Raw genomic sequence first — 576,716 nt, forward strand, 5'->3', positions numbered from 1 at the left:
GGCTGTGTTCTGGATTCTCTGGAGTTTGTATTTGAGTTTGAGTGTGGTGCCGGCGTAGAGGGCGTTACCGTAGTCTAGTCTGCTGCTGATGAGTGCATAGGTGACTGTCTTCCTGGTCTCTGGGGGAATCCAGTTGAAGGATTTTTTTAGAGTGCGGAGTGTGTGAAAGCAGGAGGTGGTTAGAGCATTGATTTACTGTGTCATGGAGAAGGAGGGGTCCAGGATGATGCCGAAGTTGCGTGTGTGGTTTGCAGGGGTGGGTGTGGGGCCTAGGGCGGTGGGCCACCAGGAGTCGTCCCCTATGGTTTAGTTGGGGCCAAAGATGATGATCTCCGTTTTGTTGGAGTCAATCTTGAGGTGGTTATTTGACATCCAGTTGGCGGTGTCGAGGAGAGCAGCGTGTAGGTTGGTTTTGGGGGTGGTGGGGTTGCGGGTGAGGGAGAGGATGAGTTGGGTGTCATCTGCGTAGGAGAGGATAGTGATTCTGTGTGATCGGAGGATGTTGGCTAGGGGGATCATGTAAATGTTGAAGAGTGTGGGGCTGAGGGAGGACCCTTGGGGGACTCCACAGATGATCTTGGTAGCGGTGGAGTGGAAAGGAGGAAGGCAGACTCTCTGGGTCCGGTCGGTGAGGAAGGAGGCGAGCCAGTCTAAGGCTTTGTGGCGAATTCCTATGTTAATATTGTATATAGGCAAACAGAGTGACTAGGGAACTAGGATGACAGAGCATGGCTGCAGTAAACCGAGAAGGGGAGAGAGTCAAGGGCGTATGACAATAGTCCCTCTTCTGATGCCCACAGATCTATGGTCATTTCCAGTAACCACCACTCCACTAGAAGAGTTCCTAAACCCCACAAATTCTGTACATTCAATAGGGATTTATCATTTTATTAACAGCCAATGTATCATAACTCTATAAACCAACAATATGATAGGTAATCCAACTTCTACTCACCTTAGGAGTCGAATTGAGTGAGACCGATATAGATTAAATCATACAACACCAGGGATTGTATATATATATGAATGCTGTTCCCAAATTAGCATGTTGGTCGAGAGAAAGAGAAGACTCACTGATTAATAAGACGATCCACCGGGTAAGGGACACTCGTAAGTGCTAGGTTGTTTACCACAGGGTCCGTGAGAGGAATTGTCCCCTCGCGTATGTGGACTGACTAAAAATTGGGAACTTGCCACCTCCCTCCAAAGACACTCTACCTAATTTAGATGTCCCATATCATGGACCTCTTAGTGGAGGTAGTGCAAAAAATATACCACGTTCCTCACAGTTTCCAAATACATACACACCGAAGCAGGGGATCCAGAAACCTACTAATCTCTCTCTAGAGAAATTGAATGTCATATCCTGGAAATAAATGATCTTAATTGGTGTAATTGTTTAGATGCTGCAGACATTTTTATGTTCAAAGATAATAGGAAACTTGGCCCCTAATATAGAATAGGTTGTGTCTAGACCTGGGAGACCTTCAGGTGGCCTAATAGTGTGCAACACTCCATTAATCCAACAGATATTCCAGTCTTTAAATTTAGCTCAAGTAGGGGCAAAAAATCTAGTAACTGTGGGGCACTATGGAGCACTATGGTACAAGGGTGTGTACGTTGGTGTACGGCAACCTAATGTGCACCTCACACAAGGCAGCACAATAACTTTTCTTGCTGTACTGTGCTGCATGAATTCTTTGTAAATTGGCCCCAGAGGAGGAGGTCTGATTAACCTAGGACTGAGGATGAGATGTTCGGGCCCAAAACGGAATTTCGGCTTAGCAGCTGTTAAACTTTAAAGTGCTTTGCCTCTAACAGACTGTCCAGTACTCTTCATATAGACATGATCTGGGATGTCAGTGCTAGGCAAGTAAGTATGGAAGGTACTTTGGTAAGAATGTACGTTCTGAGCAAAACTACAGTAATATCCAAGAAAAAAAAGGAAAGAAAGAAAAGGAAGAAGCGATGGAAGGAAAAAACAAAACAAAAAAGGGACGATATATGAATACTCATGTGTCTTCATAGGTTTTACCTCACCTAGTGCCACATGTTTCATAGTGAGGGGATTTCATTTTTCTGGCTACTCCCTTGCTTACCCTATGTTCTTACTCTGGTTGTGACTACAACAGCGCAAGCTTCTGAAATGCTCACATACACAGACCACAGGCAGCAGCATTTAGGGGGGAATGTCCCTCTGTTATTTACACCGACTACCCATAATTGCTGACAAGTGTCTGTTGTCCATGAATAGTCATATTACAGACAAAAGTTATCCATTATTTTACAGCTACGAACTGAAGTGAGGGCACCTTACTACTAGCCATTCAATACAGGAAATGATTACAATCTAGTTGACCATAGTGAAATATTCTGAATGCAGTCAGGGCTTACACACTTTCATCTTTCTGTTCCAAACAGCAGCCTAAAGGAGTCAGGAGATTTCTTATTTTAAATTCGAGTTGAACCCTGTAAGATTATCAGCTGTATCTGACTGTATGAGTAATAACACTTATAATGATTTTAATAGGACCTGCTTTTCAGAACCTGTTTCAAAGGGCCATGGGGCACGCAGGTTCTACTGGGCCAAACCGAAGGGGTTGAGCCCTTTCAATCGTGATGTCAAGAGGTCCAACCTACTATGGATTCTGAGCAACTGGGCCAAGTACCCCTCTGAACTTGAGAATCAGTAGAAACATGATTGAGAAGGCCAAGGGAAAGAAGAACACAGGGGAAGTCTAGCTCTCCCATCTCCAGTGTGTGTCCCCCCAGCTTACAGGAATGTAGCATTGGACAAATCTGTCTGAGGGTGATTTAACTATCTCTCCTCCATGTTTCACCATGCAGGCATGAGCCTTCCAAAATGGATCCCAGGGCCCTCCATGCGTTCTACAATCCACAGCAGACATACACCCAGTGCATGTATACAACCTACACACACTGCACAGCAGTGTATCCTTTATCCTGTATCCTCATAGGCAACTTACATCCAGCAAATACATTTAACAAGCATGCACTGCAAAGCATTGTATCCTTCATCTACTGTATCACTCATAGGCACACATAAATCCAGCTTTAGCATTCACCATGCATGCACTGGTTAGTACTACATTATCCCATTATTGTACCCTTTCCAGGCACACATACACCCAATTCAGATACACCACTTCTGCACTGCACAGAACTTCACAACAAACTGATGTAGGCCAAGGGTGAGTTAAGCTCACAGCAGTGGAATTTTAAAAAAGGTGAGTGAGATGATAGGCCTCACTCCAGTGGCACAGGTTAAAAGGGATCTGTTCACTCCTACTGATCACGATATGGTATGTTGTCCTCCAAGGTACTCGCCCACAACCGTCGGTTCAATTAAAAACAAAAACACTTGTGGCATTTTGTTAGGTATGCATGTGTGGTTCTTGTGCCTACAAAATGGCATGATCCCTTTGTCATAGCACCTTTTAAGTTTATTGCCTTTAGAGATGCAGTGCAGCATGACTAATTATCATTGGAAAAGTCAATAGGTCCCAAAGGTGACACCTATGGGCTTTGCCGGTGCCTGCCCTCTCATAAATATTAGTTAGCACTGAAACTGGATGTGCCATTTTCTTCATGGTGCCTTGAAAATGTGTCATGCCAGTAGCTCTTGTGCATTTTGTATACAAATGCATATCTTGAACAGGCTTTTCCTCACCAGTGTTTAGTCACTCACAGAGAAGATTGTGTAAGATATGTACTCGACTAGGGTAATCAAATTACACCTGCATTGAAAAGCATCACAAAAAGCCATGACTTTCATGGAAACTGATGTAGTACTTCATTAACTTGTGACATTTGCATATTTTTCACAGTTTTTTCAAGAAAAACTCAAAGTTGTAAATGCTGAATGTAAAAACTGTGTAACGGTGCACACTACAGCACAGTATGGACAGCAGTAATGCAAGCTTCTATCAGATACACAGTACACAGACACATAGATATAGGATTCAGCATGGAGAGCAGCAGTGCAACATTGCTTTTTTTCCTAGACCACCTTAGATTTCTCATACAGGGTGATCTCAAAGTGGCAAGAATAGGCAAACAGGAGGAGGGATTTTTGAGGCTGTAGATGAAGCAGGCTGACCAGGCATCCCAGATTTTCTGGGACTGGCCTGGTTTTTATCATCTGCCCAGTAAATGTTTCTAAATTAAGCATGTGCCAGCTTTTAGAGTGGTTTGACTCAACATGGAGAAAGTCAAGCTTTTATGTGTTCAAGTGCAGGATTCATTACCAACCTTTTCAGAACTCAATTTAATGTACAGACAATAGTGTATGTAGAAGATACATTTTATTTATTAAACTTGGTGCCTCATTGTCTTTGTTTTCTATGTTGGTTTCCATGTTGGTTTCTGTGTTGGTGAGGGCTGTCTTTTAAGTCATCTTATGCTTCTCTGGCCATATGAATTTGTAGTCATACGTTTACGTTTGTGAAATGTCCTGGTCTTGAAAAACTAGCCACCCTAACATGAAAAGATATAGCAGTCAAAATGGGGAGCACCCTGTCTTCCATTCCAGCATTTGTGACCCCAAGGCATCATGGTAAATGCAGTCATTAGCACAAATTTGAACAGAGTTCTGAAAGTTTTTCACCATAAGTTGGTGCAGCGAGTGCCGTATCTTCGGACACGTGTTTCTGGCTATTTGGCCGTCATCAGTGAAGAGCAACGTGTAGCTGGCGGGGTTGCTTGAAATGCCGCCTTGAAAGTATTCACAGGTTTAAGTACCACTCAAGAAGGCGCACAGGTGCTTCACCCGAGCTCGTCAGCTCAGAGGCTCACGGGAGCCTTAATTACAACAGTCAAAATGGGGAGCACCCTGTCTTCCATTCCAGCATTTGTGACCCCAAGGCATCATGGTAAATGCAGTCATTAGCACAAATTTGAACAGAGTTTTGAAAGTTTTTCACCATAAGTTGGTGCAGCGAGTGCCGTATCTTCGGACACGTGTTTCTGGCTATTTGGCCGTCATCAGCGAAGAGCAACGTGTAGCTGGCGGGGTTGCTTGAAATGCCGCCTTGAAAGTATTCACAGGTTTAAGTACCACTCAAGAAGGCGCACTGGTGCTTCACCCGAGCTCGTCAGCTCACAGGCTCACGGGAGCCTTAATTACAACAGTCAAAATGGGGAGCACCCTGTCTTCCATTCCAGCATTTGTGACCCCAAGGCATCATGGTAAATGCAGTCATTAGCACAAATTTGAACAGAGTTTTGAAAGTTTTTCACCATAAGTTGGTGCGGCGAGTGCCGTATCTTCGGACACGTGTTTCTGGCTATTTGGCCGTCATCAGCGAAGAGCAACGTGTAGCTGGCGGGGTTGCTTGAAATGCCGCCTTGAAAGTATTCACAGGTTTAAATACCACTCAAGAAGGCGCACAGGTGCTTCACCCAAGCTCGTCAGCTCAGAGGCTCACGGGAGCCTTAATTACAACAGTCAAAATGGGGAGCACCCTGTCTTCCATTCCAGCATTTGTGACCCCAAGGCATCATGGTAAATGCAGTCATTAGCACAAATTTGAACAGAGTTTTGAAAGTTTTTCACCATAAGTTGGTGCGGCGAGTGCCGTATCTTCGGACACGTGTTTCTGGCTATTTGGCCGTCATCAGCGAAGAGCAACGTGTAGCTGGCGGGGTTGCTTGAAATGCCGCCTTGAAAGTATTCACAGGTTTAAGTACCACTCAAGAAGGCGCACAGGTGCTTCACCCGAGCTCGTCAGCTCAGAGGCTCACGGGAGCCTTAATTACAACAGTCAAAATGGGGAGCACCCTGTCTTCCATTCCAGCATTTGTGACCCCAAGGCATCATGGTAAATGCAGTCATTAGCACAAATTTGAACAGAGTTTTGAAAGTTTTTCACCATAAGTTGGTGCGGCGAGTGCCGTATCTTCGGACATGTGTTTCTGGCTATTTGGCCGTCATCAGCGAAGAGCAACGTGTAGCTGGCGGGGTTGCTTGAAATGCCGCCTTGAAAGTATTCACAGGTTTAAGTACCACTCAAGAAGGCGCACAGGTGCTTCACCCGAGCTCGTCAGCTCAGAGGCTCACGGGAGCCTTAATTACAACAGTCAAAATGGGGAGCACCCTGTCTTCCATTCCAGCATTTGTGACCCCAAGGCATCATGGTAAATGCAGTCATTAGCACAAATTTGAACAGAGTTTTGAAAGTTTTTCACCATAAGTTGGTGCGGCGAGTGCCGTATCTTTGGACACGTGTTTCTGGCTATTTGGCCGTCATCAGCGAAGAGCAACGTGTAGCTGGCGGGGTTGCTTGAAATGCCGCCTTGAAAGTATTCACAGGTTTAAATACCACTCAAGAAGGCGCACAGGTGCTTCACCCGAGCTCGTCAGCTCAGAGTCTCACGGGAGCCTTAATTACAACAGTCAAAATGGGGAGCACCCTGTCTTCCATTCCAGCATTTGTGACCCCAAGGCATCATGGTAAATGCAGTCATTAGCACAAATTTGAACAGAGTTTTGAAAGTTTTTCACCATAAGTTGGTGCGGCGAGTGCCGTATCTTCGGACACGTGTTTCTGGCTATTTGGCCGTCATCAGCGAAGAGCAACGTGTAGCTGGCGGGGTTGCTTGAAATGCCGCCTTGAAAGTATTCACAGGTTTAAGTACCACTCAAGAAGGCGCACAGGTGCTTCACCCGAGCTCGTCAGCTCAGAGGCTCATGGGAGCCTTAATTACAACAGTCAAAATGGGGAGCACCCTGTCTTCCATTCCAGCATTTGTGACCCCAAGGCATCATGGTAAATGCAGTCATTAGCACAAATTTGAACAGAGTTTTGAAAGTTTTTCACCGTAAGTTGGTGCGGCGAGTGCCGTATCTTCGGACACGTGTTTCTGGCTATTTGGCCGTCATCAGCGAAGAGCAACGTGTAGCTGGCGGGGTTGCTTGAAATGCCGCCTTGAAAGTATTCACAGGTTTAAGTACCACTCAAGAAGGCGCACAGGTGCTTCACCCGAGCTCGTCAGCTCAGAGGCTCACGGGAGCCTTAATTACAACAGTCAAAATGGGGAGCACCCTGTCTTCCATTCCAGCATTTGTGACCCCAAGGCATCATGGTAAATGCAGTCATTAGCACAAATTTGAACAGAGTTTTGAAAGTTTTTCACCATAAGTTGGTGCGGCGAGTGCCGTATCTTCGGACACGTGTTTCTGGCTATTTGGCCGTCATCAGCGAAGAGCAACGTGTAGCTGGCGGGGTTGCTTGAAATGCTGCCTTGAAAGTATTCACAGGTTTAAGTACCACTCAAGAAGGCGCACAGGTGCTTCACCCGAGCTCGTCAGCTCAGAGGCTCACAGGAGCCTTAATTACAACAGTCAAAATGGGGAGCACCTTGTCTTCCATTCCAGCATTTGTGACCCCCAGGCATCATGGTAAATGCAGTCATTAGCACAAATTTGAACAGAGTTTTGAAAGTTTTTCACCATAAGTTGGTGCGGCGAGTGCCGTATCTTCGGACACGTGTTTCTGGCTATTTGGCCGTCATCAGCGAAGAGCAACGTGTAGCTGGCGGGGTTGCTTGAAATGCCGCCTTGAAAGTATTCACAGGTTTAAGTACCACTCAAGAAGGCGCACAGGTGCTTCACCCGAGCTCGTCAGCTCAGAGGCTCACGGGAGCCTTAATTACAACAGTCAAAATGGGGAGCACCCTGTCTTCCATTCCAGCATTTGTGACCCCAAGGCATCATGGTAAATGCAGTCATTAGCACAAATTTGAACAGAGTTTTGAAAGTTTTTCACCATAAGTTGGTGCGGCGAGTGCCGTATCTTCGGACACATGTTTCTGGCTATTTGGCCGTCATCAGCGAAGAGCAATGTGTAGCTGGCGGGGTTGCTTGAAATGCCGCCTTGAAAGTATTCACAGGTTTAAGTACCACTCAAGAAGGCGCACAGGTGCTTCACCCGAGCTCAGAGGCTCAGAGGCTCACGGGAGCCTTAATTACAACAGTCAAAATGGGGAGCACCCTGTCTTCCATTCCAGCATTTGTGACCCCAAGGCATCATGGTAAATGCAGTCATTAGCACAAATTTGAACAGAGTTTTGAAAGTTTTTCACCATAAGTTGGTGCGGCGAGTGCCGTATCTTCGGACACGTGTTTCTGGCTATTTGGCCGTCATCAGCGAAGAGCAACGTGTAGCTGGCGGGGTTGCTTGAAATGCCGCCTTGAAAGTATTCACAGGTTTAAGTACCACTCAAGAAGGCGCACAGGTGCGTCACCCGAGCTCGTCAGCTCAGAGGCTCACGGGAGCCTTAATTACAACAGTCAAAATGGGGAGCACCCTGTCTTCCATTCCAGCATTTGTGACCCCAAGGCATCATGGTAAATGCAGTCATTAGCACAAATTTGAACAGAGTTTTGAAAGTTTTTCACCATAAGTTGGTGCGGCGAGTGCCGTATCTTCGGACACGTGTTTCTGGCTATTTGGCCGTCATCCGCGAAGAGCAACGTGTAGCTGGCGGGGTTGCTTGAAATGCCGCCTTGAAAGTATTCACAGGTTTAAGTACCACTCAAGAAGGCGCACAGGTGCTTCACCCGAGCTCGTCAGCTCAGAGGCTCACGGGAGCCTTAATTACAACAGTCAAAATGGGGAGTACCCTGTCTTCCATTCCAGCATTTGTGACCCCAAGGCATCATGGTAAATGCAGTCATTAGCACAAATTTGAACAGAGTTTTGAAAGTTTTTCACCATAAGTTGGTGCGGCGAGTGCCGTATCTTCGGACACGTGTTTCTGGCTATTTGGCCGTCATCAGCGAAGAGCAACGTGTAGCTGGCGGGGTTGCTTGAAATGCCGCCTTGAAAGTATTCACAGGTTTAAGTACCACTCAAGAAGGCGCACAGGTGCTTCACCCGAGCTCGTCAGCTCAGAGGCTCACGGGAGCCTTAATTACAACAGTCAAAATGGGGAGCACCCTGTCTTCCATTCCAGCATTTGTGACCCCAAGGCATCATGGTAAATGCAGTCATTAGCACAAATTTTAACAGAGTTTTGAAAGTTTTTCACCATAAGTTGGTGCGGCGAGTGCCGTATCTTCGGACACGTGTTTCTGGCTATTTGGCCGTCATCAGCGAAGAGCAACGTGTAGCTGGCGGGGTTGCTTGAAATGCCGCCTTGAAAGTATTCACAGGTTTAAGTACCACTCAAGAAGGCGCACAGGTGCTTCACCCGAGCTCGTCAGCTCAGAGGCTCACGGGAGCCTTAATTATAACAGTCAAAATGGGGAGCACCCTGTCTTCCATTCCAGCATTTGTGACCCCAAGGCATCATGGTAAATGCAGTCATTAGCACAAATTTGAACAGAGTTTTGAAAGTTTTTCACCATAAGTTGGTGCGGCGAGTGCCGTATCTTCGGACACGTGTTTCTGGCTATTTGGCCGTCATCAGCGAAGAGCAACGTGTAGCTGGCGGGGTTGCTTGAAATGCTGCCTTGAAAGTATTCACAGGTTTAAGTACCACTCAAGAAGGCGCACAGGTGCTTCACCCGAGCTCGTCAGCTCAGAGGCTCACGGGAGCCTTAATTACAACAGTCAAAATGGGGAGCACCCTGTCTTCCATTCCAGCATTTGTGACCCCAAGGCATCATGGTAAATGCAGTCATTAGCACAAATTTGAACAGAGTTTTGAAAGTTTTTCACCATAAGTTGGTGCGGCGAGTGCCGTATCTTCGGACACGTGTTTCTGGCTATTTGGCCGTCATCAGCGAAGAGCAACGTGTAGCTGGCTGGGGTTGCTTGAAATGCCGCCTTGAAAGTATTCACAGGTTTAAGTACCACTCAAGAAGGCGCACAGGTGCTTCACCCGAGCTCGTCAGCTCAGAGGCTCATGGGAGCCTTAATTACAACAGTCAAAATGGGGAGCACCCTGTCTTCCATTCCAGCATTTGTGACCCCAAGACATCATGGTAAATGCAGTCATTAGCACAAATTTGAACAGAGTTTTGAAAGTTTTTCACCATAAGTTGGTGCGGCGAGTGCCGTATCTTTGGACACGTGTTTCTGGCTATTTGGCCGTCATCAGCGAAGAGCAACGTGTAGCTGGCGGGGTTGCTTGAAATGCCGCCTTGAAAGTATTCACAGGTTTAAGTACCACTCAAGAAGGCGCACAGGTGCTTCACCCGAGCTCGTCAGCTCAGAGGCTCACGGGAGCCTTAATTACAACAGTCAAAATGGGGAGCACCCTGTCTTCCATTCCAGCATTTGTGACCCCAAGGCATCATGGTAAATGCAGTCATTAGCACAAATTTGAACAGAGTTTTGAAAGTTTTTCACCATAAGTTGGTGCGGCGAGTGCCGTATCTTCGGACACGTGTTTCTGGCTATTTGGCCGTCATCAGCGAAGAGCAACGTGTAGCTGGCGGGGTTGCTTGAAATGCCGCCTTGAAAGTATTCACAGGTTTAAGTACCACTCAAGAAGGCGCACAGGTGCTTCACCCGAGCTCGTCAGCTCAGAGGCTCACGGGAGCCTTAATTACAACAGTCAAAATGGGGAGCACCCTGTCTTCCATTCCAGCATTTGTGACCCCAAGGCATCATGGTAAATGCAGTCATTAGCACAAATTTGAACAGAGTTTTGAAAGTTTTTCACCATAAGTTGGTGCGGCGAGTGCCGTATCTTCGGACACGTGTTTCTGGCTATTTGGCCGTCATCAGCGAAGAGCAACGTGTAGCTGGCGGGGTTGCTTGAAATGCCGCCTTGAAAGTATTCACAGATTTAAGTACCACTCAAGAAGGCGCACAGGTGCTTCACCCGAGCTCGTCAGCTCAGAGGCTCACGGGAGCCTTAATTACAACAGTCAAAATGGGGAGCACCCTGTCTTCCATTCCAGCATTTGTGACCCCAAGGCATCATGGTAAATGCAGTCATTAGCACAAATTTGAACAGAGTTTTGAAAGTTTTTCACCATAAGTTGGTGCGGCGAGTGCCGTATCTTCGGACACGTGTTTCTCGCTATTTGGCCGTCATCAGTGAAGAGCAACGTGTAGCTGGCGGGGTTGCTTGAAATTCCGCCTTGAAAGTATTCACAGGTTTAAGTACCACTCAAGAAGGCGCACAGGTGCTTCACCCGAGCTCGTCAGCTCACAGGCTCACGGGAGCCTTAATTACAACAGTCAAAATGGGGAGCACCCTGTCTTCCATTCCAGCATTTGTGACCCCAAGGCATCATGGAAAATGCAGTCATTAGCACAAATTTGAACAGAGTTTTGAAAGTTTTTCACCATAAGTTGGTGCGGCGAGTGCCGTATCTTCGGACACGTGTTTCTGGCTATTTGGCCGTCATCAGCGAAGAGCAACGTGTAGCTGGCGGGGTTGCTTGAAATGCCGCCTTGAAAGTATTCACAGGTTTAAGTACCACTCAAGAAGGCGCACAGGGTGCTTCACCCGAGCTCGTCAGCTCAGAGGCTCACTGGAGCCTTAATTACAACAGTCAAAATGGGGAGCACCCTGTCTTCCATTCCAGCATTTGTGACCCCAAGGCATCATGGTAAATGCAGTCATTAGCACAAATTTGAACAGAGTTTTGAAAGTTTTTCACCATAAGTTGGTGCGGCGAGTGCCGTATCTTCGGACACGTGTTTCTGGCTATTTGGCCGTCATCAGCGAAGAGCAACGTGTAGCTGGCGGGGTTGCTTGAAATGCCGCCTTGAAAGTATTCACAGGTTTAAATACCACTCAAGAAGGCGCACAGGTGCTTCACCCAAGCTCGTCAGCTCAGAGGCTCACGGGAGCCTTAATTACAACAGTCAAAATGGGGAGCACCCTGTCTTCCATTCCAGCATTTGTGACCCCAAGGCATCATGGTAAATGCAGTCATTAGCACAAATTTGAACAGAGTTTTGAAAGTTTTTCACCATAAGTTGGTGCGGCGAGTGCCGTATCTTCGGACACGTGTTTCTGGCTATTTGGCCGTCATCAGCGAAGAGCAACGTGTAGCTGGCTGGGTTGCTTGAAATGCCGCCTTGAAAGTATTCACAGGTTTAAGTACCACTCAAGAAGGCGCACAGGTGCTTCACCCGAGCTCGTCAGCTCAGAGGCTCACGGGAGCCTTAATTACAACAGTCAAAATGGGGAGCACCCTGTCTTCCATTCCAGCATTTGTGACCCCAAGGCATCATGGTAAATGCAGTCATTAGCACAAATTTGAACAGAGTTTTGAAAGTTTTTCACCATAAGTTGGTGCGGCGAGTGCCGTATCTTCGGACACGTGTTTCTGGATATTTGGCCGTCATCAGCGAAGAGCAACGTGTAGCTGGCGGGGTTGCTTGAAATGCCGCCTTGAAAGTATTCACAGGTTTAAGTACCACTCAAGAAGGCGCACAGGTGCTTCACCCGAGCTCGTCAGCTCAGAGGCTCACGGGAGCCTTAATTACAACAGTCAAAATGGGGAGCACCCTGTCTTCCATTCCAGCATTTGTGACCCCAAGGCATCATGGTAAATGCAGTCATTAGCACAAATTTGAACAGAGTTTTGAAAGTTTTTCACCATAAGTTGGTGCGGCGAGTGCCGTATCTTTGGACACGTGTTTCTGGCTATTTGGCCGTCATCAGCGAAGAGCAACGTGTAGCTGGCGGGGTTGCTTGAAATGCCGCCTTGAAAGTATTCACAGGTTTAAATACCACTCAAGAAGGCGCACAGGTGCTTCACCCGAGCTCGTCAGCTCAGAGTCTCACGGGAGCCTTAATTACAACAGTCAAAATGGGGAGCACCCTGTCTTCCATTCCAGCATTTGTGACCCCAAGGCATCATGGTAAATGCAGTCATTAGCACAAATTTGAACAGAGTTTTGAAAGTTTTTCACCATAAGTTGGTGCGGCGAGTGCCGTATCTTCGGACACGTGTTTCTGGCTATTTGGCCGTCATCAGCGAAGAGCAACGTGTAGCTGGCGGGGTTGCTTGAAATGCCGCCTTGAAAGTATTCACAGGTTTAAGTACCACTCAAGAAGGCGCACAGGTGCTTCACCCGAGCTCGTCAGCTCAGAGGCTCATGGGAGCCTTAATTACAACAGTCAAAATGGGGAGCACCCTGTCTTCCATTCCAGCATTTGTGACCCCAAGGCATCATGGTAAATGCAGTCATTAGCACAAATTTGAACAGAGTTTTGAAAGTTTTTCACCGTAAGTTGGTGCGGCGAGTGCCGTATCTTCGGACACGTGTTTCTGGCTATTTGGCCGTCATCAGCGAAGAGCAACGTGTAGCTGGCGGGGTTGCATGAAATGCCGCCTTGAAAGTATTCACAGGTTTAAGTACCACTCAAGAAGGCGCACAGGTGCTTCACCCGAGCTCGTCAGCTCAGAGGCTCACGGGAGCCTTAATTACAACAGTCAAAATGGGGAGCACCCTGTCTTCCATTCCAGCATTTGTGACCCCAAGGCATCATGGTAAATGCAGTCATTAGCACAAATTTGAACAGAGTTTTAAAAGTTTTTCACCATAAGTTGGTGCGGCGAGTGCCGTATCTTCGGACACGTGTTTCTGGCTATTTGGCCGTCATCAGCGAAGAGCAACGTGTAGCTGGCGGGGTTGCTTGAAATGCTGCCTTGAAAGTATTCACAGGTTTAAGTACCACTCAAGAAGGCGCACAGGTGCTTCACCCGAGCTCGTCAGCTCAGAGGCTCACGGGAGCCTTAATTACAACAGTCAAAATGGGGAGCACCCTGTCTTCCATTCCAGCATTTGTGACCCCCAGGCATCATGGTAAATGCAGTCATTAGCACAAATTTGAACAGAGTTTTGAAAGTTTTTCACCATAAGTTGGTGCGGCGAGTGCCGTATCTTCGGACACGTGTTTCTGGCTATTTGGCCGTCATCAGCGAAGAGCAACGTGTAGCTGGCGGGGTTGCTTGAAATGCCGCCTTGAAAGTATTCACAGGTTTAAGTACCACTCAAGAAGGCGCACAGGTGCTTCACCCGAGCTCGTCAGCTCAGAGGCTCACGGGAGCCTTAATTACAACAGTCAAAATGGGGAGCACCCTGTCTTCCATTCCTGCATTTGTGACCCCAAGGCATCATGGTAAATGCAGTCATTAGCACAAATTTGAACAGAGTTTTGAAAGTTTTTCACCATAAGTTGGTGCGGCGAGTGCCGTATCTTCGGACACGTGTTTCTGGCTATTTGGCCGTCATCAGCGAAGAGCAACGTGTAGCTGGCGGGGTTGCTTGAAATGCCGCCTTGAAAGTATTCACAGGTTTAAGTACCACTCAAGAAGGCGCACAGGTGCTTCACCCGAGCTCGTCAGCTCAGAGGCTCATGGGAGCCTTAATTACAACAGTCAAAATGGGGAGCACCCTGTCTTCCATTCCAGCATTTGTGACCCCAAGACATCATGGTAAATGCAGTCATTAGCACAAATTTGAACAGAGTTTTGAAAGTTTTTCACCATAAGTTGGTGCGGCGAGTGCCGTATCTTTGGACACGTGTTTCTGGCTATTTGGCCGTCATCAGCGAAGAGCAACGTGTAGCTGGCGGGGTTGCTTGAAATGCCGCCTTGAAAGTATTCACAGGTTTAAGTACCACTCAAGAAGGCGCACAGGTGCTTCACCCGAGCTCGTCAGCTCAGAGGCTCACGGGAGCCTTAATTACAACAGTCAAAATGGGGAGCACCCTGTCTTCCATTCCAGCATTTGTGACCCCAAGGCATCATGGTAAATGCAGTCATTAGCACAAATTTGAACAGAGTTTTGAAAGTTTTTCACCATAAGTTGGTGCGGCGAGTGCCGTATCTTCGGACACGTGTTTCTGGCTATTTGGCCGTCATCAGCGAAGAGCAACGTGTAGCTGGCGGGGTTGCTTGAAATGCCGCCTTGAAAGTATTCACAGGTTTAAGTACCACTCAAGAAGGCGCACAGGTGCTTCACCCGAGCTCGTCAGCTCAGAGGCTCACGGGAGCCTTAATTACAACAGTCAAAATGGGGAGCACCCTGTCTTCCATTCCAGCATTTGGGACCCCAAGGCATCATGGTAAATGCAGTCATTAGCACAAATTTGAACAGAGTTTTGAAAGTTTTTCACCATAAGTTGGTGCGGCGAGTGCCGTATCTTCGGACACGTGTTTCTGGCTATTTGGCCGTCATCAGCGAAGAGCAACGTGTAGCTGGCGGGGTTGCTTGAAATGCCGCCTTGAAAGTATTCACAGATTTAAGTACCACTCAAGAAGGCGCACAGGTGCTTCACCCGAGCTCGTCAGCTCAGAGGCTCACGGGAGCCTTAATTACAACAGTCAAAATGGGGAGCACCCTGTCTTCCATTCCAGCATTTGTGACCCCAAGGCATCATGGTAAATGCAGTCATTAGCACAAATTTGAACAGAGTTTTGAAAGTTTTTCACCATAAGTTGGTGCGGCGAGTGCCGTATCTTCGGACACGTGTTTCTGGCTATTTGGCCGTCATCAGCGAAGAGCAACGTGTAGCTGGCGGGGTTGCTTGAAATGCCGCCTTGAAAGTATTCACAGGTTTAAGTACCACTCAAGAAGGCGCACAGGTGCTTCACCCGAGCTCGTCAGCTCAGAGGCTCACGGGAGCCTTAATTACAACAGTCAAAATGGGGAGCACCCTGTCTTCCATTCCAGCATTTGTGACCCCAAGGCATCATGGTAAATGCAGTCATTAGCACAAATTTGAACAGAGTTTTGAAAGTTTTTCACCATAAGTTGGTGCGGCGAGTGCCGTATCTTCGGACACGTGTTTCTGGCTATTTGGCCGTCATCAGCGAAGAGCAATGTGTAGCTGGCGGGGTTGCTTGAAATGCCGCCTTGAAAGTATTCACAGGTTTAAGTACCACTCAAGAAGGCGCACAGCTGCTTCACCCGAGCTCGTCAGCTCAGAGGCTCACGGGAGCCTTAATTACAACAGTCAAAATGGGGAGCACCCTGTCTTCCATTCCAGCATTTGTGACCCCAAGGCATCATGGTAAATGCAGTCATTAGCACAAATTTGAACAGAGTTTTGAAAGTTTTTCACCATAAGTTGGTGCGGCGAGTGCTGTATCTTCAGACACGTGTTTCTGGCTATTTGGCCGTCATCAGCGAAGAGCAACGTGTAGCTGGCGGGGTTGCTTGAAATGCCGCCTTGAAAGTATTCACAGGTTTAAGTACCACTCAAGAAGGCGCACAGGTGCTTCACCCGAGCTCGTCAGCTCAGAGGCTCACGGGAGCCTTAATTACAACAGTCAAAATGGGGAGCACCCTGTCTTCCATTCCAGCTTTTGTGACCCCAAGGCATCGTGGTAAATGCAGTCATTAGCACAAATTTGAACAGAGTTTTGAAAGTTTTTCACCATAAGTTGGTGCGGCGAGTGCCGTATCTTCGGACACGTGTTTCTGGCTATTTGGCCGTCATGAGCGAAGAGCAACGTGTAGCTGGCGGGGTTGCTTGAAATGCCGCCTTGAAAGTATTCACAGGTTTAAGTACCACTCAAGAAGGCGCACAGGTGCTTCACCCGAGCTCGTCAGCTCAGAGGCTCACGGGAGCCTTAATTACAACAGTCGAAATGGGGAGCACCCTGTCTTCCATTCCAGCTTTTGTGACCCCAAGGCATCGTGGTAAATGCAGTCATTAGCACAAATTTGAACAGAGTTTTGAAAGTTTTTCACCATAAGTTGGTGCGGCGAGTGCCGTATCTTCGGACACGTGTTTCTGGCTATTTGTCCGTCATCAGCGAAGAGCAACGTGTAGCTGGCGGGGTTGCTTGAAATGCCGCCTTGAAAGTATTCACAGGTTTAAGTACCACTCAAGAAGGCTCACAGGTGCTTCACCCGAGCTCGTCAGCTCAGAGGCTCACGGGAGCCTTAATTACAACAGTCAAAATGGGGAGCACCCTGTCTTCCATTCCAGCATTTGTGACCCCAAGGCATCATGGTAAATGCAGTCATTAGCACAAATTTGAACAGAGTTTTGAAAGTTTTTCACCATAAGTTGGTGCGGCGAGTGCCGTATCTTCGGACACGTGTTTCTGGCTATTTGGCCGTCATCAGCGAAGAGCAACGTGTAGCTGGCGGGGTTGCTTGAAATGCCGCCTTGAAAGTATTCACAGGTTTAAGTACCACTCAAGAAGGCGCACAGGTGCTTCACCCGAGCTCGTCAGCTCAGAGGCTCACGGGAGCCTTAATTACAACAGTCAAAATGGGGAGCACCCTGTCTTCCATTCCAGCATTTGTGACCCCAAGGCATCATGGTAAATGCAGTCATTAGCACAAATTTGAACAGAGTTTTGAAAGTTTTTCACCATAAGTTGGTGCGGCGAGTGCCGTATCTTCGGACACGTGTTTCTGGCTATTTGGCCGTCATCAGCGAAGAGCAACGTGTAGCTGGCGGGGTTGCTTGAAATGCCGCCTTGAAAGTATTCACAGGTTTAAGTACCACTCAAGAAGGCGCACAGGTGCTTCACCCGAGCTCGTCAGCTCAGAGGCTCACGGGAGCCTTAATTACAACAGTCAAAATGGGGAGCACCCTGTCTTCCATTCCAGCATTTGTGACCCCAAGGCATCATGGTAAATGCAGTCATTAGCACAAATTTGAACAGAGTTTTGAAAGTTTTTCACCATAAGTTGGTGCGCGAGTGCCGTATCTTCAGACACGTGTTTCTGGCTATTTGGCCGTCATCAGCGAAGAGCAACGTGTAGCTGGCGGGGATGCTTGAAATGCCGCCTTGAAAGTATTCACAGGTTTAAGTACCACTCAAGAAGGCGCGCAGGTGCTTCACCCGAGCTCGTCAGCTCAGAGGCTCACGGGAGCCTTAATTACAACAGTCAAAATGGGGAGCACCCTGTCTTCCATTCCAGCATTTGTGACCCCAAGGCATCATGGTAAATGCAGTCATTAGCACAAATTTGAAGAGAGTTTTGAACGTTTTTCACCATAAGTTGGTGCGGCGAGTGCCGTATCTTCGGACACGTGTTTCTGGCTATTTGGCCGTCATCAGCGAAGAGCAACGTGTAGCTGGCGGGGTTGCTTGAAATGCCGCCTTGAAAGTATTCACAGGTTTAAGTACCACTCAAGAAGGCGCACAGGTGCTTCACCCGAGCTCGTCAGCTCAGAGGCTCACGGGAGCCTTAATTACAACAGTCAAAATGGGGAGCACCCTGTCTTCCATTCCAGCATTTGTGACCCCAAGGCATCATGGTAAATGCAGTCATTAGCACAAATTTGAACAGAGTTTTGAAAGTTTTTCACCATAAGTTGGTGCGGCGAGTGCCGTATCTTCGGACACGTGTTTCTGGCTATTTGGCCGTCATCAGCGAAGAGCAACGTGTAGCTGGCGCGGTTGCTTGAAATGCCGCCTTGAAAGTATTCACAGGTTTAAGTACCACTCAAGAAGGCGCACAGGTGCTTCACCCGAGCTCGTCAGCTCAGAGGCTCACGGGAGCCTTAATTACAACAGTCAAAATGGGGAGCACCCTGTCTTCCATTCCAGCATTTGTGACCCCAAGGCATCATGGTAAATGCAGTCATTAGCACAAATTTGAAGAGAGTTTTGAACGTTTTTCACCATAAGTTGGTGCGGCGAGTGCCGTATCTTCGGACACGTGTTTCTGGCTATTTGGCCGTCATCAGCGAAGAGCAACGTGTAGCTGGCGGGGTTGCTTGAAATGCCGCCTTGAAAGTATTCACAGGTTTAAGTACCACTCAAGAAGGCGCACAGGTGCTTCACCCGAGCTCGTCAGCTCAGAGGCTCACGGGAGCCTTAATTACAACAGTCAAAATGGGGAGCACCCTGTCTTCCATTCCAGCATTTGTGACCCCAAGGCATCATGGTAAATGCAGTCATTAGCACAAATTTGAACAGAGTTTTGAAAGTTTTTCACCATAAGTTGGTGCGGCGAGTGCCGTATCTTCGGACACGTGTTTCTGGCTATTTGGCCGTCATCAGCGAAGAGCAACGTGTAGCTGGCGGGGTTGCTTGAAATGCCGCCTTGAAAGTATTCACAGGTTTAAGTACCACTCAAGAAGGCGCACAGGTGCTTCACCCGAGCTCGTCAGCTCAGAGGCTCACGGGAGCCTTAATTACAACAGTCAAAATGGGGAGCACCCTGTCTTCCATTCCAGCATTTGTGACCCCAAGGCATCATGGTAAATGCAGTCATTAGCACAAATTTGAACAGAGTTTTGAAAGTTTTTCACCATAAGTTGGTGCGGCGAGTGCCGTATCTTCGGACACGTGTTTCTGGCTCTTTGGCCGTCATCAGCGAAGAGCAACGTGTAGCTGCCGGGGTTGCTTGAAATGCCGCCTTGAAAGTATTCACAGGTTTAAGTACCACTCAAGAAGGCGCACAGGTGCTTCACCCGAGCTCGTCAGCTCAGAGGCTCACGGGAGCCTTAATTACAACAGTCAAAATGGGGAGCACCCTGTCTTCCATTCCAGCATTTGTGACCCCAAGGCATCATGGCAAATGCAGTCATTAGCACAAATTTGAACAGAGTTTTGAAAGTTTTTCACCATAAGTTGGTGCGGCAAGTGCCGTATCTTCGGACACGTGTTTCTGGCTATTTGGCCGTCATCAGCGAAGAGCAACGTGTAGCTGGCGGGGTTGCTTGAAATGCCGCCTTGAAAGTATTCACAGGTTTAAGTACCACTCAAGAAGGCGCACAGGTGCTTCACCCGAGCTCGTCAGCTCAGAGGCTCACGGGAGCCTTAATTACAACAGTCAAAATGGGGAGCACCCTGTCTTCCATTCCAGCATTTGTGACCCCAAGGCATCATGGTAAATGCAGTCATTAGCACAAATTTGAACAGAGTTTTGAAAGTTTTTCACCATAAGTTGGTGCGGCGAGTGCCGTATCTTCGGACACGTGTTTCTGGCTATTTGGCCGTCATCAGCGAAGAGCAACGTGTAGCTGGTGGGGTTGCTTGAAATGCCGCCTTGAAAGTATTCACAGGTTTAAGTACCACTCAAGAAGGCGCACAGGTGCTTCACCCGAGCTCGTCAGCTCAGAGGCTCACGGGAGCCTTAATTACAACAGTCAAAATGGGGAGCACCCTGTCTTCCATTCCAGCATTTGTGACCCCAAGGCATCATGGTAAATGCAGTCATTAGCACAAATTTGAAGAGAGTTTTGAACGTTTTTCACCATAAGTTGGTGCGGCGAGTGCCGTATCTTCGGACACGTGTTTCTGGCTATTTGGCCGTCATCAGCGAAGAGCAACGTGTAGCTGGCGGGGTTGCTTGAAATGCCGCCTTGAAAGTATTCACAGGTTTAAGTACCACTCAAGAAGGCGCACAGGTGCTTCACCCGAGCTCGTCAGCTCAGAGGCTCACGGGAGCCTTAATTACAACAGTCAAAATGGGGAGCACCCTGTCTTCCATTCCAGCATTTGTGACCCCAAGGCATCATGGTAAATGCAGTCATTAGCACAAATTTGAACAGAGTTTTGAAAGTTTTTCACCATAAGTTGGTGCGGCGAGTGCCGTATCTTCGGACACGTGTTTCTGGCTATTTGGCCGTCATCAGCGAAGAGCAACGTGTAGCTGGCGGGGTTGCTTGAAATGCCGCCTTGAAAGTATTCACAGGTTTAAGTACCACTCAAGAAGGCGCACAGGTGCTTCACCCGAGCTCGTCAGCTCAGAGGCTCACGGGAGCCTTAATTACAACAGTCAAAATGGGGAGCACCCTGTCTTCCATTCCAGCATTTGTGACCCCAAGGCATCATGGTAAATGCAGTCATTAGCACAAATTTGAACAGAGTTTTGAAAGTTTTTCACCATAAGTTGGTGCGGCGAGTGCCGTATCTTCGGACACGTGTTTCTGGCTATTTGGCCGTCATCAGCGAAGAGCACCCTTTTTTTGTGTGTCTAATTGACGGCTCCCGTGAGCCTACGAGCTGACGAGCTCTGGTGATGCACCTGTTCGCCTACTGAGTGGTACAAAAACCTGTGAAGACATTCGGCGGCACTTCAAGCAACCCCTTCAGATATATTTTCTCTCTGCTGATGACGGCCGAAAGCCAGAAACACGTGTCCAGAGATACAGCACTTGCTGCACCTACTTAAGGTGAAAGACTTTTTGAAAAATTTCTCTATCTTTAAATCAAATGACTGCATTTACCATGATGCATAGGGGCTATTTTATGCTGGAGTGTGAGGCAGTGTGCTCCCTTTTTTTGTGTGTCTAATTGACGGCTCCCGTGAGCCTACGAGCTGACGAGCTCTGGTGATGCACCTGTTCGCCTACTGAGTGGTACAAAAACCTGTGAAGACATTCGGCGGCACTTCAAGCAACCCCTTCAGATATATTTTCTCTCTGCTGATGACGGCCGAAAGCCAAAAACACGTGTCCAGAGATACAGCACTTGCTGCACCTACTTAAGGTGAAAGACTTTTTGAAAAATTTCTCTATCTTTAAATCAAATGACTGCATTTACCATGATGCATAGGGGCTATTTTATGCTGGAGTGTGAGGCAGTGTGCTCCCTTTATTTGTGTGTCTAATTGACGGCTCCCGTGAGCCTACGAGCTGACGAGCTCTGGTGATGCACCTGTTCGCCTACTGAGTGGTACAAAAACCTGTGAAGACATTCGGCGGCACTTCAAGCAACCCCTTCAGATATATTTTCTCTCTGCTGATGACGGCCGAAAGCCAGAAACACGTGTCCAGAGATACAGCACTTGCTGCACCTACTTAAGGTGAAAGACTTTTTGAAAAATTTCTCTATCTTTAAATCAAATGACTGCATTTACCATGATGCATAGGGGCTATTTTATGCTGGAGTGTGAGGCAGTGTGCTCCCTTTTTTTGTGTGTCTAATTGACGGCTCCCGTGAGCCTACGAGCTGACGAGCTCTGGTGATGCACCTGTTCGCCTACTGAGTGGTACAAAAACCTGTGAAGACATTCGGCGGCACTTCAAGCAACCCCTTCAGATATATTTTCTCTCTGCTGATGACGGCCGAAAGCCAGAAACACGTGTCCAGAGATACAGCACTTGCTGCACCTACTTAAGGTGAAAGACTTTTTGAAAAATTTCTCTATCTTTAAATCAAATGACTGCATTTACCATGATGCATAGGGGCTATTTTATGCTGGAGTGTGAGGCAGTGTGCTCCCTTTTTTTGTGTGTCTAATTGACGGCTCCCGTGAGCCTACGAGCTGACGAGCTCTGGTGATGCACCTGTTCGCCTACTGAGTGGTACAAAAACCTGTGAAGACATTCGGCGGCACTTCAAGCAACCCCTTCAGATATATTTTCTCTCTGCTGATGACGGCCGAAAGCCAGAAACACGTGTCCAGAGATACAGCACTTGCTGCACCTACTTAAGGTGAAAGACTTTTTGAAAAATTTCTCTATCTTTAAATCAAATGACTGCATTTACCATGATGCATAGGGGCTATTTTATGCTGGAGTGTGAGGCAGTGTGCTCCCTTTTTTTGTGTGTCTAATTGACGGCTCCCGTGAGCCTACGAGCTGACGAGCTCTGGTGATGCACCTGTTCGCCTACTGAGTGGTACAAAAACCTGTGAAGACATTCGGCGGCACTTCAAGCAACCCCTTCAGATATATTTTCTCTCTGCTGATGACGGCCGAAAGCCAGAAACACGTGTCCAGAGATACAGCACTTGCTGCACCTACTTAAGGTGAAAGACTTTTTGAAAAATGTCTCTATCTTTAAATCAAATGACTGCATTTACCATGATGCATAGGGGCTATTTTATGCTGGAGTGTGAGGCAGTGTGCTCCCTTTTTTTTGTGTGTCTAATTGACGGCTCCCGTGAGCCTACGAGCTGACGAGCTCTGGTGATGCACCTGTTCGCCTACTGAGCGGTACAAAAACCTGTGAAGACATTCGGCGGCACTTCAAGCAACCCCTTCAGATATATTTTCTCTCTGCTGATGACGGCCGAAAGCCAGAAACACGTGTCCAGAGATACAGCACTTGCTGCACCTACTTAAGGTGAAAGACTTTTTGAAAAATTTCTCTATCTTTAAATCAAATGACTGCATTTACCATGATGCATAGGGGCTATTTTATGCTGGAGTGTGAGGCAGTGTGCTCCCTTTTTTTGTGTGTCTAATGAAAAGATATAGGGCCATGCTCCCATTTCTGACCTTTTAGTCACTTCTCCACAGTCCCACGTATTGCCATGTCAGTTTTGATGTAATTCTTGTGACTTCACTTACCATGATGTCACATGCAGTTTAAGATTAAGACCTCTCCTTCTCATCCTTGTCTGCACATTTCCACAGTTTTCTCATCAATAATTTCACTGCAATGTTGTGGTGATATTATCAATGATGTCATAGAAGATGTCATGTCTGATGTAATATTTAGGGTAATTAGCAGTGCATGGCAAGGGAGTGAGTCATAGTTACCTTAGGGCATGAGTTATAGTTACTTGAGATAACTATAACTGCTGAATTTCTATGGGTTTGTGAGAGTAAAATCAGAACCTAACTATAACTTCCCTGTAACCTTTGTTTTTTCAGTGAATTTCTAAGCTTTTTTTAGTTCTATTTCCTAATTATAACATCCCTCTAACCTTTTTTATTCCAGTGAAGTTCTATGTTTTTAAAGTTATTTCCTGACTATAATGTCCCTGTAATCTGGTTGTGTGCGTGTGTAAGTGAGTGTGTGGGTGCTTGTGTGACTGGCTGCTTGGGGTTGTGAGTGGGAGTGGTTGTTTTTGTGTGTGAGTGATTTTGTGGGTATGTGAGTAGGTGGGTGAGTGTCTGTATAGGTTCATGAGTGGGTGTGTGATTAGTTGTGTGGATGTGTGAGTGGGTGTGTGAGTGGCTGTGTGGTTCTATGAGTGGATGTGTTAGTAGTTTTGTAAATCTGTGAGTGGGGAACCCCTACATCAGTCCCATGGGGTCAGGGTACTTCTATCCTGCCCCTTCTATCACGTTTTTAAATGTTATATTCGCCGCTGGGTACCGAGTACTGATAAACAAAATGGTGGCTGCAACTTTCCTCTCAGATTGCGGCCGGCCAATCACGGAATTGCAGTGGGCACATGGATCCACAAATCCACCAGATCCATGGAGGATTCATGGTGGATCCGTGTCTCTAGATAGACATAAATCTTTTTACATAGATAATTCCAAAACTACTGAACAGATTTACACCAAATTACAAAAAGCACTTTTTCTGGACCAGGTTCTAGCCTTCTGCCAAAGTTGGTGCAATTCCGTTCAGCGGTTAGGGCTGAAGTTGTATCTAAAATCCTTATGGGAAATTGCGTATGGAAAATGTGTTTGTGGACCCCCCTTTTTCTCAGCCCCCACTCGATGGATCACCCTGAAACTTTCCAGACAGCATCGGAAGTGACTGGTAAACTAGTTTTGAAAATGTTGTGAAGATTTGTCAATATGGGACAAAATGAAGACTAGTGATATTACTCATGACTTAATTAGACACCCACCTTACCTGGGAATATTTCAGAGGAGCAAAGGTGCAAAAATGAGGGCGAGGAAGGCCCAAATGCCCCTCTACTTGAGTCATCAGCTCAAGAAATACCCTGATTTTTCAAAACTTTTAGTGTACAGAGAAAGCCAGTAAAAGACCATCCAGCATTGTAATGAGATAAGTCCTACACTCACTTCCCATGAATTACGTGATTCTGCAGCCACAGCATTTTTCAAGTAATGATGGACATGCTACATTTGCCACATAATTCATCATCTTCTCCATAATTATCATACTTTACCAAAAAAATAATGTCTATTTCAAACAGATCAAACGTAACTAAAAACGCTACCACGTGTGTTGTCCTGCATAGCTCTGGCCCCTTGATATACTGCTGTAAAAAAATTGTTGTCCAGAGATTTTTATTTTTGTATCATTAGAGAAGTAATTTAGCTGGGGTAAACACTGCTAATCTGGGCCGATTTTTTCTGGACAACATTTAAAAAAATGGTGGATGTGTTTCCATGATGATGTAATCTTTAAGGAACCATGAGACCGATATACCTCATTTTGGTGTCAAAGCATAGGTTTTGGGAGTCAATTAGTCTTATATAAACAGAAAATAACTCCTCAGGGCAACCCTTCTGCCATTTTCCAGAATGGAAGCTCTATAATGATGTGTTTTAGCTATCATATTGGTAATTTATGTTAATATTGTTTTTGTTTCAGGTTTTGCTTTCATTCAAATTTGTAAACATGAGCGAAGCAGGTGGTAGCAGAGGACCTTTACCTCCTGACAGGGTGTTGCTAACTACAACATTTGAGGCTCGTTCAACAAAGAAAATGTGTCATATGCCAAACTAATCCAAAAGAAAAGCTAACATCAACTTCAGCTGGACAGAAAAGAGTTTGAGGTGCTGTAGAAATAGAGCAAGACAAAGTTCACAAAAGATTGAAACTGATCGGCGAAGAGGATCATAATTTTTACCATTGTAACAAGTGCTGCAAGTCGTATGCAATGGAAAAAAAAGCCTGGGAAAACAATGTGTCAAAAAATAGCAGAAACCAGTGAATCACAACAAGAATCTCAGGCTTCTGAGAAAGTGACAGCAACCAAACCCAATGCCCATCCACCTAGAAGATAGATAGCTACCCCTTGTCCAACTCTAACAACTGCTCAGAAAGCAAAGAATCTTCAATGTGTTATTTGTGGTTTAGCCAGAACAAGGTCAAAGGGATTGATGAGAGAACAAAGTACAGAGTATGTGAATCTGAAAGAGCAAACATTTTTTTACCTGCCGCTATTTTCTTTCAAGATGACGTTTTCAGCTGAGTAGCTAAACTAAACAGTGAGGTGAATGCATTTGCAGCACATTTGTATACCCACCCAAACTGAATGCATGCATACATTTGAAAATATGAATGTACAATGAGCTCCCAGCAACAAGGTGACCACCAGCCTTCAGTTACGATTGCACTATTTGAAAAAGCAAATGAAGTTTAAAAGCCACTTTTGAGCGCTCGCTAAGGGTTCACACTCAGTGAGATCAGAGAAATAATGGTCAACATTTATTAAACTGTATTGATCCATAATAATGAAATTAAGATTTTTCTGGTTAGCATGTACAATGACAGAATTTGTTTTTGTCTGTCTAACAAAAAGAATGAGCCACTTATGGTGTCCCCAGCTGATTTGACTCCTAAAGTTCTTGCTGCCAAAATAAAATCACAGGATGCAGTAAAATCAGGAGTCACCATTTAAAGAAATGTCCTGAAAGATTTAGATTTTGGACTTAATGAACACTTTAGTGATTCCCCAGAGCTCCACACATCATGGGAGTCAACAAGAATGCCTGGTGTCATCTTACATTTTTTACATCATTGTTTAATATCAGCAAAGCAAAACTTTTAGAAACTAAAGCTCCTGAGTTCGAAACAGAAGCCGACAACATTGATGATGGCTTTGAAGGTATAAGCAAAGAAGTGTAAGAAAATCCTATGAATTGACAGGCTTATGTTGTGAAAATGTACATTTTTTTCCTAATCATGTTTTATGAATCACACCATGGCAAAAATAAAATTACATATGATGACTGCAAACACAATCTATGACAAGTGCAAAAGTATAGAGCTAATCACTTCAATGAATAGGGCTGGTGTATCAACAAGTTATAATGACATAGTACCAAGCAGGAACTTGTCAGCAGCTCGTGCTATAAAATCTTGTGATCCGACAGCACACCAATTCCAAGTCTTTGCCAGGAATGGATTTACAATTGATGTGCTTCATAATTTTGAAGACAGCTCTTCTTTGTCTGGAACATCCAGCACACATGATACTGCCACAGGGCTTTTTCAAGACTGTACCAATGAAGTAGCTGCTGGAAAAAAGCTGCGTCAGCTGTAGGCATAAACAAAAGTGGCTTCAAACTTATAACCCAGCTGCCTTGCCAACGTGTATAAAATCACTACAACCCATCAACACGTCCCAGTCTACAAGAAAGTTTTAAAGTGACTGAAGACAAGGATCTTCTTCTACCTGATGGTGTGGTCCATAAATCTGATTTAACTTAATTTCTCATATAGCTTATTCGGTGCGGATGCAGGATAAAGAAAAGCCAGTTCCTCCATGAGCTGGAATACATCTCTTAGAGTACCGACCACTGAAGAAGGTTGGGTTTTTACCAGTAGTACCAACTCTATTCACAGAGTATGCAACAGTATACGCAGCCCTAAAAAATGTCCAAAATGTGTGTGCTCCGCTTGAAGACCAGCCTATCCTGCCAATTTTCTGTGATGAAGGTGTTTCCATATTGTAGCTGACATTTGTATAAGCAGTCCAGTAGAATTCAATGATCATTTCCCAATTATGGGTGTTTCCCACATGACAAAAGTTGTGTTGCAGTGTGCAGAAGCAAAACTGTCCAGTCAGTATTGAGCGGAACTCATTATTTTAATTTGTTACATAGCATGCTCATCTTATCTGAGGCTATAGAAATGTTGTGTTGGAATGTTTACTGGAACAAGAATGACAAATTAGATTTTGCAAATCTTATCTCAGAAGTGAAGAAGGCACAGGGTGCACGTCATTCAAAAGTCATAATACAAACCCAGGCAATGTTCAATACACTTAGTTCAAAATCAGAAAACCTGGAAACCAAGTTCGTAGAGTTTGTTAACAAATATGAAGAAAAATCATAACTTTGCAAGTACTGGGGAAATGTTTTACACATAATAGCTCTAGTGAAAAACTTGGTACATGCTGATTGGGAAGGTAATTGGGAGCTGCATGAGAAGACTGTGGAGTCACTGATTACTGTGTTTTGAGAACTTGATTGCACAAACTATCTGAGATATGGGTCCTGGTATTTGGAAAGAGTGAAGATGCTAGAAGTGGAAAAACCATACATTTACAGAAAATTCATCCAAAGGCATTTTGTGGTGAACGAAAGTGAGGGAAGTTTCAATGCTGTGGCCCCAGATATGAAACTGGAACAGACGACCCAGAGATCCCATAAAAGCTCTGCCACGTAAAAATGAATATGATCAATCAATCATGAATTTGTAAAGCACAGCTAATCCCCCATAGGGTCTCAATGCCCTGTTTGTGGGTGTGCTGCTCAGTCGAAGAGCCATGTCTTGAGGTCCTTTCTGAACTGCATCAGTGATGCGGTCTGCCTGAGCTTGAGAGGAGGCATGTTCCATTTCTGGGCTGCTAGGTAGGAGAAGGATCTTCCTCCTGATTTGCTTTTCTGGATCTTGGGGGTGGCTTCCAGGGTGAGCTGGAGAGAACAGAGACGTCTGTTGGGTACGTACGTAGAAGGCGAGGCAGTGGTTGAGGTATGCAGGTCCTATGTTGTGCAGTGCCTTGGAGGTGTGGATCAGGAGTTTGTATGTGATGCACTTGTTGACTGGGAGCCAGTGTAGGTCTCTGAGGTGGGAGGAGATGTGGCTGTGTAGGGGGGATGTCCAGAATTAGTCTGGCTGCTACATTCTGGACTCCTTGAAGTCTTGATTGAATTTTCTTGGTGATGCCGGCACAGAGGGCATTGCCGTGGTCCAGTTTGCTAGTGATGAGTACGTGAGTGACTGTCTTTCTCGTGTCTTAGGGAATCCACTTGAAAATCTTCTGCAGGAGTCGGAGGGCATGAAAGCATGATGAAGAGATGGCATTGACTTGGCGGGTCATGGATAGAGAGGAGTCCAGGATAATACCAAGGTTGCGCTTGTGGTCTGTGGGGCGGGGGTATTTCTCAGAGCGATGGGCCCCTGGAAGTCATTCCAGGCAGAAGAAGTAGAGCCGATTACGAGGATTTCTGTCTTGTCCAAGCTGAGCTTGAGGCTGCTGGCCTCCATACAGGCAGCGACTGCTCTTATCCTGTTGTGGAGATTGCTCTTGGCTTGAGCACGGTCCTCATACAGGGAGAGGATCAGCTGGGTGTCATTGGCATAGGAGACTATGTTTAGCATGCGCTGTTTGGTGATCTTGGCAAGCGGGCAATGTAGATATTGAATAGCATTGGACTGAGTGAAGATCCTTGGGGCACTCCGCAGCATGTGTATTTGGGTTCTGAAGTGAACTGCGATAGTCTGACACTCTGTGTTCTTCTGGTGAGGAAGTACCTGATTCAATACAGGGCTCTATCTCAGATGCCAGCGTTGTGTGGTCTGTCACAGAGGGTGGAGTGGGAGACGGTGTCAAATGCAGTAGAGAGGTTGCGAAGGATGAGTGCGGCCATGCCTCTGTGGTCCAGTATGATGCGTATGTCATCGGTGGCTGCTAAGAGTGCAGTTTCAGTGGTGGGGTTGCTTCTGAATCTGGATTGAGATGGGTCTAGGATGCGGTGTGTCTCGAGAAAATCAGTGAGTTGCTGGTTCACTGACTTCTCAGTTACCTTGGCTGAAAAGGGGAAGAGACCTGGTGTAGGAGGCTGGCCTGGCTTGTAGTGGGTACCAGAGGTACTTACACCTTGTGCCAGGTCCAGTTATCCCTTATTAGTGTAGAAGAGGTGTTTCTAGCAGCTAAGGCCGATAGAAGGTAGCTATGGCAAAGCAGCTTAGGCTGAACTAGGAGACATGTAAAGCTCCTACTATACCACTGGTGTCATATGCACAATATCATAAGAAAACTCAATACACAGATATACTAAAAATAAAGGTACTTTATTTTTATGACAATATGCCAAAAGTATCTCAGTGAGTACCCTCAGGATGAGGATGAGAAATATACACAAGATATATGTACACAATACCAAAATTATGCAGTAATAGCAAAAGGAAGTAATGCAAGCAGTGTCAAGTTACAATAGATTGCAATAGGAGCACATAGGTATAGGGGCAACACAAACCATATACTCCAAAAGTGGAATGCGAACCACAAATGGACCCCAAACCTATGTGAGCTTGTAGAGGGTCGCTGGGACTGTAAGAAAACAGTGAGGGTTAGAAAAATAGCCCACCCCAAGACCCTGTAAGGTAGGTGTAAAATGCACCTACAACCCCCAAAGAGCACAGAAGTCGTGATAGGGGGATTCTGCAAGGAAAACCAACACCAGCAATGCAACAACAGTGGATTTTCGGACCTGGGTACCTGTAAGACAAGGGGACCAAGTCCAAGAGTCGCAAAAGTGTCGAGAGTGGGCAGGAGCCCAGGAAATGCCAGCTGAGGGTGCAAGGAAGCTGCCACTGGATGGAAGAAGCTTGGTGTTTTGCAAGAACAAAGAGGACTAGGAACTTTCTCTTTGGAGGACGGATGTCGCACGTCGTGAAGAAGCTTGCAGAGGTGTTTGCACGCAGAAAGACTGCAAACAAGCCTTGCTAGCTGCAAGGGTCACGGTTAGGATTTTTGGATGCTGCTGTGGCCCAAGAGGGACCAGGATGTCGCCACTTGGATGAGGAGACAGAGGGGGCACCCAGCAAGTCAGGGAGCCCTCACAGAAGCAGGAAGCACCCGCAGAAGTACTGGAACAGGCACTTAGAAGGGGAGTGAACCGGAGTCCACGCGAAGTCACAAAAGGGAGTCCCACGACACCGGAGGACAACTCAGAAGGTTGTGCACTGCAGGTTAGAGTGTCGGGGACCCAGGCTTGGCTGTGCATGAAGGAAATCCTGGAAGAGTGCACAGGAGCCGGAGCAGCTGCAAATCACACGGTACCCAGCAATGCAGTCTAGCGTGGGGAGGCAAGGACTTACCTCCACCAAACTTGGACTAAAGAGTCACTGGACTGTGGGAGTCACTTGGACAGAGTTGCTGAGTTCCAGGGGCCACGCTCATCGTGCTGAGAGGGGACCCAGAGGACCGGTGATGCAGTCTTTTGTTGCCTGCGGTTGCAGGGGGAAGATTCCGTCGAACCACGGGAGATTTCTTCAGAGCTCCTGGTGCAGAAAGGAGGCAGGCTAACCCCAGAGCATGCACCACCAGGAAACAGTCGAGAAAGCCGGCAGGATGAGCGATACAAGGTTGCTAGTAGTCGTCTTTGCTACTTTGTTGCGGTTTTGCAGGCGTCCTGAGCAGTCAGCGGTCAATCCTTTGGCAGAAGGTGAAGAGGGAGATGCAGAGGAACTCTGGTGAGCTCTTGCATTCGTTATCTCAAGAATTCCCCAAAGCAGAGACCCTAAATAGCCAGAAAAGGAGGTTTGGCTACCTAGGAAGGAGGATTGGCTACTAGGAGAGGTAAGAGCCTATCAGAAGGAGTCTCTGACGTCACCTGCTGGCACTGGCCACTCAGAGCAGTCCAGTGTGCCAGCAACACCTCTGTTTCCAAGATGGCAGAGGTCTGGGGCACACTGGAGGAGCTCTGGGCACCTCCCCTGGGAGGTGCAGGTCAGGGGAGTGGTCACTCCCCTTTCCTTTGTCCAGTTTCGCACCAGAGCAGGGCTGGGGGATCCCTAAACCGGTGTAGACTGGCTTATGCAGAGATGGGCAGCATCTGTGCCCATCAAAGCATTTCCAGAGGCTGGGGGAGGCTACTCCTCCCCAGCCTTCACACCTATTTCCAAAGGGAGAGGGTGTTGCACCCTCTCTCAGAGGAAATCCTTTGTTCTGCCTTCCTGGGACAGGGCTGCCTGGACCCCAGGAGGGCAGAAACCTGTCTGAGGGGTTTGCAGCAGCAGCAGCTGCAGTGGAGACCCCGGAAAGGCAGTTTGGCAGTACCCAGGTTCAGCGCTAGAGACCCGGGGGATCATGGAATTGTCTCCCCAATGCCAGAATGGCATTGGGGTGACAATTCCATGATCTAAGACATGTTACATGGCCATGTTTGGAGTTACCATTGTGACGCTATACATAGGTAGTGACCTATGTATAGTGCACGCGTGAAATGGTGTCCCCGCACTCACAAAGTCCGGGGAATTTGCCCTGAACAATGTGGGGGCACCTTGGCTAGTGCCAGGGTGCCCACACACTAAGTAACTTTGCACCCAACCTTCACCAGGTGAAGGTTAGACATATAGGTGACGTATAAGTTACTTAAGTGCAGTGGTAAGTGGCTGTGAAATAACATGGACGTTATTTCACTCAGGCTGCACTGGCAGGCCTGTGTAATAATTGTCAGATCTCCCTATAGGGGGCAAAAGAAATGCTGCAGCCCATAGAGATCTCCTGGAACCCCAATACCCTGGGTACCTCCGTAGCATATACTAGGGAATTATATGGGTGTACCAGTATGCCAATGTGAATTGGTGAAATTGGTCACTAGCCTGTTAGTGACAATTTGGAAAGCAGAGAGAGCATAACCACTGAGGTTCTGGTTAGCAGAGCCTCAGTGAGACAGTTAGGCATCACACAGGGAACACATACATATAGGCCACAAACTTATGAGCACTGGGGTCCTGGCCAGCAGGGTCCCATTGACACATAACAACCATACTGACAACATAGGGTTTTCACTTTGAGCAGTGGGCCCTGGCTAGCAGGATCCCAGTGAGACAGTGAAAATACCCTGACATATACTCACAAACAGGCCAAATGTCGGGGTAACAAGGCTAGGAAGAGGCTACTTTCTCACACCTGGGTCTATAGTTCTTCAGCTCCAATGGGTCAGTGGTGGGTTTCTTGAGTTGTGGGTTGATTTCAGCAGGCTTCCAGTATGAGGGGAATGTGGCGGTCTCGAAGGATCAGTTGATGGTTCAGCAGAGTTCCGGTGCTATGGTGGCACTGGCCAAGTTGAGGATACGATGAGGGCATGGATCTGAGGGTGTTCCTAAGTAGATGGAGTTCATCAGTTTTAGGGTGTCCTCTTTACTGATGGGGGTCCAGAAGATCAGTATCTGGTGAGGTGCTAGGTCTGTGTTGGTGAGCAGTGCTGGCGGGGTTTTGGTTCCTGAAACCTTCATAGATATCCTGGATTTTACAGTGAAAGTAGGTAGCGAGGTCATCGCAGAGGTCTTAGGAGGGAGGGATGGATGAGGTGTCTGTCCCCGGGGTCGTGAACTCTTTGACGATGACGAAGAGTTCTTTGCTGTTGTGAGTGCTGGTGTTGAGGCGCCCTTGACAGGCACCTTTTTTGGTGGCTCTTATGTTCTGGTGGTGACTGCATTTTTGTAGGCTGTGCGGTCTTCGGTTGATTTGCTGATCCTCCATTTCCATTCCAGTCATCTGCAGTAGCACTTGGATTCCTGTAGGTCTGCTGCAAACCATTTAGGTGTTTTTCTCTGTCGATTGCCTGCTGTTTTCCTTCGGGGGCTACATTGTCAGTGCAGTTTGATAACCAGGTGTGTAGGTTGTGTGCAGCTTCATTTGTGTCCGCTGTGTCCAGTGAGAGGGAGTGGTTGAGAGCATGGTGAGTTGTGCTTCCATGACTTTGCCCCAGCATCTGCTGGGGGGACTGTGGCGTAGTGGCGTGCGGTGTTCTTTGTGTAAGTAAAGTGGATGAGCTTGTGGTCGGTCCCTTGGTGTTTGGAGGTGTGGAAGATGGTGATGTTGTCTCCTGCTGAGAAAACAGGGTTGAGATTGTGGCCAGCTCTCTGGGTGGGGACGTTGATGAGTTGTTTGAGGCCGAGAGCTGTGAGGTTGTCCAGGAGGTTTGTGGTGTTGGGGTCATCGTGGTTATCAAGGTGGAAGTTGAGGTCACCCAGTAGGATGTATTCATAGGAGCTGAGTGCTTGGGGGGCGACGAGGTTGGTAATGTCTTCGCAGAACTGGGGTTGGGGTCCAGGCGGCCTGTAGATGAGGGTGCCATGGATGTAGGTGTTGGGGTTGGTCTGGATCTGGAAATGTAGGTGCTTGTGAGTTGACTGAAACTGTGACTTGTTGGTGGTTGTCAGGCAGAGGTTGTTCTTGTAGATTATGGCAATGCCTCCTCCAGGACAATTGGCTCTGTCCTTGTGGATGATTTTGTAGCTGCCCAGGATGGCTGTGGCGATGTCTGGGGTAACAGTAGGGGTAAGCCATGTCTCCATGAAGAAGGCGACACCCGGGGCTGTTGAGTCGAGAAGGTCCCAGACTTCTACAGAGTGCTTGACGAGGGAACGAGATATGCACTTGGGGTTGCTGTCGATGCTTAGTGTGGGATCACAAGGTGGTCCTTGGAGAGTGCAGGAGCAGGGGCAGCAAGAAAAAGGTCCATGGGTGTTCCTGGGGTCAGTTCGGCGGCAGTCCGAGGATCTTCCCGGGTTGAGGGTGGGTAGAGTGCTGCTGTCAAACTGGCAGATGGTGCGAGAACCAGGGTCAGTGGTGCTGGGTGCGGTCCATGCACGGACGGGCACAGACGGGCTTGCTTTTGGCGTGCCTTCGGCATGCCAGTGGCCCGAACGATGCGCACATCCTCTGCACGCCTGCACTGCGGCTTCCATTAAGAAGGGGAAGGAGGCAGGGGGTCTGGTCAGCTAAAAGGTGGGAGGGCAGGAAAAGCACTTTGCGGGGAAGGGGCAGGGCCGCAGGGGCATCAGCAGCACAGATAACAAATTCAAAATTAATGGACTATTGTGAAACTGTTCCTCACCACATACTTATGGGAAAGAGAGGGGAACATTTTAAAAAACATGACAGCCTTCTTCATTTCATGCAGCAGCAAGAAAAATCCTTTGAAATTACTGAGCCTGTGTGACCACACAAATTTGTGACCAAACCAAATGCGGAGAATGATATAAAGACACAGGGATCGAAATTATATGCAGAACTGAAGCACGAGAGATTTGTATTGAAAGAGAGAAAGCTGTTTGACATAATCACTAAAGCTAAAATTCCATGCTTTCATTGCCATAGTAAGAGTTTTATCCAACCGGCCACTACAAAACAGGTTACAAAAACAACTTTTGTAAGCACATAGAGAGATGGCTATAGCAGAAGAAAGGGATGAATTTATCAAGGACATTCTGTCACATGATCTTCTTCCAACAAATGCATTATTTGATGGAATATGCTGCAACCAAACCGGTGAAGCACAAACGCGTACAGAAGCTAGAAAACAACACAAAATCTTCACCTGAAGAATTTCAATTGGAAAAGGTGTTCTCATTGAAAACTGCTGTTGTTGTGGACTATATGTCACAATTGTGAATAGTCAAGATTTCATCCATGAAAAACTTAGGAGAGGTCTTTCAGACTGTGCTACAGATATTAAAGTCAGTGTGCACTTTGCAAGAACTGCACATTGTCTTTGACAATTATCTTGAACTATCTGTCAAAGAATGTGAGAGAATGCAAATGTCTACAAGTGGAACAATTGATCATGTCTGTACCAAACATTTGACACCTATTCTTGTGCAATTTGATAAATCCAGGTCATCAACATCGAACAATATGAACTTCGAGCTATTAACCAGCCAAAACATTGCTGATGCTTCAGTAAACAATGTAATTCCACTTATTGCAAGCGGAATGATTGTCTCTGAGGAGTAGGTGCCTGCAGAGACATATTCAAAAGGTGCAGGCCATATTATTCAAGAATTGAAAAGGAAATTGGAGGAGCTGACCTTCGAGTTGTGCAAATGTTGAGTGGGCTGTTCAAAATGGTCCTATTGAGTCGTTGTACTGTCAAATTACACAGATGTTATTATTGTGCTACTTAGATTTGTTGCAATGTTTATAAGTCGAGGACTGTCAGAGTTAAGGATACATTATGGAACAGGCAAGAAAAGACACTTAATCCAGCTTCATATTCTATGCAAGAAGCTTGACCCAGAGATGCCCAGTGTTCTCATCAAGGCACATACTTTTACGGGTGATGACACTGTGAGCAAAATTGGACAAAGCTTGGAGCTTTAACTGCTGTACCTGTGAAGTTTCCAAAAAGATTTGCTGGGACAGAAGAAGAATGTGACTTTAAAGATGTTGAAAATACCTTGTGAGTGTGGGGAAAACTAGTTCTTACTGTCATATACTTGACAGTCTTTGGTACAGTGAGTTTAAGAGATCGGTCCCGCTAAGTGACCTTCGACCAATGTCCTATTCTGTGTGTGGACACATTAAGAGAGCATTCTAATTGATCAGAAGATGTGTAAATGTTTTGGATGATGCATATGTAGAGAAAGATCTATGTTTGATTAGGAAGATATCGATAGGGTGCTAAAACCGACAAAATTTCTGAAGCCTCTACCCACAGAACTCACACATACATGCACTTGCAAAACCTGTGCTACAAAAAGATGTCCTTGTTGATATGCTGTTCTCAAATGTCCACCATTCTGCAAATATACCACAAGTGATTGCTGAAAAAAATTAATAAAGTGAACTAGGAAACCGTATATAAAACAGGAGTGATAAACATCATTTTTTTCCATATTCAGATCCTAAACATTGGTGTTTACACAAAGGGATTAAAAAAATTATTGTTTGTTTCATTTCTATATATGGCTCTTCTTCCTCTATTATAGTCACCATTTTGGAAAATGGCAGAAGAGTTGCTCTGAGGAGTTATTTTCTGTCTCTATAAGACTAATTGACCCCCAAAACTTATGTTTTAACACCGAAATGAAGTATATGAGTCTCACGGATCCTGAAATATTACATCATCACTGCAACACATCCTGTATTTTTAAAAATGTCGTCCAGTAAAATTTGGCCCGGGTCAGCATTGTCTACCCAAGCTAAATTACTTCTCTATTGATCCAAAAACACAAATCAAAAATGAAAATTTCTGGACAATTTTTTACAGAGGTATATCAGGGGGCCAGGATTATGCAGCAGCAGGCATTTGGTTGCATAACAGCATGTCTCTTTTCAGTTTATGATTGTTATATCTTGGCGCTAAACTAATATTAATGAGGGGAAGCCTTAACCCATGCAGTGTTTCTAATATGTGAAAACCTGGCAAAGTAAAGAAGTAATACTGTTCGAAATTTGACACATTACCCCCATAATTTGCTTTTTCCTGCTCCATAATTTAGTCAACCCTGCAGCGTCATTTGGCCCTGCCCTTCCGGATAACTAGAGTGACCATGCCTGTTCAGCATTGTGTATGTGTGTGGGTGACGGATGGATTGGACAGAAGCAGCAAATCAGGCAGGAGTGAGGACTTTCAAAGTGTTCCAAACACGAATTTGCTAGTAACTGGGTTAGCTTGTTTTTAACAAGAGTTTCCTGTTTTTGCCAGCGCACAAAAAATATGCTGACTGAATTATCTTGGTTAACCACAAAGTAATACCAAGCACAAAAGGTATTCCACCTTTCGTTGTCTATTCTGAATTTTCGTGGCGTTACCCATATGTTCCCTTTATAACCAGCTGTCGGTGTGAATAAATCGTTAGTTGTTAGTCTATCCACTGTGCTAATTTAGTTTTCAGCACGAAGCCTTAAGACCCATGCATTCGTCCTGCAGAGACAGCCTGGTGGCCTGGTGGGTTGCCAGTGCAGTGTGCATATACGCCATTTAGATAGTGAGAATGGACTGCTATAACCCCGGAAGGGCTCCAGTCCGGAGGCCATTTTATGTCAAGAACGGAGGCTCATATTATGCTTCTCTAACTTGCTTTAATTTTAATAGCAGCAGTCAAGAAAAACTACAACTCCCAAAAGGCTTTGAACAGAGAAGCCAATGAGAGAGAAAAACTTAATGAAAACTGCACCAATCAGAACAATGGAAGCTATGTATCCACTAAGCTTGACTGCGACCAGCCCTCTTTCTTGCTGCTCGCAGTCAAGATAAGTCACGCACATTTCTTTCCTACGTTTTATTCTTATAATGCATTTCTTTATTTTGGGTTTCGAATGTTGTTCTATGATTTCGCGCTGTTTTTAAAAAGCTACCGATATTTATGGTTGTTCTACTTAAACTGCTCGGGTTTCACGACCCGTGTTGTTTTCACTGCGCTCGCGGGCGTCTGCGGCAGCTTTCCTGCCTCGAGCGTTCTAACGGTCGCGCTCGACTGGAAACGCGTCCGCTTTGTTGTTGGTTTTCCCCGCGGCTCTGTCTTGGCTTCAGCCTGCCTCAGACTGTCTCCTTGAACTCACCGAGTGTGCCGGTTCATCGCGTTTCTGCCTAGACCTCGTTTACGAGGTGAACAGCTCTCCGGTTTTCTTTCCCCTGTGTTTCAGAGCTCGGCCACGCCTCCTAGGGCGTGTTTATAGACTTCCTCAGCCTGCCTATAGTTTTAACACTTTCCTCTCAGGTTTTTTCCTCTCCTGGCCTATTTTATTCTAACTTTTTCGCCCCTTGGTTATTTTTTGCTATTATGGAAGGTCAAGACCCTTTTTCTGAATTTTCAAGTAATAAAGAATTTGGAGCCTTTATTAATGAGGCTGTGACAAAGGCTGTGTCAGCCACTATGAATAAGATGTCAAAGAACATTGAGAGTTCTGTACAGAATATGGTTTTCAAATCCTTTATGGCCCATTCTGCGGGGGATAGCAGAAAGGGAAAAAACAAGGATTTGTCTCTACAAAAAGATGGCGCTTTGCTGACTGGTGAAGTCTCTTCACCCATGACTGAGGATGAAATGCCTCCCGGGCTTCCTTCTAAGGAGGGGAATTCTAATAAGGTTTCTGGCAAACGTAAGTCCAAAACAAAAAATATTCTTTCAGCGCCAAAACAGGTTATAGTAACACATATTTCTGATACCGACAATGACGTCGGTGATATGGATGATTTGGACGATGATTCTGATGTATGGGGCTCGCTCTCACAGGCTTCCCCTCCTAAAAAGCCTAAATTGGAAGTTTCTAACCACTTTTCAGCAAAAATTGTTTTAGATTCAGAAGGTAACCCCATGTTTGATCCTTCCTACCTCCACCATCCTAACTCCACGGAGTGGACTCCTGCGTGCCATGTGGGTCAATATATAGCTTCCAGGTTAAGGCTTCCCCTGGATAAGCAAACGAGAGCTAAACTAAGGTCAGAATGCCCCAGACCTTCCCTCTCTTCCAGCATTACTACAACCCCTGTGATTGATGAATCACTTTTGACTTTTTTCTCTAAATTTGGCAAAGACCCCCGCAAAGGGGTAGACAAGGCCTGGTCAAATTGCCAGGATAAGCTCCTTGATTTAGTGGGTCCTCTGGCTCGTATTTTGGATCTGGCAGAAGCAGCCAAAACGGACAATACAGACATCGATCCTTCCGAACTTTCCCTCTGGACTCAAAGGGCATTTTGCTTGTTAGGTAACGCCAACGCTGCCATCACTCATGAGAGAAGGAAGGGGTTGTTACTCAAACTGGATCCTAAATTATCTAATCTGTAATGTAGATTTTCCTAGTAGATTATGACGGAAAGTCTTAATTTTATTAAAGACACGGAGGCGAGTTTAATCCCGCCTCAACAAGGAGATATTTCTGATTTTTTCTCTTGTTTTTCCCTTCTCTGCAGCAACCTCCACTCCAACTCAAACTTCTACCTGATCAGAAGGTGGTTTTGTCGGACATGAACATATCAACTGGACAGCCGGATCCTTTCCGAGGCAGTACCTCTCCTCACTACCGGATATCTTCTTCACTTCGTTTGTGTTTGGATCTGATCTAAGACTTTTGTTCTTTGACTCTAGCAATTGCTATAATCTTGGCCATCTTCCTGTTGTTTTCTCGTAATTACTAGCCTTCTCGCATCAAGAAAGAGGGCTGGTCGCAGTCAAGCTTAGTGGATACATATCTTCCATTGTTCTGATTGGTGCAGTTTTCATTACGTTTTTCTCTCCCATTGGCTTCTCTGTTCAAAGCCTTTTGGGAGTTGTAGATTTTCTTGACTGCTGCTATTAAAATTATAGCAAGTTAGAGAAGCATAATACTCGCCTCCGGTGTCTTTAATAAAATTAAGACTTTCCGTCATAATCTACTAGGAAAATCTACATTCTCCTCCAAGTACAGACCAGCCGTCAGTTTCCTATTTTGGTGGGCGATAACCCAAATTGCAACAAAACTTTGTGTTTTTTTAGAGATTTAACTATATTCGTAGTTCTCGTTTAAAAATTCCGCTGAGCATCATTAAGTGGCGTAATAGTAACATGGTTTGTATTGCACTCAGAAAAGGTGGAAGTGTGGTATTAAGTACTAACTAGAAAAACAATGTATTATTGTAGTTGTCGTCATCGTTGTGTTACAAAAATATCAAAACAGCGTTAGCAGTCTGCTTAGTCTGGCCATCTTAGTTTTCATTTTTGGAGCTTTCCACTGATGTCCTGCACGTGTGCGTGGTGAGGAAGGTGAAAAGTAAGAGGGAAGATGTGTTTGTCACAAGGGAAATCGCCACGTGGTAATAAAAATGCAGGAGACTGCAGTTGAGGAACGCCATCCATCACAGGTTGCGGACACTTGAGTAAGAATGAAAGCGTTTTTAAGAAGTGTGTGAACCTGGTGCCGCTAACCTCAGACGCGCCGGCGGCCATTATGTCAGCAGGTTTTGGCTGAGAGCCAACCTCACGCAGCAGTTTACGTCGACTCGTCATTACTTCTCTTAGCGAATGGCCTCATGAGCGAAAGGTAACAATATCATCACCGCATGCATAGGGACCATTGCTCGAAATAAAAAAATAGAAGTGCCGGTACTCCCCAATTAAAAGAATTACGTTTTTCTTGAGAAGTGCACGTACCCACCTTCTCAATTTCAAAAAGTGCCGGTATTCCGTATCGGACAGTACGGCCCATTAAAGCAATGCATAGGGCATTTTATTGTCCCTTAGAACTAAAATAATAAGTGTTGCCATTGTCAGATTCAATGGTAAAAATGCTATAGTCCCTACAAGAAAAAATAGCAAGAATTTTAATACGTGACGTTCAGCCTACATTAAGATTACTGCAGCAGACGCACAACCCAATGAGTGATTTTTACAGATCCCTTTCTGCTGCTGCCTGCACAAAAATCTATCTATGCGTGTGACCTGCAGCGCGTCCTCTCCCTTTCTATTAGTCACAAGCTCAACATCTCCGATCGTTCCCTGGTGGCAGTCTCTGAAGAGAGGTCAGCGGGTGAATGGGCACTCAATTTGAAGTTTCCTCTCACGTAATAGCATCTAAAGTGCAATGGACGGTAATTCAAGAAACTGACAGTGTGGAGGTGGCACTGTTGAACAGAGCGAAAAGCTAAAACTGGTGGGCATTGTGGGAAACCGCAGCAGACAGCAGAGTCAGGAGGGGCGCTAGTGAGCCAGTGTGTGAAGCTGATGGTCTGTGTGTCTGAGAAGCAAACCCTGGTGCAGAATGCTAGACGCAGTGTAATCAACTAACACTGGTGGCAGTTTGAGGACCTGGCACTGGTAGAAATGTGAGATGCGCAAGGACAGACAGTGTCCGAACCTGGTACTAGTGTGCAGTGCAAGGCAGTAAATGTTGGGTCGTGTGTTAGGCCTTTTCCAGGTCCCCTGGCTGCAAGGTAATGGTATACCTACGAGTTTCAGTTCATATATTTCAAGGACTTTGAAAATGTATTACGCAAGTAGGACAAAGAAAGGTAATGTAGGGGGATGGAAGTATGCAATTCATTTAGTGACGAAGAGAAAGTTGTCAGCAGTTATCCTTCTCGGAATATGTAGGAGTGTTATTAAAAATAAGATAATAATGCTTAATTCAGATCTGCTTATTTTAGCCTATCTAGGCCTCAAAAAGCTTGCCTTGACACCCATCAAGAAAGAAATGTACACTTGTATCTTATATGAATGAGCCTTTCCACGTGCATGTCTCTGCGTGCTTTTCTATTTCAGTAAAAATAGTGAATCAGAGGTTCTCTCCATGGTGTCAGTAAGTTGATAAAATACAAATGTATTAATCTGCATTTCTTATGATGAAGTGGCAACCGAGGATGTTCATCTCTCTGTAACAATTAAAGTTTTTTTTGATCAAGGCTCTTGCATGGGTCATGGATTGCTGGAACCTGTTTTTGCATTCGTTTGTTATGAAATGCACACTCATCTCATTTTGTTTATATTCATATTCTGTTTGTAAATATGCAGCAAACTAGGTTTTTACTAGATGTAACTTATTTGATGCATCTTGTGTATTTGAACAGACAGTGGTTAAATCACATGTATTATTGTTAATATAGCCCTACTATGTTATGTCACCATGTTGAGTATTTGGGTTTTCTACCTAAAACTCTATAAAAGATGATGTTTTTGGGAAATGTGTCGGTATTTTTGGAGGCAGGCTCTATGTCACTTCTCTTGCTTGACTAGATTTTGGTAACCAACTGTTTTGCCTTCTCTAATAACCATAATTTTGAATAAATGTTTCTGGGTTTCACCTGAATTCGTAGTCTCCTGAAGGTATTCTTAATTGGTACTTGGGCTTATTCTTACAAATTCTGACTATATCTTACGAAGCCTCAGAGATCCGAGATCCTGTGCGTCAACCCTCTAATTATTTAATTAGAGCAGCGACAAGTGTATTGTCATATTTGTGTAGTGCTATTTTCCTCTACAAGGGGCGCTGAAGCGCTTACCCACACCGATAGCAAAAGTCGCCCCTGTGGGGTGTGGCAAGAAGGGTCTTGTCTTTGCTCTGCACCTAGTTGGGGAATTTTTCCAATCAGGATGAGCACTGAGGTGTAGTTATACTGTTATGGGATGAAATGCTTCATGATGTGTGGAAATGGGGAACTTTGAAAGAAACAGAGGGCTAGATGTATGAATGTTTGGATTAGTTATTTGCAAATTGTGAATTTAAAGTATTGAAATTTAAAAATCACTAACCCTAATGTATCACAGAGACCATACTTCATTTTGTGATTCAGTCTGATTCGCATTCACAATTTAGCGATTTTGCTCATTGTGATTTCCTGAATAGCGAATCAGTATTTGTAAATCGGTAAATTGCGAAATTTGCTTTCTGGAACGTCTTCATTACCTCCCAATGAGGAAGTGTTTTCATGTTCACTTGAGTTTTCTGAAAGAGAGTGAAAGGCTCTTGTTTTTGACTTCTGAGCCACCGTTAGGACTCTTCCGGAACTACTTTTTCCAAAAAAGGAAGCCATTGCTTGCAATTGAAAATTAAAATTCAGTGAGAATGAGCCCGCTCCTCTTACAAGAAAACAATAATAAACATTGTTTCTTATCGTTTTCTTGTAAAAGTTTTGCAGCTGCTGCTGCTGGCGGGGGCAACACTCGTCCGCCATTGCGGAAGAGCCGCCCCTGGTCAATACATGTAATTATAGTAATATAGTTAACATGAGAGATGGCTTGAAAAGCTTGAAAACACTGCTGAGAAGCAGCAGCAGCTCCTCCGCTACGGCAGAGGAACTTCGCCACCCTGTCAGAAGCAGCTGCTGCAAATCTTTTACCATAAAATAAAACACACACACTCGCAGACAAAATACTGGAAGTGATGTATCAGGGGCACATCATGTTGAAAGCACAGAAGGACCAAGCTTTGTGAGAGAAAAAAATATGAAAACATGGCTGCACTACTACTTAATATATTTGTTTCGATGTTAAAGATTTTCACTAAGTAAAGTTTTTCTAATTTCTGTAAAAAAACTTTTGAATAATGTTTGAGAATCAAAAACATCAAGAAAAAAGATAAAACTGTAATACAACATAATAAAAATATGTTAAAAGTAACATTCTTGGATGATTTACTTTTTACATATCAATGTCTAATTTACTTTAAAAGTAATTGCAAGTGATTTCTGCATAGCACACTCTACCTTCTCCAGCCCTTGCACCATACTGAGGGGGATGCAGTGGTATTGGAGCATCATCTTCATCTGATTCTGGCTCGAGCAAAATCACAGGTACTCCTCTACGCGTATCTATGCTGTGCAATATAGTACATGTTCATAGTATCTTGCAACTTGTACTTAGTCTGTACTGTAGTGCACCATCACATTTATGAAGGTAGTGGAAACGAGATTTCAACAAGTCAATAGTCTGTTCAATAACCATCATGCTTGGGACGAGTATCCCATCCGCCAAGATCGTAATCAGGCCATAAGTGTTGTTTTATGGGCAGCATTTTAGTGGTGCTCACTTGGTGTTGCAAGGTTCAGATGAGGGGTTAAAATGCAGGAGCGCAAATGATAAGTACTGTCTCCTAGCATGTTAAATAGGAGTGGGTGGAAATATGAATTTTGTTGACGTAACTGGAGTAATTGACTAATTCTGCGTTACCCTTGCTAGCGAGAATTACTGATTAATTCCTCCATTCTGCTGGCAGAATACAATCATGACGGCAATGGTTTAAAACAGGGCTAGAAGCGGGAGCAGCAGTCGATCTATGTTTACAAACCACTGCAGATTACATTTTATTCTGCAGTGATTTTCAAACATAGAGTGACTGCTCTTTCTTCCAGCCGGCCCTTCTTAAACCACTGCAATGCATTGCATACCCCCCGGTGCCCTTACATGTGTATGTAAATGCACCAATGGGTATGAACAGGAACGAATAGCTCTCTGTGCCCTTCCGTACCTATGTAAGGGCACATGGGGAGATGCACTACACAATGCGGTGCCATCCTGCCCCTTTGCGGAATTCAACAGAATTTTTATGTAATTCTATGGAATGAAGCTCAGACAATTCTGCCCACCCTTAAAATTTGAGTTAAAAAAGTCTTGTACAATGTTAAAGTTAAACAAATATTACAAACTTAATTTATGAACATACCTGTCATGTCTAGGTAAATATGTGTTAAATTATCAAGTAAATATCCATCTTCAAGGCGTGCATAACCCCCCACTTTTACTAAATAAAAAGGAGTAATGGCTCTACCAAGAAACTTTGCAGCTTCACCTATACTGAAGTTAGATGCATTGCAAATATCTTGGATGTTAGGTAAATGTGTATTCTTCCTATTTCTAAATATATATTCATTGAGTGATAGTGAGCATATTGGAACATGAGTTCCGTCAGTACAGCCAATTACAAGCAGGAATTGTGCAACACAATAAATATGTAACTTATTTAACTGAAATTCCTGTGTGGGTGAAGGAAATTTTCTGTATGTCTTAATTCTCAAGAGGATTGCATACAGAAAAGCTTTAAAAACATGAGAGGACACTTTGGGTTACCCCAGCTGCAGCGGGAATTACACCTTAGTCCCACACCGGGGCAAAGAGGGGCAGTGAAAATAATACCTGCATATGAGTGGGAACTGAATTGCTCCCTAAAAGTGTGTCACTGTAGATAGGCTTAATTTCAGCAAGGATACCAAATGGGGAAAGATCCGGAACAACGCGTTCGGAACCACGCCTGCGTTGTGCATGCAAGCGGAACGATGCTTGCCTGAACAACGCAGGCCTTTTGTTTGCCTTAACCACGCATGTGCAGAACAATGCACATGCGTGGTTAAGGCAGTGAAAAAGGAAGATCCATCGGGAGAGGACGCGGTCAGGTAAGTGGGGCTCGGGCAGGGTTGGGGGTAGTTTTAGAGGTGGGGGCGGGGATGAAGGGGTTGGGGTGGTTAGGCTATTTTTTTTTAAGGGGTGGGGTGTCAGGGTTATTTTGTTTTTCGGGGTGGGGATTGGGGTAATTTTCTATTTAGGTGGGGTGGGGGGTCGGATTTTTAGGGGCGGGGTTTGGGGTAATTTTCTATTCAGGGTGGGGGTTCGGGTTTTCAGGGGTGTGGGTATTTTGTATTCAGGGTGCGTGGGTTGGTTGGGTTTTAGGGGCAGGGTGAGGGGTTGGGGTTATTTTGTATTTAGGGCGGGTTTGGGGTGCGTTTTTAGGGGTGGGGTGGGGTAATTTTGTGCTCAGGGCTGGTAGGGGGTCGTGTTTTTAGGGGTGGGGTGCAGTGTTGGGGTAATTTTGTATTTAGGGTGGGTGGGGGGCGGGTTATTAAGGGGTGGGGGCTAGGGTAATTATATTTTGGGCAGGTTTTGGGCAGGTTTTCAGGGGTGGGGGTCAGGGTAATTTTGTATTTAGGGTGGGTGGGTGGGTCGTGTTTTTAAGGGCGGAAGTGGGGGTAGGGGTAATTTTGTTTTTAGCGGTTGGGTAGTTTTATTTTTAGGGGTGGGGTCAGTTTTAGGGCTCAGGGTGGGGTTATCAGGGTAGTTTTTAAGGGTGGGGGTAGGGGTACTTCTGTTTTTAGGGTGGGGAGGGGTTGGGGTAATTTTGTTTTTAGGAGTTGGGTTGGTTTATTTTTGGGGTGGGGGTTGGTTTTAGGACTCAGGGTGGGTGGTTGGCAGGTATTGGGGTAGCTTTTAAGGGTTTTTAAGGGAGGTCGGGTACTTCTGTTTTTAGGGTGAGGGGGTGGCGTGCGACAACCATGCATGCCGTTTCCACACATGCCTTTACTAGGCATGCCTTTACAATGAAAAATCATTGTAAAGGCATGCGTGGTAAAGGCATGCATGGAAACAACGCGGTCGGAGTTTCGACCACGTTGTACAGGCATGCGTGGTTGCCGCATGCGTGGTTCCATCATATTGGGTAATATGAGTGCATTACTCAGCAGATATGTGTGAACGATTTCCTCTTCAGTCTGTTGAAAAACAGTAGCACTGACTCTTACTTTGCTCTCCTGTCTCATCCACTTTTTCTACATACTGGCCACTTTCCTCATCCTCCTCACCACAACGTACAGAGCAGACAATGCAGATGCATTCTGGGGCTGTTTTTATAGGTTGCACCTAGTTACCACCTGTTTTGGTTTGTGGTTATTTGCAGGTGCAAAATGAGCATTTGGGGCCACATGTACGAATCATTTTTCTAGTCGCAAAGGGGCCGATTCGCAGAATCGCCCCGTTTGCGACTAGAAAATTGCTTTTTGGGATGTACAAAGCTCAAACTGCGATTCAGTAACTTGTTGCCAAATAACAGTTTGTTTTTTGTGATTCGGAAGGGGTGTGTCAAGGGCGTCCCTTCCTAATACCGAATCTAAATAGTATGTATGATTGTTTTGTGACCTCGAATGCGGTCACAAAACAATCGCAGTCAGCACCATTTTCAGATTGGTGTTAATTCATTCGCAAAAGGGAAGGGGTCCCCATGGGATCCCTTCCCCTTTGTGAATGCATGCGACGGACCACCGCCTGCTCTGAAAAAATTAAAAGAAAACTTTTCCTTTTTTTTTTTTTTAAATGCATTCCGTTTTCGTTTAAGGAAAACGGGTTGCATTTAAAAAAGAAAATACTGCTTTATTTAAAAGTAGTCACAGACATGGTGTTCTGCTGACACCAGCAGGCCACCATCCCTGTGAGTGCCGCCATTCCCAATGGTGTCGCAAATTGCGACCTACCTCATGAATATCCATGAGGTAGGTCATTTGAGACCCCATTGCGAATCGCAGACAATGTCATTGACACTGTTGTACATCTGGTTTTGTGACTCGCAATTTGCGAGTCGCAAAACCGGATCTTTGTACATGTGACCCTTGATGACTAGGCGCAATTTGCGAAAGTTTCATACATTTAAATTTCGACCATCAAGAAATTGGAAAAGACAAATCACAGTTTAATGTCACTAAAATGCTAATTCAGTACATATTCACTTCACAAAAAGAGCAGAGCGAATGTCTTTAGTACATAAGAAAATGTTGTATGAGAATTGGACCGTTTACAAATGCAATAATGTTTTGACTATCTGTGCCATAGTTGTATGTGTGAGATAGGAAAATGGTGCTTAAGTCTACATTCAAAGAGTGAAGTGGGAGAAAGGAACAGCTGGCAGTGAGACATACAGAATTATGTATAGCTATACCTATGCACATTCAATAAAGAAAATATACATGTTTATATTTATACATATTTATATTTACTAGTACACCTAGGTGTAATTCTCTACGTTTTTGCTAGTCACCGTTTGCAAGTGTAAGTTTATACCTAGGTGTATGCACCCACTCAAATCAAGAAGTGGAGCCTCTTACAGAAGGGGTTACGAACATAAAGTTACCTCTAGTGAATTTTACCACATAGTAGCCACAGTGGAACAGATCTCCCTATGGGAAAGTAAAAGGATATTAATAAAAGTTTATCATTCTTTAAAAATATGTATACAAATATGTACATATATTAAATACATGTAAATAATAAAAACATATTAAGGTAGAACTAATAAAATACAACATAACAACACATTGACTCATCAACGTGCAGAACACGGGTGGGGGGCCAGAGAACTGGATTCAACTGCTGACCCCGCGGCAGGAGGGCCACTCCTTGTACTTGCACATGCTTGGAGCCGCATAAAGTTTACCTTGACTCCCGTGCATGGGACGCGAAGATCACCGGTCAGGGGACAGAGAACTGCATTCACCAGCAGTCCGTGCAGCAGGAGGGCCACTTCTTGGACATTCACGCACCTGGAGGCCCATAAAGGTCACCATGACTCCCGTTTGTCTGGACATGCGTGGGCTCAGGGATCGGCAAAGACCGGGCCCGTCATCACCTGGACGAGGCTGGAACCCTCCTCTGACTTGGTGAGTGTTCGTACCATTACTTTGGAATGGGTAAGAGCAAAGTGGTAGGTTGTTCAGCTGTTTCCTGCAAACCTACCAGCATCAACACCGTGTTGGATTGGGTCATTGGTGCTGTGGTAAACAAAATTGACCTAACTGAAAGAAGGTTGTCTGTGGGTTGGGTAGTCACCCCCGATGAAGAGGAGGGATGTGAAGGTTCTGCCTCTGCAGCTGTTGTGGGGTTGAGGAGGGGAGAGGAGGGGAGAGGAGGAGGCCCTGTTTCCGGGTTGTGTCAGGGTACTGCCAAGTGAAGTAGCACCCCCAATGAGAGACAAGAGTTTGGCCCCGGAAATGATTTCCTTATCAACGGGGGAGCTGGATGGCAAAAGGAACAAGCATTTGCAATGCACTAGGGTATCGCATTTGTCCGAGTTACAGCTATTACCAGTTGTAAACTCCCAACCGGATTTTTCGTGCCTGATTGAAAGAAAAAATCAGCACGATGCGCTGCTACAGTTCACTTGTAATGAAACCTATTGGCAAAAGTGCAATTAACTATGTACCAGGGTCGATATTATGCAAAGCGCTCGACTTCTGCCAAGCAAGATCGCGCTGCGAAAATAGAGAAAAAGTAGTCCACAAATCCAGCGAGCCTCTCATGTTTTCAGTACTTGGTTGCTGCACTCGAGGAGGGCTAACCATCGGTAAAGGCATGATGTATGCGTGCCTTCCACTAATGAATGCAAGAAGATATTAACAGGCAAGCCCACGAACCAATGAAAGACACTGACGTGACGGGGACGGGGCTTCGAGCCCTCTTCTAACTCCTAAAGCGTCTCACAAGTAATACGCAAGCGCAAGCGCATACGACGCAGGCTCGACCCTGAAAAGCAAGGGCCTCACTGTGCAGGATTAATGTCGCAGCGAGCAGTGGCAGGAGGTAAATGTGTGCCTGCTGCTGCTTCCCAGGTAATGGACTGGGATTCTGTAGCTAAGCGGCTATAGTCAATTATGGAAGCTCATCTAGCTCCCTACAGAGAGCTCCTGTCAAAATTGACTCCCTTTTAGATTCTTTGTACCATTTATATGGGGAGGCACTAAGAGCAAGGCATTGACATACGTCGTTACCATCCCACCCGGCCACCAAATGGGGCTTCCCACAGAGCACAGAGGTTACAGGGCACAGAGGTTAATGATTTCCCCTGAGGATATTTTTACCACCCGAATGTTGTTTTTTCCCGTTAAAACAACATAGTTGTATTTGTCTCAACTCTGGAAGTGAAGTGCCTCTTTGCAATAGGTGGTCCCCACCCCCTTTAGAACTTAGGGATAGGTTTCAGCCTTTGAGGGAGCTAGCAGGACTGACAACATTTGGATCCTGATGGCATCTCTGCACAAGAGGTTACCCCCCAGGCCATACCTTTGAGCAAGCATTTTCCATTGGTAAAAGTTTGTAGTTGGAATATAGCCTTGATGTACAAAAATAAGCAGGCACAGTGTGGTTAAGGGATATCAAGGAGCATGATATTGTGGGTTTGGGATCTGAAATACAGAGGCTAACGTTTTCTAGATGGTTATGCGACCTTTTCGTCCTAGGGGTGGCCTGCTTTTCCTGGTTGCCCTTGACATGAAGTGTTCCCTTTTGTATGTAGTGTTTGAACCTTTGCATCTGATAGTGGTGAGGCTAGATTTTGAGGGCTTTCCAAGCATTTTTCTGTTTAATTTTTTTAATTCTTTTGAGCGGGAGACCGCTAGTGAACACCTAGTCACTTTACGTAGACCCCTTCAGTCTGTAGAAGCAAAAATATAAAGGTCCATATTTTTTAATTCTCATGGGAGAACTTAACTTGCATCTTTGTCCCCTGAATTGCCAATCAACTAAATATGTAGTAGATGGAGATATTGAGCAGGGAAGCCATTGTGAACATTCCTGTGAAGGTAGCTACCTGGAAGAGGTTTTGTCTAATTTTAACTTGAAACAAGCAGTGGAGGGTATTGAAGACCCTCCGTCCCTACCTTCAAAGGTCATGGGTCCAATACGACTATTGGTTATATTTTTATTTCTGCCTTCTTGGGTAGGTTTATTCATAGTTTTAGTGTTTGCTGGTCCGCTTTTAGTGACCATAACCTCTTAGTTTTCCATATTGATTGGGGACTTCAGCAGGATAGGCCAGTAGAGCTAGGTCCTTCTAATCTGTATATTTCCCCATATGATAAGGGGAGGAGGCTAAACTGGAATGGTGTATCTCATGACACCTTTCTAGAAGTCCTATTTAGCCTAACAAAGTCAGGTACTGGAGTTTGCCTGTGTGACTCCGAGGATGACAGAGTGCTCCTGTAGGCCTTTGGAAGGATCTGTAAGCAGATCGATTGCCAGCTTAGGGTAACCAAAAGGCAGTCCCAGGTGCCAGGGGAAAGGTGTTGTAACCCTGAGTGCTCTAGGGCCCTTCAGAATTTGAATGCAGTGCTCAAAAATGACCCAAGAAATAGGGCCGAAATAGGTCGGAGGTGGAAGGCCTACAAACTAGCTACCCAAGCTCGGAAAAAGGAAATCAGGGAGCAAGGTTGGGAGGATATGTCAAACCCTCAGATCTTGAATAAAAGTGCCTCTTTTTGGCAAATTATTAATCGCTCCTTCTTTTCTGGTGTGTCGAACCGGGTAACTGATTATCTTATTCCGGCTGCTGACTGGGCTAATCATTCCGCAGCAATTTATGGTACTTCTGTGGAGGGTACAACCCAAATGGGGATGAGTTGGGGTGGGGAAACATCCCTACATGGTTTACAGAGGAGGAGGTTTAGACAACTGCTGTCGCTATGTCAAAAAAAGGCCTCTGGCCGGTACTAGCAGATTTATTTTGTCATCACACGGGTCTGTGGGTTAAAGTTCTTACTCACATTTTTAATACAGCTTGGCGAGTGGGTCCTCCCATGTCTTGGCAATGTTCCATTAGTATCCCGGTGTTCAAAAAAGGAGATAGGTCAGTTCCCAAGTGTGATAGACCCATCTTGCTTATTGATTCCTCTGTAAAAATCCTGGGAAGGGTTATCTTGGCCAGAATGATCCTTTGGTTAGAACAAAGGAATATTATTACATGTTTTCTGTTATATCGAATTGTGCATGAGCAGGTTCCGGGAGCTCGAGCGCTTGGCTGGAGCCCGAACGCGCCTGTGCGATAAAAAGGAATGCAGGATTCGAAAGCGGCGAGCGGTTGAGATTGGTGGTGTGACACCGCTCGTGTAGGTCGAATAAATTGGAAGCTGGTGAAACAAACGAGACTCTTGTGAGGTCTTTTACTACATTGTTTAGCAACGAGGTGAAAAGCAGACACATCGACCTACAGAGCGACGTGCGTGATATGCTGTTTCAGCATGCTGTTGTCGAGCAGGACGCTGTGACGCAGGAAACCTGTCTTCACTTACAGGAACGACGCGGGGAGCAGACGCCTCGTTTCAGGAGATTGAAGCGTGGCGTGTTCTGTAAGATACCACACGGAGGTGGTGCTTAACCCGTTTTCAAGAATTTAAAGGGGAAGTCACTCCTGAAGCTGCCGGTTTCCAAGAATTTAAAGGGGAAGTCACCCATGAAGCTACTGAGTTTCTGCAATTAAAGGAGAGTGCCCTTAAAGGGTAAGTCACTCCTGAAGCTGCCGGTTCCAGGAATTTAAAGGGGAAGTCACCCCTGAAGCTGCTGGGTTTCTAGAATTAAAAGAGAGTGCCCTCAAAGGGGAAGTTATCTTTGAAGCTGTCGGTGTTCCTGGATGTTCTCAAAGTGACTTAAAGTGACAGCGTCTCTTTCGTTTCTGGATGTGCCTGGATAAAAGCTGTGCATCATTGTTTTATCATAGAATTTTCAACAATCCCAGTGGTGGGTGCACGATCGCTGTGTACAGTGATACACACTTCTTCCTGTGATAGTGTCAACAACGTGGGTATTTGTGGAATCCTTCTCACGGTATTGTGTACATCTTAGTCGCCTGGGATCAGCAGTGAGTACTATTACTCCCACGGTGATGTGCACACCTTAGCGTTTGTTGCACGCCTGGGATTTGTGCACTGCTGCTGAACCTTTATTTTGTGATGCGTGGGCTCGAATATCAGTGAGAGTCATGGAGCACGTTCCAATTATTGCACCACCTTGTTTCCTTCCACATCCAGGTACGCCAGCGATCCAGTGGAAAGACTGGATAGACATGTTTGACAATTATTTGTTGGCGTTGGACAGCGAAGAGTTTACTGCTGCGCGTAAAAAAGCTATTTTATTAAACTGTCTGGGTTCGGAGGCTCAGAGATTGTTTAAGTTTATGCCAGTGGCTACAGACAATGGGGCACGCATGACAGATGAATATAGAGAAGCTAGGTTAAGACTGGGTAATAGGTTTGCCAAAGAAACCAATGTGGTCTTAGCAAGGTACAAGTTTTATACCCAACCACAGAGGGTGGGGGAGTCAATTGAAGAATTTGTGTCCAGGTTGATGGAGTTGTCAGTTAAATGCCATTTTGGGGAGATGTGTGAGGAGATGATTAGGGATCAATTAATGGTTCAGTGCAAGAGCAGGAAGATTCAGGAAAGGCTGTGGGCTGCAAAAAATCCCAGTTTGAGAGATGCTGTTTTCATGGTGAAATTTGTAGAAGAGTCTGAATTGTGTATGAAAGAAATGAGAAGGTATGGCAATGGGAGTAGGGAGCAACACGCTTTGCAGGAAGTTGTAGGAGATGTGGAAACCAAAAGCAATAGTGTGGCTGCAGTGGAAAAGAAAACACAAGATGTTCAGAGAATGAATGTGAACAAGAAGAGGTGTAACAGTTGTGGTAGTAGTTTACACAACAGTGAATTTAAGGGGTGTTTTGTGGTGGGTAAGAAGTGCAGAAAGTGTGGGCGTAAAGGCCATTATGCACGGATGTGTGCTGAGTTGTCTAGGCCCAAAGGGGTGGCGGCGTGTGAAGATAGAGGTGAGATGGTGGATCGTATAATTAGCTTGGGCGAGGACGATAATGTCAACCATGGCAAGAGGGAAAGTAGGCCCAAAGCGTGGTTCACTGTTGAAAAAGTGAGTGTTGAGTTGATGGTGGATACTGGATCTAAGTACACAATCATTTCCAAGGATATTTTTATGAAGAATTGGCGACAGCTTGAGTTGAAGACTAAAGATATCTGCCCCGGGGATTACCAAGGGGAAGAGATTGAGATCTTGGGTTTCTTTTCAACAGTTTAAGCTTCAAGTCAAGAGAAACCTTTGGTAAAGTGTATGTGGCCAAGTCTGGGCCACCAATATTGGGTTGGATGCACCAGTATGACTTGAATATAATTGTAAATCCCAGAGGTAATTAACAAATATTGATTGTGGATGACGGAGATGTCAGTGCAATTCTTGAGGAAGTGAGGGACGTGTGTCGAGAGGAGTTGGGAGAGTTAAAGGGTTATGTCCATAAAATTCATATGAAGCGGGGAGCTGTTGCGGTGAAACATAAGGTGAGGAAAGTACCTATTGTTGTTAGGGAAGAGGTGAGCAAGCTGTTGAACGATATGTTGAAAGAGGGGGTGATTGAACCTGTTGAAGCTCCTGAATGGATTTCTCCAGTGGTCATCACGAGAAAATCAAATGGCCAATTAAGATTTTGTGTGGATCTCCGCAGCGTCAGTCAGAACATTGCGGCGGAAAACTTCCCTCTACCAAACATCAATGAACTCATTATGTTACTTAATGGAGGACATTTTTTTTCCAAATTGGATCTCAAAAGCGCCTATCATCAGATACGCCTACATCACAATTTGCGTGATGCTACCGCATTCATCACCATGGGTGGTACTTTCCGTTTTGTCAGAATGCCCTTGGGTTATCATCTGCTGCAAGTGTTTTTCAGCGTATGATGACACATGTTTTTGAGGGTTTCAGCAATGTTTTATTTTTTTCAGGATGATATTTAAATTTTTGCATCAACTATTGTGGAACATAATCAAGTTTTGAGGAAGGTATTAAGGAAACTTTTGGAGGTGGGACTTACACTACGAAAGGAGAAGTGTGTTTTCTTAACTAAAGAGATTGAATATTTGGGACACACCATTTCGGGTGAAGGAGTTAAACCAAACAAAGATTTATTGGAGGCCATCAAACTCTCTCCGTGCCCAAAGAACAAAGATGAGTTGAGGTCCTTTATGGGTCTCATAGAATACTACTCTAAATTTGTTGAGAACTTTGCTGACAAAACAGAGGGGTTGAGAATGTTATTGGGCAAACGTTGCAATTTTGTGTGGTCAGATGTACAACAGGATTGTTTTGATAATATAAAGCGAGAGGTGTGTGCTGCGAAGATCTGGTAAGCTTTGAAACGTCTTCTCCAACTATACTCACGGTGGATGCTAGTGTGTCTGGTGTGGGTGCTGTTTTGTCTCAAATTCACCAGGGTGCGGGAGGACGGTGGCTTTTGCTTCGCGCTCTCTCACTGAGAGTGAGAGGAACTACTCAGTGATTGAGCGAGAGGCTTTAGCGGCTGCGTGGGCAGTAGAATATTTCAGAACATTTTTGTGGGGCATTACTTTCAAGTTGAGAACTGACCACAAGCCTTTAGTTAAAGTGTTATCAGCAGTTGGTGCTGATAAGGGTTCTGCGAGATTGGCCAGATTGGCAGCTTGTTTGCAGGAGTATGTATACAGTGTTGAATACATTGAGGGATGGAGGAACGTACAGGCTGATGCTCTCTCACGGATGGCTATGGATTGAAAATTGGTTGATGGTGAGGCACTACCGAAGACGGAGCGGTAGCATTGGTGGAGGATTTGGTGGAACATGGTGTGACTGCCTTCTCTAAAGAAGAGTGGTTGCAAGGGATGATGGATGATTCTGTACTGCAGTACATGAGTAAAATGATTGTTGAGGGAGGAAGGAGAGAAAGCGCTGTGGCAGTGTCGGTAAGACCCTACATCAAGGTTTTGGATGAGCTGTTGTTGGGGGATGGAGGTGTAATAATGAGGGGCGACAGATTTGTACCTACGGAAAAGTTACAAAGGAAAATTATACATTTGGCACATGAAGGACATTTAGGCCAAACATTGATCCAAAGAAGAGTTAAGGAAAACTTTTGGTGGCCGGGGGTTGATTTGCAAACTGCCCAGTGGGTGGAAGAGTGTGTTCAGTGTAAGGAGAGTGAAAAAAGGCTAAAGCTAGGAAAAAAATCTTGGATAGGTCATATTGAAGATTCAGGTGAAGCATGGCATACTGTTTGTATGGACATTATTGGACCACTGCCTGGGATGGGTCATGATAAAAAATGTGCTTTAGTCCTGGTGGATGTGTCTTCTAAGTGGGTGGAGGTTGAATTTATGAGGGAAGTGTCAACAAAAAGTACTATTTCTGTTTTATAGGTACTGTTTCGGAGGGAAGGTTGTCCACATACTCTCATTACTGACAACGGGGCACAGTTGACGTCCCTGGAGATGAAGGAGTTTTTGCTAACCTATGGTATCACTCATAGACGTACTGCACTTCATAATCCTCAAGCCAATGGTATTGTTGAGCGTATGAATCGTGTGGTCAAGGGTACAATTCAGTTGGCTGTGCAGGGAAACCAAAACGTTGGCTCAGTTGTACAAGAGGCGATCTGGGCTCATCATACCACGCAGTTGAGAGACAAGGGAAAAACGCCATTTGAGTTCATGAGGGGGCGAAAGGCCAGATCGAAGTTGGTGCCTGGTTGGTTGGAGGGTGGTTGGACCAAACTGGAGAATCACAGGGAGATTCCATGGACAGGCGGATGTTCTGATATACAAGTCGGTGATTGGGTGAAAGTCAAGGATGGACGTGGGGGTGCAGGTTGGACAAAGTTTTGCGGCCCTTTTGAAGTCAAACATGTAGACAATTTTTATGTGGTTTTGGCCAACGGCACAAAATGGAATAAAGGGAAGGTGGCTTTATATCAGAAAGGTGGTGGAGGTGGAGGAAACTTAAACGTTACTGATGAGGATGAAGAATGCAGTGGGTTTATGCTATCTGAGGAAGGAGCTGAAAGACTGAGTGGTGACGCTTCACTAAGGATCTCGCTTAATGAGAATGAGACGGGGGATCTGGAGGAACAAACTTGTGTGGAGAAAGAAGGAAATAAGACAGAGTTCAGGAGTAGAGGAGTAGAGGAGTGAGAAGACCACCTGCATATTTAAATGATTATGTGAGGGACTTAAAAAACAAATGAAATCTTCCTTGAAGTGTATTATCCTTAGTCTTGAATTGCTGTATTGGTTCATTTTTATTTTCTTTTTAGATGAACTGTTTATTATCCTTTTTTGTAAAATTTGTTAACTGTTGTATTCTTGTTGTAAAAAATGGTGACGGAGGGGGATGTGCTATATCGAATTGTGCACAAGCGGGTTCCCGGGAGCTCGAGCGCTTGGCTGGAGCCTGAACGCGCTCGTGCGATAAAAAGGAATGCTGGGTTTGAAATCAGCGATCGGTTGAGATTGGTGGTGCGACACCGCTCGTGTAGGTTGAATAAATTGGAAGCTGGTGAAACAAACAAGACTCTTGTGAGGTCTTTTATTACATTTTCCATATGGGTTTAGGAAAGGCAGGGGTACTGTGGACCAATGTTTCAATCTGCGTCTTTTAATTGGCAAATACAGTTGCCAAAAATGAGAGGTTACATTTGGCCTTCATGGACCTGTCCACTGCATTGCACTGGGAATTTCACTGGGTAAGTTTATGGTCTATGCTCATTGACATGGGTATGGATTTTAATCTTCTTAACTTTTGCACGATCTTCATCAGAATCTTACAGCGAAGGTCAGATATAATTTCAAGGGGTTCTTATGGGCTCCGGTGAACATTGGTAATGGGGTAAGGCAGGGCTATATTTTGGCCCTGTTATTGTTTACTTTATATATTAGTAATATGTGACCAGTTTTAAGTTCTGCCTCTAATGATGTGCCCGGGTCGGATCGAGAATGATACCAGCGTTAGTGTATGCTGATGACACTGTCCTCTTGGCCAGAACTGCAGTGGACCTTCAATGTCTCTTTAATTCTTTTTTCAGGTTTATGGCATCTCTTAACATGCAGGTAAACTATTCCAAGTCCCTCGTTATGGCCATTGGGAACCTGATAAAGCAACGCAAAAGAATATTTGGTGAGGGGCAGGAAATGTCGAGAGTCATGACCTTCCCTTATTTAGGGAACATTTTTGATGAAAGAGGACCTTGGGACCCAAAGATGAAGGCGTAGAGACAAGCGAAGGCTAGGGGTGTGGCTTTGCTCTTCGACTTTGCCCCTAGGTTAGGGGCCAGACCTGTCCCTACAATTTCAAAAGTTTACTTTGCTAAATACCTAGCAATATCATTGTATGGTAGTGGCCTTTGGGGGTTTAGGGTTTGTGGGGAGATACAAGGGGTAGAGAATGCCTTTGTAAGAAGGTTGTTCGGTCTCCCACAGTCAGTGTCCACCTTCGCTGCCCATGAGGAGCTTGGTCTGGATTACATCTTTGATAAATTGGCCCTGACCCCAGTAGTGGGTTAGCTTAAACTTTGGTCTAATCCGGATTTAGAATTAAATCAGGCCACACTTAGGGATTGCCTTGCCCTTGCCCTTGATAATGCTCTCATGATTCAATGGCTATCGTACATTAAGAGCTCTTGGAAAGGTAAGGATGGCCTAATCTTTTTGCAGCTCCTGACCAGATAAAAAAATAAAGATCTATCCTGGGTAAATCAACATTTCATTGCTCATGTAAAAAGTGAGAGGGACACTAAGAAGCTGCAATAAAACACTGTTAGGGCTTATATTATTAAGAACTCTGAACCTGGTTTGGAGCCTTATCTTTGTACCATGAACTTAGCGCACCACCATTTATTATTAACACTACTCAGACTTAGGCCCTCATTACAACCCTGGCGGTCGGTGATAAAGCGGCGGTAATACCGCCAACAGGCCGGCCGTAAAAAAAATGAAATTATGACCACTGTGGAAACCGCTCAGACGAACAGCCACTTTGACACACCGACTGCCATGGCGGAATCAACAAGCATCACAGAGGTAATTGCCAACAGCCAGGCGGAAGGCAGTGTACCGCCCACCCTATTATGACCGGCCTATCCGCCACCTTTTCCAGGGTGGTACCAACAACATCAAAAGCCTGGTGGAAACAGATCTCATAAGTCAAACGACTCACCTGTGGAGACTCAGGGAACAACCACGATGTCATGGAGCCCGAGCTGCAAGTTTTCCCCATGCTCGTCTACCTTCTGCTTCATTGTGAACACCAACGCTGGCGAAGACGACCACTGTGAGTACTGCCGCCTAGCACACAAGGGAGGGGGGAGGAAAAAGAGAGTGACACATGCAACACACACACCCCCAAAACCATACACACAACCAGAAGCAGCAACATAACGTATAAATCCCGTACCCCTCAGGAATAATGCAAGGACAAAATGATTTGAAGAAAGTGAGCGTAATATGATAAAATACTGTGAATAAGTGCACCAAAATCCAAACGTATATACATATTTACAAATGTAGGGACACTGCCCAGTCCTCAATGTCCATGGGCCACAGGGCCACAACACAATAGGCCAAGGCCCCACCTCACTCCTGCAACAACACGGAGAGAACACTGCAGGGGCATCAGGTCGAAAATAGACAGGCACCTCAGGGGGACGGGGAATGGGGGGGCACCTCAGCCAGAAGATGGTACAACACCACTGGTTCTGGAGGGGCAACATGCCCTGTGCACTGCCCTGGGGAGTGCAAGTCCACAGTCTCCCAAATTAGTGGTTGGCCACTGCTTGGTCCTGGGGAGTGCAAGGCCACAGTCTCTCAAATGGGTGATTTGCCCACTGCTTGGTCCTGGGGAGTGCAAGGCCACAGACTCTCTAGTGGATGGCTTCTTCCACTGGTTCTGGAGGGGGCATTGTGCCCAGTGAGCTTCATCCTGGGGAGGATGGGGTGAGTGGATGGCTTCTTCCACTGGGTCTGGAGAGGGCATTGTGCCCAGTGAGCTTCATCCTGGGGACGATGGGGTAAGTGAATGGCTTCGCTTCTTCAAATGGTTCTGGAGGGGGCATTGTGCCCAGTGAGCTTCTTCCTGGGGACGATGGCGTGAGTGGATGGCTTCTTCCACTGCATCTGGAGGGGGCATTGTGCCCAGTGAGCTTCATCCTGGGGAGGTTGGGGTGAGTGGATTGCTTCTTCCACTGGTTCTGGAAGGGGCATAGTGCCCTGTGATGCAGATCTTGGGGAGTACCAGGTCACAGTCTCTCACCTGGGTGTTAGACCCACAGGATTTGCAGGGGCTTGGCCGCACAAAAGCCCATGGATGCAGGACTACACACTGTCCGTCGGCGGTGACGGCTGCTCAGTGGTGGCAGTGGTGCTGGTGCTGGCAGTGGTGGGTGAGGTTCCGGCCCTTCCCCTGCAGCCTCAGACAACTGCCCACTGGGGCTGCTGCTGGCGGTGCTGGTGGCAGTGCTGGCAGTGGTGGGTGAGGCTCTAGCCCTTCTCCTTCAGCCTCGGACAGCTGCCCACTGGGGCTGCAGCTACTGGCAGTGGTGCTAGTGGCGGTGCTGGCAGTGGTGGGGGAGGCTCCAGCCCTTCCTCTGCAGCCTCGGATGGCTGAACCACCATGGTCGGTGGCGGGGGCTCCGAATGAGTCCCAGCACCAGGCCTCCTGTCTTTCCTGCCTGCTGGTGCAGGCCCCTTGCCCTTTCTGTCAGCAGCCGGGGATTGCTCCTTGCCCTTCCCCGTAGCCGCTGGGGGTGCCTCCTTAACCTTTCTTGTAGCAGCTGGGGGTGCCTCCTTGCCCTACCTTGACACAGCTGGTGATGCCTCCTTGCCTTTCCTTGACGAGGCTGGTGGTGCCTCCTTAGCCTTCCTTGCAGCACCTGGTGCAGGCACCCTTTCAGTGTGGCTGCCTGGTTCCCAGGATCCTCTCCCACCTGGAGTAGCTGTCTACACTATTGTGGCCGTGGACTGGGTAGCTGAGGTGCTCGCCTGGGTTCTGACCACCCTGGCCCGGCGTGAAGGACGGGGGAGGGAGGAGTAGTAGGGAAGAGGTCGACAGTGGAGAGTAAAAGCTTCTTAGGGACATTGAGACAGGAAGAGGGTGAAGGTTTGGGAGTGGAGGAAGAGGAAGTGGTTGTAGGAGGTGTCTGTCTGCTGATTGTGGGTGCAGGTGCATGGGCTGGATGCTGTTGTGAGGTGGTTGGCTGTTGGGTGTCTGAGTGCATGTGTTTGTGTACTTTGGGAAGAGGGGGCACAGACACAGTGGGAGAGGACACAGGGGAAGTATGCATGGATGTGGGTGTGGTGACTGCCAGTGAGGGGCGTGTAGTGATAGGCGTGTTGGTGATTGTGGGAGTGGATGAGGATATAGTGCATGCAGGTGTGAGTGTAGACACAACTGGGAGGGAAGTGGACGAGGAGGAGGAGGGGGACACAGTGGAGACAGCGGATGTTGGGATGTCTGCATCTGGATGGTGTTTGTGTGAGTGCCTGTGGGATGATGTGTGGCGCTTGTGTTTGCCTGAACCACTCCTGTGTGTTGTCTTGTGTGCATGCTTGTCTGCCTGTGTGCTTGGGATAGGTTAGGGTTGAGGGGAATGGGATTGGGTAGAGGAAGATGGAGGGGGGGAGGCTAGAAACAGGGACAATGGCTGCCATCAGAGAGGAGGCCAGAGCCTGGATTGATCTCTGTTGGGCCGACATACCAGTGTGAATGCCCTCCAGGAATCCATTGGTCTGTTGCCTTTCGGCTGCCAGCCCCTGGATGGCATTCACAATGGTTGACTGCCCAACAGAGATGGATCGTAGGAGGTCCGTGCCCAGCGTCTCGGGTCCTCCCACCGTTTACAACAGTGGGTGCTCCTCCTGCCATAGACCCCTAGGGTCCACCTGTCCTTGGCGATGGCACGCCATGTACCCTTTTTCTGATGGGTGCTGACCTGCAGGAAAATGAACACAGGAAAAGATATTAGTCCGACCGTCCTGCCTGTTACACTCATGGCCCACCATAGCCCTTCACATCCCCTTATGCACAGACATGGCCAAACATACATGCAGCACGCTGCCCAGGGCCCTTCCACCAACCCCCCCCCTCACGAGGCCTTCACACACAGCACTCCATGCATTCATGCCCCGAGCATCGTGCTCACAGTGTACTCACCTGTTGGTCTGGAGGCCCATACAGCATCCGGTACTGGGGTAGGACCCCATCCACCAGTCTCCCCAACTCCGCCGCGGTGAATGCAGGGGCCCTTTTCACAGTGACACGAGCCATGGTTGATTCCAGGCACAGGTCACAGCAGCACATGCAGTGTAGGTCCTCTCCTGTTGAAGGTCAGGTAGCAAATGAGTGAACAAATAGAAAATGGCGGCGGTGCTACCGTCATTGCCGGCGTACATCACCATTGGCCACTGTAACCCATAGGAGGTATACTAAAAGGGGGATCCCTTTAACCCCACTGCATCAGGGACAAAAACCAAACAAAAATAGAAATATCCAGTAGGGATAAATGCACAACCAAATATCAAAGTGAAAACCTAAATTCTTCACTGAAAGGATATTTCTTTATTCAAATTAAATCAATAGGATTAATTAGTGCTTAGTGTCTACAGGACACGCTCTTACATCTATATAACACTAACAAACAATATAATCATCAAAAAGTGTTGAGAAAACAAAAGACAAAAACAAAAGCTCATAAAAAGGTACTATACATAACATCACAATATAAAAAATGAGCCAATAGTTCCTCTAAGCACCGTTATATATTAACCATCAGCCAAATGTATATCACTGGTGTAAATATCCGATACGGTCCAAAGTTATTATATCCAATTTTTCAGAAATTCCAACAGACATTCCTCCACAATGGTAGTCAACGCATTTCGGCCTTTATAAATCTAGCCTCCTCAGGACAACAGGAACAGTGCCTATATATACAACATACCAGATTAAAACTGCAGAAATGGTGCTCGCTTTACCAACATAAACCACCAGGTGCGAACAAACACCACCTGTTCACCGTAAGAAGGCACCATTGTGCAGATAGCAAAATTAGAAGGGTAGTTTGGCTAAACTGTAACCCATAGGGCCCAATTCTAACCAATGAGGAGTTCACGGTGGTCCTCGACCACCTCCCGCAACGGCACACAACGTCAGCGTAATCACCTAATTTCCACATGTTCCTCCATTCAGGACAGGTGGCGCCATTTCAGGGGGGGGCGGGCCATGGCACCTAACTACGTCACAAGACACATAAGCACCATTTGGACCTATCCAACAATATACTGTTACAATCATAACATGCAATGAAGTGTAGTGCTTGGAAATATGAGATACTGACCAGCTGCTCACCGTTTTGCCCCATAGATTGAAATACTGCGGATGAATAGGAGATGAAGACAACCCCCGTGTACAGACACCTGGTGGACTTGGCAACAATGGAGGACAGGCAAATTATCCTCACCTATAGACTGGACAGGGCGCAATCACAGAGCTGTGTGCCCAATTGGAGCCTGACCTGAAATCTGCTATCTGTCACCCCACCGGGATCCCCCCTCTTGTGCAATTCCTATCTGTGCTCCATTTCCTGGCAACTCCCTCGATATTTGCAGGTGACTCTGGTTACCCCAACCTCTCATGGCTACTGACCCCTGTGAGAAATCCCAGGATAAGGGCAGAGCAATATTACAATTAGGCACATGGGCCAACAAAAAGATTTACAGAGAGAAAATTCAGCCTCCTGAGGGCTAGGTTTCGTTGCCTCTATCTCACAGGTGGTTCCCTGAGCTACTCACCCAAAAAGGTCTGCCAGATCATCGTGGCATTCTGTAGGTTGCACAACATTCCCTTACTTCGCCAGGTGCCTTTTCTGCAGGAGGATGAGACTGGAGATGGGCGTGTGGTAGCAGTGAACCCTGTGGACAGTGAAGATGAGGAGGCAGAGGATGAGAATGAGGACAACAGAAGTGCAATAATTCGTCAATACTTCCAATGACACACAGGTAAGACAGTGTAACTTCACTTTTAATTGACAGTTTTGTGTTTGACATTGTCACTGGCAGGCTGATTTTCCCACTTGTATGGCCACTCACTGTACCCCTCGGCATCTCTATTTGCAGATATTTGTTCCCTGCTATCGCTCCTGGTGTGTTGAATGCAGCCAACTACAGGTCATTCCTATGTATACATTACTGTACAGTTGTATTGCAGTGTTTATACCTTGTTAAACGAATACATAATTAAATCATTTGACATTCTCCATACTTGTATTTTTTTTAAAGGGTGTTTATTTAAGTGCTAATAAGTAGAGGGGGATGTGCAATTGGCTGAGTTGACAGTGGAGTCCAGTCTATGTGGATCACAGGTGCATTTTCCAAGGGGGCATAGGAAGGGGAGCAATGGCAGTTCAAGGTGGACAGGGTGACAGGGTGGGACACAAGGGTGACATGCAGGAGAGTCTTATTTCCTGGCGGGGGTCTTGGCAATAGTCTCTGGCTTCTGCCTGGATCGCAGGGAACGTTTGCAGGGTGGTTCTCCTTCTGCAGGGGGAGGGGTGCTGGTGGCCTGTTGGTCCTCTGGCGGAGCCTCCTGTGCACTAGCGGCAGTGGGGGTGGAGGGCTGTTCATCGGTTTGGCTAGTGGTAGGGGCCCAGTGGTGTGCCACTGCCTCCCTCATAGTGTTGGCCAGGTCTGCCAGCACCCCTGCCATGATGACCAGGTTGATGTTTATGTCCTTCAAGTCCTCCCTGATCCCCAGGTACTGTCCCTCCTGTGGCAACTGGTTCTCCTGCATTTTGTCCAGTATCTGGCCCATCGTCTCCTGGGAATGGTGGTATTCTCCCAGGATCCTGGTGAGTGCCTCCTGGAGAGTCAGTTCCCTGGATCTGTCCTCCCCCTGTTGCACAGCAGTCCTCCCAGCTTCCCTGTTGTCCTGTGCCTCTGTCTCCTGAATCGTGTGCCCACTGCCACTGACCCCAGGTCCCTGATGGTCCTGTGTTTGTGGGGTGGCCTGGGGTTCCTGTAGTGGTGGACACACTGCTGATTGACGTGTCCTGGCGACAGAGGTATGGGCCCGCTGGGTGGGTATTGTGCTAGTGTTTCCTGATGGGGGAGGCTCCATGGTGGTATGGGACTGTGCCTGGGCAACCGACTGTCCCGAGATCCTTGATGGGCCAGGTTGGTCATCCAGATCCAGGCGTCCAGAGCTGCTGTCATCACTGTGAGCTTTTTCTGGGGGGACTGTATGTTGCTGGCACCTCCTCTCCAGTGATGTTGGGTGGGGGACCTGTGGGGATGTAAATGCAGTGCTATTGTTTCGGTGTGTGACATCTTGTGCATGGGTGTGTTGCCCTCTAAGTTTGTTATTGCCCTGGCAGCTTTGCCTTGTGTGAGTTGTTATTTGGTGGACTAGCTGTTTCCCTCTAGTGTGCATGCTTTAGTGATAGGTGTCCATGCAGGTCTGTGATAGGAGTCCATGCATTGGAGCTGCATGCAGGGCTTGCTATTGGGATGGGTGGTTTGTGATGGTTGGGGTGGTGGAGTGATGGGAGTGAGGGTAAGGGTAGGGGTATGTGATGGCATGCAGGTAGGGTGGGTGATAGTAATAGAGATTTGACTTACCAGAGTCCAGTCCTCCTCCTACTCCTGCCAGGCCTTCAGGATGCATGATTGCCAAGACTTGCTACTCCCATGTTGTTAGTTGGGGGGAGGAGGGGGAGGTCCACGCCAGTCCTCTGTACAGCTAGTTGGTGTCTTGTTGCCACGGAATGCACCTTCCCCGTAGGTCGTTCCACCTCTTCCTGATGTCATCCCTTGTTCTTGGGTGCTGTCCCACAGCGTTGACTCTGTCCACGATTGTCCGCCATAGCCATCTTCCTAGCAATGGATGTCTGCTGCACCTGTGATCCGAATAGCTGTGGCTCTACCAGGATGATTTCTTCCAACATGACCCTTAGCTCCTCCTCTGAAAACCTGGGGTGTCGTTGTGGTGCCATGAGTGTAGTGTGAGTTGTGTTAGTGAGGGTGTGTAGTGTAATGTGTTGGGGTGTATGTTGTTAGGTGCGTGGATGGTGCATAGTTGATGGTGGTTTGTGGCTGTGGTCTTGTCTGTGGTCTTGCTTTCTCTCTTGTGGCACTTGTTTGTATTCGGAAAGGATTGTTGGTAATGTGTGTGTGTGTGTGTTTTATAGTGGTGTGTGTGGGTGTGGTGTCTGTATGTGTGTCAGGTGAGTGTAGTTGTTTTGTATGTCTGTGTGTATTTTGAGCGCAGCGGTATGTACCGCCAATGGTTTACCGCCATTTAATGTCCACCGTGGTGATTTGTGGGTCATAATGCTGCTGGCGTAGTTCTGTTGGCGTAACGGTGTGGGTTTGGATACCGCCAGTTTATCACCGACCTTTGGGCTGGCAGACTTGTGTGTGTGGCTGTATAGTGACGGATTGCTATATGTGTGTCATAATATGGGTAGCGGTGATCCGCCACGGCGGCGGTATGTTGGCAGAAGTCAGCATGGCGGTAAGCGGTACTTACCACCATTGTCATAATGGGGGCCTTAATCTTTTAGATTGACTTTTATCTGATCCCCATAAAATGAGGATGATCAAATCCCTTGTTCCTGTGACCAGTTTTCTACCAAGGAAATTATGCACTTTATTTTTTTTGTGGTCAGTTTTGCACTTTACAGTGGAGATATATACTGCCCCTTTTGAGAGGGAAAGGTTAGTATCAGACAAACCCAGCTTTGACGTATTTACAAATCCTGCTGTCCCCCATTATCTGTATTCATGTGGCCAAGTTTCTGGCTGGGGTGATCAGGTTTAAAAACAGGCATTGTGGGAAGGACGTTGTGTAGAGTTATGTTTTTATCTAATTTTAACATAAAACTGTGATCTTGATTTTAAAACTGTGATTCTCTGAATTTATTTAGTGATTTTATAGTGTATTCTTTTAATTGTGCATTTCTTAAAGGTATTGTTTTCTGTATATTTTAGGGTAAAGTTATTCAATATTTGTGATTTTATTTATTGTATTCTGTGCTTTCTTTTATGGATGTGTGATTTAATCTGAAATAAAGAAAGAAAGACTCATCACATTTATTGTTTATTAAATAACTAACGAACTAATTTAGAACATTAATTTAATATATAAGTAATGATGTTTAAAGAATAATTTAAAATCCAGACTCAGTAACATTTTATTTGTATTTAATATGGAATAAAGTTGTTAAATATTATGCATTTAAATTATTTTTATTTTTTAACTGGAAATGTGTTTCAATTATCTTTTAAGTTGTATTTATTATTAACTTTTGAAATAATAAAATAATTATTGAATTATTATGTGTATTTTTTAACATGTGTAGTTGTACATGAATCAGAATACCCATATGAAGAGCGTTTTTTGTTTTTCTAATAATATTGGCACTGTTTAACGAATCATCACAAGACATTCCCAGTGGCCACATAGGACACAGAGTTGCAATTGGCTGGCCACAACATGAAAGAAAACGTTGTGGCCACAATTACAGAACACGTTTAGACCTCATGTCATGAAACTTAAAAAGAAAGGGGGCCATGGGTGGCAGGGTAAGGGGATCCCGACCCCATGGCCCTTTTGGAGGATAAAAATAAAGTAAAGAATTCGGCCTATTGGTCCTGCCCAAATCTCGCTGGAGATTTCGACAGGTTGCCTGAGCGCTGTCTGGGTATAGTGTGTCAGGCTTGAGTCTGGGAGGGGGCCCGGCCTTATATTTATGAAGCATGGATAACACTTCTGCATCCCCTGCTCTGCAAAGGTGGGTGATAGGACAGGATCTGTGTGACTGGTCATGCGTGATTTACCAGCTGCAGCTATTTCTTATTTTCTCTATTTTTCTATTACTGGCCATCCGAAGAGCAGGAAAAAAGATTTAGAGTTGCACTGCATTTATTTCCCCTTTCTGTTTTTTAAGTTAATGGTGGTGTAGCAGGCATGGCCATCAGCAAAATAAGTTTGGCTTTTTTCAGACAGGAGGGAAATGGGTCTGAAATCTCCATGTCACGGTGCTCACCAACAGAAACTTGGGTATTTTCTATTAATCTTTGTTTTATTATGTTACCTCTTCTTCACCTTCTCCCTGTAGAGCTGTGTAATGTAGCTTATCTGAAATATGCCGTGAAGACCCGTGGCTGCCAGTCACAAACAGTGCAGCACTGTGGCTGGTATTCTCAGCTTGCTGGTTTCCGTGTTTGTGAAATCACCTGGCACAGACGTCTCTGTTGACTGTTAGGTTGGCTTTCTGTTGTCCCAGCGAGTACAGCTGCCAAGTATTCAGTTTGCTTGTGTGCTACAGTCCCATATGCCATTTCAATATCATAATTGTGTCACCGCAAGTGACTCTTGATTACTGATAGCATATATGTCAATAGGCCTGTTTCAGGCAGGACATTCTCAATTTTTTTAAGCCAAAAATTGCTTTAATTTGGTTGTCTACCACCTGAAACTACATCTTTATCAATAGAAGCCAATTGGGGAAAATATATTTTGCTGATTATTTTAAAAAAATCTATACTTTCCTCTTCTAAAATGTTGGCATGTATGGAAGAGAACATTACATTTAGCTTAGTGAAATGAGGAAAATACATTTTTTTATTATTATTTGTGCATCATTATGCTCTACAAACCCCTTTTGAGTGTAATGGTGCATAAGCTGCCTCAAACAATTCATTGTCAACTGCACATGGGTAAAAAGCTGGTATGAGCTGGAAATGGCTTAAAGACAACAATTGGTGAAGGCTCCCCCAAATCGGATTAGTCACACATATGGTGGGCCTCACCAGGCCGCAGCTGAGGGTCGGCAGCGCAATGTGTCATTGAACATTAGTGTCACTGGTAGAGACTGGGCACAGCTTAGTCACAGTCCGGAAGCATTTCAAGTACCTTCGGTGCTTGTGGAAGCCCCACCCATAGAAGGGGCTGCGGGGTGGTGGGTGGGTCTTTCTCTCCCGCTCGCTGCCTTGCATGGATGTCGCCCACTTCCTGGAGGATTCTGCGGGGGAATTTGTTTTCTTCTTTGTTTGGAGGACGTTAGACCCCTTCTCTTTTCTCTCCTCCTTGCAGGTCCAGCAAGCTCATCACTCTGCATTTTCTACACTTCGGCAGTCAACAGTGCAGCCCTCTCCTGCGTGAGGGCCACCCGCGTTCGAGCTTGGTTTACCTGACCCAAGTATTTTATTACTCGGTGGCAGCTCTGACAGGGGGCCGTCGTGGCTGCAGGTGAGGGAGGCAGGTTTATTTTGTGGTGATTGATATGGGTTGGTTAGGAGGCAATTAGGGTCTTCATTGTTAATGTTTCGCAGGTGTAGGGCTGTTTTTTTGCAGGGGACAATTTTGTGTGTACCTTTGGGGGCAATTCTGGGCTATTGTGCGGTGGCTTTTGGAAGGTTAGGGGTCAGTTAAGGGGTGATTTGTGTAAGCATTGTAGGCAATAAGCTGACAGTTGTTTTAGTCCTGTTGGCAGGGGCGGCTTCTCAATTTGGGCAGAGGAGCATCACCCCCACCCCCCAGCACCAGCACCAGCAACTGCAAACCTTTTCCCAAAAAGTGATAACAAACTGTGTTTATTACTGTTTTTTGGGAAAGGGTCCGGGCCTCGCGGGTGACGAGCAGTGAGGGGGAATGCACAGCTGTCCTCCTGAAAGCACTAGTGTGTTTGGCCGGCCGTCTCGGGTCGGACAAACACACATGCGCAGTGGGCTCTCTCAAGCCCAGCAACACAGTTCCTGGGCTTGAGAGAGCCTGCACAGGCTCCCAGTCTGCCTGGGAGTGCCCTGTCTGGGCGCTTCCAGCCAATCCTGTCAGGATTGGCACAGGGTAGGCTGGGAATCTGTGTCTGCAGAGGAGCAGGAGGAGCGGATGGAGTGGGCCGCCCCGCCCCTTTTGCATGCCGCAAGCTGCCACTGCCTGTTGGCTGCTCTAGGGTAATTTTGTCCCTTTGGTGGGGTGTGGCTAGTGTTCGTAGGACAGAGCAAGGTCCTGTTACAAAGAGCTGATTGTCATCTTTACCTATAGTGGTATCTTGTTTGTTTCCTGGCTGCTCGGAGTAGTGATGCCGGGGAGTGGGTTTTAGTGCTATGGCGGGATTGGTTGTGTGTATCTCATTGCTTGCTGTTGTCTCCGGGCTTGCGTTGCAATAATGTCTGGTGGTGCACATAAAGGTGCTAAGTGCTCTCGGACCAAGGTGCTGTTAGAGGCATTAATGCGTAGAATGCATGCTGTGGACAAAGCATTGGTGTTGATGAAGTTGCAGCCATCAGGTGTGCCTGCAGTGTCAGAAGGGACACCTAGGAGGCCAGGAGTGGCTCCTAAAGTGGCATTCCCTGGCCCTGAAGGGGGCCCAGGCATGCTGAAGGAGATTCGCAGAGCAGGCAGCAGCTAAACCCAGTACATTGCGGTGCAGTGCTCTACCCCCGTAGAAGTTGCACCAGTGGGTCAGACCATAGGAGTGGGTGAATGTGGCCAAAGAATGTCACAGCAGTCATGGGCCTGTGGCAGGTGGTGGTATCATATAGAATGGCAACAGATGTATGGCTATCGGGGTTATGCCGGCAGTGGACACAGCTGAGCTAGATCTGGTGACTAATTTGGCAAGTGTGTTGCGTTGGTGGGGATGTTGTCTACCCCCCTGGTGGGGGGAGGCCTTGCCGGTGCTGGTCGTGGTGATGATTTGGAGAAGACCAGGTGCTTGGTAGTGCACCTAGATGGTACAGTTGTGGTCATAGGTCACGGGGAGTGCAGCTTTAGTGGGGGTCACCACATGGGCCAGTGAGGTGTGTCTGTTTAATTCAACAGCCCCCTCAGGGAGTCAGGCGGGATCGTGGTGGTTGCCACTGTGGCAGTGGTTGGTGGTGCTCCCTCTCAGCAAACGGTCTAGGTACCCCCAGCACCAGGTAACACATTGGGGTGTTCTGCAGTGACAGTGACGGCTCCCCCTACGCAGGACTCTGCAAACTCAGTTATGGGATTGCCTTTGCTGGCCCCTAGTTTGGATGATGTGCGGTCTGAGCATGAACAGTTAGGTAGGCACGTCTCAATGGTGATGAAGGAAAAAATATGGGAAGAGGCATACATGGATATTTTGGATTTGCTGGTGAAAAAGCCTGAAAGGGAGGAAGGCACGCTTTAAAGGGAGTGTTCTCACTCTACGGTCTGTGGCAATTGGTCATAGGAAAAGAAGGTACAGGAAACACTGGCAAATTGGGTTAGAGGCTTAGGTTGGTCAACTTGCCAAGCCTTTTTGGCTGAGCTTTTTAGTGATTTGGGCTCCCAACTCACCTGCTATCAAAATAGAATTGTGTGTGCTCATAATGAATAGGGTGGGTTGGCCTGGAAGAAATACAATAAGGTGTTCAGGAGGATTATTGCCACCAGGCCCACACTAGCATGGGATCAGATAGATGTTATAACTTGGCTCAGCTATATGAAACCTCACCATGCTGATGCTACCACTAGCCGCCCTTTCATGCAGGAGTGGGGCCCACTGGCAGCCCGGCGGGTGGGGGCGAAGAAAGGTGCCTGTTGGAATTTCAACAAGCAAGCATCTACCAGGCCTGCCAGGACCTGCAAGTTCAAACACTGTTGCACATTCTGTGGCTTGGCATCCATCCAGAGTACAAAGAGAAGGGTACCAAGATACAGGAATGGTCACCTCTGTTTTGACAAAGCACACTCACTGGTTAATTTGATGGTAATGGCCCTGTGAGAATGTGAATTTTCTAATATGTTTATTAATTATTTTTATACTAAAATGTGTAATGAATTAACGTGCAAAACAAGTGACTTTTGAAAACGTTCGCTTTTCGGTGTTTAGCTGAGCGAAGTTCTCACTGAAGCTGTGGTTATTTTCCATGATTCAAAAGATTATATAAAAGTGTCTTCAAAGTTTGTGTAGATGTGCTCACAGTTACCCCTAGTGGGTTGTTGCGTTAAGTTTTACAAGGTCATGTTTTAACCAAGCATTGCATAAGTCGAAATGTCCTATTGTTTGAGAATGTTACTAATATCTGGTCTTTTCTTGAGGATGGAAGTGAGTTGAAACAGTAAGAGTTTCTTCCTGAAACAAGATATTCAAGAGGCGGTGAAGCAATGGAGCTACAGATGAGACAGAAGAGGAAAAGTTATTCTTTAAGAAAATGTTATAGTTACCGTAGATTTGTTGTGTTTTAGGTCAGCAATTTAGTTGTTGATTGGCTGAAATGAAACCACCCCATAGACTGACTAATCATAAGCTTATTAGGATTTAGTATAGCAACTTGGGTAGAATTCTTTAGGAGTTAGTATGATTATTACAGTTTGAGAGTTTGGAGAGCAGACTGGAGCAGATGAACTTCATATTGGTTGAGTGGGTTAGCTGCCGTTAGGCCATAACTGATGGTGTCCCCTGGCTGAAGCAAACGACTTTCTGGTTCTACTTTTACCATTGGTAATGTATGTCATTGTAATGTAATATGTGTCTCTTTTGCTTTCTGGGTACAAGCTGCAACTTATAACTTAATTGTGCATATTAATAATATATTTTTAATCATTAACTGAGATAATGATGTTTTTCTAAATTTGTGTTACTAAATTCTTTTCACATGAAGCCCAACATGTTGATGCTAATTTGCGGTTAGTGAGGGAACTAATTTTGAAATGCTCATGACTTATGTCAAAATCACTTGATGCTGAACTAATGTATACTTTGCCATTATTACCGGTCTTTATATTTTAATAAGTGTGATACTTTTGGAGATAATTTGTTTAACTGTCTTGATCAAATTGAGATATATAAGATGCTTTAACCAACCGCTATTGATCTTAAATGCTTATCATTTGTGTTTGAGAGTTATTTTCTTGACACTAGCATTGTTAATACAGGGAAATAAATCTATGAAATCTCCTTAATAAACTGGTGTGGTTATTGATTGAAGTTTGATAAATTGATTGTTGTTGACCTTTGTTGATACTCACTCAGAGGCACCCTTATCTACAGACCCCCAGGACCCCGCACACAATTCAGCGAAGACATCGCAGACTTCATCAGCCCACACGCCCTCCCCTCCGCTGACTACATCCTCCTAGGGGACCTCAACTTCCACCTGGAGAACAACAACGACAACAACACCACCACCCTGCTGGACAACCTCGCCAACCTCGGACTCAAGCAACTGGTGAACACCCCCACCCACTACGCCGGACACACGCTTGACCCAGTCTTCTCCTCCAGCAAGTACATCTCCTTCAGCCACTCCACCGGACTCCACTGGACAGACCACAGTTGCGTCCACTTCAGCTTCAGAAGAACCACGACTCACCACCACCCACAACTGGCTCCCCGCAGGAGCTGGAACAAGATCACCACCGACCAGCTCTCCACATCACTGAGCCAGAACCCTCCCGCCAGCTCAGCGGACCCCAACCAAGCAGCCAACAACCTCACACAGTGGATCACCAACTGCGCTGACAACCTCGCACCTCTGAAATCCAATCCCACCAGGCCCAACAGCAAGAAAGCCTCCTGGTTCAACAACGACCTCAAGAACTCCAAGAAGAACTGCCGCACCCTCGAGAAAGCCTGGCGAAAAAACCCGACAACATGACCGCCCTCAAGCACGCCTCCCGCAAACACCACCAGCTGATCCACACCACCAAGAAGACAGCATTCAAAGAACGACTAGACAACAACGCACACAACAGCAAGGAACTCTTCAGCATCGTCAAAGAGCTCTCCAACCCCAGCGCCGGAAACAATGACATCACTCCCTCACAAAACCTCTGCGACTCACTCGCCTCGTTCTTTCACCGCAAGATCGCCGACATACACAACAGCTTCGGCGCACAGACCACGCACCCAACCACCAAACCGACGCCCCCCAACACCACCCTCCGTGCCTGGACCCCGGTCAGCACCGAAGACACCATCCAGATGATGAACACCATCCATTCCGGTTCTCCAACCGACCCATGCCCCCACCACGTCTTCAACAAAGCCGACTCAGTCATCGCACCCCATCTCCGGGACATCATCAACTGCTCCTTCAACACCGCCACCTTCCCGGAGAGCTGGAAACATGCCGAACTCAGCGCCCTCCTGAAGAAACCATCAGCAGACCCCACCGACCTCAAGAACTACCGCCCCATCTCGCTCCTCCCGTTTCCTGCCAAAGTCATCGAGAAGACCGTCAACAGACAGCTGGCCGCCTTCCTTGAGACTAATGGATCCCTCGACCACTCGCAGTCCGGCTTCCGAGCCAACCACAGCACCGAGACCGCCCTCATCGCAGCCACCGACGACATCCGAGCCCTGCTCGACAACGGGGAGACAGCGGCCCTCATCCTCCTGGACCTCTCCGCAGCGTTCGACACTGTCTGCCACCGCACCCTAGTGCAGCGCCTCAGCAACATCGGAATCCAAGAGAAGGCACTAGAGTGGATCATCTCGTTCCTCGCCGGAAGAACCCAGAGAGTCCGCCTCCCCCCGTTCAGATCCGAGGCCACCGAAGTCAGCTGCGGCGTACCACAAGGATCATCACTCAGTCCCACCCTCTTCAACGTCTACATGAGCCCCCTCGCAGCCATCGCACGCCAACACAACCTCAACATCATCTCCTACGCCAACGACACCCAGCTGATCCTCTCTCTCACCAACGACCCAGCTACCGCCAGAACCAACCTGCACGAAGGGATGAAAGACGTAGCCGAGTGGATGATGAACAGCCGCCTGAAACTGAACTCAGACAAGACGGAAGTCCTCATCCTTGGATCATCACCCTCTGCTTGGGACGACCCCTGGTGGCCCCCTGCCCTGGGCAGCGCACCCAAACCAACGGACCACGCACGCAACCTGGGCTTCATCCTGGACTCCTCCCTCTCGATGACCAGACAAGTCAACGCTGTCTCATCATCATGCTTCAACATCCTGCGCATGCTCCCAAAGATCTTCCGATGGATCCCCACCGAAACCAGGAAGACGGTCACCCAGGCACTCGTCACCGGCCGACTGGACTACAGTAACACCCTCTACACCGGAACCACGGCCAAACTACAGAAAAGACTCCAACGCATCCAGAACGCCTCCGCATGCCTCATCCTTGACATCCCCCGTCACAGCCACATCTCCGGACACCTGAGAGACTTGCACTGGCTCCCCGTCAGCAAGAGAATCACGTTCCGTCTCCTCGCCCATGCACACAAGGCCCTCCACGACCTGGGCCCCAGGTACCTCAACAACCGCCTGACCTTCTACACTCCCACCCGCCAGCTACGATCGACCAGCCACGCCCTCGCCACCGTGCCACGCATTAGAAAAGCCACCATGGGAGGAAGATCCTTTTCCTACCTGGCAGCCAAGACTTGGAACTCCCTCCCCATCCACCTCCGCCTGACCCAAGACCACCTCTCCTTCAGGAAGCAACTCAAGACCTGGCTGTTCGAGCAGTAGCGGCCCCCCCTCCCCCAGCGCCTTGAGACCCTCCGGGTGAGTAGCGCGCTATACAAATTTCTTGATTGATTGATTGACGATGTTCATTGATGACATCCCCTCAAACCTATGTTGCTTCAATCTATCGTCCTCTAGCGCAAAATCCACTATTCACTGTAGATAATAGCTAGGATTCTGAGGTGCGTTAGCAGTTTTTGGTAGCAGATTACGGTTACGTCATTGTTTTTATGATGTCATAATGCGGTTGTGAGGTTAGGGTATGCTAAAGTTGTTGGTTTGTTCTTTCCTTTTCTTTTTCAAATTGTTACACAAATTTGACATGATGAGTTGCTAGTCGCCTTAAGTGACTTTCCCGGTTCTTGGAGACCCTCTAGGTTGAAGGGTATGTTCCTAGTGGTGTTTGATCGCATTCAAATGAAGTGTTTTTGTGCTTGCACAGATTTAGCTACTTTGCAGATGATTGTGTTGGATATGAGTCTTGAGGAGTAGAAATACTCAAATTAGTTGAGTAGATGGAGTGGGCGTACTCCTATAGGTATGATAGTAGGGAAGCAGTGTTCTTCAATTGAGTGTGGTGCTTGATGCAGGAAAAATTATCCACATGGTTGTTGATGACAGACCCAAGGAGAGAGGTCTGGGACTCCGGAGTATATTGATAAGTGTAGAGCGACACTTGGTATATGTTGTAATTCGTTCATTTAGTAGACCGCCCCATCGTGATTGGCAAGTTGAGTTTGTGAGAAATTGGTGTGAATGAAATTATGCTGAAGACTTGGTGAGTACTAAGGGCACTAGACAATAATCCAAGGAACAGTGGAGAAGTGAAGTTCACAGGTCTAATTTTGCTCATGGTTGTGGGAACTGTGAAAAAGGAGTCGGCGAAAGCTGAAGGTTTCCTCTGAAGGTTCTGAAGCGTTTGTGTTACCCTACCTGCAGTAAATGAGCAAATTTGTTTTCTTTATTTTTAAGAGAGCTCGCAAATTAATATTGTGTTGATTTTGTGTGTGGGTTGTGAAAGATTGGTATGACAGACTTTGTCAGCGTCTCGGTGAAAGGGGGTGAATATGTGGATGTGACAAAATTGGAGCCGCATTGGGATTGGTTGATTAGTAAAAAGGAATCTCGGACTGATTTGTCAATCAGTCCGACAATTTAGTAACGCGGTTGGAAGGCGAGGGGGTCGAAGAGAATTGTGGGATCGTAGGCACTTTACATGATTGGTTATTCTTTCTTTATTCTTTGTTTATTGTTTGTATTTGCTTTGTTTAATTGAGTTTGAGAATCATTTTTGTTGTAGATATCAGGGTTTGAATAAATTGAGTTGAAAATTAAGTTTTTCAAAGCTTTGAGAAGTGCGTTGAGGGGTGATGAATACATTCCGCCACTCGAAGGAGAGGTTTGTCCACCAGAGAATACTCCAGCATATATTGTGTTTAAGGAGAGAGGTGCAGCGGCATGTCTTTGGTTGAAACATTGGGTTAAGATTACAAAGAAATAAGGTTTTCTAGCTTTTCCAGAACATGGTACATTTAATTTAAGAATCCTGGATAATTTGGGGTAAAAATGTACAGCTTAAAACCTTCACCGAGGCCAGCACAGTACGAAGCATTAGCAATATGGGAGCTGGTAGCAAAGCAACAACAGGCTTTACAATTTGAAAAGAAAATGAGAAGAGTGGAAAAGACGTTATCTGAAGCTGTATGGGATGAGGAGCAGAAAAAGTGGAGAGCAGAAACATTACATGGGGTCAGATTATTTCCTGCGAGAACAAACGAAGATGAGATTGAGACAAAAGATGGAAAGAATAAGAAGAAGGGTTCTCAAAACATGAAGGAGCCGAAGCAAGTTATGTTTAATGATGATGAAACGGAGGACGATGAGATAGTTACTCATCTTTTGAAACATATCCTCCACCAAATGTGAGACAGCAGAATGATAACAAATCAGGGAGTGTAATTAGTAATACAACTCCTACTGCACCATTGATTTCAGAATCAGCAGAGTATCTTGGACAATGAGAGAGTTCAGATGTAGAGTAGTTTTAATGATTCATTGAGCAACAGACATCAGTTTGAAATTAACATTTTCGTGACATTAGAATTGTTAATATAGGGAAATAAATCTAAGAATTCTTCTTAATACTGGTGTGGTTATTGATTGAAGTCTGATATATTGATTGTTATTAACCCTTGTTGATACTCACGATGTTCATTGATGACATCCCCTCAAACCTATGTCTCTTCGATCCATAGTCCTCTAGCGCAGAATCCACTATTCACTGTAGATAATAGCTAGGATTCGCGGTGCGTTAGGAGCCCCATGGCTCAATTTATACAATAATCATTTGGCAGCACATAAATTGTATGAAGGTTTTAAGAAGGGTTTCCGGATCCCGGCAGAGGGTTATGTGGGCTCCTCTAATTGTACAAACCCGCAGTTGCTCAGGTCCCATCCTCGGGTGGGTAGGCTGAAGATCCTGAAGGAGTTGGCGCTTGGTAGAGTGGCAAGCTCATTCGATGTGACTCCCCTTGAGGGTTTGGTTTGATCTCTCTTGGGGTTGGTCCCTAAAAAAGAGCCTGGTGAGTTTAGATTGATCATAACCTATCAGTTCCCAGGGGTTAGTCCGTGAGTGAGGCCATTGATAGTGCATTATGCTCTGTGAAGTATTTTTCCTTTGATCAAGCGATTCAGGTGCTGCAGGAGCTGGTGCCTGGGACCTTATTGGCAAAAGCTAACACTGAGTCTGCCTTTCACTTACTTCTTGTACACCCGCTTGATTTCCATCTGCTCTGTTTCCAATTTGAGGCAGCATTTTATTTTGATAATTGTCTGCCTATGGGCTGCTCTGTTTCATGCTCCTATTTTGAGAAGTTCAGTACATTCCTTGAATGGGTCTTCAGGTGGAGATTGGGGCATCAATGGGTGTTGCACTACTTCAACGACCTTCTATTTCTGGGGCCACCTGGTACAAGGCAGTGTTCTGAGGCCTTGCGATCTTTCTGTCACTTGTTGGGAGAAATTACGGTTCCACTGGCTGAAGGCAAGACACTGAGTCCTGCAACACAACTGAATTCCTTAAAATAGAGCTGGATTCTGTGGTAGGAGTCTTTGGGCTACAGTTGGAGAAGGGGATTGTCTCTTCCCAAATCTTGCAGGCATGTTTGGAGTCTAGGAAGGTCACATTACATCAATTACAGGCCTTTGTCGGGCAACTGAATTTCACCTTAATTATCATTCCCATGGGACTCCTCCTTCTCCCGATCTATTGCCCAAGCCATGTCTGGCTTAAAATTGAATCACTAACATACCAGGCTGTCCAGTGAGGTCAGACAGGATATGAGGATTTGAGAAACATTTCTGTGGGATTTTAATGGGACAGTGGTGTGGCGTGGTCAGCCCAGAACCAATGAGGAGCTGGGGGTTCTCACCGATGCAGTAGGGGGCAAGGGTTTTGGGGCTGTTCTGGACTCAGCATGTTGTGTGTAGCGGTGGCCCATCAAGTGGGTGCAGTCTGGGTTGGTTGGTAACATTAGTTTCCTTGAGCAGGTTATAATCCTATTGGCACTGACCATTTAGCCAGAGCAGTTCCACAACCAGTCCGTCGTGTTTTGATCTGATAATATTACAGGAGTGGAATGCATCATTAAGCAGGCAGCAAAATGCAGGAGGATTTTGAGGCTATTGAAAGAAATTGTACTGCTGTGTTTGAAGTTAAATGCGCTGATCAGAGCCAAGTATGTCCCTGGCATGTGAAACAAAACTGATAATGCACTATCTTGTTTCAAGGTGCAGGCTTTCAGGTGCCATCACCCAGGAGCAGCTGAGGCTTTTATGACTTTCCCAGACCATCAGTGGCAGCCTGGTGCCCAAGCATACCGGACCTCGTGGCAGCCAGTTTAGCGCTCAGGACCAGGCATGCCTACAAAGGGGCATTTAATGCTTACTGCAAGTTTTTAGGGCAAGCGGGGGCAGTGGATTGGTTTGCTTCCACTTCAGTCATGGCAGTCTTTGGGTCACTGAGGGGTAAGAGTTGGTTGGTGGCATGTGCCAAGTCCCACACCGCGACAATATTCTTTTTTGCAAAAATGCTAGGGCACACAGATGGGACCAAGTCTTTCTTGGTGCAAAGGGCCTTGAGGGGTTGGCAGTGCTTAGAGGGAACCAGGCCTTACGGTAGGTGCCCCATTGATGCACATAAGCTAGCTGCAATTCTGGGATCCCTGGGGAGCATCTGCAGGTCTCTGGTTGAAGTCTACCTCTTCAAGGTGGCATTTACCCATGCCTTTCATGGGGCCTTCAGGGTGAGCGAGTTGGTGGCCCAAAACAAGAAGGATTTTGGAGGGTGGTTGCAGCTGGTGAATATTTAGTGGCTGGCAGTAGCACTGGTGATTAATATCCCCTGATCCAAGACGGACCAGGTTGGTATAGGTGACCAAATCATATTGCACAGGGCCCCAGGTAATGTGTGTTGCCCCTAAGGTAACCTGGAGTCATTCCTAGTGCAAAAGGCCCAGGGTGTGGGGGGCCCCTTCCTAGTCCATGTTGATGGAACTCCTTTGACTAAACACCAGCTCTGTAGAATACTTAACGGGGTCTTGAGGATGGTGGGGTATGACCCTGCAGCGTTTAGGTCTCACTTCTTTACAATATGCACAGCCACTGTGCAAAAGCAATGGGGCTCCCGGTCTCCGCTGCACAAAAAAACCAGCCAGTGGTCTTCGAATTGCTACAAGCGCTTTGTTAGATTGCACATGTTGTATTGGCTACACTTAATCACGGTCTGCTCTCCCTTCTTTTTTTCTTATGTGCATTCTTGTGGTGGTCTCAGAGGGCTGGGTAAGTGGCTGAATTTCTTGAAGGCCCCTGTGAACATGGAGATGATGGAAATTACAGACATGTTGGTGCTGGTCCTTTCTTATGTGTGGTGCGCAAAGAAGGACTATTTTGCAGGTGGTTTTACTGCCAGGGCACTGCGGGCAGGTTACCGCCTGTCCTTTTACGGTCGTGGAGGGCTGTGGCTGGTCCACTTGAGGACTTCGCTAGACTCATTGTTACCCACGGGGTACACACTCCCTGGGATTATCATAGTGCATCTTGGTGACAACGATTTGGGCACATTGGCAGGAAGCCCAGGCTGTCGTCCATATCCCATGGTTTCATAACAGGGGGAAAAAAATTCCTACAGGATAGGGTACACTTGTCAAAGATTGGTAGCAATAAGTTTGTTGAGAACCTGCTGGCATAGTTAATCCACCGTTCTCTGTAGTATGGTTGATTAGGGGGTGGCCAGATAGTAGGGGAACGAAGCTGGCCTGTGGCGGGCAAGGTAATGATTAGTGGGACTTATCGGGTCCATATAAGGCATACCTTTTCCTTAAAAAAACAGGACAGTGATGTCACTGAGCCCTCCTAGGGGTGCTGACATGAACTCGGATGGAGGATTCAGGGGTGCAGGGGGTTGTGAGTGAACGTTGGCATATTGTCCTTCTGGCTATACACCCTGTTAGAAATGGGGTCTTTGGTTGACAGTCAGGTTACCCCCTGTTCATGCAAGGACCCTCACTCTAGTTAGGATAAAAGAGAATCACCCTCAGCTAACCCCTGCTTACCCCCTTGGTAGCTTGGCAGAGCAGTAGGCTTAACCTCAGAGTGCTAGGTGTAAAGTATTTGTACCAACACACACAGTAACTTAATGAAAACACTACAAAATGACACAACACCAGTTTAGAAAAATAGGAAATATTTATCTAGACAAAACAAGACCAAAACGACAAAAATCCAACATACACAAGTCAAGTTATGATTTTTTTAAAGGTTTAAAATAAAAAGAGTCTTTAGGTAGTTGTAACACCACACTAGCGCTGCTAGCGTGAAAATGTACCTGGTTTGCGGCAAAAATAACCCCGCACGGGCGGTGTGCGTCGAAAGTAACCCTGCACGGCTGTGTGCGTCGAAAACAACTCGGCACGGCGGTGCGCGTTGAAAAAGTCAGCCACACGACGATCCGAAAGTCCCGCGGCGCAGGGTGCAATCTCTCAGCCTCCGTCAGCGATGCTGCGCGTCGTTTCTCCTGCTCCGGGCGTCGGTTTTTCGGTCGCGTTTCCTGTGGCGTCGTTTCTCAGCTGCGGAACCGGCGTCGCGTCGTTTTCTCAGCCGCGATCGGATTCGCGTCGATCTTTTCTCCGCACGGTGCGCGGTGCGTGTATTTTTGTCCTTAGGCTGCCAGCCTCTCCTTTCAGGGTCCCAGGAACTGGAAGGGCACCACAGAGCAGAGTAGGGGTCTCTCCAGAGACTCCAGGTGCTGGCAGGAAGAAGTCTTTGCTAACCCTGAGACTTCAACAACAGGAGGCAAGCTCTACATCAAGCCCTTGGAGATTTCTTCTTCAAGATGGAAGGCACACAAAGTCCAGTCTTTGCCCTCTTACTCAGGCAGAAGCAGCACTGCAGGAAAGCTCCACAAAGCACAGTCACAGGCAGGGCAGCACGTTTTCCTCAGCTATCAGCTCTTCTCCAGGCAGAGGTTCCTCTTGGTTCCAGAAGTGTTTCTAAAGTTTGTAAGTTTGGGTGCCCTTCTTATACCCATTTTAGTCTTTGAAGTCACCTTTCTTCAAAGGGGACTCACACCTTCTTGTGAAATCCTGCCTTGCCCAGGCAAGGCCTCAGACACACACCAGGGGGCTGGAGACAGCATTGTCAGAGGCAGGCACAGTCCTTTCAGATGAGAGTGACCACTCCACCCCTCCCTCCTAGCAGAGACGGCTAATCAGGAAATGCAGATCACACCCCAGCTCCCTTTGTGTCACTGTCTGGTGTGAGGTGAAAAACAACCCAACTGTCAAACTGACCCAGACAGGGAATCCACAAACCAGGCAGAGTCACAGAATGGTTTAAGCAAGAAAATGCTCACTTTCTAAAAGTGGCATTTCCAAACGCACAATCTCAAAATCAACTTTACTAAAAGATGTATTTTTAAATTGTGAGTTCAGGGGTCCCAAACTCCACATGTCCATCTACTCTCTAGGGGAATCTACACTTTAATCATATTTAAAGGTAGCCCCCATATTATCCTATGAGAGAGAGACAGACCTTGCAACAGTGAAAACGAAATTGGCAGTATTTCACTGTCAGGACATATAAACCACATTACTATATGTCCTACCTTATCCATACACTGCACCCTGCCCTTGGGGCTACCTAGGGCCTACCTTAGGGGTGCCTTACATGTAAGAAAAGGGAAGGTTTAGGCCTGGCAAGTGGGTACACTTGCCAAGTCGAATTTACAGCGTAAGAATACACACACAGACACTGCAGTGGCAGGTCTGAGACATGATTACAGAGCTACTTATGTGGGTGGCACAACCAGTGCTGCAGGCCCACTAGTAGCATTTGATTTACAGGCCCTGGCACCTCTAGTGCACATTACTAGGGACTTACTAGTAATTCAAATATGCCAATCATGGATAAACCACTTACATACAATTTAAACAGGAGAGCATATGCACTTTAGCACTGGTTAGCAGTGGTAAAGTGCTCAGAGTTGAAAAGCCAACAGCAACATGTCAGAAAAAAATAGGAGGCAGGAGGCGAAAAAGACTGGGGATGACCCTGCATAAGCAAAAGTCCAACACGACCCCCTACCAGCCTAAAGCCAGGGGAGAACAATCAATACCTTGATGTACTTCCCTGATTGGGGCGATAGAACAGGGACCCAGGCCCACAACAGCAGGGGCATGTTCCAGTTCTACGCCTTCCTGACTCCAGTTGGATCCCTCTGTCCATACTCTCAGGGCCCACTAAGCTAACCCATGGGGAACCCTTCTCCACATCTACAGACACCATCTGTGCAACACCTAACTTTACTTTGCTCACAGATGTATTGCAATGGGCAGATAGTACCACCAGGGCCAACACAGTGGTGTTGCCCACTCCACCCCCGGGGTGTGACTCTCGTCCTCCCCCCCCCAGGAGCAACTCTGTCCACCAGGACAGCAAGCCACAGTGACCCCAGACAACTGTCAGGGATGAGAGCCCGACCTCAGGCCTCTCTAACCACTGTGACTGTGGAGAGTGGGGGGTGGTAGCCCCAGGTGCCTGGCACCCTTTGACCACTCTCTCTTCCACCAGGTCAGGGATGACAACCTGACCCTGGTCCTCCCCTCTGGGGCTCTGTAACCTCCCTGCAGAAGCGGCACCCCCAGAGTCAAAAACTGTCAGGGTGCTTGTAGAAGCAGTCCTGCACAATTCTTCCACCAGTGCAGGGATGTTAACCTGCAACTGATCCTCCAACCTGGGGTCTGTACCTTCAGGTTGGACTAGGGCCAGGGGTGAGGCTTCCCTCCCCCTGCCCTCTCTTCTGGGGTCCTGAACCACCCAACTAGGAGTGGCCCCCCCAGAAGACAACATGGTAGGGGCACTGTTAGCAGTAGCCCCTTCCTTCAGGTCAGGGGGGACACCCTTAACCTGGCCTCCCAATCCAGGGTCTGTACCCACAGACTGGATCACTGCCTGGCAAACCAGGACTTCCTGGGGGGCATACCTACCCCCTACCAGGTCAGAGTTTACCCTCTGAACCTGGTCATTCAACCCAGAGTCACCACCCTGCGGTTGAACCATTGCCTGGCACACCAGGACTTCCAGGGGGGCACACTTACCCCCCTCAAGGGACACACTGTCCCGAAGGGCCACACAAGAGTCTGGCTGGCGCAGGTCTCCTGACCTCTGCCCATCTGACAGAGTCTGGATTCCCCCCAACCCAGAAATGGTCTCACCAAGGTCATTCATGGGGGGCTCTGCTCTCAGAGCTGACCCCTGACCCTCCAGGTTCTCCACTGGGGTCCGCAACCCCCTCTCAACCCTCTGTCTGGACTTCTGCACCCCCTCACTAGGAGTGGTACTGCCAGACACCAGAACTGGTGAGACGCTGGCTACAGCGGCCCCCCCAAGTTCTCCTGACACTGTGGGGTCTCCCTCAACAGATGGCCCTATGGTACAGGCTAGGCTCCCCTCCTGGTGTTCCCGCAGGGAACCCTCCAGGACCTGGGACCGGATCTCGGGCACCTTGGGCCTCAACCCATCCCCATTCCCTCTCCTCTGAGACTGGACATGGGGTCCCTCACCCATCCCACTACACTGGGACCTACCTGGGACACTACAATCCTTCCCTACCTCACCTGGTTGGGAACTACCTAGACCACTCCTCTCAGGAGCACCCCCAAATGCCTCTTCAGACTCTCTGGTACTCACCCAGAAGTCTGCCTCCATTGTAAGCTCCCTGGGGTCAGAGAACTCACACTCCACCTGGTGTTGGCATAGCTCTGGAAAATAAGGACTAGACATATGCTCTCCAGCAATTACATCACTCAGCCCCTCACATGAATTAACCAAAGTACCCTTCACCCAACCATCCAGTGACTCTGCTTTGGCAAAGCATCCCACATCACCCTCCTGAGGCTGGTGAGACAGTACCTGACTGTCCCTGACACTCAACCCACACTCTTCTGGGATGTTTTCACACTCCATAACCAGGACTTCTACCTGGGGGGAACCCCTCTCCCTGTCACTCTCACCTAGAGTCAGTAGAGTGTCCCTCCCATCAGTAGGAATATGACTCCCCATGCCAGTTCCCCAATCCACCTCAGGGACCCTGTGCCTCACTGGAGCTACCTCATACCCCTGAACCTCCTGGCGTGTGTTAACTCCCTCCTTCAAGTAGGGCACCACCTCTCTGGGCATGTGCACTTCTGCAGCATCACTGGATATCCAATTGTTGCTGCCACCATTCCAGCTGGACTCAGCCCTCATGACTTCCAGCTCTTTCAATTTAAGCTCGTAAGCATAAATCATTTTTTTAATCTCTAAGTTCCTCCTCCTTTCTTCCAACTCTTCCAACCCCCAATCGAGCTTTTTCAGCTCCCATTGGTACTTCCTCTCTGCCTGTCTGTCCTGTAACTTTTCAGGAGTCAGACCCTTGGGTGACACCCTGCCACCCCTCCTGGGGACCCTCCCCCCAGGCGTAACAGGTTCCTCCACTACACCACTGTGTATCCTCTGCACTTCCCCACCCATATTCTCCTCCTCTGTGTGCCCTCCAGCCTTCTTGATTGTCACCCAAGCCCTCTGTGCCTGTTGCAGCTCCCCCTCCCTGGTGGAGCTCTCAGTGGGACAGTCAAGATCTTTAAGGAACTGTTTCAATTGAGCAACTGAGTACTCCTTCAGTTTCTCCATTTCAAACACAGCTCCAGCTGTTGCATCTCCAGATTGAGACATGATGGTCACAAGTGCAAAGTTCCAAAAGGCAGAAAAAATAATTTCCCAATGAAGTAAAAAGAATCAGTCAAGGGATCAGCAAAATCATGGAAGTAGAATAAAAAGAGTCCTTAAGAGAAAAATCAAAAGATCACCAAACAAGTAGTATGTGGTCACGTAGTGGTCTGAGATCAAAACAGTAGTGTACACTCAATTACTGTATGTCAAGTACAAACACAAGTCCAATCCCGACCGCTGGTCACCAATGTTAGAAATGGGGTCTTTGGTTGACAGTCAGGTTACCCCCTGTTCAAGCAAGGACCCTCACTCTAGTTAGGATAAAAGAGAATCACCCTCAGCTAACCCCTGCTTACCCCCTTGGTAGCTTGGCAGAGCAGTAGGCTTAACCTCAGAGTGCTAGGTGTAAAGTATTTGTACCAACACACACAGTAACTTAATGAAAACACTACAAAATGACACAACACCAGTTTAGAAAAATAGGAAATATTTATCTAGACAAAACAAGACCAAAACGACAAAAATCCAACATACACAAGTCAAGTTATGATTTTTTTAAAGGTTTAAAATAAAAAGAGTCTTTAGGTAGTTGTAACACCACACTAGCGCTGCTAGCGTGAAAATGTACCTGGTTTGCGGCAAAAATAACCCCGCACGGGCGGTGTGCGTCGAAAGTAACCCTGCACGGCTGTGTGCGTCGAAAACAACTCGGCACGGCGGTGCGCGTTGAAAAAGTCAGCCACACGACGATCCGAAAGTCCCGCGGCGCAGGGTGCGATCTCTCAGCCTCCGTCAGCGATGCTGCGCGTCGTTTCTCCTGCTCCGGGCGTCGGTTTTTCGGTCGCGTTTCCTGCGGCGTCGTTTCTCAGCTGCGGAACCGGCGTCGTGTCGTTTTCTCAGCCGCGATCGGATTCGCGTCGATCTTTTCTCCGCACGGTGCGCGGTGCGTGTATTTTTGTCCTTAGGCTGCCAGCCTCTCCTTTCAGGGTCCCAGGAACTGGAAGGGCACCACAGAGCAGAGTAGGGGTCTCTCCAGAGACTCCAGGTGCTGGCAGGAAGAAGTCTTTGCTATCCCTGAGACTTCAACAACAGGAGGCAAGCTCTACATCAAGCCCTTGGAGATTTCTTCTTCAAGATGGAAGGCACACAAAGTCCAGTCTTTGCCCTCTTACTCAGGCAGAAGCAGCACTGCAGGAAAGCTCCACAAAGCACAGTCACAGGCAGGGCAGCACGTTTTCCTCAGCTATCAGCTCTTCTCCAGGCAGAGGTTCCTCTTGGTTCCAGAAGTGTTTCTAAAGTTTGTAAGTTTGGGTGCCCTTCTTATACCCATTTTAGTCTTTGAAGTCACCTTTCTTCAAAGGGGACTCACACCTTCTTGTGAAATCCTGCCTTGCCCAGGCAAGGCCTCAGACACACACCAGGGGGCTGGAGACAGCATTGTCAGAGGCAGGCACAGTCCTTTCAGATGAGAGTGACCACTCCACCCCTCCCTCCTAGCAGAGACGGCTAATCAGGAAATGCAGATCACACCCCAGCTCCCTTTGTGTCACTGTCTGGTGTGAGGTGAAAAACAACCCAACTGTCAAACTGACCCAGACAGGGAATCCACAAACCAGGCAGAGTCACAGAATGGTTTAAGCAAGAAAATGCTCACTTTCTAAAAGTGGCATTTCCAAACGCACAATCTCAAAATCAACTTTACTAAAAGATGTATTTTTAAATTGTGAGTTCAGGGGTCCCAAACTCCACATGTCCATCTACTCTCTAGGGGAATCTACACTTTAATCATATTTAAAGGTAGCCCCCATATTATCCTATGAGAGAGGGACAGACCTTGCAACAGTGAAAACGAAATTGGCAGTATTTCACTGTCAGGACATATAAACCACATTACTATATGTCCTACCTTATCCATACACTGCACCCTGCCCTTGGGGCTACCTAGGGCCTACCTTAGGGGTGCCTTACATGTAAGAAAAGGGAAGGTTTAGGCCTGGCAAGTGGGTACACTTGCCAAGTCGAATTTACAGCGTAAGAATACACACACAGACACTGCAGTGGCAGGTCTGAGACATGATTACAGAGCTACTTATGTGGGTGGCACAACCAGTGCTGCAGGCCCACTAGTAGCATTTGATTTACAGGCCCTGGCACCTCTAGTGCACATTACTAGGGACTTACTAGTAATTCAAATATGCCAATCATGGATAAACCACTTACATACAATTTAAACAGGAGAGCATATGCACTTTAGCACTGGTTAGCAGTGGTAAAGTGCTCAGAGTTGAAAAGCCAACAGCAACATGTCAGAAAAAAATAGGAGGCAGGAGGCGAAAAAGACTGGGGATGACCCTGCATAAGCAAAAGTCCAACACACCCACACATGTGCAATTGGCATGAAGCTAGCACTGGCTGTTGGGAAGAGTAATTTTGGGTGTAAGTGGTGCCCGAGGTAGGTAACCTGGCAGGCCCCCTTCCACAGGCAAATCCTGGGACAGGAGGCGGGTGGGTGGCGGCATCACCCAGGAGGGACCCACCACAGATTCAATGGCTGGGAAAAGGAAGGTTCTGGAGCAGGAAACACCACTTATCACTGGACCAGTCATGATATCACTGAAAGGGCTAAATTGTGATACACTGGAACAATTTTGAGATAGTGCTAGGAATTCTGATGTATAGTGACTCTGTTAATGCTATTCAACTGAAGTCTGTAAATAAAGCTGTAAATATAAAAGGTTGCGGTGCATAAACATTGGAATGATGTGTTCTTTGAAATGCAATAAGTTTTGTTATGTTTTTATGTTTAAAAAAATACAGCTGGGGGTTCACGACCCCTAACCCAACAGCTGTGTGAAATTTTTTGCCTAACCTGGTTACTATGGTTGGTTGGAGTTGGTGAGGCTGGTATATTGACAGTGGAGGGGGCTTAGAAATACCAGGCCATACAAGGTTGCTTCACAGCTACGCCGAGGACTTGTACCTTCATCCTTCTGTCCTTCCAGCACACACCTCTCTCTCATAGACGTAACTAAAATATAGTTATACTTCTCATTGTATTCACCTACTAGGGATCAAAGGCACATAATCCCATGTGGGGCTTCAAATCTCTGATCTCCAATATAAGGTAATTCTCTACAGCAAGGGTTCAAAAAAATTGAACTACCTTATCTAAAATAGATATTATAACCCACACACCTTCAGCCACCATGCTGTCACCCAAATCTGATCAAACACAATACAATATAAAGATCCATAATTATTTTGCCCTTCTTGATCCAACTGATGAATAAGGCTCCCCGAAAACACTGTTGATGTTGATATCACAGCCACACTTAGTTTTTCTGAAAAACTGTTAATATAGTCCAAAGGAAAGACCAGCCAACAGAAATGTAACTTGTGCATCATGAAATGGTGCAGTGGTTGGGAACAAGCTTACAATTAGCATCTGAATGCCATTTATCTCCAGGTTTAAGGTAGTTTGTTTGCAAGAAACTTGGGCATGTAACAAATTCCTTTCTAGGAGCGACACACACAGTGACCCCTCCTAGGTCAGGCAGAGCAGAAGGCGGTCTAGCAATTTTGGTCTCCATTTTATTATTGATGAATGTGTTGTTTGCCAAACTGGCCTTCTCCTACTATCAGTTTTTGGGTTTGGGTTTGAATGCTGGGCTAGTGTTGTTTATAATATTCCTTTTTACAGCAACTACAACAGGTTTGATAATCATTGTATGATGTTGAAGTGCTTGAAGCCCTTGAGTGGGATCAGAAGAAATGCTTATCGTCCAGTAGAAAAGACATGTATGTTGTTTGGCCTGGGGATTTTAATGCCCAAGTATGCTCTTCCCTCATATGTTGTCTGTGGAATAGAGGATAATAGGGAGGGGGCAATCTCATTTTAAACAAAACGTACATGGCAAAACATTGATGACCCATGTAGGTTTCAGCTCATAACCCAGTTGTGTGAGCCCCATATCTAGTCCTCCTCTAGACTAATGTCCCTGACTTATAGGAAAATGTTGAGATTTTAGATCTTATGGAACCTGGACTGAATGGTCTGGGGTCAATCCTACAAAGGTCTACATTGGTTCCTCTCAAAATAAATGATGGTTTGGCATGTCTAGAGGATGCAGTGAGGGCTCGAAAGGTCAGTGCTTCTTTTGTATCTATCTTTGCTGCTATTAAAGACCTGTTGACAAATTGGAAAGGTGCTGATTACAGTGAGTGACAAAGCTGGTTTGATCAAACATGTATTCAAGCGCATAAAAATGTAAAGGATGCCTTGAATTTAATTCTGATGGATAAAGCCACGTTTTCAAATTGCAGGTCAAGTTATAAACAGATATTACAATCAATGAAAACTAAAATCAGAGAAGAAGCATGACAGAACTTAGGGCAAGAGATTCAAAAGATTACATTATTTTCGAAAACCATTTTGAAGCGAGCAGAACGGAGTCATTTGATGAAGTAAGTGGACTTTAATACAAAAATGAACATGTAGATAAATCACCCCAGTCCATTCCGAGCTCCCGCACAACTGTAGCCTTCATCCGCCCCTCTATTACATTCTAAAGAATCCCCAGGTTGATGCATTCCAATACAGACCTTCTACACAAGATGACATAAAAAGTATGTAAAGAGTAGAAAGACTACTGGCGTAAACACACCAGAGCCAGTATTTAATTTTTTCCAACGTTGAAATGCTACACATTTATTCATGGTATCTTAGCCAGTCAACAACACCTTCAGTTGATGCACTCATATCGACAGCAGGCTGGGTTAAACAGTATAGTCATATCTTTAACTGGACAATGATGTGATTTACAACAGCACGCCACAGCATAACTTTAGGAGTGGAGACTAGGTGTATACCATTTACACTATCAGATGTACATTCATCCATGAACAGGAGCAGTCTTGGAAGACGGCAGGTTCTGATGGTTTACTGCATCTGCCTCCCAGCTGCACACAGGCCCAAGTAGCATTTTGATGCATTTGCTTTTTCTTGACAACAGAACAGTTGAATATCAGGTGGGAAGAAGTGAAGGAAAGTCATAATGGCTCTCTTTAGTTTCTGTAGTGAGCAGAGTCATAGCCTGACTTGTGCCACTGTAGGTGTGATATGAATACATGACAACCACCTCTTTGGATCCCAACTATCTAGCCTGGCAGCAACAGCAATTCGCTGTGTCAGCCAGCTGTAAATGATGTTATACATCTAAGGCATTATTATAGATAAATATACTCAGAAAAAAAGTTTCCGGTCACTATTTACTTTTAAAAATGGGAAACTACTGAAAATTGTGCTTCTTATAAGTGACTCTTCAAGCTGTCTTTTGTGAATTCCAGGACAACAGCTGAGAAGATAGACAGCCTGGGGAGTTAAAAAGAGGTTGAGATTTCCCTAAATACAGGCATATGTTAATATATATTTGTAGTATAGTGCAGATATTTACCTGTGGGTGTAGTATTTTGCTATATTTGGCTTCTTAATTTGGTCAAACGCGACAGGCACCAGTTAAATAAATGTGGAAATATACAATTTTATGACTCCTATCAATTCTCAAAACACAAAATAAATATAGATAAATACTAATAAGATGTCCAAAAAATAAATATGGATACATTCAGATGGAAATGGTAAAAAAACAAATACCATGAAACTGTGAGCCCTGTACACATCCTGCACACCTTGGCTTCCCTAGAAAAATCTCTGACTTGGTGACAAAGTTTTTAAGTGTGGGGAATGCCTTCCCCGTTAATGACTTGCATTGGTCTAACCAGTGCTTTAAATGGACAGGTACCATCCAGTACTGAGTACCTGCACTTCTTCGAATTTGAAAGCAAGAGTACCTGCACTTCTCAGCGTTGCAGCAGTACATTTAATGGGAGAGGACCGGCACTTCTCTAGATCAAGCGGGTACTCTAAATAGTGAGTGCCTGCACTTCTATATTTCCGTTTAAAGCTGTGGGTCTAACCTCTTATGAGTGACACTCAGCAGAGCTGATGGAGAAGAAGGGTTTCATGTCTTTACATCGGTAACAGTTATACTCAAAGCCAACGGAATTATGGGAGTATTCAGCTGCGGTGTTTCCAGTATATTTACAAACTTGCAGCATTTCCGCATGATCCACCATTTGCTGTATAATCTGCAGATGTTAACAAATCTTTGTTTCTAGCTCAGACAGATCATACGTTACTAATCACTCAGAAATATGTCTTTCTGCACAGTGGAAGGCCCTTTGCAAAGGTTGACTGGTCGTTTTCCTGTTGCTTATTGCTGTGTTTATGTGTTAAACTAACCCTAACAAGGTGAAACCATTGCCCTGACATTTTCCACATGTGCAAAAATGGCTAATGAAAGAAATTATACTATCAGAAAACTTGCATTACGCCACACAATTTAGCTTTTCTTCCCACATAATTTAGTCAACTTGCCATATAATTTGGTCATCTCCTGCCTCATAAGGTGGCCCTGATTAAACTCTCATTTAGCAGATGATCATCTCCTGTGGTGGGGGGTAGGTTGTAGTTAAGAGACAGACGGGCTTATTTACAAGCCCCGTACACAACTGGAGTGTCACTTTTTTGATGCTCCTGTGGCTCACACTGCAGAGCCATATCTGTAACGCCACATAAAGCCACCCTGTGTGGCTTTTCATGGCCTTGAAGATATGGAGTGAGGCAATGCAGTGCAAGTCACTCCATTGCCTCACACTGTGATAGGGAGGTGTGTCATGTTCCCATGTAACACCCATGGCATGTGGCCGAGCAGTGAGGGGAGTGCACTGTGCACTCCCCTCAGTGCACATGTATGTTTGGCCGGCCGTCTCGGGTCTGCCAAACACACATGCGCAGTAGGCTCTCTCCAGCCCAGCAACACAGTTGCCAGGCTGGAAAGAGCCTGCACATGCTCTCAGTCTGCCTGGGAACGCCACGGCTGGGCGCATCCAGCCAATTCTGATGCTGCTCAGAGAAGTATCAGGATTGGCCACAGGGAAGGCTGTGAGCCTGTGCCTGCCTGCAGCGACCGGATCAAGAGGAGCGACTCGGGAGCGAAGCAGGTAAGTTTTTATATTTAAAAAATATATATTTTCAAATAAATTGTACCTCTTTTCCCCTCCCCTCCCCGCACCTGCCCCGCCCCTCGTGACTGAAACGAGCTGCTACTGGCCAGTGCTGTGGAAGAGGGCAGGAATGTGCTGTATCTTATAGATGTGGTGCATTCATGCCCTTTTCTTTTGACGCAAAGCAGCACAGCAAGAAGGCTTGTGGCACTCCCCTGCACCAAAAAATTGTTAATATGCCCCAGAGATTGAGCAGAGTTTCTTGAGCAAGACAGGAATTAACATTCCCTTTAAATTTGCAGAACATAAACACATCCCGGAAGGGCAGTGTTTGAGGCTTTACAAGTATGTCGCTCTGTTGGTATCAAAATGCAACACCTACCTTAACATGCAATTATATTGAGCAGTGGTCAGGGTACATCTTTGTTTAGCTCAGCTAATCAGCAAGATTTATGGGCCAATTCACAAACTGCATTTTATAGTAAATTTTGTATTACTACAAATAGTAATACAAAATGCTATTCACAAACCTAAATGCGTAATTTACACCTTCTTTCTCGTCTATCTTTTTCTGTGCGGAGATATCCACCCGGTCGAGAGTCTTCACGCACATAGGTATACATTTGAGTAGTAAATGTGGGAACGACAAGGGGGGTCTAGGAGATGGGGAATACTTACTTCTAAAGAGGGGGATAGGAAGGAGTCAAAAGGGGTTGGGTTATAGTCGATGAAGGGTTTAGGGAGAGGCGTCTACCCATCCACAAAAGAATGAAGATCATTCCTAGTCATAAACTGCACCAAAAAAGGACCTGAAATGATAGCAAAGTCCTCCAGCTCAGAGCTAAAGTGAGTCGAGCACCAAACTTGACCAACCACTGGTACTGCAATACCCTCCTATACAAAACAATGGAGTTATGGACTTAAAATAATAAAATAAAATTGGAACAAATGTTAAAATAAATTATTTGAGGCTGTTACAAATGTAAATAAATATAAGTTAGTGTTAAATCTAAATAAATACAAAGAGTACATATTTTTAATTTAATTATAGGATACTTTAATTACTTTTTACATTTAACAATTATTGTAACAATTAATTTTATTAAATATATTTAAAATAGTTCTGTACATCACGTTTAATCATTTTAATCCATAATACGAAATGTAATTTTTGTACTTTAGGTGGGGAATTTTCTAATGTAACCCTGAGAAAAATAATTGTAATATAATGTAATTTATTTGAACAAAATGATGTTTAAGGGCACCATTACAAGTTTGGTAGTCCGTGGTGTGTGTTGGCAGTGGCAGTCCAACCGCTGCAACTCTGACGGTCCGACCACCATATTACAAATATGGCTTTGGGACCACCAAAAGACCGCCAGTGGCCAGCTAGCCCGGCCATACTGACTGTGTCCCGTGCATGGCATGGTGCATGGGAAACAGCTGCCCATCATGCTAACAGGTAGGAGAGCATTGCCGGCAGTAGCTCCATTGTACTGCCTCAAGCCTCTGTGCACCAGAACCTCCAGCCCCATGCAGAACTCGTAATACAGCAGTGGTAGGACCGTTGGCCAGGTGCCGCTCAAAGGACCGCCACCATGGCGGTCCGGCAGTTGGACCATCAAACTCGTAATGTAGCTCTAATTCAGAATGTGGTTAATAGAGTAGAATTTTTTCTTTAGTCCTTTAATTAAAATAAATGCATTAATATAATTTACATTTATATTTTACATAAAAATATTTTAGAAAACTTTGTCAAAGTAAACATTTTTACTTTCCTTTATGCCTTTCCAGAGGGAGACTCCACAGTTGGCACATAGATCCCCATATTATAAAATATAGGGAAGTATTCAGCGCAGAGGTCTGCGCGTAGTAAAGTATAGGGAAGTGGAAAATGTTTTCAACTTTGAAGAAGGTGAAAACATATTTGTGTTAAATTTTTATACTAATTATTTTTATAAATGTTTTATATTTAAGGGTAAAGGAGAAAATGCTAGGGGACTATGAACTACATTTTGTCTTAAAATCTGAATTATTTCAAATGTATTAAGCTATATGCAAATTATTTTTCTCAGTGTTAAATTCAACAATAAATTCCCACCTAAAGTACAAAAATATTTTTACTATACATTAATAATTATGAAAAGTTCTGTATAGAATAAATTGAAAGCAATTTAATTATATTTCATAAAATGTATTTATACATTAATATTTAAATGCAAAAGAGGTTATTAAAGTATTTTATAATTAAATGAAGATTTAAAAATATGTATTTTTTATATTATTTATTATTCAATTATAATGATTTATCTTTTTTAAATATTCAAATTATTTCATTTACAATTATTTCCTATTGGGTTTACATGTAGTTCACTCCCTCAATTATTTTCTTTGGTAGGATGTTGCACTATGAGAGAATGGCTATGTGTGGTGCTAGACTTTCTCAATTTTTTGTTGTATCTTAGACTTGTAAGTTGGGCTCCACCCCCTTTTTCAGGGGGAGTGGAGACATACGTATAAGTCTACACTTTTGAGTAACTTTATGCTTAGATTACGAGAGTAGCCATTAGTAGTAAAGTTGCTCAAAAGTGGAAGTGTAAATGTACACATGTACATTACATACAAGTGTTACTTACCTTTGTGAATAGCCGTGTATGTCGTTTTTTTGACTAAAGCGAATCAGTGTGTTTTCTGAGTCCATTATTTCCACTTTGGCTTTAAGTGTGGGGAGCAAGTATTGTAGTGTTTGAAAACCTTCCTTCAACTACAACAAAATTTATGTATCAGTAAATCATTTTTGTTGAACACACCTATGAGTTCTTGATAACTCTTTATTCAAAATGAGTAACTGCCTCTGAGACTGAAAGGTGGGGCAACTTCAAATCATGCCTTAGCCAGGTCCAAAGAGTACATTCAGTCTGGCCTCCCGCCAAGATTTGGGTCAGAGTAGGTATGTAGGACCTCGGGAAAGTGAGTAATAGGTTTGACTTTAGAAATCCAGAATTTAGAGAACCCCAATTCCTTCCTTTTCTACAAGTGGTAACACATTTCCTTTCACATCATGTCTGGGAATATTCTCACCACAAAGAGAAGAAGCCTTACCGCTTACTTAAAAAGATCCTGTATGACCCCATGATGCAAAGGCAGCCTCAGATGTGACAACCTGAGATGTGACAGAGCACAAATATTGTAAACCACAGAAAAGACCCTTGAGTCATTGGTGATTTAGGTCCAATGATGGTAGAGAGAGAGAAACCTTACTTCCACTGGTATGGTGATTCCCACAGAATCGAGTGGCAAGGGCAGTATTACCATTACGTGGTAAAGGGGTGGCATGACTCATCTGAGGAGAGTCTGGAGATTAATGTTTTTAACAACGGGATACCAGTATCTTAGGAATGAATCACACCAAACCAAGCTCATTCTTCCTCTAACTACCCAAATAAACTGAAAGCCATTTCAATGTGCTTAGAAGTAAATGCTAATGTATGGTTTTTGAGCTCCAATGTATGGCACACAGCACTACCCGTCACTGGCAGCGTAACAAGTGACTTGTTGCACCATTTTAGAAAAGGCAGCATGGATAAGGTAAAATGTGCAGTTTCAACAAGGTATGACAAGTGTATTCTTAGTTTTGGGACATTTTGAACATATATAGTGCGGTTTTATCAGGTTCTATCAGGTCTATCAGGCACAGACTTTTGCATTTGATTGTTTATGTTTGGGAAGAGCCAGACTGCCGGTCTGATTATATATCAAGATAGCTTGATATATAATCAGCTGTATGCAAGCAATCAGATAATTTCTGTTAATAACTTTTCACACATAGGTGTAGATTTCTGCAGTTGGCTAAAAGGTGTTGAGACAGAAAAGATGGGGGGTGGCATGTAGATTAGTGAATAGCATTTTGTAATATATGAGTCGTACTACTGTTGTACTACAAATTGTAATCTATATTTACTACTTATGCTATATATTTATCTCCATAACTACCACTTACTTAGAGTCTCATTTATGAGGCTGTAGTGGCACACTGTGCCACCGGAGTGTCATTTATTTCACACTCCGATGGCGCTGTGTACTAGCCTATATTTACAAGGCCATGCATACCTATCTTGTGTGGCTTTTCATTGCCTTGTAAATATGAACCCCTCTCACACATAACATTGCATGAAAGGGGTGTTCCATGGGTGTTGTTTGGGTGTTCTCATGCAACAAACATTGAACTGGAAGCAATCTGATGTATTCCTAGATTTACAAGTCTGGGAATGTGTCATATCCATCAATCAATCAGGGATTTGTAAAGGGCACTACTCACCGTGAGGGTCTCAAGGCACTGAGGAGGGGACGGTGAGAAGGAGGGGGAGGTGCTGCTACTGCTCGAACAGCCAGGTCTTGTGAAGTTTCCTGAAGTTAAGGAGGTCTTTGGTCTGGTGCAGGTGGGTGGGAAGAGTGTTCCATGTTTTGGTGGCGAGGTGCGAGAATGATCTACCACTGGTTGTAGTTCTGTGGATGCGTGGGCCGGTTGCAAGGGTGAGGTCGGCGGAGCGGATACGCCGGGGCGGGGTGTAGAAGGAGAGTCGTCTTTTGAGGTATTCTGGTCCAGTATTGTACAGTGCTTTGTGAGCGTGGGTGAGGAGTGTGAAGGTGATTCTCTTGTTCACTGGGAGCAAGTGCAGGTTTTTCAGGTGGTCTGTGATGTGGCAGTGGCGGGGATGTCCAGGATGAGGCATGCGGAGACGTTCTGGATGCGTTGCAACCTCTTCTGGAGTTTGGTCGTGGTTCCTGCGTAGAAGGCATTGCCGTAGTCCAGTTTGCTGCTTACAAGGGACTGGGTGACTGTTCTTCTGGTTTCGGTGGGTATCCATTTGTAGTTCTTTCAGAGCATGTGGAGGGTGTTAAAGCAGGAGGAAGAGATGCCGTTGACTTGCTGGGTCATGGATAGTGAGGGGTCCAAAATGAATCGTAGGTTGCGTGTGTGGTCGGTGGGAGTCGGAGCGGTTCCGAGAGTGGCAGGCCACCAGGAGTCATCCCATGCGGAGGGGGTGGAGCCGAAGATGAGGACTTCCGTCTTCTCCGAATTGAGTTTGAGGCAGCTGCTCTTCATCCATTCGGCGATGGCCTTCATTCCTTCGTGGAGGTAGGTCTTGGCGGAGTCCTTGGTGAGGGAGAGGATGAGCTGGGTGTCGGCATTTAAGATGATGTTGAGGTTGTGGGATTGGGCATGTTAGCGAGTGGGGCCATGTAGACATTGAAGATGGTCGGGCTGAGGGACGAACCCTGGGGTACACCTCAGATGATTTCGGTTGGCCTCCGAGTGGAATGGGGGGAGGGGACTCTCTGGGTTCTGCCGGTGAGAAACGAGGTGACCCAGTTCAGTGCTCTGTCGCAGATTCCAGCATCCTGAGTCGTAAGCATAGTGTGTGGTGGCAGATGGTGTCGAACGCGGAGGATGAGGGCCGTGGTTTTGCCACTGTCCAGTATGGTTCTGACATCATCGGTGGTGCGATGTGGTTGCTGCGGAATCTGTATTGGAAAGGGTCCAGGGTGCGGTTCTGCTCTAGGAAGTGGATTAGTTTTCTGTTGACGGTCTTCTTGATTAATTTTGCCAGTAAGGGGAGCAGGGAGGTAGGCCGGAAGTTCTTGAGGTCCTTTGGGTCCCCCTTGGTGTTTATGATGAGGGTGTTGATCTCGGCATGTTTACAGCTCTCCGGAAAGGTGGTGGACTCGAAGGAGCTGTTGATGATCTTCCGTAGTTGGGGTGCGATGACGAAGCTTGCTTTGTTGAGGTTGTGGTGAGGGCAGGGGTCAGATGGAGAGCTGGAGAGGATGGTGTTCATGATTTCGATGGTGTCGTTGACGGGGTTCAGGAAGCAGGAGGTTGGTCGGAGGTGAATCTGTGGTGTTGGTGGTTGCCGGGGGATCTGGGTGCTGAACCTGTTGTGGATGTCTGCAATCTTGCTGTGGAAGTAGGAGGCTAGGGAGTCGCAGAGGTCTTGGGCTGGCAGGATGTTGTTGACGTTAGAGCTTGGGTTGGAGAGTTCCTTCACGACGTTGAAGAGCTTCTTGCGGCTGTGTGCGTTGTTGTTGACTCTGTCTTTGAACTTGCTTTTTTTTGCGGCTCGGATGAGTTGGTGGTGTCTGCGGATGGCATTTTTGAAGGCTGTGTGGTTGTCCAGAGTCTGATCTTGGTGCCACTTTTTTAGGGCCTCATTTACAAGGCCGTTTTGCCACTGTTGCATATTTTTTTTTTTAACTCAGCAGTGACCCTAACCAGTGCTTTACACTGCTACAGATTTAGAAACTGTAGCATTGGGCCCAATGAGTCAGTTTGTAAACCTTTGTGTCACATTACACCTGCACTAGGTATAAAGTATGCAAGGTAGGCGTTCCAATGCAAAAAGCCATGCAGAAGTGACGCAGTGAACTTCACATTTCACTGCGTCACTCTGCTGTTGCGTAGGCTCTCATTATTCTAAACAGACTACTGGATTTTGAGCAGCAAGATCGTCCACAGTGTGGGGGACTGAGTCTGACCCACGGTGGATGACACTTGTCGCTCCAAATCCAGGCTTTGCTCCGGCTAACTAGCAGTGCCTCATCTCTCCCAAGAGGTAGAGACGATTGGGCAGCCGAGTGCATGACATATTGGTACTTCTTAGGGAAGTCGTGGTCACTCAGGTCACAACCGGTTCTCTCGTACACAGTTCGGTCTCATATATAAATGACAATAAAAGCAGTATACGTTTTAAAGATTGGTTTATAAAACAACTGCATTTTGGATAGCAAAGCGTGAGCTGCAAAAACCAGAACTACACAACACAACAATCTAAAAATAGTGATGATGAGAGTGAAGCATAAGAATAATGCTATCATAGTGCCACTAGAATCGATGGACTATTCCCTATCCAAACCATATTTCGAGCATAGCATGTTAAGCTCTAATCCTGCCTTTCAGGTTCCCCCGGGAAGACATCAACCCTCATACCTAAGTAAAGGCCTGTAATCTGCGTCAGCATCTGCAGTGGAGCATTCAGCATACAGTTGTGGTTCCCTGGCTGGAATCTCCCTCTTGACGTGTAATAGGACTAGAAAGTGTTTTTATAATTAACACAGCAGATGTTCCGAGAAAATACCCCTACGTAAGGATGTGTATTTTTTACGAATGTTCGAGACTAAACTTCCACCTCGTTTACCGGCAATGTACCAGACTGTAGCCTTGACTGAAGCCCAGGGTGATCAAGAATGCGTTGTTTGAGAACACAGTGCTGAACTAAGCAAAACAGTTTGATAGAATAAATTAAAACAAGACCGTAAAACTGGTTATTGTAAAAATAACAATGCGAAGCTGAATAAAATATATCTAGGTCAAAGTGCACAGCGACCTAGTGTATTAAACTAACGTGCCTGGAGCTATAATTAAAATGGCTACACAATACCCTCCCCTTGTTGGTAGAAAGTGGTTCAAGCCAAAACTAAAATATCTCAACCTAAGAAATACCTAAAACCCTACTCAAGTTTGTCAAGTTAAGAGGATACACAAGCATACTACTTGACAATTTAAAAAATCAGCATGCGGCTTAGAACTGAATACAATTAAAAATGTCAATTTAGAAGAGTTCAGAATCAAACATGAGTCATGGAAAGCAAGAGATCTTCCACTTCGGCAGATGACAAAACCGGAAAATCCACGCAAAAAACGACCGAGGAGCAGGTGAGTTCCATAGCCCCAGTATCAACTAAGGTGGCATCCCGTGCAGTGCCCATTGACAAGGTGATGGCAACTTCCTCCAGGAAGGGTAACTCGTAATCAGCTTCACGTAGCAAATGCAACCTCAGTGCGCATGTCTGGTAATGAACCCTCAACGAGAACATCAACAGATCAGCATCAATTGCTGGGAGGTGTTGCTTTGAAAGACAAACTTCCAGTGCATGTTCAAAAGAGCACCCAAGGCACCGAAACACGGGCTGCACTCAAACCAAATCCGGTCTGAATGACAAAGACCAGTCACACCCCAAATGTTCCAGGAGTGTTGCTCCAAAATGCTGCATCATATGTTCACGACACAGCTGCGCTGATGGGAGCGCCTTCATTTGTCCTTGTTGCGGCGGGATAGCCATTGCAGTAAAGCAACAGGAACAGCAAAATGCTGGCTAATAAAGTCAAAGTTATCGGTAATCCCCCAAAAATACTACCGAAAATTGAGTGAATAGATGAAGGTATCAAACCGAATGTGGAGGAGAAGGTGTGAACAAAACCAAAACCAACAGCTTTGAAGAAATGTGCTAATCCAGCTGTGCTGGACGCATTAAATATACGTCCCACAAGTTCACCAAAGTGTCTCAGAAAATTTGTATTTAACAGGGACTGTGTTTCTGCCGACGACCTTGCCACTTGAAGTGCGTAGGTCTTGCATGCAGATGCAAGGGCCACATGCTGCTGAAACAATAAAGCCTTGAGTCTACTCAACTTGTCAAAATTCACCTTTGAAGTAGCAATATGAGGCCAGATATCAGCTACCTCCTTTAATTTAGTGGGGGGAAGCAGCACGTAACGACCTTAGAGACCGAAACAACGTAAACTAATCCGGCCCGCATGCCACAACAGTCCTCACTATTGAGAAGGACGTAGCTGTCATTTGAAAGCACCTGGAACGTCGGTCTAATCAAGGGGACTGGAACTCCCTTCAGATAACAAGCCAAGTTTGCAGCCGAGGCGTTACACGCCCCATGCAAGGACAGCTGTTTACAAATCATCGAATGGCTGACTGAAGTCTTGCATTCACTACCGCTAAGAAAGACCTCTTTCATGCCATTGAAGCATTTGTACGAGAAGGGAAGCTCCCACACCTCATGGATGTAACTATGTGTTTCAAACAGGAGGTGAATTGTAGTGCTGAAAGAGGCAGATTAATAATCCTGTGTATTAACCACTTTGCTGATGGTATTTCTGCCACGGTGAAAGGCAACCTTTCTATTTTCTCTATATTAAGCATGACATAAGTTGCTTCTTTCTTAGCCATTAGTTGTTGTTGCCGTGGTAGATTAAAGGAGAAAAATATTTCCCTGGCACTGACGTGCTGCCATGGAACGTGACCGGCCTTCAATGTTTGAAGCGTCCAACCCATCTGCATAATGGACCTGGTCTGACTCTGTCCATGGTATAAAGAAGACATATCAGATTGTATAATGTCTATAGCAGAAGAAACAATGTTGTTAATTGTATATATCCAGTCGGACAAGGTGTTAATCCCATTATCCAACAACAGCTAATGCCTTTTTCAAATTTTCCTGATCTATATGCCTTAACCGGGCTGTAGCATCTTGTTGGGAAAGTTTCCATATTTCATTGTATACTGCATACAAGAAACGCTTCCTACATGGTGTTTTGGGGTCTGACAAGAAATCTTGTAAGTCAGTGGTGTTAGACAAGAGATTGAGGTGTGCTTTAACCGCATTTAGTGAGGATGATTTAAGCCACTGTTGGCACAATTTTCCTACACTATATGTTGTCATTATATCAGCATTTTTAGCTGTTATTTTCTTAGGAAAACCTTGTAGGATCTACACAAATGACCCCTTGCTGAATTCAGAATTTTGTCTACATTTCAGGAATATTTAGCTTTACGGATCCAACATTGGTTTCATACCCATTCCTGTCTCTAACTGGAAGGAGGCTGAAAGCACAAAAAATAGTGAAAAAGGGGTATGTCCCAGTAAAATGCCAAAATTGTGTTGAAAATGTGGCTTTCTGATTCAAATCTCCCTGTTCCTGAAAACTGGGAAGATGGTGATTTTAGCAGCACAAACCCTTAGTTGATGCCACTTTCAGGGGAAAAAACACAAGCCTTCTTCAGCAGCCATTTTTCCCATTTTTTTTAAGAAAAAAAACAAACTTTTTGCTGTATTTTTTGCTAATTTCTTGGTCTCCTCCTGGGGGAACCACATACTCTGGGAACCTTTAGAATCCCAGGGATGTTGTAAAAAAAGAACGCAAATTTGGCATGGATAGCTTATGTGGACAAAACATTATGAAGACCTAAGTGTGAACTACCCCAAATAGCCAAAAAAGGGCTTAGCACTGGTGGGGTGGGGGGAAGACCCAGCAGCTAAGGGGTTAATTGACCCCAATGACTACATGTAGCTTAAAATAACAAAACAAAGGAACACTTGCTAAGGGGCAGTTGTACCTTTAAAACAATCGCACACAGTCGAAGCCTGCACAAGTTGATGGTTAACCCAGTTCTTTCCATGGCAAAGGAGGGTGAGAAGCATTCCGGCTGACACACTTCTGGAAGGTCAGTGTTGTTTTGAAATAATAAAGGATTAGCGCCCTTCCTATGCCCCCTGAGAGTGTCCGCTGTAAATTGGCACAGTGCTCACACTTTTATCAGTCGTCTCGCTCGCTGGTGGTGTAGCCCATTGACAACATATGAGTCAGTAACACACAAACATAGCGCTCTCTGCTACCACAGACTTTCCTGGAGTTCGGGACGAACGAAGATGAGGATTTAAAAGAGGCGACCTTCAATTTAAACCGAAATAAGTAAAGTTTTTGTTTGGCGGAAATCGCATCTCCTTTATTACGTGTACAGCACGATACACCAACGGACATCTGGGCGCTAGGATTCATAAAATAAATAAAAAAAAAACAATGCATCATCCCGCAGATTACTGCCAAAATTCATGTAAAGTGGTCACTTTTTAAAATGCGCGCTATACTGGAGGAAAACCTCGTCTCCTTTGCCAACACCTTTTGAAACGAGTGCCGTTTAAAAGAACTTGTAAAAAGAAGCGACCTTTGGGATGGCACCTACATAATGGAAGAGCGGCGCCTGGCTGAATCCGACCCACGACCCGAGAGCCGCGTAGCACGCAAGCAAGTCGAAAGACGAGTTCCTTCCTTGTAGGAGGGAGGGGCTGCGTCCAGCCTCCCGGCTGCAAGTGTATAGCGAGCTCCCGAGCCAGCCACTACCACGTAAGACCTCTCAGAAGGCTGACCGGACGGCGTGCCCCCTTGCCCCAAAGCCTTCCTCCACCCTCGGGATGGACTGGACTGGGGGTCGAGACACTGAGAGGTCGTGCTGAGACATGCAAATACCCACAGGCAAGGACTGCGCCGTCCTTTGTATATTCATTGAATCATGTATCATACATGCTTGTTTTCATTTCTGCTGCTGTTTTCAAATTTAGGAAATACCTATCTTATGTTTACTTTATGTATGTGCTGGCGCGTGCGTGAATGTCGTCGGACTGCCTTCCATCCTTGCCATGTCGATACATTAAGAACCCATCGTTTACAGTATGTAGAAACAGCAGCCGTGCAGTATAAAGCGCTATTTAAAAACAAATTAGTTTGCTAGCATTGCAAAAAGTGAAACATGACATTGTTAAAGAGCAATAAGGTTGGAACTGGAGACGCTCGTTAATGTTTTGTAATCTCATTCTGTGATTGAGCTCAATTTCTCTCATATGGCTGATACCGGGGAGAGTAGGGTCAAACTAAGGCCCATATTTATACTTTTTTAGCGCCGCATTTGCGTCATTTTTTGACGCAAAAGCAGCGCAAATTTACAAAATACAATTGTATTTTGTAACTTTGCGCCGATTTTGCGTCAAAAAACGACGCAAATGCGGCGCTAAAAAAGTATAAATAGGGCCTAAATATTTTATTGGTACAATGTCTTACAGTGGAGTTATGTCCATACATACGTCCACCAATGGCAAGTATAGCAACTTAGGTCCTCCTCACGTTTTCTTTTCATGGGTCTGTAATCTCCAAGACTAACAATCTCTTGGAATAATCACATGCCCTTGTTCAATCAGAAGTATAACTGGTAAAAGGAAACAAGTCACAAACATTCCGCGCAATCAGCTGTCCATTGTTAGTTGAGTTTTACAAGGCGAAGCTGCCAAAACAAGGGCTGTGCCAATTTGTAATTCAGTGTGTGTTGCTGCAGAAGTGGCGAATTTTGCACCTCCACAAACTTGCGAAGTTCACCACCTTTGAAAAAACTTCGTTCACGTCCAAAATTTTCATTAAAAAATAGTTTTTATTAGTTAAAGTTTATTAGTTATACTTAAAACAAGCGTAGGCATTAGCACTAGTACATCCTTATGAATTAAAGTGCTTTTAGTGTCATTGACGGGATTAGCTACTCAAGTTATCATACATGCACTGTCTATCGGTTGTATGATGGAACCACAAATGCAATTACCATGCATGCCTTTACCAGATGTCCATTACCACGCAATGGTTTACCATACATTGCCTTTACCACGCGTGCATTTACCATGCATATGCCTATACCAAGAATGGCTTTACCACGCATGCCTTTACAACAAAATTACAAGTATATATCTGGGAAGTGAAATCTCTTTTTTATATATATGTGTATGTATTCACTAAAAAACCCAAAGAAACTATAGCTTGTGCCGCAAAGTAACTTTAGGCTAGGAGTTAAAGGGCCAGATGTATGACAATTTCATTTTGAGAGACTCTAATTGTGATTAATTGTGAATCACAATTAGACTAGCAAAATAAAATGTACAAATGTGTCTCAGACACATTTAGCGATTCCCAGTGGGGTCTCAAACGACCTACCTTGTTAATATTCATGAGGTAGGTCGCAATTTGCAACCCCATTGGGAATGGCCAAACTCATATGGATGGTGGCTTGCTGGGGATGGCAGACCACCATGTCTGTGACTGCTTTTTAAATAAAACAGTTTTTCTACTTCTTTGAAATGCAGCCCGTATTTCTGAAAGAAAAACTGGATGCACTGCAAACAAAAAATAAAAAGTTTTCTTTTCATTTTTTCTGAGTAGGCAGTGGTCTGTGTGACCACTACTTGCTCTGAAAAAGTAATTATACTTCCATTCACAAAGAGGAAAGGGTCCCTGGGGACCCCTTCCCCTTTGTAAATGGATTCCCACAAACCTGAAATTGATGGTACATAGAAAAAAGCATTTTTCTGCTTGCAAATGGCCCAATGGGCTGTTTGCGAATGGAAAAATGCTTCATACATCTGGCCCATAGTTTCTTAACAGAGGTATATCTATTGCTATAACTGCTGAATTTCTATGGTTTTATATATCAAAACAAAACTCTTTTTAGGGTTAGAGTGATGCATAAATTATGCAAAACAGAGGAGAGAACTCTCTGTGGTTCACAAGTTTAGGTGGAGAGCTGTTCCAGCATGGAGCACCCTGCAACACCTGCAACACTTTAGATTTCCTCACCTCAAATGTCTGCTTTTTCTAGCATCCTATGCATCCTATGCTTAAAGATTTGCTTTCTAGGTCAGCATGGATGGCCCTGTGCCAATCTGATGCTTAAAAACTTTGCTAGAAAAACAGACATTTGAGGTGAGCAAATCTAGAGTGTCACTGGTGTTGCATGGTGCTCTTTAGTGGAGCTGCTCTCCTCCTAAGCTTGGGAACTACTGAGTGTACTCTCCTCTGTTTATTCAGCTTCATCTTATTATTGTTACAATAACCATTTTACGGTCTTGTTTTATTTCCATCTATCTAACTGTTTTTGCCTAGGCCAGCACTCTGTTCTCAAACAAGACATTCTTGATCACTTTGTGCTTTTTCCAAAGCTACAGCACGGTACATTGCCGGTGAACGTGGTAGGAGTTTAGTCTCCAACATTCGTAGAAAATACACATCTTTATGTAGGGACACTTTCTCAGAATATCAGCTGTGTTATTATAAAAACACTTCCTTGTCCCTTACACGTTAGAGGGAGATTCCAGCCAGGGAACCACAACTGTATGATGACTTGCCGAATGCTTCGCTACAGATGCTAATGCAGACCGCAGGCCTTTGCTCAGGTTTGGGGGTTGATGTCTTCCCAGGGGAACCTGAAGGGCAGACTTAGAGCTTAACATGCTGTGCTCTATCCTAGCCTAGGTAGGGATTAGTTCATTGACAATAGTGACAACATGATAGCGTTGCTCTTAAGCTTCACTCTACTTGTTACAATTTTAATACTGTCATGTTGTGTTGTCCTGGTTACTGCAGTCCATGCCTTGATATCTAAGATGCAGTAGTTTTTATTAAAATTCAGTATAGGAACATATACTGCTTCTGTTTGTCATTTATATATGAGACTGAATTGTAAGTGAGAGAACCGGATGGGACCTGAGTGACCACGACTTCCTTGAGAAGCCAAATCTGTCATGGGCTCGGCTGCCCAGTCATTCCTATCCTTTGGTAGAGATGAGGCGTTGCTAGTTAGCCAGAGCAAAACCCGAATTGGAGCGACAGGTGTCACCAGTAGTGGGTTAGACTAAGTCTCCCACGCCGCAGCCGATTCTGCCGCTCAAAATCCAGTAGTTACATTAGAATAATGAGAGCCTACATGACATGGCGCGGCCAACGTTTGGTCAGGTTCTAATTTTCAGATCCTCCGTGGTATCTCTGTCTCAATATATATAATAAAACCTCAATACCGTGTACGGCGACGTCCATAGTACTGAGGATTTCTACCCCCAGCTACGTAGGTTATCCTATCTGAAGCTGGAGGTTGTTCAAGCTTGAACTCTAAAAGGGAAACCCTATTTGGTGTGCCTTCTCTGAACTTATAATTGATTTATAACGGCGAATCCACAGCAGGTACAGATGGCAGTTAACATGAGACAACCTCTAACTACACATTTATTAGCAAACGGCTTAACGTCCCCGGGGGGTCCAGTCACATATGTCGTGGATGCCCATGCCAATTATAGAACAGAACTTTTCTATTTTTGGGTCACTTTTCCAGCAGTTGATGGGAACACAAATACATTTCATTATTATACACTTGCAAATGTGCCTGGACAATACAGAGCATATTCATACTTAGAAATACCCTTTATCTTATAAAGAACACAACAATTGTCTTGATGGTGCCCTACCCAAACAATTTTACCGGTAAGGTTAGGTCCTCTAAATAACGATGGTCCTACCTGGCCTTTATTGGCCACCTATACACCACATCCTGCAATTGCAAACTTAGCGGTAGCTGAGGTTCGTCGCTTATATATAGAATTAACAGCGATATATAGACAATTAGTACAGTTTGTAATGCAAACATTAAATACAAACCCAGCACGTGCTGCTCCAGCACATCCACATGCAGTAACACCAGGTATAAACCTTGCGACTTGTACATTAGATTATGGGTAAGGTACCCACCAAACAGGAGGAAACTCTATTGTGGTTAGCACAAAAGATTAATGCACTGGAGGCAATATTTCCCCACACGGGACCTCAGGATAAACATAGAATATTAACAATGTGCTTGCCTTTTGAGATGATCCCTACAGTGGATAACTGTAATACTTGGGGCACAATATTTGCTGCGCTCTATACAACTGCTCATGGTACACCAACACTTGCCAATTTACCGGAGGTGTTGAAACAAATTCAAGATGAGTATGGGGCTGCCCCGGGCCCTGGATTTGGGGATGCAATTGATGGGCAATTTTTCCACAGTTTCCTCAATCATGTTAAAAAGGGAAAGCAGTCGCACTTGCAGTGCGCATGTGGCTCTGTGATGTTCCGCAACAGGATCAGGAACTCGAGCTGCCTAAAATAATCGCAGAGACTTATTCTAGCATAGGTCGAGACAGTTTAGGGGCCAGACCATCTAAACCACAATTTGAGGGCAAATCAACTAAAGATTTTCCCAAGCAGGCTCCTGAGGGTAATAAGAAACGCTGGGATAAAAAACAACAAACTCCTAAAAAAGAGAGGGGAGAATCTCTGCGTATGGAGATCCCACAGAACAGATATAATCTCAGAAATAGAGATAATATAAAAACACCTGATAGATATCATTATACTGATACATGCCAACCTTGTTCCTTTCAGGACTCATTGGAAAAACGAAATGAGAGAGGTGGGCGATAAGAGAAAAGGACAGAGTACGTGAAACCAAGACAGGAATCATAATGCTCATCTGAGGTTTCTGTTAAAAAGGAAGAGAAACCCACCCTACAAAACCACAATTCAAAAAGAAAAAAAGTGGCAGCAGTCACAATTCGACATGCCACTCAGGAAGAGGGTCCTCTTGAAGAACAAGAAGTGGGTTCTAGCACTGCTAGACAGCGCAGCAGAGGTCACAATAGTTTGCAACTGATGACTTTATTCAAGTAGAAACTGCGGACATGTGTGTCTCCACGCCTGATAGGGTGTATAAAGTAACGCTACAGTTAGAAGGAGACATTGAGCGCATAATAGACGCAATCATTTGGGATCACGTTGTAAACATATACGATGTTTTGTTGGCCGAACAAGATTGGCCACCTGATTTTGTCTTAGCTGCCCATATGGGGAAGATGTGATTAAGCCTTTCTTCTTGCCCCATGTTCCAGAGGAACTCGCTGAATCCTATGCCATTGATTGGGCTTTGGCACAGGCTCCGGCATTATACAAAAATCATGTAGAATGGGATAGAGCATCCCCCTACCATGTAATTCCAATCAAAAATGAACCTCAACCCTAACCGCAGTATCCAATAAAACATGAAGCAAAAGCACCTGTGAGAGAAATACTCACACAATTAGAGTACCAGGGTGTAATTGAACCCTCTGTCTCCCCAATGAATAATTAATTATTCCCAGTAGCCAAACCGGACCATTCAGATAGAATAGTCTTAGACTACAGACACTTGAACAGTCATACACACACTTATGGTATACAGAACTCACATAGCACCGCACTAATGGACAATATAGTGCGTAAAAAATACAAAACAACACTGGACATTTCCAATGTTTTTTTCTGCCAGAATATAGCATCTGAGAGGAGAGACTTAACAAGTTTTAGCACACTAGGCTTCCAGAAAAAATTCTGTTGTGTACCTCAAGGGTATAAGAACAGTCCAGGACTGTTCGCAGCCTGTGTGACTGCAATTTTGCATGAGATTGGCCCTTAAGTATTGTCCTATGTAGATGATATCTATTTTACAGATGATGAATTACTACAACATCCAAAACGGGTAGCCCGCATTGTTGCAGGATTTGCTGAATTTGGCTACAAATTCAATTTAAAAAAAACTAAAATTACCGTCCTTAGCATCCTGTTTTTGGGATATGTGCCATCAAGTGAAGGAAAGAGTCTAGCGCTACAATTCTTTAAAAAATGCGCACAGCTACAACCACTGAACACGATTAAAAGACTCCAATCTCTATTGGGTTTCCTAAATTTTGGCAGAACTTACATTCCAGATTATGCTAAATGCATAAAACCTCTATATGATCTGATACGTCCTGATTTTTCAAGTAAATTTTGGACAATTGAACGCACACAAATTCTTCGAGATTTGCAAACAGACATGCTTGCAGCACAACACTTACATACGCGGGACAACAAAACACATTTGGTCATCAGAATAATAGCTGGTGCTATCGGTTTCACCTATGTGACATTTAATGAAGGTGAGACAGTCCTGATTGCATTCAAATCACACTTATATTCAGCGGCAGAACAACGCTTTGCTCCCACTGAGAAAATTCTCACTGCTGCACAGATGACGGTCATTAAAGAAAGAATCTTGTCCAAGGAAAACGCATTATTGTCATTTCTCCGATCCCAGCTCTACAGGCTGTTACAAAAGCCAGCGTTCCGAACGCAAAAGTATTACATCCATGTTGGATACAATGGGCTACGTCTTTGACAGCCACTGATGTAGACTACATTTTTGACCCAAAATTACAAACTCAAGAATTTTTACAGTATGAGAGTACCCAGTTCCAGCAAATACATTTCCTATCGAACAATATCATAGAGTCATGTACACAGATGGCTCCTCTCAACCTGCAATAGACACAAAACACCAATATTCTGCTGCTTGCACCGTCGTAAGTGGCTATATGGAGGGCGATACATTTTGTCCCCTACATACCTTTACGCAAACCCTAGGGGATTGCACAGCACAGTTGGCAGAGCTAAAGGCTCTGCTGATGGCACTAGAACACACGGATCCTGCACAGCCCACGCTCATTGTTTGTGATTCATATTATTGTGTCCAGTCCTTTAATGAATACCTGCATTATTGGCACCAGAATGGGCTCAGAGATTCCAAAGGCAACACCATCAAACACAGACTTCTGTGGGGGACAGTAGTAGATCTGAAGGAGACGCTACCAAATGTCCATGTTGTACATACACTTGGACACCAGTGCGTTGGGATACACGTTGCTGGAAATACATTGGCTGATGAAGCAGCAAAGTCAGCTGTGGCTGTTGTAACTGCAGTGACTCGCTTGAGTTCAAAACCGGACATAGACATATGGGCTGCCATGACAGCTACGGCTGATGGTATGCTCTATCCTAAAGGATTTCCTAACAAGTATCACTACCGAATGGGAGGTATGCTGAACGCCGAGGTTAAGATACCAGGCGTAGGGGTACGAGACATTCCCAATAGAGATATAAGATCACAATTGATTAAAGCAGCGCATGAGGGGGTGGCTTCTGCCCATGCTGGTGTGGCGGCTACAATTTCGATTTTGCAGGCCCGTTATTGGTGGCCCGGTCTCTATAAAGAAACCAAACAGTATGTCCTTTGTTGTGACATCTGTCAACAAATTAAAGCTTCCACTGCAATACGTCTGGCACAGACACCCCTCCTGATTTCAAACAAACCATTACAATGTGTGTACTTGGACCACTGTGGTCCCCTAACACCGGACAGTGCATACAAATATATTTTAGTTGCTGTTGATTCATGCTCCAGATTTTTATGGGTATGGCCACAACGCTCGGCTGATGCTCGGACTGTTATTAAAGATTTACGAGTCTTTATCAGTACATATGCGGTTACGGCTTTCCATTCGGACCAGGGCCCTGCTTTCGCCTCAAGGGCATTCAGGGACGCCATGTCTTCATTGGGGGTTCAACTCCAGTACTCATCTCCATTTCACCCCGAGGGAAGTAGTGTCGTGGAGCGCTTAAACCGTGATTTAAAGCAATCCTTAGCAGCCAGAGTCTTAAACACGGGTCGTAGCTGGCTTAACCACCTATATGGAGTCCAGAGAGCACTTAATAATCTCCCTAGAAGGTCCCTGGGGAGTCGTGCTTCATATGAGTACCTGTTCGGAACTCAAATGTATGTTCCAGATCTTGATGGTCCTGGCGTGGAGGCAGCAGAAACACCATTTGACATAAATTAACGTGTCACTGTCTTACCGAAATTGCAACAGTTCCGTGATGATAATTCTTCCATCAGTGCTGCCTCCACAGGATTAAAGGATGTGCCAGTAACATCTACCGGCTGGCTTCCCAAAGTTGGGGATATTGTACGTGAAAAAGTCGCTGTAAAAAAGGAATTTGGCCCTTCATATCGAGCACCAGTCCCAGTACTAGGGATACACGGTATCAGAACAGTTATTCTACCACCGTCGGCAGATGCCAAAGAAAATCTTTTTGTCTCTATTGACAATGTCAAATTACACCATGTGGCCAATCCTGCACAGCAGACCAAGAGGAACATCCATTAGCTCCAGACTCCCTCTCACTACTGGCAAAGAAGTTCCTCTACAAGTCGTTTATACCAACACCGATACCTCTCCGAGCTTGGGGAGGTGGAAGATGATCTAGCATTGGTTCCACTAACATCAAACAATTTAGAAACATTTTACTGAGTTGACTCAACTCCAACGCAGCCGGATGGTGCAATTTACATTGTACCACCAAGGGAAACACAAACTCCACCACTGACCACGGCCCCACCATTTGCACGAACTGCTTCTGGATATTTTGACGACTTCAATGACGACTTCTCAGATTCATTTGCCTCTTCAACACCTGACTTGTCAAGAGTACGTAAGCTAAAAAACTGGCTTAAAGAAACATATTTTGTTTTTTCATGGAACTATCTATGGCTCTCCTTGACTGTACTAACTTTCCTACTATGGATTGGTTTTGTCATTACTATTTTCCTATTAATACATGGTCATTTTTTTACCTGAAAAATCAACAGTTGAATTGATGGAGGAGGTCTTAAAACCACATTTTTCATCACATAAGGTCCGAAGAGACTTATCATTTGTGAACATTTCCGCAGTACCTATTCCTGATGGGATTGTTAGGGAAAAAGTAATATTTGATATATAAGGTCCCACAGAAGTAATTCAAGTACCATATGCCTTCAAATTATCAATGAATGATAAAATAATACCAAGTATTGTTTCTGATGATTGGGATGTGAAAACAGTTGATTCTATGATGACTGAATTACAGTATTAAACTGTCTTTGAAAACGAAGATGTTTATCAATCTAAAGAGAATTGTGGTGATATGTTTTGCTATGATTATTATGGGCACCATTTCACACACAGAGCGAGCAGCCCCAAAACTGTTTTTAATTATACACAATGGGAACATTGTCCGACTCCACCACAGGGGAGTTCTAAAACATATTCTGAAACGTTTACATATTTTTCTGGGCACAATGTAAAAAATGCTGAGTCATATTATTTTAAGGTACCACCCACTAAGGTTATACATATATTAATGACGAATACAAAATGTATATATTCAGAATCCTTTGTTTCCCAATTGTCTATAGAAGGCTATGAATATTGGCTGAAGTCGATCGATTTGAAAAGAGTGTGGGGAATTAAAAATTGGCAAATTAGCTGAAGGGAAGCTTTGTTTAGAGCATGCCATATTCAGGTACAAATGATCTTTTTAAATGAAACGGTACAACAAACCAGTTGTTTAGGCTTAGCTAAAATTAAGGAATTAAACACTCCCAGTATACCTGCCCCTGAAACATTTTATAAATGGCAAAAATATACAAATGCAACTGAAGATCAGCAAGATGAATGGGTCCTGAATGGTACAGTTAATGTTTCATTGACACGTACTGGTGTGTGGTTATTGTGGCCAGTAGACACCAATGGGTGTCACCAGCATTTTATCAAATCCTCAAGGGGTTTTAGAACTAGTAGGCCGGACCCTCGCTATATATCATCCCAACATGCGGGTATAGTCACGACATATAGTGTAGGGAAACTATGTCAGCAATGGTTAAAAACTTGCTCACTAGATGCGGTTAGAGAACACCTCAGTCTCCTGTCCAATAACAGTGACTTGCAGGACTTCCTGTTAGGCCCCAGAAAACACCGTAGGAAGCATTTCTTGAAGTATACAATGAAATTTGGAATCTTTAACAACAAGAAGCAGCTGCCCGGTTAAGGCAAATAGACAGGGAAAATTTAAAAAAGGCATTAGCTGTTGTGGTTAATGGGATTAATACCTTGTCTGACCGGATATATATTTTAAATAATATTGTCTCTTCTGCTATAGACATTATACAAACAGATATGTCTTCTTTACACCATGGACCGAGTCAGCTAAGGTCCATTATGCAGTTGGGTTGGATACTTCAAACATTGAAGGCGGGTCACGTTCCCTGGCAGCATGTCAGTGCGAGGGAGATATTTTTTTCCTTTAATTTGACGTGACAACAACAACTGATGGCTAAAGGAAGCGACTTATGTCATGCTTAACATCAAGAAATTAGAAAAGTTGCCTTTTACTGTGGCTGAAATACCATCTGCTGAGTGCCTAATACACGGGGTCATTAATCTGCCTATTTCTACACTACAATTCACCTCCTGTTTAAAACACATTCCGGTACGCAGATAAAAAAGGCTGGGAGAAAGTTACATTCATGAGGTGTGGGAGCTTCCCTTCTCGTACAAATGTTTCAGTGGCATGAAAGAAGTCTTTCTTAGTGGTAGTGAATGCGAGACTTCAGTCACCCATTTGGTGGTTTATAAATTGCTGTTCTTGCATGGGGCGTGTAACACATCTACTGCAAACTTGGCTTGCTATCTGAAGGGAGTTCCAGTCCCCTTGATTAGACCTACGTTCCAGGTGCTTTAAAACGGCAGCTATGTCCTCCTTAATGGTGAAGACTGTTGTGGCATGCGAGCCGGAATAGTTTACATTGTTTCGGTCTCTAAGGTCGTTACATGCTGCGGCAACGTACTTTTTCCCCCAATTGAAATAAAAGAAGTAGCTGACATTTGGCCTCACATCGCTACTTCAAATGTGAATTTTGACAAGTTGAGCAGACTCAAGGCTTTACTGTTTCAAAAGCATGTGCCCCTTACATCTGCACGCGAGACCTACACACTTCAGGTGGCAAGGTCGTCGGCACAGATACAGTCTCTATTAAATACAAACTTTCCGAGATACTTTGGTGAGCTCGTGGGACAAATAATTAATGCGTCCAGTACAACTGGAATCGCACATTTTTTCAAAGCTGTTGGTTCTGCTTTCATTCACACCTTCTCCTCCGTATTCGGTTTGATACCATCAGCAATCCACTCAATTTTCCCTAGTATTTTCGCAGGATTTCCGATAACTTTAGCTTTATTAGCTGGAATCTTGCTGTTGCTATTTTTTATGCGCAATGGCTCCTCCCGCCACAACGAGGAGGAATGACGGCGCTCCCATCAGCGCAGCTGTGTCGTGAACGCATGATGCAGTATTTTGGAGCAACCCTCCTGGGGCAATTGGAGTGTGGCTGGTCTTTGTCATTCAGACCGGTCTTGCATTGTGTGCAGCCCATGTTTCGGTGCCTCTGGTGCTCTTTTGAACATGCACTGGAAGTTTGTCTTTCGACGCAGCGCTTGCCTACATTGGACGCTGATCTGTTGATGTTCTCGCTGAGGGTTCATTACCGGACATGGGCATTGAAGTTGCGTTTGCTACGAGAAGCTACTTATGAGTCACCCTTCTTGGAGAATGTAGCTCACGATTCATCACTGGGCACACCACGGAATGGTGCCTTGGCTGAGGCTATGGAACACATCTGCTCCTTGACCCTTCTTGGCGATGACTTTGCGACCTTAACATCTGCCGAAGTGGAAGATCTCCTATTATCCATGACTCAGGATTCAATTGGAACTGCCCTTTTGAATTAGGTCTTATGCCACATGCTCAGGTTTTAAATTGTCACATTGGATACTCATGTGTCCCTTCAACTTGTCTTCATTGACATTGCTTTTTTATATATATCTTAGGTTGGGCTTTTTAGCAATAAATTGATATATCTTTGGCTTTGAACCAGTTTCAACCGAGGGTGTTGTGTAGCTATTTCAGTTATAGCTCTATGCACGTTATTTTAACACACTAGGCCGCTGTGCACTTTAACCTAGATTTATTTTATTCAGCTTCATCTTATTGTTACAATAACCATTTTTACGGTCTTGTTTTATTTCCGTCTATCTAACTGTTTTTGCCTAGGCCAGCACTCTGTTCTCAAACAAGACACTCTTGATCACTCTGTGCTTTTTCCAAGGCTACAGCAAGGTACATTGCCGGGGAACGTGGTAGGAGTTTAGTCTCCAACATTCGTAGAAAGTACACATCTTTATGTAGGGACACTTTCTCAGAATATCAGCTGTGTTATTATAAAAACACTTCCTTGTCCCTTACACGTTAGAGGGAGATTCCAGCCAGGGAACCACAACTGTATGCTGATTGCCGAATGATTCGCTACAGATGCTAACGCAGAGCGCAGGCCTTTGCTCAGGTATGGGGGTTGATGTCTTCCCAGGGGTACCTGAAGGGCAGACTTAGAGCTTAACATGCTGTGCTCTATCCTAGCCTAGGTAGGGATTAGTCCATTGACAATAGTGACAACATGATAGCGTTGTTCTTATGCTTCACTCTACTCGTTACAATTTTAATACTGTCATGTTGTGTCGTTCTGGTTATTGCAGCTCATGCCTTGATATCTAAGATGCAGTAATTTTATTAAAACTCATTATTGGAACATATACTGCTTCTGTTTGTCATTTATATATGAGACTGAATTGTAAGTGAGAGAACTGGATGGGACCTGAGTGACCACGACTTCCTTGAGAAGCCAAATATGTCATGGGCTTGGCTGCCCAGTCATACCTATCCTTGGGTAGAGATGAGGTGCTGCTAGTTAGCCGGAGCAAAACCCAGATTGGAGCGACAGGTGTCACCAGCAGTGGGTTAGACTAAGTCTCCCACGCAGCGGGCAATTCTGCCGCCCAAAATCTAGTAGTCTCATTAGAATAATGAGAGCCTAGGCGACACCACCATGCACAGTTTTTACAGCAAATACTATACTGATATTATCAATGTTGTTATTAAAGATCTCATGAGTGCCGTAATTTGTGGGGTAATTAATGGTGCATAGCTTGGGCACAAGTTATATTCACCTTAGGGCCCAAGCTATAGTTACCTGAGATAACTCTACCTATAACAGGTGAATTTCTATGGTTTTGTATGGTTAAAATGTGATCCCAACTATAACGTCCCTGTAACTATTGTTTTTTTTAAGTGCATTTTTTATGTTTTATAAAAATTGTATTTCCCAAATATAATGTCGCTGTAACCTTTGCATGACCTCTGGCCATGCCTGGTGCTGTTGGTCACAGGGTCTGGCCTGCAGCCAGTCCCTGTGGTCAACTCCCCTAACCTGCCCAACCCTGAGAGAGAGAGGGAGAGAGAAAGGGATAGAGAGAGAAAGTTAGACACTGAGAGAGAGAGAGCAATGTAGGCTTTGATGAATTAGATAGTTCTGAACAAATTGAAAAGAAAAATGTGTTTGTCAGTTAAAATGAGTGAGATCACATTTCAGTATGTAACTTAAATATTTATAGTTGAAAAGAAACTAAAGCAGAAAATGACCACAGCCTCACCTAGACTACAACCCTTAACCTTTAGTGTGCATGTTTGAGACCTTAACCACTAGGCCAGAGGTCATTCCTTACAGTGCACTCTCCAGACTTTGCTATGACATTAAACCCACAGATTTTGAGGGTAAAAAGCCTTCAATGACCCATCACTAGGAATGCTTAGCAATGAAAACACTAGAATTTCACTAGAAAATAAACAGACACACTGCCAAATGATACCAGGATTCGAACCTTCAGCGCCTACTGAGTGACAGCACAAGACATTGACCACTAGGCCAGAAGTGACTCTGGTCTGCCCTCCATCCAAATGTAACTATACCATTGGTACCAAACATATTGATAGGCTGACTCTTTGAAGTCATTATATGAAGAGACCAATGCAATAATGATGTCTCGCTTTCTTTCCCATCCCATTATGGGATGGAAGAGAGAGAGAGAGTAAGTGACAGGGCCGCGGTGGGAGCCTCAAGCTTCTGCGAGCAACGTTTTCATCTTTATCCCTGCACGCATATTTGGGTGCAGGGAAACAGATGAAAACTTAACTTTCTGCAAGTGAGAGCTGTTTGACAAAGTGAAGTGTTTACTCTGACTTGCTGGAGCTGTCAAAGCTCCCGCTAAGTCAGAGCAAACATCTATGTCACGGGGGTGGGCACTCTAAGGCATAGCAGGAACCAGCCCTGGGGGGGTGGTGGTCCCCAGGTCCATCATTGGCTTCATGAGGGGTGCCCTGCAAACCCTCTCCAACTTAAACAGCCCCTGGGAGCTGGTGGTCCCCTGGGCTGGGGGTCCGTTGGTTTGCTTCACTAATGACAGAGCTGAAACACTCATGCACTGACAAAAATCTCTGGAATGCGCTTCTTAGTCCAAAGCAGACATGTATGATTTCATTACGCAAGGTTCCTAAAAGGAGATTAGCTTGCTGAAAGCACACGTTAAAAAATGGTCACAGCAATGAGATGAAATAATGTACAAATGATTCTCCACTGCAATATAAAGAGCAAATATATGTATCTATATTATAATGCAAAGCAAATAAATTAAAAAATATGCATCACCATGAGAAAAGGGCATCACTGGTTCATCTCCCTACTATTCAGCATCAGATCGCCAGATTCCAGAATCGATCGAGGAGAGAGAGATCAATTATCCTCACGGGAAGGATGGCACACTCCAGCGTCCTGGATTTACGTGAGATCTGCAAACACTCTCTGTCCCCGGTCCATCTGGTCTCGGCCTCTTATACTTTGAACAAACAAGAAATAAAAAGTCTAGAACTTTCCCTCTCTCTGCAGAAGTTTATTTAATAACAAAATGCTGATTGCTTTAGGCCTGCTTTGAAAATAACACGTCGGGACGTGGCCACAATCCCAAGGTGATAATCCAAAACAAGTCAGTTCCCTGCCGTCTGAGTTCATCCCTATCAGCCTATGCCCTTTGTGGGGAAAAACACGAAGAATAAAAACATGTGCACATTGTACAATATGGAAAACTACTTGCAGCTTTTAACGTAGCAGTGTCTTATGCTAAGATAAAGTCAATAGGCAGAATGAAGATGGTGGTCACTAAAGCAACAGTGTAGTGCTAGGCGAAGTGCAACGTGGAGTCAGTGGTCAAAACTCACATATAATTACATCTGTAAAGGACCCCTTCAATATTTGAATTGTGTCCTGGGGAGGTGGCAGTCCCTGGGTTGCTTGGGAGCCAAGTTCCCCCCGCATTTACTGACAATTTGTGCCCCTGGGACTGCGGAGGGGGGGCTAGGTGACCCTCCCTGCATTTTTTGACAATTTGTGCCCTGGGGAGGTGGTGGTCCCTGGGGCTGCAGTGGGGGGGGGTCAGGCTCCTTCCCGCATTTGTTTAAAAACTGTACCCATGGCGGTGCCGATCCCAGCACAGCATTCCTTGATTTAAAAAAAAAAAATCCTGTGTATTTGCAACATCATCGCAAACTTGCAGCAATTTTTTTTTAAAAGAATTGTTTGTTATCCCTGGTGGATTCCCCCTGGCACCCCAGAACCGGAGCTATGGTGTCAGGGTGTACCTACCTTGGCCCCTTTTAGTTTTTTTTCTCACTTTTTTGGCTGCTAACAATTCCTGGTTTGAAGTGTTGGCTGCGAGTCAGAGCTCTGCAGCTCTGTGCATGAGCTCTTATTATTCGCAAAGTCATTGAGGAGGATCCTCTGCAATACATATACAAATGTATTTTCCCCTTAATATCTCAAAAACTACTGAACAGATTTACACCAAATAACTGAAAGCGGAATCTGGAAACCAAAGGCTACCTTTCTGCCAGATTTGGTGTAATTCCGTCCATTGGTTTGGGCTGTAGACATTTTCAAAACTCCTTTGGGAATTAATATTGGAAACGCACGTTTTTAGACTGTCCTATTTCTCAGTCCCCGCTTGCTAGATCACCCCAAAACTTTCCACGTGGACAAGAATCACTATCACACTTTTTGGGGAAAATTTTGGGAAGATTCGTCAAACGATGTCAAAGATGTAGGCAAGCCAAAAAATGCTTTTTCAATGGAAACATTGTCCTCACTATATGTATCTACTGGCAACCGCCAGTAGGTAATATATATTCAAATATATAAACAAAAAGTTGTGTTTCATATGTTAAATCCCATAGATGTTTTGAACACAACTACAGCCCAAACCGCTGGACGGAATTACACTAAATTTGGTACGCAGTTTTATGCTTTCGCTTATTTGGTGTAAATCCATCCAGTAGTTTTGGAGATATTAAATGGAAAATAAATTTGTATATCTCTGTCCGCAAATAAATCCCGAATGTTCTTAAACGTGTGCGCAAATAAAAGCGCTGTAATTGGCTGGTCACAACCTGACTAGAAAGTTGCGGCCACCATTTGATCCCCTGGGTTGAAACTAGAAATCATAAGTGGTATAGGGGGTCAGAGTGGAGGTACCCTGACCCCAGGGAGTATAATATATGGGTGATTTAGGGTCAAATTATGGGTTTAAAATGATTTTTCTTCATCATTCAGAAAATCCTCAAATATCATTGAATATTTGAGTGTTTTTAAGGACATTCGAGGATATGCAAAAAAAACATTCAGAGACTCATTCTTACACTAATTCATTCACTCATACATGCACTCAGAGACTAATGTACCCACTCATACACCAATTCAGACACTCATGCACCCACTCAAACCCACTCATAGACTCACACACCCACTTTCAGACCCACTCAGACACTCACGCACCCACTCACAGAGACAGTTCCTAAGGCCATCCCCTGCTCCGCACGGCCAAAGGCTGTGCACAACACAGCCTTTGTGGTTATAAGGGCTTGGCTGCAGGGTCTTGCCAACCACCATGGCCATGCGCGGTGGTGGTTCAATTAACGTATAGTAATTAAAATTATTTTACGTTAAAAACCAAAGGAAGTTATAGTTAGGTTCTGAATTTACTCGTACAAAACCATAGAAATTCAGCAGTTAGGGTTAGAGTTATTTCAAGTAACTATAACTCTCGCCCTAAGGTAACTATAACTTGCGCCTTCACCATGCACAACTAATTACTCCACTTATTATATCACTGATGACATCTTATATGGCATCTTTTATATTATCACTGCAACATTTGCAATGAAGTTATTGATAAGAAGACTGTGCATGGCAAGGGTGCGATTTATACTTACTTGAAAGGAGGTAACGATCAGAGATGCATGCAGTCAGATATGAGGTGGATACGTAAAGTAGTTTAAAGGTATTAAACTCTGGTCACCTGCTCCTTGACAATTGTAGAGAAATGAAGGATATTGGCTTAATTTTTGCTGTTGTAACTACAATGAGGGGGGTCTTCATCCTATAGTTTTTCATCTGTTCAGGGGGCCTCCTTAACAAACACTTCTCTTATTTATGCAGGGGCAGTGAACACACCACAAATTGAAGAGTTAAACATGCACACGACCCTCAAACACACACCCATAAGTCTAGATGTCACCCCACACTGCCTTGTATGTCAGTGCCCTGATTCCCTGCCTCCGTATAGTCGCCCTGTTCTCTTATTGTCATCTGAGACAGAGACTTTCAATAATTTCTCAGAACCTGACCCACAATTGCGGTCAAATCTAGATTTAATTAAAACCCGAAAGAATACCTCAGCAGCTGCTGTCCAGGCACAGCCACGACAATCTGACAAGAGACGTTATTTAATCTCTTGTATTTTTTATTTAATTATTTATTTTTTATTTTATTTTAAACTCATATTTTTGTTATTCAATATTAGTTAGCTTCTTGCATTGAGCTCCTTTGTGTTGGGAGGTGATATAGAAAATATAAGAGAATATTATTATGGAGCTCCATATACATCAAGTCAGATTAGAAAAGTATGTTTCAGAGCGAGCTACCAGTACAGAGCTCTACACAGAGAGGAGCAGTATAATGCTTGATTTGTTAATCGTTCACTACATTCTGTGTATCCTTTCACTTTGCCAATGGGCTGTTTCATTCTGTCTAATTCAAAAAGCTGTGGCAAAGCAAAAAACTCTTGCCTTTAAAATGGCGAGCGCTGATCTACTGACTTTACCAATGCTGTTTTCATTTCGAGCTCTTTCCGTATCTATTTGTTTTCAATTTGCCATTCTAACATGGCCAACAGCCCTTTGGAACAGTAAATTTAAAATGGCACAATGGCCACCGCTGCCTCACAATATATGAGTATGCAAATGTGGCAGCCAAATAAATTCAACATTTCATCATGGCTGTTTTGCAATTTTTAATTTACTGTTCCATCATGACCAACAGCCATTTTAGAATGGTGACTTTAAATATACAGGGAGTGCAGAATTATTAGGCAAATGAGTATTTTGACCACATCATCCTCTTTATGCATTTTGTCTTACTCCAAGCTGTATAGGCTCGAAAGCCTACTACCAATTAAGCATATTAGGTGATGTACATCTCTGTAATGAGAAGGGGTGTGGTCTAATGACATCAACACCCTATATCAGGTGTGCATAATTATTAGGCAACTTCCTTTCCTTTGGCAAAATGGGTCAAAAGAAGGACTTGACAGGCTCCGAAAAGTCAAAAATAGTGAGATATCTTGCAGAGGGATGCAGCACTCTTAAAATTGCAAAGCTTCTGAAGCGTGATCATCGAACAATCAAGCGTTTCATTCAAAATAGTCAACAGGGTGGCAAGAAGCGTGTTGAAAAACCAAGGCGCAAAATAACTGCCCATGAACTGAGAAAAGTCAAGCGTGCAGCTGCCACAATGCCACTTGCCAACAGTTTGGCCATATTTCAGAGCTGCAACATCACTGGAGTGCCCAAAAGCACAAGGTGTGCAATACTCAGAGACATGGCCAAGGTAAGAAAGGCTGAAAGACGACCACCACTGAACAAGACACACAAGCTGAAACGTCAAGACTGGGCCAATAAATATCTCAAGACTGATTTTTCTAAGGTTTTATGGACTGATGAAATGAGAGTGAGTCTTGATGGGCCAGATGGATGGGCCCGTGGCTGGATTGGTAAAGGGCAGAGAGCTCCAGTCCGACTCAGACGCCAGCAAGGTGGAGGTGGAGTACTGGTTTGGGCTGGTATCATCAAAGATGAGCTTGTGGGGCCTTTTCGGGTTGAGGATGGAGTCAAGCTCAACTCCCAGTCCTACTGCCAGTTCCTGGAAGACACCTTCTTCAAGCAGTGGTACAGGAAGAAGTCTGCATCCTTCAAGAAAACATGATTTTCATGCAGGACAATGCTCCATCACACGCGTCCAAGTACTCCACAGCGTGGCTGGCAAGAAAGGGTATAAAAGAAGGAAATCTAATGACATGGCCTCCTTGTTCACCTGATCTGAACCCCATTGAGAACCTGTGGTCCATCATCAAATGTGAGATTTACAAGGAGGGAAAACAGTACACCTCTCTGAACAGTGTCTGGGAGGCTGTGGTTGCTGCTGCACGCAATGTTGATGGTGAACAGATCAAAACACTGACAGAATCCATGGATGGCAGGCTTTTGAGTGTCCTTGCAAAGAAAGGTGGCTATATTGGTCACTGATTTGTTTTTGTTTTGTTTTTGAATGTCAGAAATGTATATTTGTGAATGTTGAGATGTTATATTGGTTTCACTGGTAATAATAAATAATTGAAATGGGTATATATATTTTTTTTGTTAAGTTGCCTAATAATTATGCACAGTAATAGTCACCTGCACACACAGATATCCCCCTAACATAGCTAAAACTAAAAACAAACTAAAAACTACTTCCAAAAATATTCAGCTTTGATATTAATGAGTTTTTTGGGTTCATTGAGAACATGGTTGTTGTTCAATAATAAAATTAATCCTCAAAAATACAACTTGCCTAATAATTCTGCACTCCCTGTATATGCCATGCAAAAAATCCAAAAGAAACAAGTGCCCTTGTATCAATGTGCAGCTGTCAATCCCTCAGAGCCAAAAATAGAAACAAAAGAGTGATACAAATCGGGTTGTTGGTTGACTGGGGTGTAAACCTTTGTCAAACAGTAACCAAAGTCCTAGTCAGGGTAAGTGTTAGGCAAACCCTAAACTAATCCCTCTGGGAGCTTGGCACCAAGTAGGCAGGCTTCATTTAGAGGTAGTGTGTAAATGACAAAAATCTAATTATTAGAACCGGAAGTATGAATTTTTACAGAATAAACTGTTGAATGTCACCTAGAAACAGAAAGCACCAAACATGGCTATCTGCTCATGTTAGACATAGTTAAAGTCAAAAGTTAAAGCCGACCGCATTGGAGCATGGTCGGATACAGTCCCAGATTTGTTCCACTGAAGTTTTACCTTCTCAAAAATTGTGCCTAGAGTCCCATTCACCTGGAAGAAGTTCACCAATGATAAGGAGAGTGTCACTGGCAGTGGTCAGTGGAGCATAAAGAGCTGCTTATGCTGGATTCTGAGTGGGCAATGAGGTTCTGGTGCGAACGAGCCTGTTCGTGTTCACAAAGATCCCTACAGCTTGACGTAAATAGCAAAAAGACCCCTTTCAAGGTCCAGGACCTGAGAGACACCTCTTGGGAGTTAGGAGGTCATTGAAGATAGGTCCAGAAGCTGCTTAGAGCCTCTTATGCCCCTGAGGCTCAGATCAGGAGGGCAACAAACTAGCTCTTTGAGTCACTCTGGGATCCTGGGTTCAAGATGGGTTCCAGGTCCAGTTCTTCCTCTCCAGACAATAGGGCAGCAGGTCAGCAAAGCAACGCAGCAGCTCTTTCTCAGTGGCAGTCCAGTAGAGTGACTGTCCTTTCTGCAGCTCCACGCTCACTACAGGGGTTTATTCAGTTACTTGTGTTGGGACATGACACAGGTACTCAGGTATAAGTGAGGCTGTGCTCAGCTCCCCCTCTGCCCATCCTCCCAGGGTGGTCCATCAAGCAACCCCTAAGCTCCTATTGTGTCTGGGGGCATGCACATAGCCCAGCCATCACCCACAGTAGACAAGTGATCAGAGACAGGCAATAGGCACCAAAAGGCTAAAGTAAGAAATGCCAGCTTTCTAAAAGTAGCATGTGCAGAATTGCCATTTAAAATCTGACTTCACCATACTCTGTCATTTTAAATTGTGATTCCAGAGAAACCAAACTTGAAAGGTTTATCTTTTCCAGATTGTGAATTGCACCTTTAAGATGTGATAAGGTAATCTTAATGTTATCCTTTGGGAGACATAGGCCTTGTAGTAGTGAAAAATTACTTAGGGAGTTTTTCATTATCAGGACATGTAAAACTTAACAGTACATGTCCTGCCTTTTAAATACATTGCACCCTGCTCACTGTGTTGCCCAGGGCCTACCTTAGGGGTGACATATGCATAAGAAGGAACGGTTTGGGCCTGGCAAAGGAGTTATATTGCCAGGTCGACATGGCAGTGTAAAACTGCCCACACAGGCTCTAAAATAGCGGGCCTGAAACATGGTTATAGGGTTAAAGTGTGTGGCACTATCAGAGCTATCAGAGCTGAAGGCCCACAGGTTGCATTTAAATTACAAACCCTGGGCACATTTACTGTACTTTATTAGGGACTTAGGGCCAGATGTAGCAAAGGATTTGTGCGTCGCAAACGGCGAAAATCGCCGTTTGCGAGGCGCAAATGCCTCTTTGCTATGCAGAAATGCATATTGCGAGTCGGGACCGACTCGCAATATGCATTTCAGAATCGCAAATAGGAAGGGGTGTTCCCCACTCCCATCTACCCCACTCCAATCCAAAACCATCTGCCCTACTCCAGTCAGACCCAATCCAAAACAATCTGCACCTCTGCAATCTACAGCACTCCAATCCAAAACGATCTGCCTCATTCCAATCTGCCCCACTGCAATCCAAAGCAATCTGTCCCACTCAAATCGAAAACAATCTGCCCCACTCCAGTCAACTCCACCCCAATCTACCTTACTTTACTCCAGACCAATCCAACCCAGTCACCCCAATCCAGTCCAACTCAATCCAATCCAATCCTCCCAACCCACTCCTAATTAATATGCCCCACTCCAATTCACCCCTACTCTAATCCAAAACAATCTGTACCATTCCAAAACAATCTACCCCATTCCAATCCAAAACCATCTGCCCTACTCCAGTCAGACCCAATCCAAAACAATCTGCACCTCTGCAATCTACAGCACTCCAATCCAAAACGATCTGCCTCGTTCCAATCTGCCCCACTGCAATCCAAAGCAATCTGTCCCACTCAAATACAAAACAATCTGCCCCATTCCAGTCAACTCCACTCCAATCTACCTTACTTTAATCCAAAACAATCTGCCCACTGCTTTCTGCCCCACTCCTATCTGCTCCATTCCATTCCAATCCAAAACAATCTGCCCCACTCCAATCCAAACAATCTGCCCCACTCCAATCCGCCCCACTCTCATTCTGCCTCACTCCACTCCAAAACAGTCTGTCCCACTCCAATCCACCCCACTTCAGTCTGCCCTACTCCAAATCCAAAACAGTATGCCCAAATCCAATCCAATCCACCTCATCCCAATCTACCTTACTTTACTCCAGACCAATCCAACCCAGTCACCCCAATCCAGTCCAACTCAATCCAATCCAATCCTCCCAACCCACTCCTAATTAATATGCCCCACTCCAATTCACCCCTACTCTAATCCAAAACAATCTGTACCATTCCAAAACAATCCAAAACCATCTGCCCTACTCCAGTCAGACCCAATCCAAAACAATCTGCACATCTGCAATCTACAGCACTCCAATCCAAAACGATCTGCCTCATTCCAATCTGCCCCACTGCAATCCAAAGCAATCTGTCCCACTCAAATACAAAACCATCTGCCCTACTCCAGTCAGACCCAATCCAAAACAATCTGCACCTCTGCAATCTACAGCACTCCAATCCAAAACGATCTGCTTCATTCCAAACTGCCCCACTGCAATCCAAAGCAATCTGTCCCACTCAAATACAAAACAATCTGCCCCACTCCAGTCTACTCCACTCCAATCTACCTTACTTTAATCCAAAACAATCTGCCCACTGCTTTCTGCCCCACTCTTATCTGCTCCATTCCATTCCAATCCAAAACAATCTGCCCCACTCAAATTTGCCCCACTCCAATCCAAACAATCTGCCCCACTCCAATCCGCCCCACTCTCATTCTGCCTCACTCCACTCCAAAACAGTCTGTCCCACTCCAATCCACCCCACTTCAGTCTGCCCTACTCCAAATCCAAAACAGTATGCCCAAATCCAATCCACCTCATCCCAATTCAATAGACCCAAGTCTATCCCAATTCACCCCTCTCCAATCCACTCCACTGCAATCCAATCTACTCCACTCCCATCCAGTCCACACCACACCAACCCCATCCACCCCACTCTCATCCACACTAATACAACCTACACCACTCCAATCCACCCCACTCCAGTCTGACCCATTCCAATCCAAAACAATCTGCCCCTCTTCAAATCAAAACAGCCTGCCCCACTCCTAACCGTTTCAAACTTCCCCACTCCACTCTACCCCACTTTAATTCAAAATAACCTGCCCCACTCCAACCTGCACCACTCCACCCTGCCCCACTCCATCCTGCACCACTCCACCCTGCCCCACTCCAATCCCAAACAACCCACTCCAACCAAACACAATCTTCCCCACTCCACTCCAATCTACCTCACCTCATCCCACTCCAATCCACCACAATCAACCCCACTGCAATTAAACCCACCCCACACCAATCCAGTCAACCTAACTCGAGTTCAATCCACTTCAATCCAGCCCAATCTACCCCACTTCAATCCAATACACATCACCCCAATTCAGTCCAAACTTGCCCACTCCATTCCAATCCACACTACTCCAGTCTCATCAACCCCACTCCAGTCCATCCCCCCAACTCCAGTCCATCCCAACCCACTGCAATCCATCCCATCCCATCCTACCTATCCAACCTGCCCTATTCCAATCCAACCCACCCCAACCCACCCTACTCCAATCCAACCTACCCTACTCCAGTCCATCCCACACCTCTCCATCCAAACCCACTCTACTCCCCTCAAATCCACCTCACTCCAATTCAATCCACCCACACCACCCCAGTCCATCCCACTCCTGTACAATCTACATTAATGCACCCTACATCCGTCCACTTTACCCCACTCCAATTCAATCTAACTCATTCCAATCCAATCTAATCCATCCAGTCTAATCCAACCCAATCCACTCTACTCCAATCCACTCCACCCTACCCCACCCCAGTCCAATCCACCCCACCACAATTCAATCCACCCCACCCCTAACCAGTCCACCCCAATCCACCACACTTAATCCAATCCACTTCAATCCGCCCTAATCCACCCCATTTAATCGAATCTGCCTCACTCCAATCCACTCCACTTCTCACCACCCCAATCATATACACTCCAATTCAGTTCACCCCACTGAAGCCCACCCCACTCAAGTCCACCCATGCCAATCCAATCCATCTCACCTCAGTGCAACCCAACCAAGTCCAGTCCATCCTACCCCAATCAAACACACGTCAATCCAATCCACATCCCACCCCACCCCAATCCAGTCCATACCCTCTTGTCTACCTCACCCCTTTTCAATACAATCTACCCACTCCAATCCACCCACTCCACTCAAGTCCACCTGCTTCACTCCAATCCAACCCACTCTACCCTGATCTAGCCCACCCATCCCAGTTCAGTCCAACACACTCCAATCCAATCTAGCCAGCCTACCCCCCTCTAATCCACCCAATCCAATCCAGTCCACTCCAATCCACTGCACTCCAATCTACCCCACCCCAATCCAGTCCACCTCACCCCATCCCAGTAGTCCATCCCACTCCAATTCCATCCCATCCAACCCACTGCACTACAATCCACCCCACCTCAATGCAATCCACCCCACTCTAATCCAATCCAACACACCCCACCCCACCCCATTTCAATCCACCAGACTCCAAACCACCCCTCTCCAATCCACTCCACTCCACCCCACCCCATTCCTATCTACCCCACTCACTCTATCCATCCAGTCTATCCCAATCCAAGCCACCCCACTCCAATCCATTCAGTCCACCCCACTCCAGTCCACCCCACTCCAATAAATCCAATCCACCCACTCCAATCCAATCCAATCCACCCCAGTCTATCCACCCCACTCCAAACCTATCCACCCCACTCCAAACCAATCCACCCCAGTCAACACACTCAACCCCAATCCAATCCATCCCACTCTACTCCAATCCAATCGACCCCACTGCCTCAATCCAGTCCAACCCACTCCACCCTATTCCACCCCACTCCACTCCACGACCCTCTCTGCCACTACACCACTGATCTCTACTCCCCTCTACTCAACTCTCCAACATTCTACACCTCTCTACTCCCCTTTACAACATTCCAACAAATCCACTGTACTACACTGTACTCTGACACTCTATACCACTAACTTTTAGCCATGCTGAACATCAGCCTCACATTGCTAAAGGCAATAGCTCTTGTACAGGAGAGACCTATTGGCTTTGCCAATAATTGTTTTAGAGAGCTAAGCATGTACTGCATCATGTTACAGCTGAAGTTGCAGAAAATAAACAGTGCAGTTCTAGCAGTTTTTACCTTCAGTTCATGCCATTGTTTTGCCGCCCCTGACTCTAGGGGTTGCAAAGGCAGTGCCAGGAGTCCCAAGGAGCAAGACAGCGGTCACAGCAGCCACCCCTAAATGATGTCCATGCTTCTAGGCTTATGGGACTGGATGCAGGATGTATATACAAAGCCCACTACAGGTGTCAGCTTTTGCAAGGGCTGCCTCTGGGCCTGATGAACTGGTGAACTAAGCCCAACTATAACAATATTTAGCTATTTATGGGCTATTTGGGAAAACCATGGATGTTGGACGTAATATGTTACGCACAGACAAAAGCCATACACATTACAATCAGGGGTACTGAGACTTGACAAATCGGGGGTTAGAGTAGGGGTGTGCAGGGTGCTCCACTCCCCTGGTGGAGCTAACGGAGTTTTTGGAACTCTGCCCTCCGTTTGAACTGCAAAGTTGCCCAAAAAACTCTGCTAGCCCCGCCAGTGGAGCGAAGCTCACTAGGTGTGCGCTGCATCCCAGTATGGGCTGCATAGTGCAAGCTCAGACAGTCTGCGCTTGCAATGTGTAGCCCATAACTGGGCTGCAGTGCGCACCGGAGCAGAGGAGGGAGGCAGCCAAGCTGAGGAGGACCCCACCCCAGGAAGTGCTAGGTAAGTCCTCCTCCCTTTTTTTTCATTGTTTGTTCACACTTGTGCACAAACAAGGACTTAAACTGCAGCTTTCGCTGCCTACTGCCCTGGGCTGTATTCAGGCCAGGGCTGTAGGCAGGTAAAGCTGTTGTTTCAGGCCTCTTGTGCACCGGCCTGCCCCATGTGTAGTGCACATGAGGCAGGCAGGTGCTGAAGAGGCCTGGCGGCTTTCACTGCCTATGGCCCTGGCCTGAATGTGCTCGATCTCGGAAGTGCTAAGCAGGGTCGGGCTTGGCTGACCAGGCCCCACCTGATTTAGCTCTTCTGAGATCTGGCGCATTCAGAACTCCATGGGTCACAGAACCCGGCCTCTGCAGAATTCCACTGAGTTTTTTTTTTACTCCAAGGGATTCCACAGAGTCGGACTCCGTGAACTTCAGCCAGGCCTAGGTCAGAGGGTGGATGCTAATGGAAATCACTTCAATGAAAATTCATACAGGTGTGTTGACTGGACATATTTTGCCCCGAACATTGAATGCCTGAATTCTACAAATAACCATCCTGGCTAGTTCTTGGACCTTTTTTGTTAGACACCACATTTATTTTTGATCAGCTAATTTCCAGCACAATAGTGGATGACATGAAGGATGGCATTGAGCAACTTAAGATTTTACGCTATGAGGTCACAATTTGCAAGGACTTTGCACCACAGTTTTGCATTGGGCCCAATGCATCAGTTTGTAAAGCCTTGGGTCACATTATACCTCTACCAGGTTTAATGTTTGCAAGGTAGGTGTCCCCGTGGGAAAAGCCACGCAGAACTGAGGCAGTGAAATGCACAACATTTCAAAGCATTATTGTGTGACTTCACAGAGTCAGAATTTTATCATGAAAGTAGCGTCAGGATTGGTTGGAGCGGCTTGGTGAGCTGCTCAGACAGTGAATGGGAGTCTGTGGAGTTTCTCTAACCCAAATGTGCAACACAGCCAGGTTGGAGAAAACTATGTGCACATGTCAGTTTGACCGGCCTAAGAGGGCGAGCCAAACTAACTTGCGGACTTAGGTGCACTCCACTCCCTCTCCCCCATGTCCCAGCCACCCCGGCTCCCTGCACTTGCTGGCTGAGCCAGCAGCTGAAAAATAAACAATAGTAAAATATTGTTTTATTTTTCAGCTGCTGGCTTAGTCAGTGGGGCGATGATGAAGGAGCCGCTCCTGTTTGGTAGTCATGAAACCAGATTTGAAATTATGAATAAATTTGCACATGTATTTTTTCTTCTCGATGGTGTTATACGATGGTGTAATATTACTTGCGCATACCCCACTCTTAGGATAGGAAGTGTGCGTTTCAGTGCAGGGTGCTCTGGAAAGTTTGTAACACGCCCAAACCTGGGAGTATGTTGGTATTCGCAACGTTTTCATATCCATTCTAATCCTCCAATGTGCAGAGACTTCCGCCAGTCATGGACAGCAGGGAATTATTTTGAAGTGTGTGAACTGGAAGAGCACACCCTTACAAAATGGTAAAGTGTAAGAGAAAGAGTTTCTCTATGTGAAATTATCCTCGTGGCGGAAAAAAAGAAAACATGCAACTGCACAAACGCAAAGGGTTGTAAGTGCAAATTCTCACTGCGTAGAAGGTTTGTAGGAGCACTCTTGAAAACAAAGGTCAGATGCAATGTCCCAATAGTACTCTTGGGAACACTTGCGAATTCCGGAAATTCGTAAATCTACCTCTACGTGATATAGTAAACGTACAGATATGGCGTTCCTTCCAATTCTTTTGATGTGAATCGGGCCTAGTACATAAAGCGCGGAGTTCATTTTTCAGGGTTGAAAGATGCCAAATTTAACAACCTCACGAAACCTGCATTTGAAAAGCGATCTGATCACATATAAGTCTTCAAACACGACGAACAAATTCTCAGTTATTTGTGCCTTTCTAAGCATTGCTGTCTTTAGAAGTGGCCATACTGCCTACGCTTGTAAAGAAAATTACATTCCTCAGTGCTTAATTTGTAAATACAAAGGTGCCGGTGCCCATAGCCCTCCTCTTGAACTCGCGGCTGCTGTAATTAAATGTGTGAACATGGAATACTGAGGCGGCGTAATCCTGGAGCCATCTCGGGCCTCTTTAATCCATTTAAAGCCACTCGCTGCCACTTCCGCTCACTCTTGCAACTTTGTACTTTCTCCCTTTGTGACGCTTTTTCGTTTTTCCCTTCATCCGTCTTTCCTATATGTGTCTTTTGCTCCAGCAAATGCTTGAGGCATAACAGTAAGCCCCGGCCCTCAAAAATAAGGGCCGGTGCTCAGCACCGGAAACAACAAGCACAAATTAAGCACTGTCATACCTGTACTGAGAGCGCGCTAACCATTTAGGAGAGATATCCTCAGGCCACTTTGAATGTAAGCAGGAGTTGTTGCATTCAAAGCATCTTTTCAGCCCAGCTGAGTGTCGGTCGGATCCCCCAGTCGGTCACAAAAAACAGAAATAGATTTGACATTTTAAAGTCGTGCCTCCAGAGTAGGAGCTCTCCCTGTAGAGAAGACTGTCAGCTGCACGAACTACGGGTGCCCTCTTGGCTCACATGCCCTCCTGAGCTCTCATGTTTCCTGTTGGACAAGTATATACAAATAGGCACATGCTGTAGACTGCAGTCAGAGGCAATGCGGTGGATTTGAGTTAATCCTAGAGTCATACAACCCGTGTTTCAGGCCACACACATGTAGGGTCCGACGGAGGACTACGGCAGACCGATGCCACTGTTACCGGCTGCCATGTGTGCCTGGTACAAGCCAGGAGGAAGCTCCTTCCGCTCCCCACTGAGGATTTTACGTCATACCTCTCTTCTTCCTTCAAGAAGATGGTCGACTGAGGAGCCCCTGATCCCAAGAAGACATTCCCTTAGGAGGAAAGGTATTTACAATATAAGAATGTGGTACCACATGCTTGCCAGGGGACTTGGCTGGTGGAGGTCATATGAGTTATGGGTAGCTTTGTCAAATTTTTCTCAGCAAAAGCACGGACATTAATTTTGAAGTAGTTACTAAGCCTGCAGCGAGCTAACCAGTAGAGAAAAAAATCCTCAGTATGTGTAGCTGGCGATCACTAAAATTATGAGCATGCTTATTTACAAGGGGATTGTGTCGCAGGTGCGTCACATTTTTTGAAGCACCAACACCGCAGGCTGCAGGTCTATATCTACAAGGCCACGCAAAGCGACGTTGTGTGACTTTTCATGGCCTTGTAGATATGGTGTACAGCAATGCAGAGCAAGAGGCTGCATTGCTTTACTCTGCATCAAAGAGGCGTTCGACGGGTGTTCCCACACAACACCCATGGATTTTGACGCATTCCCAGATTTACAAGGGTTTTGTGACCCTGGGAATGCATCAAAAGCCTACTCATCCCCAGAGGAGGCGTAAGGGGGGCTCAACAGGAGAAATACCTTTATTTCTCCTAATTTTTCCTTTTTCTTTGTGTGCTCTATTCTACGGCACACATAGAAAGGGGAAATGCCTCTTGTGATTGTTTTTGTGCAGGAAGGCTTACCTTCCTGCACAAAAACAATCATCCCCGCAACGCAGCAACCCTTGCAACATGGTGCAAGGGTGCCTGCCTTGGCGCATGGCAGCCCTTAGTGCGCCAAGGCAGGGAAAAGGACAGAAATGTGCCATATCTTGTAGACAGCGTGTATTCCTGCCCTTTTCTTTTGACGCAGTGCAGCACTGAATGAAGACTTGCAGCCCTGCTCTGCGTTAAAAGATTGTAAATATGCCCGAGTATAACATTGGGAGTGAGCGGACCAAGCAAACCGAAATACTGCAAGTAGTTCAAATAATTCATATGCATGTATCCATTTTTGGAGTAAGGTAGACAGACAGCTGAAGAAGGTGGGGTACTTCGGAATGGATCTGTAGTGACTCTATCCTCTCTCCTCACTGTCTTTAGTTGACTAATCCTGGGTCCGGACTGGTTCCTTTATCCAAAACAAGTGAACAATCAGGAAATTAGAATAACTGTTGTACTTTTATATATATGATTCAGGCGTTTTTCTTATTTTTTTTTTAGCTTCGTAAAGTTTTAATTGGATTTATAAGAGGAGGGCACATGGGCAAAGGAAAAGTCACAAAACATTATAATATGGTACATACAGTCAACGTTTTGTACAAAAGTATACAAAAGGTTTTATTACTCAGTTGTTGGGCATAGTTTTGTACACAGAGCAATATAGGGCAAGGAGAAAGAAAGGAGAAAAACGAAAGAGAAAGAAAAAAGTAGACAGTAAAGAGAGTAGATGATGCTGGGAAAAGCACAGTGGGTTGGAGGGGGCAATAGAAAAGTGAGGGGGGAGTGGACAGAAGTCATTTTATTTTATAGAGCTATGCAGAGTGTTGCAGGTGAAGAAAAGTATTGGAGAAAGTGAAAAATAGGTGATATATGAGAGGAATTGTGGAGTCTTGATTTTTTTCCAGGTATGGATCCAATTTGTCCCAAAAGGCTCTGGAGGATTTGGAATTTAGGTTATGATTGAGGATAGTCATGTGCTTCTGATAAGGTAGACCCAGGTCCACCATGTGTAGTGGGATATGTTACAGAAATTGTTTCCAATCAGCAAACATGGTTTTGATGCTGATGGATAAAAGAAGCCCAAGGAGTCTAAGAGCTCATATTTCAAGTTCTGGAGTCGAGGTAATAGTATGTGGTCCTAGGGTTACTATAACATGATTGAGGAGAATATAATTGTGAAAAACCTAATTTAGTATTTGTTCGTTGTTATTCCAATGTGATTTAAAATGTTCAAGGGTATTTAGTAAGTAGTCCAGATTACCTAAAGGTTCTAGACAGTGCTAACACTGATCAGAATCCGTTAGACCTAATTTGTGAAGTTTTGCTGGGGTCTAAAAGCACTTATATAGGACCCAGAATTTACTTTGGAAAAGTAGTGGGGATAGTTTGAAGAGAATAGTAAAATTCCAGATTTTATCCCACATATCATGGGAAGGCAGGGGAACATGTTTGGACTTACGTGATTCCTCCCATTTCTCCTGGATGTGAGTGTTATTTGGGGGATGTTGCTTGTTTAAGGGACTATACATTTTTTACAGTTATATATCTCTTATATGTCACTTTTAGAAAGTTTAGACAACCTGCAGGATGTTTTTTTCAACTTTCCTGAGAGCAATTTTAAGTTTAGGCTGAGGTTATAAAATTAGATCGGACGTAAGTGGAATTTCTCCCACAATGTGGTGAAGGAAAAAGGGTCATTAGGTATTTCAAAATCCTGTACTTGCAGGATCCCTGTAGATTCCCAGTTTTTCACGAGAACTACGCACTGCTGATCAAGATTTTTGTGTTGAACCATAGGGATGAGAACACAAATCTGTCTGATTTATTAAGGAATACTGGGGCATATTTAGGAGCCCTTAGTGCCATTCTAACCGCACATTAGAGTAATTTTTAGACACTAATGTGGCGTTATAAGGCCAAAAACGCTGTGCCATATTTACAAAGTGGCGCAATGCATTCATTTTGCCACATTGTAACACTTTGCACTACATTATGCCTGCACCAGGCATAATGTATGCAAAGGAGGCGTTCCTCCGTTACGGGGGCGAAAAAATGCGCAAGGAAATCTAAGAGATTTCTTTGCATCAATTGTTTCTGCACTTTTAATGCCTTCTCAGAGCAGGCGTTCGAAGGGGCATGTCATTGAATACAGTGGGACCCTATGTACTCTGCAGGAGTAGGGCAAAAACATTTGGTGCTATTCCTGCAGAGTACAACAATAGCGTAAAAAAATGACGCTATTACCCCCTACCCTGTGCCATAGTGCAAGGTATTATAAATATGGCGCACACATGGTGGCAGTGGGGTGGGGGGCCCTTAAGGGTGCAAGAAAAGTGGTGCTGCACTATCTGCAGCACCACCTTTCTTAAATATGCCCCAATTTGTCAAACATTTCGACAGCATTAACTGTGTCTATATTAATAGAAAGAGTGTGGAGCTTTCAAGGTTTTTAGACTGAATATGCTTATAAGTGAGACAGACTTGACCAGATCTAATTCAGTGTCAACCCAAGGCGGGAAGGCTGTTGGTTCTGCCACCAAGTGGTTTGTATGGTAAGAAAGACTTTCTTAGTAATTGTTGAAGTTTGGTTATCCCAAGCGACCTCTGATTTTATTCATCTTTAGTTTGTAAAATGAAATCCTGGCCTTTTTGGTATTTCCAGATAAAGTATGAGACAAACCTGTTTACAGATTTGTAAAGTCGGATGAAAGCTGTAGCATGAACATATCCACAATAAAGGTGAGCTAAGGTGGAATCATTGTTTTGATGGTTTTTATTCATCCATTGCAACACAAAAAGAAGATGGGCGGTAAGCTGAACACTGTCAAACATTCTGCCCCAGTCACAGGTCGGGGTTTAATCCATTGTTTTTTTGGTTTACCACACCACCCTGGTTTGGACCCAGCCATATCCAAATTAGTCTTGATCCTGCTCCCTTTGGGAACAGTCCATCCCAAACCACTAGGCCAGGTGCTCCCTGGTCCACAAACAGGGGATCACCCCTCATAAGCCAGTCTAACTTAAAACCAGTGGCACAGTGAGCAGGGGACCCATGTCTGGGCAAACTCTTCCCACTTAGGGCAACTGTAGCAACACAAAAAGATGATGGATGAAATGCTGAACATTGTCAAACATTCACCCCAGTCACAGATCTGGGTTTAATCCATCATTTGTTTTGCTCATCACGCCACCCCATGTTGAACCCAACCATATGCAAATCAGTCTTGTCCCTGATCCCCATGGGAACAGACCAACCTAAACTGCTAGGCCAGGTCCTCTCTGGACCGGAAACAAGCATCCTGGGACTGGTTTCAGGGTATCACCCCTAATTTGCAAGGCTAACTTGAATCCAGTGGCACGGTGAGCACAGGACCCACTTCTGGGGATACCCTGACCACTTTGTGCAACTAAAAGAACATAACAAATGGTGGCCGGAATGCTTAACATTGTCAAACATTCACCCGCTGCTACAGATCTGGGTTGAATCCATTGGTTTTTTGCCCACCAAACCAACCCAGTATGTGCCTAGCCATATGCAAATCAGTCCTGACCCGGATTCCCATGATTACATACCAGCCCAAACAGCCATGCCAGGTCCTCCTTGTACCAGACACAATCATCCTGGGACCAGTTTCGGGGTAGCACCCCTCATCATCCAGTCTAGCTTGAATTGAGTGGCACAGTGAGCATGTGACCCACATTTGGGCATACCTTTCCCACTCAGGGCAACTATTGCAACTCAAAAACATGATGGACAGAATGCTGAACATTGTCAAACATTTACCCTCAGTCTCAGATCTGGGTTTAATCCATTCTTTGGTTGCTCACCACACACCTCAGTTTGGACCCAGCCAAATGCAAATCCGTTTTGATATTGCTCCCTATAGGAGCGATCCAACCTAAACTGCCAGGCCAGGTCCTCCCTGGAATGTATACAAGCATTCTGGGACTGGCTTCACAGTATCACCCCTCCTCAAGCAAGCTTGAATCCAGTGGCACAGTGATCATGTGAACCACATTTGGGCTTACTCTTCCCACTTAAGGCAAATATAGCAACACTGAAATGAGATTGACGGAATGCTAAACATTATCAAACATTTAACCCCATTCACAGACTTGGGTTTAATCCTTCGTTTTTTGTTCACCATGCACCCCAGTTTGGACCCAGCCATATGCAAATCAGTCTTGACTCTGCTCCCCGTGGGAACCGTCCAGCCCGCACTGCCAGGCCAGGTCCTCTCTGAAATGGAAATAAGCATTCTGGGACTGGTTTTGGGGTATCACCCCTCATCAGCCAGGCTAGTTTGAATCCCATGGCACAGTGAGCACGAAACATTCTTCAGTCACTTCTACTATTTCTGTCTTTAAATCCTGTAATTTCTCTTTCCACTGTTTCCATTGGACATGGGGCAGTTTTTTCATTAAGATATTCAGCTTTTGTTCTGTTTTTCCAATATGTGTTTCGACATCCTCAATTCTATTTCCTATTGTTTTTAGATTGTTTCTTAGTTCTCTTATTTCTGGTTGCAGAAGCTCACCGTTTCCTTATGTGTTCTGCGTTAGATCATGTAAGGAGTTAATATGCTGAAGTATTTAAATCCATGTGATGGTCATTCCTAGACTTTCCTTTGATATGGGAGTTCTGTATAGGTGGTTCCTTTTCTCTTCTTTACTGGCCCACTTTTTGGTCTTTGTTTTTCTATGAAATTTAGCCTTGGACTCAGGCATCTCAGGCTAAAAAGTGGGTGTAGGAAACTGGCCGTTGTTGAAGTTATCCCCCCACTTTTTGCTTGATATTGATGCCGACTTGACAGAGAGTGTGCTGGGATCCTGCTAACCAAACCCCAGTGTTCTTTCCCTAAAAATGTACAATTGTTTCCACAATTGGCACACCTCTGGCACACAGATAAGTCTCTTGTAAAGGGTACCAGTAGTACCTAGGGCCCTGTGGCCAAGGAGGGTCCCTAAGGGCTTCAGCATGTGTGTGCCACACTAAGGGACCCCTCACTAAAAACCTGCACACTGTCATAGCAGATTGTGTGTGTTGATGGGAAGAAATCAGGGTGCCATGCCCACAAAACACTGCCTGTGGCATATGTAAGTCACACCTCTAGCAGGCCTCACAGCCCTAGGGCAGGGTGCACTGTACCATAGGTGAGGGCATAGCTGCATAAGCAATATGCCCCTACAGTGTCTAAGCCAATTCTTAGACATTGTAAGTGCATTGTGGCCATATTAAGTATATGGTCTGGGAATCTGTTATTACGAACTCCACAGCTCCATAATGGCTTCACTGAATACTGGGAAGTTTGATATCAAACTTCCCAGCACAATAAGCCCACTCTGATGTCAGTGTTGGATTTATTCTAAAAAGCACACAGAGGGCTTCTTAAAGATGCCCTCTGAATTTTACCCAATCCTGTAGTGTAGGGACTGTGCCAGCCTGCCACTAGCAGACAAGTTTCTTACCCCATGGAGTGAGGGCCTTTGTGCTGTCTGAGGCCAGAAACTAAGCCTGCTCTGGGTGGAGGTGCTTAACTCCTCTCCCTGGCAGCAACTGTAACTCCTGGCGGTGAACCTCAAAGGCTCAGGCCTCATGTTACAGTGTCCCAGGGCACTCCACCTAGTGGAGATGCCTGCCCCCTGGACAAAGCCCCAATTTTATCAGCAAGTTTGGCTGGAAACTTAGTAAAAACAAGGAGGAGTGACCACTTCGGCTGGGACCACCCCTAAGGTGTCCAGAGCTGAAGTGACCCCTCCCCGCAGAATACTCCATCTTGGTTTGCAGGACAGGGACCAATAGGGTTAGGAATGTGCCCCCCTCCCCAAAGGGAGTGGACACAAGAAGGGTGTAGCCATGTAGTCTGCCTCAGGGATAGTAGCCATTGGCTACTGCCCTCTGACCCATGTAATTCCCCTAAATCTTGTACTTAAGGGCTTCCCTGAACCAAGCTCACCAGATTCCTGGCAACCTCACAAGAAGAAAAAGGACTGCATAGCTAAAACCCCAGCAAAGAAGGACAACACAAACTGACTTGGCCCCAGCTCTACCGGCCTGTCTTCAGAGCACCTGCACAAAGAAAGCGAGGCATCCAGCGGGACCAGCGACCTTTGCCAAGCTACAGAGGACTGCCTTGCATCACTGAGGACCAAGAACTCCTGAGGACAGCGGCACAGTCCACAAAGAACTTTCCAACAGGGGACTCCAACTTCACTCCGAATGCATGAGTCCTTACCACTCTGCACCAGACGCCCATGGCCCGTGTCCAGGTGGCCCAAACTGCTAGAGAGGATCCCCACACAATTCCGAGCAAGTGTCCACCCTGGGATGACCTCTCCACCCCTCCACGACAGCGCCTGCAGAGGGAATCCCCGACCACGAAAGCTCCGGATGAAAATATCCAACACTTAAAGACCCACTGCCCCCGCAGCCCCCAGACCATAGAAAACCCGACCTACGGTGCAACAACCTTCAACACATGGCCCTCCTCCATGTCCAGCCTGTTGTTTGCCCTAGACGACCCCCTGTACCTCGCCTGCAGCGACTGAGTAACCCCCAGGGTCCCCTCATAGACCAGCATTGGGAGCCCGATGTCCTGTTTGCACCCTGCACCTGGCTGCCCCTGTGCCGCTCAGGGTGCGTTTTTGGTGCCTACTTGTCCCCCCCCCACCCCAGTGCTACTCTAATTCCCCCTGGTCTCCCCCCCCGAGCCGGGGGTACTTACCTGCAAGCAGGTCTGTTTCCGAGTACCCCCTGTCTCCATAGGAGAACCACATTAAGTTTGCTCGTTTTTTACTTGTGCACCCGACTGGCCCCGTGTGGCTGGTGGAGAGTGTTTGGGATTAATTGGAACCCGACCCGTGGACTTCCTGTAACCTGGAGACTGGAACTGTAAGTTGAATACTTATCTGCACACCAGTCTAACTTTTCTTCCCCCCAAGAACTGTTTCTGAAACTTGAACTGTCAAGTTTTAAAACTGATAATTGCCGATATTTGAAAAAACAAATAACTTATCGATTTCAAACAACGTACTGTTGATACATGTGTGAATTACGAATCTATCGAAGTACTTACCTGCAACTTGAATCTTGTGGTTCTAAAAATAAATTAAGAAAATATATTTTTGCTATTTAAAAAATCATTGGTCTGGGGTAAAGTCACTGAGTGTGTGCTTCTTCTATTGTCTGTGTGTGTACAACAAATGCTTTGCACTACCCTCTGATAAGCCTAAATGCTCGACCACACTACCACAAAAGAGAGCATTAGTATTATCTACATTAGCCTCTGTTAAGCCTCTGGGGAAACCCTGAACTCTGTGCACACCATATCTCATTTTGATATAGTATATACAGAGCCAGCTTCCTACAGTGGGTATTCCACAATACATCAAGTACCTCACATGACCCTGTTCTGGAATTACCACAAACCTGCTATGCCATTATGAAACTATCCTCACAACCATGATAGTTTGATGACTTTTAAGCCTTGAAAAAGTACCAAGCCACTGAGCACAAAAGAGAAATACATGTCTGCTGTTATGTAAATAGTACTTCATACCTGCCAAGTAATCAATATGGATTAAAAGATACTACTACTACTAAAAATACTACTATGCTACTTCCCACTATGCTGGCTAGCATTTAGAACAGCAATGAAGGACGCCCACTTCCGTTTATCTTGAGTACGTTTCTGTATGGTGCCCAAGCAGCATCTTAATTTCTGTTCCCACAGTTCACTTCCAGATGTTCTTTGGCTCGCCTTTCTTTTGTATATGGGGTCCAAATGAGAGCAGTGCTTATTAAGGTGCCGGTTCTCTCTGGATGCTGTGTCCCATCCATCTCCATCTTCTCATAATGATGGTGTCCATGCTCTCTTGCCTGCATCTGGTGGGCAGTTCCTGGTTAGAGGTGGTTTGCGGCCAAAGAATGCACAAGATTCTTCTCAGATTACTGGTGTGGAAGGCTGACATTTTGGTGACATCACTTTCGTATTCTACCAGCATTCAGATCCATACATGAGTGTGGACAGAACCCAGCCCTTATAAAGCCTCAGCTTGCTGTTCGTGCTTTACTGAGATGACCTACACACATTGTTCAGCATCCTGAAGACATTCCTGGCCTTGTTCAGTCTTCTGTTGTTATCACTGCCTGCCCCTCCTTCATGTCTGATAGCACTGTCTAGGTAGGTGAACTGTTCAATAATGGCTGTGATCTCTCCATCCACCTTGATTGGTGAAGAGTTTGGGATCTTAAGTGACATTACTTCCTATTTCATCATGATGATCTTCAGGCCTACTAGCTATGCAGAGATGTTGAGGAGAGACCCCTTGCCCTGCATATACTGGTGAGTGTGAGAAAGCCAAGCTGGATCATCTGCATATTCAAGTTACTCCAGTGTAAAATAGAAGGTCCATGTCATGCCCTAGGTTAGGACTCTGTTGTGCATCACTTCACTCAGTCAGGGACTCGGATCTGCACAGAAAACTAATGGAATACCTGTCTTTGACAATATGGTTCACACCTTTAGGCTTTTGAATACTAATAATTCATAAAAACCTATTAGGGAAATGCCCTGGATCTTACAGCTAAAAGTATAATTTTCAAGCTAAAGAGGCTGGAGAAGACAAGACATAGAGAAATTACAATTGCTTTCCACATCATGCATGCTGCTTCTTCTCCACATTAACTCAGGATATGAGGGATTCAAATCAGCACATAAAGTGGCTGTAAGAAATTGTGTTACTTGTTGGGGCGGGTGAAACCCTAATCATGCAGGAATCAGGATCCTTGTCAGAGTGAGACACAAGTAAACCCCATATTAACCTGTGCTGAACCCGCTGTTAGCTTAACACTGATCAGTCAGGGTTCACTTAGAGCCAATGCGTAGAGTATTTACACTGCACTTCATGAAATAATGTAAGTGAAAACACAACACAGCAAAAATTCAACACCAATTTAGACCAATGGAATAATACATAATCATTAAAGCAAGACCAAAACAACAAGGGACTCAGTTAAACCTGCTGAACAAGAGTACCTTAAATCTTGGTTGCAGAGCATTGTGAGGTCCTGCGTTCAGGATGCATTGCACATCTGAGAGATGTGTCAGTTCCGAGGGGCTGCGAAGCTGCATTGAGAGGTCCTGCATCATCATTGAGGCTCCCGTTAATAAGGGCTTGTGATGAGAAGTTTGGTATCGAAGATATGCTGCTCAGTCTAAGCAATACATCAGTTCTGAAGAGCTAGGAGTCTATGATGCGAGAACCTGCATTGTCGTCAAGGCTGCCATAGATGAGAGATTTGTGATGTGAGGGCCTGCATCCATGAAGCTTCACACAGCGGCGGTTCCAATGCAGGCTGCGAGGCTGATGCGGAGTCCTTGTACGGGGACAACCCTCGCAGCAGAGGCAAGGCATTGGCTGTTCTCTGGATTGCACGTGTTACAGAGGTGATGCGTTGGTTCAGCTGGGTCTACAGTCGGGCTGGCAGAGCATCTTCGGGCCCACTTCCAAGAGTCCAAGACTAGGGTGACACTTCTTTGCAGGGAAGGACTCACAAATGGTAGAGTCAAGGTGCTGGGTTCAAGGTTGTTGGAGCCTTCTGTCCCTATCACAGCAGGGCAGCAGTCCTTCAGAGCAACAGTCCAGCAGAGTGGCAGTCCTTTCAATAGCGCAGCAGTCTTTCTTCCTGGAAGAGTATCCACAGGTCCAAAAGTGTGCTGAAGACTTGGTGTCCTGGGTCAAATATTTATACCTGGGCCTTCCATTGCAGTGGGATATGCTTCTGGAGGTTTCCCTTTGAAGTCCTCGGGCATCCTGCCTTCCCCATTATGGTTTCAGACTAACTACAAGGAATTAAGCCTTTGTGTGGAGGCCAAACACAGACTATTCAAGTGTAAGTAGGGATGTGCCCAACTTTACCCGCCCATCCTGCCACACCTAATCTATTGAGTGTGTGTGGCTGTCTCTGAGGAATACACAGAGCCCAGCTGTCAGCTATACCCTGTCATGTGATCCAGAGACAGGCTGAAGGCACCATATGGCCAAGGCAGGGAAATACCAACTTTCTCAAAGTATAATTTTCTAAATTGTAATTTAAAATCCCACTTCACCATGAGAGAGAAATTTTCATTACAATTCCAAGGACACCAAACATGATTTTTTTCTCTCTCTCATTTTGAAATAACCACTTATTAAATGTAATACAGTAACTCAAATGTTATCCTATGAGAGAAGCAGATCTTTCAGTTGTGAAAAAACGAGTTTGAGAGTTTTGCAATATCAGGACATGTAAATCTTAAAAGTATATTGTAGGAAAGTGCCCTTGTTGGCATGGTTACCCCCCACACACGTTTTGCCTGATATTGATGCTGACTTGATTGAGAGTTTGCTGGGATCCTGCTAACCAGGCCCCAGCACCAGTGTTGTTTCCCAAAAACTGTACCATTTTTCCCACAGTTGGCACACCCCTGGCACACAGTTAAGTTCCTTGTAAAAGATACCCATGGTACCAAGGGCCCTGTGTCCAGAAAAGGTCCCCAAGGGCTGCAGCATGTATCATGCCACCCGGGAGGGCCCCTCAGCATGCCCGTGCACACTGCCATTGAAGCTTGTGTGTGTTGGTGGGGAGAAAAAGACAAAGTCGGCATGACACCCCTCTCAGGGTGGTATGCCCACAAACCACTGCCTGTGGCATAGGTAAGTCACCCCTCTAGCAGGCCTTACAGCCCTAAGGCACCACAGGTGAGGGCATAGTTGCATGAGCAATATGCCCCTACAGTGTCTAAGTCCATTCTTAGTCATTGTAAGTGCAGTGTGGCCATACTGAGTATATGGGCTGGGAGTTTGTCATTACGAACTCCACAGCTCCATAATGGCTTCACTGAAGTTGGGGAAATTTGGTATCAAACTTCTCAGCATAATAAACCCACACTGATTCCAGTGTTTGATTTATTGAAAAATGCACCCAGAGGACATCTCAGAGATGCCCCTTGCATTTTAGCCAAACATCTTGTGCAGGACTGACCAGTCTGTGCCAGCCTGCCACTTTCAGACAAGTTTCTGACCACATGGGGAGAATGCTTTTGTGCTGTCTGTCGCAAGAAATAAAGCCTGAACTTGGTGGAGGTGCTTCACACCTCCCCCCTGCATGAACTGTAACACCTGGTGGTGAGTTTCAAGGCCTCAGGCCTCTTGCTATAGTGCCCCAGGGCACCGCAGCTAGTGGAGATGCCTGCCCCCTTGGACAAAACCCCAATTTTGGTGGCAAGTCTGGTGGGAAAATTAGGGAAAACAAGGAGGAGGGACCACTTCACCTAGGACCCCCCTAAGGTGTCTAGAGCTGAAGTGACCCCCTACTTGCAAAATCCTCCATCTTGGTTTGGAGAACGTGGACCAATACAATTAGGTCTGTGTCCCTTCCCCAAAAGGGATTGGACATCGGAAGGGTGTAGTCATCCTCAGGGACAGTAGCCATTTGCTACTGCCCTCTGACCCCTGTAACGAGCCTAAATCCAGGATTTAAGGGTTCTGCTGATCCTAGCTTGTCAGACTCCTGGTGACCTCAAGAAGACAAGAAAAAAGAAGAAGGACTGCTAAGCTGACCCGCAGCACAGAAGACTGACGACACCAGCTGACTTGGCCGCAGCCCTACGGGCCTGTCTCCAGCTTCTGAATCCCTGCTACCAAAAGGTGACGCATCCTGCAGGCCCAGAGACCTCTTAAAAGCCTCAAGAGGATTACCTGCACCCCAGAGGACCATGATCTCCCTGGACAACAGCCCTGACCAGAAAGAAACTCCAGCAAAGGACTTCTGACCCACCCCACATCCGCGAGACCTGCCCACTCTGCACCCGACGGCCAAGGCTAATGTCCAGGTGGCAGAACGGACTAGAGCTGGTCCCTAAGCGAGTCAGAACTAGTGTCCTCCCTGGATTGACCCCCCCTGTCCAACACAATGAGGCTTGCAACCTAAATCTAGAGGACCCACATGACCGCAAGAAAATAGGATGACGCTCAAAGGTACCACTGCACCCGTAAACCCCTGGGCCTAGGGAATCCGAACAACTGACCAGCAACATCCAGCAGGCGGCCCTCCTCCTTGTCCAGCCTGTGGTTTTCAGGAACTTACCCCCTCAACCTAACCTGCAACATCTTTGTGACCTCTGGAGCCCCCATATTGGAAAGTATTAGGAGCCTGATGCTGTGCTTGCACCCTGCACCCAGCTGCCCCTGCACAGCTGAGGGTGTGTGTGTTTGGTGCTGACCTGTGGCCCCCCCAGTGATCACTTAAACACCCCATGTCTGCCCTTCGAAGACGCAGGTAGTTACCTGCAAACAGGCCTGATCCCGAATGCCCCTAGTCTCCAGATGACCACATTTTAAATTCTACATCATCTTTGACCTCTGCACCTGGCCAGCCCTGTGTTGCTGGTGGTGGTATTTGGGGTTAACTTGAACCCCATCCTGTGGACATCCTAACACCTGGAGACTGGAACTTTAAGTCTGGGACTTACCTCAAAAACGGTACTAACTTTTCTTCCCCCCAGAACTGTCTTTAAAATAGATATTAGCTATTTTCTTGAAAATCATGTAACTTGCCAAATTGAAACAAAGTGGTATTGATACATGTATTGTATACCTACGTGGAAATGTACTTACCTGCAAACTTAATCTTGTGGTTCTAGAAATAAAGTAACAAAATATATTTTTGCTATATAAAACAATTGGCCTGGAATTAGTCATTGAGTGTGTGCTTCATTTATTGCCTGTGTGTGTGTACAACAAATGCTATGCACTACCCTCTCATAAGCCTAACTGCTCAATCACACTACCATAAAAGAGAACATTAGTACTATCTACTTTAGACTCTGTTAAGCCTCTGGGGAACCCTTGGACTCTATGCACACTATATCACATTTTGAAATAGTATATACAGATCCAGCTTCCTACTTACATGTCCTACTTTTTAAGTACACTGCACCCTGCCCTCTGGGGTGCCCAAGACCTACCCTAAGGGGAACATACATGTTAAATAGAAGGTTTGGGCCTACCAAAAGGTTATTTACCAGATCTACATGGCATTTTAAGAACTGTACACACAGGGTGCAATGACTGACCTGAGAAGTATTTAAAGTGCTACTTAAGTGAATGGCACAATCAGTGTTGCGTTGTAAAGTACACAGAGTCCTAAATCCAGAAAGAATAAAGCCAGCAAACAGAAGGATTGAAGGCAAAAAGTGGATAGCCATGTGAAGGAAGCCAGGTCTAACACTGGTCTTCTATTGTGTCCGTCATTTGGGAACTAGAAAAATAATCCTAAAGTCCTCTACCTGAAAATGGAATCCCATACATATTTTTTACTTTCAGACAGAGACAGTACATTTTTAGAAGAAACTGAAACAATCCATGCTAAAACAGGGCCGATTACATGAAACGTGATTCTGATTAGTGGTAAAACTCTTAAACTAAGAGGGATAGAATAGCCGGTTCTAGAGAATCACAATGCATTAACTGTCCACAACCCAGGCTCCTCTGTTATTATTTGTTGATGTTATGCATGTTTGTGACCATGTACAGTGCTTCTCTGCCTTTTTAACTTGGCTTATTCAATAGAAAAACAAATGCATACGTCGTAAAAGATTATTATTTATGGAGCAAACTTCAACAAGGATTAGAAAGCCCAGTTTTTTCTCAGGCTACCATAAAATGGGATTTTTCATGGTGGAACCTATGGGATTTCACATACCCCTGAACACTGAAAGAAGGACACCCCCTTTCAAATATGAGTGTAAGATTTCATGAAGGTAAGGACCTGTGATTGTCATTGTGCTCGCCACACCTGTGAGATCTCCTGGGTAGAGTCCCAGGAAAAGATGGTCACTATGAACTTCATATACTCATTGCCAGCCAACATACCATTGTTTGCAGCACTCATTCTGCTTCTAATATCCTCAAAAAGCTGGACTGACTGGAAAATTGACCATCTACTCCAACGAAACAGGTCCTCCATTTTTCTCTACCCTCATGAAATATGTGGCTAAAGTAATACCTAATGTATAAACTGAATGTCATCCTGCAAAGGCGACTGCTCCTAAATGAATCATGAAGTTCTCACTTTCTCACAAAGCCTTTGGGCTTTTCATTATGAAAAACAGGGCCAGCTGAAAAAAAAATCTCAGTGGCAGACTCTGCTGTTCACGTGAGCTTCCTTTGTGTTCACATGTGTCCACTGTTTATCACTTTGCCAGCAAAGGCCCTTTTTACGTCAGAATATTTACAACAAAAATATTGTCACCAAAATGCTGTTTCTGAAAAAAAAATGCTCCATTGCATGTTGATAGTCAGCAATTTATTCTTAACTGGGCGATATTTAGAACTTGTTTGTGGAATACATTAGAACACTGTATTCTGGAACCAGACAGCCCTTTCCATCTTCAAGCACCAAAGAATAAAGCATTGACAGTAGAACACCCCTGCCATATTCTTACGCCTGAACCCGTCCATAGGGAAGTGGCGGTATATTTAGAAAGGATGCCTTCAAACAACTGTCAGCATGGGGGATAACTCCGTCACATGCCATCCCGTAGCATGACTGGCTGAGCTCCGTCTAATGCCTACCAGATTTTCAAAGGCATTAGGCAATTCAGAAACCTTCCTTTATGAAGCACTCATCCATCATAATGACGTCCCTGTGAGACTCATGTGACACGACCGGACTGACCTCTAGGGCAAGGTGGCAGAGCCAGATTGGCCAGTCTGACAGGTCACCATGCGGCCGTTTTTTGTGTTTTTTTGGTTGGGTGTGCGGTGGTTTTGTAGCTTGGTGTGGCTTTGAGTTGTAAACATCTTTAAAGACTAGGCGGACGTAGAAAACAGCACTGTGCGGGCAATGGATTATGTTACCTCAAGACATGCAGCGTGGAGGCCTGGTCGCCCTTTGTGAGTAGAAGAGCAAAAATGTGTCAATGTTTTATCTTTTTGATAGGGAAGGAACATTTAAATGTCATGGCCACATTTCTCTAATATTACCGCTCACACCCCCTACAAACACAACAAGCCTACGGTTCTCCACCCGGCAGAGGCCACCCAGACAGGATGTCTTGAAAAGCCCAGAGAGCTACTAAATTGTGCATTTTTTTGGCTTGCGGGCCCTTTCTTTTGCCCAGTACGACACTGCTCTGCGGTTATCCACGCCCCTTAAGCAATGCTGCTGAATTTGCATTCTGGTACTTGCAGTCCTTCATGTACAGTGGAAACGTAAAGCTTCGAGCAGCGGAACGCTAATAAAAGAACAGACTGTTTAAACGGGTCTGTGTGACACCAGGCAGCATGAAAGATCTGTGTAAACTGCATTGTTCTGCTGACTGGTTTCTTTGTGGTGAAAACAAAGCGACCCATGCACACTGTTTACACTCAAACAGTCCGCGCCTGGACTTGCTTTCCTTGCTGGGGGTTTGTCCCAGGATACCAGCAACAAATCTTGTGACACCTGCCCGCACCGAGGCCAGGCAATGTCATGTCTTCTACTAGCTGCCCGCCCCCGACTGTCCTTCCCTGTTTACACCACGTAGCCTGTAATATCGCCGTTGTAGCGCTCCTTATCTGGACATCGGCAGGGGGTATTTAATTGAGAAACTTAGTGGCACCCCTTTTATCGGCTGCTTATAAAAGGTAGAGTCCACTCCGGCGGATTTAAAACGTGTGAACAACCTCTGCAGCCAATACATTAACCAGCAGAGCTATCCGGGGAGTGCAGGCAGCTTTAGTTCTGCTGAGGCAGTCAGTCCGTCCGGGCCGTGGGTTATGTGGTAGGTGAGGAATGAGTCTGCTTGGGCGTGCTTAGCAACAAGTCGATGTGGGCTCAGACTGCCCCCACGGCGTAGAATGCCAGGAATGCCCGTCGAGGTGCGAGTTGGCGACGCCCGGTGCCTTGCCTCAGAGCTGTCAGTGCCGTCCGCCAGTCACTCAAGGCTCCCTCCTTCGCTGCCATGCGAGCCCACTGCCCACGGTCAATAGTGGCATTGTGCACAGCAAGGCCGCGCCAGCGGGCACCGGGCGCGCTCCCGGGCTCGCGCCTGAGCCTCCTGCAAGTTCTCCGCAGAGCTGAGAAGAGTTACCCCCGGCCCGTGGAGTGTGGGCAGCTCAGGTCGACACATGGGATGCTGTGCGGGGCTCCCTCTGGTGAGGAGACTTCTTCGATGCCCAGGTGAGTCTTAATGAGGGTATCATGCCCCACAATCCACGGGAATGTAAAATCCATTGTTATAGTTCTTAATCCTGGAGGTCTCCTTGTGTATTTGAGTGATAAGGAATATGAGATGCAAGAGTTCAAGTGGAGTGGTCAGGATCACACAAGAGAGCATGGAAGCCGGGATGATGACATGTCCTGCTTTCGGAGTCAACGCCTGAATCTGTAGAATTCACCAAGGAATCCAAACCTAAGGAAATAATCGCCAGTCTCCGTGTTTCAGACAGTTTTAGCAGCCTCATGGAGCGGCAATGACACGCGCAGTTGGCAACACATCCTAAGAGGGGGTCCCATGCTCCCTTCCATGCAGAGAAGCATGGCAGAACTCAGCACAGTGGGGGGTGGTCACGATGCATTAATACAGTGAAGGTTCTAGCGCCCAGCATGGCTTGGTACATTCATGTATGTAATTGTAGATCAACATCGAGAAGGTTGGTGGAGTTGGCATGACGCGGGTTAGTGGTGGTTGGGGTGTATGGCTGTGTCTAGTATGTTTGTGTCTTGAGAGTTCAACAATTAGGGGAACAAATATCCACGTCTTTTAATATAATCAACACATTTTATTATTTTTGTTAATTAGCACTCTTATAGCACACACACTGTCATAGCATGGCATCTCAGCGCTTTGCGGTAGTTATGAACACAGTTACAAGTTATCTTGGGTGTAGCAGGATCTGTTTATTACAGGCAAGTAAGTCGAAAGGTTATTTCTGAGTTTGCTAGGCCCCGCATTTCGCTTTGTGCTGACGCCTTTTTTAAACGCCTGTTGCTATGAAAGACCTCTTGCAAAATTTGGTATTTCCCCTTCGACCGGCAGAGCTACATTCCAAGACCAGGAATGCGGTTTCTCACCACCCCTTCACTTCTAAATGCCATCAGTAATCAAAGTGCACAAGGAAATCCTGCCCACCTGAAAGGTTAAGGGTCAAATTCCGACTTGTAGTGATCGGAAACATTTGCATTGCACTTATCAGGATGGTGCATACATACTACCAGCATTTATTTCCCAACCCAGCTATATATTCAATTCAATGACTTGAATAATCAACCTTCCTAGGCTTCCAGCCTGTTTCCAGCACTTGACACATAGACCTCTGCAGTTGTGCATTGACCCACTGAGGTATTGTAGGAGTGCAATGAACATTGTCGAATTAAGAATTCAAATTAAAGTCGATGATTGTCATCCAATAGCAGACAGACGGAGCACTGAAATTATGTGAATCCGCTGCAGTGTCGTTTTCCGCCTAATTACACATTTGATGCATTAGCCACATAATCCCTCATGTGCTGCGTAATTTACAAATTGTAACAGAACACTTTTTTCCTAGATCAAACTGACCAAAAGTTACAAAAAATGTACTGACATGTTGCTACATGGAATGCCCTTCATAAAGTATGAATAGACAATTTTCAGTTGCTCATTGATAAATGTGGGTATTAAACTGGAACTAATAAGGTGAAATATTTGCCCAGATAGTGTTAACGTGAAAAAACAATGATCATTTAGTCACTTCTGCATAAATTGGTCCTACACTGTCGCAAAATTTCAGTTGTCCTGCCTGTAGGCGTTAATCATGCATCCATTCTGCCACAGAGAGTTCTTAACTGCAAAACGGTACTGGAGAAGTCCTATATAAGTGCAGATCAAAATCTATCACCGACCATGTACCAATGTATAACACAGTTTCCTGGGTGACCCATTTTTAAAGGAATCAGCATAGAAATTTAAATTAATTATTATTTTTTGTTTATTTTTGTAGCGAGATTATACAAATTGTTCTAAGTGATGAGCAGGGTGACTGGAATTATGGGACATAGGCATCCTAAATTATGTGGCAGGGTGGACTAAATTATGCTGCAAAAAATAAACAAATTATGCAGCATAATGCAGCATATTTTGTAATAGTTTTACCCCCTTACTTTATCATTTTTACACAGGTTAACACCGACTGGGCCAAGCGTTCACACCACTGTAATTGCACTCGGGTACCCCACCCAATACTACGGGTACTGCTTAGGTCCTTCAGTGTGAAGTGTGAGTTCACCTCCCGGTTAAATATGAAACTCTAATGTATATTTTATTACTGCAAAGCAATACTCACACTTTTGAAACAATAATATTCTTTAAATGCGGTCTTGAAAAAACCTAACACGAATTCATCCCACTTGATAAAGGATGCATGTTTGCTCATAAACAAGACTAAGCTGGGCCTATGGGCAACAGGGCCCACAATTGGAGCTGCACAGTCTATTGTCAAACATATATTGCAACATTGAACGCTGAGAGGTCTTGGAAGACCAGGAATGGCCCAGGGCCAATGAGGACTGGTACAGGTCTTCTACTCCAATATTCCAGTGTTTGTCTTTCTGTGCTTCCCTTTCTATAACATTCTACTCTCAGTAGATGTAGTGATCTTAAAGCATTATAGGCCTTATGCCTTGGGTAATGCAGGCTGTTAAATGCCCCCTCCTTTATTATAAACCCAATTCTGCAGCTCTGGCCTACAAATCAAGGCCTTTAACAATACACTTATTGAGATTTCTGCATCAGGTTATAATGCTATATTAAATAAATGAGAACATTTACTTAATTGCCACAAACGGAAGACCTATGAACCCAGCAGTGGTACCAGTAAGGTTGAAGTGCAGGTGGTGACTTGGAGAGAGAGTTTTAAGCTCTCATCAGTGACATAAAACACTCAGAAGCAACCAAAAGATGGCACGCTATTGCTATTTGTAAAAGCTCAAACACATTTAGAGTATCCAGTTAGTGATAAGCTGGGGCGGACCACTCCGGCAAGAGTTCCTATCACTGCAAACGATTGAAAATCGCCTTTCAAGAGCGTGCAGCTTGCAATTAACACCTGAAAACAACCAACAGACTATTGGCAGATTGTTCCAAACTGAGCCAAGTTTTATTCTCATAAGGATTGAGTCATTATGAATATGGTTACAACCAGTGGCGTAGCGTGGGTTGTCAGCACCCGGGGCAAGACAAGTAATTTGCGCCCCCTAACCCGGGGCAAGGCAAGTAATTTGCGCCCCCTAACCCGTGGATTTAGTCTCTTCCAAGATGTTGCGCACGGTGCGGCCAGCCCCCCCTGAGCCCCCCACGCTACGCCACTGGTTACAACTAATCCTAACATTCTCCTGATGAAGATTGTAACGAGACCATAGGGGCCAAAACACATTGATATGTTGAAGCAGCTGCACACTTGAGATTTTGGTACTGTAGATTTATGTGACGTAAGCACCATTTCTAAGAAAAGCCCTGTAATTTTAAATGAACCCATCCGTTTCTCCAGGAGGTAAAAAAGGTAAAAGAGCTAAAGCAAACAGGGCATACACGACGTATACACTGTAATGGATTATTTAGGACTTTGATATGATGACTCTAGAGCTTTATTTTTGTTCATATTTTTTCTAAATGTAGAAAATCTGAAAATAGGCACGCACCAAGACCTTTTACAGTGTGCTTGTTTACTTTATAGTATGGTTAATGGGCGTTTCAACTATGAGTGTTTGTTGTCTGTCAATAGACGGTAAATTGTGTCTGATGTTTATGTCTTTCATTGCCGATTTCGATCACACTATGTACAGCCATTGAATAGAAATTATAAAACCCGACTAAAAGCATGACTGTGTCATTGGTAATGTACTTCAAGCGGACTGCAAATTCTAAGTTTGCAAAAAAAGGTGGTTTTTGTAATTTACTTTCACCATTTCTTTTTGTAGGTTAGTTGTTTCCTGGATTCTTAATATTACAATTTTAAGACCGTCCCATTTCTGATTTTTGTCATTGTCAAAATATTTTGTGCTTATATCCGATTTGCAACGCTCCTGTAATAAATACTCCTCTAGCACATTTCACATTTTTGGATAATCATCTGCTATTTGTGATCAATTTACCTACAGGAGGTTTGACAATTGAGATAAATAACAATTTCCTAATCCCAGTAAGAAAATATACTCATTGCCGAGTTCAGGCGGTGGTTAATGGGTTGTTTATTTGCCCCACAAAAATGATTTTTAGAAAAAATCAGGTAATGTGAATGTTATTTGATTAGGAGGGAATCATAATATAATAAAAAAATGGAGTCAAATGCTTCTTTGACTTCCTTTGCGCTTTGTAAATTGTTTATTAATCACTGTATAGCACTGTCACTAGTATGTACTCTTACGCATGTGTATATATTTGATTGTAATTGGGGTTGTTGGTCTTTTTCGGACCTAGAATTAAACGGTTAATATATTTGACTTTTTTTGCAATTAAACAAGGTTGCAACACTCCCATAAAACTTGAAGAAGCTTAGTTGTAGAAGGAACATTAAAGAGAACCCGTCTTCTGCCAGCATGTGTGTGTTTTAAAGAAACGCTGTCAAATAACCCCTGTGCGTTTCATGGGTTATTTTTTAGCATTCCCACTTTAAAAATCGTTACAGCGTCACTGTTTACATTTCATCAAGTTCCATTTGATTTCCTGGTGATGCAGCTTCTAGAAGTGGCCAAAATGACATGTTGGTGCTAACAAAACACCTTAAATATATAAGACTGAAGGCCCAATGTTATAGCTTTGGGAATGAAACACCCCTAAGGTGGCTTTGTTAAGGTATGCCAAGCGGGCTCCTGGCCTATCAGTAAGCCTAGTCTTTCACAAACGTTGTTCAGTCTTTCTGGTTCCTCTTGTTCAGTGTATGGATGACTTCCGGCATTTTAGAGTAAGTCTTGGATTGAACTGGACTGGATGTCTGCTTACATTCTTAAAAAGGCGCTGGGGAAGTAACTCACTTGCGTAGCATTTCAGAGGTGGAACTCTGTCATAATGCCAGCACATGCTATGTAATGCACAAGCAGACACCATCAGTGATATTCTTTCCTCTTATCTGCTCCCCCCCACAGATAAAGCGGCACAGGCTTCCACAGAAGTACACCCCGGGCACCAGCCCCACCGGCCCAGTCCACAGAGCTTCAGCCCCAGGGCCAAGGTGACATGTCTCCAGGAGCAGGCCCTGCCACCAGGTGAGGGAACAGCTGGAACTAAGAGGTCCCAGCGCACTGGTCTTAAACTGCATTTTGTTGTTTAAACTGTAGAGGGTGCTTTGTATGTACATCTCACATACTTGGTAGATGGATTTAAAACCGAGTCCATCGAATTGTGGTTCTTGCAAAAGCATGAAAGTTGAAAGATAGAGAGTCATTGACAAGGGCCATATCTCTGGCTTTGTTTTTTCTGTGCACGGTACCAGATGTGTAGTGTAGGCAAGAACACAGGTGGTAAACACTGCACTATTAGCATTGTGTGGGTGGCAGTGGGGTAATACAAAATTATGGGCCCCTCAGTGGTGTAACATTAGCCCATGCAGACCCCGCGGTTAGGAGGACGAGCTCCAGGGTGGCCCCTCAGTAAAGTACACTGACTGGGTCTGTGACCACTTAGTTAGATACGCTTGTGCAAGCAGTCACACACAGCGCACTGGCTGGCACTGTGCACAGGCGGCACCTCTGGCCTGAGAGCTCCTGAATGGGCCCGGGGGGGTCCTCCATATACTTTGCAGGGAAGCCCCCTCAAGTTCTTTACGCAACTGGGCTCCCAGTGCAGAATGTGTTGAGGGGCTTTGAGTCTATCATATCTCACTGATATTCATTGGCTTTGGGTTGAATGGAGGGCCCCTGAAGGGTGGGGCCCCCCTTCATGGCAGGTGCTTCAAGAACCTGTTTTATGCCCCTGGTGGGTGGTGTAAGTATATAAAGGCAAACGAGGGTGGCACATCCTACCGAATGTCACGTGTCAGGACACACTTTCTTTGAGTTGGATTTCTTATAGTTTACAATTGAACTGCATGGTACGAAGTACTGTAATCTATAGTAATTGTATTTATATAGCTCTTACTACCACTGACGAGCCAGTGTTGCTGGCATTTGAAACTAGTTTAGTGTGCTCATGCCAAAACACTCCATGTTTTTATTCCACTTTTTTTATGGTAATATTAAGCACTTCCATTGGCGAGACGAAAACAGACTATTGCTATGATGTTGCCAAGCCTGCTTTGCTTTTTATTCCTGTTCCCTGATACAATGACAGCAATCTCAGTGTCAAAGTGCGTGGAAGGTCCAGCAGGGATCTGTTTTGGAGGTGTGGGAAGAGAGTGCTAATTGCACAGGGACCCTCCATTCAGCCCAATCTCCTCTCCAGGCAGGTAGCCCAGAGTGGATATGTTGTAAGATAGAGGAGTTGATACCGTGGATGGAAGATGGAAAACCCACCAGTCAACAAAGAAGATCTACCCCTGGGTCCCAAGTCAATGCAAACACTGGGCTTGTTCAGAACGTACAATCCTTGTTTCTGTTTGAGGCTTAGTGGTCCGCTTGCCTGTAGAATGCGCCAAAGGATCTAGGTGTTAGGGTCAACAACACCTGATGGGAAGACATTTAAATGTAAGCCCAGGATTGGCTTACTCATGATAGGTTCTATGTTGCCACACAAGATGAACATACATAAGCTGAATTTATTTTCAAAAGCAGGAGTTACTGTGAAAATAATGCATGAAGCTAACTGTCCTAGACCCATGTTGGACACCATTGCCAAACCCATTACTCTGCTAAACGCAGGCCTGTGCATAACATTTATAATGCAAGAGTAATCTTGCATGATACCCCATTATTGCGCTATCATTATTTCATGTATTATTTCATGTAATTTCAGTTTCCCTTGCTGTTGTGCAGTCTGGGTTACTTTTCTGCCACAAGCAGTTGCAGTTGGATGGGGCAGAAATGCTTTGTGGGACGAGGGAAAGCAGTTGTATGTTGTGTGAGCTGCATTGTGAGACTGATTGAATACAGATACCTTTGTAATTGTAAATTGTATTTATGTAGCGCTTACTACCCCTGAGAAGTTGTTGAAGCGAGTTACTGTAGGTAGCACGCTACTCTGGAACCCAAGATTAGAGGTTAATAATTAGTAGCTTAGTAATATTTTTCTTTTCTTTGTGAATTAATTGTGTTAGGTTTGTGATCTTGATTTCTTATGTGTTTAGAAGAGTTCAGAGTAGGGATTAGAATGATGGGAATGGATTTGTAAGGGGAAGTAATAATTTATGCTGTGTTGTTCTGTTGTATTGTGAGTAGAGTCGTCATGTGGGAAAAATCCAGCTCTTGACTAATTTTTTGAAGCTAAGATGATTACCAGTGTATCTTATGTGTGTGGGTAGCAAATTCCATAGCTTGTCTCTTTGAACAGAGAAATAGATTCCACTCATAGTTGTTTTCTAGTACATAGGAACATTAAAGTAGGGAGTCATTCTCAAGCTTAGGTTCCTTTGTTGTATGTATTGTTTATTTTCTTCCTGACGAAGAGTGGTCCTTTCCCATCTATTGCTTTGTGTATAATACAAAGCAGCAGGAATTTGGATCTTCTGTCTGCTGGCTTCCAGTGTTGGACCTTTTAGGCAGGGTGAGATGTGTGTTTTTAGCTTTATATGTAGGTGTAGTGTAGCTGCAGTGTTCTCTGTAATCTTTTCATTGTTGACTGAGGTGAGCTATGATACAGACCGTTAGCGTAATCCAGTTTTGAAAGTACAAGAGAGATGATAGCTTGAACCTTGTGAGGAAATCCTAGGTCAGTGAAGATGCATTGCTGTGTTTTCATAGTGAGAAAGCTTGATTTGGTTAAGTTGTCCACTTGTGCATTCATTGACAGTTTCGCTACCATGGCAATTCCAAGGTTTCTAACCTCTTGTGATATTTATAGTGGTGAGCCTAGCTCATCATGCCAAGTGCAGGAAGGGTCATAGATTTTCCAGTCACCACAGGTGAATATTTCGATTTGGGATGCATTCAATTTGAGGTGGCTCCATGTTATCCATTTGTCAACAGTTGGGAGGTGATTGAAGATTTTTGATGTTCCAATATCCTTTGCTTTTTCCGATTTCAGAAGCATCTGCATGTCAGTTGCTTAGTTCTAACAGGGGAAATTGAGACCATTGAACAGATCTGGTAACGATTACATATAGATACTGAAAAGCATGGGTGACACGTTTGAGCCTCAAGGCACTCCTGCATTAATGATGTATGGTGTAGAAGAGAAAGGAGTGGTATGTATAATATTTGTTATATTGTGGAGGTAGGATGTGATCCAGGTGAGAGCTGTGCCCTCTATTCTAGTTTCCTCAAGTCTTTGGATGAGTGTGCCATGATCTATTGTGCCAAAGGCTGCTGAAAGGTCCAAGAGAAGTCGGGCAGCCACCCCATTCTGGTCTACTATGCTTTTAAAGGATTATATGACGGAACACCGAATTAAAAACAACTACTAACCTTAACAACGAGGTCGGAACACCGACCTCGTCCTTACTACTAATGATTTTACCACGAATGCCTTAACAACGATATTTCGTTGTAAAGGCATTCCTGATAAAATCATTAGCAATAGGCACCATTCACCCTACATCCCTCACACCACCCCCCTAACCCCACCCCAAAACCTAAAACCACCTGACCCCCCACCCACTCCCCAAAACCAAAAACGCCCCACCCCCCCAACCCCACCCCAAAACCCAAAACCCCCTGACCCCCCACCCCCTCCCCAAAACCAAAAACGCCCCACCCCACCCCAAAACCTAAAACCCCCTAACCCTCCACCCACTCCCCAAAACCAAAAACGCCCCACCCCCCCAACCCCACCCCAAAACCTAAAACCCCCTGACCCCCCACCCCCTCCCCAAAACCAAAAACGCCCCACCCCCCCAACCCCACCCCAAAACCTATAACCCCCTAACCCCCCACCCCCTCCCCAAAACCAAAAACGCCCCACCCCCCAACCCCACCCCAAAACCTAAAACCCCCTGACCCCCCACCCCAAAACCTAAACCCACCACTTACCTTTGCCAACTCCCTTCTTTGTACCTTAACCACGCATGTTCGTTGTTCAGAACATACGTAGTTAAGGCACAAAAATACGAAGTCGTGGTTAAAAAAAGCGTTGTTACGCTTTCGTTAACCACGACTTTCGTAATAAAAAAGTCGTAAAAAAGGATGTTTACCCTTTTAAAGTCATCCCAGATAGAGATAAGGGCAGATTCAGTGCCTGTGCCTGGATAGAATCCTGTTGTGTAGGAAATGGGATGGGATTTTTTTGTTGTTTAAATAAGAATCTGGCATGTTTGCTTTAGTTGTGTAAAGATTTACCAACTTTTTGCAAAATTCTTGAGAAATCGGGTGGGTAGCTTATGTGCATTTTGGCTTACGAAATTCGATGAGTATTTTATAAATGTTTTTCATTACCACACTTTGCATTGTAGATTTGGTGGTAATAATATCGTTTTTTACCTTTTTGATTGTAGACTTGTGTTTTCTGTTGTGTCTGTGTAGGCATATTCTATCTTTAGGTTTGTTTGTCTTAAGCCAGTTACATTGGAATTTAGACATTTGTTTTCTGATATTTTTTTAATTCTGCAGTCATTCAAGAGGTGTGTTTTCTTTTGTTACGTGTAGGTGTTTTCAGCAGAATTATGAGATCAAAATCTTTCTGGAGCCATCCATAGAGTGTTTGTAGAGAATTGATTGTGACTATTTCTGTATTTGTGGTAAACAGGTTTTTCAGTTCCTCCAAATTTAGCTTGTCCCACGTCGATATGTTGTTGGGAGCAAGAAGATTTTAGTTGGGGTGTTCATTGGTGTCTTGTGTTGGAAGGCAAGATATAGTAGTCTGATCAAGTGATTGGAGTAATTATTTGGAACGTGGTTAGGCCTGGGTTGACGAAGATGGTGTCTAATGTATGTCCAGCAATGTGTGTGGGATTGGGAATGTCCCTTTCGTAAGTTGTGTGTGCAGAGGCCAGTGAGAATGGTTCTGGTGTGTGGCGTATTCGATTTGTCAAACAATATGTTGAGGTCACCAAGGATGCATATGTTTGAGTATATTGTAAAAAGGTTAGACATTGAGTATAGCAATGGGTCTGGGAATGTTGAATTACTAGGTGATGGTCTATAAAGAAAGAAAAAGTAACATGAAATTGTTGGGGTAGGGTTGGATCTGACAAGAAGGGTCTCCCAACCTCGTAAAAAAAGATCCTCAGCTTTTTGTGAGATTTGTTGTTTCTTTATGAGGTTGTGAGACCCTCCATGTCAGCCGCCTACCTTTTTGCCAAAGCGATTCTGTATTACAGTTTGATAGCTTGGTGCAACAGCTTCATGTAATACTGATGTCCTATCCTCTCCCAGCCATGATTCAGTTATGGAAAGTGAGGCAGGTTCTGTGTTTGCCAAACATGTACCAATAGGCAGTCTAAAGAACTGTTTGGGAGGTGCTGTGAGTTTGTTCTCGAGGAGGGTGAGTGTTGTCCTCTGAAGTTCTGAATGGTGTGCTCTGGTTGGTGGTGTTTACTGTTGGAGGAAAGAGAAAGACATGAGTTTGTTACTCAATATAGTCCTCTGAAAGACTTAGAAACATGTTTTAGGTTCTGTTTGTGTGGGTGGTGGTGAGTGTGCTTGAAATTGAGGGTGTGGGGTGTGAAGTTGAGTTTAAAGGTTAGGATTATTTTGTGATAGTCAAGGGAAAGCGAGGTTATGAAGAGTGTTGTGGGTTCCTTTCTTTTGCATATGTTGAAGGTGGAAGGTGTATGGGTGAGGTGTTGTGGTGGGGCATGACATAAGACTTATTAGGAGCTGAACTCTCTTGCTCAATCAATGAATCCAGATGTACGTTGCGTGAGCTTCGTTGTGTGATTTACTGAATACCGGTAAGTGTGGACGCAAGACGTTGTGGGAAAGGAAATGCCTTCAAACCTGACAAATTAAAAAAATATATTTCATCATGTGAGCAGGGAGCAGGGCCTTGTGCCAATAACTACCTAATAGGCAATCTGACCCCCCACCCCCTAGCACCTCCCAAAAAAACACAGAAAAGGGCCACTGAGGATGTTGCCAATGTCCTGGGTGTTTTCACACCCCTTAATGGACATAAGCCTTCAAAGACAAACTGGGAAGCCACCCTGTGCAGTGCTTTCTAGCTTGCCTTTCCTTCCACCATGTGATACTGGCTCCCGAGTGGGTGGCTGTGAAATGAGCTGATACTATGTGGCACGTGATGGCACTGAGTGAGTTGACAAGTCTGTGTCTTGCTCGAACAATGAAACCAGATATAAGTTGTGCGATCTCCATTGCACTAACAACCATCTCTGCACAGCTTATAGAATGGATTTGGACACATCCTTTTCACACAGTGCAAAGTCAGTCATGCATGTAATTTCATGCGTCGGAATTATACACTTAACAAAAGTCTCATACTTGGAAGGTTAATTTTGGGTTCTACATTTACTATCTGTTGTTTTACTTGTAATTATTCATAAAACCAGTTAAATGTAGCATAATGAGGATCGGAAAGAAACTTTAGGCACTTTATAAAACTAAGCAAAAGTAATAACAGAAACTAACAAACCCCAAACAAGACACTTGTTTTGACGTTTGGATCTGCAAATATTTTTATGTGCTGGTTGTGTTGCGACAACATTGTTTTATGTGGAATGCAAGACCTACCCAACCGGTTTTTCCCATTTCAGAAAATACTTCCTAGAGATAGAGACAGAGCGAGAGAGAGAGCATGTTCGAGCTTATGGAGCAAGTAGTCCCTTCAGATTTCGAAATTTTCCATATTCCAAAAATTGTAAAGTCAGCACTTTTAAAGAAATCCAGTACCTCTCCAAAATTTCGCTAAATATTTAAAAGTGAAAAATGGGAACTCTGGCCCACTTTTTCTGCAGCCTCTTGCACCAGTGGTCCACCTCCTTTTGCTGTGTCTCCTTTGGCCTCCTTTCCTCTGCTGTCTCTTGTGAAGTTTGACCCCACCACCGCTGGCCTGTGTCAACTCTGCCCCCTTCCTCTACTGCCCTGTGTCGCTCCTGTCCCATCATGCAACATAGCCGTGTGCCCCCTGTACCCCTCCCCCTGCACCCAACGCTCCCTCCCCATCCCACCCTGTTTTTCTTCTGGCTTTTCTCTAACTCCTCTGTAGTTCTGTATCTCTAGCGCCCACTTCCCATATCTCCAGTGCCCCCCATTCATGCGTCTTCGGCGCCCCATTTCTCTAGTGTTCTCCTCCCCCCACTGCCTCCTCCAGCTTGGCCCCGTGAAGTCTAGTGTCACTGCTGGAAAGCAAGATGTCTGATGCCAGAGAGAGCCTAACCTTTATATTGAATTCTGCACCCTCCCTGTCGCAAGCTGCCCTCTTATTGCGAGGGATCGTGGTTCTAGAGACTCTGCCACGTCATACAAAAACCAAGCTGTATTTTTATGAGAGATGCGTTGCTTGCCTGTTGCAAAAATACGGTATATTTTGAGGTTTAGGACCGCTTTTTGCTGCAAAATTTGCCAACCCAGGCTTCCGCATCCTGTGATGTCTATGTGGTGCACATCAGGGAATGGAGACCAGGCTCACATATTAACGACTGTACCTATTCTGCAGCAGACCGATTGAGCTAGAAATGTCATACAAGTGCACACGTAAAATGTGTTTAACAGCCAACAGATTATATCCACCAAAAAGTTGCAGATAGTACTCCAGGAAATTGCGCACTAGAGAAGAGTTACCTTTGGAGGAACACATTAGGCACAGATTATAAGCGAGTACACACCAGAAAGAAGTGCACAGAGTGCAGGATCGACGGGCTCATAGGACAATCAGGCAGTTCCTGAAGGGCTGGTCTGATAGGCCAGTGGGTGGGCCAGTTTTTTGTAAGTTTCTGGGCCTGTTTTATAGTATGGTGGCCAGTTTTTATGTTGTTTTCCCAGATAATAGCAAAAACATTGACTGCAGCAAGCTCAATTGCATGCAGCCTCCCATACCATGTAAAATACGTATACATTTACAAGGTGAAAGCTGCCATCATTTTCAAATTTGGGCCACATTTTTAGCATTGAGTCGCTAAGGAGGGCCATTTTTATTTTGGTGCCGGGGTCTATTTTATGTTCCGGTCCAATCCTGACAGAATATGCATATCTGAGAATGCAGTCCATGCTGAAACACACCCTGCGATGCTGCAAAAATGTGTTTTTAGTCTAATACTGGAGTTTGTTAATGGAATGTATAAAATCATTGTCCCTAACATAATGGCAGTTTTATACCAGTGTATGGGAGACATCCTTAATTTTTTTTCTGGTCAGGAAAAAATACAGTGACTGTCACCGCTGAATCCAGCCCTCAATAGCGTATCTTCTGATACCATGTTTGCTGCTGGATGCAGGCATGTACCCTGCTAGGGTTCTCCAGAGGGCTCAGCCAGCAGTGGCCATCTGAACAGTTATTCCCCTGATTAGTTAACGGGGTATCCAGCTGTTTTTTAGGTCGAGCTCTCAAGTGCTTTGACCTGTTGTAACTATTGTGGGCTTTAAACCACGCCCATCTCATGCCCATAACTTTAATTCGTTCCTGGCCTTGCCCTTCAAAAACCACTTGATGTCATTGGTAAGTGCTTTATGTTTGTCCCACCTTGAGGCTTTTTTCGTCACGCCTTGCAAACTGCCCCTGTTAAGTGAAATATTCTCCAAGAAAAACAGAGGCAGGCTACAAATCAACGCTCCTAACCAAAAGTCCCTAAGGTATAAAAGAAAGTTATATTTGTCTGTCCTTCGTGTGTGCACTCAGAACAACACCTGCTGCCAAGGTGTACTCCTTTAAAACTAAAGGGAAAATACAATTTAGAACAATGGTAGTGCACCGCCACCAATAGTATAGAATGTTCAATTCTTTGATTTGAAATTGTGCAAATCTTCTTTTTATTCTTTTTTTTCTCTCTCTCTTATCCAATAGTACATGAATTCGCAACAGCCAACGTGTTTTGTCCTTTCACATAGAACTTCTTCAGGGCTGTAATGCAACATATATGACACACATTCAATAAAACACATGACAATACAAAATGTACACAAATGCCCCTGTTAAATGGATTATTGCACGCTGCTGATATATTTCAGCATGGGCAAACTATTTTTTATCTGTTGCCTCTCCCCTTTGTGCTGCATGGCCACCATGGCGCTCACAGTATGAACAGGCACAACAGTGTGAACTAGATTGGTGGTATTGGAGGGCTGGTCACATTGTTCACAGTTACTTAATGAGAATCATTTCTTGTGGCTCGCCCCTTAAAACACTTGAACTTGGTAAATTCTTTACCTAAAACTGAAATCCTCAAAGAGAAAGCGGCTTTCATGGCACAGTGGGAGAGCCGATACTGCAATATTTACTGAACTCAGGAAACTCACCCCATAATGCTTTGCATAGCATTAATTTTATAAACATTTTTGTTTATACCTCAACCTGTGGTGGTCCTAGGGCAATGGGACCACCACCAAAAAGTTCAGCACAACACATCCTTTCTGTCTACGTCCTCCCTGGGTCCCCACACTGGGTTAGTGGGGACCCCAAAATAAAAACCTCTCCCATCATTCAATGTCATTTTAAGTGGTCTCATGGCTGAAACTTTTGTTTTACAGTTGGAAAAAGCCTGTTTTTTTACCTGCCTTGTTAGCAATATCAAGAGACTAAGTGTACTGTTATGCTTCATTATTTATTGCAATTTTATTTTTATGTTGTTATTCCCTCTAGCGGCTAATGATATAGTTACAAAACGATGTTTCTTCCAAGTGCTATTTTCATTGGGGTGTCCTTTAAGAGCTATTCTAAGCATTACAGTCATATCAATGTACTATAATATTTGTGGCACAGAACCTTTCCCGATAATGCTTTGCAGGGCATAACTTTTACAAAACATTTGTGCTCATAACTCAGCCTGTGGTGGTCCTAGAACAATGGGACCACCCTCAAAACATTAACCACTATGTGCTCCTTCTGTCCACATAATCTCTGGGTCCCCACATTATGTTAGTGGGGACTCCAAAATAATAACCCCTTCTGCCATGTATTAGCTTTTTAAGTGCTTTCATGGCCTGAACTTTTGTTTTATAACTGGAAGAAGTTGTGTTTTATGGGCCTTGTTTGTAATATCATTGCAATAGGCCTGCTACCCTTGAAAGTATGTAATGTACTATGTTTTCTAGGGGTTACATATATGGTTATACCGTATTACTTTCTCCCATTCTTATTTTTCATATGATTATACTCTCTAAGGTCTGACTGTATGGTAACATGACCATGTTTCGTCCAAATGCTATTTTTACTGTTGTGTTCTCTAGTGGCTGTTCAGAGCATTGTAAACACAACTTTGGTTTGCAGGTGTGCCAATACTTTCTGAGAACTCAGCCTATTGAATACTTGCAACACACTGAGATGCTGCTATCTCTGCTATGGTTTTGTTTAACCCACAATGTATTTTTATTCAACAACAAATTTTACCTCCAGAAACAAGGAACTTCTATGGGGGTTTCCTTTGCACCTACGTATGCCAACTTATATATGGGGTGGTGGGAAAAAGAGGTAGCATGGGCTGACAGGCATAGGGAATATATGGAAAAAAGTGGTGCTATGCCTGCGCTTTAGAGATGATTTGTTTATATTATGTGATGGAGAGGAGAATGAACTACAAGAATGTGTTCAGCTGCTACAGGATAATGACTTAAACATACAGTTGACAGCAGCTTGGAGCAAAATGCACATTGACTTTCTCGATGTTTACCTAGCAGTGAACCAAGATAAACTTGACACCTGTATCTTTCGCAAACCAAAAACTTGCAACTCCATCCTATATGGTAATAGTGGACACCCTAAGTCTCTCAAATGGAGTATACCCTGAAACCAATTGTTGAGATCCTGCAGGATATGCTCTAGCAAAAAGCTGTTTATGAAGGAAGCCACCTTGATGATCAATAGATTCCAGGAACAAGGTTACCCCTTCAATTTCTTAGTTATGCATACACAACGGCTAGCAATAGGGGAAGGGATAGCCTCCTATATAGTGCCAAAAAATAATTAAAGAGAACAATCTACTGAGCTGTCTCCAATTAGATTTTTTCTAGATTACAATTAGGAACACCACTAGATTAGAACTATCCTCACCCGTAACTGGCACATCTTACAACACGATGAACACATGAAGGGCAAAATTGGTCCGCACCCTCAGATTACTTTTCGTAAGGCCAAATCACTAGGTGATAGTTAAACTAAGGGCATGTTTGTGGAGGATGACAAGTCCATGTGGCTGGCCAAAAAGAGTTTGGGTTTCTGGGACTAACACTCAAACATACGAAACTCAGGAGGGGAGAACGTGGGAAATTCGTGAGAGAATCACTTGGAAACTGATTTCATGATGTATGTGCTTCAGTGCAGGTGAAAAAGGAGATATGTTGGGAGTACTAGCCACAAGCTCAAGGGCTGCTTTTTACAACATTTGCAGGACATTAAAAATCATGATAGAGCTTATCCGATTGGCAAACTTTATTGGGAAGTTCATGGTGTGGGAACCTAGCAGCGTAACCTTTTTTGGCATCAAATACATGAAACTAGACTCTTGACGGAGAATCGTTAACTGGAGTTACTGAGAGCTGAATCTAATATGATTTTGTTGTTGGGGACAGAAAGACCATGGGAAAACAATTTAGATGTGAAACTGCATGTCTGGATTTAGACAATCCAATGATGACGAGATCTCATGTGTCCAAAGGACTGTGATCATCTTGGTTTTGAATATGTGTTGTTCCTTGTGTGGGTTTTTGGATTTGATTAAGGTTTCTCTCATTGGGTGCTCTGCTGCTGTATATATATACTTTTGCGCATTAGCATTTGATGAAATTTGAAATCTAGGCTTGTTTACACAATTGGGTTAGTTTTCAATGTGTTTCTTATTACTTCTTTCACAGTTGGGTGTATTTTGGAGTCCCATTAGATAGCTCGCCATCCCCTTCATATTATATGGTACTAGTGTGTACATAAGTAGGAACTCAAGTTTACAGTAAATGATTTGTTTACTAAACCACTGAGCACTTTCTTTCAATATTGACACCATGCTTGAAATTATGACATGATTTTGTACCAGCAAGTCAGTGAATTGATATAAATCTCTGGGTTGACTTATCCGGGGCTATTGACTCCATTGATTGATAAATGTATTAGCATTGTTTAATTAAGCATGGTGCGCCTTTCATTTTACTGTATCAAGAGGAACTTGAAGCTCATAAACTACAACAATATGTGAGTGCAACAATACTGTGATTACTATGTGCAGTAATATTGTGAATATTCACAAAAGGCTCTTTAGCATAACAAATGATGAACATTTTGATATTGCCATATTGAACAATGTGCACCTTTTGGAGATGGTGCTTATTTACGAATCTCCCATGCTACGAACCCCAGCATTGATCCATTGAGTAGCATTGTTTATTTAAGCATGGTGCACTTTTCATTTCACGGTATTATGAGGAACCTGAAATTCAAAGACTACGATAATATGTGAGTGTAACAATACTATGATTACTATGTGCAATAATATTGTGAATATTTATAAAAGGTTTTTAGCATAACAATTGATGAATATTTCAATATCATTGCCAAATTGAACAATGTGCACCTTTCCAAGATGGCGCTTACTTGGGACCCTATTGTTGTTATGAACCAGATGAGTATTCAGCATTGGGATTGGTGACACTAAGGAGGAACTGTGTGTGTATTTTAATGTCATGAAAAAGGTAGAAGGGTTTGTCCAGGCATTCTTGTGTGGATTGGTGTGAGCTATTTTGTAATAAAACGACTTTCATCACTGTCAATAATTTGCTGCTTCCTTCAATTGGTGTTCGGGTCGTGGAATGATCACTTTAGAATCAATGGTGCGGTGATTTGCATTTTAGCAATACTTTTTGCCTACAACTTTTACCAATGTTATGTTGAATTTGGTGAGGTCATCTGATGGGTTCCAGCAAAGTTTTCTTAATCTTGATAAACAGTAGAGACGATAATCAGACAGTCTGCCTGGGACTTTTTAAAAAGGAATCTGGGATTTCTCGAGGTCAGTGTCTGTGAAACACATAGTACCACATACAGCATCCCTAGAATTTCTGAGGCCAGCCCAACCTGCTGAATGGAGACTTGAGAAATCTGAGATTTTACGAGAAGGCCCCTTTGGCTGCCATTATGGGCTTCCAGTTTTGCCATTTTCCAAAGTTTTGGGGGATGAAAGGAGCGGAGTCGGCCTGAGGACCGGAGAGTCTGTGCCCACCGTCTTATTTCGGAATTGATTGGGAACCTGATTACCGCCATCACTTTTGGGTATCATGCATCTCAAGTTCAACTTACTTAGGAATAATCAACAACCACCCAGAAAAGCAGAGTCCCACCAGAAAGCATTTCAGCCCCTTAATAATGCAGTCAGTGATTACTTCAATGGTAATTCTGCACATTAGTAAATCCACAACGTGCCTACTACAAGTGGAAGGGTCTTAGACAACATTTTTTAAAAAGCTGTGATCTTCCCACAGGTGACAAATAAAAACACGGTAGTGCGGTGGCGCAAACAATGCTTCACACTTCTTTGCGAAGTTTATTGCAGACGAATTCCACACTGAAACCTTTGGACGCTTATCTTCGAACAGCAATAACCCTGAGTAGAGCAGGCGGTCTCGAAGAACTCGCCGAAGCAGCTCTGCTATGTCGCAAGGAATGTGCATTGGCTGGGATCCAAGAATACTTTTAGAATTCGACACACCCACTTCCTTCCAATCAGATGGCGAGGTTGCTGAGCAGCCCTCGGCCTTGCTGCAGATGGAAACATTAGCTTGAGCCTTGACTGAAGTCCAGAGAGCGGTGCACTGTGGGAATGTTGTAGAAGAGCTGCTTGCACAGGGACAGAGGACATTTATTGGAGCCATTGATAGTATTTTCATAGGCCCATTTGGTGGTCTGTTCAGTGATATGTTTGACTGGGTCGAGTGGCTTCAGCAAAGAAAGGCGTGCAACCTGCCGACATGAAGTTGCCTTGCTCACAGGGGCCATCAAGGCATTCATTTACCCAAGCCTATTTATTTGAGGAACAATGACACAGGGCAGATTTTTGGAAAGGGCGCGGCACCGAGTGCAGTGCCACTTTCCCTGCACTCCTTAGCCCCCTCCTACCGCCACCATGTGTGCACCGTATTTAAAATATGGCGCACGATGTCACAGGGTAGGGGGCAATATCATCATTTCTCATGATGCTATTGATGTACTCTGCAGGAGTAGAGTCAAAATATTGGTGCTACTCCTGCAGAGTACATAGAGCCCCATTCTAAAGAATGGAAGCCCCCTTTTAACGCCAAAGTGCCATAACAAATGGCACAAGGAAATCTCATAGATTTCCTTATGTCATTTTTCTGGCTCTCCTAACGGGGCGTTGCCTGGTGTAAGTTAAACAGGCACTGGTGAAGCCAATATGTCTTGCCTATACGAGGTATAAGCCTTGTAAATATTTTAGCCATGAAGTACTGTATGGCATGGCTGAAAGTAAAAAAAAAGAAGTGCTATGACACACCCAGCGCTGGCCTTGACATAGCATTTTAGGTCTTGCCTGAGGCAGCGTGCATGCGCTGTCTCTTGTGAGATATTTTGTTTACTGGTAGGGGTTTAGAACCCACCCATTTCTTACCATTTGTTGACTTAATCTTCTTTCGTTTGGAGCATGAACTGAGTACGTGTTGTTTCACTTTGATTAGTGTTCTTCTGGTGCACGCGCCGTAATTGAGGTACGGTTTGTTTCTTTTCTCTTCCCCTTGTCATCATTGTTAGGGTTGCTTCTTTCCTCCCACCCACCGGTCTTTGCGTTGTTTCCTTTCTCCCAAAACATCTGTATTGCTTCTTCCTTCCCACCTCCCAATGTCATAGTACTTCTTCCCACCCTCCTCCGTGTTTCCCCTTGTCTGTGTTGCTTCTTCCTTTCCACCCTTCATTGTCTTGTTGCTTCTTCCATCCCACCTCTGTTGTTTTTGTAACCATTTCTCTCCCATCCCCCCAATGATTGTGTTGCTTCTTCCCTATCACCTCCCACTGTCCATGTTTTTTCCCCCTTGCACCTCCAACTATCCCATTGTCCTTGTTGTTTGTTACCTCCCACTCTACCTCCTGTTGCATGAGTTGCCCCCTCAACCCGCCATAAGAAAAAAAATGCTTATTTTCTAGCTTTTAGTCATGCTCTACGGCCAAGCTGCTGTACAACATGGCTAAAAGATATTGTCAAAGCCAATAGCTCTTGCAAAGACAAGAGCTATTTGTTTTGCCAATGCTTTTTTTTATTACTGGAAGGAGAAAGGGCAGGGAAGAAGTCAAGGGAAGGGGGAGGCAACACCGAGGGTTATGTCACAGCCAGTAGTAGCCATGTCATATTGCTTTTTTTGTTGTGGCATGTAGGAGGCAACACGAACAAGAGAACCAAAGTTTTTGGCGCATTCCCAGATTGACTAAGACAAGTAAACCTGAGAACATGTCAGAATGGTACACCATCCCATCAGAGGCGTAATGAGGAGAAATTACTTTATTTCTCCTTGCTACTTCCTCTTACCATGTGTGTTGTATTCTGCAGCACACATAAAAGGAGGAATATTACTTTAAGAATTGTTTTTGTCAGGAAGGTACTGTCTGTAATGCAGGGAGAGTGCAAGGGTGCATGCATTGGCGCTAGGCAGCACACAGTGCACCAGTAGAGGGAGAGAGCAGAAGTGCGCCATATCCTTGTAAATATGAAGCATTTCTGCCTTCTCCCTTGCCGCTCTGTGAAAGGACCGGACTGGGAACCCAAAGCAGCCATGGCAAAATTTGTCAGACCAACCATCCCCCATAGGGCGAGAGAGTCTGACCTCTACAATGAGTAGTGGGGGGTTTCCCCTCTCAAGAAATCTGGTAAAAAATGGCAAAAGCAGTGCATTCTACAACACATTTTTATTCATCATTCAACTGTTTTAGGTTTTAAAGGCTAGTAAACGATGACCTTATAGAGCACCAGGATTCGACAATCTTTATTGGGGTTCTTCAATGATTCCCTCACCATCAACCTCTAACAGAGCCTCTCATCGCTCCATAACCCCTCCTTCACATGTATTTAATTTGTTTTATAGTGCCTCTCCTATCAGTTTAGGGTGTTGGAGCACTTTACTTCACACACACATACAGAGACAATGAATCATATGTTTGTAAATCAGTATATAGGAAATGTTATATAAGACAAAGGGGACTACAAGGTGAAGGTTTCACATGTCATCCATACTGGGGGGGCATTTTTTAAGAGTGCTCGGTCTGGGGAAGCATAAACTCAGGACTCAGAATGTAACACTGTGGTTAGGGTTGACTTTGCTCATAACAATTTATTTCTACCCGAACAAATACTTTTTAGCAAAATTAGGATGACCAAAGGCTGGGAAAAACATAACTTTCTAATCTCTACCATGCAGTTTGCATGGAGCTCTTTGATAGCAGTTCATAGTCCACTGTGCTAGATTATGATTGTAACTTATGAACAGCACAGTATCAAAAGGATCTCTGCGACAAAAGCAGTATCCCACTGAGCACTGCACATGAAACACTGTTCTGTGATCTGCATAGTACACATTCTTTGCGGCAGGCATCTTAACCCTTTGTGCTATCTTAGATGAGTCAAAAACTGCCACTAGATAAAACTCTGACCTCTCTCCAGCAGGGTACATTAATCACCAGAGTTTTCTTAGCACTTATATTGTAGCCTTAAACTGTTGGATATACAAGGAACTCTGCAGTGCTTTTTAGGTCGCAGCCTACCAGACAGATGCGGCTAAATACATCTTGGATACATTCAGAAAGTTGACCCTGGAATGGATTCTGCCTGTTGCTTGCCACTGGCTTTGTGGTTTGTAACTCAGATTTTCTTGCTTTCCATTTGCTGGTTTTAATTGTTTTAGGCAGTCCAGTTTGAGTTTGTACCTTTCCCTGCAAAATCCTTAATTTCTGAGTCTTTCCTTTCTGTATACAGCCTGTACATCTTGTTTGTATCGTGACACATTTGCTGTGCATTCAATGACCGAGGTCAAGTGTCAGACACTGTTTTCGAGGGTGCCTGTTTACTTTTCTTTCTGACTTTAAAGTGAGAGAATTTATATGACAATCTTGCTGGAAGGCGATAGGAAAGTTTTTTTTTTCTTCTAGCACACAGCAACATTTAAATGAACTGTGTAAGTATTTCAGAATATATCAGATTTAGAAACGGAAGTGAAGCACATTTGTTGTTATTTCTGAAGTGTGTTGGAACAAATACTTTAATATGATTAAACAAATCATTACACTAGGTGATGCAATTTTCACACATTACCTTGTGTGCTCTGTATAGGTTTATTAGTAAAACTCTATTTCTGTGCAACTGTAATGGTCATTTCAAATGAAAATGTGTTATCTGTAATGGCAGTGTGCTACCACAATGTGAATACTCCACTCTACACCACTTCACTTTACTCTGCACCACTCCATAACACTGCACTCTAAATGGACCACTTCACTTTACACCACTCCAAGCCACTGCATCCTGTACTACTCCACTCTATGCCACTTCACGCTTTGCCTCTCAACTCTATGCCGTCACACTCTGCTCAATGCCAGTGCACTCTTCGCCACTCTACTCTTCACCACTGCACTCTTCACCACTGCACTCTACTCCACTCCAGTTTAGGGAACACCAATCTACTCTGCACAACTACACTCTACGCCACTTTGCTCTATGCCACTCTGCAACACTGCACTCTACGCCACTGCACTCTATGCCTATACACTCTATACCAATGCACTTTACACTGTTAACACTCAACTCTATACCCCTGCACTCTATGCCAATCCACTGTTTGCCACTCTAATCTACTCCACGCCACTGCACTCTAAGCCACTGCACTCTACACTTGTTTACCCTGTCATTTCACTGTATGCCACTCTATGCAACTGCACTCTACCCTGCACAACAGCACTGTACACCACTTCTGTCTACTCTGTAACAATCTGTTTTATGTCACTCTTATCCACTCTGCACCACTCCAATCTATGCCACTGCACTCTATGCCACTCGACTCCTAACAACTGCACCCCATGCCAATACACTTTACACTACTGCACTCTATGCCAATGCACTCTACTCTGCATCACTGTTCTCTATGCCACTGCTTTCTATGCCTTTCTACTCCACTCTACACCACTGCTGTCTGACCCTCTACCGTACAACAATACACTCTCCACCACTCTACTCTGCATTATTCCACTCCAAGCTACTCCAATCTACTGGGCACCGTTCTGTGCTGTTCAACTCTGCATCATTCTACACCACTGCACTCCATGCCACTCGACTCTACCATGCACATTATTCCACTGCACTCTGTGCCACTCGACTGCGCTATGCACCACTGTACGCATCACTTTACTCTGCACCACTATACTCTGCAACCTGCACACTGCACCACTCCACTCTACTATGCCCTACTCTAATCTACCCCACTGCATTCTACAATGCTGCATTGTACGCCACTGAATTCAGTGCCACTGCACTCAATGCCACTACACACTACACCACTATACTCTGAAACATTCTTTGCCAATGCGCTCTACACCAGTCCATTCTACTCTGTCACTCCTGTGAATACCCCTTTAAGCAACTCCACACTATGCCTTTTCAATACACAACACTCTCTGCCACTCCACTACACAACACTCTACTCCAGTGTTCACCATTTCACTTTCTGACACTCCACCCACTCTCCTGTATGCCACTTTAAGCCATGCTGAACAGCAGCCATGCAGGTGTACAACAGGGCTAAAACACATGGGAAAGGCCAATAGCTCTTGCAAAGGTGAGGCTTATTGGCTTTGCTAGTGATTGTTAAAAGTGCTTTAAAACCAGCCCCTGGCAACAAAAGCCCCCCTCCCACCCTTCCTGCCTCCTGGGGAAAAGACCGATGCCCGGTACGGTGAGTCTGACCATGCTTTATGGACCAAATGTTATTCCTGTAGTAGAAGAACCCTTCCGTTATATACATCTCTGCTGAATATTGGAATGTTGTTATGCAATCCCAAATCTGTAATCATAATTACTTCTAACTCTGAGGCGATTACATTTTGAACAATTCCAGCGTAGGAAACAACCTTTGTGAATTTGTTGATACCAACACATTTTGTGAGTTCATTTTACTTAGCAGTTTGTATTATCTAGAAACTCCTAGAACAGGGGTCTGCAACCTTTTGTGTAATAGAAGCTATTTATGTTGAACAAAAATCATCACAAGCTCCTAATATTATTATTGGTGTTGTAACAGTGACCACATCAGACAAGATTACAATAGTGACCACTTTGTCCAAGTTTAGCAGCAGTGATCAACTCAGTGTGTCAGGCTTGCAAGTAGTAATATAAATAATAAAAAAAGCTTTGTCAATTTGGAATGCCTATATGTAGGTAATACATGCCAGCCACAGTGCCCCTGACACTAAAGTCAATATATTAGTAAAAAAGTCTCTCCAAATGATTTATTGCTCAAAATGGCATTTTAATATGTTTTGGAAATTCCACCATTTTTCTCTAAACATCAGTGGATGAGTTCTGAGAATACACACATTTTCATTTTAGAATACACTGTTAACATATCAACATATGTTAATTTAACTAAGCAAAAAGTTCCAGCTTAGAAGGCTGGGATGCATGCATGACAGCTACTGACCAATAACTGGAGAGCTACCAGTAGCTCACGAGCTACTCGTTGGATTCTCCTGTCCTCGAAAAACACCTTTAACCCTACATTTTCAATTGCAGAAATTGCACCAATCTGGTGAACATTTAATGTCCACAAATCCAGCCTGTTAGCCTAAAAAATAGTGGCAGAATATTAGGTGGAGATTAGGATAATGTGATTACTCATTTATTGAGCATAAGATGTTCGTGAAATGCTTCCTATAGAGTTCCTTCTTTTTCTTTTGTACGGTTATCATGGATGATATTGTAAGGCGCTCTGAGATTCACACTCAGCTAGGTGATGTAGTTATCCCCTTTTGTACAGTAACACCAATTCTTTCTAACTGTGCTATGTGAAATATAAATAAATATTCAAAAGAAATCAACACTCTCACCAACGACACCCATACCTGATTTATGTTAATCCCTCTCCCCACAAAGCACCTTGATGTCATGAATACATGTAAAACCACAAAAACACCTAAACTGCCTCACTACAACCTCCTCTCTATTAAAACTAACCCTCGCTATGAGGGGCCCCTGGAACATTTTTAACACTTTAATAAAAATCTATAATATATATCATAAAATCACGCGGATAGAGAGGGTAAGACTCCTCCTCCATGTTGCTGTTTCTCTGAACATTAGTTTGATTGTGCAGAAGGTGTGTGTATCCACTGGAGTGGAGTGATTGTATTGTACCTTCTGCCTTCTCCTGAAGCATATGCTCAATAAAGTATGCCTGAGTTTGTTAAGGTGAAAAGCCAACAATCAATGCTCATCAGCTTATGAAATGTCACAGCAAGGTCAGAGGGCCTGGCATTTATTGTGAAAAGCATATGCTGAAGGCAATAGGCCTTTAAGTATGGATTTCTGTTACACTGTGCAAAAGCCTATAGATAAGTATTCCCTTCTATGAAATCTTACTGATTACCTTATTAGGCAAGGGTTTTGGTGTCAGTTAGACCCTCCGACAAACCCTGGAGGAAGACTCCTCTCTGATAATCCTTGTTAATATTGTGTATTTGTTTGTCAACTACAATTGTGTACATATTTGTAATTTTATGACTGTAAGCCTGATGGTAACCTTTCAGGAAAGCTCATGCTCAATAGACCTGAGTTGTTTATGGTGACAAGCCAATGATAAGGGCTGTAAGCCTGATGCGTTTTTTGGGAAAAATTCTGTCAGATTCCATAGGTCTTATCTATTGATTATAAGAAGGAACAATAAAGAAAGTAGTCCTGACTTATCTTTTGCGAAAATCATGTGCTAAAGCGAAGAGGACTTTAAGGGAGGATTATTATTACACTGTTTTGAAGCCTGTAGACAGGTGCTATGTTAGATGGGACCTCACCTATTACTGTAATAGGCTAGGATTGTGGTGTTTGTTACACTCACTGATAAATCCTAGGGTTAGAAGGCTTACAAGGTGCTAATCGTTTTAGGCCTTCTTAGGAAAGGTTGTATATGTTTTTCTCAACTGTAATTGCGTACATATTTGTAATTATTGAACGTTGTGCCTGATGATTGTGTTGTGTTGGTGCTATTGCACTGTGAATACCCTATGCCATGTGCAATTCCAAGATGGCCACCTGTTGCTGGACTTACTTTTTAATTGCAAGCATAGGCCGGCCATGTTTGGGGGTGGCATTTTTTCCTACTTTAGCTCGTTAAATTTATATTGCATGTGCCTTTTGATTGTGTATGCATTTTGAGTATTAGTGTGCGAATGGAAGATTGAAAAGTGGGTGGATGTATGGATGCATGATTCCAGGCATACATAACAGGATGCATGTGTGATGAATTATTGAGTGCCTAAACTCATCAGTAATTTAGGAGGCCCTTTTAATTATGAAGACCTATTAGCTTTGCCGTTACTTATTAAATTAGATTTACAGATAATGGTCGAGGATCAAGTCCTTTTCCCAACACTAACGAATGCAGAGGTTTGCCTATGCACACATCTGTAGTGTGGTAGCAGTGTGCACCTGCTGTATTTGAATCAATGCTTCCTTTCCTTATCTCCACAAGGAAGCTCATTACTCGAGTAATTGTGTACACACTCTAAATGCTCGATTATGACCTTCCCGGAATCTTTGGCTCATGCTCCTCGAGGGCCCTCTTGTATCTCATTTTTTCAGCAATCTAACAAACATAATTGTTTGTTGCCAGGCTACTTGTGAAAACTGCTTCTTCGGTCCAGTGACGCCCAGAATCGCTTTGATGATATTTTTGTATTATTAAGAGGGGTAGCGAAAGTGCTTCCTAAACTGGGAGATGGCAGCCGCGTTATGGTGGGCACAATTTCTGCAGAACGGCCAGAATCTATTCTTTTCAACATTACACAGTGGCTTTCGCAGCCAGAATATGAGCATACAAGTAATTACCCTGATCTTGCCTGGGTGAGAGGTCCTCAAATACACCGAGATATCCTCCTGCCTATATTCGAACTTAATTTTGCAGTGAGAGTAAATGCAATAGGTTTTATGTGAGAAAGTAGTTCAGATTCAATAGCATTAGAGATAAAGATTTGGCCAGTAGCAGGTTACCAGCCAAACCAGGAATACACACATTTTGTTGAAGCTGTGGAGATTCCACCAATTCTCCGTTTCCTCATATCTGAGGGGAACCTTATGGTCGCACTTCTAATCCCCATTAGTGCCACTGTTTCCTTCTGGACTTAGGGATGCCTATGTCCCTGTTATCCGGGGACAGAATTAACAAAGGATTATTAGGAATCTTAAGTGCAAATTGGAGATAAACATTTTTCTAGGAGAAACACCTAGGGTTTGAGCATCCCAGTGTTCTTTATCATATGCCAGAGCCCTTGAACTTTTCTCTGTAAGGGTCTGCATTGCAGTGTCGTTATGTGTATTTGTAAAGTGCGCTATCACCCTCATGGGTATCCTGACACTGAGCAGGTGTGTGTACCGATCATTGTAAAGGGATTTTGTTTAATGAGGTGAGACAGTTGAGTTTGACAAGTCACTCATAGTTAGAGGTGAGCCAGGAGCTGGCTGAAGTGAAAGCATGAATCAGGCCAATGTAAAATTTGGGATGTAAATCACATAACCAATGTAACATAAAAGTATGATGAGAATCATGAAAAATTAAAACATATTCCCCCCAAAAATGAATTGTTTCTTTAAAAAGAAAAGAACAAATCACATCCATGCATTGGGAACACATGGTAGTCGTTTGTATTGTACCCCTTCTGACAGTCTTTTTTTTGATGGTCTAAACACGAAAACATGTATGTTTGAAGGAAACCCCTAAATAGGGCCGGCCTTTGAATGTACGTTGGATGGGTTTATAAGTTAAATTTCTATCAGAAGCCATAGATCTTATCTGTTGACTAACAACCCTATGGTAGAGGGGCCTTATGTCAAACGTTTCCAAGAACTTAGACTTAGAAGAAATGATCTAGTATTCAAAACTAGACTAGAAACCTATTCTGCCAAATTCTACTTAAACTTATTTTAAAACAGATATAACTCATTGTATTTCAAGCCAGGGCTTGGCTCAGATGCTGTGCTGTAGTTTACACATGTCTTGAAACTTTTTTTTGTGTTGTATTTCTTTAATAAAGGTTGTAGGATCAACAATCAAGAACAAGAGTATCAACATAGTACTTAAATCTCGTTCAACATGCAATAGACAGGTGTCCCTTACAAAGACCCAGCAGTTACATAGATGGAGGAGTCTATAGACCTGCAAAGATAATATATGGCCTGGGGTGAACAAATGTCAAACATGGCTTCAGTACTAATGTCATACCTCCAAAGTGCAATGCAACTGATAGCTCAACACAAGCAGTCTAATAAGTGTATAAGGATACGTTCATGGCTCCAATCGAAACGTTTTTTATTGTATATCCTCTCAGACACCTTACCTATGCCATTGTTATAATGAGGATTTTACTGGCTAACAATGACAAGCCAGCCAGACCAATTTCTTAATAAAATTGCTATTCGGCAAATATCTAGTGCTGAGCAATCCAGAAGAAGACTTAGCATTTTTTTCAGTTTTCCATTCATAGCTACACAACAGAAATATAAAATTCACATTTGTCAGACTGCCCTCCAAATTAGTTTGATTTTGAGCCCTATAATACTAGGTCTGGTAGCACATACAGTATTGAATATATCCTGGAAAAATGTCCTGATAAATGATAGTGATGTCCAAGTAGTTGACCTGATTACTCTGGCCAGTCTCCCCTCCTATTATTTTGGTTTTATGGATGTTTATTGTTAATCTATTGTCTAGACTGAAATAGTTCAACTTATCCAATAAACTTTAGATCCCCACATGGAAACATTAATTAATATTATTTAGTCTATAATACATTAGACAGTTTACAACCACCTTCCGCTTTGTTAAAAAAGCAGCAGTCTACAGTTTGTGTTTATGGAAGATCAGTTTTATGTAGGCCAAATATAAGGAGGCTAAACAATACAACCTTGTTGTAGGCATTGTGTGACATTGACCTTTCATAACTATTGATTGGATTCATCTATGCTTATCCAGTCTGCTGTGCTTGGATGAAGATTTATTATCAGATACAATATTGATTAAGGCCTAATGTTTCACATTGCAGAATTACGGCCTGATTTTAGAGTTTGGCCCACTAAAGTATGGTTTACTTGAAAATGATGGTTAAGAAAATGAACATATTTTATTGCATGTTCCATCATCGTAATTAATTATTTTCCAAAGCCTTTGTCATATTATGTCAGGGACCATTGTGTACAAGGTTAACCACAGTTGTTTCTCAAAGAGTAACACTACTAGCCAGATCTTTTTCATATTTCTTTTTTAAAGCTTTGCACACTATTTGAGATTGAAATCATTAGGATTCCTTTACATCAGTCTAAACCATTTTAATAGAAATGTCTCATCACAAATGGCATTTTTTCTTACCTTTGTTCCCCAAAAGAGCACCTAGTTATAATATGTTTTTCTTTGACTTCTTTGTACCAGGAGGTTAAAAATATATAAACGATCCCCTTCCCAAACTTTTCTTTAACATCTTCCTTGTATTATTTTTTTTTTTAATGTGAAGATTGATCTCACTTTTTGAACCTTATGTTATAAGTTAGCTCCATTTAACAACATCCAGGCAAGTTTGCACTGTCCCCCACTGAGAATAAATGTTGTCAGATATTGGCTTATAATTTAAAAATATGCAAGTTAGATTTTCAATAATAAAACAACAAGGTAAATGGAATATTGAGATGTCCACTGAAGGGGGCATTGATGAATTTCTTCTCCCAAGCAAGTATTTTAGCGGTGGAGTTTGTTTCTATAAACAGATTCTCTGAGGTTTGCAATAATCTTTGGATCCAGAGTCCTCATACTAAACACACATGGTAAATTTAAAAAGGAGTATCCTTTTCTTTGACCATATTTCTCTCTAAAGATCTATGATCCCAAGTATCAGGAGTTTTTAGGCAGTGCAGAAGAGAGAGAGCAGACCGACTGAACAGCTCTACTCTTGAGGTAAACTCAAGTTGACGACAAAGGCTATTAAGAAATGCAACATGTGGTTTAGCCTTTGATTGCAGTTCCTACTCCCTCTTTAACCCACATAGCTCTGTAGAACAATATCATTTCAGTTATTCCTATACTATACAGTTGTAAGAAGTGAAACTGTGTGACTGTGTAATACCACTAAGACACCTTATATCCCTCTGCCCCATGACTTTGGGAAGAAATAATGTTTTATCGTGAGAATTGATGATTGCCAAGTGATTCCTCCAATCTTTTGCTATACAGAAAGAATGTTTGATTATATAATATCATAGTGCTTGACAACGTGCTTCACTTTTACCTATGCAGAAACAATACTTGATTATGTGCTATCATGTGGCACAAATAGTTGTTCCACTCCTTCACTGTGCAAAGAGAGTGTTTGAATGTGTGACATTATAACACAATTTGCTTTGCTGTGCAGAAGGTATTTTTTGTATCTTATTATAGTGCACACAAAATTCTTCCACTAAAATGTTTGATGGTGTGTCTTTGTGATGCACAAATGTTATTCCACCATTTCTTTAAGCAGATAGAATATTTGATTGTGTGCCATTATAATGCACAAAGGATTATTTCACCCTGTCACTGTGGAAAGATATTATTAGGTTGTGTGACACTTTAATGCACAAGATGTTCTTCCCCCTTTAATGTGCGGGCAGAATATTGATCATGTGATGCTATAATGCACACAAAGTGTAGGTAGCATGTTTAATTGTGTTTTACAATGAACAAAAGGTTATTTACCTCTTCACCGGGTAAATACCTTTGATTGTGTGTTATTGTAATGCAGAAGACATTATTCCAGTTTTTCACTGTGCAAACATTATTAGATTCTGTGACTTTTAAATGCACAATACGTTCGTACTCACTTCAATTGTGCACAGAATGTTTGATAATGTGATTCCATAACCTGCACCTGGGGTCCAGGTAGAATGTTTGCTTGTGTGATATATTGAACAAGAGTTTCTTCAACCTCTTCACTTCGTCGATACAGTGTTTTATTTTGGGCTATTATAATGCATAAGAAATTATAACACCCTTTCACTGTGCAGCTAGAATGTATATGTGTTGTTATAATTCACAAGAGGTTCTTCCATCTTTTTTGTGCAGATATAATGTTCGATTTGTGTTATTATAACGCGCAAGAGGTTATTACACCCTTTCACTGTGCAGATAGATTATTAGAATATCTGGTAGCTTAATACACAAGATGTGATTTCACCTGTTTAATGTACACATAGAATATTTGTTTATGTGATGCAATAATACATGCGAAGTGCAGACAGAGTGTTTAATTGTGTGTTGTAATGAAGCAGAGGGTATTCCGGTTCTTAACTGCGTGCAAATACATTTTTGATTAAGAACAGTCCTATTGAATACGAACAGAAGCAGACCCAAAGCACGAGGGGGTGGGGAATGGAGGCAAAGGGATGAGGTCTGAGACATGACCTGGCCATTAACAAGAGGCGCTGCTAGTTATGCATGAGGTACATTGGCAGACCTGTGTGTGCTTTCTAGCACTGGGACAGCAGTGGTTCACACAGCTCAGCTTTGAGGTTCACGAGCACAGCTGTAAAGTCCCACGTGCTGAAATAAAAGGGTTAATATTGGTGTCAGTGTAAATACATTGGCACACATGGTTGTTGATCCCAGAATTGGCACAGCTGTTTCTGGGTCTCAGCTCATTATTGGTGCGCAGCACTGTGGACCCATTCTCTCTGTCTGTGCCACCAGATGTATTGTTGTGTAAATCCAGACACTACCTTTCTCCAGTATGGTGTAGTGCAGGCTTCTCCATCCAGTAGCTCATGAGGTACTGGTGCTCTGCAGCTACCTATAACTGGCTCTCCTGTGTGTACACCATTCTATTAAATTATTAGCGTTTGCTTGGCTGAATTAATATATGTGTACCAAAATTGAAAAAAGTGCATTGGAGATGAAGAGCTGTGTATTTTCAGAACTCAAGTTGACATTTTGGAGCGAATTGATAGAATTTACAAAACATATCTAAGGCTGATATGTCATTGAAAAATCATGTGATGGGAGATCTACTGCTAATATATTTACCTTGTTGCCACAGGCATTGCAACCACGGCTAATATGTATTACCTGCGTCAAGGCACTCCACATTAACAAGGCCTTTTCTGCATTACTACTGTCAACTATGCCTGATGAACTGAGGTGACCACTGATGGTAATCTTCTATATTGTGACCACTTAGTGTAGTCGTGTTTCATGTAGTCATTGTTCTGACACTACTATTAGATCAGCATGACTTTTATTGAACTTAAAGCTCTTATTACAGAAAAGGTTGGAGACCCATGCTGTAGAGAAAGCAATACCTGTAGATGCAGACCTAGTGTCCTGCGAAGTGCTTGACGAAAGTTGTATGACAACACTGTGTTCAGCCTGCACTCAGTACTGGGTGGTATGTGCCAACCCACCTCTTCACTCAAGCCTCCTTTTGGATTGGCGGTATCAATGTACAGGGAGCATGCAACTCTTTTTGCTGGGCAACCTGTAGCAAACCTGTGGCTCCCTCATCCGGGCCTGGAGAGAAAGAGAGAGAGAGAAGAAAGAAAGTCCGCAATGGAGAATGGGCTGGTCTGAGCATTTTCCCTCGAATCGTTTTGGTTCCCATTCCAGACCTCATTTTACCAACATGTCTTAATGATCAGCATGCAATGGTCAGTCAAACGTGAATAGAAGTGGCTGCCATGCACTTCTTTCAGCTACTCTTCAGAGGTAGCCTTCTTGGGCCATGCCCTCTTTAGAGACCAACGCTTCTGACAGTGCACCTATAGCTTTGTAAATGAATACCAAAGCCACCAGAATTATATGGAATTTTGTGTGTTGTGCAATATATTCTGGAAACAGAGCGGGAGCTATTTTCATATATGTTGGCCATTTATTCGAGCACTTACTGCTTATTTTACAGATTTCAACATAAGATATTTGGTTTGGTGCTCAAAGGGATCACAGATTAGTAAAAAAAAGAAAGCCCTGCATAAAGTAAAGCGCATTGGTATACCCTTTGAAAAGGTTAACTGGTAATATTTAGGTTGCTTACGTTTTTTCAGACGTCTTACTGGTGCTAATGGGGTGAAAGATTTTTCCTATACATGTTTGCTAAAATAACAGAATGGCGAAATAGTACTGCCACAGAATGTGCCACATTAAGCCACATGATTTGCATTTTCTTGCATCATAATTTAGTCAAAGCTGTCGTGTATGTTGAATCTTTGTTGCTGCATAATCAATTCATATATAATTAGACACTGCAAATAGATCCTGCAAATAAATAACTATATGTAGTATATCTTGCTGCAATGTTGGAAGCACCTTTCCTTTCCATGGAAATTCATTAACAGCAATGACATTTTATAGATGTGCCTTACAAAGCATTTTCTTACTTATTCATGAGTCTTCTGCCCTTGTAGAGATAGAAGTTTGTGCATTCTTTTATTCATTTTTAGGCCTCGCCTAGGCAGTGTATGTGCTGCCTCTTCGAGACATGCTGTTTTCTACTCCTCGGATTAAGTGTACGCCCATTGCTCCCTGTTGCTTTTAAAAGGTTCTTTGTAATACTCTCTCGTAAATTTGTGTTATTTGGTTTCCTCCCATGGAGACTGCCCCTGTTACATGTAGGCTTACTCTATTCTTTAATGTATGTGTCTATAGAGCCACTATTTTTTCCTTTGGTTTGGTTTGTTGGTTCAGCATGGCGACGGAGACGCTCCTGTCAAAATGGAACGCAAGTTCGGCCTCCAGCACTTACCACTTAGCGCTGCACCAATTCACTCCTGCCGCGCTTTAGTGTAATTGAGCTGTTCCCTTGTGGCACACGCTTCAATACGTGATTTTTTAAAATTTATGCACACGCTTCGTGCAATGTTATTTTGAGTTATTTATGCTTTTTGGGAATGCTCAGCGAGGTGCCCCTTCATGGCTGTCCCTCTTCCTGCACTTGCTTCGCGCTATATTCTTTTTATTTATTTATACAGTGTGGGGATGCTCAGAGCGGCACCTTCTTTATGAACGCTGCACTTCCTTTGCTCTTTTGCCCCCTTGCTCAGCACTGCATGCCTCCAGGACGCCACGATTTGCACCCGGACTCAGGAGCGCCTGGGTGGGGCACCCGTGGGGTCAGCTGCCAGAGCTCATCACTCAGGTGGCCGTCTTCCTTGGCAGCTAGGTCACGCCCCCATTGTTTTGCTTTAGGAATGAGATTTATTTTTATTTTATTTTGCCTCTTACAGCTTCTGACCTTTTCTTTTTACTCATCTTGCTTGTTTCCCCTCCCACCCACACTTATCCTAATTGTTCCCCCGACTCCCACCATTCCCTGCTGTCCTTGCTTGCACATCCCAGTTACTCCTACCCCTCCCTCCCACCTGCCCTTCCATCACTGTTCATCCTACTCTGCCCTAATGTCACCCGCCCCTGTTTCTTCTATTGCTCCCGTCACCCCCCCTGTTTCGTTCACTCTTCCCTCCCACTCTCCATACCCTCCCTGTTTCTTCTCCCACATGCCAACAGAAGTTAAAAAAGCAATATTAAGCGCCCAGTGCTAGGCACTTCATAGTGTTTTTTAAACATCCTGTTATCCACCACTGCCCCCCCCATACCCACCTCCAACCAATTGCAAAAGTCAATAGCTCCCCAATTGGTGACACTTATTTGCTTTGCCAACGCTTGTTGAAAATGTTAATACTTGGGATGAGACGATGGTGTTAAGTTTGTATTCATCTTTGCTACCCAGATACTCATATCCTTGCAGTTCACAGCAGGGCTGTGTTTTGGTACATGGAGCCGATGTTAACTGCCTTCTTTTTACCTGCCTATAGTTGGTGACTTTCGAAAATGCTAGAACTCTGGTGCGACCCTGACTGTGGATGTAATGCAGTTTCCTGGTTCCCACTCAGGGTTCTTTCTTCTAGGACAAAGCAGATTTGCTTTCCATGGAACAATGCCTGGTTGTTCTCTTTACAGTATCCGAGTAAAATGGCACTTGCTAGAAACAAATGCATGTTTCAAGCCTCAAAATAAATCTCCTCATTTCCCTTCGTCCTTGAGAGTATTCACTTTTAAGGTTGCTGTTTCCTAGACGTTTATTTAGTTGAATCCCTTTGTCCTCTAGATAATCAGACAGAGAAATGAGAGGCCAGTACTGTGAATGGAGCCTCTCATGTAGAGAAATACAACTTTGATTGCTCCTTGACCCCCAAAGACACTGGAGGAATGAGGGGCAGGGTCCAGACACCCCTTAACTTTTTTGATACACCCTAAATCTACCACTTCAAATGAGGCTTTGTATGGCCGCGTAGATATGAGTTTGAGATTTGTGCTGCCTTTACATTACAAAAAGTGATAAAAAGGTGACGCAAAGGGCTCATAAAAATGCCCCTAAGTGTGACTATCCGCCTTTTACATCTGCTTTGATCGAGAGAAGAGCAGGAGTGAGATGGCACAGCGTTTGTTCTGCATAACCTTATTACCTCCTTGCGCTGCTGCTTTTCATGTAGCCTAATTCTTTTTCTTTTAGGATTGCATTATTTCTATTTGCATAATTCCTTTATCTGTTAGGCACTTTGCACTACATTAGGAACTATGCATTGGAATTAATTTTACTATGATTTTGTATTGTTAGTTGGACGATCTGATACTATTGCTACATACCTAAAATTGTGCCATCTTTTAAATTTGTTCTGTATTTTGACTAAGTACTGAAACATTAATAAAAATGTAATGTCTAATACCCAGATTTACAAGGCCCTAGCACCACCAGAGTGTCACTTTTTGTGATGCTCCGGTGGCATTGTGCAGTGCGCCACATTTACAAGGCGAGGCTAAGCCATTTTTTGTGGCTTAATGCCACCTTGTGAACATCGGCCTCTCTGACACAGTTTTCTGTGTCAGAGGGTCATGCAATGGGTGTTGTGGCGTTCCACCGTAACCCCCATTTCTTTTGACGGTGTTCCAGATTTACAAGAAGTCGCAAGTCTGTGGCAGTTAGCATTGCACAACAAGAAGGAATACTTTTACTCCTGCTCGTTTTTGCTTCTTCCACTTGTGCTGCGTTCTGCAGCACTCACAGAAAGAGCAAAAGGCCATAAATTATTGTTTATGTGCCGGAAGGTGACCCTTTCTGCATATAAACAATCATTCAAATATGATGATTTGCTACTTCTATGTGTGCTGCATTCTGCAACACACATATAAGTGCCAAAAAGCCATGGTAGATTGTTTATGTGCAGGAAGGGACACATTCCTGCACATACACAATCATTCCCTTCAATGCAGACACCCTTGCACTATGGTGCAAGGATGCCTGCATTACCGCTGTCAGCTATATTTAGCACTGGCCCAGGGGGAAACACAGCTCATCCCTGCATGTCAAAAGTGACGCAGCGTAGCGATGCAAATTTTGGCGCAGCACCGCACTGCGTAACTTTGTATTAAATCTGCCCTAAATCTATAAACCAAATCTAAACAAGCTTCAGCAGCCAAATCTTCGTGAGATATCAGGAACGTTGCAGTGCAGAAGCCATCTCTTTCCCCACTGCTGCTGCATGCTTGATAATCACCCACATATTTTTGGGAGAACATTTTGGATGTGACACTGCATAAAAAATTCTTGCACACAGGTTTGGAGGGCAGATCCTGGCCACTGGCCCTCTCTGTCGAGGATAGTATTGGGGCCTCATCTTTGCAGCCATCAGAGGAGGATTAATAGTGAATATAATCTAGTTTAGGGAAAAAAACAGAAACATTTCATTTGCATCAAAACAAAACAATTTTAAAGCAGCCCTCTGTCTATTTTACTTCGTTCTAATGTTCTCAACATTCACAGTAAGGTTGTGTAATTTACTCATGTGTACATAGATGCGATCTGATAAAGAGCAATATTTATTAAAATTAGTACATCCATTACTTAATGTTAGAGTACATAAAATGTCAACAACATTAGAAACAACTTGCTAAAATTACATGATTGCAGAGTTTACCAGCAATGAGGAACACGACCGCTGGAGTGCCTTGCAGGGGTTTATTGATGTGCAGTGCAAAGTTCGCCCTGCTCATGCTTGTGAACCCACATTCACACATCTTGTAGTCAGTATTCGAGAGGCATGACAACAGTGAGCTTTGTAGAGGTCAGGGCATTTGGGCTTATTTTGGAAAGCTGAGACTGTGACTCAGGTATTTGTGGATCAACAAGAGCAGGACATCAGTTATGGTTCAGAAGGCGGGATGAGGCAGGTCACTAGTGGCATGTGGATGGATACTGGTTATTGCATCACGTAAGTTTATGGTGAAAAGATATATTTTCAATAAGACAGTGATATAGAATAAATGTATATATTTTTTATTATAAAAAGGATATTATGGTGTAAAACGTGGGAGCCTTTAATCCTTGTCCATTGCCTCCAATTTTCTTACTACAGTTGAGTTGTGACGTCTCTAGTCACCTTTAATAACGAAAAGATGTAGCTACTCAGCTGTAATCAGTTATTACAGTTGAGTTGTGACAACGAAGTACTTAATGTATAGCCAGCAGCCAAGGTAAAAGGCAGACCAAAGAGCATATTTATATCTACAGTGTAAACGAATGAAAAGGAAGTGAGGGTGAATGTGTGCATTGTTGAGTATTCCGTCCATGATCTGTTCTTTTTGCTTTAGTTGGAACACAGGGCTGGCCACCAGATTTTGGGTAGGGGGAAATATATGTAGGGCAGAAGGCTTCATATGTCTTGGATAAGGGGTTGAGGCAGCAGGGAGGATGCCAAGAGTATTTTGGATAAGAGTGCTGGGGTGTCATAGGACACAAGGTTCCTTTGGATGAAGATGAGGGAGTTATGGGGTTATAATCAGATATCCTTCAATCATAGAGAATAGGAGGTGCAGTAGGATACCAGGCGTGGTTTTGATAATGTAGACGGGGAGCTGTCATGGGACATCAGCTATGTTTTTGGTAAAAGAAGAGGGGGCATGAGGTTTAATTTGGTGAGAGGAATAGGAGACATGAAGTATGGCACAGTATATGGTTTCTGTAAGGCGGTATGGAGGGACAGTAGGGCATAATGCAATGTTTTGATGAGAGAGAGTGGGCACGTAGTATGGGACACTATTAATGCTTTGGAAGGGGGTATTAAAATGGTTATGTTTTGAATGAGTGTAAGGGAGACATGGAGTAGGACGTCGGGTACCTCTTGGCTGCTGATGGTATCAAATAGTATGTTTTGGGTGGAGCGGTCAGAGACAGGGTAGATGATTCACATGGTATGTTTGGATGGTCCTAGATAGATCTGCAAGCATCTTTCTTTTTTTTATTTGAATTTGGATAGCTGTTACATCCAACATGCTCACATGGTGTGAAGCAGTTAAAAATAAATAGACAAACATACAAATTAATCTGTTACTAAACTAGTAGTGTCTCGACAAGCCTGGTATGTTTTACCTAGACACTGGGATGATGGAGAGTGTGACATTAATAGGTCATGCGAAGGCACACGGTGTGTTTTGGAATGGGGAACTTCTCACTAGGTGTGTTTTATGTTGCAGAGTGTGCAGGGCAGCAGGTACAGTTTGAAGGGCATAGAACACAAAGTATGACTTAGTGGGGGGGAGGATTGGTGCATTCAGTGCTTAATTTGTAACAAACTAAATAAAAATAAGTGTCTGGTCCCTTGTCATGAGGCCACTCCAAGGTGCACTACCCATTGCCCCTACCAGCTCTGCCAATGACAGTTCCAAAAAGACTACCAACTATCACGTTCCTATAAGTTTGAAAATCCTGGCTATTTCAGGCCCTCAAAGCTATAAGAATGGCTTGGGCAGCAGGTATTAGTTATTTTTAATGTACATAAATGTACATTGAATTAATAAACAACTGTTGTTGTGCTCATCTCTAAATCAGACAAACAGTGCAATTGATGTGGCAGAGTGTCATAGGTGCCGGTGTTGACAATTAGGTGCTGTGACTGAGCACCAGAAACCACTGGCTCGGAGTAAGCACTGGGCGCATCATACCAGGTATGTTTTGGAAGGATACTCAATGGCGTTGCTGGGAGAGCATCATGCCTCATTTGTGGGAGGCTTCGGACATCACGAATGTGCTGAATACAGTAGAAGTGATGGGCATAATATCAGATATATTTTCAAAAGGGGCAAGAGGGTCATGATGCCAGATGTGGCTTCAAAGGAGGATAGTTTACCGTTGGGTTTGGTGTGTGGTGGCAGAGCGCTTGATGTGTATTGTTTGATGGGGTAGTTCTCATGATGCATTTCCGATTAGAAAGTAGGACACCCTTGTGTTTATACATGCAAAAATTGAAAACTACGTGGTGTAATGGTACTTACAGTCTCTTTGTCTATCAGCTCATAACTATACAACATTTCTTAGTTTTCTTTACCCAGTTCTTTTTTTATCAGTTACAAATTGGATGCTTTTATGCACTAATGTGAAAACACGTTTAGTAGGGCATGTAACATGGAATGAAGTCTGTTATCCAAATTGCATCTTGAAGTAGACGTTCTTGAGATGTCCCTCTGTGTTTCCGTAGGTCATCTCGAGTCCATGGCCCCAGAATCTTCTTCAGTGGAAAGTCCTGTGAGCACGGACTCTGTGTCATTGGCTGTGGGAGAGGGATTTCCAACTGGTGAGTTACTGTTACAAATATCTGAATTATAACTGCCTGCTCCTTTGTTGTGCATATTCCTCTTAAATATGATGAACATTTATTCAGGTACTGGTAAATTTCCTTTGGAACTTATGCCTTTTAGTGCATAGAAACAGGTGATGCTCTGTACACTTTCATGGCCTGCACACATCACCGACTTCAGCTTTCTACATAAATTGTAAGTTAATACAGATTTTCTAAACCCTGGATTTTGGCACTTTTGGAAACTTGGAAATATTTCTGAGTTAATGATTCCAGTTGGGCACACCATTGTCGAAGTAATAGCACCGTGTGATAATCGTGTGATAATTCATTTTGGCTTCAAGCTACTTATACCATCCAGCACCATGTCTTAGGATGGTGCTTGGCTACTTGATCTATGCTGCGGTAGAATGATGTCTGAAGGGATACCATGGTGTGGTAATGCACTCGTCACATCTCACACTGAAAGACACATAGGATTCTATTACTGAAGCATTAAATTGACCAATCAAACACACTGATGCATATATGATGTCAATCTGCTGGCTTGGTGAAGTGGGAAGCATCATATCAACCAATCATGTTGCTTGACTAAGTTAAAAAACAAGTATTGATTTAGACATTATAGAATCTGCATATGCAGCAGGATATCAACAACTCAGCGTATTTGAATGTTTTTTCTGTGGAGATGCACTTTTATTAATATCTGGTTAAAAGGGTTGAAGAGAGCTATAATGTTTTCTAAGAGCTTTATTTATAAGATTTATACATTTACGCACTTCATCCCACTCTGAGATACACCTTACTGCCATCAGTTGCTGCTGAAAGCAAAGGGAAAATACATGATTTTGAAAGTGTGCACTGTGTTTTTGCCCATTATTTGTACTTTATTTTTCTCCTATTATTTTAGGATCTGCTATTGTTAAATGATTGTTTGTTCCAAGAGTAGTTGCCTTATGAGTTCTATGCTGACCAGGTGTGGGGTCATGGACTTTGTTATCAGAATGCGTGAACACCTATTTATACGTTTTACCATGGTTTGGGACAGATTCTTGGAGCATTACTTTGCCCTTCTCATTTGCTCATTTGGAATGAATGGAGCATGACATGGATGCCGAGTCCCCTAAATGCCAGGAGTACTAGAGTTAACACCACATCCTCAACATTTCTCCCCACCTGGTCGGCTCCCAGGTTTGACTCCCTTGTCCCATTTGCACTTAAGCACCCTTCTGTTTTGTTTCTGCCAGTGACCCCCTGACAGCTAAGACCAGATTTAGCAATAGCAGCACCTGGGCTACTGAGAAGATCTGGCTACTAATTGTGGTCTTTTGGACATAGTCACGCTCCCACTTCCCTCTCCTTGATGACTCATTGTCCATCAAAGCTGCCTTTTATAATTCCATAGTATTTGTTAGCTCCAGTCTATGGAAGAAAGGGGTAAGGTAGCTTTTCACCGAGCTGCCACGTGACTCCCTCCAGTCTCATAGAAGGAGATCACTTATCTCCCAACACAAGTAGACTCTGGAGGCAGTCAGCAGATGGTGTCATATGCCAGATAACATGCATCTTGTTTTCAGTATTTTCTATTGTCAACATTGTTTGCAATTGCATTTTAATTCTCGAATTTGTCATTGATTACTGTGCATTCATAACTCTAGAATCATGAGCTGGACTACAATGAGTTGTAGAATGAGTAGTTTTAGGACTTGAGTTTTGTGCTCTCTAGTTGTAAATTAGAAACTGCAAGTGTATAAATTCTAGAAGAATGAGTTTTAGGAGCATGTGCTTCAGGGCAAAGAAGTATAGCATGACCATGTGAGAGAATAATAAGAGGATTGTTTAATGAGAAATAGAAATGGAAAAATCATGTAAGCTTGCACACAAATGTCATTATGTTCACAAAATACACAGCAATTTCTACAATTTTGTCCTTCTAGGGAGTGGTTCGAGAAGGGCATGTTCTGCAGGAGCAGACAATGTCTTGCAGGACACAATTTCTCCTCAGACCAATCCCCTAGGTGGTATTTTGCATATATGTTTAACACAAAGTATGCTTTGCTGTTGTACTTTCATGCAGGGTACTGCAAATGTTTGCCATTTTGAGCATTGTTTGTGAAATTACACAAAATGAATATTTCCAGATTCACACATACCTGCTAAAAGATTGTAAGATTAAAGAAGGGGCCTGATTATTAGTAATGGAAAACCTTCTAATTTCTGAATGAACTTCTAGATTTGAAGGAGACAAAATATATGGTCCACCACAGCCGGGTGGAGGAAGACTATCAGAACTGGATTTAGTATTTCATCCAGGAATTACAAGATATTTTATTGCAACACAATTCTAAATCAGGACTTCAAACACAATGTCCATATCGCTCACTGTTGCTTTTATTTATGCAGAAATATCATTGTCTTTTTGCGTTCTGAGACGGTCCTCTCAGTGTCCCAATGAACAGCTCCAGGAAAAAGCACGGAGGAAGCTTTGGGCCATGGAAAGTGACAACAAAGAAGTGCTGGCCTTATTCAAGGTAAGGAGAAAGCACCACTCCTGAAAGAAGATGACACATAGGATAGGACACCTGGCCAAGTGTATCATACATTTAGGGGCAGATTTATAAAAAGTGTAGTGCCACTTTTCTAGCACCCCTCAGCGCGCATCCTTATGCCACCATGTGTGTGCCGTATTTAATGTATGGCGCACCATGGCGGCACTTCGGTAACAAGCATCAAAACTTTTTACGTTAGTTCAGAACGTTGCAGGATTAGCGTAAAAATTTTTGTTGCTAATCCTGGAAAGCCCATTGAGGCCCATTGTAAACAATGGTGTGCCTCCTTGTAATGCCTGCTCTGAGCAGGCATTAAAAGTGCCTAAAAAAATGGCAGAACTAAATCTCTTAGATTTCTTTGCGCCATTTTTTCGGCCCCCCTAATGAGGGAACGCCCCCTTTGCATACACTGTGCCTGTCGCAGGCATAATATAGTCCAAAGGGTTACAAAGTGGCACTATGCATGCATTGCACCACTTTGTAAATTTGGTGCCTCGATTTTGGCCTCGTTTGGCCACATTAGCATAAAATAAAATGATGCTAATGTGGTGCAAAGAGGCTCTAAGGGCTTTTAAATCTGCCCCTTCATGGGTAAGACAATCTCAACACGTCCATGAACCTTGAAGAGGAGAGTCATAAACAAGGCACATTCCATTCCCACTGGTGTAACGAAACTTGAGCCCCCCCCTTTGTAAAGTACATGGTGCCCCCCTCCTCTGGACTTACTAGGAGCTCTCAGGCCAGGGTACTGTGCTGAGGGAGGCCCCTAGAGCTCAGGGGCCCCTGCACTGCAGGAGCTGCTGGGACATTTGTTAACGCCACTATCCATTGCGTACATTATTCATCAGTGATCTGGGATAGGCTATACAGTACAGATCAGCCACTCCCTTGCAAGTGGGCTTGCAACAAGTACAGCTTAAACAGTACTTTTTCTTAGCTAGTGGTTCTGTTCGAAATTAGTGAGAAATAACTAAAGGACTCATAACTGTGCACTTTGATTCAGACCAACGGCTCTCAGGAATGTTGACATTGTTGGTCAAGAAAACACACTCTTCTCGTGTCTGCAGAGTCAGAATCTCACCTCTATGTGTGTATGTCTGTGTGAGCCCCTTGAATCCGTAGCTAGTGGACTTTATTCTAGGTAGATACCTCCAAATATTACTGACACTCCATGCCCTCAGGGACTGATGTGCAGCAACTGTATCGAAAGTGACTGGGTGAAGTCAAGCCTTACTCCTGAGGCGGTGGTAAGTTTAAAAGCCTGAAACAACATGGCACAGTTATCGAGTACAATAAACTAACCCCTCATTGGTAATAGTGGGGAGTGAAAATGTAGTATGCAGAACACAAAAAAATAGAAACACTCTAGAACATTCCAGGGCTTAGAAACAACCCTAAATAAGTTTATAGTACTTATACAAAAATATCAATTCTGGAAGAAATGAAATCCTACCGTCAGAAAATTCTGGTGATCTTTAGGGATCTCTTCTCTATTGTTATTATTTAATGGCGGTGGGTGTAAAAATGCTTTATCTACTTACAGTCCTTGCTAGTAATAACTCTGATCGGAAATGGAGCGTTCTGAGCTTCATTTGAAGTGGACAGTGGTGCTTAATTGATTATCCAGTTCTCTAGCAAGAGAACCTGAAGCAGTGGGACGGTCCACATCATGGCTATTGCCAAGTAATATTTGAGTGCCTCATTCACTGTAAGGATCACCGTAGGATCACAAGCAGAAGCACACCTTGTTTATATGCCTCATCTGCAACATTCTGAAAGTTGTCTCAATCGGGACGATGTGTCCGAACCTCTAGGACTTTGCCGTCCTTGTGAGCTATTGTATGTTTGGGTCGCAGGGTGCTGAACTGAATTAAGAGCTAGCTAAATCATACAGTGCAAATAAAGTAGCTTAATTGAGTCAACTTCGGTATCAATATTTATTTAAAAATTAATTGGTTTTATGTAGCATAAGCCATATAATTCCGGGTGTCACAGGACTTTGCATAATTTAACAAACGATTCTTACGATAAAAATCTTGGGTTCAAATATTGAAACATTCTGAAAAAGGATTCTGCATATTAATCACATATTATTTGTAGGAGAATGGTTTATAATAACTTTACCTAGACAACATAGAGCCTGATTTATAATCTGGCAGACAGGGTACTCTGCTGCAAATATGACGGAGGACGGAGGTCTCTGCCCCCCCACCCCCACCCCAAGCCCCAAAGCCTACACTTGTTTATAAGTTCAAACGATTTTTCTAAGAAGGACTTTTATTATCCTCTTTTCAGAGTTGTAAGATCAGGATTTTTTTGTGAGCAGTGGAGATATATCATAACAAATTTGTCATGCGCTGGAAAGTGGGGCAGAGATGGGGAAACCTGTAAAAATCATCATACTCCCTGTCCCCATCACCGGTGGACTCTCCACATCATTTTTTAAATTGGAGAAACTGCTAAGGTTATGACTGTGAAGGTTCACCTGGCTCTGCAGTTGGAAAACCCTTGGCAGTGGTCCATCTGACACAGAACTGCTAGCAGAACAGTATCGGCCTCCCTCTTAGTGTGGGCCTTCCAACATTGATTTTCCTGTACCTGACTGCCACTCATGGACGTTATTTAGGGGTCACCTGGGGGTCGCAGCGGTGAATCCTGGCTTGCGCTTTGCGACCCCTGGCACTGGCTTAGTGACCCCTGGCTCCAGGGGTGGCAAATTCAGTGCCAGGAACATAGTGGGAGCTCGTCCATGTGGACGTCGGTTGGGGCTACACTCTCCATTTCTGTCAATCTTTTAGTACACTCATAGTAAAAAATAAAATATTATTCACTATTAGTATAATACAAATGCGATTATGCCCTCCCATGACAGCTGAGGTAAATAAAAAACCCTGGCATTTTGGTGAATTGACACACATCCTTCCCCTTAGCACGAAAAAAACAGTGGGCCAGATTTATCAAGGGCTTTCATTGCTTTTACATCACAAAAGGTGACACAATGACAATGGCAAGCCCTACACTCAGCTTTAATATGCCATGTAGAGCCACCTTGCATAGCTCTGCATGGCATAGTAAATCATGAGTATTGCAAGGTAGTGCAAGTTGATGCCTTGCGTTAATCTGCCATGGGGAATTATTCCATGTGTGGAGCATAGGTGTTTCCACACATCCAATCATAGTTTTTGGTGCATTCCCAGATTTACTAACAATAGTAATCCCGGGAAAGCAACAAAATGGTAAGTGCAGCGTAACAAAGAGCATATGTTTATTTCTCCTCATCTTTCCTCTTTCTCTAGAAAGAGGAAAACGTCTCAGAGAATTGGGTTTGTGCAGGATCTCCCTTCCTGCACAAAACAATCCTGCCTGTAACGCAGGCACCCTTGCAGCATTGTGCACGGATGGCAGCATTGGCGCTTGGCAGCCACAAGTGTCCCAGCGCAGAAGGAGTGCAGGAATGTGCATATCTCATTAGATACGGCACAATACTGCCCTCTCCGTTTGACGCAGTGCAGCAGGTGTTCCTACACGCTGGGAGAAAATTCCCAACACAGAAAGGTAGACATTTTACTTTGAAGCTATAAGGTTTGTGTTTGCAATACTGTAGGAGGCTGGCCTGGCTTGTAGTGGGTACCAGAGGTACTTACACCTTATGCCAGGTCCAGTTATCCCTTATTAGTGTAGAACAGGTGTTTCTATCAGCTTAGGCTGATAGAAGGTAGCTATGGCAAAGCAGCTTAGGCTGAACTAGGAGACATGTAAAGCTCCTACTATACCACTTATATCATATGCACAATATCATAAGAAAACACAATACACAGAGTTACTAAAAACAAAGGTACTTTATTTTTATGTCAATATGCCAAAAGTATCTCAGTGAGTACTCTCAGTAAGAAGGTAAGTACTATACACAAGTTATATGTACACAAACCAAAATTAGGTAAGTAATAGCAAGAAAAGTAATGCAAGCAGTGTAGAATTACAATAGGTTGCAATAGGCAAGCATAGGTATAGGGGAAACACAAACCATATACTCCAAAAGTAGAATGCGAACCATGAATGGACCCCAGACCTATGTGAGTTTGTAGAGGGTCGCTGGGACTGTAAGAAAACAGTGAGGGTTAGAAAAATACCCCACCCCAAGACCCTGAAAAGTAGGAGTAAAGTGCACCTACTACCCCCAGAGAGCACAGAAGTCGTGATAGGGGGATTCTGCAGGAAGAACAAACACCAGCAGTGCACTGACAACGGATTTCTAGACCTGGGTACCTATAAGACAAGGGGACCAAGTCCAATAGTCGCGACAGTGTCCGGGGGGGCAGGAACCCAGGAAACCCCAGCTGAAGGTGCATGGAAGCTGCCATCGGTTGGAAGAAGCTTAGAGTTCTGCAAGAAAGAAGAGGACTAGGAACTTCTCCTTTGGAAGACGGATGTCCCACGTCGCGATGAAGCTTGCAGAGGTGCTCCCATGCAGAAAGACCGCAAACAAGCTTTGCTAGCTCCAAGGGTTGTGGTAGAGGTTTTTGGGTGCTGCTGAGGACCAGGAAGGACCAGGATGTCGCCTTTTGGAGGAGGAGACAGAGAGGGCACTCAGCAACTCAGAGAGCTCTCACAGAAGCAGGCAGCACCCGCAGAAGTACCCCAACAGGCACTTAGAAGAAAAGTGAACCGGAGTCCATGCAAAGTCACAAAAGGGAGTCCCACGATGCCAGAGGACAACTCAGAAGGTTGTGCACCGCAGGACAGAGTGCTGGGGACCCAGGCTGGCTGTGCATGAAGGAAATCCTGGAAGAGTGCACAGAAGCCGGAGCAGCTGCAAATCACGCGGTACACAACTTTGCAGTCTAGCGTGGGGAGGCAAGGACTTACCTCCACCAAACTTGGACTGAAGAGTCACTGGACTATGGGAGTCACTTGGACAGAGTTGCTGTGTTCCAGTGACCACACTCGTCAGGATGAGAGGGGACCCAGAGGCCCAGTGATGCAGTCTTTTGGTGCCTGCGTTAGGATGGGGAAGATTCCGTCAACCCACGGGAGATTTCTTCGGAGCTTCTGGTGCAGGGTGAAGGCAGGCTACCCCCAGAGCATGCACCACTTGGAAATAGTCGAGAAAGCCGGCAGGATTAGGCGCTACAATGTTGCTGGTAGTCCTCTTGCTACTTTTTTGCAGTTTTTGCAGGCGTCCTGGAGCAGTCAGCGGTCGATCCATTGGTAGAAGGTGAAGAGGGAGATGCAGAGGAACTCTGATGAGCTCTTGCATTCGTTATCTGAAGAATTCCCCAAAGCAGAGACCCTAATAGCCAGAAAAGGAGGTTTGGCTACCAGGTTAGGAGGAGTGGCTACCAAGAGAGGTAAGAGCCTATCAGAAGGAGCCTCTGACGTCACCTGCTGGCACTGGCCACTCAGAGCAGTCCAGTGTGCTCCCAACACCTCTGTTTCCAAGATGGCAGAGGTCTGGGACACACTGGAGGAGCTCTGGGCACCTCCCCTGGGAGGTACTGGTCAGGAGAGTGGTCACTCCCCTTTCCTTTGTCCAGTTTCACGCCAGAGCAGGGCTGGGGGATCCCTGAACCAGTGTAGACCGGCTTATGCAGGGATGGGCACCATCTGTGTCCATCAAAGCATTTCCAGAGGCTGGGGGAGGCTTCTTCTCCCCAGCCCTTCAAACCTATTTCCAAAGGGAGAGGGTGTAACACCCTCTCTCAGAGTAAATCCTTTGTTCTGCCTTCCTGGGCCAGGGCTGCCTGGACCCCAGGAGGGCAGAAACCTGTCTAAGGGGTTGGCAGCAGCTGCAGTGGAGACCCCGGGAAAGGCAGTTTGGCAGTACCCGGGTTCTGTGCTAGAGCCCCGGGGGATCATGGAATTGTCCCCCCAATACCAGAATGGTATTGGGGGGACAATTCCATGATCTTAGACATGTTACATTGCCATGTTCGGAGTTACCATTGGGACGCTATACATAGGTAGTGACCTATGTATAGTGCACGCATGTAATGGTGTACCCGCACTCACAAAGTCCAGGGAATTTGCCCTGAACGATGTGGGGGCACCTTGGCTACTGCCAGGGTGCCCACACACTAAGTAACTTGGCACCCAACCTTCACTAAGTGAAGGTTAGACATATAGGTGACTTATAAGTTACTTGTGTGCAGTGGTAAATGGCTGTGAAATAACGTGGACGTTATTTCACGCAGGCTGCAGTGGCAGGCCTGTGTAAGAATTGTCAGAGCTCCCTATGGGTGGCAAAAGAAATGCTGCATCCCATAAGGATCTCCTGGAACCCCAATACCCGGAGTAACTCAGTACCATATACAAGGGAATTATGGGGGTTATTCTAACTTTGGAGGAGGTGTTAATCTGTCCCAAAAGTGACGGAAAAGTGACGGATTTACCACCAGCCGTATTACGACTCCATTATATCCTATGGAACTCGTAATACGGCTGGTGGTATATCCGTCACTTTACCGTCACTTTTGGGACAGATTAACACTCCTCCAAAGTTAGAATAACCACCTATATGGGTGTACCAGTATGCCAATGTGAATTGTTAAATTTAGTCACTAGCCGGTTAGTGACAAATTTGGAAAGCAGAAAGAGCATAACCACTGAGGTTCTGGTTAGCAGAGCCTCAGTGAGACAGTTAGGCATCACACAGGGAACACATACAGGGCACATACTTATGAGCACTGGGGCCCTGCCTGGCAGGGTCCCAGTGACACATAGACTAAAACAACATATATACAGTGAAATATGGGGGTAAAATGCCAGGCAATATGGTACTTTCCTACAAATACAAAGAGACTAATTTGTCAAACTGCTGTGACTTAGTGGCCTACTGAGAATGAACCCTTTTGCCGAACGTGCTCACTCAGTAATAGGCAAAAGTTAACCAACATAATTTATCTTCCAGTATGCAGCCTGGTGATTTGAAGATGTCAACTTATTTGGGTGGTGACTTTAAGGGACTTCAGGATTATAACCAACGGCTCTGTATAGAATTTATTTGAGTAGGGGGAGATGGGGAGGAACTCCATTTTGGGATGCCTAGGCTTACGGAAGTGGTGCTAATAAAATGCATTAGTATTGTCTAGCAGCTGTGTAATTCTTCAGGGAAGTGTCATTAGCTAAGTCTAGCGATAGTTTGGAATGTTAGGAATCACACGTAGAAGTTACTTTTCTTTCAAAAAAGGGGTTGCTTAATTGAACCCCATTAAGCCTTTAGTAATGGGGGGCAACATGTATTAAAAACAATATGTATCGACACGGTGAAGTAATTCTGTTCCTAGAGCAAAAACAGACATAATGATTAAGCAGATTCTACAGTGCTGCAGCAGGTCTTTACTGACTGGATGGTCCCAGTGATCCTAAATCGAAATCAAGGCCATCATTACATGAGATGTGGGTCTCCCGATGCAGTAATCTGCCACCTCGAAATCGCATTACAGCGTAATGTGGTAATTTCCTGGTATGGTATTCCCACACCATTACGAGGGTAACCAGGTGTAATGCAGAATTATTGTGGAAAATCATGCTTTCAAGCAGATTTCAGATTTCTACAGGTTATGTTCGAAATATAGTACTAATCTCATTTTTTGGAACCCTAATTTAGTCAATAACTCCAGTTTTCAAAGAAATCGGAAGTTGCAATTCACTTAGTATGTAAGAGCTGGTGACTGTAAATCAGGGTTGGACTGGGACACAAAATAGGCCTGGGCTCCAAAAATAAAAGTGTCCCTTTTAGTGAAGCAGACAGCTAAAAAAGAAATGGCCACATTTTCAAATCAGGCAGCTTTTAAAGATGCTCCATGGGTATTTTGCAAAGTATGGGAGACTGCATGCATTTGTGTTTGCTGCAGGCAATGCTTGTGGTAATATCAGAGAAGTCAATAGTGAAAATCAGCCCACCTGGCCATAAAGTAGACCACAAACCGCTAAAAACAGGCCCACACACTGATGAACAGACATTGACTGGTTGCCCTTTAACCCAGTACGACCCTGGTGTAACACTGACAAAAACAGTTTGGGCTTTTGGATAGTGAAAAGTTCTTCACACGCTCAACCTGCACACAAAAAACAGGTAAATTGCAGCAGTTCAGGTTTAACTCCCACACAAAACACTGGGCAAGCAGACACATAAATGTACTACTGACATCCTTTTAGTGTAGAAAAGACTGCTTTATTGAGGCAGGTGCACATCACTGAACATTACCAAAACCCCTAGGCAGAAATGCCATAAAGAGCTAAAGCCTTGCTATACTGGAAGAACCTTCTGGCTTCTCTAACCCTCCTACCCCTAACTGTATCCCCCCCAGCACTTTCCTTTGAGCTTGACTATCTTTCCTGCACAGCACTTTACGTTACAACTTTGACCACAACTAACTTTGATTCTTCCAACGTGAAAAACGTAAACTTCCTGCATCCGCAAGATAAAACAACTCTCCCCCTTTTAACTGTCCCCCCACCCCAAACACAATACAAAACACTTGAAATACTGAAAAACATCTCTGTAAAAGCCACTCAAAAAAGCTCCACCGGAGATTTGTTGCCTCAGCAGCCTCACTCAACCTGCCCTCAACCGGTTGGCTACTACTGACCACCCAGCGACTCTACCACTGTCTCACTCAAATGCAATAGAAAGAGATCCATACCCATATCCGACAAGTGCAGACCTTCACCCCTGAAAGATTATGCCATCTCAAACCTGATGTCTGAATTTACCACTCTCCCCAGCCTTCTTTCTCTACAAATTTTCCTCATTTCCCTACTGATTTTTATCCATGCCTTGTCAATGGCCACCGTCCTCTCAGCCCCTCTCAACCTACAGCATGGAACCAGTTCTGCCCACAAAATATAAGTCCCTGACCAAGACCTTCGTATTTCTTTCAAATCTGCTTTCATGGTCTTCACCAGTGCCAATCCCTTCCTCTGATCCAAATCATTTACCCCAAGTGAATGACCGGCACATCTGGATTGTCACCTGAACTCTTCAAACCATTCAAATGAGTTTTGCCCAGAACATTCCCCCCTTTTTCAAAACATGCAGCATTAAGCCGCTGCTGTGCAGGGCCAGAGACTGAGAACCCAGAGCAGCCCAGTCAAAGCAGCGTCAGTAGGGTACATATCAAGCGAGTCTGACCACTACAATGGGACATGGGGGTCCCTCCCAAGAACATTTGGAAAAAATAGCAAAAACAATGCATTCTACAAAACTTTTTGGATTATCTATTCAAGTGTATTCGTTTTTAATGTATAGTAAATAATGATCTTACAGAGCACCAGGATACAGCAATCTTTATTGGGGCTCTTCAATGATTCCTCACCATCGCCCTCTAAGTGCCTCTTATCTCTCCATAGCCCTTCTCTCACATGTATTTAATTTGTTTTATAGCACCTCTCTTACCAGCGTAGGGTGTTGGAGCACTTTACGTCACACATACATACAAAGAAAATGAATCAAATGTGTGTACATCAGTGTATATGAAATGTTATATAAGCAAAGGAGACTACAAGGTGTAGTATTCACGTCAACCATACTGGTAGGCATTCTTTTAAGAGTACATGGTTTAAGGAACCATAAACCCAGGATTCAGAATGCAACACAATGATTAGTGTTGACATTTTGCTAATAATAGCTTATATCTACCCAAACAAACACTTTTTAGCAAAATTAGGATACTAAAAGACTGGGAAAAAAACATGGCATTCCAACCTGTACCATACAGTTTGCCTGCAGCTCTTTGATGGCAGTGCATAGTTCACTCTGCTAGATTGTGATTGTAACTTATGAATAAGAGGATCTCTATGACAAACGCAGTACCCCATTGAGCTATTCACATAAACACAATTCTGTAAACTGAATAGTACACATTCTTTGCAGTAAGCATATTAACCCTTTGTACTTCCTTAGATGAGTCAAAACTGCCACTAGACAAAAGTCCAATCTCTCTCCTGCAGGTACATTAATCAAGAGTTATCTTGGCAGCTTTATTGTTGCCTGAAAACTGTTGGATATACAAATAACTCTTCAGGGCTTTTAAAACTGCTGCAATGCTTTAACACTGTCCCACAGTAACAAAAGTGCTCACCCAACCTTTCAGTCTCCTGGGGAATCGCCCAATGTGCGGTCCGGCCTTACTGTTGTGACAAACCAAGCTGGGAACCAGAACTCCTCCCATTCACCTCCCGTTCCGCCCATCTTACAAAAGAGTGTCTCACAATCCAGATGCTTAGTCCAGCATTCTGTGGCCCCGGCACCGAATCCTAATGGGAAAACATATAATTAGCCAGTAACAATGCACCTAAACACTCCCCCAAACTCACATAAGCCTTATAGCAGCCCCACCATCACCTCCATGATCACTTTACACGTCTCTGGAGCCTCTCCTATTCTGAGGGAATGAGCCAAAAATTCTTCGCCTGGCATCCCCACTTGCCGCAAAGCCTTATGCAGTACATGCAATAGGTGAAAGGCCGACACCGATGACCTATTGTCATGCTAAAAAAACAGGCTTTGTGCATCTCCTGCTCATTGTTAACCGAAAGACCGGGCAACACTGCCTACTTGTATGTGGCCGCAACCAAGCTGTCAATCTTTTTCCCTTCTGATCCACCTTAGACTTCCGAATTTGCACCAGAACTTCCTGCTGCTCTGTTTGCACCTCTGCCCAGCACAGATCGGACACCCCATTCCGTTTCAACAGTTCTGACACCCTAGACGCTCCAAAAAACATGGAACACATGAGTCAGGAAAACAAGATCATTTCCCCAATGCTGGCGCACAATGCCAGCAATGCATCAATGGCCAAACCAAAGGTCTCCGCTTCCTATTTTCATTACCAGCTTCCCACACTCTACCATTCCATTACTGGGAACTCAGTTCCATGTCCGATCGTGCATAGCCTCTCAATAATTTTCCCACAAAAGCAATGCCCGAAAGCTTACTGGTGATTGTCACTCTGGATTACCCCTTTTCTGCCATCAACATGATAAAGTTCACCACATCCTCTTGTCACCTCCCAAATTCACTATCCCAGCTCCTCCTCTGTGCCCCCGATACCAGAAGCTCCCTCCAAGCTTGGCTATACACCCATCTCGTACACATGGCTAAAGAACCCATTGCCAATCGCAGCATCCTTTATCTCCCACTGTCCACAACTCGGCTGGCATCGCCGTCCTGTCTACGTCTGATTCCCAAAGCAAGCCCATGGAACCTCTGCCACTGAAAATGAGACAGAGTGTCTGCAATGTTATTATATTGACCTGGAATATTCCAAGCTCTAAACAAATGTTCTGGCATACACTGGTCAGTGTGAGCAATCTCAGCAATTATAAAACTTGGACATCAAATTCCGACTGCCGAGTCACCGCCTGCACCACTGTTATGTTATTCACATTAAACAACACTTTCTTGTTAGAAAACTCTCCTCCACATAGTGCTAGCACCACCAACAATGGAAACAACTGTAGAAAAGCTATCCTTCTTCCTCCATCTTTACATATCCCTAGCCATTGTTCAGCACAACTGCGTCCCTGCCAGTAGAGGCCAAAACCCACCCCTCGTGCAGCATCTGAAAAAACCCTGCATCTTGTATTCATTTTTGTCACCCAGGTCCTCCAAAGACACCCTGTTGAATTCAGTCAAGAATGCCTGCCGCATGTGCAAGTCCTCCTTGACCTTCACCTTCAAACGCAGCCGATGGTGGGGCAAAGATAGACCTGAGAATGCCAGCCCCAGACTCCGACAAAGGCCCTGCCCTCCTGCACCACTTGGCATGCAAAATTCAAATGCCCTAAAAGGACCTGCACTTCTTTCACCTGTATCTTCTTTTTGTCTTTTAGAAGCCTAACTCGTCTCTTTTCGGTGTCAATTTTGACGTCCAAAACTTTATCTGGGCTGACTGTCTTTTCTTCCACTGGGGCACCACTAGCTCTGCCATGAGCCCTCTAAAAGGTACCCCCATCTGCTGGCAGTCAGTAGAGCCAGAAGGACCCATAAAGAAGAAATTGTCCATATAATGTGTCACAGAGTCCAAACCAGACACAAATGTGAACAGTCATTGAAAAATGGAACTGATCTTCTCAAACAGAGCACATGAAATCAAGCACCCCATGGGCAGTGCTTTATCCACATACCAGTGTCCACTGAGCTGTATACCCAACATCTCAGAATCATGTGGATGCACTGGCAACAGCCTGAACGCTGACTTGATGTCACTCTTTGCCATTGTCACCCCCTGACCTGCCCTATTCACCAACCCCAATTCTACACATACTGAAGAATAAGACACCCATGAAAGCTCCTCCGGGATGAAGTTATTAATGGCCTGGCCTTCCGGCCAGGACAAATGTTCAATCAATCAAAACTGTCCTATTTGACCTCTGTGGCACCACCCCAACCGGTGAGACAATCAACATTTCGAATGGCCAGTTGTTGAATGGGTCCGCAATCCGCCCTGCAGCAATCTCCTTCTCCAACTTACTATGCACCCACTAGAGAGTGTTCGCACACTGACTTTAAGCTGCCCACCTCTGCACTGGGGTGGGAGGTAAGCTACACTCCGCCGGCGGAGTTCACAAAGTTTTGGGCACTCCATGCTCCACTTGGAGTGCGGAGTTTGGCAAGGACACCACCAGCTGCCAGAAGAGCAGAGTTTACAGTCATGTTCACCCTAGTCTGCAATGACCCCCACCGCCTAGCGCCAGGATCAGCAGCCCTGATCGGGTTATTAGATCTCGGTCTGCACGCGCCACTGTAACGGGCCTCATGAACACCACATCATTAGCTTTTCTTACCATAGGTGTGCAGAACGGGTGCACACGCAGATCAGTGGCCGTGTACGCTTCTTCTCCTCTCAGTCGTCACGTCAGGCATCACGCTACTTTAATTTAATTCATTCCTTCTGCACTTGACCCGGCTAAAGGGCAGGTAGCGGGTTATTGGGCTGATTCGTCCTGTAATTTAGCCCCTCATATGCCTGAAGTTGAGATGCCTTCGTATACCATAGGGCACAGCAGCCCACGGGTATTGATGGTAGAACACCACTGTCAGCGGATTGGAGGTTTGAGTAGCATCTCCAACCTACGGAGGATGGCATGTTCTAGAGCGGGTGCAGCACTCACACACGGGCTGGATTTGCTTTGCGATGCCGGAGCTGAGGCTGCGGGATCGGCAGCGAGTCACCCAGAGCACGAGAAAAGCAAAGATGATCACGGATCTACCTCAACAGCCTGGGAACAGACTTCCGCTATGATGAGGAACTGAAGCAGTCACAACTTCCTTGTTTTTCCTCTCTGCTTGCAGCAGCCACTCACATCTCCGTGCCCCTCTCTGTTTGCAGGATGACTGGCTACACTCCATCTGCAGCAGAGGCCATGCCAGTGGCATTCCTAACAAGAGAGCAAGAACCTTGGGGGCCCCCATGACCCAGACACAGCAGCGTAGGAACTGTGAGTACTAATGCTGAGAACAATTGTACAGAAACCTATTTGTGTAGCAATAATGATAACTTGTTTCATACAGTGCTCGGTAAAGCATAAATAACAGGATTTGTTTAACACATGGGAGGATGAATGACTATCTAAGGCAGGAGCCTCTGAAGTATGCCCAACAGTCCTTCTCCCTGATTTGGCTGTCTTTTTGCTGCCACATCCACCTCACGCTGGAATGCACCCACCCCTGAAATGGCTGATAGGTCAATGGCAGTCTACTGGCCTTAAAGAACATGGTTGTAGACTGTGCTGGCCCCATGGTAAGGAGCCACAAATCATTTTTCAACTCTCCCCATTTACCTTCTGCATCGTTGACCAAGTGGACTGTGAATTCCTCATCATACCTCACCCAAGTGTACCCCACAAAGGTGATGTGAGCCTTTCGTGTCACATCCATATACTTGAAAAGCGCTATGCAGCATTCCAGGAATTTCTCACAATACACGCTGGCATCCAGGTCTCAATGGTGACCGGCACCTGAGGCCACTTAGTGAGCTCGTACTCCTTCTCTTTGGACCCTTCCTTTTCCGTGATCTTCCTATCCAACGGTTAAAAAACCTCTATATATTCCCCTTTCCAGATTCTATCCTTTGTTGATTTCATCAAATGGTTTTGAGATGACTATGTTGGGCAATTTTTTCACCCTAAGCTCCTTGCCTTACTTTTTGCAATTGTCAGCGGCATCAGAAACCTTCTCCTCATGGTCCGTTGCTTCCCCGGTCTCCCCTTTCTTCCACTGCCCTGCCCACCACTACCTGTGCTGACCCCCGCCTGCACTTTAAAAACTGTCCCTACCTCTTCTGTCCCAACGCCCCTGTCCCTCACATACCTTCCCTTTCGCAGCTTCATGTCCAGATCCTTGTGTCCATCGCCCTCACTAACCTTCACCCTTTTGAAACCATGTTTGGCCCCTCTAGTGCCTGTTCATGCTTACCTCAGCGCAGGATCAGTGTCTGCACAGAACCTTGCTGTCCCGCTGCGCAAGCATCTTGAGGTGCCACTGTCCTCCTGTTCTCTGTCTTGTCCTATGCGGAACGAAAAGACACCTGTTTAGCATGCCCTAGCCCCAGCCCCACCCATCGGGATACCTTGCGAATCCCCTGCATTCTTGCACTCAACTAGCTCTCCATCTTCCAAATCAGCATTCCCGAAACCATAAGTTCCGTCTTTACCCCCGCACATTCCAGCCATGAAGCACCACTAGGGCCCAGCTCGGCATCCATCACATTTTCATTCCACCATGAATACTGATTGCGCTGTTCCATCTTCTAGTGAGGGGCCACTCAAGACTCACCCTCACTGCCTCAGGCAGATTCCTCACGAGACCTTCCACTCCCGTTACTGCCGTCTTCCCACAACACCATCAGGCCGGATACATCTGACCATGCCATCTCCTCACCTTGAGGTAAGTGAGCTACACCGGACCCTCCCAAGTCTGCTTCATTGTCTGTTGCTGCAAATAAGATGTCTCTGTTAATGCCTGGCGTGATTCTGTGCCGTGCACCTGTCCCTACCCGCTCTATGTCACCTGGTGCCCAAACTCAACTAGCCAAACCCAAAAACGCCACACTTGAAAGCTTCCTTTTTGTCCCCCACCTGATCCCGGCCCAGGCCCCTCAGGCCTGCCTCCAGGCTACCACTGTGTGACCTCCCCACACCACAGCCAACTGTCCCCTGATTCCTTCAGCCACACTGAGTGCCCTGGGGTATTGCAAATATGCCCCAGAGAGGCCAAAAATAGCCAGGTTACCCTGTCCAAGCTCATCCCATGTCCTGTCCTCATCCCCCCTTCCACTTCACTGTTAGTCCATACCACGTTCAGTCTGGCAATGGCAGATCCTGGACCCCACCACAGCTGGACCGCCTGTATCCTCCCCAACCCTCCCAACACTTGCACCAGCCTCATTTGTGTCCCTGTTGTGCCCCCCAGATTGTCAGGGGACATTGCAGCCCTGAACTGAGGCCTGGAAAGCCCCCCTCCCATCTGTGTCCCCTTCTGTTCCTCTCACAGGGGCCTTGTATGCCCACCAATGCTCAGGGGCTTCTCTATGGATGAAAACTCACCCCCCAACCCAGCCGCCCACCCTCTGACCCACCTTCAGCTGCCCTCCCTGCCAAGAAGCATCTTTCAGTCACTTGTACAGGCCTGGGGCTCCCCCCGACCCAGCTAGGCTTAACTCCCAACCCCCTCTCACCATACACATGTACCACAGCCCTCGCTGCACAGCACCCGCTGACAGTAGGTATGGGTCCCCTCCATACCTGCTGCCACCAACCTGGGTGTCTTTTGGTGTGGCGAGCAATCTAACATCGCCGCTGCCACACCCTCTGAGGCCCACCACAGAAGCCTCAACTTACCTATGCGCTCCTCCTCAGCACACCTTAACTGATCCATGCGTCCGACTTCGCGAAGGAGGCAGAGCATTTCTAAAACATGGGGTCTTCCATTGCAACCCCCACCAGAAATGTACAGCACTTTCATAAAATGACCTTTATTTCTTACCTATCCTGCTACCACCCACCATGTCAACCATAAAATTGTACCCAGTAGTCAAAATTATTCCCCTTTATGTATTCCCATTTCCCCCTAGCCCAATTATAGCCAAAAGTGTGGCTTCAGTCCTATTTGGACCGAACCACTCGCCCAAAACCTCCCATGAGCATAACTCTTTTATTCTATGCCCTCCAAGCCCCCATACACAGGACAGACTGCCGGAGTGCAAAGTACTCTCACTTAGAGGACAAATACGCCATAAGCACCACCAAAGAAAGCTTCTCTTGCACATGTAAAATGGATAGCAAGGTAACCAGGCAAGCCAAGGTGGAGATTGCGTAGCAGAAATGCAATCATAACTTGCACAAGTACAGAAGGTCCTACTTGAATAGCAGCAGTGCCTACTTCTCCAAGACAGAACATGGAGAGCATGAGCACTACAATTGGAAGCGTTTCTCAGAAAACAAAAATGATGAGCACAAACTGTGAGAATGTTTAACTTTCATTAACGAAGGACGTATTCAGAGCTACCATTCTCAGTCAAAGTTCCCCTATCACATATATTATCTGCAGCACATACAACAGCAGTGCAAGATAGCAGAACACACAGAAGATACAGAACACGGGCAGCTGAAGTGCAGTTACCATAATACACAGAAGATGTACAACGGGTACACATTTACAAATTATCACATGCAGAAACCTTAGAGCGTAAAGCAGCAGTTCAAATTACCATAGGATATAAACAATGTATTGAACACTCATTTGAAGTTCATTTTTTTCCACACAAAGAACAGCTCCAGTCTAATGGGCAGGTACAAAGACTGAGCTAACTGCTGGCCTTCCAGTTGAACCTGAGGTGGCACAGGGGCTTTCTGGTGTTGAAGAGAGGTGCAGGACTCAGGAATTCTAATGGAAAGAAAAGGCCTCTCTCCTATGTCCTGGCAGAGGAAAGGCAAGAAGCTGAATATGAGGTTGCGCTGGCATTAAATAAAGAGAAAAGTTATTAACTCACAAATTACACTCGCTTTACTGGAGGGAAGCCTGTTACAAATCCTCATGGAAATCTGTGATATGAGGGTACACAAAGATTCCTATGGCTAAGGCCAGAAACTCAGAACAACCTGGTCAAAAGTACTCTTCTAGTGAAAAAAGTTCTCAAGTGAGTTTATGTGTTGAGATAGAAATTGGCCTCTTGCCCTGCCTCTAGTTCCCAATACCGAGTTTCTGTTAGTTTTTGAATATTTCCTCAGAGCACATGACGATGACAATCATTTGTGTGCATCCATTGCATCCATTGATGGCTCCATAAGACCAGAAATAGGACCCTGAGCTAGCTTTGTGGTCTGGAGCAGCCCCCTCCTTTAGTGAGTGTGATTACCATCGGCTCTCCGACCCTTATAGGATTGACAATGGTGGTAGTAATAGATTATACAGGCAGGACAGGCCTTTCTACTCATCACCTTACCATAAAGATTTGCCTTGGCCTCACCATTTTTTATAAATTAGTCCGTGTGTAGTTCCTGTATGCGGGGTAAGACATATCATTGCAGCATACAACTTCGGTGTTTTCTGTGATGAGGGTTTGTTGTTCTATAGAAAGTTCTTGACGTGCTTAGCATGTTTCACCAGCTACTATTGAGATATGCAGACTGGTAATGCCAAACACATAGGTTAACCTTGGTGCCGTCAACATCCTGGTCAACAGGACCTCACCCCACAAGGACAATTGCAATTTTCACATTTAACAATGTATTGTATTGATTTGTCCAATAGAAGTCTCACATTATCCTGTTCAGTATCAGCCTACATGATTCCTACTTATAAGCAGGGTGATTGCTCTTTGTCTGGAAGTGATATAAGCTTATAACTGGAACATCAAGCATGGTCTTTTCTTGATTTGACTCAAGGATATAATTGCCCTGTTGAATTCCTTACTCGGACTGCCATTGCACTTGCGTATTTGAAGACCTAACACAAAAGGAGGCAAGAGTGACAGTATTAATGTGCAAGAATCTAATCAGGAAACCATCTTTCCTTGGTGCTGTCTGTTAATAATGGATTTGATGACCTCAGCTATCTCTTCTTCTGTGATCTATTCCTCTAAAAAGCCTCCCTGTTCTGTTTAATAGTTTGACACCTTTTGCAGCAAGCATCCTCCGACCATTAAAATGGTCTTTTCTAGGTTCCATGCTGTGAGCATGAGACAAGAGGACACAGTCTCTTTTATTGGGGCATAATAGCTGCGATGATTCTAAGGGAAATCATCTGAAATCAGGTTGAGTAGCATGTCCCTGTTTTCACTTCTCTTCTTTACCATTGTATTTGATCGATTAGGTTTGGGTCTGGTACAAGGTTGCAGTCTCCACCCACAATCACTTTTGCAGTTCTGATTTTCTTTAACAGCGTGTTCAGGCCTTCAAAGAAGTCCATCATTAATTCATTTGAGGCATGTTTCGAACCCACAATCAGGGATACATTCTCCACTATACGCTTTACCAATACAAACTTGCTGTTCACATTAGTCCACAAATTGTGGACAGTTTTTTCTGCTTTAGGATGGACACTTTTCCTTTCTTATTGTATGAGGTGTCAGCTGATGACTCTTCCGGCAGATAGGATGATATAACTATTTCCACCCAGTCTCTCTTTCATTTCTCAGATTCCGCACAGAAAAATGTGTCTCTCACCGTAGAACCAGATCTGGGTGTTTAGTGGATGGATACTTAGGAAAGGATCTTTTTCTGATTCATATATGCTGAAAGGCAGTTTACATTTAGAGTGTTACATCAAACACACAAAAGGTGATGGGGGAATGCTTGCAATAATTCTAACCTCTGTCAGTCGCTCAGGGTAGCATTCCTACCCATCATTCTTTTGCCCACCATGCAATCTCAGTTTGGACCAAGCCATATGCAGATCAGTTTTTGACCCTCTCCAATAGGAACAGTCGAGCCTGAACTGCCAGGCCAGGTCTTCCCTGAATCGGAACTCAAGGAGCCCAAGACTGGTTTTGCCCAGCCCACATGGGTCCTATGCACCCTGTGCCACTGAAACCAAGCTATACTTGACCAAGGAGCCCTAACAAGGATAAAACTGGTCTAGGGTTGCTTGTGTTCTGGTTCAGGGAGGTAGCAGTTCGGGCTGGACTGTCCTGACTGGAGTAGGGTCAAAACTGATTTCAAAATGACTGGGTCCAAACCGAGGTGCCATGGTGTGCAAAATAACAGTGTACTGGGATGTGGCCCCAAATAATTACCAGTGGCTGAAGTTAAATCAAGCATTCCATCAAACACTTTTTTCTATACTTCATTGTGATGCACTAAGTGGGACAGGTAAGCCCAGACATGCATTCTGTGCAGACTGTGTCAGCGGAACCATGCTATATCTGACTGGTGAGCCCTGAATAAGCACAAAACAGGTCTTGGTTTGCTCGTGTTCCAACTCAAAGGGGGTCTGGCATGGAAGTTCAGGCTTGACTATTCCAACTTTAGCAGGGTCAAGGCTGATTTGCATATAGATGGGTCCATACTGAGGTGACATGGTGTGCAAAATCACAATGGATTGACATGCGGCCTGAGAAATTAGAAGTGGCTGAAATTAACTGAAGCGTACCAGCCATCTCTTTTTTTAAGACTTCTGTGTTTATATTTACGGGGCATATGAATAATCTCAGTGAAGTAAACAAATTTACCTCCTGATTTGTCAAGTTGACATCTTGTGCCAGCTGTAAGAAACGTCCTCTGAAGATGCAATTGAAGGAATCGCTCTCAGAGTCGTAAGGGTGCAAGAAAGGTCAATGATAGAAAGGTTAGTGCAATGGTCAGCAATGTCTACTCTGCATGCCAGATAGATAGGCAGTAATGTGTCTTTGCAACAATGGGAATCAAAGAAGAAAAGAAGACTAGGAAGCTTACTCAGGTGTATATGTAACTTAGTCGAAGCGAGTCCATGATGCATAATATGGCTGACCATCAGAAGTAATATCTATTTGGAGACTTGAAAGTGAACATCCACAGACATGGAAGGGACAGAAAAGGCATAGCATAGTTACAATACAGTGAATTTTGTCTGTTTTCTTCAGGACGACCTTGATCCATCTCCAAGGGGATATATGATTTAGTGTGTGGTTGTGGACCAGTTCTCTCTTCGATAATGGCCACTGAGCAGAGGTTGATACTTTGTGTTTACCTCTTGCCTCCTTTGCTTTGACTATAGGGTTTCTTTATCTTGTCATCAATTGTTATCAATAATGATACCGGTGCAAGAAAACCGAATCTAATATAGCATTTTTAGTGTCGAATTTAGCACTAGGAATTTTCTGCAGATTATATTCGTCTCTCAGGAAAAGTCAGCTGTGAAAGAGATTGTCTAGTTCTCTTAATGGTATGGACCATTTTATTGGTCATCTCCACATTTTGTCTTCCCCGTCAATGGAGGAGTAGGCAGGCGATGATGAGTCTGTCCATGTTAGCATTATATGATAGACCTGGCCAGTCTTTAAAGAGAGGGCATGAACGTTGATTCAAGGAGTTCAGGAATAAAAAGCAATCTTGTTTTTGCTGTTCTATATCTCCAGGGCTCATATAATTGAACATTGATGTGCTTACTGAGATCTTCTAAAGTCACCACTCATCTGTACAGGTTCCAAAAGTCACCTGTCCAGTCATTTTCATATCCAACACATCCCCCAGAGGCCATAATATGAATATGGCGCACTTCCCTTTTTTGAGACACAGGGCATCTTTCAAAAGGTGCACAGTGCGCAAACAAGGAAACTGTGTCATATTACAAAGAATGCGCTACCCCCAGGGCAACTGTGAACTTGTGCGACCCTGGGGGCCGCGCTTTCAAGTGAAATATGGAGGAGTTGTTTAAAAGCTGCTTTGTGTTCCACAGTGCAGGCAGCAATCCACCTGTACTTTCGAAGGGGATTTAAGATCCTCTTGCAGGCAGGTGCAGTGAGTGACTGCACCCGCCTGCAGGGGACTGTCCATGGTGTCTATGGGGCCCTCTTTCAACCCCAAGAGGGTTGCCTTTTGAGGTGCACTGAAAGTGTGCCATCTATTTGTGGCACACTTTTAGTGCGCCTCCTAAAGGCATGTTTGCCTCTGTGCACACGCTGGTAATAAGGTGCAGGCATTGAGGCAAAGTGAATACCTCATTTGCATGGACCCACGTCCTCCTACAAATGAGGAAACACTCCCTCATTTTAGAGCTGGTGCTACATGTGGGCCAGAACTACAGTATTACAGAAGGCGCACAAGCATCGTAAGCCCCTTTTTTAATACTATTGTGCCCTGGGGCGCACAAAGCAGGTGCACATGTCTGTTGTGCCCTCGGGGCACAATGTTTACCAGAGTTCCTGGTGTTCTCATCCAGTTGTGTCTTGAAAGAGGTGAGTTCAGAAATAATGGTTTTGATTTCTGGATTGATTTAGGTGCGTAACACAGGACCCTGCTGCTCCTGCATCAGAGGGGGCCTCCAAACCTTTCGGAGGCTCAGCCCTTCAGGGGACCCTTTAAGCCCAAAGCCAATGAATATCTGTGAGATATGAGAGACTAACGGGGTCCTCACTACAATCTGCAGGGGACCTCGTCATTTTGTGTTACACCATTGATTGGCCTCTGCTGTACATTATTTAGCTGTGCCAATAGAAAGCTTTATCATCTTTGGCTCTCTAAGGAAGGTGTACAGAGTGGCAGGTGATGTGGTCCTTTTGTGTATAGTGTTTCCTGGTACTTTACCTTGTCAGGCAGGGACTGTGAGAGGAGCAGTTCTGCAGTAGGTAAAATTATTTTGGTACCAACATTTAAGTAGTCGGAGCTAAGGATGATGGTCTCACCACAATGCGGCAAGCAGTGAATTTACTGTTTATACACTAGGGACCTTTTTTACAACTTTCAAATCATATAGAGTACAATAGGCTCCTCCACTCCAGTCAGTCAGGGTTCAGACCTAAATATAGCACTGAAACCACCTTCCTGGAAGCGTCTGAAGAGATCAAACACACTTTAAATGTTGGTGGTACAGCAGCCCTGGCATTGTTAGACCTCTCAGCCACTTCTGATAAGGTTCCAAACTCCAGACTGCTCGACCATCTCTATGATATTGGAATGAGGGGCACGGCTCTGAAGTGGCTGACATCCTTCCTTGAGGATAGATACCAAGAGGTTTGGCTTCCACCTTTTTCCTCTAGTAAAAATAGTGTCTTGGTAGAGTGCCCCAGGGCTCAGTTCTCAGCCCAACTATGGCCCTCATTCTGACCTTGGCGGGCGGCGGAGGCCGCCCGCCAAAGTCCCGCCGTCAGATTACCGTTCCGCGGTCGAAAGACCGCGGCGGTAATTCTGACTTTCCCGCTGGGCTGGCGGGCGGTCGCCTTCAGACCGCCCGCCAGCCCAGCGGGAAAGAGGCTTCCACGATGAAGCCGGCTCGGAATCGAGCCGGCGGAGTGGAAGCTGTGCGACGGGTGCAGTTGCACCCGTCGCGTATTTCACTGTCTGCACAGCAGACAGTGAAATACATGTAGGGGCCCTCTTACGGGGGCCCCTGCAATGCCCATGCCAGTGGCATGGGCACTGCAGGGGCCCCCAGGGGCCCCGCGACCCCCCCTACCGCCATCCGGATCCCGGCGGTCCGACCGCCGGGATCTGGATGGCGGTAGGGGGGGTCGGAATCCCCGCGGCGGTGCAGCAAGCTGCGCCGCCGCGGAGGATTCAATGGGGCGGCGGTACACTGGCGGGACCCCGCCAGTGGTGCCGGTCCGACCGCGGCTTTACCGCCGCGGTCGGAATCCCCATTGGAGCACCGCCGGCCTGTCGGCGGTGCTCCCGCGGTCCTCCGCCCTGGCGGTCAAAGACCGCCAGGGTCAGAATGACCACCTATGTCTCCTCTGGCTACACTGGTTGAGTCTTTTGGGACTAAGATAGTGTCCTACGTGGATGACACCCAGTTACTTTTCTCTTTTAAGAAAAATGAGGCAATTGATCAAGATACCATCAAACCTTGTTTATCTGCGGTCTTCCACTTGATGGGACCTAATCAACTCAAATGCAACACTGGCAAGACTTAGATTCTTTGTTTCGGACATCATTTTACTTTTAACCTACAAGCCTAATGGCTGGACAAGTCTCCTTCACCTAATGGCCAAACTGAAATAGAGACAAACCTGGGTGTTAAGATTGACAAACAGCTAACTCTACAAACTTAAACACTTCAGTCGCTACATGCTTTGGTCTGATGCAAATGGCCAGAAAATGTCTGCAAATCCTCTCCTTGTCTTCAAGGATTACTGGCTCCTGGCTCTAGTGGTGTCCAGATTGAACTATGCCAGTGCCCTTTATGCAGGACTCCCCAAGTACCTACTGCAGACATTTTGCAAACTGTACAGAACGCAGCAGCCCAACTCACTCTCCAATTACCTAAGCAAGCCTCTCTTTTGAAGAATCTGTATTGGCTTCCTGTAAAAAAGGGTCATGTCTACGACCATGACCATTATGTGCAGGGCTGTGCATCAGGCTGGGCCAGAATATCTGTCCTCCAGGATTCAATTCTACTCTCCCCTCAGAACTCTGCACTCATCACTCGGTCACTATGCCAAGGTTCCAAGGGTAAAGCAAGCAAAAACTGGAGGCAGATCCTTCCCCCTCCTGGACCCTTATGCTTGGAACGGCTTGCCTGCTGAACTACGCTAAGTGGACAGTGAATGTTCATTTAGAAAGCAACTTAAGGCCTGGCTTTTCACTCTTTAAGTTTCTTTATGCCCTCTGACTCTTACTTTCCATTTAGCGCCAGAACACTGCTTGGAGTAGCTGTGCCTTTTAGAAATCCCGACATTCATTAATTTATTCATTTATTCATTCATTCATGCAAAACAAAAATGTCATCAGGGAGCAGCAGTCCTGATTCACAATGTCCACAATCTCCTCCTCTCAAGCAGGAGTAGGACTTCTATTGTCTCTACCCATGTACCTGCCAATCAATCTGGAGACACATGTAGCAGTTGAGCGACGCATGCAGCAGCAGCATCCGCACCTCTCAACTTCTACATCGGGCATGTGGTGCGGGGTTCATCAGCCCCCTCTCTCCGCCTCATGCGACCCAGGACGGTATCAAATTATTCAGGTAATGGGGTCAAGAGCCCCACAACCAGATAGTGAATCTTCCAAATCGGCAGTCCTCCAACACCAAAAAGGGCTTCATTCCAGTGGGGGCCGGTGAAATATGAAAATGGGGGGGGCAAGAAAAAAATAAGGTTAGATGCTCTGAGAGATCACGCAGAACAAGGAACCCTTGCTCTTAGAAGAAGAGTTCAGCAAGGAGGAAGGAGGTGGTTTTTCCCAGGAACAGCACTATTGGGTGACCATCTATCAAGAAAGGAGTAAATTCCCATCCCAGGACAGGAAACAAGCTGCACTACATCCAGTTAACAAGGCTGCATAGGCTCAAGTTTGCTTGTGAATATATTGAAAAAACTGCACTTTAGCTCTAGCCTTAAAACAATTTCAAGCGGGAGTTGACAAACAGGGTGATATAAAAACTGTATAATAAAGAAAAGAAGAAAGATTTAAAGATTGCACTAGCTCACTACTGTCTAGTAATTAAAAGGCTATTTACATAACTCACTGGAAAAAAAAGTATCTGGATGAATTTCCCTGAAAAACATGAAGTGCCAGTTAGAGATGGTTGTCGGTAAATAATGTACATGAAACGGCTCATTGACTAGAGGTTGGGATCGCCTGAGCACCACAACACAATCCAAGCAAGCAGTGTGTAATTGTAAATGACTGATTAGGGAAATTGCCAAAATGCAAATTTTCTCTGAACGTGTGAAGTGAGCTTCACGCAGGGTTTCATCATGAGAATGGATTTCATCTGTGTGATGGCGTCGCTGCTGTAGCGTCCTCATCCATACTATGCAAGGGATGTAACGAGGTATGCCCTAAGAGAGGGATTCCCACCCAAGTGCAACTGTCATCCCTTTAGTGCCTGGCTGCCTGATGATGCTCGGAGGTAAGAGGAGGCAGCACGGAAATTATAAGTGCAGGATTGACGTGCCTGAAAGCCAGAGGGTTGGGACCACATGCTCTAAGGAAGAAACTGCCACTGAATCATTCCCTTAATGCTGTGTCATATTCTCTTAGGGTCAGTCTTGTGTTGATGGGATGTGATGAAAATGAGCAAGATGTGGCGGAGATCAATCACAAAATAGAAATTTCTGTGCAGCCAGGTCTCCCGGGGTGTTCCGTTTAGTCTGTATTCCACTCAAATCTTATGTTTTTTGCATTGGATGTGGACTGGGCAGAATTGCAATGAGATCACTACCTATTTTGGTTTTGCATTGACCAGTAAACAGTCGTGGCTTTTGCGATGCAGAAGGGGCAGGGCGGCATGCAGGGGGAGGATGGGAGGGGTTAGCAGGGGGAGGGAGGCGGGATTAAATAACAAATAATGAAATAATTAAAAAAAAACACTTACCTCCACAGCCGCTCCATATGCTCCTCCCGCTCCTTTGCAGGCACAGCCTCCCAGTCTGTGCTGCGGCCAATCCTGAGGCTTCTCAGAGCAGTCTCAGGATTGGCTGGGAGCGCCCAGCCAAAGGCGCTCCCATGCAGACTGGGAGCATGTGCAGGCTTTCTCCAGCCTGGCAATTGTGTTGCTGGGCTGGAGAGAGCCCACTGCGCATGTGTGTGTGTGACTGTGCACGAGATGGCCGGCCAAACACACGTGCGCTCTGAGAGGGAGTGCTGAGCACTCCCCCTCATTGCTCGTCACCCCCGTGGCCCTGCCCCTTTCCTGCAAAAACGATAATAAACCCAGTTTATTCTCGTTTTGGGGGGAAAGATTTGCAGCTGCTGGTGGGAGGGGGGGAAGACGCTCCTCCGCCCCTATGGAGGAGCCGCACTTTCCAGTAAATAGCGTTGTTACTCTCAAATCTTAATCTGAAAGTCATGACACCCATTTGCAAAGCAGTGAGCTCAGGTCTTGTATATTTTCACATTCTGCTTGTGGAGCAACGGTATTACCCTTGTGGTTCAGACGCAATAGTTAAAGAAGCCCTACTTACTGACAGTGTCCTTTGTTGTAGCAGGAAGCTAGCTTGGTGTTGGTGGAGGGCATCCCATTCCTTGCCTTCAGTTAATATGTAACAGACAGAGCTCCCTTTGTGTTTCCTTCCTGAGCACAGGAAGAGCTTGTGTGGTTGCTGCAGGCCAGGTATTTCTAGAAACTACCCCTCTCTGCGGTTCCTGCTGTGGATGGATTGCTCTTAAATGCAGCTGTAGAAAGCCTCGCTATGAGGCCCTCCTTAAATCCTGTGGTATTCCCCCCCTCTCGGAGTTACTAATAACCTGAATGGGGCAGGGACGAAAAAATAGACACTGAAATAAAAGTAACCAAACAGCTAAAAAACAGTGGCCCACATTTACACATCGGGCCCATTTTGAACTTGTTAAGGCACGCTGTATGTTTGCATGCTTTAGTGTTTCCTGCGGGTAATCTTTGTGGCAATATCAGTCAAATCAACATTAACCCACCAGGCCATAAAACAGGCCCTCAGACTGCTAAAAGAGACCGTCCTACACTCTGATCTGTCATACCAGCCCATCGGCCACTGTCTAATTGCACTATAGGCCTGTTCCACCCTGTAAATAACCTGGGGTACAAGTGACATTGGGGGTAATCATCAGTGGATTATGAGTGAGATTTCGAAGGCCCCTGACGTGAAATCACTAAGGGTATTTGACCCAGGGACTCCGCCACCTTTAGCAGGTGGAATCTCAAGGTGAAAGGCACTCACCCGAAACTGTCCTTGCAGTAATTTTAATTCCGATCGCGTGGGCAAGGGCATATTTTAGTCAACATTGTTAGGTAAAGGTGAGCAACGTGGTGTACCCAAGTAAAAACGGCAGAAGACAGGTTGCGCCAGCAGAGGTAATTGTCTGGGATATAAGTAGTAGTTCTGCAGTATTTGCAAGTGACAGTCTGGGCAGGTTTAATATATAGGTAGAGACATAAGACACAAAATAGGTTAACACGGCAGCTACCTGAATTGGAGTCATGTGGTACGCATGATTGTGCCTGCAGTTGAGTGTAAAGTGTATTGTTGATGTGGGGCAAAATGTGACTGTAGCTTGATCTGGGTGTGTCTCCGAGGTGGGACACGCTTAGCCTCCTGGATGGTTAGGAGCAGCTTTGCATACGTGACGGTGTCGGGGATTAGGTTGAAAGTTTAATTTTGGAGCAGTTGCGGCTGTTCAGGTGATGAAGATCTACAGAATGCAGGGTTGGCCTGCGCGAGAGAAGCGTAGGAGAGAAAATGCAATCTCCATAGTTCCAAATCCGTAGACCCCACATCAGCATTTGCTTACGTCAAGACGTTGATGTAATAAAATACCTGAAATTGATTAACCTAATTTTGATTATTGTTTAAGAAAAGGAAACCGGACGGGGTCCACCAACGTTCTAATTAAGGTGCCCAGGACCATTGTTCTCCGTAAGCAGTGCTGCTGCTTAACTTCTCATCCCTTCCATGTCCAGAGCAGTTCTAGTAATGTCAGCGGCATAACAACGGCCCCTTCAACCCCCACGGTGCGGGGTGGGGGGGTCTGAGCTTCAGGGGGCCCCCTCAGCACATTATACTGTGCACCGGCGGCAGGCCCCTGCCTGGGTCCGGGGAGGGGGCCACCTCCAGATACTTTGCAGGGGGCACCCTCAAGTTTCGTTAAACACTGAGTACTGCTCCTGGGAGGCTCAGAGGTACACAAAGTTGCATGTATAGAGTGTAGAGATTTGGGTTTACCAGTGCCCGGGAGGAACTGTGAGAGAGCGCCATGCCCAATTGATTGCATCTCATGACGATATCTTGCCAAACCTCAGAATGGTCCCAGGAGCCTTACAGACATTCATCATGAAGCTCTGCCCTCAGACTGCTAATCCGTCGTCTACCATCTTCAGTACCCAATGCACCATGGGATGTGTTCAGGAAATTGCCATCAAATGACGGGGAATGCCGAAATCCAGGAGTTGGTCTCTATGTAACAGCTCACATAGTGTCATCCTTGTTGATTACCCAGAAACTGTGTTTTTTACCCACACATAGGCAGCAACAATACTGATTCTTTTCTGGAAGACATTTTTGGAGGTCTCCTGCTATTTACAGAAAGCTGCAAATGGACCTTCTAAAAAGATATCACCAGCTACATGAATAATGAGATACGCCTTGCATGTTCTTGCCGCAGTTTCAGCTAGTGCACAATTCACTGAGCTATTTTATACACTTCGACCCGTGAAACCCACAAGATAAACAATGTCTCTGTGATAAAGACATTAAGGCACTGAGCTATTTTACATAGAAAACACATTTTGCATTTGTGACCTAGTGTGGATGCTCTGAAACAGGCACAATAACGAAGCTATTTTATTAGGATTCTAACATATAGCCAGAGTATACACTAAAGTGACTCCAGCAAATGCATTAACCTGGGGTGATTAGAAATCCTTGCTTTTTAGCCATCTACTGCGGCACATTTCAGTAAATCTAACATATTTTTTTTTTTGGAGTGGGTCAAGTGAGAACTGAGGAAAGCAAATTCAATTTCCTATGATTACATATGTCTATATTATCTATGTAGATGAAGGCTGTCAGTTAAGTCAATCTGTGCCTGTCGCACAAAGCAGATGTGTAATCCCACCTCTATATTTGTGGAATGTTCCAGTTTTTGTCTTTTAAAATCTGATGCCCCTACATTAACCACCCAAGTTATCGAGCAAAAGAAACTTCCATAATGTTCAGTTCTCCTCAAGACCACCATGGCATGCAGTATGCCTGCCAAGTTTCCAGGTCTTTGCATTCTGGGCATGTCGTTTTTTTATTCCATTATAAAACCAGGACTACAGGTCTCAGACTGACCCTCAACGTACCCCGCCACAGCCACATCTCCCACCACCAGAGAAACCTTCACTGGCTCCCCGTGGACAAAAGGATCACTTTCAAGCTTCTTACCCACGCTCACAAAGCACTCCACGTCACCGGACCAGCCTGCCTAAACAACAGACTCAGCTTTTACACCCCTACCCATCAGCTCCGCTCCTCTAACCTCGCCCTCGCCGCCGTCCCCCGCATCCGAAGAAAGACCTCAGGCGGCAGATCCTTCTCATACCTCGCCGCCAAAACCTGGAACACCCTCCCCACCAACCTGCGACAGACTCAAGACCTACTCACCTTCAGAAGACTCCTCAAGACCTGGCTCTTCGACCAGTAACACCAGCTTCCCCCCCACCCAGCGCCTTGAAACCCTCATGGGTACGTAGTGCACTTTATAAATCCAATGATTGATTGATTGATTCAGTAGCATCAAGACATGCATGGGCCTGAGAAATTTGGCGCTGCTTTGATGAAGTGCTGCTGCAGAAAGAAATTGTTTGCATGTCCAGCTCTGGATAAACCGGCACCTTTATCAAAGATGCATCATAAACAGGTATACTGTGCTGAGATTACTGGTTACTTGGCACCATCACACAGCCTCGTTGCCCACTGTAACATAATGCAGGGATAGATGGGTGATATGCTGTGAGAAAACATGTCGAAAACCAGGCCTTGCAGTGCTCTAAGGATTCAGAATCTAATTTAGAATACATGACTTCAGCTAAAAGCATGCAGAGCTTAAATCTGTTTTTTCATACTTGGTAGAGGCTGAAGAGATGTACCCAGAGTTCTGACTAAGCACCACTATGAAAATTGCTGATTGCCATCCGAGCAAGGAACTTGGGAGTAGATTCAATCAGCTGATCTCAGCCTGTGGTCTGAGCACCCCTCCTCCCCCAGGGGTCCGTGACACATTCCCAGGGGGTCCACATGCCTGGGCCAGCAGGAAGGCACTTCTCCAGCTGGGGCCTATTGACTGCAACTTGCGTATTTTTATATTTGTACTTCCTTTGTGCAGCAGTTTTAAAAGCACTGCAAAGTTCCTTCTACATCCAGCAGCTTTCAGGAAAAAATAAAAAGCGTTAAGATAATGCTGGTGATTAATGTACTTTCTAGAGAGAGATGGGAGTTTTGTCTAGTGGCAGTTTTGTCTCATCTAAGGTAGCACAGATGGTTAAAATGCCTGCTGCAAAGAACGTGTATCATGCAAAGAACAATATTTTATGTGCATAGCACAGTGGGTTACTGCTTTTGTCACAGAGATTATTTTGTTGCTATGCAGTTCATAAATTTTAATCATAATCTAGCACAGTTAGCTATGAACTGCCATAAAAGAACTGCATGCAAACTACATGGCACAAATTATACATTTATGCTTTTTCCCAGTCTTTCATTATCCTTATACTGCTAAAAAAGGTTTGCTTGTGTAGAAATAGATTCTTATTATTAAAGTCAACGCTAACCACTTTGTGATGTTCTGAATCCCGAGTTTGTGCTTCTCCAGACCAAGCCTCTTAGACAATGCCTACCAGTGTGAATGACATGTGAATTCTGCACTGTGCAGTCCACTGTAAAGTGCTCCAACACCCTACACTGGTAGGTGAGGTGCTATAAAACTAATGAATTACATGTGACAGAGACGTTATGGAGAGGAGAAAGGTCTTTATGGTTTTACTTTTTTCCCCACCACATATTTATGTGAAAAAGTTTTCTCAGGTCTTATGTACCTAAAAAATAAAAACAAAGATCACTTGGGAAATGTAGAATCTGGCCTGAGGATTCAGCTTTCCTAAATATAATTCAAACATTGAAATGTTAGTCACCTACATGCAGTGCCAACTTTTCCATTAAAATGTTGCAATTTTTGCGTATTTTTTCTATCTTTAGTAAGTCGAGTATTTGTTTGGTGTGTACTTGTTTGTGCATTTTTTGTGAATTACTGTTTTAATGTCTGAAATTACAATCATACGAATTGCTTGGGAGTCCCCGGCTCCCATTAATGATTCAGTGTGGGTCCTCAGGAGTCAAAAGGGTGGGAACCACTGGATTAAATCATGCGGTCTCTGCCTACAAGCTACATACACCCACACAGTTGTCTACTCTCTGTCCCAGCAATGATGTTACGTGGCGGTGATCACCTATCAATGAGTTTTCAAGAAGCTCTTACCCCACTCTAAGAAATTATTACACCCCTCTTGATACTATGCCCCTGGGTTTTGGTGACTCTCCTTACTGGCCTCTTCAAAATGTAAAGGGTACTCATAATGACGGCCAATGTGAGGAAAAAGTGATTAGAGGAAAAGTGAAACTTGATTGGATACTCCAGCACTGATTCCTCTGTTACCGGATCTGTGAGATATACCAATACAAGGCAGAAATGTATCAGTGCCTAGGAAGAGGTATGAGTAATATTAAAATGGGGGTTGTGCTACAAACGTACACACCAAAGGTGCATACTGTTCTGGAGTGCTTTTGCAGTTCTCCAGGCCACATCTGAAATATTATGTCTAGGCTGAAGGACTCATCTAGATTTTTATGTACATTTTTGGAGTCCTTATCATTAGTATTGTAGTAAGTATAGTGGAGACCAGATCTAGATATTTGTTCCGTTCTGCCGCCCCTTTTTGAATTGTTTGCCCATTCCCATGTGCCCCTTAAGAAGCATTATGTTCAGATCTGAAATCTCAATCTATAATATTGTATCTGGTGCTGCAAGTCACATATGGGGTTTGATATGTAGTTCTGGAGATTGGCTCTTTAGCTCAACAAGCTGGTAAAACTGCTGTGGTTTACATTTTTGTTCATTTTTTATTTTTGGTCTCTCTCTAATTTGGTCCTTTCCTATAATGAACACTTTCCTTAGGAGCTGTCAGCTCGCTTGCTATCAGTTCACGCGCTCCAGGATCTCTTTGTCATCACATTCAAGACGGTGGAAGAAGTCTGGAAGTTCTCCACGTATATGAGCTTAGGTATGTAGCAACCAAGCAGCCAGCATCAAAAATGTAATAAGCTTACCCAATACCTATTGCCACACTTCTCCACCATTCGCGCTACCTTTTTTAAACTTTTTCATAAATTGAACTCAGATGGGTGGGGATGCCAGATGAAAACATATGTTTAAACTAAGATTTCTATTTTTAATATTTCAGTGGTGCATGGGCTGCTGGCAACATGTGCCAAGTCAGTAGATCCAGAAGGTGCAACGCTTAAATAATTTATACAGCGGTTTATTTATTGGGCATTGGGATGTTTTCTAACAGTCTGGCAGGCTGGCTGTTGTGTTTTGATTTCATGAGCAGAAAGTCTGTAACACACAAACTGTGCATGCTTTACAGTTCTTGGCTCAGATAAAAGGAGAATGGTGTGGATGATTCTGTGACCTTTAACAGTGCACTTTCTAAATTGCATCCTTTTTTATGATTAAATTAAGGGGCTTTGAATTGCATTCCTATTGTGGCAAACACTGAAGATTATGGGAAGTCCATAGGTCCAGATGTATATGGATAGTGGGCATATTTGATTGGTATGGCAGCTCATAGCTAAATGGATGTGGGGTCATCATCTGGATGGGCCTGGTATCTTTACAAATGTGGGCCTTAAGATGTTCATCATTATGGTCCTGGTGGTCCTTTGCTGGATGTGCCTCGGGAGGTTTATTGGGATGGATTTGTTGCTTCCTATTTTAGATTGTTATGGAAGTCCTTATCCTTATGGGTCTGTGGCTGTATATTAGATTTGGCCTGGCATCCCTCGTATAGCTCAGCATCATAGTCCTCATCTAGCTGAGCTGGACACTCCTTATTTCAGTGGGTCAGACCTCACTCTTCCTGTCAGTGGTCCTGGTGATCCTATCTGAATGAGTCTGGTGGCACTCATGAAGGTGCCTAAGCAATCCTCTTCCACCATCCCACTCTGTTTCTTTGTTTCGATGTTGAGCCTTCTGCCTTCACACATGCCTTCTATTTCCGCATTCGTTCCTCAGGCTATGTGGCATGCTGTCTAGAGTACCTGCTCTTTGACCAGGGTTACTGGCTCAATTCCCAGCTCGTGGAAGACACAGAGATCCAGGTGGCAGTAAATGAGCAACACCTGGCCACATTGTACCTTGGCCTCCTTCTGCAAGAAGGTGAGTATGAATGCAGAGAGAGTGAATGATTCAAGAGGGAGGGGAAGGTGGTGAGAAAAAGGCTACACCAATTTAAAATTTCAAAGAAAACCAGGGTTGGATAATACTTTACAGAGAACACCCATCCAACCCCTGACTCGGCTTTCAAATTAGGCAAAATGGGAACAATGTGGGTTCAGAATGGAAGACTAAAACTAGAGCCCAGGGCACTCAGGGCTCACATGAGTTAACATCTACCAACATAATTACACAGGAGACGGTGTAGGGAGTGAGCTTCCCAATTCCAGCCTAACTTTCCATCCTAGAGTAAAGAAGGGGTATGCATGTACCACAAGAAAAGACACATTTTGAGTGTATGTATGTGGGGTAATCAAGAACATTGATTGTTAACCCAATAGTACCTACATGAGTTTCTAATAATCAGCCTTCAGCTTTCTGATAATCAGCACTGGATTCAATGGGGAATGTAATTCCCCCTCACTGTGAGATACCCCAGTTATGTCCAAGAACATTCATTAGATACAGGGGCTCAGACTCTTGCATGGTGAGGTTCAGCACAAACCACTAAAAATATAAATTCAAACTGGAAGTACATCCTTTTGCAGAGCAAGGTGTTATGTCCTGAACCTTGTCCATTACCCACAATCTTGCACAGCCTGTGGCTTCCCTCTGTCCATTCAGGTGCATCTTCTTCCATATCTCTATTGAACCCAACTCTGACCATAACCCGTGCTATCTCCTTCAACACACAACACCAGCTACATCTCAGCAGAACTCTCTTTCCCCATCCAACACCCAGGACATCAGAGAGTCATTGAGGTCTCCTCCAATATCCTCATCATACACAGACACAAAGGAGGTCCCATAGCATCCAAGTTCCTGAACATCTTCGGCTGCCAATTCAGCAGGTCCTAAGGTACCCCATTCACCACCTGACAATTTTTACATTCATTTAAGCAACATCTTGTGTCGTAAGTTAGACACAACTTCTGTCATGTCAAACGTTGAGAGGGATCCTAAGACACCAACCCTCCACAATCCTATCTGCACATTTTCCATGTTTTCCTGAGCCACTATTCCCTATTACCAGTGTTATATAAAACATTTTGAACTTTTCATGTATACCCATTTGTTTTAGCTGATCCACACTTCAGAAATCTTCCATTAAGCCATACCTCACCTCCTCCCAACCTAATACTTGATCACTGTTTTTATTTCATCCAACTATTTCATTTGTTTGAGGGAACTGGGGGGTAAGTTTAAAGGTAGTTAGAAAATCTATGTATCAACCCAACCATTTTTAGGTGTTTCTGATTTACTGTGAATCACTAAAATGCACATCAACATAACTGTAGACCTGTCAACTCTTACGGTGTCACTGTGTGTCAGATGACATGGACTCTCTTCACATGAGCAACTGGTGAATAAACAACCTACACAGTGCAAGAAAAGTTGAACTGGAAACCTCTCCACTACGTGATTGAGATTGTCTTTTGAGGCACCCAGCAGCCAATGCCAAGTAAGGGTTTTGAAAATACCCTACCATATCGGCCACAGCAAACTTTTTTTTTTTGGGGGGGGGGTGAGGGGTTGGTAGAGACCATCGTGGAGGTAGGATAAGTGTCTCTCATAGACTTCTTGGAATGAAACCCTGTCCCCAACAAGGCTCTGCTCCCCACGCAGTACATTTTTGTTTTAAGTTCTCAAGGGCTCTGATTATCTGCTGAAAGCCCGCAGTGTATCACTGGTCAGATAGCAGATTTGTGTAGACATTTACTTGCTTGACTCCTTCATGACTACTCTTTCTGATTTTTGTTCTTTCCCATCTCATTGAGAGACCATCTATGTCACTTTAAGGGCACTGCTCTAGATCAGCGGTTCCCAACCTTTTGACTCCTGAGGACCCCCACTGAATCACTACTGAATGCTGGGGACCCCCAAACAATTTGTATGCGTGAAATTTCAAACATTAAAATAGTGATTCACAAAAAATACACAAATAAGTACACACCAAACAAAGCTCAAATTACTAACAGTATGATTGTATATTGAAAAAAATATGCAAAAAAATCAGAACATTTTAATGGGAAGGTTGGCCCTGCATCTCAACGACTAACTTTTCAATGTCTGGTTTTATTTAGAAAAGCTGAATCCTCAGGTCAGATTCTATATTTCCCATGCGATTTCGTTTTTTATTTTTTTAGGCACGGTAGATCTGAGAAAGTCGTTCACATAAATATGTGGTGGGAAAAGGAAGTAAAACCATAAGGGCCTCTTATTGCTCCGTAGCCTCTGTCACATGTAATCCATTTATTTTATAGCACCTCTCATTCCAGTGTAGGGTGTTGGAGCACTTTACAGGGGACTTCAAGTCATAGGATTCGCATGCCATTCACACTGGTAGGCATTTTCTAAGAGTGTGTGGTCTGGAGAAGTAGAAACTCAGGATTCAGAATATAACACAGTTAGAGTTGACTTTAATAAATGTATTTCTACGCAAGCAAGCCTTTTTTTAGCAACATAAGGAAACTGAAATACGGGGAAAAAAATACGTTTCTAACTTGTGCAATGCAGTTTGCATTCAGCTCTTTGATGGAAGTTCATAGCTCACGTGCTAGATTATGACTGTAACTTATGAACCGCACAGTAACAACCACTGTGACAAAAGCAGTAGCCCACTCTGCTATGCACATAAAATACTGTTCTTGTATGATACTCATTCTTTGCAGCAGGCATATTAACCATCTGTGCTACCCTGGATGAGTCAAAACTGCCACTAGACAAAACTCCCATCTCTCTCTAGCAGGTACATTAATCACCAGAGTTATCTTGACACTTTTGTTTTTGCCAGAAAAATGCTGGATGTACAAGGAACTTTGCAGTGCTTATAAAACTGCTACACAAAGGAAGAAAAAAATATAAAAACACACACATATTCCTGTCAGCGGCCCCACCTGGCCCAGGCCTGCGGACCCCTTGGGAATGTGTCACGGACCACTGGGAGGCCAGGGACCACAGGTTGGGAACCGATGTTCTAGATTAAACCTGAGTTATATGCAGCGGTCCTGAGCACCCCAGCAAATATGAAGCATGAATGTGCCTCTGCTCCATACATCATAGCCCATAAATATCAAATAGACACTAAAAGCAGATCAGAACACATTGCTACCAGTGCTGCAAAACAACAGATAGTGCATATCTCTATTTTCGCATGAACAACACTGCAGCTGATAAGCACAGCAATCAAAGTTAAAATATTGTTCATGACTCATCTTTCCGAACAGCACCACCTCAATGTACCATTGTAACACAGCAGCTTACTTACTGTGCTGCCATCTCTATGCAATAGTTTTGTGTCAAATGTCTATTAAAACCATTACTATATTTAGAATATTTTAAGCATGAATCAGGCCTTATGGCAACAGAGCCATATTAAAAGCAAGGTAAAAGACCAAAATCAATTTCAGAAAATATGAGGACTGAGAATTTGAGCAGAAACCAAACAAAAAAGCTACTTTTGTAACTTTGATAAAAAACAAAGAAAAAACATTAAGAGCCTGATTACGACCTGAGCGGATGGGATACTCTGTCACAAACATGGCAGATAACCCGCCCGCCGTATTACAAGTTCCAGTAGATCCACTGGAACTTGTAAAACAGAGGACGGGACATCCGTCACATTTGTGACGGAGTATTCCATCTGCCAAGGTCGTCATCAGGCCCTAAATTTTCGCCAGCATGAAGAAAGTCAGAAATAGTTAGTTTTCACCTGAAGGAACATATTGCCAAAGGAGAGGTCTCGGCTTTAACAACATTGGGAATACCAGGGCTATGTTCTTCTTCTTCCTGAGGAGGTACATTTTAGTTGCATGGTAGGCAGGAAGGATTAAATCAATAACTTTGAAGGTCTAATAAACGATCATAAAAATACAGCTTGGTCTCTGTTATATACCAATGGTGCGAGTAAAAGTCATAGTTGTGCACTTATACTTAGGGTGGCCATCACCAGATAGGAATTGATTAGATTTGTACTGCTTTTTCAAGTCAGATATGAAAGAACCTCTGCCAAATCACATTTCTCCCAACCAGCAAAGGATGTGCTAGAGTGCCAGTCTTCATCCAATCTGTAGAGATACATCTTCCTCAAAGGATGGTGTTGAAACTATAAGCTGTGGTCGAAATACTTGATATAGGCTGTAAGTAACCTGCAGATCTAATACAAAGTGAAGATACTTGGTACAAGGGAGATGCTGGTGGAAATCCCATGAATAGCAAGTTAACGAACACTCTGGTGATCAGTAAAGACCATGCTGACTGGTGGAAAGAATAACAAGATCTCAAGGTGTTGGTTGCAGAGTTTAAAGCTATTTTCAGCAATTCAGTTCTGCAGAGCTCCTGCTAAAGCATACACTCGCTTGACATTCGAAAGTGATAAATCTGGAAGTATAACTGGGTGCCATCCAAAATCTGGTTGATCAGAAATACACGTTAGGGTTGAGGTTTATATAATGTTTGAGATATGAGGAGGCTTAACCTTACGTTTAGGGTTAGGCTAGTTAATAATGTAAGGTTTAGGATTAGGGTTTATATTCTCCTTAGGGTATGGGGTAAGTTTACCATTAGATTCAGAATTAGGTTAATGTTAAGAATAAGGTATGATTTAAGGATAGGCATACCATTAGTGAATTGTAAATCCTTGTAGGTGTGCTCTGTGTAGTGACATAAAACTGATGTATTCTTGTTTCTTACTGACCACCAATTTTTGGTATGTGTCTTAGAACCCCCCCTGTCCTCCAACTACGAAGCACATTCTTTCCAGCACAGTGTTGATGTTTAATGAATGCATGTGATGGCCTAGTGTAAAAAAAAGTGACGATACCTACCAGTAGATGACTGCATTTTTTCCTCACCCTTTGCAGGCCACTTTTTTGCAAGAGTGGTGTTCAGTGTCCTTCATCCAAAGGAGGATGAAGATGCACAGGAGGAGAACCTGAGTGTTTGTACGGATGAGCTGCTCCAGGTGAAGGACATTGGAGATGAGAATAGATGGGATGGTTTGTCCCTGTCCACAGGCCAGCGTGGCCGGGTGCCCATCTGTGCAGTGGAGCCTCTGTCCTTTCCTTTCCACCAGTAAGTGTATTTGTGTATCCCTTGTGTTCTAAGCATGTGATGCAATCAGGGACATAGCTTAGTCAATATTGTTAGGGGTACAAGTCTGAGATTTCCCAACAAACAACAAGGTGTACTCAACTAAAATGAATAGAGCGGGCTGAGGCCACTGTGTGGTGGTCATGTGAAGGGTTAGAGGCATAAGTTTTCAGTTTTTTTTTTTATTAAAGCCATTCAGCAAAGAGCCTCAGTGAGATAGTCTAGACCAGGTGTCTCCAACTTTTTCTTTCGTGAGAGCTACTTCTGATCAGTGAAAATTATCATGAGGTACCGAAGGCTAAACAATTTCTGTATTGTTACCACACACCCCCACGGCCAGGTTCTGTGACTTTAACTCTAATGTCCCTACAGCCTGGTACTAAAGTTTCAACAAAACACTTTGACTAGGGGCACTATGACAGGGCTGCCATGTGTGTCAGTGAGAGCGTGGTTTTTAGGAATGTATGAACATGTGTGCCTGTGAATGAGATATATGTATATGGGTAACAGAGTCTGTGTTGTGTGTTCTTGTGGCACAGGACATACCATTTGCCATATGTGGCACCCTTACATGTATAACACAAATATACACCAAATTTTTCAAATGGGAGAAATTTAAAGTGCAAAATGTTCATAATGTTGAACATTTTTCTGCACTGTAAATTTCTCCTGTGTGAAAAAATGCTGTGTTTCTCAGTTATAAATATGGCACTGTGTTCTGTTGGCCAATGGGAGCAAGAGGCCTCCTGTTTGTAAATGCAACACTTTAAAAAAACTAATTGAGAAATGTAAAATGAAAAGTTAACTTCATCATAAGGTAACTTTTTATTTTAGTTTTCTCCAATTAAAAACACTGAGAAACATCATTTTGTTCTCACCTCCAAAATACTGAGTTGAGAAGGACTTTTATTTAAGGATTAAATACCTTAGTGCTTTAATTCTTCGCCTCTGTCACTCGGCGTGGGTCGTAAATGCTCCTTTTCAGGCCCTGCCATCTGCAGCATGATGATAATAATATAAAATAAACCTGTGTTTATTTTTAAATGAACTTCGGGCTGTGAGCTACTCTGAAGGGGTGTGCGACCTATGGTTAGCTCGTGATCGACTGGTTGGAGACACCTGCCCATTCTAGTCCATTCCTTCCTTATAGCAATTTAGGGCGCATAGGCCAAAGAGAGCAGGCTGGCATAGGCAGACCAGGCTTAGGATGGGTAGGGAGAGCAAGCCTTTTAGTAGCCTAGTCCCAGCAGCAGGTCACACTTGGAAAAGGAGAGGAAATAGGTGAGCAGACTAGAAGAAAGCTGCAAAACAGTAGAAAATGCTGCAGAATTCTTAGAGGGTGTGTAATGACGGAAGGCACCTAAAGCTCCAGGAAAGGAAAGTTTGAAACCACCTGGACCTTACAACCCTTGTACACTGTTGTGAGCTATACATAAAGGAACCAGTGACCTCTTTTTTTCTTCTTTTTAATAGACAATATAAAAATGTTATTACAAACTTAAAGACATTAAGATAATGATAGTATATAATTTATCAGTATATAGTCAAAATGATATACTGAGGAGCAAACACTTCGACAGCTGTATGCCGTTAAGCTGCATTGTGCATATGATGGTGACAGGAATTGTGACTAATGTGTCCTATTGTTATAGAGTGATGTACTAGAGAGGCTTAGGCTGGACTCACATAGTCATCTTCGACCCACTGAATCATCTTGATGGTATGTAGCTAATTGATTGCCCCAGAAGGTGCCTCCTCACCCACTAGCATGGACAGAACACCACAATAGGATAACTTGAATGGAGATAACAATAGAAAGGGTAGATGGAACCAGGCTGAGGCAGGAAGGAGATGGGAGACACTATCTCCAAGTAAACATCCTCACCACCACCCCTGCGCAGCAGATGGTGAAGAGCCTTTAGGAAGATGCAAAAGGAAGTGAGCAACTGGGGGAAGAAGCTTACACAAGAACAGCTGTAACAAAAGCATTTGCCCATTAAACTATCTTAATTAGTCTACAAATGTGAGCTCTAACATTACATGCAATGCTCTGGTACTGGTATATTAACCATCCAAGCTATTGTAGGGGGATTGAGACTGACAAGTGGCCAGTATTTTTATGCCAAGTCGGATAAATAAGCCACACTCCAGCATTTTCAATGTTGAAATCTTAACATAAAGCGGCACTACATGTTAACAAGACTTTCAAGCATATTTTAGAGCTGTCTAGACTATTCCTAAATATTTTTAATGCAAACATGAAGAATTCCTATGAAAAAACAATGCAGAAGGTTTTAAACAAACTGCTATTTACTTACCAATGACCAACCCTATCAACCAATAACCGACCTCATCATAAACTCAGAATACACAGAAAAGTGTAGTGTTTTTTCTGAGAAAGGTGGCTACCCCTATTGCAAGTTGAGGTCTCTAACTGGATGCTCACAATCATGCTAAGGCTTGCAGCCAGATAAGCCCCCACAGCACCAACTGATCGGTACACAACTCTAGGTGGGTGGGTGTTCTGAAGCATGAAGGTACAAGCTTCCCTCAATCACAGAATAGGTACAGCACACTGTCAGCAGTGCAAGCGTCACTCCTAGAACAGGCACAGCAAGGCACTAACAGTGCTTGCTTCCCGCTCTCACAGGACAGATACACCAGGGCATCAGTTGACAAGCTTCCCATCTTCACAGAGGACGTACACCAAAGTATACCACAAAGAACAGCTACTGCTGGGTATTGACAGCGCAGACCCACATTCCTTGTGGAACAGATACATCATGGGCAACAGTGCAGACTCCCCTCCTTCATGGAACAGGAACAGCACGGTAACAACAGTGGAAGCTTTCTTTCCTGACACTGCCGCAGCAGCAAACGTTTCATACTGTCACAGAAGAGGTAAAACTCTGAAAGTTTCAGTGTAGGACCCCCTCTCAAATTATAGGCACAGCACAGTCTTTAGAAGCAGTGCTTACAATCTTGCCTATTCTATGCATGTGTTTAAGTATAGTTGTGTGGAGTGGCATGTGTATGGATGGTTGAGTGAATAAAATAGTTAAGTAGGGATAACTGAGTATAAATATCTGTTATTTCAGCACCAGTATTCCCCAAGTGGTTTTTGTGTGCTTGCAAATACATATGTCAAGTTATGATATATTTGGAGGAGGTGAATTACTGTATTATTGCATGTGTAAATGGATGGAGAAGTGGATGGTGGTGTCAAATAGTCGACAGCTGGGTGAGTGGGAGATAGTGTGGCCTGTGATTTTATGTTTGGATGAATTCTGAATTTCTGTGCACATATGGATGAATAGATGGATGTGGATGGAGCATGTATGTAGAAGGGATATATCTGTGGCTTGATTGGTATTTGTGCAAGGATATTTGATGGTTAGTTTGTGTGCATGGGTGGATTAAAGTTAATTTTGTGTATGTGTACCTGTGATGTGTGTATGAGTGTGTATACTTTAGAAAGGGCCTTGTGTGAGACTGTGCATGTGTGCCCAGATGGATGCAATTGTAGCCTGATATTTGTAAATGACCATGATGGTGCTGTGTTTAGAGCTGCTATCCTTGTGTACACGTTAAGCTATAAAAATGAGCCAGTGCCCCAGGTGGGATGTAAAATGAGGGAAGACTCTGAAGGGGACATTGGCAAGGAAATGTAACTAGAAATCCATTTCAAGAGGTTTAGTCTATGTAATAGAGGGTGGCTTAAAACATGAAATCTAAAATCCTGTGCTTTACAAATTATGCCTCTCCTGGATGGTATTTGAGTGCCTCTCCATAAGTTGTATATTATTGCATCTAGACATACACCTAAAAACAGGGCAGACCTATTGACTTTGTCACTGCTTGTTATGTGTATCGGATAATGAGTAACAACAATGGATTTGTTGCGAATAAGTAGAATTGAGAATGTTTCAATTATGAAAGTTCGAGACGGAATTAGACATTGAAGAGATCTGTGGAGTGCAAGTGGTCTTCAGAGTGTCTCAATCACTTCTGTTACCCTTCGTGCCACTTTTTCGGCCGATTTTCCCTCTGTTAGGACACTTCTTTTTATCCACACAACTTTCTGAAACCCCTGTGCTCTCTGTAGAGAGGCCTAGGACTGCATTTACATGGAGAGGGAATGACTTTATGACAAACTTTATGGCACTGTGAGAAATTTACATTAAGTTCAGACTCTTCTCCAGAGCTCTCACTTGTGTCTTGTCTTGAACTCTCACCCACAAGCAGAACTCTCCCAGATACTTAGCAGCAACTTGGTTCATGTAAAAGAGTTATATGTTGCAAGAGCAAACTACAACAAGCATTTGCAATGCAACGGGTCTCGCGTTTGCTCATGTTAGAGCTGATCGCGTTGTAAACTCCTAACCCGACTTTTCATCTATCTGCAAAAGTGCATTCATGTACATAACCCGAAAAAGTGAAGTTAACTGTGTAAAGCGCTCGACTTCTGCCAAGCGAGATCGCGCTAACAAAATAGAGAAAAAGTAGTCCACGATCCGACAGAAAACAGCGAGCCTCGCATGTTTTCTGTACTTGGTCGATGCGCTCGAGGAGGGCTAACCACCGGAAAAGGCATGACGTGTGCATGCCTTCCACTAATGAAAGCAAGCAGATTTTACTAGGCAAGCTACACGGTGTTTGTCGCATGCTTTACATGGCAATTATTTTCATGGCTCAACTTTTGTGGGGCTCATAGAGCCAAGCCAGACCCTTAGCTCAACTCTCCCTGTCAATATATTGGCTCTCCCACCTCTACCCACTCTGCAGCAACAGCGATTTGATGCCACTGTTCCTGCAGTGAGCCGACCCAACTTTCAGTGCTAGTCTAAGACACGACTCCTGTTAGCGGTGTATCTCACACCATACCGCGACCCTGTGAAGCAACTATATGTAGATGCAGCTCTTAGTCTATTAGCAAAATAGAACCTGCTGTTGTGCACATCAATATTGGTTGAAAACATTTCATATACTAAAGCAGTGAAGTTGTGTACACAGTGGATAGGGCGTGTCCACTAAGGCAGAAGGGCTACCAAAGGATACAGGTGATGCATTTTGGCTGTGAGAGGGACATTCAGGACTTCAAGCCCCATAGTGCTGTTGTGACCAGAGGAGGCGGGGGAGTGGGGGATGGGTGTCATAAAAGACCAACTAACACCTGCCGCGCAGGACACATTTTGGCTGCAAACGGGGCATTGAGGACTTCAAGCCCCATAGTGCTGTTGTGACCAGTGGAGGCGGGTAGTGTCACAGAGCCAGCTGGGTGCTATAAAAGACCTGCTAATATTCCACAGCATGATACGCATTTTGGTTGTGAAGGGGATATTCAGGATTCAAGCATCATACTGCTGTTGTCACCAGAGAATGTGGGAGAATGACATAGTGCCAGTGGGTGCCATGAAAGACCTGCCAATACTTTGCAGTGCGGGATGTGCACTGGACGCACCCAGGTGAGTGCCCACTGAAGAGCGGGCCAAGGGCAGGTTCGTCAGCGCCCATCCACGGCCAATCGAGGCCCGGCTGGGCCCACTCTCTGATCAGGACTTCCTGCCGGCTACAGCTCTCTGAGTGTTGTGAAGAGTGGCATAAACTTCATATCTATCATGCCAAACGCAAAGCTATTGGTTCCACCACCGTTCCCCGTAGGATGACCAGCATAGACACTACGCTCGAACGAGCCATGGGGGGTGTCAGAATGAAATTGCTCTAACAGAGCGGAGACAGTCTATGAAATTAAGGAGAGGGCCAGCTGATGTGGCAAGCGGGGCTAGTATTGGATGGCCTTGTAACTCTCAGGCAACGACAACGTCCTAGATTTGAGATAGGGACAAGCAGCTGTAGTAACGATAATGCTAAGAGAAATTTAACAGCTGCCGTTAGAGCTTGTTGTCACCCAGTTTAATGGGTGCAACCTCCACCCATGAACCGACTGTAAAGTGCAAAAAGGCCAGCAGTTGCGCCCCCCTCCCACCCCTTCCGCCTAAGACACAATCAAATCAGAGGGAAACCGGTAAGAAGATAGATCAATCTATTATTAAAAGAATTTAACTGTGAAGAGATATGTAAGAACATTTGACCCTCTTTTATGATCAACTTTATCCTATTAACGAGCGTTTAAGCGTGAGGCCCAAATAGCCAGTTTAATAAAACTAATTCCGCAGATTTTCAATCAAAACAACTCAGTAGGTCATAATACTGCGATTGCTTGTTGCCACGAACGTCAGAACAAAAAAGAGGCAGACAGTCCCATAAGTACAGTCGCAGCAGCAACTCGGAGCACAGATGTCCCCGACCTCAGGACAATTCCTAGTTCTAACATTAGTATCATTACTTCCATCCCACTGGAGCAAGAGGCAGGACTCATTCGCAAAGGCACTCACTCTGCTCCTTCATTGACCTCAGTGACCTCGCAGGGATGTGGGGTTCCTGTCAACAATGGCAAAAGAGACTTGATTCTTAATCCCAGTGCTGTGACTTTAAATTTACCCCCTTGGCCTGTCCATAAGTACTGATATTGGCAGGAGTACCTCCGCTAAAGTATAATCTAACTGAAATTTGGGATTAGCTGCATAATGGGGTTATTCTCTGGCTTAATGTTCACAAAAATGTCAATGCGACAGAGGGTAATAAGATCTTAATGCTGCGCAGTGTTGGATGGGTGGGTCCTTTGCCAAAAAACATAGCAGGAGACTGTATTGTTGTGAACTTTAGGCAACAGGACAGCGTTCAGAAATTACCTGGGCTTTATGAGGTGTGCCTATGTGTACCAACAAGAATTGTCACCCTGACCTTGGCGTATTTTTATAAACCTCCTAAGCAGATATTACCCCCATTTCAGTCTAGGTACAGCAACAGCCACATATGGGTACAATATGCAGTAATAGGTCTGCAATCCTTGCAGGCCTTGCAGAGATCGATTGACTTGGGCTCTCTGGGTTGTCACATAATAGTACTTCCTTAAAGCAGTCCGAGGTATTGTTAAACCAACCATTTATAATGCCAAATATTTCTACTGTGAAGCAAAATGGACGCATTGCAGGGCTTCATTCTAAAGTATGACTCCCTAAATGGTAATTATTCATTAAGAAACTATTACATTTTGCTGCTCCTTGAAACTTGAGACACTAATTCCATTGTGCTTGATGGGTATTTGTGTTGTAGTCTATTGGCCTTTGCATCTTGGTCCTGCCATGGGGGGGGTTGACAAACTGGATAAATCTATCCCCTGGAGCTCACGCTGTGGCCTTAAACAGCCCAGGTAGTGATTTACAAGTTGTGTTTTATAAAGGGGTCTTGACTTTGTACCTTGTTCATTTTTACAATAATGATTTTATTAATGTCCCACATTATTCATACATACCAACACGATTGTGGGGAGAGTAACAAGGGGGAGGGCAACAACTGTTTTTGTGCCTAGAAGGGGATTTTAATGCTAGATTGATTCACCCAAGATCAGGGACGGGGGTGCCATAGATGAAGGTTGTGATCAGAGGGGCAGGGAATCGGAGGTTTTCCTCTCTGCATCGAACCTATATAATGTGTTGGAGGTGGTGGGTATAAGTGATATGGGACTGCTAACGTTTAGACGCAGGAGCAGTTTGTCTATTGTTGATTACATTTTTGTTTCCAGCAACTTAATTATTCTGCTGAAGTATGGAACTAGAGTAAGTTCAAATGTTGGTGACCATAACCTAATTAAGGCCGTCTTGACTGTGCCCTAAAGGGTGGAGTTAAAAGTTGAGGGTGGAATTTGTAATCTGAAGCCATCTACGGACAACCTTAGAGTGAGCTGGACCCACCCCAATTCCTGGGTAAAGTAGTCATGCATAACATGGAGTTCGTTTTGGGGTGTTTGGCAGAAAGTGATGGGAATGGGGAGATAGTCAACTCATTTGTAGCATTGTGCTATAGAATTAAAAAATCTCTCTCCAAACCTGAGAAGTCATCTCACACTGCACCAAAATGGTTTGATCATGTTCGGTTCCCAATCAGCCGCTACTTAGAACCCTAATCGCTTGCTGGAACGACTCTCCATTGTCGCCTTCTGTCGTAAACAGTACAAAATAACCACTACACAGAGGTGAAATTAAGTCATCAATCAGCAGTGGGATATCCAAGTGCATGCAGCAGTCACCAAACAAAGTAAATCCTTTTGGGATACAGTCTCAACTATGAGATCTTCTAACTGGATTGTGACCTCGATTAACAGCCATATAAATCCCAAAGCATGGGAGGTACATTACTCCCAAACTTACTCAGAGAGTCTATTCCCCAAGTTCTAGAGAGGTCGGACCCCTACCCTGACATAGAGTTTACCTTGCAGGAAGCTATAGCAGTCATACAGCAGAGTGCATGGGGCAAAGCTCCTGTTATGGATGTTATACCCATTGACTTCATTATGTGTAATGTCCATCTTTTCGCCCTACTGCTGACCGATGTTTTTAATAATTTAAAACATCAATTTATACCTCGTTCTTAGGCTACTTTTATCATTGTACCGATTGTTAAGAAAGGGGATCGTTCCTTGCCAAACTGTTATTGGCCAATTTCATTGATAGATATACCAGCAAAGCTTATTGGAAGGGTTCTATAAAATATGCTTGTAGAGTGAGCAGAGGAAAATAAAATTATAAACCCCTGTCAATGCGGTTTTCGCACCGTAGAGCAATATCTGAATTAACTTGTGATAGTAGGCACATATACAGTAGCCAAGCAAGCCCCACTCTACCTTGCCTTCATTGACTTGTCCTTGGCCTTCAACAGCATCATCCATTCCTACTTATGGTCACGTTTATTGGAAATGGGGTTGGAAGTGGCTATTGTTCATCTTTTCGCATCATTGCATGTGAATACAAAAGCTACGTTTTGATTTGACCAAAACGGGGAGGTATCTAGGGAAATTCATGTTGGGTTTGGGGTGCATAAATAGTATGTGTTTGTCTCCTTGCTATTTAGTTTGTATATTACCAAACTTAGGGTCTGATTTAGATCTTGATGTTATTACCTCTGTCCGGTTGCGGTGGCGGATGTAAGTACTCTATTGACTTCACATAGTTCCGACCTCCGTATTTAGATGGATTGCAGCTGAGCTGCAACCGTCACAGAGTGCTCTTCCAAGCCATCAGGCTGGTGGGCTCCTGCCCACCCTATTTAGATGTTACAGTTCTGCAGGTGGTGTACTGGAGGCAAGCTGCTGACAGAGGGAGACCGTTGTGGGACCCAATGTACAGTGTGCAATGGCAGTGGCTATGGAATAGAGGTAAGTTACGTACACATCATGAACCTTAGCCATAAGCGTCCACCTGCATAGCACACTGCACAACACACTACATACACACTACTGTATTATCTTTTACCATTCCAACACGACACAACCTGTACATGCCGAAAACTCATATTGCCATACATCCATAAAACAACATACACACTCTATTAATACTACACCTACACAACACAACCACAACAACCAACACAATTACACACTCATCCACATAACACAAAAGCACGAATACACACATCATGACAATGACCACAACACAATAACACACACCTTAATGTTGTACACTGCAACACAACTAAACATGCAGAGCAAACGTCAGACCCACATGCAAGTGGCACACATACTGACACAACCACATTACCTTCTCCAGCACCCTCTACCTCAACCAGCCAATCCACTCACACACACATACATGCACTTACTCAAATGCACAACTGGAAGCACAATATTACAATACATTGCAATGTGCACACATGGACATAGTGGATAAGTGTGATGTTAACATTATTTTGGTGCAAGCATTCATTTGGATGAATACTTACCCAAATTACCCATTGTGTATGTGATTGATTTGTGTCATGTACCAGTATGTCCCCATCAATGTCTGACACAAATGTTCCACCGACATTCGAAAACAGAAGTGGGAACAGGAAAAAGGAAGGTTTTTACCTCATTTCTCTTCCAATCCGTCAACTCAGATGTGAATTTAATACCGCCACAGTTGCCTTGGCGAGAAGTCCCATCGTAATCTGCTCGGCAGGAACAGTGGCAGGAGTCCTGCCACCAGCCACTATTTCCAATGGTTCCGTCGGCTCGTGTGAGTTTTCCTGTAAAGTCAGCGGGACTCGGGTGGTCTATTGCCTGTGGCCCGCCAAGATCTAATTCGGTGGGTGGACCGCCAAGGAGGCAGACATGTTTTCCGATGGAAAACCGACAGCAGGATCATTACCCCCAAGATTCTTATTTGATCCCCTGCTCCCTGGATATCCCTAAAATAAAAGGAGCCCCACTTCCTGTTGTGTTATATATGCAGACAATGCTGTATTAATAGCCCGCACACCTAGAGCTCTGCGCTTGTTAGTCTGTTCATTTGCACAATTCATGGCCACTCATGAGTCAGTAACAATTTTTTCAATGTCATTTATAATGACGTGCGGCCCTAGGTGCAATCAGCATTCATGTTCTTGGTCACCACTAATCGTTTAGAAAGTACAAGCACTTCTCCTTACCTGGAAGACACTTTTAGCGCAGATGGCTCATGGAGGCTGAATATGATCCAGTGCAGGGTGAAGCTACCGAGGGCGACAGATTCACTTTTTAGCCTCCTACCATTGCCTGGAGGCAGGGCCCTCACACAGTTGTCACAGATATATAACTCGCAGTGTGTGGCGGTAGCATCTTACGGGTCAGAAATTTGGAGCATGGGGGTCCCTCAGCTATTCAGGTTGAGGAGAATCGCTTCCGCAGAAATCTTTTTTCCGTCCCTTTATTTTCCTCCCATTTTATTTGCCACAAAGAGCAAGGTGAGTGATAGAATTGGAATCTGCCTGCCATTGTTATGGCTATCCGTTTCACAGACAGAAGAGGCCTCCTTAACCAGAGACATAGGGGGTTATTCCAACTTTGGAGGAATTGGTAATCCGTCCCAAAAGTGACGGTAAAGTGACGGATATACCACCAGCCATATTACGAGTCCATTATATCCTATGGAACTCGTAATACGGCTGGTGGTAAATCCGTCACATTTGGGACGGATTACCACCTCCTCCAAAGTTGGAATAACCCCCATAGTCAGCAACTGCTTATCCTGCCATAGAGGCCTCTCTATTCCATGAATAGCATTTGTACGGCACTCTGATGACGAGATTGGCGTCGCTCAAGCATTCTCTAGTGCACCACTGACTGTGAATTTAGGGAGGAAATATGTGTAAACTTTATTATTAGCCAAAGCACAGGAAAAAAGGTTAAGCGCAGAATCACTGAAACCTGCCATTGTAGCTTATTTGCATCCGACTCTGGAAACTCTTCCAAATAATTATTTATTTAATTTCATGGACCGATGGGAACGCTTATTATTATTTTGTTTTAGGCGGATACAATTAAATACTTGCTTTGCTTCCTGTTAGGTTTTCAGAGTAACCTTAATTTCAGTTTGTGCCCATTTAACGGTACATCAGGGTAATCTATTTTACATTTTAACTTTTTTGTGTTTTTTTAGAGGATTTTACCAAAATGTTTTTAGCTCATTTGATGAAGTCTAGAAATCAAAGGCATTGCATCCAGGCTTACCTTTTGTTACAGCAGATATCTGATAATGAAATGTCTCTTTATGTAAGTTCTTTCTTACAGGCTGCTGTTCGTTGAAGGGGCACAATGTACCTAGATTAATACATTTCAAGAGTTACATTTTATCTTGTCATGTTTATATTTAAAATGACTGAATGTACCCATACATGTACATACATGTGATCACTGAAAGGCCATATGTGTAATTGGATTGTACTGTATGTTTTCTATTAAATGATACTTGAACTTTTAAGGCTGCTCTGCAACCACAAAAAGCTTTGAATGCAGTCAATCAGAATGTTCGGATGAAAATAATACGTTTTTTGTTATAAAAACTTGATTTGTGAATAAAAATATGTTTTTGCTGCTTGGGAAGCAACAGCTACTTTCACTTAAATTTATATTTTACTAGTAAAGGGTGCATTTACTTGCATGTTGTTCGTGGTCCATCTATGTGTGAATTCACGTTTTCGAACTCGTGTCTGTTTTGACCATTCTGCACAAAATGTTTCCCAAAAATATTTGCACTAAATTTCTCACAAATAATATTTGCATTTTTTTTGTGGGATAGACCGTGAGGTCACAAAAATACATTTTTCCTGTTCAAGCATCCCAGGAATTATTTTGTTAAATAACAGTGCACAGTAATTCACCAAGAGCTCTATTCATAAAGGTAATTTGAGGAATAAAGGTGTTTTTACTTTTCAAAAGTCTTCCAGTTTTGCCTGCCCAGGAGTCAGAAAAAGATTGCTTGCAGGCAAAAATGCATCTACAGCTGTGTATTTCTCTGACACAAGAGCAGAGTAATCCACTGTGGTAAGTCCAGCTCAAGGTGTTGGAAGGGGGTATTTCAAGGCATGGTTTGCTTTAGGAGTTTGGGAATGCCTGCAAGCATATATCAGACACTAATCTGACCCTTTCTCATCCTGGAAACGGCTGAAGATTTAGAGCCTAATTTAGAGTTTGGTGGAGGGGTTACTATGTCACAAATATGATGGATATCCCATCTGCCGTATTACAAGTTCCATAGGCTGTAATGGAATTCTTAAAGGACAGACGGGCTATCTGTCAGTCAGTTTGTGATGGAGTAACCCCTCCCCCAAACTCTAAATCAGGCCTTTAAGTTAGCCAAGGGCTGGGATTTATTATGATGGGAAAGTCAATGGCTCACCAGTACGTTCAGTGGAGTGTAGTTGAAGGGTTTTCTCCAAAATGAAAAATGTGTCGGTTAAGTGTTTCAGTGTGTCAGTTAATAAGCTGATACAGACAATTTCTGAAGTCCTTGTACAAGATCATTACCTATGGGACTTATTATTATTATTGTGGGGGTTCCACGTATTAATAGCAGTCCACATTCCAAGATGTACCAGTTATTCCAGTCTCATAGAATATCTAGAAAACTCTTTGTTTTGTCATAGCGTCCCATGTTGCCCCCTAACCTTTGCACCTGCAGATAAGTCACCTACTCCATATTCTCTTTATAGGTGGTTCCTGAAAAATTACTCCTTGGCCTGCAGTATTCCCAGTCAAGTCAGCGTGCCCGGCTCGTCCACACTCATAGGTAAGTGGTGGATGTGTGTGGGGAAGGTGTGCAGCTGCATCCCCAAGTGACCTTCTCCAGCATATTTGGGGTACAGTGGTGATTTCCGCCGCATCACGCTACAGCCAGAATTGTCCTAGAGGGTCATGCCGTCGTACTTGCGTATATTCTGTCACCAAGAGCTCTACAGCAACTGGTTGGACATAGTCCACATTCTGTGCCATGTGGTCACGATTCTTTGATGTGGGGGCTAGAGTGCTCGGAGTTTCCAGTAGCTGTGGAGTGCTCGTTTATACATAAGTGCATTTGCCCTGATTTCGCCACAATGAGATCCATTTATGCAGGCTAAAAAGATTTAGGGCCTGATTCTAACTTTGGAGGACGGTGTTAAACCGTCCCAAAAGTGGCGGATATACCACCTACCGTATTACGAGTTCCATAGGATATAATGGACTCGTAATACGGTAGGTGGTATATCCGCCACTTTTGGGACGGTTTAACACCGTCCTCCAAAGTTAGAATCAGGCCCTTAGTCTGCCAAAAAATTAAGCATGCTTTTGGCTTGTGTAGCTTGAACCCAACCTAATCTAAGTGTGGTCCGGTGAGCATGAAGCGCTATACAAATAATTGACATTCCACAACATGAGCTAACAATGAGTTTCATGGAAGGTAATGCGAGTGTAATTTTCCTCTGTGTACTTTTGACACACAGCACCTTCAGGGTCTCCAGCTTTGCACGTGCTTTCTTAGGGGCTCCTATACCCAAGTCTGCCAACTTTAAAAAGCACCCACTGCTCCTTCCACGTTTACTGGTGTTCAGTGCATTCTGTACCAAAACATGTTTGTCATTACACTTCAGCGCCACCCTCCTCATCTATTCACAGCCTCGTGCGGTTGTCTCGTGTCTAGGGGTTTATTTCACTGGAAGTACAGTCTCTTGTGCTGTGCTTACCCATGCTGCACTTCCTGCTGCCTGGCCTCACTGTTCTGGTGATGAGTCTCCCCAAACTAGACAACGCACTTCAGTAAATGAAAACCGTACTTCAGATGAGCCATTCAAAACTGGGTACAATACCACTGTATGATGCTCCATGCATGGCCCAAAAACTGTATATGCTACAGGTTTGACAACCAGAAGCGAACATAGCAGTCCAATTAGTGCCTCCTGAAACTAACACTACAAACTAGAAGTGGATGCAGAAGTGGTCCCAATGCAGGTCTTTAAACGAGGCCTCACAGTTCATTCCACAGTGGTATCACAGCCTTGCTTTGTCTTTCTAGCTACCCTTGTGTACTAAGGAACTCTCCTTCCAGGAAAGGCGCTCATTACTTTTCCAACACGTCGTCCCACGTATATTGGCAAGGACGTTGTACATACCTCCCCTGATTATGAACCAAGGATTCCCACCACCCACAGATATTGTAATTGTAATTGTATTTATATAGCGCTTACTACCCCTGACGAGGCATCGAAGCGCTTTTCGGCGAGTAGCACGCTACTTATGATTTGTTTGCATTCCAGGTCAGGGGACGTGCACCGCTACGAAAGACCACCAAGGGACCTCCTGGGACGAGCTAAGTTTCTGTGTTGGAGAACACATCGAAATCATTGGCTTCCTCCTCCCTGCACTGAGCTGGTTTGTGGGAAAGTCATCGGTCACTGGGGCTATTGGGTTCGTCAGAACAGAGAACGTGGACCTCGCCTGCTGCAAGTCACTGTAAGTACACTTGAACAGAAAGCGTGCCTCTGCACAGCTAGCAGATATATCATTACAGCAGGCAATGGCACTTGAGAAAATGTTGTGGCGTTTGCTGTCCTAGACTGCACCCCTAGTTCGGGTGAAAGATTTACCGCTTCTACAAAATACTGTTCTCTGGTGGTTAGGTATTGCAATGTTTTCTGTGGTACCAGCTGGCTATTTTTGTGATAGCAGGTACACTCAATTTCCACTAGATGGCAATGTCTGCCCATTTTCCTTACAAAATCCGTTCGTCTTCCACTGTATTGTGATGCATTTTTTCCCGTTCTATAAGAGCGTTGATTGTAGGTCTAATGTGGCAACACAAGTGTTCCTTAACCTTATGTGATCAACAGTTATAGAACTTTTGGAGTACTACTGAGAGAGGGGTTTAGGATCCACTCGCATGTTGATTTTCCTTATTACAAGATTCGATTAGACTGAAGTCGTGTGATTCCACTGGAAAGTATGGCATTATTGCACTTTTAGGCTTGTGGCAAAAGTGAAAATAGAACCTTTGCCACAATCCTAAAGGTTTATTATGATTGCAAGCCAATGCTCATGGCTAGAGGCCGGATCCATTTATTATTAAATGCTGTGATAATGGCAGTAGACCTGATGTATTTATTGTGAAAAGCATATGCTGACAGTATTACTCTGTGTAAAAGCCTGCATGGAAGAACTTTGTTATAGTGAATCACACTTGCAGCAGTAGGCAAGGGTTTTGGTATTGCTTACTCCCTGTGACAAACAGTGGATATAGAAGATTTGCTCTGTCAAAATTCTTGTTAGACCCTCTTAAGAGAGATAGCAGTTTGCTTCTCCAAGTGTAATTTTGTATACTTTTGCAATTTTATGACTGAATGCACGGTGGGCGCCTTGTAGAAAATTAAGTTTAATACAGTAGGCCGGCATTGGTTATGGTGAGAATCCAGTGATAATAGCTTTAGGCCTGCTTAGTTCACTAGGAAGAGTATTTCAGATGCCATAAGTCTGACCTGTTTATTATGAAAACTTACAACACGTGTAGTAGGACTAATTTATTTTCTCTGTAACACATATGTTAAAGTCAATAGAACTTTCAGGGAATTAGTGGTTTTTGCATTGTGTTAAACCCTGCAATTATGTATTATGTTACATTAAACTTCACAGATTGACGATGTAGGGAAATAATTTGGTGTAAGGAACCAGCTGTGACAAACCCTAGAGGTAGAAGATATGCACTGCAATAATTCTTGTTAGAATCTCTCAGAAGGCCTGGCAGGCTTAAACCTTTGCCAGGATGTTGTAGTAAAATAATAATTAAATAATAAATGCATCTCTTTAAATAAATATATATTCATATAGATAGATCAAGGGCCTTTGAGTCAGCCATTTTCTGCTATTATTGTGGCTCAGTATCATTTATACTCTCCTTCCATTCATGACAGGATACTTCATGGGGTAATGGTTCAGTCCAGACCCGTCATTGGCTCTCTTGCCTTGGGAACAATGGCATTTTCTTCTAATCATATTTGCATATCAGTCTGAAAATAAGTGCTCTTCAGTGTCAGAGTTGCTTGGCAAGTTCTTCAGTCTTTAATTTGCTCCTTGTATGGTTCCCATGCCATTCCTTAACTGCTCCTCTTTATTTCAGCTTTTTAGAGGATACTGCAGCTGTAAAACAGTGGGCTGGATATGCGTCACATTTGTGACAGAGTATACAAACCGACAATGTCGTAATCAGGCCCTTAATGTATATTTCAGTATTTTTTGGCTTCATACAGTCTTGAAACAGAGGAAAGAGGTAATGAAATGCAAAGTTGTTTCAAATAAGGGGCCACCAAATATCTACTATCCAAGACCCCAAAAATCCTTAGGATGACACTGTCCTCACCTGCTTACTACTGTTCCCGCACTCATCAAACCCCCACCCCACATCACCATCTTGTGATCATGCCTTGTTACATCCACATATACAGGGTGCTACTTTTCCATGTTTCACCAAAGGATTTCGCTTCAATTCAGTGTTCCATGCTTCAATTCTCTCAAACGTCCTTCATTGGTTAAATTACTGGCTACCGCCCACTTTAACGTATGGAACTATAATTAGAGCACTTCTGAAAAAATCATAATTGTTTGAAAGCATAACTTCAGGAGCACAGCCATTTTGCATAGGCTGTGTCAAGGTAAGCAACTGAGGCAGGAGCCTTTGACAGAACTTTTGCTAAAGACCTTATTATGGGTCTCATGATATTCCAGATTTTGATGGTTCATGGAATTTACCAGCGGAATCTGAATTACAACATCAACTGTAACTCGAGCACTTCACTTTGGCACCGTGGCTGCTAAATACTGCCCCAAAAGACGAATTATTGAGTGGGAACTGGAATGTCGACTTGGTATTCTGAAAATCCCATAATCAGGCATATTTTAGTCCACTGACTGATGCCCCGCATATCTGTAACCACGGCGGATGAAGAAAGTACTGGGCAGAAACATGCCTTGCTTGTAGTGGGCCCAGTACCATCAGGCAGCCCTTTAAACCAGAGGATAGTATACTCCTGTACACACAAACTTTTATAAACAAGATTTAAAGAAATATAGGTGTTCTTTACTTGTACATCTGGTCTGCACTACATTTGCATGTAGGTGGAACCCGAGCCTAACCAGATTCCCACACCCTAGTCTTCCATTATTTTCAGTGCTGTTGTCTTGACAACTAGACACGACAAAACATCCACAACTGCATAGAATATGCCGGGTTTGTTCTCAGAACTGTGACTAGTGCACCCAAAGTGTCCCTCAGAACACAACGCCCCAGGTTTGACCTTCAAATCAGGACATATCTGAGGAGAGTGGTCTTCGGAGAAAGAGATGTCTCTTCAAAGGTAACCTCCAGCGCTGAATAAAATATGGTCCAGGTGGCTTTTGAAAATAGTGCCAGCCATATACACAACAGGAGCTGTCCAAAAAGCACCTTTGAGGAAGGACCATTACAACAAAAAACACAGTGCAGCAAGTGGTATCATTTAGAAAAATATTTTCTGTTTGTTTCCTACAACATTGCCATCACAAAAAAAACTAGTCAGAATAAAAAAGGAAGAAGAATCGGCCAATATGTATTTTTACAGAACCCATCATTAACAAAAACAAGCTTTAAGTACATTTCAAATTCAAAAAATTGAATAATGAAGTTAGGTGCCAAGTGCTCCTGTGATCACACAGTGCAGTGACAAAGTAAAAAATGTGTGTAGAAAGCAGGGGAAAATGTCACACAGCGAGCAATCCTGATCGATAGTTATTAACATAGGTAGCCTTAGATCATTTATTTTGCCACTGTTGTTACCTGTGTTTTAGATCCCAACAGGAGTAGGTGATCATCATCATAACCAAAAATTAAAATGTGTCAGAGGCACCCAAAACTCATAGAGTGTTGCCAGCCGGTCAAATTTAGATGCACAGGTTCAACATTTCATGGAGTCAAGGGGTCCAAGAATTCATTTGAATATTTTGAGACAAAGCATGAAGCAAGATCGTCTAATCATTTGAAACAGCAGCTCACTGCTCAGTACGAAGAGTCCAAGCAGTGGGTACCCCCAAAGCAAAGAGTTGACGTGTCTTTGGAAAAACATAATGTATGAAGGAACCAGCTGATGTGAGAGTGGTGCAACAACAGTATGAGAGGTTGAGACATGAGACCAACGCAGGCTGTACATTTAGCCAGGCCATTTGGGAATCACTTGTCGAATCATGGTGTGAGAATAAATCCAGGAGAGCTATTTAAAGACAAATTTGAGGCGAAACAAGAATATATGGACACTCTACACCAGGTCAGATCTCTGTAACTAGCCACAAATCTCCGAATGTTGCTTTCAGAAATTAACACATTTCACCAGATGTGATTTCCTAAAGTAATAACATTACTCTAGGAGAGGGAATAGAACTAGACACAGTATTGTAGATGGGCTCTTCAAAAATACATAGCCTTTTCTTGTAGTTGTGTTGTCTTTCCAGCTCCACCTTACCATCCTCCTTGCTCTCCACGCTTATCCTTCATCTTGAGGTTAACCAATAAGAAAACTTGAAGATGCTCAAGGACAAGCTCACACTGTTTTTTTCTGTGCTTGAAAGTGTCCAGTTGCAGACACCCACAAGTGTGTGTAGGTGCGTGAGTGTGTGTGTGTGTGTGTGTGTGTATGAGCATAGGGAAGTGGGATTAGAATATGTGTACGTTGCTACAGTTTACAATTGTATGACTACCACACCATCCTAAGCTGTATTTATTATTATAGTTGGATATTAATCTAAACCAATTTAATAACCAATGTGCGGAATATTAAAGAACAAATCACAAGGCTTTAAATCTTCATAGGTCGCTAAATAACAGCAGTAAGAAATTGGGTTATTATTTGCAAAAGATTGGAGTCCTTCACAATTAATATGTCCTCAAATCCTCTTTACTGGAAACCAAGTATCCAGGGGATGTGGTGTGGGTTAGTACTCCAGTTCAGTGGTACGCAACAACAACACTCAATAAGTTATTACCCAGTTCACTTTTTTTTCTTATAAAAAGGAAAGGTACTTAATCATGCACACACTACTGAGTACTATACATTAATTACAAATATATACAAGCAGGTAGGTAGAATCTGAAGAGTTCCTACCCCAACAAGCCCTGACTTCTACTCACAACCCCCCATACATATGTACTAGATACAGTATTACACTATGAGGGTGTGTTATCATCAATGTGGAAGGCCTACGGGCTTTGCCAGAGTGTTACCACATTAGTGAAAGCAGAAACATATTATAATCCACCATTGTAACACCACTAAAATCAGTGAGGATAGTGCCAGTGTTCCACGCTAACCATTGTAGTATAAATCCTTCCATTGTCAGTCATCACCATTGTCAATTAAATTCAAAGAAAACTTTTTTTGCATGCACAGTAGCCACCATAAAGGTATCATACATGTAAACAACAAAACAATGATGAAAACATATGTTTCATAAAAATTCAATAGAGCAATTGTCCAAAAAACATTATGTTAAATAGCATGTGTCCTAGAGCCTCATTTCTATATTTACACTATCACTGCAGATTTAGGACCAAGCAACCGTGATCCCCACACCCCAAAGTCCATTTCTGAATGTACAGGTTCCAGTAATGCTTAAAACCATTAAAAAACTCTTGGGTTCAGGGATCTAATCCCCTGAGAGAATTAGGGCTTCTATTGGAATAAATATATATATATATATATATATATATATATATATATATATATATATATATATATATATATATATATATATATATATATGTTCAGGAGGGACTGCTGTACCTCTGGCAGCCTCCCAAACAAACTCTTTAACTCATTGGTGGAGCCCCTGCTCTTCCTGGAACACCAACCACTAGGAACAATTGGAAACCTTTGCCCCCTCTTAGGGGCTTACAGGATGGCCCTTCACCACAGGCATGGATAATAAATAAGCAATGTTGCATCACACTTTCTTTTTATTAATTCAGCCTTGCTGTTTATTTCTTCCATGGTGACCTATGCCACATCTGCCATTGTATTTACCTTCTGGGTAGCCCTTGTAATGGGATACCCAGCATTTTTACTTTCTTTGAGCTGTGTGGGAGCCCATTTCTGTTCCTATGCCTGGCTGACACGTCACTCTACCAGCATGGAAGCTGCAAGCTTGTTTCTCCTTCCCAGGAGGTGAGGTTGGTTTGGTGCGCCGTCCAATGGATGAGCACAGTAACACAGTAGCCCTCATCTCTTTCCTGGGGAGATGAGGTCCCATGAGACACAATGAATTACATACAGCCCTGGGGGACAGGTGTCCCTAGCCAAAGAAGATCTCTGGGAGCAGGCCTTATGTACACCCCCTCCCTACAAAACAATAGTTTTTTGGGGGATGCGCAGAACCCCAGGGGTTTTGCCCTGCCCGTGGAGTTTAGGATTTCCCAGCAAAGGGGAGTGCTATGCATTCCATTTCATGATGGTCCCACCGGGGTAACCAAACTTTAATTGTTTTCTCTATCTCAGTAGGGCCAATTTTCAAGATCTTGGTCTTGTTTAATTCATGGTGCTAGCTCTAACCACCAGGTGCATTTTCTTTTGGCCTCCTGACCTCTAACCTTGCTCTTCATTGATGCGCTTGATTTTTAAGGCTCCTTTCACCAGACCTGCCCTCTGCCTGGGCTCTTGATGCTCTCTTGTGCTAGAGGGGGGCATCTTCCACAGCCCATCCACATCCACCAAGCACACTTCTCGCTGGTAGCCCCAGATCCCGTGGCTTTAGCTATCTAACAGGATACCTGTTTGTGAGCAGTGGAATCAGGGCTCAGTCCCCACAACCCTCTGAGGTTCCCAATCAGACCCATTCCTCATTTTGTTCCTGAAGGTGCATTAGGGGGGCGGTGCCAATGGTAGTTGGCAGACCCATCTTACTCTTGGCAGCCATCTGTAGTTAAAGTCCCTCAGTCCAATTTCTCAGCGGAGTCAGATGGCTTCTCCTTCCAGCAGGGCGTACACTGCTGTAACCACTCCTAGGTACAGTGCCTTCTCCAGTGACTCTCCTTTCTTCAGGGGTTTTAAGTGAGCATGGACAATTCTGGAAAGTAGACAACTCTGCTCAATCCAAGGGTGGCACTTCATCACTCCACCCATGCCCCAATCCACCTGCACACCATTCTGGGACATTTAAACATAGCAACTGCAAGTGTTGTATGCAAGACCTTCATTGACATCTTCAACATCACACCCAGTGGATACAGTTGCCTGATTCCTTTCCACCAAAACGTCAAAGGGGAGCCTCTTTGATTTGATTCCAGAGGTCTGGCCTTCTTCCTTTGTTTCTGTGGGCTTGTTCAGGCCATGTACATTGTGAAGAGTTAATTAGCAGATGTGGGTTTTCCTCCCCAGTCCTTCCTTTCCAGGTAACTGGGCCAGGCACTGTTAATGGCTGTATTAAGAGGGGATGTCTTTGATCCTCTTGCCGGCTAATACTTATCTCAGTAGAAAGGACAAAGGTCTGGCATCTGATTGTGAGGTGAGCCAGGGAAATGTGACAGTTCTCAAAGTGCCACAAGGAATACAGTTATCACAAAAGTGACAGTGGATCTGCACTTGGTGTACATGTTAACCCTGAAATTGATACCTGACATGTATCTCTAGGCCTAAGTGTGATACAACTGTGCAGCGGCACAAATGTTACCCATAATGCATGGAGGGGAGCACATAGCATTTCAGTAAGCACTATGGACCTACATTATGAATGCCCACTCTCATCATAAGGCCTTCAACAGGTCAGCATCAATCCCTGAAGGGTCCATTCTATCACAGGCTACTGTTACATAGATACTGGACTGATCTAGATGGTAGAATGACATGTTCAGTCCACACACTTTATCACCCATTTGTGCTCACGTTTGGTGGGGCTAAGCCAGAGCCTAGCTCTGAAGCAACAGCATTATCTTAAAAGACAGACACTGGCAGATAGCACTTACACTTCATTTCCACAGAACGTACAGTGTGTGAGACTCAGTTGGTGAGTGTTACTTCACAGTAGAAGTCCAAAACCAGTTAGTCCAAAAGTTTAAAATCCAGAGGGATTAAATGGGCAAAACACATTTCCAATATAACTCTTAAAAGGAGGTTTTACACATAGCTCTAAGCAGAAGGATTTTTATCCCCTGAACAATGGCATTATTATTCCTAAAGTTTTACACCTTATTTATTTTAGTTGTTGATGTATTGCTTCAAACTACCTCAACACATCGGTGCTTTACAAGGGGCTACATTCATACAAGTGAAAATCTGAAATTAGGTAATTATATTATCATCATGATTAAGAGAGTATCAATGCAGGTGGGGGAGACATTCTGCATTGCGAAAGATCATTTTGTGCCTAGTTTCAGGCGAAGGATGCAGTTTATGCAAAGTCCATGCTAAAGTACTGCCTGAGTTCCCTTTTTCGAATTTGGAGTGCTTAATGGTCTTGTTTTACAAGGAAGGGATAGGAACTATGGAACCATTTTAATTCAGAGCTGGTAATCTGGCAATGCTTTTGACGTGAAGACAACAAAATTGAATTATAGGTTACAGGCTGAGATGGGAAAGTAGGCAGTAGTAAGATAGAGAAAAGGTTCACTTACACAGGGGCCCCTTGCAAGGAGAGGTCCCTAGGCAATTGCCCACTTTAAACATGCCTTAACCCTTCGGTGCAGAGGACAGCTCCAAGCCGTCCTCCGCACTGGTCCTTGCGTGCAGAGGATGACTCCAAGCAGTCCTCCTCACTCGAAGTATGAACTCCCTCTGCTGTTTACAGCAGAGATATTTCCTTTATTTTTTGGCCTCGAAGCATGAACTCCCTCTCCCTCTGCTGTTTACAGCAGAAATATTTCCTTTATTTTTTGGCCTCACGAGCTGAGCGTGCTGATTTCATTACATTGAAAGTGAAATGAGCTGATCAGCTGATTTCAATGTCACAGCTTTGTTGCTCAGGAGCATATTTGGGCCGCCAGAGCACCGAAGCACACAAAAGTGTTATCATTGGAAAGGGGAGAAGCTCCCCTTTCCAATTATACCTTTCTCTAGTGGATCTCTTCTTGGGGATTGCTGCATGAGGGCGATCCCCAAGTAGGATGCCACCCACTAGATATGATGGAGGGGGGAGCGGCCCCTTGGCACGGGCTTGTGCTCCCCATTAAAAACATTAATATTACAGTCTTTCAGCCCCCTGGGAGGTACATGGGGGCAATGACCTCCACCTGCACGCCCGTGGGGGCAGACAGTCCACTAGACACCAGGCCATGCCCTTGCCCCTGAGAGAAACAGAAATAATCTTTCTACCCTTCTTGGGAGAGTAGGAGGTGGCAGAAAGCCCACTCGATACCAGGGATTATTTTTTATTTATTTGTATTTTTTTATTGAATTATACCATCTGTCCCTCCGGTGAGGGGGGGGGGGCAGAAGGCCCACTAGATAGCAGGGATTACTCTTTTCTGTAAACTTTTAGGGGTGGTTGTTGCCCAACATGGGCATGGACATGGACCCACCCACCATGGCCATGGGGTCAATTACCTGCATCTGCGGGGGCATATGGGGCAATTACCCCCACTAGATACCAGCGATTACTTTTTTTAAATGTCTGGGTTTGGGCTGCCCAGCATGGTCATGGGCATGCCCCATCCCCATAAAAATGGGAACACAGTCTTTCTGGCCCACTCACCCCAGGGGAGCAGATGGGGCAATTATCTCTGTATGTGCCCCAGGGGAGGGGTTGTAGAAAGCCAACTAGACACATGGGATGACTTTTTTTTTAACTGTAGAGGTGGAGGCAGCCCAACATGGCCAAGCCCCCAACACCCAAAGAAGGGAAACAGTCTTTCTGCCTTCCCCCAGGCAGCAGATGGAGTCAATTACCCTTATATGCCTCCCCCAGGAGCATAGAAAGCCCACTAGATACCAGGGATTACTATTTTTTAATTGTAGGGGTGGAGGCTGTTCAGCATGGGCATGGGGAAACAGTCTTTCTGCCTCCCGGGGGCAGATGGGAACATGATTCCCCTCTGCCCTCCACCTGGGGGTGGGGGAGCAGAAAGCCCACTAGACACCAGGGATATATTTTTGTGTTTTATAATTGTAGGGGTGAAGGCTGCCCAGCACGGTCATGGCCATCACCCTTCCCCATAAAAATGGGAAAACATTACCCCCAATCTGCCATATGGTGGGGGAGGCAGAAATCCCACTGTATGGCAGCAGTATAGATTGTTAATAAAATAATGGTGTGTGTCTTTCCCAGCCTAATTTCAGACCCCACCTTCATCCCTAAAACCTCAACAGTCTTTCTGCTCCCATGCAGACGTAAACATTTCATCCCAATGAGCAAGAGAACATTTAATTCTTTTGGTTGTTGTTTTTACATCTGGGCCAGCAGAGTTTGAATAACTCCCAGGGGCATATTTATACTCTGTTTGCGCCGGATTTGCAGCTTTTTTTTGGCGCAAATCCGGCGCAAACATAACTCCATATTTATACTTTGTCGCTAGACCCGTCTAGCACCAAAAATATGGAGTTAGAGTAATTTTTTGGATGCGGGAAACTACCTTGCACTAATGAGATGTAAGGTAGGCGTTCCCGTCCAAAAAATGACTCAAACACCCGTGCGCCATATTTATCCATCTGGGTGAAAATGGCGCACGGGAGGGGGAGGGCCTTAAAAAATGACTCTAAACCCATTTAGAGTCATTTTTTAACTCCTGGGTCAGGGAAGGCATTAAGGGACCTGTGGGCTCACTTCCATGGTCTCTGACCATGGAAGCAGCCCACAGGTGCCCTTTCCTGCCCCCAGGGATACCCCCTGCCACGCTGCGCCCACCCCTGGAGGACACCCATGGATGGGGGGGAACCCATCCCAGGTAAGTACAGGTAAGTTCAGGTAAGTATAATATTTTTATTTTTTTAAGTGGCATAGGGGGGCCTAATTTGGGTCCCCCTACATGCCCCTGTGCCCAATGGCCATGCCCAGGGGACAGAAGTCCCCTGGGCATGGCCATTGAGAGAGGGGGCAGGACTCCTGTCTTTGCTAAGACAGGAGTCATTTCATTGGGGGTTGTGCATCATAAAATGGCACAAGTCCGGTTTGAGGCATGATTTTTGCCTCAAACCTGACTTGCACCATTTTTTGACGCCAAACCCCCATTTTCCCCTACGCCGGTGCTGCCTGGTTTGAGTCATTATTTTTTTTACTCTGGCCAGTCCGCAGCGCTGGCTAACGTCATTCCTTAAATAAGGCGCCTGCATGGCCGGCGGTAATATTTTTGACGCAAATCAGCGCCGGTGCTGGTTTGCGTCAAAAAGTATAAATATGGGCCCCAGTATCATCCCACTTGCAATGGTGAACAGCTGCACTTTTTGGGCTTGTCCCATTTGAATTTTTCAAGAATGTGATTGGCTTCTGTTTTTTTCCTTCCATCTTGAAATTTGCAAATATGGCAACATTGACAAATTTCTGCACTGTGGAAAAATAACACAGAGAAAAATTGAGGCATAATGTGGAAAATTGTATGAAAAATAGTTAGAAATATCCTTACATACATAGTCACTACCATTAGTCACACCATTAGTCACACACCATATGGTCTTAGCATATAAGTTTGCAAATTTTCTGAAAATAACGAGCTCACAGCTGCCGTATTGTACTGAAAAATTTGCTTCATTTTCTTGAATTCACAAATTTCTAAACATTTGTAAAATTCAGGATTTAAGAGTTTCATGAAGTATTTGAATATTAAACAAAAACAAACTATCAGCCCAATGGTTAGGTGCAGGACCTCGCGGGATGCACAAGAGGGTGGCCGCAAAGACTGATCACAGATCAGCCCCGGCATCCAACCACTGGGACGGACAGGCGTTTTGGGATAGGGCTTGGCCAAATATCAGACCCTGCCTTCGATCCCTGCTGCACGAGGCAAAACTCTGTCTGTGGTGGGGACTGGACTCGTGGGTGCTTGGAGCAGAACCTGGCTGCAGGCCAAATCCTATGCCCAAACCCTGCTTCACAGGGTCAAACAGCATGTGCCTCCCGCTTGACACATGGGTGCTGACCATGGCTCTATCTCCTAATGTTCTATTTAAAAATAACATGAAATAGCGAGAATCGGTTTGAGTACATGGGCCTTGCCTGGGACAGTAAAAAAGTGAGACTATATATGCTACTTTTGCAAGGCACGCCAAAGTGAGGGAAGCGGGAAGCACTATGTAAGATTCTGTATAAATAGCAGTACACTCCAGCACAATTCCATATGGTGGACAATAGCAGACCCAGGGGACAGGGACCCATATATCATATGTGGTGTTGTCCTCGTTTGGGTCGGTTTGGGAAGAAGTCCTGGGCACCATAGCACACAATGAGTGGAAGCCCTTGACTAATGACCCTATGTCGATTCTACAAGGTCTACCCCAGAAGAAAGCATACCCTCTTCACTGGCCTTATGAAAAGAGAATCTTACACTATCTTTGAGCAGTGAAGCAGATTCTACTGAGCCTTTAGGGCAAAGACTTCATCCCAAACACAACAGTGTGGCTGCACAATATCTAGCAATTTTTAGCACATGAAAGACGTCATACGACCTATAGAGTGCATAAGCTAAGCTCACTAGAATGTGTTCCAAATTTTGGAGTATCTTCACAAAACAATTGAAGCCTCACCTGCCCTAACTAGCTACAGCATGGGACTTCCTGTCTCATAGCAGAACACTGGTGGAAGACGACACATTATATTCATTTTCTATATTTACACACCAAAGTGGTGTCGGGAAACGGTTGATGGATGATGTGAGAGGTTGGGGATTCAAAATGTTCACTGTTCAAGTAACCTCCCATTATTCAGTGGGTAAGCTTGCCTTGTTGTTGTATGCAAAAACAATAAAGTTGATTGAAATTAAAAATGACATCAAAATCCACTGAAAAAAGAACTGTTAGAAATGTTGTTAGAAGTAGTGAAATCACTGAAAAATTCACAAGGAAAATATCGAAGAAATTCACTTAAAAAGTACATTAAAAGAGATGTTAGTGTTTGGCAGAGAGGATACTCCGTGACAAAGGTGGCAGATTACCCTTGCCGCCAAACTGCAACCCCATCCACCTGATTTACAGACAGGCAGACCTTTATTATGTAGGCGGTGGAGACTACTCCATCTCTGTCACCTATATACCGCTCTCTGACAGAGTAAGGGCCGTTGGAGGTTTGGACATATGTTCATAAGCCCAATTTAGAGTGGGTGGACATATAGTGAGTTTTTACCTTTACAAATCGCCACTCAAAATGTGAAAATCAAAAGTGGAATTTGCATATTTGCTACAGAAAAGTAGCATGATAAGATCCATTGCTAGACTCCAATCACATTTAGTTTACATTTAAGCAAAATATTTTCTGTAGGCTTTTGTTAAGGAGCTGATAATAACATGCCTTTGGGTTCCCCCTGGCTTTATGCTCTGCAAACTGTTTTAAACTTTCATGTTTCCAACTCTTTCCATTGCTGAGAGCTCCTTTGCTTCAAAAGTGCAACATTGAAAAGATGTCTTTATCACAGGACCATGTCAGCAGTCAGGTACTGTACAGCTTGTCAAAGACTCTTTCTCCAGCACTTACATCAGGTAAAGTGATCACTCCTGGATTCACTTTACAAAGGATGTCTTATGTTCTGAAAGGGGCCAATACTATAGTGGATTGGGATAATTGAGGAAAAATGACACAATATTTAACCCAAGTGTTGCAGATCCTACAACTTCTCTTCACGCTTAACTTGCTAGTTGCTAATGAGTGGTCAGGCATTGTTGATGTAGGTGATGCAGGCTCTTCAAGGTATCCATGTACCACTTTAAGAAAATTGTAATTCACAAAGAGGTCAATAAGACAAACAACAGGTAAGGCTCTCGCAAAACTCAGGTTCACCCAATTTTGTCATGATTTTTGCATCTCATCATATCTTTGCAGTGTGTGGCACTGGGTGATTTCTCTTTCTTGTCTGTCCAGGTACAGCGAGAAAAATGTGGCATTCCTCAGTGATCAAGAAAAGTCATCACTCCTCCTCCCTACTGAGGACACCACGGGTGGCTGTTCAAACCTCCTGAGTGACCTTGCCCAGACCGACATCAGCTCTGTGTACAGACTCGGTAAGTCCTGTATTTATAGGCCAAGGAAACGAAACCAGTAATTGTAAGAAAGAGACATAGCCACACACTGCATGCTTCCAACTACTATCATGTTTTCTGCACGAGTGGTGGTGAGTGTGCTGGCAAAATAACTGTCCAAAGGCAACACAAAGTGAAAAAAAATTACTTTAATTTACAATAGAACTTGCATGCATGACTACTTATGAAAAAGGCTATACTTGAAAAAGGCAAGCACGTGGTTACATACCCTTTTCACAATATTCTACTTATATCTTTGTTTCTACATAGGATGTTACCTTTGAGCCATAACATGTGACTACTGGCCAGCAGTTTTTGTAATTTCCCTACACCCGAATACAATGAGAACAGGGGTTAAATAAGAACCATTTTTGGTCTTGAAGAACGCTTCTGTCCCAGACAAGCTACATGGAGTGGCAGAAACATAGAGCGGACTAGTACCACAAAGATAAACTTGATCTAAAAGCCCTGATCTTCACTTGTGCTTTTTTAACTCTGTGCCTCGGAGGATGGAATCGATTACCTATCCAGCCACGCAATTACAGTCCATACCCTGAACAGTTTTCACAGCTAAACAAACTCTCACAAAAACCCAAGGTGGGCCCGCTGGCAGCACATTTTGCCAAGGAGGTAGCAACCCCAATGATGAAGTAACTTACCTATTATGTTTGAGGTGTTTGTGTCACTTTTTTGGAAGAACTTAACATATGACTTCCTAACAAGACCCAAATTACCGATCTACTCCAGGATATAGGAGTATTGTGCTCCAGAATTAGGACTTCAGTACACTTAATATCAACGAAAAAGAAACCTGAACTATTTCAGTGCTTTGTAACTCATTTCCTGGTAGCCTTCCGCTCTTCACTTGATGACTTCAAATTTGCAGTTTTTTTTCTAACTGCAACCTTCATAAAATTCTAACAAAACATTGAAACTTTGTGAAGGTTCCAAAATGTTTCTGTTTGTAGAAAACATAATGCTTCTTGTGTGTAGAAAAACAATGCAAAAAGTAAAGTGGCTGAAAAAAATATCTGTAACATTTAACGATCTTCATAAGAAGCTTCTTAAAATGTAAAATGGATGTAAATATTCTCTCTATATATTCAGCAGACATTTTTCCTCTTGGCTGCATTTGATTACAGTGCTAATAATTTCACTAAGCGGTGAAATATAGCTTGATATTTGGGAAAAATCTGTGGTAAAAAAGCTGTAAGGCTCTCCTGATCTTCACAACGTGTTTTCCAGATTTAGGGGGTCATTCTAACCCTGGCGGTCCAAGACCGCCAGGGCTAAAATGACGGGGGCACCGCCAACAGGCTGGCGGTGCCCCGCTGGGCATTCTGACCGTGGCGGTTTGACCGCGGTCAGAAGTGGAAAACCGGCGGTCTCCCGCCGGTTTTCCGCTGCCCATTTGAATCCTCCATGGCGGCGCAGCTCGCTGCGCCGCCATGGGGATTCTGACAGCCCATACAGCCATCCTGTTCCTGGCGGTTCGCCCGCCAGGAACAGGATGGCGGTATGGGTTGTCGTGGGGCCCCTGGGGACCCCTGCAGTGCCCATGCCAATGGCATGGGCCCAATGGCATGGGCACTGCAGGGGCCCCCGTAAGAGGGCCCCACAAAGAATTTCAGTGTCTGCATTGCAGACAGTGAAATTTGCGACGGGTGCCACTGCACCCGTCGCACCATCCCACTCCGACGGCTCCATTCGGAGCCGGCGTCCTCGTGGGAAGGTAGTTTTGCACTGGGCTGGCGGGCGGCCTTTTGGCAGTCGCCCGCCAGCCCAGTGCAAAACCCAGAATACCCTCAGCGGTCTTCTGACCGCGGAGCGGTATTTTGGAGGGGGAAGTCTGGCGGGCGGCCTCCGCCGCCCGCCAGACTTAGAATCACCCCCTTAATGTCTAAAAATACTGAACGTCACATTGCTTGGAATGAAATTGGCTCCCATTCTCTTTTTCTTCTTCACTCTACCTGTTTCTTTTGGATCCTCTTTCTCCCTCTCTCACCGTCTACCTTTCTTAACAGCAGACAGCTATGGCAGGGTCTTTATGTTCTGTAGTTCCACAGAACTAGATCTCTTTTTGCAAAATGTTGTTTCATAAACTCTCGTGAAAGAAATTCAGTGAAAAGCCATATGAGACACCAATTTACCATGAACCATGAATTATAGCCCCAGAGAAGCAATAAAGTTGAGGTTTGGGAGCCCTTGGTCACAGTCATATAGAATTAGAGTCAACAGCAGATGAGATTTTAAAGTAGTGATTAAGTGTGCCCTTGGCAGCCATAATTATGTCCTGATAGTCTCTTTTATGTGATCAGTGTGGTTGTTCTTTCTTCTCATAGATGGATCAGAACCAATGGGACCGCGTGTCCACGATTCCTCTGGTGAGTACCACATACCACAACTACATCTCTGCCTTCCATATCTTCTGCCTCTTTTTCTACTTCATTAACAGTGAATAATAACCTGTTAATAAAATATTATTCACTATTAAGCAAATACACCAGATTTTATATTCAGATTTAAAAAGTAACTTTCTTTTTTCTAAAATCCACGAGTATTAGAATTTTTCAAATTCATTAGTTAATGGAGAGATTCCAAGTATCACCCACTTCAAGGTTGAAGAGAAATGTGCTTAAGAAAAAGTTGACAGTCAACACACATCGCAGACTAACTGCTTTGTCAGGGTGTTTTGTGAATGTGATATTTACCTTACATTGATACCACGTGTGAGTTATGTCCACTAACAGCAGTATTCTTATCAGGGGATTTTTCAACCAATTGATTAGAAAATCAATTATAACTTTGAACAAGTGTAACATAAAACGTTCTAAACCTCTAAATTTAACATTTACTAGATTTAAAAATAACTCCTGCCTGAAATAAATATTTGTGGTAAAAGACAATGTTAAGTATAAACGTTTGGGCCCAGACGAAGCGATTAGTCTAAGAAACATGTGTCGGTTGTCTACTTTTTACTTGTAAAATTCTTTTCAAGATTGAATCTGGAAACATTTGGAATCTCTCCTTTGATAAATTAATTTGAAAAATGTTAATACATTTGGATTTTGCATAGGATTTTTTTTTTTTTTTTTTATCAGAATAAAGAGAATGGTGCATTTACATCGACTTTGTAAAAAAAATCACTCTGTTATTAGCTTCCTCAAAGAGAATTATGACTGCGTTTGATACATAAAATACCACCAACTGAATGACTAGTGGGTGGAGGTTTGGGCGCCGGGCATTATCCAAGTCAAGCTGCAGTCTGGCACTGGTAGAGGCATCAGTGTGATGTCTGCGGTAAGCTCCTGCCCCAGCCATCTGACAGGTAGTCCAGAGACGGTGAAATCCCAACACTGGTCTCCAGGCCTGCCATACCTCAGTTCCTGGACACACAGTAGCATCACTGATAAAGGGAGCCCATGTGCAGTAGTTTTCACCACTTCAGTGCCTGGAGCTACAAGTCTATCAGTCTGCTATCCGCTCTCTGTCAATGTGTGACAGAGTTATGAAAGGGTCGAGTGAATAGGCAAGAGGCTGAAAGCTTGAGCTAGGGAGTGCACCAGCTTGTGGCCAATGACATGAGGTCTTGCTGAGACACTGTGCAGGCTCCAGTGGTTAGTTTCTTCCTTGATTGTTTGAGACGGGAACTCCAAAATGGAGCAGTGGTGGTACGAAGCTGAAGCTGGACCCGCCTAGGCATCTGAGGGTAAGTAAAAAATGCTATTGAGTTAAATGCATGTGTAAGAGTGAAAGTATGTGTGTGTGTATGTCTGTGTGAAGAGCATGAATGTGAGTGAATGAACAGTGAGTGAAAGACTGAGCCAGCGACTGAACGTGTATGCATGTGAATGAGTGTGTGAGCATGGGGAAGAGACTGATAGTGTGTGAAGGACAGTGAGACATTTAGGTTGACACTGTATGAGACAGTGTGTGTGGTGGTGAGTGATACAGTGAGACAGTATGAACCAGTGAGTGAAACAGTGAGTGAGGCAGTGAGTTAGAATTCAGACAGTGTGAGCATGTGAGTGGGTCGGTGAGTGAAAATGTATGACATTGAGTGAGACGCTATGTGCATGACCGTGGCAGTTACAGTGAGTGAAATTATGTGAGATGTGTAAGACAGTGTGAGTCAGAAAGAATGAGACAGTGTGAACAGGCGAGGCAGTGATTGATAGAGTGTATGGCAATGTGTAGTGGGAAACTGTCTAAGCATGTGAGAGTGGGTTAGCCAGTGAGGGCGTGAGTGTTATGGATATGTGAATGTTGGGATTAAGTTAATTCTGATGCTGAAGAATCTGGGGAGATAATAAATCTAAGATCTCTGAAACATACTCCTCCCAAATTAATTGCACTGTTCTGAAAAATACGTTGAGGAATTGCCAGGGGTGAGTTAAAAATGAATACATGTAGGACACACTTTAATTTATGAGACTTGCTGTGAACATTTGTTTATGGTTGTGTTGAGAAACCATTAAAGTTTTAACAAGAATAGGAAGTTACACCACAACCACCATTTCATACCTCTGTAAACTTGGTATTGTGTGACATACTTAAATTGCTGAAAGGGAATTTAGCTAATGGAGATGGATGGAGGGTGAAAGAGGAGAGAAAGAGAGAGAGAGAGAAGGAGCGAGAGAGCAAGCGATCATTTGACCATTTAGACTCTGCCTCATCCCTTACAGTTTTCACTCTCGCTTGTCATATCCTGATAAAAAAATGTATAGCAGCTTTTTGCTTTGGATTTCACTCGCTCAGCCTAAATACCAAAATATAGAGTTGAAAGTAAGTCATAGATCAGAACAGACCTTTTTCTTGTTTTGGTTATTTTAATATTGCTGAATATTCACATAATTTATGTAAATCTGGTATGTACTTCATGCATGTCCTTGATGGTGGGTCCCCTTTTTGCATATGATTCCCTATGTAAATGTTTTTAATGTATGCATTATGAACGTCAATGTGTGTTTAGTTGGTACGATTACAAATATTGTCAAAAATACACAGTAATGCTCACATGATTATCAGTAAAAATTCCTAAAGAAATTCTGCTTTAGGATACCACGCCATAACTCATAGAGTCACATAAATACATGCAGATTTGGTTAATAAAATGTGAAGTCCCATAATCTTCAAAGTGCCTTTAAAAGAGAACCTGAGACAATTAGCTGACCGAAATAGCGCCTGCTTAACAATACATTTTACATGTTCAATTCCCCTGAGGTGGTGGGCACCACTAAGTACAGGAGGTCGACCCTGAATCATCAAATGTATTACAGTAATTGCCTCATTTACTAAGTTTTTGCTCAGGACAGCGCCTCAAGCCTCTTTGCTGCACCGCCCTGTGTCAAACCAATAGGGCAGGAATGCGCTATATTTATAAGATACAGTGCATTCCTGTACTTGTCCCCAGCACTGGCGCACAAATTGCTGCCTAGCGCCAATGCAGATACCCTTGCATCATGGTGCAAGGGTGCCAGGGTTGCCGGGATGATTGTTTATGTGCAGGAAGAGGTATCTTCCTGCACATAAACAATCATTAATGTGTTTTCCTATATCTATGTGTGCTGTAGAATGCAGCACACATAAAAAGAGGAAAAACTTGGAGAAATAATGTTAATTCTCCCTGTTGCGCCACTTTAACGCCACGCCTGCGGTGGCTTAGAAATCTGACACATTCCCAGATTTGTAAATCTGAGAGCGCATCAGATTCCGTTGGATTCCATGGGTGTTACGAGGGAACACCCACAGCAACACCCATGGAACGCCCCTTTGACGTAGTGTTATGCATGAAAGGGGTCCATGTTTACAAGGCCATGAAAAGCCACGCAAGGTGGCTTTGCGTGTCCTTGTAAATATGGGCTGGCACACTGCACCACCAGACCGTATAAAAATGATGCTCCAGTGGCCCTGAGTGCTGCTAGGGCCTCGTAAATAAGGCCCTAAATGCCTATGTAATGAGAATGTGCTTTGGTTCTGCTTACACATTGGAAGATGCCATAAGCATAAACCACGTATGCAGATGCGCAAAGTACATTGTGTTTATGTTATTAATTAGCAGCATGACTTACTCAATGTGCATACATATATATTCTAAATATTCTCCACTTCAAGCCTGAAGAGAAATTTACATAAGAAAAAGCAGTCAGTCAACACGTTTCACAGACTACCTGCTTTGTAAAGGTGTTGTGTGAATGTGATTTTGTTCCTCATATTCACATCACACGTGAGTTCTGTCCACTAACAGCAGTGTTCTTAACATTGGATTTATCAACCAACTGATGAGAACCTAAATTATAACTTTGAACCAGTGTAACACAGAACGTTCTAAAAACTCTTAATTAAACATTTACTAGAGTTAAAAATAACCCCTGCCTGAAATAAATATGTATGATAAAAGCCTGTGGTAATTATAAAAGTTTTAGGCCCAGATGAAGTGGTTAGTCCGAGAAACATGTGTTGATTGTCTACTTTTTCTTTTGTAAGATTCTCCTCAAGATTGAAGTGTAAGATATTTGGAATCTCTCCCTTGAAAAATGAATTGTAAAGATGTTAATACACTTGGATTTTGGATATACACAAAAACATGAAGAGACAACACCAAAGTAAAATTATGGTTAGCTTTAGTTATTACACCTTAAAGTGTGTTTAAAAAACTCAGGAATTTGGTTACTGGTTAAGAGGGGCCATACCCAAGCAACACTTCTACATTTATGCAAAGTTTGGTGTAATTCATTTCGACTGTTTCTTCTATAACTGAGTCAACAGCTCCTTATTGGGTTTAAAATGGAAAGTGTAATTTATTCTCCTTTGTTTATACCCAGCTTGATGGAACAGCACACAACGTCCTATGATGAGCTCAAATCAGTGTGCAATTTTTGTAAAGTTCCCTATAGATTTGCTGAACGCCACTGTATTAACTAACTAATCCAAAATCACCTTTTCAGTAGAAAGTTAAGCCTAACCACAACTGCATATGTGCTGTTGCTGACTCTGTAACCTCTATCTAAAGTTTAGGCATAATAACATCATGAGGTAGATTGGTTATGGCTCAAAGAGACATGGAGCTGATAGAAAGAAGACCCAGTAGGAAACAATTTATCGAGGTTTATGTATTTGGAGAACAGGCTAGGGAATGATATGATGAAGTATGTGTTACAGCAGCAAAACTGACCCTGTGTGTTCAAAGTAAATGTATTTTTCAAAGTATAATAACAAGATTTATTTTCTTCCCCTAGACAGTTTTTCTGAAGGCTTTGAAAAAATGTTTATGTCCGACTCATGGGAGATGGAAGAAAATTATGAAACATCAACTAAATGCAGCTTCTCTGAGAAGTCAAGCCCAGCAACCGAGTTCCCCTTTCCTTCTTTGGATGACCTCGTTTTGCAAGAAACAAATGATTTTGATGACCCCAAATTCTTTGTAGACCTTAACACAGATGATCTGGATGATTCTGAGGTATTTGACCCCATCCTGACATTCCTCAATCAGGAAGGCTATGTGCCCCACTTCCAGGGTCTGTATGATCTTTCTTTCTCTTGCCTGCACTCCACGTTCTATGGGTTTTCTGATGAGGACCAGCTTGCCATGTACTTGGAAAGGTCCAGGACCTGGGCAAAAAGAAATGTCATGCCCTGGGCTCATGTTCGATCGTGCTTCCTTATGGGGCGGCTGTGCGTCAAGCGCATGAAGTTCTCCCAAGCTAGAGTTTATTTTGAAGAAGCCAAACAAGCTTTGAGTGACGGGTTTGCCGACCTACCTCTTTTAGCTGCACTCTACGGCAACCTCACTGCCATTTACCTGAAACAGAAGATGAAAGAAAAACAAGAGGCTGTGCTCGAGAAGACAGCCACACTCATGGCCTGTTTGCCTGGACACTGCTTCAGTACTGACAATGAACAGGAAGTGGTCACATACCTTTTGAGGAAGGCTATCGTGGTGGGGAGTGCCTCGTTGGAGGTGCGCAGCTGTTTCCTCATGGTCAGGATCCTCCTCCAGCTAAGGCGGTATGAGGAAGTCCTTCCCTTTATGGAGCGGCTGCAATTCCTCTTAGTTGCTTTTGCTCCACCAACTGGATCTGCTCCTTTGGATGCAACCCCTATTTTGAGCTACCTCTATGACAAGAAATACATGCCCCATATTGCACTGGCATCAGCCAGGCTCTCTAGCCCCTCAAGTTTACGGGAGATTCAAGCTCATGTCTGGAGGCTGGGCTTAGTTTTGCAAAACATCTCCAGGATTCTTGGATGGCAACTGAGAGGTGGCCAGTTGCCAGCCCAAGCCTGCCCTTACCTCAGACATGCCTTGTCCTGTAGCCGTGAGGATGGTGCTATAAATATGCAGAGGACCTTGTGTACTGTTCTATCCAAACTGTATCTCCAGCACAGAGTCTTGGGGAGAGCAATTTATTTTTTAAAGGGTGCAGTGGAACTGGGAAAGCAACTGGATGAGGAAAAGTCTTTTGAGTCCTTGCTTTCATTGGGCTGGACATATATCCTTGCCGGCCAATCGGGAATGGCCTCTGTACTGATGACCTCACTGCTGGAGTCCCTGCAGGAGACAGACAGTGTCACACAGTGTGGTGTTGTGTATAACCTGTTGGGTGTGGCCTTCAAGATGGAGAACAAAGCACTGAAAGCGGGCGGAAACACCTTTCGAGCCCTAAACCTGGCCAAAGAGATTGGCAACAGGCGGAATCAGGCTATTGCTCTCGCAAACTTTGGAAGTTTGGCCATGTCGTGCCAGGCAAGAAGACTGGCAGAAAGCTATTTCTTCAAGTCGTTTCAGATTTACTGTGAGTTGCAGGGAAGTGAGGGAACAGAAGTGGAAGTAGTGCATGTGCTACTTTGGTATGGACGGTCATTGATGGACAGAGGACAACTTCAAGATGCCAGAATCCACTATGAGCTAGCGATGATGTTCTCCTTGAAGGCAAACGATATCAGAAGTGAGTACATCTAGGGTTGCTCTGTTTACCTTTGAATTGTGTTTTTTGTTTATACTGACAATGTAAATAGCTCACCTCTTGGCACAATCTCCAAACTGCAAACCAAGGAGTCAAGGAAACTTTATTGTTTAGGCATTCCACATTTGGAGGTGATTTCATAAATCTTTGATTACTCTATTTAGTACTGGGGAATCCAGATCTTGTTGCAAGTAACTGCCAAAATAGTGTATAAATAATGCTTAAATAATAGCGCATGACAAAATAGTACACGAAAAATAGGGTGAAACAAAAAATACACATCTGATACTTTCAACCAAGAATGCAGAGGGCTCCCCTCCTGCCCATAAAGAATCATCTTGTAGTTATTACATGGGGAAGTCACAAAAGATACCCATAGATTGTATGACATATTATGTCCTGTTTTAGTCTAACCCCTTAGCTGTGCTTAATCAATCAATCAATCAATCATTAAATTTATAAAGCGCGCTATGTACCCGTTAGGGTTTCGAGGCGCTGAGCGGGAGGGGGGGGGGCAGCTGCTATTGGTCGAAGAGCCATGTCTTGAGGAGTCTCCTGAAGGTGAGGAGGTCCTGGGTCTGGCGCAGGGAGGTCGGGAGTGAGTTCCAGGTCTTGGCGGCGAGGTAAGAGAAGGATCTGCCGCCGGCGGTCTTGCGTTGAATTCGGGGAACGATGGCGAGGGAGAGGTTGGCAGAGCGGAGTTGGCGGGAGGGGACGTAGAAGTTGAGTCTGTTGTTCAGGTAGGCAGGTCCGGCGTTGTGTAGTGCTTTGTGCTCGTGGGTGAGAAGTTTAAAGATGATCCTCTTGTCCACGGGGAGCCAGTGGAGGTCCTTCAGGTGGTGGGAGATGTGGCATTGGCGGGGTATGTCGAGGATCAAACGGGCGGATGCGTTCTGGATGCGTTGGAGTCGTTGGATGTCTTTTGCTGGGATGCCTGTGTAGAGTGCGTTGCCGTAGTCTAGTCTGCTACTGGCGAGGGCCTGGGTCACCGTTTTTCTGGTTTCCGTCGCGATCCACTTGTAGATTCTATGGAGCATGCAGAGGGTGTTGAAGCAGGAGGAGGAGACTGCGTTGACCTGTTTGGACATGGTGAGAGCGGAGTCGAGGATGAAGCCGAGGTTGCGTGTGTGGTTGGCTGGAGTAGGTGGGGGTCCCAGCGTGGTGGGCCACCAGGTGTCGTCCCAGGCCGAGGGGGAGCGTCCGAAGATGAGGACTTCCGTCTTATAGGAGTTTAATTTCAGGCGGCTGTTTCTCATCCATTCGGCGATGGATTTCAGTCCGTCGTGGAAGTTGGTTTTGGCGGTGTGTGGATCTTTAGTAAGGGAGAGGATGAGCTGGGTGTCGTCGGCGTAGGAGAGGATGCTGAGGTTGTGCTGACGGGCCAGTTGTGCGAGGGGTGCCATGTAGACGTTGAACAGCGTTGGGCTTAGCGAGGAGCCTTGGGGGACGCCGCAGATGAGGTTGGTGGCTTTGGAGCGAAAGGGTGAGAGACGGACTCTCTGGGTTCTGCCGGAGAGAAAAGAGGAGATCCAGTTGAGGGCTTTGTCTTGTATTCCGGCTTTGTGGAGGCGAGTTAGTAGGGTGCGGTGGCAGACCGTATCGAAGGCGGCGGATAGGTCTAGGAGGATGAGGGCTGAAGTATCGCCGTTGTCCATTTGCTGTCTGATGTCGTCTGTGGTGGCGAGGAGCGCAGTCTCGGTGCTGTGATTGCGTCTGAATCCGGATTGGGAGGGGTCCAGGATGAAGTTGTCTTCGAGGTAGTGGGTGAGCTGGGCGTTGACGATCTTCTCGATGACCTTCTCTGGGAAGGGGAGGAGGGAGATCGGGCAGATGTTTTTGAGGTCGTTGAGGTCAGCCTTGGGTTTCTTGAGGAGGGCTTGGATATTGGCGTGCTTCCAGCTGTCCGGAAAGGTTGCGGTGTCGAAGGATAGGTTGATGATCTTACGAAGTTGGGGGGCGATGGTGGAGTCGGCTTTGTTGTAGGCGTGGTGTGGGCAGGGGTTTGAGGGGGATCCTGAGTGGATCCCGACATGTAAGACAAACTTACATGTCAGGAAACCGTGACATCTTTATGAGGTACATTTGTTTATGCTGGTTCTGTTTTTTTCTTTGTCTGCTGAAGGGTGACTGCTTCCTTAAGTGCCTAGGTATCATAGAAAAGAATTACCAAGTGCCTGATCCTTTCTTGGCTCCTGCAAACCTCTGAATGAGGCGACCCAATGCCCCCTTCTAAACTGCCTCATTAATATGTGTGTGTGGTGTCAATAATGACATCACCCACATATGGATTGACCTTAAAAGGGATTCCATAGCCCTTCCCAGGCTTTCCTAGGATCATGTTGGTGGCTGGGGCTACAGGGATAGCGAAGCACAGATACTACTGCCCCAGATCCCCCTAGCCTTGCCCACCAGTTCAGTTCTCCATTTTATTTGGTGAGAGAGATGGTACAGAGGGCATGGGGCACAGAGCAGTTACTCTCACCATCCACTCTACCACCTGCACCTACCTACCTACCTACCACCTGGCCTGCACCATCAGGAAGAAGAAGGAGGTGGGTACTGCAAGGTGCTAAACTAGGATTACATCAACTCAGCTCCTTCATTTCACAATGCTTCTCTGTCCATGACAAGTTCTGTGAAATTAAGGAGCTGCGTGTTTGTGCCACAACAGAGACCGGCTCCCTTTGAATAGTACGTGAAACCTAAGAGAAAATCCAAAAAGAACGTCTGACTACATTCTGGGGCACAGACACACATTTCTATGTCCCAACCAGCAGTCAGACACTGTAGTTTATCTTATTCCTAATGAAAAAAAAAACATCCGGGGCATGGCTCTTCTCTTTTTCTGAGACACAGAAACACAGCCCTGCACCCAGAAAGAAGGCTGTTACTTTTGGATTTTCTTAGGCCAAGAAAAATTCCAAGCAGCGTCTGGCTCCATGCTGGGACACATAGGTCCAGCAAGGACACACGCGCTGTTTTTTTTTTGTTCCCAGTATTAGAAGACTCTGAACAGCGTCTGGCTTCTTGCCTGAGGACAGACACATAAGGCAGAGCCACAACAAAGAGCCGTGTGCTGTTATGGTTTTTTCTATGCCTGAGAAAAAAATCCAATAAGGCTCTTACTGTGGCTCCTAATGTTATACATTTATAGTGTGCATTCCAGTGTTTGTTGTTTGCTGAAAAGCACAGGATGCCCAGAGCCAAAAATCGAGCTCTGGTTTACAGTGTGTTTAAAGGGTGTATTAACCCTGCATCACTTGGTAATGGCGGTTTTATGGAATACAAATACACAGTTAGTAACAAGTATGTATGCTTGAAGTTTTCTCAAGATTTTTAATTTAGAGATTGGGCTTCATTTGGACGATTCCAAATTCTTGATTAACCTCAATACTATGCAATTTTGAGGAAGGTTCATAAATGAAGTTTTTGCAGATGCTGACTTAAATAGGAAGGTACAGTATAGGGAAAGTCAACAGATAAAAGCAACTGTCATAATGTTGTGTATTCATTCACTTCTGCTTATTAAAACGGTACTCGCAAGGGTGGCTGGACTTGCTATCCAGGGCAAGAAAGAACCAGGAATGCGAAGATGGAAAGTGCTGGAAAGAAGGTTGGAATTATGTTGATTTTTCGCTTGTGGTTGGCTGTGGTATTGGTGGCTGGGGGTGCCCAGCACCTAGGAAAACAACAAACATACTTCTAAGCACTCCACCGTCTATGGAGTCCTGAATGGCGTGGCTTGTGTGGATGCCACCTCTTTTTCTTACCCAGAATTCCCCTCAAGTCTCAAACTTTTATTCGAAAAACAGAATTCAAACACATTTCTGTGTGGGAAAGTTCTTAAAGGTGTGCAAACATCCCACCAACCAGAATACCAACACACCTTCTGATAAAAAATAGTAACTCACACGTGTGTGTGGACCTATGGAAAGGAATAAGCCAAAACTGTGACTGTGTGAAGTCAATGTGCTGACAATGTTGTCTTCATGTGGTCAGAGTTTTGGCCTACTCCTATCCTGAGCAATAGGCCCACCAAAATATGTTGGGTACTGCTTTTATCTATGGAAGAGATGGTAGGACTTTTGCATTTGCTTTAAGTTATGGAAATTTCTGTGACATATAACTGAATAAATAGAGATTTATTTTTTACCCATACTTGTAAATCGTTAAGAGAATTCTAAATAAACATGCTAGCTGGGATTCATACAAGACACACCACCCTGGATTCCCAGGTTCCCTATTTTTTTTTATAAATGCCTGGGTTTGGTAGGTTTTCCTAGGTGTCTGACAACCCCGGCTCTAAATATTGCAGGAAGCTTCCCTATCAAACACCTTACTTGGTGTCTAGAATGTGGCTGCCTGCTCGAAACTATTGAAAACCTATGTATGTCTTACAACCCCCACACTTAGGAATCCGTAGGGAATACAGATGTGGGCCAGTCCTTGGCAGGAATATCTTTGTGCGAATGGGATACTGGAGATGGATTACCATATTTTGGGAAAAACATTTCTGAAAATCTGACTAACATCGTGTTGCATGCATTTTCCCAGCCAGTCAGTCAGGACAATTGAGATCTGGTACCCAGCAGAAGAAACTTCATAATGTGTTGCTGTTCAAAATATACGGTTGCAGTATGTTACCATACAGTCCTTGGGTGATACCTGTGACTAACAACAGGTATGATAAAACAGCATTTCGCTTTCAGTTGCTTTCCAAGTTTCTCAAATACAATACAGCCTGGCCATCACCTGTGGACTCACAAACCCATACAAACATATGCCAAAAATATACAAATCTAGTCACCCCATACCCAGGAGGCCAACAAAAGAGAACGGGTGGGGTTTAAGCCTCGGCAGTGATGTGTTCCTGCATTAACTAAGTGACTTAAGAGAACTACCATTTTTGTTAAACAAGTGCTAAATATCTGACAAATGTAAAGTTCAGCAAGACATAAGGTACAGCTTGATAGCACTACCTGTGCCTTAGAAGGGACTCCCCCTCAAACACACTTCCAAGTGCAGAGGCAGCATAGTGCTGCAGAGGTAGCGGGTTCATCATTATGCACCTGCTGAAGGGCGAGCAGTGGGTAGGCGCTGAGTCTTGGGATCATGGGCTCTGTCAGATGGACTAACATTAACATACTTTTCTGCCCAAAACTATAATTTCCTGTATTAATCAAGGACTTTGTAAATGGGAATGAGTCACTATACCCCAGAAGTAAATTTGGTTTACATTTGGTAAGAATATTTGAAAGTTATTCTAGTTCTGACAGAGGTAGTGTTGTATCAGCTGGTTACAGATACATCTTACAAGACTGTGCCATCTAGCAAACCCTGATGTTTCAGAGACAGCGGTATCTTCCTTGATTTCAACCCTCTTATAGTTAGTGATAGTGCTAGTCAAAGGGCATTGAAGCTAGGAATCCTGAAACATTTGCAGCCAAGGCCCTGCTTTGCAACTTATGTAAGATTCTTTGAGTCGCATTACTGCGTTTTTTCTGGTAAGATAGCTCAGATGTTGAGCACTTGCTGCTGAGAACTACAAATTGAAGGGTAGACTCAATGGCTGGGCTGACTGTCTTTCATCCCTTTGTAGTTGATAAAATAGTTAACATTCAGAAGAAGAATAGAATTTGGCACTATTTTAAGACAATAGAATGTTTAGATTTTGATATGTGATAGGCAATTGATCAGAACAATACTGTAGTAACCAGCACAGTGGCCAATATGTGGTTTGTCTCTACAGATGATCCAAGAGAGAGTCGGGCACAAAGTACTTCGTGTTTCTAGTAAGTTTTATCTGTACTTGACTCCTGGGTACACCTTGTTCCTTAATACTGCATATTCATATCTGCAGCTCATAAAAAAGCAGTATCCGAACTGCGCATGCACCAAGCTGGGAAACTGCTTCAAGGCTTTTGCAGGACTGTACTTCGCCACTTAAAGTCACTGGCTGCCCAGTTGAACCATCATATACAAAAACATATGCACACAATACATCGCGCCTACCATTAACAAAATGTTATAAGCAGCAAGCTATTAGAAGAGCTTTCGGTTAAACACATTTGATCGGGGCTCCAGACAAACGGCCCTAAAGGGCCCTTATGAACCCTTACCCCAGTAACAGTGGTGGCAAGAGGTTCATCGCCGTGTAGCTTTCTCTTTTAAGGTCTGGCCTGAAAGTGCATCCGTTCACATTCCAAGAGTGTGCATTGACCACGCCCATAGCACTCATTTTCGGTCACGTCCCCTCAGTGTATACTTCCTCGCCCTTTGGTACGGTGTCCAGACATCCCGAATTTCCCCGGACAGTCCTGGTTTTTAGAGGACTGTCGCGGTCTTCCGACTCTTCTCTTAAATTTAAATAAATGTCCCGGTTTTTGGGACAAAGATCAAATATTACATAAATGTCCCGGTTTTTGAGACAAAGGTCAGATTATCTAGGGAAGCATAAATTAAAGGAATGCTCTCCTTTAACATACGCCTACAAAGTATGCAATAATTAAGTCATGTGTCTGTTACTGTCAGGCAACACAGTCCCCTGTCTGCTCCGAGCACGAGACGGAGTTGGGTGGGGGCGGGTTGGGCGTGCAGGGTGGGAGGTCAAGCCATTGCTAATTTTATATGTATAGTCTTGTAAATGTGTGTGTGTCTGCATATATGTATATACATGTATGTATGTATATATATATATATATATATATATATATATATATATATATATATATATATACACACACATTTATAGGAACACATTCACAAAGCTATGCAAAAAAAGGGCACAGGCCAGATATAAAAGTGAGTGTAAAGTCGTTAAGTCGTTAGTCCTTCTTTTATGTCTGACCTGCCCCGGTTTTTGCTCCTCAAAATATGGTCACCCTACCCTTTGGGTGCTTGTATTTCCAGGCATCAGCTACTCTTTTACAGCTTAAAAGTACTCTTTATCATACAGGAAGTACTGTTTTTCGTTTTGTGTTACTGCAGTATGCTTTTAGTAATGTTCTACAAAGAGCTCCAAATGCAAGCAGAACCATTGGCTTTGCCCGTGCTTGTTTCTCTTTGCCGTATTCCACGAATCCTTCAAGCGGTGGGACGCCTTATCGTATATTAGAATCTGTGTTGAGGGTAGACAATGAAAACGAGTGGGATATTTTCAATTACAATTGTTTTAAAGGCTGTCTTCGGATGCGCTGGCAGCAAATTTTCAAGAGAGAAAAGCGGAAAAACAGCGCATCAAGAATTCACGTGAGCACGGTCTTGACTGTTTATACAGTGGATTGAGAGTCATCAAGTGGAGAGGGCAGGATATTTGGTTTCTTCCATTTAGTTGTCGAAAACAACCCTTGGGCCTGATTTCACACCCACCTCTGCGGTCAAATGTCTCTGCCCTACTGAAGAAGACCGACACCAGCAGCTGACATCCCTGGTGAGAAAGACACCGACTGACAGTCCGTGAGAAAGAATGCGCCTGCAACGAAAAATATGACTGCTATAAATCATCGTTTGCCTTTAATAGACCAGGTGGAAGATGGCAACATTGAAGGGCTTTTATAACTGCACTCCGAGGCTGCGGGCCTTTAACCTTTAGTACGGCCTGAAAGCATCACCGGCCTGCTCCTCGGTCCAGAGATGCTTGTCGCTGGCACTAAGCGGGGCACCGCTCGAAAGAAAGATGTTGTGATGGACTATCCGGGCTTGAGGATGTAACAGCTGGCAGCAGAGTGAGATTTAAAGGGCATGAGTCGATGGAAACTGAAGGCTTTTCATCACCCGGGGCATTTAATGTCAGGAAATGGCTGCCTTTGCGGTCATTTCTTCGAGGAACATTTCCATCATCATGGGATGAACTGATAAATTCCCTCACACTTTGAACACAGCCCCCTAGATGGTAATGGTTGTGTGGTGGGGAAGAATTGTTTTTGTTTAAGGACTCGGATCACTGATTTCCCACCCACAGAGTGTAAAGAGATGTTATTATTTGCAGGCAAGTCCCCAGATGCTGCGTGGAAGCATTTGACACGAAAGCCGGAAAATGCCTTAATACACCCTCTGCATATAAACAAAGTGCCATCCGTGCCCCAAAGGGCTCCTCTAGTTGTAACCGTAATTCGGCTGTCACCATAGGGCCCCTGTGACCATCCACTGTGCTGAGCCACATTGCCCATTCGAAATGTGTATAACTGCGGGCAAGGGGAGTGCGCCCTCTCCCTGCCGGCTGGCAATACTGCCGCGCAATTACCATCATCACCAACATGGGCGGTGCTTTTCTTCCCACTTCTTTCACCACTGGGAGAGCCAGTTTGAATTTGATTAAGGCACTGACTGTGGCAGATGCCCTTTTCTTCTCTTGCTTTTGTGGAGACCGTGGAAGCTCCCATTGCCAATGGACGCTTCCCGGAGGCTGTCCGGATTGAGGTGGCGGCTGGCAGCAGCTCCACAAATGGAGCGCAGGAGGGACTTTACCATTATCCCTTACCTCATGCGTCTCTCCAGTGCAGCTTCCTGTCCTGAGGTAGGATCCCCAGAAGGAGCTGGCTTTGTCAGGACAGTTTCCTGATCAGCCACATCCCTTTGTTTGGAAGCCACTGGTTTCCTCAAGCCCTGGGCAGGGCTTGGGCGTGATAAACTTAGAATTATGGGCCATATTTATACTTTTTGACGCAAAACTGCGCTAACGCAGTTTTGCGTCAAAAAAATTAGCGCCGGCTAACGCCATTCTGAAGCACCATGCGGGCGCCGTATTTAATCAATGACGTTAGCTGGCGTTAGCCGCCGGCCCTGCCTGGTGTGCGTGAAAAAAAAACAACGTACACCAGGCAGCGCCGGCGTAGGGGGATATGGAGCTTGGGCGCCAAAAAATGGGGAAGTCAGGCTGAGGCAAATTTTTCGCCTCAACCCGATTTGCGCCATTTATTTCGACTCCCAACCCCCATTGAAATGACTCCTGTCTTAGCAAAGACAGGAGTCATGCCCCCTTGCCCAATGGCCATGCCCAGGGGACTTCTGTCCCCTGGGCATGGTCATTGGGCATAGTGGCATGTAGGGGGGCACAAATCAGGCCCCCCTATGCCACAATTTTTTTTTAAAAAAAGTACTTACCGGAACTTACCTTAATGTCCCTGGGATGGGTCCCTCCAGCCTTGGGTGTCCTCCTGGGGTGGACAAGGGTGACAGGGGGTGTCCCTGGGGGCATAGGAGGGCACCTCTGGGCTCCTTCCGAGCCCACAGGTCCCTTAACGCCTGCCTTGTCCAGGCGCTAAAAAACGTCGCAAAAGCGGCCGTACGTCATTTTTTTTGACCCGCCCACTCCCGGGCGTGAATTTTGCCCAGGAGTGTAAATACGGCACACATGCCTCGGAGTCAATTTTTTAGACGGGAACGTCTACCTTGCATCTCATTAACGCAAAGTAGGTGTCCACGCTAAAAAATGACGCAAACTCCATGGACTTTGGCGCTAGACGCGTCTAACGCCAAAGTATAAATATGGAGTTAGTTTTGCGTCGGAATTGCGTAAAAAAAAACGACGCAATTCCGGCGCAAACAGAGTATAAATATGGCCTTATGTACCTTGGAAAAATCATAAACCTAGAAAGGGGCAGGGTGCTGAGTCTTGATTGGGCAGTTGTGTTAGATAACCTGTTTGCATCAGCCTGGCATAACAGGAAACTAACCACAACTTTTTTTCAGAGAAATGGCACACATTTGGGGACTCTTCAGTGCTTAATTTCAGCCAGTGGTTTCTGGTGCTCGGTACCAGCACTTAATGACCAACAGAGGACTTATGACAGTCTGGCAGTGGCACATGGTGGGGCTGTTTGGTTTAGTTTGAGATGAACACAATACCAGTCTTTTACAGCGGCGGCCGCCGCATAACGCTAGTGGAGGGGCAGGGTATTTACAATATGGCGATCCATGGTGGTCTTTAGGAAAATAGTGTCAACATTTTTGATGTTATTGTGGTGCTTTGCTGCACTAGCGTCAAATATGTTGATGCTAGTGCAGCAAAGTACAGGGAGTCCCATTGATTAAAGTGGGTACGTCATGTCAACGCCTGATCTGAGCAGGCGTTAAAAATGATGTTAAAAATGGAGCAGTGAAATGTTGTAGATTTCACTGCACCATTTTTTCAGGCCTCCTGGTGTCAGAATGCCCCCCTTGCATACATTATGACTGACGCAGGCATAATGTGGCCTAAGGGGTTGCAAAGTGGCGAGATGAAAGCATTGCCCCACTTTGTAAATATGGCGCGGTGGAAAAGCCACCTTAGTGCTGCGTTAGCTTTAAAAAAAAATTCGCTATGTCAGCAGAAGGTGGCGCTAGGGGATTGTAAATCTTCCCCAGTGTTCTGTTAACCTCTTCTTTCAGGGACAGAGTAGCTATGGAATGGTTGGCTCCTCATTAATGCTGGTGATGGCTTTTGGCATGAAGATGAACTTTTGCATATCAAAGTTACAATTAAGGCTACCCTCCAAATATTGAGAAATGGTGGAAGTTGATTTACCATATTTATTAAATGAAAGCCGCCATGCACATGATAAATGGCAAACAAGAGAAAACCTGTTCCTGCCACTGACTATGGTTATTAATGTTGTTCGGTGAATGATGATGTTACTTGTATAAGGGAGACATATCTTCATTATTGTATTATAGTTCATCGACTCAGCCATATACAAAATACTGTGTGTATAAGTGTTTGCTCCTATGCCGATAAAAAGGGAACAGATAAAAATTAACAAAACTGCTTTTAATGGTGAAAAGCAGTTGTAGCTGTCAGCACAGCAGGGAACAGGACCATGATTGGCATGCCCAGGTCATTTAGATCGGCACCCCGAAAAAACATATTGATGTGCCAGAATAAATCATAATCTCTAGTAGCATTCCATTACATTGTATTAGTATTGATATGGGACATTACAGTAAGAGAGGAGTCAATTGCAGGGGTCAGTGTTGATCCCATCCTATTAGTGAAAACCCATTCATTTGGTTCCAGTTACCGCATATGCAGGTACATCTGGGAGAACAATGAGTTTATGATGTGTTACTTTCAAGCCCCAGCCCAGGAAAAGTGTACATCGATTGCCCTCACCAATTACTAGCACCTCCACCCTTACTCCCTCCAGATCTTGATCTTCAAAGACTTAGGGCATAATTACGACCTTGGCGGATGCAATACTCTGTCACAAATGTGATGGATTTCCCATCCGCCATATTACAAGTTCCATTATACTCTATGTAACTTGTAACACAGCGGGCAAGATATCCGTCACGTTTCTGACGGAGTATCCCATCCGCCAAGGTCTTAATCAGGCCCTTATTGTTGGCGTTTGAGGCTTTGACAGTTATCACTCGTGTTGACTTCTTGAGTCCATCTTGCATCATTTAGTACTCTGAATTTCTTGGGGCTGGTTATGTTTAGAGGTATTGAGTCACTCTCCCGGAACCCTGTGTAATTTTCCCAAATCTCTAATATTATATCTTGAACCTCTCTGCCTCACATGACAGATTCACCAAGTTAGAGCATTTCTTCACTTAATGCCCCTTAAAGCTGCAGTTATTTAAAGGTTAATCAATACTGAAGATATGATTCTTGGTGACCCTTTGGTGGGGCACTGTGTTTTGATAGTTGAGATATAGCCATTTACAGTACTATGGGAGTTTTTTCCACTAAATGCGTGTAAAAATCTGATTTGGTCTTCTCTAGTACTAGTGTGCATGCATGTGTGTGTATTTGTGTGTGTGTGTGTGCATGTTAAATTTTATTGCAAGCTTGAATGATTTTCCTGCTGGCCGACAAGGATGGATGTGCCCGTTTTAAATCAACTTAGCCCCTCTTTCAGTGTTTGTGTCCCAAAATCAAGGCTAGATTGGCATGGTTCCTTCCCGCTGACAAAGGGTCCCTGGTGTGTCACTGCCCTAGCATCTTCACAAAGTCTTTGTTTTTGAGTCCTTCACCACATCATGCTGGCTGCAAGACATGTTCTTTAGCTGTCTGGCTCCGAGTTATAACCAACATCCAGCTTCACAGTAGATTGGTTTTAGCAGGCCACCTCAGGAAAAAGCCAACAAACCTGTCATTTTCCAGGAAAGAGTGGTTACGCACATTTTAAAACAAGTGCCACGTAGAACTTCATACATTTACTAAACCTATTGGCTATCTAAAGGCTGACTTGATTTGAATGAATGATCAACTGGAGATGAATACTCTCCTCAAATGGACATAAAAGTACTTGTTGGTACTACAGTTACTGGTTGGCCTTCATAAAGCCCATTGGATATCTCTTCAGGTAAAGCATGTGTCGAATGATTCCTCTTCATTTGTGGCAATTAAGCAACATTACTAGAAATCTATAACCAAGGTGTATAGTTACTTTGTTTTTTCAAAAATGTATGCATGTATCATGATCCATACAACTGTTTCTTAATTGCTCATTTTGAGTGGGTCTGGCAGGTCACTCCAGAGGTTCCTTTGAGCACCACTTTCACAAACTTTCTGATTTAGTCTGAGACTACGAGAACAATAATCTCCATGTCCGAATTTGTAATCCACATGTTAGATGGATGCTGGTGCTTTAAGGGTCTGGATCTCCATGTTACAATTATTATTTCAGATGGGCTGGCAGAAGCAAGATGGGAAAGCTGGCTTAGAAGACCACCTGACTGACAGCTCTGGCAAAGTCAAAAGTTTATCAGAGGGACAGGGTTACGGAAGGAGTAATGGTCTGTCCTACTTTTAAAAGCCAGTGAACAATTGAGGGTCCGTTGGTCATGCAGAGACTATTGATGTTGCTTGATTGAAGCTCAAGTGACAGTGCAAGATTGAATCCAGTTGTTAAGAGGGAACCTCAGTGACAACATACTGACGTGAAGGAGAGCTGAACTTGAGCAATATAATTCCTAGCAAGCTTACTTCTCTTTACTGATGGATAGTTGTTTTCTCCAGGGTCTCCCCTCATCCCGTGCCACAGCCATCAATCAGAATTCACCCTGCAGGAAAGGAAGCCTGGGGCTGAGATCCAACTTGGTGGTTTGTGATGGTTGTATGGCCCAACTGGGTCCATTTTGTAAACTCAAACTTGTAAGGTATTACAGGCCTGATGATGGTAACTGCACCAGAACTTTAACTTGAGACTTATTTGACACATTAATTAAATACTAGTTACTTTATCCTGCAAATGTATTCATATAGGTGAACAATGCATATATGTACAGTAAAAGACTTTTTCAAATGTGCCTGGTGTTTTCTGAGATATCAGGCCTTTCAGTTTTAGGTGGAAGCCATACTGCTAGTCCCACTAAACACTCTTGAGTGCATAGGGCCAGACTGTGAACCCAAAGTGCCCCTGGCAAATTGTCAGAGCAGACATTTAGGGAACATTGCGAGTGAGTCTGACCACTACAATTTGGGTTGGGTAGTGTTAGAAATGGGGTCTTTGGTTGACACAGGTTACCCCCTGTTCAAGCAAGGACCGTCATTCTAGTCAGGGTAAAAGAGAAACACCCTCAGCTAACCCCTGCTTACCCCCTTGGTAGCTTGGAAGAGTAGTAGGCTTAACTTCAGAGTGCTAGGTGTAAAGTATTTGTACCAACACACACAGTAACTTAATGAAAACACTACAAAATTACACACCAGTTTAGAAAAATAGGAAATATTTATCTAAACAAAACAAGACCAAAACGACAAAAATCCAAAATACACAAGTCAAGTTATCAACAAAAATGCAAAAAGAGTAGTTTTAAACACACACTAGCGCTGCTAGCCTGAAAATGTACCTGGTGCTTGTAAAAAATAACCTTGCATGGGCGGGTGTGCGTCAAAAATAACTCCGCACAGCGGTACGTGAGTTAGAAATCCAGCCGCACGATGATCCGAAGTCACTGCAGCACAGGTTGTGATCTCCCAGCCTCCGTCAGTGAAGCTGCACGTCGTTTCTCCTGCTCCATGCGTCGATTCTTCTGTCGCGTTTCCTGCGAGCATCTTTTATGTCAGCTGCGGAGCCGGCGGCCCATCGTTTTTTCAGCCGCAGATCGGAGTTGTGTCAATCTTTTCCCTGCACGCGCTCTGTGCGTGGATTTCCTTGTCTTTAGGCTGCCAGCTTCTCCTTTCAGTGTCCCAGGAACTGGATGGGCACCACAGGGCAGAGTAGGAGTCTCTCCAGAGACTCCAGGTGCTGGCAGAGAGAAGTATTTGCTGTCCCTGAGACTTCAAACAACAGGAGGCAAGCTCTAGATCAAATCCTTGGAGATTTCTTCTCAAGATGGAAAGCACACAAAGTCCAGTCTTTGCCCTCTTACTCTGGCAGAGGCAGCAACTGCAGGATAGCTCCACAAATCACAGTCACAGGCAGGGCAGCTCTTCTTCCTCAGCTATTCAGCAATTCTCCAGGCAGAGGTTCCTCTTGGTTCCAGAAGTGTTTCTAAAGTCTGTGGTTTTGGGTGCCCTTCTTATACCCAATTTCTCCTTTGAAGTAGGCCTACTTCAAGGTAAAGTCTCTTTGGAATGTGAAATCCTGCCTTGCCCAGGCCAGGGCCCAGACACTCACCAGGGGGTGGAGACTGCATTGTGTGAGGGCAGGCACAGCCCTTTCAGGTGTGAGTGACCACTCCTCCCCTCCCTCCTAGCACAGATGGCTCATCAGGATATGCAGGCTACACCCCAGCTCCCTTTGTGTCACTGTCTAGTGTGAGGTGCAACCAGCCCAACTGTCAAACTGACCCAGACAGGGAATCCACAAACAGGCAGACTCACAGAAATGGTATAAGCAAGAAAATGCTCACTTTCTAAAAGTGGCATTTTCAAAAACACAATCTTAAAGTCAACTTTACTAAAAGATGTATTTTTAAATTGTGAGTTCAGAGACCCCAAACTCCACATGACCATCCGCTCACAAAGGGAATCTACACTTTATTCAGATTTAAAGGTAGCCCCCATGTTAACCTATGAAAGGGACAGGCATTGTAACAGTGAAAAACTAATTTTGCAATATTTCACTGTCAGGACATATACAACACATTACTATATGTCCTACCTTAACCATACACTGCACCCTTCCCTTGGTGCTACCTAGGGATTACCTTAGGGGTGTCTGACATGTAAGAAAAGGGAAGGTTTAGGCCTGGCAAGTGTGTGCACTTGCCAAGTCGAATTTACAGTTAAAAACTGCACACACAGACACTGCAGTGGTAGGTCTGGACATGATTACAGAACTACTTATGTGGGTGGCACAACCAGTGCTGCAGGCCCACTAGTAGCATTTGGTTTACAGGCCCTGGCACCTCTAGTGCACTTTACTAGGGACTAACTAGTAAATCAAATATGCCAATCAAGGATAAACCAATCACATACAATTTTACACAGAGAGCATATGCACTTTAGCACTGGTTAGCAGTGGTAAAGTGCTCAGAGTTCAAAAGCCAACAGCAACAGGTCAGATAAAATAGGAGGCAGGAGGCAAAAAGACTGGGGATGACCCTGCAAAAAGGGCCATTTCCAACAGGTAGGCCCCCCCCCCCATGAAAATTTTGAAAAAATGGCAAAAAAACAATGCATTCTACACAACATTTTTCATCATGTATTTAATTGTATTAGTTTTTAAAGTATAGTAAATGGTGACCTTACAGAGCACCAGGTTACAGCAGTCTTTATTGGGTTCTTCAAAGATTTCCTCACCATCACCCTCCAAGTGTCTCTCATCTCTCCATAGCCCCTCTCTCACATGTATTTAATTTGTTTTAATGCTCCTCTCTTTCCAGTCTAGGGTATTGGAGCACTTTACATCACACGCACTTACAGAAACAATGAATTATATGTGTGTAAATCAGTGTGTAGGAAATGTTATATAAGACAAAAGGGACAAAAAGGTGTATGATTCACACTATCCATACTGGTAGGCATTTTTAAGAGTGCTTGGTTTGGAGAAGCAGAAACTCAGGATTCAGAACGTAACACAATGATTAGAGTTGACTTTACTAATAACAACTTATTTCTCCCCAAACACTATTAAAAAAAAACGTAGGATGATCAAAGACTGGGAAAAAACATAACTTTCTAACCTGTACCATGTAGTTTGCATGCAGCTCTTTGATGGCAGTGCATAGTTCACTGTGCTAGATTAAGATTGTAGCTTATGAACTGTACAGTAACAAGAGGATGTCTATGTCAAAAGCAGTATCCCATTGAGCTATGCACATAAAATAATATTCTGTAATCTGCATTGAAAACATTCTTTGCAACAGGCTTACTAGCTCTCTGTAATACTTTAGATGAGTCAAAACTGTCATAGACAAAACTCTTATCTCTCTCCAGCAGGTACATTAATCATCAGAGTTATCTTGGCACCTTTATTGTTGCCTGAAAACTGTTGGATATACAAGGAACTCTTCAGTGCTTTTAAAACTGCTGCAATGCTGCAAAACCGGTCCCCATAGTAACAAAAGTGGCCCTTGGACCTTCAAGCCTCCCGGGGAAACGCCCAATGTCCAATTAGACCAGTCTGGCTTTGTAACTGCAGCCAGCCAATTAAAAAATACAACATGAGGAAGAAACTAGTCCCCCGGGGTCACCTAAAAATCAACAGTGAGTAGAGGACACTTTCACTTATTTCCCCCCTTTGTCTCCATGTTAGTCTTGCACATCAACCAACAGGCAAGGGTTACTCTGCGGAAGGGTGATACTTTATAAAACGTTTCCAAAGAAGCTCCAGTTCTTTCATTGACTCCGTTATTCTCAGTTGATGGACCTTACTGGACTTCTTGCCGTTAACCCACTGAAGTCTGTTGGGATTCATCGAGCTCTACCATATTGTTGTGAAAGGCTTTGCTGACATGGAGTGAAACTTTACCTTTATTCAACTATGCCCCAGGTGGTGAACAGTGTTGTAACCCCTCATACAAATAGTTTTAATTTGTCCCCACTTCATAACATGAGGTAGCAGATGGACTCATATCTACGCCATTGAAAGTTGCTGTGCGCTTTAAGTTTTTAATATTGTGCTGTTTTTTAACTCTTCAATATTTCTGAAGAAATACTTCAGATAGAATGATGTACCACATTGGGTTTTATTACTGTTGTGTTATATTTAGGTGTGTGCAGATTGTTTTCTACGCCCACACATTTAGGAAAGTTTACCTCAGTGAATGTGGGTAAAGCTTCCTGACATCGACTGAGTGAAGGGAAACTCCTCCCGTTCCACTGCTGACTGGATTTCCTTGAGTAGAAAGTTTGGTGGCCAAGGCATCCTGCAGGTCCTCCACCACAAGTCTGTGATAGTCTTGCAGCAATTCAGGAATCCCCCTGAATACCGGTTTGAGGTGTGGGGACAGGGCAGGCTTTAGGGTGGTGCGAGCGGTGCGGCCACAGCAGGTGCTGACCTGGATTGGGGGAGGGGGCGCTGAGCTCAGGGGGACGCTGTGTTTAGCAAAAACTTATGAAACTTGCGATTTAAAAGCACCTGCTGAAAAGTTCCTTGGGCATTCTGAGTCCAGGAAACAATTAAAATGTCAAGATACCTCTTGTGATTAAAGTTCCTGCAAGTTTTGTCTAGCGGCAGCTTAGCCTCACCATAAAGTATTGTAGAGCGTTAATATGCCTGCTGCAAAGATCAGAACTATATTTTATGTGGATAGCTGAGTGGATTAGTAAATCCAGCCTTTAAAAGCACTTTAAAAACAAATTAATGTATGTGAAAGGGGGGCAATGGAAAGATGAGGGTCATATTTGCCGGGTGGTAGTGAGTGAATCCAAGGAAGTGGTAATGGGATGGGGCCCCCAAAAAAGACTGTCGCACAGGGCTCCACCAGCTCTAAATCCGGCCTTGTGTGGGGAGGGAAGGGATGTAGAGAAACGAGTCTGAGGCTTGGGGTTACGCCTCAGCCCTAGTGCTGGACCTGTAGAAACGTTCTGGCTTTGTCTATATTGGATGTGTTTTTCCTCAGCCTCTTGATGACATTGGATGAGGTTCAGTTTCAGTGAGAGGATATAACCGCTTGAAGAGCTGTAACAAATCATTCAAAGAGACTTATTTGCCTCACCTGCTCTCTTCTAGCCCAAGAGAACTCTCAAGCATTGTCTCATTCCAGCTATTGTTGTCTCATGTTTTCTTTTCACATTTACTCCGGATTAGGTCAGTGATGCCAGTTCTTATCTGAAACTCGAACCATGGTCACAGTGGCAGGACCTCATCATTTTGTGACACATGGTGCACCTTTTTCACGTGGGTGAGGTCACTTAATGTAGTAACAATATCTTTCTCGATGCAAGGGAAGATAAACTTGTGTGTTAAACAAGCTCAAAGAGATTCTTCCCCTTACACTGTACTCTGTTGATGTAACACAGAAGGATCCGCTTCCGGGTCACAGCTTGGGGATGAAATTATTCACCATAGTGAGTATATGCACTGTTGCGAAATGTGACTTTGTTGCAAGCATCTCCATAGTATTTGCTGCTGTCATGTGAGTAATTCAAAAATTATTGATCCTGATTTTGTGGTGAGAAGGTTCATTATTTTGCCGTCTGAGCCATTGTGGATAGAAATAGAAAACTCTTTTTACATTTCAGGATATGTTCCATCTCAAAAAAGTTAGCAAACTTGTGGTATCTCTTTAAAAAGGAATGTACGTCCCTTGAGGTTCCGTGGATTTTTGGTGTCCATGAAGCTCTGACATAGCATTGGAATGTGGGGTGGTTATTATTCAAAGAAGAGAGGTCAGAAGAGGAGGTTCATAGTGTGTGGCGGAGGTGTACTATTGATCTTAAATAAAGATCCTGCGTCAGCTACATTTGTGTGGATTACTACATTTCATTGGTGGAGACTGGAAAAAAAATATTTAATCATCACCTCAACTCCGCTACAATTCTCCACTGGTTTCACTACCCTGGGAACAAACCCTTGTTGAGTTCTGTGTGATTTTCCCAAACGCTTTAATAGGGAGGATTGCGTCAATGTCACTTCCGCACCTCATTGTGAGCCAATGAAAGTTTTGACTTGGTAAAAGATTCATTTACTGCACAGTTTGCCTCGATATAAGCAACTGCCTCATGTGCTCCCCTCATACTTCCTGCACGTGCGCCTGGTTCCTTCAGTGACAAAACACCTGCCCGCAGTGCGACATCCTGCTGCTTAGCAACAGCTTCTCATGCATTTAGCACATTCCTCTGATTCCTGCAGTACCAAGACAGCTGCTCACCACGCAGCACCCTGCTGCTTGCCTCAGTTCTCACTTGTCACAGGGGAGCCCTAAAGCTTATGCGATCACGCTTGTGACGTTGTGATTTCAGGACACTCTCGAAGTCTGATTTGCTCAGAAAGAATTCATTGTTCCTATGATGCAGTGAGTTGCTTTTTTGCTGTGGTTTTGCAGCAAACATATATTTGTATGCCACTAGTATCACGAACCTGCATGAAGAAGCCTCAGTACTTCCTGCATTCACCATATTCATCGAGACAAAGACTTCGACACCCATTTGACTAGTGTAAAAGATCATTTATTAGTACAGGATTGCTCATCATAATCTAACATGAACATAACTGTAACTTTAAATGAACAAGTTATCATCTTTACTCTTTCAAACTCCCCCGTCTTCCATTCTCACTTCATTCCCCCACTTTTACCTCCGTTCACCCATCCTCCACTTCCATTCTCCCACACGTCCCCCTTCTCCTTTCGTCTCCTGTCTGAATCGGGCATCCCCCACTCTGTCATCCTTCACCTGCTTCTTTTTCCCTCCTGGAAGGGTGGTCAGGGCTGCATATGACTCTCCACCCTCCCTCATCTACTGCCACCCAGCACAAACCCCTTGGGCGTTTTGCTGCCCCCACCAGTGAACCCAATGGAACTCCTCGTAGTCGTTAAACAGGCTCACTCCGCCATAGCATCTTCCTCCACAAATTAGCCAACAAGAAATGCAGTTGCAACATGCAGTGCTCATTTCCCATTTCCGACAGATGCACTTTGTCATCCTGAAGAGCACTTGTTCGTCCTCCATTAATCACTTTGTCTGTCAGCAACTCAATGGCAGGCACCCAACAAAAAATCCGCATAGCCCGATTGAGTTTCCTCCAAGCCCTTTCAATAGCCCCCTGTTTCATTGCTCCTTTCCATTTCCTCCTTGGCACAAATTCAGTCCACATCATACAAGTCCCATGCATGTTTTGCCTCAGTAATGCCAGATTCCGCTGCATGTGTTGCAGTAGGATGAACCCAGATAGGCAGACCAGATCGTTTTCTCCAAGGTGCAATACCAATACATCAGGACATCCCCATGTTGGCATGATCGATGTTATAAAAGGAAGCAAATTCCCGACCTCAACACCTCATGCCTGCTACTTGGAAGTCACAGAGAACATATTTTTCCACCCAGTGAATGAACGAGTGTGACCGCTTTCACTTTCTCCGGGCCACTCACTCAACCTGGAAGAAGAAACAAATTTCAGTGTGCAACAATACCCCCCCCCCATTACAACCCAAAAACCTGAAAAGACCCATCCCATTTGGCACAACCTACCCGGTACCCCGGAAAAGACTCCAACTCAGGCCCTCACATATCTCTTGCAACATTTAGACCGACACCTCCCAATACGCCTGATTTGGTCCCAGTCCCAACCCAACCGGGCCACTGCCAAAATTACCCACCTGCCTACCAATTTGTCTCAAAGCCATTCTCAAAACAGACAAGAACCGGAAAGCCGTAAGTTTCTTACCGTTCCCATGACAAAAACACTCCCCCCTTTTCCTACCCTATGCGCCCTGAAACTGTCCCCCCATTCCAGCAATGGACAAGCTTCCACCTCAACCCCTCTGTCCAACCATGTCCATTTTCCCCAGCCTAGTTGATCCTTTTTGAACTGCCTCAACCATATACCCAAGTGCACACCCTGCCGTCGCACATCCCCCTCCATCACACCACAAACTTTCCCAACAGCCAACAATTCAGACATACGAAAAGTCCCAAAAAACTTCAATATCATACACAAATGAAAAAGAGCCACCACATGGGCATCTATAGAACAAACTGGCAGTACATGCAAAATTTCCAAGAGCAAATCAAATGTAATGGCTTTGCGCACTACACTACCTGACCCCGATCTTTCCCTCCCCCAAGCCTTCAGCATTTTATCCAAAATATCGTCCTTCGCCGGATCCTAGCCAAAGAACAACTTCTCAAAGAAGGACAGTCCTGCCAACTTGCCCCCAATCGTGGCCGGCAATAAGCCCCTCTGAATCACAAATAGTACGAAATGCAACACTCGAGCCTCAAGAGCTCCCTGCTCCTGCCTCCAGAACTGCCTTGCAAAATCCTCAATGTCCTAAAATTCCAACCATGCTAGGTGATAACTCTTCAGGGTGGATTATATTAGTGACATCTCCACCAGTGTCATGACCATCGCGCCCCCACTCCCAAATGTCTGCCGGGACCGCTGTCTTGTGCTCTTCTGTGACTTGTGCCAATTTGCGGAACCTCTGCCACTGCGAACAAGCCAGGGAATCTGCAATAGAATTGTTGAACCCAGGAATATGCGCAGCCTTAAATATTATATTAAAAGTCAGGCAACATAGCATAAACCTTCTTAACAGCTGAAGTGCCCTGAGATCCCTGGACTTCTGTCTGTTTACCAAGTCAACTACTGTCAGATTATCCACATGGAACATTACTGTTCTGTTGGCCAATTCATCACCCCACACTGACAAAGCTACCAGCAGTGGAGAGAATTCAAGGAACGCAGTGTTCCTGCCCTGATTCAACCATTGTGCAGGCCATGCCTCCGCGCACCACAGCCCATCCCAAAAAAAGGCCAAAACCAGAGGCTGCCACCGCATCTGAAAAAATCTGCACCTGTCAGTGTCTTCCTCCCGAAAGGACATGGATACCCCATTGAACTGTGTCAGGAAAAGTTCCCATACTTTGATGTCCTCTCTCAACCTACTGTCAGCCAAATCCTGTGATGAGGGAGGGACGCACCTTACATCGCCAACCCCATGCGCCTACAGAAAGTCCTGCCTCCCTGGACCATCTTAGATGCAAAGTTGAGAAAACCCAGGAGTTGTTGTGCCATGCACAGTTCGCTCTTTTGTCTCAACCTGATCTGTCACTAAAATAAAAAAAAATCTTCAACCTTCTCAGCAGGCAGACGTGCCTTGAAACCCACTCTATCCAGATCAATTCCCCAAAAAGTCAGTACGCAGTTAGGGCCCTCCAATTTCTCTGGAGCCAAGGGCACCCCTAAATCCAGTGCCAACCGCTCAAAATGCTGCCACGCCCTACCACACGAGTCAGTACATGGTTCACCCACAAAAAGGAAATCATCCAAGTAGTGTGACACCATCCGATGCCCACTCACCTGAACAAAAACCCACTGCAGGAAGGTACTGAATGCCTCGAACAATGCACAGGAAATGGCGCACCCCATGGGAAGCACTCAGTCCATGTAAATGTCCCCTCCCAATTACATCCCCAGTAAAGAGAAATCCTCAGGGTGAATGGGCAGCAGCCGAAAAGCTGCCTTGATGTCGCACTTAGCCAACTCAGCACCCTTGCCGCACCCCCGTATGAGCCGAATGGCATCGTCCACTCAGGTGTACACCATCCGTGTATCCCAAACAGTTTGGAGCACACCTGCCTAACATCCCAGCAAGTAATCAGCCACATTGCATCATGGTAAATGTAGTTTCCTCAAAAAAAGAACTCTGTTACTTTTAAATATTTCACCTCTAAATAAGTGCAGCCTTTGCTGTGCATCTCTGGACACATATGTGTTTCTGGGTTAATCCCTTCTTCAGCAGAGAACAAATAAAGCACATTTGCGGTGTGCTGGAAATGCTGCCATTAATCATCTGGTTTCAATACCTCTTCACTGGCATGCTGGTGCCTTCTCCAGAGCTCGTCAGCCCAGTGGCTCAAGGGAGCCTTTTTAAAGTCACAAACAGTTTGGAGCACACCTGCCTAACATCCCAGCAAATAATCAGCCCCATTGCATCATGGTAAATGTAGTTTCCTCAAAAAACGAACTCTGTTACTTTTAAATATTTCACCTCTAAATAGGTGCAGCCTTTGCTGTGCATCTCTGGACACATATGTGTTTCTGGGTTAATCCCTTCTTCAGCAGAGAACAAATAAAGCACATTTGCGGGGTGCTGGAAATGCTGCCATTAATCATCTGGTTTCAATACCTCTTCACTGGCATGCTGGTGCCTGCTCCAGAGCTCGTCAGCCCAGTGGCTCAAGGGAGCCTTTTTAAAGTCACAAACAGTTTGGAGCACACCTGCCTAACATCCCAGCAAGTAATCCGCCCCATTGCATCATGGTAAATGTAGTTTCCTCAAAAAATGAACTCTGTTACTTTTAAATATTTCACCTCTAAATAGGTGCAGCCTTTGCTGTGCATCTCTGGACACATATGTGTTTCTGGGTTAATCCCTTCTTCAGCAGAGAACAAATAAAGCACATTTGCGGGGTGCTGGAAATGCTGCCATTAGTCATCTGGTTTCAATACCTCTTCACTGGCATGCTGGTGCCTGCTCCAGAGCTCGTCAGCCCAGTGGCTCAAGGGAGCCTTTTTAAAGTCACAAACAGTTTGGAGCACACCTGCCTAACATCCCAGCAAGTAATCAGCCCCATTGCATCATGGTAAATGTAGTTTCCTCAAAAAACGAACTCTGTTACTTTTAAATATTTCACCTCTAAATAGGTGCAGCCTTTGCTGTGCATCTCTGGACACATATATGTTTCTGGGTTAATCCCTTCTTCAGCAGAGAACAAATAAAGCACATTTGCGGGGTGCTGGAAATGCTGCCATTAGTCATCTTGTTTCAATACCTCTTCACTGGCATGCTGGTGCCTGCTCCAGAGCTCGTCAGCCCAGTGGCTCAAGGGAGCCTTTTTAAAGTCACAAACAGTTTGGAGCACACCTGCCTAACATCCCAGCAAGTAATCAGCCCCATTGCATCATGGTAAATGTAGTTTCCTCAAAAAACGAACTCTGTTACTTTTAAATATTTCACCTCTAAATAGGTGCAGCCTTTGCTGTGCATCTCTGGACACATATGTGTTTCTGGGTTAATCCCTTCTTCAGCAGAGAACAAATTAAGCACATTTGTGGGGTGCTGGAAATGCTGCCATTAATCATCTGGTTTCAATACCTCTTCACTGGCATGCTGGTGCCTGCTCCAGAGCTCGTCAGCCCAGTGGCTCAAGGGAGCCTTTTTAAAGTCACAAACAGTTTGGAGCACACCTGCCTAACATCCCAGCAAGTAATCAGCCCCATTGCATCATGGTGAATGTAGTTTCCTCAAAAAACAAACTCTGTTACTTTTAAATATTTCACCTCTAAATAGGTGCAGCCTTTGCTGTGCATCTCTGGACACATATGTGTTTCTGGGTTAATCCCTTCTTCAGCAGAGAACAAATAAAGCACATTTGCGGGGTGCTGGAAATGCTGCCATTAATCATCTGGTTTCAATACCTCTTCACTGGCATGCTGGTGCCTGCTCCAGAGCTCGTCAGCCCAGTGGCTCAAGGGAGCCTTTTTAAAGTCACAAACAGTTTGGAGCACACCTGCCTAACATCCCAGCAAGTAATCAGCCCCATTGCATAATGGTGAATGTAGTTTCCTCAAAAAACGAACTCTGTTACTTTTAAATATTTCACCTCTAAATAGGTGCAGCCTTTGCTGTGCATCTCTGGACACATATGTGTTTCTGGGTTAATCCCTTCTTCAGCAGAGAACAAATAAAGCACATTTGCGGGGTGCTGGAAATGCTGCCATTAGTCATCTGGTTTCAATACCTCTTCACTGGCATGCTGGTGCCTGCTCCAGAGCTCGTCAGCCCAGTGGCTCAAGGGAGCCTTTTTAAAGTCACAAACAGTTTGGAGCACACCTCCCTAACATCCCAGCAAGTAATCAGCCCCATTGCATCATGGTAAATGTAGTTTCCTCAAAAAACGAACTGTGTTACTTTTAAATATTTCACCTCTAAATAGGTGCAGCCTTTGCTGTGCATCTCTGGACACATATGTGTTTCTGGGTTAATCCCTTCTTCAGCAGAGAACAAATAAAGCACATTTGCGGGGTGCTGGAAATGCTGCCATTAATCATCTGGTTTCAATACCTCTTCACTGGCAGGCTGGTGCCTGCTCCAGAGCTCGTCAGCCCAGTGGCTCAAGGGAGCCTTTTTAAAGTCACAAACAGTTTGGAGCACACCTGCCTAACATCCCAGAAAATAATCAGCCCCATTGCATCATGGTAAATGTAGTTTCCTCAAAAAACGAACTCTGTTACTTTTAAATATTTCACCTCTAAATAGGTGCAGCCTTTGCTGTGCATCTCTGGACACATATGTGTTTCTGGGTTAATCCCTTCTTCAGCAGAGAACAAATAAAGCACATTTGCACGTGCTGGAAATGCTGCCATTAATCATCTGGTTTCAATACCTCTTCACTGGCATGCTGGTGCCTGCTCCAGAGCTCGTCAGCCCAGTCGCTCAAGGGAGCCTTTTTAAAGTCACAAACAGTTTGGAGCACACCTGCCTAACATCCCAGCAAGTAATCAGCCCCATTGCATCATGGTAAATGTAGTTTCCTCAAAAAACGAACTCTGTTACTTTTAAATATTTCACCTCTAAATAGGTGCAGCCTTTGCTGTGCATCTCTGGACACATATGTGTTTCTGGGTTAATCCCTTCTTCAGCAGAGAACAAATAAAGCACATTTGCGGGGTGCTGGAAATGCTGCCATTAGTCATCTGGTTTCAATACCTCTTCACTGGCATGCTGGTGCCTGCTCCAGAGCTCGTCAGCCCAGTGGCTCAAGGGAGCCTTTTTAAAGTCACAAACAGTTTGGAGCACACCTGCCTAACATCCCAGCAAGTAATCAGCCCCATTGCATCATGGTAAATGTAGTTTCCTCAAAAAACGAACTCTGTTACTTTTAAATATTTCACCTCTAAATAGGTGCAGCCTTTGCTGTGCATCTCTGGACACATATATGTTTCTGGGTTAATCCCTTCTTCAGCAGAGAACAAATAAAGCACATTTGCGGGGTGCTGGAAATGCTGCCATTAGTCATCTTGTTTCAATACCTCTTCACTGGCATGCTGGTGCCTGCTCTAGAGCTCGTCAGCCCAGTGGCTCAAGGGAGCCTTTTTAAAGTCACAAACAGTTTGGAGCACACCTGCCTAACATCCCAGCAAGTAATCAGCCCCATTGCATCATGGTAAATGTAGTTTCCTCAAAAAACGAACTCTGTTACTTTTAAATATTTCACCTCTAAATAGGTGCAGCCTTTGCTGTGCATCTCTGGACACATATGTGTTTCTGGGTTAATCCCTTCTTCAGCAGAGAACAAATAAAGCACATTTGCGGGGTGCTGGAAATGCTGCCATTAATCATCTGGTTTCAATACCTCTTCACTGGCATGCTGGTGCCTGCTCCAGAGCTCGTCAGCCCAGTGGCTCAAGGGAGCCTTTTTAAAGTCACAAACAGTTTGGAGCACACCTGCCTAACATCCCAGCAAGTAATCCGCCCCATTGCATCATGGTAAATGTAGTTTCCTCAAAAAATGAACTCTGTTACTTTTAAATATTTCACCTCTAAATAGGTGCAGCCTTTGCTGTGCATCTCTGGACACATATGTGTTTCTGGGTTAATCCCTTCTTCAGCAGAGAACAAATAAAGCACATTTGCGGGGTGCTGGAAATGCTGCCATTAGTCATCTGGTTTCAATACCTCTTCACTGGCATGCTGGTGCCTGCTCCAGAGCTCGTCAGCCCAGTGGCTCAAGGGAGCCTTTTTAAAGTCACAAACAGTTTGGAGCACACCTGCCTAACATCCCAGCAAGTAATCAGCCCCATTGCATCATGGTAAATGTAGTTTCCTCAAAAAACGAACTCTGTTACTTTTAAATATTTCACCTCTAAATAGGTGCAGCCTTTGCTGTGCATCTCTGGACACATATATGTTTCTGGGTTAATCCCTTCTTCAGCAGAGAACAAATAAAGCACATTTGCGGGGTGCTGGAAATGCTGCCATTAGTCATCTTGTTTCAATACCTCTTCACTGGCATGCTGGTGCCAGCTCCAGAGCTCGTCAGCCCAGTGGCTCAAGGGAGCCTTTTTAAAGTCACAAACAGTTTGGAGCACACCTGCCTAACATCCCAGCAAGTAATCAGCCCCATTGCATCATGGTAAATGTAGTTTCCTCAAAAAACGAACTCTGTTACTTTTAAATATTTCACCTCTAAATAGGTGCAGCCTTTGCTGTGCATCTCTGGACACATATGTGTTTCTGGGTTAATCCCTTCTTCAGCAGAGAACAAATTAAGCACATTTGTGGGGTGCTGGAAATGCTGCCATTAATCATCTGGTTTCAATACCTCTTCAATGGCATGCATGTGCCTGCTCCAGAGCTCGTCACCCCAGTGGCTCAAGGGAGCCTTTTTAAAGTCACAAACAGTTTGGAGCACACCTGCCTAACATCCCAGCAAGTAATCAGCCCCATTGCATCATGGTAAATGTAGTTTCCTCAAAAAACGAACTCTGTTACTTTTAAATATTTCACCTCTAAATAGGTGCAGCCTTTGCTGTGCATCTCTGGACACATATGTGTTTCTGGGTTAATCCCTTCTTCAGCAGAGAACAAATAAAGCACATTTGCGGGGTGCTGGAAATGCTGCCATTAATCATCTGGTTTCAATACCTCTTCACTGGCATGCTGGTGCCTGCTCCAGAGCTCGTCAGCCCAGTGGCTCAAGGGAGCCTTTTTAAAGTCACAAACAGTTTGGAGCACACCTGCCTAACATCCCAGCAAGTAATCCACCCCATTGCATCATGGTAAATGTAGTTTCCTCAAAAAATGAACTCTGATACTTTTAAATATTTCACCTCTAAATAGGTGCAGCCTTTGCTGTGCATCTCTGGACACATATGTGTTTCTGGGTTAATCCCTTCTTCAGCAGAGAACAAATAAAGCACATTTGCGGGGTGCTGGAAATGCTGCCATTAATCATCTGGTTTCAATACCTCTTCACTGGCATGCTGGTGCCTGCTCCAGAGCTCGTCAGCCCAGTGGCTCAAGGGAGCCTTTTTAAAGTCACAAACAGTTTGGAGCACACCTGCCTAACATCCCAGCAGTTTTTTGAGGAAACTACAAAATTCCAACATGCTCCTGAGCTAGTCCCTGGGGCCCTTTGTGCCGTACCCAGCCCTCCTTGAGTGGGATGTTGCTGAAAAAGCACATAGGCCACCGGGAGACCAGTAGCTGTGTGGGTGGATGCTGCAGAATGTGAAGAGGCCATCCACTGCATCCATAACCCTGAGTCCACATAACCCAATGGCTTTTCAGGATTAACACTTACTCTGGCCCTCAACTCCTCGTGGTAGCTCAGCCATGCAAAACCCCCAAAGTGCATTTGGGCCTTGCGAATAATATACATGTACTTAAACATGGCAATGGCCCTGTCCGAGTATGGGACTCGCTTCTTATGTCTATCCCCCTCCTTGGCGTCACCCTCATTGTCCCCGCTTGCCGCTGTCTCCCCATCCCCACTCTGGGGCGTCAGCACTTTGTTCCCCACCTGGTCCTTGCTGCATGCTTGTACCGCACCTGGGCATGCTATGTATCAAGGCCTCCCCCACTCCAATAGATTTATATTGAGCCGTCCCGGCCTTGCCCTTCCAATCACCCCACAGGGACCACCATTCTCCCTTACCTTGAATGTGAGTTCCCGCTTCCAACAGCGACTTGCTCCCGCAACCTTCTTTGCGTGAACCCTCGTGCACTCATGCGCCAGTCTTTGATGCCTGCAAAACATTAAGAGAAGAGGGGGTTGCACCGTTCCTGCACCCCTTCCACCGTCCCTTGCTCCCCGCTCACCTCTTTCTCACAAATCTCCCCATCTTCCCATTCCTCCAAGTCTTCCTCATAATCCAGCTCTACCACATCCTCTTAGTCCATACCCCACTCGTCATCAGCACCCTCTGCATCCACAACGTCGCACTCTTCTTCCATCCTGTGGCCCCCATGGCGTATGCCATGCATGTGCTTCATGTACTCCACAGCCCGAAGGCCCCTCTACTGCTTCTGACCAACCTCTGACACTGGCTTTGACTCACCACGCCACACTTGGCCGTTTGCGCCCTGTGCTTTCCATTGTGCTGCCTGGCTCACCAGCCTCCTGATCCTTACCCTTCTCCTCATATGGAACCCACACTCAACTGCCCTGCCCCAAACTACACCCCTCCTTGTGCTCCCCACAAGCCACAAGACCCCCCTGACTTCTGTTTCACCTGTCTGGATCTCCCTTCCGCCTACCCCTTTCCATGCATAACATGATCCACCTTTCGTCTGTCTCAGCCACCAGCCGCCTCTGCTCCTGAATCCTGGCTTCAATTTCCTCTGCAGACGAGTAAGTAGAGGGTTGCTGCTGGGTCTCCCCCCACCCTGCCCATGGCCCCATGTCACTGCCTACTCCAGAGCAGGCCCCAAACCTGCTCCCCCAACTGCCAACATGTTGCCCCCTGGGGTCCCCCCGCTGCTGCTTGTGCCTTCTCCCCTTCCTCCCACCATGCCCATGAAACTTGCCTTTTCTCTTAAAAGAAAAGGCAAGGTTTTCTCTCTCTGCCCTGCCACAGAGAGGTCCAGGGGCTGCTCCAGTCCCCCAAGTCCCCCAGGCCTCTGCCCACCTGCTGCTCTTTCTACACGGTGGAAGGCCCTGCACAAGGGGGCCTGCCTTACCCACCAGTTCCTCCCTTTCTGGTTTCCACCCCCCGCACAGTGTCCTTTTTAGGCGCTTCGTCTCCTCCCCCCCTCCAGACTTCCTCTTTGCTCCCGTGGATGGCGAGCGGCAGACGGCAACCGCCACCGCTACACCGTGTGCTGCAGCGCACGTGGTGAGCACCATACCCATTCAGGCCTGGTCGAGCACGCCAGGCCTGAGGAGGTCACTGCTGACGCTAGCACGCGGAGCGTGGCTCACACCACTTCGATGGCCTGTGGCCATCGATGCAAATAGCACAAACCTCAATGTCCACTAAAGACCTTCTTAAACGGATTGGCAACCTTAGCGCAGCGTGACAGACTGGTGCAGAAGAGGCCGATTCCACCCCCAAGCTCCTCCCTATATGCCCCCACCTCCTAGACCCTCCCCTTCTAATCACTATCCTATTCTAATCTTGATTGTCCTTTTCCAGCCCGAATGCTCCAGTGGAGAGATTAGACTGCGTCTGCTCTCTACGGGGCCTACAAAATGGGTAGCCAGGTTTGTTTGTGGATCGTAGCTTCGCCATCTTTGTCTCGGAACCTTCAGGATACGTTTACTATTTAGATGCAGTCATTTTGAATTGGGAAGTACAAAGAATTGTATTACTTATTGTTTGGAGTTTTTTTTTTATTCTGGTTAGGTATATGTAAATGGTTTAAACTAACTTTTTTTCTTACAGGCGTGGTAAACCATAGGGTATTATGTCAGGTACCAGTGTTTCTATATTTTTTGTCAGTTTTTTGCTAAAATGCCGCATGTGACACTCATTTTAGGTTGAGTATACCAGCGTGCAAGCGCCGCTCTTCCCTACATGTTTTAATCTAATCTGTGGGCTTTAACTATGCCCATCTCACACCTATCGCTTTCATTCATTCTTGGGCCTGCCTTTCAAAAATCCCTTGATGCCGTTGGTAAATGGTTCATGACTGTTTGTAACCGCCTTGGAGACTGACTCTGTTACATGGACTACTGCACGATCTGCAAGGTACCTTAGGTGCGCCGCACAATTTTTTCTATTGCCTCGCCGCTTTACTCATGCCAGTATGTTGTTTCTTCATCTTCCCTGGTTTCGGGCACCTTGCTGTATCTTTGCGATGTCTGTGGGGGCTTTTTTGTTTATTTTATTTTTTTAGCAATGTTATGTAGCACAAACTCGCAAAGGCTTGTTTCTGTTGAGTCCTGGTAATCCTCCGTTGAATTGGGGAAAGTGAAAACATGTTTTTGCTCATTATGCGAGAGTGTGCGGAACATCATTGAGTGCAGAATACAAAACCTCTTTATTATTACACTGCTTGGGACCAGAGGGTCAAAAAGTTTGTGAATAGTTACCCGTCGTAGCATCTGATGTAGCTTGTGACTCGAATCAGTATGAGCTTTGTTAAGAGAAACTATATTTACATTACTTATTTAAAGTTTCCACTGTGCTTGAAAGATATCGTTTTGGCAAATGTATGAAGAGACCTGGATAGACTGTAGAAGAGTATATGACTGTTTTAAGAAAGTTAGCATCAACTTTCAATTTTGTGGTGATACACATGCTTAGCATACTGATGCCATCTATTGTTGGGCTCAGATGTTTGCATTGCAGGCTGTTTTTCATCACAGAAGGTTCTCCCATCACAAGATGCAGTGTGACTCCTTCTCAATGTACATTGCTCATGGACACCAAATCCCTGTTAGAATCTATTTTTCTGCCATCAGGTTCGGATGGCCACTTAGTAGGCTCTGAGTTTCAATATATGTATATGTCCATAGCATGTGTAGATGTAGATAAACATGCTTAGCATAATTCTACCCCCTATTGTTGGCTCAGATGTTTGCAAGTTGTTTTTCATCGACGCAGGTTCATCTGTCATGAGATGCAGTGTGAATCCACCTCTCCATGTACATTGCATTTGTGCACTGACTTCATGTTAGACCATTTTTCTGCCGTCAGGCTCAAATGTGCACCATGTAGGCTCTCAGTTTTGGCGTGGGATTCACATGTTCATCTGTTGCTTTTGGTGTCTTCTGAATAACTTACTTACATACTGTCCTAATGGTAATACTTACCAGACTTTCACTTTGCAGTCGCCGTCAAGCATCTTCGGGTCCTAGTCTGCTTGGAAGCCGAAAACACTTCTCCAAGTGGCACCCAATCCGAGCATGAGCACTGATAATCGAATGATCACTGTTCTATCAGTGCCGTTGATGCAACCCTAAATACTTGTGGACCAACCACCATCAGGTCCGCAAGATGTATCTGTCACACGACCATGGTGACACTAACTGCCCGGTGTATCAAGCATACCAATCAAGAAGACCCTTCACTATCGAAGGGAACATTTGGAGCATAGGTGGGCACCATCATCTAACTATACACCCCACACATCTTCACACCCCAGTGGATCCTACGATGACCAAGAGATCACACGGGTCTCGAAGCCCAGCCCCCAGAAGAAAACAGCTCTGAGAACTGTGAGTATACAACAACAGGGACATAACTGCTCCCTGTGCCGAGGTAAAGCACCACTCCCAATGGAATGGAGTTTTGAGCCTGTTTGGAAAGATCAAACTGCTAAAGGTTCACCACTCACCACAGGGTCTCATCGGCATCAGCACAAACCAACTGATGGTGCCAAGGCTTCTTTGATGGTCCATCCACTCCTAGGCTTTGGCTTTGACACTGAAGTCTACCTTGGCTCAAAAACCATCAGGGGCCAGCAGCACATTGGCGCTGAGACTCTCATCGGCTCTGAGGGCTTCTGCTTCAACCACCACACCCTTGGCTCAGAAGACATCAGCACCCAAACAGCAGTTGGCACACAGGACACCATTGACAGAGCCTCAGTTGGCACCAAAACCTTATTCGGCTCCAGAGCAGCATAATGCTAAAGCCAGAAATACGCAGATCTGTGCAGGCCTCAGGCATCCCTGTCGGAGGAAGACACCAAGGCCCCCATCCATGAGAGAGTACAGCAAGAAATGGATGCTAGGCAACAGCACCTTTCTATTGATCTGCTCACAGGAAAAAAATCTACATGGGTTCCTCCACCACCAGGCCTATACCACAGAAAAGGAAGCTGGCTTTTCAAGAAGAGACTGTGCCCAAGCCTTCCACACACAAGCTTCCTCCTACAAAACAAAGGGACATTACAACCAGCCCTATATCTCTGCCATGCTCTCACCAACACCTCTACCTCCCACACCTCCGACACCAGCCTTTACTCCACTGGTGTCCTTAACATATTCCTCACCAATGTCACTTTATTCCACTTCACCACAGGGCAGCCTCAACGGGCTACTTGATCCTTACAACCAACTGGCAGGAGAGGGACCTATAGATGATCCATGGAATGATTATAACTTAGACCAACTAGGGGATCCTGACCTCGAGCTTTATCTTGTAAAACCAGTCCCTCCAGATGATACCTCCTCATACTATGCTGTTATTTAGTGTTCTGCCACCTGCTTTAAGAGGATATGGATGTCGTACAGGAAGATGAGGACTTCCTATTCTGATAGATCGGTGCAGTTTCTCCCAATGCTCAAGGGCATGGTAAAATCCAGAAAACTTTAAAGACCCTATTCGAGCCAAAGCTGTCACCCTGTGAGTGGGTAAAAAGTTCATACCACCCCCTCAATGATCTCACATGCATCAAGGGACTGGTCCCTCCGAATTCCCTCATTGTACATACTGCCCTCAAGCGTGGTTTGGCCCAGGCCAGGGTTCTGCAAAGTCGGTCCTGGAGAGCCAGGTCCATGCCAGGTTTTTAGCATATCCACATTTAGAAAAATGATGTTTCAGAAATCTACATTTTTCTAAATGTGGATATGCTAACAATCTGGCATGGACCTGGCTCTCCAGGACCGACTTTACAGAACCCTGGCCCAGTCCATAGGCAATGCTCCTACATGGAAGAATAGTAAGAAAATACACATGGTGGAGAAAAGGGTAGAGGTGGGAGCAGCTACTCACTGGAAAATAGCTAACTCGGTAGCACTTCTGTCACATTACAATAGGGTACAGGGTGCAGTAATGGCGGGCCTCCTCGAACACCTGCCTGAGCTATACAGTAAAAGATGAGAGGAATAGTGACGAAAGGCAAAGTAATTTCCATTACAAATATCTGTTAATCATTGTATGCCACCAACACAGACCCTAGGGGAGTTAATACAAGCATTATCTTATGCCGCAGTGCCTGGCTCCGCAACTCCGGCTTTAATCCTGAGATGGAAAAACATCTCATCAACCCGCCAGTTGATGGAGAACACCTCTTCCGCCTTCAGGTTGATGAAATGTTAGAGAAAATAAAAAAAAAACTAAGTTATGGAGATACTTTTTTGGCACTTTTTGGAGCTTTTGACGTTTTGCATTGGAACTTTAACCCTGCTTGTCTTTTTATGTATTATTTCTTTGCTTATCATTTTTTTTTATTTCTGCTATTCGTATAGCTTTCAAATACCTCAATAATGTTTTTTTTTTGTTTATGGTTTATAGTAAAATATGTTTCCACATTCTATTGTGCTATTGAATTCACATACATTTCACTTGAAGTCTTCGAAGCTTAAAGCGTTGCCCCATTTCTATTTTAGCAGTTTTGAGTCGATCTGCAATGATGAAATGTTGTTTTGCTTCACCTGACAGGTCAGTTATTTGCCACCGAGGCACTGTGCCATTACTACAGCAAGGTCGCGCCAGACTCAGGCGCCTGCATCACCTACTATGAGCACTGGCTGTCTCTGGCACACCGCATGAAGGATCGAGAGCAGGAAGGGCAGCTGCTGGAGACCCTCAGCCATCTCTACCAGGGATGCAACACCACTAGGTAAATACCTGACACACTTTACTAGATGACTACACACAGCTTAATTTGTAAAAAAAAAAAAAAAAATGAGTGGTGGTGGTAAAAGCCGGTGGTGTTATTAAAATATTAAAAATTGGCGCACCAACTATAAAGGCTGCATAGTCTTGAATCCACCTCAAGCCTCTTTAATCTACTACCAGATGCTGCTGCCCCATTATATCACTCTTGCCAGTCCCTGCTTTCTGCCTGTTTTTTGTCTTTCTCTTCCTCTGTCTTTTCACTATGTGTCTTTTTCCCTCTCTTGCCCCCACTCAATATCTGATGGGGAAACATAAGTGCCAATCCCCCAAAATGAGTGCTGTGGGCCACACCGGCCACTACTGGCTCATATTTAGCACTGAGTACACCATCAAGAAAGAGCCACCATACTACCAAGGAGGGCCACACACACATCTCTTAAGCCTACCACAATTAATGTAGGTGTAAGACCCTACAATCCCAAAGCTACTACAGGGGCACAGGATGGTCTGACTGACTCTCAAAGTGCACCTCATGATCATTCTACTCGAGCCACAAGCATATGATCATCTCTAACAGAAATGCCATGGCATTTGGCAAGGGTCTCATCCATACTAACAGTGCCAAGTATGGTTACGTAAGAGTACGGTTCATCTGTACACAAAATATCCAGTAAGTGATGGACTGTCTATGCTAGGATGGCCTACTAACAGCCTCATTTCCATCTCATAAAAGACTGTTCACCTCTACCTGGGTAAGCAAGTAATTGAGGCTCTGATTTATACTTTTCGGTGCAAAACTGCAATAACGCAGTTTTGCACCAAAATGTTTAGCACCAAAAAGTTTTGCAGTGGCTTGCATCATTTCTGTGCACCAGCCAGGCACCATATTTATAGAATGGTGCAAGCCGGTGCAAAGGGTAGGCTAGCGTAAAAAAATTATGTTAGTCGGTGGGGCTGGTGATATGGAAGAAGGGAGTTTTGCACCAAAAAATGACATTAGGCAGGTTAAAGTAAAAAAAAATGACTCTAACCTGCCTAGAGTAATTTTCTGACACAAAACCATCCATACCACGTGACTTCTGTCTTAGAAAATACAGGAGTCATGCCCACCACCCCAATGGCCAGTACAGGGTGCTAGGGTCCCCTGGGCATGGCCACTGCACCCAGTGCCATGTAAGGGGTCCCATATCAGGGCCCCCAGTGGCACTTAAAAAATATATATTTCTTACTGTACTTACCTATACTTACCTGGGATGGGGTCCCCCATCCTCCACTGTCCCACTGGTGTTGCTGGGGGTGTCCCTAGGGCCTGGGGAGGGCACCTGTGGGCTTGAAATAGGCCCACAGGTCCCCTAACGCCTGCACCATTTTTTGACCCCTCCTCCCTCCCATGCGTGATTTTAAAACAGGGGTAAATATGGCACTAAAGCCATAGAGTAATTTTTTGCACTGGAACGCCTACTTTGCATTTCATTGATGCAAAGTAGGTTTCCACGTCCAAAAAAATTACTTTAACACCATAAATTTGGCGCTTAGCGGATCTAGTGCCAAAGTATAAATATGGAGTTCGTTTTGCACCAAATTTGCGTAAAACAAATGATGCAAATTCAGTGCAAAACAAGTATAAATATGCCCCTTAGGCCCTTATTTATACTTTTTGGTGCAAAACTGCAATAAAGCAGTTTTGCACCAAAAAGTTTAGCACCCGCTTGCACCATTTCTGTGCACCAGCCGGGCACCATATTTATGGAAAGGTGCAAGCCGGTGCAAAGGGTAGGCTTGAGTAAATAAAAAGACTTTAGTTGGGTGGGGCTGGCAGTATATAAGAAGAGGGTTTAGCACCAAAAAATGACTTTAGGCAGGTTAGAGTAAAAACAAAAAATGACTCTAACCAGATTAGCATCATTTTATGGTGCTAAACCTACCATGCCACATGACTCCTGCCTTAGAAAAGACAGGAGTCAGGCCCAACACCCCAATGGCCAGCACAGGGGACAAGGATCCCCTGGGCATGGCCATTGCACCCTGTGCCATGTATGGGGACCCATTACAGGGCCCCCTATGGCACTTTAAAAAATAAAATGCAATACTTACCTGTACTTATCTGTACTTACCTGTGATGGGGTCCCCCATCCTCAGCAGTTCCTCTGGTGTGGGTGTGGGTACCCCTGAGGCCTGGGGAGGACACCTGCTGGCTTTTTCCATGGTATTCCACCATGGATATAGGCCCACAGGTCCCCTAACGCCTGCCCTGACCCAGGAGTTAAAAAATGGGGCAAAGCAAGCTTTGCACCATTTTTTGACCCCTCCTTCCTCCCGTGCACCATTTTTGCACGGGAGTATAAATATGGCGTTAAAGCAATAGAGTCATTTTTTGCACGGGAACGCCTACTTTGCATCCCATTAAGGCAAGGTAGGTTTCAACTTCCGAAAAATGACTTTAACTCCATAAATTTGGTGCTAGACTGGTCTAGCTCCAAAGTATAAATATGGAGTTAGTTTTGCACCGAATTAGAGTTAAAAAAATGACGCTAATTCGGTGCAAACAGAGTATAAATATGCCCCTTAGTGTCCATCCTCAACTGTTCCTCTCACCAACATTACCCCTACTTCTCACCTCACTGCATCGGTCCGTCTCTAACCTGCTCCCAGTTCCCTTCCAGTACGACCCAACCTCTCTTGCCCATTTATCTTCCCTTCCCTTTTACCCACCGACGTCACTTATCATAGCTCCCATTTGTCTCTCTCTCTCCCCCATTCTTTACTTTGTGCCCGGCTCTGACCCTCCTCACCTTCCACTGACATTTCTCCCCCTCGGTGCCTGCCTCATTTATTTCACCAGCCGTCATTTCCCACTGGCTCTTCCCTCCTCCAGCTGCCTACTTCGTCTTAACTCACTTATTATATCTCGCATCCCAGTGCCAACTCTTTTGCCTTCTATTTCAGGGCCCTCCTCACACTTACCACACTTACCTCACATTCACTTCACCTTTCCTCCTATTGTTCCCTCTTGTTCCACTGCCTTCTTTGTGCCATCCACACTATCACGGTCCTCCCACGGAGCTGTCATTTTGGTGGCATCGTCGACATTTAGAGATAAAAGCAAGTAAAATCAGGAAAAATAAATCAACATATCGCCTTAGATTCCACAGAGCTCTACTGCATATTTGGCAACAGTTCTAATCCCCAAGAGGTCATAGTGTCAAAACACGCACAATTTATTTTTAATCCAGTCACTGTTGCCAAAAGTACACATTAATAACATAAGTTATATCTGCAATGTCATTTTTTAGTTAGGTAGCTTTAGTCCTCTCTAGCCTTCCTGTCAAATCTATGCAAACTCTCATCGCAAGCATGGACAGAGCTAAATATATGCAGCACATTGAAGTACCAAGAAGTGTGACCTGATAGCTCTTGACATACAGCCTATATTAAAAATCTTTGGCAGCGTTATGGAAACTGGAGAGCAATAATAATACGTGATATGTAAAAAGAGTGGCACTTGCAATGAAATGTTCGTATTTTTTAATTTATTCTTTTTAATTAATTTTGCGGTCACGGAAAAATACATTCTTCATAATTTTGACATATATTTTCTAATGTTGCCTCTATGCCCAGTCCACCCTCTTCCTAGTATAAAGAGAAGAGGCAGGGGCGTAGCTTGGTCAGTGTGACTGAGGGCGAGGGGTGAGCTTCAGGTTTACCGACTATCTCACTGATGATAAAATGCGTTATAAGACAAGCAAGGCGCATGAGAGGGCCTAAGAGGCAGTGCAGAGGAAGAGGATGCGGATTGGTAGGTGTACTAACAGAGAAACCGCATTATTTTGTGAAATAGCCAACATTTCTGAAGTATTTCCAAACAGAGAGAGGGAGAGAGTGTGTGTGTGCATATTTGTTTGTGTAAGAATTCATAGTGAAATCTGACAGACACCTTACTATTCCCCACTGAAAGCACCTGCACCCAACTATCCCAAAACACATTTATTAGGGGGGTGTAACACCCCATACCACCCCCCTGAAGCTACGCCTCTGAGAAGGGGGGGGGGTCGGGAGCACACTGCCTCACATCCAAGCACAGTTCACCCCTTCGCATTTTGGTAAATTCGGTAAATCATTAGCACTTACTTAAAATTTGACTTTCATTTTTCACCAAAGTTGGTGCAGATAGTGCTGTATATCTCTAGAGACATGTATGTGTTTTTGGAGTTCGCCCTCCGTCAGTAGAGAGCAGTGAAATTTCATCTGGGGTTGCTGGAAATGCTGCATAAATCTTCACTTGTTACTGTACCACTCACAGACACACAGGTGCATCTCCAAAGCATGACAGCTTGCTGGCTCAAGGGAGCCTTTTAAACAGGAGGGGGTTGGGAGCACACTGCCTCACAACCCAGCACAGTTTGACCCTTTGCATTATGGTAAATGCGGTACACAATTAGTGCTTACTTCAAATTTAACTGTCGTTTTTCACCAAAGTTAGTGCAGATAGTGCTGTATATCTCTATAGACATGTATGTGTTTTTGAGTTTGCCCTCCATCAGTAGAGAGAGGTGAAATGTTATCTGGGGTTGCTAGAAATGCTGCCTAAATCTTCCCAGGCCACAGTACCATTCACAGGCACAGACGCGCATCACCAAATCAGGTCAGCTTGCTGGCTCAAAGGAGCTATGAACTTTAAATTTGACCATAATGGGACCTTCAGTTTCTGGAGTACACTTCTACTAGAAAATGCAGCAATTTCACAACGTGTATTTTCTTTATGAATTGTAATGTCTTTGTCATACCCCATTCTAGCTGCTTTAAACCAAAGTGTTTGAATTTATATTTGTTTGCCTCTCATTATAGTGTACAGTGTATGGAAACTGCTGTATAAATTTGATTGAAATTCGATTGAAATACATATGTATGGCCACAATACATTGGGTTGTGAGTCAATTGACTACTCCCCTCCATTTTTAGGTCTTGTTTGGCAGGTCAGTTCTCTGCACAACCTATTGTCAACAAATTCTTTAATTAATACATTGAGTGGGATTTGGCTGCACCCCACTGGAGTGTCACCCTCTCACATATTGCTATTGCTTGTATCTTTATACCTCCGATGGAGTTCTTATATTGCAATGTATGAGGGGCTATTCTACATCTTAAAAGTACACAGAACCGTTGCATACTAAATTCCTTATGTTAAAGATGTATTGTTTAAAGAAAGCAATCCTTTTTGTTTTGTTTTTTCACCGTAGGAGGCTTTTAAAAAATATTTCAGTCAGAACTCAAAATTCAGCCAGACATATTACCTTTGAACGTGTTTATTGATTATCACTGCCAGAACTGAACACAACACTTGAGATGTAACCTCATGAACTGAACACATCACACTAGATGTACCATATACCTTTATATGGACTAGGAAAAACATCACACAAGACCCTAATTGTGATCTCTACAACTCAGCCCAACACTGAAGATCTCAAGCTATGGCAGCCACAGCTGGGCATATTACTACAAATGTGGCTTTCAGTACTAGAACCAAAACACCAGATGTGGCCTCCAGGACTTCACACAATATTCTAGTCGACATGTCCAAAATAAGTTACAGGGTTCTAAGATAGGCATACATATCTGAATACAGATATCTGGAGGTAAGGTGCCCAGCGCTAGGAAGGACATTCTTGGTGAAACTGAAGAAGTGGACATTATACATAATTGTCCATATGCAACCTCCACAAATCAACATAATACTCTGGATGTGATATCTAGAGTAGATCCAATATTCTAGATGTGACCTCTAGAACTTGAAGCACTACTTTAGATAAGGGCTACTGAGCTGGGTTTCAAATTCCTGATGTTTCTTCCAGAACTGGACATAATATTCTGGTTTACCAATTATGTTTGCAGTACTACCTTAATCCCACTGACACCGTAGTTATACTTGTATCTATGCTCCCTAACTAGAGCCCTACTCTCACCAAGAGGTTCCCATGTGCTTTTAGAGCATGTGATATGGAAAGCCTGTCTCGTAGGCAGTATACAACGTACATCTACAGTTAGAATATAAACAGTGTCAATAACAAATTAACTTTATTTTATGTGTCTCATTTTATCGCGTTCAGAGGTTGTAAACATTTGTATGTATGAATGTGGATTCATATAGGCCAAACCTGGCTACAACACAATGGAGCTGTGTATAGTATGAAGCCATGGCACAGCAGAATAGGAGAATTTGCTTGACATATGGATGACTGAGTCCCAGTCCCACTGTACTTACTTATGCCTCAGATTATTGGGAAGCCTCTGATTTCATGATTGGCCGATCCTTACCTGGGTGAGGGACAGTTGTAGTTACCTTATGAAGTAGTCTTTCTTCTTTTTCCTCTTTTTTATAGAGCTCTCCGAAAGGCTGTGGACTACACCAAGCAGAGTCTTAGGATATATATCGACCTTGGAGAAGAAGTCAAAGTGGCCCGGGCCTGGCTGCATGCTGGCATACTCTACTACATGTTGTGGGAGGACGAGCTGGTGGAAATGTATTTTCAGGTGACAATTGTTTTTAAAACATATATCATGGGATTTAGAGATGAAAATGAAAGGGTTTCCTACTTCTCCTACAAACTCAGTTCTATTAGCCAAAACTATAATACTGTTCATGTTTTGAACTTTCAGAGCAGTAAATTCTGGTTGCCATACGCTCCTCATTGACCTGCACAATGGGTTGGAGCCAGAGTCTAGGCATCAAACGCCAGGCACTGCTCTCGCCCTTGCATCTCAATAAGGTTGACAAGTCGAGGAGCTGACTACTTTTTGAGGCAGTGACAATATCATAGGGTGCATGACTGATTTCTTGCCTGCAACACTGCACAGACACTTCCCAGTCCACTCAAAAAATGAGCGGTCACGAAAACCACAAACACAGCGTGGTTTACTTTCAACTTAACCTTCTGACTCAACATAGAAGTAATGGTATAAGCTCATAATATTTTCATTATTGAGATTTTGCTTTACAAATTATTGTGATCGGATGGTTGTTTCATTTAATTTACTATTTGTTAACCAAGACTGCAGGCCTCAGAATGCATTATTTTTTCAGTGTGTGTGCAATCACTGGAAATTCGTGATCCTGCTGACCAGTGGAGTAACGAAACTTAAGCCCCCCCCATAGTACCTGGAGCAGACCCCCTCCACCCTGGATGCAGTCAGGGGCCTGCCGCCCGTGCACAATGTACTGTGGTGAAGGGGGCCCTGGAGCTCGCCCCCCGTACCACCAGGGGCTGCGAGAGCCTTTGTTACACCACTGCTGCTGACGTGCAAACATTTGGTCACCCTACTTGAGATAGCACTGTAGAACTCTCCTCTTCAAAGTTGCACACATGGAAGACGGAGCGCCAAAAGAGCTAACTGCTTAAATGCATCTGACTTTCAAGGTGTTGAATTTAGTTTCCCATAAAAAATTATTCTTACTGTTGTCTTCTTCTTGATCCGCCTTTAAACAATCTTCTAATACGTGCCGTTCATTCCCTTGTGTGATATCACATAGGCCCTCATTACGACCATGGAGGGCGGATCGCCAAGATCGGACAGCCGGGCGGCCGCCAATGCAGCCGCACTCCCGCCGCGGCCATAAGGAGATCCCCACTGGGCTGCAACACAGGAGCCGGCTCCAAATGGAGCTGGCGGTGTTGCGGCAGTGCGACTGGTGCAGTTGCACCCGTCGCGCTTTTCACTGTCTGCATAGCAAACAGTGAAAAGCAGCACAGGGCCCTGTCAGGGGGCACCTACACTGCCCATGCCAGCGGCATGGGCAGTGGAGGGGCCCCCAGGGGCCCGCGACTCCCCGTACTCCCAGCCTTTTCCTGGCGGTTCAAACTGCCAGGAAAAGGCTGGCAGCAGGGGGACTCGTAATCCCCTGGGCAGCACTGCTACCAGCGCTGCCCTGGCGGATTAAATCTGCCGGGACTAACATGGCGGTAAACCACCGGTCCCGGCGGTGCGACCACGGCGGTCGTGATACCATGGGAAGCACCGCCAGCCTGTTTGCGGTGATTCCGTCAGAACAGCCCTGGCGGTCTTGGACCGCCAGGGTTGTAATGACCCCCATAGTATTTTAACTTAGTAAGTAATAAAGACGCATGTGCGCCTAACCCACTCGTAATGAATTATTTCCTTGCTGAAGCATTTATTTCCTCCTTCCATTTCGCCCAGTGCCATTAACCCCTTCTGTGCCGCGGACGTAGTGGTTACGTCCTGCGGCACAGTGCTGCTGTGCCGAGGACGTAACCACTACGTCCTCGGCACACAGCCCAGAGGGAGCGCTCTCGCTCCCTCTGTGGGGTTCCCCCCCCACCCCCCCAAGTCAGGGATGGAAGGGGAAGCCCTTCCCCTCCCACCCCCGACCCCCCCCCAACCCCCCCCTGTGACGTCAGCGCGCGAGCGCGCGCTGATTAGTCACAGGGTCTCCCCCATCGCGCTGGAAGCACAGCTTCCAGCGCGATTGAAAAAGAAATGCTTTTGCATTTCTTTTTCAATCCCATGGGGGAGGCCCCGAGAGGCTTCAAAGGGAAGGAAATGTATTTCCTTCCCTTTGAAGTCTCTCACAGGTTTCAAAAGCTGGATTGCTTGCAATCCGGCTTTTGAAACCCCACTAGACACCAGGGATTTTTATTTTTTTCTTGAAATTGGCAAAAGGGAGCGACCCCTTGGGCAAGGGTCGCTCCCAGGGGGGCATTTTTTTAGGAAGGCCTTTTCTGCCCCCCCTGGGGGCAGATCGGCCTATTATTAGGCCGATCTGCCCCCAGGGGGGGAAGAAACCTCTAGGCGCCAGGGCAAATTTTTTTTTTGTGTTTTTTTTTTTTGTTCTTTTTTTTTTTTTAGAGATGGGGAGCGACCCATCAGGCAAGGGTCGCTCCCCTGGGGGGCAAATTGTATTTAGACCATTTCTGCCCCCCTGGGGGCAGATTGGCCGATTTTAGGTCAATCTGCCCCCAAGGGGGCAGAAACCACTAGGCACCGGGGATTTGTTTTTTGGCGCCAATGTCACGCAGGGGGAGCGACCCCGTAGGCAAGGGTCGCTCCCGGGGGGGGGGGGGTGGGGGGGGCAAATTTATTTTAGGCCATTTCTGCCCCCCCGGGGGACAGATCGGCCTATTATTAGGCCGAACTGCCCCCGGGGGGGGGCAGAACACTCTAGGCGCCAGGGCAATTTTTTTTTTGTGTTTTTTTTTTTTGTTGTTTCTTTTTTTAGAGATGGGGAGCGACCCATCAGGCAAGGGTCGCTCCCCTGGGGGGGGCAAATTGTATTTAGACCATTTCTGCCCCCCTGGGGGCAGATTGGCCAATTTTAGGTCAATCTGCCCCCAAGGGGGCAGAAACCACAAGGCACCGGGGATTTGTTTTTTGGCGCCAATGTCACGCAGGGGGAGCGACCCCGTAGGCAAGGGTCGCTCCCGGGGGGGGGGTGTGCCGGTTGGGGGGGCAAATTTATTTTAGGCCATTTCTGCCCCCCCGGGGGACAGATCGGCCTATTTTTAGGCCGAACTGCCCCCGGGGGGGGGCAGAACACTCTAGGCGCCAGAGCAATTTTTTTTTTGTGTTTTTTTTTTTTGTTGTTTCTTTTTTTAGAGATGGGGAGCGACCCATCAGGCAAGGGTCGCTCCCCTGGGGGGGCAAATTGTATTTAGACCATTTCTGCCCCCCTGGGGGCAGATTGGCCAATTTTAGGTCAATCAAAACCAGTAGGCACCGGGGATTTGTTTTTTGGCGCCAATGTCACGCAGGGGGAGCGACCCCGTAGGCAAGGGTCGCTCCCGGGGGGGGGTGTGGGGGTTGGGGGGGCAAATTTATTTTAGGCCATTTCTGCCCCCCCGGGGGACAGATCGGCCTATTATTAGGCCGAACTGCCCCCGGGGGGGGGGGCAGAACACTCTAGGCGCCAGGGCAATTTTTTTTTTTGTGTTTTTTTTTTTTGTTGTTTCTTTTTTTAGAGATGGGGAGCGACCCATCAGGCAAGGGTCGCTCCCCTGGGGGGGGCAAATTGTATTTAGACCATTTCTGCCCCCCTGGGGGCAGATTGGCCAATTTTAAGTCAATCTGCCCCCAAGGGGGCAGAAACCACTAGGCACCGGGGATTTGTTTTTTGGCGCCAATGTCACGCAGGGGGAGCGACCCCGTAGGCAAGGGTCGCTCCCGGGGAGGGGGTGGGGGTTGGGGGGGCAAATTTATTTTAGGCCATTTCTGCCCCCCCGGGGGACAGATCGGCCTATTATTAGGCCGAACTGCCCCCGGGGGGGGGCAGAACACTCTAGGCGCCAGGGCAATTTTTTTTTTGTGTTTTTTTTTTTTGTTGTTTCTTTTTTTAGAGATGGGGAGCGACCCATCAGGCAAGGGTTGCTCCCCTGGGGGGGCAAATTGTATTTAGACCATTTCTGCCCCCCTGGGGGCAGATTGGCCAATTTTAGGTCAATCTGCCCCCAAGGGGGCAGAAACCACTAGGCACCGGGGATTTGTTTTTTAGCGCCAATGTCACACAGGGGGAGCGACCCCGTAGGCAAGGGTCGCTCCCGGGGGGGGGTGGGGGTTGGGGGGGCAAATTTATTTTAGGCCATTTCTGCCCCCCCGGGGGACAGATCGGCCTATTATTAGGCCGAACTGCCCCCCGGGGGGGGAAGAACACTCTAGGCACCAGGGCAATTTTTTTTTTGTGTGTTTTTTTTTTTGTTGTTTCTTTTTTTAGAGATGGGGAGCGACCCATCAGGCAAGGGTCGCTCCCCTGGGGGGGCAAATTGTATTTAGACCATTTCTGCCCCCCTGGGGGCAGATTGGCCAATTTTAGGTCAATCTGCCCCCAAGGGGGCAGAAACCACTAGGCACCGGGGATTTGTTTTTTGGCGCCAATGTCACGCAGGGGGAGCGACCCCGTAGGCAAGGGTCGCTCCCGGGTGGGGGATGGGGGTTGGGGGGGCAAATTTATTTTAGGCCATTTCTGCCCCCCCGGGGGACAGATCGGCCTATTATTAGGCCGAACTGCCCCTGGGGGGGGGGGGGCAGAACACTCTAGGCACCAGGGCAATTTTTTTTTTGTGTTTTTTTTTTTTGGTTGTTTCTTTTTTTAGAGATGGGGAGCGACCCATCAGGCAAGGGTCGCTCCCCTGGGGGGGCAAATTGTATTTAGACCATTTCTGCCCCCCTGGGGGCAGATTGGCAAATTTTAGGTCAATCTGCCCCCAAGGGGGCAGAAACCACTAGGCACCGGGGATTTGTTTTTTGGCGCCAATGTCACGCAGGGGGAGCGACCCCGTAGGCAAGGGTCGCTCCCGGGGGGGTGGTGGGGGTTGGGGGGCAAATTTATTTTAGGCCATTTCTGCCCCCCCGGGGGACAGATCGGCCTATTATTAGGCCGAACTGCCCCCGGGGGGGGGGGGCAGAAACCTCTAGGCGCCAGGGGAATTTTTCTTTTTTTTCTTTGTTTTTTTTTTTTAGAGATGGGGAGCGACCCATCAGGCAAAAGTCGCTCCCCTGGGGGACAAATTGTATTTAGGCCATTTCTGCCCCCCTTGGGGGCAGATTGGCTGAGTTTAGGTCAACCTGCCCCCAAGGGGGCAGAAACCACTAGGCACCGGGGATTTGTTTTTTGGTGCCAATGTCACGCAGGGGGAGCGACCCCGTAGGCAAGGGTCGCTCCCGGCGGGGGAGGGTGGGGGTTGGGGGGGCAAATTTATTTTAGGGCATTTCTGCCCCCCCCCCCCTGGGGCCGGCTGAGCTACAGGCCAAACACCACAGGTAGGCACCTTGCAAAAAACACCTCTGTTTTCTGTGAAAAAATATGTTGTGTCCACGTTGTGTTTTGGGCCATTTCCTTTTGTGGGCGCTAGGCCTACCCACAGAAGTGATGTACCATTTTTATCGAGAGACTTAGGGGAACGCTGGGTGGAAGGAAATTTGTGGCTCCTCTCAGATTCCAGAACTTTCTGTCACCGAAATGAGAGGAAAAAGTGTTTTTTGGGCCAAATTTTGATGTTTGCAAAGGATTCTGGGTAACATAACCTGGTCAGAGCCCCGCAAGTCACCCCATCTTGGATTCCCCTGGGTTTCTAGTTTTCAAAAATGCACTGGTTTGCTAGGTTTCCTCAGGTGTCGGCTGAGCTACAGGCCAAAATCCACAGGTAGGCACTGCTTTTTATAAAAAAATGTGATGTGTCCACGTTGTGTTTTGGGCCCTTTCTTTTGTGGGCGCTAGTCCTACCCACACAAGTGAGGTATCATTTTTATCGGGAGACTTGGGGGAACGCTGGGTAGAAGGAAATTTGTGGCTCCTCTCAGATTCCAGAACTTTCTGCCACAGAAATGTGAGTAACATGTGTATTTTTAGCCAAATTTTGAGGTTAGCAAAGGATTCTGGGTAACAGAACCTGGTCCGAGCCCCGCAAGTCACCGCTCCTTGGATTCCCCTAGGTCTCTAGTTTTCAGAAATGCACAGGTTTGGTAGGTTTCCCTAGGTGCCGGCTGAGCTAGAGGCCAAAATCTACAGGTAGGCACTTCGCAAAAAACACCTCTGTTTTTTTCCAAAATTTAGGATGTGTCCACGTTGCGCTTTGGGGTGTTTCCTGTCGCCGGCGCTAGGCCTACCCACGCAAGTGAGGTATCATTTTTATCGGGAGACTTGGGGGAACGCTGGGTAGAAGGAAATTTGGGGCTCCTCTCAGATTCCAGAACTTTCTGCCACAGAAATGTGAGTAACATGTGTATTTTTAGCCAAATTTTGAGGTTTGCAAAGGATTCTGGGTAACAGAACCTGGTCCGAGCCCCGCAAGTCACCCCTCCTTGGATTCCCCTAGGTCTCTAGTTTTCAGAAATGCACAGGTTTGGTAGGTTTCCCTAGGTGCCGGCTGAGCTAGAGGCCAAAATCTACAGGTAGGCACTTTGCAAAAAACACCTCTGTTTTTTTCCAAAATTTAGGATGTGTCCACGTTGCGCTTTGGGGTGTTTCCTGTCGCCGGCGCTAGGCCTACCCACGCAAGTGAGGTATCATTTTTATCGGGAGACTTGGGGGAACGCTGGGTGGAAGGAAATTTGTAGCTCCTCTCAGATTCCAGAACTTTCTGCCACAGAAATGTGAGGGACATGTGTTTTTTTAGCCAAATTTTGAGGTTTGCAAAGGATTCTGGGTAACAGAACCTGGTCCGAGCCACACAAGTCACCCCTCCTTGGATTCCCCTAGGTCTCTAGTTTTCAGAAATGTACAGGTTTGGTAGGTTTCCCTAGGTGGCGGCTGAGCTAGAGGCCAAAATCTCCAGGTAGTCACTTTGCTAAAAACAGCTCTGTTTTCTGTGATGTGTCCACGTTGTGTTTTGGGGCATATCCTGTCGCGGGCGCTAGGCCTACCCACACAAGTGAGGTATCATTTTTATCGGGAGACGTGGGGGAACGCTGGGTGGAAGGAAATTTGTGGCTCCTCTCAGATTCCAGAACTTTCTGCCACAGAAATATGAGGAACATGTGTTTTTTTAGCCAAATTTTGAGGTTTGCAAAGGATTCTGGGTAACAGAACCTGGTCCGAGCCCCACAAGTCACCCCTCCTTGGATTCCCCTAGGTCTCTAGTTTTCAGAAATGCACAGGTTTGGTAGGTTTCCCTAGGTGGCGGCTGAGCTAGAGGCCAAAATCTACAGGTAGTCACTTTGCTAAAAACAGCTCTGTTTTCTGTGATATGTCCACGTTGTGTTTTGGGGTATATCCTGTCGCGGGCGCTAGGCCTACCCACACAAGTGAGGTATCATTTTTATCGGGAGACGTGGGGGAACGCTGGGTGGAAGGAAATTTGTGGCTCCTCTCAGATTCCAGAACTTTCTGCCACAGAAATGTGAGGAACATGTGTTTTTTTAGCCAAATTTTGAGGTTTGCAAAGGATTCTGGGTAACAGAACCTGGTCCGAGCCCCGCAAGTCACCCCTCCTTGGATTCCCCTAGGTCTCTAGTTTTCAGAAATGCACAGGTTTGGTAGGTTTCCCTAGGTGGCGGCTGAGCTAGAGGCCAAAATCTACAGGTAGTCACTTTGCTAAAAACAGCTCTGTTTTCTGTGATATGTCCACGTTGTGTTTTGGGGCATATCCTGTCGCGGGCGCTAGGCCTACCCACACAAGTGAGGTATCATTTTTATCGGGAGACGTGGGGGAACGCTGGGTGGAAGGAAATTTGTGGCTCCTCTCAGATTCCAGAACTTTCTGCCACAGAAATGTGAGGAACATGTGTTTTTTTAGCGAAATTTTGAGGTTTGCAAAGGATTCTGGGTAACAGAACCTGGTCCGAGCCCCGCAAGTCACCCCTCCTTGGATTCCCCTAGGTCTCTAGTTTTCAGAAATGCACAGGTTTGGTAGGTTTCCCTAGGTGGCGGCTGAGCTAGAGGCCAAAATCTACAGGTAGTCACTTTGCTAAAAACAGCTCTGTTTTCTGTGATATGTCCACGTTGTGTTTTGGGGCATATCCTGTCGCGGGCGCTAGGCCTACCCACACAAGTGAGGTATCATTTTTATCGGGAGACGTGGGGGAACGCTGGGTGGAAGGAAATTTGTGGCTCCTCTCAGATTCCAGAACTTTCTGCCACAGAAATGTGAGGAACATGTGTTTTTTTAGCGAAATGTTGAGGTTTGCAAAGGATTCTGGGTAACAGAACCTGGTCCGAGCCCCGCAAGTCACCCCTCCTTGGATTCCCCTAGGTCTCTAGTTTTCAGAAATGCACAGGTTTGGTAGGTTTCCCTAGGTGGCGGCTGATCTAGAGGCCAAAATCTACAGGTAGTCACTTTGCTAAAAACAGCTCTGTTTTCTGTGATATGTCCACGTTGTGTTTTGGGGTATATCCTGTCGCGGGCGCTAGGCCTACCCACACAAGTGAGGTATCATTTTTATCGGGAGACGTGGGGGAACGCTGGGTGGAAGGAAATTTGTGGCTCCTCTCAGATTCCAGAACTTTCTGCCACAGAAATGTGAGAAACATGTGTTTTTTTAGCCAAATTTTGAGGTTTGCAAAGGATTCTGGGTAACAGAACCTGGTCCGAGCCACACAAGTCACCCCTCCTTGGATTCCCCTAGGTCTCTAGTTTTCAGAAATGCACAGGTTTGGTAGGTTTCCCTAGGTGGCGGCTGAGCTAGAGGCCAAAATCTACAGGTAGTCACTTTGCTAAAAACAGCTCTGTTTTCTGTGATGTGTCCATGTTGTGTTTTGGGGCATATCCTGTCGCGGGTGCTAGGCCTACCCACACAAGTGAGGTACCATTTTTATCGGGAGACTTGGGGGAACATAGATTAGCAAAACAAGTACTATTGCCCCTTGTCTTTCTCTACATTTTTTCCTTCCAAATATAGGAGTGTGTGTAAAAAAGACATCTATTTGAGAAATTCCCTGTAATTCACGTGCTACTATGGTCACCCCGGAATTCAGAGATGTGCAAATAACCACTGCTCCTCAACACCTTATCTTGTGCCCTTTTTGGAAATGCAAAGGTTTTCTTGATAGCAATTTTTTACTCCTTATATTTCAGCAAATGAATTGCTGTATACCCGGTATAGAATGAAAACGCACTGCAGGGTGCAGCTCATTTATTGGCTCTGGGTTCCTCGGGTTCTTGATGAACCTACAAGCCCTATATATCCCCGCAACCAGAGGAGTCCAGCAGACGTAACAGTATATTGCTTTCGATAATCTGACATTGCAGGGAAAAGTTACAGAGTAAAACGTAGAGAAAAATTGATGGTTTTTTCACCTCAATTTCAATATTTTTCTTTTTCAGCTGTTATTTTCTGTAGGAAACCCTTGTAGGATCTACACAAATGACCCCTTGCTGAATTCAGAATTTTGTCTACTTTTCAGAAATGTTTAGGTTTCTGGGATCCAGCATTGGTTTCATGACCATTCCTGTCACTGACTGGAAGGAGGCTGAAAGCACAAAAAATTGCACAAATGGGGTATGCCCCAGTAAAATGCCAAAATTGTGTTGAAAAATTGGGTTTTCTGATTCAAGTCTGCCTGTTCCTGAAAGCTGGGAAGCTGCTGAGTTTAGCACCGCAAACCCTTTGTTGATGCCATTTTCAGGGGAAAAACCACAAGCCTTCTTCTGCAGCCACTTTTTCCAATTTTTTTGAAAAAATCGAATTTTTCACTGTATTTTGGCCAATTTCTTGGCCTCCTTCAAGGGAACCCACAAAGTCTGGGTACCTCTAGAGTCCCTAGGATGTTGGAAAAAAAGGACGCAAATTTGGCTTGGTTAGCTTATGTGGACAAAAAGTTATGAGGGCCTAAGCGCGAACTGCCCCAAATAGGCAAAAAAAGGCCCGGCACAGGAGGGGGAAAAGGCCTGGCAGCGAAGGGGTTAACTACTATCCAAGGCTGAAGGAGTAAATAAACGCTCAATGCCAAAGTAACTCCTTCCTGCTAGTTGCACTGTACAGCAAAGCGGACATTTATTTATATTGTCAGGTGCTCACTGTTTCTCCTGTTTCGAGGCAGTTCCTATTGCTCTGCACTTCTCTATGTCCCACTGTGGAGCCATTAAGCGTGCCTCGGAATGTTCTGTATATTCTTTTTCCAATGGTTGAAATGATATCCTGGCTCCCATCTGTTGGTCATGCTGCATTGTGTTTGACACTGTGTCAGAAATGATTTGATAAGATTTCGTTTGCAAAGCCTAACTGGGGTGACATCACGCTGCTGTAATTCCAGCAGTCACCTTTCATAATCTTTTTGGATGTATTTGTTCCTGCTTATGTCAGACTTCCAGGCCTATTGGTGGCAGCTGCTCTCTATTTCCTTTTTCATAAAGTTATACCTCATTTCATATAGCATTTCAATGGCTGCTTTAGTGACAAGGAATGTCTGAAATAGAATGCCCTTCATGTATATGTGGTTACTGTAATGTCCTGGTGCAGAGTGGAAAACCATGGGCCATATTTATGAACCCCTTTGCGTCGCTCTTGCACCATGCAATGTAGTGAAAGATTGACACAATTAAATATGAGATTTACGAAGCCATGTAAGGCCACCTTAAGTGGCTCTGCGTGGTTTCATAAATCTCGAGTAATGTATTTCAGCGCAGATTGCTGCGTTGCATTACTCTTCTCTAGGGAGGCATTTCCATGGGTACGCAACATCCATTGATTTTGATGCATTCCCATATTTACAAGAACAGGTAAACCTGGGAATGCGCCAAAAAGATATGCCTCCCAGGAGAGGGGTAGCGAGGAGAAATACATTTATTTCTCCTTGCTTTTTCCTTTTTCTATGTGTGTTGCATTCTGCAGTACACATAGACAGAGGAAAAAGCCTCTCAGGATTTTTTTTGTGCCCCTACCTGCACGAAAACAATCCTGCATGCAACGCAGGCACCCTTGCACCATGGTGCAAGAGTGCCTGCATTGGCGGTAGGCAGCCAAAAGGGTACCAGTGCAGGGGAAAGGCACACATGTGCTGTATTCTTTTAAATACAGTGGATTCCTGCCCTTTCCCTGTCATGCAGTGCAGCGCAGCAAGAGGACTTGCTGCGCTACATTGTCTGACTACCAAAGTAAATATGCCCCCAGTTGTTTAACAGCACAACTTGTTGTGGAGGATAACATACTCTTCTTGGATATTACTCTTTTTGGATATTACTAATGCAAATTCTTTTGCAGGCAGCTGTCCAGAGGACCCTGGAATCTGGGGATTTCGAGCTTGCACTGCATTTGTACGAGGAAGCTGGGGATGTATTCTTCAATGGAACCCGGAACAGGCATAGAGCTGTTGCCTTTTACAGGGTAATCCAGCTAGGTTTGGAATTAATTCATAGGCCAGTCAACGTTTGAACTAGAATTTGACCAGTGGAAGCAACTACCGTCCAGGCACGCTAGCATAGCCATGTGGTAGAGGATCACAAACTATATATATATATATATATATATATATATATATATATATATATATATATATATATTATTTTTTTATATATATATACACAGACAGATGACTAAAAATTAACATTTTCTGTGCATCAACATGAAAAGCATATATTGAGGAGTGGCACTGTTAAACATGCAAGCTTTCAAACCCATTCTTTGACTAGTAGACGAGATTACTCGGTAGTCACCTGTGAAAGCTATGTGGCACCATTTGCCCCTGGGATTGCATTGCTGAACACATTTATCAACTATGAAAATGGCCGCCTGTTGGCTGGGAGATGATGTTGTTGAACAGGAATGCCAACAAGGATGTGCACTGTAGAACAGACAAACCCTTACCACCACTAGAACCCCTTCATCAAGAGATAGCATGAACAATTTCTCTGTAAGTGCTCCTCTGTACATTGGAGAAAGGTGTGTGCTATGTTTACCACCTACATTATTAAATATATAAATACCATCACTGTTCAGACAAGTAAATCAAATATTTCTATATATTGTAAAGTGGTTTAATATAAGTGCTACATTTTGAAAGAGTAAGGGCCTGATTTAGAACTTGGTGAATGGAATACTCAATCACAAACTTGACAGATATACTGTCTGCCATATTACGATCCCCATAAGACATAATGGGATCATAATACGGCAGACAGGATATCTGTCACATTTGTGACAGAGTAGTCACCGCTGCCAAGTTCTAAATCAGGCCCTAAGTCAGCAGTACCCTTTGGTTTTACCAATAATGTTCATCAGTGGTCATGCAAGCCAACACACAAATTCACAACCTGTTCATGAGGTCTCATCAATGAAGAGGCCAATTAATAACACTACTTGGCAACATCAGAGTAGCATTATAGAACAGGCCAGCCAATTAAACACTTTCCAACCCAAAAGTCCTGTAAATATAAGTTAATATTCAAGCTACTGCTTGCTACATTCAGTTGTGTGTGCAAGTTGATACTTGTTGGGAAACATGACAAAATAACACAAAAATATGAGAAGACTAGTTTGATTTTGTATAATGACATAAAACCTTAATACTGCTTACATGTAATTATACTAAATGCTTTCTTAATGTATGCATCTGCTGATTGTAAGAAATTGGGTCTTTGGTTGACTGGGGTTTGCGCCGTGGTCATGCAGCAACCACAATCCTTATCATGGGGATGCACAAGCCAACCCTAAATTAACCTGTGCTCAACCCTTTGGTAGCTTGGCACAGAGCAGTCAGACTTAATTCAGTGGTGATGTGTAAAGTATGTGTTCAACACATTAAATAGAATATAGTGAAAACACCACACAAAAATGATCCTACACCAGATTATAAATATAGGGTGTTCTTTAATAAATGAAACAAGACCACAATTACAAACATCCAATCAGTAGAACCGTAGATATGCAGTTTTAAAGAGTTTGGTGAAAACAGTGCCAAAAAGCACATCTGGCTATCTGGTCACTCTGGACTGGACAAAGTCACAAGTTCAAGTCCACTACGATGGAGTGTGGGTTGGCTACAGGGATCTAGTGAGGCTTGCTGTACAAAGTACCTTAAATCCTGGTTTGCAGATCATTGAAAGGATCTGCTTTGAAAATGTGCTGCGCAGCTGAAGCTATGCGTTGGTTCTGAGGTGTGGCAAGGATGTGATTTAGGGTCTTCCATCGTCGTCGAGGATCCCATCAACGAGGGCTTGTGATGCACAGGCTGGCATTGAGGATGTGTTGTTGTGTTGTGCAGTCGAGGTGATGGGCTGGTTTCGAGGAGCTTCAAGGCTGCGATATAGAGTCCTTCATCAAGGATACTGCTGACGAGAGATGCAAGGGCCTGTGCTGATGCATTGCGCAGTGGCGGTTCCAAAGAAGCTGCCAAGGTGATGCAGGTTTTTGCAGCGGGTTCAATCCACACAGCAACAGCTCTGCATCAGTTCTGCTTGGGGTTGTGCCGCTCAGCAGGGGAAATGTGTTGGTTCAACTGGATCCACAGAGGCTGGCAGAGCACCTTATGCCCACTTCCAAGGGTTGCGGACTGGAATGGCACCACTTGGCATCGCAGAGTCCAGGTGGTGGGGTCAAGGTTGTTGGAGCCTTCTGTCCCTGAGGCACAGATCAGGAAGCCAGCCATACAGCCCTTGAAGTCACTCTGCTGTCCCTGGGTCCATCATATGCAGGTTCACTCGGGCAAGAGGACCGCAGGCAGCAGGACAGCACAGTAGGGCAGCAGTCCTTATAGAGCAGCGGTCCAGCATAGAGGCAGTTCTTTCAGCAGCACATCAGTCCATCTTTCTGGCAGAGTATCCACAGTACCAGACGTGTACTGAAGAGTTGGTGTCTGAGATCCATTTTTATACCCAGTTGTGACTTTGAAGTGGGGAGAAGCTTAGAGAGGAATGTATTTGAAGTGCATAGGTGCCCTGCCTTCCTGGTCCTGGCTCCAAACTAACTACAGGTGATATCTAGCCCTTTCTATGGAGGCAGGACACAACTATTTCAAGTGTAAGTGAGACTATGCCTAGCTCCTCCCTCCTATCCTGCAGATAATGGCCCATTCAGGCACACCTAAGCTCCCAATTGTTTTTGGCTGTCTGGGAGAAATACACAAAGCCCAACTGTCAATTACACCCAGTCATATGAACAAGAGAGACAGGCTGCAGGCACCAAATGGCTAAGGCAGGTAAATGCCAACTTTCTAAAAGTGGTGTTTTCAAAATTTGGATTTAAAGTATAACTTCACCATAAGTTAGGTGTCTTCATTTCAATTCCAAAGACCCCAAACATAAATGAGTTACCCATTCCCATTGGGAAGTTACAGGTTATTGAATGTAATAAGGTAACTCCAATGTTTTCCTTTGGGAGAGGTAGACCTTGCAGTAGTAAACAACAAATGTAAGAGTTTTTCACTACTAGGACATGTGATACATGTCTTACTTTTTAAATACATTGCACCTTGCTCTCAGCAGTGTCCAGGGCCTGCCCTAGGGGTGTCTTGTATGTATTAAAAAGGGAGGTTTGAGCCTGGCAAAAGGTTTATTTTGCAGGGTCGAAAATGGCAGTTTAAATCTGCAATGCAGGTTGCAATGGCAGGCATGAGACATGTTTGCAGGGATACTTAAGTAGGTGACACAGGCAGTGCTGCAGGCCCACTACTAGCATTTAATTTTCAGGTCCTGGGCACAGGTAGTGCCACTTTACTAGTGACTTACAAGTAAATTAACTATGCCAATTGGGTTTAACCAATCTAACCTGTTTTAGGGAGTGAGCACAAGCACCTTAGCACTGGTTAGCAGTGGTAAAGTGTGCAGAGTCCTAAGGCTAGCAAAAACAGTCAGCAAAACTGGAGGTCTGAAGGCGAAAGGTTAGGGGGAACCACACCAAGAATGCCAGATCTAACACTGATGTGCTTGTGTGCACTCATAAGTGAGTGTATGTTTGTGGTGGTGGAGGGTGCTCAGGGTGCCTCCCTCACAGGGCAGCTACAGAGGCCACTGAACACTTGTGTGGCCTGGCATAACTTCAGTCATCGCACTTCACCACATGATGGTGGGACTGCTTGGGCAAGCCAGTGCAGACATGCAACAACTATAAACCATAGGATAAAATGAATGAATATGTAATTTTAACAGTTGAGGTGGAAAATGACGCTCTCTGAAATTTTGGGCTGAACAGCTACAGCAGTTTCAATTTAGGGAAATCAGGTAAATCTTCCTTTAAGACATTTTGGTTTGTCATTTATATGGTGGAACTCGCAATAGCCAACCACCTTAGTGGAAACCATAAGTGGACAAAGGGCATTTGATGGTAGGCCGAAGTGAGGGCTTTCTCCTTCAGCCTTCCCTTGCCCCCACATAAGAGTAGTAACCCATAAGTCATCTAAGATTTAACTGAGCAGAACGTGTGTGTTGGGTTTTCTTTCTACTGTTCTTTCATGGGACTTTAATCACTGTATGGCGCTGGACTGGAATAACACACAAATGTGAATAATGGATCTAAATATCTATATCTTTGTGCATCTGAATACACTTATACTGTGGAAAGCCCATCCATACAGTTTTCTGTAGATTGTGTCATAGTTGTAGTAGCCCAACGTGGATGTGTGTTGGATACAATAAATAATACATTGTACCAGATGACCAAAGAGTCTCAGTTGTACATGTAGGAAAGCATTTTTGGTGATTATCGAAATTTTCAGTCGGAGCAGTAAGACACATTAAGTTAGAAAACCTGGGCGATTCACTGGAGCAGACATCAGTAGCTTCATCACCGTTCCCATAAATCATTGCGTAAGGCAGTGGATGCTAAGTATAATAGAGCTGGAGCCTTAAAAGTGATGTGAGTCTTCATTAACAACTATGGTGGGCACAAAAGGTTGTTTCTCATCAGTCCATTAAATCACACACAATACCTTTATCGTGTCTGATCTGGGATCAGACCACAAAGGAAGGGAGAAAAGAACATCTCCTGGTATGAAGGCAAGTTCTCAATTCCAAAAGACTGTACAATCAAAAGAACATGTACAAGGAGTGATGAATCATGCCTTTACAAGCTTCCCCACATTCTAGTTTCTCAGCGCAAGAGTAAAGTCTTCTAGCCAATTTACATGGGAATCCTAGTCTAAGAAGAAGCAGCTATGGTAAGGTCAAGGAAAAGGAATGTACGAGTTTATACTCTGTGCCAGAGTGGAATCACAATGGCCAAATTTCATGAAAAGGGCATTGTTGCCACTGCATAAGGCAAGCAAGTTAATAAGAGTTGATACCTGACGAGCTGGCCCCTCTTACCATGAAATAATAAGCAACTGGAAGTGAACATTTTGACTGATAATAGTTTGGGGAGTGCAAACTTTTTCCCTACAAGCAACGTTTTGTGAAGTTTTGCATCTTCTTAAGTTTTTTTTTTCACCACACTGCACATTAGTTTTCATTGCAATCAAACTTAGCCAAAATGGAAAATGTATGCCGTCTTTTCTCAGACTTACAATTTGCCAATGATTTTCTTTACACGGTAGCAAAGGTATGCAGACCTGTTTTGTGCAAGTTTAGCTTTTGTGCAATAAATTGTCACAAATGTCCTTTTCAAGCAAACATGAGGAAAGTGTAAAATTGTGCAACTTCTTGGAATTACGTTTTCCATAAATCTACATAAAGGTTAAATGGCAAAAAGTAGCAATCCCATCATAAAAATGGAATGTGTGTTATCAGCATCACGTTAAATTACACTAATATAGTTAGGAGCATATTTATGAGCCCCTAGGGCCACCAGAGTCACTTTTCGTGACACACCGGTGGCACGATACCCTGCGCCGGATTTACAAGGTGGTGTTAAGCCACTTTCTGTGGCTTAATGCCACCTTGTAAATATGACCTCTTTACACGCAGCCCTTGGCGTGCAATGCGTGTTACTGTGGGCATGGTTTTGTAACCCTGAGGCAGCGCCAAAATGTAGCGCCATCCAATGGTTGGCGTTAGCAGAGCCCAACGAGTGGGAATACTTTTGTTCCTCCTCATGTTTTGCTTTTTGTATGTGTGCTGCATTTTACAGCACGCGTCGAAAGATCAAAATGCCAGACATGATTGTTTATGTGCTGTAAGGTGTCCCTTCGTGCACATAAACAATCAAACCCCTCAATGCAGACATCCTTGCACGAAAGTGCAAGGATGTCTGCGTTGGTGCTGGCAGCTAAATTTAGCACCAGCAGAGGGGACAACACATGGGTGCTCCGTACCCAATTAAATACGGCACATTCCTGCGTTGTGAAAATGACACAGCACGGAGCTGCCAATTTTGGTGCAGCGTCGCGCTCCGCCATTTTCCTATAAATATGGGCCTTATTTTTTAATGGTGCCAACGGATTACCTATAAGATACCACCAGTTTGTAAGTAAACATGCACCCCTGGTTTCTTCAAAGCAAAAGTGTGGTAGTTTTGACTGCTGGTCACGGGGGAGTGACTATGCAGTAGCTGTCAGATAAACCAGCAAGATTAGGTACACATAAAGTGTACATCAGGAGGATACCAAAGCCAGGTTTGCCTCAATGTTCACAAATTTACACATAGGCACACTTGGTCGAGAGCTACCAAAGAAAACCTTGGAGATAGAAAAAGTAACCTTCGAAAAACATGACTAAGGAAGGAGTTGCTCTGCAAACCTCAGTAAATGATGTCTTAACTCAAACTTTTCTTTCTAGGAGGGAGCTATCCCATTGGCCCGAAAAGTTCATCAGACTTCAACGGAGCTCCGTCTTTTTCACAAGCTTAGCGAGCTGCAGATTGGCCAGAAAGACTATGTGAAGGCGCGGGAGTTTGCAACAACAGCAGTGAGGCTCAGCTCTGTTGTTGGTGAGTTCTTTAGAATGCTGTTATCTTAACACTTGTGTAACAAAAGCCTTCATTTGTATGGCATCTCTCTGCCATTATAGATGGAATCAGTCTGTTGCAAGACTTGCAAGATCAAATACCATAGAATAATACGTAAATCAGCTTTTTGTCTGATGAAAAATAACATTGACATTTTTTGAGGTGGCGAGTTCAATAACAGGTCAACTTTGACGCCTTTTTTACAATGTGCTATATACAAAACTTCACATCGAACGGGAAAGTATATTTTTCAATAGAATTTGTAAGTAAAATATAAAATGGTACGTTTGTATAACTTTGATTGTCCTTAAACAGACCCTTAAGTGAGCCGCATTGTTCCTAGACCAGTGGTTCTTATCCTTTTGATTTCTGTTCCTGGACCAGTGGTTCTTAACCTACTGAGGTCTGCAGGCCCTACTGTATCACAACTGGAAGTCAGGGAGTCCCAGGTCATTTCTATGATTTGTACCTCAATAATAATAAAAAAGCACATAAACAAATGCTCAGTGTAAGAACTCAGCACATCTTATTTCCTCTGCAACTGCATATTTGAGTATGAGACTGTGCCCCGGTTGAAGACCTAGGTTGGTTCCATTCACAAATCACCCGGCATCATGTGGAATCAGAGCTCTCCACAGAAGAGGTGGCTTAGAGGTAGTAACTGGAATGATGCTGGTCTCACACAAACACCGGGCAGCAGCCGTGCTTGATGTGGATGAAGCTGAAGACCATTCAGTGTCTTTGTGTCAAAAGGTGACAAAAACAGCGAGTGCATGAAAGCTAGAAGAGTAGGGACTCATTGTGCCAGAATGCATGCTGCCTACTAGGAAGTACTACACTGCATGCGGCCGTATTTCAGCCCTGCTGAAATGTGCAGACACGCCCCCTTTCCAATACAAGAAGTGTAGGTGCTTGAAGTCTGTAAGTGCCTGTCTGGGTAAAGCAATTGATGGGACAGCATGCGGCCTGTAAGAGCATTTTGGGCAGTCTACATGTCTATACATGCGGACATAAATGAGCGCTTAGAACACTGTCTATCTAAGTGTGCAGATGCCTGTGATTTTCTAGTACATCATAAGCAAATCAAAATTTCAAAATTGTTTTCAGTCGAACACTGATTGCTAATTCAGGTAGGAGCATGTTTGAATGCGAACAGTGGCCATGCGCATTCACACAAGCTTCATTCTGACATAGCAGTCAGCTTCTGACTAAAGCATTTTTTAAAGTGCTTATCGTTTTTATAAACATTTGTTTATTGATTTTTAATTCATGTATACATTGGGAAGGCATAACAGTAGACATCAAGTAAGTATTATTGTTACTCGGCGAAACTATTTTCTTTGTACGTGGAACCATTTTTATACAGTTATTTAGCTCAAAATGCTCATGAATTATTTACCAAAAAAGTTAGAGTTTATGTGGGTCCAAGGAGTCCCTGAGTTTTGGCTCACACAGGTCTCTGGACCAGAGGTTAAGAACCGCTGCCTTAGAATGTGCTCATGTTGGAGGTGCGTGGGGGAGGGGGTGCGTGGGCACTGAGTCGTTACCAGCAGGTGGCAGTGTTACTGTACCATTGGCTCTTTTTGCAGGTAGTGAGTTGCACGAGCTGGTTGCGTTTCATCGTCTAGCTACGGTCTACTATTTCCTGCAGATGTATGAGATGGCTGAGTTCTGCTACCTCAAGACTTTGTCACTGTGTCCCTCCGCGTTTCAATGTGCGAAGGAGGCTGAGTTTTATGCAAGACTCTACTACCGCTTGGGGAAACTCGCTCTACACCAACTTAAGGTAATGAACACTTAGTCAAAACGTTATAACCTGCTAAATACATTACAAACTTGACAGTACATCCATGGCCTGCTCCATCGAGTCTGACCATCACTCTATCTATTGTAGCAGAGACTTGAAGAGGTCAAGAACTGTAATGTACTTTAATCAATGCACCTTTATCACACTGGACTGATTTAAATGAATGGACTATTATCGAATTACAGATGCCATAATACTGCATGCAGCGCAACATGCTGATGTAACGCGAGTTTTTGCTGGTGTAATCTGCGCAGGAACGTCCAATAGGCAGCATAGCATCCTGGGCCTGTACTATACATAGATCGCATTGTCCCTATTTGCCCCATGGTGCACCTTTCAAAAGGCACGTCTGGTGCAGAGTGGGACAGCGCACCCTGCTTCAATGAAAGCGCTGCCCGCAAGGCAGCCTAAACCTGCACTGTCCAGAGCGCTTCAGTCAAAGATGGAGTGGCTGTTTCGGAGTCACTTCATGTTTCACAGTGCGGGGATCAAGTCCCCTAAACTTTAAAGAGGGGACAGTGATCCGCCTGAAGGAAGGTGCATTGATTGGCTACACTGCCTGCAGTGGGATGTCAGGGGGTTCCATGGGGCCCCCTTCCTCTCTTTCAGAGCGCTACCCTAGGGACTGTGTGCTAACTCTTGGTGTCAGTGCTTCTTCTGCCTGTTTGTCTCTGTGACCGAATCAGTAATAGGGTGCGGGTGCAGAGGCAAAGTGATTCCCTCATTTATATAGGGCCATGTCCTCATGTAAATCATGGAACGCCTTCTCATGATGATGCTGGCACTACATGTGAACCAGAGCTATCAAGATTAGAGAAGGGGGCTGTACCAGCATCTGCGGTCTCTTAATATCAACGTTTCCGGGGGAACTCAAAGTTGGCGCACCCACCTGCACTTTGCAAAATACAGCGCCTGGTGTCTGGCAATGAAGCATGGGCACTGCAACAGGGAGGAGGTCACCTTTCTCTAATTCCTCCTCAACCTGCTTTAAATACTGTCCCCCTCTTTAACTCTCGCGCTCTCCACTCTCACTTTTCCCTCCTCCTCTCTTCAATTAATTTTTTGGGTGCACCATCATATTTACCCCACGTTCCATTTTCCTTTCTTTCTTTGCGCTTTTCTCTCTACCTTTGTTTCTCCATTTCACTTCACGTATTGCCCCACAACTCCCCTTATGTACGTTCGTTTTTCTTCCTCTCTCTTGGACACATTCACACCTTCATTCCCTTGCAAGGAAGTTCTCTCTTCCCCATGCTCTTCCTTCACTCTGGGTACTCGAGCCATCTCTTCTTTTTATCTTCCTGAACATGACAAAGTAAACACGTTGTTGAAAAGCTCTTTTATTTTTATTTTTCCCTCTGAATTTGCAAAGTGCACTAAGGAAACGTTTTGAAATGTCACACTTCTCTCCCAGTAAGGTAGGGCATATTAAAAGGTAAATAAATAAAAAAAACTGAAATGTAAAACAAAAAATCTATTAAATCAACAGGGTGCGTGCCCCTTTTGAACAATATGCATCCCTGATGCCGTACCAGCATTGCATGTAGTATCTGTTTGCTTTTACTGGTAACTGAGCTCTTACTGTCATCTGTTCCTACATTATATAATTTTAAAGTGGTCTGAGAACACTGCTAAAAGCTTCCTGTAATAGTAACATCCATGTGCCATTCTCTGTCTCATACCTCCATGCTACCGGTACATAAGACTCGTTATGGCTCCCCTGATATTCCGATTAGGAAGCCCACCCCCTCCGGCTGGTAGCTGCTCGCTATCGCTGCGAGAGGGGCGTTGCAGCTTTGACGAGGGGGTTCCTTTAATGGCGGCCACAGTGATTTTATTTGGGACTTTACAGGTGAAGTCAAAGGGGGGAAATCTGACTGTGAAGAATAACCTCTCTAGTGGACGGTGACAGGGATGTGGCCAGTGTGGGTGAGGTGAGGTAGCAACATCAGGGTGCCACCACTAGGTGTTGTCAAATTTCAAGAGAAGCCCTTAAAAATGAACTTTTGGCCAGGGCAGAAGAGCTCCAGTGGTAAAGCACTACTATTGCTGCAGCGCCCAGAGATATGTGGAAGGGGCCAGAAAGGGGTTATGCTATAAGTTGTGCATACTAGTGTTCTACAGAGAGTCAGAGAGAAAAGCCCTACATTTGTTGCTAACTGTGATGACAATAATGGCAAGATAGTATTATGTAAACCTTGTAGGATGCCTAAGGGAATGTGGACAGCCTGGTCAAGGATGGGCACAACCAATCATTTCAATTAGATAAGTATTAAAAGCGTGACAAAATAACCACTACAATTTGCAGTAGGCAAGAGACATTTCCCATCCTTATGTACACAGCACCGCTCCACCCTGGTAGCCCGTTGGTAGGAGATGTCATCCCAGAAGCATGCAACAAGCATTAGCAATTGAGATGCTAATTTTAATGAGGAAGACCAATCGTTTAAATGGGGATAAATGCCAATTTCAACTTTTAATGTCTCTTTTTCAGGACACACAGGATGCGGTCAGTTACTTCTTCCTGGGCCTTGCAGCCGCCATTGAACTAGAAGACAAGAAGCTGCAGAACATCTTGGAGGCAAAACTGGCACAGATATGTCAGAAGGATATCCCCATACAGGACCAGTTTGGGTGTAACCCTGATCTCCAAGACTGTGCAGAAAAAAGAACATTGGCATGCCAACCCCTGGAGCCAGGACTAATATCTGAGCTAGGAAAGCACACAGAATGTTAGAAGAATGGCCCTCTGTGTAAATGTCGATATCTGATTTACTATCTCTACAACCACGTGGCTGCCTACCAAGTCTGCAGATACACTCATTACAAGGGTTTGCATTGTCCAGTCCTAGAATGTCTCAGACCACAGGTGCTACAAATGCAGAAAGAGGTGGACTGGTCTCTGACAACAGTACGGACAGCATCGCAGACAAACAAGTCGGAGGAGCCTGCAGAGCTGGAACGGGACCAGTTGCAAGTATAGGTCTGATTGATAAGCATTCAATCACCGCTCTTCAGAACTAGTTCCATCTCCATATATCTAGTACACTTTGGAGCCAAAGTAATGAAGAAAGGATGTACAATGGTTAAACACGTATATGCCTGTTTATAAGCAGAAGAGGTGCAGTGATCTGGCAATGCAATACTTGGATCATAGGTGGAAGGTGATCCAGTGTTTGCTAATTCTCTTCCTGCTCATGTCAATAGGACATCATTCTCAATAAACACAGTAACCATTTTGAAAATGGTTGACTTCTCCATCCGGGTTCTCAATATACAGGTGTCAAAGATGCAAAAAATCAAATGGGTTGCTCTGTTTGCTGGACTGAGCCGGTGGACAAGGATTCGTTGCTCACTGCAGGGCAGCACTTGCACGCGGACACAATATGAGCACATAAATGAAATCTGTCAGCACTATAACTGCTGTGAACTGAAAAAGAAAGCTCCATGTGATTTATTTTTCCTAAAATAAGCACTTTAAAAACAGTACCATGTAAGGAATTGTATTAACATTATAAAAGGGAGAAGTGTCGGTACGCACTGGTGGGAACAGTTGGGTAGCTGTCAGCCAGTCCAGGGTAAAGCAAACAGCAGAAGTAAAAAATCTGCCAACAAGGGCACATTCATAAGAATAAAACTCAGGATTAGAATATTTTCCAGTTGGAGACAGGAAAATAAAGTCCTAAATGAACACAACTGCAGGGCATGTTTCCTCCCGCCCCGCTGTCCTGTCGCTCCCATCAGTCATACAGGCTTTGATAGCCAGAGCCCTTCATGACTGCCAACTCCCCTTCTCAGTCGAATTGTAGAGCCCCTCTATTAAGTATCAAGTGCCATCAGTACTGAGAGGCATGGTACTAATGAGTAATTGGATTTCAAATGCGGTTGATGGTACGATGACATGTGGTGAGGTTTGTAGTATTAATTTACATAAATATTGCATCCACTACATTGCCTACTATTTAATTTCCGAGGTAAGTATAGGATTAATATAGATAACTCCACATCTACTTCCATTATCCTTATGCGTTTCAGTAGGGGTTATTTTAAAGTAGGGTGTGCTGTATTTTTGTCATGTGGTATAACTCATGAGATATAGTGGGGAATCACACACTGACCCACATTTGTTTCCAGCGAGGAATCTAAAAACCTGTGGGCCTCATTTACAACTTTTTGGCGCAGGGCAGCACTGCAAGCCTTCTTACTGAGCTACCCTGCGTCAAAACAAAAGGGAATTAATGCACCGTATCTGTAAGATACGGTGCATTCTTGTCCTTCCCCATTGCGCTGCCACACAAATACTGCCATGTGCCAACTCAGGCACCCTTACACCATGGTGCAAAGGTTCCTGCGATGCGGGGATGATTGTTTTTGTGCAGGAAAGGACACCTTTCTGTAGAAAGAAGAAAAATGGGTATAAATAAAAATATTTCTCCTGTAAGCCACCCCTAGGGTGGCATAGGCTTTTGACGCATTCCTAGGCTTACAAAACCTTGTAAATCTGTGATTGCATCAAAATCCATGGATGTTGTGTGGGAACACCCACTGCTCCACCCATGGAACGCACCTTTAATGCAAAGCAAGACAACACAGCAACTTGTGCTGCATTGCCTTACTCCATATCTACAAGTCCATGAAACGCCATGCACAGGGGATTTGTGTGGCCTGCGCCACTGGTGTGGCACAAAAAGTGAGCGCCGGTGGCACAGGGTGCTTGTAAATAAGCCCCTGTGTTTGGTTGTGCAATCTTGGATTAGTTTCTAATTTGTTTTAGGTACCAGGCTGAGAGCAATGTGAAATCAAATCCTCATTTTCAAGATGAAAGTACTATTCCTAGTAAAGGGGGACTTAAACTCAGGCTTTAGGCAGAGCTGATCACTGATGATCTAAAGAAGCAGCAATCTACTTCCCCCGTGTTTCTCAGTACCCCAAAGTGGGGCACAATCTTTTAAATTACTGTCACTGTTTGTATCATTAAAACACTCTGTCCAAGCTGTGTGGTTAGAAAAGAGGAAGATGGCTGTCCTTCCTTTGTTCCACAATACTTCAAAAGGGAATTTATCATTACCCAATGATTTGTGACACTGTCGTTCATTGCATGCTCAATGTGCGCTATTTATGGTAATCTTGGACAGAAATATTTTATTGTCCATCTATTAGGTATCAAGTGCTGCACTCCTCAACTCATCCGCTGACCAAAAAAAATAAGATTTATGTGTACCGGGTGGGTGGGTCATTTTTTGAAGATACACCACACTCCCCATTTGGTTAGCGAAGGGAGAGTGGTTTACTGCTCCTTTCTAGCTCAAGTCTTATAGCCCTCTCCAATCCCACAAAGCTGAATTTATCGACAGCTGTAGCCGGTGTAGTTAATTGGAGATGCACCACACAGAGTGGGTAGTACCAACAGAAAAGGGTTACTGATCCTGCAGTAACCAGATCAAAAGCTGGATTTACACCCATGCAGACAAAGGTGTCATTCAATTAAGCTGAACTTTGCACTCAATGTGAAAACCATGATTTAAGGTAGGTATGTTGGAAAGATGTCATTAGTCTTGAGGCACAGATGTGACTGAATATTTTTTCCCAAAAAATGTGAAGCCTAAAGATCAATTTCTTCCACGTATAGAAGAAAAGAAATGGGTAACTTGTGAAAAGCCGGAGATAATTTTGTAAATGTTGATGCAATCCACATTTCGTTACTTAAAGAAGTGTGTTGCGAAGAACAAAACATATGGTAACTGTAAATAATTATGCTTGTATACATGTTAATTTTGAATCCCTCACTCACTTTTGCAACTAATTTGAATATCAAGGCAATGGTAATTGGTATTTTTGATCCATTATATTCGACAGACTATTACTTTCTGAACTTTTTATCCAGTCCTCACAAAACGTCCAAAAACAAAAAAGCCAGTGACAAGTGTATATGTCAAATAATGAGCAGTGTTGCAAAAGGTAACAAATAGGTCCTTGCCCAAGATATTACTAAGAAATGGTTGTTACACAAGTATCTGAATGCCCAGACCCGAGGGGATGTGCTAAAATGGGTGTAGATATACCAAGTTTGCAGTGCGTCTGTGTGGGTATCTATAGAGATCAAAATGTATGCTACAAAGTCATTTTTAGCTTTCTTAAATCGATTTGATAACTTCAGTAGGACGTTGGAGGAACTTTTCAAAACCATCAGTCTCTGAGCCAGTGCCCACCACATTGTCAACACCCCCCTCCCCCCCCCCCACCCTGAAACTATCACTCATCACTCATGCACAATATTTGGGCATTAGCTATCATTGATGGTCATAATAAGGTGAGGAGGTGCCAATAGCAAGGGGGTGCCTGCAGATTGTGCATAAAAACAGGCTGCACATACACAGGAAAACATAGAGAAGTAGGAGCAAGAGCATCATGGTCAGAAGGTAAACAGTTTCTTCTCAGTTTTCCTCTAAGAAATGGGAAAAATATTCCCTTACATGTCCAAGGGCAGCCAGTATTACCAAAACAGGACATCTTGCTGTTGGGAGTTTTCAAAAGTTCCAAAAGTACCTGATCAAGACATCGGTTGAATCAAGATAGACAAAAAATAAATGACTTTACTAACTGTTCCTATGCAGTGTCAGGAAGAGCTGATTGTATTAAACTTGACTATCATAGTGCGTGCAAACTGGACTTGATTTCTGTGGTAATATGTAAAATAATGAATAATAAGATCTGTGTGTTGGTCACCGTCCCTCGTGGTGGGCAGTGTGCAACCTGAATTCCCCCGATTTGGAATTGGGTAAAGAAACCTCTTCTGCAATGATTTCTTCAATAGCTCACCACTCTTCAGTCATCTGTGTTGTAACTTCGCCTTCACCCAGTTGGCCATGGTGCAGCGGGCCAAAGCCTTCAGCGCATCCTACTAGGGATTGTAGGGTGGACTCGACAATGAACATTTACAAGCGGTTTGGACATGGCAGCCTGGGTCATTGTTTAATAGAAGATGGTCTGTAAATAAACTGAATTTTATTTATTACACCAACATTTATTTGTATTGCATCAGTATTGTGGGTTAATCTGTAAAATAAAGCCATGTATTGCCTTTAATGAGAGTTTGGTAGCAAGTTATGTTTGTGTGTGTTGTTTTGCTCTTGATCTCGGTTTCTGAGTTGTCATGTGTGCTATATTAAGTCGCTTTTTGCTTGGGTTTCTTGAGTGTGAAAGGTGATATGTGTTCTGGCACTTACTTATGTAGGCCACAATTACATAAGTGTTTTGGGCTTTTTTATATGTTTATATATGCCTGAAGCTGAAACCACATATCATTTTTGCATGTGAGCGTTGTACTTCGGCTTTCCTTGTGTGCGCACCAGAGTTTAATGGTGTGCTGTTTATGCCGGTTTGTATTCCTGTGGAAATGGGTGCATCTCTCAGTCCCCTGTCAGAGGTGTGAGGCATCTGTGCTTCAGACAAGCAATGGCAGCGAAGGCAATTCCTTTGGGCGGCACACTCTTCTTGGAATTACATTTTCTTCTAGTAATCCTTTGGTGGCTAGAACCTGAAAAACTCTCCGGACTTATTCACATTGAATGCTGGAATTCCCAAGGGATGCTGCACAACAAGTGTCAGGTCTGTATTTAGTGGCTAAATGCGATGTTTTAGGTGGGCGCCTTCTTTACACTGTTCTTTTTTCTCCTGATGCCTATTGAGTGTTTTTTTTCTGTGACCATGGAAGAGCTCAGGTAAAGCTTCCCGAGTCCTGTCGGGTTGCTGGGACTTAGGAACGCACAGTGAACCTTTTTGCTTGTGTTTGACAGTGTTACTATGCACTGCAGGTCCTAATGCATCATAACATGGTCTGTGTTTGTGTGCACTGAGTGATGTTTTAAGTATGATCACTTAGCAAAAGTGCTGTAGGGCTTCATAGCACCAATGTAAACTGGTGGCTTTTCCCCCACTCAGTTTAGACCCAGGGGAAGCACTGAGGCCTACATTTATACTTTTTGACGCAAACCTGCACCAGCGCAGGTTTGCGACAAAAAGTTTGACGCCGGCTACCACCATTCTAACGCACCAGCCGGGTGTCATATTTAAGGAATGACGGTAGCCGGCGCTGCAGCCTGGTTAGCGTCAAAATAAATGACACTTACCGGGCAGCGGAGGCGTAGGGAAGACTGGGGGTTGTGCGTCAAAGAATGGTGCAAGTCAGGTTAGAGTAAAAAAAAATGACTCTAACCTGACTAGTGTCATTTTTTGATGCACAATCCCCATGTAAATGACTCCTGTCTTAGCAAAGACAGGAGTCGAGCCCCCCTGCCCAATGGCCATGCCCAGGGGACTTCTGTCCCCTGGGCATGGCCATTGGGCACAGTGGCATGTAGGGGGGCCCAAGATAGGCCCCCCTATGCCACCTAAAAAATAAAAATAAAAATACTTACCTCTACTTACCGTAGATGGGTCCCCCCATCCATGGGTGTCCTCCAGGGGTGGGCGAGGGTGTCCCTGGGGGCAGGGAAGGGCACCTGTGAACTGCTTCCATGGTCAGAGACCATGGAAATGAGCCCATAGGTCCCTTAACGCCTGCCCTGAAGCAGGCGTTAAAAAACGGTGCAAATCTGGCTGGGCGCCATTTTTAAAGGCCTGCCTCCTCCTGTGCGTAAAAAATGACGCAGGAGGATAACGAAGGCGCACATGCCTTAGAGTCATTTTTTGCACGGGAACGCCTACCTTGCATATCATTAGCTCAACGTATGTTTTGACGTACAAAAAATGACTCAAGCTCCATAACTTTGGCGCTGGGCGGGTCTAGCGCCAAAGTATAAATATGGAGTTAAGTTTGCGCTGAATTTGCGTTAAAAAAAATGACGCAAATCCAGGGCAAACAGAGTATAAATATGGGCCTGTGTTTGTATCGGCAGAGCTTTTGATGGCTCTGCAGGTGTAAACCCTTGAGTTGTTGACCTGGCCTCTAAGACTGTTTAAGTCACAATGGTGCCTGCCCTGCTCTATTTAGGACAAAGAGGGCATCACATGCTTTCCTATCTGTGGCCTCCATGCAAGGCGCAATTCTCTTGGTTAAGGGAAATGCATATTAGCCCACACTCACAAAGAGAAAACTCCGAGTTCATCAGGACCAATGTGTGTGTTTTTTTAAGAAACAAACTCCCACTATGGAAGTTTGTTTCTCATCTCAGAAAAAGTATTTGCTGAGCTTGTGCATCAAACAAGGTGCCTGCTCAGCAAAACATCAGTGCTTTCAGTGGAGCGGGTGCAGGGCGGTATCTCTAAAGGAAAAAAACAACAAGTGATGGACGGAATGCTGAACATTGTCAAACACTCACCCCCAGTCATAGATCTGGGTTTAATCCATCGTTTTTTTGCTCACCATGCCACCCCAGCTTGAACCCAGCCATATGCAAATCAGTCTTGACCCTGTTCCTCATGGGAACAGTCCAGACCGAACTGCCAAGCCAGGTCCTCACTGGATCGGAAACAAGCATCCTGGGACCGGTTTCGGAGTTTCACCCCTCATCAGCCAGGATAGCTTGAATCCAGTGGCATGGGAAGCACGGGACCCACGTCTGGGCATACCCTTCCCACTTAGGGCGACAAAGCAAAAAACAACAAGTGATGGACGGAATGCTGAACATTGTCAAACACTCACCCCCAGTCATAGATCTGGGTTTAATCCATCGTTTTTTTGCTCACCATGCCACTCTAAAGGCACATCTCCAAGTACCGAGGGTGGTATTCCGCCAGGGAAAGGTGGCCAAAGCCTTCACTGTCCCGTGGTACAGATGAGCCACCCGCTAGGAATTAAATGGCTCTGTGGTTAGGTAAATCAGACGGCAACATAAACATGAGCTTGCTTTCTTTATTTCGTGTAATCTGACAGAATGTTTTGTGTGCACCTGTTGCCTGTGTTGCTTCAGTTTAAAAAATGAATTTTCAATTTTCTTCCTGAATGGCAGGAGCAGCTTTGGCTGCAAAGTAGAGTTTCTTTTCAATTTGACTACTTTCTATGCTAAAGGGTTGAAACAAAGTGCAACAAAACGTTAATCCTTTAATGCTTCAGAATTGCTTCAAATTAAGTTATTGTTTTTAGGTTGTTGTTGTAAACTCAGGCGTCTGATTGAGAATCCCCCGACCTGATCCATTAAAACAAATGAAACAAAAGTTAATGAACTGTTTCGGATTAGGGAGCGACAGAGAGAAATACCTGTTGCTTAGAGGCAAGTGCTGCATATAAGGAAAATTAGCTGAAGACCATCTAGTCTTAATATGATGCTTCAAGACAGGCAGTGAGTTTTTAAACTACCTTTTAGGGATTTGTTATCACTGAGCTAATGCTTAGTATATTGATAAATATTATTCACCTAAATTACGTAAGATTTGTCCATAAGAAATACAAAACTACTATAAAATATCAAGATCAGTGTGTGTACTGAGTCTACGGGATCACGGGAGTGCCCATTATCTATACTCTGAATTAGTAAGTCATTCTCTGGCAGGTCTGCTTGATTCTAAACACTGCATCATGCCTTTAAGTACATTTCAGAGGAGATGGATGGAAAACACTAGTACCCAGGGCCGGACGGGCATTCAGGCAGTGCCTGATAGGCTGGCCCAACAGATCAGTGTGTGGGCTGGATTTTTATGAGCTTGTGGGCCTTTTATGGCCGATTGGGCCTGTTTTCCTTTTTGATTTATCTGATATTAACATAAACGTTGCATTAAGCTGTCATTCCTTGCAAAACAGTTGCCATACCTTTCAAAATACCCATTCAGCGTGCCACTACAAATTCAAAACTTGCTTTATGTGCGGATGTGGGCCACTTTCTCAGCTATCTGGTTTGCTATTGTGGGCCACTTTTATTATAGTGCTTGGACCGATTTTTGTGTCCCAGTCCGAACCTGGCTGTCTGTTTTCCTTGTCTCTGTGTCAGCAGAAGATGCCTTTGGTGCTAAGGAGCTCTTTTGTCTTTGTCCCCAAAATGTGGGTTAGAGAAAAAGTTGATGAGACATTGAGCATGCTGCACCTTTTACAAACCACCTACCATGAAGGTTGACTTGAAAATGTTCTCTTTTTATGAGAAATTACTTGTTGCTAATTCATTTTCTGCATTCCACTATACATCTTCCACAAGATACCACTGCTGGTTAACGGGAAAGATCCGGAACAGCGCGACCGGAACCACGCCTGCGTTGCTCACACAAGTGGAACAATGCTTGCCTGAACATCACAGGCCTTTTTCTCTGCGTTAACCACGCATGTGCTGAACAATGTGTGGTTAAGGCAGAGAAAGAGGAAGATTCATTGGGAGAGGATGGGTTCAGGTAAGTGGGGCTGGGCCAGGGTTGGGGGTAGTTTTTAGGGGTGGGGGCGGGGTGTGAAGGGTTGGGGTGGTTAGGTTATATTATTTTTTTAAGGGGCGGGGGGTCGGTACTATGGTTTTTAGGGCAGAGGTGGGGGTTAGGGTTAGGGTAATTTTGTTTTTAGGGGCGGGGTGGGAGGTTGGGGTAATTTTGTATCTAGGTGGTCGGGGGGTCGGGTTTTTAGGGGCGGGGTGGGTGTTGGGGTAATTTTGTATTTAGGGTGGGTGGGGCAGGTTATTAGGGGTGGGGGGGTCAGGGTAATTTTGTATTTAGGGTGGGGGCAGGTTTTTACGGGGTGGGGGTTGGGGTAATTTTGTATTTAGAGCGGGTGGGTTTTTAGGGGTGGGGTCGGGGTAATTTTGAATTTAAGGCGGGTGGGGGGTCAGGTTTTTAGGGGCTGGGGTGGGGGTTGGGGTAATTTTGTATTCAGGGCAGGCAGAGAGTCAGGATTTTAGGGGTGGGGGTGTGGGAGTCAGGGTAATTTTGTTTTTAGTGGTTGTGTAGTTTTATTTTTGGGGGGTGGGGGTCAGTTTTAGGGCTCGGGGGCGTCAGGGTAATTTTGTTTTTAGGGGTTGGGTTGTTTTATTTTTGGGGGTGGGGGTAGGGGTGGGGGTCGGTTTTAGGGCTCAGGGTAGCTGGGGGTATCGGGGTAGTTTATAAAAGTGGGTGGTCGGGGTACTTCTATTTTTAGGGTGGGGGGTGGCATGCGACAACCACGCATACCGTTTCCACACATGCCTTTACTAGGCATGCCTTTACAACGAAAAATCATTGTAAAGGCATGCGTGGAAACAACACAGTCGTTGTTCCGACTGCGTTGTTCAGGCATGTGTGGTTGCCACATGCGTGGTTCCATCATACAGCCCTGGTTAATATGATTTTTAACACAGACAACTGTCCTTTATAAACAAGAATTGTAAAATCTAACTTTCAGTTTAGCCCACGTATTATCCTGGGCTCCACATTTTCGATTCAACCTGTAGTGAAAGATACCAAGGCCTAGAGTTAAGAGGGCCTAGCGCCACTTTAGTACAGCCTTAGCGTAATTGTTTTACGTTCAGGTTGCCTTTTACTCAATGAATGCATTGTGCCACTTTGTAACCCTTTGCGCTACATTATGCCTGTACTAGGCATAGTGTATACAAAGAGGCATTCCCCATTAGGGGGACTGAAAAAATGGCGCAAAGAAGTTTAAGAGATTTCTTTGTGTTACTTTTTTCGGCACTATTAACGCCTGCTCAGAGCAGACGTTAATAGGAGGCTCCCATTGGTTTCAATGGGCCTCTGGGTGTTTTGCAGGATTAGCGTCAAACCATAATTATTTTTGATGCTAATCCTGCAAAGCGCCGAACTAGTGTGAAAAAGTCTGACACTAGTTCCCTAACTACCACCATGGTGCGCCGTATATTAAATACCGTCACACAAAGTGGTGTTAGGGGAGCGCTAATGGGAGCAAGACAAGTGGCCCTGCACTAGGTGTAGTGCCACTTTCCATAAATCTGCCCCCAAATGTTACCATGGTGCAGTTTAGCGCTGAGACTCAGGACTTAATTTCTGCCGGTTCTATGATTCATGCCTTCTAGGCTTAGCTGTTACCACATCTGCCGATCAACAAGCAGCTATTATGGCAACGGTCCTGAACACCCTCCAAAAAATATTCATAGTTGATGAAGGCAATTTTGTGCATTATAGTACTATGTCACTGTCTGAAATAATGCTGAACCCAAAACAGGAAAAGTGAGAATGTAATACATAATACAAAAATGACTGTAAAGTGCAGGTGAGTGTACCCAACCAGTAACGTTTATGTTTTGTTCATTCTGTACATGTTGACTTATGTTAGTTGAATGCTGCGTGCTCTGTGGTGTCAGAGTGAACAATTGAGCACCGATAATGCCTGCTATTATCATTTCTTGGAATTGCAAAAGCAGCCTGCAACATACATATTCAGTAGTGTACAGTATTGAGGCTCAGCAGACACCACTGAGCCTCATTTTGAACACTATCTGAAAACATGAACTCACTGTCAATGGCCTGTTTCTACTAATGAAAGGGATAAGCAGCACCTTTGATTTCTGCATTCCTCAAAGCACATGCTTTTAACCAAAGCATCAATTTGACCTCGGCATCAGACAACATATGAATGGATAATCTACTAATACAACGACTTGCCTTAGTTACATAATCACCGTACTGCACTTTGGCACTTTTCCTGGGTTTACTGATATTTATTGAACAAATTAAGGTTGATAATATACGCTGTAAATCAGACAGTTGTACGGAACTGAAAACATTGCATTTTGTTCGGGTCCTAGCCAGATCATATCAACCATGGAGACCCATAGCTAGTATCTGAGACAAGCCTCATTACAGTATCTACCCGCTATGCCCTCTTCCTAGAACAGCTGCATGAAAACATTTCAAAGTTCAAATAAGGAACTACAGTGATCAATTAGCTCACAGAATTTGCACTAGGAAGCATGCTGCTGAAGAAGACAGCTTTAGTGACATTCGCTTTCCTGCGCAGAAAGATGAACATACACGTGGCAATATTTATTGTCTCTGCTACACTTTCCTGAAATAGACAGGTCCCCAAAAAGTCAATTTGTTTGGGTTGCTTGTTTAAATTTTTCTGCATCTGTGAAAATTGAGCAATCAGTTACAGTTCTCTTAGTGTTTTATAATAGCAGCTTAATTTGTCTGTCTGATTTATAATGATTTTTATTTTAATATGTGTTTTAATTAATTATTCTTACTGCAATATTTTATAAGGTATACAGAGCAACATCCTTATAGACAATAAAGATATTGTTAAATGTGATTATCATTTTCTCACACATAACTCAAAATGAAAATTATTTTGAAGCTAGTGCATAGCAGTGCAGGTAGATGCAACTAATGACGACAGGTAGTGGTTAAAACCCGGAATGTGCGAAATTCTTATAATTTGCTCTCACGCAATTATGTACATTTTTGGGAATGCATACACAATTACATGTAATTACACAAAATGCAAATCCACCATTTCGTGCAAAAGAAAAGCACAAAAAAGTATAATTGCTGCAAACAACAGCTACTCATTTTCTAGTAGTCCCACGCTCCTGTGTGGGAGAAAAAACTTAAATAAGTGTTTGAACAACAACCCATTTGTAGGGTGTTGCTAATCACTGGATCCCATTACTAGTTGTTTTAATTATGTGATCTGCTTGAAAATAGCTTCCTGCATCTCTAAAACATTTATGCCAATAGATTTATATGAAAGAATAAAAAAATCTTCAACGTTTACCAAAACGATGTCAATTCTACAGCGCTTTCCAGCAACATGGGGTTCAGAAGTGCCTCATTTTGTTATAAATATAGAATGTTAGCACTGCAGTCTCAGTATCTCAGAATTTTTCTTCACATTTGCTGAGGAAGATACCAGTTAAAGGCAAGCACCTACACCTATCATTCATGACACACACACACACTCATATACTGCAACATATACATCCACACATTCACAACACGTACGCTTCAGCTAGCACACACACACACTGCACGGCAATATCACATATACACGCATGGCTACACAACACTGGATCAGGGATACCGAAGGCCACACAACATACACACACACAGCAACAACAACACTACTAATGCACATAAACAGACACATTCCACGCACTCACGCACAACAATGGCCAAGGACTGGCCACACATACAACACATATACACACATCTGCCATGGCACACACACAACACCAACATCAATCAACACTGCAATCAACACACACACACACCCACATAGCATAATGGATCAACAATACCATGCACAATACACACTGACACAAACATACTAAAGACACAAAGTGAACTATAACAACAACACCAAGACAGCTGCGTTGGGAGCAGCTTGAACATACTTGGGAGGAGGCTGCATTGGGGCATACGTTCAACAAGCCCCCAAACAACATGCATACTGGAATTGCCTACAACTGGATCTCCGAGATAACCAATGCCAATTTTCAAAATCAGTCACACAGTGAGGAAAGGGCAATGCTACAAAGCACACACAACTCACACTCCATGGGACATACCCCTACACCAACCATCTGCCAGGAACACATATCTACATGGACACATACACACCAAAATGCAAAGCAAACTAAAACAACTCAGCACGCTCCAGGTCTGCACTGACACAAATCACGAAAACACACACCACAAACACAATACCCATATCAGGGAACAAGGCATACACCATACATAACCGCATCACACAACAGAAAATAAAAACACATACCACAACAAACACCACAATGCCATGACACCAACATTTCCACTACATGCACATAATCATCACACAACACACACCCCACCCTTGTAGCACTGCACACAAACTCACAGACTGCAAAAAAACATAACATGGAGCAGCAAGCAGCACAAACACACACAGCTACATGCACACAAACAATATCAGCCAGGAGCAATAGAAACCTAGGGAAGGAAATTCAGGACAAAGTTGTGATAAAAACACCAAAAGGTTGGGCTTATTATAAAAAATATCAATAATGAATAGACAAGTCCAAGGCCATAACTGGATACATTTGTATACATTTCACACAGGCCCAAAAGCCACAATCCAGACCTCAAGACTCGACTCCTGACTGCCAAATAACCCCCACAGGTTGGGGAATCAAGGAGACAGACGGGAACCTCAGGGATTATTGGGGGCGGGGGGCAGTGGGCTTGGGTTTGGGATAGGGGTTTTGAATTTGGGCTTGGGAGGGCGGGCCTTTTTCAGAGGGGCAGACTTCTTTTTGGTGAGGGTGCTTGCGGGGGGGGGCAGAGGAGGACTTGGAGGTGGAAGAGATAGCCTTAGGGAGGGAAATTGAATATTTGGGGGTGGTACATCTGGGGGAAGGACAGGGGTAAGGTTAAGGTTACAGAGGAGCAATTTTGGGGCAGAATTTGGAGGTTGAGTGAGTGGTTGTATGACCTGTAGGTGTGGATGTTTTGGGAGTGTGTTTGTGGGAGGTGTGCTTAGGTGTGGCGGGTGTCTGTTGGGTGGGTGAATAAGGGTATTTATGTGTTTGGGGTAGAGGTTGGTAGAGGGGGTGGAGGTGCTCAGGGATACCATGGTGGGTGGATGTCTTTTGGGGCGGTAACTGCAGGTATGGTGGATGTGCTGCATGTAGGTGTCTCTGTGGTCGGGGTGTCTATGGGTATGATAGGTGTGGTGGCTGGATCAGTGACTGGTGGTGTAGTGTCTACAAGTGTGTCAGATGTCGTATGTGTGATGCTGGGGGTGGGGCGGTGTCAGGGGAAGTCGTGACTATTGATCTGCCTGCAGGAGGATGTTGTTTGTGTGCGTGCCGGTGGTGTGCCCTTATGGTGCTTGTGTTTGTGTGTGTTATCCTTGTCTAATGAGGTGGATGCATGTGAGTTTGTCTGTGTTCTTTGGTTGGGTTGGGGAAGTGGGATTTTGGATTGGAAAGAGGAAGGTGAAGGGGGAACAGAAGACAAGGGGTGACTGGCTGCCATCAGTGTTGGGGCCACAGCCTGAAACAATCTCTGTAGGCCAGAGATGGCACCATAAATGCCCTCTAGGAATGCATTGCTCTGTTGGATCTGGCTTGCCAGTCCCTGCATGACATTCATGATGGCCATCTGACCCACAGAGATAGACCTCAGGAGGCCAATAGCCTCCTCACTGAGGGCAGCAAGGCTAGCAGGGACAGGGGCAGAGGTGCCTGTGGCAAAGGAGATGCCCATCCTCTTGGGTGAGCGTGCACGACCAACCGGGAGCAACATGGAGGTCAGTGATAGAATGGGGGTGGTGGACAACAATATATAGGGGTGGTCCCCGATGGTTCTGCCACCACTAGGTAGTGGCCACTGGAGGAAGAATCAGTGGCTGATGATGTTTCTCCTGTCTCGCTCGAGGCACTCCCCTAAGCCACTGGGTCCCTCACTTTCTTTGGTCTTGTGATCTGAGGTCCCATGGCTAGATCCTTCCCCACTTGGCTCGGCCCCATCTCCTTCGCCTGCCGCTGCTGATGCTGCAAAAAGAAAGAAAAGTAAGGTCATGGCATCTACATGATAACAATACAATTACAAATCTGAGAAGCAAAAAAATACCACCTTGTCAACTGGCCCCGCATGGAGTGACAGCAAAGTGCCACCCTCATGTGCCAATACTAAACCATGCATGCCATCTGGATTCACAGAAGTAACACACAAGCAAATCATGGTCTCAGAAACTACAATAGCATAGATGAAGTCTAACTAGCATACTATCCATACCACAACTAGGTGACCACTTCACATCAAACTCGTGCAACATGCAGCACATCACATGGAACCAGTAGCCAAACTATGGATCCCTTTGTAAAGTACCCTAACAATTACACTGACACAAGCCAATACTAAATTGCACTGACATGATGTCTCAATGACAACTGACGGTGCTAAGGAAAGACAAACAACAATGCTAAAATCATGCCATGCATGGATTAGGTGACATGGAAACATCCACTTTACTAGGGATACAACACAACAATGTACAGCTCTACAAGTCACACCTTTAAAAAATAAGTGAAGGCTGGTAGTTGCACGGCTCACTCAGATTTGCCACATATATGTGTTTCAAGAAACTACACGGAAGTCAGGTCCCAAACCTCATGGAGAGATGCACACATGAATGGTGTAGTAAGGCCCAAGATAGCTCGCACCAACGTCTCACACCCATTTTCATGTTTACTTCAGGGTGTGTTTGTAGTAGACAACTGTACTGTGCAGGAAGGAGGGACACAGACCATGCAATCACTAGCAGGAGGATTCCAAATTGGTTTACTATGAAAAACAACATCACTGCCCACATCACAGACATGATAAGCATGGCATCTGTCTGTGGAAGAATCCCTGACCCCAAACACATGTAATAAAAACATCACTACCCCTGATGCATCCATACAGTCAGTGCATTATTCCCAAACAATACACATGTTCTGTGGACCTACAAACATGATACCACAAAAAGGGTACAAATCATCATCAAGTGGATCGACACCCTGCTCCTACCTGTCTTGTCCATCATGGCTACTGCTGTTACACATGACTAATAACATACTATTAGGCATTAATGTATCTGCCTGACTACATATACTGGCGATACAGTCCTGTCTAGGGAATCACAGTAAATGGACAGCCATTGCAGATGCATCATAATGACAACAGGACCCCATGAACATAGATGTGAGAGATTTGAGACATCATGGCAATGGCATGGCTACCACATGCCTACATCTCATACATAGATATGTGTCTGATTGGAAATGGAGCATATGCAGACATGTAGGCACAAAGAATGTTGGCTACACTGATCACACATCACCCATGAAAATGCACATTCCCCACTTACCAAGGGGAAGTACCTTGATACAGATGCCAATACCTTTGCCATGTAAGTCATGTCACATTTACGATGGACCCCCATGCATCACAGACTTCTGTGAGGCACAAGCACGCAACATACAATGGGGAAAAGTTGCCCCTAGGTTGTAGATGTCAAGCTACACATATCCCCAGACACATGACAGAGGACAGTGGCCCACATCCTATTTACCTTTTATCTATAACATTTGTCAGTAGTGATCTGTCATTGGAAACTTAAAACTATCAGGGTAGTTTAAATAAAAATGATATGGACACTAAGCACAGTCATATGTGCTCCATGCTGGACAATTATACTAAGGGTTCACCATTGTTTAGTCCTAGGTCCCAGTTCCAAAAGGGTGAGCACACCAGTTGGAAACAGATAGCCTGTCTAAACCAATTTGATGCCAGAAGATGTGTGACACATGACACATGTCACATTGTCAGAGGGAGCAGTCTGTGCCTCACTCAATCACCTGGCAAAGGGTCGAGCATGTCTCACATATAAATGTACTCACCCCCTTGTGGCTACTGTGCTGCCCTCAAACGCCCATCTAATACCAGAAAGGCCACTGCCAAAATGCGGGCCATTAGGGTGGTCATTGTCTGATGGGCATGCCCTCTCCATTGGGAGGACATCCCCAGCTGGGCCTCTGTGGTCTTCTGGGCCGAACATCTCAGGTCCTCCCTCCTCTTCTGACAGTGGAAGTTCCACTGGTTGTAGATCCCCAAGGTCCGCACCTTCTTGCTGATGGCTCTCCATATCCCCTTCTTCTGATGGGCGTTGACCTGCATGGATACATAAACCCAAGACAATAAATCATGTCCACAAGTCCAATGAATAAATGGCAGTCACATACATGTTAGTGTTCCAAACCTAGAACATCCTATCCTGGCCTTCCTATCCACCTGTGGTTCCTAGCAGTCACTGTACACAGGGAAATATCTGCAAACACTCCCCAATATGGTGCACTACACACCCCACAGTGCAGGCTCTCCAATGACCAGTTATAAAGGGAAACAGCCTTTTTTACGCAGGTGGTACAACTTGTAGCATAGCCATGCAAGCGTTACCACGCTTGCCTGAACCACACATGTTCCCGGACCACACAAATGCATGGTTAAGGCACCATGCGTATGTGTGGTTCAGGCACACAGCAGGAACAGCCAGGAGAGAAATGCAGTGGCTAGGGCCAGGTAAGTGTGGCTGGAGAGGGTGGGGAATTTTTATGGACTGAGCGGGGTAGGTTTTAGAGTTCGGGGTTCAGGGTAGATTTCAGGACAGGGTTGGGTATGTTTTAGGGTTCAAGATGAGGCAGTTGGTTGGGGTAGTTTTTAGGACAGGGTGGGGTAGGTTTTAGGGTTCAGGGAGGGAGGTCGGGGTACTTTTTAGGACAGGGCAGGGTCGTTTTCAGGACAGGGGGCCAGATGTAGCAAAGGGTTTTTCCCATTCTGTGTCAATGGGAAAATGTGTTCGTACATATGGCCCAGGGTGAGGTAGATTTTAGGGTTTAGGGAAGGGTGGAGGGTCACAGTCAGTTTTACGACAGGGCATGGTAGGTTTTATGTTTTAGGGTGGGGTGTGGAGCAGAGTAGTTTTAGGACAGGGTGGTGTAGGTTTTAGGGTTCAGGACAGGGGGTCTGGGTAGTTTTTAGGACAAGGTGGGGTAGTTTTTAGGACAGGGTAGATTTACAGTGGGGGGTAGGGGATGGGGTCATTTTTGAGGACAGGTCGTGGTATGTTATAGGGTTCAGGGCTGGGGCGGGGGTTCGTGGTAGTTTTTAGGAAAGGGTGGGGTAGGTTTTAGGACATGGTAGTTTTAAGGGTTTGGGGTGGTGTCATGGTAGTTGTTATGAAAGGGCCGCATAGGTTTTCGGGTTCCGGGGTCGGGGTAGTTTTTAGGACAGGAACAGGTAGTTTCTAGGACATTGTAGGTTTGGGGGGGTCAAGGTAGTTTTTAAGACGGCGGGTAGGTTTTAGGGTTCTGAGTGGGGGGTAGGAGTAATTTTTATAACAGGTGGGGTAGGGTTTAGGGTGGGGGTTTGGGATAGTTTTTAGGACATGGTTGAGTAGTTTTTAAGACATGGTAGCTTATAGGTTTTAGTTTGGGAATGAGGGGTCATGTAGTTTTTAGGACACAGCAGGGTAGGTTTTAGGACAAGGCAGGAAAACTTTTAGGGTTTAGGGTGGGGGAAAGGGGGTCGGGGTAGATTTTAGGACAGGGTGGGGTTGTTTTTAGGATTGGGTAGATTTTAGGGTTTAGGATGGGGGCGTGGCTGTCAGGGGAGGGTTGTTTCACACAACCACATATGGCGTTACCATGTATATCTTTACTAAGCTTGCTCTTACAACAAAATTTATTGTAAAGGCATGCATTGTAAAGGCATGTGTGGTAAAGACACGATTGTGGTTCCGACCACGTTAAGCCACACGTGGATCTGCCATGCGCGGTTCTGTCATACAACCATTATAAATTCAGTGACTTTTGTGGAACATGACAATGATTAGGTGCACGATGGAACACATCCAACAAAGTGGCAAGTGACAGCTAAACCTCACTGCAAACAAATTCACAAAAAGCTACACTACCTTCAAATATCACACTCTGCCAATATTTATGATATGTAACAACAAACCCTCTGACATACCCATGGTGCTTTAACCACATAGAAGGGAGTGACATGTGGAGCTCACATGGAGACAATCCTGTCCATGTGTGCACATGTGCTGAGACAGATGCAGGCACATGCTACTTCAGGGGGTGGGGGTTTCAGTGTCACAACAGCCAGTAGGTACAAATATCCACACATTCACACGAATTACACCACAGAAACTATGACACTATAGGAAAATACCTGGCCCTGCATTGTACATGTCCAGCTTTAAAACCATAAACATAGACTCCACTATCATGGCACATTACACAACAGCACAATGCTTGCAGATATGCAATGTCCTAAATAAAAGGCGCATGCACTGGACACATCAGAGCTGTAAAATAGAAACAACAGGGCTGAGTGATCAAGGGTTCTGTCATGGCTATGTGACACACTTTGTATCAGATGATATGAGCATATAAGACACATATCATCAGCCTGCTCCAAATGCAAATCCCATAGTAATCATTTGACATGGGCCTCATAAGCTGTTTATATGCAGAGAGACATGAATTGACACCAATTGCTGTCCAAGGAAACAGGGAGTGGGCACAGTGTCACACTTGCAGTGCAAAAGGGGATTGATACCAGGACAGATGTCCAGTTTTGCAGTGAGCAAACATACACAGGCACCCTTGTCGGCAGGCAGAACATACAGACCTGCACATCATACCATGCCCTACTAATCACGGACATCAGAGTATATTATGTAGTCCACAGTCATTTACAATAGGTGCCTATGTACAGATCTGAGGGCATAGTGAAACATTACCTGGCTTCAGTGCAAAAGTCCAGCATGACCAGATGTGGCCACAGTCCCAAGTGTAAACAGTGAAAGAGCACACATGGGGGTTAACCCACACATATGACATGCCATCAACCCTCCTGCTGTCATGCAACCACATGTGACTACACTTTACAAACATTTTCTGGCAAAATTTGCCTGTGTATGGCTGTAATGACACCTCACCTAGCCATGTGCATCCAATGCAAGTTGGTTCTGGGAACACTCAATCCATCGTTATTTTGCTCACCACATCACCCAGTTTGGACACAACCATATGGAAATCAGTCTTGACCCTGTTCCCCATGGGAACACTCCAGCCTGAACTGCCAGGCCAGGTCCTCCCTGGACAGGAAACAAGCATCCTGGGACTGGTTTCAGGATATCACCCTTCATCAGCTATGCCAGCTTGAATCCAGTGGTGCAGCGAGCAAGGGTCCCACATCTGGGCATACTCAAGCCACATAGGGCGCACAAGGCAACATCACAAAACAAACTAAATAAAATACAATTATGGATGGAGTGTTGAAACTTTTCAAACACTCACTCCCAGTCACAGATCTGGGTTTAACGCATAATTATTTTTTGCTATTGTCCTCATTCACTTAACTAGCAACAAGATGTCTCCTCTGAGACCTCATCTAGCGGGGGACAGGGGACCCATTTAGTTCATGTCCGATCTCCTTTAGGAGGCTCCAGTCCGAATTGGTCGAAATCTCTGATTAGTACAGACTTTACAGTCCACCTCCAGTACATTTCCCAAGACCAACGATTAGTGTAATCTTAGGACAGTCTAATACCTTTCTAGCCATTTTTTTAATGGACTCCAAAACTTATATTTCTTATTCTCCTCCTCATTCACCTTCACAGCAAGTGTTAAATTATAAATAAGCGAGGCTTTCCAATCCAAAAAAGTCAGAGGAGAAGCTCTAATCCCTCTCTTACATATAGCTCTCCTGGCCAATAATATCATATAGTAAAGCAATTTAGCACTGTCTCTAACTTTGTTAGATCCAGCAGACATCCAAAAATAACTAGAAGAGGGCTTACCTGACAATTTGTAGAAATAATTTTATTAATTGGTTCACCGACCTCTTTCCAGAACTAGCTGAGGGCACATAAAAAATATGCGTAGGTCGTCAACTGAATCCAGGCCGCATTTTTTACAACTAACCAAGATACCCTGCGCCAATTTGGATAACTTCTCTGGGGCCAAAAAGGCCTTATGGATTGAAAACAAATGATTTCTTCTTAGTCCGGCGGGTTAGGCTGTAGCACACAACAAAGTAGCAGATACTTGACATAATTCTCTTATCTGTAATCCTGGCAAGTAATCTTCCCAGATTTCTTTTGGCATGATGAATTCTCCATTTGCAACTTCCATCATCGACCAGTACCATCTTGCCACTTCTTTCTTCAAAGGGGCCTTCTGGTGTAGTAGCCCTTCCACCTTCTTTGAGACACCCACCTCCTCTTTAACACTCTTCACCCAGCTCATTATTTTAAGGTATTTAAATTTAGTGAGCTTCCCATCCATCTCCATATTAAATTCCTCATATGAAATCAAGACCACATTATTGCACAGTTGTCCTCATTCCAAAAACCCTGCCTCTTTCAAAGGTACAGCTAAAGTATCTTTAGTCTATTCTGGCAAACCCGGAGAATCCCAAAAGGGTGCGTACTTACTATAATATGGTAGGTCGATGGCTCTCCTTACTACATACCAAAGTTTTGTCAAATTCTGCATTATCTTAAATCTCACCTTTTTGAAAAATTTAGGATCTCCGAATTTGTACAAGACGCCCACCTTTACTCCATGACAATTCCACATCACTTTCAAAATTTGCCCCAGCTCAGAAACCCCTGTCTCGTTCAATAACCCTCTCATATTTTTAAAGAAGAACACCCATGCATAATATTAGAGATCAGGCAAAGCCAATTCCCCTTTCCCCTTCTTTCTTCTCAATTTCTTCGATGCAATATGCACTGCCTTGGAGGCCCATATAAAAACTACTAATATTTTCCTGTAGCTTACCCAACCACTCTTTGTTGTACATCAGAGGCACCACATTAAAAATGAATAAAAGTTTGCGCAGTATCATCATCTTAACCAAGTCAACCCTACCTAAAATAGTAAGGGGTAAATTCTACCAACTCCTCATTAGTCTCCAGGAGTCCCTCATAACCTTCATGAAGTTAATTTCTGTTTATTTTGTTTATATCTTGGGTTATAGTAATCCCCAAATATTTCAACTCCTTTTTAATTGGGACTCTCTCCACATGCACATTCCAAGCCATAACATCAATTTTTCCATTATTAAATACATATCCAGCAATCTCTCCAAATTCTGCTGTATTTTCTTCCAGGGCTGGTATAGTTTGTTTTAAATTTTCTGTATACACAATTAAATCATCTGCATATAAAGAGACCTTCCTGCACCAATTCCCACATCTAAACAGAGCTATCCCCTGCTCTCCTCTAATTTTACAGACCAGGGGCTCTCTATACAGGTTAAATAGCAGTGGGGATAATGGACACCCCTGCCTGGTTCCTTTTCTAATTTTAAAAGGGCGAGTTAGGGAACCATTAACCAAAACTCTTGCGTCCAGAATTTGATACATCTTCTGCAATCCCCTAATAAAGCCTCCCCCCCAAATTGAAAACCTCTCAGAGGGTACTCAAATGTATCCATTTGACCCTGTCAAACACCTTTGTGGCTTCAATCATCACTATAGCAAAAGGCTCTTTACATGAGTTAACTAATTATATTGAGCCTATCAAACCCTGTGTCAGCTCGTGCATGTATCTACCTTTTAAGAACACTTTTGGGTGTTCAAGTATAAGGCTACCTAAAACTCCACTTAATGTATCCGCCAAAACTCTTGCAAAATTTTTATAATTGCAGTTAATAGAGAAATCGGCCTGTATGAGTCACAGCACTTACAGTCTTTCCCTGGTTTCAAGATTAATGTGATAATAGCCTCCTTCCAGGAAGGGGGAAGCATACCTCCGCCTTGTAAGATATTATTGCACAATCCTGCCAAGGCTTTCGTTATACTGTTTCCTAAGGCTCTATAAATTTCAAACAGTAACCAATCTGGGCCTGGCGCTTTTCCTAATTTTCCAGACTGTATACCCTGCTCCACTTTGGCCTGTCCTATCTGTTCATTCAGGACTTTATTGTCCTCTTTGCCCAAAGCAGTTAGATCTAAATCCTTTAACCATGTCTTAACCATCCCTGGTGACACTGCTAAGCCTTCTGTATAAGGTTTCTTAAAGTAGTTCCGACAGGCTCCCCCAATCTCCTTTTTACGCCTACTAATATCCCCGTATTTCTTACCACGTATTTCTGTCATCTTATTTCTAACTAGGTCCGTTTTTAACTTCCAGGCCAAAAGTTTACCACAATTTTCCCTATATTCAAAATGCGCCACCCTATTCACTTCACATCTCTTCTTGACTCTCCTATCCATCACCGTTGCAAGCTCTTATCATAGTTCTTGATCTAACTTACACAATTTCTCAATTCCCCCATCATCGCGATCCAGATGTGGTAGCTTTTGCTCCACTTACTGCACACGTTCTTCCAACTGACTGATCCCCTCTTTATATGCCTTCCTTTTGATGGAAGCCGCCCTCGTCAGTCTTCCTCTCAAAAAAGCCTTAAAGGCATCCCAGACCACAGCTGGTGATGTCGACCCTACATTAAGATTAAAAAACTCCTCTGCATCTGCTCTCAATTCTGCTGCAACGTCCTCATCCAGTAGTAGAGTTCTATCTAGAGTCCACTTACTCTGGGCTCCCTTCCCCCTTAACCAAATATTCAAATTAACTCCTGAGTGATCTGATAAGTGGACCCCAACATGTGCTACCTCCTCTATGCTCTCCCTCAAGCTCCGATTTACTAAAACGTAATCAATCCTAGACTGATGTCTATATTTTTGTGTTGTTATACGTATATCCCCATTTTAGCCCCATCCTATCTCTCCATATATTCTGCAGCCCCAACTTAGACATTATAGATAACACTTGAGATCGCATTTTTTCATTAGTTTTTGATCTGCTGCCTGAGGATCTGTCTAGTTCATAGTTTAGCACAACATTAACATCCCCAATCCATATTATAGGATCGGAGAATTGCAACGAATGTCAGAATAAATCAATCAAAGGAGCGGTGTCATCCTTATTAGGCCCATAATATCCCACCAGAGTAAATGCAGAGTCAATTGCCACCAATTTCCTGATTACCCACCTCCCTGCTTTATCCACTGCTGCCCTCAGAAGGAAATGTTAGGATGGTTTTTGATTAAGATAGCCACCCCTTTACTACCCCCAGCATGGCTGATACTTACTATCTGTTGTAGCCATCTACATGGTTTGAACAACTTAATACATTCTTCGTTAGACAAATGTGTTCCTTGCAGAATGAGCAAACTAGATTGGGCATCTCTCAGTTATTGCAACAGCCTTCTTTGCCTGTTCCTTACCCTTAAATAGTTAATGTTCCAAGACAGAATCCTCAACTCCTTTACCCTCATCATCTATATTCTACCTACCTACAATCCCAGCTCGGGTAACCCCCTGAAGCCACCCCTTTCTCCACCGAAAGAGGACATTTTTTCCCCCATGCTTCCCAACCATCCCTCTCTCCTCACCCAACCAACCCCAGCTCAACCCCAACCCATGATTCCCTGGGAGAACCCACCCTAGACTAGCTTGAATCCAGTGGCACAGCGAGCAAGGGACCCACGTCTGAACATACCCTAGCCCAGTGGTCTCCAAACATTTTAATGCCGTGCCCCCGAGTTGAAAAATAAAAATCATTGGCCCCCACTCAGAATTTTTCACAATTATTTTTATAAAGATGGCAATGTTTAAATATGTCTTCACTTATTTAAACATTGCAGTTAAGTACTGTTACTTTTTTAAAAACACAATAACATGCTTCTGCTTAAAACAAAGGCCTGTTATCTGTATAATGCTTCTTTTGGCCATTGTGAACCGCCGGCAGTTGGGGCGGTTCACAATGTCCAGTGGAGTAGGTCAGGCAGATGGCCATTTTAGAGCCATAGAATGCATTTAGACTAGATATTTTGATGAGTCACAAATCCACAAATAAGATGTTCTGGAGAATATTGAATGCTGGCCTAGTCTGGTCATGTAGGTCAATCCTTTTCGTAACCATATTGATATGTAGTCATGCAGATGTGACAATATGTTTGGGGGTACAGTCACTAACCTCTCCCACACATGTGATTCAGGATTTTGAGCATTGAATCACAGGCAGATCATGGAGTTAATTGGACATGAGGTTGTTGTCCTTATAAGCTGATTGTTTCACATATGTATATGAGGAACGCATTAATGTTTTAGTTTTAAGAAGTGCAAAGCTTAGCCCTGGTGTGTGTTGTAAATCATGATTATGGTGCCACACATAACGTGACATTTCGTATGAGACATATAGGCCTTCATATTGAACACAGCGGTCTTTACCGAAGTGTTCAGGCTGGCCGTCATTTAACTGACCGCCAGCCCCCCTGGGACCCTGCTGGCCGCATAAAGAACTTTCTGCTGGGCCGGCGGGCAGAAACATTGTTTCTGCCCGCCGGCCCAGCAGAATGCCTGGCCGGGACACTGCCGGCCGCTCCACATGGAGCCGCCATCAATGCCTCTGTGCGGTGGGTGCAGCTGCACCCGTCACACAGATCACCTGCGCGATGGGGCATTGCACAGGGGCCCCTGTACTGCCCATGCCAAGTGTATGGGCAGTGCAGGGGCCTCCAGGGGGGCCCCGGAGCACCCCTTCCACCAGCCTTTCTGCCAGGGAAAGGCTGGTGGCTGTAGGGATCATTATCCGAGGGGCTGCAGTGCTGCCCTGTCGGATGATGATTCCTTCAACCGTCAGGCTGCCTGTCGGAGGTGGCCTGGTGGTGGAGGAGGGCTGCCTATGGCGGCCCTCCAATAAGCGGCCCTCCATGTGTTCATTATATGGCGGTTCAGCCGGCCATGCTGGTGGTTGTCTTTTCACCCGCCGCCGGCATGGCGGGCTGATCCGCCGGGGATCATAATGACCCCCATAGTATTTAAAATGCAAGGGACACATTGAGTGACTGCCTTTTTTTCTCTTTTGACACCCATAGTTACCCTTGGAAGAGACGGATCAGGTACCCTGCTGTGTACCGTCCAATAGCAGAATAGCAGACTTGCACACCATGGAGGAGAGATTAGTGATTCAGATCTACTGCCTGGATAGGCAGATAATCCTGGATCTATGTCGTCAGCTGGAGCCAGATCTGATGCCAGCCATCCATCATCCAAATAGCATACCACACATAGTACAAGTCATGTCAGTGTTGCACTTCCTAGCCATAGGGTCCTTCCAAAATACAGTGGCCCGATCGACTAGGATGTCCCAGGCTATGTTCAGTTCGGTGTTGAAGGATGTCCTCTCAGCACTGTTGAAACACCTGGACAGCTACATCCAGTTTCCTCAACGTAATGATTTTTCACACGTGAAAGCAGATTTCAATGGTTTGGCACAGACCCCACATGTTGTTGGAGCTATTGATGGTACCCATCTAGCCTTGGTTCCACCACTTGGAGTTGAACAGGTCTATCAGAACTGGAAAAACTTCCATTTTGTCAATGTCCAAGTAGTGTGTTTGGCAGACCTCTACATTTCCTAAGTCTGCGATCGGTCCCCGGGTTTAGTCCATGATGCCTTCATCATGTGTAACAGAGCTATTCCACAGCTGATGACACATCTGTACCCAGAGAAGGACTGGCTGGTTGATAAGTGACATATGTTATGTGTGTATGTATGTTATGACTGCTGTTATTGAAACTTTGCTTTGGATTCATGGTTGCACAAATGTCACATTGCCTTACAGGGGATTCTGCCTACTCAAATCCTCCCTGGTTGTCGACACCAGTGAGGAATGCAATTAAGCCAGGGGAAGTCTGCTTCAATGAGGCACATGGAAGAACACGCCTTGTCGTGGAGCAGGCTTTTGAGCTCCTGAAGGCATGATTCCGCAGCATTGACTAGACAGGTGGAGCCCCCCTCTACTCACAGGCAAAAGTGTGTAAGATCATTGTGGCCTGCTGCATGTTCCACAACTTTGCCCTGAGGAGAAACATCCCATATAATCCTGGTGAGGGAGAGCTGGCAGTGCAACCGGGTGAGAATCCTGAAATGTTAAGTGAGGATAACAGTGATAAGGATGAAGGTGGAGAAATGTGGGCAGATCTCATCAATCAGTACTTCGTCTGAATGTAAGTATGTGAAATTATGTGATTACTCAGACTGCATGGGGTACTGTAGGGGTCATGATATGTTGAGAAGGGTTTGTCTCTTACTGTGAGACAGGCCATTTCTTGCAATGAATCATACTGCCAAAGTTTGCTGACTACATCAGACTTGGAAATGTCCCTCTCTTGAGCATCTCCTCTGATTTGTGCAGTCATATTGTACTGCAGGTGAAACAACAGAAGTTTGAAATGACCATTGTGTCTCATCTATGCCTTTGCCTGCCTTAACTCCTTGTATTTGACCTTTTCCTTTCAGGTCTCATCACCATGCCATCCTCAAGTGGACATTTCAGAGTTGGGTCATTGTCAGGTGGAAGTGGCAGATCTGACAGGTGAATGGGACATTAAATGCATCTAGGTAAAGTTTGTTACAAATTTGGTTTGTGTAGGTACCATGCCCAGGCTGCCTGGACAGTGGGAGGAGAGTTATTGGAGCTACAGAATGGACCTGTTTGACCTGGTATGTTGGTCCAATGGTCTCATGTGTGTGGTCATGTTCCCTTGTAACATGTCATTGTGGCCAATCCATGCATTCTCCCTTTACATTGTGTTGACAATGTCCCTGTGCCATAACACTGACATAGGTGTGTAACATGGCAGCAGATGCTTAACCATTGTAATAGGATAGGTCTCAGACAAGGGAACATTGGACTGTCCTCTATCTGGGTTATGGGGTATGTCAAGTTAGATATATGAGGTTTTGGTATGGGATAAGGGTCAAGCTGGGAACAATATCCACCTATCTGTTTGCCTATGGTACGGGTCTGACATAGTGCTTTTTTCTATGGTCAGGTGGATAGTACTATAGGATATCAAGACAAGAGAAATAATATTTAGTCATTCTTGGCTATGACAGTCCAGAGATTTATGTAGCCTATGCCCTGCACAGTGTAAATAAACATTTTGATGTGACTGACCACTTGTTATTGTGTTGGCAGTGATATATCCCTCCTTACATTGACATTCTCATATGTACCTCATTTGCATCACATGATTTTCACATTGTACATACCAAATATTAAAAAGGAACACATAGAGTGCTAGTTGTGTTTATTTACATGTGAGCTCAAAGGTGTAATTTAAGGAAAAACAGTGAAGGGATCAGTCATGGTGAATGTAATCATGAGAATAGTTGCTACTAAATTTGAAGGCGAAAGTCCAGTGTCCTACTATCCTAGAAAATGGTAAGGGGCTAAAAACAGTCAACGGAGTGAATCTGTTGCACACAAAGGAGTTCCATCAGAAAGAGGTCACTTCCTAGCAGTGGTTGAGGTCTTGGCATCTGCACCTCCTAGATGTTTAGGTGGATGCTTCCGCTTGCAGGGGGTTCTCCAGCTGCTGAGGCAGGGGTGTTGGAGGCAGGTCCTTCCCCTGGCAGGGCCTCTCTTCCACTGGGTGCCACCGATGTTGAAAGGGCTGATGTTAGGGGGCAAGTGAAAGGGGTGTGGTATTGTCCTCTATCCCTGCTCAGGGTGGTATTGATGTCCCTCAGCACCCCTGTTAGGGAGACCAAGATGACATTATGGGCCTCCCACTGTCACATGTTTTCCTGGTGGTAATCATTCTGCAGCTGATTTATCTCCCTGAGTTCGGTGAGTACCTGGCCCATCATGTCTTGAGACTGTTGATACTCTCCCAAGACTTGGGTGATGGTGTCCTGGCCAGACCCATTCCCAGCAGCCTCATGCCACTGGCCTACACCATCCTTCTTACGCACCCTACTCTCTTGTGCCTGTGTCCTTGGCACAGTTTGGCCCCTACCACCGGGTTCAGATCCATCATTGTCCAAGGTGTCTAGAAGGGACTCAGGTACCTGGACTGGGGGCACAAAATGGGGGAATCTGTCCTCAGGACACAGGTTTGGGGGTGTCTGGTTACCTGAGTTGTTGTCGCAATAGGGCTGGGAGGAGTCAATGTGGTCAGGGTGAGGCTGACCAGTATCTGACCAGGCTCCCCTGATGGCCTAACGCCGTCCTCAATGTCCACACATCCAGGAGTTGTATCCTCACTGAACGCTTCATCCATGGGGAAGTGGCAGTCACTTGAGGAATCTCCATTTTCCCACTGGCAGATTAACCTGTTGAAGTGATAGACAGTGTGTCAGAGGTTGTATTTTGACACGTACCTCCAACAGTTTGAAGTGACATTTGCTTAGTCCAGATTCATTTTGGCTTTGCATTTCTCCTTTTATGTATGAGGCAAACCTGCTATCAACTGTATGGACCTGACATTTGGGGTAGTGAGAAATTCTGTTTCAAGTCACCTTGCTACAGGTTGTGTGAGAATCTTGGTATGTGGATGACTGTTCATGGACTCCCATCATTCTATTAGTGCAGTCAAAACAGTGGCTGAACATGATATGGCTTAGGTCACCTTGGGACCTAGTAGATTGTCATGCATGCAGACCTGAAACCTTGTAGTTGCAGAGGTTAGTTGTCAACACGTGGTCTGAAATTGTGAATTTGTATACTGCCACATACATTTAGATGAGACATCTTGGTATCTTTCATACATTTTGCACACAGGTTGGGAGGTCCTTGTTGTCCACACTATTTACATCTTGGTTTAGCAGCTCACAATGGAGCTAGTTGATTATGTACATGACAGAGTGTAGCATGGTCTGTTTCTTGTGCCCTCCTAGGTGTGTAAACTGCATTGATAAGTTAACAGACAGCAGCACAATGTCATGTGGACAGGATCTTGGTTATTGTAGTGAGAGGGACTGTTCCTCCTGGGATTTACAGTAATTTAACACCAAGTACTACAAGCAGCATACATACGTCATCCTTGCAGGTGAGGACGTTTTCATTGCAAGTAGATGTGGGAAGATGTTTGAACAGATGCACAGTGGGCAGGTGATTTGCATTGGGTAGACAGTGCCTGCTGGCCTATAGCATTGCTGTCATAGGCTGTCCTCACCACAAACTATACAGTTGAGATCCCCTCAGGTGAGTACAGTTGAATAGCTGAGTAGAGGTACTAGGGCCATAGTACCAGAGTACACTGTATTGGCAAAGTGTAGTGAGGGTTCCAGTGCCTGCTGGCCTTATCATTGTTGTCATTTTCTGTTCTACCACACACTATACAGTTGAGATCCCCTCAGGTTAGTACAGTTGAATGGCTGATTAGAGTGAGAACGGTCTCAGTAGGAGAGAACACACTTGTTGCTAAGTGGAGTGAGGGTCCCAGTGCCTGCTGGCCTTATCATTGCAGTTATTGCCTGTCCTCCCCACACATACGATATATTTGAGATCCCCTCAGGTGAGTATAGTTAAATAGTTGAGTAGAGGTACAATGGTCATAATTATCGAGAATACAGTTGTGGCTGAGTGGAGTGACATTACCAGTGTCTGCTCGCCTTCGCATTGCTGTCTTTGCCTGTCCTATCCACACACTATACATTTGAATGCCCATCAGGTTGGTTCCAATGTGGAGTTGTCAAAGGAGGTAATTTTTAGTAGGCTATACTGTTCTAGTATTAGTCATAGTGAAACAGTGCCTGCTGGGACTTGTAGTGCTGCCAATCCCTGAGGTACACCCAGTATACAGAGATGATGTTCCCCCAGATGAGTGTACTTGACATGTTGGAGGCTAGAGATGAGCCTACGGACAGGTAGACACTGGGCTATTCAGCAGGGTGGGGTTGTGGGTGGGTAAAGGTGATCAATGAGCATGCATGCCAATACATTTTGGTGAGCTAATTTTGTAGCTGTGACTTAACCGACTCGACTCCCCCAGGTATTCCTGTCAAGCCCTCAGGGTGTATGATGGCCAAGACCTTCTCCTCCCATGATGTGAACCCATGGCAGAGGAGGTGGGGGACCGACCACCTCTAGTCTTGTATACCGCCAGCTGGTGCCTTGTGTCTATGGAATGGACCTTCCCCCTGAGGTCTTTCCACCTCTTCCTGAAGTCATCCCTTGTGCGTGGATAGCTTCCCTACAGAATTCTCTCTCTTGATAATCCTTTGCCACATTTCCATTTTCCTAGTGATAGCAGTCTTCTGGCTTTGGCCTCCAAATAGATGTGTTTCTACTCTAATTATTTCATCCACCATGATCTTTAACTCCTCATCTGTAAACCGTGGACGTTCTTGTGATGACATGGTGATGGAAAAACATGTGGTGAAATAAGAAAAAAATTGTAGCTGCTGTGTGATGAGTGGCTGACGTGCAGTGAATGTTGTGACAGGATGCAAATATGTGTTGGGGTGTAGTGAGGATATGAGATGTGTGGCTTCTGTGAGGTGGAGTGGTGCCTGTTCTAATCTTTGCACCGCTCTTGCTGTGCGTGGCATTGTAGATGCAAAGGAGTGTGGTATGTGAAGGGGTGTGTTTTATAGCGTGGTTGGTAGGTGTATTGGGTGTGTGAATGTGTGTCAGCTGTGTTGTTTTCAAATCTATCCAGTGTGGTGTTGTGTATTACTGGGGAGACCTCCATCCGCCATGGTTCACACTGCCATTGGAAGACGACCATGGTCATTTTCGACTTAATAGATTCAGTGGTTGGTTGGCGGGCTGGTGGCACCAGTGATCGGACTGCCTCTTTCCAGAGTCCTGGTGGTGTCGGGATTTTGGGTGGATTTTGGCAGGCTTGGCTGTGTAACTTGTAATATGGCAGTCTGTATGACCGCCAACATAGCGGTCTTTTGGCGGCCATCGTCATGGTGGTCTGGCAGTCAGACTGCTAAACTGGTAATGAGGCCCTTAGTCTGTTATTTATACTTGATGAAAGAATGCAAAATGCTTTCTCCAAACAAATTTAGAAATGCACTTATATCCAAAGCAGAAGGAGCATAACAATCAGATCTAAATGACTGAAGCAGCGTTTACAAAGTCCAATGGGGCGATGTTGATATGCACATCATAACAGGCCCATAGCACGAACCCTATTCACAAAGTTTGTCACAGCTAAAAGAGAGAATCTAGCCCACTAACAAACAAGAGGAAGTGGGTGCTATTGGTGAGCTCTGAGTGTGAAATTCCTACTTAAACTATGTGCTGCATGTCAGCCCAATCCACGGGCAGGGCCTTGCAAAAAGCAGTAGCATACGATGGTTCAGCTAGAAAGATTTTGGGCGCATACATTGTATAGTTTGTGCTGTGTGCATGCATAAACAATGTGTTGCTCTCTGCAGTAACTTTAACCCTGAATAGAATACAAATATGTTAAATTGTAGCAACATTAATTACTTGTTGACAGAGACGTTTTAAATCATGGGCAAAGTGGGTTTTGGCCCAGGGCCCTGGCCCCGGATAGATATTCTGCAGTCTCTTGTCCTGACGACCTTGAATGATTTTTAAACGCAGATTGTTTTAAATGTCATTTGTCCGGTACGGCAACTGTGGGACTCTGCTTCAGGCATTTTGTAGAGAAACCTTTTGTTTATGTTTTGCAGCACCAAACAACATCCATAAAAAAGTTCTTTATATGAGAAATGGCAGTGGGTTGCAGAGATTATTTGCAATATCATTAGTGAGGTGCTGCTATATTGCAGTTTTTAAAACATATTAGATGGAAACACACTTAGAATTTGGACCAGTCTGCCTGAGCAGTTTCAGTGACCTGGTCTCAGAGGCCATGAAATAAGCTGGAATTGTATAATAAATTCAAAGCTGAACAGAACGTGGGTCCCCAAAATATGTTTGGCCCAGGACCCCCAAAATCCTTCACAAGTCCCTGCATATTGAAAGGCATAATGAGGTCTGCCCAGATCGTAGTTGGAGAAACTGAGGCGACGGCGGGCTCAGTTGCGTATTCATTACAGGTGGATCTAATGCTTGAGTGGGTACCAGTTGGTTAGTGGAAGTTAGACTTGGAGGGCAGAGGCGGGTTTGAAGTAGCCTAAAAGTAACAGAGTTCCTCTCCTCCTGCTCTCTGACAAAGTGAAAGAGGGCTGAGGGGATACAGGGTCGAGGTAAGGGATGATGTGGAGATACAGGGAAGGGGGAATCGTTATCAAGGTGATGCAGGGCGATGTGGTAACTCTTTGGAAAATAGCTAATAACATTCTCAAAATGATCATTCCAAGCCGAAGGATTGTGACACTGAACTGCAGAAGATCTATATAATATAAGCTGCAGCAAAACTAATCAAAAGTGATGTCAAGTCATCTCACTCTGCAAGAAAAGACATATATATCCAGCTACAAGTGACCTCAATACTAAAACTGCTTTGGATTACCTTCCCAGTAGTTTAAGATTGCTGTGTTCAAAGTTATTTGTAGGAAAAGACGTAGCAACTAAAGTGGGTGCAATATGGCAGAGCATTATGCAAGCTATCCGCCCAAGAGCCTTAATATGTTTTCTCCTGATTGGCCTTGTTGTTCAACTGCACCATAGCTTAAGATCAAGGTACCTTATTGACGTTCTTCCTAACCTGGGATTCTGTTCTTCTTACAATGAAGTTGCTAAGTGGATGCTACAATTGCCAGTAGTTCCAATCCCTTATTGGATATGGATGACAGTTCTACAGTTGTGTTAGTAGCTGATAATGTTGACCACAAATCCTCACCCTAGATAGTAAGAATAGCTTCCGTGGTATGAGAATGATCGCAGTTGTAACTCCTGTAATCAAAATTGAATCCCTAACTCCAAGGCACAATGTCACGGACAGTGATATAAAGAATCTTCCAAAAGTTCCTATTAGTGAGTACAGATCCGCAAGACACCTTCAAAGGGGCATCACTTTCCCCGAATTACCAGCACCAAGTTGAACCATCAACAGACTCGATGTTATATGGCAGCTATCTTGGTCGTTTTCTGGAAATCATTGAAAACGCTGGAAAGAAGGCCCTTTTGGTGTTGTATGGGTGCAGGAAAATGGTTTCCATTAACAAACTTCATCATCGAATGTTGTGACAAAAGGGAGTAGCTGCCAAATCATTTGTTACACCAGAACGATTGCTGCCTACAGAATTTACCACAAAGTACCAGAGCTTTCACACCTACTATTATATCAGAGCCTGGCAATCAACCGAAGAGAATCTCAATCCGAAAGAATGTGGTGGTATGGAAAAGTTAATTAATTTTGGCCCAGTATATATGACTTGCCACAAGCTCCGGACTTGTTTTTGAATATGATACTTTGCTCATGCACGACACACTGTGCAACCATGAAATGTACTTGCGAAAAGAATGTGATGCCCTGTTCTGCTGCTAGTGGAGAGTGCCAATCAGTGGATGCAATAATTGTGTTACTTACAAATGTGAAGACATCAGCAGTGATGCAGATAATTAATTTTTGTTTTGGGTTATAATGTTCTTGCATTTTGGGTTATCATGTTTTGGGGTTATCTGATGCAATTGGTTCTTCATATGTCTTTGTTTATGTTTTCTAAAAGAGCATATCACATGTATTATTATGATTGTGAAATATATTGCATACAAAGTCATTTTTAATTTTTTCATACACGTAAATTGTTTTCCATTGAAAAATTCATTTTCCTGGACAAAACAAAAAACAATCCATAATGGCATGGCTGCCGTTTTGAAATGTGATTTTCAGGGCTTTCCTGTAACACAACTTTGTTGGATTTTGGATAAGTCGAACAGTACCTATTCCCTAGTAGAAAACCACTTAAAACACTCCTGTTGCAATTTTATCCAGGTTTGATGGTTATTTTTCTTAGTTTGACTGGACTATTTATAGTGCACCATTTGCCAATCTTTTTTACATATTTGTTCTCAGGAGGAGGACCTCTCGAACCTCAAGTTTGTCCATTAAGCTTGCTCACTACATAAAAGTCATACCAATTTATAAGCCCCACCTCTTTCAAATGCCACCAGCCACTACTGTGTTTAGCTGTGCTGTACACCGGCATGGCTGAAAGTAAAGGAAAAAAAGCACTATGATGTGATCAGTGATGGCCATGTCATTACACTTTTTTCTTTACTCTCAGTCATGCTTCAAAGCAGCCACAATCTGTACAACATAGCTAAAACTCATTGACAAAGCTAATAGCTCTTGCATAGGGGCGACTTATTGCATTAGCTTTGCCAGTGCTTTTTTAAATCACAGCAAAGTTCAGCAAAGCATCATATGAAAATGAGTGTCACATAGAAAACACCTCTACAAAAAAACACTACTGTTACAGTGGTGCAAAGAAAGTGTGAAATATGGACACACTTCTCTAAAGCTCAAGATACCCTCAAGAACACCTACGACAGGCTTGGCCCTCTTATAAGTCTGCAAGCAGATTCAGAGGTTTACCAAGAAACACAGAACTGCAGAATGCCAACAGAAAATATCTTGCAGAAGGTCTAAAGCAGTTGCTAGTCTGATATGGTTTCAGGCCAGTGTAATACACACTTAAAAAATGAATCACCCAGCATCCCTTGTCACCAGGGGCATAGTTATAAGTAGTGTGGTAAGTACAGTTGCAGTTCGAGAGTGGAGCGCTTTGGGCCCACTAGAGGTCAAATTTAGATTTTTTTTTACTACTAAGCCAGGTGATGTGATGCATTTTCATTGCTTGCAATACGGACCCATGGTATCTTTCTCACACCACTGGTTGTCATGCTTCAAAACTGACAATGGGGGTCATTATGAGTTTGGCAGACGGAAAAGGCCATCTGCCAAACTCCCGCGGTCACGTTTGCGCCAGTGCGGCCGCCTTTCCGCGGGTCCCATTACGAGTTCCCCGCTGGGTCAGATAGCAGAAACTGTGGTTCTGCCTGCTGGCCCAGCGGGGAACAACCTACAACATTGACGCCAACTCATAATTGAGCCGGAGGCAATGCTGCAGTGCGTAGGGTGCAGCAGCACCTGTCATGCTATTCACTGTCTGCAGTGCAGACAGTGAAAAGCGCAAAAGGGCTGGCCATGGAGGCCCATGCCAAGTGCATGGGCAATGCAGGGGCTCCCCTGTGGTCCCCTGTGGTCCCCTGCACCCCGTCTCTGCCAGTCTTTACATGCAGTGCTACCGCCGTGGAAAGTTGCAGGAGACGGAGGTCGTAATCCCCAGGGTGGGACTGCATGCAGCACTGCCCTGGCGGATTAGTACCGCCAGCCCCACCAGTCCCTCCTGTGGAGGAAAACTGGCAGTGCTGCCGGTCTGCCTATGATGGCGCATCTGCCATGGTTGTAATGAGACGGGCAGATCACCACAAAATTGGTCGGACCACTGCTTTGGCAGCAGTCAGACCACCACGCGACCCTGCCAGTCTGAAGACCACCAGAGTCTTGTTGACCCCCAATGTTTCCACTCCCACTAAAAAAGGCAGGCATGCTCTGCTGCTGCTGCAGGGCTGAGAAGTCAGAAGATATTCAAATTGTATACATCTTTCTCTGTAGCTTTTACAATAGCACATCCTGAGCAACAGCCAGCAACCCTGGATCTGCCAATATAAGCATCAATGGACATTACAGGGTCCGTCACTGAAGTAGTAAAACACTGAATATTTACTGTTTAGACAGTGGAGAGGTGAACAGTCTCTTTATTTTCTTTCCTCTTTTTTTAAAAAGTTTTAGTGCACCTACGGATCTTTAAATTTCATTGTAATGGCATGCACAAATAACGTTTACCTTGCTACCTGTATCTGTCCAACAGGACTATCAATCATTATAAATCCCTAGCAAGAAATGCTTCTGAGTACCGCAAGCATTTGTTGCTGGGGATTTAACCCGAGATGAGCAGCTATCCTTCTGTTACCAATCCGTTCTTTGATCGATTGAACTTTGGTCTTCTGCATGACATCACAAAATGGACACACTCTCTTGAATATTTGGAAAGCATTGAGAAAGCCCCAGGTACGCATACCCCAGGGTGCGAAACACGTGTCGGCTGTTGCTTTTCCAGTGTGTTATATTAAACACTCACTGGACTCATTGATTTGACTCAGCACATTATTCAAAAACATTCTGACAGTATGAAGAATTGAATGTACATATTGAATTCATAGTGGGCCTACCAATCTCTTTTTTTCAGTCTTAAGGATCACCATCATAAGGCAAACTCCAAATTTGAACAAATGTATAAAGCCAAAGTTTTGGAGAATTCATCACTTCTCTCCTAAAACCCTCATCACAAAAAAATCAACACCAAAACCCACAATTGATACAGTATTTGCAGCTCTTAATGGATGCATCCAACAGATCTCTGATAACTCATATTTGAGATTCTTTGGACGTTTGATCGCACTTCATAGCCAACAATAACACCATGCATCATTATAAACTTATGAGTGAATGAATGAGTTTTATAGCGCTAATAGCTGCCCCAACAGTGTCGCCTGTTGAGATGGATGTAAAAGGCTTATGTAAAAGGATTACTTAGTCCAATTTATCTGATAATTAAATGTAACCAGGTTTCTCTAACATTTTATAGAATACTTGGAGAAAAGAGCTGGGTCTATGACCTGCATATAGCATTTTTTGATGGGGATTTTCCCTTACTTGCTTCCATGTTATGGGAACTGATCCATTGTCCAGAAAGATGTTAAGGAAGGTTTTGACAATTACTTCTAACACCCTTGACAGCACCCTTGGAGGAAATAGTCAACAATGGCTTGTTTAAATTGCTGCAGGGTGATGTGCTTCAATTTTGAAAATGTGCTGTTTACTTTTGGAAAGGAAACAGCTGGTAGTTCCCATTTCATACCATCATGATCCTTGATCACAAAATAAGCTTATATTTTTTCATTTTTTCGCTAAGAAGTCTGAGAGACAATCTCAAGGTTTTAATAAAAGTGTAATAATCAGTGTTGCAAGTTTATATTGCAGGAACAATTTCGCAATTTTGAATATTTCTCAAGATCTTTTTTTCGCTATATCAATTTTTGAGGCAAAGTAATTAGTTCAGGCAAGTTTAATTGTTGTTCAGTAAGATTAAACTGCTGTTTTGTACTGTTCTTTGTCCTCTGCTGAGTAGTTTTTCTAGCATTGTCTTTCCAAAGTTTTGCAGGTTCTTTTTTCATTTGCTAATATTGAGAAATCCGGGGCACAGAGTTACTCTCCCTATATAAGGCAAGACATGTGGGTGTGGATAGCTTGTCCACTGCTGAAGTTAACCGGTTGTTTAGTTGGTCTGCGTCTGTTTCCAAAACTCCAGTTAATATTGTCAGTGACTTTGTTAAATTGTCTACTGAATCTCACTCTTTAATCTTGTCCCACTTACGAACTGTACAAACGGTTACTGGTATTGCCTGCTTTCTACTTCTAGAGTAGGGTCATCTGAATTGGACACAGAAGTGATCTTGTTAGGGTAGTACGAATGGCTGAACCAGTGATATAGACTGATGATTACTGAAAATCAGGTCTAACACATGGCCTGCTGAGTTGATAGGAGAAGTGACTAGTTGCCTCATATTAAGTGCTGATAGGTCATCCAATAGAGCTTGGTCTAGTATATTCCCTTGTCATGATACGGAAAATTGAAATCTCCTACAATTAAAAAATGTGAGTATTTCACACACCGATGTGCCATTGCTTCACCTACAATTCCAGAATTTTGGCTGGATAAAAGCTTATGGGATAAACCATTTAATGGAACAAAAAGTCATTTCTAGACCATTGCCCCTTTTTAGTTCGAGCCCAGACAGTGCTTGCGCTATCTCTTAGCGACCTGTTGTATATGGTTTGGGGAGTTAAACTCCATCCATTGCTTCCCATCGCTTTTTATTTATCTATGCCAATGTCCTTCAGAAATCCTTGCTTGCTATTGGACAAGCCTTCCTCTTTTCTCTCGTTTGTGTTTTTGCTTTCCTGCCAAGAACTGTCTCCTTACGCTTTCAGGGTTTACGTGTTCCTCTGATGACTAATTTCTTTTTTTTTTTTGCCTGCTCACTATCCTGGCATACACGTACTCTCCCCATGGCACCCTACCTGCCCTCTCATCCCTCCCAGAACACTGCTTAATGTATTTTTCAGGTAATGTAAATATTAAAGCAACCGCTGTATCTCCAACAGCTCCTAAGATCAGCCTCGCACCGGAACTGCCGGTCTGCAGCCGTGTCAACACGTTACGGATCCCCAGTGCCCCATAGTCCTCTTTAAAAGAGTATGCCTGTTCTCACTGCACAGACACACGCGGCTGCCGCAGGAAATTTATTTTCCGCCTCCTTTGCAGTACTGCCACAGTCCCTTGCTGTTTCCGACAGTGGATGTTCCTCTTGCCGGTAATAAAACAATACAAACCGGTGCACCAGTAGCGGTATTCTGCGTGCTTGATTGGCTGATGGTGCGGGATGGGTGAGAGTAGTGGGTGGTTGTGGGCAGATTCGGTGAGCCAGAGGCTGAACAGCAGCTTCAGATGGCCAGGCCATGCTGTGGGTAACCTTCTTGCTCTGGCATAGCACTGACAGGGAAATAAATCATTAGCATTTTTTGCCAGCATATCATATGCCTTTTTGCAGGCCCTTTCAACCCTAACAATATCACTTATTTGTGTGGTGAAAGACTTGCTGGCCACATAGCATAGATGTTTCCCTCCGCAATATTTCAAGTAGCAGCACGTAAGTTCAGAAAACTGGCATACTTGGTATCATTTAGCAAAATGTTTGTCAGATGGATGGACAGGGTGCAGTGGTTGCTGTAATCTTCGAATATTTTGTGTGAGATTCCTACTCCGCTTTCAGTCATCCTACCACCAGCATCCCTGGGTGCAATCTGTTTTGCTTTCACTAATTACTGAGCTGACAAAAATCTCTGGAATGCACTTCTTAGTTTAAAGAAGACATTTATTATTACTTCACCACGAGGTTCCTGAGAGAGGAGATTAGTAGGTTGGAGGCACACATTTAAAAATAGTCACAGCAATGAAAGGAAAATATATCAAAGTGATTTTCAACTGCAATGTACACAGCAAATATCTGTGATTATATTATAGCATAACTGCCAAGCAAAGAATAAAGTCAAAATTTATCACCGTAGGGCCTATCACTGCTCTTCACCTTTCTCATGCCAGCAAGATAATGACCCCTGTTCAACTGCGAGAAAGGGATTTTCCACCCCCATGGGACAGGTCAGGCAGTTGACGTCCACTCCTGACTGAAGTCTCAGAAAAATTCCCCTCGTTGCTGCCCAGGGACACCTTTTATAGATTCAATAATTGAATATTCAAAACATGCTGGCTACTGTAGGTCAGAGTTGGAAGAAACAACGTCGAAAGTTGGCCAAGTTTTCAAGACTGTCTCTCTGAAGGCCGAATCCTTCCCTGCCCTAAAGAAAAACACAAAATATGCACTTCCTTATCATGCTAGCGTGTTCGGTAAGAGAAAATACAAAAAACACAAGCTTAGTTTACCATGTGGAAAAACACCGCTCATTTGCAATGTCTCAACTGCAATGTCTAAAGCCACGATAAAGCCAATAGGCAGCTAAACTGAATACAAAATGTAATGTCCAACGCCACGATAAAGCCAATAGGCAGCTAAACTGAATACAAAATGTAATGTCTAACTCCATGTTAAAGCCAATAGGCAGCTAAACTGAATACAAAATGTAATGTGCTGCTGGTAAACATTGAACAATTAATATGCACAGTGGTGAAACACAAAGTCAGTGGTCAAACATACTTAATTTCATTACACAATCACAGCAGTTTTTGTGCACACTTAAATGAGCGCAATATTTTTAATCCTTTTGAGTCCTCAGTGGTTAAGTATATGGTCCTGCTTGGTTTCACGGTTTGTGAAGCTGACTCCCCGGCACCTCTCCTCACCTCGGGCCTGCAGTGATTGGCAGTGACACCATCACTAAGCAGTTTACAGTTGGTTGTGTTATGTTTTATTTGTCAGGGGAGGGAAGATATCAAAGGTATGTGGCAGTTCCCAGCTCCCTGAGAGACAAGATGAAGCTACTGGTGCTTGTCTCTCCATCGACCTCACACCCCTCCATTTTTTCAGACCACACATTGGCAGTCATTACAACATTGGCGGTCATTACAACATTGCCGGTAAAAGCTGCTTACCGCCATGCAGAAGACCGCAGAAGACCGCCAACACACCGCCGCGGACGTGGAAATCCGCCACAGCTATCATGACCCACAGCACGGAATTCGCCAAAATCCAGACACCCACACAAGTCCGCCACACCAAAGGTTAGTGATAAACTGGCGAAAACGAAACCTCCACCATCACGCCAACAGAAATACGCCCACACTATCACGACCCACGAATCCACGCGGCGGTCTTTCAACCGCAGTATTCCCTTGGCGGTACACACCTCATAATACACACACACATACAAAACACAGCCACATTGGACAAATCGAAAAACACACACCTGATACACATACACACACCACTCCCACACACCCAAAACAATTAAAAACACACACCCACATCACCCACAAACCTCTACGACCACAATTACTGAGAGAAGGCCAGAGAGAGACACCACCATCAACAATACTAGCATCCACAGGCACACAACACTATCACCCACATAACTTCTACGCACCTCACACTACACACCACTACATATCAGCACACTTATCACTCCACACACCATCCCACACATCACCTACATGACCCCATGGCACGGCAAAGACACCCCAGGTTCTCGGAGGAGGAGCTCAGGGTCATGGTGGAGGAAATCGTCCGGGTAGAGCCACAGCTATTCGGATCACAGGTGCAGCACACCTCAATTGCAAGGAAGATGGAGCTATGGCGAAGAATAGTGGACACGGTCAACGCAGTGGGACAGCACCCAAGAAATTGGGAGGACATCAGGAAGAGGTGGAACGAACTACGGGGGAAGGTGCGTTCGTGGTCTCAAGACACCACTTTGCGGTTCAGCGGACTGGCGGCGGACCTCCACCTCCTCCCCCACAACTAACAACATGGGAGGAGCAGGTCTTGGCGATTCTGCATCCTGAGGGCCTTGAAGGAGTAGCTAGAGGAATGGACTCTGGAAAGTTAAATCTTAACTATTACATCCCCCACCCTACCTGCATGCCAGCACATACCCCCACCCTCACCCTCACCCTCACCCCCATCACTCTAACTCCTCACAGATGTCCCAACATCACAAACCACCCATCCCAACACCAAGCCCTGCATGCAACAACAAAGCATGGGCACCCATCACTAAAGCATGGCCACTGCACATACCCATACACCACCCCTAAACCATCATCACACAAGGTCCCACACAGGAATTCGAGCACTGGGGTACACGGTCACCCACCCATTGCACACCATGGCACACACAAATGTAATAAACATCCTTTTATACCCCTGCAGGACCCCTACCCAACGTCACCGGACAGGAGGGTCCACACATGTCCACACCACCAACAGAAGAGGCCCACAGTGATGACAGCACCTCTGTCCACCTGGATCTAGATGACCAGCCCGGACCATCGGGGACCTCGGGACAGTCGGTACCCCTCACCCAGTCACAGGCCACCACAGAGCTTCCCCCCTCTGGAAACACCAGCACAGCACCCACCCATCGGGCCCCAGGACACGTCAATCAGCAGTGTGTCCACCACTACAGGGAACCTAGGCTAACCCACCACCCCAACAACAACAGGGACCTGGGGGCAGTGGTAGTGGGCACATGGTCCAGGGGACGGAGGCCCAGGAACACAGGGGAACTGGGAGGGCTGCTGTGGGACAGGGGGAGGACAGGCCCAGGGAACCCACTCTCCGCGAGGCCCTCTCCAACATCATGGGAGCCTACCACTACTCCCAGGAGACAATGGCAACGGTACTGGCCAACTTTCAGGAGACCCAGCACCTGCAGGAGGAACAGTATTTGGGCTTCAGGGAGGAACTCAGAGCCATCAATTCCACCCTGAGCACCGTCGTAGGGGTGCTGAAGGAAGTACTCAACACCAGGAGGGACACTGTGGCACTACAAGGGGCCCCTGACACTAGCCTGGACGATGAACTGCCCACCACCTCGGCTGGCGCTAGTGGACAGGAGGCACTGCCACAGGACCACCACACCAGCACCCCACCCCCTGCAGAGGGAGAACCACCTCGCAAACGGTCCCTGAGATCCAGGACAAAGACCGAGAACGATGCCAAGACCCCCGCCAAGAAATGAGACCACCCTGTATGTCATCCTACTGTCCCACTTTGTCACCCTGCCCATCCTTAAACTGCCCCAGCTCCACCTCCTCTGCCCATTTGGGCAATGCACCTGTGAGACTAATAGACTGGACTCTGCCATGGACATTCCTCCGCCATCACCCCTCACCATTTTGCTACCCCCTCCAATATTGAGCACTAAAATAGACACCCTTAAAGCACAAAACAATCTGGAGTCAGTCTGTGATTTCGGAATAGTGTATTAGCAATTACTGTGGCAAAAAGCTCTTTCATTTGTAATGTCAATATACCTATGTCACACAGCTGTAGTCCATGAGGAATCAAAGCAGATGTCACACATTGGGACCCACATCTGTGAAATCGTAAGGAAAAGTGACAACTCAGTGACCATACACTGGGTGAAAACGACAGACAGTAGAGAGGTAGCAGTGTTTAAGTACATGTAGTAGGCAGGTTTGTATTCTTACCTGTGTTTCACTGGAAATATTGCTGGATCACTGAGTCCCTGTTGTCCATGTCTTCTTCTTCTGCTTCCTCGTCTTCACTGTCCACAGGCTCCACAGCTGCAACAACACCGCCATCTGGACCATCCTCCTGCAGAGAAGGCACCTGTCGTCGCAAAGCCAAGTTGTGAAGCGTACAGCAGGCCACGATGATCTGGCACACCTTCTTTGGTGAGTAGAATAGGGATCCACCTGTCATATGGAGGCACCTGAACCTGGCCTTCAGGAGGTCGAAGGTCCGTTCGTTCACCCTCCTAGTTCACCCATGGGCCTCATTGTAGCGTTCCTCTGCCCTTGTCCTGGGATTCCTCACTGGGGTCAGTAGGCATGACAGGTTGGGGTAACCAGAGTCAATTGCAAATGGCGAGGGACAACTGTTAGACACACACTAACCTGTTGGGATACCCCAGACCCAGACAACCATTCCCACTGTCTTGCTTCCAGGTGCTCACCTAATAGCCACACACGGTGCCTCTGGAGTTGACCCATCACATAAGGGATGCTGTTATTCCGCAGGATGTAGGCGTCATGCACTAAGCCAGGGAACTTGGCATTCACATGGGAGATGTACTGGTCTGCCAAACATACCATCTGTACATTCATTGAATGATAACTCTTCCGGTTTCTGTACACCTGTTCAGTCCTGTGGGGGGGGGACCAAAGCCACATGTGTCCCATCAATGGCACCTATGATGTTGGGGATATGTCCCAGGGCATAGAAATCACCTTTCACTGTAGACAAATCCTCCACCTGAGGGGAAACGAAGTAGCTCTTCATGTGTTTCAGCAGGGCAGACAACACTCTGGACAACACGTTGGAAAACATAGGCTGGGACATCCCTGATGCTATGGCCACTGTTGTTTGAAATGACCCACTTGCAAGGAAATGGAGCACTGACAGCACCTGCACTTGAGGGGGGATTCCTGTGGGATGGCGGACAGCTGACATCAGGTCTGGCTCCAGCTGGGTACACAGTTCCAGGATTGTGGCACGGTCAAGCCTGTAGGTGATGATCACATGTCTTTTCTCCATTGTTGACAGGTCCACCAACGGTCGGAACACCGAAGGATGCCGCCATCTCCTCACATGTCCCAGCGGGCGGTGCCTATGAAGGACAACAGCGAGCACAGAGTCAAACAACTCAGAGGTACGTATCCACAGCTTACACACAACACCAATCATAATCCAAAAAGTGGCCTGTATGTATGTTGAGTCTAGGCCTAGGTATGTGTGAGGCAGTTAAAAATGAAGCCATGTGGGCCCCTGAAATGGCGGCTGCCTGACCTGTAAAGTGGGACACTTGGATGGGAGGTAACTGCGCTGGAGTTGTACACCGTCGCGGTAGGCGGTCGAAGACCGCGGTGCAATGCTGCATTGGTTAACATTGGAACTTATGGGTCCCAGGAGTCAATGACGATGTACGCCGGCGGTGACGGTACGCACCGCCGTGGACGTGACTGCCATTTTTTATCTGTTCAATCACTCGATACCTGATCTTCGACAGGAGAGTACCTACACTGCAAGTGCTGCTGTGGCCTCGGTCTGGAAGAGACAATGGCTCGAGTGTCTGGGGAGAGGGCCCCTGCCTTCACATCGGAGGAGTTGGAGAAACTCGTGGATGGGGTCCTCCTCCAGTACACGCTACTCTACGGTCCTCCAGACAAACAGGTAAGTACACTGGGAGCATGCTGTATGGGCTATGGCTGTGTGGAGAGGGGTGGATGTAAGAAGGAAGGGGGGAGAGTGCGGCATGCATGAAACAATGGTGAGTGCATGTGCCACATGGCAAGGGTAGGGATGGGGGCCAATGACTGTGACGGTGCAGTTGGTAATAAGTTTCTCTTCCCCCTGTACAAATCATGTAGGTCAGCGCCCACCAGAAAAAATATATTTGGCGTGCCATCGCCAAGGATGTCAGGACCCTGGGGGTCTACCACAGACGGAGCACCCACTGCCGGAAAAGATGGGAGGACATTCGCCGCTGGAGCAAGAAGACGGCGGAGGTTCAGCTGGGGATGGCCTCCCAACGTGGGAGGGGTGCCTGTCGCACCATGACCCCCCTGATGTTCAGGATCCTGGCGGTGGCGTACCAGGAGTTGGATGGGCGCTTGAGGGCATCACAGCAGCCACAAGGGGGTGAGTACTCTCTCATCCTGCTGATTTTCCGCGCAGTGGAGGTGTCTGGGTGGGGGAGGTGGGCTGTGGGTTTCCCTAGGCCAGGGCGATTTTAGTAGGCAAGGTCCCTCCGTAAGGCAGGCCATGTGGCACCCCACCCCACCTCTGTAGAGTGCCAAGTACACCTAGTCATGCCCCTGTGTCATCCATGTGTGCAGATGTCGTCCATAGCCTAGTAGGCCATTTCCCAGGAATTGAACAGTGGAGCCCAAGAGCGCGGCGTAGTGCAGGGGGCTTCTGTGTCTGTCGTGTCCACCAACGGTAGCGCTAATGCATGCACTCAACATGTCTTTCTTCTGTCGTTGTTCCCCTTTTTGTTGTCTCCCTGTTCTTGTGTGCATTAGCATCATCAGGTGGAGGAGCAGTGGCACCAGAGAAGGAGGGAGCTGCATCCCACATGGCTCTGGAGGGTGAAACTACGGACTCGGAGTTCACCAGTGGGACGGAGGGCGAGGGGAGCTCCACGGCGGGGACAGGAGCTGACACCAGCGACACGGATTCGTCCTCTGATGGGAGCTCCCTTGTGGTGGCGGCAACATCTGTGTCCCCCGCATCTACATGTACAGCCGCCACCCCCCCTACCAGCACCGCCCTCCCAGCTGCCCCTCAGCCTTTGCCCCGTGCCCGCTCACCCAGGAGGGTGGGCATCACCTTCGCCCCAGGCACCTCAGGCCCTGCCCTAGTCACCCCTGCTGCCCTCAGTGAGGAGGCCATTGACCTCCTCTGGTCCCTCACTGTTGGGCAGTCTACCATTTTGAATGCCATCCAGGGTGTAGAAAGGCAGTTGCAAAAAACAAATGCATTCCTGGAGGGCATTCGTTCTGGTCAGGCAGCCCTTCAGCGAGCTTTTCAGACTCTGGCCTCAGCACTGATGGCAGCCATTGTCCCCCTCTCTAGCCTCCCCCCTCCAACTTCCTCCACCCAGACCCAATCCCCTGTACCCCAGCCTATCCCAAGCACACCTTCAGACCAGAATGCACACACCTCAACACACAAGGGAAGCTTAGGCAGACATAAGCACCACACATCCCACAGGCACTCACGCAAGCACCACACACACGCAGACACACCAACATCCACTGATTCCACTGTGTCCCACTCCTCCTCGTCTCCCTCCTCCCTCCCAGTATCGTCTACACTCACACCTGCATGCACTACATCTACAGCCACTACTGCCATCACTAGCACACCCACCACCACACCCCGCTCACGTGCAGTCACCACCCCCACTACCATTCACACATCCCCTGTGTCCTCTCCCAGTGTGTCTATGACGCCACCTCCCAAGATACACAAACACAGGCACACACCCACCCGACAGCCATCCGCCTCACGACAGCCTCCAGCGCATGCACCTTCACCCAAAGTCACCAAACGAACACCTCCTACAACCACAACCTCTTCCTTCACTCCCAAACCCCATCCAGCTACCCGTCCCAGTGTCTCCCAAAAACTTTTCTTGTCCAACCTTGACCTCTTTCCCACACCTCCCCCACCCCGTCCGTCTCCTAAGGTCCCGAAATAGCACCTCAGCCACAACATCTCCGGGACCAGTGGTGCCTGTAGTCACTGGAATATGGAGTGCACCGGCCACCAGGGCAGCCAGTGTGGCACGGAGCCACAGCACAGACAGTCCCCCACCTGTGAAGCATCAGAAGTTGGCCAGTGCCCGGCGGGAGAGGGGGAAGACTCCAGCCACTAAAGCCACTCCCAGGGGTCCCGGTGGGAGTGTGGAGTCAGCTGCGACACCTTCCAAGGTGGGGAAGGACCACAAGAAAGCAGGAAAGTCTGGGAAGAGCAGCACTGTGGAGGAGACCGCCATCATCCCCGCTGACCAGAAGGCCACAGCCGTCATCCCCGCTGCCCAGGAGGCCACAGCCATCATCCCCGCTGCCCAGGAGGCCACAGCCATCATCCCCGCTGGGCCAGAGAGGACTGCCAGCACAAGCCCCGCTGGGCTACAGAGGACCCCCAGCACAAGCCCCGCAGGGCTAGAGAGGACCGCCAGCACAAGCCCCACTGGGCCAGAGAGGACAAGCCCCGCTGGGCTAGAGTGGACCGCCAGCAAAAGCCCCACTGGAACAGAGAGGACCGCCAGCACAAGCCCCGCTGGGCAAGAGAGGACCGCCAGCACAAGGCCAGCTGGGCTAGAGAGGACCGCCAGCACAAGCCCAGCTGGGCTAGAGAGGACCGCCAGCACAAGCCCCGCTGAGCCAGAGAGGACTGCCAGCACAAGCCCCGCTGGGACAGAGAGGACCGCCAGCACAAGCCCTGCTGGGACAGAGAGGATCACCAGGACAAGCCCTGCTGGGCCAGAGAGGACCGCCAGTAGCTGAGTCACTGCAAAGGAGCCCGCCGCTCCAAGCACCGCTGAACAGGGCACCGCCGTCTCAAGCACTGCTGAACAGGGCACCGCCGCTCCAAGCACCGCTGAACAGGGCACCGCCGCTCCAAGCACCGCTGAACAGGGCACCACCGTCTCAAGCACCGCTGAACAGGGCACCGCAGAGCACCGCCGTCTCAAGCACCGCTGAACAGGGCACCGCCGTATCAAGCACCGCTGAACAGGGCACCGCCGTATCAAGCACCGCTGAACAGGGCACCGCCGTATCAAGCACCGCTGAACAGGGCACCGCCACTCCAAGCACCGCTGAACAGGGCACCGCTCCAAGCACCGCTGAACAGGGCACCGCCGCTCCAAGCACCGCTGAACAGGGCACTGCCGTCTCAAGCACCGCTTAACAGGGCACTGCCGTCTCAAGCACCGCTTAACAGGGCACTGCCGTCTCAAGCACCGCTGAACAGGGCACCGCCGTCTCAAGCACCGCTGAACAGGGCACCGCCGTCTCAAGCACCGCGGAACAGGGCACCGCCGCCTCAAGCACCGCTGGCCCATAAGCGCTAAGGGCACTGATGCTACTGAGTCCGTCACGGGCAGGATGAAGCACTCTGGGCACAAAGCCCCCTCCAGAACCAGTGGAGAGATACATCCACTACCTCTGTCCTTAGCAAGATGAAGCACTCTGGGCACAATGCCTCCTCCAGAACCAGTGGAGACTGTTATCCACTTGAGAGACTGTGGCTTTGCACTCCCCAGGATATGGCAGTGGGCAACCCACCCACTGTAGAGACTTGAGAGACTGTGGCTTTGCACTCCCCAGGATGGAACAGTGGGCAACCCACCCACTGTAGAGACTTGAGAGACTGTGGCTTTGCACTCCCCAGGATTGAACAGTGGGCATGTGGCCCTCTCGTGGATTTGGCGTCGTGCACTCAACCGGCTGAGGTGCCCCCCCTTTCCCTCCCCCTGAGGTGCCTGTTTTCTTGTTCTCTGATACCCCTGCAGTGTTCTCTCCGTCATGGTCGGGGATCTTGTGTGGGCCTCTCCCATACTGTGTGTGCCCAGTGTTCCACTGACTTAATTGGAGCAATCCCTGGACTACTATGCTTGGTGTATATTTTGTTAATGGTGTATATATATTTTTGCATACTTGATTTTAATATATTACTATGGTTACACTCATTTCCTTTTGTCTTTGCATTCTTCAGGGGATCTGGGGGGTGTAACTTTCATGTATTAACATGTATTAGTGTGTGTGTTGTAGTGGGTGAGGGTGGGGGTGGGGGTGTTGCGTGTGTGTGTCCCTGTTTTTTCCCTCCCCCGTGTCGTAGGTGCAGTACTCACCGTGGTCTTCACCGCCGGCGTTCGTGCTCCTGGTAGAGGAGCAGGAAGACTATCGCAGGGAGAATTTAGAGTTCCGGCTCCATGGTGTCCTAGTTCCTCGTGGGGTGTGTAGAGGTGAGTGTTTTCCCTTCTGAATCCTGTTTCCGCTGTGTTTTTATCTGCGGTGAATCCGCCCCGGAAAAGGTGGCGGATTGGCCTGTTGTGATACTGTGGGCTGTACTTTGTCCTCCACCTGTCTGTTGGCGGTGTCCGCCGTGCTGTTTGTTTGTACATCCATGGCGGTCGGAGTGTTCAAGTGGCTGTCTTTGTTGGCGGTTTCCGCCACGGTCGTAATTGCAATTTTTTCCCGCCGGCCTTTTGGCGGTCTTACTGACGCTTTAACACCAACCGCCAGGGTTGTAATGACCACCATTGTCTTTGATAACCTCCCTATCTTAGCCCCTTCAAAAACGGTCAGTTGGCTGTCTACAAAATAATCCTTTGATATTTGGATCCTTTAACCATGCATTTCGTCTTTTGGTCCCGGAAATGCATCTGTAGCAATCTCAGTGGGTCCGTGTGTTTGTGCTGCTAATGTCACATTAGGCTTTATACAGAATCTTGTTTTCACATTTATGGATGTTGCAACTGTTTATTAAATAGGCTGCTAAAATGCTTTACAATATTCCTGCTTGTGACAGCCATGTGTTTTGTTTTAAACAAAGCATTCCCACATGCAGCGATTCATCAAAGGTTGCGACCTCAGCTCACTGATGCAAAAGGATTTTTGGTTAATGTGGTTATCACCAGCTGATATCTCTATGCGTACCATAAGAACATCCTGAGTTGGGGTTGGAGTAAAGACTGGGGACTGGTAGTCACCTCTGTTACTGATTTCCCTACAAATGTCACTTAGGTATGTAAGGTAATAAAATGAGTGTCGTATTTTTTCATCTTTATATGGTGAGGATTTTTTGCTGAAAATAGATGAGGAAGGTAAATAGAAGTGCTTTACTTATGTGCAGGGCTACTGGAATTATATGGCAGAGATGACCAAACTATGCAGCAGGGATGACCAATTTATGTGGCAAGAAAAGTCCAGTTATGCAGTTACAACACCAATAGCTCTAACTCAAGCAAATGTGTGACCTATTCCATTGCAAATACATGCTTTTTATTTGGTCCAAATGGATAATTGCATAACCATGCATGATGGCCCTAGCAATATCTGGGTTTGAGAATTCATTGAGCTGTATTTCTGTTGAAAATATTAAGGGGCATATTTATACTCTGTTTGCGCCGGAATTGCGTCGTTTTTTTGACGCAATTCCGATGCAAAACTAACTCCATATTTATACTTTGGCGTTAGACGCGTCTAGCGCCAAAGTCCATAGAGTTTGCGTCATTTTTTAGCGTGGACACCTACTTTGCGTTAATGATATGCAAGGTAGGCGTTCCCGTCTAAAAAATTGACTCAGAGGCATGTGCGCCGTATTTACACTCCCAGGCAAAATTCACGGCCGGGAGTGGGCGGGTCAAAAAAAATGACGTCCAGCCGCTTTTGCGCCGTTTTTTAGCGCCTGGACAAGGCAGGCTTTAAGGGACCTGTGGGCTCGGAAGGAGCCCAGAGGTGCCGTCCCATGCCCCTAGGGACACCCCCTGCCACCCTTGCCCACCCCAGGAGGACACCCAAGGATGGAGGGACCCATCCCAGGGACATTAAGGTAAGTTCAGGTAAGTATTTTTTTTTTTGTGGCATAGGGGGGCCTGATTTGTGCCCCCCTACATGCCACTATGTCCAATGACCATGCCCAGGGGACAGAAGTCCCCTGGGCATGGCCATTGGGCAAGGGGGCATGACTCCTGCCTTTGCTAAGACAGGAGTCATGTCAATGGGGGTTGGGAGTCGAAAAAAATGGCGCAAATCGGGTTGAGGCGAAAAATTTGCCTCAGCCTGACTTGCCCCATTTTTTGGCACCCAAGCTCCATATTCCCCTACGCCGGCGCTGCCTGGTGTACGTCATTTTTTTTCACGCACACCAGGCAGCGCCGGCGGCGCCCACATGGTGCTTCAGAATGGCGTTAGCCGGCGCTAATTTTTTTGACGCAAAACTGCGTTAGCGCAGTTTTGCGTCAAAAAGTATAAATATGGCCCTAATTACCTTTGGTGTCAATTAAACAGTGAGGCATCCTGTAAAGTTCCTTCGGTTTTCCGCCAAATACCTTTTGCCTTTCTGTGATATTTTTGTGATTAATGTGTGTTGCCTTTCCTGGTTCAGCTTCGGTCTTTATCAACTGATGGCATTTAAGGAAGGATAGTAGACCAATCATAAGGTGTACCTGCAGCTCAACATTGTATCTTGTCACAGCTCACAATTACCTAAGTTCTTTGAAGAAGTATTTAACTCTTAAGGAGATTTCTGCGATAGAAAGGATAGTAGCTGGCACTGATCGTGGAACGGAGCACTGCGGACCTTTGTCGCGCCTTTGATGTGCCTGCTACTAGCATCCGCACCTCTGTCTTGCTCATAAAGGGTGCACTTAATAGAATCCCGAGCAATAGAGCGCGTGGCGCCTCAAAATGTCGGCCTACGGGGTCCTAAACGAAGGAAAAATTGCTGCGTAACCACAGAGCTAGCACTGAACAGTTTTGCGGACCGGAAAGCAAAGGTCAGAATATCACTGTTACATTCACCAACAATATTTGATTTAAGTTTTAAAATCAAACACTTAAAAATAATTAAACTGCCATTTATAACTGCCCTCAAAATTGCTCTCAAAGTGAAAAAAAAGATTAATGGGAAGTACCTGGGTTATTGGTTGCGCGCCCGCGCTGCCATCGTTTGTATAACTATAATGTAGGGACCCGTGGAGAGCAGACGCAGTCTAGTCTCTCCACGGGGGCATTCGGGACAGGAAGTGACACACCAGGACAGGGATTGGCTGGGGCTAGGTGGGGGGAGGGTCTAATGGTGGGAGTATATAGGAGGAATGGGATTAGGGGGACGGCCTCTTCCGCGACAGCCTGCCGCGCTGTCATGAAGTTGGCTGTGGGGGTTTTTTCTTGTTCAATATTGTAAAGGTAGGGGGTGGATTACTAGGTTCTTGGAGGAACTCGCGGTGAGTGGGGGCTGCGCGGGCCGTGCCCCGCGATGTCGCCTGGCCAGCCAGGCAAATTTGCCCAGGCCTGTTTTGTGGGCCGGGCCTCGGGGGACAAGGAGCGCTGGAAACATGGCGCAGCGCAAGGCGGAGAGGCGGCTGTACAGCGCGTCGTCCGCGGCTCAGGTGCGGGAACAATCGGTTTTCTGTAGGGCGGGTGTGGCTATTCACCCCCACCTGTTTTTCACAAATTTGCACACCGCATGTTGTTCTTTCCTGGCCAGGCAGGCCGGCCAGGCAGGGCGTTTTTTCGGCAGGGCGGGGATAGCCCATTCACGCGGAGTAGGGCCCAGAGGTTGGGAGCGGACGGGGTGGGGGGGGGGGGAACTAGCAGGGCCCTGCCCAGTCTCAACTTTTATTGGTGGTGGGGGGAGGTGGGAAGCTGGGGAACTGGGGAGAGAGGTTACCCGTTAATACGCAGGCTGTAAGGGCATGTAAAGGTAGAGAGGAGAGGCATAGTGGGGTTTGTGTTTCCCCCCCCCCAGGGGGTACCAAAGGAGATGGTTTGGGGTGCACCCCGGTGCAGGTCCCCCCCCTCTGGTTGAGCATGACAGCGGGCGGGGGGGGGGTGGCATGGCGGGGACAGCGGCAACTGTGGCGGTGGCCCCCCCCCCACCCCCACCCCTCGTCCCCCTCGGGAGGGTGAAGGCAATGATCTGCGTGGCTGGCAGGGGACATCGGAGACAGTAGGGAGGTGGGCTCGGGTAGCCGGGGGCGGCAGGGGGCTAGTGGACAGGACAAGGAAAGGGGGGACGCTGGCGCCTTGGTCAAGAGGGCCTGAATTAGTCGGAGTAGTAGGAGGGGGTGCCGCATGAGGATCTTAGGAAGGGGCAGATGGCTGGAGCGGCCAAGGGGGCAGGCAGCGCGCAGGTAGTGCATGGCGCACACGGCCATGCAAGTCGACGAGAGTCGAAGTCAGCTGTGGAGGCTGGCAGAAAGGTGGCGAAACCAACGGGGCGCAACACGGCCCTCGGACGTTGGCCCGAAGCACTAGAGGGGTCACCGGCGGCCTTCTCTACAACGTGGGAACGTGGACACCACACATATGGCACACGCCATCAGGGGTAAGGAGCTGGGGAGTGAGTGCTTGACGTATTTTCTGAAGGTGCTAGGGACACGTGTGTGGGAAAGACGATGATGTGGGGCAATTCATTTTGAGGTGGTGTAGAGGTTGAGAGGAAAGGGAGATTCATGAGTACGTGGGACTTTGAAGCGGGAAGGGGAAGGGGCGCAGGTGCGGCGTGACCCCCCCCCTTTTTTCAGTTAATGTTTTGCAGAATGCCAAGATGGAAATAAGGAATTTTTTCGCAACGAGAATCGCGATTGCAAGGCAATGGTGGACACTGGAGCAGGCGCACAGTGGTGCCAGGTATGGTGAATTGGGGGTCCAGTGTGATACTTTGCTGGGTAGCTACGGTGCACTGCATGGCATATTGGGATGGGGGATTACTCCATACACGGAGTGCCTCGGTATAGGTGCAACACAGGTGGAGCGCCAGGAAGGGGGTAGTGGCCCAAGAGTAAAGAGTTACGAGTGGGGAGGGAGAGACGATATCGGTAAGGGAGACTGAAGGTGAGGAGACAGAGAAGGGGACACAGGTTAAAGCTCTTGTGCAGGGGTTGGACAAAGTTTTTGGTTTTTCATTTTGTGGAGTAAGCTAAAGATGAGGTTGCGGGGAAACAGGAAGGCGTTGATGTTGCGGGCTGCTTCCCAGGAAACAAAAAAAAAACACAAAAAAAAAAACATTAAATTACATTGAACAATTAAAATAAAAATTATATATATAAAAATGGATGCATGGGTATGGTCCTGGCGCACTAGCTGAATGGGGGTCATCAACATCATTTCAGTTTGGGTCACTGGGGCCCGAGTTTTTGACGCTGGGGCTGACAAATTGCGGTCTGCACCAGAAGTGGCAGTTTCGGAAATGACGGAGTGCACAAAGAAAGGTCAAAGGGAAAACTTGGGAACATGCAAGTGTGGCAGTGGGTTGTGTGGTTTCCCTCACGAAAAGTGGTACTTCAGATTTGTACACACCCGTCATGGATGAGGAAGGCGTTGGTGAATGATTTCATCATCTGGGTGGAGACGCAGGTGGTACATGCGCTAGCGGATGAGGCTAATCGGCTCATTTTGGGGTGTGGCAGAGGCGATGAATGGGCTGAAGGCGACAGTTGAAGCGACTGTCGATTTGAATACTTATGGGGAGATACTGTTACAGTGCTGAGAATTGCTATGGGGGGGGGCAATATAGGGGGCAGGAGTGCTCATGGAATGTGTAATCCACTGTCCTTTCTCGGCAGCCTTTGGTTAATTTCTGATTGGTTTCCTTTCACAAGGGGAGTGGACACCGGTCGGGGCTGCACTGGTGAAATGATTTCTCTTTGAGGGATGGACACGGTTTTGGGGTTGGGGGCTTGAGATTTGCAGGTTTTCAAGCAGCTCGCAAAAGGGAGTGGTGTTTCTGTTGGCTCCATGGCAGACAGAGGGTACCAGGGGGGGTACTGACAATGGAGAATCAGACTGGACACAGTGGCCTTCACGGCAAGATGCCACGAGGCATGGCAGGGATTTTTCTGGGCACTATGCGGTGTAAGGAATTACTGCGATCAAATTATATGCGCATGGGGGGGACAAGGTACGTGGCAGCTGGGTGGGATTTGTTGAGATGCCGGGTGCATACTTTAATTTCCTAAGGGGCCGGAGGAAGGGTATACGGGTGTGGAACACGTTTCTAGCATGGTTTTACACAGGGTATACAGGGTTTTTGGCGAAAACAGGTACTGTATGGCAGGTGCGGATATTGCCTGATGCGACAGGGGCTGCTTGGGTGTTGGCCAATTTTGGGGATGTACGGTACAGCACGGCAATACGGCTGGAACCAAATTTGTTAAGACAGGAGTATGGTGTTCTAGAAGTTTTTTCACTGTTTGTGGTTTGGACAGAATGGGGAGAGAGGTTGGCCACTCGAACCATCAGCACATGTGTGCAATCTGAAGGTAGTGTTTTTTGTTGAACTGACAGAGGGCAAGGGACTTTAGGGTGCTGCATCTGCGGTGGAATTTTCTGCATGCTTCAGGGCTTTGCTCCACAAAATTTTCAAGGCAGCGCGCGTTTAGCTGCCGATGCACTGGATCGTTGGAGGTGGCAATAATTTTGGAAGCCTGGCTCAAGCAAGAACGAAGGCAGGTCAAGGTTTCTGGAGGAATTTTTGGGAACAGGGGCGTGGATGGTCATTAAGCGGGCCGAAGGGTCGTTAGCCCCACCCATGCAGAGAAGTTTCCCGCTTGACATGGTTGGTTTTTCAGATTTGGTAGGTTTGTGACGGGGCAATTTGGGGACTGCTGAGCCGTACTTGGAAAGGGAGGGTTTACGTGGTTTTGTCTTGGGGTTGGAAGGGTTTCCCGCACGTCACAAGGGTGGACAAGTGGACAGGTGTTTTCCATGGGCATTTTGGTTTACAATGCTATCCCGTTGAGAACGATATTGTGGAAAGGTTGATGGGGTTTTAAAAAAAAAAAAAAAGAAAGGACCTGGGGTAGGGAACAGCGGTGAACAAGGTTTATTGCGTTTGTCCACCGGTTTGAAATTGTACGTATCGCCAATATGCTGGTTGGGTGCACTGGAAGTGGCATGGTCAGCTTCGGCAGGGTAGATAGGTTTGGGGCTCATATGGGAGTTTAGGAGTTGACGATTGGAGGGAAGTCGGTTAGCAGGTGTGGGGGGGGTTAGTTGAGTGGCGGTTGGCGGGATAATTGGTATTTTTGGTATATATATATATATATATATATATTTAAAAAAAAAAAAATAATAATAATAATATAATAATAAATGGGGGGCCAGGGAAGCAGACATGGGGAGCACAGAGGGAGTTGCAGCAGCATGGCTGGTATGTGAATGGGGGACAGTTTCGGGACGCACAGGGTGACGTGAGGGAAGGAAGCTGTTTGTCGGGCAAAAGGGGAAATATATTATGCATTTCCATTTGATGGCGGTCTTGAGGGTGGCATTGTCTGGGTTAGGCAGTAGGCCAATTGTCTGCGTGTTTTTTCATTTATGTGGAGCAGCCACGGTGGCAGACAGTTTAGGTTGGCACTGGTTTTCCTTCTGGTGGGTTGGGGTGGTGGTAAAACGCAGTGTCCGTCAGGTGGGGGGCATGAGCAGTGAGAGTCAAGGCAAGAGGTATAAGGGCATGGTAGCGGAAGCAGAGGGGGGGTTTGTGATAGTCTACCTTTAAACTATGGTGCTTCTTTGCAGATTAGTCCACCATTAAACTATGTTTTCTTTGCAGGATACATAAGTGGCCCCGGGTAAGCGGACGTGGTTCCATTGCATTGAGCATCATCAGTCATGTGCGAGAGGGGATATATGCAGAGGGGCAACTTTACAGAGGTTTGCTGGACCTTTGGGGTGGCCATCACAACATTTTTGTGGGAGGAAAGAGCAACATGGAGTGGGGAAGCTTGCATTTCTTGGATGCCTATTAGGCCAACATGGGGGCTGTATGGACAATTTGGTTACACCTGGGGATAATGGCCTGGTACGGCTCCCTGGGGCTCACCCTACGGCAACACATGCAACGGGGCATAGCGTATGTTGCCCAGAATGGGCATGGAATTTGTGTTGTCTGGACTAAGCGGTCCTCAAAAGAAGATGGTGAGGGGCAATGAAACATACCCACGAAAGGGGCTTGGAGGAAGATCAATCTGGCTATGAAGGTTTTTGGTTGGGATTCATTACATGAGTGATGGAATGCAAGGGCATTTATGGTGAAGGAAGCGGGCACTCCACAGATGACGGGTGCATTTTTTCTGAAGACGGGGAATGCATATTACATTATGGTAATGTGTCAAAATAAAAAAAAAAATAAAAAAAAGAAGAAAATGATGAGCTGAACGGCTTAAGGTTGCAGTGTTGCTGTGGGTTCGCTGGTGGGGCAGCAAAACGCCCAAGAGGGGTTTCTGCTGGGTGGCAGTAGATGGGGGAGGGTGGAGAGCCAGATGCGGGCCTGGCCACCCTTCCACGGGGAGAAGAAGAAACAGGTGAAGGATGACAGAGTGGGGGATGCCCGAGACAGGCAGGGGACGGAAGGAAAAGAGGGATTTGTGGGGGAATGCATGTGGATGCTGGAACGGAGGCAAGATTGGAGGAATGAAGTAAAAAGGAAGAATGGGGAGAGTTCAAAGGGGGAGGTTGAAAGGTCGATAAGTTGAAGTTACAGTGGATATCAATGTTATGTTATGTTTGCAATCCTGTCCTAATAAATGGCCTTTTACACTAATAAGTGAGTGTCGACTATTATGTCCCGATGTAGGGACCCGTGGAGAGCAGACGCAGTCTAGTCTCTCCACGGGGGCATTCGGGACAGGAAGTGACACACCAGGACAGGGATTGGCTGGGGCTAGGTGGGGGGAGGGTCTAATGGTGGGAGTATATAGGAGGAATGGGATTAGGGGGACGGCCTCTTCCGCGACAGCCTGCCGCGCTGTCATGAAGTTGGCCACCCACCCGCCCTACATAGGGAATAAGGTAAAGTGAATGGGGGCTAGGGTGATGGGGCAAGAGCAAAGGGGGGAGCATGCCAGAGTTGGGGCAGGTTTGCACAGTGGTAGCAGTAGATGGGGGAGGGTGGAGAGCCAGATGCGGGCCTGGCCACCCTTCCACGGGGAGAAGAAGAAACAGGTGAAGGATGACAGAGTGGGGGATGCCCGAGACAGGCAGGGGACGGAAGGAAAAGAGGGATTTGTGGGGGAATGCATGTGGATGCTGGAACGGAGGCAAGATTGGAGGAATGAAGTAAAAAGGAAGAATGGGGAGAGTTCAAAGGGGGAGGTTGAAAGGTCGATAAGTTGAAGTTACAGTGGATATCAATGTTATGTTATGTTTGCAATCCTGTCCTAATAAATGGCCTTTTACACTAATAAGTGAGTGTCGACTATTATGTCCCGAAGGGTGCACTTAACTGAATCCCTGAGTAACTGGGGTGCGGTGACTAACAATGGTAGCCTAATGTGTCCCAACGGAAGGAAATGTGCAACGTGCAGAGTATCATTCACTGTTTCATTCTCCCACAATATTTGATTTAAGTTCTAAAATCACGCACAGAAAAACAGCTGCAGAGCTCTTCCCTCACAAATGTGCGTACAACTTTAAGGATAGGAGAGGAAAGCTCAAAGCGCAGAACTTGAACCAGCGGCGGCTCCTGCAAAATGGCGGAGGCGCGTCACTCCGCTGGCCCAGAGTCAGCAGCAGAAAAATAAAACGACATTTCACTATTGTTTTATTTTTCTGTTGCTGGCAGAGCCAACCTGTGCAGGGTGGGGCGGGACCGGACCATAGGCGGTGGGATGGAAGAGGGTGGTGTGAAGTGTGCCCTTAACTCCTCATGTGGCCGGCCATTCTAGGCCAACCAAACAGACGTGCGCAGTTAGGTTTCTCCAACTCAGCTGTATTTGACAGCTGGGTTGGAGAAACAGCACAGACTCCCTGTGCCTGAACAAGTGGCAAAACAGCCCACTCAGGCCAATCCTGGTGCTGGTCTCATGCTAGTTAATAGCATGAGAGCAGCATGGGGATTGCACAGGGAGACTTTTTTATTTTTTATTAACCCCCTGCGCTCCCCCCTCGCCCTTCCTATAGCCAACCCCTCCCAACTCTCCACCCACCCCACCACTTTTAATTTATGTCGGCCGCCCCTGACTTACAGACATATTGTCATACTCAAACAGTACACGCTTAGAACACACTCCATATCATGTGCTTAACACACTCCAAACCTCAACGGCTGGTAAAGCACAGTCAAATCAATTGCACTGTTACACACCACACCAGCATGCACCCTAGACAAATACAGATAACACTAGCATAGACATTACAAATCCTCAAGCACACAATATTGCCTCATAAGACACTGTTATTGGTTCTGGTGCATGCAAAGAAAGCACTACACTCTGGCCAAGTAATTTACAATACCTTCACACAAATGAGGCAGAAAAATCCGTCAGCACACCCAACCATAGTGTAAAACACCTACATTAAACTCACTTTTCTTTAACATAAACCCACATATCAGTTCAAAACTTAGCACTCAACACATTTTCTACCAAACCAAACACCAATGAGCACACAATGGTCCATTGAGTTTTGATCGAATGATCGTCTGCATTAAAAAGCATTACAGTGTCAAAACAGTGGTTTCAAGTGTTACACAAGTGCAACAGTAAAACACAACGTAATACGGGATGTAACTTCTTGAAGACAACGTTATACCTATTATAGAGGAACCACTCAGTGATCAGAAACTGAGCTACCAGCAAACTAACATAAGCAACATTTTTTTCCCTTCTTTCTATTCAATTCCTTATTAGGGCCAAAACCAATTCAAACATTTCTTTAAGATTCAATATATGTGTGTTTGTTGAGGTTTGGCTAAATGTTGATAAAGTGCAGACGTTGTACCAGAAGATACCTTAGTGCTGACTGAAAACCAATGCTCAAGTATAGGAAAAACAGTGGCCAGGTTTGAAAGAGTAGTAGATGGTATGAGGGAAGAGTCAAATCTCAAAACCTTCCTATACTTCAACAAAGTTGACCCTAGGCACAGTGAAAGCTGAATTTTGTTTGATTTTAAGGCAACCACCACAGAGAAGTCTTTATGAACAAGAGAACTTCGATGAAATTGAAGGACCTCAAGAAGATGCTGAGCTGTGGTTCTCTAAGAACAAGTACAACTGCACACTTAAAACATGAAAAACATGGGCATGGCTTTTAGCCTATTAGGTTTTGTGCACTGCAGATAGTGACTGAAACACAATTTTTCCCTTATTAGGCAGCCAATACAAAGAGGCCAAAGTGGAGGAAATATGATAACTTTTCTTTAGTTCCAGTGCTAGCCGGGCAGCAAAATGTCGCACCAACTTTAGTTTGCACACAGCACACTTAGGCAGATCTGTGTAGACTGAAATACAGATGGGCTTCAATTAAGGTGTTCAGAATTTGCATTCTTTGAAGAAATGAAAACAGAGTACACGTTTTAAAGTGCAAAGCTGAAAGAAAGAATAACTTATCACTAAATTGACTTGACTAATCATAGAAAGCGTGGAGCTAATATTGACACCAACATTTTCTACCATGAACTAGAGGCTGGTTTTTGCCAAGGGAAGAAAAGCAGAACAACAATTCCTAGAAAGGGGAGTGCCTAAAGGCAGTAGGATCTCCGTTTTGTTGTTACATTAATCTTCAGGTGATTAAAAGCACATCCAACTATTAACCTTGGTCAAGCAGTCATCCAAATTTGAAGCACAATTGGTAAGATCATCTGAGATTTTCAATATCAATTGCATATCATCTGCTTACGTAAAAAAGGCCAAAGCCACAGGACTGGATAATATGGGCCAGAGGACTGGCAGAGAGATTGAAAAGGAGAGGAAACAGCATGGATTCCGGATGGTTTCCACAAGGTAGAGATTTGGCAGGTGAAGAGCAGGAGGAGAGAGTGTTTTGTAGAATCCTGTTGAACAGGAAGTCTCTGAACCATGACAGGGGCTTACTCCTCATGCTAAGGATATTAAGGGGGCTTATATGAGACCGCCAGGATCACAGATGGCGGTAACACTGCCATGAAAAGGCTGGCAGAGAATAGTTGCAGGGGGCCTCAGGCACTTGGCATGGGCAGTGCAGATTCTGCCTAGTCAGCACCCTCGCAATGTTCACTGTCTACTTTGCACTGCAGAGAGTGAACATTGCGAGGGTGTGTAGGAGGCTGGACTGGCTTGTAGTGAGTACCAAGGGGTACTTGCACCTTGCACCAGGCCCAGTTATCCCTTATTAGTGTATAGGGTGTCTAGCAGCTTAGGCTGATAGATAATGGTAGCTTAGCAGAGCAGCTTAGGCTGAACTAGGAGACGTGTGAAGCTACCACAGTACCACTCAGTGTCATATGCACAATATCATAAGAAAACACAATACACAGTTATACTAAAAATAAAGGTACTTTATTTTTATGACAATATGCCAAAGTATCTTAGAGTGTACCCTCAGTGAGAGGATAGGAAATATACACAAGATATATATACACAATAGCAAAAATATGCAGTATAGTCTTAGAAAACAGTGCAAACAATGTATAGTTACAATAGGATGCAATGGGGAAACATAGGGATAGGGGCAACACAAACCATATACTCCCAAAGTGGAATGCGAACCACGAATGGACCCCAAACCTATGTGACCTTGTAGAGGGTCGCTGGGACTATTAGAAAATAGTGAGAGTTAGCAAAATAACCCTCCCCAAGACCCTGAAAAGTGAGTGCAAAGTGCACCAAAGTTCCCCTAAGGACAAAATAGTCGTGTTACAGGGAAAATGCAAGGAAAACACAAATCAGCAATGCAACAACGATGGATTCCTGACTGAGGGTACCTGTGGAACAAGGGGACCAAGTCCAAAAGTCACAAGCAGCTCGGAGATGGGCAGATGCCCAAGAAATGCCAGCGGTTGGTGCAAAGAAGCTCTTACTAGGCTGAAGAACTGTGAATACTGCAGGAACGACAAGAGCTAGAGACTTCCCCTTTGGAGGATGGATCCCCCACGCCTTGGAGAGTCGTGCAGAAGTGTTTTCCCGCCGGATGGACGCCAACAAGCCTTGCTACACGCAAATCGTGCGTTTGGCGTTTTTGGACGCTGCTGGGGCCCAGGAGGGACCAGGAGGTCGCAAATTGGACCTGCAGAGAGAGGGGACGTCGAGCAAGACAAAGAGCCCTCACTGAAGCAGGTAGCACCCGGAGAAGTGCCAGAAACAGGCACTACGAGGATGCGTGAAACGGTGCTCGCCGAAGTTGCACAAAGGAGTCCCACGTCGCCGGAGACCAACTTAGAAAGTCGTGCAATGCAGGTTAGAGTGCCGTGGACCCAGGCTTGGCTGTGCACGAAGGATTTCCGCCGGAAGTGCACAGGGGCCGGAGTAGCTTGCAAAGTCGCGGTTCCCAGCAATGCAGCCCAGCGAGGTGAGGCAAGGACTTACCTCCACCAAACTTGGGCTGATGAGTCACTGGACTGTGGGGGTCACTTGGACGGAGTCGCTGGATTCGAGGGACCTCGCTCGTCGTGCTGAGAGGAGACCCAAGGGACCGGTAATACAGCTTTTTGGTGCCTGCGGTTGCAGGGGGAAGATTCCGTCGACCCACGGGAGATTTCTTCGGAGCTTCTGGTGCAGAGAGGAGGCAGACTACCCCCACAGCATGCACAAGCAGGAAAACAGTCGAGAAGGCGGCAGGATCAGCGTTACTGAGTTGCAGTAGTCGTCTTTGCTACTATGTTGCAGGTTTGCAGGCTTCCAGCGCGGTCAGCGGTCGATTCCTTATCAGAAGGTGAAGAGGGAGATGCAGAGGAACTCGGCTGAGCTCATGCATTCGTTATCTAAAGTTTCCCCAGAGACAGAGACCCTAAATAGCCAGAAAAGAGGGTTTGGCTACCTAGGAGAGAGGAAAGGCTACTAACACCTGAAGGAGCCTATCACAAGGAGTCTCTGACGTCACCTGGTGGCACTGGCCACTCAGAGCAGTCCAGTGTGCCAGCAGCACCTCTGTTTCCAAGATGGCAGAGGTCTGGAGCACACTGGAGGAGCTCTGGACACCTCCCAGGGGAGGTGCAGGTCAGGGGAGTGGTCACTCCCCTTTCCTTTGTCCAGTTTCGCGCCAGAGCAGGGGCTAAGGGGTCCCTGAACCGGTGTAGACTGGCTTATGCAGAATTGGGCACATCTGTGCCCAACAAAGCATTTCCAGAGGCTGGGGGAGGCTACCCCTCCCCTGCCTTCACACCATTTTCCAAAGGGAGAGGGTGTCACACCCTCTCTCAGAGGAAGTTCTTTGTTCTGCCATCCTGGGCCAGGCCTGGCTGGACCCCAGGAGGGCAGCTGCCTGTCTGAGGGGTTGGCAGCAGCTGCAGAGAAACCCCAGGAAGGGCAGTCTGGCAGTACCAGGGTGTGTGCTACAGACCACTGGGATCATGGAATTGTACCAACAATGCCAGGATGGCATAGAGGGGGCAATTCCATGATCATAGACATGTTACATGGCCATATTCGGAGTTACCATGGTGTAGCTACATATAGGTAGTGACCTATATGTAGTGCACGCGTGTAATGGTGTCCCCGCACTCACAAAGTTCAGTGAATTGGCTCTGAACAATGTGGGGGCACCTTGGCTAGTGCCAGGGTGCCCTCACACTAAGTAACTTTGAACCTAACCTTTACCAGGTAAAGGTTAGACATATAGGTGACTTATAAGTTACTTAAGTGCAGTGTAAAATGGCTGTGAAATAACGTGGACGTTATTTCACTCAGGCTGCAGTGGCAGGCCTGTGTAAGAATTGTCAGAGCTCCCTATGGGTGGCAAAAGAAATGCTGCAGCCCATAGGGATCTCCTGGAACCCCAATACCCTGGGTACCTCAGTACCATATACTAGGGAATTATAAGGGTGTTCCAGTAAGCCAATGTAAATTGGTAAAAATGGTCACTAGCCTGTCAGTGACAATTTGGAAAGAAATGAGAGAGCATAACCACTGAGGTTCTGATTAGCAGAGCCTCAGTGAGACAGTTAGTCACTACACAGGTAACACATTCAGGCACACTTATGAGCACTGGGGCCCTGGGTTACCAGGGTCCCAGTGACACATACAACTAAAACAACATATATACAGTGAAAAATGGGGGTAACATGCCAGGCAAGATGGTACTTTCCTACACAACCCCCCCCCAAACGAAGGACAATAAGACTAGCCATTACCTGATGAGTCTTCATTGTCTAAGTGGAAATATCTGGAGAGTCCATCTGCATTGGAGTGGCTACTCCCAGGTCTATGTTCCACTGTATAGTCCATTCCCTGTAGGGATATGGACCACCTCAACAATTTAGGATTTTCACCTTTCATTTGTTTTAGCCAAAGTAGAGGTTTGTGGTCTGTCTGAACAATGAAGTGAGTGCCAAACAGGTATGGCCTCAACTTCTTCAGAGCCCAGACCACAGCAAAGGCCTCCCTCTCAATGGCAGACCAACGCTTTTCTCTAGGGGTCAACCTTCTACTAATAAAAGCAACAGGTTGATCCTGGCCCTCAGAATTAAGTTGTGATAGGACTGCCCCTACTCCTAATTCAGATGCATCAGTCTGGACATAGAATTTTTTAGAGTAACAAGGGCTTTTCAGGACAGGTGCAGAGCACATGGCCTGCTTCAGCTCCTCAAAAGCTTTCTGACAGTTTGCTGTCCATAATACCTTTTTAGGCATTTTCTTGGATGTGAGGTCATTATGAGGGGCTGCAATGGAGCCATAGTTCTTAATGAACCTCCTGTAATACCCAGTGAGGCCTAGGAAGGCTCTCACCTGAGTCTGAGTGGTAGGGGGAACCCAATCAATAATAGTTTGGATTTTCCCCTGAAGTGGTGCAATCTGTTCCCCACCTACAAGGTGTCCCAGATAAACCACCTTACCCTGCCCTATCTGGCACTTTGAAGCCTTGATAGTGAGGCCTGCCTTTTGCAGAGCCTCCAAAACTTTCCAAAGGTGGACCAGGTGATCATCCCAGCTGGAGCTAAAGACAGCTATATCATCCAAATATGCTGCACTGAAAGCTTCCAGCCCTTGCAGGACTGTGTTCACCAACCTCTGAAAAGTGGCAGGTGCATTTTTCAAACCAAAAGGCATTACAGTAAACTGGTAATGTCCTCCAATGGTGGAAAATGCAGTCTTAGGTTTAGCATCTTCTGACAATTTGATCTGCCAATACCCTGCAGTCAAATCAAAAGTGCTTAGATACTTGGCAGATGCCAGTGTATCTATAAGCTCATCTGCCCTGGGTACAGGGTGAGCATCAGTTTTGGTTACCAAGTTGAGACCTCTATAGTCTACACAAAACCTCATTTCCTTCTTTCCATCTTTAGAATTGGGTTTTGGTACCAGTACCACAGGAGAAGCCCATGGACTGTCAGAGTGCTCAACCACTCCTAGTTCCAACATCTTCTGAACTTCTTGCTTTATGCAGTCCCTGACATGGTCAGGCTGCCTATAGATCTTACTTTTGACAGGTAAACTGTCTCCAGTATCTATAGTGTGCTCACACCAAGAAGTGGTGCCTGGCACAATGGAGAAGAGTTCTGAAAATTGTCCTAGGAGATTTATGCAATTATCTTTCTGCTCAGCAGTAAGACAATCAGCCAAAACTACACCTTCCACAAGAGCATCTTGTTCTGTGGAAGAGAAGAGATCAGGTAGAGGATCACTGTCTTCTTCCTGTCCCTCATCTGTTGCCATGAGCAGGGTGAGATCAGCCCTGTCATAGTAGGGTTTCAGGCGGTTGACATGGAGCACCCTAAGGGGACTCCTGGCAGTGCCTAAGTCAACCAAGTAGGTGACTTCACCCTTCTTTTCAACAATTGTGTGGGGTCCACTCCATTTATCTTGGAGTGCTCTTGGGGCCACAGGCTCCAAGACCCACACTTTCTGCCCTGGTTGGTACTGAACCAAAACAGCCTTCTGATCATGCCATTGCTTCTGGAGCTCTTGGCTGGCCTGAAGGTTTTTACTGGCCTTTTTCATGTACTCAGCCATCCTTGATCTGAGGCCAAGTACATAATCCACAATATCCTGCTTAGGAGCTTTTAAAGGTTGTTCCCAACCCTCCTTTACAAGTGTGAGTGGACCCCTAACAGGGTGTCCAAAAAGAAGTTCAAAGGGGCTGAAGCCCACTCCTTTCTGGGGTACCTCCCTGTAGGCAAAAAGGAGGCATGGTAGAAGGATATCCCATCTCCTGCGGAGTTTTTCAGGGAGTCCCATAATCATGCCTTTGAGAGTTTTATTAAATCTCTCCACCAGTCCATTTGTTTGTGGATGATAGGGTGTTGTGAACTTGTAAGTTACACCACACTCCTTCCACATGGCCTTTAAGTATGCAGACATGAAATTGCTTCCTCTGTCTGATACTACTTCCTTTGGGAAGCCCACCCTGGAAAATATTCCCAGGAGGGCCTTTGCCACTGCAGGAGCTGTAGTGGTCCTTAAAGGAATAGCTTCAGGATATCTTGTGGCATGGTCCACTACCACTAAGATAAACCTATTGCCTGAAGCAGTAGGAGGGTCAAGGGGGCCAACTATGTCAACCCCTACCCTTTCAAAGGGAACCCCAACCACAGGCAGTGGGATAAGGGGTGCCTTTGGGGTGCCACCTGTCTTGCCACTGGCTTGACAGGTTTCACAGGACTTACAAAATTCTTTTGTGTCCTCAGACATCCTAGGCCAATGAAACAATGGTACCAATCTGTCCCAAGTTTTCATTTGACCCAGGTGCCCAGCTAAGGGAATGTCATGTGCCAGTGTTAGGAGGAACTTTCTGTACTCCTGAGGAATCACTAATCTCCTGGCAGCTCCAGGTTTAGGATCCCTATGCTCAGTGTACAAGAGGTTGTCCTCCCAGTAAACTCTGTGTGAGTCACTGACATCCCCATTAGCCTGTTTGACAGCTTGCTGTCTGAGACCCTCTAATGTGGGACAGGTTTGCTGTGCCACACTCAGCTCCTCTCTGGCAGGCCCCCCTTCACCCAAAAGCTCAGCAGTGTCTGCTTCCAGCTCCTCTGGTGTAGGTTCTGCACAGGGAGGGAATTCTTCTTCCTCAGAAGTAGAATCCACTGTAGAGGGAGGGATAGTAGGAAGTGGTTTGCTTCTACTAGCCCTAGCTTTAGGGAGCACTTGGTCCATTGTTCCAGGATCCAAGCTTCCCTGTCCTTTTTGCTTTTTGGCCTGAGCCCTTGTCAAAGCAAAAATATGCCCTGGGATGCCCAGCATTGCTGCATGGGCCTCCAACTCCACATCTGACCAAGCTGATGTCTCCAAATCATTCCCTAATAGACAGTCTACAGGTAAATCTGAAGCTACCACAACTTTCTTTGGACCAGATACCCCCCCCAGTTGAGATTTACAACAGCCATGGGGTGGCTTTGTGTTATGTTGTGAGCATCGGTTACTTGGTACTGGTGTCCAAGTATGTGTTGTTCAAGGTGCACCAGTTTCTCAATCACCATTGTGACACTGGCACCTGTGTCCCTGTAGGCCTGGACCTCAACACCATTTATTAGGGTTAGTTGCTTGTACTTCTCCAAGTTATGGGGGCAAGCAACCAAAGTGGCTAAGTCAATAGCCCCTTCAGAGACTAAAGTAGCCTCTGTGGTCTCCCTAATTAGACCAACCCCAACTAAATTACCAAAAGTGAGCCCAGCTACTCCCTTGGATTAGCTATTAGTAGGTTTGCTCCCACCACCACTGCTATTAGTAGGGACACTAGGTGTAGCAGTAGGGGTTGTAGTGGTAGGAGCTGTGGTGCCTTTCTTTGGACAACTGGGATCTGTTGTCCAATGGCCTTTTATTTTACATAAATAGCACCATGGTTTCTTTTCCTTGTTCTGATTAAAGGAGGATTTGGACCCACCACCCCTACCAGAGTGTTTTTGTGGGCCTGATGAAGACTCATTTTTAGATTTGTCCCCACCCTTGTCAGAAGACTTACCATCCTTCTTTTTGTTGCCATCTTTGTCACCCCCTGTATGAACTTTTCTGTTCACTCTTGTTCTGACCCATTTGTCTGCCTTCTTTCCCAATTCTTGGGGAGAGGTCAGATCAGAGTCCACCAAGTACTGGTGCAACAAATCAGACACACAATTATTAAGAATATGCTCTCTCAGGATCAAGTTATACAGGCTGTCATAATCAGTAACTTTACTGCCATGTAACCACCCCTCCAAGGCCTTCACTGCCTGGTCAATGAAATCAACCCAGTCTTGTGAAGACTCCTTTTTGGTATCTCTGAACTATATCCTGTACTGTTCAGTGGTTAAGCCATAACCATCCAGGAGTGCATTCTTAAGAACTTGGAAATTATTAGCATCATTTTCTTTTACAGTAAGGAGCCTATCCCTACCTTTTACAGTAAATGATAGCCATAGGATAGCAGCCCACTGCTTTTGAGGGACATCCTGTACAGCACAGGCCCTCTCAAGTGCAGCAAACCACTTGTTAATGTCATCCCCCTCCTTATAAGGGGGAACTATCTTGTGCAGATTCCTGGAATCATGCTCTTTTGCAGGATGACTATGGGGAATACTGCTGCTGCCACCATGGGTATCTAAACCCATCTTCTGTCTTTCCCTCTCTATTTCTAAAGACTGTCTATCCAAATCCAGCTGTTGCTTCTTGAGCTTCAGTCTGGTTTGCTCCACTCTCAATCTATTGAGCTCCCTTTCTAACAATCTGTCATCAGGGTGGGTGGGAGGGACATTTCTAGATACAGAGGTATGATGGGAATGAACAGAAGGAGACCTGTTCCTTACAGAGGGCACCCTAACAGCTTGGCTACCAGTATAATGTGAGAGCACATCATCAGTATGATGTGATTCAACCTCTGTACCAACTATGCTAGACTGTCTAGTAATGGGCAGGCTGAGAAGTTTCTTTCCTGAACCTTTTCCTGGGGGAGTCCCTGGATCAGATTGAGAACCATTAGCTACTTTTTCTACAGATTGGGCACTTATGGCCTTATCCTGTACTCTAAGCATATTAATTAACAGTTCTAAGGAAGGATTCTTCCCTACACTCAAACCTCTCTCTATGCAGAGACTCCTTGCTCCTTTCCAGCTAAGGTGATCATATGCAAGTTTGGACAGTTCAACTTTTTGGCCTGTGCCAGACATTTTTAGAGAGAGTTAAAGTGATAGACAAAGAGAAAAAAGTTTTCAGAACTTTTTGGAAAGACAGAAAAAACTTTTTAAACTTTTAAGAACTTTTTGAAAGTTTAGAAGTACTTTTCAGCACTTAGAAAAGAGTGAAAAGAGGAAATGCAAAACTTTTTGGCTATGTGTATATACACTGACCTTGTTTTGTATATTTTTCTCTTATGAAAAGTACAATGACAAGAGTGGTAAGTAGTCTCAAAGCACTTATCCCACCGCTGCACAACCAATGTAGGGGGCTGGACTGGCTTGTAGTGAGTACCAAGGGGTACTTGCACCTTGCACCAGGCCCAGTTATCCCTTATTAGTGTATAGGGTGTCTAGCAGCTTAGGCTGATAGATAATGGTAGCTTAGCAGAGCAGCTTAGGCTGAACTAGGAGACGTGTGAAGCTACCACAGTACCACTCAGTGTCATATGCACAATATCATAAGAAAACACAATACACAGTTATACTAAAAATAAAGGTACTTTATTTTTATGACAATATGCCAAAGTATCTTAGAGTGTACCCTCAGTGAGAGGATAGGAAATATACACAAGATATATATACACAATAGCAAAAATATGCAGTATAGTCTTAGAAAACAGTGCAAACAATGTATAGTTACAATAGGATGCAATGGGGAAACATAGGGATAGGGGCAACACAAACCATATACTCCCAAAGTGGAATGCGAACCACGAATGGACCCCAAACCTATGTGACCTTGTAGAGGGTCGCTGGGACTATTAGAAAATAGTGAGAGTTAGCAAAATAACCCTCCCCAAGACCCTGAAAAGTGAGTGCAAAGTGCACCAAAGTTCCCCTAAGGACAAAATAGTCGTGTTACAGGGAAAATGCAAGGAAAACACAAATCAGCAATGCAACAATGATGGATTCCTGACTGAGGGTACCTGTGGAACAAGGGGACCAAGTCCAAAAGTCACAAGCAGCTCGGAGATGGGCAGATGCCCAAGAAATGCCAGCGGTTGGTGCAAAGAAGCTCTTACTAGGCTGAAGAACTGTGAATACTGCAGGAACGACAAGAGCTAGAGACTTCCCCTTTGGAGGATGGATCCCCCACGCCTTGGAGAGTCGTGCAGAAGTGTTTTCCCGCCGGATGGACGCCAACAAGCCTTGCTACACGCAAATCGTGCGTTTGGCGTTTTTGGACGCTGCTGGGGCCCAGGAGGGACCAGGAGGTCGCAAATTGGACCTGCAGAGAGAGGGGACGTCGAGCAAGACAAAGAGCCCTCACTGAAGCAGATAGCACCCGGAGAAGTGCCAGAAACAGGCACTACGAGGATGCGTGAAACGGTGCTCGCCGAAGTTGCACAAAGGAGTCCCACGTCGCCGGAGACCAACTTAGAAAGTCGTGCAATGCAGGTTAGAGTGCCGTGGACCGAGGCTTGGCTGTGCACGAAGGATTTCCGCCGGAAGTGCACAGGGGCCGGAGTAGCTTGCAAAGTCGCGGTTCCCAGCAATGCAGCCCAGCGAGGTGAGGCAATGACTTACCTCCACCAAACTTGGGCTGATGAGTCACTGGACTGTGGGGGTCACTTGGACGGTGTCGCTGGATTCGAGGGACCTCGCTCGTCGTGCTGAGAGGAGACCCAAGGGACCGGTAATACAGCTTTTTGGTGCCTGCGGTTGCAGGGGGAAGATTCCGTCGACCCACGGGAGATTTCTTCGGAGCTTCTGGTGCAGAGAGGAGGCAGACTACCCCCACAGCATGCACAAGCAGGAAAACAGTCGAGAAGGCGGCAGGATCAGCGTTACAGAGTTGCAGTAGTCGTCTTTGCTACTATGTTGCAGGTTTGCAGGCTTCCAGCGCGGTCAGCGGTCGATTCCTTATCAGAAGGTGAAGAGGGAGATGCAGAGGAACTCGGCTGAGCTCATGCATTCGTTATCTAAAGTTTCCCCAGAGACAGAGACCCTAAATAGCCAGAAAAGAGGGTTTGGCTACCTAGGAGAGAGGAAAGGCTACTAACACCTGAAGGAGCCTATCACAAGGAGTCTCTGACGTCACCTGGTGGCACTGGCCACTCAGAGCAGTCCAGTGTGCCAGCAGCACCTCTGTTTCCAAGATGGCAGAGGTCTGGAGCACACTGGAGGAGCTCTGGACACCTCCCAGGGGAGGTGCAGGTCAGGGGAGTGGTCACTCCCCTTTCCTTTGTCCAGTTTCACGCCAGAGCAGGGGCTAAGGGGTCCCTGAACCGGTGTAGACTGGCTTATGCAGAATTGGGCACATCTGTGCCCAACAAAGCATTTCCAGAGGCTGGGGGAGGCTACCCCTCCCCTGCCTTCACACCATTTTCCAAAGGGAGAGGGTGTCACACCCTCTCTCAGAGGAAGTTCTTTGTTCTGCCATCCTGGGCCAGGCCTGGCTGGACCCCAGGAGGGCAGCTGCCTGTCTGAGGGGTTGGCAGCAGCTGCAGAGAAACCCCAGGAAGGGCAGTCTGGCAGTACCAGGGTGTGTGCTACAGACCACTGGGATCATGGAATTGTACCAACAATGCCAGGATGGCATAGAGGGGGCAATTCCATGATCATAGACATGTTACATGGCCATATTCGGAGTTACCATGGTGTAGCTACATATAGGTAGTGACCTATATGTAGTGCACGCGTGTAATGGTGTCCCCGCAAAGTTCAGTGAATTGGCTCTGAACAATGTGGGGGCACCTTGGCTAGTGCCAGGGTGCCCTCACACTAAGTAACTTTGCACCTAACCTTTACCAGGTAAAGGTTAGACATATAGGTGACTTATAAGTTACTTAAGTGCAGTGTAAAATGGCTGTGAAATAACGTGGACGTTATTTCACTCAGGCTGCAGTGGCAGGCCTGTGTAAGAATTGTCAGAGCTCCCTATGGGTGGCAAAAGAAATGCTGCAGCCCATAGGGATCTCCTGGAACCCCAATACCCTGGGTACCTCAGTACAATATACTAGGGAATTATAAGGGTGTTCCAGTAAGCCAATGTAAATTGGTAAAAATGGTCACTAGCCTGTCAGTGACAATTTGGAAAGAAATGAGAGAGCATAACCACTGAGGTTCTGATTAGCAGAGCCTCAGTGAGACAGTTAGTCACTACACAGGTAACACATTCAGGCACACTTATGAGCACTGGGGCCCTGGGTTACCAGGGTCCCAGTGACACATACAACTAAAACAACATATATACAGTGAAAAATGGGGGTAACATGCCAGGCAAGATGGTACTTTCCTACAGGGTGCTGGTGCACCCTGCAGGCTACAGCATTGCCATCGGCTCGATTTTGATCTGGAGACAATGCTGTAGGCTATATCCTGCTAGGCCAGCTGGCGGAAAATCAGGTTTCCGTCTGCTGACCTAGCAGAAAACTCATAATGGTCCAGGCGGCGAGGTAGCCACTATGGCAGCAACTTCCCTGTCAGAAGTTCTGCGGATGGGCAAAACCATCCGCCAAACTCTTATTGAGGCCTTAAGTTTGGACAACATGATCTGGGGGACTACAGTATTCAACAGTGCAGATAAATCGAGTAAAATCATCAAGGTAGCTTGGATTATTATTACTGGTACATCACCGATACTAGTCTACAGCAACCACCATAACTATCACAATTTCATATGTCCCTAAGTATCTGAAAGAGAACGATCAGTGTACCTGGGAGTATCCCTAAGTAACTTAATGGGAGGGCAAAATAGCTGCAGCCATGATAGGCATATTAACGATTTTGTTGGTGAAGATGGCACCCTTACAAATTTGGGCCCATATTTATATGAAAATGACAGAGCTCGACGCTGTGCCAAAATTGGCAGTGCCGCGCTCCGTCATTTTCACAACGCAGGAAAGTGCCATATTTAATTGAATATGGCGCACCCCTGTGTTATCTCCTGCGCTGGTGCTAAATTTAGCTGCCAGCACCAACGCAGGCATCCTTGCACCATTGTTGCGCCTTGCTAACGCCACCCCACGGTGGCTGACTAGATTTTGGCGCTGCCTCAGAATAATGAAATCTTGTAAATCTGAGGCAGCATCAAAATGCAATGGGAGTTGCTGTGGCACTCCCACAGCATCACCCATTGCACGCCCCTCTGACACAGAAAACTGCGTCGGAGGAGCCCATATTTACAAGGAGGCATAACGCCACAAAAAGTGGCTTAGCACCACCTAGTAAATATGGAGCAGAGGTTAGTGCTACTGGAGCGACACGTAAAGTGACGCTCTAATGCCGCAAGGGGCTCTTAAATATGCCCCTTGGTGTTCAGGAGCAACGTGTAAATGTTTCCTTTACCTACAGTGCAAGCATATGGCATTTACAGAATGTATTATTTTGCACCACTAGAGGGCAATGCTTACCTTTACTTTCAGGGTTCCTATGCTGTGAATTTGTGAAATTTAAACACCCACATGAATAAGAGAGGTGATGGGAGATGGGAAACGTGATAAAAAGACAAAGAGATAGGAAGAGAAAGAGAGAGAGTTGAAGGGGAGAAAGGAGAGAACAAAAGAGCGAAGGAGAAGAGAAAAATGGTGAAAGAGCGAGAGGTTCTTTTTAATTGTTGGGAGTCGAGTTGAGAGGAAGCTGTGGTTTATTTTACGTATTGAGATTAGTGAGACAGTCAAGGAGTGAGAAAGACAAACAAGGACGCGAGAGAGACAACGAAATAAGAAAAGACAGGGGAAAAAGAGATAGGGAAAATGTAAAGAAAAGGATCGTTGATAACGATTTAAAGTTAATGCACCAGCTTCGGTGCAAAAGAAACAAGTTATAACCCAAATAAGATGACTTTTAGGGTTCCCTGATGCAGCATCCATTAAAGAACAGGCAGCATCAGTGTAAACGGGGCATACAACTCAGAGGCAGCTCCTAATTTCAGGGATTAAGTGCTCCTCTCAGGGTGGCCCAGGGTGACACACTTGTTTTATTTACGCAATGTTTACTGCGCCTTGCAACGGGGTGAGTGTAACCAGAGAAAACCCATGCCAAGGCCATAGACTGTCATTCGGAGTGAGAAATAACTCTGATGTCATTTGTCTACACAGAGATATCACTTTGTGCCAGGTCGGAGGTGCAGCACTGCTCTCTGATATCTGACCTAAATTCTATTTGACTTGAGATTTAGGTCTGCTGTGTTGAGTAAAGCCCACACTTTCAATATAACCTAAAGGTTAGCTGAGTTAACTAAAGAAAACGCTAGAAAGATGAACATAACCTGGGAAGTAGATTTGATATCAAATGCTGTTAATCATGTGCTCAATGAACGATAAAAAGGTCTGGATGAAATTTCCACTGTGCTGGCATAACCTGCCATAATTTGGTGCATTTTGTGATTTGCTTCTTACGCAAATTTCCTGAAATTATGCAAGGTCACGGGAGCAACACAAATGATCAAAAACGTGGGTAGGTGTTGTTCGCAGCACTAGTGTTCTTTGCACTACTATTTTAACCCCTTATATGCTGGGATTAACTATTCCCCCCAAAACCATGTGTGCTGAGACCCTTTTTGGGAATTTGAGGTAGTACGCGCATAGGGCTTCAGAACCTTTTTTTTACCCATAAGGTATCTATGTCAAGTTATTGGCTACGACTCAGTGGCGTAACAAAACGTGAGGCGGAGGCTGCAAGAGATGCTGAAGGGTCCCACACACTCACATCAAGTAGGGGCTGAAGGGGCTTCCTCCAGAATGGATAAGTACGCCTGTCTTCCCTCCCCCACCTCAACACTGTCCCCCACTACCGCACCACGGGAGCTGTCAGGGCCTTTGTTACGCCCCTGTTACGACCGATATTCATCCAAATCGGCATCACAATGTGCATCAAACAATTATTTTGCGTTTGGGGGCGACTTTCCTAATAGTTCATTTTATTAAATGTATGGACAAAACAAAGCATCTTTCAACTAGTAGCGACCCGTCACCGGCAGTACAGGAGATCTGGCTGGGTCAGCTTGGCTGGGCTATTCAACGACTTGACTTAACGCTCTGTTTCATGTCCATACCTTTAGTCTGTCATGTATGTGAGCCTTTGTTGGCACTAAGCATTTCTAGTGATGTGTTCTTAAATTGCTGTATCATGTTCCGACGTAATATGTTTTAAAGGAAAATCATCCTCGGTACGAAAGTATTGTATAGTGCCGGTGGCACTAATCATTGGCGTGCTTTCACCATTGTTTTACTTATGCTTTGTTTGTTTTTTCAGTGCTTGCTGCTGATTAACAGCCGAGCTTGGAGCATCAATTTCACAAGATGTTTTTAAAGATTGTATGGGCACTTGCCACTTTAGTGATGCAGGTTTTAGATGGACTTTTGACACTTGGTACATTGGCAATGTAGGTTTTAAATGGCTGTTATTTACCACCGGCACTTCAGATTTAAGGGGCCTTTAAAGAAGTAGTTTTAGAAGGATGCCACTGCCATTTACCACTTGAGCGATTTACCTCATAGTGGGGGTGAGGGGTGCAGAATCTTAACTCATTGTTAAATGTGTGCCCTGAATTTATTGTACACTCCTATCATCTCGGGGATTTTACTCGGTACTCTGGCAAACGAAGACCTTCTGTACTTTTACTCTATTGCAACGCTTATGGTTTTTATTAGCTATAATAAAGTGTGACTTACTGTGTGTGAAACGACTGTAACAAATCAGAGACAGAAAAAAAGAGTAGAAATGACAGACAGAGAAGTTAGTTTAGCAATGAAAGGACGTGGAAAGAGAATGCAAGAGAATTGGGGCAGTGGAAGAATAGGAAAGATGCAGCTAATGGAGTGGACAAAAACAGAAACGAACAAAGGAGTTTTTCCTGATAAAATGAAATCGAGAGGGGTTGTGATTGTACAGAAGCTATGTGCATCTACACAAGGATGAAGAGAGAGAGAAGAATTAATAAAGAGAAGGAAAGAAAAAGTGGAGCAACGAATGAAGAATGGAAGGAAACAGAGAACATGATAAAAATTTACACAATGCACAGTTGGCATGCAGTTTTGAAAACAATAATAGAATATTCAAGATGGATATTCCTGATAGTATGTGCTCTGCCGAAAGAGCTTTGCACCTGACAAAAAGAATAACAAACCCTGTGCCCCCCAACATAGGAACTCATCATAGGTCTTAGATGGCGTAAATAAATGACCTCAAACCATTAGATACTACTTCGTTCAGTCTACAACGTGTTACTGAAAATATAGAAAGAGAGGGCCCATTTTTGTTAAAGCAAGAGTTGGGAGGAAAACGTGCAGAGTCATATATGCTCAGAGAGGAATACAGGCCCCGAGTGCTCATGGCATCCAAGTAAAAGGCCAGTGCAGGAGACAGAGAAGAGAGACAAAGGCATAGTTATCCACAAAGCAGCTACACGCAGCAGCTGTGTGAAGGAGGTCAGACAGTCGGGGAGAGCTCCAAGCCTGGAGTTAGGAAAGGAGGAGCTACAGACAGCCTTTAGAACGTGAGATAAAAGGTATTGCTGTTTATTAGTAAATGTGCACGTGACAGATATGTAACCTTCGCTTTTCTGCAAATGTGTAATTAGATACTTTCTCATGAGAAATGCGGCTTTATGCTGACGAAAGCAGTGACACAATGTACCACGTGAGCGCTTAAATCAAAATGCATGACAAGTGATAAGATGCATTCAAGGTAGCAAAAGTATATAAAAAGGGCTGCTTGAGTTGATGATTTTGAGGGCAGTTTCAGACTTAAAGCTGTGCTGTCCTCCCGACCGTTATTCATAAATGCTCATATTACTTGCCAAACTGAATCCTGTCTTTCTTTATTCGTGACCTGCTAACAACATTTGGCGCAGCCAGCCAGGAGCCCTCCTTCTCTTCTCCGGACGCAGCTGAAGGGAAATCTGTCTGTACTGCTTGAATAGAACACTGCGCGCAACATAAACAGGTGAGATTACACCTGCCTATTCAACCAGGCCGTCGGGGATTCCAGATGTTGCAGTCCTAAACGTGTAAAGAGAGGTCGGGCTTGTACCTTATTATTTTGAATTGCATGATTCTTTTTGGCAACTATAATATGACAAAATGCATGCATGATTTATGTGGGGTTTAAATGTTTTAATGCAATATTATGCTGTGTGCTAAAAAAAAAATTGTGATTTCCCGGTTAGACCGGAAGACTAACTAGGGGGTTAAAGCAATGTTCTGATGGTATGTTATTACTACACTGTGATTCCCTGGTCAGACCAGAAGACTAGCTGGTGTAATAGATAGTACTGTATTACCCAGGGGGGTAGCCCCTGGAAGACTTTTAGAGTATTACCCAGGGGGATAGCCCCTGGAAGACTTTAGAGTATTACCCAGGGGGGTAGCCCCTGGAAGACTTTAGAGAATTACCCAGGGGGGTAGCCCCTGGAAGACTTTTAGAGTATTACCCAGGGGGGTAGCCCCTGGAAGACTTAGAGTATTATCCAGGGGGGTAGCCCCTGGAAGACTTAGAGTATTACCCAGGGGGGTAGCCCCTGGAAGACTTAAGAGTATTACCCAGGGGGGTAGCCCCTGGAAGACTTTTAGAGTATTACCCTGGGGGGTAGCCCCTGGAAGACTTAGAGTATTACCCAGGGGGGTAGCCCCTGGAAGACTTTTAGAGTATTACCCAGGGGGGTAGCCCCTGGAAGACTTTAGAGTATTACCCAGGGGGGTAGCCCCTGGAAGAAATTTAGAGTATTACCCTGGGGAGTATCCCCTGGAAGACTTTAGAGTATTACCCAGGGGGGTAGCCCCTGGAAGAATTAGAGTATTACCCAGGGGGGTAGCCCCTGGAAGACTTTTAGAGTATTACCCAGGGGGGTAGCCCCTGGAAGACTTTTAGAGTATTACCCAGGGGGGTAGCCCCTGGAAGACTTAGAGTATTACCCAGGGGGGTAGCCCCTGGAAGACCTTTAGAGTATTACCCAGGGGGGTAGCCCCTGGAAGACTTTTAGAGTATTACCCAGGGGGGTAGCCCCTGGAAGACTTTTAGAGTATTACCCAGGGGGATAGCCCCTGGAAGACTTTTAGAGTATTACCCAGGGGGGTAGCCCCTGGAAGACTTTAGAGTATTACCCAGGGGGTAGCCCCTGGAAGACATTTAGAGTATTACCCTGGGGAGTATCCCCTGGAAGACTTTAGAGTATTACCCAGGGGGGTAGCCCCTGGAAGACTTAGAGTATTATCCAGGGGGGTAGCCCCTGGAAGACTTTTAGAGTATTACCCAGGGGGGTAGCCCCTGGAAGACTTAGAGTATTACCCAGGGGGGTAGCCCCTGGAAGACATTTAGAGTATTACCCAGGGGGGTAGCCCCTGGAAGACATTTAGAGTATTACCCAGGGGGGTAGCCCCTGGAAGACTTTTAGAGTATTACCCAGGGGGGTAGCCCCTGGAAGACTTAGAGTATTACCCAGGGGGGTAGCCCCTGGAAGACTTAGAGTATTACCCAGGGGGGTAGTCCCTGGAAGACTTTTAGAGTATTACCCAGGGGGGTAGCCCCTGGAAGACATTTAGAGTATTACCCAGGGGGGTAGCCCCTGGAAGACTTTTAGAGTATTACCCAGGGGGGTAGCCCCTGGAACACTTAGAGTATTACCCGGGGGGTAGCCCCTGGAAGTCTTAGAGTATTACCCAGGGGGGTAGCCCCTGGAAGACTTTTAGAGTATTACCCAGGGGGGTAGTGTAGGAGGCTGGACTGGCTTGTAGTGAGTACCAAGGGGTACTTGCACCTTGCACCAGGCCCAGTTATCCCTTATTAGTGTATAGGGTGTCTAGCAGCTTAGGCTGATAGATAATGGTAGCTTAGCAGAGCAGCTTAGGCTGAACTAGGAGACGTGTGAAGCTACTACAGTACCACAAGTGTCACTTGCACAATATCATAAGAAAACACAATACACAGTTATACTAAAAATAAAGGTACTTTATTTTTATGACAATATGCCAAAGTATCTTAGAGTGTACCCTCAGTGAGAGGATAGGAAATATACACAAGATATATATACACAATAGCAAAAATATGCAGTATAGTCTTAGAAAACAGTGCAAACAATGTATAGTTACAATAGGATGCAATGGGGACACATAGGGATAGGGGCAACACAAACCATATACTCCAAAAGTGGAATGCGAACCACAAATGGACCCCAAACCTATGTGACCTTGTAGAGGGTCGCTGGGACTATTAGAAAATAGTGAGAGTTAGAAAAATAACCCTCCCCAAGACCCTGAAAAGTGAGTGCAAAGTGCACTAAAGTTCCCCTAAGGACAAAGAAGTCGTGTTAGAGGAATAATGCAAGAAAGACACAAACCAACAATGCAACAACGATGGATTTCCAATCTAGGGTACCTGTGGAACAAGGGGACCAAGTCCAAAAGTCACAAGCAAGTCGGAGATGGGCATATGCCCAGGAAATGCCAGCTGTGGGTGCAAAGAAGCTTCTACTGGACAGAAGAAGCTGAGGTTTCTGCAGGAACAAAAAGGGCTAGAGACTTCCCCTTTGGTGGACGAATCCCTCTCGCCGTGGAGAGTCGTGCAGAAGTTTTTTCCCACCGAAAGAACGCCAACAAGCCTTGCTAGCTGCAAATCGTGCGGTTAGTGTTTTTGGACGCTGCTGTGGCCCTGGAGAGACCAGGAGGTCACAAATTGGACCAGGAGAGAGGGGGGACGTCGAGCAAGACAAGGAGCCCTCTCAGCAGCAGGTAGCACCCAGAGAAGTGCCAGAAACAGGCACTACGAGGATGCGTGAAATGGTGCTCACCCAAAGTTACACAAAGGAGTCCCACGTCGCCGGAGACCAACTTAGAAAGTCGTGCAATGCAGGTTAGAGTGCCGTGGACCCAGGCTTGGCTGTGCACGAAGGATTTCCGCCGGAAGTGCACAGGGGCCGGAGTAGCTGCAAAAGTTGCGGTTCCCAGCAATGCAGTCTAGCGAGGTGAGGCAAGGACTTACCTCCACCAAACTTGGACTGAAGAGTCACTGGACTGTGGAAGTCACTTGGACAGAGTTGCTGGATTCGAGGGACCACGCTCGTTGTGCTGAGAGGAGACCCAAGGGACCGGTAATGCAGCTTTTTGGTGCCTGCGGTTGCAGGGGGAAGATTCCGTCGACCCACAGGAGATTTCTTCGGAGCTTCTAGTGCAGAGAGGAGGCAGACTACCCCAACAGCATGCACCACCAGGAAAACAGTCGAGAAGGCGGCAGGATCAGCGTTACAGAGTTGCAGTAGTCGTCTTTGCTACTTTGTTGCAGTGTTGCAGGCTTCCAGCGCGGTCAGCAGTCGATTCCTTGGCAGAAGGTGAAGAGAGAGATGCAGAGGAACTCGGATGAGCTCTTGCATTCGTTATCTAAAGTTTCCCCAGAGACAGAGACCCTAAATAGCCAGAAAAGAGGGTTTGGCTACTTAGGAGAGAGGATAGGCTAGCAACACCTGAAGGAGCCTATCACAAGGAGTCTCTGACGTCACCTGGTGGCATTGGCCACTCAGAGCAGTCCAGTGTGCCAGCAGCACTTCTGTTTCCAAGATGGCAGAGGTCTGGAGCACACTGGAGGAGCTCTGGACACCTCCCAGGGGAGGTGCAGGTCAGGGGAGTGGTCACTCCCCTTTCCTTTGTCCAGTTTCACGCCAGAGCAGGGCTAAGGGGTCCCCTGAACCGGTGTAGACTGGCTTATGCAGAATTGGGCACATCTGTGCCCAAGAAAGCATTTCCAGAGGCTGGGGGAGGCTACTCCTCCCCTGCCTTCACACCATTTTCCAAAGGGAGAGGGTGTAACACCCTCTCTCAGAGGACGTCCTTTGTTCTGCCATCCTGGGACAAGCCTGGCTTGACCCCAGGAGGGCAGAAACCTGTCTGAGGGGTTGGCAGCAGCTGCAGTGAAACCCCAGGAAAGGCAGTTTGGCAGTACCAGGGTCTGTGCTACAGACCACTGGGATCATGGAATTGTGCCAACAATGCCAGGATGGCATGGAGGGGGCAATTCCATGATCTTAGACATGTTACATGGCCATATTCGGAGTTACCATTGTGAAGCTACATATAGGTAGTGACCTATATGTAGTGCACGCGTGTAATGGTGTCCCCGCACTCACAAAGTTCAGGGAATTGGCCCTGAACAATGTGGGGGCACCTTGGCTAGTGCCAGGGTGCCCTCACACTAAGTAACTTTGCACCTAACCTTTACCAGGTAAAGGTTAGACATATAGGTGACTTATAAGTTACTTAAGTGCAGTGTAAAATGGCTGTGAAATAACGTGGACGTTATTTCACTCAGGCTGCAGTGGCAGGCCTGTGTAAGAATTGTCAGAGCTCCCTATGGGTGGCAAAAGAAATGCTGCAGGCCATAGGGCTCTCCTGGAACCCCAATACCCTGGGTACCTCAGTACCATATACTAGGGAATTATAAGAGTGTTCCAGTAAGCCAATGTAAATTGGTAAAATTGGTCACTAGCCTGTTAGTGACAATTTAGAAAGAAATGAGAGAGCATAACCACTGAGGTTCTGATTAGCAGAGCCTCAGTGAGACATTTAGTCACTACACAGGTAACACATTCAGGCACACTTATGAGCACTGGGGCCCTGGTGAACAGGGTCCCAGTGACACATACAACTAAAACAACATATATACAGTGAAAAATGGGGGTAACATGCCAGGCAAGATGGTACTTTCCTACACAACCCCCCCCCAAACGAAGGACAATAAGACTAGCCATGACCTGATGAGTCTTCATTGTCTAAGTGGAAATATCTGGAGAGTCCATCTGCATTGGAGTGGCTACCCCCAGGTCTATGTTCCACTGTATAGTCCATTCCCTGTAGGGATATGGACCACCTCAACAATTTAGGATTTTCACCTTTCATTTGTTTTAGCCAAAGTAGAGGTTTGTGGTCTGTCTGAACAATGAAGTGAGTGCCAAACAGGTATGGCCTCAACTTCTTCAGAGCCCAGACCACAGCAAAGGCCTCCCTCTCTATGGCAGACCAACGCTTTTCTCTAGGGGTCAACCTCCTACTAATAAAAGCAACAGGTTGATCCTGGCCCTCAGAATTAAGTTGTGATAGGACTGCCCCTACTCCTAATTCAGATGCATCAGTTTGGACATAGAATGTTTTAGAGTAACAAGGGCTTTTCAGGACAGGTGCAGAGCACATGGCCTGCTTCAGCTCCTCAAAAGCTTTCTGACAGTTTGCTGTCCATAATACCTTTTTAGGCATTTTCTTGGATGTGAGGTCATTAAGAGGGGCTGCAATGGAGCCATAGTTCTTAATGAACCTCCTGTAATACCCAGTGAGGCCTAGGAAGGCTCTTACCTGAGTCTGAGTGGTAGGGGGAACCCAATCAATAATTGTTTGGATTTTCCCCTGAAGTGGTGCAATCTGTTCCCCACCAACAAGGTGTCCCAGATAAACCACCTTACCCTGCCCTATCTGGCACTTTGAAGCCTTGATAGTGAGGCCTGCCTTTTGCAGGGCCTCCAAAACTTTCCATAGGTGGACCAGGTGATCATCCCAGCTGGAGCTAAAGACAGCTATATCGTCCAGATATGCTGCACTGAAAGCTTCAAGCCCTTGCAGGACTGTGTTCACCAACCTTTGAAAAGTGGCAGGTGCATTTTTCAAACCAAAAGGCATTACAGTAAACTGGTAATGGCCTCCAATGGTTGAAAATGCAGTTTTAGGTTTAGCATCTTCTGACAATTTGATCTGCCAATACCCTGCAGTCAAGTCAAAAGTGCTTAGATACTTGGCAGATGCCAGTGTATCTATGAGCTCATCTGCCCTGGGTATAGGGTGAGCATCAGTTTTGGTTACCAGGTTGAGACCTCTATAGTATACACAAAACCGCATTTCCTTCTTTCCATCTTTGGAATGTGGTTTTGGTACAAGTACCACAGGAGAAGCCCATGGACTTTCAGAGTGCTCAACCACTCCTAGTTCTAACATTTTCTGTACCTCTTGCTTTATGCAGTCCCTGACATGGTCAGGGCTGCCTATAGATCTTACTTTTGACAGGTAAACTGTCTCCAGTATCTATAGTGTGCTCACACCAAGACGTGGTACCTGGCACAGTAGAGAAGAGTTCAGAGAATTGATCTAGGAGGTTTATGCAATGGTCTTTCTGCTCAGCAGTAAGACAATCAGCCAAAACTACACCTTCCACAAGAGCATCTTGTTCTGAGGAAGAGAAGAGATCAGGTAGAGGATCACTGTCTTCTTCCTGTCCCTCATCAGTTGCCATGAGCAGGGTGAGATCAGCCCTGTCATAGTAGGGTTTCAGGCGGTTTACATGGAGTACCCTAAGGGGACTCCTTGCAGTGCCTAAGTCAACTAAATAGGTGACTTCACCCTTTTTCTCAACAATGGTGTGGGGACCACTCCATTTATCTTGGAGTGCTCTTGGGGCCACAGGCTCCAAGACCCACACTTTCTGCCCTGGTTTGTAGTGAACCAAAACAGCCTTCTGATCATGCCATTGCTTCTGGAGCTCTTGGCTGGCCTGAAGGTTTTTACTGGCCTTTTTCATATACTCAGCCATCCTTGATCTGAGGCCAAGTACATAATCCACAATATCCTGTTTAGGAGCTTTTAAATGTTGTTCCCAACCCTCCTTTACAAGTGTGAGTGGACCCCTAACAGGGCGTCCAAAAAGAAGTTCAAAGGGGCTGAAGCCCACTCCTTTCTGGGGTACCTCCCTGTAGGCAAAAAGGAGGCATGGTAACAGGATATCCCATCTCCTGCGGAGTTTTTCAGGGAGACCCATAATCATGCCTTTGAGAGTTTTGTTAAATCTCTCCACCAGTCCATTTGTTTGTGGATGATAGGGTGTAGTGAACTTGTAAGTTACACCACACTCCTTCCACATGGCCTTTAAGTATGCAGACATGAAATTGCTTCCCCTGTCTGATACTACTTCCTTTGGGAAGCCCACCCTGGAAAATATTCCCAGGAGGGCCTTTGCCACTGCAGGAGCTGTAGTGGTCCTTAAAGGAATAGCTTCAGGATATCTTGTGGCATGGTCCACTACCACCAAGATGAATCTATTGCCTGAAGCAGTAGGAGGGTAAAGGGGGCCAACTATGTCAACCCCTACCCTTTCAAAGGGAACCCCAACCACAGGCAGTGGAATAAGGGGTGCCTTTGGAGTGCCACCTGTCTTGCCACTGGCTTGACAGGTTTCACAGGACTTACAGAAATCTTTTGTGTCCTCAGACATTCTAGGCCAATGAAACAAGGGAACAAGCCTGTCCCAAGTTTTCATTTGTCCCAGATGCCCAGCTAGGGGAATGTTGTGGGCAAAAGTTAGGAGGAACTTTCTGTACTCCTGAGGAATCACTAATCTCCTGGCAGCTCCAGGTTTAGGATCCCTTGCCTCAGTGTACAATAGATTGTCCTCCCAGTAAACTCTGTGAGAATCACTGACATCCCCATTAGCATGTTTGACAGCTTGCTGTCTTAGACCCTCTAATGTGGGACAGGTTTGCTGTGCCACACTCAGCTCCTCCCTGGCAGGCCCCCCTTCACCCAAAAGCTCAGCAGTATCTGCTTCCAGCTCCTCTGGTGTAGGTTCTGCACATGGAGGGAATTCTTCTTCCTCAGAAGTTGAATCCACTGTAGAGGGAGGGATAGTAGGAAGTGGTTTGCTTCTACTAGCCCTAGCTTTAGGGAGCACTTGGTCCATTGTTCCAGGATCCAAGTTTCCCTGTCCTTTTTGCTTTTTGGCCTGAGCCCTGGTTAAAGTAAAAATATGCCCTGGGATGCCCAGCATTGCTGCATGGGCCTCCAACTCCACATCTGACCAAGCTGATGTCTCCAAATCATTTCCTAGTAGACAGTCTACAGGTAAATCTGTGGCTACCACAACTTTCTTTGGACCAGTAACCCCCCCCCCCCCCCCCCCCCCCCCCAGTTGAGATTAACAACAGCCATGGGGTGGCTAAGTGTGTTGTTGTGAGCATCGGTTACTTGGTACTGGTGACCAAGTAGGTGTTGTTCAGGGTGGACCAGTTTCTCTATGACCATAGTCACACTGGCTCCAGTGTCCCTGTAGGCCTGAACCTCAACACCATTTATTAGGGGTAGCTGCTTGTACTTATCCATATTAAGGGGACAAGCAACTAAGGTGGCTAAATCAATAGCCCCCTCAGAGACTAACACAGCCTCTGTGGCCTCCCTAACAAGGCCAACCCCAACTAAGTTACCAATAGTGAGTCCAGCTACTCCCTTGGATTGGCTATTAGTAGGTTTGCTCCCACCACCACTGCTATTAGTAGGGACACTAGGTGTAGCAGTAGGGGTTGTAGTGGTAGGAGGCTTGGTGCTTTTCTTTGGACAACTGGGATCTGTTGTCCAATGGCCTTTTACTTTACATAAATAGCACCATGGTTTCTTTTCTTTGTTTTGATTAAAGGAGGATTTGGTCCCACCACCCCCACCAGAGTGTTTTTGTGGGCCTGATGAAGACTCATTTTTAGATTTGTCCCCACCCTTGTCAGAAGACTTACCATCCTTCTTTTTGTTGCCATCTTTGTCACCCCCTGTATGAACTTTTCTGTTCACCCTTGTTATGACCCATTTGTCTGCCTTCTTTCCCAATTCTTGGGGAGAGGTCAGATCAGAGTCCACCAAGTACTGGTGCAACAAATCAGACACACAATTATTAAGAATATGCTCTCTCAGGATCAAGTTATACAGGCTGTCATAATCAGTAACTTTACTGCCATGTAACCACCCCTCCAAGGCCTTCACTGAATGGTCAATGAAATCAACCCAGTCTTGTGAAGACTCCTTTTTGGTCTCTCTGACCTTTATCCTGTATTGTTCAGTGGTTAAGCCATAACCATCCAGGAGTGCATTCTTAAGTACTGTAAAATTATTGGCATCACTTTCTTTCACAGTAAGGAGCCTATCCCTACCTTTTCCACTAAATGATAGCCATAGGATAGCAGCCCACTGCCTTTGAGGGACATCCTGTACAACACAGGCCCTCTCAAGTGCAGCAAACCACTTGTTAATGTCATCCCCCTCCTTATAAGGGGGAACTATCTTGTGCAGACTCCTGGAATCATGCTCTTTTACAGGATGACTATGGGGAATACTGCTGCTGCCACCATGGGTTTCTAAACCCAACTTCTGTCTTTCCTTCTCTAATTCTAAAGACTGTCTATCCAAATCCAGCTGTTGCTTTTTAAGCTTCAGTCTGGTTTGTTCCACCCTCAATTTATTGAGTTCCCTCTCTAACAATCTGTCATCAGGGTTGGTGGGAGGGACATTTCTAGATACAGAGGTATGATGGGAATGAACAGAAGGAGACCTGTCCCTTACAGAGGGCACCCTAACAGCTTGGCTGACAGTGTAATGTGAGAGCACATCATCTGTATGATGTGACTCCACCTCAGTACCAACTATGCTAGACTGTCTTGTAATGGGAAGGCTAAGAAGTTTCTTTCCTGAACCTTTGCCTGGGGGAGTCCCTGGATCAGATTGAGAACCATTAGCTACTTTTTCAACAGATGGGGCACTTTTAGCCTTATCCTGTTCTCTAAGCACATTAAGTAACAGTTCCAAGGAAGGATTCTTCCCTACACTCAAACCTCTCTCTATGCAGAGACTCCTTGCTCCTTTCCAGCTAAGGTGATCATATGCAATCTTAGACAGGTCAACATTTTGGCCTGTGCCAGACATTTTTAGAGAGAGTTAAAGTGCTAGAAAAAGAGAAAAAAGTTTGTCAGAGCTTTTAGAAAGACAGAGAAAAAAACTTTTTAAACGTTTTAGAACTTTTTAGAAAGTTTAGAAGTACTTTTCAGCACTTAGAAAAGAGTGAAAAGAGGAAATGCAAAACTTTTTGGCTATGTGTATATACACTGACCTTGTTTTGTATATTTTTCTCTTATGAAAAGTACAATGACAAGAGTGGTAAGTAGTCTCAGAACACTTATCCCACCGCTGCACAACCAATGTAGGAGGCTGGACTGGCTTGTAGTGAGTACCAAGGGGTACTTGCACCTTGCACCAGGCCCAGTTATCCCTTATTAGTGTATAGGGTGTCTAGCAGCTTAGGCTGATAGATAATGGTAGCTTAGCAGAGCAGCTTAGGCTGAACTAGGAGACGTGTGAAGCTACTACAGTACCACAAGTGTCACTTGCACAATATCATAAGAAAACACAATACACAGTTATACTAAAAATAAAGGTACTTTATTTTTATGACAATATGCCAAAGTATCTTAGAGTGTACCCTCAGTGAGAGGATAGGAAATATACACAAGATATATATACACAATAGCAAAAATATGCAGTATAGTCTTAGAAAACAGTGCAAACAATGTATAGTTACAATAGGATGCAATGGGGACACATAGGGATAGGGGCAACACAAACCATATACTCCAAAAGTGGAATGCGAACCACGAATGGACCCCAAACCTATGTGACCTTGTAGAGGGTCGCTGGGACTATTAGAAAATAGTGAGAGTTAGAAAAATAACCCTCCCCAAGACCCTGAAAAGTGAGTGCAAAGTGCACTAAAGTTCCCCTAAGGACAAAGAAGTCGTGTTAGAGGAATAATGCAGGAAAGACACAAACCAACAATGCAACAACGATGGATTTCCTATCTAGGGTACCTGTGGAACAAGGGGACCAAGTCCAAAAGTCACAAGCAAGTCGGAGATGGGCATATGCCCAGGAAATGCCAGCTGTGGATGCAAAGAAGCTTCTACTGGACAGAAGAAGCTGAGGTTTCTGCAGGAACAAAGAGGGCTAGAGACTTCCCCTTTGGTGGACGGATTCCTCTCTCCGTGGAGAGTCGTGCAGAAGTGTTTTCCCGCCGAAAGAACACCAACAAGCCTTGCTAGCTGCAAATCATGCGGTTAGCATTTTTGGATGCTGCTGTGGCCCAGGAGGGACCAGGAGGTCGCAAATTGGACCAGGAGGTAGAGGGGACATCGAGAAAGACAAGGGGCCCTCTTAGCAGCAGGTAGCGCCCAGAGAAGTGCCAGAAACAGGCACTACAAGGATGCGTGAAACGGTGCTCACCCGAAGTTACACAAAGGAGTCCCACGTCGCCGGAGACCAACTTAGAAAGTCGTGCAATGCAGGTTAGAGTGCAGTGGACCCAGGCTGGACTGTGCACAAAGGATTTCCGCCGGAAGTGCACGGAGGCCGGAGTAGCTGCAAAAGTCGCGGTTCCCAGCAATGCAGTCTAGCGAGGTGAGGCAAGGACTTACCTCCACCAAACTTGGACTGAAGAGTCACTGGACTGTGGGGGTCACTTTGTGAGAAGGTAGCCTCTTTCTAGCCTTGTTACCCCCACTTTTGGCCTGTTTGTGAGTGTATGTCAGGGTGTTTGTCACTGTTTTACCTGTCTCACTGGGATCCTGATAGCCAGGCCTCAGTGCTCATAGTGAAAACACTATGTTTTCAGTATGTTTGTTATGTGTCACTGGGATCCTGCTGGTCAGGACCCCAGTGCTCATAGGTTTGTGGCCTATATGTATGTGTCACTGGGACCCTGTCACACAGGGCCCCAGTACTCATAGGTGTGCATGTATATGTTCCCTGTGTGGTGCCTAACTGTCTCACTGAGGCTCTGCTAACCAGAACCTCAGTGGTTATGCTCTCTCATTACTTTCAAATTGTCACTAACAGGCTAGTGACCAATTTTACCAATTTACATTGGCTTACTGGAATACCCTTATAATTCCCTAGTATATGGTACTGAGGTACCCAGGGTATTGGGGTTCCAGGAGATCCCTATGGGCTGCAGCATTTCTTTTGCCACCCATAGGGAGCTCTGACAATTCTTACACAGGCCTGCCACTGCAGCCTGAGTGAAATAACGTCCACGTTATTTCACAGCCATTTTACACTGCACTTAAGTAACTTATAAGTCACCTATATGTCTAACCTTTACCTGGTAAAGGTTGGGTGCAAAGTTACTTAGTGTGAGGGCACCCTGGCACTAGCCAAGGTGCCCCCACATTGTTCAGAGCCAATTCCCTGAACTTTGTGAGTGCGGGGACACCATTACACGCGTGCACTACATATAGGTCACTACCTATATGTAGCTTCACCATGGTAACTCCGAATATGGCCATGTAACATGTCTATGATCATGGAATTGCCCCCTCTATACCATCCTGGCATAGTTGGCACAATCCCATGATCCCAGTGGTCTGTAGCACAGACCCTGGTACTGCCAAACTGCCCTTCCTGGGGTTTCACTGCAGCTGCTGCTGCTGCCAACCCCTCAGACAGGCAGCTGCCCTCCTGGGGTCCAGCCAGGCCTGGCCCAGGATGGCAGAACAAAGAACTTCCTCTGAGAGAGGGTGTGACACCCTCTCCCTTTGGAAAATGGTGTGAAGGCAGGGGAGGAGTAGCCTCCCCCAGCCTCTGGAAATGCTTTGTTGGGCACAGATGTGCCCAATTCTGCATAAGCCAGTCTACATCGGTTCAGGGACCCCTTAGCCCCTGCTCTGGCGCGAAACTGGACAAAGGAAAGGGGAGTGACCACTCCCCTGACCTGCACCTCCCCTGGGAGGTGTCCAGAGCTCCTCCAGTGTGCTCCAGACCTCTGCCATCTTGGAAACAGAGGTGCTGCTGGCACACTGGACTGCTCTGAGTGGCCAGTGCCACCAGGTGACGTCAGAGACTCCTGCTGATAGGCTCCTTCAGGTGTTAGTAGCCTATCCTCTCTCCTAGGTAGCCAAACCCTCTTTTCTGGCTATTTAGGGTCTCTGTCTCTGGGGAAACTTCAGATAATGAATGCATGAGCTCAGCCGAGTTCCTCTGCATCTCTCTCTTCACCTTCTGATAAGGAAACGACCGCTGACCGCGCTGGAAGCCTGCAAACCTGCAACATAGTAGCAAAGACGACTACTGCAACTCTGTAACGCTGATCCTGCCGCCTTCTCGACTGTTTTCCTGCTTGTGCATGCTGTGGGGGTAGCCTGCCTCCTCTCTGCACCAGAAGCTCCGAAGAAATCTCCCGTGGGTCGACGGAATCTTCCCCCTGCAACCGCAGGCACCAAAAAGCTGCATCACCAGTCCCTTGGGTCTCCTCTCAGCACGACGAGCGAGGTCCCTCGAATCCAGCGACTCTGTCCAAGTGACCCCCACAGTCCAGTGACTCTTCAGCCCAAGTTTGGTGGAGATAAGTCCTTGCCTCACCTCGCTGGGCTGCATTGCTGGGAACCGCGACTTTGCAGCTACTCCGGCCCCTGTGCACTTCCGGCGGAAATCCTTTGTGCACAGCCAAGCCTGGGTCCACAGCACTCTAACCTGCATTGCACGACTTTCTAAGTTGGTCTCCGGCGACGTGGGACTCCTTTGTGCAACTTCGACGAGCACCGTTTCACGCATCCTCGTAGTGCCTGTTCCTGGCACTTCTCCGGGTGCTACCTGCTTCAGTGAGGGCTCTTTGTCTTGCTCGACGTCCCCTCTCTCTGCAGGTCCAATTTGCGACCTCCTGGTCCCTCCTGGGCCCCAGCAGCGTCCAAAAACGCCAAACGCACGATTTGCGTGTAGCAAGGCTTGTTGGCGTCCATCCGGCGGGAAAACACTTCTGCCCGACTCTCCAAGGCGAGTGGGATCCGTCCACCAAAGGGGAAGTCTCTAGCCCTTTTCGTTCCTGCAGAAACCTCAACTTCTTCTGTCCAGTCGAAGCTTCTTTGCACCCGCAGCTGGCATTTCCTGGGCATCTGCCCATCTCCGACTTGCTTGTGACTTTTGGACTTGGCCCCCTTGTTCCACAGGTACCCTAGATTGGAAATCCACAGTTGTTGCATTGCTGGTTTGTGTCTTTCCTGCATTATTCCTCTAACACAACTCTTTTGTCCTTAGGGGAACTTTAGTGCACTTTGCACTCACTTTTCAGGGTCTTGGGGAGGGTTATTTTTCTAACTCTCACTATTTTCTAATAGTCCCAGCGACCCTCTACAAGGTCACATAGGTTTGGGGTCCATTCGTGGTTCGCATTCCACTTTTGGAGTATATGGTTTGTGTTGCCCCTATCCCTATGTTTCCCCATTGCATCCTATTGTAACTATACACTGTTTGCACTGTTTTCTAAGACTATACTGCATATTTTTGCTATTGTGTATATATATCTTGTGTATATTTCCTATCCTCTCACTGAGGGTACACTCTAAGATACTTTGGCATATTGTCATAAAAATAAAGTACCTTTATTTTTAGTATAACTGTGTATTGTGTTTTCTTATGATATTGTGCATATGACACTAAGTGGTACTGTAGTAGCTTCACACGTCTCCTAGTTCAGCCTAAGCTGCTCTGCTAAGCTACCATTATCTATCAGCCTAAGCTGCTAGACACCCTATACACTAATAAGGGATAACTGGGCCTGGTGCAAGGTGCAAGTACCCCTTGGTACTCACTACAAGCCAGTCCAGCCTCCTACATTGGTTGTGCAGTGGTGGGATAAGTGCTTGAGACTACTTACCACTCTTGTCATTGTACTTTTCATAAGAGAAAAATATACAAAACAAGGTCAGTGTATATACACATAGCCAAAAAGTTTTGCATTTTCCTCTTTTCACTCTTTTCTAAGTGCTGAAAAGTACTCCTAAACTTTCAAAAAGTTCTTAAAAGTTTAAAAAGTTTTTTCTGTCTTTCCAAAAAGTTCTGAAAACTTTTTTCTCTTTTTCTATCACTTTAACTCTCTCTAAAAAATGTCTGGCACAGGCCAAAGTGTTGATCTGTCCAAACTTGCATATGACAACCTTAGCTGGAAAAGAGCAAGGAGTCTCTGTATAGAGAGAGGTTTGAGTGTAGGGAAGAATCCTGCCTTGGAACTGTTAATTAACATGCTTAGAGAACAGGATAAGGCCATAGGTGCCCCATCTGTTGAAAAAGTACCTAATAGTTCCCAATCTGATTCAGGGACTCCCCCAGGAAAAGATTCAGGAAAGAAAATTCATAGCCTGCCCATTACTAGACAATCTAGCATAGATGGTAATGATGATGAGGCACACCAAATAAATAGTGTTGTCTCACATCATAGCAAAAGCATGTATTCTCACCATACTGGTAGTAATGTTTCTGTAAACCAAGCTGTTAAGTTGGCTTCTGTAAGGGACAGGTCTCCTTCTGTTCATTCCCATCATAGCTCTGTTTCTAGAAATGTCCCTCCCACCAACCCTGATGACAGAATGTTAGAGAGGGAACTCAATAAGTTGAGGGTGGAACAAACCAGACTGAAGCTTAAAAAGCAACAGCTGGATTTGGATAGACAGTCTTTTGAATTAGAGAAGGAAAGACAGAAGTTGGGTTTAGATACCCATGGTGGCAGCAGCAGTATTCCCCATAGTCATCCTGCAAAAGAGCATGATTCCAGGAATCTGCACAAGATAGTTCCCCCTTATAAGGAGGGGGATGACATTAACAAGTGGTTTGCTGCACTTGAGAGGGCCTGTGTTGTACAGGATGTCCCTCAAAGGCAGTGGGCTGCTATCCTATGGCTATCATTTAGTGGAAAAGGTAGGGATAGGCTCCTTACTGTGAAAGAAAATGATGCCAATAATTTTACAGTTCTTAAGAATGCACTCCTGGATGGTTATGGCTTAACCACTGAACAGTACAGGATAAAGTTCAGAGAGACCAAAAAGGAGTCTTCACAAGACTGGGTTGATTTCATTGACCATTCAGTGAAGGCCTTGGAGGGGTGGTTACATGGCAGTAAAGTTACTGATTATGAAAGCCTGTATAACACAATCCTGAGAGAGCATATACTTAATAATTGTGTGTCTGATTTGTTGCACCAGTACCTGGTAGACTCTGATCTGACCTCTCCCCAAGAATTGGGAAAGAAGGCAGACAAATGGGTCAGAACAAGGGTGAACAGAAAAGTTCATACAGGGGGTGACAAAGATGGCAATAAGAAGAAAGATGGTGAAAAATCTCAAGATAAGCATGGGGATAAGGGTAAAACCAAAGATCCCACTTCAAATCTTAAACACTCTTCAGAGGGTGGGGATAAAACAAATTCTTCCTCTTCTTCCCAACCTGCACACATTAAAAAGCCTTGGTGCTTTGTGTGTAAAAACAGAGGCCATAGGCCAGGGGATAAGTCCTGTCCAGGTAAACCCCCTGAGCCTACCACCACTAATACATCAAGCTCTAGTGCCCCTAGCAGTAGTGGTACTAGTGGTGGGACTGCTGGCAACAGTCAAGCAAAGGGTGTAGTTGGGTTCACTTATGGGTCCATAGTGGAAACTGATGTAATCAGTCCCAAGACAGTTTCTGTCACACCTAGTGGCATTGGCCTTGCCACACTGGCTGCTTGTCCCCTTACAATGGATAAGTACAGGCAGACAGTTTCAATAAATGGTGTTGAGGCCTTGGCCTACAGGGACACAGGTGCCAGTTTCACTTTGGTGACTGAAAACCTAGTGCCTCCTGAACAACACATCATTGGACAACAGTATAAGATTATTGATGTCCATAACTCCACTAAGTTTCTTCCCTTAGCTATAATTCAGTTTAGTTGGGGTGGAGTTACTGGCCCTAAGCAGGTGGTGGTATCACCTAGCTTACCTGTAGACTGTCTCTTAGGTAATGACCTAGAGGCCTCAGGTTGGGCTGATGTAGAGTTTTATGCCCATGCAGCCATGCTGGGCATCCCTGAGGAATTGTTCCCTCTCATTTCAAGTGAAATGAAAAAGCAAAGGAGAGAAGGCCTGAAAACTCAGGATCCCTCTCCATCAACAGGTAAAAAGGGTATCACAGTATCCCCTAACCACCCTACCATTCAGGATACCATTCCTGTGGTGGGAGAAACCTCTCCTGGGGTGGCACCTGTTCCAAGGGAATCATCAGCTGGCAAAGCTGGACTCACTGAGGTGGAAGTACCTCTCTGTGGGATAACTAACATTGGTGAGAAAAACAGCACCATTTTAGTTAACATGGAGCATCCCTCCAACCCTCCCAGAGAAACTTTAGTGCAGAAACCCTGCACTACCTCACAACCCTTAGGACAGCATCCCTGCCCTAGTGTGGAGCTCATAGGACAGCCTCCCTGCCCTGCTCCAACTCAAGAGAAACAGCATCCCTGTTCTCTCTTCCAGCCAGATGGACAAAGTTTTTGCCCAGCTATGGCTTTTCTGAGACAGCATCCCTGTCTGGCATTTCCATCACTACAAATAGGTTCAGTGGACAATTCCCACTGCTCTAAACTAAAACTTACTGATAGAAACTCTGAAAATACATCTTCACATTGTTGCTTAGCTAAAAAACTTCAAACAGGGTGGTTTACATCCCCACAGGGAAGTAACCATATAGTGGATGATAAAGGGAGTAACCAGTCTATTGCAGAGCTACTCTCTACTTATCACCACTTAGACAATAAAGTCTCAACTGGCCAAGGTTAGCCTTATTGTCCTTCGTTTGGGGGGGGGGTTGTGTGAGAAGGTAGCCTCTTTCTAGCCTTGTTACCCCCACTTTTGGCCTGCTTGTGAGTGTATGTCAGGGTGTTTGTCACTGTTTTCATTGTCTCACTGGGATCCTGATAGCCAGGCCTCAGTGCTCATAGTGAAAACACTATGTTTTCAGTATGTTTGTTATGTGTCACTAGGATCCTGCTGGTCAGGACCCCAGTGCTCATAGGTTTGTGGCCTATATGTATGTGTCACTGGGACCCTGTCACACAGGGCCCCAGTACTCATAGGTGTGCATGTATATGTTCCCTGTGTGGTGCCTAACTGTCTCACTGAGGCTCTGCTAACCAGAACCTCAGTGGTTATGCTCTCTCATTACTTTCAAATTGTCACTAACAGGCTAGTGACCAATTTTAACAATTTACATTGGCTTACTGGAACACCCTTATAATTCCCTAGTATATGGTACTGAGGTACCCAGGGTATTGGGGTTCCAGGAGATCCCTATGGGCTGCAGCATTTCTTTTGCCACCCATAGGGAGCTCTGACAATTCTTACACAGGCCTGCCACTGCAGCCTGAGTGAAATAACGTCCACGTTATTTCACAGCCATTTTACACTGCACTTAAGTAACTTATAAGTCACCTATATGTCTAACCTTTACCTGGTAAAGGTTGGGTGCAAAGTTACTTAGTGTGAGGGCACCCTGGCACTAGCCAAGGTGTCCCCACATTGTTCAGAGCCAATTCCCTGAACTTTGTGAGTGCGGGGACACCATTACACGCGTGCACTACATATAGGTCACTACCTATATGTAGCTTCACCATGGTAACTCCGAATATGGCCATGTAACATGTCTATGATCATGGAATTGCCCCCTCTATACCATCCTGGCATAGTTGGCACAATCCCATGATCCCAGTGGTCTGTAGCACAGACCCTGGTACTGCCAAACTGCCCTTCCTGGGGTTTCACTGCAGCTGCTGCTGCTGCCAACCCCTCAGACAGGCAGCTGCCCTCCTGGGGTCCAGCCAGGCCTGGCCCAGGATGGCAGAACAAAGAACTTCCTCTGAGAGAGGGTGTGACACCCTCTCCCTTTGGAAAATGGTGTGAAGGCAGGGGAGGAGTAGCCTCCCCCAGCCTCTGGAAATGCTTTGTTGGGCACAGATGTGCCCAATTCTGCATAAGCCAGTCTACACCGGTTCAGGGACCCCTTAGCCCCTGCTCTGGCGCGAAACTGGACAAAGGAAAGGGGAGTGACCACTCCCCTGACCTGCACCTCCCCTGGGAGGTGTCCAGAGCTCCTCCAGTGTGCTCCAGACCTCTGCCATCTTGGAAACAGAGGTGCTGCTGGCACACTGGACTGCTCTGAGTGGCCAGTGCCACCAGGTGATGTCAGAGACTCCTGCTGATAGGCTCCTTCAGGTGTTAGTAGCCTATCCTCTCTCCTAGGTAGCCAAACCCTCTTTTCTGGCTAATTAGGGTCTCTGTCTCTGGGGAAACTTCAGATAACGAATGCATGAGCTCAGCCGAGTTCCTCTGCATCTCTCTCTTCACCTTCTGATAAGGAAACGACCGCTGACCGCGCTGGAAGCCTGCAAACCTGCAACATAGTAGCAAAGACGACTACTGCAACTCTGTAATGCTGATCCTGCCGCCTTCTCGACTGTTTTCCTGCTTGTGCATGCTGTGGGGGTAGCCTGCCTCCTCTCTGCACCAGAAGCTCCGAAGAAATCTCCCGTGGGTCGACGGAATCTTCCCCCTGCAACCGCAGGCACCAAAAAGCTGCATCACCGGTCCCTTGGGTCTCCTCTCAGCACGATGAAGAGGCTACTTTCTCACACCCCTGGAAGACTTTAGAGTATTACCCAGGGGGGTAGCCCCTGGAAGACATTTAGAGTATTACCCAGGGGGGGGGTAGCCCCTGGAAGACAGTAGTGTATTACCTAGGGGGGTAGCCCCTGGATGACAACAGTGTATTGCCCAGGGGGCAGCCCTGGACGAAAGTAGTGCATTACCTAGGGGACAGCCCCTGGAAGAGACATTCATTTGTGAATGCCTAACAGATATTTCGGTTAGAACAGAGGGGTTAGAGTAGGAAATAGTGAAGTGGACCGAGTAAAAAGTGTGAACATTTTGCTCTGATTGAGTCACACGCCCGGTTCACCAGATTCCCAGATTTACTAACCTCTGGAAGGCGTCTTTGAGGGGAAGCGACCAGGGCTGAAATATTAGTGAGAGTCTGAGTACAGTCAGACCCCTGGTTGCAGACCTGCAAAGCGCAATAGGGACTAGTGAATGCGTTTTATGAGTAATGAGTAAAAAAGAGAACAAAAATAATACTGTGTTTTACAATTATAAAGGTCAGGTTATAGAGAAGTGGCAGGTGTCCCCTCCAGTTGTCACGCAGTCAGATATAAGTGAAGAAGAGAGGGTGCGAGATCTCTGCCATATTTTTGACATCCCAATAGACACCCTTAAAGAGTTCTGTGAAGGGGCAGTAATTCGTGAAAATAAAAACGCAGGAGGCCCGAATAAATAACACCAAAGCAAGTAAAACTTGATAATAAATCCCTATGAGTGAGGCTAATAATTCTCTGTGACAAGAAACAGATACACTTGAGCTAAAATTAGTATTTAAGTGGGCTCACGGTCAACCCCCATGCCCATGTAACACCCCGAGGTTTGAAATAATAACTCAATCACCCCTTGTATTAGAGGCTCTTCTTGATGCATTCGTGCCTTCACTACTTTAAATAATGAATGGCTCAACGCACCCCCGAGCACCACAAATACTCATCTACATACATGACAACGTGATAACACACATTGCTTCAGCTACTAACCCACTTAGACCACCCATAAATTCACCTGCCCCAGACATCACCATAGAAGAAGTGTTACACAGACTAGCGATAAGCATGGCTGATGTCCACAGATACGGTCTTACAACAATATATGTGAAGTCTGGTAATACTGAGTAGGACTGACTTTACACAATACTGTTATCAGTTAGTGACAGTGGCATAATTAAAATACTCACAAGATAACAGACAGGGAAAAAAGAGCGATGGATTCAGGAAGTAGGATGTAACTGGGAAAATACGGGAGGAAATGCAATTTTGTTTTATAATGTATTAAAGCGAGGCCTTCCCACTGATATTCAAGCAAATTTAGATGGAGTGGTGGGAATAGAAGCTAAGCCGTGGCCTGAAATACAGGCCCACATAATACATTATTTTAAGCGAAAACAAGAAAAGACAAGGAGAGGACAGAGCAAGCAGAAAGGGCCGCAGCGAAGTTGGTGCAACAGAAGCTTAAGAAGCCAAGTACAGAAGGGGCACTCGTGACTGTACCACCAATGTCCGTCACTATGCCAGTACAGGTGCAGACACCAGGGGGATAACCAGTAAGTGACATAAAGAAAGAACAGGGAGGAGGATGACACCAGACAGAGTACAGAGTATTAGGAATATGCCTAAGCCCACAACCACTAAACAGATGCAGAAGTTTTTAGGACTCTGCAATTATGTGAGACAGTGGATATTTGATTATGCCACCCTAATTGCACCACTTCTCACTGCCTTAAAAGAGTCCCACGCAAATAAAGTAGACTGGACCGATGACAGGGAAACAGCCTTCCTGAAGCTGAAAGAAGCAATTACAAATGCTCCAGTGTTAGCTACACCTGATTACAAAAAACATTTCTACCTTTTTTGTCATTATAATGGAATAACAATGACAGCAGTACTGACTCAAAAGACATCTATGGGGCACGATTGCATTTACGCGAATTGAAAGAACAAGCACTACCTTATGAAAGGGAGCTGTGGGAGCAGCGAGGGTGTATACAGTCACCAACAGATTTTATCTATAGGCAAGAAACTACAGGCAAACCAGTGATGCCTCAGGCCCTGCTGTATATTGCCCTTGAACAACTACACCTCCCTGCACACACTGCCAAAGAATACCTTCTTGCCACATTACAGACAGATTGGTTCATTCCGCAGTTATCTGAAATGATTACGAACAGGACGGCCTATACCCAAGGGTAGGTCGCTCCCCCTGCCGCTGCAGCTCCTCCAAGTTCCCGAGTTCCTGTGTTCCTGAGACCCACCTAACTGTAAGTACCCCCCTCCTCCCAGCCCCTCGCCCTGCCCCGCGCCACTCACCTTCTCTCCTGCTCCTGCTCCTGCTTCTTTTCCTCCTCTCTGTCTCTTCCTCCTCGCTCCCCCTCTGCAATCTTCTTCTGTGTTCTTCTGTTCTTCTCTTCTGTTCTTCTGTTCTTCCCTTCTGTTCTTCTGTGTTCTTCCGGTCTTCTGTGTTCTTCTTCTCTGTTCTTCTCGGTGCTTCTGTGTTCTTCTTCTCGGTTCTTCTGTGTTCTTCTCTGTTCTTCTGTCTTCTGTTCTTCTGTCTTCTGTTCTTCTGTTCTTCTGTTCTTCCGTCTTCTGTTCTTCTGTTCTTCTGTCTTCTGTTCTTCTGTCTTCTGCTCTTCCGGTCTTCTGTTCTTCTGTCTTCTGTTCTTCTGTCTTCTGTTCTCCTGTCTTCGGCTCTTCTACCTCCTCCGTCTTCTTCCCCCGAGCCTGCCCTCCTGCTCCTTCCTCATCCCCCTCCCTCACTCGCCTCCCCCTCTCTCACCCCTAGCTAACCCGTTCGCTATCTACCTCCCTCACTCCTCCTATCTTCCTATCTCTCTAGCTCCCTATCTCACTATCTAACTCCCCCACTCTCCACCTCCTCCTACCTACCTATCTGTCTATCTATCTATTTCCCTATCTATCGACTTCTCTATCTATTTTCTCTATCTATTTCTCTATCTCTCCCCCCCTCCCGCCACCCCCTCTACTACCTATCTCCCTATCCTCTCACTCTACCTCTCTCCCTCACCCACCTCTACAACCCCCCCTCCCCTATCTTCACAACCCTCCTCCTATCTCTCTCCCTAATCTCCAAACCTCCTAACACTCACCCTCCTCCACCCTAAACCCCCTCCCCCAGCTCCTCTCACTCTACCTGTCCCCCCCTCCCTCGCGCTTTCCCGCCGCGACCTCCTGCACGCCCCCGCCCCCCAGCTCCCATTAGCCCCCAGCTGACCCCTCCCCCCCCCTCCTACCTCTTATGGCGGCCGCTGCGCGACTGCGCAGCGGGCGCGCGCTGCGCGACTGCGCAGCGGGCACGCCGCTGGCGCGCCGGAGGCGCGCCAGAGGCAAGCCCGTCTGCGCCCGTCCGCGCCTGGCCCGCGCCCAGCGCCACGACCCCTGGTCCCCAGCTCCCCCAAGCCCCGCTGATCCGCTACGACCCCACCACCCTCCACGCCCTCAACCCAGGGCGCTCCAAAACCTGCTTCCTAGCTCACCCCAAACGCACCCATGGACCCTTCGCCTGCAACTCCTGCAAACGCATCTTCCACCACGCAACTACCACGACCACAAGCCCACGCGCCATCAACCACCTCAAGTGCATCCTGATCAACGCTCGTTCCGTCCACAAGCACGCCGTTGAACTTTGGGACCTCCTGGACTCCACAGCCCCGGACGTCGCCTTCATCACGGAGACATGGATGAACGCCTCCTCTGCTCCAGACATCGCTACCGCCATCCCCGAAGGCTACAAGATCTCCAGAAAAGACCGCACCAACCAAGTAGGAGGAGGTGTCGCCATCATCTTCAAAGACTCCATCAGCGTCACCACCTCCACCGAAGACCCCCCCTCGCCGCTGAACACCTGCATTTTCAGATTCGCACCGACCCAAGGACCACCCTCAGAGGATCCCTCGTCTACCGTCCTCCCGGACCTCGCGCCTCTTTCAGCGACGCCATCGCCGACTTCATCTCCCCGCACGCCCTCGCCTCACCGGACTACATCCTCCTAGGCGACCTCAACTTCCATCTGGAACAAAACAACGACCCCAACACCACCACCCTGCTCGACAACCTCGCCAACCTCGGCCTCAAACAACTGGTGAACACCGCCACCCACATCGCCGGACACACGCTCGACCCTATCTTCTCCGCCAGCAAACACGTCTTCTTCAGCCACACCTCTGCCCTACACTGGACCGACCACAGCTGCGTCCACTTCACATTCCGACGCGAGACCTCCCACCTCCGCACTCAACCCATCCCTCATCGACAGTGGAACAAGATCCCTGAAGAGCAACTCTTCTCCGCTCTCGCCGCCAACCAACCCACCCTCACCACCGACCCCAACGACGCAGCTCTCAACCTCACAAACTGGATCTCCAACTGCGCTGACAACCTTGCTCCCCTCAAACGCACGCATCGACAGACCAACACCAAAAAACCTCTCTGGTTCTCTGACACCCTCAAAGAATCAAAGAAAACTTGTCGTGCCCTTGAGAAGGCCTGGCGCAAGGACCACACCGCTGACAACATGACCGCCCTCAAGAACGCTACACGCGAACACCACCACCTGATCCGCACTGCCAAAAGGAACTTTTTCACCGACAGACTAGACAAAAACAGCCACAACAGCAGAGAACTCTTCAGCATCGTCAAAGAGTTCTCCAACCCCAGCGCCAGCGCCAACGCCGTCACGCCCTCACAGGATTTGTGCGAATCCCTCGCCACTTTCTTCCATCGCAAGATCAGCGACCTCCACGACAGCTTCGGACACCAGACCCAACCATACACCACTGAACCCGCTTCCCCGGACACCACCCTCAACAACTGGACCCACATCAACACGGAAGAAACCAAATCCATCATGAACTCTATCCACTCCGGCGCCCCTTCGGACCCCTGCCCGCACTTCATCTTTAACAAAGCCGACGACATCATCGCCCCGCACCTCCAGACCGTCATCAACTCTTCTTTTTCTTCTGCTACCTTCCCCGAATGCTGGAAGCACGCTGAAGTCAACGCCCTACTAAAGAAACCTACGGCTGACCCAAGCGACCTGAAAAACTTCCGCCCCATCTCTCTTCTACCTTTCCCAGCCAAGGTAGTAGAAAAGACCGTCAACAAACAGCTGACCACCTTCCTGGAAGACAACAACCTGCTCGACCCTTCACAAACCGGATTCCGAACCAACCACAGCACGGAAACCGCCCTCATCTCAGTCACAGACGACATCAGAACCCTGATGGACAACAGTGAAACAGTCGCCCTCATTCTCCTCGACCTCTCGGCTGCCTTTGACACCGTCTGTCACCGCACCCTAATCACCCGCCTACGCTCCACCGGGATCCAAGGCCAGGCCCTGGACTGGATCGCCTCCTTCCTCGCTAACCGCTCCCAAAGAGTTTACCTCCCTCCGTTTCGCTCAGAACCCACCAAGATCATCTGCGGCGTACCTCAAGGCTCATCGCTCAGCCCGACACTCTTCAATGTCTACATGAGCCCCCTCGCCGACATCGTACGCAAGCACGACATCATCATCACCTCCTACGCCGACGACACCCAACTTGTACTCTCCCTCACCAAGGACCCCGCCAGCGCCAAGACCAACCTACAAGAGGGTATGAAGGACGTCGCAGATTGGATGAGGCTCAGCCGCCTAAAGCTGAACTCTGAAAAAACGGAAGTCCTCATCCTCGGCAACACCCCGTCCGCCTGGGACGACTCCTGGTGGCCCACGGCCCTCGGCACCGCACCGACCCCCGCAGACCACGCCCGCAACCTCGGCTTCATCTTGGACCCTCTTCTCACCATGACCAAGCAAGTCAACGCCGTGTCCTCCGCCTGCTTCCTCACTCTCCGCATGCTCCGCAAGATCTTCCGCTGGATCCCCGCCGACACCAGAAAAACCGTGACCCACGCCCTTGTCACGAGTCGCCTGGACTACGGCAACACCCTCTACGCCGGGACCACCGCCAAACTCCAAAACCGCCTGCAACGCATCCAAAACGCCTCGGCCCGCCTCATCCTCGACGTACCCCGCAACAGCCACATCTCCGCACACCTGAGACACCTGCATTGGCTCCCAGTCAGCAAAAGGATCACCTTCCGTCTTCTCACCCACGCACACAAAGCCCTCCACAACAAGGGACTACCTCAACAGACGCCTCAGCTTCTACGTCCCCACCCGCCCCCTCCGCTCCGCTGGCCTCGCACTTGCTGCCGTCCCTCGCACCCGCCGCTCCACGGCGGGTGGGAGATCTTTCTCCTTCCTGGCGGCCAAGACCTGGAACTCCCTCCCCACCAGCCTCAGGACCACCCAGGACCACTCCGCTTTCCGGAGACTCCTAAAGACTTGGCTGTTCGAGCAGCGATAACCCCCCCTTTCCCCCCTAGCGCCTTGAGACCCGCACGGGTGAGTAGCGCGCTTTATAAATGTTAATGATTTGATTTGATTTAACAATAGCTCGACACCGAACAGATGCTCAAAAGACAGCTGAGGTCCTAGGACTGGAAATGAGTAGCTATCTATCTCAGTTATTGAAGTCTGTCAAGTTCTTCTCTAAACAGGTGGCACGACAAGAGAAGTGCACCAACGCAGCCCAGCAGACCAGTCCAATATCCGTGGGCCAGCAAGTGTACATCTGCAATTTTGTGAGACGATGGAAAGACAGCAAGTTCGAGGGCCCTTACTTAGTGACCCAGAGCACCCCCACAGCGGTGAAGGTGGAGGGCAGGAAGCCATGGATACACCTATCAGACGTTCGATTGTCCCCAGCTTCATGTCATACATCACCATCTTCACAGGAACATTTACAGCAAGACAAAGACAAAGACGAAGGATAGCGTCCTTCCTAAAGAGGCCAGCAGAACTTCTACTCGACACTACTAGTGGACAGTTATGTATTTCGATTTTGTTTTTCTGTTCATGCTTTGTTATGTTAGCAATTACCTTTCAATGGTATCTTAGTCCACGCATGGCGATGTGTCAATATACTAAGCGCTTACAGAGAGAAGTATATAAATATGAAAATATATCTCACAATATTCATACTAGCTTATTAGACAATGTATGGTATCAGCACATGACAGAGATAGGCATGCAGACTACTAATGAATCATGTTTTGTTTGTTCTTTGATTCCACATGCTAGTGACACAGATAGGCTACATTCATCAAAAGAAGTATTTCCAAATATTACTCGATGTTTATTGCACTTGTACCTTTGCAGGATGAGAGCACAAATGCAGCCCTTGCAGATAAGACAGGGAGCATTTCCAGTAAACACCACACAATATGAGGAGGAATTAGCCGATATAACAAATATCTTGACAGATCGTAAGGAATTAGTGGTGAAATTAGGGAGGATAGCTGAGACGGGAATACTGAAATATAAAAGTAGGAATTGGAAGAATAAAATAATAGAACAGGGATTCCTGGGAATATCAAGATCTACACTTTTCTGCAAGAATTATTCAGCTTCACCCATGTCCCAAGATTGTCAGGAAAGACCATATTTTCGAGTAAATGGATCAGTGTATGTTCATGGTCAGTGGTACCACGGTGCAACATTTGGATGTAGAGCTCTCTCTCTCTCTCTGGAAGGGAAATCAGACTGATAATAGCACCCAGAAGAAGTGCCAGGCTATATGGGATGAAAATATATCTAGATTAACTTGGGTGGAAACACCAACAACTCTCCGAGCAGGCCGAACACCAATTGTTTTCTTTTTATGTTTCAGAGGGAATGGAACAGTCCCCGTGGGAAGGAACATCAATTGCATCACCACAGAGTACAATGCTGATATGCAATAGGGCACCTCCAGTCTGATGGACTATTATTAGCAATGCGGAGAATGGCTGTATTCGCGACTTCCTTCCGGATGGAAAGGTCTCTGTTCCTTAGTAACTGTGCACACCCCCTCCCTGGTGATTCCAGGGGTGGACATCTCAAAGTTATATGATCACCCCATGAGCCGTCCAACGACTTTATTGCGTCATCGGAAAAGAGGCATGCAGAGTATATGGGTACTATAACCTGGGAAGACATTCCACAAGAGCACAGGTTGTTTAATGATGCCCAATTGTTCTTTGGGAGCATCTTTCCCTTTGTTCAAACAAAGGCCACGGCCCGCTGGCTGCAGATAACACGATGGGAACTGATGAAGACAATCAATGCAACTGAAGATGGATTCAATGCAGTCAAGGAAGAGATGCGGGCTGTGAGAGTGATGCTTATGCAACATAGGTATGTGCTAGACTTGATGACGGCCATGGAGGGTGGGGTCTGTGCCAAGATCAGAACTGCCTGTTTTACATGCCAACGATGCAGACAATGGAACAATCACAGAGGCCATACAGACTCTACATAACTTGCGGAAGAAGATGGCAGAAGAGGGGGGTGCCCCCGATGGATGGTTTTCAGGATGGTTTGCATGGATACCATCCTGGTTATCAGGACTGATTAAGGGGTTATTCCCGATACTTGTGGTGATGTTATTAATGTTCTGTACCTTTCAGTTAGTGGTAGGATGCTGCAAGAAGGTTAGCCAGAAGTTAGGTGGGATGTTCACTAGTAGAGTAGCCAGGGACGTAAAGGAGGATGAGGATCACATATATATCCAAATGAATGAATGTAGTAGAGAGGGTGGAATAGTAGTTGAAAGTTCAACTAAAGGGGGGAATGTTACTGAAAATATAGAAAGAGAGGGCCCATTTTTGTTAAAGCAAGAGTTGGGAGGAAAACGTGCAGAGTCATATATGCTCAGAGAGGAATACAGGCCCCGAGTGCTCATGGCATCCAAGTAAAAGGACAGTGCAGGAGACAGAGAAGAGAGACAAAGGCATAGTTATCCACAAAGCAGCTACACGTAGAAAGGCCTAGAAGCTTGCAATAATATAGTTGCAGGAAAGGCACGCATTTCAAATCCACGTTAATGAGGAAAGGGAGTTTCTGGACAGGAATGTAAAAGCTTTGATGCTAGAAGGTCAGCAGCTGTGTGAGGGAGGTCAGACAGTCGGGGAGAGCTCCAAGCCTGGAGTTAGGAAAGGAGGAGCTACAGACAGCCTTTAGAACGTGAGATAAAAGGTATTGCTGTTTATTAGTAAATGTGCACATGACAGATATGTAACCTTCGCTTTTCTGCAAATGTGTAATTGGATGCTTTCTCATGAGAAATGCGGCTTTATGCTGACGAAAGCAGTGACACAATGTACCACGTGAGCGCTTAAATCAAAATGCATGACAAGTGATAAGATGCATTCAAGGTAGCAAAAGTATATAAAAAGGGCTGCTTGAGTTGATGATTTTGAGGGCAGTTTCAGACTTAAAGCTGTGCTGTCCTCCCGGCCGTTATTCATAAATGCTCATATTACTTGCCAAACTGAATCCTGTCTTTCTTTATTCGTGACCTGCTAACAACAAACGGCTAATAACTGATCTTGTAAATTATATCCAGGAAAATCTTCTCACCATTAATTTAAAGGAAAACGCTGGGGGACACATGTGGCAACATAGACACAAGTGATATGTATCTTCCAAGTCCATCTAGGCTGACAAGGAAAATTGTAAACACCCCATTTTTAACTGATGGCATTGTATTCCACATAATTATGCTGGTAATACTGAATAGCGATCCACAGATTATCAACATACAAGAGTATTGTGGACAAAATATAGAGGGATAAAATACTGAAAGGTAAAGCCATATAGGGAAGCACAGATGTATTATTCCTTACTACCCATCTACGTACCTTGAAGACATATATACACACACACAAACACACACACATACACACACACACACACACACACAAACTGAAACACGTGCACTCGGGCGTGTAATGCACATCGAATTTTTTTTAATTTTAAGACGCGTTTCAACTTCAAACAGTCTTGTTCACGACACACAGGTGGGCCATATTGATTTCATTTATAACACCCAAATAAACAATAGAAAAAGGAGTTCTGCACATAGAGGTAAAGTGAAAGGAGAAAGAGAAGTAGAAAAAAAATTCAGATGGTGGCACCATCTTGAAATGTGCTCATTTGAATTATGCATAATTGTGTATGTTCGGTTGTATCTATCATGGTTCAGTTTGAATATCTAATTAATGATAAAGATAAAATGAAACAAGAAAATAAAATAAAGGACGAATTTTAAATAAAATTAACATTCTAAATCGTATTTTGTACTGAGTAATACGTAGAGAACTCTAAGGCTACTTAGGTATTCATCTGATATCAGTTAGCAGCAAGTGGTGATAAGGATAAGTTCACATTAGCAAGATATCAGATATTAAAATGTGTACATTATGCATCTAAGATCAACTGACGTGAGCAAACTTAAACCAAAAGTTGCCTGTTTCCCAAAGTTCTCAAATGACTCTCCTTATTTTAACATTAATGCAAACAATATTTCGTACTCAGTACTACTATGATTATGTATGTCCATTTATCTACTCAAATATCTAGTTTCACTCCTCAATTCATACATCTATAGACCAAAACTGTATCATATCACTGTTTCTCAATACCTCCACAAAATATCTAATGCAGATCTTCTTTCAAAACCAATCAACACGCATTTGAATAATTGTGCAAATTCTACATGGTTGATAGAAGTCCCCATATTGCAAAAACTAAAAAGTATTAGAACAAGGTAAGACATTAATCACCTAAGTGGATATTCAATTCCCCATCGTGTTCAATCGCATTGGATGTTTCTTTTTTTAAATCAAGAATGTACATAGATTCTCTTCTTCGAAGTTTCAGTTACCTATTGCTCTCACATGTGTTCCCTCTTACCTGGTCAATGGCTAAAAACTGAAGCAACTCTCCATTGCTGCAATAAAATTCTGCAAAATGACGAGCCACAGGATAGTGACTATCCTGATTCCTTAGTGCCCTCATATGTTCCAAGATATGCCTTTTAATTGGATGAATTGTACTACCCACGTGTTTCGCACAAGGATAAAGCAAGACATAAATAGCATAGTCCGAACTGCAATTCAAAAATGTGTTAATACTCCTGTTCTCTTTCGTAGGGGGCAATGCAAATTCTTTCATAACATTACTAATTTTACATGCTTTGCATTTCTTACATGGGTAAAAATCCTTCAAATCCAAGACAGTACTGTATCATGGAGCTATAAATTCACTTCGCTTCATAGAATCCCTTAATGATCTCCCCTTCCTGTAAGTTATACTAGGTATATCCTCAATCTCATTCTGTTAACAGGATCACATTTAACTCCTTGGACGCCATGGACGTAATGGTTACATCCTTGGCTGCAGCGCTCAGGCACTAAGGATGTAACTGTTCCGTCCTGGGACCGGCTCATGGGGGGAGCGCTAGCGCACCCCCATGAGCCTCCCACCTACCCACCCCCCAGGGCAGGGGTGGAAGGGGATTTGCTTCTCCTCCAACCCCGAACCCCACCTTCCCCCAGTGACATCTGATTACATCAGCGTGCAAACGCGCACTGACCTCATCAGAGGCTGCCTCCATCGTGCTGAAAGCTCAGCTTCCAGTGTGATCGGACGAGAAATGCAATGCAAAAACCACAAAAAAAAAACACCAACTAGCACACCAAAAAACCTGCTGTGCTCAGCACAGCACGGAGTTGGACACATGCTGGGGGGTTTGCGGCAGGACCTCCGGCCGTGCGCTGTGCAGGATTAGTGTAAAAAATGTTGACACTAATCCTGCAAACCACCCAGAGGCCCATTGTAACCAATGGAAGGCACCTTTCAACACATGAAAAAAGTGCTGAAAATAATGTCTTAGATTTCCTTGCACCAGTTTTTGACCCCCATAATGGGGGAAGGCCCCCTTTGCACACATTATGCCTGGCGCAGGCATAATGTAGCGCAAAGGGTTACAAAGTGACGAGATGCATGTATTGCGCTACTTTGTAAATATGGCGTGCCGTTTTGGCCTTCTAACGCCACATTTGCATGAAAAAATGACAATAATGTGGTATTAGAATGGCGCTAGGGGTTCTTCAATATGCCCCTTACTGTCCTCTATGAGCACATTTGCGCACATCAGCATGATAGGGCACCCAAGGGCTTGTTCACTCGGGGAGGTTTCTCACAGGAGGCAGCCCATTGTACTTCCACCACAGTAGATAATCTTGGTATTTTAGTTGACTTTAAACTATTTTCATACATCGTAATGTTCTGTTTCTTTTCAGCTTGAATTTGGCAATAGGAACTCTGTAGGGCACCTCCACTATGCTTTTTCCCTACTAGTAGACTTCAGAAACATTGCAAAATGTTGGTACACTGTTGTAATCTTGCCTAATTAACACATTTTGTGCTATACAAAATGTGCAAATTTGTAATATTTTCACCTAACTCAGTTGCTAATTTTTTTCTTGCAAGAGACTGGTTCAAGTAGAAAATGTCATGTCGAGAGACATTTACTCCTGGAACTAGGCACTATCTGATTGAACCAGTTTCCTGTCCGTATTTCAAATTATATATTTGTTTGAGGTGTTACCTGAGAAATGTTACTTGGGATACCAGCAAATTGTATTTCACTGAGGAGCTGACAGAAAATGGACAATCGGTGCGTGGCTTCAATCATTTTAATTTTGCAAAAATGATACATATTACACAAAAGAATCTGCACACCCCTGGAGAAAATGTGCCTGGCATTAACCCATTTGAGATTCCACAAGTTAATGAAAATGTTGCTTACTCTCAGGAACTCCCTCAAGAGTTGCCTTCGGTATTCTTTATCAGCCTTCCCAATAACTCCCCTGAGGAGGTGGCATGCCCTCTAAGAAAACTTAACATAACATAAAATAACACAATATAAAACAACTGGACCAGGGGCAGCTCCTCTATAGGTGTGTTAGAGTGTTGCTACCTCGTATTAATTTCTCCCTCAGCGCCCTTAATAAATACATTTTACATTATTATTATTTTTTCTGGCCATGGTGCTTTTACGTTGCGGGTGGGTCAACAGGTTCTGTTGTCCTTCTTCATGAGGTAGGGGTTTCATCAATTGATATTAGGCTACCAGGTCTTGAAATGCGCATGTCGAGATGGACAGGTGCCTTCCTGTGGCTAGCCCGACGTGTACTTGAGGCCTCTCCTACCTGTGCAATGTTAGGACCCGGGGGGGGTCACAGCTGCAGTATCTCGCTGACCTAAGGAACGCTGGGTTCGCATCTCCGAGCCATTCCTGACACTGCTCTTGTGATGTTTGCTAATATAACCAACAAGGAAACAGCATCTGGATTAGCACATGAGAAGCAAGTAGGGAGGCTGGCTTCCAGTTCCCACTTCCACTCACATGAGGTAGCACAGAGAGTGGGAGGCACAGAACATGGACAACTAATGTATGGCTTTTGTTTGAAGCTATGCAGTGATTGGCCATTTCATGTCAGTTGCTCAGTCTTCCTTGTGCATGACAAAAGCTGTAGAGAAGTTTTAGCTTCAGCACTGGAGAACACACATGGACTTCGCTTTGACTGGAGTGGAGGCCTGACCTTGCTGCTTATATCCGGACCCCGACCTGCATATTGTGAGTACATAGATTGATACGAGTAAGAAAGCATAAAGACACACGCAACCACCTCTGCTTTCTGTGTCCTTTCGGATCCTCGGTTAACAATTGCTCGCCACACAGGGTCCTTCGAGGAGTACCGCAGGCCCCGCAGGAGACATGTACTGCCCGGTCTGCGGGTTACTCTGCCCCACTCAGGCTTTGCTTATCTTCTTCCTGGGTATAGGTGATACCCAAAATATGTCCAGCTTTCAGTGTGTTTATGGAACAGGGTGAGATGTTTAGGACAAAATATCTAACATGGGCACTGCAGGAGAGTCACCCTTTAACATGCTTAAAACAGCATTCCTATGCTCCGAACTGCAGCTAGGCGCATTTTCTCTTGCACAAACACAATCATGCACGCAGTCGAGACTCCAAACGCAAAACAAGCAGTCAGTCAGTCCAAGCAGCGATACGCCGCCTGTTTACAAACACACAAACACAAATACCCTTCTACATACCAACAGCATGTCAACATGCACTCAATCTCACAAACTGTCATTACATACCGAGGCACTAACCTCCACAGGGTACACAACTAGTCTTTTGATACAAGCACTTACAACACAGGCCCTGTTACCCCAGAAACGATTATACATGTTGTCTGCCTTATACACACACATTCGCATAGCCTGTTGTTGCATGTAAAGCCACATAAGTAGTTTGTCCCCACAGCGATCTATGTGCCAATGCCAAATGCATTTGTTCAACATATAGAATAGAGCACACGACCTGTCTTTAGATGTGCGCAGGGCGTTGTTGGAGTATCTGCGTGGGGTGGCTCCTTTCCGTAAAGGTGATTCGCTTTTTGTGAATTTCGGTCTGGCCCGGAAGGGTGAGAAGCCTTCCACGGCTTCATTGAGTCGGTGGGTGAGATCTTTGATTCTGTTGGCATATTCATTGAAAGGGGTGGCTCCTCCCCAGGGGATTCAGGGCCGTTCTACCAGGGGTATGGCGGCTACAGTGGCGGCGCTTCAGGGGACTTCGGTGGAGGAGATTTGCAGGGCCGCCACTTGGGCCTCTCCTTCAACGTTTGTTCGGCATTATAGGCTGAAGGACTTGGGTAGTTTGGAGTCGGTGTTGGGTCACCGGGTCTTATCCTCTATGAGGTAATAGGGGTGGGGTCTCGGTGGTCTGTGTGCATTATAATAAACTTCTTGCAACTCAGTGTCCGTCTCCTGTGTGTTTCTTGCTATGTCTCATTGGTTAAAAGGAAGGCGAGGGAGGTAATGCGTCCATTTCTTACGATAATGGCATTACTCCTAGTCCTACTCCCTCGCCTTCCTTTCCGTTCCCTCCCGCCCCCCCAGTACGGACTGTCTGAGTTGCTGCTTGGGCTTGTGTTTGTACAGGAGGTGGTAGGGGTGGGGGGGGTTTAAAAGGGGAAGGGAGGGTCTAGAGGGAGGCAGGAAGCCTCATTGGTTAAAAGGAAGGAGTGATGCCATTATCGTAAGAAATGGACGCATTCCCAACTTTCACTCCCCACCACTTTGAAATTCCACCTTCCACCACTGAACTGGACGCAAGAAAGATATGAAGTGAGAAAACTTAGTAAGAAATGAGACAAACAAACAAAGTAAGAAATAATGCAATAAATGACGAATTAAAGAACAGAGGTTATGTAGAAAAATATATACAGGAAGAAAGAACAAAAAGTGTCAAGCAATGATCAAGGAATGCGGAAAATAAAACAAATCCATGCAAGGACAGTAAATTGGTTACAGAAATTCTTCAAAAAGGGGGACAAAAACTGAAAATAGAATAGAAATCTAAGTAAGAAAAGAAAAAAATGCAAAAACAAAAGCAACTTAAAAAGAAAAGAAGAAAGAAAATAAAAGGAAGAAAGCGAAAAGTCGAAAAATTGAAGACAGCGCCCCTGAGGGTTCAATGAAGAGGACAGATTGTGTTTTGCACGGGAGGCGATGATGACTTCCTACAAGTAAGATCTTTTTGTTTCAAACGTAAAATAACCTACCTTTTGCTACACTTCACCTTTCTGTGGAAATATCCCAGGGCTTGACTACCCACAACACCTAAGAGAAAACAGACTAATTTATTTCTGCTATATTGTCACTGATAGAGAATTGATCAACTAGTTTCACCGCATGGTTTTTAAACATGCTCCGCTTAATGAAAACCGAATTTATGACACTTACGATAAATTACTGAGTCGCGCATTGAACAATAGGAGTTGCCATGGAAGCCGTGCTGCCACTCTTTACATAGGCGCACGACCTCTCCTGTGCTCCAAGATTGATGCAGTGCACTGGAGCATGACCCAGGCGCACTTTCGATTTCATCACCCTCGATATCCCAGGCACCAGCAGGGTATATTTCAAGTCCAGTGCACAGGGCAAAGAAGCGAACCATGGTGCTGACGCCTCCATGGGGGTCATTATCGATCCGGCTTGATCGCCTCTTACCTGCAGGCCTATGTACCATCCGAGTCGAGCAACCTCTGACCCGTAGTCCCACATATCTGTTCTGAAATTATGCCTTATTTGGTGCATTAAATCCCCACCCTAATCACGAACTTACCAGTGTTGTAAAGAACTGCCTGGATTCAAATAATACAGCTGCATTTTGTATATGTCATACATTGGGAAAAAATATGCTTTAGGATTAAGAACTCTGCCTCATTTTACAGTTTATCATGCATAGTTTCAGCTACAAGCCTTACAATAATATAAAACAGTATACATTACACAATAAAAAACATAGCACATATAAAACCAAGTAGTCATTAGATAGAAAAGCAACAGCAACAGAGCTGCTCCACAAAAGGCAGTTCGCTGATTCATAAAACCACACCTTGCACATGTATTTACAAATGCAGCCATCTGCGACTACAAAGGCCAACCCCCATCTATGCAAAAGGAACTTTAAAAAGGTGGACCCAGAGAAAAAGTGCTTGTAAATATAACAATTATTACCGACAAGACATTAAAAAAAACAATTACTGGGGCCAACCCTGGTTGTACAGAAGATATTGAAAAAGGAGATACAAGGAAAAGGTGATTGTGCATACAACAGTTAGTTATCACAAAACATTAAATGTAACTAGTAAGGATGGCCCCATTTATACAGAAGGGGGTAAATTCCATCACAGAGAAACGCAATCGCTGGGGACTTATAAATATCTTCTGATTCAGTCAACCCTAGCTTGGCTGGCAACTTCATCAAGCAGGGCCAGGCAGCCCATATAGACGAGGCTACCGAGTTATGTGCACTAATGTTGCTGGGACTTACACAAAGGTCTAGTGCAGCTTCGGCACAGTCTGCCCTCTGGATTTAAAAAGGGGGTAAAGTCACCGTCTCTGAGCCACATCAAATTTTCTGCAAAACAAGGTGAAGTGGGCAACATTGTAAACCTCCCCAAGGCTACAATCACAGTACTCTAGTCCAGCCACTAGCCTACGTGTATGGGCTAGATAACTTCTTAATGGCAGTATACCTAACCTATATTTTATGTGCAGAGAGCGCTTCAGTTCGGGGTATAGCAAATGCAGGTAATCTATAGGGGCAGGATCATAGGCGTTATTAAAATATAATCTTGTCATCGATTCAGGCCTAAGTTCCTGATATGCCCTCATCTTATTAAATTTGTGGTACCGGTCCTTGTCCTGACCCGCAGTGTCCTCCCTGATTCTGCCAGGTTCTGCCCACAAAGCTTCTAAATAAGGATTTCCTAAGACCTTTTTAATGTGAGCCACCCCATGAATGCCCCCAAAGTCCACCACTCGAAGTGACCTCTTCGAGAGTTTCTAAATACACTCCTGCCTTAGAGTTATGTACACACCTTACCCATTATAATACTGATTTAAGGCTGCCAGTTCTGATATTGGCACGAGGCTAAGCTCTGCAAAGCGGGCCTTCAAGGGGGTTCCTGGCCCTAACCCCAATAAAGATCTTACACATTTTTTCTCAGCTACTTGTAGCACACTGGTGTTCGCATATCCCTAAAGCTCTGCCCCATAGAGCACTCCGGTCACTGCCTTTTGGGTGTATATTTCCAAGATGGTACGAATACTTCTGGCGCCAGCCTTGAACCTAAACTTCAATATTGCCCCTGCCGCTTGCTGTAAGACTATAGCCACCTTCCGTACATGACTGTCCCAATTTAAGTTATCTGAAAACCACACATCCAGGTAGTCAAAGAGCTTGGTAACATCAATTGGTTCACAATCAATCACTATTTTTCGCCTAAGGCTAGGACATGGCCGCAAGGCGCAATACTTTGCAAAGCGACCAAGCAGCCTGTGGGCTGCATGTTCTGTACACACCATAAGCACTGCATCATCTGCAAATAACAATACTGGGACCCTCCTACCGGCTATGACAGGAACATCGAGCTGCTCTTCTAGGAGATAGTCAACCACATCATTCAGAAAGAGGCTAAAAAGTAATGGCGCCAAGACACAGCCTTGCCAGATGCCCTTTTGAACCTGGAAAGGGTACGTACACTCCCCACCCGTCCCGTATCTCACTCTGGCCATATTACCCGAATGCAGTGCCGATATATAGCTTTAACTAGGGAAGCATCAACCCCGAGGCCCGGCAGTGACCTCCATAGCTTGCCCCTATCTACTGAATCGAACACTGCTTTTAGGTCTATAAAGACCAAGTACAGCGAAGACCTCACGATTACTGTAAATTTATGTGAAATCACATAGAGGTTAATAACCTGATCAATATTTCCTACACGGGACCGGAAGCCAGCTTGAACTTCTGTCATAACACCCTGGGCATCCACCTATCCCTGCATGTGGTTAAGCAAGACTTTCCCTAAAACCTTCCCAGCTCCCTCGAAGAAGGAGATTGACCAATAGTTAGCAGGGCAGCCTCGATCGCCCTTCCTGTAAATCGGGACAATAGTGGCAGATCGCCAGGACAAAGGCACTGCTTTCCCCTGCGAGGGCTGCATTGAACAAATTGGTGAGGAGACTAGCCCAATAATAGGGTGCCTCACAATAAAGGTTTATGGGTGCCAAATCAGGACCAGGAGCCTTATGCTTCTTCATAGCACCCAGTGTTCTGATTACTTCTGGAATTAGTATTTCTATTACATTAGGACACGTGTGCAGGGCATCTCCCATCAACATGGGTCCAAGGGGACAACCAAAGTAGTACTATATAAGTTTCTAAAATGGTGAACCAAAACAGATGGACCTATGCAAGTTTCTACAGCATTTACTGTCCCCTTCCCCGCCCTAGCTACCAATTCCCAGAATTTCTTGGAATTATTCTCAGCTGCGGCCTCCTTCAATTCTGCCCATAGAAATAGAACCTTTTGGTACAACAATTTTGTGGTGGCTAGAAGACACTTGTAGTCTCTTCCACGCTCTCTAAATTTCTCTTCGCTAGCACAGCTATCATGGCGCCGTGCTAGGGCATAGGAAACATCTTCTTTCATCCTCACACACTCATTGTTGTACCAAACCTTCTTCCCCAGTCACTCCCCTCTGTTAATACCGACTACCTTAGACTCTGCAGTCTTAGACCACAAGGCCCTCAACTTGCTTACCATCTTGTCATATATGGCTAGGATTAAGGGGCTATCACTGGTTAGACCATCTATAATAGGTGGTCCATAGTTGGCCACCATATAATCGAGTTGCTGGAGTTCTCGCAGATACTTCTCACCATTCCACCTTATTCTCCTTCTACAATTAGGTGGGACAATCTTGCACCCATATTTCCCTGCAGCCCGCCTTGTTGCGCTTTCTTTCCCCATTACACTCATCCTCATACTAAGGACAAGTGTTTATGATCACTCTCTATTGATCACAACCATGTCAAGGATGGACTCCCTGGCTTCCACATTGACAATTACACAATAATTACTGAAGAGCTTCTCCCATTGTCAAAGATTGCCTTGGCAACATCATCCAACTTGGTGTGGCTGTTAAAAAGCTGAGTTGGTAATTTAACAAGAAATCAAATAATGGACTTCCGTGTGGACTTAAAGCGACATATAGCTGACTCAGGGATTCCTAGGCTGAGATCTTTCATCAGGATTTCATTATTATTGATGGCATTGCAGGGTTTTGTATTAAATTCTCCAAGGATCAACATCAGATTCCTTTACACCCCCCACCACTAGTTTATCATCTATCGCAGCCCGTTTAACACTTCCAATATATGCGGAACAGTCATTCCAGAACGCCTGAACCTCCAGAGATCAGCCTGGCGCGATATACATTCAAGATGTCAACCACCCCCCAAATAACTCCCCCAGGCCTAAGTCTCACATGCTGGATATTAGCAGAAAGCAACAGAAATAACAGATATACTTGCTGTACTTTACAGTTTAGCTTACACAAAACCCATACTGAAAGACCACCAGATGGCTGACTTCCTAGAGTGGGCAGCCAGCATGTCAACTCCCAAGAACCGATTTACACATATTGCACCAAGGGCCCAAGTTTATTGGAAGCAACAAATATCACGTAAGCCGCCAAATTCTAACCAGTCACTATTATCTATTTTGCTAGTGAGGCCTACTATGTTACACGATCAAATTTGTATACATTCCTCCTCCACGTTATTACACGGGGAAGGTTTAGAAGTGGTATATGCAGGGGAAATGGCAGAATAGAGGGAGAAAACCTTCTTTACTAAGTCAAAGCTCACTCTAGAAGGGGCCCCTGAGTCTCAAGCAGTGCTACCCATGACCGGTCCTCACAGTTGTTCCGAAGTTTCTTCTCGCCACGGTTGGGAATCCTGATTTGCCTACTGTTTTTGCTGGTAGTAATGGTCAGGGTCTCATGCAGTCTATCGCCATCAACCAAGGACCTCCTCATTGTTCCCATTGCTGAGGATCCATATCTGTGTGGGCTGCCAGTGCTCAACATGCCTATATTACTCCTGCACCGCTCATCCAGGACAGTTTCCTCTTGGCTGATATCAAGGCACAGCAGCACGTTGACCCCATTATGTGGAACCAATCTATAAGGCTGAGAGTGAGTCTGGCTATACCAGGCAGTACAACCTCGACTAGAGCAGAGGGACAAGAAGCAACAGGGCCTTCTGAGAAAGCGGTGGGATGGGCACACCTCCCACCTCGGTCATACCGCTGTTGCTTGCTCTGCTGCTTCAGTAGTTTCCCATTGCTAGAAGAAAGAACTCTATGCTCTGGAACAGTGTAAAAGAGAGCTAGCAGCCTTGAGCTATTTAAAGGTTGATTTAGCCAGGTATCAGGAAAAAGATTGACAAACTCCAAACAACACCCACCATTCCTTCATCAGACAAGATGCCTACAGAAGCATTAGTGTGATCATAAATCAGGTTGTGATCTTCTGCACTGTCTCTGTATCTAATCACTGGAGGCGCGATAAATGTTATAGCATCGCTGTTGAGGCTGGATTGCACCTCCCGTTTCTTAGCACTACATGCACCCCCATGCCCAGTTTGGGCTGCCACTATATCCTGAGGGCAAGGTGGAGGACTATGGGCATTAACTGCTCTTCTTGTACACTTCATCACAACTGCTCTCTTCCTAGAGCCTGTTTTTTTCTTAGGCATCCTTGCCCTTCTAGGGTGTTCTGGACAGGTTGCCCCTTCAGTTGGATCTCCCAAACTTCGGTTGTCCTCACAGTAGGGGGTTTGAGTAGTTTCAGAACCCCCTGCTTTGTCCCAACACCTCCCATCCTGCCAGGGATGTCAACCAGCAATGGAGAAGTTGAATTGCAAACATCTGTATTCTCCACAATTGGCAAAGCCTTATAGCTGGCAGTTGGAATTAACCCACTGGCTGCACATCCCTTGGGGTTGGAAAACAACCATTTTAAAGAATATTCTGGGAACGGTGTAAACCCCTGCCCCTTTTTTACTGCATTTCCCTTCTTCTTGGTGCCAATACTCAGCCCTTCACCTGTTTTGCCTGAGGCTTTTCCCTGCAGCCCAGAGGTTCTCACTTCGGACTCCACACTGCCGACCAATACCTGTATGGGTTTGGTGGAAACAATAGCATTTTCAAGGCTGCTGATTGGATGCTCATCTAAGAGCTGGCTATCCCTCCCAGCTGTGATAGCCCCATCACACTCTCCACAAATGCAAACGCCATCAACACAGGGGGTGATCACAGTTGCACTGGTTTGCGTGTGGCTCTCAATTTGTACTGGAGTTTGTATTGGAGTTTGCGTCTGAACAGTGTTCCTTTTAAATATTGCACATTTGGTCTGACTGTGGCCATCTCACTGGTGGGGACTGAGGGAATGCATCATGCTTCCTTCCATTCGGAACTAGGGCCTGTAATAATATAGTTAAAAATTACTTGATGTGATCAGTTCCCCCAAGAAAAGCAGCGATGGCCTCAGAAATTACAAAACCTGCGGAGACTCTGCAGGTATGGGGTACCCCACATGTACTGACTAGAAAGGTTGCTCTGAAGCATGGAGTCATTCAAGGAAAGCCCCCAATAGAGGTAATACTGCCATTGACAGATTTGATGCCAAGCGCAGCCTCCATCCGGACCTCCTCAGAACCATCATCTGATAATGATGGAACATCAGACAATTCACAACATCCAATCATTCTTGCACTTGCCATGTTCTTAATAACTACTGGGCTGTAGGGTATGTCTGGGAGTGTATAATCAAGAAACATAAGGGAGCTTTCACTCAGATAGTTACTTTTCCCTTTTCGCTTACCTTCTCTGAGGTAATCACTTGGTACCATTGGCTCTCTACTGGAGCAGCTGCGGAACAGGACCTCATGCTCCTTCCTTCTCTGGGACTGAGCCACAGATTAATTCACTTCCTTGGGGTATCCATTAAACTTTGTTGGTTTTTGGGTGTTGTACATAGTATCTTGTGGGTTTGCTCACACATGGGCACTGTCACTGAGGATCCAGACAAAACAGTTTCAGCGTCTCCATCAGCTCTCATTTCACTAATTCCCTCTGGACTCCCCTTACAGGGCTCTTCTCCAACATCCTCCAGGGCATGTCCCTGTATCATTGCTCGCTCCGCTAACCCTGCTAGCTCAGCAATCAGCTGCAAGGGGGGCATCTTATTCACCTTCCGATAGAAGTTAGTTATTAGCCCTATGGGAGGTTTAGAAATGGCCTTTCTTTATGTGCAACTGCGATTGATGGCATCAACTACCCCAGCTCCTACCATAGTCCTGGGCTCCATCCGACGAAATCCTTTTGCTTTGGGATGTGTCATAATCAACCCATTGAACACTCTCATTGAGTGCCTCGGGACCATATGTCTTGTATTATTAATTTGTCTGCTTTTTAGCATCATATTTCTGCAACATCTTGTGAGTGGTCAGGCCTCAATTAATAACCAGCTTTCTTAATATCCAATAGCTGCGCGCCTTGTTGTGACAATATAACTCTGTGCCACACAATGCACACTGGAATTACAAGGGTTTCTGCAGTGTCCACCACACGGATCAAGGTGATGGGGAGCACACAGAGTAGAGCAAGCCGCACCGAGGCCTAGCCCGGCTGCTTCTGTGCCTCTTTAGCTCTGCCCAGGGGTCCTGACTCTAGTGCTACACCAAGCACAACACTCCCATCTTGTACTGCCAAATCATGGATCATACAGGGCACTCAATATATCCCTGCTGTGCAGATTGTCGTGTAGGTCAAGGTCGTGACTTGTGAGAGCCTTCCTTTAGCAATACTGCAGCCCCCTATACATCCATATATCTTTATTAACCTTCCCGTCTGCCCCTCTGCGGTCAGTCCTATCCATTATTTACCAGAGTGCTAATAAAGCAGAGATGATGCAGGAGTAATGCAGGGTTGATGCTGGGGTAATGCAGGAGTACACGTAGCAAGAGCTGGAAGCTGGCGAAGCAGCAGAGGCAGGATGCTACAGTTTTAGTTTTAGTGATTCGCAGTTCAGTGATTCCCCAGCAACTTTGCCCACCCTTCACCTCTGCCTGTTCATCCAACCACCACGGGGGCTAGGATATTGGGTCGCAAGCCCACAGCTTAGCCCTGAATCCTGCCCGCTTCTTGCACTCTCCTTCTCAATTTTGCCACCCCAGCTGGCTTTCTGGCTCGTCGCTTTGCTCCGCTACTGCGAAGCGGTTCATGAGTCACTTGGAAGCGGTTCTTGCGGTTCTCACTTCACTGTCTCCGCCTTATTTTTTAATTAACCCTAGAAATCCTTTCTTCTCTAATTAAAAATGTTTACTGTGAAATGTCCTACTTCTCTTGTGACAATGGGATTACTACACACTCTTTCCACATCTTTCTGCAGGAGTTACAACTTCACAACTCCCAGTTGTAACTTGATTACGCCTGAATGTGTGTGCACCACTACATGGAAAACACATGGAAAAGAACAGTCCAACACTCCACCCCTCTTTTTTTGCTTCTCTGTGTGTTGATACCTTATGTTGTAACAGCCTTTAACTTGTGCCTATGTCTTTCCAAGCTCACAACACTTTGATCTTATTTTTACATTGGGTCTATTCTAGAGGCGAGCATTTTTCATTGCATATTTCACGTAATTGTCACGAAACTTTCAGGCTTTATGCATATTTCACCTCTGCAGTCGCCTTCAAAAAAATTGTTTGGCTGTATGCCTTGGGTGCACAAAAGATATATGTTCAATATTTTATCCATACAGTTTGTAAAGTCATGCAGTTAACTTTGATCATACAGTTCATAAAGTCATATAGCTAACTTTGGCAGAGCAACGCATGATGTAGCAACATAGATTTAATTTTAGAAAAGTATTTTATGGTCCTGTGAGCTTCCCGTCTGCCAAAACTATTTAAAAAAAGTAAAAAAAAAAAGTAAAATGACATCAGATATGGGTACCTAATAGGCGGGCCTTTGCTTGCAAATGAAAACTTTGCACGGGCCTGGTTTATTTATACCTTGATCCTCATATTTGTTGTTGATCTATTTGAATTTATGCCACTTTAATCCATCAATCATTTCTTCTTCGCCTCCCAGACTACCCGAGTTTTTGACTCCTGTCTCTAATGTTTCCAGTTCACCTCTTTCTGTTCCACGTTACATTCATTTAAGCAAAGTTTCCCAGTCGAGGAATTTACATTCGAGATTAGCACCATGCTTAATACTTCCCGCTCACATGTAGAAAGCCTTTGGTAACACTACCTTTGTCATGTTAAGCCATAAAACTATGGAACGCCGACCTGCAAAGATCAGTAACTGAGAATTACTAAAAGTTCATAAGAATGGTTAAGGCTTTGTTATTCCCAACGTGGTCCCTACATGAACTCAAATTCAGTTCTCTCAGCCTGCATTCAGGACAAATATTGCCACCTGGTTGTTTTTCCTGGCAAGGACTATGGCCCTCATTACAACATTGGCGGTATATACCGTCTACTGCCCCAGCGACAGCCGTCAAAAGACCGTCACCGCGGCTAACAGCCGTCCATCAAATTATGACTGTAGCTGGAATTCCGCCAGAGGGATGGCGGAATTCTGGCTGCGGCCATGATGGCGGATGGCGGTAAGGTGGCACTGCTGCCAGCAGCAGCGCCACGCAGTAGACCGCCGCAGACCGTATCACAGTGTTCTGCTGGCGGACGCTGCTGCTGGCAGCAGCGCCCCGTTCCGTCTCCTGCCAGTGGACCCCCTGACATCAGGTAAGTCAGGTGCTCCGACAGGGGCAGAGGGTGGTGGGTGTTGTGTGTGTGTAGGGATTTGGGTGTGTCTGTCTGAGCGTGCATGTATGTGGGTGTGAGATGCGTGTTGTCTGTGTGTGCGTGTATGGATGTGTGAGTGTGTGTATGTTGTGCTGTGTTCATGCGTGTGTGCATGTATGTATGTGTGTGTGTGTGGATGTGTGTGTGAATGGATGTATGCATGCATGGATGAATGTGGGTATGAGTGTGTATATGCGTGTGTTAGATGGTGCGTGAAGGTGCGTGTATGTTGTGGGGAGGGCCAGGAGGGGTGGAGGGACACAAGAGGAGGAGAAGGGGGAGGGGGCGGGGAAGAACCCTATCAATGACAGGGAAGGGATTCCCTGTCACTGATAGTGCCTACTGCCATGGTTTTCGTGGCGGTAAGGAAGCCATGAAAACCATGGCGGAAGGCGGGGTCATAATCCCACAGTCGTTACCGCCGTGGCGGAAGGTGTGGTACATTGGCGGTTTGGCTTGAGCCAACCCCATAATATGGGGAAACATACCGCCAGCCTGTTGGCAGTACTTTTCTCCATTTTACCGCCGTACGTCAGGGTTGTAATGAGGGCCTATATTTTTAAACCCATGTCAGAAATGTTTTTGGGGAAAGGCAGTAAAATCTAGTATTATTTCCCTTGTGAGACATAAAGGTGAAACAGCAAACTCATAAATAAATCATTTTTCAAGTATATAAGAGCTACACAAATAATTTCAGATGATTATTAGAGCAAACGGAAGGCTATTTACTATGTTGCAAAAAAAAATCCTGAAAATTGTATACAAAGGTAAACAAATAGTCAGTATTTATTCTATGAAAGGTGTTCACCCTATCCAGGACCCTCTAGGGTCCAGTAGCCAATGGTAAACACCCCTTTACTATTTTTAGGGAGAACCACATCCTTTAGAAGCTTTTCACCCACATGGCCCGCTTCAAATAATTCATACTGGAATAATTCAGTGCAAATCCCAGAGGTGACCCAATCCTTCAAATATTACCAGATAAAATGTAAAGAACTAGCTAGCTGGACATACCATACAACTGTGCACCTTTTATATTAAAACGAGCCAAGTACGAAGTTAGAAGAATCTAAATAATCTTCTATATCTGTGCAAGCAAACATTGATAGACTGTGTCAAAATCAACAGCCACAGGAAACACCCAAAGTAGGAACAACATAGATCGCCTGCCCACAGGCAGAACCCCTCCATCTTTCTTTCTACTCTTTATGCTTACTGCTATCATTCTTTATAGCTATTGATTATTATCTCCCCTTTCTATTGACTGATCAGCTCCTTTTAATCCACCCTCTGCATGTCTTAACACCTCTGTGTTACATGCCTGTCTGCCTTGCTCTCTACTATATTTCAGCAACATAACCATACCTCTCCTCATAAATCACAATCTTGCCTTCTGGGTAACCATTCCTCCAAAATTCTCCTTCTGTGTAACTTCTCCTTGGTAGTTAACATTATTTAACCTCTTCTAGCCTATCTACTAATCTCTTAGTTCAGTTTCCATAAACGTTCACTAATAATTACACCTATTTCTTACTAACCTAATCTACCACAAGAAATGGGAGGAAATACCTCGAATAATTTCTTAAGAGCACAAGCCTAACCCGATAACCAACAATATACAACAACTGGATTAACCACAGCAATTAAATAACACGTCAGGGTTTGTAAGTCCTATAAATACAATTACAATACCATACAATATAATACAGTTGGTGGAGGATGATTGAGGCTGAAGAACCAAGTCAGTCTGCCAAACATTGTGCTATTTGTACAAGGAGAGTGTGAACAGTTTTTTTCTTGCACCCTTCAAAAAATATGGGAGGTCGAGTATTCACATGAAAATGGGGACGTTCACGGTGCTTCAATGTTTCATGTTCTTAACTTTTCAAGGTGTCTGCAAGTGTAATTTGACATACTTTTACCTAGTGTGTATTGAGTCGTTGTGGAAAAGCCTTGAAGGAGGCACTTTCAATCAAACTAATCACGAGACTAAAACCTGAGAGAGACAACTATGCTTCGGGGAAAGTGGGGCACTCTGAGCTACATGAATGCCATTAATTCAAAGCTTCATAGAATTCACTTGTATAATAAAAGCTTCACACATCAGTACTCAGAACCGACTCAGGCTTTCTTCTCTTGACCCACTATACTGTACATTTCCATCAGGTAGTTTATTCGAGGTTCTTGATGTCTTCCATTGCTAGCAGCAACCTCACTGTGCACGTTCGCTTTCTGCAAGCTATAGTGGCATTTCTGTGGAGGCCTTTTACCAATTAATATGAAAATAAAAAGTAGGCTTATGCCACTGCACTCTCATGGCAGCTCTTGGGAGTACCTCATCCCTAAGGAAACCTCAGCCGTGGCAACCACCCAGAAGCTATTATCTCACATGCCCGAGGCCCTCCTGAGGTGGGTTCTGATCTGCAGTGCTTAAGGGAAAGCACTTAGCCTAGTAGACATTTTTCTTTTAGAAGGATTTGTTTCAATTTTTTTCTTACCATTTCTTGGAACAGACTGAGTCATGGATCTTAGAATCATCTAGGCCATTGAAATGGTCATCTTCCCTGTTTAAAAATAAAGAAAAATAGGACACTACTTTGATAAGGATATTGAACATGAGGACAGTGAAAACACTCAGATGGATTCCTGGATAGTGTGTAGAATAGTTTTAAAGTAGCAAGGGAATATTATAGAAAGGCTCAAGTTCCCTTTATTTTATTAAGGTGGAAGAACTCAGAGCCTTTCTAATCAGCTAAAGAGCTTGTTTCTAGGGTCTTGAAAATTGGTTAGCAGAGATGTCTGAAGCCAAGGATCTGATGGCTCTGTTATGGAGGGGGAAACATATGTCTATATCCATTCATGAAGGAAAGGCTAACCTGAGCTGGAGGAACAGGAGTACCCAGCACTTTTAGCTAGTAGAGGAAAAATCGTCTATAAAGCTATCCACCTAAGAACCCTAGCTTACCTTTTGGTCTACACAGGCCCTCATTGATTCAGTCTTTGACCTCAGTGTGATTGGTGCCACCAAAAGAATGTGAGGACCCTCTACACCAGAGGAAGAACTAAGGAAGATGACGATTGCAGGAGGTTCAACCCTGTGGGGCAGCTTTATGAGTTTGGCTATGATGCCACTGGCAAATAATAGGACAGGGTTGGTGATGTGTAGGACCTGGTGCTTGGCTGCATGGAGTGGGCTCTACAGGTGCCTCTGTGGATGCTTCCAACTTGCCCATGGAAGTGCGTGACCCTCACATCTTCCCCATGTCTGATCTTAAGTTCTTGCGACTCACTCTCCACAGAGCACCTTAGAGAGGATTGCTGTCTATGGGTCCCTGGATTGTAAGGCCTGCTGATGGCTGAATGTTACAGGTCATGATGCAGTACAGGTTGTGCTTCACCCCAGATATACACCCCATCTTTGTGATATTTATGTCTGGCACTGGGAAAGACAGAAGGACGTTTCTTGACAGGTCATGCATGTTGAGACAAGTTGTTGGGTGTTACAGGTCTGTTGTGTAATATTGTCATCTTGTAGAAAACTGAATGTCCATTTCATATCTATAGTCTCAATTACTGCCTGAGTTTACAAGAAAGGGAAATCTTTTATGGAAATGTAAATCAACAAATAGCGTGAATGTCTTCTTTAAGAGTGCCCATCATAAAACCGAGGTTTACCTAACGAATGTCAGTGAGGATTACAGTACACCAAAGGGTCTTATTATAAAGTGCCTCAGGGACACAACAGGCATTTGTGCCCACTTTGCATACCCCTGGGGCACTTTGGAATTACAGAAGGGGCCACAAATGCATGTGCGGCTCTGTCTGTAATACACACAGTGCTGGTGCACATATAGCACCACTGCTTTCATTGGAGGGCATTCCCACATTTGCATGGAAATGCGGGGATCTCTCATGCAGTATTATTTACATGGGCGCAGAGGCAAAAATGCCTTTAGAAGGCACACTGTAAGTGCGCCACAAAAAGGTGGTGCACTTACAGTGCACCTTCTAAAGGCAGCCCTAAGGTTTGGAACAAGATGTGTTCATTCCAATTGTTGAGGTGGACTTGATGGTCCTAATATTAAAACAACAAACTCTTGGGGAATTTGGAAACATATGCAGATTTTCGAAAATATTTGTTGTTTGTAAATTTGGAGAACATTTGGAAGGGTAACAAGTCATCAGTTTATGGTTTTAGGTGTTGATCTCTTTGTTTTAACCCGCTGGAAGGAACAGATTTACCTATAAATGTGCAAAGCAGATAAATAAGGCAAGTAGGCAGCTAAATGGGTCCCTATGATGGATATTTGAATAGTCATTATGTAGTCATTGTTGTTGAGGTTCATTAAGTATCACACATTGAAAGTGGGCAAGAGGACTGCAGCATAAGTGGGATACACTTTGTAATTGCTTTTGCTAGAAGGAAAGAAGGGACTTAAACTACCACTGCCCCTTGGTAGCAGGATTCCCTTCACACATCTGACGCGCTCTCTGAAAAGGCTCTATTCAGTTATTTTGATCAGGATACATTGTTGTTGGCTGTGACTTTTGCTAGAAGGTGGGGAAGGAACTTCTACTATCACAATCATTGGTGGAAGGACACCCTTCCAACCCAGAATGTTTCGGGATATGGTAGGCATAGTGAATCACATTACCAGACTGAAGAAAGCTTCCCAGGTATCCACGTGGCTCCACTGGTCTCCCCATATGTCATGATCCTAACCAATTCCCACCCCCATTGCAGAACCAGAGAGAAGACAAGACTATGCCTTGGCTAACATCTCACCTTTGAGGACAAAATATTATGCTTGATGGCGTAATTATGGTGAGACATTTTTCGTAGATCGATACATCACTTAAGGAAGGTTCAGGTAACTGAGTTGTAATTAACTCCAAATATTTTTTTTGCTTTGTAAGTAATTCTCTATTGTGAACTACTTGAGTCTACCAAGAATTAGAAATACATTTGTCCCTCTTAATTATTTTTAACAAACTTGCCATCTTCAATTGGGATGATAACACTTTGCATTCTTAATATAAAACTATGGAATTTTCGTTTTCTACTTCCATTAGGTTTGCTCCTTTGACTTCATTGGACAGGGATGACCCTGGCAGTCACTGTAATGTACCTGTAGATGTACCTGCTGTTCTTTTAGGATTTAACTACAAGCAATATACATTATCATTGGCACCATTATTCGGGTTTTTAACAAACTGGGTTGTAGCGTTATATTGCTTTTTACAAGCTCTCCAAAAAGCCAGGCTCTTGTTTCAACATTCAAACAAGGTGTAAACATTATGCTCCTACATTTTTAAAACAATACTTCCATCCCTGCTGAATGTTCAAGTTTAATTAGACTATTACAATGTGTAGAAAAACACTGATCTCTAATAATTATGTTTCTGTTAAGGATTTTTCTGTGATCTTGGTGTGGACAGCTGGAGTGTTCTATCAATGCCTCTGCTTTACAGGCTGAGGAAAACAGGTTCCACAGAGGACTCTTGGGTTCACCTCAATGGACGCCCAGTTTCTGTTTGCATAAAGAACTTGGTATAATGTCCCTAGAGGACTGCATTAAACTAGCACCACTCTTGTAATCGATGTGTATTTGAATAAACTTTGCAACTGAACTAAATGTAAGAGTATTACAGATTGTACAAAACGTGATTCCTATGTGCATTTTTCTTCATTAAAATACATTAAACACCCTGATTCGGAAAGACCTGATTTATTCCCACAGTCTTGGCATACTCAATAGAAAGGCCAGTTTTGGGCTAAGAAGTCATTTTTTTCAGGTTAGTGAAACAGTTACAGATTATGTTGAGTTAAAGAAACCCTCAGTAAGATCTTATCCGTTGTTACAAACAACAGAGGATATGGGACAATACCTTCTCATCTGTTCTAATATTTATGATTGTTAGTTATTGACTTTTTTCAGAGTGGGGTGTATGCACTTTATGTTATTTTTCCAAAAAGGTTGGGCTTTCTTTGTTTTCTCTAATCCTTGCCCTATGATAAACTATCAATCCAATCATCAGTACACTTTATGTTTTCTGCAAATTTTAGAAAATTGCCCATCAGGAGTATATCAGTCTTTTGCTGATATCCAGAGGTTTTATTAGTTGCAGACCCCCTTTTCTGCATTTACTAATGTTTGTATTGTCTGCCGGTTGGCTTCTCTGTGAGTCACATTTTATGTGCTGTTGTAAAATTAAATGAGATAATAGCCGATTAATAGAGCAGATCTCTTTTTTTTGGTATGAATGAATTGCATACTACACATGAAATATATAAATGGTTGTATTGACATTATTTTGTTTGTATTCTACTTTCTTTGGTGTTTTTTTAATTTTTATAATTGTGTTAAATTGTTTTACTTACACCGAAATAAAATTATGATAGTGATGGTTCTCGTTGACATTTTTTTCTAAAATGTGTGTCTTTCCAGGAGATGGAATGCAACTAATGGTCCAATGGCTTTCCACAGTATTATGTTTTTTGAAATTTTTTGGCAGATATTGTCCCTTATTCTGCTTTGTTTTCTCTGCACAGGGAGTAAGCAGTATTGCAAGGAAAAGGGACAAGGAACTAACCAACTAATAGTAGCAGGCAGGATGTCCCAAAGAGCTCACTACTCATTGGTGATATATACTGTAACCTGCCATCACAATTTAAAATCCCAGTAGGCCAAAGCAACTGTCCACTCTGGGATTGGTAAATTTACTACCATTTATTTGAGGAACAGTAACAATGTTATTACAGTGCTTAGAAATGACAGACGTGCATTATGAAGCAGTACATACAAACAAACGATTTGCATTATGTTACTTTACAACAAGCTGCCTCTTTCTTGACACATTGCTTCTAAAGATGGTGGAATGAAGCCTTGTGCATGGCGGATTCAGGTGTGTTGCACGGATTCCTCTGAAGGAGCCTTTTTAAGGCAGAGCCTGCCAGATAGCACAGCTCTCTGACTGCAAAATACTTTTTGGGGACATATCTGATAGTGGTCCAGGAAAGAAAAATCACCCATTGCCTTCCCTTGGCTTTCTGTTTTGTCAACCTCGTTTTCTATTCAACTATGTTATTTGTTTTAGCCAGTACATCTAGTCTTCTCCCTCCTAAGGAGACTAGCCTGTTCGCCATCCTTCTGGCTGGCTCCTTTTATCCTTCCACAAATGCATGCTTTTCTTTTTTTAAAAGCACTCCATTAAAGTGCATTTGCTGCCTTCGTTCTTTGTGTTTTTCCATTTCCCCTAAGACATTTATTTTCATTACATTATTTAAAAAATGACATTCTCCACAGCTTTGTCCTTTGAACCAATATGAGGCACGCTTTCACTTTGATACAGCGTCGTCTTTCATGCCGCTCTCACGTGTGCTTTCACGCCCTGGTGTTCTCCAACTTGTTCGTTCACTTCCCACTCTCCAGGCCGGCCTACCTCTGCTTCCTCCCCCACACACTCCCTGCTGCTTTTTACACCCTCTGTCTTGCTTTTTCTCCACACACCCCTGAATCTGCCCTCAGTGTTGCTTCCCCACACCTATGTTATCCAGCCCACCTGATCGCCCTACTTTTGTTTTGTTTTTGTTTACCGATCCCCTTGGATCGATAAACAAAAATCAAAAAATCTATGTAATTTTGTCGGTGTGCGCGTGCTTGGTGTGCACCCCTACAAATTGACACGGCCGTCTGATTAATCTTTTTTTTGCTGCCTAGTAGTCATGCGGCGCAGTTTCAGGAAAGCTGTATATTGAGGCCTACGTCATTTACTAAGCCGATAGTTTCCAAATGCGGACTTGCCTATAGGGATGCTTATGTAGCGAGATTTCGTTTCACTGCACAAATAATGCAAAGGCGAGGTGGCTATCATTAAGGCAGCAGATGCAGTAGCAGCAAAGGCTCCACCTTGTCCTGATTATGGCTGTTTTTAAGGCCTTTGCCTCTTCTGCTAACATGTTATTGTTAAATGGGCGTTAAAGCAGAACTGCGTGAGCCTCCAACTTGCAACGAGAATATTCCGTTTATTGTCCTTTCCCCCAGTGGTCAGCTGACTTTACCTGTACCTTGCTCACCGGCAGACACACGCACAACATCAGACTATCAAAACAAAGCCAGCCTTACTCAGCGGGGTGAAGCCGGATTTCGAGCAATCAGTGTAGACATCAGCAAATCTCCTTTGTAAAGTGAACAATGCATCGTCTCATCAAAGATGAAGTGCGCTATAATTACGCTCCTCCCCGGCAGTCTGCAGCTTTGCCCTTTGCCAACGCGGGCTGCCTATCAGAACGGCAGTGATGATTGCGAAATATTAATTTGATGAGTGTCTTCTCAGCACGACAAGTCAGCGTGTCTCCGGAAGCCTCGAGGAGCACGCTAAAGCTTTCTTATATGTTATTCTCAATAGTTTTCATCGGCTGCTAAAAGGAAACAGCTGTTTCGAGATGTAGCAGCAGCGTAGATGTATTCCTCCGTTGCACATCACAGAAGAAAAAACAATGTAACACCAAGAAACAGAAAAACCAGCAAGTCTGGACTTACTGTATTTACCAATGCTGTTTGTCAAGGCCGTGAAGCATCGGCCTGAGTAACAAGCACTGCCAAAGCCAATAGGTCTCGGCAATGCAGGATCGATTGCTGTGTCAATGTCAATGTCTTTAAGCCATGCATGGCTGCTGTTCTGCACTGCTGAAAGGCATGAAAAAAAGCGCTATGACGCGCCCAGTGCTGGTCATGTCATAGCGGTTTTTTTTTTCTAGCAGGAGGGCGGGATAAGCAACAACCCAGGGGTGGGGCAAGCAACACAACATAGAACACAGGCTATACAACATGGCAATAAAAAAAGGTGGAAAAAAACGATGATAAGGCGCCTGAGTCATTTTGTAGGCTTTGTGCATACATTTACCATGACAGAAAGCATTATTTGTTTTTTCTTTAGCGATCCAAGATTGATCGGTAAATGCTACATTAAATAAACATGTATCACAAAAGTGATTATAAAATAAGTAATACAAAATTGCTTTAAAAAAATTAAAATGGGTGAGCAGGTAGTGAGAGCAGGCTAGGCAAGGTGATGGGCAATGAAGCTACACAGCACGCAGGGGAAGAAGCCAAATGGCAGGAGAAGAGGAGATGCAACACAAGTGAAAGAACACGGGGAAAAAGGAGAAACACTCGGAAAAGGGAGATGCAAACAATGCAAGAGAGAGCAACACAAGTGGCGGGGGAGAGAAGCACTTAGGACAGAGAGAGCAACAGAAAGGCAGAGTTAAACAAATAAGGGAATAAGCTGGAAAACACATGTACTCTAATGGAGTGCTCAAACAAAAAGAAAACAATAGTTCCTTAAAAGTGAGCTGTGGAAACACAGGAGGCAGCCAGTCAAAGAGATGGTAAAGACGCTTTGCTGAATGGGAGGGACAAACACATGAATACCAAGATGGGACATGAAAAGCCACTGAATAAGAAGTAAAAAAGCCATCGAATAAGAAGCAGGCAAATGAAAGTGATAGTAAAGTTAATTAAAGATAAGCAACGGTAAGGCTGCAAGTCTCCATATGTTCTTATTGAGCCCATTATATGGTGATTGCAGTCTGGTAGGCTCAACCTAACAAGTAAGATGTAGCAGCCCCTGGATGAGTCATTTCTCAGGCGTGCGCATATGTTATCATGAAAGTACATGCACGCACAACCATGCATAGGCACACCTTCAAAAAGACACAGGCACCATTCTTTTTATTTACCGATGCAAGATGGATTGGTAAATAAAAAAATACACATGCATTTTATGAGTGTGAAAGTGCGAGTTTTGCCCTGGCACTACATACAATTAAAATATATATTTGAAAGAAAGGATGGTGGTAGTGGGGTGGTAATGAAGGACTGTGTGGAGGAGCAGGTGAGAAAGAAGCAAATACAAGAGAAGGGAGATAACATTTTAAAAAGCTAGCTGGGGAGAAGGAGAAAGCAGCACTTGAGAAAGAGCACAACACTAGGTGGGGCAGAAGCAAGCTTGGGAGAGAGCAACAAGGAAAACAGGGTGGGAGAGTTTGGCGGTGAAAAGCACATGAGAAAGTGAGCAGCACACAAGGGAGAGAGTGACAGCAGAGTACCCAGGGTTGGGTATTTGGCTGTGGGGTAGAAGCACACAAGGGATTGAGTTGAAAGATACAAACACTTTCACCTGGTTTGTTTTATTATATTTTTTCCCCCACCCATTCCTCCATTTTCTCTACGCGTCTTTGGTCCATCTTAGTAAATATGTTATCTCTTTGGAGACCCAGGCAACGTTAGAAAATGTACTTTCAAGTTACTCCCATTTTTTTTATTTTTACGGATCCATCTAGAATGGCATTCATGTAATTCTGTAGGTGCACATGCATGCGTCTGCATGATGATACATTCATGTGCCTTTCCCTTTCACTCTAAATCAACACAAGGGAGCCATTCAGGAATGGTTGTTCTTTCACAAAAACATGGGAATTTATTCAAAGTGTTCCCTCCTGCTTTGACCTCTTTGTCATGAAAAGTCATGCAAGCATGGAAAATGAGCGCCTGGAAACAGACTGGGAAGAGAAAAAAAAAGGCATTTGCAATGCAACAGGTCTCGCATTTTCTTAAGTTAGAGCTATTGGCACTGGAAATTCATAACTGGACACTTCTTGTCACATAAATTGGTCAACCCTCCTCAGAGTTTCGTCTACTCCTGCCATATAATTCCAGTGACCCAGGCATTTAACTAAAGCACTTCATTTACCTTCTTCCTATATCTTAAAACATATACAATTATCATATACACCTTATCAGAAATTAACTTTTGGTATTAGAGTGGAATGCTCAAAACACCGTAACAAAATTATCATTTGTGACAGACTGGAGGGTGAAAGCAAAGAGAGAGTCAGGAGTAAAGATAGGGAGGATAAGTGGCGTAGTAACGGTGTCATGGGCCCTGGAGTAAGAAAGGAACATGGTTCTTTGGAATTTCAGTAGGAAAATACAGCAGTAATTAAAGTTCAGTGAGGAGACTAGGTCTCTGGGCCCCAGTGCCACTGCACCAATTGATCCATTGATAACTAGGCCTCAGGAGAGAAAACGGATGGGGCAGAAAAAGAGAAGCAAAAGGAATACAACAGACAAAAGGAAGAAAGAGAAGGGGTTGCAAAGAAATAAAAGAAAGAAGGGAAAGAAAGAACGAGAAAATGAAAACACAACTAAGAAGAAATAGAGCAAATGTGTGAGACAAAAGACAAAAGGGAAGGAAGCTAGCGAAAGAAAGTTGAAGAGGAAAAAATAATGAGAAAAAAATAAATGAATATTAGAGAAAAAAAGAGTGATATTGAGAGAAACAAGCAGCGAAAGAACCAGGACACGTATCTAATGACACATTTTCCACAGACATTGAATGGGAAAACCACTTTGACACTTCGGATCCTAACAAGTAACTTGTAGCTTCCACATACAGGTGGGAAAAAGAGGGATTTATAGTCAAATGTGAATTGACAGATAAAGATAAGAAAACATCGGAGAAAGGAAGGAAGAACGATAAAAAAAAAGTTAAAGGATGCATACCGAGCCAAAGTAAAGAGCAAATAATAGTGAAAGAATGATCGCCTGATGAATAAAAAAAGAGGGCAACACAATGAAAAAATAACCAAGTTTTTGTGCGTTTGAAAGTGGAGGTAGCAAGAAGAAGAGTGAAATTTTAAAAAAGGAGAGGAGTAGAAATAAACAGTTGAGAGAAAGAGCGAAACTGTTAACATGTGGATTTTAAGAGGTGGAAAGAGAAACGTGGATGAGAAAGAAAACATTGAGAGTAAATAGAGTACAGGAAATAATGGAGTGAGATAGGTGAAACAGATCCTTCTAAATAAAGATGGCAGCTAAGAACATCCTTAAACATAAGTCGGAGTGTGGAACAGCAGAGGGGACTGCAGAACAGCAGGAGGTGCATTAACCGAGTTGTATGTAAACCCCAAAACAGCAATATTGGGGCACTTCAGGCCAGGATTGATGGTATAGACAGAGCAGTGTCTTTGCCCAGTGATGGAATAACAGAAAGGGAGTGTTGTATAATTCCTTGTATTGGAATAATGGGGTGCTGCAGGTTACGGTTGAGGTCCACTGACATAGTTGCATGTGGGTTGCAGTACTTCAATAGTAATGGGCACACAAGGTCAGAAGTAAGGTATGCTAATGGAGCCAGTGTTGCCAAGTGTTAGCCTGAAGGTGCCCTGGTGAAGCTGCGAGTCGTGCTCAGCATGGGACTGGCATTGCCTCTGAACCACAGAAGCAAAGAGTCCTGGAGGGCATTTGTGTGTGAGCCTTAGTACTGAGAAGGAATGTGCACTGAAATTTAGAATTGATGGATTCTGGCGAAGCTGTAGTGGTTCCCATCAACAGTGGCGTTAGATGTTAGACTTGAGGTGCACTGGCTGAGCCGTGTATTGCTCTTTTTGGTTCAGTATTGGCTTGGCAATGGATATGAATATTAGTATTGAGCTGCTGTAAAGGAACGGTTTGTGACCATGCTCCCAGTATAGGATAGGAAGTGACCTTGAGAGGGTAGAACTGAGGTGCACTGATGGAGCTTCAGCCGATGTCCCAGTACTGAAGCAGCAGAGTGTACTGACTGGAAGAACTGGGGTGCTCTGGCAGACAGTGTGAGTGGGGGTCCTGGCACTGGCACGGCTGAGGGCTTGGAGTGTGTGAATGGAGGTGCACTGATGGAGCTGTGTCCGAGGTCCCAGTATTGCAGCTGCAGAGTGTACTGACTGCAAGAACTGAGGTGCTCTGGCAGACATTGTGTGTGTGTGTGGTTCCTGGCACTGGGCCAAGGAAGGGTGGGAGCCAGGCAGCTGAGGGAGGGTGCAGAGAGCCCACACAAACCAAATGTGACCAAGATAACAACCTGATTTATAGCCTTATTTACAGCTAAGCTCAGAGCAAGAACGCTGTGCAAATGAAAAGGGAAACTTCCCTGACAGGAGCAGGAAACAAAGTAAAAAAAAGTCCCCCACAGACCAGATAAACAGCACAAAGCATAATTATATAGTTGTTGATCCCTGATCCCACACAGAAGGAGGAACAAAGAGGCATAACTGACCACTAGCAAGCAAGGATTTTAAAATGACACTGAAACTAACAAATGAAATAGCTCGAAGCCTACAGAAGAAGTATACTTAAAAGTATCCAAGAGGTCGTATGTTCACACTCGACCTAACAACCATAATTGGGGTCAAATGAGCCTCAGTGCCCCTGCCTCTCTGCACTACTGTTTGCTGTATCATGAACTCACTGTTCTATCAATTTTCTTGAGAGGATCTTTCCTCAGAGAAGACTGCAGGATAATTCTTTCTCTGACTCTATGGTGACATATTTTGAAAACCAGACAAAGGAACTTTCCTCATACACAGAAACAAGATTACAATATAGCACTAATTGAGGGACAAAGAGTGACTTAATTGATAGTGCCCCACAACATACAAACACTTACCATGGGGCACTAAGGGAAATTAAATGCAACCTTTATACAATGCACCATCTTTATTAACTAAATTGCTTTCTCAAAGGGGCTATTGATATGCCATTTCCACAGGGCTTTGGAGAAATAGGCAAATGGGAACTAACTTAAAGTCAACCATTGAAATACTATCCTGAGTCTTTTTAGGGTAATATTCAATGAGCAATTTATTATGGATGCAGATCATTCACCAAATGTCTAGCACTGAAGAGAACAGGAAATATTTTTGCAAAAACTTAAATTCTGATATTTGGTCATCTCAATAACAGGCAGTCAGATCTTCAATGAAAACTATAATAAAACAAATTCATTTTCTGCTGTGCGTATGGTTGAAAACAGGTTGCTTTGGCCTGTCCTCTGTGGGAAAACAGGAAGCACATGACTTCCATAGTTACACAAAAGTAAATTTCTCCTGCAACTTCAGGGTCCAATGAATCCAAATAGCAGTGTGTTGATGTTGTGGTTGGGTTGCCATTGGCAAAAAAGGTTATTCAGTTGTCTGAGAATATAGCTGTTGATGGCTCTTTATCTGGAAAACTGATATTTGATTCCATGTCTATCCATTACCCACGTTCTACAGAAAATGTCTAATTTGGGAAAAATATGTCATTGCTCCTGGAAAAACACACTCACTCCAGAGTAAATTCTGAGTTCCTTTGTCCTTTACACCAGTGACATCCCTGGTAACCCTGTAACTGATCCTGATATGTTGTTTTTTAACTCAAAGTTTTGGCCACTGGGTTTTTGAATTGGCTAGCAGAGGCCATCCATAACAGCTCCAGTGTCTACTCCAGAGGTTCCACTTTCTTGAACCAGAAATCAAGCCTCAATTCTGTCTGCAAAAAAAACAAAAACAGGTGCCAGAGTTTCCAGAGTGCAGAGAGGAAATTCCACCATCACTATGGCCCTCATTATGAGCTTAGCAGACAGGAAAGCCCGTCTGCTAAACTCCCAACAGGATGGCCACCACCATCGTGGCGAATACCACGCTGGACCTATTAGGAGTTTCCCACGAGGCCGGCAGGTGGAATCCTCAGTCTCCCCCCCGCCGGCCTAGTGGGAAACAAGCTACAGCATTGTCTCCATGTCGTAATCGAGCTGGCAGCAATGCTGTGGCCCCAAGGGGACACCAGCACCCTATCAATGTTCACTGTCTGCACAGCAGACAGTAAACATTGCAATGGTGCTGGGCAGGGGGAACCACTTCACTGCCCATTCCAAGTGCATGGACAGTGCAGGGGCCCCCTTTACCCCCTGCAGCTGTTCTCTGCTAGCCTTTTCATGGTGGTGAAAGCGCCATTAAAAGGCTGGCAGAGAACAAGTTCGTAATCCACAGGGCGGTGTTGCATGCAGCGCTGCCCTAGCAGATTATGATCTCAGCCACCGCCAGGCCATCGTGATCGCGATCCCGTTGGTGCTGAAGGAACCCTGGCGGTCTGACCACCAGGGTCTTAATGTATCAGCTGGACCGCCACAGCAGCGGCAGTCCTGACCACCAGCCTCATATTGAGGACCTAAGTTTTTCTTTAGCAACTCGCCTTGTAGGTTGACAATAATTAAGCTCATATATCTGGGTGTTAATCACAGTTCAAGTATACATTGTAAAACTTTATTCAGACCCTTTCCAAAATTACCTTTCTCAACCCCTTCACTATGCAGAAGATCTCTGCATTCTGATTTCTCAAGAAGAAGATTCAATACACCATAAAAGTACAATTCAGCAAACTTTCTTTCAGTCCTTGGATTTTCTCAGTAATATATTTTTAGATCAGAAAAAGAACAAAAAAAATTGAATGGCGATAAACCTGAAACAATACACTGGCTTTGTTGTGTTCCACTATGTTTAAACTGAAACCATTCCTCATCTTATGTATTCTCTTTTGCAGGAAGACTGGATGGCCCACCAAAATCGCCAGGGGGGCCTATCTCATGGTTCATAATTACAAACGTTACAGGAAATGCCTGCAGGTTCAATAGAACAATCAATATTACAATGTTAACGGTCTCTGTTTTGACCTTACATTAGCACATTAGTGCTTTTCATAACATTTTGCTTATGTCACAAAACCAGTTTTCTCTCCAACAGCATCTATTTATTGCGGCTCATCTTTTGCAAAGTTTGGGCTTTGCAATCATCTCCAGTCTGACTTCTTCAACATAGTGTTTTGGGGTTTCTAATAGACTTCAAAAAGTGTATCATTTAATGTGAGCCAAGAAAATGACTTCCCTCAGATATTTGGCTCAAATAGTGGGACATTCATTCAGGCAGTTTTTCCAAGGCCTACTCATCATTATCAAGTGCTGCAAAGATGAACAATTCGACATTGATGAAAAGACCAAGGTTATACAGACCTTATTCCCCTAGATCAGTGATTCATAGTAAAATTTCAGTTGTGAGTAGGTCATATTTTTGTTTGGAATAAGAGATATCTTTGCTAACGGTCCATTCTAGTACTATAATCAGATGATAGGCTAACAGGCTGGAATCCAAGACTTGGTCAGTTCTCAATGAGAGGCTTATTGCCCAATCAGGAGTCACCTCTGCACATACATTATTTAGAGATGGTTGCAGGCTCCTTTGCCACCTGGAGTTTCTCAAAAGACAAAGTGAATCATATACTGTTGCTGTGGATGGACTGTATAACAGCAGTGAGACACACCAGTCATCTAGGAGGAATAAAATGCAAATCCCTGGCAGAGTTGGATTAGATTCCCTAGTGTCTATGATGGCTGCCTTTCAACAAAATTGGTCTATAAATTATGCTCAAGAAGTATTTATTTTCACCATTCATACTGATTCCCAGAGTGCTTGCATTGGTTTGTGGTTGGAAGGCAGCTTTGATTTTGATGACACCTCTGTGGCGATTCCAGGTCTGCTTTCTGAACCTAATAGGGTTGATTTCCAACTATCCACTTCTAATGTATTTTTCTCCCAGACTTCTTCGGAATCTTTAAGGAAACTTCCATGATCTCCTTCTGAATAAAACTTTAGCTTTAACAGACTGGAAAATTTAGGGGGATCCTGAAGGACCACAGGCATTACTTCAGAAATTGCAAAGTACATTTAAAGATCCTCGGACCCAGATACTTAAAGGCCTATTGCTCTGCAAGGTCAGTCTGGTCTAGCTAATGTGTGTGACAATCTGTAGATCCCTTTTCAGCAGGTTGAATTTGCTTTTAATATTTTAGCCTCTCTTGCTTGTCAAGTGAAATCCTACAGGACAATGAACACATCTCGCCTAGGATTTTCAGCTGATCACATCTGAGTGGACAGAAAGCAAATTGGAGAACATCTTTTGATTTGTTATCTGTTGATGGATGTGCATTTTTGCAATCCTTATGTTGTCAGATGTTAATGCAGATTTAATTTGTTTCCTGAGTGGTCTAATAATTTTCTTTCTTTAGTCATTCTGTTATACAAATTTTACACTATAAGGACCAAAACTCTTCTTTCTACAGTATTGTATCCTTATTTTCCAAACCATTCAAAGTTAAGTGGTGACTTTTGTAGGAGTGAATATGAAAAAAGTTTGAACACCTAAGAATGCCCTCCGTTACTCAGCAGTTAATTTAATTTAGGATACCCCACAAACTTGTTTCAACACCTACCTTAGCTCTTTGGGTTAAGTAGATTATGAACCATGTCAGAAATTAACATCTCATCCTTTGGGTCCCATTCCATGAGAGGGATAATCGCATCAAATGCTTTTTGGTCAGTTTCTAGGATGTAGGATACATATTTAGATCAACTAATTTGTCAAATGATTCAACATTTCACACTTGCAAGTGTTTATCTCATGTTACCTCAAGCGTAATTGACATGTTTTTTACAAACATAATATATGCTTCCAGTCCTAACAGATAAAATGAAAATTTTCCTAACTATAAATGAAGGAAAGTCTTGAAGTATTATTCCTCCATATTCCTTCTGTAATGTCTCCTCCGGCTAATATATCAGTAGCTCTTGAACAAGACAAAATAGTGACTACAAATGAATTTCTTCACACTTTGAGATGGGTGTATTGTTCTGTCGCCTTTTCTTGATTTCAAGGACCTCCAGTCAGCAACTTTTCCTGTAAACAAGTTCAAAGAGCTATCCCACACTGTTTTGTTTTCCTTTTAACTACCTATCATTGTCATTATAGTTTCACTTTTTCTTTTGACTTAGGGCTCCTCTAGCAAGAAAAAGCCTATTGTTGGTAGACAAGGATAGGATAATCTTAGATTGGCATTTCATTTGTTAACTACAACTGCTTCCCACTGTCCTATTTCTTGTTAGCCTAATGCTAACTGTAGTTTTCTTCCATCACTTATCCTTGGTATCCATCTGAATAAAGCAAGAACGATTTGCGTAATGACCATTTCTGGGTCTTTAATAAAATCTAGACTTTCCTTCACTAAAAGCTAGTAAAATTTACATTCTGCATTCAAAACACATGAAATTTTGCCACCTGAGTACAGTCAGCCCTCTTTGAAAACTATGACATGTTAAATAAACAGAAAAAAACAGGACTGTCCGGGCAACCCTTCATAAAGAGCTGCCTGGCTCCTCTGTCTCCGCAATAGATGGGGGTTAAACCATATTAATTTAGGATTTTAGCCAAATTACAAGGGTCCAAGTAACTGCTGCTGTCATATTGAGATTCAGCTTGCAACAATTGACTGGCAGCAGGTAGGATGTATGGTCGAGTGTATGAATATGTTTTTGAATAGGCACTGTAGGGAGATGAGGAACCGAAATGCTATGTGCATTGTCAGGTATTGCCTACAGATTGATTAAATTGTTGGAAAAAGTATTTCACACCATTGATAAATTATAAATTGGATGCATTTCTCAGTACTACTGCCACCCTACCATGGAGTTACTAATATTACCAGAATCAGTGACTCTAGGGTAAGCTGTTGTGTTTCCCGAATAATAATGGACTTGTCACCCTAGAGATTTAATAAACACTTTGCTGCATATTTTCAGATTTAAGTAAAATAAACTGTACCTGAAATGGATCAAAAGTTACTAAAAAAACACCAACTATGGTCCTAATGTATGAATAATGCATTAGGTAAAATAGGTTGCTATTTGTGCCGGTGCTATGTATGTGTATGACAAATAGCCTATTTGGTTTCACACTGCTGTGAGTGCTGCCTTCTGGAGGTCTAGGAGAAACCCTCATCGGAGGCTCACGGCCCCACTGGGCCCTCATTTGTGACCTGAGGATGGGCAGGGAGGAAGCCTCATCAGAGGCTCCCCTCCCCTTACTTTGTCAGAGTTTGGGGGTGGGGAGGAAGCCTCATTGGAGGCCCCCTGCACCGCTTGGCCCCCTTTGTTGTTGGGGGGGCCGCAGTGACCGTGGGCACCCTAGTTCGACCACAGGCCCCAGGAGGGGTCCCTGTATAAAAGCAGAGTTGGTGCATGCCGCTCCCCCTTCACTTCAACTATAAAAAAAAAACCTGTTTTGGCGCCAAGGAGCGCTAGGGTCTCCTGTTTTCCTCATGGCACTTGAGGTGCTTAGAAAATAAATAGACAGGTACCATTTTAATGGCCCTGTGTTCATTTTGGGGGCTTTCTTCATGTGGTGTTTCCTGAGACTTGCCATATACTTTTCTGATGTTCCTTTTATGGGGATTCTGGAAATGTTATGCTAATCTGTTTCTTTTTATGATGTCCCATATGCTTGCTAATGTTCCTGTTATGGGCATTTATGCTAATCTGTGTTTATGACTTGCCATGTGTTTCCAAATGTTCCTGGTATGGACATTTTATGAGGATGTTATGACATGTGCATTATTGTAGTAATGTTTTCCTGACTACTGCTTATGTTGCAGAATAATTAGTAACCTGTGTGTTATCTGTGACTACTGCTGATCTCTGCAAGGTAACAGTGCTGTGTAATGTTCTGACAACTGCTTGAGTAGCAGGGTATTACTGACATGTTGTGTTTGGTCTAATGATGTTGTGTACAATACAGTTTATTTTTATATAACTTGGTGTTGTGTTTCCTTTGCGGTGGGGGTAGTGTGTCACATGTGTTGTGTGTGTTGTGCAAATGCTTTGCACATTGCCACTGGGATAGGCCTGACTGCTCGTGCCAACCTACCAAGGGACTGAGCATGGGTTAATTTTGGTGTGTAACTCCCTCGCCCTGACTAGAGTGGGTGGGTTTTGCCTGACTTAGGTGCATACCCTAGCCAATCAGAAACCCCATTTCTAATAACTCTAATAAAACAATGTTAATATAATAATATTTTTCCTAACTGAGCCGAATCTAGAGTGGAGAAAGGCCTTCCTGATGGACAGCAGCAGCCACAGGGACGAGTTGTGGACAATCCTGGGTGTATGTTGGTTAGGCCAAACCGGAACACTCTCGTACATGTCTCCAACCCAAGCTGTGTTGCAGGTGAAGATTAAGGACAGGCTCCCAGTCCTTTAGTGAGCACCAAACCAGGCTGCTCACACCAATCTTGGCGCTGCTCTCATGTTGGATTGCACATATATGGTGTCTGGGAGCTTGTGTATTGGTGCATTGGCTGCTGGAGTCGACGGGAACAGAGAAGCGGAAGAGCACCGAGGCGGCGGCCAGCAGGTAAGTACTATTTTTTCCTATTTTCTCCCCACGCTACCCCCAGCACTGCCACCTGCACTGTCCCCCCCATGCTGCCCCACCTGCCCCCTTCACAGGAGCCGCCACTGACCATTAGGACGCTTTGTACAAGAGGCCCCTGGTGCCGAGCAGTGACAGGCCCTTGGCAAAGATTGCCTCGTCACCTTTGAGTTGTTGATGGCTGTATCCAAGGGTTAAAATGGTACTAATGAGGAGAGTTTTGCCCCTACTGTTTCAAAATAGTGTAATAACCCTGCCTCAGATTGTACACATTATGACACACGATTTACCTTTGCTTGCCACTTAACTTACTCAATCCTGCCCCATATTTCGGTCCTCATGCTAGCATAATTCCAGCAGTCCTAATTATGTAACCAAGATCGGGGTGACCAGATGATACACACAGGTAGTTCCCCAAAGCAAATGCTGGACATCCTCCTTCACTGGTAAGCCATTTAATGCTTTTAGGAGTTACTTTCTTTCAGACCATTGATGTCACAACAATTGAAAGGAATGAAAGTAATGCGATGTTGTTGTTTTAATGGCGGGTTGGGTATAACCTGCTTAGCGCCTGCATCCTGTCAGGGTGGGGTGAAGTGTTGCTGCATTTAATTAGGAAGTTGCTCAGCATCTGCCTAGACCGATGCAGGTACCTGGTGGATAATATGGGAGTCGGGAAGCATTCGCCGAAGGAGCCTGGCACTGGAGCAGCTAATCATAAAGGCTGAATATTTTTGGGGACTGGAGTTGTACCCTAGTGCTCTCGTGAGACACTGGATCTTGGAAAAGCTCAGCTCAAGTGAAATTGGGGCGCCGGTGCCTATTGTGGAGGTGAAAGCGCCTGCTTGTGCCCACCGACAGTGCTTGTAATTATTGGACTGTTTTACCTGTGGCAACGGGTCTGTGGCTACGCTGAGGCCGTCGGTAAATGGGCTGCTAAAGTGCCTCTGATCACTGTTTGTGGTGGGGATGACACTGTGCAATGGCAGTGGTTGGCTCCAGAGATTGGGAAAAATTCTGTATTTCAGTGGTCCCTAAAATAACTGGCCCAGTCAGTCGGTAGATGTACATCTTGAAAAACAAGCAAATGAGGTAGGTTTTCTTTATTACATGGGAAGGCCAGGGATTTTCGAACATTTCCCTTGGTGGCATGAAATATATTCCATCAAAGTACTGACCCTGTGCTTTAACTGGTAGGATATACACGGGCAACTGGAAAAATGCAAATGTGCAGCTGCAGCTCTTTTCCACATAAATATGCATTTGCTGCGCTCGTCATATAATCAGTCAACCACTGCATAATTCCAGAAAGTATTCCAGTTAAAACGGATCAAAAGTTATTAATATTGCTTAACACGTGGAGCTGTAGTATTGCAAACACATCATGAAGGTTAATTGGTCACTGTCAGTTTTTGTATCGTCAGCCATTTTAACAAGTGTCAACTTATCCGTATATTTTGAAGGAGTGCTTTTAGCCTTTTGACTACTGTGGAACCCCACAGAATCATTACTGGAATCCAGGGATTCCCACCGAATAATTATTGGACTCCTGGGGGTCCCAGCCTAAGCAATTTCGATGATTTGAATAGCAAAACAACACCCAAAACTAGGGAAGCAAGCTTTCATCAGACAAATACGCAAATTCTGAAATATTTTGTTTAATTCACAAAAACAAGTATTCATTTTAAAGGGAAAGTTGGGAGCTTTTCTAAATTCAATTGAAGCAGCTCATCGTCCATACAAAATTCTGTTTGATGCACTTGCACTGCTCCCATGATTCAATCTGAGGATACAAACTTAATTTATGGCCTCCATTCTGGAAGTCTTTCACATTTCCAGAAGGTTTTAAAAGTTTCAATTTTACATTTCACTTCTTTACATACAAACACTTTTTAAATCTGTTCCCTGATCAGGCGCTGCAAACCCCAAGGGGTCCCTTGGCCACAGATTAAGAAACGCTGCTGCAATTAATCCTTATTTGAATGACCAGGAATAGGACCTTTCTCTGTAGTGAGAAACAAAACCTGAACTACTTAATGTAATTTGAACAGTGTGAAAAATTAATTCCCTCTCCTCATTTTTTCATTACTCATGCAAATTCAAGGTCACCTCACAGACACTGTACTTAAAGCAGAATGACATCAAACACACACAAAAGGTAGTGGAAGGAATGCTAGCAGTAAGTCTAAACAATGACAGTCTCTTGAGGTAGTATTCCAACCTATTGTTCTGTTGCCCACATTGCTACCCCAGCTTGGACCCAGCCATAGGCAACTCAGCTTAAACCCTAATCTCATAGGAACAGTCCAGCCCGAACCATCAAGCCAGGACTTTTCTGAACTGGAATCTATTTCAAAAGAACAGTTAGATCTTTTATGCATGTCAAAAATGTTGCATCACTTCTATGGTCTAATTTCTTGGATCCTAGAATATTTCCTAGTGAGGTGTGCAAACTAAACATGAGATGTACCCCACAGGGCTGTTTAAATGGAAAGGAGAGCTTCTAGACAACTTATAGTGATAACAAAGTAAACGTGAACCAGAATACATTTTAGAACACAAGAGACACACACCTAAAAAGCAGACACACTTATTTATAACAAACAAATGTGCACATCTGGGCTTCTTTTCAGCTAAATGAAACTCATTATGTTTTACATACCTATTTTAATCTTAAAGGACAGTGCTAATAAACTGGATTTCATGTGTTTTATGCAACACAAAATTATTATTTATTGGTCAATAATGTTTTAATTGAGATCTGCTGAATACATATACCCCCCACTTAAGGAATCTATGTCATTTTATAGCACCTAATTCAGATTTGTATTACTGTTGACAGAATGTGTTACATTATTTACCTTTAATCAGTGGCGGCTGGTTGCATTTGAAAGTGGTGGGTGTTAGAAATGGGGTTTCTGGTTGGCTAGGGTATGCACCTCAGCCAGGCAGAACTTACCCACTCTAGTCAGGGCAAGGGAGTTACACGTCCAAGATAACCCCTGCTCACCCCCTTGGTAGCTTGGCATGAGCAGTCAGGCTTAACCCGGAGGCAATGCGTAAAGCGTTTGCACAACACACACATACATGTGACGCAATATTCCCACCACAAAGGAAACACAACACCAGATTATATGAAAATATACTGTATTGTACACAACGTAATTATCAGACCAAGATCACATAATAGTACTATCCTGCTACCTTAGCAGTTGTCAGAACGTTACACATTAGTTACTCTGCAAACTAGCAGTAGTCACACATAACACACAGGTTACTCAGTATTCTGCAACATAAGCAGTAGTCAGGAAACACGTAATTACATTAGAACACTTGTCATAAGAATATCATAAAACGCCCATAGTAGGAACATTAGAAAACCTATGGCAAGTTAGGGAAACATATTAGCAAGTCACGCCCATAAAAGGAACATGTGCACACATATGTAAAAGCATCATAGAACAGGTAGGCAATATATCATAATAGCAAAGTCTGTAGAAATAACTTTATATTGGGAACATATTGGTCCATTTAAAAGTACCTGTCTTGATGGGGAGGCACTTCCAGTGCCTAAAACAACTAATGGGGCCCCCGGCGCTCCTCTGCGCAAAAACGGGGGCCTCCCTCAACATGGCAGACTGAGAGGGGCGGCACGCACCCTCTCTGAATTTTTGACGGGCCCCTTCTGGGACCCGTGATCACTGGGGGGCCCCCCGGGCCTCCACTGGCCCTCTCCAAGGGGGGGCCCAAGTCAGGGAAATCCTTTAAAGGGGGAGGGGGGCGCCTCGCGCTCCCTCCTGGCAAAGATGTAAAAGATCGTTGCAGGGGTCAGGGGCCACAGCACCCTGCCCCTGGGAACAACTAAACAAGAAGGAGCACAGGGCTGGTGGGCCCAGCTACAGGCCAGCACAAGGGGTGCAGATGGTGGCAGTTCCTCCTAGTGACCAGGCAGGTCACAGGTCAGCACAGCAGCAGCAGTCCATGGCGGTTTCCTGGTGAGTCCATTCATCAGCGTTCTGTGTCCAGTTTCAAGTTCCAAGAATGTTCAAATTGTGGGGAAAATTCCCCTGTACTTATAGTCCTTTTTTTACAGTGTTTTACAATGACAGGGAGAGGAGGTTCCAGCCAGTTACAACTGGTTCTGGGAGTGCCCCCTCTCTCCTTTCAGCACAGGCTCCAAACATCAGTGGGGGGTTAACGACCCTATTGTGTGAGGCCAGGGCACAGTCTTTACAAATGCAGGTGTGCCCCGCCTCTCCCTTCTCTCAGCCCAGGAAGACTATTCAGTATGCAGATGCACCTCAGTGACACCTCCACCCTCCCTGTGTACAGGCTGTCTGAAAAGTATGCACAAAGCCCCAACTGTCACTCTGCCCAGACGTGGATTGGAGTCAAGCTGCAAAACACCAGAATTATAAGCACAGATAAATGCGCACTTTCTAGAAGTGGCATTTCTGTGATAGTAATAAAAAATACACCCACACCAGTAAGCAGTATTTATTATCACCATCACAACCATACCAAACACGCCTACGCTACCCCTCATAAATCAGACAATACCCTTTACACATAAGGCAGGGCATTTCTAATGCAATCCTATGAGAAGGCAGCACTCACAGCAGTGAGACACCAAGTTAGGCTGTTTGTCACTACCAGGACAGGCCAGGCAATATGGCACATGTCCTGCCTTTCTACATACATGGCACCCTGCCCATAGGGCTAGCTAGGGCGTACTTTAGGGGTGACTTATATGTAGTAAAAGGGGAGTTCTGGGCCTGGCAAGTAAATTTAGATGCCAGGTCCCTGTGGCAGAAAACTGCGCACACAGGCCCTGCGCTAGCAGGCCTGAGACAGGTCTGAAAGTCTACTTCAGTGGGTGGCGCAAGCAGCGCTGCAGGCCCACTAGTAGTATTTAATTTACAGGCCCTGGGTATAGAGATACCACTGTACAAGGGACTTATAGGTAAATTAAATATGCCAATTAGGTATAAGCCAATCATACCAACTTTAGATGGGAGAGCACCTGCACTTTAGCACTGGTCAGCAGTGATAAAGTGCTCAGAGTCCTAGAGCCAACAGCGAAAGGTCAGAAAAACCAGGAGGAAGGAGGCAAAAAGACTAGGGATGACCATGCGTATGGCCAAAAGTCCAACACAACCCCCTACCAGCCAAAATCCAGGGGAGAACAATCAATACCTTGATGTACTTTCCTGATTGGGGCGATAGAACAAGGACCCAGGCCCACAACAGAAGGGGCATGTTCCAGTTCTACGCCTTCCTGACTCCACTGGGATCTCTCTGTCAATGCGTCCCAGGCAGCCTAGACCAACCCACGGGGATTCTCTAGCTGCCAATGGCCAGAACCAGGCCCCAGGCCATCTAGGAGCCTCTGGTCTCTGAAACCATAATGTGTGGGGGGCGGTAGCCCCAGGTGCAAAGCAACCTGTCTCCACTCCATTTCCGATCAGTTCAGGGGCTCTACCCTGCCACTGATCCACCAACCTAGGGTCCGCACCCATAGGTTCTACAGGGGCTAGAGGCGAGGCTCTCCTCCCTCTACCCCTCCTTGTAGGATCTCGCCCTCCTCTCCTAGGAGGGGTATCACCAGAATCCACACTTGCCAGGGCGCTGGGTACAGCAGCCCTGCACAACTTTCTCGCCAGCCCAGGATCACTACCTGGCGACTGACCACCCAACCTAGGGAAGACACCCTTGGGTTGCACCGGGGTCCGGGGCGGGCTTCCCCCTCCCTGAACCCCACTTCCAGAGTCCTGCGTCTCCCCACCTCGGGAGAAGCCACCAGAAGTTTCACACGGGGGGGTGAGCACACTAACCGCCCCCCCAACCAGATCAGAGTTTACCCCCTGAACCTGTCTATCTAGTCCAGGGACGACACCCTTAGACTGGACCATTGCCCAGCGAACCAGGACTTCCTTGGGAGCACACCTACCCCCTACCAGATCAGAGCTTACCCCCTGAATCTGGCAATCCAACCCAGAGTCACTACCCTGCGGTTGAACCACTGCCTGGCGCACCAGGACTTCCTTGGGAGCACACGTACTCCCCATCAGGTCAGAGTTTACCCCCTGAACCTGATCATCGAACCCAGAGTCACCACCCTGCGGTTGAATCCTTGCCTGGCGCACCAGGACTTCCTGGGGGGCACACCTACCCCCCACCAGGGAAACACTTTCCCCAAGGGTCACACAATAGTCTGGCTGGCGCAGGTCTCCTGACCACTGCCCATCGGACAGAGTCTGGATTCCCCCCAGCCCAGAAATGGTCTCACCAAGGTCATTCCTGGGGGGCTCTGCTCTCAGAGCTGACCCCTGACCCTCCAGGTTCTCCACTGGGGCCCGCAGCCCCCTCTCAACCCTATGCCTGGATTTCCGCCTCCTCCGCTGTAGAGCGAGACTACCAGACACCAGGACCGGCGGAACGCTATCACCAGCCACCCGCCTAAGTCCTAATGACAAAATGGGATCCTTCTGAACAGCTGGCCCTACGGCACAGGTTAGGCTCACCTCCTGGCGTTCACTCATGGAACCTTCAGGGGCCTGGGGCGGTATCTTGGGCACCTTGGGCCTCAGCCCAGCCCCATTCCCTCTCCTCAGAGACGGGACATGGGGTCCCTCACCCATCCCAGTCCACTGGGACCTACCTGGGACACTCCATTCCTTTCCCACCACACCTTGTTGGGAAACACCTAGACCACTCTCATTAGGAACACCCCCTAATGCCACACCAGACCCTCTGGTACGCAACCAGAAGTCTGCCTCCTTTGCGAGCTCCCTGGGGTCAGAGGGCTCACACACTGACAAGTGTTGGCGTAACTCTGAAAAACAACAACGAAACAGGTGCTCTCTGAGAATCAGATTAAACAGCCCTTCAAAATTGTTTACTGTGCTACCCTTCACCCATCCATCTAGTGCAATGCAGCAATCCTCCACAAACTCCTCTCAAGACTGGTGGGACAGTTTCTTACCACCCCTAAACCTTTTTCTGTATTCCTCAGGGGAAAAACCATACTTCACAATCAGTGCGTTCTTCACAGCGGAGTACCCCTCCCTGTCACTCTCTTCTAGAGTCAGTAGGGCATCCCTCCCCTCCTCAGGAATAAAACTCCCTAGGCCAGTTCCCCAATCCTTCTCAGGGATCCTGCGCTCTACCAGAGCCCTCTCATATTCCTTTAACCACTGACGTATGTCACCCCCCTCTTGGAACCTAGGTACCAGATCTATGGGTATGTGAGGAACATCTTTGCTACAGCACTGTACATTGCTGCCACCACTGGACTCCACCTGCAACGCTGGTGAGTCCAGAACCTTCAGACTGCGCTCTAGAGCGAGTCTTTCTCTGGCAAAGGCCCTCTCTGCCTCTGCCATTCTCTCCTGTACTAAGGCCTTCTCTACCTCAGCCCTTCTCTCCTCAACAGCTAGGCGCGCTAACTGCAACTTCAGGTCCCTCTCTTCCCGCCTATCTCTTAGCTCATCAGGCGTCAAGGAATGAGAGGTAGCCCTGCTTCTTACACTGGACCCAGCAAGGGACTCCCTATCACTGGGGCCTTCCCTGTCAACTGGCGTCCCCAACCGGTCATTCTCACCCTCCTGATCAGTCTCTCTACCACTCTCTAGGGATGAGGTCTGGGAGCCCTCCCATTGGGAACCCTCGCTACACTCAGGATCCTCTGGGTACCCCCTACCCACACTCCCTCCCTGGGTAAATGTCACAAACCTTTCAAAGAAATTCAGAGATCTCCTGAGGTCCCCTTCTACAGGCAGCCCTCTCTCTCTACAGAACCCCTCTAATTCCCCCTGCGTGTAAAACGGCAGGTCTTCTAAATCAAAGGTAAGCCCCATCTTGAAAAGGTACAAATAACTCAACTGTGACAATCACAGTACCCAAGCGTGAGAACTGAAAACAGGAAAAATGACCAAAGAGAGAAAGTTAAGAGAAGCCAAACATGTGATGGTCTAAACGCAATCCTTGTAGTGAAATAATGAGTCACAATGGTATTGTGCAAGCGCAAGTCCTATCCCACCGCTGCCACCAATGTTAGAAATGGGGTTTCTGGTTGGCTAGGGTATGCACCTCAGCCAGGCAGAACTTACCCACTCTAGTCAGGGCAAGGGAGTTACACGTCCAAGATAACCCCTGCTCACCCCTTTGGTAGCTTGGCACGAGCAGTCAGGCTTAACCCGGAGGCAATGCGTAAAGCGTTTGCACAACACACACATACATGTGACGCAATATCCCCACCACAAAGGAAACACAACACCAGATTATATGAAAATATACTGTATTGTACACAACGTAATTATCAGACCAACATCACATAATAGTACTATCCTGCTACCTTAGCAGTTGTCAGAACGTTACACATTAGTTACTCTGCAAACTAGCAGTAGTCACACATAACACACAGGTTACTCAGTATTCTGCAACATAAGCAGTAGTCAGGAAACACGTAATTACATTAGAACACTTGTCATAAGAATATCATAAAACGCCCATAGTAGGAACATTAGAAAACCTATGGCAAGTTAGGGAAACATATTAGCAAGTCACGCCCATAAAAGGAACATGTGCACACATATGTAAAAGCATCATAGAACAGGTAGGCAATATATCATAATAGCAAAGTCTGTAGAAAGAACTTTATATTGGGAACATATTGGTCCATTTAAAAGTACCTGTCTTGATGGGGAGGCACTTCCAGTGCCTAAAACAACTAATGGGGCCCCCGGCGCTCCTCTGCGCAAAAACGGGGGCCTCCCTCAACATGGCAGACCGAGAGGGGCGGCACGCACCCTCTCTGAATTTTTGACGGGCCCCTTCTGGGACCCGTGATCACTGGGGGCCCCCCCGGGCCTCCACTGGCCCTCTCCAAGGGGGGGCCCAAGTCAGGGAAATCCTTTAAAGGGGGAGGGGGGCGCCTCGCGCTCCCTCCTGGCAAAGATGTAAAAGATCGTTGCAGGGGTCAGGGGCCACAGCACCCTGCCCCTGGGAACAACTAAACAAGAAGGAGCACAGGGCTGGTGGGCCCAGCTACAGGCCAGCACAAGGGGTGCAGATGGTGGCAGTTCCTCCTAGTGACCAGGCAGGTCACAGGTCAGCACAGCAGCAGCAGTCCATGGCGGTTTCCTGGTGAGTCCATTCATCAGCGTTCTGTGTCCAGTTTCAAGTTCCAAGAATGTTCAAATTGTGGGGAAAATTCCCCTGTACTTATAGTCCTTTTTTTACAGTGTTTTACAATGACAGGGAGAGGAGGTTCCAGCCAGTTACAACTGGTTCTGGGAGTGCCCCCTCTCTCCTTTCAGCACAGGCTCCAAACATCAGTGGGGGGTTAACAACCCTATTGTGTGAGGCCAGGGCACAGTCTTTACAAATGCAGGTGTGCCCCGCCTCTCCCTTCTCTCAGCCCAGGAAGACTATTCAGTATGCAGATGCACCTCTGTGACACCTCCACCCTCCCTGTGTACAGGCTGTCTGAAAAGTATGCACAAAGCCCCAACTGTCACTCTGCCCAGACGTGGATTGGAGTCAAGCTGCAAAACACCAGAATTATAAGCACAGATAAATGCGCACTTTCTAGAAGTGGCATTTCTGTGATAGTAATAAAAAATACACCCACACCAGTAAGCAGTATTTATTATCACCATCACAACCATACCAAACACGCCTACGCTACCCCTCATAAATCAGACAATACCCTTTGCACATAAGGCAGGGCATTTCTAATGCAATCCTATGAGAAGGCAGCACTCACAGCAGTGAGACACCAAGTTAGGCTGTTTGTCACTACCAGGACAGGCCAGGCAATATGGCACATGTCCTGCCTTTCTACATACATGGCACCCTGCCCATAGGGCTAGCTAGGGCGTACTTTAGGGGTGACTTACATGTAGTAAAAGGGGAGTTCTGGGCCTGGCAAGTAAATTTAGATGCCAGGTCCCTGTGGCAGAAAACTGCGCACACAGGCCCTGCGCTAGCAGGCCTGAGACAGGTCTGAAAGTCTACTTCAGTGGGTGGCGCAAGCAGCGCTGCAGGCCCACTAGTAGTATTTAATTTACAGGCCCTGGGTATAGAGATACCACTGTACAAGGGACTTATAGGTAAATTAAATATGCCAATTAGGTATAAGCCAATCATACCAACTTTAGATGGGAGAGCACCTGCACTTTAGCACTGGTCAGCAGTGATAAAGTGCTCAGAGTCCTAGAGCCAACAGCGAAAGGTCAGAAAAACCAGGAGGAAGGAGGCAAAAAGACTAGGGATGACCATGCGTATGGCCAAAAGTCCAACAGTGGGGTATAAAAGTTGGTTACGATTTTTATGTAGAGAGTGAAGCAAGCAAGCTTAATTGACAAATGTGGGGTCTGGGGTGGGTCATTCCTTCTGAGAAAAACATTGAAAAAAGATTGACAAACGTTTATTTTTAAAGCAAATGAATTTAGTGAGAAAGCAAGGTTTATAAAGCAGTGGAAATGTATAGCCTTGAAACATTAAAAACTGCCCCATATTTTATTGCATTCATTTGTTTAACAGTCACTGTTATATGCAAATTGTAGAGCGTCAGTGCTTAATTTGTACTTGTTTCCAGTGCTGAGCACTGGCACTTATTTTTAAGGACCGGGGCTTAGTCTTCTGCCTCAAGCATTTGCTGCGAGCAAAAGACGCACATGGGAAAGACGGAGGAAGAGAAAAACGAAAAAGCGTCACAATGGGAGAAAGCAGAATGCTGCAAGAGTGAGCTGAAGCGCTGGGAGTGGCTTTGAACGGATTGAAGAGGCCCGAGATGGCTTCAGGATGCCGCTGCTCAATAGTCTGTTCTCACACATTTAACTGCAGCAGCTGTGTGTTTCAAAGGAGAGCTCTGAGCACTGGCACTTTTCTATTTACAAATTAAGCACTGTAGAGCGTGACATCTTCAGGGTCTTTAAAATGTGTGCCACTCAGTGTCTTGCACTGCATGTGACGTAGGCTTTGGAAGAAAATGCTCTAACCAGGCTTGGGAAGCACCCACAGGTGCTGGCTTTAATCAATCATATAGAAATATATCCATGTAGGTATTTAAGTGGGATCAAAAAAGTGGGGGTTCTCTAAAAAAGAACAAGTAAAATAAATTGTTGTGTTTCCCTTAGTGTTCCACTCAACTGCTATGTTGGTTTCTCTCTAAGATGTTATGGCATCCAGATATATAACACAAGAGACATACAAATAAAACTGTCAGTACTATTAAGATAAATGAGTAACAACAATGATTTGTTATTATTAACATTGGAAATGTTTCTACTCTAAAATTGTGAGACTGTGAATACAATATTATTGTGGCAGGGGTATTGACCTTCAATTATATGTGCCTTATGTTAGATATCTATGCCATTTTCTCAGCACATTTTGTCCATTTGAACATCTTTAATCCCCTTTCTTTCCTCTTCAGCACTCTCTGTTCACACCTCCCTCACTTCACCAACCCTAAACATACACTGCACTCACTCACACTTAAGCACTTTATTTCCTTTTGATTTTGCCTTGTAACTATTTTGACATCTGTGTGTACTCCCTTCACAAACATATACATATAATTTCAGCTGAAATACATGGCTATTGTTCTGTGTGCTCTTTAGGGAGGCCAACCCTCTGACAGGCACTTTGCTTTGTCATCCGCCTCAGGGCCAGAGCTCTCAATCAAAGTCCCTCATAAACATCTGGGACAACTCAAAGTATGCACTATATAAGAGTAATAAAAAGGCATGAAAACATATACAGAAACAACATGATGAAATAGCTAACATTCTTGGGGAATGCAAGTTTTAGGAAAACATGTGAAATAAGAGATTCTTGGCAGATTGAATACTCTGTCATTTGTGAATATTCTGTCTGCCGTATTACGATTTCCATAGGATAAAATGGAATTGTAATACGGCAGATGAGATACCTGTTACGTTTGAGATGGAGTAACCCCGTCCACCAAGATTGTAATCTGGCCCTAAATCTCTGACATTCAGTACCTTTACATTTTTAACTATCATTGTTCGTAAATCATTCCATGTTTTTGGCACAAATATTAAGGGCATGAAAATAATGCTAGTTGTAACACCAGACAGCAGATAACGGTCTTTACTATAAGCACATATTTTCCCTTTCTGCTTGACTCAGACATTTGTCTCAACTTCACAAGGGAAAAGAACCCCGTTCATCTTTTGGATAAATTTCAGGGGGAACAAATACAGCAGCTCTACTTCTAAAGGGGCCAGCGACCCGCAGCCAGGGCCTGGGGTGTCACAGTGGGGAAGGTTAGCGTGACCAGGGGTATTGGCACAATATACATAACGCAAGATTAGCACTAGAACACTTACCATCACAGAGGAGAGAGCGCCAAATCACATTTGCTTGCATCCACTCCTACAGTGTGGCAAATGGGAAAGGGTGGGATCAATGCTTGTTAATTACAGCCATCTAGCCTCATGCAGGGATGCAGACGTCTACTCCCAAAACTGTGATTCTGACAGCATCACTGGCCTACAGTGGATACCACCATAGACCACAATGGCAATGAAGGGCTGTAGAAAGCGAAGCCCTGCATCATGCGACAGTGCAGAACGTCATTTATTGCCTAGCTTCCGTCTCCTGCTTCAGAGTGAGCTGGGCAGGCAGCCTGGGACAGACAGCCAAGACTTAAATACATTGATTTGTTTAGAGATACAATTGCATCCCTAAATAAATCGATCTATTTATTCATTTTTTTAGGTAAATGTGTAGGAATTTCAGAGGGCTGCAGCCCCAGAGCCCTAATGGAGAAAGCACATTTAATTACATAAAATGCCACAACATTTGACTTTCCTTACAGTATAATATAGTCAACACTGCCACATAATTTGGTTTTTCATTGCTGAACAATTCCAGTAGCTTTGGGTATAGAGAAGTATGTGCACCATTGAATAATCTTGCTAGAGATCATTAAGAAATAGAGCATGTTCCATTTATGTGGTTGCTGCAATCTTCATTGGAACACCAATATCCTCACTCTGTGGAGAAAGAGTTTGTAATACACTTAAAGACCACACCACTGTTATCTTTTATGTACACAGATCTCCACCACAGCTGCCAAAATTTCCACACACAGATTTATACATTTTAATAGTAAATTTGGGATGGACAGAGGAAGTGGCTGGAAAATACTTATGGTTAAAAGGGAGAGGTTGTGGAAGGAGTAAGGATGGGTTAATGGAGGGCTGGGGAGCTGTTTAGGGAAGGGTATGCATCCAACCACACATGAGTAAGGCCACTGTTATTTACAAACTCCACTTATAAATTTACTACAGACAAAAAGGTCCCAAAACAGAAGAAGGACCCCAGTGCGGACCTTAAGTAAGTTCAGGACCACACATGGCCAACTACTTGTACTGCAACATTTTCCCATAGAAAATAATGGAAATAAGGACTTAAAATGGAAAGTCATAGAAGTAATGTTAAAACAAATTAACGGATTAAAACATTTTAAAAATATTTATAAATTATTTTTAATATTAAAAATGAAATATTATTTATAAATATTTATTATTGTATTTTAAAAATATTTTAATTACTTTTTGGATTAAAAATACATGTAAAGTTCATGTTTAAAAAAGTTAAATTACTTTTAATTAATTTTAAACATAACTATTAGTAACTTTTAATACTTAACAAGTAAATTTGAACATTTTACTTTAGGTGATAATTTTAAAATAAACCTCTAAAAATGTAATTCTAATTTAATTCAAAAACATTTTTGTTATTGTGTAATCATTTTTAAAATAAATATATACAAATAAAATAGCATTAACATTCAACATAAAATATTGTAATTCTTTTTTCAAAACATTAAAACTCTTTAGTACACTATATCATAGGGTGATCTCTGACCTGATGGTGGAGGTCTCTGCCAAGGTTGCAGAAAGTAAATTACAGTAGTAAAGTCACTCATAATTAACTTTAGAGTTGTGTATGTTGTTGATAGTGACTCGACCGTCTGTTTGTGGAGAAGAGGACATGTAAGTCTACCTACACTTTTGAATAATTTTACCCTCTGAAATGGTGATTAGCCAAAGGTAATAAAGTTACTCAAAAGTGTAAGAGTAAACCTACAAGTGTAAATTTATTCATGTGTAACATTACCTTTTGAATATCCCCTATGTGTTTGAGTTTGTTCTGGCACGACTTTAGTACCATTATGTAGATGAAGGACCAAGGCCATTTAAAGAGCCATGCTTTATTCAAGGCATAAAGCAAAAGACAATAGAATATCAGGCAACCTTATTAAACTTAGCTACAGTTACCTGCACATATTGGGGTTTTGGTGACCAGCGTATGTTACATTTAAGTTCTAAGATGATCTAAGGGGATTTTTTTTTTTTTTTAAACAGGTGTCACAGGAGCCAAAACATTTTGATTTTAACAAAAATGTATGCATAATGTAATTAATTCTTAGTGTCTTTTAGACAGCCAACTTCTTCTTTCGGTCTGTTTCTGTATCATTCACATTTTCCTTCAGTTCACTGCAGGACAAAACATAGGGCAAAAGACCCACAGGGATTTCAATGCTTGTTTAACATTGTGTTTCAAAAGACGCTGCATTGAAACTCATGAAACTTGTTAAACAACCAGTGGTATGTGTTAAAACCACTGCTGAAGAGAAGAAATATGCATCAGTGCTTATACTATAAAAAACCGATAGGAGTGAAGTGTGGTCAATCTACGGTAAAATGCAAGAGGATGCAAGTGAACAGGGAAATATGCTTGGGAGCGAGAAATATTTTGCTTGATTCAAAGGATGTCCAGTGCTTGGTAAAGACACTGAGGACTATGGTGAGGCTAGCAATTTCAAGAAATGTGCAGGGAAAAAAGTGGAAGGGCAAAAAGTAAAATAAAGAGATTGAGCACATTGTAAGAATTTAGTAAGACATGCAGTGGAAAAGAAGGGCTGTGAAAGTTTGAAATGTTTTTGACATTTTCTGGGTCTGAGAGGTGAGGTTTCTGTCTAGTCTATGGTGCAGCTAATAGTCATAATTTCAGCTTTACATGAGTTGACTCAGTAGCTTTGCTATAACTGTTACCCCTTAGCATAGACAGAGAGGAAGGAGATGTCAATACATTAAATGGGAACGTAAGTATCACAGTTATTAAATTTTTACATCTGGTATGATGGAGGAGCGGTCACCAGACCTTATGTGATCAACCTAAAAAACAGCTTTCAGGAGCACTACAGAAAGGGGTTTTGACTCCGACCATATGTTGGTGGACAGGTGCACAAGCTTTGATAGAGCTGAGGTTGTGTGCGTCCACAGAAAAGGTATTTCTCCTCCATGCAGTGATTATTTTGATTGTTCATCCAGCTGCCCAAGTAAGCATCAAGCTTACAATCGGATTTAACTTAAACTTTCAGGGGCATGGACACGGCACTATTAAAGTGTCTAAATAGGATAATTTAAGATGACTATTTTTCTGTGCCAGCAGCAAAGACCCCCTCCCCTTTCCATTATTAACTTTATAGTGCAGTATTGTGTTTGAGAGCAATATGGGGTTCCCAGAGCTACAGAAATACACATGGATATTTAGGTCTACCTTGGCAGCGCAGCTGCCACTTACCTCATGTGATCACAAAAATAATATCAGGTTACTACTGAAAGGGGGTTTAGGATCCACCCACATATTGATTTTCTCGAGCACAGCATTTTATTAGGCTTATAGTGCACTTTATACCTTGTGGTAAAGCTTGTAATCGATACAGCAAACTGGATTAATTATGGTGGAAAGCCAATGAACAGGGCAGTAGGCCTGATCTGTTTATTACGAAGTGTTAAAAAGCAGTAGGCCTGACGTATTTATTTTGAAAAGCATATGTTGAAGTCATTTGGCATTTAAGAGTGGGTTGCTATTGTTCACTACTAAAGGCTACAGATAGGTATTTTGTTACACTGAATCTCACAGATTACCATAGGAGCCAGGAGTATTGGTGTTGGTTAACCCTCTGATAAACCTTGGTTATAGAAGATTTTCTCTGTGAGAATCCTTAGTAATTCCTCTTAGAAGGGATGGTATTTTTTTGTCATTTGAAATTTTGTATACATTTCTAATTTTATAACTGTGTGCCTTATAGTTGCATTGTGGGAAAGCTTGCACTCAGTACATCAACTATGAGTTTGCTATGGTGAAGGGATAATGAGAAAGACTATCTCTCTGATTGGTTCATTTGGAAATGTTATTTGACATGCCATATGTCTGATCTGTTTATTATGAAAAGTTTCGAAAAAGGCAGTAGGTCTGTCTAATTATTTGTGACCAGCATTTGATAAAACCAGGAGGCCTTCATCAATGCATTGCTCTCAAACTATGTTTCAGGCTGTTGACAGATATTAGTTACATGTAGTCTTACAGATTACCATAGTAGGCAAGTGTTTTGGAGTTGATTACACGCTGAAAATCAACTTGCACCAATTTCACGCAAGGGGAGTGACTGCTTAGGCAAGGGTCGCTCCCCTGGGGGGGGGGATTTATTTTAGCTCACTTATTTTAACCACTTGGGCACCAGGGATTGGTATGTGTGTGTTTTGTTTGGGGGGGCAACCCCTTGGGGAAGGGTAGCTCCCCATGGGGGCACATTACTGTTGGCCATTTCCGCCCCCCTTGGGTGCAGATCGGACTATATTTGTAAGGCCCATCTGTCCCCAAGGGGGGGCAGAAAGCCCACCAGAGTCAAGGGAAGATTATTATTATTTTTTTTAAAAAGAGGGTGGGGGTATGGCTATACCCCCACCCCAAATAAATGGGGACAAAGTTGTTCTGCCCACTGGTGGGCAGATGGGGCAATTACCCCGATCCACTCCCCGGGGGGGCAGAAAGCCTACTAGATGCCAAGGAATTAAACTAAAATAAAAAAAAAGTGGGTTGGTGGCTACCAACCAGTATGGGCATGGTTATGCCCCAACTCCAACTGAAGGGGGTAACAGTCTTTCAGCTCTCCCCCCACACACTAAAACATTTTATCCCATGTCAAGCAAGAGGACATTTGATTATTTGGGGTTTTGGTTTTACATTTGGGCCATGAGAGATTGTCTAACTCTCAAAATCGTCCCACTTGGAATGGTGAGGGCTGCACTTTTTGGACTTTTGGATGCTGCCATCTAGAAAAATCTATGAGACCTAGACACATCTGAAAAGTAAACATCTGGGTAAGTCCAGGGTGGTGCACCCGCACCATTTTCTTACCCACAATGCCCTGCAAACTCTAACTTTGCTTGAGATCACACATTTTTCACACATTTTTGTGATGGAACTTTTCGGAATCTGCAGGAAACCACAAAATTCCTACCACCCAGCATTGTCACATCTATACCAATAAAAATTCTGCCCCACTTATCAGCCTAAAAACATTTTTTTCAAACTGCCCATTTGGACCCGTTTTGGTTCCCCCTTATTTTTGACATGTTTTTGGCTCTTCCCTGTCACAGGCACTTGGCCAACCTACACAAATGTGGGGAAAATGTGATTTTTTTTAGCTACATTTGAGGTTTGCTAAGGATTATGGGTAAGAAAACACTGGGGGATCCACGCAAGTCACACCTCCCTGGACACCATCGGGTGTCTAGTTTTCAGAAATGTTTGGGTGTGGTAGGTTTGCCTAGATGGCTGCTGAGCCCAGGACCTAAAACGCAGGTGACCCCTTCCCAAAAAAAACAGGTAGTTTTGTATTTGATCATTTTGATGTGTCCACATAGTGTTGGGGCATTTCCTGCTGCAGGCACTAGGCCACACAAGTGAGGTTCCATTTTTATCGGGAGACCTGGGGGAACGCTGGGTACAAGGAAGTTTGTGGCTCCTCTCAGATTCCAAAACTTTACAGCACAGAAATGTGAGGAAAAAGTTTTTTTGCCAAATTTTGAGGTTTGCAAAGGATTCTGGGTAACAGACCCTAGTAAGAGCACCACATGTTACCCCATCCTTGGTTCCCCTAGGTGTCTAGTTTTCAGAAATGTCCATGTTTGCTAGCTTTTCCTAGGTTCCGGGTGAGCTACAGGCCAAAATCCACAGCTAAGCACTTTGCAAAAAAACAGGTCAGTTTTCTTTGGCAGAATGTGATGTGTCCATGTTGTGTTTTGGGGCATTCCCTTTCGCGGGCAATATGCCATAGGGGGAATGCTGGGTGGAAAGAAATTTGTGGCTCCTCTCAGATTACAGAACTTTCTATCACCGAAATGAGAGCAAAAAGTGTTTTTTTGCCAAATTTTAAGGTTTGCAAAGGATTCTGGGTAACAGAACCCAGTGAGAGCGCCACAAATCACCCAAACCTGGGTTCCACTTGGTGTCTAGTTTTCAAAAATGCACAGGTTTGGTAGGTTTTCCTAGGTGCCGGCTGAGCTAGAGACCAAAATCCACAGCTAGGCACTTTCCAAAAAACACCTCAGATTTCAATGTAAAAATGTGAGATGTCCATGTTGCGTTTCCTGTTGCGGGCACTAGATCTACCCACACAAGTGAGGTACCATTTTTATTGAAAGACTTGGGGGAACACAGAATAGAAGAACAAGTGTTATTGCCCCTTGTCTTTTTCTACGTTCTTTCCTTCCAAATGTAAGACAGTGTGTAAAAAAGTTGTCTATTTGAGAAATGCCCTGTAATTCACAGGCTATTATGGGGACCCTGGAATTCAGAGATGTGCAAATAACCACTGCCTCTCAACCCCTAATCTTGTGCAGATTTTGGAAATACAAAGGTTTCATTGATACCTATTTTTCACTCTTTATATTTCACCAAGTGAATTGCTGTACACCCGGTATACAATGAAAATCCATTGCAAGGTTCAGCTCCTTTATTGGCCCTGAGTATCTAGGGTTCTTGAACCTACAAGCCCTATGTATCCCTGCAACCAGAAGAGTCCAGCAGGCGTAAGGTATATTGCTTTTGAAAATCTGACATCGCAGGAAAAAGTTACAGAGTAAAACGTAGAGAAAAATGGCTGTTTTTTTACCTCAATTTCAATATTTTATTTTTTGCTGCTGTTTTCTGTAGGAAAACCTTGTGGGATCTACACAAATTACCCCTTGCTGAATTCAGATTTTTGTGTACTTTTCAGAAATGTTTAGCTTTCCAGGATCCAGCATTTGTTTCACACCCATTACTGTCACTAGCTGCAAGGAGGCTAAAGGCACACAAAATATTAAAAATGGGGTATGTCCCAGTAAAATGCCAAAATTGTGTTTAAAAATGGGTTTTATGATTCAAGTCTTCCTGTTCCTAAAAGCTGTGAAGATGGTGATTTTAGGACAATAAACCCATTGTTGATGCCACTTTCAGGAAAAAACCATAAGCCTTCTTCTGCAGCAGTTTTTTTTCCATTTAAAAAAAAAAAAAAAAGCTGTATTTTGGCTAATTTCTTGGTCTCCTCTGAGGGAACCAATGAGAGAGCGTATTTTGATATTACATATTATAGACGTGAAATGCTTATGTCTAACAATGCTGTATTAATAAAACATTCATTAAAAGCGTATTCATAAAAATGGAGAATCGTTCATATGTATAAACTAATGTCAACTGTAAGGAATAATCGTTTATAGTTTGCCTAACTGAGCACATTAAAACGTATAAAACTGCATTCATTAAAACTCGTATATCTTAAGTTAGCATGAGCCAAGCAGAAGCTGTGTAGCTCTCATATTAAAAGCGTATTTTTTCTGTCTCTTCAGTGAGCAGAACTTGCAAACGACCATGACCCAGCTATTGTTCTTTCTGTATTAGTTCGAAACATAGGGACATTTTCCCATCCGCATGCTGGCATCTTTTAGTATAAAATGATTGTGCTTCGAAACATTTGTAGATACTTCCAAGGACAATGAGACGAGGGAAAGAGAACTTTTAACCTGAGACGTGTGCCAAGCTAATGAAGTAACCCCGGATATGCCACCTACGGAAGGCCGATTATGAAGACCAATCAGAAGACAAAATATTATCGAGAGGTGACAAATGCATTACTTAATGTATAATTTGATAGGTTAACAATGATGGGGTGTATTGACTAACCAATAGAATTTTGGGGGAATGAATTATTAGAAAGGGATAAAAACCCATGACACAGGAAATAACCGTCCATTAGGTAGGGAATGATATTGATTACATCCCGAAACTCTGTCACACTATTCTGTGACTTGAGACTTAGACAAACTATCCTTGCCCATGCTGCTGCCCCTTACACTTTTCTCCTTATGAGGAGAGTGTCTCTTGCCTCTAACTTAGATAGACTGACGGCGATCTAACTGATGTCCTGAAGACGAAGACTGATCCTGAATGCTGACTTAATCAGAGGAGGGTAATTATAAAATTGCTAATGGAAATTCATTTTGCCTTTCTTTCTAGGTACCAACTGCTGTATGTTTTGATAGAGACCTTAGCTAGAAGTTTTCCAAATTGGTGTTCAAAATTGTTTCGCATGACGCCCAACATGCTAATGCTAATTAGAGGTTAGACGAGGTATTCATTCTGACTGACAAGCTGACGTGACTGACGTGGTGCTATGCTGAACTAATATCTTAGAAAGTTCGATGTGTTATAATCCGCTTATATCTATCTGATTGTCTATGCTAGTGATCTTTGCATTATCGAAAACTTATTGTGGTTGTCATTTTGTAATCGTGCTTATATGTTTATTGACTTTGAGATTAATGCCTTTGCTACTAGATTGTAATCAATAGGGAATAAAACTTATTAACTCCATTAAGGTGTGGTTATTCATGACTGAAAGGTCATGGTTGCGCCGAATGATTATTAATGACTAAAGTAAGAGATATTTTGGTGTTAAACGTTGACAATGTTATTGACATATTGATTGATATTTTGATCAGTTATCTCGTCCTACGGTGTCTCACCACTGGGCCCAAAGATTCATTGGCCTAAAACGAGTCCTGATGTGTATAAATTGACATAGACGGACGTGTTAACAGTTCTGGTAGCAGAGTACGGTTTGGCCCTTGGGGGCCCTAGGACGGAGTTTTCACTGTTCAATTGTTTTCTTGTGATAATGCAAATTGGAAAGATGATGAGTTGCTAGATCTGCTATGGGCTTTCCCGGGATCTCGGAGCCTGCCTAAATGAGTTGGGAATGTTCTCGGCGCCATAGTATGTGTGGTTAGGGTCTTTGCGCTTATTAAATCTTATGCACTTTGCAGGTGATTGTGAATACTTGAGTGTGATTAGGCCAAATTAAGTGTTGTTTAGAAGGAGTGGGCGTACTCCACAGCATGAGAGTAGGGAAGTCGGCGTACTTCATGTGAATGCAGCGCTTGTTGCTCAAAAATTATCCACGTGGTTGGTTGTTGTATACGGGCCTATTGAGGTCTAAGACTCCGGAGTATGATGTTAAAATGGTTTATGTTGTAATCTGTGCGGTTTAGTTGGTCAATCGGGCGTGGTTGACAGATCGAGTTTTGAGTTATGATGCATGTGTGTAACCTTCGATGGAGATTTGACAAGTTCTAAAGTGCACTAGAAGGAGTCATTGACAAGTCGAGAGTAGGATTTGCAGGACGAATTCTGCTTGCGTATGAGGGAACTGAGAAGGAGAGAGTAGCGGCTGAGGCTTCAAGTGAAATCTCTGTAAAGTTCTGAAGCGAATGTGTTACCCTTCCTGTAGTAAACCGGCAGATTTGTGTTGTCATTCAAGTGCTAGCAATAATTTGCATTAGTTTGTATGAATTGTAGGGAGTTAGTGAGGTGTGGACAAGCCGCAAGACTTTGTCAGCTGCAGTGTGTGTGAGTGTGACGTCAGTGGTGCCGCACTGGGATAGGTCAGATGTCGAGAGGGGTCGCGCACGGATTGGCTGCCGTCCGTGAGAGGCAATAGGTTGAGCAAAGGGTAGGTGAAGAGTGTCCTGGAAACAAAGCCGTTTCTGAGTAAAAAATAAAATAAAATGAATTTTGTTAAGGCATTTAAAAGCGCATTGAAAGGAGATGTGTATATCGTTGCAACTGATGGGGAACCTACACCACCTGAGGGTACACCAGCTTACACGGTTATGGAGGAAAAGGGTGTTGCACCGTGTTTGTGGATAAAACAATGGCGCAAATTAACAGAGAAAGAAGGGTGTCTAGCGTTTCCCGAACATGGAACGTTTAATCAAAAGGTTTTAGAAAATCTGAGGTGGATGTTAAGTACGCAGCAACCACCTCCTCGACCAGCACAATATGAGGCTTTGGCAATTTGGGACCTGATGGCTCTTAAACATAGACAAGAAAGATTTCACAGGAGATTGACAAGAGCCGAAAAATCCTATGCAGAGGCTAGGTGGGATAATGAGAACAAAATGTGGAGACGAGGAATAGTGGATGGGTTGAAGCTGTTTCCGTCAATAACCCAGGGAGAGGAAACACAGGGAAAGAAAGCTTCTTGCAAATTAACAAAAACCCAGACAAACACAAAGAGAATAAAAGATCTTGGGAAGAAGAGGACGAATCAGATGATGAGGCGTTTATGGATAGGCTGTTACATGATCGTCCACCACCTTACGCGGTGAATGACAGTGCTCCAAGTACTAGCTTGGATCCTGGGAACCAGACGAAAGAGAAGGGTGTTACTGATACAGTGCAGAATAGCGATACAGCTTTGATACAGAATGGTGTCAGTGTACCCACTGCTCCAGACCCGCCGATACAGTTACAGCCTCCACCACAGATAAAAAGAATTTATCCCGATGTTCCAGTGCTTGAGACTAATACGAACTTGGTGGTGCAGCCAGACCCGATATATACAAAGCCAAGGTTAATGCAGATTGAGTCAACTCCGCAGTTAGTGTCACAACCGCCAAAACTGATACCTGGGTATAACCTAGTAGCGGGTCCTTTAAAAGAACCTGCACCAGGATTATTAGATCAGACCTATGGTGTTGAAGCTCCAAGAAGCTTGGGAGCAGGCCAGACACCTGCCGCTATATCACTACCCATTACAGTTGGTCCCCCGGTGCCGTTATATGCACAGGAGAAAACAAGGATGTGTGAACAGGGAGTCCTAACTCATGAAACGATAAGAGGAGGGCCTATTATAACTCCACAAATGATGACACAGGGAGGACAGGCTTGTGAACAATCAAGACCCTTAATGGACCTTAGTCCAATAGGGGCACCTCTTGAGGCAATGCGACAAGCAGGATTGGGAGTCTTGACTCCCCAAACTATGAGTACAAATACCTCATACACTCCAATGATACATGCAGGGAACATTTCACTGCAGGGTTTTACAGTACAACAGCTAAATGAGTGGTTAGAGAAAACCTGCACATCACAAAGGGCTACAGCAGCTGCAATCGAACCTGAGAAAGAGAAACACGATGAATACCTAAATCTAGTGCGACTAGGAGCAGAAGCTGCTGAGTTGGTAGATGGAACAGTGGGAGTAAGTAGGTTGGAGTCTTACACTGAGGCAGAATTAAGGTATTTATGCCCTAAAATCACCAAAGAGGTAGGCAAAGTACACCAGAAATTAACGAATTTGGCAGACAAATACAATATCGACATTGGAAACACAAAACATTTGAAACGGAGTTACAGATTAGATTTTGACTCAAAAGATTTTGAGCACATGAGATCTGCAGGCATGAAGACAAATTTGAAAGAGCTGCTTCAAAGCGCACAAATATGGGGAGCACTAGAGAAATGGGAAGGCCGATGGATGAGAAAAGAGATAAGGGAAAAAGAGATAGTCCAGTATCTAATGAAACAACAGTCACACCAAACTTAGAGACAGTGAAAATCCTACCTATGAGAGAAACAGCTGGTGGTGTTTTGGTGCATGTGCCTTGGTCCAGGGGAGACATTTTGTCCTTTACGAATGATTATCCCAGGTAAAGAGAAAAAACGATCGAGTGGTATCAACAGACAGATAGATTCGTAAAGCTTGCGAAGTGTCTCTGGGAAGATTTAAATACCTTGTTTGAGATTATTGTTCCGCCAGACTTGTGGCTTGAATGCAAGAGAGGGGTAGATTGGCCCACAAAGGAACCGGCAAGGGATAAAGTGACTGGAGCGCCTTCTGAAGAGATGATGAAATATTATCATAAAGTAATTGAGTTTTTGAAACAAAAGGTGTCGCCGAAGGTGACTGATTGGCAGAAAATTGACCGGACCTCTCAAGAGGTTAAAGAGTCAATACATGCATATTATGAAAGATTGTTAAAGGCATTCAAACATTACAGTGGTACTGAAACAATTGAGCCGAAGGACATGAATCATCTTGTGTTCAGATTTGTCGAAGGGCTGAGACCGGAGGTCAGCCAAATGATTAAAAATCATTTGATTTGTTGGCAAGCTAAACCAATTGATGAAGTATTACAGTACGCGAAATACTGTAGTGACGAAATTGAGTTAAAGCAGAAAAAGTTTAAGGAGAAGGTGATGGTGATGCAGATAAGAGCTGCACAGGCTGGAATACAAGGAAATGGTGTTCAGCAAATGATACAGCAACAACCGCAATTGAATGGTGTGTTTCAGGCACAGCCGAGAGGTAGAGGTCGAGGGTTTGTGAACCGTGGTGCGGACATGAATAATGTTGTTGTTCAAGGTGATGGTCAAGGAGTGAAAAAGATGTCACCATGCCATGCGTGCGGGGGCGTGGGACATTGGAAACGGGATTGTCCAAATATAATGCAGGATGGTACAGTTCAGCAGAGTATCAATGCCGGTACATTGCAAAATCCACGAGGTTCAAGAATGAGACACCCGAATCAGAACTATCAAAATAATTTGGTGCAAATGACAGGGGTGCAACCTATGCAGCAAATGCCGCGTTTCCAAACAGTGTCAGTACAACCGATGCAACAGCAGATCCCCATGGTGCCTAGACAGCAAATGCAGTTACCCCTAGCTCCGATGGGACAGCAACAGGTGATGCTTCCTCAACAGGTCACAGGTCAAGTAACAAATCAAAACAACACTGTACAACAATTCCCATTAAGAGGTGAAAATGAGATGAGTGGGGACTGGTCAGATGATAGCTCAGACAGTGAAGAGTGCAGACTCGCTGCATCCTTAGAGGTAGACCAGAGAGGCCCATATGTGGAGGGAAAAGTAATGGGCTACAAAGTCTCATTTTTAGTTGATACAGGAGCTACACGCCCTACTGTTCGCAGTGCAGAGGTACCAAGATTACCTCTCTCAGGGCGCACCATACGAGTGGTTGGTGTGGCTAATCAGTACCTGACTAATCCAATCACTGACCCAGTGCAGGTTGAAATTGGAAATTTCCAGGGCCTGCATAGATTTGTTGTGTGCGATTCAAGTCCAGTATCCTTGTTAGGAAGAGACTTATTGTGCAAAACCAAATGTTCAATTACCTGTTCCGATGGTGGAATAGAGGTTCAGACAAACAGTGATGACGAGGCAGATGAGGGTCAGCTTATGGAGGAAGGAGGAGAGATGAATGAAGATTACCCTCTAATTACCCTTTTCCCAGTGTTCACCTTGATCGATCTACCTGCTGATCTGCAAGGATCGGTGATAGAGAAAGTGTGGGATTTGACTGGAAAGGAGGTTGGATTAATAAAGGGAGTAAAACCAATCAAGGTGCAGATAAAGCCGAATGCAGTGTTTCCACAAATGTCACAATATCACATGACTCAGGATGTCCTTATTGAAGTGACACAGATAATTGCAGATTTTCTCAGACAGGGAGTTTTGAAAGAGGTCCTGAGTAGTCCGTGTAACTCTCCAATTATGGGTTTGAGAAAGCCCTGTGGGAAAGTTCGAATTGTGCAGGATTTGAGAAAAATAAACGAAATCGTGGTAAAATGCTGCCCTGTGGTTCCCAACCCAGCAGTAAAAATGTACCAGGTTCCTTGTGATGCTGAGTGGTTTACCGTAGTAGACCTATCACAAGCGTTTTTCTCGATTCCACTTCACGAAGACAGCCAGTTTTTGTTCAGTTTCAAATTCCTGGATAAGGTATACAGTTGGTGCAGAATTCCTCAGGGGTTTTCTGAGTCACCATCCATCTTCAATCAGATATTGAAGAAGGATTTGGAACCTCTTGTGCTGCCTTACAATTCGACTCTTGTGCAGTACATTGATGATTTGTTGATTGCATCCAAAACCAAAGACAGCTGCAAATATGATACCATTGCCTTATTGAATCATTTGGGAAAAAACGGACATAAGGTGTCACCTAAAAAGCTGCAATACTGCCAAAAAGAAGTAAAATATTTGGGGCATCTGATTGAGAAAGGGTCTCGAAGAATATCAAAAGAGAGAATAACAGTTGTTTTACAAATGAATCCCCCAACAACAAAAAGAGATGTCAGAATGTTCTTGGGAATGGTGGGCTACTGTCGCCAGTGGATACCCAACTTCTCGATCATTTCGAAACCATTAACAAAACTGACAGGAAAGGAAGTTAAGGATGAACCATACACAATCACATTGACAAAAGAAGAGCTTGAGTCATTTCTAGAGCTGAAAGAATGCATGTGCAGGGCTCCAGCATTAGGAATGCCTGATTATGAGAAACCATTTTTGTTGTTCTGTCATGAACGTGATGCTTGTTCTTTGTCTGTTTTAACACAGGTCCATGGAGATGCAAATCGCCCTGTAGCATATTTTTCGGCTACCTTGGACCCTGTCGCAGCAGCCTTACCGGGTTGTTTGCGAGCAGTTGCAGCAGTTGGTCAAAGCCTTTCACAATGCGAGGGCATAGTCATGGGATATCCCCTGACAGTATTGGTTCCACATTCTGTTGAAATTCTGCTGACACGAACTAAGACACAACACATGACAAATGCCCGACTTACCAAATATGAGACAATTATTCTGGGGTCACCAAATGTCACATTGAACAGGTGTACTGTACTGAACCCGGCAACTCTACTTCCCATTGAGAATACAGAAATAAAGGATGGGGAAGAGTTTGAGCATGATTGTCTGGAGGTAGCTGAGCTCAGTACCAAACCTCGCTCAGATATAAAAGATACCCAGTTAAAGAAAAACGATTACATTATGTTCATTGATGGGTCCTGTCTAAGAGATTCGTCAGGAACCTTGAGAGCTGGTTATGCAGTATGTACCATATCCGGTATAGTCGAAGCCTCCTGGCTCGAGAAAGTGTTTTCTGCACAAGTGGCAGAATTGATAGCTCTCACAAAAGCCTGCCATGCTGCTGTAAATTTAAAGGTCACAATCTATACAGACAGCAGATACGGATTTGGAATTGTACATGATGTTGGTCAACTCTGGTCACAAAGAGGGTTTATGACATCCTCTGGTTCACCAGTGAAAAATGGAGAACAGATAAGAGATTTGTTACATGCGATTCAGTTGCCTCTTGAAATTGCTGTGGTGAAATGCAGTGCTCACACCAGATCACAAGATTTTGTGTCAATGGGGAATGGTTATGCAGACCAGGTTGCCAGATTTTGTGCATTAAACTGTATATCTTTTAAAGAGCAATGGGAACTGTTACCACAACCTGAGAATGACACTACCTTAAGTCTAGCATTACGAGTGGTTGATACTCTAGACGAATTAAAGAGACTACAAACCCACGTTGGTAAGGAAGAAAAACGTTCTTGGCAGAAAATGCAGTGTGTACAGAGAGAAGACGATATTTGGGTATCAAGAGAGGGAAAATTAGTGTTGCCAAACAGTCTTCTGTCACAATTTGCCCGATTGTATCATGGGCAGGCCCATTTGGGAAAAGATGCCATGATCAGATCATTTAAGATTGATTGGTTCAATCCAAAATTCAGACATGCCGCAGAGATTACTTGTCACAGATGCGTCATTTGTCAACAAATGAACGCTGGAAAAGGAACTGTGGTAACTTTGAGCCACATTGGAAGAGCTGGTGGTCCATTTAATAAGATACAAATGGATTTCATTGAAATGCCTGTTTGTGGAGGTCTGAGATACGTGCTGGTGATTGTGTGTGTTTTTAGTAATTGGATTGAGGCATATCCCACACGTAGGAATGACAGTCTTACAGTTGCAAAACTACTACTCAGAGAATTAATACCCAGGTTCGGGTTTCCGGTTTCTATAGAATCAGATAGGGGAAGACACTTCGACAATGAGGTGATTAAACTCCTGTGTTCCGCACTCAACATTGAACAAAAGCTGCATTGTAGCTATCGCCCTGAAGCTTCAGGAGTAGTCGAACAGATGAATGGTACTTTGAAATCAAGAATAGCAAAAATGTGTGCAGCAACAAACATGAAGTGGCCAGATGCATTACCTCTAGTGCTGATGTCTATGAGAAACACGCCAGATAAGAAAACAGGATTGTCTCCACATGAAATCCACATGGGCAGAGCAATGAGGTTACCAGCGGTACCTGCAAATGCACTAGTGAATATTACAGATGATATGGTGTTGGACTACTGCAAAAGTTTGGCTGACGTGATTCGCTCTTTCTCTCACAAGGTGGAAGCTAACACGTTACCACCAATCGGCGAACCAGGACACTCTCTGCAAGCTGGAGATTGGGTGGTTGTCAAGAAGCACGTAAGAAAATCGTGTCTTGAGCCGCGTTGGAAAGGGCCATATCAAGTGATATTGATGACCACTACTGCTGTGAAGTGTGCCGGGGTTCCCAACTGGATACATGCCAGTCATACAAAAAGGGTAGCGTGTCCTGTTGAAGAGGAACTTGAAAATTCCGGTGCAGCAACCTCAAGAGGAGAAGTCTCAGAATCAGAGATCAGTCAAGAAGGATCTGAGACTACAGGAGAGCCCGCTGAGAACAGCCGTGTCCCTCAAACTATCAGTGAGTTCGAGAGAGGTGACGAAGTGCCAATCTCAGTGGAGGCAGCAGGAGAACAAAGTCAAGGAGAGGTTCTCCCAGAAGCAGACGAATACAATTCAGAAACTGAATACAGTGTCGAACAAAGAGAGAGAGACGAAGAAGTGGAAAATTTAAATCAGAACGAATCAAGATCTGCCGAACGAGTTCCAAGCCTATCAGGAGAAAACACCATATTATCAGAGGAGGGTGCTGTCCAAGGTACTGAAGGAAAACGCCGAAGTAAGACGAACAGAGGTGACAATTGGCCAGAAAATTCACACTTTAGAATAAGAGAAATAGCAAATGAAACAATAATAGAGGAAAGCGATACCTCACGGGCAGACGATCTGAGTGAAGGAGAACAGCAAGGTGAACGAAGAATAAAAAGAAAAAGAATAGCAAACAGAAGATATACCGGTCCTGAATGGGCATACGCTACAACCACTGAATGGCAACAAGAATTCTTAGCGTTCTGTTTTGATCGAGAAATACCAGGCCAGTACTACGGTACCTGAAGAAAATACAACAAGAAAATTGAAGAGAAAGACATTGAAAATTGTGAAAGCTAAAAATAATAAACAAGAATCTTAGAGAAGAAATAAAAATTAAAAAACTACCGGAAAGTGACATTAAACCTGGATTTGACTTATAGAAACCTGATTACGACAAGCTGCTAACCTGAATTGACGAAAAGGGTCCTGGATTGAGTGAAGACGCTGTAAATTACGCAGAAAGAGTTTGCTACTCAGAGTTGATTGTTAATCTGCTGTTTGATTCTATACAAACATGGCTTATAGTAACAAGGGAAGTAAAGTGTGTGGCTGGTTGGGACTTATGATAGGTGCTGTATGTGTAATAATGATTGTGGGAGTGATTGTAGGAATGCCATGGAGAGAGAGAGAAACTATAATGCAACTTCAAAACCTAAGACTACTACTACAACTAATAAACTATCACCATGGGAGAAATTTGAGCAAGACACAAGACATCTGCATGAGGGAACTAATGCAAAAGGGGAGCTTTCTACTAATGCTTTCTATCGCCTACTAAATGAGTATGTGGAAACTATGAATGCGAAAGACTGTTATGTGTGTACTAAAATTCCTTCATCTGCACAGGAGGGAGTTACTTATCATAGCCTCCCTCTTACGTATGGGATCAGTTGTAGTTTGTTACTAACAAGATTTTATGATCAAGAGCATGTGCAATATTTTTATTCAAATTTGGATGTTGTGTTTTCTTTTGTGCCTGTTATTGAATTCTTAAATAAGTTAGCTAAAGAGCATGATATAAAATTAGTTAGAGGATTCTTTGAGCCAACACTAACATTTGGAACTGCTTATGCACATCGCAATAACTTAACATGCTTACTGTCTCCTGTAGAGAAAAGCTTTTTAGATCACACAGATGATAGACGCAAAGCATTAAAAGAAAGACTGGAAAAAGGTTTAGAAAAACGCACTTATGCAAATGATTATGCTTATACTGAAATTAAAACACAAGGCAAGTTAGCTATAGATGCATTACACGTAGGTAGACTCTGTATATATAGACCAAAATCTGATCAAGATAATTTGTTTGTGGGAACGAGTGAATGTAGGCATGTGTTTTTGTTTCAGAGCAAATGGACCTTTATGTTAAATGGACAAGACCCAGCGATTCCTGGAATCTATTACATCTGTGGGTTAAATGCGTATTACCGTCTCCCTAAGGGATGGTATGGGACATGTTATTTGGGAATAATATTCCCAAAGATTTACCAGATTGATGACTTAAAACAACTACCTAAAACATCTGAATTACAACATACCAGACAAAAACGAGAATCAGTGGCGGCTGTCATTGGTGATATATTTGGAGCTATAATCCCTTCCGTGGGGGTTGTCCTAAATTCTATGAAAATTCAAAAGTTGTCTACTATTGTGGATAACATGCTGACAAATTTCACAGGAGCTATACTTCTGATGGATACAGAACTTGCTGCAGAAAGAGCTATGACTCTTCAAAACCGGCTTGCTTTAGACATTCTTTTAGCAAAGAGTGGAGGTGTGTGCAAAATGCTTAATGAGCGACATTGTTGCTCGTATATACCTGACAATAGTAAGAAAATTAGAAGCATGCTTACTAACCTGACTAGAGATAGTACAGATTTGAAGGATCTAAAAGAACTTGGTGTTTGGGAGAAATTTGGAAAGGGAATTGCCCGAGTGGGAAGCTGGTTTACCAACATTTGGAATGGGGTACTTGCAAAAATCATGATGGGATTATTAATTGTTCTGATTTGTTTATTGGGATTTTGAAGAATATGCAAAATTAATGAAAAGGTGAAAAGAAATTTGGCTAACAGAACCAAAAGAAACGAAGAAAGTGAAAGAGAGAAAATGTTTAATGAAATATGGGAAAGCTCACATAAGGGAAAAGGTATTGAAATGCACATTATGCGTAAAGTAAAAAGTTAAAACCTGGAAGATTTGTGATGACGAGCGTCATCAGAGGAGGGACTGAGAAAGCGTATTTTGATATTACATATTATAGACGTGAAATGCTTATGTCTAACAATGCTGTATTAATAAAACATTCATTAAAAGCGTATTCATAAAAATGGAGAATCGTTCATATGTATAAACTAATGTCAACTGTAAGGAATAATCGTTTATAGTTTGCCTAACTGAGCACATTAAAACGTATAAAACTGCATTCATTAAAACTCGTATATCTTAAGTTAGCATGAGCCAAGCAGAAGCTGTGTAGCTCTCATATTAAAAGCGTATTTTTCCTGTCTCTTCAGTGAGCAGAACTTGCAAACGACCATGACCCAGCTATTGTTCTTTCTGTATTAGTTCGAAACATAGGGACATTTTCCCATCCGCATGCTAGCATCTTTTAGTATAAAATGATTGTGCTTCGAAACATTTGTAGATACTTCCAAGGACAATGAGACGAGGGAAAGAGAACTTTTAACCTGAGACGTGTGCCAAGCTGATGAAGTAACCCCGGATATGCCACCTACGGAAGGCCGATTATGAAGACCAATCAGAAGACAAAATATTATCGAGAGATGACAAATGCATTACTTAATGTATAATTTGATAGGTTAACAATGATGGGGTGTATTGACTAACCAATAGAATTTTGGGGGAATGAATTATTAGAAAGGGATAAAAACCCATGACACAGGAAATAACGTCCATTAGGTAGGGAATGATATTGATTACATCCCGAAACTCTGTCACACTATTCTGTGACTTGAGACTTAGACAAACTATCCTTGCCCATACTGCTGCCCCTTACACTTTTCTCCTTATGAGGAGAGTGTCTCTTGCCTCTAACTTAGATAGACTGACGGCGATCTAACTGATGTCCTGAAGACGAAGACTGATCCTGAATGCTGACTTAATCAGAGGAGGGTAATTATAAAATTGCTAATGGAAATTCATTTTGCCTTTCTTTCTAGGTACCAACTGCTGTATGTTTTGATAGAGACCTTAGCTAGAAGTTTTCCAAATTGGTGTTCAAAATTGTTTCGCATGACGCCCAACATGCTAATGCTAATTAGAGGTTAGACGAGGTATTCATTCTGACTGACAAGCTGACGTGACTGACGTGGTGCTATGCAGAACTAGTATCTTAGAAAGTTCGATGTGTTATAATCCGCTTATATCTATCTGATTGTCTATGCTAGTGATCTTTGCATTATCGAAAACTTATTGTGGTTGTCATTTTGTAATTGTGCTTATATGTTTATTGACTTTGAGATTAATGCCTTTGCTACTAGATTGTAATCAATAGGGAATAAAACTTATTAACTCCATTAAGGTGTGGTTATTCATGACTGAAAGGTCATGGTTGCGCCGAATGATTATTAATGACTAAAGTAAGAGATATTTTGGTGTTAAACGTTGACAATGTTATTGACATATTGATTGATATTTTGATCAGTTATCTCGTCCTACGGTGTCTCACCACTGGGCCCAAAGATTCATTGGCCTAAAACGAGTCCTGATGTGTATAAATTGACATAGACGGACGCGTTAACACCAACAAACTAAAAAAGGACACAAATTTGGTGTGGCTAGCTTATGTGGACAAAAAGTTATGAGGGCCTAAGCGTGAACTGCCCCAAAAAGCCAAAAAAAGGCCTGGCACCTGAGAGGGAAAAGGCCTGGCAGCGAAGGTTTTTTTTTTACATAATTATGGTTTTCCCACATTTGCCGCATACAGGGAGTGCAGAATTATTAGGCAAATTAGTATTTTGACCACATCATCCTCTTTATGCATGTTGTCTTACTCCAAGCTGTATAGGCTCGAAAGCCTACTACCAATTAAGCATATTAGGTGATGTGCATCTCTGTAATGAGAAGGGGTGTGGTCTAATGACATCAACACCCTATATCAGGTGTGCATAATTATTAGGAAACTTCCTTTCCTTTGGCAAAATGGGTCAAAAGAAGGACTTGACAGGCTCAGAAAAGTCAAAAATAGTGAGATATCTTGCAGATTGATGCAGCACTCTTAAAATTGCAAAGCTTCTGAAGCGTGATCATCGAACAATCAAGCGTTTCATTCAAAATAGTCAACAGGGTCGCAAGAAGCGTGTGGAAAAACCAAGGCGCAAAATAACTGCCCATGAACTGAGAAAAGTCAAGCGTGCAGCTGCCACGATGCCACTTGCCACCAGTTTGGCCTTATTTCAGAGCTGCAACATCACTGGAGTGCCCAAAAGCACAAGGTGTGCAATACTCAGAGACATGGCCAAGGTAAGAAAGGCTGAAAGACGACCACCACTGAACAAGACACACAAGCTGAAACGTCAAGACTGGGCCAATAAATATCTCAAGACTGATTTTCCTAAGGTTTTATGGACTGATGAAATGAGAGTGAGTCTTGATGGGCCAGATGGATGGGCCCGTGGCTGGATTGGTAAAGGGCAGAGAGCTCCAGTCCGACTCAGACGCCAGCAAGGTGGAGGTGGAGTACTGGTTTGGGCTGGTATCATCAAAGATGAGCTTGTGGGGCCTTTTCGGGTTGAGGATGGAGTCAAGCTCAACTCCCAGTCCTACTGCCAGTTCCTGGAAGACACCTTCTTCAAGCAGTGGTACAGGAAGAAGTCTACATCCTTCAAGAAAAACATGATTTTCATGCAGGACAATGCTCCATCACACGCGTCCAAGTACTCCACAGCGTGGCTGGCAAGAAAGGGTATAAAAGAAGGAAATCTAATGACATGGCCTCCTTGTTCACCTGATCTGAACCCCATTGAGAACCTGTGGTCCATCATCAAATGTGAGATTTACAAGGAGGGAAAACAGTACTCCTCTCTGAACAGTGTCTGGGAGGCTGTGGTTGCTGCTACACGCAATGTTGATGGTGAACAGATCAAAACACTGACAGAATCCATGGATGGCAGGCTTTTGAGTGTCCTTGCAAAGAAAGGTGGCTATATTGGTCACTGATTTGTTTTTGAATGTCAGAAATGTGTATTTGTGAATGTTGAGATGTTATATTGGTTTCACTGGTAATAATAAATAATTGAAATGGGTATATATTTTTTTTTTTGTTAAGTTGCCTAATAATTATGCACAGTAATAGTCACCTGCACACACAGATATCCCCCTAACATAGCTAAAACTAAAAACAAACTAAAAACTACTTCCAAAAATATTCAGCTTTGATATTAATGAGTTTTTTGGGTTCATGAGAACATGGTTGTTGTTCAATAATAAAATTAATCCTCAAAAATACAACTTGCCTAATAATTCTGGACTCCCTGTAATCCATCTGCTGCATTATCTGCAGATTTTAGAAAAAGACAATTTGTGTCTAGATCAAACATTACTAAAAATGTGGTGATGTGTTTGTGTGCAGTAGAATGCCCTTTGCTAAAGTTATCTGGTCAACTTTCAATTACTTATTTCCATATTTGGTAGTTAAACTGGTCCTAATGAGGTGAAATCTTTGTCCAGACAGTATCACGATGTGCAATTATTACAAAATAATGAGATAATACTATCAAAAAATGTGCTGCATTATACTGCATAATTTGCTTTTTCTTGTCTCATTATCTAATCAACCCTGTTGCATAATTTCAGTATCCCTGAGTAAAGGCTATTGAGCTCATCAGTTCACTTGAAAAGTTATGTCAGATTCCTTAGTAGTGATTTGTTTAGAAGGCCTGACTTACTTAAATCCTAATTACAAACTTGGTAGTCTGACTGTCGGACCGCCAAGATGACAGTCTGGTGGCTACCGCCAAGCTGGTGGCCTCCAGACCGCTGAATAATAATGTTCCTGCGGGGTTGGTGGGACAGTCAGTGCAGCGCTATTGGCTTTGGCTCTAAAAGAGAGCAGAGGTCAATTCCAGCTGCACTGACTTTGCAGCCAGCACAGTCGGAAAATGTGCTGTCAGCTATTACAGACAGTGCGCATTCTGACTGTTTTGACAGGGGGGGGCGTCTGCACTGCTCATGACAGAGCCTGTCTCTGCGTTTCCACTGGCCTTTTTGTAGTGAGGCCCCTGCCATGAAAAGGCAAGTCATGATCTGCATGGCAGTGCTGACATCGGCTCTGCCGTGCTTAAACTCTGCTTTACCGCCGCCAACCCATCAGGATCCATGATCCTGGTGAGGATGGCAGTCTTGTTGCAATCCAAACACCAGCATTGTAATCTGGAGGTGGAACTGCGGGTATGGCAGTCTTAGGACTGCCATACTTGTAATCAGGCACTAACTTCCGAAAGGCAATACTCTTTTAAGGGTGATTGTTATTACACTATGTTAGCCTTTAGATACTGAATTATTAAGTGGGGTGGATGACTACCCACCTCGAGGAAACATCACAACCCTCGTCAGAATTAACCACTAAAGTCACCTAATAAACCTAACCTCAACAACTTGGTAGAAGTAGCACAGAGCTGGCAGGTGTAACTAAGAGGCAATTTGTGAAGTATTTATGCAGTACCAAAACTGTAATAAAGTTGAAATGCAAACAATAAAATCCCAAACTGAATTAGAAAAATAGAGTCACAATTAATAAATAAAAGACACAAAAATAACAAAAATCTAATAAGGGGAACCACAGATAATACATTTTAAAGTTCTATGTAGAAATAGAGCCAAGAAGCATAAAGTGCCAAAGATAGTGGCTGTGGTAGTTCAGAGCCTAGGTACAGTTTGTGATGGAGCGTCTTTTGGATACACCAACCAGGTATGTCTTGGTCACAGATTTTACAATCTGACTTTAGACCTTTAAATGCAAACCTGCCACACAGGATCACTTCTAAACCTCCAAGGGCATAAGTGAAAGAATTTCGAGACTCACAGAGTGCCAGGTAGAGGCCAACCGAGTGTCCAGTCCAAGTGCCACTGGTCAGTCGCGCAGTTGCAGAATATTCTTTTTCAACGTTTTTCTGTATCCCTGTAGCTTAAAAAGGAAGACAGCCATATGACCCTTGGAATCAACTTTTTGTCCTGGGTACAAAAGGAAGCAGGCCCAGTCGTTCAAGGCTCCTCTAAGGTCACAGAACGCTGATCCAGTCCTCTTCTGTTCTTTCTCAGGCCCTGGAGTATTCTGAAATGGGTGCCTAGAGATGCCACATTTATGCCTGTTACGATGCAGTGGGAGGGTCTGACTGCAGGGCATGCCCTAACCAATAGAGTAAAAGTTCCTAAGGCAAGCCTTACACTCTTTGTGCATTTTTAATATAGCGCAAGTCTTCAGCCACATTAAACTTGGAGTCTGAGGACTGAGGTTGTCTGGGAAGTGCACTACGGTAAACCTAGCACTGTCCCACATCTAACATCAGAATCCAGTATGAAGCAGCAATGGTACTCCTGATAAACCTAGAGACAGAAGTCTGATAGAACAAAGCAGGGTTTTCCAGCAGGTCTGGTGGGACAAGGCGGGTCCTTCAGAAACCAGACAGTGGATACAAAAGATACCTTTGTGTCCTGTTATCTGCCTTTCAAGCATGCCCCACAGTGTTATTTATAAACTCATTAGACCTGTGAAGCAACCTTTGACACTCAAGCAGGATTTTACAGGGTAATGTCAAAACAAATGTTAACAGACCCTACCCTGAATATTCTGGGAGGTTCAGAGGAGTCATCTTTGCCCATTCAATCCAACATATTGTTTGCTCCTGGGAAGCATTTCATACCATTTTCACACCTCTTCAAAGGATAGTCCCTGGATGGGTGAAGATTCAGAGTAAATGGAAACTATCTTCCAAAAACTTCAGACAGGTAAAAGGTAACTTTTTGAAAGGTACTTTTCCTTAATGTTAAATAACAAATCTGACTTCCACATTTAATTGGATTTTTAACAGCTATTAAAAAATTGCTGAGTTATTATTTTTCTAGCTAGTACCCTTCCCAAGTTACAGTATTAGGGTTTTAATCTGTAGTCTTCTACATAAAACAGCTAGGCCTGCCACAGTGAAAAATAGATTTTGGGTACTAGTCACTATAAGGACATATTAATGTTATATTTCTATGTGTCCTACTTTTAAATACCCTGCAACCTGCCTTGTAGTCCACATGTTGTACCTAGGGGTGACTTATTAATGTTTAAAAAAGGCGTTGTTTGTCATGTGAAAGGGTTTATTTTGACAAGCTGTGGTTTTTACACTGCTACAGTTAAGTTACAATTATATTCCTAAAGTCATAACAACATAAGAGCTGCATTCCACATATCACTTACAGGCCCAAGGTACATTTGTACTATCTGCAAGGGAGTTGTATGTAAGTTCAACATACCAATTTGGAATATGCCAATTCAATATATTTAAAGGGGGGGTTAAGGCTCTTTATCATTCGGTGATACCCCGAAAACAGTCACAGGATGCTTGTTTCCAGTCCAGAGAGAACTTGCCTGGCAGTTTGGGCTGAACTGTTCCCAGGGGAGAAGGGTCAAGACTGATTGCATATGGCGAGGTCCAAACTGGAATGTCATGGTGAGCAAAAACAACTATGGATTTAGGCCCAGATACTTGACTGAGGTGAATGTTTGACATTGTTCAGCATTCCATCTTAGCTGTCCTTTCTGCACTATATGTAGACAGCATCATGTTTTATTTTTTCTACTTGTGTTCTATTAATTAATCTTGCAAATGTTGTTAAGCATGTGCAAGTTGCATCAGAGGGTGAATTCAATATGAGTCAGTGGATTGATGAATGGATGCATGAGTGCAAAGATGAGCAATGAAGATTTATGAAGTGGCTAAACCCACCAATGACACAGAAGGAACTTTAAGTCATAAGCCAGACATATTGGCATTGTCAATTGTCAATTGGCATTGTCAATGGTGTGGATCTAATCAATATAAACAAGTGGCTAATGGAGCCTCTGCTTGCTCTGAGTTTGAATTTGTGTATAGACAGTCTCCCAACAAGTTCCTGTTCAGCTTTGTTTGGAGTTATGAGAACTGAGGGAATGAGGCACCAGTAGACCCAAACTTCAGGGGAAAATGACCATATTCTCAATAATGGGTATTCCAAAACGACTTCAATAACTACAGCAATTAGACTGGCCTGGATAGCGAAATGGACATCCTTGAATGGGGACAACAGAGAGACACCAGGCAGACAACATGATTACCAGTTTGTCACACAAGTAGTGCACAATGTAGTGTTTTCAGTATGCAATGCTTCAGCAGTGACAATCTATTACACACAATATCCGAGCTATGCTGCTTTGACAGACCGAGCCTGGTTTGACAGTAGTATAAGCTTTCTCAAGCACTTTGTGCCAAACTGCACTAGTTTGAAGAGGCCGGACACAGTGATGCAATGCCTACACAAGAGCAGAACTGGTGTACTTCTTCTGCATAAACACTTTCTGGGAGAAAACCCCACACAAGGAATACATTAAAGCAAATTCTTCATCAGTCTTACAAAACACTAAAAAAAACTGATCATAAAGGCGCTCACAATAGGTGGAAAAGGTATGACTCTGGTTAGAAATAAATTATATGTTCAGGCTTCACACATGTGAGCTATCTATCAATCTACCCATTGGTCAGACGCTTGAGCTATCCCTCAAGTGACAATGCTCTGTCACCAAAGAGCAGAGCCACAACCCATCACTTCTGGCTTGATTTCTTCTAAAATTACCACTGTTGCTTTGTGTAATGCCTGTGGGCACCCGCTAAATGTACTGAAAACCTAGCTACGCAAGATATGAGTTGAGATGCTACCTATAAGGTGCAAAAATGCCCTCACGCATCTCAGCTTTGAACTGAGAACATCAGATAAGATATGATGACAATCAATAAAATAGATGAATTCCTAAGCATAGAATGGACCTCTATTTTGGGCAGCCCAAGACGGGTGCATTCCAAATTGAGGAAGCAACAAAATAGAAGTGACAAGTCATGCTGCCATCTTCTGAAAGGATTGAAGCTTGTAAATAGCTGACTGAAGAAGGTCCATGTAGCAATCGCTGGCATAGTTCAATATAGAAATTAAGGTAGAATTCCCAGCACAAGATTTCATGTTTCACAGAATAGCAAGGTTTTTTTTTCTGGATCCTCGTTTGAAGGTAACAGGAAAACACAACTGCAAAAGCAGGATGTGGCAGTTGGAGATGTCATCATTGTAATCTTATCTGACATAGTTCAGTACAGTCACATGCCCAATCTTAGTACGTAAACCAGGCCCTCATCTGTCTAGCACCTAGTTACTTGCGCTCTTCGCAATGTTAAAAAGCTGGTGTGCCAGAACGTCTCTGATTGCTGGCCAAGTACGAGCGTATAGTCAGCTTCTGCCACGGACCCAAGTTTGACTTCTTTAAAAGGGATATGACATCCCCTTTCTTTCATCCACTAGCCTAACACTCACTTTTACCATCTGAAAGTGTGCAGCAGTTATGGTAAGAGCGCAGTACGGTGGTGGGGAGGGTGAGGGTGTGAATGGTGAAGGAGGAAGGAGGAAGGGAATAATGTTGGCTGGCAGGTGGAAGCATGTAATGCCCTCGCATGCTACGTGTGAGGTTCAGGCGCGGATTATGGAAGGGGTCCAGGCTACAATGCGGCCTTTTTCTATAGCGATTTTAACCGCTGGATTTTCTGGTTGGTAAAATTTGGTTTGTTGTTCCCACACCCAGTAGAAAAGGGTGCAGAAACACCGACCCTCTTTTAATTGTGCAGAATTATATTTCACATTAAAATTCGGCTACGCACAGTTCCAGTTGGGGTCCTTTTTATGGGCGAGCACAAAGTGCTCCGTCCTTCCGTAATCTCTCTTTGGGCTTGAAACCACGGCCATGCCACGTCAGTCACTTACATTGGTTCGTGGGCTTGCCTTTTAAAATCCGCTTGCTTTCATTTGTGAAAGGCATGCATATATCATGCCTTTTCCGGTGTTTAACCCACCTACACAGCACCGGTAAAGTACCAAAAACATATGAGGCTCATGTTTTCAGCCTGGAGTACGGACTACTTTATCTGTTTATTTTCCCAGCATTTTACATAGCGCGATCATGCTGTGTTTTTTTTTTTTGCTTTACAACGCTAATAGCTCTAACTCAAACAAATGCGAGACCTGTTGCATTGAAAAAGCTTGTTTTTTACGACCATCTTGCAAGTAGGCTGATCAGGCAGAGAGAGCATGCGGTACGAGAAGCTTGAGAAAACAAACAAAGCCTCCCTCCTCTACCCATAAATGACTTTTGGGTGACCTCAGTGGTTGAAATTAGCAGAAACTATTGGGAACAATGCTCTCGGTATTTTTTTAAATTTTGCAATGACAGTTCCACTGTTTAAAAAACACAATTGTTCCATACCAGCTAATGACAACCTTCAGGTGCCTCTCACTGAAAGGGAGGGGTTCTGCAAAACCATGAGAGAAGCCCTTTTATCCAAATAGGTGTTGTACACCTGTGAGGCGCACAAGCAATTATATATTTAACTTACAATATAGTGGTGGGTCAATGTAGTGCATACAATAGACCAGTGGGCCGATATTGTTGACCTCGCTATAGTGACATACAACCCCGAATGTTAGACTTTTTAGGGACTATTTTGAATAGGGTCCATAGAAAGGTCAAACTCCACCTGTTCCCTCAGCCGCTGTTCCTCCTTGAAGCAAGAACAGCATTGACAATGGCGCTATACAGCCTTTTTCATTCATGCATCTTCAATTACATACATTGCTGCACCCCTGTGCGCTCACTGCAGCTTAAACGTCCTCAGATTCCCCAGTAATCAAGAAACAGGCACCCATTCCCCTCCCATATCCCTGACTAGCATTTGCATCCTAAGCCTGAGACACCCACGAACCGGGTAGATATAAAAAGCAAATGCTTGTTTAGCATATGAAACTTCAATTAAGTGCATAATTGCTTTTACAGGCCTGTCAACACAGCTTTCCCTCCAATTAGCTCCCAGTTCAGGGAAGAATCGGTGCTCAGGAAGAGGCTGAGTCACACTCGCGCTCCTCTGGAGGGAGCTTGACTTCCAGTCGGCGGCTCCCGAGGGGAGGACGGGGCAGGCGGATTTGAAACGCCAGCGACTCCTGCGTTATCAGAGCAGAAAGAGAGGCGCGACCCGCAAGAGCGTCGCATCGGCGGAGGCCTAATGAATCTGATAAACACCATCTGTTTGTGTTGGCCACGGTGCGTGGGGGACGAAAACGAGGCGGCTCGCATCGAAATTTTGTCCTGTGTTTTTTAAACGATGCAGCACCCGTCCTAAACTGAGCCAAGAGCTTAAGTATGTGTGACCACCGCACAGCAGCGAGAGGCCACTGGCAAATGGGGCGGAGTCAGTGGTTAGCTTTGCTCTACACAAGAGGAAGGTAATGAGGTAGTGGGGTCTGGCAGTGCATAACAACGGCCCCTGCGGTTTGGGGATGGCGAGGGGGGGGGGGGGGGTGCGTGGAGGCGATTCTTTAAGGACCTCTCAACCCTTCAGTGGGGAACGGGGGACATTTAGGGTATCACCACCAATGAAGATCTGTAAAATATGGGAGACTAGGGGCCCCTTCTGCCGTAGTGAAACGAGGTGGGAGGTATTATTCTTTAAGTCACTGGGCACAGCATTCGACTCTGAAGCGCCCTCCCAAATACCCCCTCCCCCCCCCCCCACACACACACATGTTAGTGCATGCACTGTATAAAGCACAGCTCTAAAGAGTGGGCAATGATTGTCTTTCTGTTTCCGAGCTCTGCTGCCTACGCAACACATAGATAAATATCTGCATTTTATAAACCCCGAGAAGGTGTATTTATATAAAATGGATGTACTATGTGCCCTGTTCGAAACCACACCTTCAAGGTGTCATGTGGCCCAGCGATTGATCGGGCCTGCGCAGCGGCTCTTTGTAAATGATACACCTCACACCAGGGATCAGTTGGGAAACCACCAAACCCTTTTATCCTCTTGGCCCCTTACGTCAGGGGACAACCAAAAGTACACTCCGCAGAGGGGTTTTCTATCCAGCGGGTAGACCACCCCTGCCAATCAAACTTAAATGGTATCGACATAACATTCCCCCTCAACTTAAACTAAAATGACAAAAACACAAACACATTACTCCAGCATCCAAAATGAACTATAGGAACAAAACTCTGTGGATGTCCATGAGAACAGCATATTCTCATTAGCTCATCACATGCTCTAATGACATACATAGTCTTGTAGCTTCACAGGAGCTAACGGTCAAGGATGCAAATTGTACCTATTGCTGCCTCTCCTCATCACACTGTCAGTCGGGGAAGAGTCAGCAATGGACTTATGAACCATCCTCTCTGCCGCACCAGCGCCATCACTTGGTAGCACGTTTCCTGACGGCTCCGGTAACTCTTTGGGCAACCTCAGGGACTCCAAGGATGGCCCCTCCTGCACTGAACCACTCTGATCCAACCCATCATTCTGCAGCAGCAGAGGCACAATCGAAATCGGCAATTGGGAATCAGGTGTGGGCGAGTAATATGGCTTAAAAAGGACACATTCCTAGTCACAGTCTCCCTGCCTCACTGAGCCGTAACCACCGTGCCCTTCACATTCACCACTGTCCACGGACTGGATTCAAATGGAAGCCGGTTAATTTTCCTCCTGAGTATCGATTTTTTTTTTTTACGAGCACCCTGTCTCCGACCTTTAGACTTCGCACACAGGCTCGCCTTTTCTTAGACATCCTATCATTCTGCACCTGTCGATTTCGTAGGCGACCAGCTACTTGATCATGAAACCCACACGCTCAGTGGTAGTGGAGTCCAAAACCTCCACTTCCGGGTACTTGGAAAAATCATCTATGACGACCAACGTGTGCTGCCCATCAGGGAGACTGCCTAAATCCACACTAACTCGATGCCACGGAGTGGATGGAATCGGCTCCGTGATGATGGGGGCTGGCATGTCAACGGGGCTGAGGGTCTGGCAGATATGGCAGTGTTGAACCGCTTGTTCCACCCTGGCATCCAGGCCAGGGAATCACACCTTGCTCCTCAGTTTCGCTTTTGTTTTCACAATGCTTTGATGAGAAACATGAGCTAAATCAATGGTTCTTTGTTGTAACGCTTCAGGGATGACCAAACGATGACCTCGCAACAGGCACTCTTCCGGTGACACCATTAACTCTTGTTGAATGCTGTGCAAAGAGGACAAAGTCATTTTGGCTTCCGTCGCTCTACAAGACATGTTTTGCTTGAGTAAAAGCCACTTCCCATCACAAACACACGATATGGCTAACTGTAAAACTACATCGGCATGGGTGGCTTCTTGAATTTCCTGAATGGATATAGGATGTGGTCGGGAACTTTCCACTACTAGTCTTACATACTCCTCTACACCCTCTGACTCCACTTCCTCCTGAGGGGTGAGAGGTCTAGTACGTCTTGACAGATAATCTGCCGGGTTTTGCGCTCCAGGTCAAAACCGAGAATTGATACTCCTGCAACTGGAGGATCCACTTTTCTATTCTGGGTGGAGGTTGAGATGCTGACTGGTTGAAAAGAGGTATTAGCGGCTTGTGGTCTGTATCTACAACAAACGGATGACCATAGTTGTATAAATGGATATGACGACAGCCCCAGTGAACAGCCAATGCCTCCTTTTCAATATGAGAGTAGTGCTGTTCCGTAGCAGTCAAAGCCCTGTTGGCATAGGCTACCGGGGCCCATTCACCATCCTTTCCTTTCTGAGGCAATACCGCTCCAAGGCCTACTGGACTGGCATCCACTGAGATTTCAGTGTCTTTGGTAGAGTCGAAATACACCAACGTGGTGTCAGCAGACAATGCTCGTTTAGTTGCTTGAAAAGCTTTGTCATGAAGTGTGGTCCATTCCCACAGAGTGTGGGCTTTTGTGAGTTCCCTTAAAGGTGCCATGAGAGATGTCAGATTCAGAATAAATCTTCCGCAGTAGGTCACCATTCCTAAAAAACTGCAGATTCCAGTCACAGAGGTGGGAGGAGTTGCTGACTGAATGTCTGCCACCTTTTCTGGATCAGGCCTGACCCCCTGTGCCGAGAAGTGGTAGCCAAAGAAAGCAATGTCTTGTCTCGGGAACTCGCATTTCTCCCTATATAGCGTCAATCCGTTTTGTTGAAGCCTGTGGAAAGTGGCACAAAGTCTCTTCAAGTGCCCTTCAACCATGGGAGCATGTACAAGGATATCGTCACTCACATTGATGACCCCTTCGAGCACAGCCAACACCACAAATCGTATCCTGAAATACCTCAGCTGCACTAGCAACACCAAAACTGAGATGCTTATACTGCCTCAGCCCCACATGGGTGGAAAACGTGGGTATTGCTCTAGATTCAGGGGCGAGCAACAGTTGGTGGTACCCTGCACAAAGGTCCATCTTAGAAAACCAGCGTGATCCACTGACTTCCGCCACAATGTCAACCACCGTAGGTGTGAGATGCCACTCCCTCTTAATGGCCACATTGGGTAGCCTCATGTCCACACAGATGTGCACCTCACCTGGTTGTTTTGGCTTGTGGGTGACAACTATGGGCGATACCCATGGTGTTGGCCCCTCGACCTTCTCAATGATGTCTGCTTTTTCCAACTTGGCTAACTCCTCTTCCACCTTTGGCCTCAGGTGGAATGCTATGCATCTGTGTTTCAGGGCCACTGGTTCAATAGATTTTTCAACATGTAGCTTCACTTGTCGGTCCTTCAGACAACCGATCCCTTGGAAAATGTCTGAGTACTCTTCAAGATGATTTTCTAAAGCCCCCAAATGTATGCTGAAAGCAAATGTTAGCAGTTCCAGTTCCTCAGCTGTGCGACAGCTTAATAACATCCCTGTTCCAGTTTTCGTGATATATAGCTTGGCTCTGGTGGTGGTGTCTTCATGCATAATGTCCTTCGTGAACACGCCTGCCAACTGGATTGGTGTCGCTGACCCAAATGCAAACACTTGCACTGTGGTGGGCCGCAGTTGGGGGCGACTGGGGAGTTGCCGGAACACCGACTGACCAATAATTTTTATGGAGGCTCCAGTGTCAATAATGGCAGACTCTTGATGACCTGCAATTTTTACTCTACACCTCGGAACCCTCTTCCTGTGCATATTGGCTGGTCGAGTGGTATAGATAACTTACACTGTCCCCTCCGGTTCATCGTCATCATCCATGTCTAGCACATTTTCCTGTTGTTGGATGGTTTATGCAGCATGTGTGACTTTCGGTCCGTTTGGCTTACGCTGAGAGGGCGACTGGCAAACATTTGCAAAATGGTTGAGACATTGACAATTTGTGCATTGCTTCCCCATTGCTGGACATTTACCTTGGTGGGGATAGGTTCGCTAGTACATATAACAGGCGCAACTGATCTGCTTTTTTCCTTTCTATTTGTGAGTGTCGCCACCACCACCGCGTTCACCGGCTCTGTTTTTATGGGTTTTGCGAGTGCTGCCTCCATGTGTGCCACCCGCACATGAGACAGTTCCTTGGAGTGGCCCATGGTCAGCCTATCTGCCATTGACATGCCTGGGATCTGTAAGATATGCTCTCTCAGCTTGGTAGGATGACAGCCTTGAATGAATTGCACGCGGATCTCATCCACCGGATCTGGTAATGTGCATGTACTCGCTAAGTCCCTGAGTCTGGCATAGAACACATCAACCAACTCCTCAGGGAGTTGCCTGGCTTGCCTGAGAAGGAAGCATTCGTAGTCAGGATTCACCAGTGGCTCATAATATGCTGTGATTGCACGTTTCAAAGTCTGATATGATAACAGGATAACTTCCACCACCGACTTGCTGATCTTGTGGACTGCAGGTCCACCCAGGTGTAAGAGTATCAGCCGTCTCCTGTCTGGATCTATTGCTTTCGCCTCAAAGTAGTTTTCCAGATGCTCCACCCATAATTTCCATTTGGCCGCATGTGCGGACGGAGGCCCATCAACTAGAAAAGGTTCCAATGCAGGAAACAAATTCATGGCGCTGACAGGGTTTATTAGCAGACAGGACCCCACTCCAAACTGTGATAGCGTCCTTTCTATAGTCCTAGGTGCTCAATCTGTGCTCAATTTTGGTGTTCAGGCACTCATCACAACAGAAGCAACCAGGTGCAGGGCTCCCAACACTTTAGAATGTGAATGAGGTTGATTTCCTCAACTTTTAGCACTGTAGTGCCTTCCTTGTGTGGATTTTTATTGTTTGTTATGAATTTATTTTTTTGGGTCTCCGTTGAAACGATGATTGCCTCACAACGTGCTCCTGCCACTCACCGGGAGTCCAGTAGATGCAGCTCTACCTTTGGCTGCAGTTCACAGAGTTCCACACACTCCTTCCTCTAAATGGGGGCATGGCCACAGCCGGCTACATCGTCTTCGCACCGACCGGTACTTCCTTGCCGCCCGCTGCGCTGCTCACACCCCGCTTACCGGGAGGGGTGTGTCTACCGCTGACACCAGCGTCCACTCGGCTCGAGCAGGCTCACCGCCGCACTTCCTGACGCCGGGCTGCCCGACGCAGCACTCAGTGACCTCGCGCACCACCGCCACTGGCCACCAGGTATTTACACGGCCACCAGCTGCACCCCACCCATCACTTTTGCGAACTGGGCTGCGGGGTGAAAAATAGATAGAACAGAAGCTTGAGAGGGCCGTTTTCCATCCTCGTTGCCAATTTTGCTTGTGTGGCCCAGTGATTGATCGGGCCTGCGCAGCGGCTATTTGTAAATGATACACCTCACACCAGGGATCAGTTGGGAGCTGTTTTGGCGCAAACCAACAAACCCTTTTATTCTCTTGGCCCCTTGAGTCAGGGGCCAAACAAAAGTACACTCCACAGAGGAGTTTTCTATCTGGCCGCATACAAGCAGCTCGGTAGACCACCCCTGTCAATAAAACTTAAATGGTATCAACATAACACAAGGTAGAGGTGAGCAAACCACCTAAGGCTCGAGCCTTGCTTAAATCGGAGGTCTGGCTTTGCCTCAACTCGAGATCGTCATGGGCCCACGAGTCAGTTTTTAACATGGATTCTACGTGCCACCCACGCTTTAACACCATGTGCCAAGAATTAAACACATTTCATGCAACTTTGAGGTTAAAAATGAAAGAAAAAGGTAGCCTTCTAGTCGGCGAATCGCATAATGTGAAACCAGAAAGCCTGGAGCAAATCTTGGCTTCACGTCTTTACCAAATTGTGTGATTCTAGATAAATATTTTATTTTATAGAGCCTCGTTTTTCTTCGTTATTACACAGGAGAGAACCTTCAAGTATGTAAGTTCAGATTGGGAGCTGTGAAAAAAATAATGCAGTTAGGTGAACATTTTCAGCATGTTAAAGAAATATATTTTTTAACATTTTGATGAGATTGTCAAAATTTTACATGATTTTTGTCGCATAATTTAGAAACCAACTATTTTCAGGGCTCGACCCATCCACGGGCCCTTAAAGTCCAGCGAGACCCTTGGTTCGGCTCTCCTGTTAATTTGTTGGCTCACCCAGCTTTCCTTCATGGTTGGCCCTAGTAACCACACGGACCTTGTACAGTCCCACTGCCACATATAATAGCTTACACATTCTTGAGCAGGTACAGAGTTCCCTCACACCTAGCATAGCTTGAAGGATACAAGTGCAGTACGCTAGGTTACTCTGGTCGTAGCATGTGAATAACATATGTTACTGCAAGTGCTACCTTTTTTGAGATTGCTCAGTTTATGAATCCGAGAGGGGAGAGTTTGCCTTGGTCAGAATTTGTGCTCATGACATAAAGAGCACTTTGAATGGCAAGCAAGTAAGTCACTGAGACACCTTACCTACATGCCTATAAAATTATTTTCAAGGTAAATAATGTGTCATAAATGCATGGGACAACACTTTTCTTTTTTTTACCCACTCGGTAAATAAGCACAACCCATGAACACATTGTGAGAGGACAGAAGCCTAATTGGCAAGCCACCTCAAGAAATGCCTCCTAACCCATCTTTCAAAACACCTTTAGATAAAGGGTTTTTCGGTAAAGGCACAGTTTCTGACTTCTCAGAAATAAGCAAACCCATTGTAGTCTCATTGTAGTGTGATCTCTTAGGCCAGGTACCTTTTTAACAACTACTTTGGCACTTGTATCTAAACATTGGTAATGACTAGAAACTGCTTGCCTGGGGCACCATAGGCACCCCCCTGCGTGGTCAGTGTATCATGAGTTGACTAGCTTTTCAAAGAAAGGTGTATCACACCAGGTCAATGACAATAAGAGTGGGAGAAATCGGAGTATTCAAAATGTACATATGCTGCAATGCTAATATATGTCACATTTACAAAAGCGCCGCCAGTTTTAGTAGTACTCAAATTATCTGAGGGTGCTGGCATTCAAGCCTGTTACGCATACATTTTTGATTATAAAGCAGACACTCAGTTTGCTGAGCTATAACATTTCAGGGTAAGAAGACACCATTGCAGCCAGCTTAGTGTTAAAATAACCACTGGCTGTTTTCGAGTTCCACTGGATTACCCTTCACCTTTCCAAGATGGCTGTCCCTATGGGGAGACAGACAGAAGCAAGAGAGAGGGGGACCGATTTTAGCCGTCATAGGGGCAATACACCACACCAGAGCACAGTGGAACATGTGCACAGGGTGGGAGAGAGGAGAGCAGGTGGCAAGCATGTTGGAGCAAAACAGGACTCATGCCATTTTGGGGAGAAGATTTACACCGGTCTTCATTAGGGCAAGGGGCAATAAAGGAATATGAGGGTGCGACACACCAGGTGATGAGCACTAAGGAGGCTGTGTGGGACACATGTATGTATGTATATGAAATTTATAAACGCGCCTTCTGGCTCAAAAAGAGCATCGAAGAACTAACATAAAAGGTGAGAAAACGCCCAAACCGACAAGAGGCAACAGGGAAAAAGACGGAAAGACCAAAAAGAAGTTAACGTGGGAAAAGCCAAGTTTTAATCAGTTTCCTAAAACTTAAATAACTGGATTCTTTCCTAATATTCAAGGGAAGCAGGTTCCAGCATTTTGCTGCGGCCACAGTGAAAGCTTTATCACCCCATTTGGCTTTGTTGGTATGAGGGACCTGAATTCTATAGGCCTTGGATGACCTAAGATGTTTCTTGGGTTTATACCAACAGAGCCTAGTAGTCAGGTATTGAGGACCAATGCCGTGAACAGCTTTGTGAGTCAGGCAAAGTGTTTTAAAAGTGATTCGCTGAGGCACCGGAAGCCAGTGTAGTTGTCTAAGGCTACCTCTGACTGAAACCCAGCGAGGAAGATTAAGGATAGCTCTAGTGGCCGAATTCTGGATCAGTTGTAACTTGTTCAATGAGGCTTTGTCCAGATTAAGAAAGAGGGCATTACAATAATCTATTTTGCACATAACCAAAGCTAAAGTAGCAGAAACTCTCCATTCATGTTGAAGATAAGGAAATACTTTCCTTAGCATTTTGATAAGCCATAAGCACATCTTTACAGTGTGATTCACCTGACTTTTAAAAGATAGGTGATCATCAAAAATAATTCCTAGATTCTTACTAACAGTAGTGGGAATTGGAAGAATACCACAATCTGTCGGCCACCACCGTGAATTCCATCGCTCGTTGCCTGGCCCGAAACAGAGAATTTCCGTTTTGGCAACGTTCAATTTAAGCCAGTTAGTCCTCATCCAGTTGCTGACTGCTTGCATGCAATTATTGAAACGATCCACCACCTCCTCCCAGTTTTTATTAACTGGGATGATTAGCTGTGTATCATCTGCATAGGAGGTAGGGATAAATCCAAAGGACCGAATCAAATTAGCCAACGGGGCACATGTTAAACAGAGTGGGGCTCAGTGAAGACCCCGGCGGAGTCCCACATCACAGGGTAATAGATAAGGCGTAGATCTAAAATTACCACAGCTAACAGTGGTCCATCTGTTGGTCAAAAAGGATTCCAAAAGTTTAAGAGCCCGGTCTCTAATGCCTGCTTTATAAAGGCGGGCAGCAGAAGTTGCGGTGAGATAGTATCAAATGCCGCCGATAAAACCAATAGAACTAAAAAAGCCCTTTGCCCTTCATCCACCATTCTCCGGATGGAGTCAGAAGAGGAAATAAGAGCGGACTCCGTGCTATGTGCCTTTCTAAAACCATGCTGAGAGGGATCTAAGCCTCCTACTTCCACTATGAATTCTACTAGTTCCTTATTCGTGAATTTTTCCAAAATCTTTGCCAGAAAAGGGAGGAGCGCGATTGGCCGTAGATTGTTTAAATCCCGGCTATCACCATCTGGCTTCTTTTTCAGGGGGACAACTCTGGTCTCCTTCCATGAAGCGGGATAAATCCCGGAACTAAGAACCTCCTGAAAGATCGGAACTAATGCCCGAGACATAAGGTCGGGGGCCAGTTGAAAGATAGAAGGGGGGCAGGGGTCCAAAGAGGAGCCTTGCTTAATTTCAAGAATCAGTTTTCTGATGCTGTCCTGAGTCGGAATTTGAAAATTAGATAACATTTTGAGGCCAACTTTAGGATCCGGGAGCACCGTGGAAGATTGCTCCATAAACGCCTCATGAGGGATGAAATTGGCATGAATTTGAAGGATTTTATTCTCAAAGTGCCCAGCTACTTTGTCGCAGAACTCTTGGGAATTTTCCAATTCGGATGGCCTAGAGGGAGTAGATAATGGCTTAATTACTTTAAAAAGCTCTCTGGGGGTTCAATGCCTCCTTGATTTTTAAAGTGTAAAAGTTAGATTTAGCGTTAAAACTAGCAGCTTTATAGATTTTAGGAACAGACTTCAATGTGTTCCTTTCCTCTGGGACAGGATTCAATTCCCACCGTCGCTCCTGTTGACGGTAGTTTCTCTGGAGGAGTTTAAGTTAACTAGTGAACCAAGGTTGATTGGGCTTCTTCAGGGAGCCAATTGAACCATGGCAGTTTCAATACCCTGATAAAAGCTGTCTAACAAAGGCAGAGACAGCTTATTGGCCCTGTCCCATCCCTCTTCTAGGGCAGGTGCCAGCTCTTCCAACTTGATCTGTTTCCATGGTCTAATTACTTTACTCTTGGTTTTGTACAGAGGCGGGGATGATTACTCATAATTTTAAAAGTCAGGAGATGATGATCAGTCCAACTCAGCGGGGTATTAGTTAATACCTACTGTTCCTCAGTACGGGCAAAGACCCCATCTAATATGTGACCCGCTATGTGGGTGGCAGCAGATACTTTGAGGGTCCAATCCAGGGCGACCATAAGATCTAAAAATTCCCTAACCACTGGATTGTAAGTCTCATCAAAGTGAAAATTAAAATCACCTAGCATGATTGCCTTAAAGGACGTGATCATAGGTTCTAACAGATCCATCCAAGTTTGATAAAACTCGTGCGGGGTCCAGGCGGCCAGTAAATCAGTAAACCCTCCAGGAGAGTGAGATTATTCTGTGAAATCTTAAAGGCCATCACTTCACATGTCTCAGAGGGGATACCAGTCCAAGTGCCTTTGAAAACGGCCCTGCAGATTATTGCCAGACCTCCTCCCCGGCTCAGAGGTCTGCCTAATCTATAATAGGTGTACCCTGGGGGAGTAGATATAATAAAATCAGGGTCAGATTCTAATTTACCCCAAGTTTCTGTCATAAATAAACAGTCAATATCACAGGTATCAATCAACTCACTAATTTCTAATTTATGTTTAGGAAGTGAGCGAACATTAATCAGAGCATGGCAGAGCGGCTTACCATAAACCGCCTTGTTCCTATGAGATATGTTTCCTAACTTAGGTGTCCCTTTGTGCTGAGCTCTGGCCTCCTTCAGAGCTAAAGGAGCTTGTAATTCCCAGTTACAATCCTTACAATTCCAGACTATCATGCTATCAGTGGGCACCTTATGCTTGCAAGATTTGGCAGCCACAATACAAAGGGGTGCCTGGGGGAGAGTACCTATATTTAAAAAAAGAGTCCTTGGCCCCTGGGCCAGTTCGGGCACAGACGGGCGCAGAAGGGCTTGCCTTAGGGGTGCCTTTGGCGCGCCCGCTGCGCGGCCGCACTGGTGCTGTCATTTCTGACTCCGGGTCGGAAAGACCGAACCCCCATCAACTAGACCGCTAACTGTGCAGTTGACAATGGTGAAACCGGAAGAAGGGCTCTTACAGACCCTTGCTTCCAAAAAATACTGCCAGTAAAAGAGTTACAAGCAACTGACTCGAAATAAGAGTTAAAAGAAGTCAAAAACAAATTTACATTAAAATACCCATAAAAACAATTCCCTAAACTGTTTGTGAAAATAGAAACAGCGATCTTGCGAAAACGCGCGCTCACCTTCACATACATGGGCACTGGCTAAAAGGCATACACTCTGAGGGCGGGGTCAGCACAGGAGATGGCCCAGTAGGACACAGATGGAGAAGAAGTCAGGGAGCAAAGCTTTGGGAAGCTGTAAGAAAGAGGAAGGCTGACATCTGCACCAGTAGGGCAACAGATCAAACTTGGAAACAAGGTAGCCGGTAATGAGACAACGGTGGTGGCCAGAGGAAACTGGGAAACTGGAACATAAGGTGTTGCATACAGGACACAGATGGGCAGGAAAGGGATGCATGCTCAGCCCCAGTAACATTGGTGAACTTTTAGAGTGATGAAGTGCAAATATGATCCTTAAATGGGAACGAGCAAAGCAAGCAAGCTCAACAGTCTCTACGATTGTCCAAGACATTCAGCCCTGGAGAAAATTGTGGAAAAATTGGTCCAAATGGTGCATTTCACACCACAATTTTCTCATAACTTGTCCAAAAGCAAAATGTTCTGAAGAGACCTTAATGTAAATTAGCATGACTGGAAATATGCAGGGCTCCTAAATCACACACTGCATCTGAATGGCACCCATTTTCTTCATATAACGCAGGGCCACCTGAAGGGCTACTATTGCACTATGAGATGGACATCCTTGCACAGATTAGGTTTCCATTTCAGGCAGGAATGCTTTACAATGCTGGACTCAAAACCTCTGCCAGGACATGGGAGGTGGTTAAAGATGATTTTGTTTTGCAGTGTGGAGTGGTAGTTGTGACTAGACAGTGCAGGGGGTTCCAAGCCCCACTCTCAATGACCTCACCCTCTGTCCCTTGCTCGCTCCTTCTTGTATTCTCACATGTCAACAATTATTCTAAGGTTAAAATATATACAGAAATTAATGGATGGAAAGCTTGGATTAATGTCAGGCTGTTAATTACTGGGGCCATATCCAAGTCCATTTGTACATCATCCCATCTCAGTTTGGACCCAGCCATATACAAATCAATCTTGACCTTGATGCAGTGGGAACAGTCCAGCCCAGACTGCCAGGCCCAGTCCTAAAAAATATATATATTTTTTTGTATGCCAGTGTCTGAGATTAATTCAAGCTTTCCATCCTTCACTTTTTTATATTCTTTAATTAATCTAAGGTCGGAAGGTCTGAAGGTTCCAAGTGTCATTAATATGGGAAGTATTTTGGTGTAGTGCTTGATGACCAACAGCTTGCTGTTATTGTGTCACTGTGATCGTGTTGCTTTGCTTATGCGTAAAGTGGTGTGAAGGGGGTGAGACTTCTACTATTTTTGCCAGGCTCACCATTCTGGTGTTGGAGTTGTATCAGCTTCTAGGGTGCATATGATTCTGAACCCAAGTTAGATTTTAAGCTCAGTGCACAAGGATGCTAAGGTGATGTAGCAGTAAAGAGCCACATGAAAAAAAATGCAAGAATCAGGGCAACTACATGTTAAACAGCATGTTAATAAATAGAACACGGAGGATGAGGGTTGTGGGAAACATCATCCCCCCTTAGGAGTGCCAGCACAACACAAATATAAGGTCATTTTTCACTTTTGGCATTTTTCTCCTAACTCTTGTCAAACACAGTTCTTAAAAATACTCAACCATTGTTATGCACACTGTTGGAAATTGCCCTTTTTGCTTAGTTATGACCAAACCTTTCGCCTTCTTCCTCCTATTTTTTTCTGATTTGTTTTTGCTGGCTTATTGTCTCTGCACACTTTACCACTGCTGATCAGTGCGAAAGTGCAAGCGCTTTCTATGTAAATTGTATTGGTGTTTAGTTTATCCATGATTGGCATTTTTGATTTACTGGTAAGTCCCTAGTAAGGTGCACCAGGGGTTCCCATGGCATGTAAATCAAATGCTACTAGTGGGCCTGCAGCACTGATTGGGCCACCCACATGAGTAGCCCTGTGAACATGTCTCAGACCTACCACTGCAGTGTCTGTTTGCACAGTTTTAAACTGCCAATTTGACCTGGAAAGCGTACCCACTTGCCAGGCCCAAACCTTCCCTTTTACTGTATGTAAGGCACCCCTAAGATAGGCCCTAGGTAGCCCCATGGGCAGGGTACAGTGTATTTATAAGGTAGGACAGGTACTGATACGTTTTACATGTCCTAACAGAGAAATACTGCCAAATTTGATTTTCACTGTTGCAAAGCCTATCTTTCTCATAGGTTAACATGGGGGACTGCCTTAAAATAACTTTTGAGTGCAGTTTCCCTTTGGGAGCAGAAACAGATGTGGAGTTTGGAGTCTCTGAACTCACAATTTATAAATACATATTTTCATAAAGTTGTTTTTTAAATTGTCAGTTTGAAAATGCTACTTTTAGAAAGTGGACATTTTCTTTCTTAAACCATTCTGTGCCTCTGCCTGCTTGTGTATTCCATGTCTGGGCCAGACTGACAGTTTGGCTGTTGTGAATTCCATCTAGACAGTGACACAAATGGAGCTGGGGTGTAGCCTGCATATCCTGATGGGCCATCTGGGTTAGAGTGGAGGGAGGAGTGGTCACTTACACCTGAAAGGGCTGTGCCTGCCCTCGCATAATGCAGTCTCTGACCCCCAGGCGTGTGTCTGGGGCCAGACCTGGGCAAGGCAGGATCTTGTCAACAACAGCGACTTTCCTTTGACGTTTGCCTACTTCAAAGGCAGAACTGGGTATAAGTAGTGGACCCAAAACCCCAGACTATTAGAATCTTTCAGGAATCAAGAGGAACCTCTTCCAAGGTGAAGAGCTGGAGGAAGAGATGTCCCTTTGTTGTGCTGCTTTGCTGGTTTGGCCTACAGTTGCTGTTTCTGCCTTAAAAGAGAGCAAAGGGTGACATTTGCTGTGCATTCTGCTTGAGAAATTTCTCCAAGGGCTTGGAGTAGAGCCTGCCTCCTGTTGGAAGTCTCAGGATTATCAAAAACTTCAGTTCCATCTGCCTACAGCACTGGGAACTGTGTGATTTGTGCTGTTCAAGAAGAAAAACCACCGCAAAGCCATCAACAATGCCGCTGGCCAGCACCGTGACCTGCCGACGCCGCACGGAGTCGCACCACCCCGCTTCCCACTGCAACCCTGGTTTTACTGACACCGCCACCGAGCTGCTGCTTGCACCGTGACCTGTGGGCCCGCACTCTGTCATCACCTTGCTCACATCGGGCCTTGGCTTCCTAGCCGCCGCCGCTGCTACTAACACTGGTGCCACTGCCTTCACCGTGGCCTGTGGACACCGCTTTTGAGGTACATGAAGCACCGTCCTGCACTGCAGCACAGGCCCACCGATGCCAGCACCACCGACTCCAGTGTCGTCAACAGACGTCCCTGTCTGCACTGGGACCCGTGGATGCCGCACGGAGCCCATCCCGCGCCGCATCTCTGATTTGGGCCTACCGACGACAGTGCTTCAGCAACGAGGCCGCCGCTGCCTGCACCATGACCTAGTGACACTGCACGTCGCACCGCCCCACTTCACACCGCATCCCTGGTCTCACCGATGCTGCTGGACGCATCACTGAGCCGCTGTCTGCACCGTACCTGTGGGGACCGCATGTCACATCGTGCTGCATCGCGCTGCAGCCTCGACACCATCCATGCTAGAGCTCCTGACTTCATCAGCCTGGAGTTCAATCTACAACGCGTGTGACTTCAAGGGCCTGATGACCCCTGCACCAACTCTGGAACCGACACCTCAGTACCAGTGACGCCGCTCTCTGGATCTCATCTCCAGGATCATGACGCCCTGCAATTCCAAAGGTACTGTTTGCTGGTCTTCCCAACACGCGGCTGGCCTGAACTGTTGGTTTTGTTGATAACGATGCAGTGATAGCCCCAGGTGGAGCTATAGACTTCAAGGAACTGTATTTTTAAGTTAATTCTTGCAAAATCCATATCTTTATTACTGTATGCTGGATTTTTCTCATTTTGGTCTTGTTTTATATACATAAAAATTGGCTATTTTTCAAAAACTGGTGTGGAGTCCTTTTGTAGTTTGTTCACTGTGTTACTGTGTGTTATGTGCAAATGCTTACACATTGCTTCTGAGATAAGTCTGACTGCTTGTGCCAAGCTACCAAGGGGGTGAGCAGGGGTTATCTGAGCGGCTATCTCCCTTATCCTGACTAGATTGAGTGTCCCTACTTGTACAGGGTGCAGACCGACTGCCACCTGGAGACCCCATTTCTAACACTCACTGTGAATATAAAGCAAGATGCAATTGGAAAATCATTTTTCGGGAAATCGTCAAAAATATCTACCTCAAACATTATATTTACCCAACTGAAAGTGTGGTTAAACAAGGAAAACATTTGTCCCACAGCAACAAAGGCAGTTTTGGTTCTGCCATCCTTAGAGGAAATTAATAAGTTCCTCCAAAACAATGTTTACCTCCCTGTATTTTCATGAAAGGTAAATTAGAAACACTAATGTCTTAGCAGCAGTGGAACGATTCTATAAACCCAGTCCCATTCTTGTAAACCCAGGTCACGTATGTTTTGAAAGTATACATGCCTTTCCGGAGCAGTGTAATTCACAAAGAACCGTTTTTAGGTCTCGGATAGGCAGCGCATGTGCTGCATCTACGAGGCATGATGTGTCTCATTTGTGGGTTTAGAACATGCCCACGTTTTCGAAATTCATTCTTTTGCATGGCCTTTGAAAATACCTGCTTTTCTGTGGGCAAATGATCACATATGTCCCGGCTTTTGGTGTGCTGCTCATGCCTATGGGACTGGCCGTGTTACTTGTAGCCAGTGGCTGCCCGTCCTTTAGGGCGGAGGGGCCACGCCTCCCACCTTTTGCCCCTCATGACGAGTGTCTGTCAGGCTGAACAAAGGTCAGCCTGATAGACACTCTCCATGTTCAGCTCAGGCAGCAAGGAGCAGACATGCGCGATTTGCGCAGACTCCTGGCTGCCTGAGCTGAACTTTGCTGGGCTGAGGAGGTCACAGCTCCTATGGGTGTGACCTCCTCGGCTCAGCAAAGGTGCCTCGAGGCCCTCCCCCGGGTGACGAGGAAAGCGTCACCAATTGACACTCACCCTGGGCGCTTCAGGTTTAAGCCCTGAAGTGCCCAGGGCGAGTGTCAATCAGTGACACTTCGTCACTGAGTGGGGTGGGGTCAGCAGTCTCACTGACCCCATCCCACTCTGTGACGAGGCTGGGACTGCTGCCTTCCCTCATTGGCTGTGGAAGGCAGCAGTCCCAACCCTCCTGGGACCTGGAGGCTGAAGGTAAGTGTGTGTGTGTGTGTGTATATGTAGGTGTGATGTTTTAAATTGAATGTTTGGTGCGCGCGTGCATGTTTGAGTGTTATGAGTGTTGTTAATGGATGTGCGTGCGTGCGTGTCTCTGTGTGAAAGAATGAGTGTGTGTGTGTATGTATCCCACCCGCCCCTCTCCCTCCTAAAGCTGCCGGCCGCCACTGCTTGTAGCCTTTCAATTCTGGGCCATTTGTCTTTGGTTCGCGCACTCATTTTACATTTTTTTTTGCAGCACAGCTCAGCCTCGAGGAGCAGCAAAAGTAAGTGCTGTACAACTTTGTCATACTACGATTTTCATACATACTCAATTTTCATTAAGGCAGGTGAAACGCCTTTATCTTTCTGTACCAGTGTTTCCCATAGCAAAGAAAAACCTCAAACCGGTATGTGCGTTTGTTTGTTCTTTTTCCACTAAAATATGCAGTATTCTGTTTTGTGCTGTATTGAATAGAAGGTCTAACTTGCTACAGGTCCTTATTGAGACATCACAATCCAATACTGATTAGTTGCTGTTCAGTGCCACTTTCTGTGATACTGTGTATGTGGCAGATACACAGTATCATTGCAGTTTCTACATCTTTGCGAACACTTTTTTTCATCCATTTGAGGGCCAATTTTGTAAAATAATAAAATTAGTTGGAGAGAAATGTGGTAGGAAAACGTTTTAAAATCTAGTTTAAACAAAATTGGGTAATCTATCAACGTTCACAGTAAGTGACTGCATACACCCCCACGCTAAATCTACTGTTTTTGAGTGATATATCTACACATCCTTCTCCAAAACGAACAAATTAAGTTTTTTCTAAAAGCAGTCCTACATTATGGGCAGACATTTTATTCTCAAGTAACTTTAACCAGAATTTAACACAGTGATTTAAACACTCCTGAAAGCAAATGTACGATTATATATTACTGTTTCAAACGTTACATAAAAGGCATTGCTATGCCTGTTCGGTGGCTCCACCCCATCTACCCAGTCCGTCTTACTCAATAGGTGCACAGTGCTCACTTTCCGAGGCAAGTCTGCATTCCCACTGCTTGTGTCTCGTTCATTCCTTTTCCCCCCAGAGACAGAGATGAGGAGGCAGATCACCAGTAAACTTACTGTCACATAGTATGTGCTTGGGCAGTCTTAGAGGAGTAGACACACTAGAAATGCCGTAGCATAACATCACATAATGTAACACAACACAGCATAATGTAATATAGCATACCACAACACAACATAGCCTAACACAACATAGCATAGCTTAACACAACACAACAGCATGGTATAACATAACACACCATAGCATAACACAAGATAGCATAGCATAACACTACCTAATAAAACAGCACAGCATAACATAACACAACAAGGCATAATATAACATAACACATCAGAACATAACACAGCATACCATAAAACAACATAACATAGCATAGCATAACACAAGGTAGCATTACATAACACAGCATAGCATTACATAACACAATATAACATACATCACAACATAGCAAGGCATAACATAACACAGCGTAAGATAGCATAACACCATAACATAACATAACACAACATAAGACAACATAGCATAACACAACACAGCATAACATAACACAAAATAGCATAGCCTTACACAACATAACATAGAATAGCACAACACAACACAAATATCATAGCATAACAGAAAATAGCATAGCATACCACAGCATAGTGTAAGATAGCAAAGCATAACATCACACAAAATAGCATAGTATAACACAACATAGCATAAAATAACAGAACATAGCATAACAAATCCCACATAATTCCATGTCACACCAAATACATTCTCTCCATTCCAAACTAAAACACATGGGTAAAAAACATTGTCATTTCCAACGCCAATAGCTCTAACTCTTGCAAATGCGAGACTGATTGCATTACAAATGCTTGTTTATATTGTTAGTTGTGGTCGAATGGGTCTTGCCAAACCAGACTGCTTAGCACAAAGTCTGTGCAAGGTCGTTCTGCCAGGTTGTTCAAACATAACTTGCACTGTGTTCTCATCATGCACGCTTGGAAATGCTCTCGTGAGTGTTGATACTTTACCTCATATCCGGGTGCCAGATTTTAGAAGGTGACCACAAACTAAGAGCAATCAACAGTTTGGTAACAGACGTATTCAAGAACAGTTCCGTGAGTTCATGATAATTATTCCTATGTCAGCATATTAATAGATGGCCTTGTTTTTCTAAAAAAAAGTTGTCATTCTACAAGCTGTTACTAAGGGGCATATTTATGGGATTGTGTAGTAGTTTAGCGCAGCAAGCCACGTTTCTGTGCTGCACTGCGACATAGGGAAAGGGCAGTAATGTGCCATATTTAAGGCATACGGCTCATTACTGACCTTTCCCCCTGCGCTGACGCTCTTTTGGCAGCCTAGTGCCAACGCAGGCACCCTTGCACGATGGTGCAAGGCTGCCTGCCTTGCATGCAGGATTGTGTTTGTGCTGGAAGGAGTGCCTTTCTACACAAAAAGCAGGAGGCCTATGCCTCTCTTTATGTGTGCTGCAGAATGCAGCATACACAGAAAGATGTAACAAGAAGAAATAAAGATATTTCTCCTTGTTACACCTCCCCTGGGAAGCGTAAGGTTTTTGTGCATTCCCAGGTTTAGAAGTTCTCCTAAATCTGGAAATGCATAAAAATCCATGGGACTTGGGTGGGAACACCCACACAACACTCATGGGCAGAGTAAGGCAGGGCAGTAATTTGCGCTGAATTGCCTTACTCCATATTTTTTAGAGCCTCTCAAAGCCATGCAAAGTGACTTTTAGTGGCTACAAAATATGACTTGCGTCATACATGTACCACATTGCATGGTGCAAGAATGATGGAAACCACTCATAAATGGTGGTCTAAATGTATAGGTTAAGCATGCTGAGGAGTGGCATACACTTTGAGAAATGGAGTATGTTTATGAAGCAATCAGATCATATAAACTTAACTGAGGCATGAACTTTTATCAAGAGTAAGTGAAAATAGAAACTGAGGTCTAATTCAGTCCCTGAGTAGACGTTTATATATTTTTTCTGTTTACAATCGTTTCCAGAAGTACACCTGCATAACTGCGCAAGGCATTTCCAGGCACAGGAGTGAGAATGTTATGTGAATATTTCCAAATGCTCCTATTTCCCCTCTGCACAGTTCTCCATAGCATAGAACGTCACATTGGGTGAATGGTGCCACCTATGCAAATGCATTTTGTCCTCTGCAGAGAAACCATTTTTCCCTGAGGACAAAAGTGTTCTCCTACACTCCCTCAAAAAACAGGGATAATGTATTCACCTTCACACCCTGGAAGTGTGGAAATGGGCACTGTGAGGAGTTAGTTTGGGAATGCCCACAATGGGATGTTTCTGAGTTTTACCAAACCTCCAAAGCAAACCACGCCTTGGAAAGCCCACTTTCTTGCCACATGAGTGCAATTTACTTCTGTAAATCTCTCTTTCTTGTGACAGAGAAAACTGCAGTAGTAAATGCATCTCCTTACACCTGTCCGCAAATCACAAAATAATTCTTGTCATGCATAAAAAAAGGTAACTTTTGTTGCAAACTTTTGTTTATGTCCAGATTTACCCTTGTGAATAGAGCGTGCATATGCAACATGACGAGGCATGTGTCACAAACCTTTCCTCGGGTAGATTGCAAATGATATTTCAATATCCCGTAAGTATAAATTTAAACGAACTGGAAAAAACACAGACCTGAAAGCTTGGGGTGAATGGGTGGTTAGGTGAGACACCACATGTGGCAGCACCAGGGAGTCGAGGGTGGGTAGGGAGAAGGGAGAGCACAGCCTCCGATTACTGACGGGCCCGGCAAATTGATAATGTTCATGCCTGATAATACCCCAAGCACATGGGAAGAACGGTTTATAGCAAGAACCATAGGATATGTGGAACAAAGCAAATTGCGTTTTCGCTGGGTTTACATTATATCATTACTCATAAGAGAAACAATCGTCTTTGTGAAAAATATTTGACAGTTGTCCAAGGGCAGGCATGTATGAGAGAGTTCAGAGAAGTTGAAGTTTGAAGCCCCTCTTGAAACTGGAGATGAAGAGGCCTGAGTGATGTGTATTGAAACCGCATTCCTTATTTTTGGCGTATTTCCAGACAAGGACGATTTGGGTTATATGCACCAGACGATGTGGTTGAAACTGATGTGCCACATCCACACAGATGCCAGTGGACTAAATGCAAGCAGCTGGTTTAAATTAGCTCAAGATTGTATTCCGTGCAAAATCCTGAACAGATACTTTTTCATAACTAGTATTTGTCACATGGTGGTCCTGCATCTCTCAAACGTCTGAGTGAGGTCAATCCAAAAAGAAATTAGGGAACCTTTTCGATAATCTGAACTAATTATGTGATACGTATTCTGAATTCACACTCAATGTATTGACACATTAGACATTGTAATATACTTTGTATCTACATCTTCTTTGTAGGACTGAGCCTACAAAATACTTATTTTTTTCAAAAAATGCAGCACAATGCCACATAATGTAGGAAAGTGGTTAACCAACATATCCTTTCCCCTCATGCATGTGGCTAACTTTGAGAGTCGCATGATATGTGATATGTTGAATGTCAACCCCCCAAAAATGTGGGGTGTACATTCACAATAATTGTCCTTCTTGGGGCATCACTTGCTTATAAACAATTTATGTAAATTTAGGACCAGACAGACCATTTCACTAGTCTTCCTGAACTTATTGAAAAGTGTGTGGCATGGCACCAAAGTTATTAGCAAAACAAAAACTGTCTTTCTATGGGAACTCTGACTTAACTGTGACTATAATCAAATAGTGGTGACGTGTGTGTGTGTGCATCTATCTATATATATATGTATATATATATATGATTTTTATTCCATATATTTCTTTTAAAATTAAGGCTAATGAAGGTTGAATTAATTAATAAATTCTTATGTGTTAGAATTATGATGTACATAGTTTTTTATGGGATGCCTATTATTCTTAATTTTCAAGGGAGACAATATCACCAGATTTAGACACATATAGGCCCTCATTTGGACCTCGGCGGTCTTTTTCCAAGACCGCTGAGGTACTGCTGGGCCGAAAACCGCCAGTGCAGGCAGTCTCATGCCCAGCGTATCATGACTGCTGGCAGCCCTCCACCCTTTTTCGGATGAGAAGCCGCCAGCAGCCATACTGGCGGTCGGTGGTGAAGTGGAGGCTGCTCCACCTCCACCGCCACGTCATCAGAACACTGCCCACCAAATCACAACCCAGGATTCGGCGTGGCGGTGTTCTGGTGACGGGGAGCTTGCGGCAGAGCAGCCCCCATGGATCCCGTTCCCTCCCGGAGGATCACCGAACAAGGTAAGGTGATCGTCTGTTAGGGGAGGGGGTGGGGAGGGTGTTGTGTGTTGTGTGCGTTCATGGGGGTGTGCTTGTGAGTGTGTAGAGGGGGGTGTGTGAGTGTGTGTATGCATGTGGGGGTGTTGTGTATATGGGAAATGTGTGCGTATGTCTGTGTGCATGTATTTCTGTGTATGTGTGAGTGTGCGTCTGGGGGGTGTGTGTGGATGTTTTTTTGGGGGGTGGGGGTGGGGAGGTGGTTCTGCCACCTTTGGGAAGTGGTAGGGGGGTCGTGGGTTTGGGGGAACGATTCTGGGGAGGGGGAGACACATAACAGTGCCCGGGACCTAATTCCCTGGCACTGATAGTGCCTACTGCCATGGTTTTCGTGGAAGTACAAGACCCCTGAAATCCATGGCGGTATGGGGGGGTCCTGATACCACTGGCGGTCTAGTGACGGCTGCTGGGCTGGAGACTGAAGTCTCCAGCCCAGCAGTCATTACCACCATGGCGGTCACAGTGTAGAAGTGGAGGTTTTGCATGGCGGTAACCGCCATGCTCGTAATTCCATTTTATTTTTCCGCCGGCCTGATGGCAGTATTACGCCACTTCTACACCGACCACCAGGGTTGTAATGAGGGCCATAGTATTTTTCTATGTCTATGTGAGGGTGCTTGATATTTCTTTAAATGGGTGGAAGCACCATGGGTAGTATTAGCTATGAGGAAGATCTGTTGACCGAAACACGTGGCTATTAAACTATGATTACATTTGAAACTGTGGAGTGCCGTCTTTTCAATGCCTGTGAGGTGTGGCATTTCCTTTGTTATAAAATAATGGCTGCCATGATCTGCACCGACCCAGAGAGGTGGAAGAAGCCGGGTAAACACTGGGATCATTTTATAGCAGATGTATTTATATATATATATATATATATATATATATATATATATATATATATATATATATATATATATATTTAAGGTTCCAGTATCCTTTTTTTTATTAACCTTCAGCAACCACCAAGGCATTTCAACTATTACAAGTCTTGCACACAGTTAGTCAGTCCTTCTACCATTTCACATTAAATACAATCAGTCTGCCCTGCCAACCATGAGCCCTTCTGGATAATGTAGTGCACATACTAGCACTAGGCTTTACACCAGACTTTTGTAATTTGGTGTAAATCTTGCTCATTAGATTTGCACTGGGTTCTGCCCCAGCAGTATGCCTGAATGTTTTTGCTTTTTTGATCACCTGTTTTTTTTTTTTTTTTACTTTTTACTCATCAGTTTTCACAGGGTGTGCCAGGACCAGGACCAGGTTTATCCCAATGTAAAAATTGGAAGTGGTCAATGTAGGCGATTCGAAGTTGGGTTTCTAATAAGGGTTCCAATAATTTGACATATAGTGATGGATGAAAGGCCCATGCCATTGAACTTTTCCTCCAAATAGAATCTGAACACTCAACTTACCGTCCTTGACCTAATATCCAGAAGTCATTCCATGGTCTTTAAGATGCATTGTTTGAGGGTTATCTTTTCGAGCATGGAGAGAACTAACCAGTTGCTGCTGACAGTATTTGTTATTTAGAGTCGGAACAATTGCGATTAATATTTGGAACTAGTTGAAGTGTTCATATTTTTAAAATGTTTGAGTGTGTGTGTATGTGTGTAAATAAAAATGATGCCAGAGTGATGTTGTTAAATAGTGCATTGTGTTATTATGATATATAGGCCCTCATTATAACCCTGGCGGTCAGTGTAGAAGTGGTGCTAATACCGCCAACAGGCCGGCGGAAAAAAATGGAATTACAAGCATGGCGGTTACCGCCATGCAAAACCGCCACTTCTACACTGTGACCGCCAGGGTGGTAACGACTGCTGGCCTGGCGGCCGTCACTAGACCACCGGCGGGATCAGGACCCCGCATACCGCCATGGATTTCGTGGGGTTTTGTACCGTCATGAAATCCATGGCGGTAGGCCCTATACGTGCCAGGGAATTTGTTCCCTGGCACTGATAGGGGTCTCCCCTCCCCAGAATCCTCCCTCCAAACCCATGACCCCTCCCATCACCCCCCAAAGGTGGCAGGACCCCCTCCTCACCCCCGCCTCCCCCAAACAAAACACACACACCCCCACCCCCTACACGCACGCTCACACAACTAATACACGTACACACAGACATATACGCACACATTTCCCATACACACTACACCCCCGCATGCATACACGCACTCACACATCCCCTCTATACACTCACTCGCACACCCCCATGCACGCACACAACACACAACACCCCCACACCCCCCTCCCCTAACGGACGATCACCTTACCTTATCCGGTGATCCTCCAGGAGGGACTGGGATCCATGTGAGCTGCTCCGCCGCCAGCTCCCTGTCACCAGAACACCGCCATGCCGAATCCTGGGTTGTGATTCAGTGGGCGGTGTTCTGATGACGTGGCAGTGGAGGTGGAGCAGCCTCCACTTCACCGCCGACCGCCAGTATGGCTGCTGGCGGCTCTCCGTCCGAAAAAGGGCAGAGGGGAGCCAGCAGTCATGATACGCTGGGCGGGAGACCGCCTGCACTGGTGGTCTTCGGCCCGGCAGTACCTAGGCGGTCTTGGAAAAAGACCGCCGAGGTCCAAATGAGGGACATAATGTTTACTATATGACTTCTTGTTTGTAAGGACTATTATAAACATTTTTTTTTAAAAGAGAAAATATTGAGTAAATAGATAAAAGTTAAATTGCAACAGTTGTTAGAAATACGGGGCAGGATTATTGAGATTCCCTGAGAGCACATGCAAAAGACCTCACCAGGAGACCAGAAAAAAATACAGAAATATTGTCAGGAGGGGTTTAATGCTACTCAGATGCATAAGTTTCCCTGGCCAAAGGAAGGGATATTTGATGAGAAAATAGAGCACATTGATACACACCTTAGGAATACAAAAATGGAGTTAAATTGCAGAAGCAAAAAGCCACCTAAGCCTTACAATGAGTTTTTTGCAAGAAGCCTAAGGACTTATCAAATGTTGATATCCCTTGCACTCCATCTGCCCCCCACCTCCCTATGATAGAATGAGTACTTCCCTAAGGTACCTGATATTTATCCACTGACACAGCTACAGGAAACCACAGTGGTATTTGAGAATCCCAAAGTTAAGTCCCTTTCACAATCTCCAAAGGGATCCCCTAATGTTGCCCCACAGATGCCAAGACACACAAGTACTCCCAGACAACAAGTAGGGGTGGGTGACTTTCCGTGTTCAGGATGATTAGAAGTGCAGTGTACACTGCATTTAGATCCAGCTTCTCCCCCGCAGGGTAGAGGTGAAGAGCAGGGTCTGGCAGACAGTGACAATCAGTCACCTATTTCACTAGCAACATCTCACTTATTATAGAAGAGGGATGTAACAGGAAGAGTTTAGGGAACGGACGTCTGCTCCAGAATAGAGAGATGTAGATGATGCTAGATGGAATGACTATGTAGAGATGGCTGTTAATGTGGCATGATGGCTTGTTTCCCCAAGAAAGAGATGAGGATTTTAGGAGTAATAATTTTGCCGGAATGTGTTCAGGAATGATTATCAGGAAGTGAGTACAGAAGGGATGCTAGAGAAACAAGAAGAGAAAGATATATTACGATAATCTTCCAGGGCAGATTCAGGGACGTTTTGAGAGAATGGCAACTGGTCAATACAAAGGACTGTAGATAACATGGATGAAATACTTCAATTTCCAGAGGCTAGGTGCTCTACTTATGATAGTAGTACTCAAGAAAGACTCCTTATTGATCCTGACCATACAAAGGGAGCAATGAGATTGCCTAACCAAACTGACACTAGCAAAAGAAAGCAGAACATGTTTTCTATAGCTAGGAAACCCCGAATGACTCAGCTTGAGTGGTGGCAGTTTCAAGGAGTACATGGCCAGCCAAACCCCAGAATAGGATCTTTTGAGGCTATGGGAGGATTGACCCTACATGATAAACCAATGCAGCAGAGTGTCCAATCAGTTTTGCACAGCACTGATCTCCCTCCTGGTGACATAGTTGCTGATGGAGAACATAGTTGGCACAGTATTGTAGCTCATGTGGATAATTTATTAGGATGGACTGAAGGTTTCAGCCCCATGGATGAGTACGTGGCCACAAGAAGAGTCCTTTGATCCACGTGACATGGCAAATGCTGAGTATTGTATTCTTTATGGTGAGGAAGAACCAGACTGGGGTTATCCCTACAGGTGGAAATGTTTGCACATGTGGCAAAAATATGCCTGACAGAACAACCCCCAATATTCTGTCACTTCCATAGATCAGATGCCCTTGATACATAAGGGACCTGGGGCACTTCATTATGTTCCTTGGTAACAAATAGACAATGAGAATCTTAAAAAGTTGTTACTGCCACTTAAAGAGGGAGCAGGGAAATGTATTAGATCCTTTGAAAAGCAAACTGCACGTATCACCCAGGCAGTAGGTGACCTAAAAAGTTTTCTCTTCTGTCTTATAGGAGATGAGACAGATACTTTTTTCAGAGAGTAGGAGTAAGAAATGTAACCCTCACTGATACTAGGTATGATGGTTCTCCATACAATTACGTTTGGACAGTAGTTTGGGATTGTTAGAAATTGAGTCTTTGGTTGGCAGTCAGGTAACCCCCCCTGTCCAAGCAAGGACCCTCACTCTTGTCAGGGTAAAGGAGAATCACACTCAGTTAACCCCTGCTCGCCCCCTTGGTAGCTTGGTACAAGCAGGTAGGCTTAACTTCAGAGACAAGGTGTAAAGTATTTGTGCCAACACACACAGTAATATAGTAAAGACACCACAAAATGACTAAACACAGGTTTAGAAAAATAGCCAATATTTATTTAAATAAAACAAGGCCAAAACGACAAAAATCTGACATACACAAGTCAAGTTATGAATGTTTAAAGATTAAACTTAAAAATAGCGCTTAGAAACACAAAATGCTTCGATGAGGTGGTAACATGGCGTCATGACAGATTCGTTCCCAACAATCCGACGCCAACGGTGCCGGGCATGGAGTCACGTAGACCCCCAGGTACAGTACCTTTAAAGTGTGAAAACAAGCCGGTGCGCGAAGTCGGGGATCACAGTGTCGCTGGATCAAAGGCGGCGTTGGTTCCGGTGCTGTGGGGCGAAGGAGCTGAGGCATCACGAAGAGGTGTCGGGTCCTTGATGCGGAGTGGGGGAGGTGAGGCAGCGTCAGTACGAAGCGTTGAACCCTCACAGTTCGGCAGAGTCGATATCCGGCGGTCAAGATGTGGTGTGGCAACTTCCACGGAGTGGCGGACTTCGGCAGGGCTGCAGCGGTGTCAGGTCTGCAAGGGTCGTCACACTCCAGCAAGGACCACGGAATTGGGTGCAGGGGTGTCACAGGATTCGGCAGCAGCGTCGGTCTGGAGTTGTCCGAAGTTGGTTTTCTTGGATTTTCACCAGCTTCTCCTTTTAAGGGCCCAGGATCTGGATAGGGCACCACTTGTCAGGGCAGGAGTCTCAGCATAGAGTCCAGGTACTGGTGGGGGAAGTCTTGGATGGCTGGCCCTGAGACTTCAGAGCAGGGGGCACGCTCAGTCCAAGCCCTTGGAGATTCTTCTCAAGCAGGAACATACCACAAAGTCCAGTCTTTGTCCCCTTTCACAAGCAGAAGCAGCAACTGCAGGATAGCTCCACAAAGCATAGTCACAGGCACGGCAGCACTTCTCTTCAGCTCTTCTCCTTGGCAGAGGTTTCTCTTGATTCCAGAAGTGATCTAATTTTCAGAGGTTTGGGGGGCTCTTCTTATACCCCTTTCTTCCTTTGAAATAGGCCTACTTCAAAGGAAAGGCCAGGCCCCAGACACACACCTGGGGGTTGGAGACTGTATTGTGTGAGGGCAGGGACAGCCCTTTCAGGTGTAAGTGATCACTTCTCCTAGCACAGATGGCTTATCAGGATATGCAGGCTACACCCCAGCTCCCTTTGTGTCACTGTCTAGAGAGAGATGCAAACAGCCCAACTGTCAAACTGACGCAGACAGGGAATCCACAAACAAGCAGAGTCACAGAATGGTTTAAGCAAGAAATTGCCTACTTTCTAAAAGTGGCATTTTCAAACACACAATCTAAAAACCAACTTCACTAAAATATGTGTTTTTCATTTGTGAGTTCAGAGACCCTAAACTCGATATTTCTACCTGATCCCTAAGGGAATCTGCACTTTAATAATATTTAAAGGCAGCCCCCATGTTAACCTACAAGAGAGATAGGCCTTGCAACAGTGAAAAACAAATTTGGCAGTATTTCACTGTTAGGACATATAAAACACATAGCTACATGCCCCACCTTTTACGTTCATTGCACCCTGCCCATGGGGCTACCTAGGGCCTATCTTAGGGGTGCCTTACATGTAAAAAAGGGAAGGTTTAGGCCTGGCGAGTGGGTACACTTGCCAAGTCGAATTGGCAGTTTAAAACTGCACTCACAGACACTGCGTGGCAGGTCTGAGCCATGTTTACAGGGCCACTAATGTAGGTGGCCCAACTAGTGCTGCAGGCCCACTATTAGCATTTGATTTACAGGCCCTGGGTATCTCTAGTGTACTGTACTAGGGACTTACTAGTAAATCAAACATACCAATCAGGGAAAGCCAATTACACATACATTTTACATAGGAGCATTTGCACTTTAGCACTGTACAGCAGTGGTAAAGTGCCCAGAGTGACAAAAACAGCAAAAAAAGAGTCCAGCATACATCAACAACCTGGGAAACAGAGGCAAAACGTTAGGGGAGACCACGCCTATGGATGCCAGGTTGTGACGGGCTGGAACCAGTTCGCCCGCACATGACTCTCACTTGTGCTGACGCTGCCCCTGTTAATCCGAGACTTCCTGGTCTCTCTGCCCGTGATTGGTGGGAAGACCAGCAGTGGCGGTACGCCCGGAGGTCAAAAGTGCCGCTGTCAGCACTTATGGCGTTCAGAGGTTGGGAGGAGAAAGAGGGAGCCGTGAACCAACCATCGGAGGAGGAGAAACCCAGCGAGAGAGAAACGAACGAGGAAGACGAGGAGCGGAGCCCACTCGAGATCTGGAGACAGCGGTACCGTTCGAGTACCGGAGGAGAAGGCGGAAGACGAGTGACGGAAGACCCTGTTCCAGGCGACCAGGAGGACGAAGTGCAGCATCCCGCCACGCTTCAGGAGAAGCGTGGCCATTCAGGTGCGTGTGACCACGACCCTGAACGAGTGAGTGAGAAAGAGCGGAGTGAGAGAAGGGGGGGGAGGAGAAAAAGGCTAACACGGAGAGAAGGGAGGGGGAAGGACAACACCGGGAAACACTAAACCACGAGCACTGGGGGAAAGGAAGGGGGTGGAAAAGAGAAACGGACAGAAGCGAGGGAGAGAACCAACAGGGAGAGATAACATACTTACCCCGGGCACCGTAGAGCACTGTCACCACAAATAGACCAGCCAAGACCCGCGCACATGAACGGTTGAGCGCTGAAAGAAAATAAGAAGACAGAAAGGACAGGAGTTAGACCATTAAGATGGAAGAAAGCACATACTAACCTGAACCAGTTTGAGAAATTTAACCTTAACAAGAACAGTGAGACAGGGACAACAAAGAAAGCATAAGGAACAAAACAGATATAAGGACCACGTTCACTTACTGCTATTATTCTCTTCTCTCCACATGCGCTTCCCGGGGACGACCTGTGAACAAGGGAGACAGAAAGAGAAGAGTGAAGACCAAACCTCAAGAACATCCCACCACCAAAACCCAGTAACCCAAGATTTAAATATACTCACCTGATTCATACCACATCCAATATCATCAATAAACTTCCTTTTTCCAAGATTTTAACGCGATCTAGAGTGATTCATCCACCCCCACACAGTTACACAGGTCTAACGGATTAGTTGACAAAAATGTATCCCGACAGGCCAGACATTGGGTCCCTCATGGCTCAATCAATGCAGCCAAATGAGGATCCTGCTCAATTTCTCAGCAGGATGAAAGAAAAATGGACTCAAGAAGTAGGTCAAGGATGGGAAGTAACAGGGGGAAATGCTGTGTTGTTCTACAATGTAATGAAAAAGGGTTTGCCCTCTGATATACAAGACAACCTTGATAATGTAGTGGCATTGGAAACCAAGCCCTCGACAGAGCTACAGGCACATATTCATTTCTGTAAAAAGAAGCAAAAGAGAGAGAAAACTAAGTAGGTGGTGACGGAGAAATCAGCAGCCAAGTTAGTGCAGCAAAAGTTGGCAAAGAAAAGAGCAGTGGAAGGAGCTGTAGTAGCAGCTACCTCTCAAATGACTGTAATGTCTGTGGGAGCGGTCCCAGATAACACCCAATAACACCCAATAACAGTACCCACAACCGCAAGATAATGTAAGGGCATACAGTAGTAGCAGAGGACAACAAGGAGGAATAGGAAAAAAAGCAGGATAGGTCTCAAAATGTTGGATCAGACATGTCATTTCTGTCACAGGTGATGACATTTCATTTGTGATTGAAAGACTGAGAGATCAAATGAACAAAATTGAAGGACAAGCATTTACAGTCAGCCAGGAACTATACTAGTGCAGCCACAGGCAAACCTGCAAATGAGATAAGTACCTCCGACGCTACTACAAAATTTGCAGAAACCAGGAATGCCTCAATTGCAACAAATGCCACCACAACAGAGTACCACCAATGGCAGCTCCATCTCAAAGTAGATAGAGAGGTGTGATTCTGAAAGGAAGAAGTCCTTTCCATCAAATTATGTGGGAGGATACATGCAATGAATGGGCCCACAGAGTAGTTCCATGTGTCAGTATTGTCAGTGACGCACTGGCCTGATGAACCCACTGTGATGACAGCTATCAATGAGAAGAGGTATGCATTCCTCATAGATATGGGAGCAGCCCGATCTTGTTTTAGAGAGGGAGACTTTCTAGAAATTGAAGACTTAGAGAACACATGTCCAGTTTTGGGGACTCCTGATTACATCAAGGAGTTTTATCTCTTTTGTCAGTGCAATGGGCACATGAAGACAGCTGTCCATATGCAGAAATATCCCTTAGGACACAAAACCGTTGCATATTTTACTGGACAGTTGGATTCAGTACTGTGAGGACATTATCCATGCAAGCAAGCTCTCAACACTGCAGCCTTTGCAGTGCAGAAGAGCACCCCCCATTGTTATGGGGGCACCTTTGATGTTTTATGCAGAACATGCAGTGTTTGCCATCATTCAGAAGGGTAAGACTACTCTAACTACATCGAGTGTGTCAGGATATGAGTAATACTGCGACTACCATTGAAGTTTGTGAAGTGTCATAAAGTGAACCCTACAACATTCTTTTTGGGGGTCATTCCGACTCCCGCCCGCGGCGGTAACCGCACGCCCGGCGGGAGCCGCCGAATGACCGCACCGCGGTCAAATGACCGCGGCGGCCATTCTGGCTTTCCCGCTGGGCTGGCGGGCGACCGCCAGAAGGCCGCCCGACGGCCCAGCGGGAAAGCGCCTTCAACGAGGAAGCCGGCCCCGAATGGAGCCGGCAGAGTTGAAGGCGTGCGACGGGTGCAGTGTCACCCGTCGCGATTTTCAGTGTCTGCTTGGCAGACACTAAAAATCAATGTGGGGCCCTGTTAGGGGGCCCCACGACACCCGTTACCGCCATCCTGTTCCTGGCGGTGAAAACCGCCAGGAACAGGATGGCCGTAAGGGGGTTGGAATCCCCATGGCGGCGCTGCTTGCAGCACCGCCGTGGAGGATTCCCTGGGGCAGCTGGAAACCGGCGGGACACCGCCGGTTTCCGGTTTCTGACCGCGGCTGTACCGCCGCTGTCAGAATGCCCATGGAAGCACCGCCAGCCTGTTGGCGGTGCTTCCGCGGTCGTTGGCCCTGGCGGTCGGTGACCGCCAGGGTCAGAATGACCCCCTTTGTTTCTCCTATATTAGACTTTGATGATGATGTGCATGACTGTGCAATGTATATCCCTAATATATCTAGCCAAGCAACAGAGGATCCCTTTCCAGGTAGTATTGCCTTTTGTTGATGGTTCCTCTGCTATTGATCAGGATACAGGAGTGAGACACACAGGTGCAGCAGTAGTCAGAGCACAACAGCATGATTCTTCAGACACACTCCACATATTAGAGCAGTTAATGATACTATCACATTATTCTGCACAAGCACCAGAGTTGAAAGACTTTATAGCAGCTCTTAAACAATAAGCAGGAAAAGCCATCACAATATATTCAGATTTGGCCTCTGTAACTACCACTGTCCATTCTAGCATTATGAGATGTAGCAGGAGAGGTTTCCTTAAGTCAGACAGAAGTCTTGTTACATACATGAATCTTTTTGGAGGCTTAAATAGAAGCACGTGCCTTACCACAGATGGTGGCAGTTGTGAAGTGTTCAGCACCTTCAAATGGACAGGATTTTGTGTCACGAGGAAACCTACTTGCAGATTGGGTAGCTAAAGACACAGCTAGGTACACACTCCCACCTGTCACATCAGGTTCACATGTCTCTGTTATGGCGGCCCAGACTGCCTCACCGTCTGAGTCTGACTATGACACTACCACTGATAATGCGTACCTCATTATGCTGAAACAGCAATGTTATATCTTCAAGAGTTGGTGGAAGCAGCTGCACCACATGAGAAACAGTTATGGGAGACTAGCGGATGCTCCCAGTCAGAGGATGAGTTGGGCCTGATTTAGATCTCGGCGGATGGGATACTCCATCACAAATGTCACGGATATCCTGTCTGCTGTATTACAATCTCCATAGATATAGTGGGATTGTGATACGGTGGGTGGGATATCCGTCACATTTGTGACAGAGCATTCCCCTTTGCCAAGATCTAAATCAGGCTCTTAATTTGTAGGCAAATTTCTACAGGTAATCCAGTGATGCCTCATGCTTTACTTATGAAAGCTCTTGATCAATTGCATTTACTAGCTCACATCTTGAGAGATCATTTTTTATGCAAATACAACGTTGGTTTGTTCCCAACGTACATGATATGCTTACCATGTACCTTAATAATTGCACTGTTTATGGTGATAAATTCTACCATTCCATGACCCCAAGGTCCTTTTGAAGCTTTCCATCTTGACTTTGTGGGCATGTTTGAAGGTGCAAGGACAATTGGTATCACATAGTTGTAGTTTGTCCTTTTTCTCAATGGATTGAAGCTGGACTGTGTGTCCATTGTGGTGCTAAATCAGCAACTACTTTTCTGATTCATGAGGTGATTCCCTGCTGGGGAATTCCAGAAGGGATAAGATCTTACAATAGCACACACTTTTTTTAAATTCAATCTTCGCACCTCTCACAACAATGCTAGGGATAACACATAAACTATCTCCTGTTTATTATCCCCAGAACAATGGCATTGTTGAGTGCCGTAATGACTGTTTGAAGAATAAGATCAGCAAGCTATGTGCCACGTTGAATACGAAGTGGTTGTATTGCTTACCATTGACACTCTTCTCTCTTAGGGACAGATGTACCATCACGGCCCATTGCGATTCGGTAATAGCGATTTTTAAGAAATCGCTATTACCGACTTGCAAAGGGCCATGTATCACATTTGCGAATCGGTAATAGCGATTTCTTAAAAATCGCAAATGCTATTACCGAATCGCAAATTGCGATACCGGCCCCATTCGCAGCTATGGGCCTGTTGGCCCATAGCTGTGAATTTTTTGTATTTCCAAAATTGCGATTTCTGAACCAGAAATCGCAATTTTGGAAATGCAAAAAGGCCAGGGTGCTGGGGGCCTAAGGCCCCCTCTCCTGCACCCCAATTTTTTTTTTTTAACATGTAAGGTACACACATGCCAAAAGGGCATGTGTGCTTTACATGTTCAATTTAAAAATGCAGTTTTACTGCATTTTTTAATTTTCCACCAGGTTACCACCTGGTTGCATTTCATGGTATTTTGCAAGTGCAAAATGCCATTTTTGGAAAAATCGCAATTTGCAATTTTTTCTAGCATAGCCTTGTGACCTGGAAATTGCGAATCGCAAATTGCAACTCGCAATTTCCAGGTCGCAACGCAAGAAATCGCAATTTTAGCGATTTCTTATTTGTGGTCTGTGAATGCATTTCATGCATCGCAGACCACTGTTTTGCACTCGCAAATGGCCGAATTTACCGATTCGCACCGTTTGCGAGTGCAAAACTTTTTAATACATCTGGCCCTTAGGAACACACCTTGTTCTGATTATCTCCTGACACCCCATCAGATACTGACAGGGAGACCTATGAATACGCAAATACCTGCCACCTGATTCAAGGTATGGGGAGAAAGTACAGCTGAAATCTTGAATGATGAAAAGCATGTTTGTTTCTCTGAATTAACCGAAGTGTCAAAGTTAATTTCCAAATAGGTAACCAAGGCAAAGGAGAGGTGCGCCACCGCTAAGGTTGACCTCCCAGTTGTGCCCATAGGCAATACAGTTTTTGTCAGATTTTGTCTGGAAATGGAGACATCCATAAACACAAAAGGTATGGGGTGATCTAGTGAACGAACCAGCAGGGCCTGTTCAACTTGTGATAAGATCACTCTTTTCCGTGATCTAGTTAGAAATGAAGTATGATTGTGATAGCCGTGTGTTGGGGACCTATTAAAGGGGTTCCTCCTTACAGAATACGTGGTCTCAGACACATTATAGTGTCATGCTTTATCATTTGACCACCTATCCCCACCCAGGTAGGCTAATACCATCTGGGCGGACTCAACCTCATGGTTAAATGAACCCAGAGGGAGTGCTGAAATGATATTTCTCTGGATAATATAGGGATCCAGTTAAATGACTACAATTACCTAGCAGCTCACCAGTGTAGCTCACACCTTTTAATGATGGTGTCTGTAGGTAAAATAAAAACAAAGTCAAATAAAAAATACAGCGACTTGTGCTCCTATGTTCACAGATGCATGTGCCAACTCTTCTTGTTCTCATTCCAATATATTTGAGTTTGCACAGGCATCTAATCATGTAGACAACATCCTTACTGTTGCAATTTGAAATTGTTTTTAACATCCAGGAAGTATGTAATCCTAGGTCCAAACTATTTGTCTTTTTTGTGCTCCAGCTCGCGAGCAAAAGCGGCTGGGGAGGGGCCCTAATAGGTGCAACCAGAGATCGCTCCCTTTGATGAAGTAAACCTTCTTTTCCCCCCGTGGGGGGCCACATCGTGGAAACGCACGGGAGCCAGTGAGCCTACTTCTCCAAATTCCTATGAGAGATAAGATGAGTTTCTTTGTTCTCTGTTTGCCTTCCCTTTTACTTATATTTAATTTAACGTTTGCCTCTGTGCTTTCACTTGTATTGTGCACCTCGAGTTACCCGCTTGAATTTAAGGCCTCTTCAAACATTTTTTTGAATGGGCCTGTCATTGTACTATGCTGTGGATTTCCTCCAACGGAGCGTTCCTCCATTGTGCCCCGATGCGATGGATTTTATTAAATTTGCTACGTGTTCTGTTCTGCCTACTACCTCTCTATGGAATTCGTTCCTTTTGCCATTTGATTTCCTTTGTAATTGCTTATTTTCTCGAACAGTGTGCGACTATAAGGGGCATCACTCCCTCCCCCAGACCAGGGGCCACCTGCCCTTAATGTTTAGGGTAAGAGAAATAGTCCCTTTCTTTATAGATGCAGTGCATACAATAACTAATTTCTTTAGGCATCGCGTCCACAACAATGAGTAATTGCATGGTTGTGAAATCACATTTGACATGCATCTTTACACCTTGTGTGCAGTGGTTTGGTGTGGTTATTTTCACGTATATATAGCCTCTGTGCATGCTGTGCCTTAATTACATTTTTTTCCTCCGTTTCTTTCCTTAGGCCTCCCAATTTTGAATTAACACTCAGGTAGGCCCAGAGTGTGTTATGTATGTGCCTTACACCGTTAATTTAGGAGAAGCATCCTCTTCACACTATATTTAGAAGGGATCCTTGGCCCTGACGAATGCCCCAGACCAGTAAACGCTAGATGTGTTGGTAGAAACATGTTAGCCAGTAGGATTAGAGTGACATTTTGATTCATTTTACCCAATAGTGTCCCGACTTTGTTTTTATTTTACCTACAGACACCATCTTTAAAAGGTGTGAGCTACACTAGTGAGCTGCTAGGTAATTCTATTCATATAAGTGGATCCCTACATTATCCAGAGAAATATCATTTCAGCACTACCTCAGTGTCCATTTAACCATGAGGTTGAGTCCGCCCAGGTGGTACTATCCTAGGTGGTCGAATGACGAAGGATGACACTCTAATGTGAGACCACCTGTTCCATAAGGAGGAACCCCTCTAATAGGTCCCCAACACAGCTATCACAATCATACTTCATTTCTAACTAGATCACAGAAAAAAGTGATCTTATCACAAGTTGAACAGGCCCTGCTGGTTTGTTCATAAGACCCCCACCCCCATACCTTTTGTGTATATGGCTTTTGTTTCTGGGAGGTAGTATGGGGGCTACAACCTTCCTCGTCTCTCTATGTGTAACAAGTGGAAATAGAGAGAGCCAAGGTTCGATGGATCTTTCACAATGATGACGGATACTCCCAATGCCCTCATAGTTGATGGCGGAAGCCTTGGATTAATTTATCAGAATTTCTATTGAACCCCGCATCACGCTAAATAACACCAGCAATATAAATGGAGTAAGAGGGGGGAAAAAAGATTGTAACTGTAAAAAATACCACCGTCTGCCTTTGACAGTTTTCTGCTTTTGGACAATTATTTGAACCAGCAAAAACAAACGGTTTATGTATTTTTGTTTTCTTTTTCCTTTCTTGTCTCTTATTACTATCACTTCTACTACTGCTCTTTCATAGGTATGTATATTTTAGCTATATTAGTTACATCATACACCTGCAAAGAAAACTCTCTATTCATACTAATAAGTCCTATAATATTTATACCAGACTATTAGATAATATGTGGTATAAACACGTTAGATATAGGTTTAGAACAGTTTAATGAATCATGTTTTGTTTGTTCCTTAATTTCTCATACCATAGGATAAGATAGTTGAATGTAACCTAAGGAAGTACCCCCAAGTACAGCTCTATGTCTTTTACATCTTTACCTGTATAATATTAAGGCCTAAATTCAGCCAACACATATTAGAGTAGTACAGTGTTTAGTTAATACCACAAAATAAAACTCTTCAGCAGAAGCGTTATACATCCTTACAGATAGACAGGACATTAGGGATGAAATAACACAAAAGGAGAAAACAGGTCATGTTAACAGTGCAGAATTTGTGAAATGGTCTTAAATTTAGGGTTTGTAGGAGCAACACAATCACCCACTGAGTGTAGTAGTTATTTAATAAATCCTTTACCCCAATTGTGCTCGCCGGCCAGGTTTTAGAGTTACTAGATTAGTTTATACCCATGATCAATTAAATCCTAATATTAAATTTGCCCTTAGGGTCGTGTCCTTATGGACTGGAACTGAAATTGTCCGGATGAAATAAGTGTGTGAATTTGAGATAACAATGTTGCATGTTACACTTGGATAGATAGTACAGTAAGTACTCAGACAGTAGTGAGATTAACATCTGAATCTTTATGTTTCAGAGAAAGCAACACTAATAATGTAGGCAGAATATCAACTGCAGTGCCACAATAGATAATGCTGACATGCAGGTGGGCACCTACAGCCTCATGGACTACTATTGGCAGTGTAGAGAACTACTGTACTCTCAGCTGCCACTGAATTTGAATGGCCTATGAATCATGGTCACCTTGTATGGCCCTGTTTTGGTAATTCTTGGAGTCAACTTATCAATGCTTCATGAACTGCCCATAAACCGTCCAACTACCTTTTTTTTTTTTTTACATCATCACCAAGGGAACTACAGAATATTATGGCACTACCACTTGGAATTATGTTCCCCTAGAATACTGGTTGTTTAATAATGCACAGTTGTTCTTTAGAAGTATTCTGCAAATTGTTCAGGAAAAGGCAGCTGCTCGATGGCTACAGGTAACTCAATGAGAACTTATAAAGTCTATAAATCATAGGAAAGAAAGATTTAATGCCATAAAGGAAGAGCAGCGTGCTATCGGAATGATGATAATGTAACACTGTTATGTACTTGACTTTATGACGTCCATGGAAGGATGGTATGTGAAAAGATTAGGAATGCTTGTTGTATTTATGTCCCAGCAAATGATGCAGACAATGGAACTTTGTCAGAGGACATACAAACTTTGCATAATCTACAGAAGAAAATGTTAGGTGAAGTAGGTGCCCCAGATAATTGACTTAGTGGGTGGTTCTTTACTACCATCCTGAATGTCGGGACTGTTGGAGCATTGTTGCCAGCTCTTGTGACCCTGTTATTGATATGTTTTGGTATTTAATTAATTTTATAATACTGTAGGAGGCTCAGTACAAAGGTGAATGGTAAGTTTCCAGTTAGGACACCAACACAAATAGTGGATGCTCAGGGCAATAGATATCACCTAGTGGCAAGTGCAGACCAAGGTTTAGACCCCGTAGATAAAATATTAACTAGATGGGGGAATGTTGAAGAAAAAATGAAATGTGAAGAAATTACGGTACATCAGACATTGGTAGAAAACAATATAAAATTTGACGTTGTATAAGAGCAGTGTAGGCATGAAATTCATGCTGATGCCAGAGATATGAAGAGTTCACTTTAGAAATAAGATGTGTGACCAGCAAAGTCTTAGTTAAAAGAAAACCTTTGTTTGCAAGTGTGAAGGAATTTATAGTCTTAAGCACACAGGCATAATTTCTGTTGTCCCACCAATAAAGTAAAAACAGGATTGGAGAATGGGAGCAGGAGGGAGATTAAATTAGCTAAGGGTACCCAAAATCTGATGAGAGGTCTAAGGAGAAATGTGATAAAAGACACACAAATACACATGAATTCAAGAGTAGTGAATAGTTAGTTTGTTTAGCATTGTTAAAACTGCAATAAAGAATGTGTAAGAAATAGCATAAAGGGTTAGGGACATGCATGATGTCATGTTTTGCTATAAACGTAATTGCTAAATAGCTTATTTGACCTTTTGTAAAAAGCATTGTTTATGTTGCTATACTAGTGACTGTCTGTGAAGCAGCAAGTTGAGACCAGCAGCTTACATATAGTGAGATAGCTTCTCTCCCTGTTGTGACTGTAAAAAGGTGTGTGATTGTAAAAAGGTGTGTTTGCCTCACCAAGAGGAGTCTTGTCTTTTCTATCTTAAGTTTCACTGCAACTCTGAAAAAACAAATGTTACAGGTACGTTATGGTTAGTTTGATGTTTTACCTACACAAGGCCCTAGGAATTGAGCAGTTATAGTTATATTTATTTGAAGAAATTCTAACTCGTGCCCTTAAGTAACTTTAGAGCACTAGTTATATTTTCTTATCATTAGTATAACTTCACGTATAACTATAACTGCTGAATTTCTATAGTTTTCTGTAGGTAAAATGCCAACCAACTATGACATCCCTGTAACCTTTGCTTTTTCTAGTGATATATACATATATATGGTATGTTTATAACATTGGGGCTGTTTGATAAATCTTTGCAAAACTTTTCATAAAGGAAGTTCTTTCCTGCAAAGTTTTGGGATGATCCGGCCAATCAAGGGCTGGGAAAACGGGAGGGTCCCAAAGCATGTTTTCCCCATTCATTTTCCCATAGCAACTTTAGACACAACTACAAACCAAATGGCTGAACATATTTACACCAAATTTGCAAGAATGCTAGATCTTGGGCCAGAAAAAGTGCTTATTTTGATTTGATGTAAATCCATTTAGCAGTTTTTCAAACAATTAAGGCTCCAACAGGTTGTATATATCACACTGCAGAGAATCTGTGGGTCCAATAAAGTGTTGTGGTCAGTTCTGATTGGCTGCCACCACATCAACAAGGATGCGGCAGCAGCCATCTTAGGACTCGGGACTCAATCCCATGTCCTAAAAAAAGAGTTAAAAAATACATAAAGGGGCAAGGTAGGGATACCCTGACCCCCTAGGCTTGGTGGTGGAGCCCCAGATGGACCCTAGCTAGGACCAAAAATGTTTTTCATTTTTTAATTTATTTTTTATTTTGCTGCAATTTTTTTTAAAAAGGAACAAACAAGGCGTGGGCTCTTGAGCTAGAATTACTCTACTCCCCCCCCCCAACCTCCCCAGGGTGAGCCAGGAATCTGGAGTTAGCACAAGAAGTTGGTTTTGGCAAGGGAGTGCTTGGCCCCCTTCCCGAGCCTCTGGGAGGCCTTGTGGATTCAATCCTCTGGGTCTGTAATGCTAAAAGAGGGGTACACTGACCTCATCCTCCGAGGCCGAAGTGAACTTCAAAGGGAGAGGGGCTACATGCGCCCCGCCCTTTGACCCAATCCCCAGGGACAGTTCAATCAGTGTATCCCTTGATGCCCACCTCCCTCCTTGCAGGAGCATTGTTAAAGCTCCCACCAGGTAGGAACAGACATGCCTTACCTGTTCAAAAGAATACATGAAGGAAAGGCATGTCTGTTGTCACTCGGTGGGAGCTTTAAAAATGCTCCCGCTGGGTGGGAGGAGAACTGAGTTTTCTGTGGCCTGTTTAATTAAAGGTGTGGCTTAAACAAGTAAACTTAATTTCTGCAATTCCCATAGGGTGCTACCTGAATGGGTTTTTGGTTCCTCTCTGAGCTTACTGTTATGTAGCACAACTGGCAAACCCCTAAAATCAACCAGTACTATTGGCTTTGTCAGTGGTTATTAGCTGTTTAAGGTAAACGAGTAACAACACATGATTTTGTTGTAAATACCTACTATTGAAAATGTGTAGATTCTGAAAAGTTGAGACTGAATTAAACATTATTGAGGCATGTGGAAGGGGTAGAGGACCTCAGAGTGTCTTATTCACCTGTTATATTGACTCTATGTTGGATATGTACATCATTTTTCTCTCCAAATGTCACCCATCTGCCTATCTTACACCTCTTCTCTTTCCTCGTCAGCACACTCTTTACTCTCTCCTGAATGGACTGCCTCGCATCTCCTTCACTTTACCTCCTCCCCAGACACAAAATGTACCCACTCACCTTTAAGATTTGTGTTTTCTTTAACTTTAGCTTTGTCATATTTTGACAACTGGATAGCTATTTCACTTGCGTTTCCACGAAACCGCAGTTGAAGCTAAAATATGTGACCATTGCGGTGTGCACTCTGTAGAGACTAAGGATTGGATGACATGTCTTCTGAACACCGTTCTGACCCACTCACAGGCACTGGGCGGAACTTGTACTGCCTTCAGCTTTTTTAAGACATTGTACAAGCAGCATATACCGAAATAACAACAAAGTTAACCTAATTACATGTCGTCACTTGTTTCTTTCAAAAGCTCATGCAAGCTCCTCAAGGAGTGATGAGCCATGTTGTGCTGACCCCCTCTCTCCCATCCTTGACTCCCCTGTATTCCATTTAAGGCGTTCTCAGATCTGTTCCCACTCATGGATCCCGCAGGTGAGTGGAAGCAGGATCCATTGACTGCTAAAGCATAGGGCGTAGCTTTCAATGGTTCAGCAGGTGCAATGGTCCAGCGGCCCTAGAGGTCCACTGAACCCTGATTAATGCAAACCTTTAATACCTATGTAGAAGTCTGGAGACCCCTTTTCCCCTTTTGCACTGGGGCCCATGACACCCTTTCTGTACCACTGAAAAAATGTAGCAAATGAGAATGTGAGCACAGCATACATCCTCTTAAGGACCTGTTTGACCACAATGCAAAACCAGCTGAATCATACGTTTACTTTGCCCTTCCCAGTTTGTCGCAAGGTAGCATCAGTTAGGCATGATGATCCCACCTCACAGAGGTGGCACCTCCGCTATGGTGGAGGAGCATCGCCCCCGCCAACATCAGCTGCAAACTTTTAAAATAAAACGATGATAAACAGTGTTTATTATCATTTTATTTTGAAAGGGGTGGGGCTATGAGGGTGATGAACATTGAGGGGAGTGCACTGCACTCCCCTCAGTGTGCATGTATGTTTGGCCGACCGTCTCGGGCCGGCCAAACACACATGCGCATAGGGCTCTCTCCAACCCAGCACTGTGTTGCCGGATTGGAGCGAGAAGGCACAGGCTCCCAGTTTGCCTCGGAGCGCCTAGCCAGGGTGCTCCAGCCAATACTAACGCTGCTCTGAGCAGCGTCAGGATTGGCCGCATGGCAGGCTGGGAGCCTGTGCCTGAAGTGCAGCAGAGAGCGGGCGATGCAGTCAAGGTAAGTTGTTATTATTATTATTTTTTTGTCCCCACCCTCGGTCTGCCACTTTGCCCTGTGACCAGCTGTGACTGTCGCCTTACCCTGTGACCTATAAGGAAAGGGTGTAGTGACAGCCCTGATTGGCTACAGGGCTGCAGCCTGAAGCGATTGGGCTGCTGTGCACAGCAAATCTGCCAGCTCTAAACCAGGGGCCGTGTCATTTTGAGCTTCGCTGCTTTACTGCAGAGGTAAGCGTCTGTTTTTATGCACCTACAGTGTGTAAAGTCAATTCATTTAACCTGATGTTTTTCAAGGACAGAGCTGCCTTTGAGACAGCACAGCTTTGAAACAATGAGCTATAATTGCCGTCGCCTTTTTCTTAGATGGACTGCCTAAAACAGTGCACTAACTCGGAGAAATATTTTTGAAATATTTTATTTCATTCATCATGGACGCATAAACATTGGCGCTCGGCTCTGAGCTGAGACAGCGGAGCCCATTGTGATATTGCCCCGGTACTCCTTCGTTTATTGACACTGCAACGCCTGTAAGTCTAAGGAAAGCAGGGGCGTAGGAGACAATAAATTTCTGGGGGGACAGGGACAGCCTTGGGGACTTTCAATCAACCCTATACAAATCGCTTGTTGTTTACGATAAATATACACAATCATATATATTGAAAGTGAAACAAGGAGAAAGGAAGGCATGTTTTCACAGTCTGAAAGTATCTTTTATTGTTATTTACATTCACAAAGTAATTCGCTCAAATGTGAAAATAACATGTTGATTAACCTTGCAACTTCATGCACCAAGCAAATAAAGGTAGGAGTGTAAAAAGGAAGAACATACCCTTTGCGCCCCACACCCATCATGCCCTTCACCTCATGCCAATTGGAACCGGAGATATCAAAAGCGATCAGGTACAACAGCTGTAAACTGTGCTCGCAAACCAGAGTTCTAATAAAACTTCTACTCCTGTGTGTGATCTTGGGCAGCTCAGCTCCATGTCAGTCATAACTAGAAGCAGTTCAACTGAAGACATTCTTGGAGTTACAGGCTACATAAACATGGATTCTCTAATCTCTGTATAAACTGCAGTCAGTTGTGATGCACCAATTCGCTGTGTATAAAGAAAAGACATTCACTGATTATAAAGAAAATACATCAGAAAATGACTATGATAGGGTTATTTCAGTCGAGTTTTGACATTACAATGCCTTCTGCCACAGGTAGCAGCCAAGGTAAAAGGCAGATCAGGTCACAAAGCATAATTAATGCAGCTGTTTAAAGCAAACAATGGATTGTGGCTTTTCTTTCTTCTGCTCTACTTTAAAAGCTTGGAATGACAGAAGCTATGTACTAAGGTTTTAAGTGGTTTGTGGGAAAGTTGGTGGTGTAACCATGTATTATATGGGGTAAAATACCCCCTGCATAAGGATATTGCAAGTGACCTTGAAGTTCATACCTTATAAACAAGCATTGGCAAAGCCAATCGGTCTCGCCTATGCAAGTTCTATTGCCTTTGTCAATGTGTTTTAGCAATGCTGTACACTAGTGAGACTACTATTCAGCATGGCTCAAAGTTAATGGCATAAAGGAGAATGATGTGTCATCGACTGGTGTGGCGTAGTGTAATGGCGTAAATAGAGTGTCCTAGAATGGAGCAGTAAACTAACTTAAAGGAACTGGGGTCCCTTGGATAAAATGCAACACCACTCCCATAAACAATGATATTAAAGTAGTATGCAAATGGAATGTTTCATGCATTTATTCAATCAAAATATAAAAGATCAAATGTAGTGGGAAAACATCAACAGGGGAAATCAAGAAAGACTGGTATTCGGGCATTACACAAGTTATCTGGATGACCCAATGCCACCAATTACAGGAAAAATGCAAAAAGTAACCTATATAGTAGAGTGGTTTGGAGGAGGCTGGCCTGGTTTGTAGTGGGTACCTATGGTACATACACCTTATACCAGGTCCAGTTATCACTTATTAGTGAAATGTAGGCAGTGTCTAGAAGCCAGGCTCTCTAGGGGTAGCTGTAGCCAAGGCTTATCTAGGAGACATGCAAAGCTCATTCAATACCACTGTAGTCACACAGTACTCACACCCATGAAAGAAAATACTCAGGGTTACAAAAATAAAGGTACTTTATTTTAGTGACACAAATGCCAAAAATACCATATAGACTATACTCCCTTAGGAGGTAAGTAATACACAAATTATATACACTTGTATGCAGAAATAGGCATAAAAACAGTTAGAAAACATTGCAATTATTGAAAATCACAATGGTTAGAAATGGGCCTAGGGGAAACACAAACCATATACTAAGAAAGTGGAATGCGAATGTCTGTTTCCCACCTAGGCAAGTGTAGTGTGTAGAGGGGCACTGGGAGTATTAGAAAACACCAAAGGTAAGTATTAGAACCCACCTCAGAGCCCAGAAAAGCAGGAGTAAATCACAGTAACTTTCCTAAAACACGAGAAAGAAGATAATGAAAGAACCAGAAGATACTTCAAGACACAAAGGGTGGATTCCTGGACCTAAAGACCTGTGGAAGAATGGGACTAAGTCCAAGAAGCACAGAAGAGACCAGGGAGGACTGGAGCCCCTGCTAACCCGAATCAAGGTGCAACAGAAGAACCACTGGTGAAGAACAACAGTCAGTACTGCACCCAAGAAAATGGATGCAGGTTCCTGGTTGGTGCAGATGATATCCCACACCGGATGGATGATTGCAGTCTGGTTTGCTTTGGTGGATTCCGCCAACAAGCCTTGGCACATGCAAAGCTCACGGTTAGCGGAAAACTGCACTGCCTGGGACCAGGAGGGACCTGGTGGACTCTACCCAGGATGAGGAGTCAGAGGGGGTTCTCAGCAACTCAGAGAGCCCACAGAAGACCAGCCAGCGCACAAAGGAATACCCCAGCACAGGGACAAAGGAGTTGCAAAAGGAGGCCCACGCAGCACAAAAACAAAGGATCCCACGCCGCCAGAGAACCACTCAGGATGCTGTGCATCGCAGGAAGGAGTGCTGGGGGCCGGAGCTACATTGTGCACAAAGCATTTCATAGAAGGATGCCAACAAGCCTTGGCAACTGAAAAACACGTAGTGCACAGGGGTACTGTCTTACGTGGGAAGGCAAGCTCTTACCTCCACCAAAGGTGGACAGTAGTACGTCAGGACCGTCGGGACCACTTCAGTCCACCACCTGTGATGCAGGATCCATGCAAATCGTCAGGAGAGGGGACCCACGCAGACGGTTGTCGTTGCAGAGAGGTGCCTGCTGAAGCAGAGGAGTGACTCCTTCACTCCAAGGGAGTTTCGTTCATTCTTCTGGTGCAGGCTGAAGACAGGCTGTCCGCTGAGGATGACCGACCGGGAAACAGTTGCATTTGCTGGCAAGAGCTGAAGATACAATTTTGCAGAAGTCGTCTTTGCTTCGTTGTTGCAGTTTGTGGAGTTCCTGGAGGGTCCAGATGCAGTTTTTTCGGTGAGAAGGTGAAGTAAAGGATGCAGAGGATTCCTGCTGGAGTCTTGCAATCTGAAGAACCTCCCAAAGGACAGACCCTAAATAGCCCTGAAAAGGGGATTGGTCAGCTAAACAGGTAAGCACCTATCAGGGGACGGCTCTGACACCACCTGCTGGCACTGGCCACTCCGATGCTCCCAGAGTTCGCTTCCAACTTGGAATCCAAGATGGCAAAACCCACGGACCCTCTAGAAGAGCTCTGAGCACCACACCTGGGGTGGTGATGGGCAGGGGAGTGGTCACTCCTTTCCTTTGTCCAGTTTCGTGCCAGAGCAGGGACTGGGGGTACCTGAACCGGTGTAGACTGGATTATGCAAGGAGGGCACCAAATGTGCCCTTCAAACATTTCCAGTGGCCTGGGGAAGGAAGCTACCCCTCCCAATCCTGTAACACCTATTTCCAAAGGGGGAGGGTGCAACACCCCTCTCCCAATGGAAATCCTTTGTTCTGCCTTCCTGGGCTTGAGCTGCTCAACAACAGGAGGGCAGAAACCTGTCTGAGAGGTGGCAGTAGCTGGGGCTGCCTGGAAAACCTCAGAAGGCTGGAATGGCAATACTGGGGGGTCCTCTAAAGAGCCCCCAGAGTGCATGAAATCATACAACCAATGCTTGCAAAAGCCTTGTGGTATGATTCCAACATGTGTGATACCAAACATTCCTATGTTCGGAGTTACCATTATGTAGCTTAGAATAGGTAGTGACCTATTTCCAGTACATGTGTAAAATGGCACCCCCTCACTCATGAAGTCTGGGAAATGGTCCTGGAGGTCGTAGGGGCACCTCTGCTAGTGCAGGGGTGCCCTCACACACAGGTACTCTGCACCCTGCCCTCAGGGCTGGACGGCCTGCCATAGGGGTGACTTATAAGTGACCTGGTGCAGTGTAACTGGCAGTGAAAGGGTGCATGCACCTTTTCACGCAGACTGCAATGGCAGTGCTGCAGAAGCCTTTGCATGGCCTCCCTATGGGTGGCAAAAGAAATGCTGCAGCCCATAGTGATCTCCTGGAACCCCAATGCCCTGGGTACCTAAGTACCATATACTAGAGACTTATAAAGGGGCACCGGTATGCCAATTTTGGGTGAAATAATAGGTTACCAGTATGCAACAACCATAATTTAAGGGAGAGAGCATAACTACTGGGGTCCTGATTAGCAGGATCCCAGTAGACACACTCAAACACACTGGCAAACAGGCCAAATGTGGGGGTAACCAAGCTACAAAGAGGCTACTTTCCTACAAGGTTAGCATCCACAATAATGATTTACAAGCTTTTATACACCGACTTTTACATGAATGACTCAAATAGTGAATCAAGAAGTCATTAGCTCATAGTACCTATGCTTTTGCCAACTTATGTACAATTTCACAAATTCAAGTCAAGGTACTTTGGCCGATGATATTTTGATCCCCTAGACAAGTACCAGGATCATCCTAAGCCTTTGTTAAGCTTGAGTTAAAAGGGTTACAGAGTGTTTGTAACCAAAATGGCGAAGATAAATCTGACTCCCGTCTCATGAGTGAGAAGGCAATCAATGGAGATCTGAATCTCACTGCAGTAATTGACAGCAAAGGCTAGAGGTGCCCTCTCCAACCTCTCTCCTCCATGCAATTAGTTTGCAATTGGCCCAGGTTGATAGCTCAGTCACTTAAATAAAATACATTTTAAATATGTTTCCTCTCACAAAGCCCTACTGATATCCAGTGACATTGTCAATAGGGTAAAATCCCATATGATTCTTTGCACGTTTGAACATCTTAACAATAGTTCGAATGCAAATGTTCTTTAACATGACAAATGTATGAGAAGGTGGAACTTTGGGTCGTATTTAGAATGAATTGGCATAGGGCAGCACTGCAAGTATTTTTGCTGGGCTGCCCTATGCTAATTCGAAAGGGGAGGAATGTACCGTATTTACGAGGTAGCAGTGAATTCCTGTCTTTTAAGGCAGTGCTGGCGCACAATTTGGAGCCCAGCGCCAATGTAGGCATGCTTGCACCATGGTTCAAGGGTGTCTGCGTTGTTGCCAGGATTGTTTTGATGCGGGACGGGAAAGCTTCCTGCACCATAACAATCCTGGGAGGCATTTTTCTTTTTCTATTTCTGCTGCAGATAGCAGCACACATAAAAAGAGGAAACAACAATGCGAAATAAAGATATTTCTCCTTGTGATGTCTCCCCTGGGTAGGCATACAGTTTTGATACCTTCCCAGGTTTACAGATCCTTGTAAATCTGGGACTGCATCAAAACCCACTGGTGTTGCGTGGGAACACCTACAGCAATGCCCCCTAATGCAGTATAAGGCAAAGCAGTGACTCGACTGCATTGTCTTACACCACATCTACGAGACCATGAAAAGCCACACAGAGTAGCTGTGCATGGCCTCATAGATATGGGTCTGCACTCTACGCCGCAGGTGCATCAAAACAAGTGACGCATCGGCGGCGCAAAGGGATTGTAAATATGCCCCTTTGTTTCTAAGTAAAAACACATACGGACAGTGAAACTTAGGCTCACCTATGCAAAGAGCTTTCTATGAAAATCGACATATTAAGGTGGCTAAATATATGCTTCTTTCACGGAAAGATGTGATAAGTATATCCCACTCTTCTGGCAATTAATGATTTTTCCACCTTGACAACACATGTAACATTTAAACGTTTGTTGACTTGTTACCTCCTTTGTGTTTGCATTTTTTGAAAGGGAAGTAGCATTTTAACAAAAAAAATGCTGAACACAGTGAGTCACAGTTACAGGCCATGATTAGCGATGTGGTCGAAAGTAAGAAGATTATAATACAGCTGTGCATTAGAAATAAAACAAATCTTTTGTACTTTAAAGCAACTTTTCGGAGGGATAGAGCAGTGTTCAGGTGAATCCTGGTGTGGGAGAGTTGGGAGGCCAGAGCAGTGTGGGGTGATATATGTCTTTTATTAAAATAGTCAATAGTTTCATTTCCCATCTATCCTGCCTAATATCTAACCTGGGGTGGATTAAAACACGTCCCACTTACGAAAGGGGTGGAAAATTGGGTAAAATCATCCCAAAAAATCTAATAACATGTGGTGCAATACACTTGATTCCTGCATTTTCCAAGCAGTGCAGAATGGTTTAATTTCGAGTGGAGTAAATTTCACATGCAATACATTTTCCATGCAGCAATATTGAACGTACAATTAATATAGGAGGAAATATTTATCACATTAATTATTTACCACGAGTATACAATGTACATGTGCTGACTCGGTGATAATTAACATATACAGCCACTTGGAGCCCTGCAGTGCACCAAACCCAGGGGCAGCCAAAAATACTTTTGGCTAGATTTATCAAAGTTTTGCATTACCCTTGCACCATGAAAGGGAGCATAAAGGTGTGGAAAACCCAAGTGAGATTTATCAAGTCACCTTTGATGCCCCTGCTTGGCTATATAAAGCTGGAGTATGCAAGGCAGGGCAAATCTGTGCCTTGCGTTACTCTTCCCCAGGGAGGCGGGCCAGGGGGAGCGTGGGTGTTCACACACTGCTACCCATGGATTCTGGTGCATTTCCAGATTTACCATTAATAGTAGCCCTGGGAATGCATCAAAATACTATGCCTACCAAGGTGAAGTCTAACAAGGATAAATATCTTGGGTTGGGCGGCCTGCCTCACCGTGGCACGGTATTAGGGCCCCTCCCAGCACTCACAATTCTTTGGCCATGGTGTGTGGAGGGGGGACATGGGACGGCTTCCAGCAAAACGTCTGGGCAAATTTGGTATGAATCCGGCACATGGTGTGCGCATCACTTCCGCTCCTGCCTTCGTGATTGTCAGTGTCTATTTAGGGCACAACTGTCCTGACCCTCTCCTTTTCATCTGAGGCATTGCAACGGAGCGGATTGGGCTGCACACCTGCGGCTACATGGAGGTGAGCTATTTTCACCTTTCATTTCATTACAAGTGATTAACTTCAGCCCCCACCCCTCCGCCCAGTATTATTAAGCTTAGCTTGTTTTGGTTATTCTCATTCCTTGTGTATGTGGGGCCTTCACCTCAGTGGGGGGGGGTCACCCTCCCCTTCCCTGCCTGGTAAGAATGTTAAGCTGTGGGCCGGGCAACGCAGACTGGCACTTGAGGTGAGTGGCATCAATTTATTCTCACTTTAAATTGATTTAGTCTTTGCACTGTTGGCTACAGTTAGTTGGCTCTGGGAACAGTGCCAGCTAAGGGTGGCCAAGTGGGCAAGGGGAAGGGATGCAACCCAGAATTAGCCCAGCTGTTAAAAAAGGTTCTAGCAAAGTTGGATGAAGAAGGGAAGTCAGGCAGCTCAGAATCCGAGTCAGAGCCTGAACTGGAACCGGATCCGGTAATAGTAGAGCACCTGAGGTGGTCCAATATCCCTCAACGGGCTGCATTCCCTCCTGTGAAGAGAAAGGCCAAGAAACAATCAGTGCAACCTTCCGCCCAACAGGGCCTTATGGGCTCCACAGGTCAAGAGGCCACGGTAGTTGAAAGGTCAAAGAGCAATTCTTTGGGGACTGTGGGCATCTGTCAGGCCACCCCACCCCCTGACTCACAACAGGCAACGTCAAGTTCTGATGAGGTCCTGTCAATATTAGCTGAAATTAGGCAGTCATTGAGGGTGCTTTCAGAGCAAAAAAGTGAGGGTTTGTCAAGACAGCCGGTTCCTTGCTCGCAGTCACAGGGGTTGGTGGAGGGCCTGCATGTGATGTCATTGCATCTGTTAGCGCAGTCTGGTCCTGGGAATTGAGGATTCAGCGGTTCCCGCAGATCCTATGACCAGGGTGCTTACCTCATTTGCAGCTCTACTTTTTCAATTGGCAAGTCCTGCAGAGGGGACAGAGGAGATGCCCGTGATTACTGTCCCCTGGGGCCCTTAACTTATAATTTTGTCCACCATGGCTGACTTACAGAGACAGGTGTAGAGCATTTGAAAAGTGTGTGATGGGTCAGGGACGGACCACGCTGCCCAGAAGGAGGGTGCAGGGGGCTCGTCAGTAAGAAAGGTTTCTGCTCCGGCTGCATTAGTTAAAATCATTAGGTAAAATCACTGAGGGTGTTGCGATTGACTCTTGCTCTGCACACAAAACAATGGTTGGGCTGGACACTTTATGATCCAAGCCTGGGGCATTAAATCACATGCTCCTGCTGAGGTAAAGGAAGGGGAAATTTGTGCATATTTTCTCTCTGATTAGGGCTAAAAGATGGGAGTGTTAGGCAAAAGAAAAGGAAGGAAAGGAAGCCACCTTGATGGAGAAGAAGCCTAAGGCTTATGAGTCTATCACTAATTGGTTGTTGGTTATAATGTTTTTATGACTGGTATGTTGGAAAAGAAACCCGAAGTAGCCTCTGCCATGAGATTTTATGCAAACAAGATACTTAAAGTGCATCATGTGAATGGGGGACAGCTTAGTTGGATTACAATAGAGACTAAAGATCGGCTAAGGTGGGGGACCCTCAAATTGGGTGAGACCAAACAGAGTTCAATGTATGGCTTAAGTGTGTGAACAACAAGACATCCCTTAAACAGCCTTTTCAGAACCAATTCAGTTCAGGTGGCAGGAAAGGGTCATGTTGAACATTCAACAGAAATTTGGGAACTCAGCCCATTGGGGTCCTGTAAATTCAAGATTGTGTGTTCCTTTTGGGGCAGCTCTCACATCCAGAATTCAAATGTATCAAGAAATCTAAGGAGATGGGAAAGGACACCACTACAACATCCAACCAAAAAGCCCTTGTCCATGCCAGTTCAGATTGATAAACTGCTCATAATGAGGCCATAAGTGTAAATTAGTTAAGATAATTTACTTCTCTATTGTGTACACCAGTTGTGAGAGTGGCTATTGCAGCAACCTTGAATGGGCAAGAGGAAAGCCATCAAAATTGTTTATGCTGTTGCACCCCCTGTGGAAAATACGTCCATAGACAGGATGTTGCACAGGGACCTTGGTGTAATCAGCAGAGATTAAGAACTAACTGATTGTCATCTGACATTACATTCAGGGCAAAATCCGGGTCAGGATCAGGAACCTGACATTGTGCCTTCCAATAGTGCAGACTGCATGTCTGATTTACATTTTAGTAACTCTAGCTTATCCAATGCCACTACTTGCCCCAAAAGGAGGTCAACCCCTAAGGGAACTGTCAAGCCCATAAGGAGAGTTAAAACACCCATCCAGTCAGCCGGCCATGCAAGCAAAGTTTCTGGTGCCCTTCAACCTAATCTTGTTCACACAACCTTGGTTTCTTCTAGAGCACCGCAAATGGGTTCTGCAGGTGAAGTTTGAATCACTAAGCTTAGGGGTTATTGAGTTCTTTGAGAACTTGGCACAAACAAAAATGTGACATCATCAGAAGTGAACTCTCCCTCTTTAGTGCACGTTTGGCAGCCGTAGAGAATGAGCTAACCTCGAGGGCAAGCAAAGTTTGTATCTGATGCAGTTGCATCCTCTGATCTGGGGTCCCAAAGGATAGATAAGAAATTACCTAGGAAAGTACGCCCTAGTGAAAATAGACTTGGACCTTCTTCTAATGAGACATCCTTAAAGACCAGACCAGATGGTGGATTTTATCACCAGGGCTGGAATCAGCCTACCACTGCACAGATATCTCAGATGTCCAAGCTGCAAGTTGGCAATCTGCCTCATATTAATTTGGGGGCTGGGGGGATTACAATTCCACCAATTCAAGAGTTAGTAGTCCTAATAGGAGATCGGACCTTCCGGTAGTTAACCTTCCTCCTGCTTCCTGCCCATATGTTGTGATTTTAACAAAAGTTCCCCATTTCCGCTCAGGTCAGATGGAAACATATGTGGATCTATATAATAAAACATTTAGTTGGCTTTCACAGTATAGGGAATTTACGCTGTCAGAGGCCAATAACATCCTTTTCGTCAGAAAGATAGCTTGGATTGGACCGGGGCGGACGGACTGGTGTGGATTTCGTGTTATCGTAAATTTCAGGTCTCCTATTTTGGCAAAAGGGGTCTTTGGGAAATAACTTACTAGCTAGGAATTCTATTGAGCCATCACCCTTTGATTATTTTTAGAGGCCGGTTGTTCTGGCGCATTTTACATTGACTTCTCACCAGCAAAGAAGTGGTACTGCTCAGTCCTTGCTTGCCTCCAGGAGAGGGCCCCTGGGGTTACCCATTTACTTTAAAGCTTTTGCTGCAGTAGATTGACGTGTTAATAGTGTAGAACACCCGATTATTCCGGTTGGCATTACTAACCTTACAGTTTGGGATTTTTCGACTCATGGTACCAGTGGTCTATTGAGGGGATCTACAGACTCAGGACCCACTGGCAGTCATCAAACACCAGAAACCTTTGTATTACCCCTTCCTGAATGTTTCTTGACTGTGGGTGATGAGAACAGGTCAGGCATAAACACACCTATTCAAGTGAATCTATTTTCCTGGATTGTATCAGGTTTGGTAGCTAAAAAAGACATTCCGGAATGGTGTGGGTTTATTGAGCAATTTTATATTTATCCACTTCAGGAAACTTGGTATATGCAGCCTGGTTATTATGAAGGATATGTGAACTTTTTTGAGGCAGCCTCATGTTCTGGTACCGGAAGGCTCTTGGGAGGCCTCTTAACATGGGTTAAGACTACATTGCAGGGTGTTCTATAGACTCACCATATATTTTATGTATTCGTTTGACTGCCTAATCTGATGTTACATATTACATTTACGATGTATACAGTAGATCTATTAGAAACAATGAGGAATTCATTGGTATTGATCTCTGGGCAAACATCTAGCTTCACTTCCAGCTAGGAAATTAGTGGGGGATCTCAATTTCCAGTTTGAGACCCTGCCCCTTGTAGCCAAACTATTTATTCTGATGAGGATGTAACTTGGTTAGTTCCGGGCGTTGTGATCCCCCCCTATTAAGAAATGCTTAACTCTTGTGGTTCAGATCAATGCTATGACGTTAAATCAAGGATTGCGTGTCTGTAATGGCAGATCTTGCTCAGATAAGAGGGGTAATCATACATATAAGTGGCCTAATCTTTCAAGCATAATTGATTATATAATGTTGAATGTTAAATTATGGCCTAATTTGATTGATATGATGGTGCTTCCTCGTAATGACAGCAACCACAATGCTCTATTCCTTAAACTTAGTCTCCCTATTGGAGGAGTTTTGTTTACCGAGAGCGTTCATTCGACAATAGGTTGAGACTTACGAGTAATAGGAGACGGGTTAAGTGGAGCACTGTGAAGCTTTCTCAAGAGTTTAGTAGTAAAAAGCTATAGTTTGGTTGCTGATGCATGGAAGAAATTGTTTCTTGGGATCTGGGTGGAGGTGTCGGCGAGTTAACGGGGAAGATTACGGAGTTCCACACGCAGTTGTTTCAAAAGTTGAGGAATCTTTTTTATATTGAAACCAAACCAACAATGAGGAAAAAGTGTCCATCAACTTGGTATAATAAATCATGTAGAGATGCTAAGTCTGTTTGTTTCAGCAATTAAAATTCAAGACAGACCTTTGATACAGACCTGTAGGCATATTTACAAGAAATCAGTAACTAGTGCCAAAAGATGCAGGGAGAGAGTAATCTAGGAGGATCGTCTTAATGCTGCCAGATTAAAGGACCATCATTCCTTCTGGAACTTTGTCTTGGCTAGCAGCAGATTTGGCTTTTGCACTATTGGAAATAATAATGTAGCTAGTGCCTGGGTTAATCACTTTACCAACTTATATACCCAGTATGAAGACTATGAGGCTCAATCAGATGAAGTATCCTTGGGTGTTCAGTGTGCTCTGTGGAGCATGGGTGCCTGGAGGTTACTCCTGTGGAAATAAGCCAGGCTATTACAGGAATAGTATCTAATAAAGCTCCCGGTCTAGATACAATTCTGGGTGATTTATTCTTGGACGAAATGGAAATCTTAAGTATTTATTTTTCTGTAGTGTTTACAGTAAACTGAAAGGCGCACCAGTTCCCCCGACTTGGGCCGAGCCGAAATTATCCCTGTTTTTAAAAAGGGTTTGCACCATTCACCCCTTAACTACAGACCTATTAGTCTTTTAGACAGTTCCCAAAAATTGTTTTACAGAATCATCATGAATAGATTACAAGATTGGATGATGCTCTATAATATTCTGATACCTTTAAAGGTGGGATTTAGAGACTCAACCAGCACTGTAGATCAAGTGTTTCGATTATAGATGGTCTATTGGAAGACCGTGGTCCTGGGAAGGGGATCGCTCTACATTGTTTTTGTAGACCTGAGCTGAGCTTTTGAGATTTTCTTATGAGTGCTCTTTGAGATGGGGGTGCCCAGCTATTTGATCGACATGCTGGTCAGATTGCTTTACAAAAACTACCCCCAGGTCGGATATGATAATGCAGGTCAACTAACAGAACCATTTCCAAATGTTTTGATTGTTGTGATAATTCCGCTCTTAGATTGGCTAGGGTATGAGGGTTCCTGCACTATATTAGCAGATGATACCCTGCTCCTTTCAAAATTCCATATGGGTTTGCAAAAATTGTTAGAGCGCTTTGAGTGTATCTCTGAGTTGAGAGGTCTTGAAATTAATGTAAGTAAAACCAAATATATGGTCTTGAACCCTGGGCGCTCTAGTAGGGCAAATCCAAAGTTACCGGGTGTTCCTCTTGAGCGTGTGTGGATCTTTACAGATTTAGGTATTACCCTCACGGAGCAAATGGGGTGGACAAACACACATTGCGTACTTCAGACTGAAGGTGGAACAGATTACAAACGGGATCATTAAGATGCTGCAGGGCTCACAGTTCCTCCCGGTACAACTGAACTTACAGATCTATAGACTCCAGGCTTTAGGGGATGTCACTTATGGTGCGTAGCTATGGGGACATCTGGGTGTGCCCTCTCTAGCTGTGGTAGAAAATAGGTTTACACGTTAGCTGGTGGGAGTCAATGTAAGTACCCCTCTGTTCCTCCTTAGGTTGGATCTTGGGTTGAGATCTATAACCGAGTGTATTGGGATGTACCCTCTGTTATATTGGAGGAGTCTTTGGGTGAGCCCTGAGCTTGAATCCTATCAACAGTGGCTTGAAGAGATTTTATCCTTAGTTGGTTTTAGTGGAATCACTTGGCTAAAATTTGTGAAGGTTTCTTCACAACCCACAACCCAGGAGCTTGTGTTGTCTCACACGTGTACCGCAGGGACGGTTACCAAGTCCAATATTAAAAGTGCTTATTGATCCTGCAGGGACCTTCTTTTAAATGTACAGGTGAGCCATGGATCTATAACTAATTCCTTTCTTTTAGTTAAGGATTCCTTTAGGAAGGAGGACTTGTTAGATGAGATTGAGCCTCCTTTGGCCAAGCAACTCTACCTACAGTTTAGGTATGGTACTTTGCCTTTCCATGCATTCACTGTTAGGTGGACAAGTGCTCTGAGGGGTACTGATACCAGTTGTCAGAGGTCATAGAAAACCTCTTTCAAAGGTAATGCTACAGAGTAAAATACTGGAAACCTTTTTCATCTAAACTGTTAGACCTGTCAGATTTATGGTCTTTTCTCAGACATTTTCCCTACTCCTCCTTTTTTACTGATCTCATTTGTGTTGGTCTTAGGATTCTGTGCACTTTACCACTGCTAACCAGTGCTAAAGTGTCTGTGCTCTCCTTTATGCATGGTAAAATTGGTTTACACCCAATTGGCACATTTAATTTACTTATAAGTCCCTGGTAAACTGATACTACATGTTCCCATGGCCTCTAATTTAAATGCTACTAGTGTACCTGCAGCACCCATAGTTCCAACCACCAAAGTAGCCCTTTAAAAATGTCTCAGGTCTGCAACTGAGCCTCTGTCTGCAGTTTTAAACTGCCAGTTTGACCTGGCAAAATAAACCTTTTCCCAGGCCTGAACCTTTTTTTATCATGTATGCCACCCCTTGGGTAGGCCCTACACACCCGGAGGACAGGGTGTATTGTATTTAAATGGTTTGACGTATACGTTTAAGACATTTAAGTCTTACATGTCCTGGTAGTGAAAAACTCTTAAATTTGTTTTCACTGCTGCAAGGCCTACCTCTCCCATAGGATAACATTGGGTTAACTTATTGCATTTAATAAGTAATAACTTTCAGTAGGGAGCAGGTAGGGATAACGAGTTTGAGGTCTAAAGAATTCTAATGTAAAACCCTCTTTAATCGTAGTCGGATTTAAGTCACAATTCTGAAGATGCCTCTTTTGGAAAATTGGCATTTTCTTGTCCCAACTGTTTACTGCCTGCAGTATATTTTCTAGGTAACATGAGTAGGTGTGACTGGCAGTTGGCCTTTGTGTATTACTCGCAGACAGGGAAACAAAGGGGGAGTAAATATTGGCTGGAGGGGCCATCTCTGACTTTGAAGGGGAGGAGCTGTCACTTACTACACATCGCAAAGGCTCTGCCCAGCACACTCACAAAGGGTTTTGACACTAGTCTTTTGTGTCCTCATACATGCTGAGGTCAGGGCAGGGAGGCATGAAATTCAAAGCAACTTTGAGGATGGAAACTTCCAGAACATTCTCCCACTTCAAAATAGGCACTGGGTTTAAATAATTGCCCCTCACACCCAAGTTTTCAATACATGTCTGGAACTGTGGAAGACTCAGAAGGACTGCTTTACTCCTCTGCAAGATTAACTGCTGGTCTGTTGCCCTGCTGCCTGAGCGAAAAGGATTGGACCTGCATCCTGAGGGTGCATCATTTTAACGCCTACGGTAGGCGTTAAAATGATACACCCATAGGAACCTATGTGCCTCCCTTGCTGTACTTGCTTTGAAATTTTTTACGCTCGTGCTCAAAGTGCCACAATAGTGTCGAAAATGTTAACGCTATTGTGCTAACGACTACCATGGTGCGCCGCATTACAAATATGGCACAACCTTGATGTCGTTAGGTGGTGGTAGGGGGAAGCAAGAAAAGTTGTGCATCAGGACAGATGCACCACTTTCTTGTAAATCTACCCCTAAGTCTTTTAAAAATCCAAAGATAAGAGCAAGAAGAAGCAGGAATAACAATTCAGATTTTGGCAAAGCTCCCTCCCCAGTTAACTTAATGGCAATGGTCCCTTGTCTGAATGCTTATACTAACTAGACTGCTGCTCAAATGTTGTATGAGGGTTTTTAAGGAGGACTTTAGGATCCGGGTAGCAGGCTATGTGTGCTCCCCTCAATGTAAGAACCAGCAGTCTCTCAGATCCAAACAGGGTGTGGTGTGGGCAACAATCTTAAAGGAGTTGAGTTTGGGATGTTTGGCAGGACCCTTAGACCTAGTCCCTATGGATTTCTTTGTTTCCCCCTGGGGATGGTTCCTAAGAAAACCAGGGGAGTTCAGACTGATACATAACCTGTTGGCTTCGAAGGGCAGTTCTGTGAATGAAGCTATTGATGGGTATAATGCTCAGTTAAGAATGTGTCCCTGGATCAAGCAATCCAGATGCTGCTGGAGCTGGGGCCTGGAGCTGCTATGGCTAAATATGATACTGAGTCTGCTTTCTGGCTGCTGCCTTTTCACCTGGAAGACTTCCATTGCCTGGGTTTCCAGTTCGAGGGGGCCTACTGTTTTGATAGGTGTATGCTGATGGGTTGCTCCGTGCCCTGTTTTGAGAAATTTAGCACGATTCTTGCATTGTTTTTTAGTTGGAAGTCTGGATACCAGTGGGTGGTTCACTGGCTTGATGTTTTTTGGCTCCTTGCCCCCGTGTGTTCTGAGGGGTGCACTGAAGCTTTGGGTATCTTCAGAGACTGATGGGGGAGTCTGGGGTCCCATTGGCACAGGGCAAGATGGTAGGCCTAGCCACCACAGTTGAGTTTCTTTGGAATTTAATTGGATTCTGTGGCAGGGGTGTCCAGGCATGGAAAAGGTTGATGCTATTTCCCACACCTGGCAGGCATGCTTGAGAGCTAATAAGATCATGCACTGTTAACTGCAAGGGCTAATGGGCCAACTTAATTTCCCTCAATGGATCTTTCCCATAGGTGCCCCTTCTCCTGTTCTGTTGCCCAGGCCATGTCTGGCTTGAAGGTAAAACATCACCAAACCAGGCTCTCCAGTGAGGTCAAGCAGGATATGAGGATTTGGGAGTCATTCCTGTATGACTTTAATGAAACAGTTGTGTGGTCAGGTCAGCCTAAGTCTAATGGGGAACTGGGTCTCTTTACAGATGCAGCGGGCAGTGTGGCATTTGGAGCCATCTTTGCGGCTGCATGGTATGCTCAGTGCTAGCCCAAGGAATGGGTGCATTCTGGGTTGGTGGCCAAAATGGGCTTTCTGGTGCTGTTCCTGATCCTTGTGGCTTTGACAGTGTTGTCCAAGCAATTTCGCAATCAGTCAGTGACTTTCTGGTCGGACAACTTGACAGTGGTAGAGTGTATCAACCAGCAAGCTGTGAAATACAGAATGATTCTGAGGCTTCTAAAGGAAATTTTGCTCCTGTGCCTGTGGTTGAATATCTTTATTAAAGCTAAAAATGTACCTGGTGTTTTGAACAATGTCGCTGATGCTCTGTCCTGTTTTAAGATTAAGGTTTTCAGGTTCCACCATCTAGGAGCGGAAGAATTCTCCAAGCCCATCCCAGAGCATCTGCAGCTGGTTGGTGCCCCAGATTATCACACCTTGTGGGAGCCAGTTTAGCTCCCAAGAGGGCCTATGAGGGGGCTTTTAATGCTTATCAAAAATTCCTTGGTTGGGTCGGGATATCTGATTAGTCTGCTACATCATCAACCATGGCATTCTTGGAGGTGCTTAGGTGCGAGGGATGGTCATTTTGTTGTGCTAGGCACTACACCATTGCAATGTCCTTCTTCGCGCAACTGCTTGGGCTCCCTGATGGGACTAAATCTTTCCTGGTAAAGAGGGCTTTAAAGGGCTGGCAGTGGCTCGAGGTGGCCACCGCAGATTCTAGATGCCCCATTAATACCACCGAGTTAGCAGCATCCTGGGGTCTCATGAAGGTATAAGTAGCTCCCCGGTAGAGGTCATCCTAATCAGGGCGGCATTTACCCTGGCCTTTTATGGGGCCCTCATGCTGAGTGAGTTGGTGGCCAGGAGTACGAGGGATTCTGAGGGGGGCTACAGCTGGTGGACATCCTGTGGTTGAATGGGGCGTGGGCCCTGGTGATTAACATTCCTTGTTAAAAAGTTGATCAAGTAGGGAGGGGTGACCACAGTTTTGCACAGGGCCCCTGGCAGTGAGTGCTTTCTGGTCTACAACTTGGAGGTCTTCATGACTCTTCAGCCCCAGGGGATGGGGTGGCTGTGCTAGTCCACACAGACGGCACCCCGCTGACCAGGTACCAATTCTCTAAAAATACTGAAGCGTTCTTTGTCTGCAGCAGGTCTTGACTTGTCTGAGTTCAGAACTCATTCTTTCAGAATTGGGGCAGCCACGATGGCCATGGCAATGGGGCTCTCAGGTTCAGTGCTGTAGAGGTTTGGGAAGTGGTCCTCAGATTGTTATAAACGTCATGTGAGACTTCATATGTTTTAAGTGCCCTCCTCATTCTGTTGTGTCTTCTCCCGGTCTATCTTTTTAGGTGACTGATCCAGGGAGTGCAGTGACCGGTCAGAGGCCCTAAGGGTTCTGGTGTATGCAGGAACTGAGGAGATTACAGATGTCCAGGTTGTTGGCCCCTCTTACGTGCGCTGAGCTGGTGAGCTTTATACAAGAAGTGTCTTTGTGCCAGGTCCATTGCCAGGGATACCGCCTTGACCTTTACAGTCAAGGAGAGCTCCAGCTCACCCAACTGAGGCAGGCACTGGACACAATGGTGCTATGGGTGTACACTCCTCTGGGCATCATCATTCTGCACCTAGGTGGTAATGACTTGGTTGAACTGGTTGGCAAAGAAGTTTCCGCCAGTTGTAGTGGCGAGTGGAGAATTAGTCAGAGCTCTGAATGAATTGGTGAGACTGACAAATACGATTACCAAGCTATTCAGGCCACCAAGGTTGATCGTAATTCCACATAGTTACATAAAAGGGGAAAGGGGAACACTTCTTCTTGCGGGATTGGGTGCACCTGTCATGGGTTGGCGATGACATGTTTTTGGATAACTTCCTTGCATAGTTGTAGCACTGCCCATAGTGGAGTAGCGACTGCAGGGTGAAGGACAGATAGTAGGTCTACTATGCTGGTCTGTGGCGGGATGAGATTATGATTGATGGAGCAATTTGGCTTATCTTTCTTACTTGAGCAGGACACTAATGTCACAGGACCCTCCAAGGGGTGCTAGGAGGGAATCAAAGGAAACATCCAGGGACGAGCGGGTTGCAAGCAATCACTGGCATCCGGTCCTTAGAGCCAACAACCCATTCAAAAGCAGAGAGCACAAAGCTAGCACTGGCCCTTGGGGAAGGGGGGGTGGGTATCTCTGAGGGGTGGAGGGGCGCCTGAGGTGAGTATCCTGGTGGGCAGGCAGGCAGGCCCCTTACACAAAATTTGCATCCAGAAGGGTTGCGGGGTGGGGCTCTCTCATATGGAGGGACATACCCCTGGGTCACTTGGATTTGGAGTCACCATCGGGGCCAGTCATGACCTCATACGCAGTCACTGAAGTAGATGCGCAGCAACAGAATTTAGCTAGTGTTAGGAAACCAGATGCACTAGTGTCTCTGTTAAGGCAAGAAATGTGCACATGTAAATTAAGCAGTAAATATGATGGGGTTACACATTTAAATGTTTTAAGTGATACTTGATTTTAAATTGCTGTTTGTAAAAATAAAATGTGGCCTGGGGTTTAAAACTCCTAACCTAAGAAGTATGTTTTATTGACTAAAATTTGTGATGGGACCTGGGGGAGGGAAACTCTAAGGTTGGCGGAAGGCCTCTGCGGTATCTGGCCATATGGCCCTTTCTTGCCTAGTTCATTTCCATGATCAGATGCCGTGCCAACTGCAGCTTTGTGACACATCTGCATTTGCTGGACAGTTTCTAGAACAACAATAATTGTCTAAGAGTTTCTTTGTTTTTTTAACTCATGAATGATACCCCAATTCTTTATTCTCTTTTAGGAGCCCAGAGGTCTCAGTTCTTAGAATAAATTGACTTTCATTATGAAAAGACATCAGTGATAGTAAATTAGCAAGGCTAGGCCTTTGTGTCCTACACAATAAAGCCCTCTTCAGCTGCATGTCACAGTATGGCTAGGTTAATAAACTTACAAGATATTCTGTTAGTTTCACCATAAAGGTGAGGAAACAATAGGTTTTTCAGCTTCCAGTTACAGAAGCGAGCACAGCACTGCAATTGCTCTTCTTTTAAGCTATTCGAGATGCTAATGTCTGCCACAGTGGGCATTGTTTCCACCAAGGATCTTTGTCAGCCATGACAAACAGAAGAAGCATTTGCATAGACAATAGGTCTCACCTTTAGGACTTTAGAAGTAGTTATAGTTAGGACCATGTTTTCATAGAAAAGGCGTTTTTTGACTTGCCTATATCTTCGGCAACGTTTGACAAATGTTCACAAATTTTTCCAAAAAAGGTGTCCAGGTGATTCTTGTTGCACACAGAAAGATTTTGGGTGATTCCGTCAAGCGGGGGCCGAGAAAAAGGGGGGGGGGGTTCAAAAGCGTTTAGTTTCCCATGTTAATTTCCATAGGATATTTGAACACTACTACAGCCCGAACAACTGGACGGCATCACAGCAAATTTGGCAGAAAGCTAACTTTCGGTACACAGATTGTGCTTTTGCTTATTTTCTGGAAATTCGTTCAGTGGTTTTTGAAAAATTAAAGGAAATCCCAATTTGTATATCTGTGATGCGAACACTTCATGTAGAATGATGAGCTCATGCAGGGAAATGCGCAGCTCTGATAAGCTGCCAAACTTCACACCAGGAAGTGTTGGCAGCCATCTTGGGACTCAGTTTGAGCCAATTCACACAAAAAACAAGGGGCCAGGATAGAGTCACCCATACGCCTTAGCTCTGGTGCCGGGGTCCCAGAGGGACCTCCCCAGGGAATTGTTTTCAAAATCTCAATAACGTGGCAAATTCGCTGGAATTTATTAGTTTTTAAAAACACACACTTCTTTTTTAATAAGCCCCGGGGTGGGCCAGGTCCCAGGGGCATTGTTTTTTTTTTTTTTTAAATAGGAGGGGCCTCCTGCACCCCCACTCCCCAAGGCACCAACACCTCCCTGGGGCATTTGCTAAATCTGGTGCAGGGGACCCCGTAGGCCCTCCGGGACCACTACCTCCCTGGGACAAAATGATTTTCTTTTGTAGGGGTGTCCTGACGGCCTCCCCCACAGCCTCCCAGAGGACCACCACCTCTCAGGGGTTTTTATCTAAATTAGTGCCGGGGCAAGACAGCCCCCCGCAGCCCTGGGCACCACCACCTCCATGGGGCATTTAACTAATAAGGTGCAGGGCCACGTGCCCACCCCCCACAACCCCGGGGACTCCCACCTCCGAGGGGCAATTAGTAGTAAATGTAACGGGGTCCATTTTGGACTCCCCAAGCCCTGGGGGCCATCACCTCCCAAGGACTATTTCTACATTGGAGGAGCCACTGATGGCCCTGAGGAACGCCAGCTCCTGCTATGTCCAGGAGTGCCCACCTCTGGGACATAGCTGTTTGCTTTTCCTTGGTGGGAGCAACAGCTCCCACCAAGCAAAAACAAACATAACTCCGCTTTCTGACATCAGGACCTGTCAAACAGGTCCTGCTGTCAGAAAGCGGAGTTTTCATCTGTGTTTCCTGCTTGCAGATATGTGTGCAGGGAAGACAGAAGAAAACATTGCTCCAGTAACCAGGGAGCTGCTATTAAAAGCAGCTCCTT

At 45.0% G+C, this 576,716-nt stretch overlaps 1 protein-coding gene across 6 annotated transcripts; it reads left to right on the top strand.

The window, feature by feature from the left end:
• Positions 1-102,363: 102,363 nt before the first annotated feature.
• On the top strand, positions 102,364-334,836 carry SH3TC2 (SH3 domain and tetratricopeptide repeats 2). Of its 6 annotated transcripts, none has more exons than XM_069244636.1 (18): positions 102,364-102,949; positions 153,962-154,081; positions 188,788-188,883; positions 191,290-191,417; positions 223,203-223,308; positions 224,322-224,465; positions 229,385-229,595; positions 242,679-242,755; positions 244,257-244,452; positions 258,004-258,143; positions 260,504-260,545; positions 265,400-267,109; positions 301,504-301,684; positions 308,064-308,214; positions 319,327-319,449; positions 325,770-325,920; positions 327,528-327,724; positions 330,240-334,836. In XM_069244636.1, the coding sequence occupies exons 1-18, from the start codon at positions 102,934-102,936 to the stop codon at positions 330,480-330,482; spliced, it is 4,032 nt and encodes a 1,343-aa protein (XP_069100737.1). In that variant the 5' UTR covers positions 102,364-102,933; the 3' UTR covers positions 330,483-334,836. The 6 variants fall into 6 exon arrangements, with proteins under 6 accessions (XP_069100737.1, XP_069100734.1, XP_069100738.1 ...); XM_069244633.1 differs by lacking the exon at positions 102,364-102,949 and adding an exon at positions 131,813-132,159; XM_069244635.1 differs by lacking the exon at positions 102,364-102,949 and adding an exon at positions 147,676-147,753.
• The last annotated feature ends 241,880 nt before the right edge of the window (positions 334,837-576,716 follow it).

This window comes from Pleurodeles waltl, chromosome 7 (genome assembly GCF_031143425.1).
Source record: "Pleurodeles waltl isolate 20211129_DDA chromosome 7, aPleWal1.hap1.20221129, whole genome shotgun sequence".
In the NCBI taxonomy this organism is placed as follows: Eukaryota; Metazoa; Chordata; class Amphibia; order Caudata; family Salamandridae; genus Pleurodeles; species Pleurodeles waltl.

Coding starts and splice junctions, on each gene's coding strand:
- SH3TC2 (XM_069244633.1), top strand. CDS start 132,000: ATGCCACTGTTACCGGCTGCCATGTGTGCCTGGTACAAGCCAGGAGGA. Junction 188,884..191,289: donor GGGAGAGGGATTTCCAACTG/GTGAGTTACTGT, acceptor TTATTTATGCAG/AAATATCATTGTCTTTTTGC. Junction 325,921..327,527: donor GAGGCTCAGCTCTGTTGTTG/GTGAGTTCTTTA, acceptor CTCTTTTTGCAG/GTAGTGAGTTGCACGAGCTG.